Below are 576716 nucleotides of genomic sequence, written 5' to 3'. Positions count from 1 at the left end.
AGGGTGGGGTTGACTGCAATTCAACATTATAGGGATTTATTATGGGACTAAAATGGGCAAGATCTGATGCTAGACATTGAACAGGAATTTCTTTAACCTCTGCTGTGCAGGGAGCCTGCTGTCAGGCTCAGAGAGATGAGCAAAAGGAAGGGCACCACCCTACCACTGCCATTGGCATCATCATCATTATCATCATCACCATTGTCACTGTTATGGGTTCACTTGCATCCTCCCCAAAATGCTGAAGCCCTAGCTTCCACTACTCAGAAATATGACTTTGCCTGAAAATAAGGTCTTTGTAGATGATCAAGATGAGGTCATTAGGGTGGGGCCTAATTCAATGTAATTGGTGTCCTTGGGAAATCTGGACACAAAGGGAGAGAAACACACACTGGGAGAATGCCACGTGAATATGGAAGCATATCCATGTGTCAACGAGCCAAAGAACGCCAAAGATTGCCAGCAAACCACTGGAAGCTAGGAAAGAGACGTGGAACTGATTCTTTCTCCTACTTTCAGAAGGGCCCGACCTTGCCAACACCTTGATCCGAGGCTTCCACGGACTGTGACACAATGAATTTCTGTTGTGTAAGCCACCCTGTTTGTGTTGCTTTGTTATGGCAGCCCCAGGAAATGAACACAATCTCCATCACCAGGAACAGCAGCGGGACCACCACCACTACCCTCATCTTCCTCATCATCCTTGCCGTCATCATCACCATCACAATCTCGTCATCACCGTTATCTAACTAACTTCGATGAAGCTAACCGTGTGCCATCACTGTTCTGAGCACTCTGTTGAGTGCTCATCCAGTCCTCACAGCAACAGTATGAAGTGGGTACTATTACTATCCCCGTTTCCCATGGGATTATGAAAAGGAAGCTCAGAAAGGTTAAATCATCTTCCCAAGGCCACACAGCCAGAAAGTGTCTATGCAGTGGTTTCAACATTGCCCTGGGCCTATTCTTGATCTCTCGTGTCAACTGCCACATTCCTCTCCATCCATAAGCTGGTGCTCATCTCCTCCTGCCAGAAGACTTTAGTTGAGCAAATGCTTCAACATTATTCCCATGCTTCTCAGGTCTTGAAGGACACATATAGGAGCACATGGGCATCATGTACTGGGGGCATGGCATGCATGGAGTCCTGCCCCCCGTCCTGGTCTGCTCTTTGCCCTTAGAGTGCCTATGTCCCCACAGACAAGATTGTTCCAGTACTGAGGCCAGCAGCCAACAGCAGAGGTGTTAATCACCTTTGGATAGAGTATTCAGGTAGATTATGATGGGTTTTTTTATTGCTTCAGTTGATAACCAGGGGTATTAGCCAGGTATATGTAATCATGACTCAGAAGGAAATCAATCTGAGCTGTGTACAGGTATTCTCAATGACTATGAGAAATGGCGCAGGGTGTTTGAACCTCCACGAGCAAAATGAGTGTGTATGATTCTCCACACTTCCCATCGTGCCTAGCACCATTCTTTGCACATAAAAATGATTCCATCGATGTTTTGTTGAATTATTTTGATGCATTTCCACTCCAACCAGAGCCCGTGATCTTCTTTATTTATCAAAGTTACTTGTCCTTCTCCCATCCCTTCCCATCTGTTTCCTAACATTTATTCCTTTTGGAAAGGGTCAGTAATGATCAGTTTCAAAGATTGTAATAGTGTTCTTGGGTTTGCGCCTATACTATACTTTTATAGCCTATTGCCCAAATGTTGTAGAACCTCTACTGTCTGCAGTGCGGAACCTGCAGGTGTTTGCAGAGCTTGTCACTTTTTGCAAAGCCCGCAGCTGTTCACACATCCCATGGATGTTTGCAGAGCCTGTCCCTGGTTGGAGAGCCTCTAGTTTGTAAATGTTACAAATTTTTAAAACATAATTTAAACTTGTAATTGCTTTAAATGCACAGTTGTTTCAAGAACTTGAAGGTGTTTTACAGAGCCTACTGCTGTTCGTAGAGACTGTAGCTCTTTGTGGAGCTCTTCATTATTTGTAGATCTGTAGTTTGAAGAACTTACTGAGGGCGATCAGAATTGGATGCCTGGCTTCTGGCTGAGCTTTCTTCCCTGAGCTAACAATGGACATACCTTGTTAAAGCACAAACTACGTGTCCAGTGTGATGCCAAGAGATTCGAAGGATACAGAGGTTTGGAGAAAGGTCCCTGGCAGAAGAGGTTTTCCATACATTCAGGGAACAATCACAGAGCATACATGGACATAAGAACAATCCACAAAAGGGGCATGGGGTTGGGTAGATGTGAGCTACTCCAGGATCAGCCCAGTTGGTCTCCACATACCCCTGGAACAGCACAGCTACAATTCATGCAGACCCCTCCCATGCCATACTCTAGCCCCATCCCATGCCCACAGCCTTTAAGCCACACCCCACCCTCTGCATCACACCGAATAACACAATTATCTCATCCCTTTTCATTCTCTCATTGAAACTCCTTTCTCTCAGAGTTCTGATCCTAGCTAACCCTCAAGGAGAAATAGGAACAGATTTGCTACGAGTTCTTTAACCCCTGGGATGTGCTACCGTGAAGGGACACTTGCATTTTGAAATAAGAACCATGGAGGCTGCCGTGCCTTCACCCAGTGGTGTGCTCCCTGATGATGAGATGTGGGGCACAGTGGCAGGCAGCAGGCATGAATGGAGTGCACGGCAATCTGGCTGCCCGCGGGGAAGGCTTGCCCTGCAGGCGCGCCCCACTTTTTGGCCACAGCTGTAGTCTGATTGAATCTTTGCTAATCAAATCCTCTTTTCCAAGTGACTCATATGCCCATTTCAAAGCAAGGACGCACCTGGAATGAGAAGTGGTTCCAGTCGAGGCGTGAGCTGAAGGACGTTTCGGTTGGGCGAAGGCAGTGATTTTGATCGAATGGAGTAGGTCTGCCTCTTGACGTGTTTCTGTGTGTTTGTTCTCTTCAATGGCAGCCTGGACTCTGACTCAGTGGGTGTAATTGATAGCTGTCTCAGTTCCAGTGCTCCATTCAGAGGTTCCCCCAGATCTCCCCAGTTTCTGTCTGGTGCCTAGGATCCTTTGCTCCCTTATCTCAGCAAAGCTTCCTCTTCCTCTCCAAGTGCTCTGAAGCAAGCCACGCTGCTAACGTCTTGGGTTTCCAGCCTGGGAACAGGAGTGGGCCACTTGGGAGAAGATCAAATGGCCCACTTCTGCTCCCCTGGCTGTCCTTTTTCCACCTTATTTCCTACTTTGCAACCCATCTAGTTGTCCAGGTAAAATGAATTCTTTCTTTCTGAGTCTCATAACCCTGCCTGCAGAAAGTCCCTTACTCTCCACCTTCTCATCCGTCTCATTCTTAAGAGGCAAGGCAGCAGCCCCTCCCGCAGTCACCACCTTCCATGATGACCTCAAGGATCGGCATCCTGTCTGTCAACAAATACTCACTGAGCACCTATAATGTTCCCATCACGAGGGACAACTGAGAACAAGATAGACCTGGCCATGTTTCAAGGAGCTTGTGGCCAGTAGGGTCCTTCTTTCAGTACTTGTCTGGAAGGAGTGCTTCTCTGCTGTTTGTTTTAACATTTTTAATACAGAAGCAACAGATGTTCATTGAGAAAGAACTAGAAAATGCACTTAAGCATAACCAAGGAAATAAAAACCACTCTTTTCTATTGAGATGGAACTGACATATAACATTGAATAAGTTTAAGGTGTACTACCCATCAACTTGATACATTTATATACTGCAGTAATGTGATTACCACCACAGGGTAGTGAACACATAATTATGGTTTCTTTTTTAAGGTGAGAACATTCAAGAGCAGTCTCTTAGCAGTTTTGTAAAAATCACTCTTAAACCCACCACTCTTTCTGCCTCCTACTACCCACCTCCCCCAATTACAGTTACCCTTCGAGTGTGTTTCTTTCCAGGCCTCTTTCTTCTTCCTATTTGAATGTCTTGTAAACGCCACTGATGTCTCTTTACATTTTGAATGCATTTATTTATTCCGCAAACATTTATTAGGAAGCGCCACGATAGGCCAGGCACTGGGCTAGGTGCTGGGGATACAAAGATGCACAATCCAGTGGGGGGTCGGAGGGAGACAGACATCAAGGAAGGAATCACATAAATCAATATATGATTCTCAGCTGTGGTGCTTCTCATGAAGCAAGAGGGTGCAGGACACATAAGTGCATATGATGGGGCCCCCAAGCTCTCTTGGGGACTTGGGGAGTTCAGGGAAGCCTTCTCCAAGGAAAAGTAGGGCTTGCCAGGACGAAGGGGTAGAGAGGAGTGTTTGGGGAGGTAGAGACTGAATAATTCTGGAAGAGGGTTGACTTATCCATTAGCTGTAGTTGGGAAAGTGTCCCAGGCCCATCAGACTAAAAGGAGCCCATGAAAATATTTTATTTTAAAATCAGAAGAAAAAAACCCAAACTTTTTGGTGGAAGAAAATGTTTTAAATGTGATATTCACGTGTTGGTCTTTATATTAATATATTTGTAAAATATCACTTGTAGAGGAAGGAACCCACACAGGCTAAACCTTCCACAAAAGTCACAATGTGATCCTGGCATGAGGCCCACGTGGGTGGGCTGGGAAGACAGTGGGAGATGTGACCCGAGAGGCAGGTGAAGGCTGGATTTATAGAGGCCATGGTAAGAACGCAGGACTTTATCTCAAGCATCGGGAAAACAGAGAAGTGACAAGATTCTTTCAGCATTTGATTTAATCTCTAAAAAGAAAATGTTTCTTTTTAAACCACATTATCATATTACACCTTGAAAATTACTAACATTGGCACTGGGGGTGCGCCTGGGTGGCTCGCTCAGTTGGTTAAGCATCCAATTCTTGATTTCGGCTCAGATCATGATCTCACAGTTCGTGGGATTGAGGCCAGTGTCAGGCTCTGTGCTGAGAGTGTGGACTCTGCTTGAGAGTCTCTCTTTGCCCCTCCCCCTGATCTCTTGCTGGCTTTCTCTCAAAATAAATATATTTTTTTTAATGCTGACATCTGGGAACAAATAATAGTGATGATTGCACAACATGGTGAATGCATTTAATGCCACTGAATTGTACATTTAAAAATGGTTAAAGCAGTCAGTTTTATGTTATGTATATTTTACTACAATTAAAAACAAAATAGAGGCAGAGGATAGCCAAAGGGGTGGGGAGGATTAACAAATGAACATTGCTATGCCCCTGCAGGTAAAAGCCTGGCTCTGGGGGTTGACAAGGGATGGGGTGCTAAAGGAGTAAAGTTCCCTCAGGCTCAGAGGCCTCTGCCATCAGACCAGTCTGGAATCCTATCCCGGCTTCCCCACACGCCAGATTGGACAAATTACTTCCCTCCTTTGAGCCTCAGTTTCTGTATGAATAAAGTGGGGATAATGACCAGGTTTCCCTTAGAAGGTCATTGTGAGGTAAACGCAGTGATGTGTATCAAGGGCTGAGGGCAATGCCTGGCATGTAAGAAGTACATAGAGAGGGTGACTCATATCATGGTATCCCTTATGACTAGTCTCTTCCTTGCCCTGACAGTGAGGTGGTACAAGGGAAGGAAAGGGGCTAGACCATTCATCCCAATACGTTTATCTGCAGTAAAGGTCCCTGAGCTGGACCCCAGTCAATGGGTTTTCCAGAGCAGGTCGGCTTTGCATCCCTGACACAAGGTTAAGAGGATTTGGTGACTGGTTTGAGGAGGGAGGTGCTTTTGTGACTGGGGGACAGGGATTCCAGTTCCTCATGATAGGCAGCAAATAGTAACTTAGGTATTAGGAGTCCCATCATAAGGTACGGGGAGCCCTCATTAGGTACCTGAAGCCCCAGCCCCTGGTGAGCCATTGCTCAGAAACACACATCCCAGGACTCAAAGGCCAAAGTCCTGTGTGTGCTCAAGTTCTGTTTATTGCCCAGATCATTCTTGATACTGGCTCAGAAGGCAGAAATTCCAGGAATCCCAGTTCCTCCTTCCCCTTGACATCCCCCTCCTCCTCCTCCCCTCCCCACCCCCCTCTCATCCAAGCCTCAGGCCCCACTTCCATTTGGTAGACAAGCAGCCAATTGTCTCTGGGATCTTTACAGCCCTTGGGAGCAGCCACACTGGGGCCAGATGGGGCTGTGGTAGGCATTGAACAGTGGGCCTGAATGAGGCCTTCTGGGGATGCTGAGAGCAGGCAGGGGCTAAAAGAGGCTAGGGGAGGCAGGCTTGGGGAGAGGCTCCTGTGAGAGCTACATGTCCAGGCAATGGGGGATGGGAAGCAGCTTAGCATGGGTACCAAACTCCAGAATGTAGCAGGTCCTACACACAGCTGCAGAAAGTAGGGGAGTTCCAAAAACTGTGACAAGCCCCCTAATCACAAAGCTCCCAACCCCTTAACATCTCCTGAGTCCTCCTTGCCTCTCACTACCACTGTTCTCACCTTCCTTCTGGTCACCATTGTCTCACCACTATACTGTTGTCATCACCAACTTCTAAAGGACATAACTGCCTGGGTGAACTCTTGAAAATGCTACGGGCACTTGCCTGCTCGAAACCCTTGCAGGTCGAATGCTTAAACTTATTTTAGTTCTGTACATTCCTCTGACTGTCCCGTGAAGCCTGTGGACTTCTTCCTAAGGAAAATGTTTTTCTGGTATTTGTTTGTTTGAGAGAGAGAGAGAGAGGAGCAGAGAGAGAGAGAGAGGGAGAGAGAGAATCTTAAGCAGACTCCATGCCCAGTGCGGAGTCCGACGTGGAGCTGGATCCCACGATCCTGGGATCATGACCTAAGCCGAAATCAAGAGTCAGACACTTAACTGACTGAGCCACCCAGGCGCCCCAGTAAAATGTATTTAAATGCATAAAATACAATGTGCTGTATTACAAAGGCAACCAGTTGCATAGAAACACAATTATCAAAATATTCCTTAAAAATAAAAATTGTGTATAGAAACACATGTGCTTTTTCATTAACATGTTGTAAGTGACAGCAATGGGTCTAATAATGACATAATTTTGAAACAATGTTTTAAGATATTTACTGCCATTTCATGGGATTTTGAAAGAGCTGTGATATCTGTTGGTGACAAAGTCTCAGGTGCTGCTCATGCTACTGTGGTTTGCTGCCTGCAGTTGTTATTGAAGGTGATGCTACATTTCAGATAGAGATTAGTGCAAATAAAGATGTGAACTTGATATCCAAGTTCACGGAGGCTCTGAGCTTTATCCACAGACCTCTTGATGACTACAGGTTAGAACCCTTTGTCATTGCGCCCCAAACCCTCCCCCGTGCTCCCAAGCGTACACACACACACACACACACACACACACACTTTGTAGCTCTGGGACTTGGTCGCTGGCTGCCCCTCCCCCCACTGCGCCTCTCTCTGACAGCTGCTCAGCTCACCTCCCTGCTTTCTGCCTTCATGACATTTCATACTGCTCTCCCCACCCAGTCCACCTGATGAACTCTCACCTAGCTTCGAAAATGACTATCAAGATCAGCTTCTCTTTGAAGTCACTCTTGACTCTACCCACATGGAACGGATTCCCACCCCCACTTCTGTAATCCCTGTCTTCCAACCCCAGATAGACTTTTATGGCCCTTTTGTCCCCTGGTCATTCAAAGACCCTTTAGGACAAAGACCCTTTAGGACAAAGACAGGGCCATCCACAGTGCTTCACATGGAGCCCGACACATAGTATTTGCTCAAAAAAACATTGAAGAATGGATGAATAAATAAATTAATTAATTAATGCATGAATATAAGACATTATGAGCGGCCGCCCAAAGGCACTGGCAGAGTCAGTATGGTACTGTCATCTCTACATGCAAAGAACAATTGACACCACTGACAATTTCTTCTTCTTTCCAAAGCCCCTTTCTGTGTTAAGGGTGACCGGCAAAGGGAGCAGGCTGTATGAGACCAGCAGGGACAGGCCACAACGTCCAGAAGAAATACCCCAGGCTACAGAGGACATTGCTCACTGTAGGACAGAGAGACAAGGGGCTATCAGGTGTACCCAGTCACTCCCACAATGAGTTGGGGAGGGCCTAGGCCAACAGGGCGAAGATTCTCAGCACAGAAGGAAAACAAGAGGCTTCAGGAGGAGCCAGAGGAGGCCATGGGATGGGGAGTGGTGACCGCTCGTGCTCATGTCAATGAGGACAGTCACGGACTCCGGACTCAGATCACCCTGAGCAAGGTACCTTGGGCAAGTTACTTAACCTCTCTGAGCCTCATATATAAAACGGGCTCATAAAAAAATGGGGCGCCCGGGTGGCTCACTCAGTTAAGCGTCCAACTCTTGATTTTAGCTCAGGTCATGATCCCAGGGTTGTGGGATCAAGCCCCGCATTGGGCTCTGTGTTGAGTGTGGAGCCTGCTTAAGATTCTCTCTCTCTCCCTCAGCCTCTCTCCCCCCAGTCTACAATTTAAAAAAGGGGGGGGGGCTAATAACCCCCTGTGGTGTTATTGCAACCGTTAAACAAGATAATAATGATAATTAATAATAATATGCTTTATCTATCTGCATTATCTCATTTAGTGTTTAGTAAATGGCACATAGTGAACACATAACACTGCCTTGCTTTTATTGTTCTAGGCAAATTCCTAAAGATAGTCAAATTTGTCCTGGTGCCCTCCCACCCTTTCCATTCACCTTTTTCTTCTTCTATTCTCTTTATCAAGTGCTCTGCTCAATCACCCCAAACCTCCCTGCCCAAGGAGCCTATGCAACCAGCTAGCCAGGAACAACCTTAGTGGGAGGTGAGGATGGGTGTTCCTCTGAAACCATCAGAACTTGTGTACAAATTTTGGTGTGTCTGTGCATGGGTGCATTTTTTTCCAGAAACATTCAAAGATACTCAAAGTCGTGACCAAAGCAACAAAAGGTTAAGACCTAACACCATACCCCTTTCCTGGGTGTTAAAAAGAGGTCTTAGGAAGAAGGCAATGTTTAACACAAAGGAATGACTCTCAAATATGGGATTTCAGGAATCAGTGACAGTTGGAGAGAAAGATCTGGGGGTAAGTCCCATAACTCACGCCCTGCTGTGTTAACTCTAAAAATGACCCTGTCTAAAAAATAACTTTGGGTGACCTCTGAACTGGTCAGATTGGGGACTTCTCTTGTTACTGGGCAGTTTTTCCTGGTAACAGAAGTTTTAGATGCTGTTCCACAGCAGTGAAATTCTAATATTGTCACGCTCCCTTTTTAAGGGAAAGACTTTGAAATGGCAACAGGGCTCTATCTGAAATCTTCAAATACAAAAAAACTCAGAGTCTGTGCATGAGTGCTGTTCTTAACCTACAAGGACACATTTCTCCACAGCTTAACTAGCTCTCAGGATGAAGGACATGTAGCTCTGGTATTAAGAGTAACAAACCCTGCGGGGCGCCTGGGTGGCGCAGTCGGTTAAGCGTCCGACTTCAGCCAGGTCACGATCTCGCGGTCCGTGAGTTCGAGCCCCGCATCAGGCTCTGGGCTGATGGCTCGGAGCCTGGAGCCTGTTTCCGATTCTGTGTCTCCCTCTCTCTCTGCCCCTCCCCCGTTCATGCTCTGTCTCTCTCTGTCCCAAAAATAAATAAAAAACATTAAAAAAAAAAAAAAAAAAAAAAATTTAAAAAAAAAGAGTAACAAACCCTGCTAAAGGTTAATTACTGACTTAATTACTGTCACTTAGCTACATCTCTCTCCTCAATGCCTGGCTAATTGTTGTAACTTCAAACACCTTATCTTGCATTTACAAGTTCAATTTTCACTAATGTGTGTGTGTGTGTGTGTGTGTGTGTGTGTGTGTGTCTACTTTAAACCTTACATATAACATAAACTTTATCATCTTTACCATTTTTAAGTGGATAGCACAGTAGTGTTAATTACATGCACCTTGTTCTACAGAAAATTCTTTAGAAGTTTTTCATCTTATGAAACTGAAACTCTATATCCATTGAGCAGCCCGTTTCCCTCCTCCCCACCCCACCCCCACCTCCACTCCCTGGCAACTACTATTCTATTTTCTAAAAGCTGGCCACTTTAGATGCCTCAAATAAATGGAATCATGCAGTAATTTTCTTCTTTGAGACTGGCTTATATCACTTAGCATTATGTCCTCAAGGTCCATCCATGTTGTAAGCATGTGCAGAATTTCCTTCTTTTTAAAGGCCGAATAATATTCCATTATATGTATATACCATTTTCACTACATTTTTTTCCACTACATCTTTATTGCTCTGTGATTTTATTTTGTTTTTCCTAGTATAAAACATGAAGGCTATCTTATCAGATCCACTGAATTTACTATTCAGAACCTTTCTAACTGAAAAACCAGAGGATTAGTAGACATGAAAATTTAACAGATATTTTCCCCAGATTTCTAAATGACCCATATGAAATAGAGCAAGTTTATAAAGTAATTGACAATCTTCCATAATGCAATTAATTTTATAAGGCATTTAAAACTGTCTATCCTTCAAGCAAATGACAAGAATAAAAATGAAAATAAAACCTTTTAGATTTTTGAAATGAGAGCTGCAAAGCTTTTTCTAAGGAAACAAGGTTTTCAAGTGATTGTAATGTTGAACCACTTTATGTTCTTAATGGCTTTTTATACGTCTCCTTAGATCATACATGAATTTTAGAGGGGGAACTATTCCCCTTGAAATCCCTAAACAGTATAAACAGAAATATTCCTAAACAGAAATAAAACAATAAGTATCTTAGCATTATGAAAGGATTATCAAAGATTCATTCACCAAGAGGATAACCCTTTCACCTAACTGAACCAAGGAAGAACCAAGGGTAAGTGTGGATCCTTTTGTGGCCAGAGCCTGGGAACATGACTTGGGGGAAAACAACTGATCTGCTCTGTCAATTTCTCCTAGGGGGACCCAGGTAAGTCTAGTGATCTGTTTCTATCAAGGTGAAATTAAACTCCATTCTCAAAGCTGATTGCCTTGCAAAAGATGACACTCTGAAATGATTATCAGCCATAAGCTGATAAATGAGACTGGCTAAATAAGCCCACATCACTGTAGCGGGCAAGGGCAGGCCAGTCCAAGATGGGCCACTTTGGCATTAAGATGATTTTGAGTTAAGCAATTAAAACCCAGCAGATTTAGGCAAGGCTCTTTACCTTCTCCCTCAACTGCCTACAAAGAATTTAGATAGAGAATCTGCTCCAGGAAGAGAGCTATCGCCACAGATATCTACATTATAGAATGAACTAGTTATGGTAGAGGAATCTGGCAAGGCTTGTTTGATCAAAGTCCTCTATGTTTCTGAGTGACCTCGCAAACATTTGTTTACCAACCATTTACTCTTTTTCATCTTCCTGTGAATTACGTTCCTTCCCTTTGAAGTCCCAGACCATTACCTCCTTCTCCTTAGTTCATGTACACCTTGTTTCGCCTGTCTTTGGAATTTCCATGTCTGTGTGGATTCCCTGTGCATAGGAAATTCAATTTGGTTTTCTCTTGCTAATCTGTCCCCTGTCGATTTGATTTTCTTAGTCCAGCTAGAAGGACCCAGAAGGGCACAGGAAATTCTTGCATCCCAACATCAGCTGTATAAGAAGATACACTCCCCGCACCCCCACCTTCCACCTACTTTTATTTTTCCATCCTTGAGGCACAAGTAGTCTAGACATTCATTGGTTCCAGCACAGTTTATATTTCCAAAATCCCCCACTGGCTTCTGTGCAGAGAATAGGCCTAGCTCCTGATCTCTATCAGATATTCTTGACCCAAATGTGTGGATGGGGTCCAGGAAGGTCGAAGAGGTAAGGGAGAAGAGGGGAAGCACATTCACTCTGGAAGGGACCAGAGGAAGGGGAGAGAGGCATGAGAATGGAGAGCTGGGTCAAGAGGTTTGAGAAAATACAGGAAGTTAAGGAATGGGGTCACAGAAGGAGAGATGAGGAGAAAGTGAACACCACATTGAGGGCAAGAAAGAAAGGAGTTGGGAAATGGAGAAATAGGCAAAGTGGAAAGATAGAGAAACTAGAAATTATAAAGCTTTTGAATAAAACCCAATTCACCCCAAAGTATTCTGCAGTGTTTTTGTGAGACAGCGAGACTGCAATAGGAAGAGGCCCTTTATTTTCTTAGGAAAAGAACGCAGACCAGAGGTGGGAGAGGAATGGTGGAGAATTTTCCAAACAGAAAGAGAGCCTGTGGCCTCTCAAACTGCCCCCACCACCGCTGAATGAACTGTTCACACCAAGTCCCTTCCTTTCTCCCTCCAGAGAGACGGGATCTGGGACAGAAGCCTGGACTCTTCATGGGCTAAGGGCTGGAGCGTGAGACTGCAGAGTGTGGTGCAGGGTGGGTAGGAGGCAGGCAGGAATTAAAGAGAAGGGTCTTTCTGGGGCGGAGCAGAAGCCTGGCTGGGGAGTGGGTGGGCTCTAGAGGGGGCCACCTAAAGACCTTGTCGAAAAGGCTTGGCTCCCTAAGTCTTCGGGGAACATGGGGCTTCCTGCTCTGGCCTCCTGGGGACACACACAGGTTGCCATAAAGGAGAGACAGAAACATCCATAAACTTGGATCAATCCTTCAAACCTGTATCCCTAGACCCTCTCCTGCCCAATTTGGAGATACCACACATACCTCCTTGTCCTCTCAGTAAAAACTGCCCTCTTTTTTTTTCTTTAAATATAATTTATTGTCACGTTAGCTAGCATACAGTGTATACAGTATGCTCTTGGCTTCGGGACTAGATTCCCGTGATTCATCACTTACATACCCACCCAGTGCCCATCCTGAGTGCCCTCCTCAATGCCCATCACCCATTTTCCCCACCCCCCCAACCCCTTCCACCCTGTTTGTTCTCTGTATTTGAGTCTCTTATGACTTGCCTCCCTCTTTGTTTATAACTATTTTTTTTTCTTTCCCTTCCCCCATGGTCTTCTGTTAAGTTTCTCAACTTCCACGTATGAGTGAAGTCATATGATATCTGTCTTTCTCTAAGTGACGTATTTCACTTAGCATAATACCCTCCAGTTCCATCCACGTTGTTACAAATGGCCAAATGACAAGATTTCATTCCTTTTCATTGCTGAGTGGTATTCCATTGTAGATATAAACCACATCTTCTTTATCCATTCATCAGTTGATGGACACTTGGGCTCTGTCCATAATTTGGCTATTGTTGAAAGTGCTGCTGTAAACTTTGGGGTCCATGTACTCCTATGAATCAGTACTCCTGTATCCTTTGGATAAATTCCCAGTAGTGCTATTGCTGGGTCATGGGGTAATTCCTTTTTTAAATTTTTTGAGGAACCTCCACACTGCCCTAACTCGACACCTGACCAAAGCCCCCCACATTCCCCACAGGGGGAAAAAAAAGGCCTGGACCAGGGGCAGTGCTCCAATTTGGCCCACTACTGCACTAGCCCCCTCAGAGGCCCCGAGAGGGTCAGGGCCAGCCCTTAGTACCAAGTGCTGGAGTGTGCCACTCCAGCTTCTGGCTGTTGCTGGTTAGAGATTTTGAACAAACTAACCTAACACAGCTTCCTTTTCCTCCCTGCAAGGTTGGTATAATTACAGGCTGTTCTTGGGATGCATGGGAAGGTTGGAGTATTGCCTCGGTAAATGGTAGCAAGGCGAGTGAGATGTATCCTCAGTGTGTGTGTTTGACACAAATTCATTCACTCCTTCGTTGCACAAATATTTACTGAGTGTCTCCTATGGAACAGTCTGGGATATGTCATTGAACAATCCAGATTCCCCACAGGGCCAGCTGTCATTTTACTGTTCTATAGTGTATTGGTTACATAGTACATTAGAAGGAATTTAGGAAGAAAGTATCTTCCAACAAGGGGATGAGCGCATGTGTGTGGGTGTGGATGAGGGTTGCAGAGTATCTGGCTTCGGAATAAGGAGGGGTTAAGTGTTTCCTGGAGAGTTACAGTGCGTGGGGCTGGGAGGTGTCTCCAACAGCACAGCTCCTTCTAAATGTGGGCGTCTCACCAGGGCAGGTGAGAATGGGTAAAAGGGGAGAGTCTCACCTTTGTGGCTGGATTAGTCCCTGATATCCTGATTCTCTACAGCTTCTCCAGTACCTTTCTAACCTTACACTTACCCTTGGTTTACAGGAGGGGGTGAGTGAAAGAGACTGAGAATCAAGCTTTCTTGGCAGAAACGGCAGTGGACGAAAATTGAGTTACAACGAAAATAGCAATAGTAATAACTTCCTTGACCCCAGTCATTAGGTACACACTCATCTTAGTTAATGCCACGGGCACTAACAACAAACGCGAGCCCCAGAGACCCCAACCTCTCCGGCACCGCGGGGCATGCAGCCTCCCCTGGCGGCAGCCCCCGGCAGCGCACGGAGCACCGAATCCCGTGCGCACCTCGCGGTGACTTCTCCGGCCGGCCAGCCGCGGGGCCTGCGCGGGGCGGGCCTGAGCGGGGGCGGTGCAGACGAGGGGCGGGACCTGCACGGGTACCACCCCCGGGATCAGGCTCGGGAGGGCGCGCGCGCTGGGCGCTGGTTAAAGAGGCGCGTGGAGGCGGGTGCGGCGCACACTGCTGCGGCTCGCGGAGGACGGCCCACGTGTCTCCCAAGACTCTGGCCTTGAGTTCCCCGGCTCCCTTTACCCCAGCGAGCCAGGGCGCCCCCTTGCCCCGCTTTGGTGTCCACCCACCAGCCTCCCCCCCGCCCCCCCGCGCGGGAGCAAGTCCTCGTACAGTTCCCCGCGCTTGGTGGGCCAACTTGGCGGAGCAACTTTGTCCGGGGAGCGGCGCCGGGGGCGGGAGGGGGGGGGAACAGGGCACTGCGCATGCGGAGCTCCAAATTCAAACAGCTGTTTCCAGAGGCTATAGGGCGCGTGGACCCGGAGCCGCAGGGGCTAGGGGAGCCTTTCTCCAGGAGGCGGCCGCTTGGGAGCCATGGTGGACCGGGGCCCACTGCTCACCTCGGCCATCATCTTCTACCTGGCCATCGGGGCGGCGATCTTCGAGGTGCTCGAGGAGCCACACTGGAAAGAGGCCAAGAAAAACTACTATACACAGAAACTGCATCTGCTCAAGGAGTTCCCGTGCCTGGGCCAGGAGGGCCTGGATAAGATCCTGCAGGTGAGCCGCCGTCTGTGCCCCTACAGACACTGGAAGCCGGCCGGAGCTTTAGGAGTGCCGAAGGGAAACCCTTCACAGCTTTGGATAACCCTCAGTCCCTGCGGGCAGCCCTGGGGGTGGCAGGAAAGGCTGTCTCACATGGGTCTGGCTGCTGAGGTCTGTCGTTCACCCGTAGACACGGGAGTCACCCACGCGCGGAGACTCTTTGGGAACCCCGTTTGTCCAGAGAGACGTTGGGGTTGACCTCTGGGTGAACCGGCCCCGCGATGGCTCCCTGTGAGTGTGCGAGTACCTCCCTCGTTGGAGGGGGCTGTAGGACGGATAAAGGCGGTTATCTGCACTTTGAGAAGCTCCCGCTCCCGGAGTTCGGGAGTGGAGCCGGGTGACACCCCTTCGCATCTCCACCTCCCAGCTCCGGGCCAGTGCCGCGCCCGCCCTGTGTTTCTTCGGCAACGTGAGCCGGCAGTAGTGGCGGGAGGGTCCCACAGCCCCAAGCTATGCAAAGGCTCCTCCGCACCCGGACCCGCACCCGCAGGGATCGGGAAGTGGGTAGGGGGCTCCGTACCGCCCGAGCGCCCCCCCCCCCCCCCGGGATGGGGGGCTGATGGCCGCAGTGCCTGGGACGCACTCAAGCTTCCGGCAGGGCTTATCTCATGGAGACACCTCCCCTCCTCCCCCAGGGCTTGGAGTTAAAGTTGGTGAAAGTAGCAGGTTGAACAAAAGAACAAAACCCCGGGAATCCTTTTTAGGGGAAAGGAGAGGTTGAGCAGAAGGGGACGCGTGGGGGGTAGTTTCTTCTCCGTGTTGACATTGCGAACCTCTTATCTTCTGGTACTTGGTCTATGGATGGCTTTGACCTCACTAGAATAAACTGGGGCTGACCATGGCGGCTGGGATCTTGGGTCTGTTTGAGGCCCAGGGTCCTCCACGCCAGTTTCTCAGAGGCTCTTAGCCTTAAGCACCCACCCTCCCTGGCCTGCACTAATGGCCTCTCTCCGGTGGAAGGACCAGGACCTGGGTATAAAGAGCTGGTGACAGCTCTAGATTGTGGAGTGGGGTAGGGGTAGATTGTCCAAGGTGTTATTTTTCTCTTGGGGTGGAAGATGCGAGAAAGGAGGTTTGATGAGGAACATTTAATCTACGGCAGCCGCCCAACATTTTATGATTGTCTAGTTGTCTCTCATTTTTCTGGTCTCAGTTTCCCCGTATGTGAAATGAGAATGCACCCGTCTTCATCTGTCTTCCCTGCCCTGGACTGTTGGGAGGTTGAAAGCTGTGGAAAACATGAGCATGTCTTGCTTGTGCTGCCCCCTCATTGTCCTTAAATCGATGGACATTCACACACCCGAGCATATAGGTACCTACCAGCAGCTGGGCAGGTGAAGACTTGTCCTCCCAGGAGCCAGTGAGAGGGGAGGTTTAGGGGTGTTGCATTTTAGCCGGGAGAGCCTCTGGGCCCTTAGCAGTCCCCAGAGTGGGTGACCGTGGGAGGTGAGGTTGATGGGGAGGAGGAATTCAGCCGGTAATTGGGGTGGTTTGGCTGCTAATAGCAGGAACTTCTGTGGATGAGTGTCTGCCCTGTGTGTGTGCGTTGGGGAGGGGTCACTTTATAATTTCCCTTGAGGAAACAATTCCCCGGGAGAGCAGTTGTTGTTTAGTTTGTTCCAGGGCTTTGTTTAGAGGGGGAAGAGGGCAGGCGGGGATGATAAAGAATCAAGCTGCCCTCGAAGTGTTTCCCTCTTCGCCACAGCAGGGGAAGGAAGGAAAGAATTCAAGGCTGAATGTGGGAAAATAAACTTCAAAACCCATGGAGAAGGGAAGAGGGGGGTGGTCAGGGCAAGGCAGCCGGGTGCAGCTGGTGGTGGTAGCTTTGGAAGTTAGCTTTCTTAAGGGGTTCGAGTCAACAAAAAGCCTCTTATTTGGGGGTCCTCTTAAACCCGCTGATGATTGCCCCTCAAAAGCAGGCAGGTAACTTTTAGATGTGGGCATCGGGCCAATCTGATTTGGAGAGGATCATGGACAGCCCTGTTCCCCATCCCTGGCCAAAAAACTCTCCAACCTTCTCCAACTTCCCCTCCCATCATAGGAAAAAACCCAAGAAGTGAACACTGACCAGCGGAAGCATTCTGCTAGCATCACTTTTTAGTCTGCAGAAATCTGCCTGGCTCTGCTTTCTGTTATGTGACTTGAGGCATTACCTTCAGCCCCAGGAAATTGGTTTAAGGAAAAAAGAAGATTCCGTTGTGGAAAACTCAAACTTCTTTCCCATCTGGCCTGGGGCATTTCCACCTGAGGTTCTGTGTTTTGTCAGGTTCTGAGTCACCTTTGTAATCCTAGAGAAGTCCCAAGCTAGAAATTCCTGGGGTAGGGGCGGGCTCTTGGGAGGGGTTGTTAGAAGTGGGGGGTGCAGACTGAGTAGGGTTTTTTTTTTTTTTTACACTGGAAACTGCATGTGCTTTCAAATGTGTGCAAAGGGAGTTAACACAACACACTGCTCACTTTTCATTAGGTCTTATAGGCACCCCGCCCCAACCGAGTTGTCTGGTTCTTCCTGCCCGACTTTCAAATGCTTACCCTCCCTGCTTCTACCGCAGCAGCCTCAGACCCTGTGGTTGTCCTCCTTCCTGCCTTCAGAACCACCTTGAACCCTTGCCTCCCCAGCCTCTTCCCTGAATTGCATGCAGAGGTTTCCACCAGGGCAGTTAGCATGGATTTGAGCACCCTGTGTGTTGGGCACTGGGAGTGGTATGTGCATTTTATAAAAGAGAGTGGGCACAGGCCTGTTTTGACATCTGCATTGGCCATTTTACCCATCAAGCCATTTGACTTTGCCTCTTTCCTCAGTGCAAAGTGAGGGTCCAGTGAGGATCAGGGCAAGTAGAAGCGTTATGCAAGATGCCTACCGATGTCACTGAAAGCGAGCATGTCTCCCCCTGTCTGTTTGTGTTTATTGAGCACACGTTGACCTAGTGCTTTACCTGCGTTAGTTCAGGTACTTTTTACAGCAACCTTATGAATTCAGATAAGTAAACTGAAGCTCAGGGAAGTTGAAGTGGCCTTGGTGACACAGCAGGAGGGCATAGCCTGGGGTGGGAACCTGGCTCGCCTACTCCTTGTACACCTTTGCCCTGCTTCTTAGGCCTGTGAAGCTGTTGAATGGGTAGTCTGTAAGTGAGCTTAGTGGGGTGGTTCAGCTGGACTTCGGTCAGCTGGGAAATTTTATTTTCTATTTCCCCTAGAACAGGCGTTGGCATGCTGGCCTCCTGTGTTGGGCCTGGCCAAGCCAGCACCTCCTCTGTTACTGCGGTAAGCATCGGTCCACCCCTCCCTTGGCAGCACAAAAGAGCAAAGGGTTGGGATGCAGTGAAGGGGGGCAGTCTCAACCTTCACCTCCAGTATGCAATGATCATAAACAGGAAGGATTTGAGAACTCCCTGTGCACCAGAGCTTTGAATAAGCACGTTCTATACATTCTTACTTTAATTTAATCTTGGTGACCACCCCCTTTTATAGATGAGGACAATGATATAACTTGCCCAGGATTATATAGTATAGAATCAGGTTTCACACTGAAGCGGGTTGATCCCAGAGTACATGAGAACATTCATCAACGAACATTTATTAAGTGTCCACTATGTGCCAGGCACTAGGCGAGGATCTGGGAGTGCAAAGATGGATTAAGACACCACGAGGCTCAGACTGGCTGCTGGGGAGAAGGATGAATAAACCCACTATGATGTGATGGTTCCTGAGGGCCTCCAGAACCAGCCTGAGGGGTCAGGGAGGACTCTCAGGAGGTGATGACTTTAAGTGGGGTCTTGGATGTAGGAGGGTTTAAGAGGGAGAAGGAGGGAGAGAGTGAGGTGTTCCTGCTGTGGCTCTTGAGATTCCCATGTCTCCCAGGGGTGTGGTAGGGGTCGCCTCATGCCCTGCCTTCCACTGGAGCACCCCATCCCTAACTGGTTTTTCCTAGACTGCTCACATAGCTGACCAATCCCCAGAAGCCTCTTGGATCCTACTGGCCTCCTTGCCAGCTCCAAACTGCATTATCCTATTTGGAGGTTTTCCGTGGGTGCCAGACCCCGCTCCTTTTATTTTCTGGACCCTTCCTATTCTCTACATGTTCCAGTCTACAGTAGTCAAGCTGATTCCAGTTTTGAGGTTCTGACGTCGTGTTTCTAACACCAATCCTCCTCCTAAAATTTGAAAATATAACCATGGGTTATGTGCAAAAGTTACATCTGACCAAATGATGTAATGATCTGACCAATTGATGCCCTTAGAATGGGCACATTCATTGAATTTTTTTGAGAATTGAGGGTTAACATGAAAACCTCTTTTGTTTCAAGCCTCGTTGGAAATTGTAAAGCACACTGGTCCACTTAACCGCCTTTGTAAGTAAAGGGAACACAATAGATCTTTTGATTATCCAAGATCACGGAGGCCTCCACGTCATTAGTTCAAACTTGGATCCTCACTGTCTAGAACTGCAGAAGTGGAAAGTAGGGAAGTTGGGGTTTTGAGAGGAAATGGAAGAAAGAGGTCCCCTCCTAATGACCTGTTTGTTTATGTTCCGATCAAAGTTGAGGGCAGCCAAGATAATAATAATTCTTAAATTGGTAAATATGCCTCAGTTAACTGCTCTAGTTAGAGTTTAACAGTTAAAGTGGATTTTTATTGAATCGTTTTGAGAGTTTTACTAGAGCCCTTAGGATGATTGCAGATGGCATGGTATTAGAGAATTATTGAGGGTGGGAATTAGCAAGTGTTGAAAGGTTCTAGTGGGGTGGGGGGAGCCCTATAGGAGGGGGTGCAAGGGAGGTGATGACTGTTGCTTCTAAGTGTTTTCCTGGGGCTTTGCCCTATTTATAGTCTTACATTTAAAAGAAACAGTCCTCTGGTTTTGGGCGCTGTGCTTGGCCGGCTCTGACCTCAGGCCAAGGGCTTTCATCTTGAAGTTGGCTGTTTGCTGTCAGATTGCGCTCAGCTTCTGAACTCTCTGTGGGGTGGGGGGCAGGGAAGTATAAGGCTTTGGGGAGCAGAGGAGCCATGGTCCTGACATAGTACCCCCAAGATAGTCTTTATACATGGGGCACCTGGGTGGCTCAGTCGGTTAAGTGTCCGACTTCAGCTGGGGTCATGATCTCACGGTCTGTGAGTTCGAGCCCCGCGTCGGGCTCTGTGCTGTCAGTTCAGAAGCCTGGAGCTTGCTTCCGATTCTGTGTCTCCCTCTCTCTCACTGCCCCTCCCCCACTCATGCTCTGTCTCTATCAAAAAATGAATAAATATTAAAAAAAAAGAAAGATAGTCTTTGTACAAATTGGGGTGCAAGAACTACTAGGCCAGAACTGGGTGATTCAGAGAGGCCACGTGTGCTGGGTACTATAAGAAAGCATGTGAAATAGGCTTGCCTCCTTCCCGGTTCCCTCTGGGGGAATGCAGAGGGTCACGGCGAGTCTCCTTGGAGATTTCACTGACAGTTGCCAGGGACTCTTAGAATAGGGCAGACGAGGCCTGACCTGGCCATCCTCCCCAAGGATGGGTTTGACATGGATAGAGGACATGCTTTCCTCCAAGTGCCACTCGCCCCACCATCTAACTGCAGGCTCCTTGCTGTTGTTGAAAGAGTCACCATGCAAGCAGTATGTCTGATGGTTATGGGCTGGCCTCTGAAGGCATGCCACAAATATCACCCTCACTGTTTGCATAGACGAGCGCTTGGCACATAGTGCTCATTAAGTGTTAGCTGCCGCTGTCGCTGCTACTGTTCCTAAGACAACCCTGCTATGTGAAGGGACTGCCCCCACACAAGTGTGGTTCACACAGTAGCAGGAAGACCTTCCTGAAGCAGAGGAAAGGTCAACCGACTTTTTTTTAATTGTAGTAAAAAACACATAACAAAGTTTACCATCTTAACCATTTTGAAGAGTCCGTTCATTCTTGTTAAGTATATTCACACTGCTGGGAAACAGCTCTAAAGAACTTTTTCATCTTGCGAAGCAGATTCTGTCGCCCTTAAACAACTCCCTTTTCCCCTCTCCCCCTGGTTCCTGGTAACGAGTAATCTACATTCTGTTCCTGTGAATGTGACTACTTTAAATGCCTTCCAAGTGGAATCATTTGTCTTTTTGAGTAAAATGGTGCCACCACTATGGAAAACAGTGTAGAGGCTCCTTAGGAAATTAAAAATGGAAATGTATGATCGAGCAATCCCTCTTCTGGGTATATATCAACCACATTTTTAAAGAGCTAGACAAAGAAGGGGGGATGGTGGGTCCTTCTTGCCCACAGCCCTCAGGGAGGAGTAAAAGTGCGTGATGGTTCTGGGCTGCAGCCATAGGGCCGAGAGGTAAGAGTCAGATGACAAAGCCCTCTGGGTTTAGCCAAGGAATTTGAACTGACCAAATTTTTGCAATTTTTAAGTCGGGGAGTGAACAGCATTTCAGAAAGTTCCCTCTTCCTTCACAGGCGTGGCAACTTAAAAGAAGTAGAATCTTCAGCTCTAAATTAACAGCATTTCTGTGGGCTGATCCCTTCACCCCATGGGTGTTCTGATAAGGATGCTTCCTCCCTTGAACTTTCTGATGTGATGGAGTGTGGGTTTTTCCACCAAAGCCCACAGAGCCCACTCCCCCCGCCCCCACATCCACCCCAACGCACACACAACACAGCCCATCCACCCTCCCTCACACCCCAGCTTTCAGTTAGGGCACCTTTTCCTCTTACCATGAACCCCTTGGGAGGTTCAAGTGTGGGTTCCTGTCCCAGCCAAAGCCCCCCCCCAATTTGATGACCTTCCAGATAATACCTTAGTTGCCCCTTTATGTAAAAAAGTTGGGGGGGGGGGCAGTGGGATATTCCAGCTCGGTACAGCTGCCTGGGCCCTCTGGGCTTTTGGTGAGGAGTTAATCTGATCCCTGAATTTCAGAGATCTGGACAAAGGAAGGGTGGGCTCATGGAGGGGCCTCCCTCCTGGCCAGCATTTTTGTGTGTACTGAAGCCTCAGAAACCATACTGGGCCGTAGACCTTGGGGGCTCAGCCTCGCTGGGCAGAGAAACAAGGCCACAGTGGCGAAACTGAGGGGAAATGCGGTCCTGGTGCTGAGTGATGGGTTGCAGATGGTAGAGGTTGGAGAGATGGGACAAGAGTCACCGGGCCTCAGGATTCAGTTCCTGTTTGCTGAGGCCTGTGGAACCCCTTGGCCTGCAGGGGATCTGGCTCTGAATAAAACATAGCCCCTGCCCTCAGGGAGCCCCCAGTCTAGAGAAAGAAAGGTAAGGAGCTCTCACCTCGCTGACATTGGTAAGGGCACCTGGGGGTTCTAAGTGTGAACCAGTGAGAGATTAATTTCTACTCTTGAATTTAAAGAAGCAGGTATTTGAGGCAGGCTGGAAGGATGAGTGGTATCGGTAGCACTCTGCTGAATTCCTACTGGGTGCTGGGCATTGGGCTCCTACTTTAACTGTCTCATTAAACCAGTCCAGTGGATTCAGTATTACTGCTATGCCCATTAGCCAGGCACATGGAGGCCAAGGGATTTGCTCAGGTCTACATGGCTACCTGGAGGCTCAGACTCATCCCCACCTTGCTGACTTCAGAGCCAGGAATGGAGAAGGATCCAGGAGGTTCCCTTATCAGCACTCCCTTCTAGTAGAAGCACCAGAATGGACCACAGAGTTTCAATACCATGCCCAAGGTTGTCCTAGTGGAGTTGTCCAGCATTCTCCATTTCTTTCAACTTCACCCACAGCCCTCTCCTCCAAAGAGTTCATGGTCCACACCTGAAAGTATGGAAGGTTGATACCCTCTTCCCTTCCCAAGCAGGGGCCCTGCTCCTTGCTCTGGGGAAAGGTGGCAAGGCTTTCTCTGCTCAGTCCTGGCTCATCCCAGGCTTTGGTCAAACCTTTTCCATTCTGGAGGATTCCAGGGGCAGATGGCCTCATGGGTGTCTTCCCTGGGTGGTGGTCACTCGGGACCTGGGATCAGAGTTGTTTCCTCGTTGGGGGCAGACTCCACCCACTTGCCCTCTCACAGTGCCCTTGGCAGACAGGTCCCTGTGATTGGCTTTGAAATGTGCATTCTGTTTTTCCTCCCCTCCATCTAAATATTTGGGTTTCCTGCTGAAATATTTAATCAGGATTGCGTACTGTGGCTGTTGTCACCTCCCATGGCCCAGTGTAATCTGGCTGCAGCTGCTTAGCTGGGTCCCTCCTAGGAGGGGGAGACTTGCTCCCCAACCCCAGGAGAAAAGCCCTGCAGTGTGCTTGATGGCCCAGCCAGCACACGGTTGAGCCCCTCCCTTTGTGTGGACCTGTGCTTGGGGCTGGGGCTGACGGACTCAGATCTGAGCCACTGTGTAGGAAATAGAGGATTCGAACCTGGGTTCCAATTCTCCCTATGGTACTGGTGTGTGCTGTGCGACCCTGGCTGGATTTCACTTCTCTTGGACTCTACTTCCTTCAAGTAAATTCATCCATTCACTCAGGAAGGCTTGAAGTGCCAGTTAAATTAGGCCCAGGTAGGCAGTAGGAGCCCTACGTGGGCAGGGACATGTGTCCCCACCCTTGGCCCTAATCCACAGACCTGTGCAATAAGCATGTGGGGGTATAGCCAGCCACTGATGTGCCCACAGTGTCTGCTGGGCCCCCAGTGCCCAGTGCTGTGCCCAGCTCTGAGGGGGGATGTGGAGATGCATGTGGACCTTTAGTACTATGGCCAGTCTGGAGGACCTAGGCCTCCTCAAGATGAAAGCACTTTTCCTTTTTTTTTTTTTTTTTTTTTTACTGTTTATTTATTTTTGAGAGGGAGGGAGAGAGAGACAGAGTGCCAGTGGGGGAGGGGCAGAGAGAGAGGGAGATACAGAATCTGAAGCAGGCTCCAGGCTCTGAGCTGTCAGCACAGAACCCAACGCAGGGCTCAAACCCATGAACTGTGAGATCATGACCTGAACTGAAGTTGGACACTTAACCAACTGAGCCACCCAGGTGCCCCAGAAGGCACTTTTCTAGGTGAACTGAGCCAGGCCCAGACTCTGGCCCCTGGTCTCATAGTCTCCACACCGTGAAGAGGAGGAAGGGAGAGTGCCATTATCAAAATGTGCTCCCACTTTCCCCTTCAAGCCTCATGAGGTGGGGCCATGTTGTCTAGTGGTTAAGGACAGGCTTTCAAGTCACAGTGGCCTTTGCAAGCTGAGTGGCCCTGAGCACATGACTCGCGTCTGAAAGGGACAGTGATGTTACCCATCTCGGTGGGACGAAGATAACAGGAGAACATGGAGAAAACGTATGTGATGTTCACTCCCTGTAGCTGCCAGCTCCAAGTTCACCTTTAAATTCAGTTTATTGCCATCTCTTCTCCGGGGGACTTGACGGAATAAACTGCTCTCCCTCTCTGGGTCATTTTCTCCAGGAACCCCTTCTCAGCTTCCCTGCCCCCATCCCTTTTTTATAAACTTTTCCTGAACTCCTCTCTCCTGGGATTAGCAAAACCAATCAGTGTGAGCATTTAACAGGTCTCTTTCCCCCACCCCCTGGCCCAGCTAGATGCTAGATGGGGAGCCGTGGATTCTGCCTTCAAGGAACTTGAGACAGCAAATATCCAGTCCTTCATTCAGCAGATATTTACTAAGCACATACTGTGTGCCCAAACCTGTTTGAGACCTGCTGCAAAGGGAAGCAGCCCCGTCCGTCCCTGCCTTTTGGGGAATGTCTTCAGACCATGTACTACGGAAACCAGGAAGGCAGGTGGACCCGCCGGGGGGAGGGAAACAACACTCCCTGCCCCTTCCTTGTGGAAACCGTTTGATCTTCAGAGCGAGCAGGAGGAAGGCCTGGCTGTTTGCAGGGGAGAAGGGCATGCCTTGAGCAGGTAACTCCGGCCTGACTGGCGCCTGCATTAGGCTTTTGCTACCCCGTGGCCCACCCTGCAGGGTACCCCCTCCACAGCTGGCCAAGGATGTTGGCCCCAGGGGATGGAGCAGGAGTGTTGGGTTGTGTCGCCTGCAGTACCTGGGTGACCCCTGAGAAACCTTCAGATACGCAGGCTTTGCACCCTGCCCAGATTCTCACCCTTGGCCTTACCATGGGTCTCTGCAGACCCATTCCTCCAGGGTGCCTCCCTGTGACCTCTCCGGGCCTGACTGAGGTGTGGCATTTCCATCCCATCTGCTAGATAGGAAAACCGAGGCCTGGTGAGGAGCTGGGGACAGACTGTCTGTAGAACTAAGCTCAGGTTAAACTAGCTCAGCTTGCCCAGGTCGAGAGCCTTTTTCCACTGAGCCATTTGTCACCCTGCCTCTAATCCTCTTTTAAATGGCCTTTAAGTCAGAACCTTGACCGTGTTTTGGGGTACAGAGGACTTAATGTTACTTAAGCTAAATTGGCCTGCCTTGATTTCCTAACCTGCCCAGCACACCCCTTTCTGTGATCTTGAGGGCCAACTTCCCCACCCACGAGTGAGTTTTTCTGGAACAAGAGGCAAAAGTTGAGATTGTGGTAACTGTAGGCTCAGAAAGAAGCAGAAATGATCTCATGCTTCCCCAGGGAGCTTCCCCATCACAGGACTCTGCACCCCAAGTGTTTGCACCCAAGGAACTGTCTCGTTGGCTGGTTTCTCCTCACCCCCCACGCCCCCCTCCCCCGGAGGCTGGCAAGAGTGGCTGATGGGGGAGGAGGGTCAGGCTCCGGGCACATCTCCTGGCGGCAAATCATAAATTGTGAGGCTGAAGGGAGCTTAGTGGTTACCTAACTGGCCTCCCTGTACAGCCCCAGAGCCAAGGCCCAGACCTTCGGAGGTTATGTAACTTTCCCAAGGTTACTGCGCAGGGAAGTACAATAAAGGAGTAATTAGAGCTAAGTGGGGCAATTAGGGAAGGCTTCTTGGAAGCCGCGGCCCCAAGACATAGGTTGAAAGGTGACTGCCACACCTCCTGAGAGCTCTTCTGCCACTCTTAAAGCCATCAGGGGTCCTCAGAGACTCAGATCATGACCACACCCCTCCCCAAACTCAGAAAACCCTCAGTGGCTTCTCCCTCAGACTAAGCCAACATTCTTGCGGTGTGATTTGGACTCTGCTACCCACGTGGTCTCCCCTCTTTCTGGACCGCAACCCTTGATTGCATTCGGCCTTGATATAGGTGGGAGGCTGTCTCCTGAGGGTGGAGAGGTGGTCTAAAATGCTGTACGCTCATAGCAGGTTTTCAGTTTTTATGGAGACCTGGAGGTCTGTGTCCACCAGTAACGTGAGCTGCTGTGGGGAGGGGTGGCAGAGGGGCGGAACCACAGTGCTACAGTAGTAACGGTAGCTGGCACTTGGTGGGGGAAAAGGTGCCATGGGCCAGGCGAGGGCCACTGTCACATTGCACCGACTGCCCAGCAGTGGTAAGATAGCTGCTGTGGGGAACTTCATTTGCAGATAATGCATCTGAAGCAGAGAGATTAAATAACATAACCAAGGTCATACAGCTAGTTAGTGGCCTGAACCCAGGCCTTCAGAGTCCAGAGCCAGGGCTCTGCAGAGTGGCCTCTCATGGTGTCCTAAATTAGCACCAGTCCTACTGATCTTTCTAGGCTACCAGCCACTCCTTGGGGCTGGATTTTCTGTTCGGGGCCCATTGGTTCCTAGCACCCCAAAAGCTCCCCATGCATGCTTGCTTGGCCTTTGCTGAACGCTGTGTTCTGTAGCCTTCAGGGTTCTGACACCACCGTTTCCTGACCACATTGACCACATATAGGTTTATTTGCCACTGGCAGCATGAAAACATTTAAAGCAGGAAAGCTTGGATTATGTAAGTGGGTGCCACAGTTCAGAGTCGGGTCTGTCAACTCCTTTCCTGCCTTCAGCCCCTTTTCTCCATCATCCTTACAGACCCAACAGGCCCCTACCCTTCATGACAGAATTTGTGGGTCAGGGGACCCAGAGACCGAGGCTTTGAGAAAAAAAATCAAGGAGCCGACGGGGGAGGTGTAGCTGTGAGCTGTCAGATTTCCACCTGAGTCCCCATATTACTGCCACCTCCTCAGCAGCTAAACCTGTACTTGTGACGTGTGCCCCCATTTGGCTTCCCCAGGGGAAGGCCCCCAGCAGGACTCTGGGCTACACCTTGGTAGGGAATAGCTTTAGTCTTGCCATCTTCCTGCAGTGGAAATACCACCCCGATGCTGCTCACATGGCTGAGGATAGAGGTCGGTGACTGCAGCATGCTGAGGACCCCAGGACGGGCCCCTTGTGTCTAAGTGCAAGTTTCTTGACGCTCCCACGTCCCAGGTGCAGGGTGGCACCTGTTCACAGACCCTCTGGAGGAGAAAGAACAGCAGCCCCGTACCTTCCCCATTTCTGCTGTTCAAATAAAACTCTGGCCTCCTGGGTTGTGGAATGCATCCTGACAGTGTTAGCTTTGGAAGCACGCCCTTCCCTTGTCAGCATCCCGGCCCCCCAGAGCAGTGCCTCTCACTGAGGGTAAGTGAGTGCTGAGTGGGCTAAGTGGAGCAAGCTGATGCAGTAGTGTCTTGTCAGCACCCCCTGGGGAGCAGGAAAAGGGAGGGTGTCCTGATTATCAGCTTTTCAACACCCCGTCTCTCCCATCCCCCAGACTCTAGCCGCAGCCCGGAGATCTACTTATGAGTGGCCCAGGGAGTGGGGGCCTAGGGCTTACTCAGCTGACTTGCTGTGTGACTGGGCCAGGTGGCTGCCCCCTTCGGAACCAAGGACTTGCTCCCTAAGGCCAATTAGACACTTGGCTGAGCACCTGCCGTATGCCCAGTACATATGCTGGTTTAAGGACTGTGGAGATTCTGGGAAGAATTAGACGTTAGCTCTGCTTTTGAGGTTGGCGTGGGGCTATGCAATGTGTATGGAGAATTACTGAGTAGGGAGCTGGCATGTTGTGGGAGCCTCGGGTGCGCCAGGGGAGAAAAGTTGCGTTGGGCCAGGGGTGTCAGGGAAGGCTCCCCTGAGCCTGGGGTCACCTTCCTTTGAGCCTCCTCCTTCTCTGGGCACGTCTTCCCCACCCTGGGGGTCTGCACTGCCCCCCCTCCTCCGTGAGGCCCTCAACCTGTGCCCCAGTGGATCACAAGTCTAGCACTAAGGAGTAATTATTAATGAATACCCCGAACCACGAGCTGTATTTCTCTTTCCTTCAGCCTCTCTTCCACCAGTCCTCAAATTTCAGAGGCAGGACCCTCACAGCCCTCCTTTGCCTTTTAGGTGGAAAACTAATCTGGAAAACTGTCCCTAGCCCTCCCAATGGAGGTCTTGGCCAGCCAGACTCTACGTCTACCTAGCAAGTTCTCCGGGACTGCGCCACCTCTCTGAACCTCACCTGCACACCGCCCTCTTGGGACAGGTCTATAAGTTGCCTGGCAAAGTGTCAACACCTCCCTGGGTTAGGTGTGCCCTGGGTCTAGACCCAGGGCAGGCGCCACGGTGCTGGGGCAGGGCAACTTTGGAGACATGGGGGGCACTTCTGGGTCCTGCTCCAGAAGTTTCCCATCTGCATCAAGCCTGCTGAGGACTCAGGTTCACTGATCTCAGTTTTTGGCACAACCTCTCTTTTTGGAACGTTCCAGGGCTGAGAGCTGCATGTGGTCAAACCCCCTGGCTCTTCTGCCTGCTCTGTGTTGGGGTCACTGTGTACAGGCCTTAAAACCTCCCCTTCCTGAAGCTGTCTTGTGTCTGTGGACACACTCCTCCGCCCCTCTCCCCCACTGCTCTGCACACACAGGTTAGTCCTTCCTTCTTGACTGTCTGGGGCTGTGTGGCCAGTGGATGGGAAACCCTCACACAGACTACCACAGGGACACCTGATGCTTCAGCTACCCAGGCCCTGGGGGTGGGGGTGGTTTCTTGGGGGTGGTGCTTCGGTTGGTGTTTCTCAAAGTGGGACTGAGCTAGAAGCCAGGCTTCAAGTTAAACGAAAACAAGACTGGGGGTGAGGGCAGCTGGGACTCTGAAGTTAGTGTGGGGGTTCTGTTAGCGTTGAGTCATAGAAATTTGATGTAAAAACAGAAGGCGTGAGTACTGAGTTGGAGGCAGGATTATTGATGGCTCTTTCTTTCTCTGCCTCCCCAGTTTTCTGAAATGCTGTTGCAAAGCCTTTAAAACAGAGAAATTTAATTTTCTTAAAGGGTAAGATATATGCTTATGTCATCAGCCACTTCTGTGCTAGCTGTTTTCATTTTTAATGTTTGAGGTGCACAAAGCAAAAACACGGTTTTAACAGAACGTACTCTAAAACCTGGTGTCAGTTCTGTGATTGCTAAACAGTGTGTTGCCATTGTTTTTCAATGTAGCTGCCAAAGTTGTGACTTCCTGGGCAGCCATGCTGTTGAACACTTGGAGGCGTAGGGGCTCAATGTCTGGGTAAACCAGGGGGGGCCTTTGGTCTGCAGACCAAGGTGTTTGAGACTAGACACACAAGTTGGCGGTCACCAAGGAGAGGGTGCGGTTCCCTGAGAGGTCCCTGGCAGAGCCAGGGAGCCCCAGCGGCCGTACCCAGTGCTGCGCCCAGTGTCCCCTACAAGGGACGGTGTCTTCCAGCGGCCCACGGATAAGTGTTATGTTGCATCCAGCTCTGCCAAGTCTCACAGGGGCACAGGGAGACCGCCTTGCCTTTTGGATGAACACAGAGCACAAGCGAGATTTGGGTCAGCCCGGGACCATGCATGTAACTCAGAGTCAGGAGCGTGCTGCGGTTTACCTCTGGAGGCTTGGGTGAACGTGAGGGACCAGGGGAAGGCGGACTCTGCCTGGGAGAGAGAGTCTGGGTGGGATGTGTTGTGTTTCACTCTGCATCCGTTCGGTAATCACCACCCACCTGTTGCCAATTAATTTTATTTTAACGTGATAATGACTAAATATCGTGGCTGTTTAATTTTAAATTAAAATTTAGTTCCTCAGTCACACATTTCAAAGGCTTGGTAGCCACATGGGACTGCTCAGATATAGAACATTCCATCAGCACAGAGAGTTCTCTTGGACAGCACTGGAGTGTTGATAGGAATCTGTTGAGGTTTCTAATGGCCCACTGGCTTCTCGCGGTGTCTAGTCAAATTCCATTCCTGCTGTGGGGTGGGAGAGGGGAGAGCTGGCCCAGCCTGGCAAGCTTGGAGATGGGACGGTGGTGTGCCAGGAACCTGTAGGGGGTGGCCTCCCCACCCCCGCCCCCGACCGGAAACTTGCAAGCCCTTCTGAGGTGAGCACACCCACCCTCACACCCCAGAAAGCGCGAGATTGCAGAGGGCTGTGGACCACCTTGCCCGCTCAGCCACATCAGACTCAGATGAGTGTGTATTTGATGGGAGGGTCATTCCTGGTGTCACCATCAGTCCACCTTGGCTCCATTGGAGGTGGGCCCAGGCTGAGGTAGACAGTGAGTCATCTTCCATGGACCTCCAGTTGTTGTCCAGGGTGTCATTTCCTTCTGATTGCCTGCTCCGCCCTGTTCCTCAGCCCAGTCTGCAGTGAAGGGCAGCTCTTCCCCGGCCCTGGGGAGGAAAGCCTGCATTTAAGGTCCAGGCTCGCTGGCTGGGTGGATCTGCGGCCACCCGGGGAAACCTTCTTCTCCTTGGGATGAGAACATGAACATCTCTTCCACCCCAAATCTGGAAAGAATAGAAGAAGGGGTGGCCGACGGAACCTGCAGGGCGAGTTTTCCAGGTTCCTTCTGGGGTACATGATATGGGTCCTGGGCCAGGAAAGGTGGAGGACCCAAGGGTGGGGCTGGGGAGGAGGGCCCGGCGCTTTTCAGAGCTTGCGGAAGCATCTGACCGGGAGATGGCTCTGCTCTAGTCGTTTGTGTCTTGTGAGCCTCCGTTTCCCCATCTGGGTTTGGGCTTCTTGTCCTGCTTTGTGGCCAGTTGCTGGGACTTTGACAGAGGCATAGCTCAAGCCCTGGGGCTTGTCCTGACCTCGACGTTTATCCCGCTGCTTTGTTGTGGTGTCTTCCACCGTCCTGTAACTTCCTGTGTGCCTGCCCGTATCTGGACAGAACTGCGAGTCCTTCTAGGCAGAGCCTGTCTTGCACTTCCCTTGTTTGGCTCACAGCATCAGAGCATATGGCCAGTGCTCAGTAAATACTTAATCAGTAGATCCAGCTTTGAGCTGCACAGTGCAAGGGAAGGTCGTCCAGAACTCTGGTCCCTTCTTTCTTTGGGTTAAATTAGGTTGGATGCGTTCTGTACAGGGCTTGGGGCTGATGCCTGGCCAGATATGGCATTTGTAACAGGCAGGCACAGCTGCACTCTTGCCCCACCGAAGAGGGGAATACCCCAGGGCCCCAAGGTGGGAGTAAGGGTGAAGGGAACCCTCTTCCCATCTTGCCATCTGGTTTCACCACTCTTCCTGGGAGGTGGCAGGCTGTGTCCTGGAAGCCCACTGATGGGTCACTTGTTTGGCCCTCAGGACAGACAGCCACTTTCAGCAGGCTGGAAGGGTAAATGGACCTCCCAGGACAAGCCTGAGAAGTGGCCGTCCCAGCTGCCATGTAGTGTTCTCGTGGGAAACTGAGTTCCGCAGGGGGACAGGATGCGGCCACGTGAGGAGCGGATTTCGCTCTCCTGCATGACCCCTGGGTGACTTGGAAATCTCGTGCCATGCACCTTCCTGTCCTTGAGCCTTCCCTGGCCACACACAATGCACCAGGAGGCTGAAAGAAAGCCTATCCCAACAGCACGAGGCGTTTAGAAACCACAAGTTTTAAGTCAGGGGCATCTCTGGCTTTGCCTGTGCCCCTGCTTCATGTCCTTCACGTTCACATCCATCGAGCCTTTGGATCCATAGCCCTGAGAGTTGGGGGTGTGGGGGGAGGGGGAGGCAGTGTTCTTCCCGTTTTACAAGTGAAGAAATGGAGGTCATGACTTCTGGGGCTGGAGAATAGCTGACCCTGTGCGGGCCCGTGCACTGACAGTTCCTGCTCTCTGCTAAGAAGATTGAAAGCCGCCAGCCCTTGGGTGGGAGTTAGGGGGTTAAGCAGACTTGAAAAATGCTGTTGCTTAAAATCCCAGCCCTCGTAAAGAAGAGAGAGAGAGAGAGAGTGAGTGAGCCATGGTCCTGATACTTTCTGCTTCGTGGGTTTTGCAACGGGGCTGTCTTACAGACATGACTCTCCTCCTGTGCCATCCAGAGAGTTTCCATTTCCTGTCACCAGGCCTGTCCCTGGTCCCGGGCCCCAGGTCTGGGGATGGGAGGTTTTTCTAACTCCCACACCACCCCTCACCTCAGCCCAGCCTCTCTGTGCTAGGAGGACCTGGCTGTACTTTTCCATACCTTCAGCACAAAATGCCTCAGTGTTTCTTCACCCTGGTCACGTCCACGCCCCAGTTGGCTGGGGATGGGAGGTGGGCCAGGGACCATCCCCGCGTGATGGAAAAGGCTGAGGTGGCTGTGCCTGTTCTGCCCTTCTCCTGTCATGACCTACCTGGGTAAGGGTGGTATTAGCAGCCCGTGACCAGGGGGGCCCTGGTTACATATATCTGGCTCCCATTTCCTTTCCCAAACTGGGGAAGCCTGTTTGTGTCTTTTTTCTGTGATCTCCAAATGGGGCCTTGGGGGCCAGCGCCCCTGGTGGAATGACCAGTGAAATCTGTGGCAGTCTGGGGAGTGGGGGATCTGTCCTTCAGGATGGGACTCCCTTTGAATCCGGCCCAGGGATTTTCACGACTGTCGGGCATTGTGGTCTTGACCCTTGTCTCTGATCGTGACTCAGCCTTCTGGTGGGATTTGATCTGGGCTTTGGGGGCCCATAAGGCAGAAGCACCCCCCCCCCAGCCCCCTGCTGGGCAAAGAGTACCATCCATCCCAAAATGCCTGTGCTACTTTGCCGGTAGTTTCTTGTACAATTTATTCCAGGGAGGATGGAAGCCAGCTGTTGTCCGTCTCCAGCTGGAGACTGAACCAAAGGAAATGGGCTTGGAGTGCAGCCGGAGGGATTTAGGCTAGAGTCAGACAATAAGGAAGGATTTTATGACAGGTGGTTGGCCTGCAGGAGAATCCTGCAGGGGGCTTTGTGGAGAGGTATGGGGTGGGATCATGCTTGGACACAGCGGGGCCAGGATTGGGTGCAGGGTGGGGGGTTGCAATAAACAGGTGGGAGGGTTACTCCACAGGAGTGGAGAAACTCAGCTGTCTACCCCTCATGCAGAATTAATACCACTCCCTACGACCCCTGTGGGCTTCTTTTTTTTGTTGGTTTTTTTTGTTTGTTTGTTTTTAAATTAGTGAAGGGATTTACAGTTTAACCATCTAGTCATCTTAAACAAATTGCAGTAAATGGCTAAGCTTAATAATTCCTTATCATCAGAACCCCAGCCTTCAAGGATGGGTAGTTACTTATTACCCAGAGCCACCAGCCGGGGGTGAAGCGAGAGGGAAAGGAGGAAGGAGCAGGTGGAGGGGCCGCTCTCGAGGCCCCTAGGTGGGGGAGAGTTTGCCTATGGTCTGGGGTGCTCTGCAAGACAAGAGGTGAGCGATGTCAGCCACAGCCCTCCTCTCAAGGGGTATGGGTGTAACCAGAAGGCATGACCGAGGCAGGGATCAGGGACAGGTTTTATGGAGGCAGGAGTGTGGGGGTGTCGGCAGAGGGGAACCATGTCCTCAGGATCCCAGCAAGGGAGCCCAGGGCTGTCCAGAGGAACACGACCAGCAGCCTCCAGGGTTTAAGAGAGCTTCTTGGAACAGAGTGTCCTTCCAACTGCTGGGGGAGCAGGAAAGCAAGGACATGCATGGGAAGACCTGGGGCTCTCAACCCTGACGAGCCTCCTGGGCTCCCCCCCTTCCCCACCCACGTGCCTCCTTCCTCTGAAATCCTGATGGTTCCAAAGTCTGCAGGGAAGCTGACTCATCGGGGCTAGGACCTCTGGGGGCTTTGGCCTTGCAAACAGGTGGGGTGGGGTGGGGCGGGGTGAGGCAGGGGAGAGGCACTGGGGCAGAGAAACAACAGAGCCATCAATGCGGGCTGCCCTCACCTACCAGGACTGCCCACCTTACCCAGCGGAGCCAGAACCCACATCAACTGCACTGGCACCCAACTTTGTGTACTGGAAGGTGTGATTAGGAAAGGCATCTGTCTTGGAGACTCAGTTATTCATTAATACTGAGTATTTACTGGTGCCAGTTTCCGTTCTAGGAATAAGGGATGAGTGAAGTCTGCCTTCTATCTTGGGGGAGATAAACAGGCTGTGGCCATAAGTAGTGTCCCCAGCCCTGGTGTTCCAGGCGGTGGTAGCCGGAAAGGAGGGCACTGCTGTTGGCAGCCAGCCCAGCTCTCCCGTTGCAGCTCTGGAGGCCCCGTCCAGCAGGCATCTCACCCCCCCCCCCCTCCGCTCCCCCCATCACCCTTGTGTTTCCCATGTTCACTTTTCTACCCAGTATCTGTTTCGGGGGCACACCATGTATGCCCAACACCGAGCCGTGCATTGTTTCATGTAAGGTGCACCCCAACCCGATGCAGTCTTGGTACCGCCGCTTGCCAGGTGCGGAAAGTGAAGCTCGGAGAGGGGAGAGGACTTGTCCCCGGTGACCTGCTGGTGAGTGGTGGACACCCAGGCACGTCTGTTTCAGAGCCCAGGCCTTTCCTGCTCATCCCCAGGCTGCTTGTGGAGGGTCCAAACATGACGTTTGTGATTTTGAAGTGGCTTGGCCATCCCGGTTTGTGTTCTGCAGGCCAGCGTGCAGACCTGAGCTCTGGAGGACCGGAAGCAAGGTGGTGGGAGTGGGGCAGCCGGGCTGATGGTGAATTAGGTCAGGTCGTCAGCCCTGGATGGGGAGATAGCAGGTCAGCGGTCCCTGTGGCCTCCTTTGTGGCTGCTCGAGGGCTGTTTTTAGAAACCTTGCGTGGAGGGTGACTTCCGAGTTTGCACCTTCCACCCCACTGCAAGGTCCGGGTGGATCTAAGAAGCATTCCGGGAGTTGGAGATGGGGAGTGTAAGCGTAGGCTCATCCCCTAAATAATATCAAAACTAGATCTGCACAACGCTTTCATAGCTCTGTGTCATCTGTTACCTTTGCCTACCTGTCTGCTGTCCCCTTCCCTGCTCCGCTGTGGTTGGCATTTGTCAACCCAGTCCCGGGATGGGCGATGGATGGTCTGGTTGTTTGGCGGAAAGGAGCCTCAACGGAGAGTCAGGGGCTTCTGGTCGGTTCTGCTCTGTGCTTTGCAATCAGCTTGCTGTGTGACTTCGACCACGTCACTAGCTCCCTCTGATTGATTTTCTCACCTACAAAATGGGAATAGGAATATCCATTTTGCCTCCCTTCCCTCCAGGGTCTTGGCCTTGAATGAGATTAGGGCCACAGGAGTTCTAGGTGTGAGAGGTGCCTGACGATCGTGGGTTCGAGTGAGAAGGAGGGGAGTGCCAGCTCCATGCTCTTCCTGGGCCTTGTTGTTAGAGCTGCTGGCTGGGGCCCAGAGAGGTTTTCTGGCTTGTATGGAAAGGACGAGCCAGAAGCTGAACCCTGTGTGGGGCACTTTCACTCCCAAGTGTCCCCATCCCAGAACAGGGGACTGTTCTGCCCACCTGGCATGCTTGAGGGGTCCTGGCCAAACAATTTTCTCTACATCTGGGAAGGCAGAGAGATGTCTGACACTCCCAGAATTTGGATTCTGGGGGCAGGGAAGAGGCCAAGTCATGAACCCAGGCCCCAGGCCCCAGCATCCCAGATCAGGAATTGATGGTAGCAGCACAGGACATGACATGGCCAGGCCATGTCACCCCGGGCAGGGCAGTGGGTGTGAATTGTTGGGCAGAGAAGCTGAGGTGGATAAAGGATATCCCTCTTGTCATTTAGGTGTCCCTGGACATCCCACCTGCCCTGGGTCCTTAAGAAGATGAAGCAGGAGGTGGATTTGGGGAACATGGCTCCAGAGGATCACCTTGTGTGTGTGTTCGGGTGGGAGGAAGTGCTCTCAGGCAGCAGTGCCGGGAGACCCCGAGCTGGGCTGGCGAGGTCCCCTATGTCTGCACACACCGGGATTTCCAGTCCAGTGCATCTGCTGAGCCTTCCAGGTGCCTGAGAACACTTGCTGACGCCCCATCCTGAGCCCAGACCCCAGCAGCCCTCACTGTTTGCTTTAGCCAAGCCTGCAGCCTTCCCAGGTCAGCCAGTCCCTGCAAAGCTCTGCCCTGGGCTCAGCTCTCACGGGAGGGGGCCCCCAGCTGCTGGGGGGTTACCAGAACAATGGGGGCAGGGTCACCTGCCTTGTTTTTATTGTCCCTCCCGAGTACAAACAGGGCTCCCGGGCCTGAGAAAATCGGAAACCCAGAGATTTCTGTTGAAAACGTACTCCCCTCTGGCATGGGCTTGCCCCTTGGAGCGTGAGATCCAGTGGTGCTTCTGAGCTCCGCAGAGGCTGCTGAGAGATGGCCTGGGAGGGTGCAGGAGGGGAAGCCCAAAGGTGGGCTGGAGGACAGCCATGCTTCCACGGCCTGCTGCACTGGCTCAAGGGGCGGGGCTGGCCTCGGGAGGGAGGACAGTTTAGGTCTGGGGCAGTGGCTTTGAAATTGGCCGCTTATAATAGTAGAGTCACCCGGGGCAGATTTAATCATCTTAGTTTCGTGCCCCAGACCATTGCTGGCCGACTCCCCGAAGGCAGGACCCCGGCAGGAGTACTTTCCCAATCCCTCCCCTGGGACCATCTCTACGCACAGTCCCGGTTAAGCAGTAGTATGGTTACCCCTGAAGTGTGCCTTGAGGACATGGTGGTGTACCACTTCCCACTTTGCCTAGTGAGGTTGTGCGGGTTTCTGTAGGTGTGACCAACACTGCAGGGGACTGTGCTGTGTTCTGTACACAGCCCCGCCCGAGACACCTGGGCTGAGGGAGGGCAGCCCAGACCAGCACCGGCACATTACTTTAAGGACCAAAGAGAAGTAGACGCAGTGAGGTGCCTTCTCCGTCCTGCAGTCCTGCATCCTCCAGGGGACACGAGGAAGAGGAAGCGTGATCGAGGAGCAGGGCTCACTCCTGACGTGGGTGACCTGACTTGCTGGGGGCTCAGGAGGAGCTGGAGCTGGTGGCCAATGAACTGAGTCTCGAGAATGAAAATGTGTCTTCTCAAATGTGCTGTGGATTGGGGATTTGGGAAGTGCTGAACTGGGCCCAGAAGTCATGATTCTGGGCAGAGGAAATTATGCATTGTACAGGCAGGGGGACCCCGGGAGTCCTAGACCAACCTCTTCATTTTACAGAGAAGGAAGTGGACAGAGGTCCAGGGTTCCAGGAGGATCTCAGCAAGTGGCTGGCAGAGTAGAGCTGGACCTGGGTCCTCAGCCCTATTGCCTAGCTTACCAACCTAGCATTCCAGCCACATGTCCAACAATTCATCTTTCCTTCTTTCCTCTAAAAACATAATAAATACTCCATGGGTGGGCACTGGCACAAATCTGAAAGTTACAGATAAGCAAAAAAGAAGTTAACAAAGTCCATACCGCAATAGCTGAGGTCTGGTCTCAACTGAGATGCGGTGTGGCCCTGCCCCCTTGGGTCCCTGCACCTGCCACAGACACCTGCTTCTTCCCCGGGAGCGATAGGGCCTGCAGCTGGCACAGGTATCAGGGTGGCACCGCCTGGCCCTCGCCAGTACCCCGTTCATAAGGTGCGCCTGCCTTCCCAGCCACACCCTGGTCACCTGGGCTGAGGGGAGAGGCCAGTGAGAATGCCCAGGGGCAGGGAGGTGGAGGCTTGGAGCCTGGCGTCCACGCCCATCACCCCACACTAGGCAGTGAGTGTCTGCACGTCAGAATCCCCCTTGGGGTTTGTTCACTACCCAGATCAACTACACAGAACACTTGCGGGGGGGCCCAGGCACTGTAGTTGTTTAACGTCCCCTCCCCCCACCCCCCCACCCCCCCGCCCTGCCCCGGGAAGGGGTTGTGTTGGGCAGCCTGGACTGAGAGCCACTGCCTCAATGACTGTGTGGTATCTAAGGCCCCTGAGCCTCAGTTTCCTCATCTAAAAACAAGCCCAGCACCCTCTCCGCCATCCCCAGTTAGGGAAAGCTTGAGAAGTCAAGTCAGTCTGAGTGGTGCAGAGGGACAGAGCATGGAGATAATCGAGGGCTTAACTTTAGTCTTCCACTCTCTAATTGGTTTTAGGAATAAGATAGTTAACAGATGCTCACCTTCCAGCCGAGGCACTTTACTCTGCCAGTAGTCCCAGAAAGGACTGTCTGATGGAGGACTGGCCCGCAGCTGGACAGACTAGCTGTTCCCCACTAGCCCCCTACATCCCCACTCTCAAACTGCTCTAGGAAGTCCTCACACAGGCTCTGGGCTCCCCCTCCCCTCCTCCCTTTATCTGTTCATTAGTTCAGGTGTTAAAGGATTTGATAAACATTGTTGTAAACAAGTCCATACTGCAAATACTTGCTTGGAAAGTGCCTGAGATAGGTTTACTAATCTCCACTTGATGTCAGTCCTGTTCACAACACTCCCCCTGGGCCTCCACCCCTCCCCCCCCCCCCCGGCCCCCTGTTCAGAGGGGTTCTTTGTTAGACTAGATGGACATATGGACAGACAGGGACACGCGGGGAGAGTCCAGCAGGGGCTGGGTGGTAGGTGGGTGCTGTGAGTCTGGGGGCAGCTGGGTGGGGAGCTGGGGCCAGGGTTCAGACAGGCTACCTAGGCCCCAGCCTCAGCCCCTCCTGGCGGGCACAGTGGGGGTCGCAGTGTGTGGCATGTTTCTCACCCCCGACTCACACCTTCCCACAGTCTGCCTGCCTTGCTTGGCTGCTTAGGAAACTGGCCAGGATGACTGGGAGCCTCTGGGTGGCAGAGATCAGGAGAGATGAGCTTTCTGAGGGATGGAACAGGGCATCTTGTGCGAGCCTCTGTTTCCCCTGCCAGGGAGAGCTTTAACACACACCCGCGTTCCCCAGGTTCTTTGACTCCAGCTGATTCCGTCCCCCTTGTGAGTTGTTTTGGTCCCCCTTGGTGTTGGAGAAGTCCCCCTGTGCCCTGAGGAAGCCAACTGACTGCTCAGACTGACAAAGGAAGCTTTCACTGTTAGAATAGGAAGAGGTGGGAAAAGGCTGCAGGTGTGAGGGAGCTTGGGGTCAGTGTCGCCTGTTCTCACCCAGGCCTGTCCTCCAGGTGTAGGGAAGTTAACCCCTTGCCCTTTGATTTAACCTTGGGGACGAGGAGTCTTTCCCCCTGGGTCTCAGATCCTCTTAGGGTTTGGTTTCCTGACGGACCCATATGACAAGTCACAGTGCAGATTGCAGGTGCGTTTATTCAGTGCTTACGATGACGTCCTGCACGCAAAAAGCGTATGTTCAGGAGACGGGTTATTCTTAGCACATGGAGAAACTGAGGCTGATAGGCTAAGTTATTTACCAAGAGACTTGATGTCAGCCATTGGGAGCCCTCTGCCTCCCGACATGAAGGCTGAGCCACAGAGAGCCTGCTAGTTAAGTGTTTCTACCAGGGTTCACTTCTATCTTCCCTCTCCTCTCTCTGCTCACCTGCTGCCCCCAGGACAGTTTCCAAAGGGGACTCCCTCCCCTTCCTGCAGAAAGGACAGTCCTTCAGTCTCCCCAGGGACTCTCCCACCTCTGCCATCCTGGCCTTGGCCAAGGGGGCTTTCATCTGTCTCCCGCACCTCACCCCTTCCCCAGCCCTCTGCCCCCTCTCAGAGTCTAGCAATCACTCCCCTTCACCCCACCCTCAGTGCCAGCTGGAGGCTGGTGGTTTCAGTGGTGTCTGCAGCCAGCCCTTGGCCCTGCCAGCCCCCACTCTTGCTGGGGTCTGACTCTGCTTCCCTCTCTCTTGCTGGGTTCAGGCCTCCACCTTGTTGCTGCTGAATTTAGTTGAAACCCAGCTGCAGAGCAATACTGGGAAGGTGTTGAAGGCAGACCCCTGGGGGATGAGTCAGTCCAGGCCAGAGAATATACACTCACTGAAGATCATTTACTCACCCATGTAACCAGCACCTTCGACGTGCCAGGCAGTGTCCTAGGTTCTGGGAATACAGCAGTAGAAAAGAAAACAAAAGTCCTGTCCTCATGGAGCTTATGTTCTAGGGGAGTCTGCATTCCTGCAGATTTCTCTCGAATTTGCTTGGGAAGCTGTGTTTCAGAGACCTGGTTCCAGTCCTTGTAGCTAAGAAGCCCACCCTGAATCCCCTGCTCCCCTCTCCACATCTGTAAGTAGCATGGGGTGGGGGCGTTAAGAGCCAGACCGCCTGAGTTCACTCCTCAGCTCCACCACAGACTAGCTGTGTGACCTTGGGCCACTTACTTAATTAGCCTCATTGTCCTCATCTGTAATTGGGGGCAACAGCACCTGCGCTTTAGGCTTGTAAAGATTCAGGGAGCTGAGTGATTTAAAGGGCTTGGTTGGTGTCAGTCATATAACCACTCAAAATCCACTGCTATCCAGATATCAACTGTTCTAATCTGTTAAATAAGGATTAACAAACCGTGCCCCCCTCACAAGGGGGCTGGGAGGGCCAAGCGGATGATAAAAGTCCTTTCTACCCTGTGCTGAGCACCATGCCTGTGTGGCCGGCAGCTTTATTTCACCTTCCAGGCCAGAGGCCCCCAGCGCCTGAAATGGAACCGCAGCCAGGGTCTGGTAAAGGACTCTCGGCCTGCGGGCCTCCAGCGGTGTGTGGGTCCAGTGGAGGCTGGCCTCAGCGGGGAGCCTTAAGGCTGCGTCCTGCATAGTGGGAAAGAGCTCTGTGATCCACCCCTGAGTCTGCCTGGGAGCTGGAGGCCAGGTGGGGAGTAGCTCCGTGAGCGGCAGATAGCTGCCATCCCCACCCCACCGCAGGAGGGTGCGCGAGGGGCAAGCCGCCTAGCTCTCAGCCCCACCTGCCTGTGTGTGAAGGTGGGTATTGTGTCCCAAGCCCTGGAACTGGCCCGCTCAGCAGGATGAATCTCTCCAGGAAGGGGAGGCCTGGCAGCTGCCTCTGCCTGGGAAACCCCAGGTCCCGGGGGATGAGGAGCTGTACGGGAACCGTATTTCTCGGACAGTGAGAGCTCAGGAGGGTGGGGTCAGGGCAGCTGGTTGCCTGAAGCCAAGGCAAGGGCATGTGGCCTCCCTGGAGGCTGGGTTAGAATGCTGAGCTCGGGTCAGAGTGGATGGACTGGTTTTAGGGCACTGTTTTTTCAGCTGGTGCGAAGGGGTGGAAGTATGCACTGGCCTCCTTCCTGTGGCCTCTGTGGGAAGGGGGGCAGGATAACCACGTCTAGCCAGGGCTCTCCTGGCTTCGTGCTTTTAGCATTCTGACCTTAGGCTACTTAGTTAACCTCTCCAAGCCTTACACTTTCATTTGCAAAATGGAAAAAATTATGTATCTTCCCAGCAGGATTCTGTCCTCATTAAGTAAGCTAAAAGCAGTAAAGTGTTAGCACAATACTCAGTGCATCAGTGCATAGTAAGCCCTCAGTAAATCACAGCTGCTTTGTTAGAGGGGAGACCCAGAAGGGAGCTCGATCCCTTCCCCAAACAAGAGCTAGGCCCGGGCTGTGTGCAGTATCCCTTCTCCCATCACTCTCCAGGGTCATGTGGAAAATGAAAATATTGTCTTGTGTGAATTAGGGAGCCAAGTTAAAGAATCCTGTGAGTGAACAGGGGCCACCTCCTCCTGCTAGAGCTGTTTGCCTAACCCTGGGGACAGTACGCCACGTCCATCGTGGTGTCAGCCTGGCTCCCCCGTGCCACTCTCCCTAACCCAGGGATGGCCTGGATCTTGGGTCAGGCCCTTTGTTCTGGGAGACTGCCCCCTGCGTTCGGTACGACCCTGAACATCACCATGGAGTCGCCCCTGCCAGAGCCACAGCTGTACATGGTGGGAACAGGAAGCAGGCCCCCAAGTCCACATCTGGACTTTTGCCCTTCCCCCAAGCCTCACTTCCCCCACCTGTCGAGGGACACCTGGCAGGGTCACAGGAACAACCAGTTAGGTAATATGTGTATATACACCCCAGCAAGGGGTGTTTGCCACTCAGCAGCACTAATAGCCTTCTTCCCACTCCAGCATTGTGATGGAGCCAAGCTGATTCTCAGGCCAGCTGCTTGGTGGCCATAGGCAGAGAGGAGGCAACAGCAAGGAGTGCTAGGGGTGCCTAGGGGCCGGTAGAGCAGAGAAGAGGGGAGGGGGAGTCCCACTGACTTGTAACCAGAACCTAGCCCAGCCACGCGTAACCTCTCTCAGCCTGTTTCGTGACCTCACCAGTGGGCAGAACTGCCACCATTGGATTGCTGTAAGGGCTAGTGGTGCTTCTAGCCCTGGGGACATTGGGAGCCTCAGAATGCCCCCTTCGCTGCCCCTCTCTGGGTGACCATGGAGAGATAACGGAGGTCTTGGGGAAAGTGCTTGGGGCTGTGGCTCCCTGATAACCCAGGGCTGGAGGCCGAGGCTGCAAGGCTGTGCCCCAAAGGGCATAGGATTGGCAGAGAGAAAGCAGGAAACCCAGTTTTTCTGCTGCAGAGCTCCCAACCATAATGCCCTCTTTGGTTACCCTGTTTGACACTTTTTTTTTTTTTAATTTTTTTTTTTTTTGAGAGAGAGAGAGAGAGAGAGAGGGAGAGAGCATGAGTAAAGGAGAGGGGCAGAGAGAGAGAAAGAGAATCTCAAGCAGGCTCTACAAAGCATGGAACCCAATGTGTGGGGCTCCATCCCATGACCCTAGATGACCTGAGCCGAAACTAAGAGTTGGATGCTCAACCGACTGAGCCACTCAGACACCCCTGTTTTGCCACTCTTATGTTTGGTGTCTCCTTAGTACTTACTAATGATTCCCAAATCACAGATTGCCTTCGGAAAGCCAGTGTTCCTCAGCGGAAGCAGTGTTGGCATTGTGGGTTGGGCTGTCTTGTGAGTCGCTGGACATCTAGCCCCATCCCCCACTAGAATAGATGGGGGGGCCAACAGGGACTCTGTCTTCTCAATGTGCTGTCCATGGTGCCTGGAACAGTGGCTGGCAAGATAACACTCCCCACTTAGGCAGCATTTCCAGACACTTCCAGAAGGTGCTCCCGCCCAGTTGGGAACCCTTGTTTCCAGTCACACCGTCAGCATCCCTGATGTGCTGTGGTCACCCTTGCTGTCAACACTTTCTATTATCAGAAGTGGATTACTGCCAAGAGCAGTCCATTCTGAGGTAGCTCACTATCCAAAAAAGCCACTCTCCTCTTCCTTGGGTAATAGATCATGTGAGGTCAGGCACCCACAGTGGAACAGAGTTCCCCATGTGTGACCCAGCCCTCGACAGATAAGATGTTGACACTGTCTGAGATTGTGTTGACTTTTCTTTCAGCAGCCACCCTCATGTTTGTTAGTTTGTGGTCAGCTGAAACCCAAGGACTTCTCATTTCATACCTATACTGGCCTTTTCTAACCCAAAGTGTATGACATGAAAAACGTAAAAGATGGTCATATCTTGTTAGTTTGGGCCCATTTTTCCAGTCCAGATGATTTTTGAGTTCCAGACTGCCATTGCAGTGTGTTAATAACTATCTTCCCACCCTGGCCTTGTCCGCAGTTTTGCATCCTTTGCAGAGGAGACTGGGCAGCCATCTATGTATGTCTTTTCTGTGTTGTTGATTAAAATATCGAAGAGGCCAGGCCTTTGGCATGATCATGGAGACCTCAGGCCAGGTCGATAAAGATCAAGACCTCTTGGCTGTCTATCTGCCTTTAAAGGGATCCAAATTAATCCCAGCTCTGCCCTACATTTCTCTGTCTTGTCCACATGAATATCTTTAAGCTCATCTGTTCGGCTGCCTTGTTGAAATCTAGATTTACTGCATTCCACCCAACTTCAAGGGTTTGCAACCCCTTTGGAGCAGGAGATGCACTTAGCTGAGCGTGACTCATTCTTGATGAACCTGCGCTAGCTTCTGGTACCCACCGGTTCCTCTTCTGATCGTGCCAAACTTGCTGCTGTCCCCTTTTAGACATCTGTAAGAGTTCTGGTTTGAGTGTCTAGAACCCACCCCTTTTGTTTGTGCGAGAATAGGGACAGCTTCCGTGTTCCCGAGACTCCACGGGGATGAGCAGAGATGGCGCCCTGATGGCATCGCTCCCTGCCAGTGGTGCAATTCCTACTTAAGCGTTCTTTTCATCTGTCAGGCTGAGCTCCCCAGCAATTACGCTTTGCCCTTTCCGCTCTACAACAAAGGCTGGGGCCAAAGGGAGCCGCCATCTGTTTGACATTAAGACACGGGACCCTGCTACATTCTCCTGCTTCGGACGTAGGTTTAATTTCTGAGAAAACCGTTTGGATGGACCTGTTGGCCCCTTAGGATCTGAATGTGCTCGTACTCTCACGTGGAGGGGGCCCTGCTGGCTAGACAGCCAGCTCTCTGAGCGAAGGGTTGCAGGCAGCCTGCGGCCTTTCTGCTTTGCCACTGCACGGCCTGCAGAGAGATGCTCTGGAAGCGCCGTGAGGAGGCAGGGCAGCGAGTGGTGTGGTTTGATGGCCTGTCAGACGGGCATGTCATCATGGAAAATTCTTCATGGGATCTGCAGATCCGTTTACATGGGCCTGCTGCTGCTCCCAACTGCTCATTCCTTCTCAACAGCCCCAGCCCCTCCCTTGTTTCCCACCGGACTTCAGTCACACTGTGGTGGGTTACAACTCTGGGCTTTCCATCTGCCTCGCTCTTCTTCTGCCTCCCCTCGGTCCCAGGCTTGAGGTTTATAGGGAATTTGGCTGAGTTCCCGGTCTCTGGATTGGGTGGCCCACCTGGGGCCCTCTTTGGGGGCAGAACTGGAATCTCCCAGGTTTAAATGCTGGGCCCTTCTGTGAGCCTCCTTTTGTGGTCCACACCCTGTCATCTGCAAGTTGGGGTGAATGGTGGCAGGACTGAAGGAAGGGCTAGAGGCAGTCCGTGGTCGGCCAGAACAGGTTTGGCAGCTATTAGTGTTCCTGGAATAGATAAGACTTCTTCTGGGGCCACCAGTGGACTTCCCCAGGTGGCCTCTCACCTGCTGCCCACAGTTGCTGGGAGCCCTGTGGGGACTGGTAGCAGGATTTTGAGTCGCCTTGAAATGTGCACACCACCTTTGATGATCTGTCCTGGACCAGACCTTGAAATTGCTTGGCCCAGGGCAGAGAGAGGGAGCCAGAGAAGGGAAGGAATGGGGAGTCTGTAGGGGAAGAGGGTAGAGTCCCAAGCATGGGGAAAAGGAAGCTAGCTGATTCGTACACCCTGAGACAACAGATCCAAGAGAGCCCTGAGCTGAGGTGAAGGGTATATGGGGGTCCTTCCCAGGTCTATCCTGTAGTAGAACGCTTCTCTGTGGAGGGCTGGGTAGGGTGTAGGCATCCTCCTGTGTGTCCGAATCACATGTGCCTTCTTCGAGGCAGAATAGCCTAGCACAGTAGCTCTTCTAAGTGTGGACTCTGGACCACTACCACCAGCATCACCTGGAAACTCATTTGAAATGCAGATTCTCAGACCCCCTTCCCAGACCCACTGAATCAAACTCTGGAGGTGGGGCCCAGCAGTCTGTATTTGACAAGCTCTCCGGGTGATGCTGGTGCACACTAGTAAGGTTGAGAAGCACTGGCTCAGTGAGAGAATGGACTTTAGAGACAGACTGCTTGACCAGCTGTGTGACCATGGGCACATCACTTAACCTCTCTGATCCTCTGTAAGATATTTCATCACCTAATAAATTGGAGACAGTAACTGCCCCCTTATTATTGTGATGATTACGAATGCTTACAGAGTTATGTACAGTGCTTTCACTTAGAAAGCATTAAGAGTCAGTCTGTGTCTCTCTTTTTAGGTAGTATCTGATGCTGCAGGACAGGGCGTGGCCATTACAGGGAATCAGACCTTCAACAACTGGAATTGGCCCAATGCAATGATTTTTGCAGCTACAGTCATCACTACCATTGGTAAGTCTTCTGGGACCTTCAGGATAGCCACTGCCATGCCCTAGCTCCACGGAACCTTGTAAAAATCCAGCTCTGGTCCCATGGCATTGTTGCATTGTGCTCTTTTAACACTTTTCCTAGGGATTTAGTCAGTCGTTGGTGATGGGCCACGCTTGGGAGATTGTTTTCCAGGAGTCCTCACCTGGGCTCTTGGAGCAGAAACGACACAGCCCAATAGCCAGGGCCATGCAGGAGGTTGAACAGGTTGCTCACTGCACAAACCCAGCCCATGCTTGCCTGCCAGGCTGGGTATTCTGATATTCTGTGGCTTCATAACCAACTACCCCAGAGGTTAGTTGCTTAAAACACAACTTATTATTCGCTTTTTCCATTCTGTGCGTTGCCTGGGTTCAGCTGGTTGGTTCTTGCTTGAGGTAGGTAATGGCGGAGGCAGTCTTTGTGAGACTGGAGTCAGCCAAAAGCACTACTGGCTAGATATCCAGGACGGCTTCGTCCACTGCACATTTGATAGTTGACACTGGCTGCTGGCTGAGAGCACGGCTGGGGGTGAAAATGTACTGGCTTGGGCAGCTCAGAGTATGGCAGCTGGGTTCCAAGAAGGAGAATCCCCAAAGTGAGCATTGTAGGACATCACGGGGAGAAGTAAGAGGGCTTCTTAGACCTAGCCCACCGGGCATCACCTGCGCTGCATTCTCCGGTCAAGCCAGACACTGATGTCCAGATTCCAAGGGAGGGGATTAGATGCCAGCCTGCCGTGAGCAGCGGCACAGGCTTGCACAGGAAAGGGAGGGATTAAGAATGGCCATCTTTATAGACCGTCTACCACGGTGCCCCCGGGGTGTCTCCCCAGAGAAGGCTGTTTGTAATTTGCACAGTGGTGCCATATGGACTAGTGGAAGGTTTACTAATGGTGAAAGCTTTGTCCACCAGGGAGCTCCCAATCTGATGGAGGAGACATAGCCCATGCTATCACACTTGCTCTGTAAATGGTCATGACTGTAGTGTGATCAAGTGAAGTTTCATTTCTTAAGTCCTGATGTTAGATCAATATCAAGTGATCTTAGGGAATGTGGGTGTGTGGATGTGGGTATGGGTACGTGATAGAGGCAGGGGCCAACGCTGGATCTGGGTCTGTCACCCCTGCTGTGGCTCTCTGTGCCTCACTCTCCTCTCCTTCCTCAGGCTATGGCAATGTGGCCCCCAAGACCCCTGCTGGGCGCCTCTTCTGTGTCTTCTATGGTCTCTTCGGGGTGCCGCTCTGCCTGACGTGGATCAGCGCCCTGGGCAAGTTCTTCGGGGGACGTGCCAAGAGGCTGGGCCAGTTCCTCACCAGGAGAGGCGTGAGCCTGGTATGTCTCTAAACCCTAGGTGCCGGGCAGCACTGGGGGGACCCTGACAGGGGACGGACAGGAGGATGGGGAAGACCAAGAATGAGCAGAGGTGCCAGGGCAGATGGCAAGAGGGCAGTCCCAGGGCCCCCTGTCCTGTGAGTGAGGCCGGGAGCGATGCTGCTTGCCCTCCCCTGGGTGGTGAGCCTGCTCCGTGGCCTCCTGGGTGCCCCTGCTGGGCTTCGCCATCTCCGCCATGGTCTGACTTGGTCTCCCCACCACCCCGTCAGCGGAAGGCGCAGATCACTTGCACAGCCATCTTCATTGTATGGGGCGTCCTGGTCCACCTGGTGATCCCGCCCTTCGTGTTCATGGTGACTGAGGAGTGGGACTACATCGAGGGCCTCTACTATTCCTTCATCACCATCTCCACCATCGGCTTTGGTGACTTCGTGGCCGGTGAGTCCTGCCCTTTTCCCCTTGCGTCTGCCTCCTTGCCTTCTCTTTCTCTGCTTCTCCTCCACCTGCAATTCAGCTGATCTTTACTGGGGCCCCAGTAGGTGTTCAGTGTCCTGGGCAGCCCCCCACCCCCCAGAAAGGGGTCCTTATCCCTCCCTGCCTGATGCAAGAGGAGTAAATGCAGAAGCCTCTTCTGTTTCCCTGTCTTTCTTGGGTCCTGGCTTTTGCTGCTTCCTCTCCCTCTGTTCTCCCCTGTTTCCTAAGCCTAGGTTCACTAGGGGCTCCGGGTAGGGCCTGGCCCCTGCGGGGTTTGTGCCTGTGACCAGAAAGCCCTAAAGCCAAGCCAGGAACCCCCTTCCTGTTACAGAGCTGCCGGCTTCCATCTGTCAGAGGAGCGGAGGGTGCTGTTCTAGAGGCTTGGCTCACAGGCCCGAAACTTTGCTCTTGCCACAGGCAGTTTAAAGACAAGAGAGGCCTTCTCCTAAGCTGCCCCACCCCCTGGGGCCGGGACGTTCCCCTCCCACTCCTCCCCTACTTAATCCAGCAGGTGATAAAATTCTTTGGCTCCAACCTCTCACGGACTTGTGCTTGTGGCCTGCACAGCATCTTGGCCCTTCACCTTCTTGTCCCTGTTTGGCTGTATTGACCCAGCGTTTCTTCCCTTGATGCCTGCTGCCCTGCCCAGCTGACCCCAACCTTGCTCCAGGGGCCTCTGGTCTCCCCCCGCCCCCTTCCTAGGGGGCAGGAGCAGGTCACTTACCCTTCTGCTTCATTGTAAAGGGAGACTCAGAATGCTAGGGCGGGGGCGGGGCAGGGGTGGGTGGCTGAGTGGTGGGAGGAACAGGAAAGATGCCTGAACACTCTACTGACCTCAGCAGATCAGGGCCTGCTGTCTTGGTAGATAAATTTAGATGGAGGCACAGTCCTGTCATTGTCTAAGGGACCCTGGACAGGCAAGAGAAGCCTTTGTCCTTGGAAAGTAGGGTGTATTTAGTCATCCTTTCTCAGCTCCAGCATGATTCCAAACCTCTGCCTCAGTTTCCTTATCTGTAAAATGGATTTAAAAAAATAGCACCTACCTGATAGGGTGGTAGAAAATCATATGTGTGCGGAGGCTAGGACCCAGCAATGTTAGCATGTCCCTGGTTGTCATCTTGTGACCAAGAGCCCTGAGCAAGGTTGATAGCATCCCTCAAAAACACCTCTTATCTGCCAGGCAGACACAGCACCTGTCTTCAGGGACCTGATTTGATGAGGGTAGTATAGGCCTTGCCCTGCAGGAGCCCCACTCTGGAGGAAGCCCCCTTCCCCTAGTCCCTTTTCCAAGTTGCTCCCAATTGGGGGGGGGGGGGGGGGAGTGGCAAGATACCTAATAATACAGATCAATATGCCTAGAAGCGAAAGTTGAAAATCTCAGATAATCCTGGAGTGTAGGAACTCAATCAGAGCTGTGTAGGATGACCCAGGAGGACTGCCTGGAGCAGGTGTCAAGAGCCTGGCTTCTGAGGAGGAGGATGTGGAGTAGGCAGAGCCCTCCAGACCATGGGAAGAGTCAGTCTGAAGAGGGCAGAAACAGGAAGTCAGGGGGCAGCCAGACCCCCCTGAAGGAGAATCAAGGCTGTCCAGAATAGTTCCCGCTGAGGCCAGTGCATATGGACTTCTTGGCCCGACCCCCAGCCCCATGCATATTAAGCCAGTGGGTCCATCCCCAGCAGTGGAGATGCCAGCTACTGTCTCAGGTAATTTCCATCCTGGTTTTAACTGAAGCAGAACATACACACCCCCAGAAGTGTGCAGAACCACTAGATGTGGTACAACGAATCATCAAACGGCAAACCTTCACGAACTCTCTCCTGATCTGTATGTTGGCTGTGTTAATAGCCTCCCCAATACCTTGGCCTTTGAACCTACCTTGCCCTAGGGAACCACTCTCCCGACTTTCGACAGTTGAATTGAGGCTCAGGCAGATTAGGGACTAAGATGGGGACATGAGTGACTGAACCATCAGGACGACAGGACAGTCTAGTTTCTAGTCCTTCCTCTCACTGTGCCTCCCATTCTGTGTTCTGACACTGTGCCTGCTCTCAGAGAACACGGCTTTGGCCTTAACGTGTCTCCAGGTCCCTGCCGACGCTCTTCTGACCTGGGTTTCCTGTCCTGTCCGCAGGTGTGAACCCCAGCGCCAACTACCATGCCCTGTACCGCTACTTTGTGGAGCTCTGGATCTACCTGGGGCTGGCCTGGCTGTCCCTCTTTGTCAACTGGAAGGTGAGCATGTTTGTGGAGGTCCATAAGGCCATCAAGAAACGGCGGCGGCGGAGGAAGGAGTCGTTTGAGAGCTCTCCACACTCCAAAAAGGCCCTACAGATAGCTGGGAGCACGGCGTCCAAAGACATCAATATCTTCAGTTTTCTGTCCAAAAAGGAGGAGACCTACAATGACCTCATCAAGCAGATCGGGAAGAAGGGAATGAAGACGAACGGGACTGGGGAGAGGGTCCCAGCAGTGGGGCTGGGGCCTCAGGGGGGTGGGCTGCCAGCCCTCCCCACCTCCCTGGCCCCCCTGGTGGTTTACTCCAAGAACCGGGTGCCCAGCTTAGAAGAGGTGTCTCAGACGCTAAGGAACAAAGGCCATGTGTCACGGCCCCTCAGCGAGGAGGTTGGGGCAGGGCCCCCCAAGGATGGCTCCCTGACCCCTGAAGTGTTCATTAACCAGTTGGATCGAATCAGCGAGGAGGGGGAGCCATGGGATGCCCAGGACTACCACCCACTCATCTTCCAGAATGTCAACATCACCTTTACAAATGAGGAAGCCGGCCTCTCAGATGAAGAGACGTCCAAGTCCTCGATAGAGGACAACCTGGCAGGGGAGGAGAGGCCCCAGGAGGGGGCCGAGGCCGAAGTGCCCCTGAACCTGGGCGAGTTCCCCTCGTCTGATGAGTCCACCTTCACCAGCACCGAGTCTGAACTCTCCGTGCCTTACGAACAGCTTGTGAACGAGTATAATAAGTCAGACTGCCCCAGAGGCACGTGAGGCAGGGCCGGCTCCCCACCCCACCTTCGATGGCTTCCGTTTCCCTCATCCTAGGGCGTCCTACTCTGGCCCCTGGTTGGGGGCAGCCCTGGAACTGGGAGTGGGGGGCCAGGGGCCTTCCTCACCTTCCATCCCCTGCAGCTAGATGCTATTGGCAAACATAGCATGTGCCCAGGACAGGGCCTCTGTTCTCCGGTTGAATGGGCACCCTGGCAGTGGGAGGCATCTGTCCTGAGCATGGCTGGTAGTTTTGATGGTTCAGTGACCTGTGTGGGCTGGCAGGTGACCCTCAAGGAGGCCTGCACCTGCATGGGTCTTCGTGCATCATTCGGTTGAAAATGTCACACGGTTCTCTTAGGCCAGGGGCCTCGGCTGTTTGAGTTCACCAGCGTTAATGAGCTCCTGTGAGCCCAGCACTGAGTCAGGTATTTCAGAAAGAGGCAGGGGAGGGCATTGTGAGACCCGGGTCCTGCCTTTGAAGGAGGGACGGCTGTGGTGTTGGGGGTGCTGAGCATTTCAGCTCTTCAGCAGTAGCGGGGCCCTGTGTGGGGCACATGTGTGACCATCCCCCAGGCCCTTCTCGTCTGTCTGTCAGGCCTCTACTGCAATCTCAGTAGGGAAGAGGCACCCAAGGGAAGGGAGAGAGGAGATACTGGGCAGGTGCTGAAACACTCCTCTGAAATAAGGGCCTGGGAGCAAGCTCTGAGTGTGGCCCAGGGTCTTGTCACTGTGCTCGGACCAAGCCCCACCCCCCCCAACCCAGAGCCCAGTTCCCTGATGCAGACAACTTTTGGCCAAGCAGTGACAGACGTCGCCTTTCTCTCTCCCCAGGAACGTTGGGGGAAGAGGGTGGCAGTAGCCAGGGAGCTGCAGGAGTAAGCTCACCTCTGGCCCCAGCCTCCCCGTCTGGCTGGTTCCTCATCCCCTGTGCCCAGAACAAGGACCTCATGGCTCCCTGGCCCTCCTGGCCCCGTGGTGGGGGGGGGAGCGGGGGCGGGGGGGGGGGGAGGTAAGTTGCTCTTGGCTTACAAGCGGGAATGGCCAAATATGTGAATCGGCTCCTTCCTACAGCCACGGTTTACCATTTGTGTCTGCGTGTGTGTGAGTGTGTTTAAGAAAGAAAGGACTGGGGACAGGGGGAGCAAAAGATAATGTGAAACTGTGCACAGACCCTCTCTGATGAGGGGCCAGCAAAGTTCTCTGTGATGCACACCTGAGGGCCGGCCCTCTCTGCCCTGCGCATTCTGTTATTTTTAAATAAACTGCTGTTTTTATATACCTGGCACCTGTTGGCTTCAGAGCCAGAGGGGAGAGGAGGTGAATGAGCAGGGTCCCAATGACTGGGATGTTACATGTTCACCCTTCTACCCCCAACTCAGCTGGGCCTTTCTTGGTGGCCTCAGCCAAGGTCATGCTGTCAAGAGTCCCCACGTGGAGAGGGCGCCAAGGCACCCATAAGCGCGTGAGCAGCACATTTGGGGGAGAGGCATCTGTCACAGGCGCCTGAGGCCGGCCAGGAGGTGAGTGATCACCCTCGGCCCAAACACTCTCCCAGCCCCCCGCCCAGTATTGTGGGGCTGGACCCCACCCCCCAACATGTGAAGATGGTGATGGGCCTGCGTGTCCACACCCGCATTCATCCCGTGACCCAGGGCTATGCTGGCTGGGTGAGAAGGAGTGGCCTTCGGTGTTTCTGTGAATGTGTTAATGAGTTCATCTTCGTTTCCTTGCACCACCTTGCCGGGGTGTCCCTGGCTGTCCTGGAATCACACTGTGTGTACATACTGGCAATGATGTCAAATGTAATTTATTTTAACCTTTTTACAATAAAGCCTGAGATGGACGGGCCAGTCTGGTGTGTGCTATGTCAGGGGTGGGGTGGGAGCGGGTGCTGGGCAGGGGCAAGGTGTGGGGGCAGTCTGGGAGGATTGGGGGCTCGGTGAACTGAGGACAGTGGGAGGGTCTCGTTGACTACTGGGGGGAGTGCTCTGGAAGGGAGAGGAAAAGGAAAGAGGTGAGGGGGGGTGGAGGGGCAGCTTACTTAAGATGGGGTAGTCAGGGCAGGCTTGTAGGAGGAGGTGACAGTTAACAGGTCTGAATGAGGATTGGGGAGGAGCCTTGCAGAAAGTGTCCTAGAACCAGGAAGGAGTCAGGAGCCAGGGGAGAGAGGTGGGGGGATCTTGGCAAACTGTCAGCAGTCTGCCAGGCACTGTTCTGGTGCTTTATACCCCTCTGTGAATGAGCTCCTTTGATGGTGCAGCAGCCCTGTGCGGTAGGTGTACATGCTGTTTTACCGGCGAGGAAACAGGTACAGAGAGGTGACTCGGGCAAGATCTCAATGGATGGTGAGCCTGGATTCAAACCCATGCAGCCGCGCTCCTGGGTCTGTTCCCCAGCCACTGCGATGGGAGGAGGAAGCAAGCCTGTGCTTTTGTGGCGACTGACGTCCCTGAAAGGGCTCCTGTCTCAGGAAGGTGGGACCAGCCTGGAGTTCGAGGGGTGGGCACCGGGGGCTGGAAAGAACGTGGAGGAAGGACTGACCAGGCTCAGCTGGGCATGTCTGAACCCATTTAACGAAAGGATCTGTCAGGCTTCTATGGTTCTGGGGCCCCCTAAAGCAGCACCACACAGGACATTAGTTAAACGTTTGCGTCTGTTGGGAAACATGTAAAGTTCTGTGGTTTCAGGGTGAGCCACATTTTTCACGAAGGCATGGATGTGTTCACAGAGGGTCATAGGTGTTTACAATACCACCGGTTCTAGAACTACTTGATAGCATCCCTACCTCTGCCAAAACATCTCTCCACCCCTCTCCCTCTCCTTGCCTGCACCGCCCCAACCCCCACACACAGGTCCAAGATTCTCTGGCTTTGCTTAACACCGTTCAGCTTCAAGGTAACAATTCCATCACGCTAAGTGCTACCTTTATATCCCTCGGAGCATCCCCGTGGCACAGGTTATTTGACCCCACTTGCAGCTAAGCAGATGAAGGCTCAGAGTCTGACTTTACCCGGCACAGCTTCGCACAAACAGAAGCACAAATGGAAGCCTGGGGTGGAGGTGTGGCCTTGGGCCACTGTGGCTAAGATTAGTCAGGAGCTTTCTGAGCAAAAGGTCTAGAAACAGAAAGGTGGCAACAGCTGGAGCAGAGGGTGGGGCCTGGGAGGCCCCAAGTTGCTGAGGGATCAAGAGCAGAGGCAGGGTGCCACGTGGGGAGTAGGAGTGTGGTGAGGTTTCCTGTCACCCTGTCATTGTGAGCTGCCTGGGATGGTCGGGAGAAGGCCCTGACAGGGAAATCCCTTGTTGACACCAGATTCAGAACCTGGGTCAGTGAGACGCTGATAAAGAGGCCAGTACGTTCATGGGGTACACTGCTCAACCCTGGAGGTCCATGGGGTTCTGAGGCAGACCCTCCCACTCAGTGGACCCACTCCCAGCAGCTCCAACCCCTGGCCCTCTCCTGCTCCCTCCCAGAAGCCCTCCTGCCCTAGTAGTGAACTGGCACTGTGCTCTCCACCTTCATTGCCTGGACTCACATTCATCTGAATGTTTATTGAGCACCTACTGTGTGCCAGACACTTAGAAAACTACAGTGTATAAAATGGACACGCTCCCCCGCCCCGCCCTTGCATTCATGGAGCTTATAGACTCATTCCCTTTGTTCTAATTTCTGGCTATTTTTCACGGCCTGTGCTTGGTACTGACGTCCGTATCCCTCAAGGTTCTTTTCATCTTGCCTCTAATACAGACCCTCTTCCACCCGGCTGGCACTGCCACCAGCAGGGAGAACCCTGAAGTCAAATCTGACCCCCTTTCTGTCCTGTCTGAAACTTCTCTGGGCTCTCACTCCTCTTTCGTGCTCCTCTCTCTCCAGCCTCCTCCTCCTCCACCCACCCCCATAGAACAGTTTCTCAAATGAGCCAGACGCCCCCCCCACCCCCGTCTCTGTCCACACTGTTTCGGGGATATGCCCTTCCTCTCTCCCGACTGAGTCCTAAGGTCTGGATTAAAGGGGGACATCAGTTTCTCGGGGAAGAGTTCCGCAGTTACTTGCCCCCCTTCTTGGTTCTGGCTCAGATGTTTTTCCTCTGTGCCCAGAGCACCTCTCTCGACAAGCCCACTCTCAGGGCCTGTCTCCTAGTCTCCCGCACCCGGCCCCTGACGGGGAGCCCAGAGAGAGCCAGGAGTGGCTTGTACACCTTTGGATCCTTACCGCAGGACCCGGCACAAAGAAGGGCTCAGTTTTTCTGGCATTTACTGCAAGGAGGGGTGAATGAACCAGGGTGCTGAACCCTCCCAGTGGTAATTCAGTTCCTCCTCCTGGGGTAGAAGCCAAATCAGGAGGCAGGTCTTTTCCCACAAGGGCGAGTCTCGGCTTGTCAGTGGATGATCTTGAGGGACCTTGTCCCAGGCTGCGGTGGCCCGGTGAGTCACTCAACTGTGCCAGGTCACCTCAGTCTGGCACGCAGGATGTGGACACAACACCCCTTACTTGTCTATACCCCCCTTTTGCATTTCCCCACACCTGTCTGCCCTCATGCCTCGTCATCCCCACGGCGGCCCCAGCCACCACTCATTGATGACCCGGGGGACTGGGCCTTCGCCCCAGCAGCCCCCAAGTCCCTGTGCTTCCCAGGGGAATGCCTCTGCTCACAGTGACCCCTCACCTCGGTTGCCAGCTGCCTAGTTTACAAAGCCCTTTCACATGGGTTCCTGTGGGATTGTGCAACAGCCCAGGTGCGATATTTTACAGCCCAATTTAAGGGGCTTTTTTCAAGTGAGGAAACGGAGAATCTTGGTTTGGTTTCCCAGAGGCCTCAGAGCAGAACCGGGAGATGGTTGGAGGAAGCAGCAGAAAGGGAGGGGAGATGAAGATGGGGAAAGAGCAAAAGGCAATAAAGAGGGCATTGTTGAGTGGTTCAGCTAGTTCTACTGTGGGAGATTGGGGTTCAAACCTGCTGGGATCTCCTGAAAAACCTGTCCAATACACCTCAGAACTGTCCCTCTGAAGGGGGGACATGTATCCACCCATGTATCCACCCATTCCCACCCCCTTTGCTTGAGGCTGACCCCAGGGGCATTAACCCCCACCTTCCTCCCACACAGGCTGGCTGTGGCAGACTGCACTGTCCAAAGATCGCCGGGACAGTGTCTCCCATCCCACATACCGGTTGGCAAAGGGACCTGGCCACTCCCCCAGCAAGAGGTGGAGTCTATTCCCTTTGCACGTGGTTGGGACGATTTTGATCAATGGAACACTGAGGAAACGACCTTCTGTGCTTTCTGAACCTACCTGTTAAGAGGCCCGGCAGCTTCCACTTTGTGCTCTTGGAGAAGCCAGCCGAAATGTTAGAAATCTAACTACCTGGAGACCCGGTGCTGTGAAGAACCAAACTAGCCATGTGGAGAAGCCACGGGGACAGAGAATCTGCCCAGCTGAGGGGCCATCTTGGACACTCCAGCCCCTGCTGGGGCCACGTGGAACAGAGCCCAGCCATCCCCCCCACACTGCATAATCACAAGCAAATAAATGATTGGTGGTGTTTTAAGCCTCTAAGTGTTAGGGTGGTTTGTCACACAGCAGTAGATAACGGGGACACAGGGTGGGCTTGCCCTGAGCTATGCTTCTGCCAGGCTTTAGAGAAAGCTCTGAGGTGGAAAAGCAGAGGAGCAGCAAGGCATGCTGAGGAAACACTTGGGCCTTGTGCATGGGGCTGTGCACTACGGCTGCGCCGACACCCGAGGTGGGCAGAGGTGTTGGGAAGTGGGGTACAGACAATCTGCTACCATGAATCTAAAACTCTTTGAGGAAGTAGCACAGCTAAGACCAAACGCCCTCAGGTTTTGTAATTCCTAACCTAAGATCAAAGTTTTTTACTTTCAGGATATCAAAGCACCTTCTATTTTGGGGTCTCTAGCTATGTTCGGATCCTCTCTGCTATGTTTAAACAGTACCGGGACACCTGGGGTCTGCTACCATCTAGCAGTGTGACCTAAATAGTCACACCTGCCATTTTTGGGATCCTCACCACATACGGGCACTGACCAGGACACTTTATGCCCATGTTCTCATTTAATCCCCGCAACATTATTTGCATTTGGAAGCTGAGGCTCAGAGCAGTTATGTAACTTCCCCAAAGTCACACAGCTAGACGCACAGCCTAAGTCCTAACCTGAAGACCCCCCAGCCTGAGCTACTAACTACCACACCAGTCTGCTCTCCTGCAAAACTCACCAGGCAATTCCTGAGCTCCGCCTTGGGAGATTCTGAATCAGAAGGTCAGGGGTAAAACCTTGGAAATACCCAGGTTCTGGAAACACCTGGCTGGAGACCTCAGAGGTCAGGTCCCTCTGCATTTCTGGCATCCCCTGCCAATGAATCCCTGCCTGTGTTTTCACTCTGCATTGAAATCTGTGTTTACCTCCAGTTATGGAAAACTTCCTCCTCATTCTTTGATTCCTTCACCTGCAGTCCCGGCCAGCTGAGCAGCTCTGTCTGGGGTGTTGACATCACAGTCCATTCAATTCAAATGACCTGTATTTGTGGCATCTCTCTTAGGTTACCTAGAACACCTGATGTTGGTTGAGGGCAGGAGGAAGCAAAATGAGGAACAGATAATTGCCTACCAGGCAGTCAGCAACCCCCCTCCACCCCATCTCTTTACTCAAATTCCCACCCTCAATTGTTCACTCCAGAGGAAAGTTCTGACCCAGTGTCCTGGAGCCTGTTCATACTGGCTCATGAGACCCAATGGTTATAGTTTCAGAAATTTTGCAAGCTGATTGCATTAAAAAATTAAAAATTAAATTATATAAATATGCAAATTATATTAAGAACAAACACAATGCTCAAAACTCATCCTTTCCTAATTCCATGCCACTGCTATTCATGCTTTGGAGGAAATTTGCATATTTGTAGGTATGTAGTGGGACTATTATATAATGGTATTGCTACTGTGTTTCTCTCCTCAACTTCATGTTTTGTGACATCGTGTTGGTAGCTTAAAATCAGCCATAATGGGGGCGCCTGGGTGGCTCAGTCGGTGAAGCGTCCAACTTCAGCTCAAGTCATGATTTTGCAGCTCATGAGTTCAAGCCCCACATGGGGCTCTGTGCTGACAGCTCAGAGCCTGGAGCCTGTTTCAAATTCTGTGTCTCCTCTCTCTGCTCCTCCCCCACTCATACTGTCTCTCTCTCTCTCTCTCTCTCTCAAAATAAATAAACATTGAAAAAATGTATTTTTTTTTAAATCAGCCATAATGGTTAAGCGTCCGACTTCGGCTCAGGTCAAGATCTTGCATTTTGTGAGTTCGAGCCCCACATAGGGCTCTGCATTAACAGCTCGGAGCCTAGAGCCTACCTCAGTTCTGTGTCTCCCTCTCTCTGTGCCTCCTCTGCTTGTGCTCTCTCTTTCTCTCAAAAATAAATAAACATTAAGATTTTTTTCTTTTAAATCAGCCATCATGGGAGTATCTACACCATGGAAATGGGCGGACACTACAAATTAGGGCTCTCCCCTCCTCAGAGAGCCAGATATTCAACATTTACCAGCACACTGTTGCACTGACCTCCTTCTGGACTGGCTGTGTGGACTGGGTGGGGTGGGGGGCAGTGAAGTTTGCCTATCCTGGAAAGGAGCAGGCACGTCTGGGTTTCAGGGAGAGCATAGCTCATGAAGAGTCACTTTATCCCCCCTGACCCCTCAGACCATTGCTTACTAGCTGTGAACCATGTGACCCACATTGGTAAAGCTGATTGGACTAGGAGAGGAAACCTGAACCAAGATGGACCAATGAGATGAGCTCGCTCGGCATGTGAAATTAGGGTGTTGAGAGACTGAGCCAGTGAACCATGAGGAGCAGAGCAATGAGGTCATGGAGGCTCGGGAGTGGTGGCAGACATTTGGGGTTATGTGGGAGCCAGAGGACAGAGGTGTGCAGAGAGAAGCAGGAAGAGAGAGAAGACACATAGTAAGAGAGGCAGAGACAAGGGACCTGGACAGGCCTTGAGAGCTGTATCCTTATGTGGAATCTCACCTTTTATAAGAAATGGGCCTTGATCCATATAATGGGCCTTGAGTATCCCATACGAAAGCCAATAAGCACGAAAGACCCTTATGTGCCCCTCACTTTGTCCCCAAGCCCCCACATTGTCCCGCTAAGACACTGAGCTCCCTGTCATTCAGAGTGCTCAGGGAAAGGCTTGGTGTCTACTTCTTATAGATGTTGGCAGGTTGACCTCATAGGTCCTGCTCAAACACATGATTCTGAATTTCCACAATGGGAAGGCATAGGGGTATTTTAAGATTGTTTTTTCTCCTTCTTGGCGCCCAGTGCCCCATGCCTAACACCTGGTCCCTGGCAAGGAAGCCTGTACCCCTGGGGATGGGGGTGGGGCACACAGTGAACAAAGAGCACAAGAAAGTCTCTTCTGTCCCTGCCCCCCACACACATCAGCACACACATCTCCATGGTGGGAGAATGGCGGGGGGGTGGAAACAATGGGAACCTATGAGTCATGGGGGTAGGCAGGATAATGTTTCTCCAAAAAAGCTCCTCTAGCCATGTCCGGAGTTGCTGACGTAGGCAGCTGCCAGGCAGTGGCACCTGGAATGACCCTCAGTTCTGGGCATTCACGTGCCCTGCCCTGGATGACCTGGGTTTTCTTTTTATCTTTTAATTCAGTTTTTATTTTTAGCAAAGTGATATATATATATAAATACTTTCAAAAAGTCAAATAATACTACTCAAACGGTAACGGAAAACAGCAATTGCCTGCCTCACCCTTCCCCAGCCCCAGCCCCCAGAGGCAGCCTCTTTTAGACTTCTCAACTATTTCTTATTTTTCTTCCACTTCTTTAAATAACATCTAGATATTTTGGCACCCCATTATTATTTTTTGTTAACCTACTTTAACAATGATTATCTCTCTACTGGAAAAGATGAGGATTAGCTCCATTTTACCTCCCAACATGCATACTTCTTCCTCATCCCTCTACCATAGTTAGATTTCAATTTATGGTTGGATACCAATTCTGTGTTCATGTTATTATGACTGTGTAAATACTACCTAATGTACTTGGGTACCCTTTCTTTCCTGCATTCATTCTGTTTTCCATGGGTTTTGTTTGTTTGCTTAATTTTGCATGTTCCTGTCACTAGTTAATTTCCAAACTCCCTGCTACAATTGTAAAACTCCTCTTGGGATCATAGATCAGTCCCATTTGTTTATTTCTTGGTGAATTTCTTTCAGCACCAAACATCTTTCTGCCCCTGGGTGCTCTCCAGGCCTGCTACAGAGCTAGCTTCCCCAAGGGTCTCTTCACCCCTCACTGGGGATTCCCCTTGCGTCCTTCCTGCATTGGAGCCCCCTTTGTTTTTCTAGATCCGATGCCTTCTGTCTTTCTTTGTTTACTTCCTCGTTTGATGGAGCACTTCCGTCAGTGGGTTTCTGAGAAATGGTACAAGGGAGGTAAAATGTTTGAGATCTTGCCTGTCTAAAAATATCTTTATCCAACCTTCAGCTTGACTGATAGCTTGGCTGGGTATCTAACCCTAGGTTGGAAATGGCTTCCTTCAGAATTGTGAGAGGGTTTTTTTCCCCCTTTGTTTTCTAGCTTCCTGTGTGGTTGTAGTGATGTTCAGTGAAATCCTAATTCCTGGGCGTTTGTGTGAGAGCTGTTTTATTGTTTCTGTTTTTTCACCTTGGAAAATTTTCATAATCTCTTTATCTACCAGTGCACTGGTTTGTATATTCTTTAGTTCACTGTGTCAGGCCCTCAGGCTTCCATTCAATCTAGAAGCTCACACCATTTGGCTCCTTTCTGTGCTTAGTATGTTCTACATTTTTAAGTTAGAACTCTTGGGTTGGTTCTCTGATTTTCTAACCTATACTTTTTGTCTTCTTGTCCAACTTTCAAGAGGATTTTCCAAACTTTATCTTCAATACTCTTATTGATTAAAAAGAAACTCTTCTACTTTATTTTTATTGTTTATCTTTTTCTTTCTAACCTTCTATTCAGACAAATGCAGGGGTGCCTGGGTGGCTCATTTGGTTAAGCGTCTGACTTCAGCTCAGGTCATGATCTCGAGGTCCGTGAGTTCAAGCCCCATGTCGGGCTCTGTACTGACAGCTCAGAGCCTGGAGCCTGCTTCAGATTCTGTGTTTCCCTCTCTCTCTGCCCTCTCCCACTCACACTCTGTCTCTTTCTCCAAATAAACATTAAAAAATATTTTTAATAAAAAAAAAAAGACAATTGCAAATATGCAGAAAAGTTGAAAAAAATAATATAGTTAACATTCTTTTCCTGACATTTAGGTCAGGGCTGTTTTAATAGACATGGGATGTGAGCCACATATGTAATTTTAAACTTTCTAGTAGCCACATTAAAAAGGTAAAAAGAAACAGGTAAAATTAACTTTAATATTTTATTTATTTCAAAATATACTTTAATAAATAATTATTTATTATTTATTAAAATAATTGTTGGACTGCCTGGGTGGTTCAGTTAGTTAAGTGTCCGACTTTTGATTTCAGCTCAGGTCCCACATCAGGCTCCAGATCTCAGGGTCCCACATCAGGCTCCATGCTTTCTTCCTTTCTCTCCCTTTCTCTATGCCCCTCCTCTGCTCTCTCTTTCACTAAAAAAAATTATTATTATTATTATTATTATTAAGATATTTTACATTCCTTTTCTTTGTACTAAGTCTTTGAAATCCAGTGTACTTTATAATCACAGAGTATCTCAATTCAGATGATGTCAAGCACTTAGTAGCCATATATGGCTAGTAGTTACTATATTAGACAGCACAGGACTAGACTGAACATTGTTCTTACATAGCTATCTATGAATTACCTATTTTGGTAGAGCCATTTGAAAGAAATTTGCAGTCCATGTAACACTCACTTTTAAACACTTTAGCCTCCCTATCCTAAAATTAAAAGCATTCTGCTACACAATCACACCCCTGTTTTCAGACCTAAGAAAATTAACAACCATTCCATAATATCTTTAATATCCTGTCCATATCCAAGTTTTCCCCCATCATGTTCACAGTTTCTTTCATAGCTAGTCTATTTGAACGGAGATCCTATCTAGTTTTATTTGGCTGTTGAGTCTCCTTAGTCTTTTTAAAATCTATGATTTCTCTTTTTGTTTCTTCTACAACAGACATTTGAAGAGCCTAGGCAAGTCTTACAGAATGTTCTACATTCTGGATTTGTCTGTTTCCTCACGACATCATTTAACTCTTCCCTCTACCCTCTATATTTACCGGAGACTAGAAGTAAGGTCATGGTGAGATTCAGGTTAAATATTTTTAGCAAGGATGCACATAGATTGCTGTCATATTTTTAATTTTCAAGAGGTATTTTTTATTCTGTGAATGTTACTTTTTTATAGTGTCCTATTCTTGTTTCAAAGGTAACAGCATTTTTCTTATCACAAAGACTATTATCTCAAAGAGACAAAAAAGGATTCTGATTTTTGCATCCTCTCTGAGCTATGTTTTTTTATTTGCTTCTTTTGGTTTCCTTTTTCATGGTGATGCCTCTCGTCCATTACACAGTGACCCCCCGTTGTCTATCCATATTTAAGGCTGAATCTCTGATTGTATGAGCAGGGCTTGTGCCCAGGGGACCTGGTGGCAAGCTGACCTTTTCACTGAGAACTACCCCCTTAAATGTCAGTATCTGCAGGGTTTTTCTCTCAGGCCAATGTTCCTAAAGAGAATCCCCAGAATGTGCCAGGATCGACACACGTGTTTCCAATGTTCTGATGCTGAGTGGGGAAGGGCATCTGGGAACTTACTGCTCCCTCCACATTCAGGACTGCACTTAATTCCCTGCCTCAGCTGTGTAAACTTCCCCAATGGCAAGCAAGCCCATTTTCCGCTAAGGTGGGGAAGGCTATGCAAGAAGTGGGAGGGGACCTGGTGCTATCACTGCTCCTTCACCCCTTTCCCACCAGTCCTCTTCAGCCCCACCTGCACCCCCTTTCAGAGGGATCTCGTGTGGCCAGGTGCTGAACTGTTCAAGGCACTGGAGGCTCAAAGCAGCTTCTTGTCGCCTTCCTGCCCATCCTTCTGTCCCACACCCCAGGCAGTGAGGGTGCAGCTTCTGCTGGGCTAAGTAACTGTCCATCCCTTTTCAGCTTCCAGCATTTTGCTGCCTCCTAACCAGCTCCAGTCTTCTCGTCCTTGTGGGCGATGCTTTATCGTGATCGTCTTAGTGGGGCTCTAGGAGAGAGCAGACATAAAAAGCAGGCGACCTCCATGCTTTCTCTCCAGCAATGGCCCATTCTCTGGAGGCGAAGCTGAGGCTTAGAGAAACTTTGAGGCAATCCTACATCCGAATTCCAACCCCACTAAGAAAGCAGCATGTCCAGAGACCCAAGAGAAGCTTGACCCCTAAAATCTCTGCTCTGCGGCCTGGCTACTGGGGAGTAGGGTGCCAGGGCCTCGATCTTGACCTTGACACTAGAGTGCTGAGATGGCCCCTGTGCCCCAAAGCCAGCTCCTGCATGGCCCCATTATGTCCCCAGACTCAGGAACAATCCTTGGGGCCTGCTTGCCCTCCCTGCCTTCTAGGGCCTGGCCCTCTACACCCACTTCTCTCTTTGCTCCTCTTATTTCTTTTCTCTCTCTTTTTTAAAGTTTATTTATGTATTTTGAGGGAGAGAGAGTGGGGGACAGAGAATCCCAAGCACGCTCCTGCACTGTAAGCACAGAGCCCAATGTTGGGCTCTAACTCACAAACCGTGAGACCATGACCTGAGCCGAAACCATGACTCAGACACTTAATCAACTGAGGCACCCAGGCACCCCTCTTTTCTTTTTTTAATTTTTAATTTTTTTTAATTTAAAAAAAATATTTTTTTAATGTTTATATTTATTTTTGAGACAGTGAAAGACAGAGCATGAGCAGGGGAGGGGCAGAGAGAGAGGGAGACACAGAATCTGAAGCAGGCTCCAGGCTCTGAGCTGTCAGCACAGAGCCTGACACGGGGCTGGAACTTGTCAACCGCGAGATCATGACCTGAACCGAAGTCTGACACTCAAGAAACTGAGCCACCTAGGCGCCTCTCTTTTCTTTATCTCATTTTCTCACTCTTAGTATTTCTTCTTCCTTCTTTTTTCTCTCTCCACCTATTTCTCTCTTTTCCTCCCCCACCTCCATTCTTCTCTCCTCTCTTTTTCTCCACCCATCCTTGATGTTTCCCTTCAGTAAATCAGGACTTTTAAATCTACACCAGTGGCTCTCAGCCAGGGTTGATTTCCCCTGTTCCCCCAGGAAACATTTGGCCCCTGGGGAGGGGGTTGACCCTACTGATACCTAGTGGGAAGAGACCGGGGATGTTGCTAAACATCACTGGATGCACAGGGCAGCCCCCACGACAAAGAACTATCCAGCCCCAAATAGTACCGAGGTTGAGAAACCCTGATCTCCTATAACCCCTCCTTCATACACACTCCCTAGCTCCTCTCCGAGAAAACAAGAGTGGAGAGCAGAGGCCCAGAAAGGGAGCCATTGCCAGCGGCACCCAGCTGTGATGAGTAGCCCAGACAGTGGGTGGGACGCAGCCCCAGGAATCGCTGGTGTTGGCTTTGGCCTTGTCAGGGTCAGACAATCTGGTGGGAAAGTGCTCCTTAGCCACTCCAGCTGCTGCTGCCAGCTGTTTGCCTGGCTTTTAGGACCACCCCTGGTCCTGGCTCAGAAGCAGGTAATGAAAACACAGCCAGCCCACTCCCCACCCCAGACTGGTCTCTCCCACCACTCTGAGGACGGAAGCCTCTGACGAGTGTAAGCAGTGGAAGCCTACCTCTTCCTGAGCCTGTCTGGCCAGCCTACCAGAAAACCCCCTAAGACCCGGGTGTGGCGTAATGAAGGGCCAGGCAAGAGCTGGGGCAACCTTCCATGACTAACTGTATACTACCGATGCCTCCACAGGCTGCGTCAACTTACTGACGTTGGTAGGAATGGGGGCAGGTTGTGGGGCAGGACAGAGCCCAGCCCTGGTGAGCTCAGTAACGGGGGTCAGGGCAGCTCAAAGCCAAGAAGCGAATCTTAGAGACACTTGGTTGGGTGTCCTGACTCCAACAGTACCTTCAGACTCTGTGTCGCCTTCTGTGCCCCGCCCCCAACTTTCCATTCTCCCATTTTCGCACTGGAATAGAATTTCCAACTGGACACACGCTGGCCCCAGCTGCAGACTCCATTTCCCAGACTCTCTTGCTGCCAGGTGTGGCCACAAAACCTAAGTTCTGGCCAATGAGATATGAGCAGAAGGGCTGGGTGCAACATCTAGATGGCGGCTCTAAAAGGAAGGAGGGTCCAGATGTGACGGCAGGAGCCGCAGCCTCCATTTGGGATCCTTTGAGGCTATATGTTGAAGATGGCAGGGCAAAAAGGCTGAAGCCACCTGCCTGCCCCTCACCATTGATGGAGCTGCCCTACCAGCTCTGCACCATCTACTTAGATTTTTACCTGAGAGACAAAGGAAACTTTCTTGTTTAAGTCAGTCTATTTTAGGGTCTCTTTTTCAGTAGCAACCTAAATGTGTCCTAATTCCTAATTCCTCGCTGGAGTCTCACACGAGCTACTCCCAGCCTGGGCAAAGCAGGTGTCACTTCCCGCAGTGCACCCGCAATACTTTTCAGATGAGAAACTCCTGACCCATGGTCACAGTTACAGTTAATTTATGATGGAGCTGAGGCTTGAAGACAGGTTCAAAGCATTGGAATGAAGCCCAAAGTTCTTCCCATTTCTGGCATTCTAGGATTCTCTGAAACTTATGAATCGACAGGTGTGGCAGGTACCAGGGAGCTCTGACTTCCTGGAGACTTTCACATGCAGTGTCATTTGATACAGTGGTCTTGCCCACTCTCTGCCCTCCAGCCACACTGATCTGTACTGTCTACTCAGACTTTTACCTGAGGGAGAAAGGAAACTGTTTCTGGTTTACGTCAGTCTATTTTGGAGGCTGGTCTCTTTCTAATATCAGCTTAAATGTGTCCCAACTACCACCAGCCATGTTCTGTCTTACCTCAGGGCCTTTGCTTGTGCTGCTCCCTCTGCCTGGAATATGCTTCTCTCCCCTTTTCACCAAAGTAACTTCTTCAAATGCAGCCCAAGTGACACTTCAGGAAATATCTGTCCCACTAGGCTGGAAACTCCAAGAGAGCAGGGACCAGGTCTGTTTTCTGCTTATTATTATATCTCCCACGCATAGTATGGTGCTACACAAACACTCGTGAGGTGAGCGAATGAATCCATCTGGGAAGCCAGATACGTAGGCATGGCCTGGGGGCTGGGAAACGGCTGGGCCGACTTCACAAGGTGACTTCCAGACTCCAGTGAAGTCTACTGAGATGGTGTTGTCATCCAAGCCTTGCTCACAGGGAAGCTGTCATCCAAGGCCCAGGAAGCTCCTAGAGAAGTCCCTCCAGAAGCTGAATATGTGCATAGATAACCAGGCTCTGATTCAGTGCACCCGGGTTTGACCCGAGACTCTGCATTTCTGAGAGGCTCCCACGTCATGGTGCTGTCCATGGATTACCCTTTGAGTGGCAAGGCCCGAGAGGCCTCAGATTCCCTCTAGGGGTCCATCTGCCCATCTGTCCACTGTCCTGCTCTGTCTCTGCATGGGGCTGCAGAGTCTGGATCCTTAGTCCAGGGAGGCAGGTCCTTTGTCCTCTCAGCCTCCCAGGACAGCATTCAAGATCAAAGCCCAGTCTGTTTACCTCAGAGGTGCCACACCGCAGACCGGGCGACCGCGGCCAGCATGCCCTGTCCCTGCCGCCAGCTACTACCTCCTTCCCTCTCCAGGCCCATTCTTCTCCATTTTGACACTGGCAGCCACTGCAACACCCTGAGACCAGAGCCGCCCCTTTTTTTTTTTTTTTTTTTTTTAAATTTTTTTTTTCAACGTTTTTTATTTATTTTTGGGACAGAGAGAGACAGAGCATGAACGGGGGAGGGGCAGAGAGAGAGGGAGACACAGAATCGGAAACAGGCTCCAGGCTCCGAGCCATCAGCCCAGAGCCTGACGCGGGGCTCGAACTCACGGACGGCGAGATCGTGACCTGGCTGAAGTCGGACGCTTAACCGACTGCGCCACCCAGGCGCCCCCAGAGCCGCCCCTTTAAAACACAAAGGCTGTGTCTATGTTTGTGTCTGTGTGTATATGCACATGTGTGTTTAGGAAGGTTATATCAGAAAAGTGCATTGCCTGGTCCGCAGGTGTCCCCTGGCTGTATGGTGTGTGTGTGTGTGTGTGTGTGTGTGTGTTCCTGTCCTGTCTACCCATGGATCCTTTGGTGTGACTGGCCGGGCCTCTGACCCTAGGGCAGTGGTTTGAGTGTGTGTGGCACAGGGAGGGGAAGGCAGGAAGGAAGGGCTGAGGCCCCAGCGGCTCCATCCCTGGACCTCCCCTTTCACCTTCACCGAATAAACATCTTATTTGTTCACCAGACAGCAGCCCTAAGGCTTATACCCTACCTCTTGCCCCCCAGGGCTCGGGACTGGCTAGAACTGCACAGGAAGTCCACTGGTTGGACCATAATCCAGTGTGGGAGATGCCAGGGCGGGGAGGCGCCATGCCAGGCCTGTCGATAGGACCAGGCAGCGCCGAGGCCAGATGTACCTGCATCACACCGTGGCTCAGAATACAGCCTTCTCACCTCGCCACTCTCACCTCCCTGGCGCCACCCAAGAGCACAATGGGGCCACTCATCTGTGACATCTGTTTGCCCAGGAGGAGTTCCCCGAGGCAGCCAGGAAGGCTCTGGGACGCCCTGTAAAATGGATTGCAAGCTCCCATCTTCTTTTCCAGGGTCTGCTATTGACCAGGTGGAGGGCAGGGGACCCAGCAGCCTCGCAATCCAAATCCCCCCTGCAGAGGTGTCTGGTGAAGGCAAAGGCAGCTTTGAAAGAGAGTGAGCTCCCTGTCATTGGAGATGTGACCTCCTGGGAGATGGGCAGTCTTCCCAGTTCGGGCCCTGCAGTTAGAGATGTCGATTCTTCATTTTTCGTCCTCCAGCCTGATCGAACTGCAAGGAAGACAACTGGTCCTGAGTGCACAGAGTCCTAGGAAGGCTGACTCCACCGATTCTCTGCATCCCCAGATCACTCTGACTTCCTTTCCCCCATCTCTCATTCGGACAGTGTTACTTCTGGGGCACAGACTCTGTGTTCTATGTTTATAAATGAATTGCAGTGGTCCTTTTCTCAGAAAGTGACTAAGGTCATGCAAGTGACAGAAAGGTGTTTTCTTTAAAAAAAATTTTTTTTTAAACATTTATTTATTTTTGAGAGACAGAAAGAGACAGAGCATGAGCAGGGGAAGGGGAAAGAGAGAGAGGGAGATACAGAATCCAAAGCAGGCTCCAAGCTCTGAGCTGTCAGCACAGAGCCCCACGCGGGGCTCAAACCCACGAACTGTGAGATCATGACCTGAATTGAAGTCAGACGCTTACTTTACTGAACCACCCAGGTGCCCCAAGAAAGGTGTTTTCTAAACATTATTGGAACTGAACCCCATATAGGGTCCCTTCCTTCCCACCTCTTGGCCCTTCCCAGCATAGAGCCCCAAATGAGGGCAATGGAACACATCCCTGGAAGATGTCAAGGCCTGCTCTCTCTTCTGTGGGCTCTGGAAGTCAAGACAGGTGTGTGTGATGAAAAGATGCTCAACATGACTCATCATTAGGGAAATACAAATCAAAACCACAATGAGGTACCACCTCACACCTATCAGAATGACTAAAATCAACAGCACAAGAAACAACAGATGTTGGCGAGGATGCACAGAAAGGGGAACCCTCTTGCACTGCTGGTGGGAATGCAAACTGGTGCAGCCACTCTGGAGAACAGTATGGAGGTTCCCCAAAAGGTTAAAAATAGAACCACCCTACGACCCAGCAATTGCACTAATAGGTATTTATCCAAAGGATACAAAAAATGATGCTTCGAAGGGGAATATGCACCCCCAATGTTTATAGCAGCACTATCAACAGTAGCCAAAGTTGCCCAAATGTCCATTGACTGATGAATGGATAACGTGTGGTATGTACATGCAATGAAATATCACTAAGCAATCAAAAAGAATGAAATCTTGCCATTTGCAACAACATGGATAGAACTAGACTGTATTATGCTAAGCAAAATAAGTCAATCAGAGAAAGTTAAATACCATATGATTTCACTCATACGTGGAATTTAAGAAACAAAACAGATGAACATAAGGGAAGGGAAGGAAAAATAAAATAAGATAAAAACAGAAAGGGAGGCAAACCACAAGCAACTCTTAAATATAGAGAACAAACTGAGGGTTGCTGGAGGGGAGGAGGGTGCGGGATGGGCTAAATGGATGATGGGCATTAAGGAGACCAGTTGTCAGGAGGAGCACTGGGTGATGCATTGTAAGTGATGAATCACTGAGTTCTACTCCTGAAACCAAGACTACACGGTATGTTAACTAACTTACAGACAGGTATGTGTGTGCGTGTGTATAGCGGGGATTCCACTTTCTTGGCCTGGCCTCATGGGGAGCTTGGACCGCTAGTGGTCAGCTCCACCTCTCCCATCCCAACCTGCCCCTGTGATGTCTTCAGTCACTGCACATGCTCCCTGCCCTTCTAGGTTCTGCTTCATTAGCAGCCAGACCGTGTAACAGGCCAGATGGAGGAAACATGTCCAAGACGGTGAGGCTCACACCCCATTCCAGTGACCACAGAGGACACCTCTACTGGAGACAGAAGTCATGCTCAGAGCCTCAGGGGCATTCAAAGCCCCTGAGTTCAGGTGACCTCTGGAGCCTCACCCCTAGCAGCCCGACCTCAAGACTTTCCCTAACTTACCACTGAACCTGGGTCTCCTTAGTTCTTGGAGTCGGGGCTGTGTTTTGGCATCTACTGAGATTTGGTCTTGAGTGTTTTTAAGACTTCTTATGAATGTCTGCATGTGGGTGTGTACACGTGTGGGTTTCTGCATGTGCACACACATGGCGAAGGGAAAGATGCAGAGAGACAGAAATAGAAGCAAGACAATGGCAGGGAGACAGAGGATATCCTATCAGAGACCTTTCGAGATCAGAAAGTGCTTCTCTCCCCTCAGACTGTCTCTTCCCTCATCAGGATGTGTCTCCCCACTTCGGATAGAAGCCATGTCTCCTCTCAGATTGGAACTTCTGAGGACAGGACCATGTCTCCTCCTTAGACAGGGGCTCTTAAGACAGGGCTGTGTCTTCCCTCAGACCATTGCTCCCTGCTCCCTGCAGCAGGGCTATGTCTCCCTCTCAGACTAGGACTCCCTGAGAGCAGGACTGTGTCTCCCCTCAGAATGGGGGTTCCTGGGGTAGGACTGCTTCTTTCCCTTCAGACAAGGTCTCCCTGAGAAGCTGATCTACCTGGGAATGAAGAACCACAAGTACTCTGTGTGCGTAGCATGAGTTGTGTGACTGGTATACTTATGTCTTCAGAAGTTTCTGTAGAAACACTCAGGAAAGGTACTCTGTTTCTACACTCGTGTTTAGGGAGGTCAGCCTGGATTCCTCATCACCGAGATAACTTGGATGAACTTTAAGACCTGGAACATCCCCACAGGGCTGCCTGACCCCTGCCCAGGGAGTCCTGCCCCTCCCTCCTATTCCTTCTCTTTTCCCCTCTCCATGCTGTGGAGCATGGAGGCTTGAGTCTGAGATCTGTGGGCATGGCAGTCCCTGACACAGCGGTCCTTCTCAGGGAGTGCCAGTAAACTCAACTCATGGATGCCAGTGATGGGCCTCGGGCAGCCTGCTCTGGACTCAGCTCAGCAGGGCCTCTGGCTTCCTGCCTTCCGCCTGGCCACCCGCATGAATGGCCCTTCCAGTGTTCATCCTTTGGCCCTGCGTGGATCCAGAAGGGCAGGCCTCTTTTTGTCTGCCATGATGCCTCTTTGGAGGAGGAAAAAGATGGATCCAGGGACTAGGAAAGGTATGGAAGAGATGGATGAGGGGTACTAGGAAAACAGGACAAATCATGAGGGTGGCATACATGTGCAGCAACTACAAAATTGGTTAAGGTAGGGGTGAGCTTTTTTTTTTTTAAGTTTACTTATTTTGAGAGAGAGAGAGAGAACAAGTTGGAGAGGGACAGAGAGAGAGAGAATCCCAAGCAAGCTCCTCACTGCCGGCACAGTGCCCAGGGTGGGGCTCAAACTCATGAACTGTGAGATCATGACTTGAGCTGAAATCAAGAATCAGAGGCTCAACTGACTGAGCCACCCAGGCACCCCTATGGGTGAGCTTTTAATCCTCTATCCTGACATCTGTTTTTTTACGCCCAGCACAGGGCTTGAACTCACAACCCTGAGATCAAGACCTGAGCTGAAATCAAGAGTCGAACACTTAACCGACTGAGCCACCAAGGCACCCCGTCTTGCCGTTTTTGCTTGGTCACAGAACAAACAGAACACCCACTAGAATGTAAGCTTCTTGAAGGCTGGGATCTTTGTTTTCTTCACTGTTGTTTTGTTCACTATGCTTGGTACATAGTAGGTGCTCAATTAATATTTGTCCAGCGAGTGACAGATTCTTAACTAGTATGGTTTCATGGACCTCTAGACCGTTCTATCATGTTCCTGACAGTTACAGGGGTTTCCTCTGCTCTACCCTTAGCCCACTCATACACCCCATACGCCCTTCTCCGGGAGCTGCTTGGGGTGGGCCTGGTGGCCAGGAGACCTGGGGTTCAGGGTTGACTCTGCTCTTCTTGAGGTGTGTGTTTCAGCAAGTCTCTCTGTCCTTGGGTCTCAGTGTTTCCAACAAAAGGAGGATGGATTAGCTGAGAGATTTGCAAAGGCTTCTTCTCTGCCCCATCAATCATGCAGCCCTTTCTTCAAAAGAAATCCTAAGAAAATGTCCAAAATACAAAATAGCAAATACTAGAAGGTCCCAAAAGGGAGTGGCTAGACTCTAGTTCACTCCCTCCCACTCTCCCTTCCCCTCAGATTCCCTGGAGCAGCTCTAGGGATCCAATAAGACCTGTTGAGCCCAGTGTGAGAATCCCTGGAGGGACTGCTCTCTCAGAATTGTAACATCCTGAGGAAGGGGAGAGAAGCGGGGACCACACAGGGATGGAGCCGACCCTCTCTGCCCACAGCGCCCCGGGAGCGAGGAGGTAGCTGATGTGGACTTCATCCTAACGGAGTCCCCGTGGAGGCCCGGGGGGAGGGGCTCCAAACATTCTGAGTTGGGGCTTAAAGTGTGTGTTTGTGGTGGGAGATGGGGTACTCCTCCGGCACCAAAGCCAGCCGCAGCTCAGGAAACTCTGGAAAGATCACTCCAGTCCAAGTTATGTAACCTGAAAGCCGATGAGTCTCTCTGCGGAGGAGGGGGGTCTGGGAAGGGTCCCGGCAGCGGGAGCTCTGAACATCCGGGGAAGCAGAGCCCCTCCCCACTCCTGCAGACCTCAGGCTCCCACCAGCCGGCGTTCATCACGTGGGCGCTACTGCCCCCTTGTGGTCACTCTGACCACAATGCCAAGGCTTCTGTCCCTCTGGGATGCTCCAAGTGCCTGGGGAGGAAGACCTCCCAAGAGCCAGACTTTCTGGCTGGGGTCAGGACTGGGAAACTCAGGTGACTCTGCCTCTGGCTTCCCTTTCTCTCTCTTAGGCCAAGACTCCCAGGACAGCAACCACCAGAAACTGAAGCCATGTGGTGTGGTGGACCCAGCTCTGGGCTGAAGTCTGGACACCAGGGGCTTAAACGCTGCTGCCTTCAACATGCTGTGTGTCCTGGATAAGTCTGATAACCACTCTGAGCCTCCACATCCTTATTATAAAATGGAACTAACCATTTCCGCCCTGCCGGCCTCACCACCTGTGGTGGGGGCTTGTGAAACGCCCTTTGCATAAAGAAAGCCCAGGGTCCCAAACAAGAGTCACTGTCAAGAGGGGAGCAGGAAGGAGAAGCCTGGAGAAGGCAGTGCCAGGGAATTTGCAGGAGACTATGTAAAACATCAAGCAGGAAGGAGGAACTCTGGGCAACCGCAGAGTCAGGCCCCAGGATTCCTCGCCCCTTGCCTTGAAAAAACTCTGCTCTCTCCAGAACTTCTTACCCCCCTGCATTTCCCCACCAGGAGCTGCGGCCTGTCCCTCCAGGCCTCCCCTGTTGAGCCTCACGCTGACCCCATGGCAGGACACCGTAATGGGACATCAGAGCCCTCACGTTTGCTGCACACTTGACGCCCAGGGACCATTGCCTTTATTCTCCCCAGCCCTGAAGAGCACAGAGCAGGGGCCGCCCTTCCTCCAGTTTCCAGCAACAGGCTCCTCATTTCCATCCAAGATCTCACCTTTAACACATGGATTTCTAGCAAGTCTCTTTCACCGCAATCTAGGCTTTTCTATCAGCCACCTTCAAACTCCTCCAGCCTCCATCTGTTACCCAGTCACAAAGCCACTTGCACATTTTTAGGTATTTCTTACAGCAGCCCCTCAGACTCCCCCGGGAGCTAGGAGAGAGGCGTGGATAGATGGGTTCTGCCTCTCTGCCCTCAGAAGGAAACAACCCCACCAACCCCTTATCTCGAACTTCTGGCCTCCAGAACTGAGACAATATGCGTCCTTGTTTTCAGCCAGCTGCTTGGTGGTCACCGTGTTCTGGAAGCCCTTGCAAACTAACACACACCACCTCGTCCTCCTTCAGCTACTTGCTCTGCTCCTGTACCCCCCGACAGCCCCTCTTCTTCGGTCCCTCCAGCCGGCCGCATTTTCCTAAATGAGATTCTCAGTGCCCTTGTGGTTCCACATGTTGGGTCCTCATCACTCTGGCGACAACAATCGTTAATAGCTCACATTTCCAGCCCTGATCATGTGCCGGGCTTGGGGTCCGATGCTTTCACTTGCTTGCTCTCATTGAGTCCTCACATGACGGAAGTGCCCACGTTATCCCAGTTTCCCAGACGAAAGTGAGGTTCAGAGAGGCTAAGTAACTTGCCAGAGTCACACAGCTGGAATACACCCGCAGGTTCCTGTTGGTTGAAAGTCTGCTCCTAACTGCCTGTGCCCTCCAACCTCCCACACCGCCCTCTCTCAGAGTCACCATTTCTCCCACCGGCTGCACGTTTCTGCCTAGACAGCCTGAAGTCTCCTCAAGTTCAGAGTGTCTGCAACAAGCTTGATGGTGTCACTCCCTTCATCCCCCTAACCCCCTCCACCCCTCACACACAGCAGCTTCCCCTGCCACTTCCTGTAATGGCCTCACGGTCACCTGGGCTGGACACCTGGCTTCCCTTCAGCTGTGCTCCCTTCAGAGTTTGGAAGAGACTGGGACCCACTTCTCCTATTTGAGATCACGGGTTTTTTTTTTAATTAAAAAATGTTTATCAATCAATTTTTAAAAATTTAAATACAGTAGTATTCACTGTTTTTGGTGTGCAGTTTTCTGAATTTTAACACATGCCTAAATTACTGGTTTTTTATTGAGGTATAATCGACACACAACATTATATGTGTTTCAGGTGTACAATATAGTGATTCAGTATTTGATATATTGCAAAAGGATCACCACCACATAGTCACAAAATTTTTTCTTGGGATGAGAACTTTTAAGATCTACTCTCTTAGTAACTTACAAATAGGCAATACAATATAATTAGCTATAGTCACCATGCTGTCTATTACATCCCCAGGGCTTATTTTATGACTGGAAGTTTGTGCCATTTGAGCCGCTTTTATTCATTTTGCCCACCCCCACCCCTACCTCTGGCAACCATCGATTTGTTCTCTGTACCTATGAGCCCCCCCCTTTTAAGTTTGTTTCCTTGTTTGTTTTAGATCCCACACATAAGTAAGATGACACATTATTTTTCTTCTATATCTAACTTATCTCACTCGGCATAATGCCCTCAAAGTCCATTCATGTTGTCACAAATGGCAAGACTTCTTTCTTTTTTATGGCTGAATAATATGCCATTTATATATACATTCAATTATATATATCATATATATATTCCATATATATATTCCATTGATTTTATCCATTCATCCACTGATGGACAATTAGATTGTTCCCATATCTTGGGTTTTTAAATAATGCTGCAATGAACATGGGGGTGCACATATCTTTTCAAATTAGTGTTTTCACTTCCTTCAGAAAATACCCAGAAATAGAATGGCTGGATCATATGGTAGTTCTATTTTTAATTTTTGAAGAACACCCATACTGTTTTGCATAGTGACTGCACCAATGTACATTCCCACCAACAAAGGTTCCCTTTTCTCCGCATCTTTGCCAACTCCTGTTATTTCTTGTCTTTTTGATCATAACTTTCTAACAGGTGAGGTGATATCTCACTGTGGTTTTAATTTGCATTTCCCTGATTAGTGATGCTGAGCACTTTCACATGTACCTGTTGGCCATCTGTCCATGTCTTTTTTAGAATAATGTTTATTCAGATACTCTGCTCATATTTTAATCAGATTGTTTGTTTTTATGTTACTGACTTGTATGAGTTCATTGTATATTTTAATACTAAGTCCTTATCAGAGATAAGATTTGCAAATATCTTCTCCCATTCAGTGGGTTGCCTTTTCATTTTGTTGAAGGTTTCCTTTGCTGTGCAGAAGCATTTTAGTTTGATGTAGTCCCTTTTGTTTATTTTTGCTTTTGTTTCCTTTGTTTTTTATGTCAACTCCAAAAAATTGTCACTGGATGTCAAGGAGTTCACTGCCTATGTTTTCTTCTAGGAGTTTTATGGTTTCAGATCAAGTTTCTAATCCATTTCGAGTTAATTTTTGTACATGGTATAAGGTCCAGTTTCAGTCCTTTGCATGTAGCTGTCCAGTTTTCCCAGCACCATTTATTAAAGATATTGTCCTTTCCCCATTGTATACTCATGGCTCCTTTGTTGTAAATTAATTGACCATTTATGTTTGAGTTTATTTATGGGCCCTCTATTCTTTTCCATCAATCTGTGGGTCTGTTTTTATGCCAATACTAGTGTGATTACTATAGCTTTTTAATATAGTTGGAAATCAGGGTGTGTGATGCCTCCAGCTTTGTTCTTTCTTAAGATTGCTTTGGGTATTTTTGTGTGTGGTTTCGTGCAAATTTTAGGACTGCTTGTTCTATTTCTGTGAAAAAATGCCACTGCAATTTTGATAGAGATTGCATGATAGCTGTAGATTGCAGGGGGTAGTATGAACACTTTAACAATATTAATTTTTCCAATCAATGAACGTGGAATATCTTTCCCTTTATTTGTGTCTTCTTTAATTTATTTCATTAATGTCTTAGAATTTTCAGTGCACAGGCCTTTCGCCATCTCGGTTCAATTTCTTTCTAGGTATTTTATTCTTTCTGATGCAACTGTCAATGGGATTGTTTCTTAATTTCTCTTTCTGATAGTTCATCATTAATGTATATAAGTGATTTTTGTATATTGATTTTGTATTCTTTAACTTTACTGAATTCACTTATTCTAACAGTCTCTTGGTGGAGTTTTCTATACATAATATGTCTTTGGCAAAACAACAGTTTTACCTCTTCCCGACTGATTTGAATGCCTTTTATTTCTTTTTCTTGCCTAATTGCTGTGGCTAGGACTTTCAAAATTATGTTGTTTTCTTTCTGGTCTTAGAGGAAATGTTTTCATACTGTCAAGTATGTTATTTGTGAGCTTGTCATAGATGGACTTTATTATGTTGAGGCACATTCCCTCTATACCCACTTCGTTGGGAGTTTTTATCATAGATGCTGAATTGCATCAAATGCCTTTTCTGCATTTATTGAGATGATCATATTAATGTCTACATTCTTTTTTTTAAGTTTATTTATTTATTTTGAGAGAGACAGAGACAGCTTGAGTGGGGAAAGGACAGAGAGAGAGGGTGAGAGAGAGACAGAATCCCAAGCAGGCTCTGCACCTACCTGTGCAGAACACAATGAGGGGCTTGAACTCATGAAACCATGAGATCATGACCTGAGCCAAAACCAAGAGTCGGACCCTTAACCAACCGAGCCACCCAGGTGCCCCAGTGTCCACATTCTTGTAACCACCACCACATATACAAAACAATTTCAACATAAGGAATGTTAATCTCTGAAAACCATTGATCTGTTTTCTGTCCTGTATTAGTTTCTCATGGCAGCTATGACAAGTTCCCATAAACTTGGTGCCTTAGAATAATGGAGATTTATTCTCTCACAGTTCTGGAGGCCAGAAGTCCAAAATAAGTATCACTGGATTCAAATCAAGGTGTAGGCAGAGCTCCAGTCCTTCTGGAGACTCCAGGAGAGAATCTGCTCTTTGCACCTTCAAACTTCTGCTGGCTGACAGCATTCTTTGGGTGTGGCCACATTAACCCAACCTTCAAGGCCAGCATCCTCAAAATTCCCTCTCTGTTCCACCTTCATATGACCTTTTCCTGTGAGAAAACTCTTTCTGCATCCCTCTTGTAAGGACACTTATGAGTGCATTTGGAGCCCACTTGGATAATTCAGGGTTATCACCCCATCTCGAGAATCTTAAATAAATCACACCTGCAAAACACTTTTTTTTTTTTTTGCTAGATGAATTAATATCTGAAGGTCCCAAGAAATAAGTTGTGGATACTTTTTTTTGGTGTGGGGGTGGGGGGATAGCTTAGTCTACCACGGGTCCCTATCACCTTTTTGGAAAGTCATATAAATGAAATCATGTAATATTTGAGACTCGTTTCTAAAACTGATCACAATGTATTTGAGACCTGTCTAATTTGTTGCATTCATCAATTGTTTATTCTTTCTTGTTGATGAGTAGTATTTCTTGGCATGGATGTATCACAAGTTATTTATCCGTTCACTAGTTGAAGAATATTTGTATTATTTTCGATTTGGGTAATTATGAATTTGTGCTGCTATAAACATTCATGCACAGGCTTTATATGAATATAAGTTTTCATTTCTCTAGGGTAAATACCAGGAGTAGAATAAGTAGGTTGTGTGGTAAGTGTATGTATAACTGTGAGACACCGACAAACCATTTTCCAGAGTCACTGTACCACTTGGCATTCCCACTACAATGCAGAAGACTTCCAGTTGCCCCATATCCTTGCCAGCACTTGGTATTCTCAGTATTTTTAAAAATGTAGCCATTTTAATAGTTATAAAATGACATTTCATTGTGGTTTTAATTTTGTGTTTCTTTTTAAAAATTTTTTTAAAGGTTTATTTATTTTTGAGAGAGAGAGAAAGATGGAGTTCAAGTGGAGAAGCCACAGAGAGAGAAGGAGACACAGAATCTGAAACAGCCTCCAGGCTCTGAGCTGTCAGCACAGAGCCCGACGCGGGGTTCAAACTCACTGACCACAAGACCATGACCTGAGCCAAAGTCAGACGCTTAACTGACTGAGCCACCCAGGTGCCCCCATTTTTGGGTTTCTTTAATGACAGAGAATGTTGAACATCTTTTCATGCGTGTGTTTGCTATCTCTATATCTTCCTTTGGTAAAGTGTCTGCTCAAATTTTTTGTCTTTTTTTAAAAAATTAGGTTGTTTTCTTGTTGTTAAGTGTTGAGTGTTCTTTATATATTATAGATATATTTGTCAGATATATGATTGGCAAATATTTCTCCTATCCTACGACTTGAATTTACATTCTCTTTTCTGTGTCCTTAGCAGAGCAAAAGTTCTAAAGTTTAACAAAGTTAAATTTATTTTCTTTTTCTTTTATGAATCATCATTTTGGCGTCATATCTAAGAACTCTTTGCCAAACTCAAGGTCACAAAGATTTTATAATGTTTTCTTATAAGAATTGTATTGCCTTACATTTTATATTTGGATCCATGGTTCACGTAGGTCAATTTTTTGCAGCTGGTGTGAAGTGGGTTGAGGTTGAGGTTTAATATATGGAGATCCAGTTGTCCCAGGACCAACTGTTGAAAACACGCACTGAATTGCCTAAGCACCTTTATCAAAACTCAGTTGATCATATTTGTGTGAGTCTGTTCCTGGGCTCTATTTTTCTCCACTGAACTGTATGCCTGTTCTTTCCCTAATACCACATTGTCCTGATTACTGTAGTGTATAGTATGTTTTAAGATCAGGTAGTGCAAATACTTCAATTTTGATTTCCTATTTCAAAATTATTTTGACTATTCAAGTTTCTTTACCTTTCCATATAATTTTTGGGTTCAGCCTGTCTTAAATCTGCAAATAATCTTGTTTGTGTGCGTCTTTGTAATTGTATATTCAAATCCATTTGGTGATAACACCGAGAGTTTATATTTGATTCTCTTTTGAATAATCGTGGCCTCAAATCTAGCACATCATTCCCCTTTAGGTGCCAGGTCACTCTTTTTGGCCATCCCACATGCAGTCACCAGGTTCCATTAATTCCTTCTTCCATTAACTGTCTCACTTCAGTGCACCCTTCCCTGTCACCATCAAGGGTGTCTCAGAGGCGGGCTCAGTCCCTTAAGATCTCACCCCTGAATGTGTGTAGTGGATTCCCACCGGTCCTTTCTTAGCCCATACTGCTCTTCCTGCATCTGGCTGAAATCCTCCTCACTTGTAACTCTTCACCGGCTCCCCTGTGCCTACTGCACTAAGCCTAGATTCCTTAGGTTAACATTCAAGGTCTGCTCCTTGCCCACCCCCGTCTTCTGTCTTCCTCCATGCATGTGACACCTTCTCCCTGGTCACATTTGGAGGCATCACCTTCTCCTGTGAGGACCTTGACATTTCCTACCCTGGTGTCTTTGCTCTTGCCATTTCTTCTGCCCAGTATACCCCCTTCCCTACAACTCCTGTCTTATTGTTTATACCCTGCTGACTGAGATATTCAACCAATGTTACTTGTTGGGCATTTTACTAAATATGCCCTGGCAGATGGAAACACATCCCTGTCCTGCAGGACGTGACTGGCACACACGTAGCTGAAAGTCTAGGTAATTTATGCTAAATTCCAGATCACAAGAACTTGGGAATTCAGACAAAACAAATACTTTGAACAATAATCAAAGAAAGTTTCCTTCAAGGCCTAATGCAAACTCAACTTCCTTATAGAAGCCCACCTACGTACCAACAGCCTAAAGAATGGTTGTGTGTGTGTGTGTGTGTGTGTGTGTGTACATGTGTATGTGTTAGAAGTGTGGGCCAGGGGCATTTAAGAACAATGCCTCTAGTTTATGAAGAGAGCTTAGTGAGCTCTTTGGTGACTAGTAATACTTCTTCATCTGTATAATAGTTAGCTAGTTTAATAAATAATTCTTGTTGCATTATTCAGAGAAAAGAGGCTACATCATCTCAGAGTTAAGGAAATTCACAGGGGAGAAAATACCAGGTATAGCTCACACAGATTTTGTGAAATTAAAGGGCAAGGTATGTATGTACTATTTGACTCTGAAAGGGAAAATGGTTGAAAGAATTTCAGGAATGAAAATCTAGCCCCATGATGCCTAACTATTGCTGCAGGAAATAAAAAGAATGGATTGTAAAGATACCAATGTATTTTCTTTATCTTTGTACCCCTGATACCTAAACCAGCTGTAGGTTGTTGGTAGGCAAGTATTTGGCTCTCTGTATTTGTCCTTCAGTTACTGAACAAGTTGAACGAAAAAACACTGATTTGATTTTGGGACCCAGATATATGCACAGGCAGGCTTACTTGGAAGAAAAGCCATATGGCTGCAGCACCGCCACCTTGTGGCAGCATTGGTAAATTGTAGGCTAAACTTCCAAGAAGATACACCTTTTTGAATGGTTAGTGCTCCTTAGTAAAGACTGTGCTAGCACATCCCTGCCAATGTCTCCCTTTTTCCCCAAGGTCTCAGCTAGCAGTGTCCTCATTAATGCTTCTAAGGTAGGTGATTTCCAAGTTGCTCCCTCATAATGCAATCAAGGCCTTCAAACACTCTTTAAAATGCAAAAAGGACAGCATTAGGTGTTATCATTTAAGTTTCTAGGGTCCAAATGACTTCCATTCCAGGCTCTAAAGCAGGTGTGTTTTTTTATTTAAAAAAAATTTGTTACTTGAAAGAGAGGGGGGGGATGGGGAGAGGGGCAGAGGAGACACAGAGAATCTTAAGCAGACTCCACACTCAGTGCAGAGCCCGATGTAGGGCTCCATCTCACGACCCTGGGATCATGACCTGAGCTGTATTTAGGAGTCAGATGCTCACCGACTGAGCCATCCAGGCACCCCTAAAACAAGTGTTTTAAACTTGGGATCCAAGGATGGACTTCTGTATGAATCCTCTGAAACTATCAAAGCGTGTGAGCATATGCATATGTGCATCTTTTCTGAGGTGGCGGTCCCTATCCTTTGACCAGATTTTCAAAAAGCATCCGTGACTCTGAAAAGTTATAAAATCCCTGCTCTGGGGTGACACAGGTCACACTGACTCTTAAAAGGAAGACAGGGACTTTTGTTTAAATAAATGAGAGAAACAGAAGACATTACTGAACTTCTGAACATAATGAAAGATTTGATCTCTCCTCCTCTTTTTCCTCTCTGCTCTTGACTTGCCCTCTTCCCAGACCCCATCCCTCCCCCCACCCTCATGTCCCCTATTTCCCACCCCCCCACCATGGGGAGTAAGGAGGAAAATCAAATTTCACTTGCAGTTGAATGACCATCTGTCCTTCCAAAAGTTTATGAAGGAAAGGAAGAATTTTATAGCCTCCTGGGGAGATAGATTAATCCAAATTAGCTTGAGGCAAAGGAATCAGGCTATTCAAGATAATACCATTTTAAAAAACAGCCCTCTTATTTGTCTCCAGATCAGGTGCCTGGGCCCTGCATAGGAAGTTGATAAATGACTTAGTTATGTTTTCTGTTTGGGGCAAGGGCCTGCTTTTATCTCTGTGATTGCTTCTTTATTTGGTAACTCACAAACTTATCCGTTTTCCCTAATATAATTGCCTGGCCCTTCTCCACAGCTTAAAGTAATGTCAGCAGGGCTATCTTTCCATTTTCCTCTGGAGTTTAATATTGTTTAAGCAAACGAATTGGACTCTATTTCACTTTGCTTATTTTCCTGTACCAGACCCAGTGATCGGTTATTTGGATTTTGCTTATTTTGTTCCTTCACCAAATTTCACTTGTGAAGTTCCCAAGTATATTGGTATTGCCCCTTCCCCCGCTCCCTTATTTCCTTCTGTAAACATTTCTCTTCCTCCCCTACTGGGATAGGCACAGGTCTAGATGAGGCAGAATTTATGGGGGTAAATAAGGCTCAGGACCTGTCTTCAGGGATAAACTTTGCATTTCCGTAGCCAGAGCTATGGAAATCATGAAGATGGTTCACTGGACAAGGGTGCCCTGCCCAAGAGCCAGCAGGAGCTGAAAATCCAGCTGCCTCTCTGCTTGTCAAGCCATGCACCCTGGAGCAGAGCTGTGTCACCGGGAAGAAGGGATCCCTTTTCTTACTTGCAAAAAGGCATCCTGTGGGCTAGAAGTAGTCCTTCCTCTAATAGATAGTTGTTTTTTACTAGAATGAAGGCACGTTAACATAGGGACATCCAGTCAGAAGTCTTGAAACCCAGAACCTTCTCCTCTCTGAGCCTCAGTTTCTTCATCTGTATAATGAGGGTGTTGGATTCAAAGATCTGTGGGGAGATCTTCACTTCCGACTCAATACTTGTCATATTTAACTGAAGTGATTCCATTCACCCATCTATTCATTCCATCCCTTTCAAGAATATGGGCATCCAGGGGGAGGAATGGGGTTAGGCCATTGTAGGAAAGAGATGAGACCTGATGAGCCCTTTTCAAGTAAAGTGTATTCTCAGGATCTCTGAGGACACATTTCTGCCTTTGACAAAGATCCTTTCCCTCCCATCTGAGAGTCAAGGTATTTACATGTCCCACTCCAGAGAGCAGCCATCATGTCATTATAGATGCAATCAATACCATCAGTGCCCGCAGCCAGCCATGCAGAGCAGAGAGGCTGGAGCATGCGTGGGCTGAGCCACCCTCTACCTTGACATAAAATATTATCATGGCTGTAAAGACTAATGAACTTCTCCCTCCCAGCCCCTGATCCCATGAGGGGTGGTGGGTGTTTTTACAATCAAAGCACCAACAGCCCAAATGAGAGGCAACAAACAATTATAAATACTGGATTAAATTGACCTTGGGTGTCTGGGGAGGGCATAGAGCCATAAGCAAGCATTAAAGCATGGAGGGTGTAGGTGGCAGGCTGATGTAGGAAGTGAGAGATGGCTCTGCCGTGGCAGTCATTCTTCCGGAAGCCCCATCCTGGGCACTAGAGCAGGCAGGCCAGGAGTTTTCTATTCTGTCGGGACCGTTTGCTTTCATCTGCCTGATTTACTTTTTCTTTTAAATATTTATTTTACTTTTGAGAAGGCATGCGAGCAGGGGAGGGGCAGAGAGAGGGGGGGATAGAGGATGCAAAGCAGTCTCCATGCTGACAGCAGGGGCTTGATGCAGGGCTTCAACTCACAAACTGAGATCATGACCTGAGCCCAAGCCCTCAGTTGGATGCTTAAGTGACTGAGCCATCCAGGGACCCTGATTTATTTTCTCTTTTATTTTTTTTAATGTTTATTTATTTTTGAGAGAGAGAGAGCCACAGTGCAAGTCGGGGAGGGGCAGAGAGAGAGAGGGGGACACAGAATCTGAAGCAGGCTCCAGGCTCCAAGCTGTTAGCACAGAGCCTGATGCGAGGCTTGAACTCACGAACGGTGAGATCGTGACCTGAGCTGAAGTCAGATGCTTAATTGACTGAGCCACCCAGGTGCCCCTTTTTCTCTTTTAAACCCAGCCCTCTGCCAAAGAGGATTTGCAATGGCTACCAATAAAGACACCTAAAAGTGAATTTAAAATGGGCCGGGAAACTTCAAAGCCTCACTGTAGGGAATCATTCATTCATTCATTCATGGATCTACCTGCTGAAATAGCAATTCACTATGTCACACCAGCCTTGTGCTGGGTACACAGCTTGATTCACGTGTTCCTTGTCATTTAGGAATTTATATGATTGAGGCTTGCATTGTCTACTAGGAAACTGGGGGTGGGGGGCACTAGGCACCCTGGTATAGAGACGCAGGGTGGGCTAAAAGAGAACAACCTGGCTTTTAGTCCCTACCTCACTGCTTCAGACGTAGGTGACCTCAGGGCCTTAATTTCCTCAAATGTAAAATGGGTGGTGGGACCAGGTCAGTGGGCATTTGATTCTCTAGGGAACTTGTTAAAGCTGAAGATTCCTGAGATTCCCAGAGATTCTGCTTTCAAATGTCTGCAAAGGAGGCTGAAGTCTCTAATAGTCCCCTGACCCCCACCCCTGGAGGGATTCTGATGTTGGGGTCTCTGGATATACTTTGAAAAACTCTGGGCCAAATACTCTAAATAAAGGATATTTGCTGAAAAAAGAAAGTCAATAGTTCACTGGTAGGCAGAGGTGATCAAATGGGAAAATGAAGGAGCCAAGAGGGCTCAGAGAAGGGTGATTTCAATGTGTGGGGTAGACCGGGATCTGAGGGCCCCTTAGAGGAGCTGACAAACTGCCCCTTATAAGATGTGTGAGGCTTGGCTGTGGCCTTTCTTCACCTTCTACGGTTAGGATGGGGCCAGTTTGTTGGAATTTGGAAAAGAAAAAGTACTTAAATACATTACATTTTCATAACATTTAAAAACATTTATCAGGGCACCTGGGTGGCTCAATTGGTTAAGTGTCTAACTTCGACTCAGGTCATGATCTCATAGTTTGTGAGTTCGAGCCCCACGTCGGGCTCTGTGCTGACAGCGTGGAGCCTGGAGCCTGCTTCAGATTCTATGTGTGTGTGTGTGTGTCTCTGCCCCTCCCCTGCTCATGCTCTGTCTCTCTTAAAAATAAATAAACATTAAAAATATAAAATAAAAAAATGAAATAAAAACATTTATCAAGTACCCAAACTTTAGGAACTAAGACTAAAACAGATAGGTAGCAGGATAATGCTTAAGAGGTGATCTTTATTTGAATAAGTACAATTTTTTTTCCCAACTACAAAACTCAGGGATGACTTTCTTGGCCAGGCTAAGGCACAAAGGAAAGGAACTTTTAAAATGGAAAACACAAGTCCAGTACTCAAAGCAAATGCATATTTCATTCTGAAATATGAAATGTTCCAAAAATTCCTTTCACTGGCTCAGGCTGAAAGGCCAAGAGAAGCCTCTGGATTTTCCTGTGTGTGACACTGAAGGCAAGTGTGTGCATGGGGCAGTGCATATGCTAAAATGTGGAGGCCACCCTTGGATGGCAGTGAGGGTGGGAGTGGTTAAATGGGAACCAGAAGGAAGGTATAATTTTACACTGAGAAACTAAGGACCTAGAAGGTGGGTATCTGTGAAGTACTTGAAGGACCTTTATTCCTGGTGACAGTCCAGGAACTTGGTCTCCTGGTCTGGAAGGGCTCTGACAAGGAAAATGGGTGGAGGCCCCTAAGGTAAGTTGGCCACAGGTTAGGAGGTGGTCCGATCACCCAGGGTGGTGGCATCCTCTTACTGGCAAGATCATGCTAGTACTCCTAGGACAGCATCAAATATGTCATCCATCACGGTTAAGGAGAGAGGCTGCTAGAGCTGGGTAGAGGCTGGTTGACAGCCACACGTTCCCTTCTAGATCCAGATCTTAAAGATCTTCCCCCAGGAAGCATATCATGGTTTGGGGGGTAAGAGTCAGGGCTGTCTCTGTGGGCATGCAGCTTAGACAGGCCCCATGTTTGGTTCAACGTTCCGCTGTTGCCATTTTGAAATTCCTAATAATTTTCTCTTTGAACTTGTCTTTTAGCTTCATGAGCACAGAATTCCGGGGGACCCACAATGTGTGGGAGTTGAGTGAGGCAAGGCAGAAAGCAAGGACAAGTTAAGCAGCGATTTAGGACTAAGCAGAGCTGCTGACAGCCTGGAGAGTCCACACTTTCCATTAGAACCAGAACCTGCTTTGAACACAGAAAGAAGGCCGTGATGTTCTAAGAAACATGAATGACTAAGGAAGTCTGTCGTATCTGCATTCGCCAATCACTTGATGCCCAAAATGGTAGCACAGAAGGTGAAGGCAAAGACATGGTGAAAACAGCTCCCTTTCCTTCAGTCCTTCCTCCTTGGTCAGCCGAAGGTAGCGGGTAGGTAGAACGCACATGAATCAAGAAGTGAAGTTTAAAAGTTTAGTTTTGTGCAGTGTTTCCACTATTCTGGTAAGAACTAAACACATACACATGTATAAGCTACAAAATGAGAACTGTATAATTCTGGTGACTCTGCATATGACATAAAGTCTCTTTTATCTACTCGGGTTCGGCTCAGGTCAAGATCTTGTGGTTCATGAGATCAAGCACTGCACTGGGCTCTGCACTGTCAGTGCAGAGCCTGCTTGGGATTCTCCCTCTCTCCTCTCTCTCTGTTGCTCACCCACTTGTGCTCAAAATAAATAAACTTTAAAAATTAAATGCCAGAGGACAATATAAAGATGAATGGTAAAATTCATGCTTAATGAAAAAAGTCTAAAGTTTCGTTACTTACATTGATGTTAAATAACAAGTGAAAAACACCATGCCACGTCAAGAGACCCCAGGAAAAAAGAAAGAGCATGTGTTTTAGTACCTTTAATGGTATTTTCCCATTGGCAAATGCTTTTTGATCAAGGGACCTGAAATTTCATTTTGCATGAAGCCAGCCAATTATGTAGTTGGCCCTGGGTAGAGGACAGCTCCAGTTCTGGAAGAAGCTGAGAGGATCTCTCTGTAGTAGGATTTGATGATCACGTCTTCCTGGAGTTACAGCCCCAAGTGTTTGAGGCCCTGGTGCCTCGGTTTTACTTGTATTCATTTCTGTCCCCAGCTGGCAGCCTGCCTTTCCCTCCAGCAAGAGCTCTTTCTGCAGCACCTGCTGTCACTGACTTTCTGATCCCAAAGAGCAATTTAGGCTTTATTGCAATAAAGCCTCATCCCCTCCTCCCCCCCCCCCCTTTCTCCTAATTCATCCTCCTGCTCCTAAGTTCTCTGCTTATAAGCTTTTACTTCCTCTGCAGCAAAGAGCACCTGCTCTCCACCTTCCCACCCATGCTCCCGCAGAGTCAATGCCTCTCCACCTGCCAGGTCATTAAGAACTTGGGCTTTGGCTGCGAGGCTGTGCATTTATTTTCCAGGAGAGCTTTGACGGAATGCTGTGCCCTAGAGTCAGGGTCCAATTTCTCTGTGCCTCTCTGACATCTCGTCACTCAGTTTAGACTGGAAATGGACTCACCTTTTTCAACCATTCTTCATTTTGTCTCAGAGGGAGACCTGTCTACCGCCTGTCTCCTTGGACCATGTATCTTCTCACCCAGGTCACTGGGTGTTTCAGCATCCCAGTGCAATTATTCAGAATGGGAGTTTCATGCTCTTGGTGCAATAGAGCTTCTTGTAGGACTTTCTGAGATTTCTGATAATATTTGATTCATTTACTGAGCTCAGTATTTCATTCATTCTAATCTTCTCCAGAATAGTTCCACGCCAACCTCAAGCCTGAGATTTTCTTTTCTGGAACTGAATAGCACACAGACATCATCTTCAGTTTACTTAGCTTATCTTTATTACAGATTCTTTGGCTCTCTGGAAGTTTTTATAAAATCGCTTGTAAAATTGTGTGACCTTTCCACAGAGTGCCAGCTTTCCAGTGAATTCTTCATATTCTGCTCTTCCTCAGTTCTCCAAGCAGCCAGCACATTTCCTGTGCATCTGAATAATTTCTTCAAGTCATCTGATTATATCTTTGAGCCCAGATACTTCCTTAGGGAGATGTTTTTTTTAGGTCTTGATTTTCCTAAAAGATAATCTTTGCTGTTTTGATATTCTGTTTTAAATTTTTTTAAGTTTTATTTATTTATTCTGAGAGAGAGCGAGACAGAGTGAGCAGGAAATGGAGCAGAAAGAGAGGGAAAGAGAATTCCAAGCAGGGTCTGCACTGACATGGAGCTTGGACCCACGAACCCTGAGACCATGAGCTGAGCCACAACCAAGAGTTGGACATTCAACCAACTGAGCCACCCAAGAGCCCCTGATATTCTGTTTTTAACTGGAAACTTTTTACTTTGGAAATTTCATACCTACAGAAAGGTCAAGAGATTAGTATGATGAACATCCCATATACTCCTCAATTGTGAACAAGATTCACTAATTGTTAACATTTTGTCATATTTTCTTTTTATGTATGATGTATACGTTTTTTTTGCTGAATAATCTGGAAGCAAATCATAATATGACTCCCCATCTCTAAATATTTCACCATAAATCTCCTATAAATAAGAACATTTTCCTACTATAATGCCATATTCACATCTCAGAAAATTAACAGTAATTCCAGAATCTAAAATATGACCTATAAGAAAATTTCCTTATTTGTACCAAAAATGAATGGGACAACTTTTCAACCACTTTTTAAAATTTTGCCAAGATAATTAATTTTTTTTTATTTGAGAGAGAGCTCATGAGCAGGGGAGAGAGAGAATCCCAAGCAGGCTCCACACTCTGTACAGAACCCAATGCAGTGCTCAATCCCATGACCCTGGGATCATAACATGAGCCAAAATCAAGAGTCGGACACTCAGCCAACTGAGTGCCCCAGGTTCCCCAGCCAAGATAATTTTAAACTACTATGCAACCTGTTATTTGATCACTTGATACCTTTTACTCTTTATAGAAAGGAGTGTTTCCCCCCAAAAGAAGTGGGCAAACACCACTCTCAAGGAGCAGTAAAAGTCCCATGTTCCAAAGGCATGTGATAAAAATCCAGCCTGGTGTCAACTCCTCAGGCAGAGTGGCCCGTAGTATCATGGCATATCAACTTAGGAACTCATCATTTCCACTGCCTGCATTTATTCTTGGCCATATTCTGAGGCACTGATGCTTCCAAGTTCACATACAATTAAGTTCCCAGACTCTGCTAACATATTTAAATCTTTTTCAGTCATTTCCATTCTAACAATGGACTTCTCTCTCCCAGGCAATGCTTGCTGTCTTGTTATAATTCCTTGTTATCTTCCATTCTGAGTGTTATTTGGGTTAAAGTTGGTCCTCCAGTAATTTCTTCAGGAAGAGTTCGTAAGAACAATCTTTCCTAAATTCTTGCATGTTCACAAAATGCTTATTACTATCTTTTAAATAAAAATTTATATGATTTTAAAGGGAATTTTAAAGTAAACATTTTAGGTTGCACTTTCTTTCCTTGAATGATTGTTAGGATTTGTTCTACTGACTTCTCATGATATGCGTTGACTTAGAGACACCTGAAGTCAGCAAGTCACTAATGTTGTTTTTTTATCTGACTGCCCCAAAGGGTCTTTATCTCTGAAGTTTAGTAATTTCACTAGAATAGATCGTGATAATAAGAATCCTTGTTATTTATTTTTTTTCTGGAACCAGCTATCCCTTTTAATAGCTAAATTCAAGTCTTCCTTGGTTTCTGGGGAATTTTGATTAATTGTATGTATCTTTAAATATTTGTTCTAGTCCTGATTTCTGGGGTTTTTTTTCCCCTCCAGAGCTGCCATTTATTTATATATTTTTTAGTATATTGTATTTACTTGGCTTTTCTTGTCCTTTCCTTCATTTTGGGGGTTGTATTTTTCTTCTGGGGTAATTATACACAAGAAGCGACACAAGTTTAAGTGTACGATTTGATACATTTTAACATCTGTATATACCTGAGAAACCACTGCCACAAAGAGTGAACATATTTATCACCCCTTGAATTTCCCAGTACCTTTTATAATCCCTCCTCGTGTCCTTTCCCACCCTTTCCCCATTCGTGTGCACCAATGGTCTGCTTTCTGTCACTTTAGGTTACTTTTGTTTTCTAAAATTTTATATAAATGGTATCATACAGTATATATTCTTTTTTGGTCTGGATTCCTAGTATAATTATTGAGATTCATCCATGTTGTTAGATATATCAGTAGAAGTGGGGAGGGCAGACATCCTTGCCTGGTCTTTTTTTTTTTTTTTTTTTTTGAGAGGGAGAACAGGGGAAGGGCAGAGGGAGAGAGAAAGACAGAATGTGTGAGTGAACAGAGGAGGGGCAGAGGGAGAGAGAGACAGAGACAGAAAGAAAGAGAGAGAGAGACAATCCTGCAGCTTCCATGGCCAGCATGGAGCCAGGCATGGGACTCAATCCCATAACCCTGGGATCATGACCTGAGCCGAAATCAAGAGTCGGATGCTCAACTACAGAGCCACCCAGGCACCCTTTTCCTTGCCTGATCTTAAGTGAGAATTTTTTCTCTAATTCTTAGATGGTTCATTCTCTATCCTCCCTAACCTCCTCTCTTGGCCTCCTCAGGTGGTTTCCTCACGTTGCATGCCCTTATCAGAATTCAGCTGAAGACTCAGGAGGGCTTTTAGTACATTTCTGGAGTGTGTGCCTGCTCTCTCTCTCTCTCTCTCTCTCTCTGAAGCTCCCTTCTGTCTCATGTTCTTCTCTGAAAACTAGTTGCCTTAGCATCTTGAGCCTTCCAGCTTCTACCAAACTGATTAGGTTTTTCCTCTCTGTGCCATGACCTAAAAAACTCTCAGTGGTAACCTGCGGCAGACTTGTAGGGCTCACCTCATGTATTCCCCATCACTCGGAAATCAATGAATACCACCAAATTATATCCAGTATTTTGTACATCTTCACTGCAGATATTTTGTTTGCTTTTTCGGTTTTTTCTTTCTCTTCAGGCAGAGAGTAATTCTAGCCCTTGTTATCCCATCTTGTTCCGAAGCAGAAGCCACTGTCGCACAGACCTTTGATGGCTAAACTGAGTGAGGAGCGTTTCTTCTCCATCTGGTACTTGCAGGAGTTCATCCAGGAAGTTAGGTTCCAAATCAGCAGGAATTCTCCTTATAATCTGGGGATGGAAGTTTGGTCTTTCCTTCACTTCAGACAGTAGGTACAGACAGCCAGTGGGCTGATACTAAAGAAAACCTCTTCTCTCCCCTACTGTAACACTGAGAGTTTCTTCTCCTTCCTTCCTCAGGACCAAGCTAGATGCAAGCAAGCACTGATTCCTGGTATAAGCACCCACCTCTCACTCTTCTAAGCAAAGGATTGAGGTTCTATCACTTCAGGTGTGCCCCTCACCTCACATGAGTGTACTATGCAAACCTTGGACGTCTGCAGCCTCTGCATTTTCTCCTGTTCCCTCCCTTGCTCCTGATCTACATCTTTGGACACTCATTCAACCTATTAGAGTTTGACTTTCTTATAGTTTTAACAAAGATAGAGTTTGAATTTCCATTTCTTGTTCTCTTTGTTCCTTTTAGATGATTTCTAGGAGAACAGAGACACATCTACTTGAGGCTCTCATCTTCCAAATGGAAGTCAGGGGCCACTTAGTTATGGCTGTTTTGCATCTTCACTAAGCCTGACACAATCTCTGATCCCTAACAGGTAGTTAATAATGTTTGAAGAATGACTAGAAGAACAATACAGCAATCCCCCCTTAACCTGGGTCTGCACAGACAGGCCATGGCTTCCTCTCCATTTGAGGTATCCCAGAATGCATGGACATCTTTCTGCCATGGAGTCTGCAGCCCCCCAAGTGTTGACAGGGCTGATGAGAGTCTAAGAACATGAGACTGTCTGAGTCTGTCTATCAAGAGCATGGGCTTTGGAGTTGAACTGAGTCTGAAACTCAACAATAACATTTACTGCTTGTTGGACAATTATACTCAATAGGGTTCTCCAGAGAAATAGAACCAATTGGATGGATGTGGTTAGTTAGATAAAGATTTGGATACTATTTATTTATCTATTTAACTGTATCATTTTTCTGCCTACCTACCTACTTACCTACCTACCTATCTATCTGGGGAGAGATCTTAAGGAATGGACTCATGTGACTGGAGAGGCTGGCAAGTCCAAAATCTTCAGGGAGGTTCAACAGGCTAGATATTTTGTCAGGAGTTGATGTATATTGAGGTCTTAAGTCTAAAGGGAGTCTGGAGGCAGAATTCCTTCTTCCTACTCTTAGGCCTTCAGCCATCTGGATGAGACCCAACCACATTAAGGAGAGTAATCAACTTTATTCAAAGTGTCTTGATATAAATGTTAGTCACATCTCAACAATACCTCCACAGCAACATTGACTGGTGTCTGACCACAAACTGGCCACCATAGCCTAGCCAAGTAGATACATAAAATTAACCATCACAGACTGAGTAATTCATTTGATCTCTCTGATCCTCAGCTTTCTCATCTGTAAAAAGAGGCTATTACATATTCCTCAGAGGACTGTTGTGAAAAATCAAATTGGATATATATGTAAACCACCTAACATAGCATCTGGCAAATCACAGGCACTTGCTAGATGAAAGCTACTGTTGTTTCGTCTAGAAGATGTCCCTGATATGGTCTCCTGGAATCCAGTCCACTCTCTCCCATGACCCCCACCCCCAACCTTCTGTCTGTATTACAAGGGCTGGGAGTTCCAACATCTACTTGGCCAGACTCCCTTGCAGCTAGAGATTTTAGGCTGAGATAAACTTAGGCAAAATTTGGAAAAAGGAAGTAAGCAAGATTGGACAGATGTGGTTACAGCTGCCAGAGGCCAAGTCCAAGTTCCTGGTCACCAGGTTCATGGGTTCACATCAAAGTGACTGCACAGCAGAAGCAGCAATTTCCTGACCTCTGGCTGCAGCTGTGGAGGTATGACCTTGAACCATTAGTCTTCGAGTGGTTCCTGACTTCTATTCCTCCTGGAGGTACCTAATTGCTCATATTAAGTCTAATTGCTTTGGGCTTGAGAAACCAAGAGTGGTTTCTGTTTCCCACACTAAATCCTGATGGTTAACTTAAGACTTCCCTGAAGGTCACTTCATTATGCTTTCCTGTCTATATCTGGAAGGCTTTGTAGGCTGGCACTTTCCCCACCAGGTCCAGGAAGGCTCCCTGGTCCTCCTCAACAGGCCATGTGAAAGAGAGACAAGGCCTAGTGATTAGAGCTTTCATAATGATACAAACGGAGAACATCAGCACCAACCAGCCCGCACAGGGCATTTTACTACCTGCACTGGAGCTCTGGCTTTGCATTTGGATCTCAGTGTAGAACAGACACTTCTGCTAACTGGAATCTTCCATCAGCATGATGCTCTGCCTCTGGATGTTGCTCAGAGCAGAGCTTGGGCATCTGTCTTTCAGCAACCAGACTTTATTGCATTGTAATATTTATAGCTATAAACACTTGCGCACACTTAAAGGAATATCTTCTTAAAACAACAACAACAAAAACGAAATCACATTTCCCAGGTGAGGACACACACTGCAAACTCTTCATCATAGGTGAAGACATTCATAAAAAGTGGCCTTGCCTCCTCCCTGGCCCCACTCCCACTGCAGCCCAGGAGGGTGCTATGAAAGGTTGATGTTTTTAAAAAAATTTTTTAACGTTTATTCATTTTTGAGAGATAGAGACAGAGTGCAAGTAGGGGAGGGGCAGAGAGAGGGAGACACAGAATCCGAAGCGGGGTCCAGGTTCTGAGCTGTCAGCACGAGGCCCGATGCAGGGCTCTAACACACGAACTGTGAGATCATGACCTGAGCCGAAGTCAGACGCTTAACCGACTGAGCCACCCAGGTGCCCCGAAAGAGTGATTTATAAAACATGGCTGGTGAGAATCTTAGACACATGGGTGGGCTGGGAGTGCTGACTTAATGAGCCCAAAGTTGAGGGTTAAGAAAACAGGGAGAGACAGGGAGGTAGGAACATGCAGACAGACTGGTTATGACTGCTGAGGGCAGGAATGGCTTTGGAAGGAAGGACTTCTTTAAGATTTTTTAGTAATAGCTTTTATCTTTATCAAGTGCCTACTGCCTATATTTCACATATGATATTATTTTATCTGTACAACAATCCTATGAGATAGGATTATTAGCCCCGTTTTACTTATGAGAAAACTGAGGTTTAGAAAGATAGGAACCTTCCTTCAGGACACTAGTGGAGTCAATTCTAGAGAGTCTGTGCCCAGAGCCAGGTTTGTAAACACTGTGCTACATTGCTGACTCTGAGAACGATCAGAGGTATTATACCAAAGAAGGGAATCAAAGCCAGTTTGGAAACAGGTTTCCAAAATTCTGGGTTAACAGAAGCAAAACAGGTTGAATGTTTTGTCTGTTTTTGCTGCAGGACTTCTCAGAGCCTTCAATGTGCTGTTGTGACTGATGGGAGGGAGAGCCATTGAAAGACGAGGAGGAAGAAAGAAAAGTCTTTTTTTCACAAGTGTTGAACAGCAGTTACCTAAGAAAGTATTCTGCATCCAACCTCAGACAAAATACCATGCATCTAAAACATAGACAAATTTGTGTATCCGGCAGTAGATAGCTTTTTAGTGTAAGTGAGAATAAACACATACATACAGTGAATAGACTACACACACCGGGAAGAGAAAACTCGGCTAAAGTGGTCATCATTAAGTGAGTTACACCAATGTGCCCGTTATTTGTATATATTTTTCTTTTCTTTTCTTTTCTTACAATGGAAACATCTGCTGTTTCTACACTGCGGCCAACAGAGCTGACTACATAATTTGTGGGGCCCCTGCAAAATGAAAGTGCAGGGCTCCTTGTTCAAAAGGCAGGAGAAAATGTTGTTAATGTTGTTAGGTGTACAAAAAAATAAATTTTTCCTTTCTTCTACAATCCCTCAGCCAGTCATAGTGGGTTTTTTTGTTGGTTTTTGTTTTTGTTTTTTTTCTTGCTATGTAAGGTCCTTCCAAGTAAAGAAAAATTAAGGTTTTAAATTATTAGCGTGAATTTTACTTCTTTATACTGCGCAATGCCAGTTTAAGAATCTTTTTTAATGTTTATTTATTTTGAGAGAGAGAGATCGTGTGAGAGACAGCATGAGTGGGGGAGGGGCAGAGAGAGAGGGAGACACAGAAGTTGAAGCAGGCTCCAGGCTCTGAGCTGCCAGCACACAACCCGATGCGGGGTTCAAACCCACAAACCATGAGATCCTGACCTGAGCCAAAGTCAGATGCTTAACTGACTGGGCTACCCAGGCGCTCTTGTGCAATGCCACTTTTAAATGCAGACTATTAGACCAGGAGCAGAGCCCTCCTGAGCACAGGACTCCGTGTGGCTGCCATGACTTTATGCATTTCAGACAGTAATATCAGGCTTCTGACATTTACAGTGTTTCTCCTGTGGGAAGTTATGGACGTTTTTGACTCACAGGGTCCACCTTTGGAAGACTATAATGATAGCTTCATTAGAGAGAGAGAGAGGAGTCAGCAAGAAAAATGTTTCCCTTGCATTTCTTGAAGCTGTAAATGTCACTGCTCATTGTAAGGAAATGTTTCCAGGGCCAGCGCTGATAAACCAATCAGGCGACTTCAGGTGAAGACATTCATAAACATGTTTGAAACTTGCCTGGCAGCTTTTAGGCCAGAGGCTGAGGAAATGACTTCCTTGGGAGAGAAGGAGAGAACAAAGACACCACTCTTCCAGCTAGGAAAGGCTGGGGAACTGGACCTCACTGGGGAGAGCACTTTTCTTTCTAGAGGCTGCAGTGGACAGAGTTAAGACTGCTGGCTGCCTTTTCTCTCCATCTTTCCCTGTCACATGGAGTCTGGTGTAATATGCCTTACATAGAACGAATGTTCTGCCCACTGGTGCCTCTTCTTTGCTCATTCATAAAACTAGCATTTACAATCCTCATGAGAACTTTATGAGGCTTGTGCTATCTGCCCCCCTTTTCCTGGTAAGTGAACTGAAACTTCAAAAGATGATGTGATTGACAGAAGTCACCCAGCCAGAGTGGACTGCCCTGAGCCTAGAGGCCAGGTCTGGCTGGCTCCAAAGTGTACCCTTGCCTTCAAGGTCTCCCTGCCTCTGGGTATCATCCTGAGCCCTGAAGCCAGGTACTGAATCAGCATCACAGTGCTGGCTGCAGGTCTATCTGCTGGTCTCACAGGGGTCGAGGATTTTATTAAATACCAAATGTATACGCACATGCGCGTGCACACACACACACACACACACACACACACGTAATGTATACTCTAAAAGAGAAATTTTCAAAATCTGAGCACATTCTGTTGACTGGCCTTCATGATACCAAATCTCTACCCCTGAAAGTATATTTGATTTTTGGAAATGGAAGAAAATAATTTGGAGTCTATGATACTGTGATTTATAATGAGAAATATATATTTGGTCTTCATCCCCAGTCCCTGACACAGGCTCCTAAAGCCCTTATAAATTCTTTAAAATTTTTTTTTAAATTTATTCATTTTTGAAAGACAGAGAGAGACAGAGCGCAAACGGGGGAGGACCAGAGAGAGAGGGAGACACAGAATCCGAAGCAGGCTCCAAGCTCTGAGCTGTCAGCACAGAGCCCAACGCGGGGCTCGAACTCATGGACCATGAGATCATGACCTGAGCTGAAGGCGGATGCTTAACCGACTGAGCCACCCAGACACCCCTAGCCCTTATAAATTCTTAACTAATCTGAACACTAGAAGCATCTTTTGTTCTAATGAGGTGGCCTTGGGCAGGGTCCTCGATGGCTCCTGGATGGGGACTGGTCACCAGAAAGACCAAGCCATGATTAGAAGCTTGGAATTTTCAGCAGCCTTCCCCACTTCTCTAGAGAGGGGAAGGGGTTGGAAATGGAGTTAATAATTAATCCTTCTTGGGGCGCCTGGGTGGCTCAGTTGGTCGAGTGTCCAACTTTAGCTCAGATCATGATTGTGCAGTCTGTGAGAGCCCCGCGTCAGGCTCTGTGCTGACAGCTCAGAGCCTGGAGCCTGCTTCGGATTCTGTGTCTCCCTCTCTCTCTGCCCCTCCCCTGCTCATACTCTGTCTCTCTCTCTCTCTCAAAAATAAACATTAAAGATTTTTTAAATAAAAAAAATTTAATCATGCTTATGTGAGGAAACCTTCATAAAATCCCAATAGTACACAGCTCAGAGAGCTTCCATTAGGTTAAAGCATCCATGTATCGGGAGAGTAACACACCCCAACTCCACAGAGACAGAAACTCCTGTGGTTGGGACCCTCTCAGACCTCACCTCATGTATCTCTTCATCTGTCTGGTCATCTGTATCCTGTATCATCCTTTAAGAAACTGGTACATTTAAGTTAAGTGTTTCCCTGAGTTCTGTGAATTGTTCTACCCAATTAATTGAACACAAGGAGGGAGATCATGGGAATGCCTGATTTATAGTCAGGTCAGACAGAAGCTGGGGGTAACCTGGGACCTACTAGTTGTGATTGGCATCTGAGGCAGAGGACCGCCTCGTGGGACTGAGCCCTTGACCTGTGGGATCTGTCGTTGTCTCTGGGATAGTCAGGGATCTGACTCTCCTGGGAGATAGTATCAGAATTGCGTTTCATTGTAGGACCCCCAGTCACAGAGAATTGCCAGCTGGGTGTCCCAGAGAAACTTCCTTACATTTGGTGATCAGATGTGTCAGAAGTGTTTTGTGGGAAAGTAAAGGGAAAGACTTAGGTTCTGCCTCTACAGAGCCTGATAATTCAGTGGATTAAGTGAGCTGTGAATTTATTTAGTGGGCAGAGTGGTAAAGGGAGGGAATGGCAGAATGAAGGTGTGTATGGATGGATGTGTCCATGGGTTTTACTGCCTGCCCTGAGCCACACACCCTGGCTGGTGCTGCTGTGTTCATCCTCCACTCGTCTATGGCCACACTACAATGTGGGTATTATTATCCCCATCTTCCAGGTCAAGGTCAAAAGAGGTAAAATTACAATTTTCCACCAGTTAGTAGCAAAATTGGGAGTGGAATCCAATTTGCTTTAAGGGAATGAGAACCTTTTTTTTTTCTTTTGTCAAAAAACAAAAGATATAAAAAGAAAAAAGAAACTCATGGCTATAAAGCAAAGAGACGATTTTCTCATTTGGCTCCAACAACTGGCTCTGCAGATAATTTTAAACCAATGAATTTGAAAATGTTTGGGGAAATGGAAGCATTATTTTAATGGGAGTAAAGCTCCCAAGGAGACCAGCATGATGGGAACGAACACTTCACGTAGCTGCTTCCGCTTTATTTTTGTTTCAAGTCAGAGAATTTCCTAGCCACATCTTGGATATCGCTCTTTAGAACCCCAGATCTTGACACTAGAACAAACCTCGGAGACCTTGTTCAGCACCCTCATTCCAGGGAGGCAAAAGTCAGCACCCGAGACGGGGGGGAGGGGGGGAGACTTGCTCAAGATCACACAATGAATTTGTGCCAGAACCCTGACTAAAGAAACCCCAGGTGCTTCAGGCGCCTGGGTGGCTCGGTTGGTTGAGCTTGACTTCAGCTTAGGTCATGACCTCACAGTTGGAGAACTGGAGCCCCATGTCAGGTGGGCCCTGTGCTGACAGCTCGGAGCCTGGAGCTCAGGTCATGATCTCCCGTTCTGTGAGTTTGACCCCTCAAAGAGGCCTGGGGCCTCCTTCGGATTCTGTGTCTCCCTCTCTCTCTGCCCCTCCCCCACTCGCACTCTCTCAAAAATAAATAAACATTAAAAAAATAATAAAAATAAAAATAAATAAATAAACCCCAGGTGCTTGGCAATGCAGCAGCACACAGCTTCCTCTCCACTTCTCGGTTCCTCACTCATACACCTTTCTAACCAGACCTTTCTATGTGTCAGACACTTAAAGTGCATTCCCTTATTAAGTCTTCAAGGAGACCTTATGAGTGAGAAGTATCATTCCCATTTCAGGGGTAATAAAACCAAGGCCCAGAGAAATTAAATAATAGGGCCAAGTTACAGAGCTAGGAAATCGAGGCCCTAGGACTTGAACCCAGGTCTGCCCACCTCCAGGTCCCATGTATTTAACACCCAGCACTGCCTCCTTTTGTCCAAGCTCCTTCTCCTCCTTCCTCTTGTGTCCCAAGGGGCCGAGGATAAGGCCCTGAAACCCACACTCCCTCCAGCCAGTCACTTCCCTTCTTTCCGCGTTTAGCAACACAAACAGCCTGTCCAGCCTGTCCTCCTCGCACGTTTGTTTTGTGTTTGTTTTGTCAGAGGCCTGTCTTATTCCCTGGGAACCCAGAGAAACAATGAGCTGTTACCCAAGCCCTCCGGGGCTCCGCCCCCATCCTGGACTGCTTCCTCAACTTCCCCTGCTCACGCTCATCCCCAGCAGAGACTGCACTGCAGCCCCTCCAGCTAGTCTACAAAGTGCGTCAATCACTTGTTTACTTGCTTTTCCTGCCCGGCTTTGGGGGTTCCGCTGGCTATTTCTTCTCTCTGGAAGTTCTCCTGAGGTGAGCTTTGATCTTCACAGAGGAAGAGGCAACGGGAAGATGATGAGAGATGCTAGGAGTCCATCAGCATCTGACTCATTCTGTGGGGGGAAGAAAGCCCTCTCTTAAAGCAAGCAAGTATGCTTATGAGAACTGCATCCTGGCCAGTGTCTGGATGGGGGTCTCCCTTTTTTCTGGGATGGAGTTGGAAAAGGAATAAAAATTCCACAAGGCAGAAGCCAATTCTCCAAAGCCATTCTACACTTAGCTTGCAGTAATACTCATTGAATAATAAACCAACATACAACCTTTTCACAAAAAGCCACGGCAGCAGACCGCCCCCCCCCCACGCCCCGCATTGGAGAGAGATGTTTTTAGACGTATATCTAAAAGGTTGGTTGTAAAAAAAACAAAAAACAACCAAAAACAAAACAAAAACGTGCTGCCTTCGGGTCCTCAAAAATCCATATTAACGTGAAAATGTACCACTGGGTAAGGACAAGTAAATATTGAAATAAAATGTTAGGGTCCCAACAAGAAATGGAAGAGACACTCAAAATGGTTCGGCTGAAGAAAACTGCATATGGAACAATTCATAGAGGTGTGTGTGGAATTAAGAAAACACTAAGGGGTGGTGAGGTAGGGAGGGAGAGGGGGAGAAATATCCTTGACCTCTGTCTCTCTTTCCTGCCTTCTATTCTCCTAACAGTGCTTCCCATTGACAGAATCCAGCTAAAAGCCAAAGAATAGAGGCGCCTGGGTGATGTAGTCTGTAGAAATCAGCCTCTGGGGCACAGAGCAAGGTGGACAGGGCAGAGAATGCATCAGGAAAGGCAAACGGAGAATACACAGCCTCCTACATCATACCTTCTCACTAATAGCTTAGGGGGTGGCTCTGGGTTGCTTTTCTATGCAGAGCGGTCTTTCATGGAATCCAGGTTAATAGAACAGGATTCCAAGTGCTGTGAAAACAATTTATTAAAGTGGTCTGAGAAACCTGTGTTGCGCTGCTGGTTGAGTATTTTGCTATTCCTGTTACCTCTTGATTAGGGCTCTGAGAGAGGGAGAACCTTATGTTCTTTTTCATAGTTCCCTCTGTTTGAGACCCAGAGAGTACATATGAACATATATGATTTCATGGCTTCACAGGGTGGCTTAGCTTGGTATATAAATTTTTATTGTAAAGTGTACAATATGTATGGAAGAGTATTTTAGATACACGTAGAGTTGAAAATATATTACATTTAACACCTCTGTACTTACAACAGAAATTAATAGAACATTGATCAGTGCCTCAGAAGTCTGCCAAATATCCCTTTCTAAATAAAACCTCCAACCTCTTCCCCAGAGGTAACCATTATCTTGACTTTTGTGCTAATCATACTCTTGGTTTTCCTTATAGGTTTACCACCTAGGTATATTTTTCTAAACAAGTATTGCGTAGAAGCATAAATCTAGCTGTGAATGAAAGAGCGATGTTGGAAGGCAGCCAGGAGAAGATAAACTAAACAGTCCTTGGTCAGTCTGGTTTCAGTTCCCTCAAGTATCTACTTACAACAGCCTCTTCTGGGGAAGTAGGTGGGCAAGGTAAATGAGTGGGTCTTGGGAAAGCAGAGTTGGACATCTGGTAAGGCTGTGGTGGGGGCCAGGCACTGGGTATCCAAAAGAAATATGATCCAGAGGTGGACTGCTCTGGATTTTCTGCTTTACCACAGCCTACTTTCAGCTTCTGAAGTAGATCAAAGGAGAGGGCACTTCTGTGGGGTGAAAAGAGCATCCTCAGCTGATCTAGAAAATAGGCCATAGTAGGAAAAGCAGCATCCTCCACATCAGAAATGATTAAGGCAAATCACAACATACTATCTGCTCAGCAAGAATCACCTGGTAATTCTAACGCTCAGGTAAAAAAAAAAAAAAAAAAAAAAAAAGATTAACAGCAGTGGGGGTCTTGGTGATGACAGCTTTAAACACATCTCTTTTGAGGCACTCTGCTATCACTTGGTCTGGTTGTCCTCCAAGCCTGGTTCACAGTTGTCAATCTGAGACCACCATTTACCATCCTGTTGGGTATTTCTTTCATCCCTTCCAGTGCTGGAGCACACGATTCCTATATTCAATGTATTTCTCTTTCTTGATGTACTATTTTTTTGTGGAGTATATACTCTAGTAATTCCCTGAGGAACGGTACATGGGGAGAGAAATCTGTTGAGACTGTACAGGTCTAGAAATGTTTTTATTCTATAGTACTTCGTTTATAGTTGGGCTGGGTATAGAATTCCAGACAGAGGTTAATTTTTCCATCAGTACTTTGAATTTCTCTATTGTCTTCTTGTTTCGAGTGTTGCTGTTGTGAAATCTAAAGTCATTCTGATTCTAGATCTTTGAGACTATCTATAGTTTATTTAAAATATTTTATATTTATATAAATATATTTCATATTAATATTTATATATTTAAATATTATATAAATTTACTTAAAATATATCCATATTTATTTTAAAATAAAAATTTTAAATATACTTAATATTTGTTTCATATTTATATTTATATATTTAAATTTTATATATAAATATGTATATTATATAAAACATTTACATGTTTAAATATTTATATATAAATATTACATAAAATTATTTAAAATATATTTTTATATTATATATGTTTACATTATATGTAATATATATTATTATTATATGTATTATATTATATATATAATATAGCTCACTGCTGTTGGCTTGTAGAATTTTTTCTTTGTCCCAGTGATCTGAAATTTCACAATGATGTATGTGTCTTGTGAGTTTCTTTCTTTCATTCATTAGGCTGGGTATTTGGTGGGCCCTTTCAATCCATGCCAGGAAATTTCTTGCATCCATTTGTAAGAATTTTCTACTCTTTCCCATTTTCTCTATTGTTTCTCTTTAGAAATGTCATTATTCTAATGTTGGACATTTATGATGGTCCTCTTTTGTTTTTTAATGTTTTCTCCTGTTTTTCTTCTATGTATATTTGCTCTTTTAGTTGGAAGGTGAGAGTGAGATGAAATTTCCTCAATATTATCTTTCTACCCAGTTGTTCATTTCTGCTATCAAGTTTCTCATTTTCAAGAGCTTTTTAATGTTCCTTGAATGTTCTTTAAAAAAAAAAAAAAAATATATATATATATATATATATATATATATATATATATATTCCTGTTCTTGTCTCATGGAAGTTCTTTTATTTCTCATAATATACATTTGGGAACTTTTCTTCCCTGCATAGTTTTTATTTCGTCCAAATTGCTTCTTCCCTCTGTTTTTGATCTCCCATAACACAGAATTTCCTTAGATGTAAACTTGGCTGTATGATCACAACAATGAATGGGAAAGTAAAAAACTAATTAGAAGTTCTGAGCAGGAAGTGGGGCCTGAAAACTCTGAGATTTAAAGTAGGGTGACCCAGCTTAGCTATTGGTTGGGAGAACACCAAATATAAGCATTTACTTTTCAGATGGTCAGATTACCCAGGGAATGATCTTCCAGTATCCTGTCATGAGGGTCAGGGGCTAGATGCTAATGTACTGGGAGCCAGATGTGGAAATAACATAAACATATTAAGAGTTAGTTCCATGGCAGAGCTCTGTTTCTAATGAAGTCCTCACGAATGGGAAGTGGGGAGGGCACTAACTGTCCATGCATGCAAAACCTGTTGCCACCCTTGTTTTACACCAGGCTTGCCCTTGCTGTAGTAGAAAACTGAGCATCCAAGTGATAGGGTAGGAAATAAACATTTGCTGAGTGTTTGTTTCTTTTCTTTAAGCAACACAGTAGTAGATACATGTGCTTGTGCTTATTTAATATCCTCAAGAAGACTGCATTGTAGGCATAGGGGAATTATTGACAGTTTGTCCTTTTTTTTTTTTTCTGTTTTGTAGTTCAGTAAACAATGGCTAGTGAAGATTAAATTAACTGACCCAAGACAGCTATTAAGTGACAAGAGTTAGGATTTACATTTCAGTCCTTTGATTCCAAAGCTCTTTATTTTTATTTTAAATTATATTTTTCTGAGTAAAGAAATACATGATCCTATAGACATCTTAGAAAACACAAAATTCTAAATAATTTTTTAAAACATATAAGGCCACCACTGTGTAACATTCTTTCACAGGGACACACCCTAATTTATAATAAAACAATTTAGCATTTATTTGACTTTCCCCTAATCTGAATCATTTAGGTTGGTAAACCTATGCTCTTTCCACTACATAGCTTCAGCCAAGGGAGTAGGCATGGGCAGGAGTCAGGTACAGGAAACAGCAAGGTTCTAGGCAGATCCCTAGGTACAGAGTTGCTGATTAAAGGCAATTTATATGGATATGGTCAGTACCTTGGAGAGCTCCACACAGTCACATTCTATTGGGGATTCAACAGAACAATGGCTGGAGTTCTCTAGGGTTCTGAACTACTTCTCCAGAATGGAATTAAAACAAACAAAAACAAAAACAAAAACAAAAACAAGACAAAAAACATCGTACACACATAGCTGGGATTGGGGGTCTTTTTGTCCCTGAGGCATTCAACCTCACCACTCTTCAGTTCAAACAGCTTTGTGGGAGTAGGTCATTTTTCTCACCACTAGCCTTTTAAAAATGCTGTCCCATTAGCTGAGAATGCCTAGCTAATTTCTATTCATCCTTTCATGAAAAAGCTTTCTGAGCTTTTTGTCTTCTCCCTCAAAAAGTTTTCTCACTTCCTTCCTCCACATCTCTCCTAATTATTATATATGCCCCACTAGATTATAATTATCTGTCCTCATAGCTAGACTTTGAGTTCCTTGAGGGCAGGGACTGAGAATTGGTTATCTTTGGCCAGTACCAATAAATAATATTTAATATTTAATAAATGATGCATTTTTGGTAGGCAACAGGGAGGTTTTGAAGGTGGTTCTCAACCAGGGGCAATTCTGCCCTGCAAAGGACATTTAGCAATATCTGGAAACAGTTTTTGTTGTTGCGTCTCAGTGGAGTGGGTGTTACTCAGTGGGATAGGTAGAAACCATGGATACTTCTCAACATCCTACTATGCACAGGACAGCTCCTATAACAAATAATTATCTGCCCCCACACGTTATTCATGCAGAGGTTGGGAAACCCTGTTGTAGAATAATGAAATGGATTTAATCAAATTTAGTCTTCAGAGAGCAGTGAATTCAACTGGCTCATTTTACAGAAGAGAGAACTGAGCTGGTTGGTTGTAGGGTCAGGACAAGAACTGGAACCATGGCACTCTTTCCACACAGTTGCACTGGCTAACGTCTTTTTAGCCATCTAGTACTTTAAGTGGTTTAGGAACAGAATAGTTTTTTTTTTTTTTTTAATGCACATTGTCCTGGGTTTATCAAGCAGGTTTGAGGGACAAGGATGAGACTCTTTAGGCTGGAGAAAAAAATTTGGAGCCACATAACAGGCACAGCCAGCCTCATTCCCTTCCCCTGACCCCGAACCCACATTGGCCTCTCTTTTCTGGAAAGATATGCCATAAATCTAGGACTGAGTGAGAAGAAAGAGTTCTCTCAATGGCTCATTTCTGAACAATTCAGTCTGCTCCGGGAAATGGGAGATTAGCTTGTGGAAGAGTGAATTATTTTAAGCCACTCTGCATTAGAATCAATTAAAGCTCTAGAGGGCTCAGCCTGCCACAGGAGAATTCACACTAATTGCCACAGACCAAGGGGATCGGCATAATTTTCCTCCTATCAACAAATAATAGCATTTGTGGAGATGAACTCAATCTCCATGGGAAGCTTTGAACCAAATGTGATGGTTATCTCCCTCTTCAAGTGCCTCAGATTTAGAAGGCTTCTGATCCCAAAGAGTGCCCCATACATACTTCTCATGAGCCAAACCTGCCATTTTCCCAGCAGTAATCATAGGCTTGGGTCTCTCCCATTCAGCTTTGTTGGCTTAAAAAAGCCAAATGATTCAGGCACAATACACAGTGAATCAGCAAAGGAAGGAAATGTGGAAAAAAGAATGTGTGTGGCATCTTGAATAAAAGTGCCTTCCAATAAATTTGGTGAATTGTCTTCAAGGGAATCAGTTGAATGTGTTAATCACTTATTGTATATCATAACTGTCTGGCGCATATGTGATTAGCTGGAAATTATATTTGTGGGTCTACTGAGGCTCTGAAATGAAGCACAGAGAAAGCTAGTTTCTGCAGAAGGAGCTCAACTTTCTTTGCTAAAGTTTGCCTTGGAGCATAAAAAGCTTTTCCTGTATTGGCTGTTACTGGCATAAGAACATGAGGGGCTAAGGCAGGTGGGGTGGGGATAGAACAGGATAATAAGCATCAGGTCCCAACAAGGAAATTCTATCTCACCACCTTTGTTCCTTGTCCTCTTCTCTAACCGCCCCCCCCCAACACGCACACATACACACACCTGGGAGAAGTAGTTTACTAACTCAGAATTTGGACTGAAATATCTGAGTTTGAATCCCAGTTCTGCTTCTTTTCTGAGTCTGATTCTTCATGCATAAATTTGGACAAATAATCTTAATATCCCCAGCTTGTCAGAGTAGTTCACATGAGATGATATATACAAAGCACAGGGCTCATGAAGGCACTAAATAAATGTTCTATTATCACCATCAAATTCAGTCTCAGCCTGGGTAATTTTCTAAAGACAGAAAGCTTGATCCATGGCACTAGTGAGATGAGAATCATAGATATGGATGGTCAAATCTAAGAAAAAAATCTCTATCAGGAGTCCACTTTAAGTTTTGAGGTCTAATGATTTTCCAAAGCCCCTTACAAGATGTAAAACAGTTGGGTTGGAAGTTAACCAAACATATAAGTTTCTAGAGAATGGATCTGTCATTGAGCAGGCTTGGAGGCCTAAAACTTTTGGGACATTGCAACAACCTGGGGCTTAGAGTTCAAAGAGAACGTCAAACAAGAATCAACTTGTCAAAGGTCCAAAGAGAGAAAAATGTTTTCTCCATGAAAGAAAATGGAGCTCAACCGGTGAATCTGCAGTTAAATACAGGGTGGTTATAGGTCTTCTAAGTGCAAGGGTACCCACATCCAACTCTTCATCAGAATCACTGAAAGAATTTTATAAAAATGTATAGATTCCTGAGTCCCACCCTAGAGATTCAAGGGCCATTGAAGGGCTTAGGATCCTGTTTCTTTTTTTATTGAAGTGCCTCTTATTAAAGTTTCTTTTTTTAATTAATTTGGATGATGAGTCACATTTGGAAATAGTTCAGAAGGTAGATGGATCAGGCCCATTGGCTCCTGTTTAGAAGTCATTCACTGAGTATTAGCTTCTCCACTCCATTTCCCTTTGTAAAGACTTGACCCATGTCTCTCCAAAATAATGTAAGAAAGATTTAGGGGAGGCACTTGGAGCTGATTCTCACTTCAGAGGCAGTGATTTTGGAGTGTGTGCTTGAGGAATGGCACTATCCAACAATAAAGGTCACTGTCGTCATCAGATGTGTGTTTGACATTCAAGTCCTGCACAATGAGCCCCAACCTTCATGATCTCATCTCCTTCTACCCTCCACTGGCACTCAAAGTGTCTCCCAATATACCTTGAAATTTTCTAACATTTTTTCACATCTTCCTCCCCAATCTGCAATGAGCTCAGCTTCACTAATCGAAGTAATATGACCTAGTGGTTAAGAAGTTGGCTTTGAAATTAAGGCAACCCACAGAATTCTGGTTTGGTTGTGAGCCACTTGCACTATACTGGCCAATACACTAGGAATGGCAGAAGATCAAAGTAGAGGAGGCCTGGGTCACTGCCCAATGGTACTCTCAAGTGATGCCTAGAAGGAAACACAAACTTCTATCTGGTTCAAGCTACTATTATTTTTGGTCTTTACTCAATAATCTTAAACTATAACCTACTAGAAACCAACCGCTGTAATCCAGGTCATAAAGGCTACTCATAAAGAGGATACAGTTGGTGCTAGAAGAATATCTGGGGAACAAGATATTCTGGGGAATATCTAGGACAATTTCTAGAGAAGGAGATATTTAAGTATGTAAGACGAGTATCACTTAATAGCTGAGGAGGGAGGAAAGTGTGTCCCAGATAAAAAGAAAAAGTGTGGACAAACGTATAGAGCCAGGAAACAACATAGCACGTTTGAGAAATTATAAACTGGCATAAAGAGTAGGGTTTTAAGGGGCAGCAGGGAGTAATGAGGCTTGAGCTTGGGAGTGGGTTTTGTGGGGGGGGGGGTAGAAAAAAAGAGGGTGTGGTGTTGTGATAAAAACTCCAATCAGAGAATCCCTCACTGTGCAATCTCTCCATGTCTTGAGCAGCTCCTGGTAAGGAAGGAGACTGAAAGCCAATGATAAGTGCCACATGGTTTCCCCTATTATTATATGGTTTCCCCTATTATTAACTTCCTAATGGAAATCCCAGATTCATAAAGGGGCTCATTCCAGTATCCTGGCCAGCCAGATTTTTTGTGAGGTGGACAGGAATGCCCAATGGCTCCTATAAATAGACTGTGGGAGGCTGGCTGATTGACAGGCCTATCAATACCACCTCAAACCAACCTCAAAGTGAGGTCACTTGAGTACTTTTAACCCAAGCCTATTAAGGTAATGGAAGAGGTTTATTTTAGTTCAAACAAGCTCTGGAGGATGATAGGAGTCAGGGAAGAAGACAGAAACAGAAGCGATATGTCAGTTTTTTGACATGGAAACAATCTGAATTCAACCATCTCAGATGAATAGTATCTTCCTTGGTCTAAAAACCTACCAACATACCAATTCTCCACATGCATTCCATTATGTCTGGCTTAGGAAGATGTTCTTTTCTTCCCTCTGTTTCTTCCCAGGCCTTTGGTTACCCATTGGGTATGGACATGCTGGTTTCCTACTCTCTTAGCTGTCTATGTTGACTAAGCATCTACAATGATTCAGGTACTTCCAGGCACCCTCTATCAGCTCAGCTCATCCTGATACCCTCCTGTGAGGTATCATCCCTCCATTTATAGATAAAGAAACAGAGGGACAATTTGCCTTGCTTAAGGCAAAATAAAAGTTAGAAGCTAGGGTTTTTTTTATTTGTTTGACTTTTACCACTCAATGGATTATCATAGTGATTACTCAGGGAACCACTACTTGTCAAGAGAGAATTCTGTCAACATCCCGGCCCCCTTAAATCACTACCCCCTCCCTCCCCACCTCTCTGAGGCTTCTTCTGGTTCCAAACTTCTGCTCTCCCCACTATTCCATGTCACCTTTTGAGCCTTTCTCTTTATAGTAAAGGAAATGGGGCAGTAGAGGATAAGGACTTTCCTTGGATTGTACAGATAATGTCAGAGCTGGGACTTGAACCCATGTGTTCGAAGTCCTCTGTACTTTAGTTGATTTCCTCCTGTCAGCTTACCTAAGTTCTCTCTGTCTGTCAAGGCCAGTCAAATGCCATGCTCCTCCATGGAGCCTTTTAGACCACCCTGGCCTCACAGATCTTCTCCTCTGCCTGATAAGTTCCTGCCTGTCTGTTCCATGGGCAGAACACTTAGCAGATGGTGCTGGGCATTATTTAGCATTTCATGTTCTCGTTTCATCTTCTCAGCATGTCTGTAAGGTTTCTGAAGGCCAGGGATCAAAATGTATACCTGTTTGTATTCATAGAACCTTGAAAGTGGTTTGCACAGAGGAGAAGGCAGAATAAGTGGATTCCTGGGCTCTGGAGTCAGACCCAGGCTCGAATCCTGGCCCTGCTCGTTGCTTGCTGTATGACATCAAATCACTTCATCTCTGTCCAGGTGCACTCCTGAAGAGTTGTTGAGAAAAATTAAAAAGCATAATGATTTTCAGGGTATAGCAGAGTACCTGGCACACAGAAATCACTCCACAAAGATCAACTATTATTGGAGCGCAACAAGTATTCGTTGTTGATAGTGAATTACTCAACTGGTCCTCAAGGTTAAAAAAAAGTGTGATTGTTTGTTTGTTTCAGGAAGAATTTAGATAGAAAATCTCCTTTCTGTAGGATACGAGTCTAGAAAAGTAACACACAAGTTGGAAGGAGGCCGGATGTTGGGTAAGAATTGCCTCACTTCACCTCCATCATGTCCACCTTACTACAGGAGCAATAATGGCTCCCCAGGGTGCAGAACATGGAAATGACTAAGAGCTGAGCAGGCGACAACCAGGCAGAGTCAGGCGCCCTGGCAGTGTTCCTGCTGCTAAGTCACGCAGAAGGGGCCAGCTTTCCCTCCAAGCCTTAGCAGCAGCTAATGCTATTAGGATGAAAGATGGGTCCATTTGGACCCCTAACCCCCATGTTCAGGCAAGACTCTGGAAGGTCAATGGCTAGAGAGAAATGCAGGAGCAGCTATTCTTGTCAAGAATTAGGGGGCGCCTGGGTGGCACAGTCGGTTAAGCGTCCGACTTCAGCCAGGTCACGATCTCGCGGTCCGTGAGTTCGAGCCCCGCGTCAGGCTCTGGGCTGATGGCTCGGAGCCTGGAGCCTGTTTCCGATTCTGTGTCTCCCTCTCTCTCTGCCCCTCCCCCGTTCATGCTCTGTCTCTCTCTGTCCCAAAAATAAATAAAAAACATTGAAAAAAAATTAAAAAAAAAAAAAAAAGAATTAGGATATACACCATTCTGGGCACTTGTGCATATATTTTAGCAAAACAGCCCACTTCTTCAAAGGACTTTTTTTTTTTTTTTTTTTAAGAGGGAGAGAGGGAGAGAGGGAGAGGGGTAGAGGGAGAGAAAGAATCCCAAGCAGGCTCCATGCTCAGTGCAGAGCCTGATGCAGGGCTCGTTCCCATGACCCTGGGATCATGACCTGAGCTGAAACCAAGAGTCAGACACTCAGCCAACTGAGTCACCCAGGCACCCCTCAAAGGACTTAAAAGGGCAAAAGCTTGCCTTCCTCCCAAGTTTATTCCCATATATAACTAGGGAGGAACAAGCTTACCTGAAACACAACACCTATGGCATTTTGTGCATCCTCAACTTGCAAAATGTTCTTCTCCAAATACTGAGAGATCATTTTAAGAAGAGTTTGGGGATGGGATTTACATATAGATTATCTTTGCTATAATTCTGTGAGCTTTGTCTGATCATCTGTCCTACAAACCCCGGAGGCATTTCTCTGAGCATCAGAGCTAAGCACAAAAGGACTCAAAATAGAATAATGCAGGGCAAGTCAGGTGGGCAGGGAAACTGTCAAAACCTGAGATTTGGGAGCTAAAGGGATTTAAAGACGGGCTGAAGGAGGTAATGAGGAAGCTTCAGATAATGGGATTGGGCAGAACTGACTGGGAAAAACTGCAGAGAATGCTGGGCTCTTTAGGAACACAGGATCCCTATAAATTGGGTAGGGGACAAAAAAGGCAAAGCTCAAACCAGCAGTAGCTGTCAAGCAAAAGCAGTTGTGACCACTAAGCCAAGAAGAAGTGGAGGGGGGGGGCGGGTCAAGGGGGTCATGCGGCAACATTTTCCAATGCAAATGCAAAAGGTAGTTCTATAAAGAAAGAAACTATCGCCAGAAATATGTATTGTCTACAGCAATGCCCAGGGATTATACCTCATCAGCTTGCCTTTGCTGACCTCAGTTTCCCCATATTTAAGTCTAAGGAAGTCATACTTTTCCCCAGCCTGAGTTAGTGACCCTCCTCTGCTCTCCCAGACCTTCATGTATAGTTGTCTTTTAATGAGTCTGCCTCCTCAACTAGACCTTAAACTCCTAAAGGCTGGGACTGTATTTTATACCTCTCTGCATCCTCAAAGCCTGGCACAGGGCCTGGCCTATAACAAGTTTTTAGTCAACACTTGCTGACTAATTGGTCTCTAAAGTCCTTGGAGGATTGAATCATAGAATGACTGGATCCTGCTCTCCACGGGGCTCAACATAACACGTAAGCCAACCCATCTTCCCAGAAGCTGGCCCAGGCTGCTTTAGTTGAAGCACTGTGGCCTTCTCTTCCTCTTTTTTAACTTCTTTATTCCCATCTCCAAATATTCTCCTTGGACTGTGCTAGTCAAAATCCCTGTTTTGCTTGCTTTAAACTTCAAGACAGGGGTCTAGTAAATGTGAACTACCAACTAGCCTTCTGGTTTACTGCCCTTTCTGCCTTGCTTAGGTCTTGCAGTGTGTTCTTGCCTTAGATTCTCTTGGAAGAAGATCTTAAGATAATGATTTGAATGGAAGAAGTTTACTGAGGAAGTGAGTCCCGAGAGCACTGACTGGACAGCAGGAAAGTGAGACAGGAAAGGGAAGAAAAGTGATATAGGATGCTTTAATGAGCAGGTACTGCTGTGGGCAACTGAGGCTCCTTTCTTCTGAAGATCCCTGGGAGACTCTGTGGAAGGTACCTCAGAGTCATAACCCATGAGGAGTGAGGGGGGAGAAAAAAAGGAGTGAGGGAGCTGGGGTATTTATCTACCAACTCCCACCCCCAGTTGGTTGAAGGCTCTTTGAGGGGTGGTGGGAATACCCTCCAACTGCTGCCAGTGTGCCTCATGCACTAGTTGAACACATTCATGCAGCCAGAGAAAGCCCGCAGGTACTTATAGAAATAAGCCATCAGCAGGTGCAGCCATAGTGAGTTCTGCCCCAGTGGTACCAACACCTTATATGACATATTCTTAGCCTGATGCCCCAAAGTATTCCATTTAGGCTAACCAAATCTCTCCAGTTCAGAAAGCCCCTCTACAACATTCCTGAGAGATAGTGGTCACCTTCTGACTGAATACTGCTAGTACTGGGGAGAGCTCACTACTCTGAGGACGCCATGCTGTCACTGGAAATAAGTCAGTTGCTGAAAAATCCTTTAATTTTTTAAAGCTTCCATATATATTACCTTGTAATTTCTTTTCTTTTTTTTTCTTTTATTTGGGAAAGAGAGAGAGCACACGAGCAGGGAAGAGAGAGAGAGAGAGACAGAATTTTAGGCAGGCTCCCTGCTCAGTGTGGAGTCCAACGTGGGGCTTGATCTCATGACCCTGGGATCATGACCTAAGCTGAAACTAAGAGAGGCTCAACTGACTGGGCCACCCAGGTGCACCATATATTACCTTGTAATTTCTGACCGTTGGCCTCAATTCTGCCTTTTGGAGCCCCATAGAATGATTCCCCTCCCCCCCCCCCATATCTCTTTTAATAGTTTCTAAAAATAACTGGTATATTTTCACTATGACTCCTCTTCTCTGGCCCAAATCACCCACTGTCCTTACCACTCTTACTACAATATGGTCTCTAAACTAGTCATTCTCAACCTGGGGCAAATTTGACTCCCAGGGTACACGTGACACTGTCTGGAGACATTTTTGGCTGTTAAAACTAGTAGGGAGCATTACTGGCAGCAATGGGCTGTGGCCTAGGATGTTGGTAAGAGTGCTACAAGGCACAGGACAGCCCCCACAACAAAGAATTATCTGGCCCAAAGGTCTAAAGAACCAAGGCTGAGAAACCTGCTCTAGAAAGATCATTATCCAGGTCACTCTGCTCTGCATATGCTATGGCTTGTCATATAAAGCATAGTGCTAAGAACCCAACATGCAGTACCTACAGGGATAGGACCTGAAAGAGCATAGAACATGGGGGGGATCCTTTCTCACTATGACAACAGGATCGACTGTAGCAGCTGAAGCACCCACAACACACGCCCCCCTCCCCTCCAGTCTGTGGTCAGGGAAAAGCTATGAATCCTATTGAAACAAACTGGTCTCAAGCAGATGACTAAGAAACAAAAACAAAGACATAAAAACACAAATGCAAATCTAGAAGGAGGTGGAGTTCCCTCCAAGCATCTCCACAATATTTTCAACATGAAAAATTGGATCAAATTTATTTCAGTTTTCCCTACAGACATAATTATAGATCTTCTCTACTAAATTTTTGTCACCTGAATTTATGATAAAATGCCTTTTAAAATTTTCATCCAGGCCACTCCCAAAAACATCAGACAGGACAGACTAATGTCAATCCATTTCTTAATACTTTTTTGGTAAGGCTGTGTTGACTAGTCCATTTAACTGTAGCTTACGTTTATTTACTTGATTAAGGAAACACCAGTTTTCTGGTGTTTCTTTTACTACAAAGTCCTACCAAACCTTCAAGAAATAGGTTAATTCCTATTTTATTCAAACTGTTCTAGAAAATGGGAGTGGGGGAGAAGATGGAGCCACCCTTCAGCTTATTTTATAAAGCTAGTATAATCCTAAAACCAAAACCTTTCAAATATAGTACATGAAAAGAAAACTACAGAAAATAATCTCATTAATGAACACGGATGCAAAAGTCCTTTAAAAATTACTAAACTGAATCTAGCTTTGAATTTTGTATTTTATAAAGTGACTGAGTTTGAATGTAGGATGTTTTAACAGAAAATCTATTAATGTAACTCACTACGTTAGTAGATTGAAGAGGTGGGAAGGAGTCAGGAATGGACCACAAGCACACAGAGAAATGTTCTTATTCTTGAGTAGCTTTTTCTGTGTAATAAAACCCACAAAATTTCTGTGACATAAAATAAGCATTTATTTTTTTATACCTCTTGGGGTAAGCTAGGGTCAGCTATTTGAGGTTGGGCTCAGCTGGGCACCTCAGCTTTAAACTGCAGGTCTGTATGTCAGCTGGGTGACTATATATCCACCTGACTCTCATTATTCTTAGACCAGCTGGCTAGCCGTTACAAGTTCAACTCATGGCAGTACAGAGTATTAAGAGGGTGCATTCAATAAGACAAAGATGCTTCAAGCCTCTGCTTGCATAATGTTGCCATTATTCTATTGGCCAAAGCAACCTGTGTGGCTGAGTTCAAAGTCAAGGAATGGGAAAGTATACTCTGCCTTTTATGGCACAGATGCAAAAAATGAAGTATTGAGGCCAAATACTTAATATATCACAGGGCATGTGAATATTTTATTCCTTTTAATGTACAAATATGATATATATGTATAAATATACCAATTGGCCCCAGGTGTGTGTGTGTGTATGTGTGTATACACATACATATACACTAAATTCATTATGTACAAACTATTTTATAATAAAAATTAAATTCACACATTAAGCACACTTTGGGACCTTTCTTATTGACTTCCTTTATAATCTTATCCAAAAAGAAAATATAAGTTTTTAATGCAGCAGGAATTGTTCTTCATCTCTTTCACCATAACTTTTCATTCTTTCGACCTTTTCCAGAAAAGGATTTAAAGAGGTTTACAAAGTTCTGAGACAAAATCAACATATAATAAATCAGAAGACAAGGCAAAGGGAAAATCAGGTTACCAAAGCAAGATGGGCCTGAAATGGCATTAGTACTTGGCTGGATAGTCTCCATTTGCTCCTTCTGATCCTTTTTCCCTCCTTCCCTACCTGGTCTGTCCTCCTTGAAGGGCTCCCCTTTCTTGGGCTTTTCCTATAGTACAGGTCTCAAGGGGTCTGATGACCACTGTGTCCTCTTGTTGCTTGAAGCCCAGAGGCTGGTAACACTTCCTGTGAACCATCCCCGACTGGCTCCCTTAATCATGTCACACCTTTGTAATAACTCCTTCATGAAACTCTCCCTACTTAATCTGTTTGGAAGTGTTATTTTTCCTGCCAGGGACCCTGATTACAAGAGCCCACAAATTACATGCCTTAAGTGTAAATACCCACTAGAAGTAGACCATAAATATAGCTCTAAGGTCTCAGAGTGATTATCAAGTGGGAAACACAATCAATAAAAGAACCTCCAGTCTCTCGAGAGAAGCAGACCTACTCCAGACACCAAGATGGGCAAGAAATTTTCTCTGTGGTTTCTCTATCAAAGGTCATTGCGTTATAATGACCCCATTCTTTTCTGTCTTACAAACCATCTCTATTCAGGGCTCAGTCCTCCAATATCTTTCCTCCTTATCCACATTCACCTTCTATTTGATCTCTTCTAGTTTTATGGCTTTAAATATCATACATGTGGATGATTCCCAGTATGTTTCTCCAGTCCTGACTTTTTCCTGAACTCATTTTCACCATCCAATTGCCTACATTGGATATCCAACAAGCATCTCAAACAAGCATCTTGGCACGCCAAAAACAAAGCTCTCCATGTTCATCCCATACTCCTCCCTTCCTAGTCTTCCCTCATTTCAGTAGAGGGTCCCAGCACCATTCCCTTGGTTGCTCAGGGTATGTGGTCAGGAGGGAGAGAGAATGGCAGAAATCGATCATGCTTGATTCCTTTTTTGCACATTCCACATCCAATCAATCCACACATTACGTGGCTCAGCTCTTCAAAATATATTCAGAATCTGACCACCCCCATTACCACTACTGTAGCCCAAACAGCCAGTCTCTCTTGTCCTACTGTGCTCCTAACTGGTTTTCCTTCTTCTACCCTTGCACTCTTCCAGGACCCCATCTGAAGCAGCCTGTGTACTCCTTTAAAAATGTCATGTCATGTCGTCTCCTATTCAAAATCTTCCAGTCACTACCATCACACTCAGAATGCAATACAAAGTATTCACGTTGGCCTATAGGGCCTCACATCTGGATATCTGTGAGTATTTATTTTCTACTATTTTCTTCCCTCTGCACTGGTTACACTGGCCTCCCTGATGTTCTATAAGCAAGTCAAGCGTACACTTAGGGTCTCAGAACCTTCGCACTTGCTGTTTCCTATCACTGAAACATTCTTTTCCAGATACCTGCATGCCTCACTCATTTCACTTAGGTCTCTGTGGGAATGGCAATTCCTCAGAGAAGTCTTCCCTGGTCATCAGCTGTAAATAGTCCCACCATCTCTATTCCTTACTTTATTTTTCTTCATAGCACTAGTCAGTATCTGACATTACATTAAATATAAATATGTAGTTACGCATTTGTCTGTTTAGAATGTAAGTAAGTGCTAATAAAACGGATGTATTTCATTCATCCCAGCATCTCTAGTGCCAGACACAACACCTGACATACAGCACGGTCTTGACAAATATTTGTTAAATCAATGAGACTCCATTCTACTTCATCTAGTTTCTTGACTCAAAAACTCAGCAAGATCTAAGAAATACTTGAGTCTCAATTATGTGAGTGGCACTTCGCTAGATGCTTAGAGCTTTAAAAATCTAACAGACACCTGAGTCTTTTGGGTGAATAGTGATTGGGAGAGGGGATAAGGGGCTCCTCAGTGTACTAGAAACGTTCTTTTTCTAGATAGTACAATACTTACAGAGGTGTATTCATAATTACAAACCTACTGAGCCCCACACTTAAGATTTGTGTATTTTAAGTTGCACACTGATAAAAGTGTTTTTTTCTTAAGTCTCTGACCTATCTAGACACATCGAGAGGTAGTTTGCATTGTGGTAAAAGCAGTGACAATGATCTGTATGGCCTGCCTGTCTGCTATGCGAGAGGTGAGTCACCTCCAAGTGCTAAGATCGGCGTATCAAAAGGAAAAGGGGAGACTATACTGTGTTCCTTTTGGCACCAGAACTCCCAGATATGATGGGCCTTCTCTAATGCCCTGGGACCACCTTTTGAAACTGGCCTGCAATACTAGCGCCTAACTGCTAAAGGGATGTTCCCTTTAGATCCCAGAAGTGAGATGGAGCACTTGGAGAACTTTCCTCGGAAGAGCCCGCGGAAGAGAGGGGGCCAATGGAACAGTCTTTATGCTTTAAAAAAAATTTTTTTAAAGTTTTTATTTAAGTAATCTCTAACTCAAGGTGGGTCTTGAACTCTAACCCTGAGATCAAGAGTCGCATGCTCTTTTGACTAGGCCAGCTAGGCGCCCCTATGCTTTGGATGCTTAGCCATTTGCCCTCAGAGGTTGACACTCCGTCCACTAGCGTTTAGAGGGCATTTTTAGCTGTACATTCAGCCCAACGAACGTCACAAACACTGGTACTCGCGGAGTCCCTGGCCCCCAGCACGCACGCGCGGCACAGAGCCGCCGCTACGCAGGCGCACTGCGGCCAGGCGCCGGGCAAAGCGGAGGGCAGGAGCCCGGCCGGCGGGTGCGCGCTCCAGGGCGCGCGGGGAGCGAGGCGCGCGCCATGGAACAGCGGTTAGCCGAGTTCCGAGAGGCCAGGAAACGGGCCGGGCTGGCGGCCGAACCCAACACTTCGAGCCGGAGTGCACAAACCTCAGGGAAGAAGGCGGAAGCAGCTGCGACTCCAAAGGCAGCTCCAGGCTGGCTAAAACGGTTCCTGGTGTGGAAACCGAGGCCCGCGAATATCCGGGCGCAGCCCAGCCTCGCTCAGGTGAGAGGAAGGCCTCGCCCCCCGGGACCTAGCTTCAGGGACGCTGTCGTGTCCACCCAGTAAAATCCGGCTGAGGCCACACCCACTGCCCGCCCACCGCGTGGCGGCCTTCAGGCCACGCCCCCACCGAGGAGCCGTCCCCGCCCACCACGCGAAGGAGCGGGAGTCCAGTCCCCTCCTCTGGTTCCCACCTTCGCTGGCGGGGCGGGGCTGCCGGCGCCTCCCGACTGTTGAGGGCCGGAGCCTGGCATCTCGGGCCACACGTGTCTGCACTGATCCTTCGCTTTGACATTTTCTTTCCAGCCCGCGACCCACGCAGATCCTGATTCCGGTCGGGAAGCGATGGTCTAGGGTCCTGGAAGAAAACACCTCTGCCCTTGAGTTACTCACAGCGAGTTGAGTTATTGTGATGCCCTGTAGCCTCCGGGAACTTCACCACCGCTTTCATTTGCAGCCCTCCGCTAATGGAGGGTAAAGGTCTAATTGGATACTGCTAAAAAGTGGCAGTAATGAAGGCTTCCTTTCATTTCGCACCTGGGACACATGCAGCCAGTAGCCCAGAAAGCCTGTGCTGTAGAAATAACATTTGAATACAAACGTGCAAAAGTGTGGTTTGTGTAACTGCCAGAGGCCGCAGATGCTTGTGCACCTCTATTAACTAGGGAAACTTACTCAAGTTCTCTGGTGAATTTTCAGGTGAAAGCATTATTTAGATTAGTATGATAGCCTTTCCACCCTTTGATTCTTTAGTATTCTCTTAATGTTCAGATGAGCTTGGTATTTTCATTTCACATCTTGTATTTTCATTTCGTTTCCACTCAGGAGTAGAGTGGCAAGGTGCCCTGTGTGTGAGATTAGATTATCTATGTTGGAATACAGGACACAACATGGAGGGAAAATAGGTGCCTTGAGACAGTCTGTGACAAAGCCTTCCTATCTCAAAAGTGTAATAGGAGCCAAAAAATTCCTTTTGAAAATGAAAATGTATTGGAGCAGAAATGTATCTTACTCCTCTTAAAATTATTTCTCTTAGTTCGTTTATTATTGCACAACATCTGGTTTTAGGCAATTTTTTTAAACCAAGGAGAACTTATGGTTACTCAGTTTTGATTAGATACTATTCTCCATAACACGCAGGGTTCCGTCAGACTTGCAGAAAGAGAGTGCAGCAGGGTTCAGACAATCTATTTCCTTGCATGCGGTTTATCTCAGGATAACTTCATTGTTGATTAGAACTCACTGAGCACAATTGGTTAAGATTTTAGAATCTACTTCCCTTACCCTTTTTCCTCTCCACAGTTAAAAAACAATGTCTAGCCCACACAATGAGTTTTTGCCTGTGTGTCTCATTTCCAAAGGAGTATGAGATCATTGAATTGGACCCAGAGAAGCTGAACTTGGAGAAAGTTTACATTATTAAAAACCTAAAAGCTGGGGCGCCTGGGTGGCGCAGTCGGCTAAGCGTCCGACTTCAGCCAGGTCACGATCTCGCGGTCCGTGAGTTCAAGCCCCGCGTCAGGCTCTGGGCTGATGGCTCGGAGCCTGGAGCCTGTTTCCGATTCTGTGTCTCCCTCTCTCTCTGCCCCTCCCCCGTTCACGCTCTGTCTCTCTCTGTCCCAAAAATAAATAAAAAATGTTGAAAAAAAAAAAATTAAAAAAAAAAAAAAAAAAAAAAAAAACCTAAAAGCTGATGTCCTGACAAAAGGATGACAGGAAATGCTGGATCTCCAGTTGTTCTTATTAATTACTCTGTTTTTCATAAGGGACTCTGTCTTAAGCTTATTTTCATTGGCTCAGTTATCATTCTTGGGTTTGCTCTGGTGTGAAAATTCTCATTAAATTGTTTTTTTCTTTCTCCCAATTTACAATCCATCTCTCTTAATCATTTTGGAGACACACAGTGGCTGTCAGAAATTTCTCTAGCCTTCTATTTGTAATTGCTTCTTGGTTGTCATTGATAAGGAAGCATCCATATCCTCCTTCCTCCACTCGAATTCAGCTTGAAGAAAGCAGTCCCCAAGATCAAACATTTCTTTCTGTGACAAGCTTGTTCCACATTGGGACCAAAATGCTTGTGACTTTTTTCAACCCCACAGAAGCCCCCTGTCTCCCTGCCCAGGCATACCCTGCAGCAGTCCCCAGCACCTTCTAGCCCCAAGGTATCTTCTCTCATCCGGTGACTCTGCCCCTCCAGCCTTGGCTTGGACTGACCCACTGCTCAAATGCTCTCCTTTGGAGTCACCTGGCTAAACACAGCCTTTGCATCACTCCCTCAAACCCAGGAATCACCTTCTAATTTCTTCCCTTTCCTTGCCATCATTCATTCATTTATTCAGCAAAATTATATCCTGTGCCCAGTCTGTTCCAGCTACTGTCCCGAATCTGGGAAACAGTGGGATAAAGGCAGATGAAGCCCTGTTCTCACAGAACTTGCATTTGGGGCAGCAGATGATAAACAAAGCTGAATGATGAATGCTATGAAAGGGGGGAAGAACAGGATGCTATGATAGTGAACTGGGGGTGAGAGGTGCAGAGTGCTACTTTAAATTGGGTGGGCAGGGAGGACCTCCCTGAGGAAATGGCGTTTCATAAGAAGAAGCCACTCTTCGAGAAACCCAGGACAAGGACAAGGGCACATGTGGTCACATTTTTGCTGAGATTTGTAGGAGAGGAGGGAACCATCCAGGTCATGTGAGGGGAAGGGGGCATTCCTCTCAAAAGGAACCATAGGTGCAAAGGCCCTGAGGTGGTAAGCAGCTTGGTATTTGAGAAATGGAAGTATTTGCCCTAAACTATGCCTCTATGTGCGGTGACGACCACAAACACTTCCATACACAGCTCTTATAGCAGAAGCCACGCTGGTCCTAAAGCAAATGCCAAAGGAGGTAGAGGAATTTCTATATCTCTCCTCTTGTTTGTTCCCTTTGCCAGTTGGTTTGACCCATTCCCCCATCTCCTAGCTCTCTAACCCTTCCCTTTACCATTCCTCATAAAGGCCCCTAATTAAGTACAAAGAGCTTTGGAGGGAGGCTGTGCTGGGATCCTACACCAGTCTCCTCTCTATCACTAGCTGTGTGACTCTAGGGGAGTTACTTAACATCTCAGTGTTTCCCTATCAGTAAATTGGGATTAACAGTGCTTATCTCCTGATTATGGGAGATGGGGTGTCTCAAAGGTGTGCCAGAAATCATGGCCATAAGCATTATTCTTTTTATACTCCTTCAATGATAAATTCAGTTTACAGTAAATTTCAAGTTGTACAAATTCAAAATGTATTCTGCATTCTTCAGTCATTTCTCTCTGACTTCTGTGTCACCACCCTAGTTATGCCTGGCCCTTCTCTCTCACTGAGCCTCCTGCGTGAGCTACTCACAATTTCCCTGCTTCTAGCCTTGTAGCCCATTCTCTGTCAGCCAGAGTAGTCTTAAATATAAATCAGATTATATTAGTTCCCTGCTGAGACTTTCAGTGATTTCTCTATTGTGCACACTGGTCAAATCTGAAAGGGACATTTATTTACTTAACAAACGTGTGTGTGTCAGGAGAGGGTGTGTTGCTGATGGCATGTTAAGGACTTTTCCAGTCTAACAGAAAAGGTAATAATTACAACCTTAACACTAGAAAAGAAGGTTGCAACAAAACAGAATTTAATGTAAAGCAGATGACCTATATTTTTTTATCAAGACCAGATAATATTTGTGGTCCCATTTTAAGTTATCATGGGAGGAATGGGGATATAATTGAAAACATGAACTAAAAGTTATGCTTTGTATTGAGAACCTACGTATGGGGTGCTCTCTTTGGCTCTGGAGACACTGAAAGATAAATGGTAGTCCATTGGCCTCCTGGTAGCAATCTAAGGACACATGTGAACTGTATTAAAAGAAAAACACTTGGGGTGGCTAGGTGGCTCAGTCGGTTAAGTGTCTGACTTCGGCTTAGGTCACAAGCTCACAGTTCATGAATTCGAGCCCTGCATTGGGCTCTGCTGGCAGTGTGGGGCCTGCTTGGGATTCATTCTCTCTCTCTCTCTCTCTCTGCCACTCCCCCACTTGCACTCTCTCAAAATAAATACATAAGCTTAAAAACACAACACTTAATGAGCATATAGTTTGGTGCTCAATGAGACAAAGAGGCAGTAAGTGCTCTGGGAGGCAGAGGGGGAATCCCTCCTTGATAGCTGCAGAGGTCAAGCATACACAGTTCACCAGTCATGCTGGCCTGGAAGGAAGGCACAGAGCTGAGAATGGAGAGGAAGCAGAGCAGGATACAAGGGGGGGCAGTGTCTTTGGGTAGTAAGCCCTGTTGAACTGGAGTAGAACAGTGGATTGTGGATTGTATCGTACAGTTAGTTTTTTAGATCATTGTTTTACAGACTGTACGTTGTGACCCGTTAGTGGGTGGTGAAATCAGTTTAGAGGATCTAGTCCTCTGTTAAAAACAAATTTTAAAAAAGTGGAATGGAAGATGAGAATTTCATGTGTGGTGAAGATATTTGTTGATTTGTGAAACTTTTTCATATATACATACATACATACATACATACATATATACATATATATACATACACACACACACATATATATGTGGGGTCACAGTACAAAATGTATTTCTTATTATGGATCATACCCAAAAAATTTTGGAAAATAGTGGACTAGAGATCAAGCCTCCCTAAAGCTATCTGAATATCTGTATCTCCCATTCGCACCCAACCCAGGGGCCTGTGTACTGGCATTTCTATCTGTTGAATAAATGGAAGGCCTTGCATGGATTCCAGCCCAAGAAGTTTACATTTTAACCTGTAGGCAGTAAAATTTGTTGAAGGTTTGTGAACAGAAGGTGGGGGGGGGGGGGTTTAGGAAGTTCATTTAGCAGCTATACATAGGATGTTTTGGAGAGTCCAGGCGGGGAGGAGGTAAGGAGTCCAGTTAGGAGACACTGCCTGGGCTTGGTGGTGTGTAAGACAGTCCTGGGATGGAAAGGTTGTGGCTATAATGGTGATTTGTTTTTAAGAAGTGAAAGGGATTTTTGTTTCTGGTTTCATGTAGTCCTCATTTTAGACTCATGCCACTCACAAAACTGTAGCTCATCTAATCCAGTCAATAAGCATTGACTCTGTGTGTGAAGCCCTAGGTGTGGCTGCTGCATTATCACTTACTGGGGAGTTTCTCTATGGGGCACAAATTAGCTCTTGTTAGCAGCAGACTGATCTGAGGAAATGACTCCCATGAATGGGAATCCACCTGAATGCTGTAAGGATTTTATCAGGTCACAGCTCACTAAGTGCAGATCAGTTTTGATTCAGTTGGAACAGGGCACGTGAGCTCTTTGGAGATGATTGTTTTAGGGAGCAGAGCAAGAAAATAGAAATCAATGAGCCGGAGGCCTTCCCAGAGCAATGAGAGCTGTCTTTCCAGATTGGTTTTTATCCTTTGAGCCCCATTACCCTTTATTCTTACTTCTGTTTGTTTGTGTGACCTAGGAAGTGGCTCAGCCGGGGAGCAGCACGTCACAGCCACCACGGAACGAAGCCATTCCTCTGCCTTCACCACAGGACCAGTCTTTCCTGATCAACATCACTTTCTTGAAGGTTCTTCTCTGGTTGGTCTTGCTGGGATTGTTTGTGGAACTGGAATTTGGCCTGGCCTATTTTGTCCTCTCCTTGTTCTACTGGATGTATGTCGGGACACGAGGCCCCGAAGAGAGGAAAGAGGGAGAGAAGAGCGCCTACTCGGTATTCAACCCAGGCTGCGAAGCCATCCAGGGCACCCTGACAGCAGAGCAGTTGGAACGCGAGTTACAGTTTAGACCCCTCGAGGGGAGATAGGCCCTGCTCTCTTGCAGCTAGCCTCCCACATGGCTCCCTCATAGCCTCTGGACATGGGCTCGTGGGTTTGATTTCAAGTGCCCAAGACCTTATAAGAACAGCTTGCAGGTTAGTTCTGTGGCTGTGAACTTCTGCATTCTTTCCCCAATCTTCTGCTGCGGTTTTATCATTGAACTTCTCTTTGGTTTTGGTGAAACCCCTTGAATGACACTCAGTGTGGATATGATGCCCTTTATAAAAAGTACATACTCAAAAAAGAGAGCTGTTTGTCTCATTATTTGAGAGAGGCACTTGTAAAGCAGTAGAAAGGGATCGGGGAGATAACTTTAAAACACCCAGCTGTTTGAAGGAATGGTGTGTTAAAATAAGTGTTCTCTTTAAGTCTTTTCATATATGCTATAAAGCATTTTTCCCCCCTGAAAAATTTAAGTTGCAAGTTTTTGTTTTTTGGGTTTTTATGTTGCTGTTGATGATGTTTGTTTTTTCATTGTTTTTTTGTTTTTGTTTTGTGTTTTCTGCTTTAAATTAATGGTAATGAAAAATAAAATAGCTTTAAAATACCTGCTTTTCAGAAACAGATCCCCATTGCCCATCACCATCTTCCATTCTCCTCAGTTATTCTGCTCCCACTTAATGAAGGAAGATTAAGAGAAGACAGAGTCCTAAGTGACAGGCGAGGGGAGGTAGATTGGTAGATTTGGTAAGTGGGTTATTTATGATGAATTCAGCAAGAAAAAAATTCCTGAGTGTGTTCAGATGAGAGCTATGGAAGTGGAACTCTAGACTTATTGGCTGCGTGGGTTGTTTCTTATATTCTGAGGGCTCTGGAGTAAGCAGTCCCTTTCTTTGCCTGTGGGCCTCTGGTGAGAAATTATGTAAATAGGGGTAACCAGACATGATTTCAGTCGTTCTTCCTCTTCCAGTACAAAGTTAGTGTTTGGCTTCACTAAAATTGGACCAAAGCAAACCATTAAATACTTTTTTTTTTTTTTTTATGGATCATACTGATGAGTAAGAGGAGTCTAGTTTTAAGCCAATACTTTTTTTCTGAAACTTTTAAAATTTTAAGAAATTAGTGATTCCTCAGTAGGATTTCAACTTCAGAATTCAGTTATTCACTCATTCTGACAGTAACTTTAATATTTATGAGATATTCTTAAATAATGGATGCTTATTGCTGAAATTTTTTTTTCTTTCTTGCCTGATTTGCTTACTATAGCCAAACCTTAGCTCCATTTAAATTTAACTTTTACTCATTGAATGCCAGCTCCCTGGTAGGCACTTGAGGGAAAAAGCAGACATATTCCCATTGCGCTGAGCATACAGTCTAGCTGGGAGGGGGATTGGTGGACAAAATAAAACAAGCAATAGCAATAATAGAATGAGATGTGGTGCCTAGCTGGCTCAGTTGGAAGAACATGCAACTCTTGACCTCAGGGTTATGAGTTCAAGCCCCACGTTGGGTATAGAGATTACTTTAAATAAATAATTTTAAAAAATAATAGAATGAGGTAAGTTTCAGTTTTAGGAGCGTACAGAGGGGATGTTCTCATGAAACACACTTTGTAGCCAACCACGTGTGTTCCGGCCCTTGCTGAAAATTCTTCTGATCTGAGGAGCAGCTTTGTCTAGCCCTTTGCTGACTGGCACTTTGGCTGTCCCTCAGAAGCCTCACTTGACCAGAAGTTCTCTATAGTTCACGAAGAAGTACTTTCTTTCTTTCTTTTTTTTTTATTTAAAAAAATTTTATTTTTATTTTTTTTTGAGAGAGAGATAGAGCATGAATGGGGGAGGGGCAGATAGGGAGACACAGAATCCAAAGCAGGTTCCAGGCTCTGAGCTGTCAGCACAGAGCCCAACACAGGGCTCGAACTCACAAACCGAACCATAAGGTCATGACCTGAGCGGAAGTCAGACACACTGACTGAGCCACCCAGGTGCCCCACAAAGAAGTATTTTCTTCTGTGACTTCTGTCTCAGCTGGGCCTCTGGAAAGTATGGGAAACAGGTGAACCCCTATTAAACAGGCAAGGTTTGATCATGTTTCAGATACATGATTTTGTTTCCAGATTTATTTTCTTCAGGCTTTCTTCATTTCCCTGGATATTTTACTTGGGCTTTGACATTTCATAAAAGCCAAATACAAGGAATATCCTTATTCAGAGACTCACTACAATGCCCCGCTGAATAAGCATTGTTCTAGGAAAGAATTCTCATTTTTAAAATGTGTAATTCAGGGGCTCCTGGGTGGCTCAGTAGGCTGAGTGTCCAACTTCGGCTCAGGTCATCAACTCGAGGATTGTGAGTTCGAACCCTGCGTTGGACTCTGTGCTAAAAGCTCAGAGCCTGGAGCCAGCCTGCTTTGGATTCTCTCTCTCTCTCTCCCCCTCTCTCTCCCTCTCTCTCTCTCTCTGTTGCTCCCCCACTTGCTCTCTCTCTCTCAAAAATAAAGATTAAAAAATTTGTTTTAAAAATGTGTAATTCAAACTTTTACTTAAAACAAAGCACCTGTAACTCCAAATTGGGAACATGACCCAATTAGCAATCTCAGCAAAGTGGAGACTCTGCTTGGCATAGAAGAGACTCAGCTTAGGAGTGGATCCCACTAGCATTCTTTAAAAATGTAGCTGTTTATAATGAGGTGGAGCTTGATTGCCTTAAGCCCATCTTTCATGGGATTTTCTATGCACAATCTGTCACCTCTCCTTGCTCACCTCTCGCCAAAGGTTGCATGTAATGACAGCATTAACTTCTAGGAAAAGTGGGGTGTGAACCAATTAAATGCGTGGCAGGGGAGAGAGGAAAGGACAGTATGTATTTGCTGTTCTTATCAGACCATTAAGCTTTAGGTGCAGTCTTGATTTCCTGAATTTAGAAAGGCCTATTGATCTCAGAATTTCCACTCAGGGCCCGACCATTAGCTCAGCAAGCAGCTTCCATTAAAGGCTGCTTCTGTCACCAGGGAACTTGAAATCCCAGAGATGCATTCAGTCCCTATGATTGCTGTGTGCACTGTGCATAGGTGAGGTCATTTCTCTCCAAATCTTACAAGTAAATTGGCTTTTGCTTCTATTCACATTGTCCCATCTTGTCTACTCACAGAGACTGTTAAATGAACCTCTACTTACAGGGCTGGAATGGACCCCAAAATGCTATCAAATGCATCCCCCTTGCCTTGGGCAAGGACCGCATTTATTCCTGACCAAATATTTTTTTTCCTGGTGACCCCTAAAGAAGAAGAATCCGGGTACAAGATTTAGGCACTTCTTAGGAAATTCTTAACCAAAAGACTTGACCCCCAATACCACCGCAGGTTATTTCTTATCTAATCTCAGGGGACATGGAACATCCTCCAAACTGGTGAACTGTTACTCTGTTCTCGCTCAGTTTTCTCTGTTCTTCAGACTAAATCATCCGCATTGTACCTCTGGGACAATCACTTTCAAACTAACCCTGACACATTCTGAGGGTTCCAGTTCAGGGCAGAGGTGAATGTCACAGTTGGTGGGTACAATGACTTTTCTCAAAAACTCTAGAGTTGTAACAGTGATGATCTGGGCATATGTATTTTGTGCTGTTAGGATTGTACTTTGAGTCTAGGAGGTCTTTGACATTTGCCTTTTGACCGATCTCTGCTCATAAGCTCTGTGCTAAAATCAAAAGAATAAAAAATAAAGGAAGTTACACAATTGACAAAACCAATGATCGTCATCTGGGCAGAAGAAAGTGAAGTTTTGTGTTTTGTTTCCTGCCACTCACACTGTTAACCAATATTTCTATTTAGGCTTGGCGCTGCTGGGGAACCCATAAGTGAGCTTGGGCAGACAGTGCATCCACGGTAAGAGCCAGGATACCTGGTGGAGCTGGGATGCCAGTGAGCATCTTGCCACCAGGGGGTAGCATAGAGCTGCTGCTATACATCCTGGTCCCTTCTCCCCACACTTGGTAACTTACGTAATGTGGAAAACCCACTGGGATGTTTATCTGAACCATTTGTGCTGCTTTTTCGGATGTTCTTTTCACTTCAAGATTCACAAAGGAAAGGGCTCATCAAAGGTCCTGGAAAAGGCACGGAAAGCTACCAGAAGTGATTTATACCGATATTTTAAAATAAAACAACAACCCCCCCTCTAGACTTAGCAGGCAGTATTGCCCATCTGCCCATCTTTATCCATTTATCCATCAGTCTGTCTTCAGGTTTGGGTCATTTCTTATGAAGAGAATCAAAAGCCTAACATAGTATCAACTGTGGATGTTGGTGGAGCAACTGATCTTTTCTAGGCCAGGTGCCCGGCTCTGATGATCAGTTATCACATTGATAATGAAGGCAAGGTCCCTTTTTTCAAGGAGCTCACAATCAAATGGAAGGGGCAGCCAATAATCAGACAGTTACCACAGGATAGTGTGGTAAGTGCTATGAGAGTGTGCAGTCTAAATGAGGGCCAGAGCAGAGAAAAAGAGGTTTCAGAACCCTAGGGTCAAGAAGGGCCTCCTGAAGGTGATATTGTATTGAGTTTGAAAGAGCATCCGGTACTCCCCAAAAAAACAGGGGCAAAAGGGCTTTTTAGTCACAGGAAACCACCTGGCAAAAAGGTGATAATCTGGAGGGAGAATTGCTTGCTTGGGAAAAAGTGATGCATTCTGAGAACATATATTATTTTTTCCAACTGGTTGTTAATATATATATAAGCTATTGATTTTGGTGTATTAATTTTGTTATAGCTCTTGTCCTTGATTGAGTTTTCTTACTAATTATAATGGTGTTTTACTCGTTTTCCTGGATTTTCCATGTAGATAATTATTTTCTTTTCCAGTAATATAAAATTTAACTCCTCTTTTTCCAGTTTTTTTGCCTTTTGTTTTTTCCTCTTTGTCTAATAACATTGGCTAGAACATCCAGAAAAATGTTAAATCAGAATGTTAGTCAGTGATGTCTTTGTCTTGTTCTTGACCTTAATGAGCATGCTTTAGTATTTTCCCATTAAGCATGATGCTGTCTCTGGGATAAATGGAGAGATAATTATTCATCTGTATTTATGTTATTAAAAGTTTTTTTTTTCCTTCTTAAATTAAGAATGGATTTCACATTTCACAAAATCTCTTTCAGTGTAGTGGAGATTATATGACTTTTCTCTTTGACCAATTAATGTAATCAGTTATATATTTACACGTATTAAACCATCCTTTTATTCCTGGAATGAGTGACCCTTGATTTTAATGTACTGTTCTTTTATTTTTTTTTAATTTTTTAAGTGTTTATTTATTTTTGAGAGAGAGAGCCAAGCAGGGGAGGGGCAGAGGGAGGGGGAGAGAGAGAGAATCCCAAATAGGTTCCTCACTGTCAGGGCAGAGCCAGACACAGGCCTGGAATCCACAAACCACAAGATCATGACCTGAACCAAAATCAAGAGTCAGATGCTTAACCGACCAAGCCGCCCAGGTGCCCCTGAACTGTTCTTTTGATACTTAGTTAAAATATTAATAGTTAAAATTAACTTTTTTAAATATCTCTGTTAATATTTTTAATCCATAATTTTCATGAGATTATAGTATTTTTTAAGTATTTTCAGGTATTGGAATATATAAAAGCATAATTTTTAGTCTTCGTTAAAAATTATTCCCTTTTATCATTATAAAAAACCATCTCTGCTTTCTTTATTACTTTTGCCCTGAATTCATCCTTATCTGATAGTAAGATTGGGACCCCTGCTTGCTTTTTTTTTTCCCCCATGGTAGTCTTTTATTTGTTTATTTTTAAAATAAAATTTATCGTCAAATTGGCTATCATACAGTGTGTACGGTGTGCTCTTAATTTGGGGCTAGATTCCCATGGTTCATCGCTTCCATGCAACAGCCAGTGCTCATCCTAAATGCCCTGCTTTCTTTTTGTTTGAATTTACCAAGTCTGCCTCTGTCCATACTGTGGTTTTCAGCCTGAGTCATTTTTTTTTTTTTAACGTTTATTTATTTTTGAGACAGAGAGAGACAGAGCATGAACGGGGGAGGGGCAGAAAGAGAGGGAGACACAGAATCGGAAGCAGGCTCCAGGCTCTGAGCCATCAGCCCAGAGCCTGACGCGGGGCTTGAACTCACGGACCGCGAGATCGTGACCTGAGCCGAAGTCGGACGCTTAACCGACTGAGCCACCCAGGTGCCCCCTGAGTCATTTTTATCAGGTGTGTTGCTCGTATATAGACAGTAGTTGGACTTTACTCTATAATACATTGTGAGAATATTTCTTTTATTAGGTGAGTTTCACCCACTTATATTTATTGAAACCTTATCTATCTCATCACATTTTATGTTATGCTTTGTGTTTATATTGGTAATTTTACCACATGGTCTCTGGTTTTGTTTTAATTTTTTTCCCTTTGTGTGTGTGTGTTTCTTTCGATAATTTGGAAAACTTATATTTCTGTTCCAAAGTTGTTGGGTTTTTTTTTTTTTACTTTAATGGCTTAATCCTTTCGCATTTTAGGCAGTATTTATTAATATCATATGAAAAATAAATATAAGAAGTTAGTATTTCCCCCTTTTCCCTACTTCTCTCTGCTCATCAGTTGTCAATTCTACTGACTGGTTAATTGACTTTACATTTCTAAATATAATTGTAAACTGTTACTTGATTTTTTAGCCTTAAATTACAGTCACCTTGACTATGAAGGATGAGGAACTCAACACACCTATGCTGCTTTACACCTCCTATCCATTTTCCTTTCCTCATTTTATTAATTATACCATTACTATATTTAAATTAACAAGAGCTACATTACGTTCTCTAATCATAATTTATACATTTGTTTTTGTCTTAGTCCTACCTATAATTGATTTTTTTCACTTAATGATAAGCTATGAATAAATTCTCATGTCTGTCTTCTACAATATTGATTTTGACAGCTGCTAATATCACTGCATAGATAAATGTATCCTTTATTTAGCCAATCCCCTATTATTAAACATTAAGTTGTAGCCAGTGTTCACTAGTATGAATAGTATAAATAGGCTAACCTCTTTGAAATTGAAAACTTCAATTCAGAGTTTGAATTGAAATTTCTACTGTTAGAAAAGAGTAATTAGAGGCCAGTCAAGATAGTGGTCTCAAACTACAGTGACCGTTCACATCTCCTGGGGATCTTTTTAAAATGAGGATTCTGGTTCTGTAGGTCTGGTCCAGGGCCTAAGATTCTGCATTTCAAGTAAGCTCCAAGGTGGTTCTGATGCTACAGGTGTTCAGACCATACTTTGTGTAACAAGATCTTTGAATACATTTTATGTCTGGAATTTTGCTTGAATGAAAAAAAAATGCTAGAAAACATAGTCTGTAGCATTGCTTCTTGGGTCTTATGACACATTTAAAATATTAGGTTTGTCTCAATTTATAGCATATTATTATTTGTGAATGTTCATTTTGCAGTTTTTTTAATGCACCTGCAAGGTTACCTTAGGTTATACATCTGCTCACTTGCCTGGGCCTATCAGGGCCGTGTTCATGGCAGCCTATCAGATGTGCACATCGCTGTCATGTGGGAAAAAAGGCTGAGAACCTGAGGACCAGCAACAAAGCAGAGTTCAGGCAGGCACACTGGAGTGAACTGGTGAGAAAGAAGTCTTATAAATGATGTCTGCACTCCTAACCCTTCGGCACGTGTCTTTCATTTGGTGATTGGTTGGCTATTTATTGGTTTTATCCTAAAAGGCCCTAAGTGATCTGGCTCCTTCTTGCCTTTCCCAGTTATATTCACTTCCTTCATGTTCATCACACACAAGGGTTTAGCAAAAATGGTTTGGCCTTTCTCTGTACGGGGCCAGACAGAAAAACTTTTGTTGATCATACTGTCTCTGCCACAACGACTCAGCTTGGCTATTATAGAGCCAAAGCAGCCATACGTGACAATATGTGAACAGATGAGAATGCCAATAAAACTTTGTTTATAAAACCAGGCAGTGAGCCGTAGTTTGCTGACCCCTCCTCGAACACACACAATAAGCTTCTGCTTCAGGGTTTTTCCACTAGCTGTTCCTTTGCTTAGAACTCACTTCCCCTAGATGATCCTGGGACTTTTTTCCCTTGCTCCAGTCATATCTTTCTGCTGTCACATCATCCGAAAGACCTTCCCTGTCCCTCTCCCGCCCCCTCCCCGACCCCCAAGTACAAGATAGCACCACTTCTCCATAGCTCCATGTCCTTTTTTTTTTTTTTTTTTTTACCTCTCTCCTATGGGAAATACTATATTTCGTTGCTTTACTAATAATATCGATCATATTTGGATAATTTCTAGAGAAAAGCATATGCATTTATAGGCAGAGTATTTTTATACATTTAGCAGTTCCTTTGCAGTGAACCAAAATAGATTTGTTATGCAGAGTTTGTTTTAATCATATTCCTTCTAATGATTTGCCCCCTGAGACTTAGACTGACTTCAGCAGTGCTAAACATACCATATGGCGAAATGGCACAGGATGATATGAAAACATTGCTTTGTTCTAAAGTCTCATCAGTGAAAAAATGTCTTTGGCTATTCTGGCTCTTCTAATGGGTTATACTAGGTTCTGCACCTATATGTGATTTTCAAACTATTTATGGAAAGAGGAGAATTTCCTACACATTCATACGTTTCCCAGAAGCAGAGGAAGCCTCATGCCTGATGAAAGGCTGGTAAATGCAGGGTGAGTAAGGGAATCGGGAGGACATTTACTAAGGAGAGATGATCAAATGGGAAATTCACATTAGGACTTGATAGCTTTGGAGGATCCAGCCCCAGAGAGGAGAGAGGGGTTGGATTCCAAAAAGTCTACACAGGGTGTCCATGATCTTGCTGCAGTCTTTGGAAATCTATATCAGTGCACCATTTTGAGTACAGCTGAAGAAAGTCTCTTCATGTGGGCTGCTGTGCACATTTGGGGGCATTGCTGGGTTTCAAGTGACGCCATACCCTCAGGGGATGTGCACCACAGATGCAGAATGTCTCAAGAGCGGTTGGCATTTCTTATGTGAGGAGTGACACCAAGACTTAACCCAGTGAGGGAAACAAGAAGCAAAGGTCGCCTCCTGCTAGAAGAAGGGCTGTATCTGAGAAGCAGGCAGAGGTCGGGGACAGGAGAACATGAGAAAACGTGGTTGCAGGTGACGCCAAGACTGCATGAAGGTGGCATCTTTTCTGGACTTGTGGCCTCATCATGCTTTGGTTGGCAGGCTTCATGAACTTTACCACTTCCTGAAAGAAGGTGCTTTTGTAAATACCTTATGTAAAGTATGGTGTTATGGATGTTTTTCCTGATAGCTAAGAATAGTCCAACACAGTATAATTTGTAATGTAACCTGATTCTTTTATATGAGATGTCTTTTCATCTGATTTTTTTTACTGTACCTTTCTAAAGGATGCTGTTGGAAGGACATTGGCTTAATCAGAGTGAGATGTCTTTACTTTTGTGTGTATCTCCCACATTTTGGTTCTCCTGATCTCCATTTCCCACACCAGAACTTGAAAGATGAAAGAGCTTGAGGGCGGTTTCATTGTATAGTGACATCTAATCGGTAGATATCAGTGGGGTTCAGTAAAACCATAAATTTAATTTCCTAAGCATTTTTTTAAATGTTTATGTATCTATTTATGAGAGAGAGACAGAGACAGAGTGCAATCAGGGGAGGGGCAGAGAGAGAGGGAGACGCAGAATCTGAAGCAGGCTCCAGGCTCTGAGCTGTCAGCACAGAGCCCGATGCCGGGCTCAAACTCACAAACTGTGAGATCGTGACCTGAGCTTAAGTTGGACGCCTAACCAACTGAGCCGCCCAGGAGCCCTGATTTCCTAAGTATTTTTAAAGTTATGAAGCTTTCAAGAGTTATGAAGCTTTCGACAATATTTGGTCGTAAAATACCTGTCTCTATAAGCCAGAAATGTACGTAAATGGTTCTAGATTGTTGAAGATAGGACCTAAAAGGTAAAGTAACTGTGATCTTTTTGTTGTGGTTGTTAAATGTGTGTAGTTAAGGTGCCCAAGTCCTGAGCTGTGTTTCTAATTCCTTAGAAGTAGAATTAGAGGGGCGCCTGGGTGGCTCAGTCAGTTAAGCGTCCGACTTCAGCTCAGGTCACGATCTCGCGGTCCGTGAGTTCGAGCCCCGCGTCAGGCTCTGGGCTGATGGCTCAGAGCCTGGAGCCTGCTTCCGATTCTGTGTCTCCCTCTCTTTCTGCCCCTCCCCCGTTCATGCTCTGTCTCTCTCTGTCTCAAAAATAAATAAAACGTTTAAAAAAATTCTTTTTAAAAAAGAAGTAGAATTAGAATAATTCCTTAGGTCATATGGAACTGAAAAGTCTTATATAAACTGTATTTATTATTTCAAGTCCTTGCTCTTTCACTGTAGAGATATGGAAAGTTAAAAAAAAAAAAAAAAAGAAAGTTGCTTGCAAATCTCCTCTTGGTGTTACCTGCCTGCTTCCACCCCAGAGCAGTCCATCTCCTGGCACGGGACTGCTCAGGGTTTGTAATTCTCAGCTATTGATTTTATTCTTGGAGGTTGCAACACAGATCAACCCTGAGGTCCGTTGGTCCTACATGAGAAGGAGCCACAGTAATTCATTCTACCACTGGTGCCTGTATCAGTGGGAGAAATAATAAAAAATCTGTTGGACTTACTCTAGGCTGTGATCTTTTTCTCTTTCTAAAATGATTATGTTAGTTAAAATGAGCCTTTGGACAAAAGAAAAGAATCTACCAAGGTTTAAGATCAGAAAACTCTTCAGGGAAAGAGCTCAGATTTATGGAAGAAGGAGTTAAAAATACTGGCTGGAGATGGGGCTCCTAACTTGGCTCCCTATAGCTTCCCACTGGTAATTCCCATTATTTTTTTTATTGTTTACTTATTTATTTTGAGAGAGAGGGAGAGAGCACAAGCAGGAGAGGGGCAGAGATGGAGAGAGAGAATTCCAAGCAGGCTCCACACGGTCAGCACAGAGTCTAAGATGGAGCTTGACCTCATGAACCATGAGATCATGACCTGAGCCAAAATCAAGAGTCAGATGCTTAACCGACTGAGCCACCCAGGCACCCCTAGTAATTCCCATTCTTTTGTCCACCTCCACAATTTCCTTGTGTCTTTTACTACAGCTCTTTCCCACATTTAAAGGTCTGTTGTTTTTTTTTTTTCTTTATTTACTTTTTTATGTTAGGGCCTCATCATCTTTCCCACCTACTCTTCCCACCTTTGGGGACACTCAATTTCTACTTCTTCCTTGTCCCAGTATTGGTTCTGTTTTTCCATGCTCTTCAATATTTTGCCTACATTGTTTTCTATTCCAGGTTGCACTGCTGGGGTTTTCTCCCCACTAGTTCCAGTAAGGGAGACCCCACTGTTTTCAGTATTGTCTTTATTGTGTGTGTACATGCATGTGTGTGAGAAAGAGGGTGGTGGAGGGAAAGAAGGGAGGGAGGGATTGAAAGACACTGCATTGCACATGCCTAAGGCATATGTTTTTGAGGGGGTAGTGAGAGGAGATTTGGCGGTGGGAGCCAAACACTTGGGAATGCTTCTATACAAGGCATATGAGTGACATTCTTCACAAATGCTATTTGGAACTCAGTTATCCCCATCTGTGGGGCATCAGTCCCTGGAATGTGGCTCTATATTGCATGTGACCACAAGTGAGTCTGAAGGCCAAAAATTCTCATTTATTTCCTCCAGGAGAGCAGGGAAACTGCCCTTATCCCTTGTTCAGGCTGAGGTTAAGACCTGTTAGGCCCAAGTGCACCCTCTTTTCCTGAGGTTGTATCTGTCTGGCTTCCCTACAGATGTGGTGGTCATTACTGGTTTGGGCAGGTGTCTTCGTTGGGATGGGGAAGGGAGAGAAAGCTCTGAGATCCATCTTTCTTGTGCTGCTGAGTGGTGGAGTAAAGACATAGAACGCTGAGAACATCACAGGAGAGTGAATGAAGTCAAAAGCAAGACTGATGCAGACAAGCCAAAATGCAGATATTCTGTCTTCAGATACCAGGAGAAACGACATCTCATTTGCTCTCAGAGTAAGAATTATTATTAGGTTTGAAAGAGACAATCCCCAAAGCGTGTCTAAAAAACAGGTGTGTTTTAGGAAACCTTCAGATGAGCACATTGATCTTCAAATGGGTAGCTGAAATGGTGGCGGAACTGGGGAGAATCTGCAATTCCTCTGCTCTTCTAAAAAGAGTCGGCTGCAAGCTCGGAGAGCGAGCGATTACTTAAACTGGAGAGAAGTTCATTTTTCTGAAGATGAATCTCTAAACAGCAGCTCCATTCAAATTCTGTGGCTACTTTGCAAACAAGGCTTGTGCTTTTATGACATTAAAAAAAAATGGACTTAATGGACTGAGTTCATTTAGACAGGGGAGATCAAATGAATGAGCGGAATTAGAATATGCGTCCATTTGGCCATCAGTCATTGTTTAAGCCACTCGACCACCCAACTTCTCTAATTAAATGGCAGCACAGTCCCTGTATAAGGGCTGCGATGGGTAAATTAGTACTTGGTAAGTGCTTTGAAGATGAAAATCACGACATGAGTAATGAGCAAGGTTTTTTTTTCTTGGGCTGGAAACGGCATCTTTTGTGTTTTCCCACTGCGCCATGAGTCACCTGGGCTGGACGCTGCAGAAAACCTCCTCTCCCGAAGGAAGAGCAAGAGAGACACAGTAATGACAGGCCTTTATTTGACGTTTACAAGGCAAATTAGGGAAGAGCCTGAATCCGTTTCACATCTGTGCAAGGAATTATAACAGCATACACGTTTGCTACCTATATATGCAGGGTGTATTTTATATGAATTTATACATTAGGAAGTTGCATGAAAATTATCTTGTTTAAACATTCATGAGGAGCAAACATCCCCCAAGAGCACTGAAGACAGAAACCCAGCTTTGTCCCTCCCGAGAGCCTGGCTCCCCTCTCTCTTCTCGCATTTAAAGCTCTGCATCGAATCCCCTCCAAAACCAAGGGGATGTGGAAGTTTATCTGCTTTGAGGATGTGATCACTTTTACTGGGAGGAGCTTTAAATTGCAGATTTGGATGTGAAGTGTGGACCATTTGGCAAGGTCCAGCCCTATGGGTCTGGGGCAGATCTTGCTCCCTTGCAAGGAAGCCAAGACCCTAACTTGTTATGTGTTCCAAACTTTGCTGGGAGTTTTCACCACATTCAAACATTCTCATTTATATGTTTTCCTTCTCCCGGATTGCTTTGACACAGTGGCAATTAGTCATGCTCGATTGTCTGGGTTGACTAATTACTGATAGTTTTGACAGGCCTCATCAAAAAGGTTGCAGAGCCCCAGTGTAAGTTAGGATCCAAGCCCCTGGCTGCAATGCTCCTCGCTGTGCCAGAGTATGGAATGCGGTGCATCATTTCAGCCCTGGCAGTGCCTCACTCTCAGCTGCACCCCCAAATTGGTCACAGCTGAGAGAACAGCATTCCTAGCATAGCTAGTTGGGGGAGGAGTGTGGGGAAGTTCATTATAGGGCTGGCAGGGGTGGGGGAGGAGGTAGTGTGGGGTGGCAGGGGTGGGGGAAGTAGTGTGGAGATGGGGAGGAGCTTGGGTGCATCAGAGAAAAAAATGCACCACTGGATAAGGTCCTGAGAAACTGGCTTAAAATGGCCAAAGGGGAGAAGAGAAAACTCTCCCCTCTGATAGATTCAGATGTAGGTGAAGTCCAAGAGATTTGGGTCATTAATGGGAAGACAGTTATGCTTATCTGCTTCCTGCCAATCTGTATCCATTGACAGAGCAAAAGTAATTATAGATACTGTAGACACACTGTGGCATTGTTTGAATTACACTGCTTCACAACACTTCCTGATATGGCCCTCCAGGCGCGGCCAGAGAACTGGTTTGAGCCAGCAGCTAACACTGTAGGGGCATGACAATGTTGTCTGGGGAAGTTTCCCACATTTTCTTTCCCCCCCAAAACTCCAGCAACAAAAAGGAAAAAAGCCTGAGTTGATACTCATTTGGTTTCTGTTGAGTAGTATGTCATTCACATAGCTGTCTTAGCAGAGGAAGCAGGCATATTTCATTTGAGGGCTTTCATAGTTTGGCTCCTCATAGGACCCAAAAGCAGGGTTGGCACTCTAGAATCAATTCAGTGGAGGGAAAATAAACCTTTGGAATATATTTTACCTTCCCTGAGCACGTCGCAGGCATTAGCAATAAGGGAACCCTGTCTGCGCATGGAGAGGAAGCATCTACAGCTCAGGCCCCCCGCCTATCTTCGCCCTGGGCTGTGCGGTCCCATGACCTTCACAGTGGGTGGGATGATTCTGGATTCATCATCTCCTAACTTTATGCTGCTATGCACAGGATACACACACACGCACGCACACACACACACACACACACACTGTTCTTTCCTTATGGATGGAGACAGAAGCTGCTGAAACATGGCCCACACTGATGAGACTGAGCCTTTCGGGGGTAAATGTGAACTGACTCTCTTTGCCCTTGGTGGTGGCTGTGCCATCTTTGCTAGGCTAAAGCTGCCCAGTTTGCTAGTCTTCTCCAACTTCAGGGAGATGAGAGAGCCAAAGGGGGAGGCTTAGGACCTTTTTCCACTTCTTTTAGTTCACTCTGTGTGGCCAACAGAACAACTTGTCAAGCACAGATGCATCAGGAAACCATTAAGCCAACCCATTAAAAGGGCACTGGATTCCCTATTCAAAGTGGCTCGCTTGCTGTTTCTATGTATATGTGTGCTCTGATGCATTTCAATTTCTTAATTTTAAGACAAGGATGAGTGAGGTACTACAGTAGAGATAGTAAAGCACAGCCTTCCGCTCCTCTCAGGCTAAGTCACTGAGGAGACGGCATCTTCACTGGCTGATTTGTCTACCTTCGCTGTTGTATTTCTTTTTTAACAGAAACTCCAGATAAATATTGCCAGCTTTTACTAAGAGTATCTTGAATGGCTCTTTTGTATTTCTTACCTATCCCTCCCAGAGGTCTCATTACACTCGGAGACCCAGCCCAGGACCGCCTAGCAAGTCATGTTTGCAAACCTTCCTCCTCTAGGTCAGGATAGGGGAGATGCCCAGGGTCTTTCCCTGCTCTGAGACTTCAAGAGCTCCACTGATGTGGGCTTCAGCGGGAATTGTATTGAGGCAATTGAAAATCACACGGGCCATCTGGAAAGTCATCTTGAAGGCAACTTTGCGATGTCAGCAGTTTGTTTCAGTTCTGGATTTAGCTGTTCTAAAGGTTGACGTCAAGAGGAGTTGTCATGATGTCAGCCACTAAGAAGTGGAGCTGACCAGAGTGCTGAACCCAGTCTCTATTTACCAAAGTCCCCAGACCTTGCTGGCTGCACAGCTGATACACACATCACCCCCACCCCCCCCAACCCCCGCCAGTCAGCTATAGTACCCCCAGGACAGAGGCAGATAAGAGTGTGCAGAGCAAAAGCTCCACACTTATGGCAACATGCATGTAAACAGCTGGTGGAATTTGGGAGTACATTGCATGTGATAGTTCCCAGCTCTATTAGAGATATATTTGGCTTAGGAGAGCTCAAAAATTCTTTAGAGGGAGTTCACTGCCAATCAAATAAATACTAATAGTGTGGGTCTTGGAGCAAAGAAGATAGTTCTTCAGTATCTAATATGTATCTACAAAGGAAACAGTTCCTCCGTGTTACAAGGCTTGGAGCATGGGGTTTGAGGAGCCTTTTGAAATCAGGAAACACCAGTACCAGTTGGGAAAATAACTCTATTTACAGTTTAAACCAAACTATCTGAGCTTCCCTGGTGCCTAACTAAACACCTTCTCCCTCCAATTTCTCCCCTTAACAATTTGTTTCTCTCAGGTTTTATCAATCTGGCTCTTTTTTTGTTGTTGTGCAGTGTATTAATGATTCTCAAAATCTTCCAGTTTACCCAGAACTGAAACACTTGTGCCAGAGCCATACCCCACATCAATTCACCAGTGCTCATCTCCCCTCTACCCACTCCAAAAACAAAGCCAAGGAGTGGTGCCTGTTGGAAAATCTTCCCTTATTCTGGGGAAGCAGGGGTGCTCCCGTCCCTCACTTCTCTACATTTTCTCCAGGAGCCAGTCTGCACAATTCATCTTTAGCCTGAGGTTCAACTTCCCCATTAACATAGACACAACACTTCACTGAAGCTGAAGTATAAAAAATTTTCTGCTTGATGTGTTTTATGTCCCATTATTATTTTTCCCGTACATCACATGGCTCTCTGAGAGGCACGGGAAAATATGTCTGGTGCAAGGCTTTGGGGAGGGTCCCCCACCACTTAAAAAGGGGAAGGAGGGAGAAATGGACTCATAAAGGAATTCATCCGAAGCTTCTCTCTCTGCCTTCCCAGGAGGTTGGGACTCCTAAGAGTTTTCTCCTGCTCTGGAAACTTCCTTTGCATCCACAAACTCCCTTGGATGGCTGTTTCCCTTTTGTCTGGGTCTCCGTGGTGCTGCTACAGGTCTGCCCTCTCACCATGGCTGGGGCAGGACTGATAGGTTTCTCCTCTCTAGCCTGTCTGCTGGTCATTATTTATGGGATCAAACTAGAGGCAGGGAAAACATTGATTAGCTCAAAATGTGGGTGAGTCAAATCAACTACCCCACTCCCCCCAAAAATATCACAATCACAATGATTTAGTTCTTTTTTCCATCAGGTGGGAGGAGTCAGAATTGCACACTTGCACATGCAGACTATTCACAGCAATAAAGAAAAATGCATTAAGTATATATACAGGCTTCCAAGCGGGAGAATTTCAAGGGGGAAGAAACCAAGGATAGGGGAAGACTGCCTCCATGGTAACAGTGGTGACAGGTAGTTTCCCCAGAAGTCTCTTTTTGGTCACATCTCTTAGAGTTAGAGGGCACCCCCAAACTCCCATAATCTGGTCACAAATAAAAAGCATTTCCATGGAGAGGTGGAAGTAAAGCTCTTGGCCTTCTGGGTTCCCGACAGTTGCAGGTACACTGTAGCCCCCAGTGCAAATATTCCTAAAGTTCCCTAGTTGAACCCTAGAGGATTCTGGAGCAACTCTAGAATAGAATTCAGAGTTCATGCCAAGAGCTGGGCTCCTCAGCAGTGGACTTTCCCTGGTTCCCTCGACATAGTGGGAGCAGCCACCAAAGCAGGTCAAACACCCACGGGAGAAGTGGGCACCAGCGAAGGAAACCATCAGGCACCTTCTCAGTGTTCATTGTCAACACTTCTAGAAACAGCTGCCGGTGGCCCAACCAAAGGCCCCCAAAGACGAGGTGGCGAGATGAGGGAGCGAGATGAACAAGCAATGTGAACAGTGCCCCTTAATGAGGAGGCAGTGGGGGGGTGGCACTGGTGACCTAACTGGAGGCCAGCAGACTTGGCTCACGTTCCCTAAGCTCTGTTTGGCTGAGGTTATGTGAGCCTCTTTCAGAACCACCTCCTTTTGCAAGCCCAATCCCACTAATAAGCCACTGACCTTGAGTGCAAGTCTGGGGCTGATATGCTGCTCTGTCTTGGGGAACCCCAGGGACCTAGTGGCTTAACGGGAAGAAATCCTCCTCATTTTAGCAACATTTTTTCTCTCCTGCCATAGTGATCAAATTAGTAGGCTGTTTCTCCACAGAGGAAATGTAGCCACGGGTCCCAGGAGGCACTGCCCATTGCCTGCCTGATGGGTTTGGGAAGGGAAAGCAGGAATGGGTGTGTGCGTGCATCCCTCCCTTCCCCAGCCCCGGCAGGGTCTCTCCCACCCGGGGTGGCCACCCAGCCAGCAGCGAGACCACAGGAAGGGTAGGGGCTGGGGGGCTTAGCTGCAGGAGGCCTGGCAGGTGGCTGCATACACACTGCTGCCCACCGTGCCCCCGCTGGTCAGGCTACTGGTGGGACACTTGAGGGGCTTCATGCTGCTGTCCCTCTGGATGTGCAAGTGCTTGAGCCGCCAGCGCTCCCAGCTCCTCCGAAACTCCATCTGGACCTTCCGTGGGAAAAGGAGGGAAACAAAAGCCATCATGCAAACCAACTGCCCACAAAATGGCCCCATTATTACATTAGCAGGGAAGGGAAAAAAATCCACTGCATTATATTAAGAGACACAAGTCAAGGCCTTCAGGCACCTAAATTAATATCCCAATAAAATTGTTTATTGTTGTCTCCTATTTTCCGCCTTTCCTCAGGAGAGAGATGAGCTTGATGATCTAATTGGTCTCCTCCATCTCTAAACTCTGTGACTCAGCTCAGTACCTTTCACAATCCATCACAGTCTTATTCAGCGGAAGATAACAAGAGCGAGAGAAATGTGGGAGACGGGAAGGAGAAGACGAGGAGGGGGAGAATCGGACTTCAGCGCACAGCAGAGCCGAGACGGCCCAAGCCAGCCTGCCAGGATGTGCCTGGTCTCCTGGGCAGTGTCACGGGGCCCAGGCTTGGGTGCAGGAGGGGGCAGAGCAGACACGACCTGTGACCACCCTGCGGTGTGCCAGCTCGCTGCCTGGCTGAGCAGTTATGGCGAGTGTGCTGACAGGTGGGATGGGGACACCCCAGGCTGATGCGGCCTCTGCTTGTGAAGCAATCTTGTCTCACAGTCCTTCACTGGGGAGGGAGGGGGAAGGATGGTGAACCGAGGCACATGTGTGGGAAGCCACCTCAGGGAACGAAGCAGTTTCGTGGACACCAGCAGGGAATGGGACGGGACTGGGGCTTCTAAAAGTGTTGACACATGGTGCCCTTTCTGCCTCCATCAGCACTTTTCCTGGGCCTCTGTTATGCCCCCATAATGACAACTGTCATTAAAAGCCGCCATTTAGGGGTGCCTGGGTGGCTCAATCAGTTAAGCATCCGACTCTTGGTTTCAGCTCAGGTCACGATCTCATAGTTTGGTTGGTGAATAAGAGCCCCAGTGGGGCTCCACATGGAGCCTGCTTGGGATTCTCTCTCTCTCTCTCTCTCTCTCTCTCTCTCTCTCTCTCTCTCTGCCCCTTCCCTGCTTGCACTCCCTCTCTCTCTCAAAATAAGCTTAAAAAAAAAAAAAAGCGCCACTTACTACATGCCCAACACTTTCCACTGATTATTTTCGTTAACTTTCTCAGCCACCCTGTGAAGTAGCTTCCATTATTATTGCCTGCTTCAAGGTGAAGAAACTGAGGTGCAGAGCATTTAAGTGTTTCCCTCGGTCTCAGCCAGGTCCACACCTAGGTCTGGGCTGACCTCCAGGTTGGTCTCCTAAGCACTGGCCCCCTGGCTTCCACGACTCTTTAGGTCGTGCTGGTCCCTGGCGTGTCTCCTCCCCCAACTCAGCTGGGAGCACCGTGAGGGCCAGGGCCACCCCTTCCTCACCTGGGTTCTCTGGACCCTAGTACAGTGCCCAGCATACAGCAGGTCCTCCGTGCGTGCTTTGTAAATGCGCTGAAGGAAAGAGCGAGTGAGTAACTGAGCATCTGACATGCAGCTCCTTTGGCTACCGAGGTATTACAGTGAAACACTAGGGGTGAGGACATGAATCCCAGACACCCCTCCCAGTGCTGAGTGCGGTGCACTTCCTCACACATGAAGTTTACCCTCACCCCTGCCTCTGAGGTCCTCTCTGGCCAGGCTCCAGGTTCTGGAATCTGGGATGAATGGGTTCAGCTCATTCACTTCTGTTTACACTGGTGGGGAGAGGTAAAGTGACTGCCCCGTGTCACACAACTGGGTAGTGGCAGATCTGGGGCCAATATTCTGGCTCCTGAGTCAGAACCATGGCGAGAGGACACAAACCATGGCAAAACCACTCCTCGGCCTCCCCTCCCCTATGCCTACTCTCCTGGAAGCTGACGGAGGACTGATGTCCAGGCCATCTTTTCTCTTTGGGTCACAAGTACCTGGCATTGCCATGGCAACCCGGGGTCTGGAGAACAGCTTTTGTGGACAGAGGTCTCAGCCCAGGAGCCAGGGGGTGTTTTTATGGCCCAGTGATGGTGATGTGTCTGTTTTTGTGCCTGGAGGAACCAGGGCATGAGGTGTCTCTGAGGAACTGTGCAGTGCCCTTAAACAAGGCAAGTGTCCGAGCAGGTGTCCCGGATCCCACAGCATAAGCCCGGGAGAGCCCGAGGGGACAGGCCAGCTGGGGATCTGGTGATTCAGGGGTTGTTGGTTGCCAAGGGGCTGAGTGGGATGTGTGCACTCCCCCTGGGCCAACCTGGGGGCAGACAAAGTGGGGAGGTGACGGGTGACAGGCTTTGAGGAATGGAGTCAGGGGGAGACTCGGCTAGGGTCTGGGAGACTCTCCATAGAAGTGGTGGGGAAGCCTCGCAGGTGCATGTGTTGGGGGCAAGCATGTGCTGCCAGCATGGCTTTGGGGAAGAGGAGGGAGAAGTGGGAAATGGGAACCTCGGGGGACCGAGAAGATGAGAAGGGGCAGAGAAGAGCCTCACTCTCTCCAGTGTGCATAGGGACACCTGTCACCCTGTCCCTGTCCTTGGGACATAAGGCAGCAGAACATAGGCCCAGGGAGCGCATCACCCCCCTGGCTGAGAACCATTCCTGAAGGGAATGCCACCTGTGTTCCTCATATCTCAACATTTTCTTCAGTTTTTTAGGAAGCTCTTTGTAAGGGCTCAGATGCGGGGGAGAACCAGGGCTAGAACATCCTACTGTCCCCCACCCTCTCCCCCACCATGGATCAAGGGCCTGTAGGACAAAGGCCCCCATGAGTGTCCTCTACAACAGCCTCCTCTCCTTCCATGGCCCACCCACCCCACAGGGAGCCTAGCCAGCCCTCTGAGACTGGCCCAGAGGAACAGCCAGAAGGCATTAATGGGCCATGCTGAGCCTGGCTCTACCTCCCCTTCCCAGTCCCTGCGTTAGTGGAGACCTCTCCCAGCCCCCAGCTCTCCCATCTTCTAGCTGTGGAACTGGGCTATTCGTTTCATTTTGCCAAGTCTTACTTTTCTCATCTGTAAAATGAGGATAACACTTGCTACACAGGACTGGCTTTAATAAAACATGCGGGCACCTTACACAAAGTAAACATTCAGGAAGTGTTTCCCTCCCTTTTGGAGCACCACATGCTCTAAGCATCATGACCGCCATTTTGCAGAAGAGGAAACAGGTTTCAAAACTTGCCCAAAGTCACACAGCTCACTAAGCAATGGGGCCTGGATGGGAGCAGAGACCTGACTCCAAAGCCCATGTCCCGCATCTTTCCTGCTCTTTGAGTCATCTCACAGCATCCTGAAATACCAAGGTCCCCTCCACAGCCACCCTGTGCCCTCCACACTCACAGTACAAGTAAATTAATGCATTAATGCAGACTCTTAAGCCCTCTGAACTCTGGGACACCAGACTCTGTGACAGAAGCCACACAAGGAGAGCCAGGGTCTTTGAGGAGCAGGGTTCATGGGTCATCTGAGCCCAAGGCTCACTGATAGAAACCCTCACCTGGGCCTGAATGGAGTCAACAGAGCCCTCAGTTTGTCCCCCAGACTCTGAGGTGGGGGGTTTCCTACCCCCTCTTCCCTGCTGGGGTTAATCTTCTTGTGAATACTTCCCCTATGGTGCCACGTCCAGTACTATAATTTGTTCCCCCTCTGGAAGGAATGGGGTGCAGTGCTGTGGCATTTGTGATACCCAGTGATGATGGGGATCGCTCCTACTCTGTTCCAGCACAAAGCTGGGTGCCTGAGCAGAAGGGGCCTTCCCCAGCACCACAGGCACAGACATCCCACCTAGGAGCTGACTATCTTGGACAGGGGAGGGCTATGGTCCAGCAGGGTCTGCAGGAGAGGACGTGGGACTCAGCAACAGCCCGTTTCTTCTACCCCTACAGCCTGAAAGCCACAGGAAGAACACACCCCTTGGCCATTGGCGGGCTGGGGCTCTCACCTGCACACACAGGGTGGGTGCTTTCCTCTTTCTATTAGTATGCATTTGAATCCCATCTCTGCCACCACTTCTAGACCAAACCTGGGGCATGTTTCCTACTCTCTCTGATCTTCAATGATATCATTGTGAAAAATGGGAATATTAAAACCATAGGGATTAGCAGAGATTTTTTTCTTGGGGGTGGGGTGGGGAGGGAGGAAGCAGTGACGATTAAATAAGATAATGAGTATTAAAGCCCCAAAGATGTGACTTGGGCATGTCTGCTGTTGAATCAACTTGTAACAATCACCATTGCCTGTTCATTCAGGACCCCCTTAACACAAGGCTGGGTCTTCCCCAAGTTCACATCCATTAGGGTATGCCTGCCCACGTGTGTGTGTGTGTGTGTGTGTGTGTGTGTGTGTGTGTGTGAGAGAGAGAGAGAGAGAGAGAGAGAGAGACAGAGAGAGAGACAGAGAGAGAGAGAGAGAGAGACAGAGAGACAGAGAGAGAGAGACAGAGAGAGAGAGGAGATATCCATGCATAGAAAACAATACACGGACAAGATGCCTTCTCAGTTCTAGCACCCAGTGGGATGGATAGGGGGTTTCCGCTGGAAAGATTGATGGGAGCCACCACTGACAACTCTAGAACAGCCAACGGTAGCAGCCCACAAGGGTCCCCACATCCCTTCTCAGGCCTTACCTCATTGTTGACAAAGCAGTACAAGATGGCCACCATCAGCCCCTGGAAACAAGAGTCATATCAGCGGAGAGGAAGCAGGAGGGAGGCACCCTGTAGGTAGACCCTAAAGCTCCTTGGGGCCCCAGCCTCAATATCCACCTCCTCAGACTGGGCATAGCCAAAGCTGGAGTGGTGGGTTCCTTCTCCTTTCCTTGCTGGAGGAACAAGAAGCCTCCTTGCTCAGATACTGAGAGGCTCTTCAACTACCCTCTCCTTGAGGAAGTCTGACCCGAGAAAGTACACCACCTCTGATCGTGGGCCATTTTCCCCTGCCATGGCTCCATCTGTTCATTCAGCAGACCCAGCATTCCCAAACTGTGATCTACATGCGTGTGCACATATGTGTAAGGGCACATGCATGGGCTTACATGCTTGTGGCCCTCCCACAAGCCTCCTGAGGGGCTGAGGCCAGGTTCTCATATATCTATGCCCCCCAGTGACACTCATACACCCTCAGCATCATCTGATACTAGTGGGGAGGTTGAGTTCCTGACTTTGGAAACTACATAACCTGGAAAATCTTATTTCGGCATCTCTGAGTATCAGTTTCCTCCTTGGTAAAATCGGATGATCCTGCCCACCTCCTGGGATGCTATGAGGATTAAATGCACGATGTGTGCAAAGCCCCTGGTGCCCAGTAACAAACAGCCTGGTAGATGGCAGTTGTGATGCCAGGATGGATGCCCACAGTTACATCTGGGAAGGCTTATTGTCCCATGTGCTTATAGAGAAGACTGGCCTGGGTGCTGGACACTGATTTAGTCCTGGCTCTACTCCACCCATAGCCCTCTGGGCATGGCCCACTTTCCCCCTAGGCCGCAGGGTGCCCATCTGCATGGTGCAGGCTGGTCTCTGCCCCACTCCCACTCTGACACTTGGCAAGTGAGGACCCCCAGCCGTGAGGTCACCTGGAAGGAGGTGAAGGAGAGCTCTGTGAACAGCTTGATGAAGCGCAGTGTCCCCCGTGCATGTTCATCCATCACAAAGGCAAAGACGACCTCGTGGGTTCCCAGCAGGGGGATGAGCGTCAGTGTGGACTTGGCAAGTCTGGGGGTGGGGTGAAGACATCATTCTGGAACTCTCCCATGTATGTGTATCCCCTTTCTGTGCCCCAAACCCACACCTGAGTGACAGACATTCTCCCACCCCAAATAGGCTGGGATGGGCTGCCTGGTGGGAAGTACACCCAGGTCAAGACACCCAGAAGCCCAGGAGATGCCCAGGTCCAGGGCTAAGGGCAAGGCTTGGGGTCCTGGGCTGGGCCAGGTGGGAGAAGAAGGTCACACAATGTTCCAAGCTCCGAGCCCCAGGATCTCTATTCTGGAAGCAAGGGTGAAGGGCGCCCATGAAAGCCAGCTCAGGTATATCACCTGCACTTGATGTCCGTCTTGCACATGAGATTGGCTTTCAGTTTGGACACCACAATGCAGATGACCCGGACAAAGATGAGGAAGTTCACCTGCAGGGCAGATGGGAGGGAGTGGCTGGAGGCCCCTTCAAAACACCGCCCTGTTTCCAGGCCTTCCCCCAGCAACACCTGTCCAGCCAGAACTGCCACTCCCATCCCCACACCATCACTCACCCCAATGGCAAAGAGAATGGGCAGCCGGATAATGAGCCAGTAATTCATGTTTGAGTTTCTGGTCCAGCAGCTGGAGAGGAAGAGAAATACACAAGTACCCAGTTGGACACACAGAGCCCCCAGCTCACAGTGCAGGTACAGGGGCACACAAGCACATGTAGCCATGCAAAGTGACCCTCACAGAGCCACATAAATGCTGCCACAAGGAGCTACCCAGTCCCATAGACTCATGCAGAGTCCTTCAAGCCACACACACACACACACACACATACACACACTCCTAAATACATGGTCACACAGAGAGATACACACAGCCCTTTGTGAACCAACAGTCATGATGCCTAGCATCATACACAAAATAGCAGGAACATTTCACAGTTATTATAGAAAAGTCATTGCATACCCCATGGACCCAGCACCATTTGTTATCACCCAGTCCCGGGAAGGGATAAGGAAGGGGTACTAAGGAACTAAATTCATAAATTAAGCTCCTGATCCCTCGGTTTATCCTCCCAACAGGTGGTAGCCACATACCCCAGGGGCCAGGGAATCCCAGGGGGTTTGAGGATGGGGACCTCAGCACACCCAATGCCCAGGAGCAGGACACTCACCCTTCATCCTCATAGAGGTACTTGACAATGCCCCAAGGGATAACAAACAGCAGGGGGACACCTAGAAGAGAGAGGGGAAGAGAGAGGGGAGAGGGCTGGCAGGCCTGACCCACCACCATGCACACCCAGAGGCCTCTATTTACCCAGGCCTCTCCCGCCTCCAGCCCTTTCCCTCACCTGACTCCAAAACCACTTTCTAGCAGGTTTGGAACTTGGATGGTCTGGGAGCCTGGGGGAGTGGAGGCGGCAGGAACACCTCCGTGCCCCCACCCCCCATCCCTGCCCAACTCCCTGGAGTCTTCCTCAGAGAGAGGATCGCACCACACTGTGGCTATATCTGAGATAAGATGAGATCGGGCGCGTTCAGGGTGGTATGTCCGTAGACACTGTGGCTGTATCTGTCCTAACCAGTCCCCCCCATCCCAGGCACACTGTGAGAGCTTGCCCCCGAGTCCAGGCTGAGACATGAGGATGCAGACACCAGAGTAACAGAGGACAAGGCCATGGAGTGGGAAGAACATTCTAGATGAGGTGGAGCAGGCCAACCCACTGATGCCCTTCTCCTCCTGCTGCTGCCCACGTGCCCATCTCAGTCAACTCCTTCAGGCTCCAGAAGCCCCTCCAGCTACCTGTTCTCTACCCGCATGCACTACAAGTGGCTGGGCAGAAGCCTGGAGTAGAGACAGGGGCCCCGTCCTTGATGCCAACAGCCCAACTAATGGCACAGTGGCCCACGGTAACAACAGCTCCAATGTAACACTTTCCACTTGGCTGAGACTCAAGTGGTATGGCAGACAGCCTCTAGGAAGGTCCCCAGCGACCCTCACCTCCTGGTATCTACACCACCATACAGGCTGTGCTGTATCGGGATTGGTCTGTGTGACCAAGAATGTACTCAGAAGCGATGGCAGGTCACTTCTGAGATCAGGTTATAAAAGACTGTTAAAAGGTTAAAAAAGGCTTGTCTTGGGCTCTCTCTCAGTCTGATCACTTGCTCTGGGGGACACCGGTGGCCATGTCATGAGGGCACTCAGCCAGCCAGTGGAGGCCCCTGTGGCAAGGAATGGAGGCCCCCAGCCCACAGGTAGCAAGGACCTACACTTCTTGCCAACAACCTTGTGAGTTTGCAAGGGATTCTCCGACTCCACTGAAGACTTGCTGTGACAGCAGCCCCAGCCAACAGCGTGTCTGCATCTCTGTTAGAGACCTTGAGCCAGAGGCATGCAGCTAAGTTAAACCAGATTCCTGCCCGTAGAAACTGCAATAGGAAATTGCTGCTTTAAGCGGTGAAGTTGTGGGGTCATCTGCTCTGCACCCGGAGCTAACGCATCCAGCTGGTTCCCAGTTCCTTGAGGGTACAGCGTCACTCATTCTCAGAGCCTCAAGGCTCGGCTCAGCCTGAGGGCTCAATATGTTTGCTGAATTCAAATGGACTGTCCGTCCTCACGACAGATGGAGATGAATGAGGAGCTCTGGAGGGTTCAGGTGGGACTAGAGAGCAAGGCTGCCAACCCACACCCATGCCAACCACCTTCGGTGGCTTTCTGCACCAGCTCTCCATGCCTGTCTCTGTGGGTGCCCCTCCCGGGGTTGGAGATGTGGGCGTCAGGTATAGGTGAGAGTGTGTGTGTTAAGGTGTGGACACAGATGTGAGTGTGTGGTGGGCAGGGCCATGCACAGGCATGTGTAGCTTTAGGGGGTCTCTCCCCAGAACACCTTGCCAGGGCAGAGCCCTATTGACAGTCCTTCCTGTCATCATGATCCATGTCCTCAATAGCCATTCCCAAGCAGTTCATCTGCCAGGAGCTACTGTGCATGACAGTGAAGACAGGGAGGAAGCCGAGAAACTCACAGCTGGTCAGCATTCTTCATCAGGTACCTTCCTCCTTGGCAATTTGTTTTTACACAAACCAGACCTCTGAGCATCCACGATGCTTTAGTAACAGGCCTTCATGAGACTGGACAAGGGATGGGTGGCTTCCAAAGGCCTCAGAATATAGCACGGAGCCTGCCACAATGAAGATGCTCAGACAGCATGGAAGGAAGGAATGATGGGTGGATCCACTAGGAAGGGAAACTCTCCTGGCAAGAACATGCCAATTCCCTGAGCCACACACACATGCGGAAACCTCCTTCCTGGGCATTTCCAGCCACCTTTTGTCCTTTTTCTCTGAGATCCCACTCAGAATTGGGGAGCTCACTCATGGCATCAGCAAGACCTGGTGAACTTCACTCATTTACCAGCCTCTCCTTAACAAGGCCTTTTCTGCCACATGCAACCATTACACACCCCCTCATTCCCTGCTGGCTGCATCTTTCTCCCATTTAGAAAATCAACAAGACAGGCTGGAGGAAAATCTCACATTAAGAAACACAGAACTGGCCCCGAGAAGCAATGACTCCCTCGTCCATCACTTGCCTCCCTCCCTTGCAGCTTCCCTGTGGTGGGTAATGGGGCACCAGCTGCCCATGGATGGCAGCAGGAGCTGACGTCTTTTGGGACTCTCCAGCTGTGTCAGAGTTATAATTTTAATCCTTCTGCTTGCATGTGAAGCTAAAAGTTGTTTCCAAGCATCCCAAAGTGGGCTAGGTCTCCTGGCCCCACAGAAGAGCTCTTTGGAAAGCTTTCTCTCTGTCCTCTGTCTTTGTCCCTCTCTCTCTGCACCTCCCCATCCCAATTCCTCAAGATAAGGGTGTTCTCATTGGTAAGGACGGTCCCCCAGGTCCTACCCTGGTGCCCCTCAGACTCTGAGCCCTGAGCTGCAGCATGAGGTGGTGGGAAAGGATGAGCTCCCCTTCCCCCTCCTCCATTTCCCACTCAGAAACCTCCAGGATGCCATGTGTCCCCACCGACCCTCTAGCAACCACCCCCGCTCCTCTGCACACAGCACAAGGTCCCCTCTGATTGTTCCTGCCCTCAGGTCACCATGGAGACAGGCACTAACAGTGTTGACGCTATTTCCCAGAATGGACAGACATAGTCCCCCACCTTAAGGACAGCCTTCCCAGAGCCCCCTCAATGACCTAACACCGCCCCACCCTCCATTAGCTGCAGGGCTCTCCAGCTGCCCACTGCCTGGGTGACTGCCCTACCCTCGGAGGGGCGGAAGAGCAGGGAAGGATGGGCCCGTGGGGAGGTGGGGGAAGGGTGGGAGCAGGGAGTTGTACACAGAGGAGAGACCCACCTGGCCAGAGGCCTGAGCTCGCTCACCTTGGCTATTAAGGGACCAAAGAGGCAATGCAAGACAGAGAACTTTCCATGACAGGCAGCAGCCCAGGGCCTGGGAGTCAGGAGGCCTGGTTCCAGTGCTTGCTCTGCCTGCAAAGCCCTGCCCTCTCTGGGCCTTGGGTGCCTTCCAGACACTGATCGCCCTCTTTAGAGGTACTCTTCTACAACAGGGCCACAAAGAGCCAGGTGGCGGAGGGACACCGGTAAAAGGGAATTCAGGGTGAGGACAGGGGCAGGGAGGCTGAGAGGGCCAGAGAAAGCGCACAGCCAGGGGGCCAGACAACCTGTGGAGGCTTCCTGAGGAGGCGGGCTGGACCGAGGACAGCCTTGCAAAGGCTCAGAGGCAGGAGCCAGTATGGGAGGGGGACATCACACGTGGCTGTGACTGAGGCGGGAGGTCCCCAGTGGTCAAAGTAACCTGAGGCAGGCGAAGGAAGGAATGACAGTGGTGAATGAATGAACGGCAAGCTTGAGGTGGAAGGCAGGCTCCTGTGGCGTGGGCAGGGACACTGGCAGATTAGGAAGGGCCAGAGGGCAAGGCCCATTCTCTGGCTCCATCCAGGAGGGGGCTCCTGCGGGCCTCTCCAGAGTAAGCGCTGCTGCCTGTGTTTTCCCTGTAGTGGGGTGGGGGTTGGGGAGCTGCTGGTGGGCTTCTCAGCCCCTGTTCTCATCAGAATCGCACGCGGCGAGAGGCAGAAGCACAACCAGAAATGTTCCAGCAAAAAAAAAGACACGATAGTTCTCGGCAAACTTTTTTGGCTAGAACATTTCCAGCTGGGCTCCAGGCACATCCGCGGTCCACCCTTTCCTCAGCTGGCTTCTGGCTGCCAGCCCTGCCCTGCCCGGCTCTCCTCTAAGCCCTCCTATTCATCATCAGCTGACAGAGCCACAGCCCCTCAGCCCTCACCTCCTGACCCCTTACCCTGAAGCCCAGGACTCTCCCCTTCCCTCAGGGCCTGGGTACCAAGGACTGGGTATGGGGCTCCATCTCCAGGGGTCTTAGCAGTAGAGGTGTTTGAGGACAGTGCATGGCTGCCCATGGTGTGTGTGTGGTGTATCTGGCCAGAAAGGGGGGAGGCCTCTGTTTCCATTAGGTGGGGCAGGTGATGCAGAGATGGGAGGGTAACCATAGCCCTCTGCAGTGAGTCCTGTGCCCAGGACAGAGTTATCCAGTGGGCCCTGCCCTTGGCCCAGCAGTGTGTTCTGAGCACCAAGAGGGCTTCCTGGGGGCAGCCTGAGGGCAGTAGTCCCAAGAGAGGTCAGGGTCCCCCGCCTCCCATGCCATGGATTGGGGTGGAAGAACACGTAAGATGAATGATATTCGACCTTACCCCAGCCTATGCTCAGATAGAGCCTGAAGATGCGCTGCTCGGAGAAGACTGAGAAGGCCAGCAGCGTGTACAGGTACACGCCCTCCACCAGGAGCCAGTAGTAATTGGCCGCCACGCAGTACTGCATGAGCAGGAACACCAGGCGGCAGCCCAGAGAATCCTGGGGGCAGAGGAAGAGTCCCCAGGGGACATAGCTCTGCCTCCTGCCTCTCTTGATCCCCCTCCCCATCCTGCCCCAGATGCAAATGCCGGATGAGAAGCCCTAACACCGTTTTGCCAGGGCCAGGGCCAAGAAGTTGACCTGCTTTAGCTCACTGAATCACTACCCTGAGTAGAAGAAGCTAATATTATCCCCATAGAGGTGAGGAAACGGAGGCTCAGAGAAGTTAAAAGACTTGTCCCAAAACTATACAGCTAGTAAGTAGCAGAGCTGGGATTCAAGCCTGGGTCTGTTTCCAAAGACCATTTCCTGTGTCAGACAGAACTTCTTAAGCGCAGAGAGGGTGTCTACATCCTTAGACTGGGGGCTCCCCAGGGTGGACTGCCTCTCCCATCCGACTGGGGACTCCCTAAGGACCAGGTGTGGCAGTTCTTGCCTTTCTTTGTGCCCGGCCTGGGTGGGGTTGGGAAGGCTTGCCTTCACTGACTGTCCATCCCTCCCCAGGCCCTTCCTGAACACATCACACACCTGGTAGGAGAGGAGCCCATCCCATTGGTGCTGCTGGGGGGCTGTGCTGTACATCCACTTGAGGACCGCGTCCCTGATGAAGACGGACAGCGCTCGGAGGATGAAGGACGCAAACAGGTTCAGGTGGATGTAATTCCGGGTGCAGTGCAGGTGTCTGTGGGAGAAAACAGGGCTCTTTCCTAGCAAGGTGGCTAGCAGTTCTGCTCCACAACCCTCCAGTTCATGCTAACATGCACCACAGGCATGTTTCTGCATCTGGGACTGAGCCTCTGTCTTTTCTTCCTCTGAAAATGCTCCTCTGCCTCGTATCCTTGAAAGTTCTTGGGTCCAATATGAGTCCTGCCTCTCCATGGAGCCTTCAGGTGTGTGGTCACTGCCACCACCCACCCTCACCCACACTATCTTCCTCTCTACAGCATCTTCTTCTCTACAAAGTCATGTATAATCCAAGTGATTTATGTGTGAAGACCACCTTCCCCAATGGAGACTTTGCTTTGCTTCTTGAGGACAGGACCCACATCTCACACGCTTCAGGGGCAGACTAGGGCTAACCACGTAGTAGGAATTCAAACACTATTAGACACAATTTCAATATCCTTTCATGTAAAAACACAGAGCAAACTACAAATACAAGGGCGTTTTTTAACCTGATAAGGGCTATCTACCCAAACCCGGAACAAACATCATTCTTAACTGAGAAATTTTATAAGCATTTCCTTCAAAATCAGGAAAATGAGGATTATCTAGCCTTACAAAGCTATCATCACATCTATTCACCATTGCAATATAGATCCTGGCCACTGTAAGAAGGCAAGGGGGAATAATCCATACGAATTGGAGATAAAGGAACGAAATTTTCATTATTTATAGATAGTAGAGTATCTTCATAGAGAATCTGAGATAACCTACACACAAATTATTAGAACTGATAAATTTCATTCAACATGGCTGCTGATGTGTGTTTATATATATCAGCAATAAACAAATAAAAAGTAAATTTTAAAGATTCATATGTAATTTTTTAATTGGCTACATAGAAATAAGTCTAACAGAAGATGGGCAAGATCTCTACGGAGGATACAATAACATTTGCTTAAAATAGTTAGACAAGACTTAAAATTACACATTCATGGATAGACTCACTATTTTGAAGGTGTCAATTCTCTCCACATTAACTGATAAATTAATAAAAAATAGCTATAATAAAAATTTCAACAGTGTTGATTTTTTGTTTTCCTGGAACTCTCAAAACGTATAAAGAACCAAGGGTCAGGCATAGTCTGGACCCTCCTAAAGACCCACAAAGTAGACAGGGCGCCTGGTGGCTCAGTCAGTTAATTATCCGACTTTGGCTCAGGTCATGATCTCACAGTTTGTGGGTTCAAGCCCCACATCAGGTTCTGTGCTGAGAGCTCAGAGCTGACAACCCAGGCAAAGATAACTCTTGCTGCATGGAAGAGTAAGCCCTACAAACCGAAGGGGGAAAGGATGAGCTGTTACTAAATGGTACTGGACCAATTATATATATATATATATATATATATATATATATATATACACACACACACACACACACATACACACACACACACATACGTATGAAAAATAAAATTAAATCTCTTATTTTCACCATAGACAAAAATTAATTACAGGTGGATTAAAGAACCATAAGAGAGAGAGAGAATCATAAATAGAGCTTGACATGGGGCTTGATCCCATGACTCTGGAATCATGATCTAAGCCCAAATCAAGAGTCAAACCAATTGAGCCACCCAGGCACCAAGGAAAGATTCCTTAAAGAAGATCATAAAGGAATTTGGTCTTTGGAAAAAAATTGATAGTTTTTTTATCAACTGGCAAAATTAATCTTTATCAATTGATAACATTTAGTAATAAACTTTATTAATAAAAATGGATACACTGATATATTTCATTTCATTAAAATTAAGGACTTCCATGCATAAAAGGCACTATAACATGAGTGAAAAAATCAACCACAGGCTAAAAGAGGATACATCCTAAATTAGGATCCAGGATATATAATGAATGGCCAAAGAAAAAAGAAAAAGCCAAATAAGCCAATAAAAAAGTAAGCAAAGGATAGGAATAAGCAATTCATAAAATGAAACACAAAAATGCTCGATCTCTCTAGGAATTAGGGATATGCAAATTAAAATCATGAGATATCTCATACCCTTCAGATTAGTAACAGGTGAAAATACTAAATATTGGTGAGGATGTTAAGTAAAGGGAACTCCCATTTATTACTGGTAAGAAGGCAAACTGGTATGACCACTTTGGAGAGTAACTTCATCTAATAAGTTTCCTTTTTTTTTTTTTTTTGTAACATTTTTAAAAAACGTTTATTTATTTTTGAAAGAAAGAGAGAGAGAGACAGAGCATGAGCAGGAGAAGGGCAGAGAGAGAAGGAGACACAGAATCCAAAGCAGGCTCCAGGCTCTGAGCTGTCAGCACAGGGCCCAATGCGGGGCTTGAACCCACTAACCACGAGATCATGACCTGAGCCGAAGTCAGACACTTAACCGACTGAGCCACCCAGACACCCCTAATAAATTTTCAAAAGCACATGGCATTCAGACCAGGCAATTCTACTCAGAGGTACATGCCCCTGGAGAAATGCACAAGGGGTCATAAGTAAGAATTTGCCTTGTAGCAAGGTTTGTAATTCAGAGAAGAAAAAAAAAGGAAACACCTCAAATATCCATTAAAGTGACCAAAATAAATTGTAATGTATTATACAATAGAGTCTGGAGTGACGGTTAATATAAAACAGAACTACCTGCGTTAACATAAATGAATCTCACAAAAACATTGCAGGCCAAAAATAACATTGCAAAAGAGTATATACAACATACCATTAAAATACGCAAAGTCCACAGCTATCTATTTGTACAGATACTATAAACGTGGAAAAAGTATAGAGATGCCTGGGGATTATAAGTAGCCCCTTCAGGGCTTTCCTCTGGTTGTGGGGGTGGAGAGCAGTGGCAGGGTGGCTACCCAGGGCAGCATGCCCGTGTTGACTCTGTGGTAGGTGTTAGCTCTCGGGCTCGGCATTGGGTGTGCCAGTGATCAGTATCAGCCACTGTATTTTAATATCTCTGAAATACTTCATAATAAAAGGGGAGAATATTCACCGAGTGCATGCATCTATCAAACACTGACTGTGCCCAGCACTGACTGTGCCAGGTGCCATGGGGGCGACAGGAGGAATGAGGCTTGTCCTGTTTCTGTGGGGCTGGTATCCTGAGGTCCCTGCACTCAGAATTGCTCCTGACCTTGAACCCAGCCCCCCTGGCTTACCCTCCACCAAGTGCAGAGGGAGTGGGAAGAACATGGTCCTCTGGAAGGAATGGCTCATGGACGTTAGACTTAAGGAAGACCTTTTCCAGGGGGCTGATAAGCTCCAAAGAGGGCAGAATCTCTAAACCCTTGAGCTCTTACCTAAAATCAAACTGAATTCCTGATGATTTAAGCTTCACATGCTCAGCTGAAGGGGATGTCCCCTAATCCCACCACCCACTATGAAGGTCTGGGGATATGTGCTTTGTGTGTTTGTGTGGTGTTTGTTTTTTTCTCTTTTGCAGTATTCTATGTAGGCTCTTACAGAGTAGAGATATGGCAAACGGGGCCATATCCCGTGTTTTCAGCCTCGTATTCAGTGGACAGGCTCTCCGGAGATCTCCTAAGAGAAGCACCTGCAGCACTGTCACTTTAGTTTGGTGCTCCCTCATCCACTGGGGACAGCGTGGGGAGCTGGAATGAAACAGCCCCTCCGGGCCCCCAGGCCCCTTACCTGAAGCTCAGGAGGATGGCCGAGGCGATGACCAGAGCGGAGAAGGAGAGTGTGTAGCCCACCGTGTAGATGATGGAAAAGGACAGGAGCTGCTCCTCTGGGGAGCTCTGTGTGCACACGAGGGATACAGTGCACGTGAGGCAGCCCACGCCCTCCTCTCCCACATCTGTCTTTCCCATGGGACAGGGAGAGGCGGGGCCCCAGGTCAGGCTGCACCAGGGACTTCAGAACTAAGAAAGAAAATAACCTATGGCAATGGTCCTTGGATTTCCAGGGCCTCGTCCCAAGGCCAGTGGGGTGAACACACATGGCCTCTGCCCAGCAAGCATGGTGTGCAAAGCCCCCAGAAGCAGGGGGATAGACAAGATGGCCACAGGCCAGCCCACCAGATGCCCAGGGGCCCTGCCCCAGTGCAGCTGGGACCCCATTACCCCTCACTGACTCGGAGCCCCCATCTGCAACTCACTCTCTCCCCTCGCTTGGACTCCTCGCACTCAGACAGGTTCCTCCAGGGCAGGCTGGAGTTGTCCTGGCGCAGCCACAGGCCCTCGGCTGTGCAGAACCGGTACACGTGGCCCTGCAGCACTGGGGCAGAGAGATGTGGGAGCTGAGCCCAACACCACAGAGCCCTCATTCCTCCCTGCCCTGGGGCCCCCCCTGCTCCCCCAGGACTGACCTCTTGGAGTTGGCAACACCTCTGAGACACACACACACACAGACACACACACACACACACACACACACACACACACACACACATCCAGGCCTTCCTCTCTTGCCATGTGCCCATTTGGCCTAGGGACAGGAAAGGCAGTCGCTAAGGGCCACCCAGCACCACCTTCAACCTTTCCTCCTGGCCACCCTGGGATAGAGTTTGATGAAGCCATGTTTTTGAGATAACTCTAGCCCATTCCCATGTCCTGCCTCCAGCCTCAAATCACACTGCTGACAAGGTCTGGTGCTGAACACCAGTGGCCTTCAACAGCTCCATAGCCACCCACTGTGACTTCGAATTTTCAGGACTAGCCCCTGCCTCCCTCCAACACTTCATAGACAGGGTAGATCCTGGGAACAGATGGGCTCAGAGCTCCTGAGAGGAAGAAAGAGGCACAGCACTGCCTCCGGGAGCCTATCTGAGGGGGAGACACAGTCCTGCCCTAGGGAGCTCCAGTCTGAGTGGGGGAGACACAGCCCTGCCCTCAGGGAGCCCCAGTCTGAGTGAGGGAGACATAGCCCTGCCTCACGGAGCCCAAATCTGAGGGGAGACACAGCTCTGCTCTCAGGAAGCCCCAATCTGAGGGGAAGACACAGTCGTGCCTTTAGGAAGTCCTAATCTGATGGAAATGACAGAGTCTTATGCTCAAAGACAGCCTGATCTAAAAGGAATCCACTGTCAATGGTAGAGGCACAGCCCTTGGAGACTCTCCATTCAAAGAGGGAAAACCCAGCTCCTCCCTTCAAGTAGCCCCTAGTGAGATGCTGGGGACAGAGACTGCCCTTGGAGACCTCCCAGTCTGAGAGGAGGGAGAGATCCAGCCCCTGTCCTCAGAGAGCTTTCATTCTGAAGGAGGAAGCACAGTTCCTGGCTCCAGGGAATCAAGATTCTCACAGGAAAAAAACAGTCCTCAGAAAGTAATAACATAAATGCAAACCGAGAGAGATCAAACACAGGCCCAACAGAGCTGGGGTGGGACGCTGTCAGTGCTCATTCACACACATCAAGTCTGACCTGCCCTGCTGGCCCCCTACCCAGGGAGGTGGGTGGCTTGTGGTCCCTGGTTCCCTGTGAGGTCATGAAAGGGAATAAGGGGTTTACTTGTGCCTGGGAGGAAATGCCTCATTGCCTTCCTGGAGGAGAATGTAAGTCTGACCCCAGAGCCAGGAACCCGGGGACAAAAACGAGGTTGGGGTTAGCACAGGAAGATTAAGGAGGGAAACTGGAGCCAGGACAAAATGTAAAAGATTTAAAAATTCTAAAGGACTAAAAGATTTTAAAGACCAGTCATGGGATGAACGTGCAGTGGGAGGGAGGGAGGAAGGATGGGAAGCATTGGAGGCCCTGGTCACAAGTTTCCAGGTGGAGGAGTAGCAGTAAGAACTGTGTGTGGGAAGAGGCTCATTAACATGTGTACATGAGGGTAAAAGCAGAGGGAGGCAAACCTTAAGAGACTCTTAAACAAAGAGAACAAACTGAGGGTTGCTGGAGGGGAGGTGGGGGGGGGGGGTTGGGCTAAATGGGCGACGGGCATTAAGGAGGGTACTTGTTGGGAGGAGCACTGGGTGATGTATGTAAGTGATGGATCACTGGGTTCTACTCCTGAAACCAAGACTATACTGCATGTTAACTAACTCAAATTTAAATAAACAAATTAATTAAAACAAAAACAAAAAAAATGTGTGCATGATGGGAGTGAGGCAAACCCCAGGACCTGCCCTGAAAGGGCCCAGCAGGGACGCAGCCATCTAGGCCAGGGATCTGTTTTACCTTTCACAAACTGTCAGTCTACCCACTGTTGTTATGTATCAGGTACCTGCAGGGCCTATCGCTCAGACCCTTTTCCTTCCAGACCCCCAACCCCCAGTCACCCAGTGCAGCGTCCCTGTTCACTCCTCTCCTTTCTCCCCCTCTTTCATAAAACCTGAACCAAGGCCTTCTTCAGGAGACTGAAACATCTTGTGATACAGTACAGTAAATCACCTCGCAGTATCAATGCTTCTAGAAGAACATTTTAAGAGACTTTACCTGGAAGAGAAACAAAAACCTAAAAATCTAGTGACAGGACTTCCGGCAGCGAAAAGAGCCTGAGTCCCAATACCCCTCAAATGCATTTATGAACAAAATCAGGCAAAGGCAAAGGCAGAGGAGGGGAGGCATGTGGTCTGATTTTAGCAGATTTTAGCTCTTCTCGAGCCCTGAGTGCCCCTCTTATCTGTCGCACGGATGCCTGGAATTCTTCACCAGGGGTCGAGTCTTCTGATAGAAGGCCAAACCAGTCTTCAGAGCACTGATGGGGATCTGGGCTGACCCCAGAGGGAGTGAGACTGATGTCAGGGCCTTTACTGGCAGCCCATTTTGATGACAGCAAGGAAGGAGGAAGAGAAGGCAGAGGGACCAAGGGAAGGGAGAGGACATGGTAATGGAGCACAAACCACCGAACCGCCCATTTACCCAGGACTTAGCCCACAGCAGTGCGACCCCGATAATACCCCAATAATACCACAGCTAGATGCACCCACAATTGCTGGTTCCCTCCCTACATGCACCTTATACAACCTCTCTACAAGCTACACACAGTATTGGTTTTCAAACACCTGCTGTACGCTTGACAACTTTGAACATCACGACCAAGTTACAAGGTAGGCATGTTAATCCCATTTTATGGATGAAGAAGCTGAGCCTCTTAGTGTCCAAGTGACTTGCCTAAGCTCACCCAGCCAGGAAGTAGCAGAGGCAGGATTCAAACACCTAGCTCTTTGCCTTCAGAGGTCAAAAGTTAGCAGCCAAATTCACTGCTAACAGTCAACAATGGCCATGTGCCATTTCTCTTCTGCCCTTCAGGGCTTGGGTTTGCTAACATTCAGCATCTTCCCAGTAGATCCTCTTACCAGTGTGGATCCCCAGAAGCCTGCACCATTCCTGGGCCTTCTGCTGAGGGCCAACAGGGAAGATGGGGAGATGGTAAATGCACAGATGTGTCACTGGCACAGTATCAAGAGATCACTGCGTCCCCGAGAAGCTCGGGGAACCTATGAGAGTGTGTCTGTCAATTATCCCTCATTAGCAGCCAGTATTAAAAGCCAGGCTGATTCTTGGCCAGGCCTATGGTCCCCAGATGCCCATCTTGGCTGGAGGTAGGGAGGGTCCAGGCACAGCCCTGCTTATCAGCCCAGCTTTATCTGGCCCAGGAACTGCTGGTAAATCACAGCCAGGGGATTGGCTCTGGTCTTGTCAACACCAGGAGGCAGCCGGCCACATGCCAGGAGGCCCAAGGATATTTCATTAAGTCAGACCCTGGTGCTGGAAATAAAACCCCCAATTAAACACTTCCCCTCCCGGAAACTGCAGCGGCGTCTGTAATCAAGCTAACAGCCGCCCTTCCACGTGGATGCAGGCTCTCAGGGCTGTGGAGAGCTGCTCATGAATCCATTAGTTCTTGCACCCTTAGCAACAACAGCGGCCAGCAAGGACTACTGGGCCCCATCTGACAGACGGGGAAGCTACGATTCAGAGACGGTAGTCACAGCCCCATCCCATCGTGGTGGAGTGAGGGTCAAAGGCAGGGCTAGAACTGAAGGCATCAGCTTGGGGTGGGAGACAGCAGGGGTAGTGCATCCATCATGACCCAGGAGAACTACACAGACCCAAGATCAAATCCTGGTTCTGCCCTCAACCAGCTATGCAGCCTGGGGCAGACCTCCCCAGGTCTCAGTTTTCTCATCTGTGAAATGGGAACCATAATGGCTTCTCAGGTCTGTGGTGTGAGGATTAGGAGATAAAGCACGAGAAGTGCCTGGTGCATAGTAGGCCTTCATGACATGGTCACATTGAAAGCCCTGCTGATGCCTTCACCCTAATTTCACAAAAAAGGCACTCCCCCACTGAGGATGGGGCTGGAACTCAGGACACCACCTCGGCCACAACTCCAGGGCCAAGCTCTGGCCTCGGTCTCTCTGTGGCAACGCTGGCCTGCCATGAAAGCTCCTGGGCTCCACATTACTCAAGGGAGGCACCTGTCAGAGTTTCCGAGAATTGTGAGTTATAGGCCATTTTAAAAGCATTTTATGACTCTCATGTAATGAGAACTAAACTAACAAACAGGTACAGATCAGGAGGGGGTGCAGCTAATGAGACCAGAATGATTTGTAACAAGCAGATCAGCTGTTTGTGGGTAAATGAGGCTGTTGGATGACCCTCAGGCGGCAACAGGCTCTCAGAAGCCACTCAAGCCTTCTGGTTTACAAAGTCTTACTGACACCAGGCATCTCGTTCGAACATGTTCCTTCCTTGACTCATCTGCTTCTGCCCTCTAGAGTCCCAAATTCTGAATTAGAGGGCTCAGAATTCGAGGATGTCTGAGGGCATCCTGTCCCTAGGACATCGTGTGGTTCTGAGGCCTGAGGCCTGGCCCCATCTACAAGGTGATGCCTGGATATCCTCCCTTCCTGGAGGGTCCTCCTCTCCCCTTCTCCCCCCTTCTCCAACTCCCTTTTGTTTCAGGCCTGGCTCTGATGTCACCTCTCTCTGGAAGCCTTCCTGATGCCACACCCCAGGCAAAAGAGGTGGCTCTGACCTCCCTCAGCACCACTTCCTGAGCCGATGAGCTGACCTCTTCAGCCCTGTGGTGAGAAGTCAGCCCTCCTCCCCAGAGCTGACCTCTTCAGCCCCATGGAGAGGGGTCACCTGTTCACCGCAGCACACCCACACACACTCCTGAGGTCTCATTAGTACCCCTATCTCCTGACATAGGCCTGACCCGAGTGTCTGGTAATTGTTTTAATCCTTTCTCTAGTCGCACATTCCTCTGACCTGCTCTGCACCCCCTGGGGACAGCATCACTTGGGCTCCCTGCCCTCTATGAGTTTGGCCAATGGGAGGCACAAGTAAAAGGTAGGAGGGCCCCCTGTGTGGCCACAGCCCTGCTGGGTGGCCTCCCCATTCCCACTCCACTCAGATCTAGGAATGCTAAAGCTTCCGCCTCTTAAAAGTCCTTGGTGCTTTATACACCTTACTGGCCCCTTAACCCTGCCCCGCCCCCTGTAAGTGACCCCTCCATTAAATTCTTCTCAAATTCCCAGCTGAGTGTGTTTTCCTCCAGGACCCTGCCTGCGACACCCCTGTCCTTCTTGCTGCCCACCGCCCCACTAACTCATACTGTGAAGTTTCTCCACAGGCTGTTCCCCTTGATCAGCCCAAGAATGCTCCAGTACTGCCCCCTTCTGCTTTCACAATCCCTGGGTGGGTGTTAGGGAAGTCCCTGGTGCCAGCCTCTGCCAAGGGGACCACCAGGACAAGCCAGAGACCGCAATTATGCTGTGGGAGCCCATGGTGGGTCTCCCTACAGGTCCCTAACTCAGGGAGGGGAGAATCAGATCCTGAGTGTCAGAAAAGGGAGTGAATTAGCCTGGTGAGTCAGGGAGGGGGTGGAGACTGGCAGGGGGCCTATGCAGTGGCCAATATCTTCGTGGAGAAAGCAATAAAACTGTGTTCGCTCATAAACGGGCACCACCAGGACCTATTTCCTGCTCAAATAAAATTAAAGGTGATGGATGGAGCTGCAAGTGGCAGGCAGAGCTGGGGGCAGCTTAGTGTTGAGTGATGGACCCTGTCCTGGGCCCGGCTCCCTGGGGTCTAGAGGCCCAGCCCAGGCTGGCCAAGCAGCTAGTCCCAAACCTCTCAGAGGCAGGGAAAGTCTGTGTATTGGGGGAGGTGGGGGAGGTAAGTAGGGTGGGTGGAGAAAATTAACAGCAACCATTCTTCAAGAACCTGCAATCCTCCCAGCGACCCTTATCACCGGATTTATCCCATCTCCCAGATGGGCGAGTGAGCTGGGGCACAAAGCGGTCTGGGAATCCGCTGAAGCTCACACAGCCACTCACAACATCGGCAAACAGAACCATTAGATTGTAGGACTCGACTTTCTCATTTGTAGGGAGAGGCCAGGCCGCTCACCACCCTCTCTTGGATGGAGTGTGCCCAGACAGCAGAGGCCCAAGGCCACCCACCTGTCGTCATGCCCAGAGCCACAGTGACACGCACACATGCGCACACACGTACATGTAGGCTCACTCAGCCTGGTGCAGCAGTGAAACACACTCTCAGCCAGACTCCAGACCTGATTCCTGGGTCTGCTACCCACTAGCTTGTGGGCTTGGAAAAGGCACGTAGCATCTCTGGGCCTCAGGTTCCTCCTCTATAAAATGAGAGCATAATCAGAGTACTTGCTCATGGGGTAACGCTGTGAGGATGAAATGAGTGTAGGTATGTAAAGTGCTTACAACAGGCCACAGAAGTGCTGCGGGGGCGGGGGGGGGGGGGGTGGGCACAGATCCACCCTGCATCCTACCAGGTGCACGTTCTCCCTGCACACCTCAGGGTGAGGTGGGGGTCCTGAGAGAGCAGAGAAGGAAACAGCCTCCTAGCACTCCTGCTTGGGCTTCATCTGACCTCAGTCCTTTGTTCTGAGGTGATATCCATGCCAGGCCTTCCCAGGTGCTCTAATGTTCCAGTAAGGGGCTGCCTCCTCCAGGAAGACTGCTGGCTTCCCATAATATGAGGACATTTGCTTTTGGGTTGGTTTCTGCTTGAAGGCCTCTTCGAGGCACAGTGGTTAAGAGCACAAGGCTGGCTTCAAATCCTGGCTCTACCATTTACCACATCATCTGGAGCAAGTGGCTGAAACTTTTTGGGGCCTCAGTTTCCTCAGCTGTACAACAAGCATAACCACAGGGTAATTGTAAAGAGTAAATGAATACTCTGCTTTTAAGGCAAGACTTGGCATGTAGGTCATCAGTACATATTACCTATCATTATTATGAGAGTCTTTTCTCCCCTTACTGAGACTATGAGCTCCTTGAGGCCAGGGTGCTAGTCTCCTGTTAGCCTCCCTGGTGCTTGGGATAGACAGGTAGTGATGGGGGCGCATTAGGTAGCCCTCCGAGCAGAGTGCCCCCCGCAGGCTCTGGAGGTCCCTGCACTCCAATGACTCTCACACCCACCCAGACACACCTTTCCTGGTGCAGGGTCCGCTGCAGGCAGGAGTGATCTAGGGAGGGAAGCCCACTGGGGAGGGACAACCCCAGCAGCACCCTGATGACTAATCCCATCTGCGTTCATCTGACCAGTGAGCCTCTGAAGAGTCAGGAGGTAGCCAGGTACCACTACCAGGCATGGGGCACCTACAAACACACATCATACGTACATACATACACACATACACATACCCAGAGTAGTGATGCCTCTGGGTAACCCCCAACCCTAAGTCTGTTCCTAGCCAGCTCCTTTCCTGACTACTGGATGGAGGGGGCTTACATTTCTCTCTTAAGTCAGGGGCTGAAACCCCACACTCTACCCTCCCCCTGTCACATGCCAGCATAGGCCCTAGCCTAGGTTACACCTGACACCCCCTACTGTACCCCCCCCAGAGGAAAGACAGGGAGCCCACCCATTAGGAGGCCTAAAGATCTTCTGGGGTGGGGACGGCTGTGCCTCGGCAGAAAGGCAGCAGTGTGCACCCTGCTCCAACTCCACCCCCCTACCCCCCAGCCTCCTGGACACAGGGAAAAGGAGAGAGGACTTACCACTGCTGGCCCAGGGCAGGTACCAGGGGCAGCTGACATTCACGAAGGAGCCCGGCAGCCCGTCTGGCCAGCAGGCATACTCATCGAAGGTCCGATTGCAAAACAGGCCTGGGTGCAGGAGGAATAGTCTCTGAGTCCCCACCCGGCCTGCCAGTGGCACATCCCCTCCACTGCCACCATGGAGGCTGGCAGGGCAGAATCCCTGCACTCGGCTAGCCTCTGCTGAGCACTCGCTGTATGCCAAGCACTGTCCCCACCCAGCAGGTACCAGGCCAGGGGACTCAGCCACTTATCAGCAGTGGAACTTCGAGCAAGTTACTTAATGTCTATTTTCTCACCTGTAAAATGGGACTAATCCTGTGCCCACAGGGCCTTTTGGAGACAAATACTGTGTTATATAGATACTTGAGCATGGTAATTAAGTGTTCAATAAATCCCCATGGGCCATTCCTTTTTTTTTTTTCTTTTTCTTTTTTGGAACTTTCAGTGGACCCATGATTTATTCAGACTCCCTAAGAAGGCAGTATTCAAACAAGGGAAAGACTGATTATACAATTGCTGAGATCAAAATGGAAGACTGACTCAGTGTGAAAATAAATTGCAATGCAAACATCTAAGAAGAGTGCCTATAGGCCTATTCTTAAAGTATACATCATAGATGAGGGGGGAACGGTAGCCCATGAGGCTCGAATAACCCTCTACGGCCGCTGTGCTGTGATTGCAGGGTCCAGCCAGCTCCAAACTTCTGCTCTTTAGACCACCCCATAAACTCCTCTGAAACATTTATTCCTATAAATATGTTGGTTGGGCCTCCAGCCCCAGCACAGGCCAGAAGTGCTAAGGAGGACACAGAATGGAAAGGCCAGGTCCCTGCTTCCAAGAGGCTCGAGCTGGAGAAAAGGGGAATAAGATGGCACCCCCAGATATCAGGCAGGTGTGGCATCCTAGAGAGGCAGATGATGCCCAACCATAGCTTGGGGGTGGGGAGCGCCTTCAAAGTCTCCAGGGGATCGGTTGGGTGAGGGTCCCACCTGGACTCACCTGTGGCTGGGGGTGGAGCCTCAGTCAGGAAGCGTTGGCACTGGTGTCGGTATTCTCGCCATTTCTGCACTGTCTCTGAGAGGGACACAGTGGCACCCTGTGGGGGGGAGGGGAGAAATGGAGGCCCCTTGGGTCCAGCCAACCTCTCTTTTCCCCCCGGCCCCCACACCCCCTTTTTTTTTTTCATCTCCAGAGAACGGTAGAGCCCGAAACTCCACCAGGCATTGGCTATCTCTGAAAGGGGGAGAGTCACTACCACAGAGGCACTCTGGTGGATCTTTTCACATTTTTATCCCCAAGTAGACAGATGCGTAGCTTGATGTGTATTAAGTGACCAGCACATGTCTACTGAAATGATGACTTGGGGGGCTGAGTGGGGGAAGGGGGAGTGTGCCGCATTCTGACCTCACCTAAGAGGCAGAGTTCCTGAGGGACCACGGCTTTGTGACTGCCATGGATTCCTTTCCCAGTGCCCGGTCAGCCTGCCTGCAAGGTTCTTGCACTTTCAACCATTCTAGAAGGGCACATGCCGGCCCAGAGTGGGAGAGAGACTCAGTCGAAGTCACACAGCACCCCAAGGAGCAGAGCTAAGGCTAGGACTCTGGCTCCCCCAGATCAGTGACTGTGATGGTGTATTGGGAGGCATGTGGTGTAGTGGGATTCAATGCTACAGAGCATTGAAATAGGCCATCATGTCATCCGGGGGGGCCAACACACCACCCATTGTCCCTTTTTCTAGCATAACGTTAGAGATCAAATATTCAGCCCAGCTTCTATCACCTGAAGTAGTCCTGAGGACATGATATCAGAAAAGTTCCAGAACAGGGAGATTTGGCTTACAATGGGAGGGGTCCCCCTATCTGTGAGTAAGGGGATATGAACCTCCATTTTTAGATAAGGTAACCAAACAGATTTTTTAGCACAGAGACCCAAACGACCCACCCGTGTGAGAAATGTCCCTTCTGAACATTTTCGTGCACTTCCTGTAGATATATCTTGGGATTGTGATTCTTTTTTATTTGTATTTTTTCCTCAACAGCCTCCAAATGACAAATACTCCTCATTTAGAGTCTGCAGAGGCCAAGATGACCAGGGAGCCCCTTGCATAAAATGTAGAGCTTATACTTGATTTAAAACAAAAGTTCACTTTTTTGAAATCACAAAAATACACTCGGGTGCCAAAATTAAAATAGCTTCTTTTGGGCAGCTTGCACCCTGGACTTGGTGCTGCCCTAAGCACATGTTGGATGTGGTTTTGGGTAATCCTGCCCTGGTTTAAGCTGAGTCCTGGTTTATAGGACACCTCCCACAAAGACACAGGTTGTCCTGTGCTCATCCCTGCCCACAAGGGAAGCGCCAGGAAGGGGCCCAAGCTTGCTTGAGCCCCAGCACATTCTCCAAGTAAGTGTGCCCAGGCCACAGGTGGCACCACCTGAAGGAGTTCTTCTGAGGGCAAAGGTCAAGTGTATTTGTTTGAAAAACAAATAAAAGAACAAGGAATAAAACACAACAGCAGTTAAGGCAGTGTCTTGATTTTGGCTACAAAAGACAGGTCAGCAGAATTGTTCACTAGAGCCAGTCCTGGTGGATCAACCCCAATCCCCAGCCCACCCCTTTTCCTTCTACCCCCCACCCCCCACCCCCTAATGCAGCAGCTGGTGGTAAAAGGGCAGAGAGGCTGGGGAGAAATCCTCCTTGATCACTCTTTCTAGAAGGAAAGCAGGCAGAAAGCAAGGTCACAGCTGGGAACTAGGGCAGAAGGTGTGTCTGGGGCAGGGAGGGAGAACAGGGAAGCCCATGGAAACTAAAAGTCTTGGAGTGGGGATTGGAGTGGGGTTAAAGGCTAAGGACAGCACCATGAAGGCCAGCTTGGCCACCAACACTCCAGGGAGGTTCAAAACAGAAGCAGCCCTGTCACCTGCTCTGAGGAGAGTTTCAGATATAAAACTATCTTAGACAAGGACTCCCTGAGGCAGGATAGTCTGCCCCCTCAGACTGGGGCTCCCTGAGGCAAGGTTGTGTCTCCTCCCTTAGACTGGGGCTCCCTGAGGGCAGGGCTATGTCTCCCCTCAGACTATTGCTCCCTGAGGCAGGGCTGTCTGCCCCCTCAGACTTGGGATCCCTGAGGACAGGGCTGCATCTCCCCTCACACTGGGGCTCCCTGAGGACAGTGCTGTGTCTCCCCTAAGATAGAGAGCTTCCTGACCTCTTCCTGAACGAGCTCAGGGTCTCCAACATACTGCTTACTGTACAGCCCTGCCCTCCAACCCCCTACATAAACAGCATGAATTACTGGGACCTCTGGTCTCTCCCCAACCAAGTGTTTATGGAAGCCATATTGTGCCAGACTCTGGGAGGTGGTGGGGATGAGAAACGTGGGAAACACAAAGAGGAAAGACAGGGCCTTGACCTGAGAGAGTTCCCATGCTATTTGGGGGGTGGTGTCAAGGGCTGGGCAGCACAGAACAGAGAAGGCAGGGGTGAGAATGTTCAGAGGGTGGTTTGGCCCAGGCTCAGTGTAGACTCAGCTTTGGGGGACAGGCTTGGCTAGCAAGGGTGGAGGGTGGGCGTTTCAGCAGGAGGGCCCAGCAGGTACAAAGATGCAGAGGTGGGGATGTTGATGCTCCTGCCAGCAGAGAAAGGAATTTCTGGGCGAGGGAGAGAGCAGTGGCCAGGACTCGGACAGACATGAGGCTCTGGTCTGGGACAAGGCTGATGATGTCCAGTAAGCAGGGCCCAGGTGCTCCGGTGAACACAGTAACACAGTGGAGGGTGAATAACCCTGGCTTTGGGCTTAGATCCAGGCCTGACCCTGGCTCCCCCATAAATTAAGTTTGTTACCTTGCCCAAGAATCTTAACTTCTAGCCTCAGCCCATACATGTGCAAAATGGGAATAATAATAGTCCCTACTTACCACCTGCCCAGGATTGTTGTGGGGATTAAGTGAGTTTATGCTTAGAATGGCCCCTGGCACATGGAAAATGGGCAGCCCATGCAGTCCTTCTCACGATTTCTGCTGTTTACAGGAGAAGGGGGAGGGCAGAGTGGATGGGGCAGCCTGGCTTCCTGGGGAGTCTGGGCGCTACCTCTCCCTCACTTCCAGGATCAACAAAGTCCCAGGAGGAAACGGACATATTTTCATGCCAAGGCCCCATCATTCTGCATCGTCCAGTGGCAAACCCAAGTGGGGATGCTCGGGATTCCATGCCCCTAGGCAGGGAACTGTGAGGAGGGGCAGGCCCTGTCCACCAGCCTCTAGCCCCGGTTCATCCTCCCCTGGCATGAGTCCCTGCTCCAAGCCTGATGAGGTGGGGCTGTGGGTGCTGGGTACTGGGAAGGACCCAGTTGTAGATGCTCCTGCCTCACAGGGCAGCAGACCAGGCCCACAAGAGGGCAGCAGTGGCAGGCTAAGGTGCCAGAGTGAGGGCAGGATGGAAGTTTGAGAATCAGGACTTGCCAGGTTTTATGAGATCTCTCTGAAGGGGATGGAGAGATAAAACAGAAACAATGCGCAGGTGGGAGTTATAATAAGGAGGGGCATCTCTCAGATGCAGGAGTTTGGGGAGGAAGCAGGAGGTGAGAAAGAGGACGCCAAGAGGGAGTGGTGTGCAGGAAAGTGCAAGTCCTGGGTTCAAATCCCAGTTCAATCTGTTAATGTGGGATTGATAAGATGCACTTTAATCCTTTGGGGCCTCAGTTTCCTCATCTGTACAACAGGCATATTATTCTTCTCAAAAAGTTACTGTACTGGGGCGCCTGAGTGGCTCAGTCGGTTAAGCATCCGACTCTTGATTTCAGCCCAGGTCCTGATCTCATGGTTCCTGAGATCAAGCCCCATGTTGGGCTCTGCGCTGAGCATGGAGCCTGCTTGGGATTCTCTCTCTCCCCATCTGCCCCTCTCTCCCACTCACTCTCTCTCTCTCTCTCTCAAAATAAATAAATAAACTTAGAAAAAAAGAGTTACTGTACAGATCCAGCAACATAAAGTAGATGAACACCTTTATGAATCATCAAGCCCTGTACAAATGGGCAGTCTTAGAAGGAAGAGCAGACAGGAAAGGACAAAGCTGGCATGGATGCTCCCAAGGTGACAGGCTTTCCAACGCCCTGGGAAGGTACTCCCTCTCCAAAGACTAGCTCCTAACTGAAAAATTCCTCCTACAGTTTTCTTAGTGTGACTACATCTCTTCCTTTTCTGGAAGCCTTTTTGATTGAAGGAAGGGGGAAAGAGACCTTGGCCTCCCTGGGCCACCGAGGTGGGAAAAATGGGAGAGGATTCCAAAGGAGAAAGAGAACTCCAAAGACGAACTCTGGGGCCTCCTAGCTGATGCAGCCCTTATCTTCCCCAGCAGCTCCTCCCCAGACCCCCCAGACCCCTCCCTCTCTGCCCTCCTCCCAGAGCCCACAACATCACCCTGGCCCCAGTGCCCTGGAAGGGTGGGGCTGCCAGACCCCTGGCTCTTTGAGCCCCCGTTAGTTTTTTCTTAAGGGCTCCAGACATGTGAGCAGAAGGGCAAGGCAAAGAAAACTGACACACGTTGTCATATGCACAGTAACCTTCACATGGGTGTCCTGTCATCCATATTATCAAACTCACCATCGAGCACATGCTTACATACCAAGACATGACAGTCTCACTCTCTCTCTCTCACACACACACACACAGAGTCAGGTACACACTCACATGCTGAGACATCACCCCCACCACCGTGCACGTGCACACGCACACACACACACACACACATATACACACACACACACATACACAGACTCCTCGACTGACATATGCTCAATTCACACTGTCACATACATGCATACAGGGAAACAGCCACACATTCTGTCACAAGCATGCTATCTCTCACCCACACGCTGGCACAGACTGGCAGAACCCATTCACACACAAAAATGTCTCTCTCACACACACACAAACCTCCCCATAGACACAGTATCATACATGGGGTTGCAAACACATATACGCTGCCAGACACACAATTACATGCTGAGACGTTTCACACACCAGTGGCTCCCACACCAGCAGACTGCCACACGCAGGATCACGCACAAATACACAGAGAAACAGGGTCTCATACAACCCACACCCTTCTCCTGCTGGACTCTCTCTCTCTCTGTGTTCCTCTACCTATCTCTACGTCTGTATCTCTGTGTCTCTCTATCACACACACACACACACACACACACACACACACACACGCAGAGGAATCTGCCTAGTGCCAGGCTGCAGCTAAGGAAGGGCCTGTTTTTGCTCAAAGAAAGGGACTGGAGGGCAGGATGTGGTTTCTTGGTTGCTCCTGTCCCGGGGCCCTCACCCGGGATCCGGGTCTGGGAGGGAGCCCAGCTCAGAACAAAGTCCACGCTGACCGCTGTGCACCCTGGACTCCCTCCGCCCTTCACTAGAGTACAGAGGCGCAGGCCTCCAACAGCCCCTCTCCAAGCCCTGTTCTGCCCTGAAGAAGGCTTCCAGATTCTGGAGGACAAAGGGGTCAGTTCCCCCATGTACCTCAAATTGCCATTTCAGGGTTCCAGGGTCTCAATCCTCTCCATGACTTTATGTGGTAGAGCTTGTGATCCCCGTTTACAGGTGAAGAAACTGAGGTTTGGGATGGTGAAGGGTGCTACCCAAGATCACCAGCTAATAGCAGACCTGATATTTGAACCTAGTTTTCTCTGGTTCTAATTTTGGGTGTCCAAGTCTTGCCTGTCTCCTCATAGACCAGGTTCCTCACAGGGATGGTGGGGAGGTAAGGAATAGGGGAAAGGGGCCTGGTCCTTTCCAGGAACAATGAAGCAGTGGCCTGGGTCCCTTTCTTTAGAGGTCGATTTGGCCACTACCACCTGCCCCCCCTCCCGACCCCGGCTGCTTTCAGCCTGGCCAGACCAGAGAGTGGACAGCTCACTCTGTATTCTTCCTTCAGCCCCACCTGGGAAGGCAGGTATTAGGTACCAGCCCAGCCCCACACCCCTTTCTCCTCTCTGAATGACCCCTTCCTGAATGACTGGGTCATCTTACACAGGAACTCCCCTTTTCTGAGCTTTTTCCCCCATCAGTGACATAGAGGGAGTAACTCTAGCATTGCTGACCTCATGAACAGAAAGAATGCAAAATTCACCCATTTTTAGAGTCATCTACATGGGCATGGGGTTGTACCACAATGACTGCAGTCTAACGTCAAAGCCCTTTTGCTCAACTCTCTGTGGTGGCCAGAGATGCTCAGTGCCCCCCAATAACAGAATCCCCAGAAAGCGCCACCCTCTCTGCTCAGAGCCTGGCTCATCCCGCCTGTCTCTGCCCTTCCAAGCCCAGGGCTGAGGAGTCAGGGGATCAGAAGTAAGAGCAGGTCCAAGGAGCCCAATTCTTATGGGAAAAAGAACTTTGGGGAAAAGCCAGGCAGCCTCCAGAACCTCTCCATCTCCCTGAATCCAAACCAGGTCGGCAAACTCGGCCTGGAACAGGACAGGGGCAGACAGCAGGGCCTTCCACCTCCACCCAGCGCAGCCCCAAGGCGGTAAAGGTGAGAGCCAGGCAGTAATGCTAATGCGTCTGCAGTCTTGGCTCCTGAAAGATCCCAAGTACACCAGAGAAGTCAAGGCCTGGCTGAGGGACTTTGGGGAAGGTTCCGGGGCAGTAGGGGTGTCTCCTGTGGCTAGGGTCAGTAGCTGGGCTGGAGGACAGGGAGAGGAAGGGAATGAGTCCAGAAAGGAATTGGAAACGGGGGGTGCTGAAAAATGGGCTGGCACTTAGCTAGGGGGCAATCTGTCCATATCTGGATTCTCAGCCAGGGTGGAGTCAGCCTTCACCAAGGCCATGCCCCCTCATCCTGCCCCTTCCTGTGCTGGGACAAATTCCAAGGCCTGTACAGGTCCACTCCCCAAAGCTCTCAGTTCTTTAGGTCTGGGGTGGGGGTAGGAACAAGAGATGGCTCCCTTGACACCAGTCAGGCCACCCAAGCCTGCACCTCCTCTCTGCTCTAGCAACCTCACAGCATCTTTGGACATCTCCCCACTCCACAAACAGGCCGACTACACCCCCCCAGCCCAGGAGCCCGGAGGCAGGAAAGGCAAGGACAGTGAGGGCTGCAGAGAAGGACTGTGGAGGTCCATCTGTGGTCCGCTCGCCAGTAGCATCCAGGGGGCCAAGGTGTCTCTGTGTGTCCCAGTGTGCATCCCGGTATATGTTGTCACCCAGAGAAGTCAGAATGGGGGGTCAGACAAGTGTGTGAGGGGGACACGGCCGCGTCCACAGGAGCAGGGAGCTTCCTATGTGTTTGCCGCAGGGGCTGGGGTGGGAGGAGGGCACTCAAGTTCCATCTGGGAGGTCAGGAAGAAGGACAACTAGCTGCCTCCGCAGGGCCCCTGGGGCTATGAGTCAAAAGCTGTGCCGGGGGTGCTGCTGAGGGGGTGATGGAACCGGGTGTCCACACCCTGACCCTCTCCGTCTTCCCCGAGCCTTCTCACAGGGTCTTTGAGGAGCGAGCAGGGTGGGCTGGGGGCAGGCACCGCGGAGAGGGGTCAGAGGCGTGGTGGGAGAGGTGAGGTCAGGGGAGGGGACGAGTCGGGGCGTACCCCGGAGGCGGGCAAGGGTCTCCGAGGAGAAGGAGTTGAGAAAGTGGTCTGGGGAGATGCGGCGCAGAAGTCAGCGCAGGGCGGCCGCGGGGCAGCTGGGGGCCTGGTGGAGGGCGGGGGCGGCGAGGAAGCGAGATCCGCGGGGTTGGTACCGTCAGCCGCCGTCCAAGCCCCCACCTCGGGCCGCCGTCCGAGCCCCCCTCCAGCCCCCGGGGCGCCCAACTCTCCAGTCCCTGCTCCACCCCCGGGGCTTCGGTTCCCACCGCCTGCGGTCGCGGAGTTTCGCTCAAGTCCCGGCCGCCCCTGCCGGGACCGGCTCCCGCAGCGCGCAGGGCCCCCTGCCTCCCCGCCTTCCCCCGGGGAACGCGGGTCTCACCTGGGGGCGGGGGCCGGCCCTGCCCACCGCCCCGAGCAGCAGCAGGGCCAGGCAGAGCGGGCTGGGGGCGCCGGCCATGGCGGGGGGCGCTCAGGACCGGGCCATCGCTGCCACCTGCGGAACCGCGCGCGGCGACTGATCCCGGGCGGCCCGCGGCGCCGGGGGAGGAGCCGGCGCGGGGCCGCCCCGCCCGCGGGAGGGGCCGACGGGGTCCCGCGTCTTCCGCCCCGGCCGCCCCGGCCCCCTCCCCGGCCGGGCCCCGCCGCGTGCGCCAGTCCGTCCGGGGCCGGGGGCACCGGACGCTGCGCTCCTGGCGAGCGCCGCTCGGGCGGAGGTTAGCGCGGGAGCCGGCCACCAGCCCGCCCCCCACCCCCGCGCCCCGGATTCCCCGGGCTGTGGAAAGCCAGGCCACCCCCCACCTATTCAGGATACCCCAGAGGAAACTGAGGCCGGAGGGGCACGTAGGACTTGTCCAAGGTCACCCGACCCGTCGGACCCCTCCCGTAAAGTGTAACCCCAAGAGCTGTGAGTGACTAGTATAAGATACAGCCACCCGGCGGGGTTACCCCCTCCCCAGATCCTCTCCTCATTTCCAAGTTCAGTCCGGAAGATCGCCCCGGGAGAACTAAGGTTGAGTGAGGAGCGGGGAGGCGAAGACAAATAGATCAGTGGAGCCCCGAGGCAGAGGGTCTAGAGATTTTCCCCACTCCTGCAGCCTCCACAGTCCTTGCTCTGAGTCACTAGGCCCTTAGAACCGTGTGTCCGTATGCCAACGTGGGCCCGTCGCTATTTCCTGTGTCTCCTGGATCTTTGTCTTCGGCTTTGTAGGGACTCTGTATTTTACCTGCCTTCGTGTCCACCGCTCCCCGCCTCGACCCCCCAGAGTGCGGGCAGGGGGTGGGGGCGGTGGTGCACAGGCCTCCCTCAGATTCCCTTCTAACGGCCAGGCTGTGGGAGGGGGTGCTAAAATGCACTGACTTTACTTCCCTAATAAACAGTGGGAGTGGGAAGAAGGGATTACTCCAGCTCTAAAACAACTTTGACGTCACTGTTGGGAAGGGGGGGCGGGTGGCTGCAGCACGCAGTCCTGGAGCCGCCATAGGGCATGTCTGGATCACTCCAAAGGGAAAGAGAGTCTGTGAGAGTAACTGCTCCTCAAGCGGGGAACAAAACTTCTCCAAGCCCTGAGGGGAACTGGAAGGGGTGGAGAGGAGTGGGGAGGTGGGAGGAGACAGCCAGTAGGAGGAGTCAGGGGCTCCCTTTCGGGAAGACGGACCCTCCTCTCCAGCCAGCCTCACCTCCTCTACCTGGGAGTCTTGTATTTCCTTCCCCGCCCAGAAGTCAGTCTACAGTCACCTTCCTCGCGCCACTTAAGACTATTAGCATGTTCAGGGGCCCCTGGGTGGCTCAGTCTGTTAACGGTCTGTCTTGGTTTCGGCTCAGGTCACGATCTCCTGGTTTGTGAGTTCAAGCCCCCAGCCAGGCTCCTTGATGACAGCGCAGAGCCTGCTTGGGATTCTCTTCCTCACCCCCCACCTGTCAAAAATAAATAAATAAACAACAACAACAAAAGGTTATTAGCCAGTTCAGTTGCACCTGACAGGAAACCTCAAACAACAATGGTGTAACCAAGGGCTCTCGTATAAAATGAGGCCAGTGGTTCAGCCTTGGACTGGAGCAGTCGCTCCCTGATCATTAGGGCTTCCCCTGTTCTACTAGCTTCTACCATTCGCATGGCCCAAGCCTTCCACCAAAGGATCCAAGGAGGCTGCCCCAGCTGGCGTCATGACATCCAAATTCCAGCCAGCAGGAAGGGGGAAAGGGAAGAGGAGGGGTGCGCCTCTAAGGGTAAGGACAGGTCCTGAAAGTGGCAGTTGTCGGTTCTGCACCCATTGGTCAGAACTTAGGCGCGTAGGCACTCCTAACTGTAAAGGAGGCTGGGAAAAGTTCTCTTTATTCCAGCCAGCCGCTGGCAAGGTTAAATATTGGGGGTTTTATTACCCTTCTAGAAGGCAAAATTAGATATAGATTTGTAGATGATATGGACATCAATATAGATATAGGGAACAATTTGCAAGCTTGGGGGTTGGGGAAAAGAGGAGGGAGGAGGAGAAGAGGCTAGAGGAAGTATTCAGACAGAACTGGGCCTTGGCCATGAATTTATCCACCTCCAAATTACATTTATTCAATAAATATCTATTGAACACCTTGCTATGTGCCAGACCCTGAACGAGGTCCTGTGGAGAATGTGGCAATGTTGCCCCTACCCTCAGGAAGATTATATTCCCTGCAGGTGAGAGACATTAAACAAATAATTATCGGAGCCATTTCTATTACAATCACAATCATGATCCATACCGCTGTGAAACGCAGATGTGGTGGGAAGTCCCGTGGTCAGTACTGAAAAGACCACTTTCTGCCAGCGGGCTTTCCCTGACCGGGAGGAGATTTTTGTGTTCAGCCAGTGCAGGCTGGGCACCCCTAGGAGCTGCTCTCAGGCATGGACGGACAGAGGTGGTTGGATAACCACCCCAGCTCCTACCCCAGCTCTGAGAATGGGTGCCAGTCTCTCCGAGATCCCAGGGCAACGTGGCCCCAGCCTCCCACCACTTCCTTCCCTGGCCTGGCCTGCTTTCCAGCAGTAGGGGACTAGTGCTTCCTAAAAATAAACTCCTTGTCCTCAAATCTTCACCCCTAGGTCTGCTTCTGGTAGAGCCCAACTGAAGTCACTGGACATATGAGAGCATCGAGGGACGGAGGTGGCCCCCTGAGCCCAGAGGCATTTGGGTGGCAGATTCCTCAACCTCTCCTGGAGGTCCAAAACCCCTGAGTTTTTTCCGACGCTACCTCTCCTCTCAGCACATCCCCGCCCCCCCCCCCCCCCCCGGGTTGTGATGGCCTCCTTCTCACTAGGTGGGGCTCCCAGAGGGTGAACATTCTGTAGTGCAGCACCGGCTGGCCTAGTGAATGCTCAGTGTTCACAGACCCTTCCTGGTTCTGTCTCTGGGTATGATGGACGATACTGGGCACCATGCCCTAGGTCTTCTGTGGAAGTACCTGCAGCGGCTGGAAGGTTGTATATCAGATGTTTGGGAGGATTTGTTTTCCCAACTTGTAAGTGAGTAAGGGTCAGAGTAGGTCCAAGGTCTGATTGCCTTGCTTTGCTCTTTTCTTTTCCTTTCCTTTCTCTTCTCTTCTCTTCTCTTCTCTTCTCTTCTCTTCTCTTCTCTTCTCTTCTCTTTTCTTTTTTTTAAACAAGTTAACACCTTTCCCTCCTCCTTATCCTGACTCCAGAGGGTTCCCTTTCTCAAACCCTTATCTAACCTCATCCCTGAGCCCATCCGTTGGTTACCTATCATCTAGGACCAGGTCCTCCAAACTCATAGCATCTAAGAAGCCTACTTGGGACTGCCCCCAGTTTGTGTCCTGACTGGACCTCTTGCTTGTGCTTCCTCCCACCTCTCTGCCTTTACACTCAGTCCCCTCTGTCTGAAGTGTCCTCACTTACCTCGCCTGCCTGAACTCCTACTCATGCTTCAGGACCCCGCTCAGGCAGCCCCCTCTCTATGCAATGTCTCCTCAGCTCTGCCCCTCAATGCTACTTCAAGACAGCATAGGCACTCTTGTCAGCAGCAGGAGCCCTGGAAGTTTCCCCTAAGCTTAGTTCTCCTTCAGAGTTCTCCAACTTCTGCCCACCCTCAGAGCCTCAGTGAAGAAGTCGCCCCCACCTGGAAGCTTTCCTTAACCCCCTGCCCCCAGTTCCTCGGGACCCCAGTCCCTTGTGTTCATGGCCATCTGGGTACTCTGGAACCCCCTTGAATGTTTGCTCGTTAATTTCTCAGTTTCCTCATGGACCCTGAGTCCCTGAAGGGCAGGGACCTTGTTTTACTCCTCTCTAAGCCCTCAGCACCCAGCACGGTGCTTGGCACATACTAGGTACTTAGTGATTCTTGTTTAAAATAAGAAACGGAATGAACTAAATCACTTAAACCACGTTCTGTCACTGTCCTTGCGACTTTCCCTTGTTAGACTGTGGGCTTCTTGAGGGAAGGGATGTCTCCTTGTTCATCTCTGGATATCTAGCATTAGCACAGGCCCTGGGCACATATTAGGTGCTCAATAATGTTTGTTGCATGAAAAGGGTCAATCCCAGTGTCCAGTGAAGTGCCTGGCACAGAGTAGGTGCTCAAAAACTTATCAGAAGAAAGATGGGCTGGCAGAGAAGACAGATTATGTCCTGGGGAGTACAGTTTTCTCCTCTGGCCACACTGTTATCAGGGCCCCTCCCCCAGGCCCTGCTATGGTCTGAATGTTTGTATCCTCCCCGCAAATTCCTATGTTGAAATCCTAATCCCCAAGGTGGTGATTTTGGAGGTGGGGCCTTTGGGAAGTGATTGGGTCATGAGGGTGGCACCCTCATGAATGGCATTGGTGCCCTTATGAAAGAGACCCCTGAGAAGTCCCTCCCCCACCACCATGTGAGGTTGCAGAGAGAAAACAGCCATCAATGAACCAGGAAGCGAGCTCTCACCACACACAAAATCCACCAGTGCCGTGATCTTGGACTTCCAGCCTTCTGAACTGTGATAAGTAAATGTTTGTCATTTATAAGCCATCAGGTCTATGATATTTTGTTACAGCAGCCCAAATGGACTAAGGCTTCCTAGAACAAAGGGCAGGATAAGCTAACTTAGAACAGAGATTTGATCAGATGGAGAACTATTTCCCGAACTAACAATAACCATGAACGAGAACAACAGCCACAATTTATTGAGTCACCACTCTGAGCCAGATGCTGCTGGATGCTTCGTGTGCCCTGATCTCCTCAAGTATTATGAGCACGTACAGGTATACCCATTGTATGGGCAAGTAGACTGAGGCTCGGGGATAAACAGCGAGTTGCTCACAGAGCAGCACTGACATTCATCGCCAGGGCCACCTGCCCCCAAAGCAAGCTCCTGATGAGCAGCCTGGATCTGCAGAAACACAGAGGGTTCAGGCTCCAGCTCTACCAGCCTGTCTCGGAGGCACCTCCCCTGTGGCTCCTTCCTCTGTAGCCCCCAGCTCTGGGTCCCACTCCTTACCCCCATGCCCAAAGCTTCTCTTGTGGCCCTAAAGCAGGGCACCTTCAGCTTTCACTAAGAAAACTTGGTTTTCAGACCACTTTCACAATGAAAATGGGACTCAACTGACACATGCACCTGAGGAAAAGAAAGACGTTGCAAAGCCCTTCCTTATGGAAACAGACCTGAGCGCCGGACACTCCACCCTTTGTCCTTGGCTGAGGAAGAGCCTCTCCTTAGTTGGAAGGCCTGGCCAGAGGGCAGGGCAGAATCCTGCAGCTGCGGGAAGGTGGAGGGCAAGGGAGTGGAGTAGTGGAGAGTAAAGGGGAGAGGATGGGAGGGCTGAAAACCTGCTAAAAAGACAGGCGTCTCCTGCCCATATAGTTGAGCTCCTTTCTGAGCTCCAAGTCCCTAAGAGATGTGCTTATTTTCCAAATCTGAAGACTACCCCCTCTTCCGGGGGTCCAGAGGAGGAAAGAGCCAATGTCTTTTAGCCTAATATAAACACACGTGCACGCACACACCTCCACACAGATCTTACAGCCTGTCAGTCTTGGGTTCAAATCCAGCTCAACCGCTCACTGAACATCTCTGAGCCTTGGTCTCACAATCTGTAAGAGGGGCATAATAATAAAAGCCCCCATTTACTGAGCACTTGCCTTGCTCCAGGCATTGATCCAGGAGCCCTGTGTTACTCCATTTAATGCTCACCACTGCCCTCAGCCTCGTCATTGCATCATTGCCCTCATTGCATCATTGCTGGTGAAGTCTGAAGATCCACCGGCCACAGGGAGAAAGCAGAGACTGAAGGAGAGGGCCCAGGAATCCAGGAGCACCTGGCTGTCACCAGCAAGGAGGCGACAGTGCTGAAGGAGTCTGTCACCAGAGGAGGGCCCTGCGGACAAGGGCTCCATGCCTCTGCCTCTGGCTTCTCTTCTGCCTCCTGTCCCAGTGCTTCTGGAAGGAGCCCTGGTTGTGACCTGGGATCATTTTTATCCCCATTGTCCCAGTGAGGACCTTGAAGCACAAAGCGGTGGAGGAACTAGCCCAAGATGGCTCAAGATAGCCAAGATGGCCTGGATGTGACCGGCTGGCCCCTGCACACTGACTGCACAGCCCGCAGTCACCGCCTTACAGAACTGTTGGACGACCAGAACCAGCACTTACCCAGCACCTGGCGTAAATAAGTCCTCAGGAAACACAACTGTTGTCCCCCGCAGCCCTCCATCTTCCCACTGTCATACCAGATGTGCTAGGTCTCAGCAAGATAGCAGGTGCAGCTGCCAACGCCCAGGGTCTCCAGCTTAGCACATCCCTTCCTGGTCCAGATGGCTACCACCCAGTCCCCCAGGTCTGGGGGCAGAGAGGAGGCCGGCTGAAGCAAAGAGGCCCTCCCCACCCCAACCCATACAGTGCCACTCTCGCTGCCCCCCCACTCAGCAGTCCCACCGGGTTTCCCAGGTGCTGGGTTCTGTCCAGCTCTGGGCAGTCAGCTGGGGAAGATTTACAGCCTCTTGAGCTACAGCGATTACTGCTCTCTTGGGTAGAGGCAGCGCACTGTATTTTCAAAGGGGGCAGATCACTGTTTTCATAACTGACTCCTCTGTTGAAAGAGAAGTCAGTGGGATTGCTCCTACTTTGCGCAGAAGGAAACTGAGCCCCACAGGAGTGGGAGTCAGGGGATTTGCTTAAGGTCATTTAGCAAGGTGTTGGCAGGGTTTGTGCACCTCTGGATGAAGGAGTAGGAAAAAATGAGGCAGAACAGCAAAGGTCCTCTGCCTTCTCCAAATGGGAACTCTGGCCAGAAATGACGGGGCTCCCTCTGGGCGGAATCTGTGTCGGCAGTGGGGAGAAGGTGAGAAAAAACCCAGGGGAGGGAGGGAGTCATGGGGAGAGGGGCTGGGTAAGAGCTGGAGAACCAGTGAGAGTGAGAAGGAGAAAGAACCTTCTATTCTCTTCCTTTTGACAAGACCATTGTATCGCAGAGCTGGCTGAATGCTCGCCAAATCCAGGCACGTAGCATGTGTTAGTTCCCTGGGGCAGCTGTATAATAAAGTGCCCACAAACTAGGGGGCATGCATGATAGAAATTTATCATCTCACACAGTTCTGGAGGCTTGAAGTCCGAAATCAAGGTGTTGGCTGAGGGCTGACAGAGAGAATCTGTTCCAGACCTCTCTCCTAGCTTCTGGTAGCCTCAGGCAGTCCTTGACTCATAGATGGCATTATTCCCTGTGTCTTCACATTGTCCTCCCTCTGTGCAGGTCTGTCCCCAGATTTCCCTTCTGTGTACAATGCCAGTCATACTGGATTAGGGCCCACCCTAATGGCCTCATTTTAACTTGATTTCCTCTGTAAAGACCTATTTCCAAACAAGGTCACCATTCTAAGGTACTGAGAGTCAGGCCTTCAAGGTCTCTTTCTGCAGGGTAGGGGGGATGTGATTCAACCCATAACCCATTAAGACCGCATTTCCCAATGTTCCTTGATTGGTTTCCATTAGTGCAGCAGGTAGAATGTGGAAGAAAGTGGTATAGGCCACCTCTGGCTTGGTCCATGCAACTTCCCACACAATCCTTCAAACCCTCTCCTCCTTCACCTTCCACCTGGTGCAGGTGATCTGGTGGAGAGCTCTAAGACCCCCAGGGGACTGCAGAACCAGAAACCAGCAGTTTTCTGCTGACCTGCATTGCACTGTGTCTTGTTAAGCCACTGAGATCCGGGAGCTGTTTGTCTCTGCAGTTAGCCTACCCTGACACCTGTGGGGGGCACGTACTCCTGAGTCTGTGAGGACCAGAGCTAGTTAGACCAAGCACAGGGCTTGTGAAGGTCCCCTCTGTAGTTGCAGTTAGGCGAATGGGACGCCTCACTCTGGGCCCATCTCCTGCTCCTCTGTTCCCCTCACCATTGTCAGCCGGTGGCAGCACCAGAAAGCGGACTCTGGGTCTGTGTGGCTGCGGCTCCTGGGCCCAGAGAGCAGGCGCGGCCCGTTTGTTCTTATCCATCTGGCTCCTCTCTACCCCTCATCCCTCAGGTTACCACCTATCTGCCTTTTTCTCTGGAAAGAAGGTCGGGGGCCGAGGAGAGGGTAGTTGTGACGGAGCCCACACTGTCCATTCACAGAATATTAAAGCTCTGTAGGAAAAGAGGAAATGTGCCAACTTGTACACGTTTGGAAATCAAGTGAAAAAGAAGCATCACACCTTCTCACTGTGGTCTTTCAGCACCTCTGTCATGGCCAAGAAACCCACTGTGACCAAGATGAAGAATGAAACCAGCATCAGCCTGAGTCTAAAATAAGAGGTGTCCTCAGCCTAACATGCTTACCAGCCCACCAGCAAACAGCCTCCTTCTTAGAAACTCTTGCCGGCTGTTCCGCTTATGGAATCCTTCAGACCAACCCATCACAGACCCCACAGGCCCCACAGGCCTGAGGAGGAAACTCTCTGCACAGAGGCCTGTGCGGGCCCAGAAGTTCTCTCTGGAGCTGGGGTGAGGAAGCTGTAACTGGTCATCAGGAGCCAGGATCACCTCCGGTGCTGAGTCAAAGTCACTGGAAAACCTCGTCAGAGTCTCCCAAGCACACAGGGCAGGTGGGACCCCTGGCAACACCCTGACTTTCATCCTGGAGCCTTCTAGATCTCATTCTCACAGACACATTCAGGCTGAACAAAACCATCTCCCTTGGTTATCCATAAAAGGAATGTGATAACCCACTCACTCCTTTCTCCTAAACCAAAGAAAACAAACACAGAACAAAGTCTGACCCCTCCCAGCAACCTGCACCTGTGTGCCTTGACTCTCTGAGGTCACATCTGGGAACCAGCTTGAGGCATCAGCAGACATCTAGGACTGGCCCTGCAGATGTCTCCTAGACGTCCACAGGAGCACAGCCCAGAAGTTTCCACTCCCATCTCTGGTCAAGTCCTGGTTGACTTGTGGCATGGTAATGCTTCAGAATTCCAGACTGGCATATGGTTAGGGGAAGCTTGGAGTCTCCTTCTGTTGTCAACTTCTGACCCTGAACCTAGCCTCTAGTGGACCTGCGGCTTTGGCCAGAAGTTCACATTTTCCAAGGACCCAATCTTTCGCCTCTCAAGGCCAGCCCAAGAGTCACTTCCTTCCCTGTTCTGAAAGCCCTTATCCCTAGTGCAGTCAGTGATCCTCTGGTTTCTGGCTCATTTGTCAAACGGGATGGCAAACAAAGCTGATGGAAATACTCAGCACCTAATAGCTCAGATGTCCAATCCCCCACCATCCAGGTGCTCTCAGGGGGAGCTGTTTGGGGGGAGAGGGCCCCCAGAATTAAGTCTAAGCATGGCAGTTTGGATAACACACAAATACTTCCCTGAGATGAAAGTTAATGGTGCCAGCACTGTGCTTGGGGGTGTGTAGCCAGGGGCCCCAGAAGTCCTGGAATGGGAAGCCATGGAGGCCTTGGCAACAGTGGGCAGTGCTGGGGTCTCAGCTGGGGTCTCCAAGGCTGAGGCTCTGGAACTGATGGAGGCAAACGGAGGATAAGGAGTGAGTCCCCAACATCAAGCCAGGTCACTGGATCTGAGATATGAAGATCAAGTCCCCACAGATCTATCCCTTCTCTCTGCCCATCAAAGAGTTTGAGATCACTGACTTTTTTTTCCTGAGGATTTCTGTCAAGGGTGAGGTAATAAAGATCATGTGCAAAGCAGAGCAGGACCAGGCTGACCAGCAGACAGGTACAAGTTGATTGTAGTCATTAAGGATTATAGTAGTCATGTCAGTCTGGGTGGCAAGTACCCCAAGGAGGTACCCACTACCATCATCAGGGCCTTCATCCTGGCCATGCTCTTCATCATCCTGGTGCAGTAGGACTACTGGGGCCACAAGACCCATATGGGTTTATTAGGTGCTGAGGCTCTGTGCCAATCAATGGTCCTCATCCCTGTCCCCCTGGCATTTTCTCAGCCCCTGTGCCAAGGGGCCAAAGACGAGCAAGTCTTTGCCTGCTCTGCCAGGTTTGCCAAGGCCACTCCAATGTCCTGTCCAAGACCCACAGCTCTGACCTCTGGGAAGAGATCGTCCCGAAGTCTCTTTGTCAGGAATCCACTGACCCACACCACAGTATCTGGCGGTGGTCACTATGTGGTGCTTTCATCCAGGAAAAATCAGTGAGCTAAACCTGAAAGCAAGCTAACACACAGAAGTTCCCCAAACATGGAGAAGGGGCAGGTTCTGAGGAGCAAGTTCTCCCGCAGGCTCCCTAGTACCACCTGGTTTAGGGGAGAGACTCTGGTCAGAGCGTGGGACTCTGTTTTCCTTTGTCCCCTAAAGCAGACCACCTCAATTTTCCAAGTTTCCTCGTCTGTATAATACCCCCTGCCTGCCTACTTACACGACTATTGTGTAACTCATATGAGACAAGGGCACCTGGGTGGCTCGGTTGGTTAGGTATCTGACTTTGGCTCAGGCCATGATCTCATGGTTTATGAGTTCAAGCCCTGCATCGGGCTCTCTGCTGTTAGTGCAGAGTCTGCTTTGGATTCTCTGTCCCTGCCCGCCTCGTGCTGTCTCTTTCTCTCTCTCTCTCAAAATAATAAACATTTTTTTAAAAATCAAAGGAGAATAATGCATGAGAAAGAGCTTTTGCAACCTGCAGAACACCACCTAGGAATGAGGCGCCCTCACGGTCATACCCACAATGTTCTCCATCCTCCACGGTCACATGCCCACAGACTTTCCTCTCAGCCCTCCTCGTCATGTGTCCCGTGCTGCAGCCAACCCAAATTCATCATCGTGGTTCAAACCGCTAGCCTGCCTTTGCCACGCTGGGCCTTTGCTACTGCTGTGCTTCGTCCTGGAATGCTCTTCTCCCCTATGTTGAGGGGTCAAATCCTATCCATCCTTCACGGCTTGGCCTAACGTCTTCTTCCTCCAAGGACCTTGCTTTCCCCTCCCAAAGCGGAGTCAAATGTGTCTGGTGCACTGCTCTGCCATTTCATTTTCAGCATTGGACCACTCTCTGAGTTACATTGTGTCTGCTCACAGGGGGTTTGCTTACATTGTGTTCTCTGCTCTACCCCCTGCCTGACCTCAGAGTCATTCTTGCATCAACCCTGAGGGTCAGCATGGGGCCTGGGCACGGAATGCGCACAGCATCATCAAACTGAGTTGGAATAAATCGGAAAGGACCTCAAGAGGTAATCAATGTCTTTGGGGCCCGGAGGCAGATGAGTGGCCAGGCTCCAGGGATCAGGTCTATAAACATCTTCTGCCAGAAAAGCCCAACTTCAAAGCCTAGCAATTTTAGATTATATTTGCATTGGAGGCTTTTAAAGTAGCAAAACTTTAGATTTATGTCTTCACGAACAGATGTGGAAGGGAAAATCAATTCCTCATAGGATTGGCTTGTTTGTTTTTTATCGCAGTACTAAATATTACGCATCAAGTGATAAATTAATACATAAGTTGACCTAGAAACATAAACACAGGCTCCCCTCAGCGAGGATGGAGGGAAGAGGTGTCTGAGCTTCTCATGGCCGGACGTGGCAGGTGTTTGCACATCACGTGTCAGTCAAATCGGAGTTTCCCACAAAGATGCTGGATTGGGCAACTCTCTAATCGAGACAACTCTGAAAGAGCCCAGATTTTCCCCCAGAAGAGGGGAAAAGTGGACATACTTCATTTAGGGGGGGAGGACATGTGGTACGGAAGGCTGAGGCCATCTTGCCACTGGCTCTGGAGACTTTCCAGGGCTGCGAAAAGGATGTCAGGAGAGAAGCTTGGCAGCCCCCGGGCCCCTTCCCACCCATTACCTCCTCCAAGATGAGAGGAAGAGAGTGGAGAAATACCACAGACTGGCCCTGAGAGTGCTGACGCCCAGGGCGATCGCCCCAGGCGATTGCCTGCTCTCTTCCTGATGTGGCTCCTGGAGTGAGGAATGTTAGCAAATGAAGTGTGAGCATGACCTTCCTCCAGTGGGCATCAGCCCCTTGCCCTCTGAGGAGCCTGGCAGAAGGGGCAGGTCAGCATGACAGGGCAAAAGCAGGACCAGACAAAGAAATTCACCTGCTCATCCCCTGGGCCAGCTGTCCCAAAGACTAGGGTTCTGTGGGCAGGGGAGAGACCTGAGCAGAATGTGGGGTCTGAGATGCCCCAGGGAACCCCACAACTGAGTGCTGGCAGCCAAGGACTGGCTTGGGTTTCTGGAGAAAGCTGACCAGGAAGAAAGATCAAATCTATTCTTGAAAAAAAAATTCCATAAACATGGAAAAAAACTAAAAGTGACTGCTTTCCCCAGGAGAGGAGATGACACATAATAGACAAAGCTTCTGACGTGATCTAGCTGAACGCCAAACAGTTGGTTCTTAGCTCAAGAGGGAGGGATGGGGAGAGAGAGAGAGAGAGAGAGAGAGAGAGAGAGAGGAGAGAGAGAGAGAGAGAGAAACTAAAGAGTATTTTCTATTTGTCTGGCGACGTTTCATACAGGTTTTTTTTTTCAATATATGAAGTTTATTGTCAAATTGGTTTCCATACAACACCCAGTGCTCATCCCAAAAGGTGCCCTCCTCAATACCCATCACCTGTGATAGACACTGGAGGTCCTTTAAGAGGACACTAGAAGAGCAATAGAAAGGGGGAAGGATTTGCATAATCAGGAAGGAATACATGGAATCTGCAAACGATAGATGGGCGTCCTTATCCCCTCAAACACAGGTCGAAGTCCCCGGTCACATGTCTGGGCTGGGGTTCCAGTGACAGAAACACCCATGGGTTTGTCAGTCAGGAGACTGGAAAAGAGCCCCCACATTCGTAAACACCATCTTGAGGCCGCTGGGTGAAGGTGCTGGGAAATTCGAGGCTCAGGCGTCGAATATCTGCACGGGTCAAAAGAGGGTTTGCCTGGAAATGGAGAGGAGGTGCCTTAATTAATCAGCCGCAGCCTGAGTAGGGATGAGCAGAGAGGCAGCCCCTGTCAGGAAAGGCGGGGAGCTGCCAAGCGCAACACGCGTGCGAAGCTAAGAGGAATTCCCCTGCTCCCCGAGGACACCTGTTCAATTAAAACTGCTTATAAAGAAACAACTGTAGCGCTGTCACCCTGTCACCTCCCACATTCCCGAGGAGGGTGATTTTGCAAAGTCCCCAAGGACCTGAGCCACTGGGAGCCCCTCCCCCCAGACTCCTTCTTGGGAGACAGAGCAGTTAAGGTAAATCTACTATAAACCAACAGCTTCCCAGGAACTGGTACCAATTCAGGGTAGACAAAGAACGTTTTCATTTCTTGGGCAACACTCCGAAGTATTTATATTCATCTCAGAAGATTGTATGTAAATCAAGACTGGTTCCTTTTTGAAGGAAACACCAGATGCAGCAAGAGAAAAGCAATGGCGTTGACTAATTTCTTCCCCCCCCCCCCCACGTGCTCAAGTTACAAAACTCATTTTTTTCTAAGGCGAAATACAGCTCGATCCTTCAAAAATTCTTAGGGAGTTTACAGCTCTGAGAAAAATAGCAGGCAAGAACGGATGCTTTCAGATTTCAGTTATCTTTGTGTTTGGGGGTCTTTTCAAAATCTGTTCCGTCATCCCACTCAACCCCAGGGGCTCCCTCAGGCAGGGACCCCCCTCTTTCTCGGCCTCTTGGAAGGGACAAGAGTTGCATCACCTCCCTCAAGTTCTTTCCCCCCACTTCAGCTGGTCTGGAAAGCTCTCTGCACTTCAGGGGTGTGGCTTCTGTGTGAAGAAATATGCTCTCTGAAGTTGTCGGGATCCTCTGAGGAGACCATAAGAAGGAAGCAAGAGAAAACGTGTTCAAGATTTTTTTAATGTTTATGTATTTTGAGGTGGGGTGGGGGAGTGGCAAAGAGAGAGAGAGAGAGAGAAAGAGAGAGAATCCCAAGCAGGCTCTGCACTGTCAGGCTTGATCCCATGAACCATGAGATCATGACCTGAGCATAAATCAAGAGTCAGATGCTTGACCAGCTGAGCCATCCAAGCGCCCCCATGATTTGTTTTTAAATCAAAGGAGGCTGAGAAAGAGGACACGAAGAGAAAAGGAAAAGAGCATGGAAGAAGAAAGGCAGTGCCCAGTGCTCTCCTCTGGTCCCCGGCTTCCCAGCTGCCAGGAGTGTTCTGGCAATTGGCTTACAACTGCTCCCCCACTCGGCCCCTTCGCCCCTCCTGGGGCTGCCTGCAGGGCCGTGCTATGACCACATCCAAGCCCAGCTTCTCCCTCTGCTCAGTGCTGCCCCCTTCACTGCCCCACAGATGCTATCCCCGGGACACCTGTGCACAAATCTGGAGCCCAGAGTCTGTTTCCAGAAAACCTGATGTAATACCAGGAGAGGGGTAAAATTTTTAGTGTTTTTAAAGAATGGATATATATATATAATATATATATTATATATATATAATATATAGTATATATATAGTGTGTATATATATATATATTATATATAGTATATATAGTGTGTATAGTATATATATAGTGTGTATATATATATATATATATATATATATATATTAACCAATATGGAATAGGCTCACAAGCTAATGTCTATCCAACTCTGGATAATGTTTATGCTGTAGGTCCTCACTATTCCTGGAGTGTTGTTATGTGACATATTTTTATATCTTTTGAAGCAGGATCACTTTTAAAAACCTTAACAAAAAACACTGGAGATTCTATTAGACGCCTAGAACTAAGTCACTGGGTAACTTTAACTGCGAGTAGCTTTTTTGGCTTTTTATTTTTTTTTTTTATTTTTTTTTTTTTATTTTTTTTTTTTTTTGCTTTTTTGGCTTTTTAAATGGAAGGAATCTCCATAGTTCCCTGATTTTTTTTTTTCTTTAATTTAGGACAGTGAATCACTTTTGACACTTTTGCTTTCTTTTACCATTGGCTGAATTGTATTCTTGAGAATAACATCTTACTTGTTCTTCTTTTGTGTGTGGGCAAGGAAGCTGCCTGGCACGGGGCCCGTGTCAAGCCTAGACCTTGTGTCTTCTCACCTGGAATCCAGAGCAAATTTCTCCAGCTCCTTCCAGTTAACAATGCACCTGCTGGTCTAGAATGTTCAAGAAAACCCAGAAAGAGCATGTTAAGTGAACCTACTGATGCCCTTTGAAATTCCTGAATTTTAAATGTACATTTGTTTTCCAGCCATGTAAATGCTGGTATTTGCCTGATAGCCTGTCTTTTATGCACATTATCCTTTCCATCCAGATAATGAGAGCTGCTGAAATTAACAAGTCACAGAAACATAGATGTACTATTTTCTGTGCATAATTATGAATTTTAGAGGTTTATGCCATTAGCCTCTGGCTTTTTAAAAAAATCCAATACTGTCTTGCAAAGTTCATCAGAGCATGGGCTGGACCCATTCAACCTGGGTTCAAACCCCAGCTTTGTCACTTACTAGCTTGTGAGAACAGCAGCAGGGTTTTTAGCTTCTCTGTGCCTTGATACCCTCATCTGTGGAATGGAGACGACAATGTCAGTACTGACCTCATAAGGCTAGTTTGAGGACTAGTTAAGTGTAATGCAGGCCAAGTGTTTAGACCACTGCCTGGCCCATGGTAACACTATGTTTTGAAGTCACAGACTTCACCATGAGTGGTGAGTACTCACCATGAGTGGTGAGTACACAGATCTCAAGTCTTTCTTCAGAGAATTTGGCAGTTTTTTATAAGCATGTGGCTAAGGAAACAGCTCTTTTCCCCAAATTCCAGTGACAGAAGAAACATCCCACTAGACTCTCCAGGCTATAAGCTGCTTTACCTCTTAATCCTTCCTGCTTATTATTCATCTCATCAACTTGGTTCCTGAATCCCCAAATTTTACCTCCATACCATCTTTCAAACGACTTGCTTTACTTCCATTCGAATTATCTTCTTTCTGGTTCCCTCATTTCACATCATTTGGTCTGGAGCAATAGCCTCTTTGCCGACCTTCTTCCATTCCTGCCATTCCTTCAGGAGTCCGGAACCATCAGTGGTCCCCACTGTCCTTCCGTGGCATTCCCAACATGGCCCCCGCCTGACATCTCCTCCATCATTTGTCTACATTTACTAAATTGGGTTACTTACTGTCCACTCATTCTTTCACTCAGTCAACACTTAATGGGGTGCCAAATAGCCAGACTCTGCTTTCTGGAAGCTTCTGAAGAGTGGGGAGACAGGCATATGTTATTAATTCCTGAGACTAAAATTGCCAAATTCATTTGCAACCAAAATGCTGCAGAAGAAGCAATAAATCCCACTTGGTGGAGGGACAGGGGTCATGGAAGTTGTCACAGAAAGGATAACACTGTGACAAGGGGTGCCTGGGTGGCTCAGTTAGTTAAGCGTCCAACTTCGGCTGGGGTCATGACCTCACAGTTTGTGAGTTCAAGCCCCACATTGGGTTCACTGCTGTCCCCTCAGAGCCTGCTTCAGATCCTCTGTCTCTCCTGCCTCCCTGCTCTCCCCCACTCACACGTGTGCTCACTCTCTCTCTCAAACATAAATAAACACTAAAAAAAAAAAAATGGATCAAGTAGTGTAGGGAGAACTTTTCATCACAGGGTTTTGTTTTGTTCATTGGTTTTTATTGTTTATTTATTTTTCAGAGAGACAGAGAGAGAGCAGGGGAGGCCCAGAGAGAGAGGGACACAGAATCCAAAGCAGGCTCCAGGCTCCGAGCTGTCAGCACAGAGCCCAGCACAGGGCTCGAACTCACGAGCCATGAGATCATGACCTGAGCTGAAGTCGGATGCTTAACGGACTGGGCCACCCAGGCGCCCCTCGTCACAGTGTTATTGAGGTATAGCTGAAGTACAAAAACCATACATGTTTAAAGTGTACAATTTGATACATTTTGGCACATGTGAAATCATCACTACAACCAAGGGAATGGACACATCTATCACTCCCCAGAATTTCTTCTTGCTCTTTTGTAATCCCTTTCCTCTGCCCCCTTCTTCTCACCCTGCCAGGCAACCACTGATCTGCTCTCTGTCACTAAAGACTGGTTTGCATGTTCTGAAATTTTACATATATCATGGAACCATACATCATGCACTCTTTTTTTCACCTGGATCATTTAACGTAGCAAAGTTATTTCGAGATTTATCCATGTTGTAGTCGTATCGATAGTTTGTTTCTTTTTGTTGCAGAGTCATATTCTATAGAATGAGTGTGCCATAGTTTGTTTATCCACTCAGGCATGGATGGACATTTGAGTTGTTTCCAGTTGCTGGTACTACAAACAAAGCTCCTAGGAACATTCATGTGTAAGTCTTTGTATGCACAATGCTTTTATTTCCTTGGGTAAATATCCAAGAGTGAAGTTTCTAGGTCATATGGTAGCTGGTTCAGTCAACAGTGTAAGAAATCTAATTTTTTAACAGTGTAAGAAATTTAACAGTGTAAGAAATTACACAGAGGTGTAAGAAATTTAACTTTTAAGAAACTGTCCAGCTGTTTTCCAAAATGGTGGTCCCATTTTACATTGCCTCCAGCAGTGTAGGAAGGTTCCAGTTGTTCTACATGGGAGAGGTTTCCTTGATAAGGAAACAATATGAGGATGAAAGTATGTGTGATGCTCAGGGAACATCAAATAGTCATAACTGAGCCAACTGCGTGGTAGTGGACTACAAGGAAGAAATATTATTTTAGGCCAGCTCATGGAGGGCTTTGGTATTTGGAATGATGGAAACTCACTGAAAGCTCTTGAGGAGGGCACTACCTGGCCCGGCCTCTGGCTCTAAATGTAGCTTCCCATCTGCATACCATTCCCCCCCTCATGCTTTTCCCTTCCTTGGAATACATTCATCTACTATCTTGGTACCATTTTGGGACCATCAATGGAAAGACCAAGACCCAACTGAAATATTAATTTGTCTTCAAGTGCATCCCTTACCCCTGGACTTCTTTAACCATTCTTTCATACATCACGCCCCAAGTCATACTCACATTGCAGGTGAATCCCCTATTCATCTGAGGTCTCTGACAGCAAAGAGTGGGGCTCATTCATGCAACATCACTCACAAGACCAATCCCTTTTAGAAGACATGTCTTTAGACACTTCTCCTTTGGTCTTATTTTTATTCAGAGTCCAAACTAAAATAACATTTTAAATCAACAAAGGTACAAATCTCGTTGCTCATTTTGCCAAGACCAAAATGAGAATCTGTGGGCTGATTCCGAGGAGGCAAAAGAATTACTCTGCCTCCCTCCCAGCTTCAGTTAGCTTGACCATCCTGTCCTCATGCTTTGCTCTTTATGCTCACCAGGTCTCCTTCACTCAAGTGTGGCAAATTACATAATTAGTGAAAGAGCAACAATTTTGCTGAGAAAATGGTTATGTGTTTATGGAAGTTCAATGGCTCAAAATGTCTAGTGAAACCATTTAATGAGCCCAAAGAAAGCAGAACTGGGCCCCAGCCAGCTCTGCAAAACTGGGGATAACTGAGAGCACCTCCGATAGAGAAGAGCATTTTGAGGCATGGCTTGGGTAGCAGGCACTCATTCCTAGGGTGGCCTCAGCCTCCCTCTCTCTCTCTCCTCCGTGCTGACACAGAACAAAACAATCAGTGAAAAGTTCCCAGGAGATGGTCTGTGGCTGTAAACAGTCTCATCTATACCCTCTCTAGATTCACATCTTTCCATCTCTTTCCCAATTTTCCATAAGATGTTAAAGTCATTAGGGAACACGGAACCTCATTGTTATTCTCTGAAAGCCTACCGTGATCCAGGGGTTTAGATTATGCAGTTTGCCTTCAATCGTTTTAGCAACTGGACAGGAATATGAATAAAGTGTGTGTGTGTGTGTGTGTGTGTGTGTGTGTGTGTGTGTTATCTTGGGACCTGCAGGTTGGTGTGCTATAATGCACTTTATTTCCTCTGTGCTCCCCCAGAGCATCAGGAACTTCCAAATTCTAGCCTGCGTTCAGGAGAACATTCTTTCCAGAGAATTCCATCCTTTTCTTTAGTGTGTCTATTGGACAAGGGAAATACCAAAAAACACTTGGGCTGGGGGCTTGGTTACTTTAGTTTTCAAACTGCCCTGGAAAGCTCTATGGCTTTGACATTGAATCAGTATCAGAGCGTAGCAGAGGCCACTACTCTAACGTGCATTCCATAATATATTTTCTTCTGTTGGAAAGTATCCTAGACTATGGGGGGATTTTTTCTGGGGTCTTCCCTGATGCCTCAACCCAGGCTGCTGCTTGGCCATCTTGTTCTGTCTCTCATTGGCATCTCTGATCAGAGTGACAGAGGATGATAGGAGATCAAGGCAACATGAAATGCTCCCTTCCTTCCGAATAGACAGGGGGAATGAAATTGGTGAATTTAGCTGAGGGTGAGCAAGAGAATTCTAGACGAGAAGGCCAGTGGAGACACTTCACTATCCTGAAGCTGCGTGAGCATTCAATATAGGACCTCATCTGTTTTGTTAAATTGACAATTTCCTTTAGCAGGAAATAAAGGTTAATGCTGAGTTTCAGACCAGCTACAGAGTAAGAAATAGCTTCACTTTTTAAAGACTTGGCTTTTTAAGGCATTCTGCATGTAACCCAATTTCGTTTGATGGAGTTTGTTTTTCCTTCTCCATTTGCTGCCTAGAAATGTGTGCTTCATTATCTCCTGCAGAGTTGGGGTTGGTGGGGGGCGGGGGGAGAGAGCTGGAGACTCAGAGTTCTCCGGGCCTCAAAAGCTCTCAAAAATAAAATAAAATATATTAAATAAAAGTAAAATAAATGACAAGAGTAACCATCCCAGTGGATTTGCTGTCTCAAACATGTCACACCACACAGCTGTAACTCCTAAGGGGTACTGACTGGACCCCTTCAGTTTCCATTTCACAAGCACGGAGTCAAGGCCAAACCCAAACAGGCAGTGGATAGCACATTAGCACAGACATACACAGGGGTAGATTTTATTCCAGGGCAATGCGGTTTTTATTTGAGAGAAAACTTTGCATCTGTCATGCCCCTTTCAGGATACAACAAATTAATACTTTGTTTTGGATTTTTAGAAAAATTTAAACCTTCCAATGCTCTAACACGAAGGAAGGGCTTTATCTACATAAAATGATTATAATGGAATATGATTGCCTGGGATAAAATGCATTATGTTAGAATTGTCTTTTCGAATATTGATATAAGGAAACACACATACACACACACACACACACACGTGATTGTAGAGTATCAACTTTTTAATTTAAAAAGAGTAATCAAACAATTACCAGGGAGAAAAGACACAAAGCGCCAGGCCTCTCAATAGCACTGTCTGGGTACATGGCTCAGGTGCCCTCAATAAGTGGAAGTGAATTTACTTGATGTCACACAAAAGAGCCACTCCTCTCAGGATCCAGTGATCTGGGGACAAAACTGTTCGCAGGTACACCACGGTGATGAAGGTCAAGTCAGTACGCCTCGGTTTCTTGTAAATAGGACACACATACAGCTTGGGGTCCTTGGGTGCGATGGAATTAATGGCAAAGATATGCAGCACAGGCAGCTGTGTGAAGAGCACCTTAGGAGTGGATTCTGTAAGCTTCCCATTCCGTCTGTCCCAGGCTGCTCCATCCATGTAGAGCCCATAAATATACACACCTTCCTGGAAGAGTCAAGCACGAGGTAATAGGATTTTTTTAAAACTTAGGCGCTGTGAGATGGACATTCATTACTGTAATAAAGGTCATCAGTTTAGAAAGAAGACATACACCAGTCTTAAAATGCCACCAGAAGAACAAATACCACTGGGTGCATTGCGTGAGTAAAATACTGAGCCCCATTTTCTCCTGCGGCCTATCTTGAGGCCATAAGGGCTGTGGAAACATGCCGTTATTGCTTATTTGAGCAGAGGGCTAGCCCGCTGGGGATGACAGACTTAGCCAGCAGCACCAAATCACCTGTGCGCAGAGATAAAAGTCTCAGAGAGGCCCGGTCTGTCATGTAGGGTCAGAACAAGGAACAGGATTTGGAGCCGGGCGCCATGCGGGATCTCAGCCTGTGCCAGCCTAGCCAACATGCCGCTCTAACCATCTCAGTCATTCAGTGAGAGTTGTGCAGCCAGGCCCAGAGAGCAGGAGAGTCAGAGCGCCCCCAGAGGCCAGTTGTGGTAGAAGGCGAGCAGGCCTGATAGTCAGGGAGGAGGTGTGTTAGTTCAACAGTGGCTGCTTGTCATCCTGTGTCTCTCTTTCACACAAAGGGGCCCTGCCCTTGAGGTCTTCACCATTAAATCGGGGAGAGAGACATGAACTGAATACAAGCACACACTTTTTAGAGAGGCTGCCTGGTGACCAACACTGAGACTAAGTGCAGTGACTTGAGGTGAAAGGCCACCTTGGGCTGGAGTGCTTGAGGGTCTTTGTGGAAGAGACAGCTTTGAAGGGTGGGCTGCTTTTGGAAAGAAAGAGGAGAGAGGGCAGGCATCCAGGCAGGAGCAATATAGTACAAAGATAGGTAGGATGGGTAGGAAAGCCCAGGCATTTTATTTAGCAGAGAGTTTAATGGTCATAAAATAAGTTAGGGCTTGACCGTGGAAGACTACAGATGTCAAACTGAAGAGTTTGAACTTTACGTTATAGGCCATGGGGAGCCATAGAACACATATTCAGTAAGAAAAGAAAGGCTAAAGGGAATCACGGGAAACTCTGATAATCATGTAAGCCCATAAGATATATCTAGGTAGAAGATGGTAACCATTTTTCCTTTCCAATGAGGAGTAGCTAAGGGAAAGCAAATGTAGACTTATTATAGAGAGAGTGAAATTAATTGCCAAGTGTTTCCTGGAATCCCCCTCATGTGACCCAAGCGTATGAGGACCATATTTTGGGGACCAAAACCTAAAGTACATGGTCTGACAGTAAAATGGGCAATCCCAGAAAATCAGGACATATGTATGATTACCATCATTGGTAGTGACAATTACTACATGAACGATATAAAATGTAGATACCATCCGACGGTAAACTGTATCCCTTCTAGGTTCCTTTTAATCTCAGAACTTTGCAATAGTGTCACCCAAAAATTCACGTCCACTTAGGATCTCAGAATGTGACCATTTGGAAGTAGGGGCTTTTCAGATCTAATTAGTTCAGGTCATACTGAATTAAGGTGGGCTCTAAACCCAATATGACTGGTGTTCTTGTAAGAAGAGGAGGGGATACCCAGAGGTACACATAGGGAAGAAGGCCATGTGATAATGGAGGCAGAGACTGAAGTGTTACCACTATCAGCCAAGGGATACCAAGGACTGCCTGCAACCATCAGAAGCTGAGAGAGAGACATGGGACAGATTCCCTCTCCCCCCCCCCCCCCCCAGAGCCTTTGGAAGAAACCAACTCTGCCAACACCTGGATTTCAGACCTCTGGCCACCCAAACTCTGAGGAAATAAACTGCTGTTGTTTTAAGCCACTCAATTTGTGGTACTTTGTTGCAATAGCCTTAGGAAACACATACATATCTCAGTACTGCTCTAACAAATACCTACAAATGTGGACATGACTTTGGAATTGCATGATGAGAAAACGCCGGAAGAATCTGGAAAGGCATGATTGAAATAGCTTAGGTCTACTTGAATGGAGAGATCTCTGGTGGAAATATACTGGTGTGCTTCTCGTGAGATGGCAGACAGAGTGAGGACAAGCATTGGACGCTGGAAGGAGGCAACCCTTGCTGTAAAGTGGCAGAAAGGGCCAGAATTTGGAATTCATCTGGTCCAGGCTTCTTCTTTGGCAATTGAGGGAGTGAAAGTCACAGAGGAAGGGAAAACGGGGCTAAGATTTATTGAGTACCTATGTGGGGTCCTAAATGATTCCATTGAATTGGCACAACCATCTTTCATGAGGTTGAATTACTGGCCTTATGTCACAGAGGAAGAAGTTGAGGTCAAAAAATTAAAGAACTTGCCCAAGTTCACAGAGCAGGTAAGTGCCAAGCAGTGGCTCTCAATGGAGTCTGCTTACCTCGGGCCCCTGCTCTTCTCCCCTCCAGGGGTCCCTCCACCAAGGGGTCCCACAGCTAGTGGGGGCACTGCTGGAACTGGCCCAGAGCTCAGGACTGCGAATACTATTGGTCTCTACTGCCCTCCACACTCGTCCAGTCTGTGAGCAGCCCACAGCTGCAGCAGGAGACGTGTGGAAAACCCTTTTTTAGCAGGCACAAGTGTAACTTGTTGTTGTAAAGAAAGGCTGTCTGGGGAGTTCCAGTGCTTGGCATTAATTCCTGCCCCAGCAAATGGAGGAGGTTTCAGCGTCAAAGTCTCCTGGTTACGACCGAGGAAACCCCACCTACAAAGCTGAGGTTCAATCTCAACTCCTCTTGGGTGGACATGCATTTGGAAGTTGATACGCAGCTACCACTTGGAGCTCGCTGAATGAATTTACTAAGGGCTTCTGTATGCACTATTACATCCTCCAGGCCAATGGAGGGACAGAGACTGTGGCCGAATGAATGTACCCGTGGAAAAAAACACACCCACCTTTCTGAGGAGAGGGAAGTTGGCAGTTTTAGGAACGTGGCCCTTGACCTGGTTGTGCATAGCATATGTGTTGGCTGGGGGGAGGCAGCCTGTCAGGCATGAGGAGATGGACTGGGGGGGTGCGATATGCCAGACCGGGACCCCCACCTTCTCCCCTCTTTGAGTGGTGAATGTTCTGTTTCAGGCACACTGCATCTCAACAGGTCTTAACCGAGGCACTCATCAGTCAGTTTTAAGCAGAATGTGAACTTGCAACACTGGTTCCAGAACTGCCCCTGCTATTTGCCCAGTGGTGCCTACCACGGGGGGTGATGTGATCTCCTCCTTGGTCTGCCGCAGAACTTCATTGTGGATGGTCACAGAGTCCAGGGCCCAGCCTTTGTGGGCGCGGGTCACTTCCTGCCTCATTGCTGTGAGGAAGCCTTAAAGAAAAGAAAAAAGATAATGCCGATGCCTTAGATCAGTCCACTGGAGAAACAAGACAGGAAGAAGCTCCAAGTGTTAGCTGCTTATCAACCTCCAAATGCGTGCCCACCCAAGAGGAGCTGAGATTGAACCTGAGGGGCACATTTCTTTCTGTGTTTTGTTTCTATGGGGACCTGCAATGAGCTAAGTATTCCTTGCTGGCTGACAGCAGGAAAGCAGCACCCTTTCTGCCTCGGAGAGAGCTTTGGTTTGAAACTCTCATGGGGTTTCAACCACTCAAGTGTCTAAAGATTGTAATCCAGGCCTAGCTCCTCGTCTCTATTTGAAATCACACTGCTTAGGAACAAGACTGGAATGGCAAATATTCTGCGATCAGCATTCCAACTAAAACTAGAATCAAACCATTATCAAGCTTCTATTTGCTATAATGGAACAATTTCATTTTGTCTAAGGAAACAAGGCATAATGCCAAAATAGAAAACCCAACTTTCAATTTGATCAAACAAAGCAATCACACCGGAAAGGAAATCCATGTGTTTTAATGTGCATAATACGGTTATTTTTAAGGTAATACAAGGTTACACATATTGTGGCCTTTCTTTAAACTTAATACAATATTTGCAAACCATGCCATTCAATTCAACAGGAGAAGCCTTTCTTGGAGAGCAGCAATTAATGTTAGAAACTACACCCTAAACTTCAAATGGACTTCAAAACCTTAAGAAGATTTTATCTGTGACCTCTATATTACGTTTGGCTCCCATGTTAATAGTGAAAATCATGAATAAATTTTGGAATATGTTATGTCCCCTACCCCTACTCCCAGTCAGATCTGAGGATTATTATGCACCAGCATGTGAGAATATTGTATCAAGTTTGGGAACAGAGGGAAGGGAAGAAGTTGCAAGACATAACAGGCACTGAGTTACCACCCCTTGAAGCTGGAAAGAAAAACTAGGCCCTAGCTTGGCTTAATGAGGGAGTCCAGTTCTTCCAGTTTCCAAGTCCCTTCCTGGTAACTGAATTAGACACTTGGGGAGGCCCACATTCATTCATTCATTCATTCATTCGTTCGTTAAGTCTCTCAGGAGTAGCTCTCGCATGCCAGGCACAGCTCTTGGTGGGATGACCACAAAGATGAATAGGCCATCCATGGACCCTGCATTAAAGGAGCTCAGTCTAGAAGAAATGTGGAGGAAGGCAAGGCATATAACACAGTGTTGTTATGAGCAGAGGTGTAAACAAAATAAACCACTCGGGAAGACAGCTCAAGGCAGGCTGAATCAAGAGGATGAAGTTGAAGGTGACTCTTATAAGGTATGTAGGAGTTTACCAGATGGGACAATTCCAGTTAGAGGAATAGCATGTGCAAAAGCATGGGGGTCTAGGCTAAAGGTGAGGTCTTTGTTTGTGCAGATACCACATCTGGCCTAACCCAAGCTGTCCCGTCACCACACAAAGCAGGCTACCACCGTCAAGGGATTAAAGAAGCTAAGTACACATAAGGAAGCCCTCAGTGATCTGGAGTCACATTCCAAAGGTCATGATGTGTGAGACTAGGCAAAATTACGTGGCATTGAATGGCAGTTCCATCTCCCATATAACCTCAAACAGCAGGGAATGTTGGTAGAAAGGAAAACTGGAATATTAAAGCAGCAGATTAAAGGTAAAACCACCCTGGCCCAGTGGGCTAAAGCACTGTCCCAGGCTTTAATGAATTTGAATGATCAACCAGTAGGGCCTGCTGCCCCATATGCCAGACTGGGGATACTTGCCAAGGTACCCAATACCATAAAGGTAGGGAAGTTGCAGGAAACAGCCATTGTCTCCACTCTCGTTGTGAGTCAACATGCTATGCTGCTGAGAACACCAAGCCCCACCACACCTGGGAAAGGAGTTATCTACTGGAAACTGCAATGGGATGTCCTTCTGGGATGGCTGAGTTACTTCACACCCCTGGGTGAGGGGGAACTACTCAATCTTCACTGGGATCCCACTGTCCTGCTGCAGGCCAGACTGTTGAGATGCAGTATGCCTGAAACAGAACATTCGCCACTCAAAGAGGGGAGAAGGTGGGGGTCCCGGTCTGGCATATCGCACCCCCCCAGTCCATCTCCTCATGCCTGACAGGCTGCCTCCCCCCAGCCAACACATATGCTATGCACAACCAGGTCAAGGGCCACGTTCCTAAAACTGCCAACTTCCCTCTCCTCAGAAAGGTGGGTGTGTTTTTTTCCACAGGTACAATCATTTGGCCACAGTCTCTGTCCCTCCATTGGCCTGGAGGATGTTATCGGACACACAGAAGCTCTTAGTAAATTCATCCAGCAAGCTTTGAATGATAGCCAACAGAGCCTGTCCTTACCAAACACTGAGATGTCTCTAATGAGAAAAACTGTCTTCCAAAATAGGATGGCCTTGGACATTATTACTGCCTCACAGGGAGGTATCTCTGCCATTATCCAAATAGAATGTTGCTCATTCCTGATGAGTCTGCTAACGTATCATCTTTATTAAATCACATGAAGACACCAGTGAATGCCCTGAGTGATCCAGCTCCCAACCTAAGGAACTTAATAAATCAGTGGTTAGAATCATGGAGCTGTGAGTGGAAAAAGCTGTGACTAACTTTGGGGATCATTGTCTTAATATGTGTTTTCTCTTGCATGTGTGTCCATTCTGTTGGCGTGGTATCTCCCTCCTATGCAGCCAGATGGCTACTGAAAGAGCCAGCTTCATGCTAGTGAAACCCCTTGCTGACTGCTCAGGTCCCATTGCAGAAGAGGAGGCCCCATGAGATTGTAAGAGCTGGTCACAGAGTGTTGCAGAAGGTCATCAAGAGGACACAGCCACCAGCTGATCTGTGAGCTGCACTTGGGCAATTGGAGCCTCCTCATTCCCTCCCCTGTCCTTGAAATGTGTGTTCCACTTGCCCTTCCTGCTTCCAGAAGCTGCCCTAAGGACATAGCCTTGAGATAGTGATGTATTGTTGAGGCCATCTGGATGGTATACATGACTGAACTCAGTTAAGTCCTCTATATAAACTTTTAACATTTGGCTGGTGGGTAGAGATCTATTTGGCTTCTGGCCACCCAAGATAAACCTTTCATGTAAGTGTCCTTACTTATAAAACCTTCAACCTACCAATCTGAATGGCCTGCGTCTTTCTTCCATCTTTCCCTGCTCTCTGTATTTGGGGCTGGTTTCAGAGTACACCTTCAAAGCTCCCCAGGAAGGTGCAAACCAACAGTGACCACAATAATAAAATCCAATTCTTTCTTGTAAATCCCTCCATGAATGTCATTTTCATCATTCAACACTAAGCGTGCATCCATGTGGCGTATTAGACACTGTGTATCCAAGTAGAGTAGTTGGATTTCAATTGACCCTATTATGCAATATTTTAAAATTCATCCCTGATCTATGAACCTACCGGGTCACAATGCACAATCCATGAATCTTGGTCTCAACCGTTCATCGGCACAAATTGAATAATTGAAATTTTCTATAACATTTTAAATTCCAACTAAATTGCAAATTTAACCTCTCTTCATACGGCACTCCAGACAATGACACAGGTGCCAGATGATGAATGACTGGGGTTCTCTCTTATGTAACACACCTGCTTTGAAGATTTCAGCCATTATTGAAGAGCTCTGAAAACCTCCAGTGCAATTAGGGAGAGACCATCTCCTATCTCCTGCCTACTAGGGGATATGCATGATGTTGTCTAGTTTACTTCAATAGTATGCCTCCTAATGCTTGGGTAGCACTTTTAGTATGCCAGTAGGTAGAATCTAGAACACAGATTACCTTGAACTGTTAAGAAAGGAAAATGTTAAAGAAATATATCTGAGGCCTGAGAGTGGAGGGCAGGGAACTGTTCTATGGGTAATTCCCACCCAGAGAACATGGAGAAGATAACATAGTTTTTCAAGTCTTGATAGTTTTGTTTTGGCTTCCTAAAAAGAAAAACATGATCTTGTGGAATTCCAATTGCAATAAATCCACTGAAATGTTCACTATTGAATTTAAAACAATGAATGGCCACCTTTCTTGTAGACTAATATCAAGGCTAGTGGAATCAAAATCTTTGTTTTCTGAAGCCTGTATAATTTTATTTATTTTTCTTTTTAAAACATTTTTATGTTTGTTTATTTATTTTGAGAGAGATAGCATGAGTGGAGTAGGGGCAAAGAGAGAGGGAGAGAGAATTCCAAGCAGGCTCTGCGCTGACACAGTGCAGAGTCGGATACGGGGCTCAAACTCACAAACTGTGAGAGCATGACCTGAGCTGAAATCAAGAGTTGGTCACTTAACTGACTGAGCCACTCAGGTGCCCCTGAAGCCTGTATAATTTTAAAGGACTATTGACATATTTTTCTTTATAAAAACTTGAAAAGCTTTTGTCTTGGCACCAATTTAGTTTTAATAATTCTTAAACCAAATTTCAATCATCAGTGGTAGAAAAGTGATTCATACTTTCATATGTTTGAATTGAGAAACAAAAAGTTGGGGGAAGTCTTCACCAATAATAACCTTTTGTTCTTCATGATATTTAACCACCCACATGGAAATGGGTGATTTGACTATTCAAACATCTGAGTTGCATGTGTTCTAAATGAGGTGTTTAAAAAAATTTTTTTTTCACCTTCACACTCATACAGCACAATGAAATCTTAAAAGACTTGTCAAGTTTTTCTTTAAAATTTTCACTTTCAAGCTAGTGTTGTACTTTGGAAACTCAGGTCTAAAGTAACATGTGTTGTGTCGTAATTCCTGTAATAGTAGTAACCCAACATTTCAGCAAACTAATTACTGTTGTTCGACTTGTGCAATCAGTCAGCCTAAAGAAAGCTGTAGAGTTCTTTAAGTATCATTTCAAACATGGCCTGAGAAGAGACTAAAGAAATAACTAATCAGGAAGGTTGCTTGTCTCAATTTGATAAGGAGGAGGTTAGTATTCTGTAATGATGCTCCTATCGGCCATTTTTTTTTTCTTTAATAAATGAACCGGTCTTTATGTAACGGGCCTTAGGTTGGGCAGTATTTCCTGTCTTATTAGTTACCAAGCCTCCCAGTAGCATCTTCAAAGATGAGGAGAAATGATGTTCCTGCTGCAAGCATATGGCAGGCAGTTTTTCCCCCAAATGAGAAGCAAACAGAGTTCATTAGTAAGTTAAATAAAGGTCAGAAATCGTTAAACAAAGATGAGGCTGATCCACCCGGTTGAATAAAAATGCACCAGGCACCTCTCCTGATGCTTTGCTAGATGCTGTAAGGTGGGGGATCTTAAACTTGGCTGCAAGTTAGAAATATCTGGGAAGTCTTATAACTCCTGATTCCCATGTCACAACCCAGATCAGTAAAATCAGAATCTAGAGGTGGGACGCTGGCATTGGCATTGTTTCAAGGCAGGGCTTCTCAAACTTTAATGTTCTTAGGTATCAGCTGGGGAAGAAGCTTTTATTAACATGCAGGTTATGATTCAGTAGGTAGGTCAAGGGTAGGGGCCTGAGATTCTCCATTTCTATCAAGCTCCCAAGCAGTACTGATGTTGTTGGCTGGTGGACCACATACTGGGTAGTCTAAGGCCTAGTTTACACATTAGAATGACCAAGGGAGCTTTTAGGAAAACTAACTGTCCAGACTAGAGGCCTCATCACCAGAGGTTCTGATATAATTGGTCTGGAGCCCCAGGCATTACTATGTATTAAAAGTTTTGCAGGAGATTCTATTGTACAGGTAGGGCTGAGAAATACTGCTATGTAAAAAGATCCACACAGCAGGCCACTGAGAGGTCACTGACCCAGATTTGTTTTAAGAACAAATTTGACAAGTAGTAACAGAAATGCCCCATGTACAAGCAAAATATTAGGAAGGCTGTCAGTTGTATGAGTGGACTCCTTCCACAGTCCCTTGAGACATACATGCTGTCTGTGATGTTGTTAATCCAGGACAGGGTTGGCTTCAACAGAACCTGAGTATAAGTGGGAAAGCTGGGGCTACTTCTGCGGTCCCCTAAACCCACCATGTTTTATGTGCCAAAATGTAATTCCTTGAGCTGCTCTACCTTCTCTGAGTGCTACTTTATGCTTCCTTTCCCTTGCCCCAATCAAACCTTTCCATTTTTTCCCCTAGAGTGGTTCTATGGTCAACCAACTCTTCACAGAACATTCTCTCCATCTTCTTCCCCTTACTGGAGCCCTACTCAACCCTAAAGACACAGTCCTTCCCAATTGTTCCTCCATCCTTTATGAGAATCTCTGCTGCTTTGACAAACACACCCTCAGGCCACATGCTCCTCCCATCTCCAAATACTATCTGCCTCCATTCACTGGGCATCCTCGATCATCTGGGCCTCTTCAGCATCCATTTAGCATCTTGACCTCTCCATTCCCTGACCTTATCATTTCTGAAGACCTCCTGAACTCCACCTTTTCTTCCCTTCTTTCCCAGGTAGTCTAGGTTCATTCTTGTCATCACTTGCCCAGCCAAAACTCCAATCCTACATGAATCCAAATGTTCCCCTTCCTATACCTATTCCAGGCTGCCAAATAATACTCAGACCACCACATCATTGCCACTGTCCTTGACAGGATTCTCAAAGCCACCCACGAATCTTTCCCTGTCTCCCTCAGTAGCCCAATTTCTCAAACTTCTGCCCCCTCCTTAAGTCTCTCCTCCAACACCTTCCTGCTCCTGAGATCACTTCATGTCCTTCTTCAAGGAGAAAATAGAAAGCATCAGATAAGAACTCCCTTATCTCTTTGCCATCAAACTGACAAACTCACTTGCATCTACACTCATTCCTCCCTACAATGTGTGTGGTGTCCTTCCACCCTCTCAGAGTGCATCTCTCCTCTTGGAAACCATCCCCTCTTTGCTTCTTTTATCTCTGTCTGTTATCTTTGTGTGCACTCTCTCTCTGTCTCTCACTCTCCTTCTATCTCTCTCTACTGGCTTCTTCCCAACCGTATTTGAATAGACTCAAGCCTCTCCTATCATTGTAAGAAGGAAAAAGGAAATCTTTTCTTCTTACAACCACTCCTCCAACTTGCTTTTCCTCTTCAAAGCCAACTTGCTTGAGACAATTATCCTTCTTGTTCATATTCTCTGTCTCGCCATTTCCTGTGGTCCTACTCACTCACCTTGAAGTCTGACTCCTCCACCTCCCCATCCACCTCACTGACACTTCTTTTGCCAACAATCTCCTTGTTGATAAAGCCATCTGACCACGTTTGGTCCTATCTTACTTGATTTCTGGCAGCTTCTATCACTACTTCCTACTTTCCCCTCTTGTCTTCTACCACACTATGGTTTCTTGGCTTCCCTCTTCAAAGCTGTTTGGATATGAAAGGACCATTCATAAGGATTGGGTGATCTGGAGGATGGTGATACATAAGCAAATGTACAGAATCTTGATGAGGATGGTTTAGGAGGAAGATGACCAGATGGCAGTACTGGTGAGGTTCACAGGAGTATGGAATACTCTACATTCACAGTTGGAAGTGAAGAATCAGAATCTCAAACAAGGACTTTGGATGAGTCAGTCGTATGTGCAGATAAACAGTTGCATCTGTGAGAATGGTTGACATCATCCATGTAGGTACCAGGGCCAAGGGCAGAACTTGCTTGAGAAGAGCCTACAAAAGTGGACTAAGAAGCAGTCCTAGAAGAGACAGGAGGAGAACCAAGGAAGATGATGGACGAAAGCCAAGGTGTTGAAGAGTTTCCAGAATTGGCATCCTAGTATAGTTAAGGGGAATGAAGTTGGCAATAAGGTCACTAGGTTTGGTAGCCTTGGAGAGAGCAGTGATGAGGCTGGCCAGATTACAAGGGATTGGACACTTGGTAAGGAAGATAACGATGTGCAGAAACTAGAATTATAAGAGATGTGTATAAGGATTATGACTGAAGCCAGGTACATCTAAGCCCCTGTGACATGAAGGCAAGGAAGATGGGTTGTTACTCATTTTGGAGGCATTTTAAGGTGTCCACAGTCATCCTATCATTCTGTGGTTTGAGGATAGAGCAGGTGAGTACTATCACTCAGAGGTTTAGAACCCTGAGGTCCATTCACCTGGCTTCCCTCAGACATTAGGGGAAGCTCTGGTTCAGCACACAGTAGCTTTAGGGAATGATTATGATTGTTGTGGGATTAGAAGAAATCTCCCAGTCCCTTCTAATCCTAAAATTCTATTAAACCTTGGTGCACTTTTCCACCCAACAAACGTCAGGCTTTTTATAAGACAAACATTCAGAAAGTGCTGCTAGTTGATGATGTTGCCCTGAAAACAAATACATCAGCAAGAGGTTATAGATAATTTTTACTATAAAAAAAGATAACAGGACAAAAAATACCTATCCCCTTGCTTTAGCAAAATCCTCTAACAGAAAATCTTGATTTGTACTATGTATAACTTGTCACTGATATCTCCTTTGTCAGACTGACACGGATTGTTGAGACACTGAGAAAAAAAAGCAGAAAACCTAACAGAAGTTGGCATCCAAATGGCATCAGGCTCCAGGTGGAGTTAAACATTTGTAAAATAACCATACTACATGATTCAATCTAAGATAGAGGTGTGAGGTCTGAAGAGCATGTTCAGCCTCTGCATCAGCAGTACCTGTGAATCATACCTAACAACAAATGACAAAGCATGGCTATCAATTAAGAGGTTTTGAAAGGCAGTCAATCCCTACTTGAAGCCAGGCTCATTACAACTCATTTTCTACACCTACGACACAGGCACACACACACACACACACACACACACACACACACACAAATTAGAATCTAAATCATATGTACATGATACTCTGAAAATGTACACCTGTGGGAACAAGAGACAGAAGAATTCCTTCAAGAACCCTGAGAAGGACAATCTTTTTTTTTTTAATGTTTTTATTTATTTTTGAGACAGAGAGAGATACAGTGTGAGCAGGGGAGCAGCAGAGAGAGAGGGAGATACAGAATCCGAAGTAGGCTCCAGGCTCTGAGCTGTCAGCACAGAGCCTGACGCGGGGCTCGAACTCACGGAGTGTGAGATCATGACCTGAGCCGAAGTCGGACGCCCAACCGACTGAGCCACCCAGGTGCCCCCTGAGAAGGACAATCTTAAACAATATGTGAACATGTGTATCAACAATTGCTGGAGTATTAAGGTCCTCTTGGACCTGAGTAATCACTGGGGTGCAAATCCCTGCACTACCAAAAGTTGAGCCATTGAACAAATATTATAGGGTCATGGGTACAGAGAGCTTGACCATTTTTTAAAAATATTTATTTATTTTTGAGAGAGAGAGAAAGAGAGTGGGGGGGAGGAAGATAGTGAGAGAGAGAGAGAGAGAGAAAGGGAGAGAAGATCATGTGTGAGTGAGGGAGGGGCAGAGAGAGGGAGACAGAAGATCCAAAGCAGGCTCCATGCTGTGAGCATAGAGCCTGATGCAGGGATCGAACTCACTATGAGATCATGCCCTGAGCTGAAATCAAGAGTCAGCTGCTTAACCAAATGATCCACCCAGGCACTCCCACCTGACCATTTTAATAATCAAGCCTAACTGCCATATAGGTGAGCTCATCAACTACTACAAGAAATTATTGTGAAGGGGACTGAAAATACCATTCCATGGCGGCTGACTCAGCCTCTTCGAGTATGACTGACAAAATATCAGACCACCATAAGGCAATGGAGCAGTGCTACAAACAGCATTCAGCTCAGACACAGACTGGGGGGCACACAAGGCTATCACCTGTCCTTGTGGCAGCATGGGCCTTGAAGGCACTTAGGCCTGAGGAGCAATCTTTAGAGACGCCACGGGAAACACACATCTGACAGTACTGGATGCCATATTACATTATAAGAACACAAAACTAAATGGTTATATGTGAAATTTTATTTTCAAATATTTCATAGCCTAAGTGATTTTGACTCTACGTATTTGTAATAAAACTATGGTCTTGTTGCAAACTGAATTACGTTTTACTTCAACGTGTTTTTTTTTTTAATTAAAAAAAACCCCATTTATTTAAATATCTTGAGCCAAAGAAAGAAATTTCATTGAAGGGGACTGGGCTAGAAGATATAAAACCCAGGAGATATAGTCATGCTAAGAATCAATTATTGTCAAATAGTGATCAGAGAAGCTTCCAATTGGAAGGCGCTTTATCTGCTTGCACACTGCCTATGAACATGTATGAAATTGCTGTAAATCTTTGTGATGTCCAGATTTGGTCAGGTGATATGGAACAGAAGGTAATTTTTCTCTCATGTCAAGAAAAGGAAAAGGAAGCAGAAAAGTGATTAGTGTGCAGGGAAAGCTGACCTCTACTATGCTACACCACAAATAAAAAGCAATCATAGACAAGACAAGGGTATATGTCTATGTACATGTGCATAAAGGTAGCATGCTTGAATCCAGGCCTTTCCAAGACATGAGAGCCATGAGAGAAAGAATCAGAGTTTAACCTGAAAACAGGAATTAAGGAAAGAGAAAGGATTGGTATTACTAACAAATAATGGCAAGAAAACTGAAATGTACATCTGCATTTGAATTTTTTAAAATGATCTGGCTTGTGACATTTCTTAACAAACAGTAACAATTACAGATTAGTTCACATTAATACTTTGCCATTTTAAGTCATATTTCTAATGAAAAAAAAAAAACCAGTCATGGAAAGAGACTGTGTGTTGTGATATACAACTTAATTTGTCTGTGTCTATGGAAGGCCAGGGATGAACCAACCCCATTACCTTGGTTCTTGAATATCAAAAATGCACTTAATGACCTCACATCCTTTTAAAAATCACTGATCTTTACCCCTCTCCCAAATTCCAAGTCTGCCAACACACCTCTCCACCTGGATGTCCCACCGGCACTAGCTGACAAATCCAGTGCTCCTTGCTTTCCTCTCAGCCAGTCCCTCTTCCAATGCTCCCTGCCTTATACCAGGCCTTTAGCCTCAGCCATTTTCTTTCTCTATTCTCTCAAAGATCCCCCATTCAGGGTGCATGGGTGGCTCAGTCAGTTGAGCTTCTGACCCTTGACTTTGGCTCAGGTCATGATCCCAGGGTCGTGGGATTGAGCCCCACACTGGGCTCTGTGCTGAGCATGGAGCCTGCTTAGGATCCTCTCTCTCTCTCTCTCTCTCTCTCTCTCTCTCTCTCTCTCCCTCCCCCTTTGTCCCTTTTTCCTGCTATCTCTCTCTAAAATAAATAAATAAATAATGAAAAAAGTCCCCCATTTAGTCACCCCATCAGATCTGTCCCTTCCTCTTCACCTAGTTAAGGTCCCAGGCTCTCTCCCTTGGACTCGGTAAGAGTCTTATTGCTCAGAAGCTTCATACTCCAGTCTACTCTCTACCTTCTCCTGGGATTATCTTTTGATCTTTGATCTTTGATCAAATTGGATCAAAGACCCAATTTGATCCCGAATTGGGACTTCCAACTGCCTTTATGATGTGGCCTAAACTCCCCCAGGAGACTCCACACGCCAGCCTCACTGCCCCCCACCTCTGCTCCCTGCTCTGAACTCAGGCCATGCTGCTGTCCTTCTTTCCCTGGAGATGCCTTGTCTTTGCTCAGGTCTCTGACTGGAATGCCCCTTTCTCAAGTCCCTGCAAATTCTACCCCATTCTTCCTGTATAAAGCTCTTCTGGAGCCTTGCCTTGGGAGAATTCATCTTCCTGTCCTCTGTACTACTATGGCACTAAGCTCTCACTCGGGTGAAGCACTTATCACATTATGTTAAAGTTGCTGATGGGTCTGTCTTACCAATCAGATTATGAAGCTCCTTTAGGGCATGAATTGGGTCTCAAATCTCTCTCTATTGAAAGCACCTAGCAGAGGGGCTAGCAAATGGAAGGTGGTTAGACAATCCTAATTAAGTTAAGTGCTATTTCTTCAGGCCCTCAAGCCAGGAATTACCTGGTGACAACTCACTCAAATTGAGGGCTGGTAAGGAGGAAAGAGACACTCATAAGTAGACACATGAAATCCGAGAACCATAATAAAAATGTTTCCTCCCCAAATTCAATGGAAAATCTGGGAGAAAAATAAGTGAAATCTGGGAGCTGTCCTTTACAAATATAAAGCCTATTGACACAGTAATATACTATGTATAGTTTTGTAAGCTCATAAAAACAGCCATGGTTAGTGTTTTAAATTTAGAAAATGTTAAGATACTTAAAAATGCATGAAGTGAATTAATGTATGTACACAGGGGACAATTAAAGGTATACTATTTGTTGAAGTATTATTTATACAAAGAAAACTGCGTAAGTGTACAGCATGACGAATTTTCACCAAGAGAATACAGCCATGTAACCAACATCCAGAGCAAGAAATGGAACATTCCTAGGCCCCCAGAAGCCCCCTTGCGCCCTTTTGCAATCACTGCCCTCTCCCTCAAGGGCAACCACTAGCCTGACTTTTAATACCATGGATCTGTTTTGCCTGTTTTGATTCTTTGTGTAAATGGAATTATACAGTATACATACATCACAATGTACACAGTATAACAAATTGCAATGTGTTCTGTCTGACTTCCTTCACTTGAGATTATTTTATGAGATTCAACCATATTGTGAGTAGCAATAATACCTCTTAAATTTGTATGTGTAAATTAAATTGTATTTCAAGTGGACCTATAAGATGCTGAACTGTAAGGAATCCAACATTACTTTATTTTGGCCAAGAATTACTTGAAGTGGCTATGAAACTAGAAGTCAACCTCAAGAAAAAAAATCTGCAAACACCACAAATACATGAAAGTTAAATAACATGCAACTAAATAATGAATCGGGGGGAGGGTCTCTCCACCAAGAAGACCTAACAATTGTAAATATTTATGCCCCCAAATTGTAAACACCCAAATATATATGTCATTTAAAAACAAATATAAAGAAACTCATTGATAATAGTACAATAATAGTAAGGGACTTTAGCACCCCCACTTAACAACAATGGACAGATCATCTAAGCAAAAAATCAACAAGGAAACAATGGCTTTGAATGACCCACTGGATCAGATGGACTTAATAGATATATTCAGGGCATTTCATCCTAATACAGCCGAATACACATTCTTTTTGAGTTAACATGAAACATTCTCTAAAACAGATCACATACTGGGTCACAAATCAGCTCTCAACAAGTACAAAAAGATTGAGATCACACCATGTGTATTTTCAGAACAACAATGCTATGAAACTTGAAGTTAATCATAAGAAAAAAATGAGGAAAGACCACAAATACATAGATATTAAAGAACATCCTACTAAATAATGGATGAGTTAACCAGGAAATTAAAGAAGAAATTTAAAAGTATATGGAAACAAATGAAAATGGAAACATGACAGTCCCAAACCTTGAGATGCAGCAAAGACAGTCATAAGAGGGAAGTATATAGCCATCAGGCCTACCTGATGCAAGAAAAGTCTCAAATACACAACCTAAACTTACACCCAAATGAGCTAGAAAAGAAATAGCAAATAAAGCCTAAAGCCAGAAGGGAAATAATAAATATTAGAACAGAAATGAATGACATAGAAACAAGCAACAACAACAACAACAACAACAACAACAACAAAAACACAGCAGAACAGATCAACAAAACTAAGAGCTGATTCTTTGAAAGAAAGTAAAATTGATAACCCTGTAACCAGACTTATTAAAAAAAAAAAGACCAAAATAAATAAAATCATGGATGAAAGTGGACAGATCACAACCAACACCACAGAAATACAATCATAAGAGAATATTATCAAAAATTGTACGTCAACAAACTGGGCAATCTGGAAGAAATGGGAAAATTCCTGGAAACATACAAACTACCAAAAGTAAAACAGAAGAAATAGAACATTTGAACAGACCCATAACTAGCAAAGAAATTGAATCAGTAATCAAAAATCTCCCAACAAACAAAAGTCCAGGGCCAGATGGCTTCCCAGGGGAATTATATCAGACCTTTAAAGAAGAGTTATACATATTCTTCTCAAACTGATCCAAAAAATAGAAATGGGAGGAAAACTTCCAAACTCATTTTATGAAGCCAGATTACCTTGATTCCAAAAACAGACAAAGACCCCACTAAAAAGGAGAATTACAAGCCAATATCCCTGATTAACACGAATGCAAAAATTCTCAACAAGATACTAGCAAATCAAATTCCACAGTACATTAAAAGAATTATTCACCACAATCAAGTGGGATTTATTCCTGGGCTGCAGGAGTGGTTCAATATTCACAAATCAATCAGTGTGATACACCACATAATAAAAGAAAGGATAAGAACCATATTATCACTTCAATAGATACAGAAAAGGCATTTGACAAAGTACAACATCCATTCATTTTAAAAACCCTCCACAAAGTAGGTTTAGAGGGAACATACCTCAACATAATAAAGGCCATATATAAAAAAAAAAAAACCATAGCTAATATCATCTTTAATGGAGAAAAACTGAAAGCTTTTCCTCTATAGTCAGGAACAAGACAGGGATGTCCACCCTCACCACATTTATTCAACATAGTACTAGAAGTCCTAGCCACAGCAATCAGACAACAAAAAGAAACAAAAGGCATCCAAATCAGCAAGGAAGAAGTCAAACTTTCACTATATGCAGATGACATGATACTCTACATAGAAAACCCTAAAGACCACCAAAAAAACCTGCTAGAACGTATACATGAATTCAGTAAAGTTGCAGGATGCAAAACCAACATACAGAAATGTGTTGCATTTCTATACACCAATAACGAAGCAGTAGAAAGATAAGGAATCAATCCCATTTATAATTACACCAAAAACCATAAGATACGTAGGAATAAGCCTAACCAAACAAGAAAAAGACCTGTACTCTGAATACTATAAAACATTGATGAATGAAATTTAAGATGACAGAAAAAAAAAATGGAAAGACATTCCATGATCATGATCATGGATTGGAAGAACAAATATTGTTAAAATGTCTATACTATCGAAAGCAATCTACATATTTAATTCAATCCCTTTCAAAGTACCAACAGAATTTTTCACAGAGCTAGAACAAGCAGTCCTAAAATTTGTATGGAACCACAAGACCCCAAATAGCCAAAGCCAATTTTGAAAAAGAAAAGCAAAGCTTGAAGCATCATAATTCCAGACTTTAAGTTATATTACAAACCTGTAGTGATCAACACAGTATGGTACTGGACCAAGAATAGATACCTATATCAACAGAACAGAATAGAAAACCTAGAAATGAACCCATAATTACATGGCCAATTAATCTTCGACAAAGCAGTAAAGAATATTCAGTGGGAAAAAGACAGTCTTTTTGACAAATGGTGTTGGGAAAACTGGACAGCAACATGCAAAAGAATGAAACTGGGCCACTTTCTTACACCATACACAAAAATAAATTAAAAATGGATTAAAGACCTAAATGTAAGACCTGAAACCATAAAAATCCTAGAAGAGAACACAGGTAGTAACCTCTTTGACATCAACCATAGCAACTTCCTTCTAGATAGGACTCCTGAGGTAAGGGGAACAAAAGCAAAAATAAACTATTGGGACTGCAAAAAAAAAAAAAAAAAAAAAAAAAAAAAAGCTTCTGCAAACTATCAGGAAACCTAAAGAATGGGAGAAGATATTTGCAAATGACATATCTGATAAAGGATTAGTATCCAAAATCTATAGAGAACTTCAACTCAACACCCCTAAAATGAATAATCCAATTAAAAATTGGGCAGAGGGCCTGAATAGACATTTTTCCAAAGAAGAAATATAGGTGGCCAACAGACACCTGAAAAGATGCTCAACATTACTCACTGTCAGAGAAAAGCAAATCAAGACTACAATGAGATATCACCTCACACCTGTCAGAAAGGCTAAACTCAACAGCACAAGAAATAACAGGTGTTGGTGAGGGTGTGGAGAAAGGGAAACCGTCTTGCACTGTTGGGAATGCAAACTTGTACCACCATTGTGGAAAACAGTGTGGAGGTTCATCAAAAAGTTAAAAATAGAACTACCCTATGATCCAGCAATGGCACTACTAGATATTTACCCAAAGGATACAAAAATGCTGATTAAAAGGGACACACTTGCACCCCAATGTTTATAGCAACATTATCTACAATAGCCAAATTATGGAAGCAGCCCACGTGCCCATCAACTGATGAATGGATAGAGAAGTTATGGTATATGTATACACAATGTAATATTACTCAGCCATCAAAAGGAATGAAATATTGCCATTTGCAGCAACATGGATAAGGCCAGAGAGTATCCTGTTAAGCGAAATAAGTCAGTCAAAGAAAGACCAATACTATATGCTCTCACTCATATGTGGATTTTAATAAACAAAACAAATGAGCAAAGGAAAAAGGGAGAGGCAAATCAAAAAACAAACTCTTAACTATAGAGAATAAACTGATGGTTATTAGAGGGGAGGTTGGTGGGGGGGATGGATGAAATAGGTGATGGGGATTAAGAAGGGCACTTGTGATGAGCAGCAGGTGATATATGGAAGTGTGGAATCACTATACTGTACACCTGAAACTCATATTACACTATATGTTAACTAACTGGAATTTAAATAAAACTTTAAAAAATAAGAATTACTTGAAGTAAAATTATCCGTATTGTAGTAAGGCAAAAAGTTGTTGTGTCTCTGAACTTTATGAATTCAATGAACTCCACAAATTTCTAAATCCAAAACACTAACTTTAACCATAGTGGGTTTTATGAGCTTACCAAATTATACACAATTTATTATGTCAATAGACATCTGGTTAGTAACTTAGTAAAAAATACTTAGTAAGAATTTCTAGAGTGAAGGAAGAAATGCAGCAGAATCACAAAGCACTTTTTCAGGGGATAAAAAACCGAGAGGGGGCCGAGTCTAGAAGTTCACTAAATGCCACATGATCAGTTTTGAAATCAGTCTAATTTCCTGCAACCTAGAAAAATTTTTGCATGTTTTGGTGCTTCATGTTTGACATTTTCGTAAAACATTTAAAACTAAGATCTGAATAAAACTTTATTATTTCACATGTCCTGACCACAGGCTTGCTGAAGTAGGTGAGAAGAAAAATGGAAGGTTTGCCTCCATATTGTGGAAGCAATGGTAGAATGAATTTCAGATTGAATTTGCAAAACAATTACAGAAGGATCATCTGTGTTTCCCAGCCTTTGAAAGCCTATGCCCAGAACTTAGCAAGCTGTACCTCTGTATTATTATATATCATATATATTCATCCCACAGTGCAACTACCCTCACCTTCCAACTTTACCCACTCTCCTATGAGCACATACCTTGTGGATTAAAGAAACCAGTCATCCAAAATACATTGGGCCTCCCCTCAAATATCCAAGTCGAAAACTGAGCGTTTCTTTCCAGAAGTTCAGTGAACCAGAAGCCCAGTGTGGATGAATCCCAGGACACTCTTTTCCAGATCTGAGGTATGCGAGCATCATACATGTTGTCCAGGGCGTCTCTCAAATTCTGAAAAAGGTAAAGTTAAAATATAAGAACAAGAGAAATCAGCAGAAGAGGGAAATGACAATTGAGATAATAGCTCACCTCACTCATAATGATTGTTCCCTCAATGGCCAATTTTAGATCACTCAAGCTACTGCGAAGTATTGAGATGACTTTTTGCATTCTGTCAATTTCTTGTCTCAGAAATATGTTCATTGAATTAAGATGTCCCATCTTGATCAAATGAGCCTTCACCTTAAAAAAAAAAAAAAGCATACAAGAAATGAATTTCTAAATTTCTTTTATCATCTGTTATTTCTCTTCCAATGATCTCTCCTGTCTCTGTTCTTTTTCTTCCTCTGGATATATCTCTACCAAATGGATTCTAAAATATCTTTTGCAGAACCAAACTTGCCATTAAATTCCCCATTTTCTGGGCCTCAAAAACTACTGTTCAACTAAAATGATTTTTATTTCCTATTGATTGTACTTAGTTGATAATTGGAAATGTACTTTAAAAAGCTGAAATAGAATTGTACCTTTTTTCCCTTTTAAATGATTAAGTACTAAGTGTCAGTTAAATATTCCTTTGCAATCTAACCTTTATAAGAGTACAGTTTGGAATATTTTTTTTCATAATGCTTACAGAGTTGTTATTAGAAATGTCACAGAAAGTTAATACAGACAAAATCTTTACAGAGCAGTTACCAATGAACGATTGGCTGCAGTGTCCTAAGATCACTGTTGCCTTGGCCAGGGCAACTAAAGAGAGCCTTTCCTAATCTAATCAATGAAAATATTTGACTTCGTGGGAGAGCCATTAAGCACCTGTCTTTTGTTATTTTTGGGGTATATCATTTATTGACCATTTTGAAGAGATCAATATAAAAGCATCTGGTTGTGGGAATAATAAAATATAACAATTATTGGAAAATAAGCCAATATATATACACATTTCAATCTAGTGTCCTATGCCCAAGAAAAGATTGACTGTGAGTCCTGGCAAGAGCTCATACAGAGATCTGAACCTTCTGCTGGCCACTATCAAAGAGATGCCAGTACATGAGGGGTAAGGATAGGCACATGGAGTGGGAGAGAATTTAGACTGATGTACCAGTCTGCAGAATCACCAGAAAGCCATTCAACTGTAGGTTCTCTGCTGGAGATGCCCACTGCCCCATCCTGAGTCATGGAATGTTAGAGACGATGGCCTTCAAGTTCATCTGTTCCATCCTTCTCATTTTACATGCTAGGTTTGCTAGCATGGTGCTAAAGTGTCCCACTGAGCAATGGACACCTCTGTTTTCCTGCAGTTGGGCCACTTCTAGTGGGTGAAGGATGAAAAGGGGAAGCACAAACTCAGGGAAGCAGTGGTATAAAAAGGAACAGCCTGGATGGGAATATCTGGGCAGGCAGAGCGAATGATATAAATCCCAGTCAAACATGCCAGTGGAGGTCCCTAACCCACTCACCATACCAACCTTCAGGTATTCTCTCAAATTCCTGGTTCTAGAACTTACATTTTTGCAGGCTCCACTGCCTCATTCTCAGCTCAGGCCCTTCAGCCTCCAGTGGCTGAAGAGCATATATATCACCCCCTTTAAATCACGACTACTGTGTAGAAATTCACACTGAAGGAGAAAGGAAATTATGGAAATACTTTTGCAACCCCCATATGTGGGAAATTAAGCCCAGGTATTGGCTACAACGTCAAATCAACAGGCCAGGTAGGTATTTTTTAGTATGCTAACAGCCTCAAACAAATTGCTTTACACTACTTACCGTTTTAAAGGAGAAACTTCTTTTGCAATAGAGTCAAGCTTAGGAAAAACTTAACTCTTGAAAATATAATTTTAGTACTGATTTTATTTTGAGTATGGTTATTGTTCCAGCTCCAAATTATCTTTTTATTAATAAGATGGAAGATTTGCTGCAGTCTTACATAGGATTTTCATTATATTTCTGGGACCAAGTAGTCTTTTCTTCAGTAATGTGGCTCCATTTTTACTATGAAAGTCAATAGTATAATTATAATTTATAAAATTCACTTCACAGCCACATTTTCAAGAACAAATCTCTTTCTTCAGTAAAATAAAGGACACTAAAAGGTAAGTGATCTTGAAAGAGGAAGCAGTTTTAGATGCCTCAGTACAAACTCCTTCCCATTTAGCAACCCACCTAATGACATCCCTCACACTCAGTTCCTGCTAGGATGTTGCCAGCACAGAGAACTCAGAGGAATGGCCCCAACCAACCCTGGACACCTCAAATTATCCCAAGATCTTAGAAGCCTCCTCTGGTATACCAGCCTGTGGTCTAGGCATCTAGAGTGAGTTTTATTTCACTTCCACATGCCAATTTTTAAAATCTCTGAAGGTAGGTTTTATGCCCCATCTGCCTTCTGAAGATCACTTACAATGGACCGTTGAAAGTATATTGTATCCATTAAAAAAATATTTCCTTCCCTTACTATATCTATCTCTATGTGAAGCAACTGATTTCAGTATCTTGGCCAAATGTCTTGGTACTTATCTACATAATGGAAACAAAAACTGTTTTAAGAGTGAAGAAAATGTTTTGTTTTGTTTTGTTTTGTTTTGTTTTGTTTTGTTTTAGTTTTGGGGGTACTCACTGCAGTGGGAAGCCTGTAGATCAAGGATCCTAAGGGCTCCCAGCTGACAAGTTCATTTTTCCCAGACTTGAGGAAGCAGGACAGAGTAGACACAAGACCACAGTTACACTAGCACTAGGGCATTAGCCTCTCACTTCTTGGTTGAAGAGCTAAACTTGACTCAGCCCCATCTGGGGCTCAGGTGAGGCTCTGCCCACCAGCAGTGAGGAGAGGACACTGAGAACAGCAGAGAGGAGGCCCTGGATGGCCAGAGGACACAACCCTGTCTTCTTGCAGGAAGAAGACCAAGTTGGAGGACTTTTCACAGAACTTTCAACCACCCAGAAATCTCACTATAGTTAGAGAGACTTTTTTTTTTTTTTAGATCAGCAATTCTCAAAGTGTGGCCTGGGACCCCTGAAGGCCCTGAGATCCTTTTGGGGGTCCACAAAGTTAAAACTATTTTCATAGTAATACTAGGATATCACTTGACTTTTTGACTCTTCTTCTCTCAGGAGTATACAGTGAAGGTTTCCAGGGCTACAGGACATGTAGTATCACAACCATGTGGATATGAAAATCCACCTGCCTTCTATTAAATGAGACATTAGAGAGATTTGCAAAAATGTAAAACAATACCATTATTCTCAATGAATATTTTTATCTTGGAAAACATAATTATTTTTGTTCATGTTTATTTATTTTGAGAGAGAGAGAGAGAGAGAGAGAGAGAGCGAGCGAGAGAGAAAGCATGAGCATGGGAAGGGCAGACAGAGAGGGAGAGAGAGAATCCCAAGCAGGCACCACACTATCAGCACAGAGCCCTATGTGGGGCTTGAACCCACGAACCAGGAGATCATGACCTCAGCGGAAATCAAGAGTCAGATGCTTAACTGACTGAACCACCCAGGCTCCCCCATACTTACTTTTTAATAAAAATGTTATTTATGTTAACATGTAATGGGGTTTATTACTCTTATTTAACAATAAACTAATACATATTTTTGAAATGTCTCCATTTAAATTCCTAATATATTAAATATCAGTAGTTATAACTCACATTAACAAAAGCTGTTTGGGTCCTCATTTTGTAAAGCGGTCTTGAGATTTTAAAAAAAAATTGAGAAAAACTTATCTAGATTAATAAGCAAACAACTGTGAGGTTCAAGAAGTAGAAAATTATTGCCATTCACACCGGGAGTGAATTCGTTTAAATGGTCTGCTTTCCTATTACCTGACTGGGAGGATTGTGAGACTACAAGGGACAAAAACAAGGGGTAAGTTCAAAGAATGGACAAAGCCTAGATGGGTAAGATATCTTGGTATCAAAAGACACAGGGATGGAGAAGGGTAGAGAAAAGGTGATTGAAAGAGAAAGTGGAGTAGAGGGTAATAAAGAAAAGTGCAGATCACAATTTGCAGGATGCCTGAGAAGGGGCAAGGAAGGGAAGGTCACAAGGGTAAAAGAAGGAGTTGCAAAGGAAGTGGAAATGAGCAGAGAGGGAGGTCCCAGGATCTCCCTCAACTTTGTGGAACCCGAAGATAGCCCTGTACACACCAGGGCATGGCTTACCTCATGAGGAATGTAGTCAGGAGGCAGTTTGCTCAGCATATCTTCAGATAATCTATAAACAATGGCTTCCCGGGTCTCTCCGACTCCCCCTCCACTCTCTTTGGGTTGAATGTTGGTAATTGTTTCAAGAACAGCAGAAGCAGTGTTACTCTGATACCTGATAAAAGAGTGAACTGTTCAGAATGTAGCAGGGAAATGTACCTTCAGAGATAATTATTAAAGCTAAAATGAACTGATACGATCACTTCAAGCCACACGGAGAAAAAGGAGGGGGGTGGAGGGAAGGAAACTTTATAATCAACCCACAGGAATGAAAAAAAATAGAGATTCATTCTGCCTGCTAACTATTGCCTCCTAACAAGACATGGTGAACATTACAGAAATGAAAGGGTCTCCATCTTCAGAGAAAGAGATTCCACAAATGTTCTTGGCAACCCAAAGCAGTACTATCCAATTTTGCTTGTCACTAACCTGCAAACCTCATGCTGGACAACCAACACACCTCCTTTTATTTTCTCCCACTTAAAGACTGGTCATAAGAATCTATAATTATATGGTAATTTGTTAGGTCAAAGAGAATCACTCATAATTCCTCTGTGAATTACAAATTATTAACATTTCATTGTGTTTTTTTTTCTGTTTTGTTTTCTCACTTTACCACTGGTTTTATGATTTCCAAAGTAATCTATTGGCATCCATCTGCTCCACCAGTCTAAAAATCCCACTCATCTTTAAAATCCATGTGTCCAGGGGCACCTGGGTGGTTCAGTCGGTTAAGCATCTGACTCTTGGTTTAGGTTCAGGTCATGACCTCATGGTTTGTGAGTTCGAACCCCACATCAGGCTCCATGCTGACAGTGTGGAGCCTGCTTGGGATTCTATCTCTCTCTCTCTCTCTCTCTGCCTCTCTGTCTCTCACAAGTAAATAAATAAACTTTAAAAAAGTAAATTAAATTAAATTAAAATCCATGTACCCAAATAAAGATTTACTATATACCAGGCACTGAGCTAGGTGCTAGAATATGGTGGTGAACAGGTTCCCCCCGCCCCACCTTGGTGCCTTTCTCTGTCTAGTGGAAGAGGGGTGTATTTGTCAATACCACTTTAATACCTGATGTGGAGGAACAGAATAGAATGCTTTAAAAGAGAATAGTCTGTGTCTCTCCCTTGTTTTTGTTCTCTCTATATCTCTTCTAGGTCAACCAGATGCTCTGAAGGCTACAAACCTAGTTTTTGTCTTGAAATGGCTGGGCCTAGGGGTGCCTGAGTGACTACGTCAGTTAGGCGTCTGACTTCAGCTCAGGTCATGATCTCACGATTCATGAGTTCAAGCCCCACATCGCGCTTTGTGCTGACAGCTCAGAGAGCCTGGAGCCTGCTTCCGATTCTGTGTCTCCTCTCTCTCTGCCCCTCCTCCCACTCATGCTCTGTCTCTGTCTCTCTCTCAAAAATAAATAAATATTTTAAAAATTAAAAAAAAAAAAAAGAAATGGGTGGGTCTGGACACACAGATGGTGTGTGTGCATCAGTGTGATATTAAAGTCAGTAGGATATTAAAGTCGCCTACTATTACTGTATTGCATTGTACTATTGTACTATTGCTGTATTGCTGTCAATATCTCCCTTTTGGTCTGTTAGTATTTGCTTAGGTGCTTATAAGTTGGGTGCACAAATATTTACCAATGTTATATCTTCTTGTTGAATTGACCCCTTTATCATTATGTAATGACCATCTTTGTCTTTTATTACAGTCTTTGTTTAAAAGTCTATTTTGTCTGATGTAACTACCCAAGTTTTCTTTCAGTTTCCACTTGCATAAACCATCACTTTCTGTTCCTTCACTTGCAGTCTGTGTGTGCTCTTACATTTGAAGGCAGCATAGATGTGTCTTTTTTTAATCCATTCAGCTACTCTATGTCTTTTTTTTATAATATGAAATTTACTGTCAGATTGGTTTCCATACAACACCCAGTGCTCATCCCAACAGGTGCCCTCCTCAATACCCATCACCCATCCTCCCCTCCCTCCCACCCCCCATCAACCCTCAGTTTATTCTCAGTTTTTAAGAGTCTCTTATGGTTTGCCTCCCTCCCTCTCTAACTTTCTATGTCTTTTGATTGGAGAATTTAGCCCATTTACATTTGAAGTAATTATTGATAGGTATGTGCTTATTGCTATTTTGTTAATTGTTTTCTGATTGTTTTGTAGTTCTTCCCTGTCCTTTTCCTCTTCTGCTCTCTTCTCTTGTGGTTTGATGACTTGCTGCAGTGTTATGTTTAGATTCTTTTCCCATTATCTTTTGTGTATCTACTACAGACTTTTGTTTTGTTACCATGAGTCTCACATATAACAGCCTATAAATATCGCAGTCTGTTTTATGTTGACAGCCAATAAGTAAATAAGGCCTTTTTCACAGGAAGACTGAGGTTGTGTTTTGGTCTGCTGCGTGTGCCATGCCTTGTGGGAGGAAGCCTATTAAGAACTGTCCTTCTAATTGTTTCAGTCCTGTGGGGCCCAGAAATGCAAGCGATCCTGGCCACTGGAGCTAGGCATGCAGGAATATCCTCTGTGTGGGATGTCTGCTGGCTTTAGCAGGGCCACAGAAAAGCGCTGGGGTTCGAATATCCCTAATAGCACTAGTAAGGCCAACCAGTGTCACCGTCCTTAGTGATAGTCCCAACAGGTCCCTGCCTCTCTAGCAGATGCCTTAAGATTAGCAGGTGAATCTCCTTCACATATGATCTAAGTGCTTTTCAAACTGCTGTTTTTTGCTCTGAATCAAGGGGTGAGTGAGTCTGCATAAGAGCCCTGTTCTTGAATCCCTACAGCCCTTTGGGTCTTTCAGACATAAGCCCCATTGGTTTTAAAAGCCAGGAAGTTTGGGGTCTGTCTCTCTGGTACAGGTCCCAACAGCTGGAGTACCTGAGGTGGGGCACAAACTCCTTGCTTCCCAAGGAGAAGCTCTGTATTTATGAGATCCCTCTCAATGATGTGTCACTGTGCCAGGGGCAGGGTTTTGGGTGAGACAAGATCTGTGCCTCTCTTATTCATCTCAATGTAGCTCTTTCATGCTTCATTGTGGAGCAGCTACTCAGTTTTCAGGTCTTTTTAAGAAGGAATTGCTTCATATGTAGCTGTAGATTTGGTGTCTCTGTGGGGGTAAGTTAGTTCAGGATATTCCCATGCTGCTATCTTGAACTGCCTCTTCCTGTGAATTCTATCTATCATCTATCATCTATCTATCTATCTATCTATCTATCTATCTATCTATCTATCGAAAGAGAGAAAGAGTAAGGCAGGGGCAGAGGGAGAGGGAGAGAGAATCCCAAGCAGGCTCCATGCAGACCCAACATGGGGCTCAATCCTACGACCCTGGGATCATGACCTGAGCCAAAATCAAGAGTTGGACACTCAACTGACTGGACCACCCCAGGTGCCCCAGCCTGTTACTTATTAAGTCACTAGGTTTGTTGCATTAATCAACATTCATTCATATCATCTATGTGATTTTAAAAACCTCAAACCAAAAATTTATTTTAAGGTATTTTTAGGAAGTTCTATGTGGCAGCTGGTAAAACCAAACACACACCTGTCCTGGAATAATGTGCCCACAACAAGGTCTCAAAGAATCCAACAGTTAATTTCCAACAGATTTGAGTTCACAATCAAAACTACTTACAGAAACCATGAAGAAACTAAACAAGAATTTTTATTCTGAGCAAGAGCCAGTAGAAACAACAGAAAGCAGAAACAAACCTACAAAGATCACAGATAATACATTTTCAGATGTATGTTACAAAGATGTTTTTATTATATCAGGGGGGGAAAAAAGGATGATTGATACTGCATGTATGTTAGCTAACTTGAATTTTAATAAAAATTTAAGAGGAAAAAAAGGATGATTTAAAATGTAAGTATGAAACAGGAAACTCTAAACATGAATAGCATAGAACCTCTGGAAATTTTTTAAAATATTAAAATTGAAAACCTGTATTAGTTTTTTATTGCTGCTAGAACAGATTACCACAAAATAAGAAGCTTAAAACAACATAAATTTATTATCTTACGGTTCTTTAGTTAATAAACCTGACATAGTACTCATTGGGCTAAAATCAAATTGTCAGCATGGCTGAGTTCCTTTCTGTAGGCTGCTGGGGAAGATCCATTTCCTTGTTCATTTGAGTTGCTACAAGAATTCACTTTCTTACTGAGGTCCCCAGTTCTTTGCTAGCTGTCAGGTGAGGGCCCTTCCTAGCTTCTCGAGGCCATCTGCATCCTTTGGTTCCTGGCCCCCTTCCTATATCTTCAAAGATCACAAAGGCAGGTCAAGTTCCTTTCTTGCTTTGTATCTTTCCCCCTGCTTCTATTTCATCTCTCTGACCCACTCTTCCTCCTCCATCTCCCACTTCTAAGGTTCATTTGATTAAATTGGACCTTTGATATTCTACAATAACATCCCCATCTCAAGGTCCTTACCCTTAAGAAAACCTGTAAAATCCTTTGTGCCACATAAGGTAACATATATACAGGTTCTGGGGATTGGGATGTGGATATCTTTGGGGGTCATTATTCTGCCCACCATAACAGTTAACAATGAGTCAAATAGCAGATTAGATTCAGCCAAATAAATAATTAGGAAACCAGAAAATAGATCTGCAGACATTATCCAGAATGCCACAGAGGGGAAAACAAACAGGAAATGTGAAAGAGAAGTTAAGAGACATATAGGATAGAGTGATACGTTCCAACATACATCTCAGGCAAGCTTCAGAAAGATAGAAGAGAGAGAATAAAAAAGATAATAAGGGGTAGAATAATGACTGGGAATTGATGAAAGACTTGAATCAATCCTCAAGTTCAGGAAATTCAATGCCTCCTAAGTAGGATAAACAAATAAATAAATAGAAATCATATGTAGACATATCACAGTGAAATTGTAAAACACTCAAAACAAAGTGAGTATCTTAAAACCAACGAGAGAGAAAAAAGATTATCTAGAAAGAAATGACAATTAGACTGATGGCCAATCCTCAACAACAGCAATGGAAGCCAGAAGAAAATGGCAGAGTGTGCTACATATGTTAGGATAAAATAACTATTAAACAAGAATTGTATACCAAGCAAAATTATCTTTCAAGAATAGGGGCGCCTGGGTGGCTTAGTCAGTGAAGCGTCCGACTTCAGCTCAGGTCATGATCTTGCAGTTTGTGAATTCAAACCCTGTGTCAGGCTCTGTGCTGACAGCTCAGAGCCTGGAGTCTGCTTCAGATTCTTTTCCCTCTCTCTCTGTCCCTCCCCTGCTCATGCTCTGTCTCTCTTTCAACAATAAATAAACACTAAAAAAAAAAAAATGAATGAACACAACACAAAAAATTTAAACAGACATTTCACAAAAAAAATCTATATTAAGGCCAATAAACACATGAAAAGATGCTCATTATTTACATAAAAAATGCAAATTAAAACCACAATGAGATAGGACTTCAGACTTACAAGAATGATTATAATAAAAAAGAGACAATAACAAGTGTTGGCAAGAATCAGAGAAACTTGAACCCTCATACATTGTTGGAGGGTATTGTAAAATGGTGCAGCCAAGTTGGAAAACAATTTAGTAGTTTCTAAAGATGTTAAGAATAGGTTAAACATATTATCCAATAATTATATTTCCAATTATCTATTCAAGAGAAATGAAAAGACATATCTACACAAAGACTTGTACGGGAATGTTCATGGCAGCAAAAAGTGGAAATTACCCAAATGTTCATCAGCTTTTAAATAGATAAACAAAATGTGGTATGTTCATATATTGGAATACTGTTTGACAATAAAAGCAATGAAGTACTGATCCATGCTACAACACGGGTGAGCTTCAGAAACATTATACTAAGTGAAAGAATGCATCCACCAAAGACCACATAGTATATGATTCCAGTTACAGGAAATGTCCAGAAAGGCAAATCTATAGAGACACAAAGTAAATAAGTGGTTGCCTAAGGCTGAGTGGGGGTGGTAGTGAGAACTGATTACAAATGGACATTTGTGATAACATGGATGGACCTACAGGGTATTACGGTAAGTGAAAGAAATCAGATGGAGAAAGACAAATACCATATTTCACTTACATGTGGAATCTGTACTTACATGAGGAATCCACTTACATGAGGATTCTTTTCAGGGGTGATGGTAATATTCTAAAATTAGGTGGTGGGTGATAGTCACAGAAGTTTGTAAACTTAATAAAAATAATTGAATTGACCACTGAAAATGAATCAATTTATGATAGGCAAATTGTAAGTCAATAAGGTGCTCTTTTGTTTGTTTGTTTTTACAAAGGAGGGCAAAATAAGACACTGAAGGAAACTCTAAAGGATACACTTCAGAAAAGATAATTATTCTGGTGGAAGGTTTGTGGTAGCAAAGATTGGGTGAATGCATGGGCAAATGTAAACATGATTATGGCATAAAACAATAATTATATTTTTAATTGTGGGTTTATAAAACAAAAGATAAAATTAAAATACTGGGGTGCCAGGGGGTGAGTAACTATAGTTAAAATTACCTAAGAGATTTTTATTGAGAGGAGGGTAAAGATACTAATTAAAAAATTTTTTGATGTTTATTTATTTTTGAGAGAGAGAGAGAGAGAGAGAGGGAGAGAGAGAAACACAGTACAAGCAGGGGAGGGGTAGAGAGAAGGGGAGACACAGAATCTGACCAAAGCAGGTTCCGGGCTCTGAGCTGTCAGCACAGAGCCTGACACGAGGCTTGAATCCATAAACGTTGAGATCATGACCTGAACCGAAGTCGGATGCTTAACTGATTAAACCACCCAGGTGCCCCAAGATACTAATTTTACATTTAATTAATATTGGATGTTAAAATTTCTAGGGTAACCAGTAAAAAAATAGAAATAGTACATAAATTCCAAACTAGCACAGGGATAAAAGTAGAATGAAAAAAATTCATATTCAGCAAGAAGTCAAAGACAAGGAAGATGGAGCAAAATATAGAAATGGTGGTGCAAAATAAGCAACATTTTATATTTTATACACATGTTATAAATACTCATGTATTTAACAATCAGTTTTTTTTTAAATAACAAGTGTACAAAGATGTATGTACAAGGCTGTTTGTAATGGTATCTGTAATAATAAATCCTGGTAAAGCCCTATAAAAATCTATACAGTCAGTAAAAATGTGATGTAGCTCTCTATTAATTGGTAAGTTGAGGTTATTGAATTGAGATTACGGAATGAAATAGCATGGTACATTCTGTTTTATGAAACATTCTGTTTTATACTCCACTGTATACATATGCCTCATCAATCAATAGTCACTTAGGTTGGTTCTATATCTTGGCTATTGTAAATAATGCTGCAATTAAAATTATTACTCAGCCATAAAAAAGAATGAGATCTTGCCATTTGTGATAACGTGGATGGACCTACAGGGTATTATGATAAGTGAAAGAAATCAGATGGAGAAAGACAAATACCATATTTCACTTACATGTGGAATCTAAAAACACAAAACAAAACAAAACAGCAGAAACTGACGCATGAAAAAAGACAACAGACTGGTGGTTGCCAGAGCAGAGGGGGTTGGGAGGATGGGCAAATTGGGTAAAGGGGAGTGGAAGGTACAGGTTTCCAGTTATGGAATGAATAAGTCGCGAGGATGAAAGGTATAGCATGTGAATATAGTCGATAGGATTGTAACAGCGTTGTATGGTGACAAATTGTAGCTACACTTGTGGTGAGCAAGGCATAATGCATAGAGTTGTCAGATCACTATGTTATTGTAAACCTGAAACTAATATAACATTGTGTGTCAACTATACTTCGATTAAAAAAAAAATAGCGTGTTACAAAAACCTAATATTCTGTTAACATTGTGCATGTAAGCATGGAAAAGATCTGGAAGGGTATTTTTATAGTGGGATTTTTGTATGAGCTTGTGCTGTGATTATTACTTTCTGCTTTCTACAATGTTTGTTTTTCTCAGTAAGAAAGTATGATTTTTTATAATAAAGAGTATTAAGACCATTTTCATTTTGAAAATGAGAAAAAATAAGCCCCCAGATGCAAAGCCCACCATGGACTCAACAGAGATGAATCAGTGACAAATGTCTGAGGTTCATTGAAACGCATCTTACAAATCCCTAGTAATCTTTGTGCCCCACCAGAAAGGCCCCCTTCTACCTTTCCTCACAGCATTTGGAAAGAAAGAATTACACCTTTCTCTTTTTCATCTCTAGCATGAATTGTGCAAATTTACTCACTAAGGAGCTACTGCTAAAATTACCCAGGCTTCTTTGCTTATGAAAAAGCCACATCTTGTGTCAACAGAGGAAATTCTATTCAGCTAGCCTTTAATTCAATTAGGAAATCAGCTGAAGAGTGAAAGAGAGGCTGTGTCTTTAGAATTTTCTTTTTTTAAGGTTTTTAAAAATATTTATTTATTTTTGAGAGAGAGAGAGAGAGAGAGACAGAGTGAGAGTGGGGGGAGGGGCAGAGAGAGAGGGAGACACAATCTGAAGCAGGATCCAGGCTCTGAACTGTCAGCACAGAGCCCAATGAGAGGCTCGATCTCATGGACCAGGAAATCATGACCTGAGCCAAAGTTGGATGCTCAACTGACTGAGCCACCCAGACTCTGCAAGAATTTTCATTTGATTAGCAGGTAGAATAATGCATCTGGCCCCAAATGTACATATCCAAACAACTGCATCCTTTCCAAAAGTTGTGGCTAAGGTAAATACATCTGCCACTATGCTCTATGAGCTGGACTTACAGTCAGCTACAGTGATTATGAGGGTTCTTTGTCAAACCCAGTGAATGTTTGTAACCCAACCAGAGTTGGTGTATTAACTCCATATTACCTTTAAACATATGAGTTTCACAATAAGGGCCAATAAGGTAAAAGCTGATGTTGAATAAAATTAAATGAAAATTGATTTTGTATAATTTTACACAGAATTTAAAATTCATTTTTGATTATTTTTTGATGAGCAACCTCTACTCAGCTGTTGGGAGTTTTAGAATATCCTCCCAAAGACATTCATTTAAAAAGTTGAAAGATGACCAAATCAGGCACACACAAAATTGAACATGTATATTGGTAATTAAAAATTCTAGTAAGATGGGACAAAAAGCACTTGCAACTCATTCCTGAATTTTGAAGTATGGTGCTATCCCAGTTTTTAAAAGTCATATAAAGTATAAGATACAAGTAACTCCTAAGGGGAAAACCTATGAAAATAGCTAATGTGACAACAAAATGGAGTCATCAAAAGTCAAGGATCCACATATTATTATACACAGTTCTCAGAAATGTAAACTTCTATGTGATTTATATTCTAGCATTAGATCTTATTCTAGCATTAGATACAGTAAAGACAGACAATGTTGGCAGACTGCTGTGTTAAAGAAGATGTAGGTATCACTGTCACTGTCTCACTGAGGGCTGTGAAACTCCAAGCAAGTCTGGATAACATGAAACCTCTGGCTTTATCATAATCTCCACATATCCATATTTCTGCTGACTCCCAGGACTCCCTGTTAGTTAAATCAAACAGTTCCAAAACCCACCTCATTGTTCCCATTCTCCCTTCGCCCCAGTCTGTCCCATCTCCTTTTAACAATATCAATGTCTTCACCCAGCTGCTGATCTACAGACTTCAGAGATAGTCTCCACCTGATGCCACTCTCCAGCTCTTCTTGGTTTCCAAGGCCTATTTCCACATCACTTCTAGCATCCATCTAGAAATTTCCAGCATCTTCATGGTGCCCCACATCTTGGAAAAACAGTCTCTGCATGTGCATCAGCCTCACGGTTAGGCTGCTCCTTTCTTGAATCCCCTCTCCACCACGCTCCAGACTCGGGTGGACTTGGTCCCGCACACATAGCACACGCACACACTTTACACCGTCATGCCCCTCCTTGGACTGCTCCTCCATGTATGTGCCCTAAGCTATGCATTTTATTTTCACTATGCTCAATCATTTTATTTTTTTAATTTTTTAAAAATTATATATATTTAAGGTGTACAATTTTGATGACTCGATATCTGTATACGCCCTTTACTGCTCATTATCTTCCTCTTTCCTTGCGCTGTCTTTCTTGTCCCCAGGGCTACAGTCCTTTCCTCCCTAATCCTACCCTCCCCTGAGAACTCCTGCACATTCATTGAGTCACAGCTCAGAGGAGGCCTCTCTCGATAGCTTAACTTTAATACCTAAGCTGCAATTTACTGCTCCTTCGCCTTTGTTCTCATAGCATTGTGTGTGTGTGTGTGTGTGTGTGTGTGTGTGTGTGTGCTATATAATCCTGATTTTAGAGTCTGTCATGTTGTATTACATAACCATTTGCCACTCATTTATTTTCCCTAATACATGATGACCTCCAAGGGCAAGGACTGCATTTTACTAATCTCTGTATCCTGAGTTGGCTACCAAGTAAGTTCTCAATAAATATTTGTTTGTTGAATTCAGGCCAATTGGCTTGACTTTTATTAAACCTCAAATGTAAAGGAGAGCAATTCTCCAATATTTAAAGGGCATGAAAATTTAATTATTTGTTTCTTCTTATGGTAAAAGCATAGTAAATTATCATTATCACTTCCTGGCACGTTACCTACTATCATTACCTACTTCCTGGCACGTTTCCACATACAAAGGGAAACGTATATAAGTCATACGCTCTCAAAACACAGGAGAATCAGAAAGACATCATTTGAGGGTAAAGGACAACTGTTTTCAGTATGATATTTAAGCACAGATCTTTAAAGGTTGAGGAGAATAAAACCACAGTAAATTTCCATTCACACAACAAAAATCAGAGTTCATTCTTTGTGCCTGTTCTAACTCCAAACAAAACAAGGGAAAGACCTCCTATCTGTGATTCTCAGGAGCTCTTGGCTCACCTCCAGTCTGTTGCCTCTTTGGAAATACACTCTGCACCAGAGGCTGAGTGCCAACAGTGGACACCACTGCAGACATGACCATCATGCTCTTGGCCGGCACTGGCCATGTTCACCAGTGCTCCAGGGAGGGGCCAATGGATATGTTACTGCGGCTAGATCTCGCCTAAGAAGTCATTTTCTCGGTGGGTGATTTCATTTTTTTTTTTTATGAGGTGATATGAAAATAGTCCTCAGGACATGGATGTGGGTATGAAGTCCTGAAAAGCTGACCCATTTTGCAGAAGAGCTAGACAAGATCTCCAGATCACCTCCCCACCACATATTTTATGAGGCACAGGATGCCAGGGCTGTACAACTCACATTTCTTTATCCACAATGTGATTTTATGCTTGCTGAGTGAGGAAAGGCAGAAGCTTAGTTAGCTAGCTATTATGGAGAACTGTGAATATCTCTATATGCCTCAAAAGCCTTTCAGGCTTTCAGGAAAACAGTCCCTATAAATGTTCTGAGAAGAACGAGAACTATAATACTCCAAGAGCTTTGGTTCCAAGTTACTTCTAGAAGAAAATTTCTCTTTGGAGCTAAGTATGGGAAGAAGCTCATATTGGTCTTGTAGCTTGGTGGTTTGGGGCAATTGTCTAGGTCACCCCTGTTGGGTGGCAGTCGGGGTCTTGGCTAATAAAAATGCAAAACAAATGCAAAACAGAACTGTCTATAAATAAGCAATTAACCATCTAATGAGATATTAGTGCACTATCACATCCAAATCAGCCTACGTTCATATACATCTTTGCATATGAGATAACAATAAACATACATTTTTAATAAAAATCTGAAACTCGAATTTCAGCTAATGCCAAAAGGAATACAATTAAATTCATCCTGCATACAAATGAATATAAAAGTTGTAATAAGACATCTGATAAATTTCAGAAGGTAGAAAAATATGCATAATCGTTAATGAGAAAAAGAGCGAAAATAAATAACAGTTTCTGACATTGAGATAGTTGAATTTGCAGAGTCCTTGGTAGCTTATAAATCTAGATAATAAAATGTGAATAAACTATGCATTTTTATGGTTTCTGTCGCCAAGGTATCTAAGCTCTTGGGAAAGATTTTACTTATTTTAAAGCATTTATTCAGCTGTATTTCCCACCCACCCTCCTCAGGGATCCTGCATTCTTAAGGAAGAGAAAGAATCATTATCTCTTTTTGCAAATTTCTCTCTTCTCTCAAATTTGTGGATGCTAACTTCAGAGTGCAGATTCTATAAGCAGGGACATAGAGTTCCCCACCATGGCCCAATGACAGCCCATGAGCTCATCTGAAAGAGTACTGTTGAACAGGGTGCACAACCAGATAAACTGATCAGGATTCTTCTAGCTGGGGACATTCACACAGATTGCTCACTGTATCTTAGAGAGTCCACCCCCCTCTTGTACCTTCGAGTATTATTTCTGTACAAATACCTTGAAACTTCTCACCTGGGCTCCAATCCACGTTTCTTCCCCACTCTGACATCCCTTGGTCTTTCCTAATTCAACACACCCAAACAGGACTCTGCAATGTCCCCTCGAATGCACTCCTGTTTCAAACTCCACCACCATCCCAGCCACCAGACCAGAAATGTCAGGGGAGGCTTCAATTCCTTCTTTCATTTCACGCAGAACTTGGGAGAGTCACTTCTTGCTGGAATGGGAAGGGTGGCCTTAGGAGACCAGGGGTAGGTTTTAGCTGAGAAGCTTCATTTGCTATTGCTTACTGCCTCCTGGTGGCTGGTGAGGGAACAGCGAGGGGTTGGAGTGCAGCTCTCCAGGAAGGTCCGCTCAAATGTCTACAACCCCAGACACCACATATTTCAGAGCCCAGAGGAAAGAAGAATCAAACCTAGGGCAAAGCTCATCCAGAGACTAAGAAAATGACCAAGCGCAGAGCTACTATCTGAGCAGGAACCAAAAATGGACCACAGTCCCTGGGAGGAGGAGTAGAGGTGTGAGTGGGGAAGACCCTAGGGCGGACCAGGTGGGAAGTTAAGAATGAAGAGGGATCAGGGGAGGAGGGCCACAGGTCTTACAGGCCAACTAGTTGTCTAGGAGATTTAAGGCAGAGGCCCAGCAGTTTCTACTTGACCTCACTCAGTGAGGTGTGATGAGAGACTGCAAGATCCTGACACTCGATTTTGGGAAAAGATAGCTGAGGCATCTATAGCATGCCTGCCAGTGATGGCATATAGGCCTTTGGACAGAGTGGTAAAGAGAGCTGCCAAAAGACACAGAAGGCTCGCTGTGCTCTCTACCCCTCAGATAGCAACGAATGGATGAAAACGACACACGATTCTCTCTACTCACTAAATCGTACCAGTCTCCATCGGGACGTGTCCTGCAGCTTTGCTCTACCCTCTCCATCCTCTCATCATCCCTCATCTCAGCCTGCGTCAATCCACATCCAGATTTATCCACAGGGTCTCCAAGACAGTCTCAGTCTAAGTAGCCTCCAAATATAGGGAAACGTATTCCATTTCACTCAAAATAAGAGAATACAAATTAAAACTATGCCGAGATACCATTTCTCACTTGTCATATTGGTGAAAATTCAGAAGCTTCGCCCACACTCTGTTGATGAGGCTGTGAAGAAAGGGCCTCGTCATGTTGTTGGTGAGAGTGAATAGCCCTATGGGAGGGGGGTTGGCAATATTTACTAAGCCCTGATACAGCAACTCTACCTGTACCAAATTACCCTAAAAATACATCTCCAACCACACGAGAAACCAGAACCATGAGATCATTAATTGAGGAATTATTTGGGGTAGCAAAATATTGGAAGCAACCTAAATGCACACCCATAGGAGAATGGATGAATAAACTATTATACATGTTAACAATGGAGGAGCATGCAGGTGTAAAAAAAAAAAATAGTGAGGAAGACATGGGAACATAGAATGGAGTGATTACAAGATACATTTTTAATTGGAGAAGACAAGACACAAAATTATATATATATATATATATATATATATATATATATATATAGTATGACAACTTCATTTAAGAAAAAAGGTAATAAGAACATATGTGTATCTATGTATGAGAAAAAAGAAACAGGGACGATAACCCAGAAACGAATGCATTTGCTTGCCCATAGAGGAAAGGGGAAATGGGTTGGAAAGGTGTGAGAATACCTTATTATGTAGTTGTGACTTTCAAGCCATGCCTGTGTCTCACATATTTAAAATAACCAACAAGGAGGGACAAAAACTCAGTGTAATATGAACAGAAACAAATGAATGTACCTATCTACCTAACTGATAGCGTAACCACACAGAAAAAAACAATCTGAGTGAGTTTTGAATATAGTACTCTGACAACCTCAGCTGGATGTATTCTAGGGACAAAAAGAACTGCAAAGAAATCTTGACCTCCACTTAATACATTTGTTGTTGGTAGTGGTATTGGTGGAGTGATTCGGAGCAAATGAGTAAATATATTGAACTTCCTGGGAACCAGAGTTCTTCCCATGGGAGAAAGGAGATAACAATACCGAAATGAGGGAAGACAAGGAAGAGACATGAGGTGAACATTTGGAATTGGAGTTATTAGTATTAGCTCACGATGTTTTTAAAAGTGCTTATTTCTTAGCTCTGTCCATTGAGAGGGGTTACAAGTGCGCGCACGCACACACACACACACACACACACGCACAGAAATAGATGTGGTCACATACAGATGTAACTGTAGATATATAAATATACAAAAATATACATACAGAAAGAGAAAATGCAAATGGTACAAAATGTTAACGATTGGTGACTCTGGGTGAAGGGTCTGTAGTGTTGACTGTACTTGCAACTTTTCTGCGGGTTTGTAATAGTTCAAAATAAAAAGTCAAGGGAAAAAAATCTCTACCATCGTCTCCCATCTGGATTACATTTTAGTTGCACTTCTCTGGACCTTTTCTTCTTCTTCTTCTTCTTCTTCTTCTTCTTCTTCTTCTTCTTCTTCTTCTTCTTCTTCTTCTTCTTCTTCTAACATTTATTTATTTTTGAGAGACAGAGAAAGAGCATAAGCAGGGGAGGAGCAGGGAGAGAGGAAGACACAAAATTTGAAGCAGGCTCCAGGCTCCGCGCTGTCAGCACAGAGCCCAATGCGGGGCTCGAACCCACAAACTGTGAAAGCATGACCTGTGCCAAAGTCGGATGCTTAACCGACTGAGCCACCCAGGTGCTCCTGGACCTTCTCTAGTTCTCGTTTATCTTTCTTGAGAGCTGACGGCCCAAACTGCCACAGTCATATGGGTAAGTCAGGATGAGATGATTTCAACCCTGCTTTAATATATATTCCTTGGCAGAATCCTACACAGCGCCCAACAGGATCCGATTCTCTAGGTACCAGCTTTAAATGACTCCTTGGACTCTTGCCAAGGATGAAATCAAAGTTCAGAGTCCTCATACGTGAGCCGCTTCAATTACTAATTGACAAGTGCCATTTTTCTGCCCATTCACATGAACTCATGAGCTATTTCTAAAGACCATTCCCGTTCATTAGATTCTTCACAACCCAGAGAAATTTAGTATTGCCGGCACATTGAACAAATATTTCCTGAGCATCAGGCACTGTTTAGCACTAGAGATATGCAGTAAAAATAGACAAAAGTTTCAGACATGATGGTGCTTATGTTTAATGATGGCAGGTAGATGATAGCAAGTATAAATAAGTAAATACGGAGTATGTCCGTTGGTGATACAATCTAAAGAAAAAAGTAGCAAGGAGGATAGAGTCTGGGGTGAGGGCTGGGGAGTGACCTGCAAATTTTAAATAGGGCAGCCAGGGAAGACATCATTGGAAAGGTGACATTTAAGAAAAGGTCAGAAGAGGTGAAAAGGTGAGCCATGATATCCAGGGGGAAGGACGTTTCAGGAAGTACAAGTATCCCGTGGTGGTGGGACGGGGGAAGGCATCTGGCCTGAGTACCAGGAAGCTAGCAGGAGCTAAAGCTGAGCAGTGAGTGAGGGAAAGGGCAGAGGAGGCCAACCTCCTGAGGGCAGGTGGTCTTACTGGGGCTTTCAGGTCACCTGTAGGTCACTGTCTGCCTTTGACCTTGACATGGAGTGAGACAGGAGCTTTAGGAGGGTTCTGAACAGAGGAGTGACGTAGTCTGCCTCAGATTTTTAAAGTTTCAGCCAAAGTAAAACTATTTCTCCGCGTTCCTTCTTTCAGATCATGTTTCAGTTGATTCCAAATGGATCCCCAAGGAATCCTTTTTACTTCTTCACCTCTTTTCTGTCTCCGGCTAACTTATGACAGCCTCTTCAAATAACAGCTAGAGCCATCACCAAAGAGGCATCATGGTTCCATCACAGGGTCTGAAGAGTGTTAGCCATTCACGGCTCTTCTGGCTCATGCCCACATCTTTGAAGGTGAAAAATAGCATGGGAGAGATGGGAGGATCTGGAGAGGTTAGAATTTGTATGGGTGACAAAAGCCAGGAAGCCAAGCCTCATGCAAGGGACAAAGTGTATATTCAGGGGCAGAGAGACAACGCAGCAGAGGGAGGTTGGGACTCCAGGGATGCTGGGCAAGGGCAGGGAACCGGAAGGTGGGAAATGCCTGTGCCCCTTTGCAGAGTTGTTACAGCTGCAGCGGCAGGTGAGTGATTAGGAGAGAGGCACACCCCACTCCTTCTCGATCGGTCATCCCAGCTTAAAATCTGCCAGAGGAGTCTCGCTTTCTCCCATTCCTTGAAACCACTCTCCTAGACACAAACTTTATGGTTCTTCATCGATGGGCCGGAGGCAATGACCATCTGGAGGAGAATCCCAGCTGGGGCTTCTTGGTGCCCTCTCTGTGGAACTGGATAGCCTTGTTTTCAGGCTCCTTCAGCCAAAAGATGGGTCCGAGAAGGGGCTTGGGATTTGGGTGAATTTCTTGTGTCTTCACTCATCATCTCTTACCTCAGCGACCAGAGCAGGGACCTCATGTTGAGCTGAGACCCATAGCCTCTCCTCCCAGCTCTGTATCCATGCTCTGTGCTCTATGCCCATCGTGGGCATTAGTGACAGAAGGAGGCAGGTGAGGAAATAAGGAGACAGGGGCCACAAAAGAGAGGATCAAGCAGAAACACAATTCCTCCTCCTCCTCTCTCTATCCCCCTGGTCTTTTTAGACTCTGTTTATGATCATTATTTATTTTATTTTATTTTTTATTTTTTTAAACTTACATTCAAATTAGTTAGCATACAGTGCAACACTGATTTTAGGAGTAGATTCCTTAGTGCCCCTTACCCATTTAGCCCATTCCCCCTCCCACAGCCCCTCCAGGAACCCTCAGTTTGTTCTCCATATTTATGAGTATGACCATTATTTTTAATGGATTTTTTTTGGGGGGGGGTGGTTAGAGGCAAGGAGCTGGGAGACCATTGTCCTATCAGTGGAAGGCATCGATGCCAATAACACCAACTGGTTTTATGACATGGCAGAGGAGAAATAATCAATGCATAAATTAGAGCTTTAGCATTGTCATAAACTCCGGAGCATCAGGATTTACTGAGGGAAAAGGAGGCCAAGATATGACAAAGGTGTAATTGGAGGACAGGAAGTGACAATATTTTTCACAGCAAAATAAAAAGAAGTGAAAGGAGAGGAATTAAGAGAGAAAATGAAATGCACAGTCTCTGCCAGGCTGAGTTACAAATGATTCCTTAAAATATAAAAAATGCCAGGAACTTACGTGATGTCGGCATTAGGGTGCAGCCCAAAGACTTCGGGGTTATCTAGGGATGGCAATGACTGGATGTACTCAAAATACTGATCCAGGGTTTTGCACAAGGGGATTTTATACCCGGTATAAAACTGGAACGATGGTTCAAACATCTTCTCACTGAACCAGACCTATATGGGGGAGAAAATGGAAGAAATAAAAGTGATGAACATCTCAGTGAGAACTGCCACTATAAGGAAGGAAGGGTCACCTTATTTCCATTTTAGTATATTTTTATATTGGGTTTGAAAATACCTTAAGAAAACCACTGACAGAAATAATTAGCACAAGTATGAAGAATAGAGAGAGGCCACACGGCACAAAAACAGTGAAGTCCTAGCCTCTCTTGGACACCAAAGAAGGTACTTGCTAACAGTGAAAAGGAGAGAGCCGGGCTTGCAAGTCTGCTCTCTGCTCCAGTAAACTCACGACCCTCAATCCCACTTTTGAAGACTAATGGGAACACACTGCAGAGGAGATAAAGCAATAACCACAAACACCAGAGAGTATCTGGGCATTTCCACCGCCTCCCTTTGCCCCCAAACAGGGCTCGCGCCAGGGCTGGGGTGGGCGGGGGGAGGCTGTGCTGTGCTCAGGGTGGTTCACAGCAGCCCTGCGCACCACACAAGGCCAGGAAATTTTCTTAACAATTGTCTCCCCTCCTGCCCTGAGCTGGAGAGCTCCCTCTGTTAATTAAGTTATGTCCCTGGCCACAAGAAGCAAATGTATCCAACCGTCTTATTGTTCGCCTTAAGACATCCTTTTCTCATTCCATATGAATTGATTATCTGTAATGTAAAAGCAAGAGAACAAATATATACTTGGTGTGAATAGGCTTATTCTGAAGAGGGGAAAAAAATAATGTTGAATGCCTAGGAGCCAGATTTGAGGCAATGACTTCAGTGTCTAACAGAGCAATTTTCTCAGCAGGAAGGGAAATAATGGGAAGGCAGGAGGAACAGAAGTGCAGGCAGGATGCCTGAATCACTGGGAGGATTCAATGCAAAAAAGAGATGGGGACTGTGCTTTACTTCAGTCAGTTATACTTTCTCTAGTCCCTTCCTTCCATATCCTTTTTCCAGCTCTTTTTAGGTCCAGTGATTACTCTGAAATGACCTATGAACTGATTCACTCTTCTGTCTCCTCCCCTCCCCACCCCACCCCACTCTCCATTTCCATCCTAGTCAACTCCTGCACACAGGCACAGAGCTTAGGACTGGAACAGAATGAGAAGGTGAGTGACACATGGTTCTTTCCTTCCAGGAGCTTGTGACCCAATGAAGGAATAGGTCAATTACATAATAAACCACAATGCAAAGTGCAATAAGAGGAGAGCCAAAGGAAACAAAAATAAGCAAAGCACTAAGGAAGCTTAAAGCAGGAAGAAAGAATAGACAGCTGGATGTCAGGTAAGGCTTTATCTTGGAGGTGATTTTGGAGAGAAACCTTAAAGGACAGGATTTGATAGGGGATCTAGTGACTGGGGAGATGACACCAGCAAAGGCAAAGAATAATTGATACAAAAGTGTGAGGTGGGGGGCGCCTGGGTGGCGCAGTCGGTTAAGCGTCCGACTTCAGCCAGGTCACGATCTCGCGGTCCGCGAGTTCGAGCCCCGCGTCAGGCTCTGGGCTGATGGCTCGGAGCCTGGAGCCTGTTTCCGATTCTGTGTCTGCCTCTCTCTCTGCCCCTCCCCCGTTCATGCTCTGTCTCTCTCTGTCCCAAAAATAAATAAAAAACGTTGAAAAAAAAATTAAAAAAAAAAAAAAAGTGTGAGGTGGGTTGAGGGATGAAATCTAGGGTAAATATGTCCAGGTGATGTCTGGGTGATGATTGGTGTTAATTTAAGAAATGAGGAGCAGTTGAAAGCTATTAAAGACAACAGTGCTATGATCATGGTCATTAATTAGAAAGATTATGTTCGGGGGCGCCTGGGTGGCTCAGTCGGTTAAGCATCTGGCTTCAGCTCAGGTCATGATCTCACAGTTCGTGAGTTTGAGCCCCGCGTCGGGCTCTGTGCTGACAGCCTGGAGCCTGGTTCGGATTCTGTGTCTCCTTCTCTCACTGCACCACTGCTCACACTCTGTGTGTGTCTCTCTCTCCCTTTCAAAACTAAATATTAAAACATTTTTAAAAATGAAAGATTATGTTTTTAGTGATGTGGATGGTTAGGGAGGATGATGGCCACAGGGTCATCAGCACACAGACAACAGTGACCACACTGAGTTCTCTAGTACCAGCTGACATATATCTATAAAAGCAAAACAGAGTTTCTTCCTGTTTTTCTATCACTTTATTAGTAAACAAACACACAAACATCTGAGTTTCACCAAATTTGGAGGATATTTGGGGGGACAGTCAAAGTAAGGAATAAGAAGTCAACATGGAATTACTCTGGGAGACTCTAGAAGGTACCTCGCAAAGAAAAGCACTCGTCTTCTAAGGACAATAAATAAAGTTCTACAATTGTTGGTTTTAGGGGAGACACACTGTAAGGTGTTGAGAACAGAGAAAACAAACAAGGGTTCAAAGATAAGCCCCAAATTGTAAGTCATAGGGTCAGAGGATCCAATTTGAAGGCACTGATACACAATTAAACTGAGTCTCACTGTGGATAGCATGGTCAGGGCAAAGGTTAGGCCAGCAGGTTAGAAGGTACGACTGAAGCCGCGACTAGGATAAGGGAAGGCAGCATGTGGACTCCATGGTGCTTTCTGTAGCCTTCTCCAATAGAGTTTCATGGTAACCTCGTGTCCTTATAGCCAGAGACCCAAACTCTCCTCTCTGGTTACAGAGGAGCCATCTGGAACAGGTCAGAGCTAGGCACAGGAATAAGTGAGGGAAGGAATGGATGACACAGGAAGCTGAAAGGGGTGCAGGACCAAGTACAGATTCAGAGGCAGTAAGGGTCAGGGCATCTCAATGGTCAGAGACTTGGAGCCACTGAAGGTGGAGCAACTCTAAGGAAAGTTAGGAAAGAGACTGAGAGAAAGAAATGGGGGCTGGAGGGTGAGGGAAGGTGGGGAAGCTGCCCGGGGGCAAAAGAATGGAAAAATGGAAGGATGAACTTTTCATTTAGGGCAGTTGTTAATCCCCAGATGGGGCCCAGGCCCAAAGGTTGGAGACTTGTAGGCTTCTGAGAGGCGGTTGGAGTCTGCTACTCTTCTGTTGTCCTGAGTGTGGGGGTTCAGAGAAGAAGTAGAAGAGGTGGAAGACAGGTTTGGGTCAGAGAGCAGAACTGCCCACCTTGAGGTCTGGAAGGTGTAGCAGTTTGAGCCACAGGTGCTCTTCCTCTCCCTCCCTTTGCTCCCAAGCAGGTTTCAGCTGCTTCAGAGAACTCCCTCTGGTTCTGATGTGGAGGGCAAAGAGGTCTCTGAGAAATCCCTTTCACTTTGCCAGCAAACTGGCGTTCCTCCCACCTTTAAGTAAGGTAGTTTCAATAAAACAAAGACAAACCAACTAAGAGAGTTGGTTAATCAGGACTTTCCTTGAACTCTACCTTTTAGAAAATGCCTAAGCAATTTTTTAAGCTGATACAAAGTGTTGTATAAAAAACCTTTTTTTCCTAATTTTCAGGTTGTGCTCTGGGGTCAGTAAAAATTCAATCCAGTCTACGCTGTCTTAGATGATTCTGACCTCCGGGCACATAAAACTTTCAATCTACTGAGATTAAATTATATTTAGCATCATCAACAAACAGGCATTGAGTGTACCCTAGGTGCTAGAGAGAAAGGACACAGAGACTTAGATGATTTGTTCCTTATTTCAATGGACTTACAACCTAGTGGGGTAGGCCGAATACATGTCTTAGGATCACATATTTGCTTTCCCCACTCTCCACGGCAACTACCTCACACCTCTTCCTCTTTCTTCAAATGTCCCAAACTTGCTGTCCCCTCCCCTCAGCTGATGATCTGCATCCCCTTAGCCAATGATGCTTATTTCACTCCGAACATGGACACGGTCAGAAGAAAACAACTCCATTTTCCCCCATCAAACCTTCTGGTCCCTGCACCTGTCCCCCTCTGCTCCCCCTACCAGAAGGAATGGGCTGTACATACTGTGTACTGGTACACATACTGTTAAATCTAAATTAGCACTGGTTGTAGAATTATTATAATGAATAACAGGGGTGGGAATAAAAATGAGGAGGAACCAAAATGCTCCACAGCAGTAACAGGGAAGATAGAAGGGCTCAGAGGTAAAGCCTATAAGGTAGGGTTAGGTTTTTAACTTAAGTAACCATGTTTGAAAATGTAAAGACTAAAAATGGAATAATTTTAAAACCAGTACAGAAATATAAAAACACACTTTTTGAAGCAGGAAAGGAGAAAATAAATCCAAAAAAAAAAAAAAAGCACGGTTAATGAAAACCACAAAATAAGATGATAGAATAAGTCAAAACATAGCGGCAATCACAACAACAATAAAGTGATAAATTTGCCTGTTAAAGGACAAATACCTTCAGACTGGATGTCAAAAATTCCGCCTATTTTTTGTTTATGAGATAAATCTGAAACATAATGCACAGAAATGTTGAAATGAAAAGAATAGAAAAATATATATATATATATACCAGGTATAATATTAAAAGACTGATAAGGGAGTGAAGGGGCAAGGATCAGAGTAGGAAATATATTTGCAGTCACGTAATCAACAAAGAACTTACATCCAGAATATGCAAAAAGCTCCTATAAATAAATATTTTAAAAAGACAGACAACCCAAGAGAAATAGAGGAAGAACGTACAAGCAAGTCACAAAGGAGAAAACCAAAATAGTGAATCAACATGTCATGTGAGGGGCTCAAGCCCACTAGCATTCAAAGATATAAAAATTAAAACCAAAGTGAGGGGCGCCGGGGGTGGCTCAGTCGGTTAAGCGTCTGACTGGCTCAGGTCATGATCTCACGGCTCATGGGTTCGAGCTCCGCATCGGGCTCTGTGCTGACAGCTCAGAGCATGGAGCCTGCTTTGGATTCTGGGTCTCCCTCTCTTTCTGCCCCTCCCCCACTCGCACTCTATCTCTCTCTGTCTCTCAAAAGTAAACAAACATTAAAAAATTTTTAAAAATTAAAACCAAAGTGAGATATCAGTATACACCCAACAGAATGGCTAACATTTAAGCTATTTAGCCAGAATGGCTAATGATGCCCAGTGTTGGTGAGGATGTGGTGAAATGGGGTATCTCATTCTTCTGTGGGATGTATTTTTGGAAAACACTCTGGAAACCAGATTGATGTGACCGACTAAGATGGAAAGTACATAAACTCTATAACCTAGCAATTCCGCTCCTAATACAAAGGCATAATCGTGTGCTCCAAGAACCTTGTGTGAGAATGTCCCCAGAAGCATTATTTGTAATAGCTACAAATGGAAATGATCCTCATTTCCACCAATATAATACAATGCAATCCCAACACAGTAAAGGAAACAAGTAAACTACTGCTACACACAACATGGATGGATCTCAAAATACCATGTTGAGAACAGGAAGCCAGAACACCAAAATGACAACACACTGCATGGTTCCATTTATATGAAGTTCAAAAACAGGCAAAATTGAGCTACATTAATAAGCAGTACTTACTCAGATGGTGAAAGTTTAGTGAGGATGAAATTGTTGTGGGTATCTTGAGTTGTGCGGAAGAAGGGGGCATATGTGAGTCCTTGGGGGAACTGGAAATGTTCTATGTCTATTTAGAGTTATTAAGCTGTATGTTTATATTTTATACATTTTTCTGTACATTGCATATTTTTTAAGTAGTTGCATTTTCAAAGGTTTATCAAGCAAATACTAAGTACAGGTAAAATCTCTTTCCTTATCTTCCTTGAGACTTCTCAGTTGACCGTTTCTTCTTTCCTGACACTTTAAAGTACTCAGGACCCTGTCCTTAGCTTGTTTTCTGTTGTTTTCTTTCTCTACACTTTCTTCTTAGATGATGCTCTCATCTATTATCTGGACCTCAAAGGCTGTTTTATATGCTGACAAATTTCAACTCTTTTTCTCCAGCCCTGACCTCTCTCTTGAGCTCCAGACCTGTAAATCCAACTGCCATGTTTACCCTTCTTCATTCTCTTAATCAACAAATATTTACTGTGGCCCCTAATATGTTCTAGGTTCTGCACTAGGTGCTGGGAATCTGACAGTGGTGTAATGAGGCAAAGCCTTTGGGGAACTTACAGTCTTGGACAACTCCAATTGGGTGTCTTGTGGACCTCTCAAAAGTTACATGATCATAGCAGAACTCCTAATTTCCAGCCCCAGCCAATAAAGCTCATTCCATCTGCAGCCCTTCTCCTCTGTAAATGGTCTTATTCTCTAATCAGTAATTTAGGTCAAAACAAGAGTGGCCCTTGACCCCTCTTCCCTTACCATCAGCATTCTGCTGGTACTATCTGTACAATGCAATGCAATGTATATGCAAAATCTAACCACTTCTCAGAGTCTCCAGTGCTAAACCTCCAATTTTAGGTACTTTTACAATATTCTAACACAAAGTATACTTTCAAAGACATCTTTTTTCTTCCTTTAAACCTCAGATATAGAGGTGAGTTACTATATTCCTTTATTCTTCTTATGAGTCTCGGCCCCCTTTATGTTAGTGTTTCCCCATTCATCCCTGATCTCCACTCCCAGTCTCCTTCCCTCTGAGGGCATCTATTTAAATGTGCTTGATCTATGTCCTTGTGAAATATACATGTATTGCTTTCTAGATCTCATTTTATTTTTTTTAAGCTGTGCACTCAGCACTAAGTTTTTAAGATCTATGCATGATACTATATGGATCATTTCTTCCAAGTGCTGCATTGTGTTCCATGATAGGTGTCTACAATATTTAGCTCATCTATTCCCCCAGGACAGACTCCCAGGTTGCTTTCAACCTCCTACTACTGCCAACAATACTATGAGCAATATCTTTGTACATGTCCATGGACCTGTTTGCAAATTTCTCTGGGATATATACTGAGGAGTGGGCTTATGGTTCAGAAGGTATCACACACTTGACATGACCAAGTGTCACCAGATTGCACCCTAGAAGGGTGAGCAGTAGTATTCCACTGTGCTCATCCACTACTTCTTAGGATTCTTAGGCGTCTGTAGTGGATGTTGTGATGTACCACCAGTTTCTTCTCTAAGGCCCAGGCACTCAATCCCATGTCCCTCCCCAGAAATTGTCCTGGCAGAAGGCAGCTGCCTCAACCAAGGTCATGCCCTCAGGGAGGGGGGCGCACAAGCAGATCTCCATCTCAGTCTGTTTCCAGAGAAACCAACCTATGATGGTCACCTTCAACTCCACACACAATATTGCCGTAAACATTATTATACATGTCCACTTGTGGACTTTTTCTAGAAATGTCCTGTGATGTGTCTATCTAGGATACTTCATTTCAGTAAGTTTTGCCCAACTGCTTTCCAGGAGGTCTGTACTGATTTTAATCTCCAGCAGCCAGGCTCCTGCCTCCACACATCCTTGCCGACATTTATCATCATCCATCTTTCTCCACATACAGCTTCAAGGAAAACTTGCAGAAATAAATAAGGGTTGAAAGAAAAATCAGATTCCTGGCCAACCTCCAGCTTACCAAAATACTCTCAAAGTTTATGCTTTGTTGTTTTTGTTAAGGGGGGAAAGATCATTGAAACAGAGAATTACCAATATAGATCCTAATACAAAGAATTCAAATAACCATAAAATACTCATATATCTGATTTTTCCCACTTATGTAATATATATTGCTTCTTTAGCATGTAAAAGTTTTAAGAAGAGTTTGAGCCTGATGTGTGTGTGTGTATATATACATATACACTATTTATCACTGGTGTGAAAGCTGTAATTGCTAAGGAATAATTTTCTCTAGAAAATGTTTACCAATGTGATGTATGTGGATTTTACCGGGAACAGAGGAAAAAATGAGCACTCTATCACTTTTCAGTTGTCTGTCCTAATGAAAAAGATGACAACACCCAAATTATAGTTAATTCTCCAGTCACTTATTTTGGGGCTTGAAATCTTCATGAGACTCATAGCCAGAGGAAGCAGTCAATCACCTGTCATGTGAAGGAGGGGAGAGACCCTGAAAATGTGCAACTCAGGAGAATAGTCACAGACTATTGACAGCTGATCCTTATTCTACTTTGGACCACAAGGACCACAAGTAGATTGCTGGTTGGTTTGGCTGTGCCTTTGGCTTTGGCTTTGGCTTTGATTTTGGTTTTGGTTTTGGCTTTGTTAGGTGATTCTTTTCAGCGGCTCTGCTCTATATTTTTTTTTCCCCTTAAGTTTGGCTCAGTGATTATGAACAAACAAACATTCCTGTTTAAAAGGAAAATGCAATGAAATGTGTCTCCATGCTTTTTCTGTAAACTGACTTACTCTAGCAAAGCAATTAAGTAGACGTTTATCAAAGTCATCTGTCACTCTGCCTCCATATTGTACTTCTCCAATCATGTACCGAACCGTACTCCATGAAACACCCTTTATTAAAAATAAAAAGATTGTTAATTGTCAATCCAAACAGATAATTCTAAATATTTCAGGTCTTCCCTGGAGGAAAGGTCTCAAAAAGAAAGCACTAACTAGATTGCATTTAAAATTACTCTATTAGTAACTCTTTTGCTATCACATGACTGAAACTGCCAGGGTTCAGTCACTGAAGAAAAATCTATAATGCTAAATATCAGTGAATTTATTACTCATTGATTATTTAAAATTGGGGTGGGGGAAGACTACTTTTCATTCTGTGGATGTAATCGTCTATAACACTCATTATAGTAATGCCAAGCTGTTAAAAAAAAGTCATGTTTAGTGAAGAAAGGGAAAAAAAAACAAGTAATCAACTGTTTAATACACTTTCTTAGTAATATATTTTCTGAATCAGTATGAGAACAACTAAAAGATTATTCACTCACAGCATTTTTCTACAACGCAATTCTTTGCTGTCTCATTCTGTGAGCTATAACTAAATCAAAGTATTTACTAATTGCCATAGAATCTTTTCCTAGCAATATATTGCAGATATTAATAGTTTTTTTTTAATTTTCTTTTATTTTTTACTTAATACATTTGGGGTAAGAAAAGTAAGGATGCTTTATTTTTTAATTGACTTTCTTTTGGTTAAACTTTGATTTATCAGCTCCACTGCCTTTCAAAGCAACTATTTCAAGGTTAACTATTATTTGTATATATCAAATGATAAATAATAACAGAATATGAACCCATATGATGTAATTTTTCATCAAGTTGTCATACTCGATTTAATATGCCTTTGTAATTTCAAGGAAAAATGATGGTTTGATTCTAGATCCTCCAGCGGCCCAGGTAAAAATTCATCATGGCTTACCGTCACCATACTGACACTACAGTATCTATAATTAGCTTCAAGATCCACTATGAGAAAGAAGAGAGAGGGAGACAGCAGAACACTGGTGTTTATTGAGTACTTACTGTGTCCCAATATACTGTGCTTTCACAAATGCTAACTCATTTATTCCTCACAGAGACCATGACCATTCTGTAGATGAGGAAACAGGCTCTGGGAGGCTCATAAACTTGCTCAAGATCAAGGAAAAAACGGATGTGGAAGCACATGTGAAAGGACAACTGGGTTTGTGTTCTTAACCTCTGTGACCTTTTGGAAGTCCCTCCTTCTCTCCTATTACCTCATCAGGAAAACGAGGATAATAGTAATGCCTTCTGTACCTCCCTCACAGAGTTGTGAAGACACAAATGAGATCCTCAATGCACGAGCACTGAGAGCTGTCAAGTGCTGTACAATGATCAGTGACCGTTACTAAAAATTATTGCTATGTATCTCCATAAGTTTAAGCATGTGTTAAGATGTGACTAAAGGTGAGAAAGCACTTTCACGTGGGCTGAGAGATAACATTTTCTTTCACCTCTGAGGAGGCATCTGTGAAATGCTGGAAGAAAAGTCTGACTTAAGATGGACATTGTCTTGGAGTGCACTGTGGCACTTGGGTGCGACATGAGGAAGGTTGTGAAGTTTCTTCATTCGTGGTCTGTCTCTGCCGTGTATGTGCGCCGGAGAGAGAGGAGGGGGGCAGGGACATAAGCATGAGATGGGGATCCAAATGCACCCCTATGGGCAGTAGGGGTGTGAGTGGAAATGGCTGGACCAATAAATGGCTGATTCGGGGAGGCGGGGAAAACCTTGGCAGGTTCCCTTATATTATACACTGAAAATGTCTGTGGAAACTTGGTTTAAGGATGGCAATAAAAATTGGGGGGGGGGGGAAGCAATTTCACTCACCTTTTTAATATCACATTCATCAAGGTGATTCTGAATAAACTGGACACTGGCTGTAAAGTCAGCAGAATTGAATTCATAGGGAATATTCCATCCTAAGGGACCAAATTTGCGTCGCTCCTTAAAAATGCCAAAGAAAATAAGTGAGATTTTAAAATTGAATGTAGCTGATTTCTTAATAAACATAAAGTACAGGAAGATTCAGGCATGATATAGAGATAAGTTGATGTAATAAAAGAACAGTATACAATTTTGGATCTATTAACCATTAGAACTATTATTTCTTAGCTGTATTGCCAGATGGTTTACAAGAAAAAATGTTCAAATATTTGCCAAATTGTAGTTCTTGGGATTTAAAAAAAAAGTCTCAGTTTCCATCACCAGCTCAAAAAATGCAGTAGGTGCTCAATAAATAGCTGAATTTATAAATAAATGAATTTATTTTAAATTACCCTCTTAGAAATTTCAAACGTTAAAAGTAAGGGTTTAAATTTTTGTTTTTCAAGTTGAATAACTGAAACACTCAGGAGCATTAAACCCCCTGCTGGTGTCACTTCGTAATCTTGCAATTTCAGATTTTGAAAACCCCAAATCTCTATTGTAAAACATGACACATCCTTCTTAAAACTTTCACAGTGCCCTATTTGTTCTCTCCTCTGGACCAGTGGCTAATGTTTTCAATTGTCAAACTACCCATAATCAATCCAACTGGTCTCAGATCAAATGATACAAATGCCTCAATATTCTGGAGACCATTTTAAAAGGTATGTAAATGTGAGAACTGGTACTTCCAGGCTCTAATCACATAGCAAACCACATAAATTAACTCAAATATTACTATACCATCAGCTACCTCTGCCTCAGCATATAACCAGTCTCTAAGTGGGGGAAGGGGGTCTAATCATTTATTTGGATTAGCTCCTAGCCCTTTGACCCTAGTGGCTGAGGTGAGAACCTATATGGAGAGTAGAATCCCAATACATCTATGGGACAGTATAATTCTACTTCTTTACCTCTAAGTATATAGTAACTTTCTCTCTTCTGCCTTCCCCCACCCCCCTCCCCACACACACTGTCTTCACAGACCATTCCAATACTTCTTCTTGCAGCTGCTCCATGCTTTAGATCCTAATTAATACCACCACTTTAAAGAATCTAAATGAATTTTAGTTTAGACAAGTTCATGGACAGGTCAGAGAAAAAATTCAGAAAGCACGAAGGTTTAATTACTGATTTTCAGAATATGCTTTTAAAATATTAAGTAAATCATGAAAATTAATTTGGGTCCAGATGTTCTGACCCTGGGAGATCAGACTGTTAAATGACAGAAATTCAGCAGAGTAAATTTTAAAGATCTAAATGGCTTTATTGAATGATTGATGAATCAGGCAGCATCCTATTTAGCAAATGGAAAGGAGCCCCGAAGAGCTACAGAAAAGGAAAGGTTTTTATTTACTATTTTTTTTTATTTTTATTTTTTAAGTTTACTGATTTTGAGAGTTGGGGGGGAGAGGCAGAGAGAGAAGGAGAATCCCAAGCAGACTCTGTGCCATCAGTGCAGAGCCTGGTGTGGGGCTCTACCTCACGAACTGGGAGATCATGGCCTGAGTTGCAATGGATCCCACGAAGAGTCGGACACTTAACCGACTGAGCCATCCAGGTGCCCCAAAAAAGGAAAGGTTTTTAAAGGCAGAGGGGGATGGCACAAGAAAATCATAAGTGGGAAAAAAAAGGATTATTTTGGGGGACAAAAAAGGATCTCCTTTGGGGGACAAAGGGGGTTTATTAGGGGATTGATTACCTCACTGGTGCTGACCAGGAAATTCCAGACTGATCGGTTAAAATTACATTCCTGGTGGGGCGCCTGGGTGGCTCAGTCGGTTGAGCATCCGACTTCAGCTCAGGTCACGATCTCACGGCCCATGAGTTCGAGCCCCGCGTCGGGCTCTGGGCTGATGGCTCAGAGCCTGGAGCCTGCTTCTGATTCTGTGTCTCCCTCTCTCTCTGTCCCTCCCCCATTCATGCTCTGTCTCTCTCTGTCCCAAAAATAAATAAACGTTAAAAAAAAAAATTAAAAAAAAAATTACATTCCTGGAGAAGGTTGAAACTGCAGTTAGGTTAGGTATTAGTTTCAGTTTGGTGATGTGGGCTTAGCACAAGTAACTCCATTCTGGGTCTGCTGTCTCCTTTTTAACAAGACCAAGGGCAAACAAACCACTCTTAAAAACGTAAACTACTAACATTGCTTCCAGACCTGTACTTCTTTAGGTTAAGTTGTCAGGTATTACACATTTGTATGCTGTAACTCCCACCCTCATCCCTTAGCTCATTAGATCTAATTAGATCTAATTAGATTGAAGTGGACAGCCAGCCCAAGAAAGGCCAACCAGATTTCTCCTCCCAGGAGTTTGGACTTAGGGTTCAGAACTTTGATCTAGAGTTAGAGCTTTAACCAGGGAGACTTAGAAACTTGAGAGCTGTGAAGCACCATCGTCTACCTTGAGCACAGAGAGGCGAGAAGGAGCAGAGGTGCCTTAATAGATGGGAGAGACTTGTGGTATCATCCCAGCAGCAAGGGGAAAAGCCCTGGCTCTTAAAGGTGTCAGCTTCTCTTGATGGCTTTCTGCTTCCTGGTCTCAGCATTCATGTTGCCGTGATGTGTTTTTCTACTTGTTTCGTGTTGAAATACTTGGTCCTGTAACCAGATTTTGATCCTTGACAGTGAGAAACGTGTCTCCCATTTTTGTCTCCCCTTTTGCACCTTTTCGGGGAAAGGCTTATGATTGTGTAATAAACACTAGAATGATTATTGGTAATTATCAGAATGAAAGGCACTCTCCCTCTCATCCTCTTGGGGGGTAATTTCTGAAGCTGACACAAGGTTTTGAATTTTTTGAGTGGATCCCACAAACACTGAGCTGAGCCTCCTCTAGGTTATTTTGGAACAAGAGTGGGTTTGGGAGGGTCTGTGGGATATTAATATGAAAATGCATTCAGTTAAGCCTTGAGTCTCTGGAATTTCTTCCATCTTGAAGTCTTCAAAGAGAAGAAAGCTAACCATTTATTGGTGAGATGCAAATGTTTTCCCACTTTTTTAAAAAAAAGAATCAACTCTAAAATAGTTTCACCTGTGTTTGACTTAATTTTTAAAATTTACTGTTCAATTAGACAAGAGACTGAATGAAAAATAATTCTTCCTTTCCAATTACTAAAGCTGCTTAAATTGGCTCCATGGAAACATTCCCATTTACATACACTGAGCCATTGCAATTCTGTTGCTCCTTAAAATGTGATCTTTGAAAATTGCCCCAATGCTGAGACGCACTCCACTTTATGCTATTTACTATCAAATTTCATTTAAAGCATTTACTTTTTAGGTTGGTTCACTAAAGTCATAGACTTATTAGCTTATCTTGGAAAAAAAAGAGAAAATCTTGCGGGGGGGGGGGAGTGACTTTTCTTTCACAAAGGAAGTCATTTCATTTTCTCACAATTTTTTTTGGTACTCAGTGATCTAAGTGACAATAAAGAAAGAACCCTGAATTATCACCTTGGAATATTATCAAGCCATTGGGAGAACTTCCATTTGGAAACTCAAAAGCAAGGGGCTTTGCCTGGAATATTGAATCTCTTCAGTCCCATTAGTATTTTTGAAACTATGGGATGAGTCCTATGTGAGACAATGGAAAAATATTAAAATCAATGTATTTTCAAGAAGTTTTAATCTATTTGAGAAAATAAGCCTTAGAGGACAATGTGATAGTGAGTATAATTAACTGTCAGAATTTAACAGATGATAAGAAGAAGAAGACATTCAATCAGAGGCTTCTGGGAAGAATGAAACTGAAGCTGGCCTTTGAAAAGCAGGGAGAAAAGACTGCTGGGTTTTGGCAAAGACCATGAGCAAAGAGAGGAAGCACAAAGCTTGTGATTCATCCAGCAAGAGGCTGCAGGTAAGTTGCTCTACTACAGCAGACAGTGACCTCAGGTAAGTAGCTGGAACTATGTGTTCATACGATGACTCAGGCGTGGAATGTAGACAGATATGAATGTCAGGGCAAAGAGCTAAAACCTGATTCAATAGAGGGAGTTATTATTTATTATTAAGTTGGAAAGTGGTGATTTTAGGAAGACTAGTCTACACTTTACTGAATTTGACCAGTATAGTTCCTTCTTTCTCTTCCAAAGACTCTTCAAAACACAGAACTGCTGGTGAAATGCGGAAAACTTGGACTCCTCCTTTGGACGGTGAAGAAAAGTTGCTCAATGGAGTCATCATCTTAATGATGTCAAAGCCATTTCCAATTTTATGCTAGATTCTACTTCATCCCAATGAGTCCACCTCCCACAGCCCAACACAGAACCACTTCAGTTGCATCTGCAAAACAAGGCTCTCTTTGGAGCACCACATCCTGATTATTTAATAACTGGAGTTAACATAAAATGAAAAATGCAATCCATACTACACAACAGCAGGGAAACTTTAAAAGGTGAAAATAATGAACAGAAATGGCCAGAACCCCTGGGAAAAACCATCAAGCAAAACGTGAGAGATCTTTCTTTAAGCCTGAATCATATTACTGAAATTATTCTGAAGACGTTTAAACTAAGAACTTTGCAATCATGCCTCCCCAAAGCCAGAACTTCGTATGCACCATTAAACTTGAAGGAGATGTTTGTCAAGGCTCAAACCTGAGAAAGAAAACAAGATGTGGGAGAAGAAAACACTTTTCTGAAGGAAGAACTACTGTCAGTGGAACCTGGGCCCTGTTCCATGTGGCCATTTTATTTAATATTTAATTATTTTTAGGATCCTGAAGAAAATATCCAAGTCTGCAACTGCCACCGCAAGCCCCAAGAGCTCCTAACGAATGCCTCCAGCAAAAAAACCTCACAGACTTGTACATAAACCATTAGGAAAATCCCCCCAAATGGGCCACAATGTAGGCAAGCCAAGGGGATGAGGAGAAAAACTCCAAACCATGGAAAGGACATGAAGATGATGAAGGATTCCTGTCTTTTTTTTTTTTTTAACATTTATTTATTTTTGAGAGAGAGAGAGAGTGTGTATGTGCGCAAAGGAGGGGCTGAGAGAGAAGGAGACAGAGAATCAGAAGCAGGCTCCAGGCTTTGAGCTGTCAGCAGAGCCCAACAGGGGGCTCGAACTCACAGACTGCAAGATCATGACCTGAGCCAAAGTTGGACACCTAACCGACTGAGCCACCCAGGCACCCCAAGGATTCCTATCTTAAGGGCAGTGGATGTTTGGCAGTCATTCTCAATTCTCAATTCTTCTTGCATATTAGAATCACTTAAGAAGTGTTTTAAAAGACTGAGCACCTCACCTTGCTGCCTCCTCCCTGGGACTCTATGGCCCAGGCAATGGCTGAGAACCATTGCATTAGACATTCATTGGGTCCAATGCACTGTTCAAACAAAATATGGTACATTGACCATCAACAGGAAAAAACCAGAGGTGCCATTCTGACCTTCCACAGAATACTGCAGAATTTGTGGGAGGACACCATAAATGTAATTATTTAGTTTCAAAAGACCAAGACTCTGGAGGAAGACCTATTTAAAATTAAAATCCTAAAGGGTGAATGTGGCCTTGCTCTGAAACCCAGAATGACGCTGCACTGGAGTATCATAGAGAGAAGATACTAAGGCCAGAGGGAAGCTTCCATTGAGAGTAATCTCCAAGAGGATGTAGAAATGCCCCCAGGGAGTAGTGGCCAAATGTAGCTGAAGCACTGGGGATGCTGGGCTCTCTCTGGGAGGGCAGAAGAGCTGGCTGGCTAGAGCAGAGACATCACCCAACTGTGGTAAGGGTGCCGTTGCTGCAGTAACTTCCTGGCATATGTGTACAGTAAGTTCCTGGAGGAGAGGAGAGGGAAGCCCAGGGGGGTCTGGGGCAAGAAGAGTTTGGCGCAGAATTGGCTTGTGTATCTCTGTAAGTTCCCATGGAAGCACCCATGGCCTCCTCCTACTAGGTAAGCCTACTCCTACCTCAACAACAAAACAAATCACACCCTTCACTATGCCGCCCAAGACAGTTGTCCTTGACCAGCCAAGTCTATTCCCCTTCTATGGGAGAGGAGGGGTGTTCATTTTGTTCTCTGTAACAATGAGCAAGATCCATATAACACATGATGCCCTTGAGCAGGGGTGAGTTGATGACATGATGCCACAGCACAGTTTAGTAAGGGAAACTGCACTGGGGGATACACAGTTCTTGCATTTGACCGCTATTTCACCACCAGGTTCTGCGTTCTGACTCGTGATGGGCTCCAGCACGAACCCCTACGCAACCCTGAAGCTTCAGAGCATGCGACATGAACCAATTCCCTGTTCTTTTTGTCAGTCTCCGCAAGGACAAATGCATATGCATCATGTTTGTATAGAGCAAGGGATAACTAGGTTAACTTGGAGGAATCAATCAGTCAATTAACAAATCAGGTATTGGGCTATTATGTCCAACACTAGAGAAATCTAAGTCACAATCATTCCAACCCAGAACGTCCTTCCTGTAGCAGCTTCACTTCAAACTTTAATGTGCACGTGAATCACTTGGGCATCTTCTTACAATGCAGATTCTGATTCAGCAGGTCTGGGGCCAGCCTGAGATTTTCTCTTACAAGCTCCTGGGCCATGTGGACATTGCTCGCCCCAAACCTGCATTTTCCTATCAGGTAGGTGTCATCCTAACAAGTAAAACAAATTATTTAGGCAATCACAGTAAATATTTCTGCAAATGAGGAAAACAGAACGGAGGAAGCTATGCTTGGATTATTTGTGCTCCCTGTGTAGTCACAGAACTTGATAATGGAATTTTAGAAATGGGAAAAATCTTGAAAGATCACCTTCTTCTGACTCTAAACACACGATGAGGAAACAGAGGTCCTGAAAGGCATATAACTTAACAATCCCCACATAGCTAATTGATTTTACCGCAAGCATAATGTCCCAGCCTCCTGATCCTCAATGAGGTTGCTCTATCTAGCACACTATGACTGTATTTTAAGAGACATTCAACCTTTACTTTCACAGCCCTAGCAATGGAGACTTTTTTCTGTTTTAATCCAAATGTATGTCATGTTAAGAGCAAACACTCCTTGACCCCATGACTGGACCACGGCCCCACTGTTGTTCTTCTATTTAGCACTTGGATAATGGCCACAAAAACACAGGTTGCCCCACTGACCATATGGAAAATACCCCCAATCATCTCCCCATGATAAGCTCAGTGGAAGAGTTGAATCATCACTACTGGGAACAGAATCATAAAATATATTATTTGCGAATTGGGAATCAAATAACAGAGTTAAAGTAATATTTGTATTAGAGTATGATAAGGCCTAGCAAAGCAAACAATTCCCAGATAAGAATGTATGAAATAGGCTTCAGTGACTTGAAAGCTGTAATTTACAATCCAAAGGCCACAGTGGGACTTGGTAAAAATAACCACCCACAAAGTGTTTAACCTGGTTTTAACTCTCTCAGGGGGAGGGGGCCAATTCACAGGAGATACACCAATGTCTCCTCTACACAGCTCTCTCCGCTGGGCAGCAGGGAACCTGGCAGAGTGGCAGGGACAAGGAGCCTGAGGGTAAATATGCCCAGTATTCTCTTGGATGAGAACCAAATTCCCCTCCAGCTTTGGGCAGGAGGGGAGAGAGGAGGTGAAGCTCTGTGTGCCACTATGCACAGCTAAGGCAGGCCTCCTAGTACAAGCCAGTGATTCATTCTGTCCTCACTCCAGCCTCAGGGAAGGAGGAAATGTAGAAGGGGTTAAAGGAGCCTGTTCATCTCTCTCCAAAATCAAGGAGTGACTCAAGCACATTAAAATTATACAGCTTTCAAATATGGGACAAAATATAAAATCAAATGTAGAACAAAGCAATAACAAAATGAAAACACCGTATGGCTGCAAAGTCATAAAATTACTAAATTAATATACAAGTGTATGGTAAAAGCAAATAGTAAACAACCTGAAAATGACAGGTAACCACTGTGACTCTTCTTCTCATTGTCACCATCACCTTCGCTGGCTGGCTCAAAACATACCACCACCCGAGGCAGGCAGCATCAGGCTTGACTCCTAGATCTACCACCTATGAAGTTACCCTAACCTCTCCGGGCCTCAATTTCCTCATTTTTATTTTATTTAATTTTTCCTGGGCGTGGTTAATTTATTGTCACACACTAAAGGGATGGGGGGATGGACCCGGAGTGAGGCTGGGGCTGCGTTGTCCCTGTGTCTAGTTCTCCTGTTATTTAGGACAGTCCAAGGAACAAATTCCTGAGAGTCTGAGGAAAATTACAGGCATTGCAGTCAGACTGGTTAAATAATCTATGAAAAGCATCTAGCAAATAGTAGCTGCTCCTGCTTTAGTGCTACTATCTTCATTCATTTATTTATACATCTGGACATATTATCAATCAATGTCCTCTGGCTTATTTATTTATTTATTTATTTGTTTATTTAAAAGTTTTTTACTTATTTATTTTGAAAGAGAGAGAGAGAGAGAGTGAGCATGAGTGGAGGAGGGGCAGGGAGAAAGAGAGAGAGAATCTCAAGCAGGCTCTCCGCTATCAGCACAGAGCCCAACCCAGGGCTCAATCCCACGGACCATGAGGTCATGACCTGAGCCAAAAATCAAGCGTCGGACGTCCAACCGACTGAGCCACCCAGACACTTCAATTTTCTCTTTTTTAAAATGGTGATACACCATTCTCACCTTGAGAAATGTGACTGTTAGCATTACATGATATAGTACATATAACGCTCCTGGGCAGCATAGGTACTCTGAAAACCAAATTTCTATCTAAATAACCATGTTCATCTCACAAATATTTACTGAGTTCCAGCAATGCCCCAGATGCTCCTATGGCCAGAGAGACTGAGAAGTTACATAAAGACAAAGTCTTTGCCTTCAAGAGTCTTCCGCTCCCATGGCCAGAGTGAGGGGCAGGAGCAGGGAAAACATTTAACTACACAGACAAATAGATACTATGCCAGGTGGGGAAAGGGGCCACGAAGGAGAGAAAAGGCAGGGTGAGGTAAGCAGACAGTGCAGCAGAGAAACAATGTATTAGCATCCCCTAAATGTGCAAACTGCTCTCAGAAGTTACCTGCACAGTGGAGTGTAAAAATGCTACTGTGTAAAGCATCGGCTTCCACATGGGTAAATTACTGATATCCAGAAGGTCTTGATTAATTCCGGCAAATGTTCTTTTCAAACCCGCGCGTACGCCTTGGGGCGGCTCATTAGTGAATTTGAGAGAAGTCTGTCGTAAAAAGCAAACGGTAGTTTTGTTTCTAGAAATTATTGTCAAGGATAAAATAGAAATTACAATCCCTCAGACAACAGTATGCTTACGGTACATGGTATGTTGGCTAGAATTCAGCACTGTGTAAACTAATGACATCAATCACAGCTGAAACCCCATGAATTACTACCGAGTCTTATAACTCTTCTGTGGAAATAGTTCCTATATAATATGGATGGTTTAGTTAGGACTTTGACCATTATTACATAAGATCTTACAGACTCTACTGCACCAAAATCCCTGTTGTGGTTTCATCTTTCAATAACGCCACGATGTCATCTTTATTTAAACAACTCTCAAGGAAAAGACACTTATGTCACGGCAACAAACCTGAAGCAACGTAATTGGGAATCGATCATGGGGCTCAGTAGTTATCCATACTCGGAAAGAGTCATCACTGGCTTCCGTGGTAATTAACGTCTCTAGCAATTCTTCCATGAATTCTAGGCCAAGGTGACAATTTTGCAGTAAAACCCAGCCACCCTGTATTCAAAAATGATTTCATATTAATATCTTGTAATTTTTTGTTACAATTTTATTAAAACAAAATGTACGATTGAAAAAAAAACCCTTTGCTTAGCGCATGTAAACACTGTTTTGAGCACCTATTTTTGGTAAGATGATTTTATGTCAATACAAACATTTTCTTCTGCTACTCGTAAATCTGGTTACTTGGAATCAAGTGGGTTCAAAACAATAGTACTCAGCCACCCCAGGTTCAGAAGGAAACAGAAATGAAAGCTTGAAGCCCTGTGTAAGTACAGTGTGTGCACCATCTAATGGTAGGAACGGGTATTTTGGAATTTGTAACAACGCGTCCTAAGGTGAATCGGAACTGACTCACCTCTGAACCAAATCATCCGTAGTCACAGAGAGAGATGCACATTATCTCATGAAAGATGGAGACAATACATGTGGTGACTTGTGCTACCATAATGTAAAATAAACATTTGTTGTCATCACCGCTCCCATATAGTCCCAAAGCCACAAAATGTACTAAGCACTCACTACCTTAATACTTGCTAAAACTGTCTTTAACAATATAAGTCACATAGCCAATGCTGCTCTATGAGAACACAGGTTGTTTTTTTTTAACCAGACAACATGTTGATACCCTGATGTAAAGATCAGATCAATACAGCTACAAAATAGTGAGCGCAGTAAATATACGGTAATTCTTGTGTGTTATGCCTCCTACCGTGAGAGAAAATACAACTCGAACTGGCTTCAGCAGCAAAGGGGACGTGTTCGTCTAGACAACAGGGGGCTGCAGAGTAAGATGGACTTCGTAGTTAGTTTGTGCCGCAGGGATCCAGTTACTTGCTGGGTATTCCATTTCATTCCACAATGTCAGTTTCACCTCAAAAATCTGGTGGCCCTCAAGGGGCAATGTGGCTGTACCTGTTCATGGGCTGTTGGTTTGTTTGTTGGTTTGTTTGTTTCTCAAAATGTCATTATTATCCATACTTATCCCACCTTGAGAAACAGGACATGGAAGTTATAAAAGCTAATATTCCAAAGAAGGTTAGTGTGAATGTACCGCTGAAATTTAGAAGTTTCTCATTCACGGAAACAAAAGAAATTATTTAAGACCCAGAATTAAACTGTCAAATCACTCCTTGGAGTGAATCACTTGATCTGAGTAAAAATAATTATATGTAACTGCCTTGATATATATAAATTAGATACAATAGATTATTGAATATAATTAAGTGATAAAGAAAAAGGCTTAGGGCACTTGAGAAATAATGACTAACTTGAGAATTCGATGGCCCAAGCAGAGCCTTAGCTCATTAACCCTCTCTTGTCATTAATTCCCAAGAAAAAGCTGTACCAAAGTTGCTACAGACATTTGGAGATCAAAAGCTTAGAAATAAACCGAGATCTTACTTTATTTTTGTAAGTGGTACAATTTCTTATCACAGCTGAAATTGTTATCAACCAAGCATCTCTAGAAAATTAATGTCCTGTGTATTATTAGGTGTGATGGAAAATATTTCTCAAGAGTCCATCCAGCTTGCAATTTTCAATAAAAACCATCATCAATATTTAAACATAACATCCTCAAATATTTCTTATTCATCTGCAACTATCCACTAATGAAAAGAATAAAGTCTGACTTTAACCAAAAATTGAAATGTAACTGTCTCGGTCTGTCACTTCTTAAGCACTATCTATTAATGTTGATTGTCAAATTCCAAGACTTGCTAGAGCTCCATTCCTAGAAACCAGAAAGTGTGTCTGCCAAGTTGTCAAAAAAAAATATTTAGTGAAAATAAGATAGAGCTTACACTATAGAAAATAAAACAAGCTTTTTGTGGGGATGTCAGGAGCAAACCAGCTTGCAGTTTAAAATTCGTTGGTAATCAGGGATGCCTGGGTGGTTCAGCTGGTTAAGTTTCCAACTCTCGATTTTGGCTCAGGTCATGATCCCACACTTTGTGAGACTGAGCTCTGCATTAGGTTCTGCACTGACAGCGTGGAGCCTGCTTGGGATTCTCTCTCTCTCTCTCTCTCTCTGTCCGTCCCTTTCTCTCTCTCTCTCTCTCTCTCTCTCTCTCTCTCTCTCAAAATAAACAAATAATAAAAACATTAAAAACTTTAAAATCCATTGGTAATCACAGATTGACTATACATACATTAAAAAAAAGGGGGGGGCGCCTGGGTGGCTCGGTCGGTTAAGCGTCCAACTTCGGCTCAGGTCATGATCTCACGGTCCGTGGGTTCGAGCCCCGCGTCAGGCTCTGTGCTGACAGCTCAGAGCCTGGAGCCTGCTTCAGATCCTGTGTCTCCCTCTCTCTGTGACCCTCCCCCATTCATGCTCTGTCTCTCTCTGTCTCAAAAATAAATAAACGTTAAAAAAACAAAAAAAAAAATTAAAAAAAAAAACCATCTGGATGTCTTCTTTGGAAAAGTGTCTATTCATGTCTTCAGCCCATTTCTCAACTAGATTATTTGTTTAAAAAAAAAAAAAAAGGAAAATGATGATGGAGCATCACAGGCACAATGCTTAAGCCATCACTGTGGCAGTCCCAGGTAGACCTGATGTCCAGAGGACTAATAGCAAGAATGATGCACTAGGAGTAGTTGTCCTTGTCACCTACCTGCTGCATGGACACCTGAATCAGCTTTCGAGCATGTACCTCTTGTCCTTGCCCCATTGAGATAGTTCTGCATTCTGTAACATAGGAGAAGGACCACTGTGATAAGATGTAAATTTTGTAACAGGATTGGGACAAAAAAAATAATTCCTCAATGGTCATGGCCTCCCTCCCACCATGGCTTCTAACAAGGGCCCTTGTTATTCAAACAGGTGTGGCCTTTGGTTGTGTTGATGACAGAAATGAGTGGCACAGAAACTGGAGGCACTGTCTGGAAAGCTGAGGGCAAAGACATACAAAGGACACGAGGTTGGGTTTTTAGAGAGTTTGGGGATTTTGGAAATGAGGTGATCACAGGTATTTAGAGGGAAAGAGGATTTTTGAGTTTTGCTGTATATTTTGATTAGAATCTTTCTTTGGTGTTTTAACAGATGCTTCAGTGAAAATTTAATTGGGTTTTTATTCTTTTAAGATGTCAGGGTTGCAGTGCTTTCTGTCCATTTTGGGTTTGTTTGCATGATTGTCTATTTTCTGAGATAGAACTCAAGGCAACTCAGCCCCAGGAGGACTGTATTCAGGGGTAACTGCTCCTTAGATTAGATCACCACCTCGGAACTAAGCATGAAGAGAAAGTGGAGGCCACTCCAACATCAGAAGTATGACTACAATTCGGGGGAGAATCCGCTATTTAGACTCTTTAGTGCATTTGAGGTCCCAGGCAGAGAACCCACTTGCACCGTGCCACATGAACTCACTAAATGAAGAAGTCTCTGGATCATGCTTGTGAAACTGGAATTGGAAATTCTCAAGCAAACTTTTGTAGACCCAATTTCCTTGAGTTTTAGGGGCATGATCTCAGGGCCAGAAAAGGATGTCAGACATTGCGAAGCAGGGAATGTTTTTGCCCTTCTATCCCAGATGAGCCTGGATCCTCAGTGAAGTGGGGCACTGTGGTAGCGAAAACAGTGAGGCTAACTTGGGAACCACTAGAGGAGGTTATAAGTGATGGAGAAATTTATGGGGTGGGAGGAAGTATGTCAGGAACCAGAGAAGTTGTCAGGACATACATCATTTGAACAGCACTGCATGGCTAACGGACAGAGATTCTGTGAGGCTCTGTAAATTACAACATTAGAGACTATTCATAAACTCAGGGTCACAGGGAGAAACTTTGCAAGGGTGCCTGACAGAGGATTGTCATAGATATTTTGTAGATATCAGTGCACCGCTTGAAGAATCAGGAATTGCAAGGGGCTGAGGTGGAACCAGGCACTGCTCCCAGAGAAAGCCGAGAAGAATCCACACAACCTACCAAAGGAGAAGAAAAGGGAGGTGGGACTTGAATGGAGGAGACTCTGGATCATTCAAAGAGATGCTGAGCCCTTCATTTGAAGAACACACAAATGTTCAATTGGTCAATGGGGGGAAGGTTTGATAGGGACAAACAGTGATAACACATTGAGTGTGAGCCACAGTCTATCTCCTGTCTCCTTCCAACTCTTCTGAAATACACCTTTGAAAAGGAAGAGCTGCTTTCCATTCAGGTGGCCTGGCTTTCTAATATTGATCCATGAACGGATTAGGAGGAGACTTAGAGGCATCCCTTCAAAACACACCCAGAATCTGCTCACTTCTCCACATCTCCACTTTCATTCCCTGGCCCAAGGTTCCATCATCTTTCGCCTGGATTTTTGCAAAAGCTTAACCAGTGACCTCACTCGCACTCCTGTCCCCTGCTCTTGTTCCCTACTAGCTCTTCTTCCCCCAGCAGACAGAGGGATTAGCCCTAAATCAGATCATGTCCATGCTCTACTCAGAACCATCTGATGGCTTCCCATCTCATTCAGAGCAAAACCCAAAATCCAGTCCAAAGTTCTTAGCTACAGACTCTAAACACACACAATAGCCCCCACTGCAGACACACACACACACACACACACACACACACACACACACACTCTCTCTCTCTCTCTCTCTCTCCCTTTACACACTCCACATACCCCACATACACACTCTACACACTATCTCTTCTCCACACACACACTCTTTACACACTCTACATACACACTACACGTACACACTCTCCACACTCTCCCTCTACACATACTCTACACACACACCTACACACTTTACAAACACACACTACATGTACACACTCTACACACACTCTATCCACACACACACACCTAAACACCCTACACACACACTCTACACACATACTACACGTACACACTCTACACATATACTCTCCACACACACACTTTACACACTCTACACACACTCAGCACACTCTCTCTACACACACACTCTTTACACACTCTACATGAACACACTCTACACACATTCTACATACACACTCACGAACACACACTACACACACTCACAAACTCACACAAACACACTACAAACACACTCTACACACACACTACATGCACACACTCCACACACACACTGCATGAACACAATACACACACACACACACACACACACACACACACACACACACACACCTTACCTCACTACTCTCCCCCCGCTCAGCCATTCACTTCACTCTCCTCCAGCTGCAACGGCCTGCTCCCCAGGCACACTCCAGCTTCACTGCTATTCCCTCTGCCTGAAAGATGTCCCCCTGAGAGTTGCACTGCCTCACTTCCTTCACACTGCAGATCTTCCTCACCCTCTCAGCAAGGCTTCCCTGGCCCATCCCATGTAAAACAGCACACCTCTCCCATCACTCTGTCCCTCACGCTGCTTCTTTCTTAGCTGATTATGTACTTTTCTTGTTAGCATAGTATATACTCACTTGTTTGTCGGTTATTGTCTGTTTTACCCCCACACTAGAATGTGAGCCCCAGGAAAGGGAGGAGCTAGATCCCGGTGGCTAGCCCAGCACCTGAACAGTGGGTGGCACGCAGTAGGTGCTCAATAACTCTTTCCTTAAGCTTTTAAAACTGAAGTATAATTTACTCTTTCAAAGTATATAATTCAATGTTTTTTAGTTTACTCATCACATTGTGGAACTATCACTTCCATCTAATTCCAGAACATTCTCATCACCCCCAAGGGAAATCACACACCCATTCGTGGTCATTCCCCATGACCCCTCCCAACCAGGAACCACTAATCTACTTTCTGTCTCTATTCTAGACATTTAATATAAATGGAATCATACAATATGTGACTTCTGGTTCTGTCCCCTTTTACTAGCATAATGTTGTCAGGGTTCATTCATGTTGTGGCATGGATCACAACTTCATTCCTTTTTATGGCTGAGTAGCAGTCCACTGCATGGATGGACCACATTTTGTTTACCCACTCATCAGCTGATGGATATTTGGGCTGTTTCCACTTTTTGGCTAGTATGAATAATGAACACGAATGCTATGAACATTCGTGTATAAGTCTTTGTGCGGACATATATTCAATTCACTTCATTATATACTTAGAAGTAGAATTACTGGGTCATATTGTAACTTTATGTTTAACTTTTTGAAGAACTGACAGACTGTTTTGCAAAACAGTTGCCCCATTTTACATTCCCATCGGCAATGCATAAAAGTTCTAATTTTTCCACATCCTTACCCACACTTGTTATTGCCCATCTTTTTCTTTCAACCTATCTTATTGGGAGTGAGGTGGTTATCTCATTGTGGTTCTGACTTGCATCTCCCTAATGACTAATGATGTTGACGATATTTTCGTGTGCTTGTTGGTCATTTATATATCTTCTTTGGAGAAATATCTATTCAAATTCTTTGCTCACTTTTAAATTGGGTATTAGACTTTTCATTGTTGAATTGTAAGGGTTCTTTATATGCTCTGTATACCAGACCCTTGTCAGATTTATGATTTATAAATGCTTTCTCTCATTTGTAAGTTGCCTTTTTCACTTTCTTTGATGGCACCCTTTGAAGTACAAAAGTTTCAAATTTTGAGGAAATCCAATTAATTCATTGTCTCTTTTATTGCTTACGTTTTTGACGTCATATCTAGAAAACCACTGCCTAATCCAAGGTCACAAAGATTTACTCCTGTTTTCTTTAAGAGTTTTATAGTTTTAGCCCTTACATTTGTCTCTGGTCAACTTTGAGTTGATTTTTGTATATAGTATGATATAAAGGTCGAACTCCATTCTTTTAAAAGTAGATATCAGTTTTTCCAGCACCATTTGTTGAAAAGACTATCTTTTCCCTCATCCAACAGCTTGGAACCCTTGTTGAAAATCACTTGGGCATATATGTTAGGGGTTATTTATGGGACTGCAATTCAATTCCATGGATATATATGTCTATTGTTACGCCAGCACCATCTTGTTTGAATTACTGTATCTTTATAGCAAGTTTTGAATTCAGGAAGTATGAGACCTACAGCTTTGTTCTTCCTTGTCAAAACTGTTTTGGTCCTTCTGTGTCCTATGTATTTCTCTATGAATTTTAGGATCAGCTTGTCAATTTACACAAAAAAGGCAGCTGGGATTTTGATGGGGGTTGTGTTAAATCTGTAGATCCATTTGGAGACTACTGACATCTTACCAATATTAAGTCTTCTGACCCATGAACATAGGATGTCTTCCCATATATTTAGGTCTTCTTTAATTTTTTTCAATTATGTTTTGCACTTTACAATGTATAAGTCTTGAAATTATTTGTTAAATTTATTCCTAAGTATGTTTTATGATGCCATAAATGGAATTGCACGTATAATCTCATTTTTGGAGGGCTCTGGCTATTGTATAGAAAAATAATAAATTTTTAAAAATTGATCTTATATCCTGCAATCTTGTTGACCTTGTTTATTACCTCTAATAGTTTTTGTTTGTTTGCTTGCTTGTTTTTTTTGTGGACTTCTTAGGACTTTCTATATACAAAATCATGTAATCTGCAAATAGAAATCATTTTACTTCTTCTTCTGGTCTGACTGCCCTGTCTACAACCTCCAATACGGTGCTGAATGGAAGTGGTGAGAGTCTTGCTCCTGATCTTTGGGGGGAAAGCATTCAGCCTTTCACCATTAAATATGATGTTAGCTGTGAGTTTTTGGTAGGTGTTCTTTATTAGTTTGAACAAATTTTTATTCCATTTTATTCTTGTTTGTTTTCATCATGAAAGAGTATTGAATTTTTTTCAATGCCCTTTCTGCACTTATTCAGATAATTATGTGGATTTTGTTCCTTATTCTATTCATATGGCATATTATATTGGTTAATTTTCATATATAATTAACCTTGCACTCTTGGGATAAATCCACCTGGCTATAGTACATAATCCTTTTTTTAGTTTTAATTTTGTTTAAGTTTGTTTATTTATTTATTTATTTATTTTTTCAACGTTTTTTATTTATTTTTGGGACAGAGAGAGACAGAGCATGAACGGGGGAGGGGCAGAGAGAGAGGGAGACACAGAATTGGAAACAGGCTCCAGGCTCCGAGCCATCGGCCCAGAGCCTGACACGGGGCTCGAACTCATGGACCGCGAGATCGTGACCTGGCTGAAGTCGGATGCTTAACCGACTGCGCCACCCAGGCGCCCCTGTTTATTTATTTTTGAGAGAGAGAGAGAGAGAGAGAGAGAGAGAGAGAGCACACCAGGAAAGGACAGAGAGAGAGGGTGAGAGAGAGAATCCCAGCAGACTTCATGCCACCAGTGTGGTGCCCGATGTAGGGCTTGAACTCACAAACCATGAGATCTTGACCTGAGCTGAAGTCAGACGCTTAACCAATGGAGACAGCCAGGCGCCCCATGCATAATCCTTTTTATAGGGTGCTGGATTTTGTTTGAAAGTAGTTTTTTGGGATTTTTGCTTCTATATTCATAAGAGATATTGGTTTTCTTTTCTTGTGGTATCTTTGTTCTGGAATTGGTAATAGTGGTCTCATAAAATGAGTTGGGAAGTGCTCCCTCCTCTTTTATTTTTTGGAAAAGTTTGTGAAGAATTGGTGTTATTTTTTAAATGTTTGGTAGAAATCACCAGTGAAGCCATCTGGCCCCGGTATTTTCTTTGTGGAAGTTTTTGGTTACTAAATCAGTATTTTTACTTCTTATAGTTCTCTTCAGGTTTTCTGTTTCTTCTTGAGTCACTTACAGTAGTTGTCTCTTGCTAATAATTTGCCCACTTCATTTGGGCTATCTAATTTGTTGGCATAATTGTTCATAGTATTCTCTTATGATATTTTTAAATTTTTGTCAGGTCAGTAGTGATGTTTCCCCCTATCATTCCTGATTTAATAAACTTAGCCTTCTCTCCCTTACTCTTGGTCAAACTGAAGATTTATCGATTATTGGTATTTTCCTTTTTCTTCCTTCCTTCCTTCCTTCCTTTCCTTTTTATTTATTTTTTTATCTTTTTACTGTGAGGTAATGGCATATATTATCCATTATGGAGACTTTCCCTTTTCTTATTTAAGCTTCTATTTCTGTATAACCTTTGGGACTTACTTCCATGATTTGTCTACTAAGTCCTGGGAATGAATTTCCCTGTACCACTCTTTATTTCCCTTGCCATCAAATGTTCACTTATCTCTTTATGACTTTGGGCAAGTTAATGATCATCAAATAATATTTTCTGATCTCTATAAAAGGATAATTTCAATTAACCTCTTTGCGTATTTCACAGTCTTGTGGAGGTGGGGTTTATGGAGTGGGGCTCAATATATTACCAACATTCTAATTTGTTTTTTTCACTCGTGGTTGTTAGTAGGTGTTTGTTGGTCTTTTCGAAGAAGATACTGTGTTGATTCTTTGTTGTTTCTGTATGCTGCGTTTCATTTCTTTCCACTGAAACATTTATTGTTTCCTTTTGCTTGCTTTGGGTTTAATTTACTCTTCTTTTCCTGGTATCTTAAGGCAGAAGTTCAAGTTATTGACTTGCAAACTTTCTTCATTTTTAACATAGGTCAATAAATATTTCATAAATTTTCTGAATGGTCTGGAACAACTAGATTGATTGACATTGGAAAAGTGACGAAGCTTTACCCTTAAGAAGAAAAGGTCCCAAAGGGCAGGGACCAGTGAGATAAGATGCAGTACAAGACCAAATTTCTAGAAAGGGTAAAGAAAGATGCCACAACATCATAAGAGGAATTCTCAAAAGAAAGATGGATGCAGAAGGTATTGTAGGAAGTGTTGCTGCAGATAATAAAGTATAATTACACTTTGGTGTTTGGGCTTTTTGTTTGTTTGTATTTGAGAGACTTTAATAAGAATTCAACTGCTTTTCCATTTCTTTCCAAAATTAGGCTTGTGTCTTTTTCCCTTTTTCGCTTTCTTTTTTTAAAACTTCTTCTATCTAGTTAAGTAGTATACGCTCATAGTGAAAGCACTATACAGAAAGGTAGAGAGAAGAAAATGAAAGTCGTGAATATCCCTCCCTAGATTTTCATTCTAAACTTTTTAGTATGCACAATACACAATCGCTTACCCTCATTTTAAAATTCAAAACGTCCTGGGGCGCCTGGGTGGCTCAGTCGGTTGGGTGTCCGACTTCGGCTCAGGTCATGATCTCACACTCCGTGAGTTCGAGCCCCGCGTCAGGCTCTGTGCTGACAACTCAGAGCCTGGAGCCTGTTTCAGATTCTGTGTCTCCCTCTCTCTCTGACCCTCCCCCATTCATGCTCTGTCTCTCTCTGTCTCAAAAATAAATAAATGTAAAAAAAATAAAATAAATAAAATAAATAAAATAAAATTCAAAACGTCCTGAAAACTGAAAATTTTGCAGAAAATCATTTTAGTGGCAAAACTTGACCTGACTGGATATGAGGCTATTTATAGACTTTACTCCTATGTCTATGAATATTAATACTCTTATTTGCAGTATATTATATAATATATGAAATATTATCTTTCTAAAAGGTGGACTATTCTGATTTCTGAAGTATATCTGGCCCCAAGGATTTTGAATAAGGGATTGTAAGCCTAGCTATATTAAAAATTATATATATATATATGTATGTATGTATTATATATATATATATATATATACATACACTCACAGATGTTATTCTAAATCTCTACTTCTTAACAGCATATTGTGAGTATTTTACTGTCATTAAATATTATTGGAAAATTTTTTAATGGTACTATAATATTCCATCATGTTGATGCATTCTTGTTCATTCAACCTCTAGCCTTTTCTATATGTGAGACATTTTCAATTTTTCAATATTATAAATAGCACTAGATTAAACATCTTTGTATATAAATTTTGATATGTATCTCTTGATATGTTCTTGGAAGGAATTCATACATATAGAATCGTCAAGACAAAGCACAAATATTTTAAAGATTTGTGATATATACATTAAAAAGGACTGCCAGTGTCTCCAGCTAAAATGGAAGGCTGTCATTCCCAGCCCACGTGTCCATCCTCATTTGTGCTAATGGTGCTTTGACATACAGAAGTTTCAAAACTTCATCACTCCAAACTATCCGCCTTGGTTTTAGATTCTGATATTATGATTAAGAAAATCTTAGCTACCCCAATAGTACCAATACATTCTTTTTTTTTTCTTCTTCTATAGCTTAATTAACCTAGAATTTACTTTGGAGTTTAAAGTAAGATAAAATTGTTACTTTTTTCTAAAGTTAACCGGCTAGCCCAACAATGTCTATTGACTAATCCATTTTTCCTCCATTGATTTGAAATGTGAATCTTATCATAGACTAAGCTTATTATAGATACTAGAGCCTAATCTGAGGCCTTTCATTTTGCTTTATTGATCTGTTTATCTACTCTGAGCTAGTTCCACACTGATTAAATTATTGCCATTTGATAAAGGTTTCCAAATCTAGTGGTGCTCATTCCCCATTATTCTTTTTCCTTTTCAAAGTTTTCTTGGTTATTCTTGTCCATTTATTGTTCTAGATGATCTAAGATCTTTCTACTATCCAATTAGAACAAGAAATATAGTTGGAATTTCAATTAGACTTTCCTTCAATTTATAGATTAATTTAGCAACTATTGACATCTTTACAATACTGAATCTTTACACTGGGAATGTGGTTTGACTCTCCATTTATTCTATCCTACTGTTATGCCTCTAAGAAAGTTTTATAGTTTTCTTCTAATAGGTATTTTAAAAATTATTCCCGAGTTTTATTTTTATTGCTATAGTGAATGGGATTTTTTACATTTTATTTTACAAGATTGTTCCATTGATTTCTTTAATATATTTATTTTGTGATCAGCCACCTTACCAAACTGTCCCGTTAAATCTAATAGTTCTTCAGTTGATTCATTTGTGTTTCTAGTTAGACAATTACACTGCCTGAGAGTAATGATGATTTTTGTCCCTCCTTTCCAATAGTTATATCTTTTATTTATGATTCTTACAGTACATTAGCTATATCTTCCACAATAGTGCTCAATAATAGTGGTGATAGCAGACATCTTTATCTTATTCTTGACTTCAATGTGTCTAGTTGTTTCCCGGTAAGTAAAATGTTGATGTCTGAAGTTCATATTCATTATCATATTAATAAAATGTTATATGTATCAACTTCTTAAAAGTCGAATACAAATGTTTAATTTTTAGAAAAAGGCTTTTCAGCACCTATCAAGGTAATAATATGATAGCCTAAGGAAGAGTCTTTTACTTATTGTTCTGATGAGATTTCTTAATACTATATCTTTCTTATACCCACCCATGCATTCCTTCTTGGTCAAAGAAAATTACCATTGTTTTGTAAGTTATTTTTTTTAATGACACAATGATTTTTTTTGTTTGCATTTCAGTTAAGATCTTTACATTTACATTGACAGGCAGCGTCAATCTGTAGTTTTATTTCTTTTATGAAGTTATTACTATCTTGTCTGTTTCTATCAAGATAATGCTATTCCCTCAAAATAAAGAGGAAAATGTATCATCTTTTCCTATGTTCTGAAATGGAATAAAGTATGTGAAAGTTTTAGAAGATTTACTAAAAAAAAACCAAGCCCAGAGCCTCTGCTCAGGTCATAACGTAAAAACTTCTAATTTTTCTCATCTTGATTATTGGTGTATTCAGGTTTTTCGCCCTTTCTGAGAAAATTTTATAAATTTGTATTTTTCTACAAACTTGTCCATTTTAATGATATTTTTAAGTTTATTACCATAACTATGCAATGTTCTCCTGTTATTTAAATTTTTTCATCTGTATGTGTTTTTATGCCCATTTCCCCATTCCTACTTCAGTATATTTGTGGGTTTGTATTTTACTTGTTCTCTTTCACTTGTGTTTGGATTCTATCTTCAAACCCATCCATCCTCTTTCTCCGTTATCCAGGCTCTGGTAGGGTTCTCATGCTAAAGACACCTGTCTTCTCTCTTGCCCAGGCACACAGTGTTTCTGGGCAGAATTTGTCTGCTCCAAATCTCTCACTGCAGAGTCTGACAGGCACCTGACAATATCCATAGTAAGAAGCTTTTCTTTTCTTACAAAAATGTATTTGATTTGGTCCCATTCCTCAAGTTGCTGTCTGGTAACTGGTTAATTCATCCAATGAAGGCAGTGAAAGGGAATGAAAGAACAGACCACTGCAGTGGGATTTGGAAGCCCTGAGATAAGGCCTGAATTGGGTCTGTCCCCAGCCAGCTGTATGGCCCAATCTCTAGACTTTACTTTCCCCAGCTGTAAAATAAGGTAGTTGGATTTCAAGATTTCCAGCCTATTCACCTTGAGTATCCTATGATTGTCTAGTATCCAGTTATCCAAATAAAATCTTTCTAGTTGAGACTAGATTACTATGTTATTCTGTACATATTATAGTTTCATTTTCACAGATATTTGGGGGATAGTAAATAGCATGAGACTTTCTAGCATTCTGAAAACTTATTCATCAAAGAGTTCTGTATAAAATTCATTGGGTCCTGGAAGACTGGCAAGTTGCCATAAATACCAGAGCAACACAGCCTACCTTTAAGGTGGTTAGTAATACTTAACCATGAATAGTTGCCATTACAACTGGAAGCTCTTTACATGGAGTTTCAGGATCAAAATCAAATGTACTCTGTTTTAGTATCCTAACAAAGCAACCAACAGAAGCTTAAACAATTGTTGGAAAAACTTAAGTCACGGCAAGAAATGGAAATCACCAAATTGCCAAGCAAAGTAGTATGATAACATGTAATAACAGTAAAGGTGATAGCACAGTTCCAGCTAAATTTATTTAATGTCATGGTTATAATTTCTCCCAAAAGAAACCCTGAATTTCTTAATTCTGTTTTAAACTCTGGTCCTAGACAATAGCATTATTTTGAGGTCATTTGAAATGGTAATTCTAGTTGGAAACATGCCCATCTTCTAGGAACAATATCCCCTTCTAAGAAATGCCCCCATTCTAGCCCCACACATGTGCTTCCTGCTATGAATCCATCACCACAGCAATATTCGTTGATTGGCCCAGAAAGGAACATGTGACCAAAGCAAAACCAATGAATTTCTTCCCTTGCTATTTGGACCTGGGGCCAAGAGAGTAAGGGGAATTTCCCTGGGAATGGTGAACTTACTAAACATATAAGCAGTGAAGCTCACAAGCCACCAGAGACCAAGAGTTCTGCCACATAGAGATTGGTGCATAGTAAGACAGGAAAAAGGAACCCATAAGCAGAGAGAAGTGGGGCATCTGGACAAAGCAACTGGACAAATATCCATAAAGGAATACACCTGAGGAAGATTTGGAAGCTACAAGGCTGCAAGAGAGGCATCACTCTTAGACCAATGAAGATGACTGGCATGTTGCCATAAATACCAGAGCAACACAGTCTACCTTTAAGGTGGTTAGTAAAACTTAACCATGAATAGTTGCCATTACAACTGGAAGCTCTTTACATTGAGTATCAGTGTTCAGACTGAAGAAAGTGACGATTAAAACATGGATCAATATAGAGTATAGAAGGGTATGGTGACAGTGAACAGAGAAAAGTCAAGATGAGAAAACAGAGAGTGACCATAGACCATGATACCCTAAGCTGATGGTTTGCAGTAATTTTTTAGTGCAGGACACATAGCATGGTGAATACTTGGAGAAGACTAAATTGATTTTATATCACATTATGTTAACTTACTAATAAACTCAATGTAAGTTTTGTTTCACAGGGTAGGTTTGGTTATGCATAATCAATCACCTTTATAATCTTTATAAAGACATAAATGAATTAACCCAGTAAGGGATAGTTCCAGAGATCTGAACCTGAAAGATACCAAATGGCAATGCCAACAATATTCAGATTTCCAGACCATGAGGAGCAGATGAACAGCCCTCCTACAAACAGCTATTCTATAAAAAGATGGCTCCATCTTCCCATACAGGTCCCTGTCCTTTGGTTGTGCTGACTCAGTCACTGCTCTCACCACTTTTGTGTTTCTAATTCCTTGCCCTGCCTCCTCCCCCTGGAGCAACTTACCTTGTATCTCCCACCGTCCCACCTACTAAAATCTCAACTCCTTTTTAGATCCTACTCAAAATACCATCACTGTGATGCCTTCCCTTTACCCCTTGCAGCCCGAGTAGTTCTGGATCTTGTAATCAGGTGTGTCTATGCCTCAGTTCCAGCAGTTGCCACAATTACGTGTTTATGTATCTGTCTTTCCCAGCTATTTTGTGTTCGTCTCCGCGCTTCTTGAATCTAGCTTGCTGCCCGTTCTAAAGAGTTATTGAATAAATCCCAAATTACTGTGTGTTATAATAATGGTTATAGTTTTTCAATTTCTGACAAAATAGAGTTTTTTGTAATTTTATACAGACAGGGCAATGGTTCTGTATGTTCATTCTTCCTAGTCTGCTATCCATGTAGTATGGACATCTGCTTACTACTTAAAAAAAATATATATACATATATATATATATTTATATCATTATTATACTATATTATAATAATTATATAATTATAATATATATAATATTATATATAATTAGATATAATTAGATATATACAATATATATAATAAGAATCAGTTATGAAATTATAAGAGGCAATGTTTGAGGCAAAAATACAGAGGTTTTACTAAACTGAATAAATGTCTGATCATACCCAGCTTCAGTTTCTTGGCCAATGCATCAATTTGAATTGTGGGATCAGATCCCATGGACAGGAAACATATCAAAGGTGTCCTGGTATCACTTTCTTCCCAAGTTTTCTCCAGGTTTAGGATAACTGGTTCTGTGTACTTGTCCTCCAAAGAATCTGCAATGTACTTTCTTGCTTGAAAAACAGTACGGTCTGGGCACCAAGACCTAGAAATGAATACAAGTTATAGGAAAAAATTCAGTGTGTTCATTTTTCATTCTATTTAATTCTAAGCATCTAAAAAACGTAATTAACTGGAAAAGGACAAAAAGCTAATTCCCAGATCTGCAGATCTGTGTAAGAAGGATGGGAAGGTTTCCCATCCCTGAATGAATACAAATTTAATCATGTGGTTTTGGTGCGAGGCACTGGGAAAAAATAGGCCAGAGCGGGTAAAAACATGGTCTGTTGTTAACCCAGAAGAACCCTTAGAAGCCAGTTGATCCAAATGTCTCATTTTCAGAAGACACACCAACTACACTGAAGCTTTAATTAGTTTTTTTAAAGCTTATTTTTAATGTTTATTTTTGCAAGAGAGAGCACGTGCATGAGCAGAGGTGGGGCAGAGAGAGAGGACAGGGGATCCGAAGCAGGCTCTGCACTGACAGCAGGAAGCCCAACACAGCTCGAACTCATGAACGATGAGATCATAACCCAGGCAGAAGTCTGATGCTCAACTGACTGAGCCACCCGGGTGCCCCTAATTAGTTATGTTTTTTTTAATCACATCAATGATTACCCCTGGTCACTGAGGCTATCTGCTTCAGGTGAGCAATTCCTTATTCAAACTAATAGGCAGGACCACATCTATTCTTTGATAAATATTTATCTTGTGCCCACCGCATCAGGCCCCACTTTAGGTGCTGGGGCTCAGCAGGGACACAAGGGGAGGTGTCCTCCACCAGCTCCCGAAGACAACAGGGGCCAACCCGCTGCACACTGTGAAGCTCTGCAGTGTTCAAGGGGAGAATTAAAGTGTCAAAGTTGCCAAAAGTAGGTTGATCAGCAAGGACTTATTTAATACCATCTGTGTAGCCTGCACTGTAGTAGGTTCTATACACAGCAACACATCAAAGAAATATCATTTACTATTTGATATTTTGGATCACAGACAAGCTCTACAGATTCTTATTTACTAGTAGACTACACTACTCGTTTGGCACAGATTCACTCTTTAAAGGATGGACAAAAGATAGACACATCTATTCCTATAAAAACAAGTAGCCCTGGGGTGCCTGGGTGGCCCAGTCAGTTAAGCATCTGCCTCTTGACTTCGGCTCAGGTCATGATCTCATGGTTTGTGTGTTCAAGCCCCACATTGGGCTCCACGCTGACAGCATGGAGCCTGCTTGGGATTTTCTCTCTCCCTCTCTCTCTCTGCCCCTCCCCTGCTTGTGCTCTCTCTCTCTCTCTCAAAATAAATAAACTTTAAAAAAAAGTAATCCTTTCATACTCCATACATCACGAGGTCACCACTGCTGACCATTCTGATTACTCTCAAAGAGTGGACAATATCCCCGAAACAAGTTTTTCTAAGAAATTCAAGCTCAGGTGTATATTATTAGGGAAAACAAAAACCACTCCAAAATAATCCTACATCTTTTTGTTGCTCTTTTGGTGGCCCCATCTCCCCACCTCCACCCTCCTGCCTTGCTCACAAATCACACACACACATACACCTTCCCATAGCTTCCTCCAGTAGCCTTCTTTGAGCTACTAGATATTTAGAAAACATGAAAAGTGAGAAGGAAAAGAAAGGAGAAAAGAAAAGAAAAGGAAAGAAAAGAAAAGAAAAGAAAAGAAAAGAAAAGAAAAGAAAAGAATTTTCTCCCTTCACATCATATTTTAATAGCCAAAACAACATTTATACATTTCAATAGGCAATTCCTATTTTTTTCCTCAAATAAAATTTAATTTCAGCTTGTAGACTAATTGCCTTGTAACTTTGTGAGGATTATTTTTTTTATCAAGTAAATTCAACAATAAGTGATTCACTCAGTGGCAAATGATGAACAGAGGGAATAATAAAGGCATATTTTTCATGTGTCTTCTGCTAAAAACACTATCACTAATACATTCCCTGCCACCACCACCATTTTATTTGCTTGTCAAGGAACTAAGGAATTGCCATCCCAAACCACAATATGGAAGCACACGTTTCTTAGAATACCCACTGGGACATAGTGAAGTAAACTCACTGAGGTAACATCTGTAATTTGACAATCTGATGAGTGATCCTTCTAAGTCTGATAATACATATGCTCACCTGATAAGTAAAAGTTTGCGGCAGGTATCCAGTGAATCGTTATATCCATCAGGGATAATTTCCTCCTCTGGAGCATCTTTATCAAACCAGCTTTTCCATCCCTTCTCATTACGAGATATCTAAAATAAATAAGCCAATTAGCAAGCCATAGAAATATATACAATTGGAACATGTTGGAGAGAATACTGAGTAACTTTAGAGGGTCATTCTTCACAGGCAGATAATTTTTCAAGCATAACTACACAGTTTGCTTTTTTTTTTCAGAATCAGTGACTCAAATAATGTGTGACTCAAATTACTATTCCCTTCAGTTTTTCCATTGCTTTTCTACATTTTTCACGGAAATTAAGACAGTGTATCAATTACACTAAATGATCAGGGAGGAAAAAAACATAGACGGGGGTTTACAAACAACCTGCCAATATTAATGACATTTGGGGCCAGATTATTTTGGGGGAGTAGTCCTGCACACTGTCAGAATGTTAGCAGCATCTCTGGCCTCTACTCAGCCTCATCCCCAACTCATGACAATGAAAAATGTCTCCAGACATTGTCGAATGCTCTCGGGGCGGTGGCGGGGCTGGGGGGTGGCACAAAGCTGCCCTTGGTTGAGGACCACTGATATAGACCATTCTGATAACCAAACCTCTAAATGTTGACCTCTACTTAAAATAGTGGTAGATGACAGACTCTAAACTTTTATTTTCTTAGTGATTCCCTGCCTTGAGACCCCAAGCCTAAGAACAGAGGTCTCTCCAAGAGCTGGTCTGAAATACGTGTTCTTTCAGAGGCATGGCAAGAAACGCCAATTTTCAGAGGCATTAAAAGGCACTCCTTGAAGCCCATGTACTGACAAAATTAATTACAAAAACTATAGATTGATGAGCCCGATGCTGCAACAAGCAGCCGGGATTATTTTGACCATGTTTGTAAGCATGTTTTAAAAGCCATGGTAAGAGCTACAAGCAAACGGCAAAAGCCAACAGAGCAGATACTGTGTGCCAGATCCAAGGATTGGACTGTTACCTGTATTACCCTCATTTCTCACTGAGGCACAGAGGGGTTAAATAACCGCCCAAAGTCCACGTCCCGCAAATAATCCATCATATAGGATATAGGCAGCATGCAAATGAACAGCAGAACAATTGCTCTGTAATGCAGTCGTTCCAACTTTGTCCCTGGGGCACTAAAAGGAGGAGGAAGATTTCTGAACTGTTTCACAACTGCCACCTTTCTCCTGAAGATTGTTGCAGTGGCTCCTTGGAGTTGACTGCTCTCAAAGAATCTGCCCTGCACACTTGGCGCCCCACCCTACTGCACGGGTACCTGGGTGCTGCCCGCATCGCCCCCTGCAGCCCTCCTCCACACCTGCGGCTAGAGAGGAGGTGCGAGAAGAGAGAGGGTGTCCGTTCCCAGCTTACTGACCTGGCGGGCATCTGCTAATTTTGAACTCTACCCGATGGAGCTTCCAAGCAAGCCCCGTCTGTGATGGGCAATGGGATATCTTCCAGCCCCTGGTTGCTCACCTCCACTTCCCATCCCTTTTCCTGGCTCTGTCAACAAAACCACTTCCAGGTGCTAAACAGTTCAGCCTGAGATGCCAAAGCAGGGCAGATGCTGTTTGAGATACTTCTATTTCTCTTCCTGACATCCATTCAGCTGGGAGACTGACCCCTTCTCCTTCTGCCCTTTCTTGCCACAGAGACCCCAAATCGATGGCCACCTGATGTCAGCTCCCGTGAACTTCTGCAACTTTCCTTAGGATGACCGCTCCCTCATTTCTGGCCCGTCCAATGGTGACTGGGAGAGAAATAACTCATGATGTCAGGGAAAGAGCATGAGGTCAGAGGACAGCTTTGCCATCAGTGGCTATGAGGCCTTGGGCAAGTACTTAACCCCTTTGAATCTGTTTTCTCATCTATAAAGCGGGGCCAATAATACTTCCCTTGCATGGTTATAGCTGTTGCAAAGTACTTATTCTATAGTTAAGCAGTAGTAGCTGCCAGATTCCTCACCACAGGTAATTAAATTCTAATCAACAGAGGAAACGATAATGCCTATCCCAGTGTCAATCTAACCCGCCAGCAGAGGGTGCAATTGGTGAATGATTGATTGATTGATTGATTGATTGATTTTTTACTCCAGTGGTGCTCTGAGGTCTCCCTTACCAGTCCCGGCCAGGCTCAGACCACCTTATTTTCTCCCAGAGTTACTTGTTTGGGCTTGAGGGACTCATGTGTGGCTGTACTACAAAACAAAACTTACTGTCCATCACAGGTGGACCCAGCCATGGCTGAATAGGTAAAGAGTCTCCGTAATGTGTCAGAAATGCCACTAAACAGACACACCTAGTGTATGCTGGGCAGGGTGTGTGTGTGTGTGTGTGTGTGTGTGTGTGTGTGCGTGTGTGTGTGTGTGTGTAGAGGGGAGGAAATCAGTGATGACAGCATGAGGTCTCTACCAACTTGCATTGCACCCATCACCCCAGTTGTCTATCACCAGCACCCCCCAAAAAGATGATTTTCAGCATCTGCCATTGGGAAACCACAGGCCTTGCATCAGTGACAGGTGGTTATGACCAGCAGACCCCAGAAATAAACACTGATCTTTATGCTGAGTTGCACTGTTATTCTCCAGTGAGAACTGAATTCGACAACTAATCCACAGTAACAAATTTACATTTTCAAATAAGAAAAGCAACAGGTGAGGGGCGCCTGGGTGGCTCAGTCGATTAAGCATCCAAATTCGGCTCAGGTCATGATCTCACAGTTCATGGGTTTGAGCCCCACATCGGGCTTTGTGCTGACAGCTCGGAGCCTGGAGCCTGCTTTGGATGCTGTGTCTCCCTCTCTCTCTGCCCCTTCCCATTTGTACTCGGTCTCTGTCTCTCAAAAATGAATAATGTTAAAAAATTTTTTTAAAGAAATGAAAAGAAAAGAAAAGCAACAGGTGAATCAGGACATGTTCAGCATATTCACCATTTCCTTCACCATTTTATATTTTCACCGTGAAAATGATGATTTTTTTAAAAAGATCCCATACCTCTTAATGCGCCTCAAATTCAAATGTGTACAATTTATTTAATTAGAAGCAGCAGTAAAAATGTAAAAACATCAACAGTCTACAGTAAAGGGACCACCCCCCTGTTCGGATTGTAACAACTTGAGTTAGGCAGGCTTATGAATGACCCATGCCTATCACACAGGAAGAAAAGGCAGTCACCTTCCCCTGTGACAAGGCTCCCTCTGATATTCCCCCTCCAAAATCTGCCCCAGAGAGCTTGGTGCTTTAATGCTACACTACTGCAGATAGCCCCTTGGGTGAAGGAATTGTCGCCAGGAGGCCCCAATCAAAATGGCCCCGGGTACGTTTGGGTTTACAGATGTGCACTTTCATCCAGCCTTCTGTTACCTGGTTCATAATCTCTGCAAACTGTGGAAGTTTGCTCAGCTCCACAAGATTCAGCCAGGTCATATCAAGGATCCAGCGGAACGGCTTGGGAGGGCAGGCTTTCAGATCCAGAGCTGCTCCCCCTGGGGAAGGGCATCCGTAGAAATCAGGTCAGCCTGTGCTTCATTTTTAGACACTTATATTCCAAATAACAGACATGAGACAACCATATTACAGAGAAAATGGGAAAATAATCAAGACAGAAAATGTGGCTATCTTTTTGGAGTACACTTCCTCCATGTCTTAGTGTTTTCTTTTCTGATTTAAACCATCTTACAAAACACAGATGGCAACTTCTTGTCATTTCTCCCTGCACAGAATTTTTCTCAGGTGGTTGCAGTTGTTGGGGGTTTTATCGTGGTTTTTTTTTTTTAACAATCAATTTAAGGACATTTACAATTTTGATATCAGTGACTAGCTTGGTCTTTTTTAAAATTTTTTTAAATGTTTATTTCTTTTTGACAGAGAGAGAGACAGAGCATGAGTGGGGGAGGGGCAGAGAGAGAGGGAGGCACAGAATCCAAAGCAGGCTCCAGGCTCTGAGCTGTCAGCACAGAGCCTGACACGGGGCTCGAACTCACAGACCGCGAGATCATGACCTGAGCCGAAGTCAGACACTCAAACCGACTGAGCCACCCAGGCGCCCCTAGCTTGATCTTTTCATGTGTGGTTTCAAAAGTCACTTCTTAGTCCTCACTCCTCCAGAAGTTTGATACTCAGTATTATTTTTTTACCAGGTCAAAAAGATGGATAGATGGAGGGCAGGAGGGATGTAAGACTTCTGTGGGTTTTTAAAGGAGTAACTCATGTTCAGATCATTTATTCATTCATTTATGCAACAAATATTTACTGAACATCCTTTATGTATCAGCATATGCCAGGCGCTGGGGATAAAGCAGAGAAAACCACACAAGACCCCTGCTTTTTAGCAGTCTGGTGGAGAGAATGAATTACACCATCGGATCCTGTTTTGAAGCCAATCACAAATCAAAAGAGCATCCTCAATGTGACAATCTTCCACCAAGACACATAATTATATTTACAATTTCAAAAAAAGTCCTCAATTGCATGTCTCTAGTAACATTTTATCATAATAACGCCAGCTATGCTGTTTAATTTGGATGTATGCAAAACAGTGATTCTGAACTTTTAAATCCTATTATCCTTCAGAAGAACTCATCAAATGCCTTCCACTTCCCCTATGACCTCTGGGCAAAAGAGGGGGTAGAGGGGACAGTGGTGGTGGGGGGGCATCTGCTCTCCCACTAGCACCTTCCTGAGAAGATGAATGAGCTGAAGTGTTCTGCTCCTATAGATCCCTTTGCCCCCCTCTGGGTCAGCAGCTCTGAGCTCCAAAACGCTGTTAGAATGAGTAAACCTTCCTCTGCCACCTGGGGTAAGAGAAAGCCGTCCTCTAGCACCATTTCTGCTAGTACTGAGTTTACTGCAGGAGAAGCAACTGTTAGAGAGCATCACCTGCAGACTCAAGGGACTCTGCTTCTCTATCTTAGAGACCAACACATTTTCTTCTTGGTTCTTTCCAAAAAAAAAAAAAAAAGTTTTCAAAGACATCAGGAGAAGACATTTAGGCCACAACGAGTCTTTTCAAACATCTTGGCGTACCTCCCCTAACCCACAACAATCACAGCCCATCCTGCTCCCCAAGATATCCTGGCTCTCTGTGCCACTTGCTAGCTGCATAAACACAGAGACAAAGAACTCAATTTCTCTCCGATCCCCTCTTCTGTCAAACGGGTGTAATGATATAGAATCCACCAGATTGGTCGCTGTGAAGATTAAGTAAATTAGTGTATGTAGAAAGCTTAGAAGAGTCTTGGCCCATAGTAAGAGCAACATTAGTTGTTAACATAGTAAACATTAATTCTCTGTTTTGGAAGGCTTGGAAGGCTCGGGTCCAATCCAACCTGGAAGGCAAGAGCAGAGACTCCCTAAGGTGTCTTTGTGTCCATGGTTTATGACAAAAGAAAGAAGGGATCTTTCTAAAATAACCAGGCGGGGAAAATAGTTATATCAATTACTCTGTAACAAAGGATTGTCCCTGGTATCTATTTCATTTTTCAAAGTACTCTGACATTCTCAGTTGAAGAAGAAAGTCAAAGGCACCTCTCAAATACTGCAGAAAACAAGTAGGAATTGACACAAAGGGACAGTCATTCCTGGGGAATCAAATATTTCTGCTACAATAAATAAGTCTTCTTTCCCTCTTAAGTATGGAGTTAAAAATTATATATATATATATATATATATATATATATATATATATATATATATATATAAGATCTAAGGGCTCTATTTGTTAACTCTGTAAAGAATATTGAAAACAAAATCATATATCATTTTTATGAAAATAATTTGGTTAAAATGTAAGACAGCTCAAAAATGATACAAACTTTATAATAAACCAATTTTGTCTTTAAAAAAAAAAAACTCTTTTACTGCTGAGCTGATTGTACTTCTGTCAACCAAACTGTCATACAATCCAAATTAATCTTTTTAAAGCACTGCTCTGCTCATGCTACTTTCCTGCTCGTAAAACATTCGAAGGCTCCCTATTGCCAACTAAATTAAATCCGAACTCTTCTCACTGGCTCTCCTGGCCCTGTGCAATCAGGCTCTCCCTGATTCTCCAGTTTTATGAAATGGGGTCGTAGATGTGCTCTCACCACAGCCCAGATGTGCAGCCTTTTTAAATTTTTCAGTCACCACTCTAACCCTCCTCACAAATCCCCTCCTCACTGTGTCTTTCAGTCTCCTCTGATTTACACCTTTTCTGTGAAAGATCCAGTCTCCTTCATAGCTCTGGTTTGGCTGGGTGGGTGAGGGGAGAGACTGGTGGGTTGGGATTGTATCTTGATGGGGAGGGTGCCTCAGATCCGCATGCTGCCCTCCATCTCTGTCACAGGCTGAGGTCCCTGCAGTGCATCCTCTGAGCTATGACAAATCCTGCCTGACCTATGGGGACATTGGGCTGCTATCCACAGAGACTGGTCCTTTGTGTCCAGTTACAAAGCTCAGCTACCCTGCAGCTTCTTGGCCTGAACCCCAGGCCTTTGCTGCACACCAGCCCTCTCAAGAGTCCATGCCCATCCGTGCCCACGCTCCTGCTTGCCAAACATCAGGCGCATCCATCTAGCCACTCCCCTCCACCAAAGCTGCCATGCACCTGCGAAGTGGGATGTGGCTCTGGGCAGAATGCAGGGGCGTCTCCTGTATGGATGTTTCTTGAGCACCCTTCTGTACCCACCCAAGGTTCTGCCTCAGGAGCCTGGGAAGAGGTAAGGATCTTGGCACCTGACTTCCTTCTACCTCTGATTCCTTCATCCTTCCCACAACCCATTATGGCCCAACATGCCAGGTTTCCTTCTTCTGTCTAAATCCTATCTGTCTCCTTCTCAGGGGCCATGTTGACAGATGGGATTGGGGAAGGAAAGCCAGCTCACCAACAAGGGAAGATCCAAAGTACACCTCCCTTCTCATTTGTATTCCACAGTTAGAAGGCTTTCCTACATTTGGGGCCCATTTTGCTCCTGCTGCTGCCTGGATTCCTACATGCTTCAATGTCCCTCCTCCCCATGGCCCAGTGTCCCAGACACTGAGGATGTGGCCCCAAGTCCAAGTGAGAGAGCTTCAAGGTGACTGAAATGAGGCAGAAGAAGCTTCTAGGTTTGGTGAATTTAGGTTCACTTTATTTAAACGTCCCAGAGACCTCAAACCTGTATGCCTGGACCCTCTGTACCGCCTGCCCCACCTCTCCTGGGTGGTACTTATCACTTCCCCTTGGGGCCCCTCAGCCTCTTGCACATGGAGGTAGTGGGTGATGGTCTTTGAGCTCACATAGCTGGTCAGTGGCAAAGCCCGGCTCATTTCTCTGCTTCTTGGTCCAGCCCCCACCTTACTGTACCACGCTGCCTTATACCTACACTTTAAGACATCAGCTTCTCCAGGTGCATTAGACCTGAGAAAAATACGAACCCAGTGACATAGTTCAGCTTCCTTTGAACTACAGGAAATAAAAATTCAAGGAAGAAATTTCAGAGAGTATGCAAAATTGTTCGCAAGGTTTCTACAACCATCATCTACCCTGACTCTGAGGAAGAAATTAACTAAAGTAGGGAAAGAACATGATGGAGTAATAAGAAGTAATCACTTACTGCCTGTTTGTTACAAATAGGATGTTGAGGATAGAAGCGTGTCGCATCCTACCACCTCGTAGTATGAATTTAGAAATAGTCGACGTTTTTCGTTTTGTTTTGTTTTTCCTACATGATCACTTTCGTTCTCATGGCTTTGGCTGTTATTTCTATGCCTATCTTAACAGCTGTCTGACTTCTTCTAAACTGTCCGGCCTATCCTTTCTAACTGTCTGCTGGATATTGCAAATTCAACACGTGTGTGTAGTCACCAGAGCTGTGCACAAACACTCAGCTTCCCCTTCCTCCACGCACACAGGGGAAGGGCACGTCCCTGCTCTCTTTGAAGTTAGTTGCGGCTGTGTGTCTTGCTTTGGCTAATGAAAGATGAGCCTTTAAGTGACATGTGTCGCTTGTGGAGTAACTTTTAAAAGCCAGCACACAATTTGTCTTATCCCGCTCCTCTGCCATAGTAATTATAGAAGCAATTCCTGGGTGACCATGACAGGCATGTTGGAAAGAAAACAAATGAGAATATATCTTTGTTGTGTCAAGCCACGGAAAGTTTGGGTTTGGGATTGTTTTTATGTCCACAAAACCTGGCCTATTCTGAAAGAAACTAGGTCCCCAAATCACATTCATTACTCTTCCACTCTGACACCTCTCAAACTAACCCCTCTTTCCATCAACCAGACCAAATCTTTACATAGACCAGAAATCTTAGACTCATTTCTGACCCCTCTCTTGGCTCTTACATCTGGCCCACTGCCATTTTACTTCCACGATCTCTCATGTGTGCTTCTGCCTTTATATTCCCATTGTCTTGGGGCGCCTGGGTGGCTCAGCCGGTTAAGCATCCTACTTCCGCTCAGGTCATGATCTCGCAGTTCGTGAGTTCTAGCCCCGCGTCGGGCTCTGTGCTGACAGCTCAGAACCTGGAGCCTGCTTCAGATTCTGTGTCTTTCTCTCTCTCTACCCCTCCCCCACTCACACTCTGTCTCTAAACAAACAAACAAACATTATATTCCCATTGTCTTTACCCTGGGCTGACCATGTAGTACCTGTGGCTGGGAAGAGTATAATAAACTCCCTTGAACCTCTTTTCTCTAACCCCATACATGTCTACTGGAGTCATCTTCTTAAAAGATGATAAGAGGTTCCTGAGGGACCACGTCACCACCTTACACAACTCCTTGTTTCTCACCAGATCAAGAAAATCCTTCCTCTAGCAATCGAGGCTCACCATTTACACGCCCCACTCATTCATTCCTTTTCTTGTGCTGTTCTGTTTCAGCGTGGAATGGATCTTTCACTTCTACCTATCCTTCAGAGCCCTTTTTAAATGCCACTTTCTTCTTTTTGTGGGGAGAAGGGCAGACAGAAAATGATTTATTAAACTTTATACAAAGAGAAAAAAAACATAAGAAATCGAATGGTACATTTTTTCCCATGTATCAACTAATCTGAAAAATTCATGGCTTAACCTGCAACAGTATATTTTCCAAAGAGTTCTTACTGACCTCACCAACCATATGTCTCTCCTTTCTTTTAGACCTAACACTTTGTTTTTAGCTCTCTCTTTTTTTCAGAGTTTATTTTTATTTATTTTGAGAGAGAGAGAGAGAGAGCAAGCAGTGGAGGAGCAGAGAGAGAGGGAGACAGAATCCCAAGTAGGCTCCGCTCTATCAGCACACAGCCTGATGTGGGGCCCAAACTCACGAACCATGAGATCATGACCCGAGCCGAAGTCAAGAGTCAGATGCTTAACCGAGTGAGCCACTCAGGTGTGCCTTAGCTTTCTGCTAACATTTAGGTTATTCTGCCTTGTTTGGCAAAAAAAAAAAAAAAAAAAAATTAATTATCTATATTCCCCTTATGAGACTGTTATTTCTTTTGAAGCAACGTCCGATTTATCCTTCTATCCCAACACTAGCATGGTGGATTTGCATAGGATATGCTCAATAAACACTTGTTTAACTGAATTGAATGAAAATAGCCTTCTTTTATCTTCTTAATGATACTTTTAACATGGAGATAGGTGACGAATAGGATTAACTTCCAAAATGAAGTGCAAGTGTGCCTTTTTCACAATCTTAGAAATCACTATATCCCTTGCTCAAGTAATTGGTCTCTTGCAATCGAAAGTTCAACACCTGCCTTACTTTTTCTTCCCTTTGGCATTCGGGTTTCCTAATCACGAGCAGCAAGGATCAAACTTAAGGTAATTATATAACAAGCAACAACAACAACAACAACAACAAAAATCACAGAGTTCACACACACCTGAAATAAATCATCTTGAGTAACCAGAGCAAAATGAATGGAAATCAGAAAAGACAAAAGAGGTGTCAATAAAGAACTTCGCTTTCACGGGAACGTAATATCCCCACTTTGCTGTAAAAATGGGTCTACAGCACATCAAAGAGCGTAGCAGAAGCAGTCTCCTCTACATACCGCATCCATATTCCAAGCCCTTCACCTTTAATGAGAGCCTGAAACTCTCTGTGCTTCACCGTTCCTCTCTGAAGATCGATCTTCAAGGTCATCAGGAGTACAAAGAGGAATTTGTGGTTTTCGTACAGGCCTCTGACAGAGTATGTAAAAACCTCGTATGTCAGATACTCAATGATATTCGTAATCCTCTTTTGAGGTAGTGGAGACTTCTCAGATCTGCAATGCATTTGAAAAGTCAAAGAAGTAAAAAGCCACTTCTAAGACAGTAGGAACACAAACAGAAATTTTAAGTGACCCTGCGTGGGGGAAGGGAGGTAATTTTAAGTTACTCCCCACCTGGCCATGGACTGGTCAAATAACTTCAAGAACTGGGCCAGCGAGGTCTGGTACATGATGTTGACCATGCTCATCTCTGTGATGAGAAAGTAGAGGATGCTCCCACGGGTGGCTGCAGGCCGGAACTCCTCCTGAGCCGTGTTAATTTTGATCTCCGTTTCTGCGGCCACGTGTAGCTTTTCACTTACTTCAGATGCTGTCTGCTTGGTGGTTCGGAGGACACCGATGAGAGATTCGTCGTCTACCAAGGAACCTAAAAGCCAAACAGGGAAGGTAGAAGGCAAGATGGGGGAAGCCACAAAGGAGATGCGTCACTTCCGAAATCGCCCTGTCCATTTCCAAGTCTCCGTCTTCAAAGCCCGCAAGGGAGAAGGGCAGATGTTAACATACCAAAAGGCTTCCAGCCCAACTGTCCTCTGATGCCTAAATCCGTCTAAACATTCCTGGGGACGGGTTGTCCCCCGTGCTGCCTGAACACCTGCAAAAGGGGATTCACAAGGCAGCCCCCATGACTGGCCCGCGAGTGTCTGAATTCCAAAATCAGGCTCCATGTACCCCCAGCGGTTTCAGCCGTGCCTTATGCGACACAGCTTTCCCCTCCATTATCACCTCCATGGTCCCCCTCAAAGTGTCATGAGCTCGTCCACCCAGTTTGAGTTATGGTGGGAGCCCATCCCATGTTCCACGCCAGCTTGCAGTGGAATGGTACCCTCTTTAGTCCAGCTTTAGTAGATCAGTCCTTGCCGCTGAGAACTCTGGTCCCTCCATGTCTCCAACAAGAGGAAACTGGGGGATAGTGGAAGTGTCCCGCCAGGAACAAAAATCCTCATTTTATTTTTAGTTTCACCTTTCATGATCATTTTTAATAGAAACACCCATGTCTCTGTGACAATAAATCCAACTTTAAGATACGGAAAGATACTTGGGACGTGCTGAGCTAAAAGGTCACGATATCTGCAAACAGCGTGCTCTGGCCTGACCCTAGACCTCTGGATGGCAGGAGAATGCTTCAGGAAGGTGTGAGTTACTCCGATGGGCATTCTGGGTCTACCACGAAAGTCCAAATTGCAATCAACCTCGCAGGGATGACACCTTGATCCAGCACATCCTTGGCTGGAGCCGGGCAAGAGCCCTCTGCTCTCCCTGCTGATATTAGAACACCCAGGGGTAGCCACATGGCTGGGAGAAGTCACTGGACCAGAGGACAGATAAGTTCACGAACACAAGCAGTGCAATCAAGGCAGATAGAAGGTCTTTTCCATGAGGTCCCTGTAAAGGTAGTGCTGGAGATCGCTGCAGGAATGATACATCACATACTTCTGGAGGTTAAGATTTTTGTTTATCTCCAAGGATTAAAGTGCTACTGGGAAGCACTCATTATGAGGCTGTAATCAATAGCAGGATTTAGGCTACTGTAACTTACCTACTGCAGAACAATATGGTGTTTGCTGACTTTATTATCTTGGGATAGGATATTTTTATTTATTGAGAGAGACTACATCCCCAAATCAGACTGCCCCAGGGAGAACCCATCCCTGACTTCTAAGTAGATGGTCAAGGCAACTTGAGAGTGAGCTTGGGCCTTGGGTGCCCAAGTGCCTCTGACACAGATTACACACCTCATAACCCGCTGTGGTAGCTGCATTTCAATGCCAAATGAAAGAGTCGATCTTAAAAAAAAAAAAAAAATCAGATTGAGCACATTAGTTTCCTTTGGGCAAGCAAATTAGCCTATTATGAGTTACCTAGCTCTATTGGGAGCCCTTATGTTTCTCAGGAGAGAGCAATTATATCAAGAAAACTGTGTTATTCTCAAATGCTCAGACTCTGTTTGCTAATTCAAAAATCAGATTCTCTGAGGTCCTTCTTCAAATGTCTAGATGGAAATTGCCTCACTTGTGTTTGCCTTGGTAACTCAACTGTTTCCTAACATCTACAATCACGAGGGTCCTGAAAAGAGGGCACTAGAAATCCTTGTTCAGAACCCACTGTTTGGTGACTTGTTAATAAATCAGTACCTTTTGTGGCGCTTAATTTGTAGAGAAGGTTGTCTTCCAGTTCCTTCATCTTCCGCTTGTTGAAAGTCACATCCTCCAAAAGTTTAACCCTCTCAGACTCTAATTCCTGTTATCAAGAGACACGAAACAATAGCAGAACTGTGATTACCAGCCATGGTGGCCGATCCCATTTACTAGTGCTTCTGGTCAATTTTTAACAGTTTAAACCAAAGTGCCTCTGGAATGACAGAAGAAATTACCATCACTAGTCAAATCTATCTATCTGTACTTTTGTATCTCTGGACACTTAAAAACATTATGCCCACTAGGGGCGCCTGGGCGGCTCAGTCAATTAAGCGTGCGAGTTCAGCTCAGGTCATGATCTCAGGGTTTGTGGGTTCAAGCCCTGCATCGGGCTCTGTGCTCACAGCTCAGAGCCTGGAGCCTGCTTCAGATTCTGTCTCCTTCTCTCTCTGGCCCTGTCCCATTCACACTCTGTCTCTATCTCTCAAATATAAATAAAATTTTTTTAATTAAAAAAAAATGATGACCACTAGCATTAAGTTTCCATAGCATGCATGAGATGCCCCTGCTAAAATAATTTTGTCTGATTATCCCCTCTTCCTGGATCTAAGTTTATTTAAATTAGAGTGTCCCATTTTCTTGGCCCTGTTCCCACACAGTCTCTGTGTGAAATGCTAACTTTATTGGCAAGCAGAAGTGGTAGAAGCAGAGACATAATATTAAGAAACCAAGAGGCCACCCAAGCTGAATGTGAGCTCTTGGTTTGGGATCTGCCTATGGGAACACCAGGCAGTTTGTTTGGTTTGACACAGCCAGTTGCCAACACAAATCCATTTTCCATTGTTTGACATCTCTTTCTACCAGACGGGCCAAACTGGGTGTTTGGAAGGCATATTTTTTTTCTACAAAATAATGTATTTTTCATTATTTTCCATTATTTTCATTTGGAAAAAAATTCAAATTTTCAGAAAAGTTACAACACTGATATAATAAACTCTCACATAGGCTTTGCCTAGATTCACCAGATAACATTTTGCTTCATCATACTCTCCCATTCTCTCTCTCTCTCTCTCTCTCTCTCTCTCTCTATATATATATATATATATATAATATATATAACATACATATATTATATATGTATAATATACATATATATAATACTTACCATCATTATTATTATTGGTGAAACATTTGCTGATGTCATGATCCTTTACCCCTAAGAAAACTTTAGCAAACATCCTAAGAACCAGGATATCCTCTTGCACAAGCATAGTGCAATTTTCAAACTCAGGAAATTTAACATGGATTTAATACTCTTGCTCAACGTAAAGTGAATTGAAATTGCCTCCATAGCATCTTTATAGCACTTTTCTTTCCTGACCTTAAATAGAATCATGCACTGTACTTAGAATTATGTTAAAAGAAAGTGCTTTTAAGGTACAAATTTGAGAAAATTTCTTGAAAAACCACTTCAGAAATTCTACCACTTTCAGAAAGTCTTCTTAAACCAATTTGTCCATCAGAAGCCACCGCACCAGTTTTGTCTTTACACGGGCCATGGCTTGCATCACAATCTGTGTGTAGATTAGGTCCCTCTAATGAGATCCTGTGCGTCTAGAGGGCAGGAGCTGATGTGCTTCACCTTTGTATTCCTTAGAGCCCTTGCCCTGAGGTTTTGCAGAGAAAGGACCTGGCATGATAAATATGTGTGAAATTGAAGTGTGCTAAATTTCGTTCAACAACTTTGTTTTATATCTGGGGAAACTGAGGACTCAGAAATATTAACTCCAAATAACATCCCATTATCATTCTCACGGTTAGTTACTGGCAAAGACAGGTCTGATACCCTTGTCCTCCAACTCCAACAGAGGTTGTATTATTGTCATTTTACTATTGATGGGGTGGCAATGAAGGTCATGGCTGCATTTGCATGGGGATGCCTAATGCATTGTTTCCATTAAAATGGTCACCTCTGGGTGGCAGTATAGGAGTCTGTGGACAAAATGAAATCACGTTGGAAAAGCAAGCATCACGGGATAGTAGACACTTGTGGGTTTTACAGCATGACCTGTAAAGCTTATCTAGGAGGCCTGGCAGGGTGGAAAGTCCATGTGCTTTTATGGGTTAAGACCCTATTCTCTGTGGTCTCTGTCCCTCCATAAAATGAGGGTGTAAGAGCAATATAGCTAAGACATCACGGTCAGGATGTCTTCCTGCAGAGTAAGTGTGTGTGTGTGTGTGTGTGTGTGTGTGTGTGTGTGTGTGTTTCCAACAAGATTGAAGTAAGCACCTTAATGTATCCCTTGAAGGGGAAGCTGAAGCCTAGAAGATCAGGTGTGGGGCCCTCTGGGGACAGAGTGTAGCCTACTTTAAACAGGGAGTGGCCTGCCTTACAGAAATTTGTGCAGCCTGCATGGGACACTGAACCAGTGAGGAATCATCTCAGAACAGATAAACAGCACCAGTTAAACCATGAAGGAAGGCACCATGTGGCCCTAAGAGGTGAGGAGGCAATGAGGCCCATGCTCTCTCTGCCTGGCTGTGGAAGTGCCATGACTCCCTTTCTGGACTGCAGAAACCCCAGGCTCTTTGTTGCAAGACCCAACAGCTACCGAGAATGGAAGGTGGGACTGTGCCCCCTTCCCTCCACCAGACTGGGAGGCCTTTAAGGGCCGGCCCCAAGTTAACCATCTCTGTTAATCAGGTAGGGTTTCACTTCTCCTTTTACTGAGTCTCTCTATTTCTTTTTTTTTTTTTTAATTTTTTAATGTTTATTTATTTTTGAACATGCGGGCACATGCGCTCATGAGAGACAGAGAGAGAGAGACAGACAGACAGACAGACAGACAGACAGACAGACAGAGTATGAGCAGGGAGGAGCAGAGAGAGAGGGAGACACAGAATCCAAAGCAGGCTCCAGGCTCTGAGCTGTTAGCACAGAGCCCGACGCGGGGCTCGAACTCACGGACCGTGAGATCATGACCTGAGCCGAAGTCGGACACCACCCAGGCGCCCCTGAGTCTCTATTTCTCTGGTGTGAGTATCATTTCTCTTTCCCTCTTCCAATGTCTTTCCTGTGTCCGTGGCACCTGTTCCTATTTCTTGTCTTTCCCTTTTCCTTGCCAAGTCTGCTGCTGCCAATCTTTTTCTCACCCTCCCATTTTAAGCCTCTCCGGTCTTATTATTGCTAAACTTGCCCTTTCCTTGAACCCTCAATACTCAAGTTAATTCTATGTAAGCAAATATAATCTTTCTCAGATTTTATGCAAATATATTTTCTATATGCAAATACGTATAATTAAATTTTATGCAAGCATATTTTATGCATAACATTAAATGTTTCCTGAGATTTATCTTAAAAATTAGTTTAATCTTGTATCAGTCTCTTAAAGTCTTCAAGTTTTAAGTTGTTCTTTGTTTTATTGGAACCCTCAATCACACTTAATTTCCCTGCTTTCATGCAAATTTTATTGAATTAAAATGAAAGTTAGGTTCTCTGTATCATTAGAGTACCAGACTGTAGTAGTTGAAACTTCTACAGTGGCAATATACTCATGCAGAGCAATTTCTTTTTCTCCAGGATCACTATTTTATTGAATTTTTCCGGTACACCAAAGATCACCCATCCAGGGGACTATAGACATGAAGCCAACATACCCCAAGGTTGAAAGACAGAAACAGAAAGAGCAGTGTGAGGGTGTTTGTGTGTGTGTGTGTGTGTGTGTGTGTGTGCGTGCATGCACACGCATGTGTGGGGTTGGAAGACAGGTGAATTCGGTACATGATTTCTTGGAAAGACTTGAGACAGCTAAACAAATATTTATGTTAACGAAGGTAAATACAGTTTGCTTAATTTTTTCTTTCTCATATACTTAACAATTTCAGAATACATTTTAAGCTTTTATTATAATTTATGAGAAGTAGTCCTCTACCTTGAGAAATTATTACCTGTTTCTCAGTTAAAATCACTCTCCTTAGTAACTGATTTTCAAGGCCTTTCATGGTGACAGTAAAATCAATGACTGATGTTTTAGCATTGATCTCAGGGGTGAAGGCAGGGTTTGGTAACTTTGTAGTAATATAAAGTTTAAATGTATCCATGATATCGCATTCCTTATCACCGACTTTCACCTACATCAATTCAAATACACAATCAAAAAACAGCTTAAAGGACAGGGAAAGGAATTTGGGTTTAAATTAGGAAAGAATTTATCAGAGGTCAGCGCTGGGAAATTTGGATGAATTGCAAAGGAAAAAGTTGTAAAACTTTAATTGCTGATCTTAAATAATTAAATAATGTAGATTTGTGGTCCTGCCGGAAGATGTTGTTAGCCATGACACCAAGCAAAGTAAATGAAACATTTATCCCAAACAAATGTTGCATAAGGGAAAACTCAGACACATCCCAGATTTGCCCGTTTTCTCCCACTTGAGGAAATTGTTTCCTACTGAGGAAATCTGTGGTGTTTAGAGGAAGTGTTATCCCTCTTTGCATTTCACAGTCCTCAAAGAAGCATACTTGACAACTGAAAAGATTAAAGAAATTTTCAAAGGAAAAAAATGCCAACATTTTATCCAGAGAGATAACATTTATCTTAGACACTACAATTTGCAAGTATATTTAAAAACACCTGGTTTCGCTATCTAAAAGTGAGGTGGGAATGATACCATTTGTAAAGGACTTAAATTTTTAATTAATCTTGATTCTACCTGTGGTTGGAAATCACATCAATAAGGCACTCCCACAGTTTCAAGCCCCACGCCTTCACACCACAGATAAGGATCTGTTCTTTTGAAAGACCTTCAGGAAGACCTTCAGGAATAAAAATCCTACACCCTCCTTTGGCATGTTAAATAAGGCATATAAAAGAAATCACATTATGAAAAATATTTTCCTAAATAAAATTTTGTTTAATGAGAAAATCTGCATTCTTTACTTATTCACTGATATTCATGAAATTAAGTTGTCCAAAGTGAAAAATCTCAATCAGAAATGCTGTCATTCATCAAGAAATAAAACCAAACAGAGGCGCCTGGGTGGCTCAGTCGGTTAAGCGGCCGACTTCAGCTCAGGTCATGATCTCTCGGTCCCTGAGTTCAAGCCCCACGTCGGGCTCTGTACTGACAGCTCAGAGCCTGGAGCCTATTTCATATCCTGTGTGTCTCTCTCTCTGACCGCTCCCCACCCCCCCCACCCCCGTTCATGCTCTGTCTCTCCCTGTCTCAAAAATAAATAAAACGTTAAAAAAATTAAATGTTTAAAAAAAAAAAGAAATAAAACCAAAGAAGTCTAAAGGTAGAGAATGCCACAATTAAAAAAGAAACACTTCTGAAAATGATTCATGTCACCAACGATGGGAAACAGCAATCCATAGCTTCTAGCAAAGTCTGTAAGTTTAAATTGAAAGTTAATAAAGAGAGAAATGAACAAAGAAATGTTCATAGACTGTATTAAAATGCCATTTTCTCCAGTGAGAACACGGAGGTTTTATTGTATAGATGAGAATATGGCTTATAAATCCAATTTTCTCAGAGCTGCTAACATACAAACATATATATATATGTATATATATATATATACACACACACACATATAGATACACACATATACATACACATATATACACACACATATATATGCACTATATATATATATATAGTGTGTGTGTGTAACACTAATATATTATTATAACCAGAAAATGTCTGTCCTTAATATGTTATTTAGTGTCAGCTAAATGGCTTCTCTAACCAAGATATTGCCCTTCCCTGTGTTTTTTCTTTTTCTTTTTTTTTTTTTTTAACGTTTATTTATTTTTGAGACAGAGAGAGACAGAGCATGAATGGGGGAGGGGCAGAGAGAGAGGGAGACACAGAATCGGAAGCAGGCTCCAGGCTCTGAGCCATCAGCCCAGAGCCCGACGCAGGGCTCGAACTCACGGACTCACAGACCGTGAGATTGTGACCTGGGCTGAAGTCGGACGCTTAACTGACTGAGCCACCCAGGCGCCCCTTCCCTGTGTTTTTTCATATATTGTTAAAAAATAAGGGAAACACTAAATATGATTTTGGAAATAATTTTTTCCAGTGTATTCAATACTACCACCTCAAGGAAAGTGCCTTCGCTGCTATACTCAAAAAGATAAGTAGATGTCACCATTGTTCTTTTCTTCTTCTTCTTTTTTTTTTTTTCTTTCCCTGAAGCTCACCTTGAATGTGGTGCCTGATTTAATGAAATTCTTTTCTAATACATTATCCAAGGCTGGATCCAGCTCCTCACGAATATCCTCAATGAGAAGGGGTCGGCCCAAGGAAAGGCTGTCTTCCAAGTGTGTGCGGAAATATTTATGGTTCAGAGATGTTACCTAGAAATAGAGTTCATTACTACATAAATGCTACAAAGAATGTGCTTATTCCTAATGGAAACAAAGAGATTTGCTGGACAAGTGACTAAGAATTTTAAGGGCTATATAGGAAGCCTTACTTAGGAAAAATAAAAGTAAGAACATTTAATTTTCAAAACTTGGTAGGCCATGACTTTCTGGAAGCCCTGGATGTGCAACTGAATCTCTCTGATCAAACAGGAGTCAGGTGGCATTCCTTAAAGGGAATGTCACAGCTCTGCTCCTACAGATGGAAGAGAAGTAATCAAGGATTAAACCTGTCATGCTTACATAGTTAGTTACAATGTAACTAAGAGAAAGCAAAGTAACTTGCACATTTGTGCTATTCATTTATCTCCTCAGGACCACTCACAAGATGATCAAGTAACTAAAAAAATAAGCATAAGAGCGTCAGAAATTATATACTGAGTCAAACCAAGGGTCCATCCATATATTCTGTCTCTGACAGTGGCTCAATGGAAGAATAAGATAGATATTTTCCATAAGATCAACTTAAAAGACTGTGTGTTCACTTTTTACATTACATTTGTAAAAAATTAGAATTCTGGATGCCTGGTGGGGCCCCATTTCTAATTCAGTGTTTGTTGATTAGTTAAAATAGACACACTGGGCTGGTTGATCTTCGCAATAGCTAAACGGCTTTGAACTCTTAACTTCTTTGATCCCTCCTCCTGCCTAAAAGTGAGGATTCCACAAGGTTCAGTCCTTAAATCTCCATCTCCTTATTCTCTACCCACTGGATTCAGCTATTGCCTCTACGCCACTGTGAGTGCTGATCCTAAGAAACAAGGAAGATCCGCTGGGACAGCAGGTCATGAAGAGAGTGGAATTAAAAAATATTATCTCTCGGGGTGCCTGGGTGGCTCAGTCGGTTAAGTGTCCAACTTTGGCTCAGGTCATGATCTCACAGTTCATGAGTTTGAGCCCCGTACTGGGCTCTGTGCTGACAGCTCAGAGCCTGGAGCCTGCTTCAGATTCTGTGTCTCCCTCTCTCTCTGCCCCTCCCCTGCTCATGCTCTCTCTCTCTCTCTCTCTCTCAAAAATCAATAAACATTAAAAAAATTGTTTTAAATATTATCTCTCACTAGCTATGAAAAAGAGATGTGGAATTGAAAAATTAAATAAGCCTACCTTTGTCCTGTTTTGGAAAGGAAATGACTAAAAGAAAAAAAATCCTGCACATGAAGGAATTTGTTTCCCTGGATGGATAGCTTTATTTACACAAATGATGAGCTGTGAAAGACCTCATTATGAGTTGACAAGGTAAATGAATCTAAACAAAGAGCTTTAACCAGCTTTTTAAACAAGATGAAACAAGGTCCCAATGAGACGAAATATAATTGTCCTGCTCTATTTCCTAAGGAGTAAACTCTGTTTTTGTGATTTCCTTCCTAAGTGTGATGGTTCATATCATGTGTCAATCTGAATGAGGTAGGGGCTGTCCAGGTACCTGACAAACATTATTTCAGGCTGTGTCTGTGAGAGTGTTTCCAGAAGAGATTGGTCTTGGAATAGGCAGACCGAGTAAAGAAAATCATCTTCACCTACTTGGGTGGGCATCATCCACTCCATTGAGGGCCTGAATAGAGCCCAAAGGTGGAGGAAGAGCAAATTTGCTCTCTGCTTGAGCTAAGACATTCATCTTCTCCTGCCTTTGGACATCAGCGACCAGCTCTTGGGCCTTCAGACTTGGATTGGGACTCCTATTACTTACTCCCCTGGATCCCAAACCTTCAGAGTTTGGACTAGAACTACATGACCAGCTTTCTTGGACCTCTAGGTTGTAGACAACAGACTGTGGAACGTCTCGGCCTCCCTAATCCCATGAGCCAATATCTCATAATAAATCTTTTTCTATATATCTGCATTTACATATAGATATCCTATGTATTCGGTTTCTCTGGAGAACCCTAATACACCAAGAAATTGGGGCACACGGGTGGCTCAGTCAGTTAAGCGTCCAACTTTGGCTCAGGTCATGATCTCGCATTTTGTGAGTTTAAGCCCCACATCGGGCTCTGTGCTGACAGTTGGAGCCTGGACCCTTCTTCAGATTCTATATCTCCCTCTCTCTCTGCCCCTCCCCTGCTCGCACTCTGTCTCTCTCTCCGTCAAAATAAATAAACATTACATTTTTTTTAAAAAAAAGAAATAATAATTTTAAAATTATCAATTTATTTAAGATAACTTTTAGCCAACTTCAATGCCTTTTATAAATTTGAAATAATGGCTTGGAGTCATAATTTCTTATTTAATTAACTTTATTTTCTTGTGCAGTGACCCTAAGTGGTAGCTACCAACAGAGCCGGGATCACCTGCAAAGATACTCTGGTATTGGGTCTTTACAAGGTGGTCAGTGAATTCTTTATAGGGAAACTTGATGAATACCTTCTCTTTCTGGAAGTCAGAGCTGAAGGTTCTGGGGATGGTGTTGAAGGTGATCTTGACAAAGCTGCCAAGGTAGAATGTAGTCCTAGGCATACAATACATGTTTTGTTTTTCATTTATAAAGTGTTTCATTTTTCATTCTGTTTTCCTTCCCAAATAAAAGAAATACTATTTTTGTTTTATTCTGTCTTCATTTATGTGTGTTCGCGCATGTGTTTATCCACATATTTTAAAAATAATGTCTCCTGGGGTGCCTGGGTGGCTCAGTCGGTTAAGCGTCTGACTTCGGCTCAGGTCATGATCTCACGGTTCGTGGGTTCGAGCCCCGCGTCGGGCTCTGTGCTGACAGCTCAGAGCCTGGAGCCTGTTTCAGATTCTGTGTCTCCTTCTCTCTGTGACCCTCCCCCGTTCATGCTCTGTCTCTCTCTGTCTCAAAAATAAATAAATGTTAAAAAAAAATAATTAAAAAATAAATAAATAAATAAATAAATAAATAAATAAAAATAAAAATAATGTCTCCTGAGTAAGGAGAATATAGTTCAATCTTACATCCCAGCAGTCAATGTCTTTAAAAATACATTAAGTATCTGTGGCATATTTCTATTACTTCCTCGAGAAGATTCCTGGGACTGGGTAACAGCAGAAAGGACATTATCGAAGGCTATCAAGGAGCTTAATGCCAAAATGGACAGACAAAGCTATGATCAGGAACATTAAGAACAGGATGAGTAGGGAGATGGACAGTCAGAAGAGGCAAGAGGAATGGAACAGGGGACACGTTCTAGCTGCATGGATCCAGGAAATAAAGTTCAGGGGTAGGAATGCTCCTGTTTACTCCACCCATGCGTTCCTTCTGTGAAGACAGCTCCTCTGAAGCTACATTCCCACTGGCTTCATTTCCCTTAACACTCCTCTTCCGTTTATACTCTCTGACCCTGTCTGGGATTTCTCTGGGGTTTGTAAGTAAACAGACTGATGCATTGTGTTCTGAAGTATCTGTAAGATGGGAGTATCTTAGAGGTGTTCCTGAGCACCAGGCAGCATCCAGGTGTCAATGAAGCCCTCATCTCAGAAGGAAATCTTTCAATAGTTTACCATTAAATGATGTTTGTTGTAGGCTTTTGGTAGATGCTCTTTATGTGATTAAGGGAAGATTCCTCTTATTCTTAGTTTCTTGGAAGTTTTATCACAAATGGGTGTTGAATTTTACCATGTGCTTTTTCTGCATTTATCAAGATGATCACATGATTTTTCTGTGTTTTTTTCCTTGTAATGACGTTATACTTTGATTAATCCACTTAAGTTCAATAAATATCAGAATCCCCACCCTATTGAAAGAGCAGTACAGAAAATATAAAGATGGCATAAAACCATAAACCTTGCCGGCAAGAAGTTTAGGATACAGTAAAGATAAAAAACAAATGGGCAACGAACAGGAATTGAAGACAGACTCTCAGTTCATGTCGGAAATCCAAACAAGACATTGTGAGCATTTAGGACAGGCTATATTAAACTGGGGACACAGGGAAGTCTTGATGAAGGCCGTGTTGGAGGTGTGGGCTTTGAAGAACATTCAAGATATTTATCTGGGATATAAGTGAAGTGGGAAACACTTCACTTATATCCCAGATATAAGTGGGTGAAGAAAGGGTGAAGAAAGACACCCTGGTTAGTAGAATAGTTTAAGCAAAAATATGGAGCCAGGAGACTCAGAACCCTGGGAACACTGTCTGGGAAACAGTGAATAGTCTATATTGGTAGTTAAATCAAAATATTGACAGTAAATCTGAGATGCTGGAATCCTGCCCTTGTTTACCTCTACCTTATAATTAACACCTTACTAGACCCCAAGTCCAAAACTGGACTCTAGGATGGTGTGGAGAACCAAGTGCCTGAGCTAGGTTGGTGCAAATAGCCTTACACTGAGGAGCCAGGAGTTCTATTTTTACTGCTTTCCTGTAAGCCCAAGCCCAAAGCCCCGAATAAAAGCTATATCCAACACAGACGAAGGCAATAGAACCAGGAAAGGGACAGAGAGAGAGAACATCATGAGAGAAACCAAAAGGAAAAATAATCTAAGCTCTTGCTCTAAACCACTGTTATAAAACCCAAGGGTGTAAATTAACAAGCAATTGTCACAGACATGACAACTTTATGACTGGCAGATTCAGCTGAAATTTGGGGGAAATTTCATGCTTTTAAGATTGTTTTCCCATATACCAAGAAGCACATACCTGCAAGTCATTTTCTCTTTCCTTTGATTTAATCCAAGTTTTGCCTTGAGTTTGTGGGTCAATGAGGAGTGGGTATCTGGTGGCCTTTGTCACAATGATGCCATTCTGAATGGAGAGGTCATCTCCTGGTAATCCCTGCAGCCCCCACTCCCCAATCTAAATAACAAGAAATGGATATGGCCAGTCAGAGGAGAACAAGAATGCTTTCATTATTAATTAAGAGTGCCACAATATTAAAATAATTTAATATTAGAATATATTTTTTTCCATTGAGACTATGCAATGGGTACCTAGAAAAAAACTCAAACTTGTAAATATGAACCAAATAACATTCACCTAAAAAAATAAATTTATAACCTAACAAATCCTTCTCTAATAACCCAAGACCAGGGTTTAGTCCTTTATGTTATGTATCTTCAAACTTATGAGGAAATATTACAAAATCTATGAATTTTTGAAGCATTGTTGTTCAACATGCAGAGAACATAGGGGCTCAAAATACAGTAAGACTAGGTGGATGGTGGAGTTGGTGGAGATGATGAAATATTGACATGTCAGGAAAGATAAGCACCAGGGGTTAAACCTCAGAAAACTCCCCTTCCTGCCCTTTGGCTCTGTTTACATGGGGGGCAGGATTTGTATAGCTGGAGGCAGAGAATTTATGACAGATAAGGTATTATATTCGCAGGTGCTCATCAATGATTTAAATATATATATTTCCGGGGCACTTGGGTGGCTCATTTGATTAAGCATGGGACTCTTGATTTCAGCTCAGGTCATGATCTCGCCATTCATGAGATTGAGCCCTGTGTCAGGCTCTGAGCTGACAGTGCGGAGCCTGCTTGGGATTCTCTCTCCTTCTCTGCCCTTCCCCACTTGCTCTCTCTCAAATAAACAAATGCATAAACATTTAAAAAATATATATACATGTGTATATATATACTTCCTGGGGTGCTTGGCTGGCTCAGTCAGAAGAGTGTGTGACTCTTGATCTTGGGGTCATGCGTTTGAGCCCCACGTTGGGGGCAGAGATTACTTTTAAATTAATTAATTAATTAATTAATTAATTAACAAACAAACTTAAAAAAAATATATTTCCTTTCCGAATTACAAGGGAATTGCCAGCCTGCCTCCATGCCGTCAGTATGATCACCTGGGATCCAAAGAAGCAACCAGCTTCCACCTTCATTAAATTATCCTAACAGCCCCCAAAGGTCATAATTACTATCCTGGCCTGCTTTGCCTCATCAGTGTCCGTTGCATCTTTAGTACATTATCTAGTCCCTGTAACAACCAGTTGAACATTGTTTGAATTGGAAAAGATTAATTTTTTTAACTTTTAAATGCAGATAACATGAAACTAATAGCATGACTTCCCTCAGGAAACAGCCACTGGGGAACATATTTACAGATCAGAAAGCAGCTCATGAATACAAATTGGCTGGAAAGCATTTAATGCCATAGGAGCTCTGCAAGATATACTTAAAATTGACAGTGGCATCAAATTCCCAGCAAGGAAGGCTAGCGCAGCGGGACGTGCCATCACTCAGTGATACCACAAAGGGCTGTTGTGCTATGCTGTTGGACACTACGAAAAGATGGTTAATCATCGAAAGAAGGTTAATACCAGTACTTACGGCCTAGCTAATGCCTATAATCACCTAAAATGTTTGAAAGAGAGTGTGACTTAAGAGGAGTGGTGTAAATAATGGAAAGTTATAAGAAGAACTCAAGGGGCGCCTGGGTGGCTCAGTCGGTTAAGCGGCTGACTTTGGCTCAGGTCACGATCTCGCGGTCCGTGAGTTCGAGCCCCGCATCGGGCTCTGGGCTGATGGCTCAGAGCCTGGAGCCTGCTTCCGATTCTGTGTCTCCCTCTCTCTCTGCCCCTCCCCCGTTCATGCTCTGTCTCTCTCTGTCTCAAAAATAAATAAAACGTTAAAAAAAAAAAAAAAGAAGAACTCAATATTACCAAGCCTATAATTCATGAAGGATCTTTTTTTTTTTGGAAGATTTTATTTTTTTATGCAATCTACCTCCAATGTGGGGTTCGAACTCAAGACCCTGAGCTCAAGAGGTGCACGTTCCACTGACTGAGACAGCCAGGCGCCCCCACGAATGATCTTTTAGTTCACAGGAGTGCAATTGAAAATATTTTAAAAGCAAGATTTCTTAAACAGAAAGGAACTTTTATACCAAAAAAAAGGTGGTTGTTTTTTTCAGTAATTCTTAAGCATTTTCAAAACAATCTTTTCAATTAAATTTAAAAAAAAAAGGGAAAAACTTAGGTGTACCTTGATTTCTTACTAAATAAGACTGAAAATCAAATAGTATTCTAAGGAAAGTGACACTTACGGTTGGCGGATCCACCAACATTGAAATAAGATTCAGGTTTTCGGTGAAAGGAATCTTCCGAGCTCTCAGCTCTATCTCCCACTGATCTTTAAGCAAATAGTTCCTAAATATCTGATTGAAAGGACCAAGGTAGGAAAGGAATCCAGTGCACAGAAGAATGTCACCTACAAGTCTGTTAGGAAACGAGACAAAGTGAGTGCCTGACACATGAGAGCTCTCCCATTAAGGAGTATGAAAGGTCACGTACCAGTCCATGTTACTAGGCAAAATCCTTCTCTGCTTCCTGCTTAACACTTCGAAACCAGACATGGAGAGACCATGCAAGAGAGAGCCCCCAAACCCAAATGCGGGTAGGAGGGGCCACATTTGGTGTAGACCAAGGAACAAGAAACTGCTTCCTTGAAGCCTGCAGGTCCAGAGCCCTGATGCCGAGGAAAAAAAAGCATCCTTTTCCCATGCCTTGGTCCTCTTCAGATTCAGTCTTAATAAAATTATTTTCTTCTCCCTGTCTTGTTCCCCCTCTGTTCCTCCCACTTCTTGCCATTCTCTACTCCTCTCTCATTCCCCTCTCTTCCACTTTTCTGAGGACACCAGCAGACACGAGCACAAGTCTGCCTTGTATTTAGAGCAAACCACCGATCCACACGTTCAAAATCACTGAGATTAAGAGTATAGAACTGGACAACATATGTAGATGGTTCTGGAACAGCCAAACAGTATCAGAAGAACTCTTGTACTAAAACCCCGCACTGCTGAACCAAAATTGAGATTAAACGTGTTTCACAAACGTTTCATCCCTCTTTGTTTTACTGAGAGTGCGTGACTTAAGCTGTGAGATTCAGAAGTGGTTGGTAGGGAGATGAGGGAGTGAAGCATTTCACTGGGAGATATATTTTATTTTCTCTAATGTCACAAAGAGGTGGTGTTTGGAATGATGATTAAGAAGGAAAGCAATTATAGCAAAGGCCAAAGTTTATACCTGTTAATCTGGGCTTTGAACTCTTTGCTTTGCTGGGTCCATCGGACCTTTTCTCCACTCAGCCCATCGATGAGAGTGGAAGCTGCCTGCATCTTTTTCCGGCACATATCTGCATCATTTAGCAAATCCTGGATTCATAAAGGGAGAGTGTCTCAAAGAACTTCCTTAAGTGCTTAATCAAACATTCACTGTATTCACACATAAACACATATGAGGGAATTTCCTAATTTGCAAAATAAATATAATCTGAAAAAGCAATGTGAGTGAAGCTTTACATGTTAAATTCTGGTAATTACTTCATCATATAGTTATTTTATCTTGCGAAATTTCAAGGAAAGCGATTTTGTAAGAGAGACTCCGAATCACATAAATTAATACAGTATTTCTATTCAGTGATTTCAAAACACAATCAGACCAATACAATACACCATTTTAAGTCTTGGATTTGATAATTCTGAGTTCTTGGAAGTTTACAAAGTGTTTTTACTTTTCCTCAGAAAAACTCTACACAACAGTGATGTGCTGCAGCCAGCTTTTATCAACTCAGAAAAGCCAATTATGACATTTCCAGAAAACTTGGATGGTGTTGAACACATCGTATGATTTCATTTATATGTGGCATTTGAGAAACAGATGAACATAGGGGAAGGGAAGGAAAAAATAAGATAAAAACAGAGAGAGAGAGAAACCGAAAAAGACTCTTAAATACAGAGAACAAAACTGAGGGTTGCTGGAGGGGAGGTGGCGGGGGGGGGGGGGGAATGGGTTAAATGGATGATGCACATTAAGGAAGGCACTTGTTGGGATGAGCACTGGGTGTCATATGTAACAGATGAATCAGTGGGTTCTACTGAAACCAAAACCACACTGTATGTTAACTAACTTGAAATTAAATTTTAAAAAAGAAAAAAATATATATAAGCTTACAATTAAGCTATATTAAAAGCAAAGGTAACAAGTAATAAAAACCCATCACCTCCTTATTATTTGCTACATCTTTGCCTTATCTATGTGCTTCAGGTCAAGTCAGCACTGCACCTGCATGGTGGTATATCGTAGGGCTCAGTATGTAACAGTGCTAAACATGTAACAGTACAGTATATGAGAGTGCACTGCTGTGCACCTGTTTCCAAACATGTGTTCACTGTCAGCACATCAGTAGGTTAAAACTGGCAGCGGTGGGAGTATCTATGCCACAGAAATCAGCAAACAGTGCAGATCAGGGCTTTCTTTTTCTTGGGGCCCCTGTCCCATGAGGTCATGTTAGGGTCCCCATCTGACAGATAAAGCTCCATCAGTTGCCTCCAGCTGCCTAGTGAATAAGTTTCTGCACCGAATCTCAAACCCAATTTTCTAACCTCCAAATCAGTCCCCTTAGGGTATGACATCGCAGCTTACTCTTACCGAAAATGATGATTAAAAACACACAAAAAACTTTAAAGTGTCAAAAATCGAAAACAGGTAGCCATAGCCAGTGAAGGGCAGTCAGGTAAATACTTTTTTTTTGGTCATAAACGTGTGCCTCATTTCCAAATACAACACATACTTGTGTAAAATTTTGATACTTTGTTGCCATAATTTTGTATACTTAATCTCACCATTTTCTCATTCATCGCTGCATCAAATTTTGCTTGTACTTTATCCAGCTCGGCTTGTTTCTCATCCAGCAGTTCCTGTGCCTTCCCCAGCTCAGCATTGGCAACTGCTAGGCGGCCCTCCTGCTTGGCCAGGTTAGCCTTACAAGGAAGAAGAGGTAATTGTATGGACTTGTATTAGGTCTGCCCAATATTTGTGTTTTTGTTTTGTTTCTTTATGATTTTTTTAATTTAATTTATTTTTGAGAGAGAAAGAAAGTACACATGAGCGGGGGAGGGACAGAGACAGAGAGGAACACAGGAACTGAAAGCGGGCTCTGTGCTGACAGCAGAGAGCCTGATGCGGGGCTCGAACTCATGGTCCGAGATCATGACCTGAGCCAAAGTCGACGCCTAACCAACTGAGACACCCAGGCGCCTCTGTTTATGGTTTTAATTGGTAAATAATAACATGAATTACACAATTTTTGCCCAAGATGGTATGTTGAGGTCATCTGTTTCTGTGTGTTCAGCTGGAGTGTTAGAGATATTTCACTAAAGTTCTATTTTTTCTTTTAATTATTCATGTTTGATACAGAAAACATGAAAAATGCATCAATGTACAGAAAGGAGAATAGAAATTACCCATGATTTTACCCAGAGATAGTCTGTGAGTATTGTGTTAAAAAGGTGATAACTGGCATTTTCTAGTTTTTTTCTTTGTCACCTAATATGGTGTAATCATTTCTCCTTAAACATGTCCTTAAACACTTTTTCATAGACATTAGCAATATGGCTGCATAATATCACACTATTTTGATGTATCATAATTTATTTAACCTTTGCCCTATTTTTGACATCCCTCCCACCATTTAAAATTATTATAAATAATGCTATTGGGCATGTGAGCATTTTGGGTTGGTCCTTTCGTAAAGACATTTTGAAATGAAATTACTGTAATGGTAGAGTTTCATCTTTTTCTACATCCTACAGCACTGAGTGAGAATTATATGTTTCTTAGAACTTTAAAAGAATCAATAAAATAATATAGCCCTAAAGCCTTCTGATGTAGAAGCTTTTTGATAACATTCTCATTTTCTTTCCCAATGTTTAATTTATCTAAATTTAGCCCTTTTTCACAGGAAATATTAATTTAATTACTATTAATATTATTAAATTGAAATTTTCTCATGTATTTACATATAACTGTTTAAAATTATTTAAATCTATGCATCTGTGAGTATATGTATTTTCTTCTGGATTATATTTTCCAACATGTATCTTATATTTTGTTTCTGCAAAGCACCAATTATTTAATTCTGCTACTGTTCTCTATTTTTTAATGTTTATTTATTTTTGAAGGAGAGAGAGAGACAGAGTGTGAGCTGGGGAGGGGCAAAGAGAGAGGGAGACACAGAGTCCAAAGCAGGCTCCAGGCTCTGAGCTGTCAGCACAGATCCCAACACGGGGCTCAAACTCATGAGCCATGAGATCATGACCTGAGCTGAAGTCGGACGCTTAACCAACTGAGCCACCCAGGCACCCCTACTTTTCTCTAACTTTTAATGGTTTTTGTTTTTTTTTTTTTTGGTTCTATTCCACTTTCCTTAAGTTTTGTGTGTATGTATATTTATAAGCAAGTATGTTCTGGAGTGTTTAGTTTCTTTAATTAATTTAAGAGCTAAGAAAGTACCATTGGGCCACATAACAAAAGCTTTGGTAACTAGTTTTTTGTCATCATTTTCTAAAAAGAAGTGGCTGGATTTTTTTTTTTTTAATGAAAACTGTGTAATCTTATTGTTTATAATCAGAGAATGAGGCCTTGACAAGTTCTGCTTTTGGGAACTGAATCAAAGTCTTCTTTTAGCATTGAGTATGATCAATTTTTGTAAATGTTTCTTGGTCACTAGAAATAATTTCATATTCTTTGTTCATATTCAAGAAAGTTCAATGTAGCTATTCAACCTTAAAAATGATAAAGTGTAAAATCTCTATATAATTACTAGTTTATGGCTGCAAAAGACTGGCTACGTAATTTGCAGGGCCCAGTACAAAATTAAAATGTGGGGCCTCTTGTTAAATAATTATTAAGAACTTCAAGAGGGTGACAGTGACTATTAAGCCAAGCACGGACCCTTCTAAACACAGAGTCCTGTGTGCACTCATAAAACCAGCCTTCTGCATAATCTCAAATTGCAATACTACCTGTGTTAATATCCACTTAAAATATGAATGCATTTTGCTTTTTGTAATTTGATAACATTTTATTTATTACAAAAAGCATAATTATAATTAAGTCTCACTATAGATCATAATTTTTAGTAAAAATTAACTTTGTTCTTATAAGTGCATTTTTTCTTAAATTCTACATCCCTTGGTATCTTTTTGTTGGAGTAGATTGTTACATTTTCTCATCATTTCCCTTTATTAAAACTTTATTTAAAAAAAATGTTTATTTTTGAGGAAGAGAAAGTGCAAGCAGGGGAGGAGCAGAGAGAGAAGGGGATAGAGGATCCAAAGTAGGCTCCGAGCTGACATCAGTGAGCCCGATGCAGGGATTGAAACTCACAAACCATGAGATCATGACCTGAGCCACCTCGTTATTTTCAACTTCTTTTCTATTTTTCTCAAAGTTACCTATGCACACAGTTTTAAAAGACAGCCATCTTCAGGGCCACCTGGGTGGCTCAGTCAGTTAAGCATCCAACTCTTGATTTCAGCTCAGGTCATGATCTCACAGTTTCATGAGTTTGAGCCCTGCATGTGGCTCTGAGCTGGCAGTGCGGAGCCTGCTTGGGATTCTCTCTCTCTCTCTCTCTCTCTCTCTCCTTCTCTATCTGCCCCTCCCCTCATCTCACTGTCTCCATCTCTCTCCAAATAAATAAATAAACTAAAAAAAAAAAAGGCAGCCATTTTTATAAGGCTTACTATGAAAACCCACAACACCCTGCCCACCTGCTCATCATTTTCCATTCCACAGAGCAACCACTTTCACCTCTTTTAGCTCTGTGGTGGGGGTGGGGCGGGAGGTTAATATGTATCTGGGTGGTGTATTTTATGAATCCTTCGCACTCTTGAGAATGTCATTCTGTTCCCTCTGACCTGAAGAACAGGCTGCCCTTGTATACATGGAGTGCGTGCGTGTGTGTGTGTGTGTGTGTGTGTGTGTATTTACCACTCAGTACTTAAACTGCATCCTTAAGAATGTCTTTTTGTTTCCTTATACATGAAGGGCAGCTTGACCAGTTATTGAATTCTTGGACCACAGCAATTTCCTCAATACTCTGCATATATCTCCCCATTACATTCTAATATTTAGGGTTGTGGCAAGTCTGCAACATCCTGATTTCTCTTCTTTTGTGAGCGATCTTTCAAAATTTTGTTTGTTCATTTGTTTCTTAGAAACAAGGGTTTCCCCCCACCCTCCCCCTCTTTTTAAATTTCAAGTATTTTTGGGTGTTGACCTTAATTTCTATAAACTTTGTTTGGAAACTAGTAATCACATTCTATCTCCAAACGTAATCTCTTTAAACTTTAAAGAAATGGCAAGTTTTCTTTTATGACAGCTTAATTATTACTTGCACTGAATTCATTTCCTGCTTTAAGTTAACAAGCTGGCTTTGATTTCTTGTCTGTGATGCCCAGAAACACATAACAGATGTAAAGAAAGTGAGAAACCACAAGAAGACATGAAGAAAAGAGGAAACATTTAGCAAAATGGCTTCATAGATCTTTATTAGTCAAAATGCTGCTTTGCTTTGTCTTCTCATAGCAGTAATACTGATGACTGATTTTTACTGAACACTGATTTTCTAGGAGGCGGAGGGAAACTCTTACCTTCAGAGGCAACACCTCTCTGTTGACACCATAAAATGTGGCCATAGCAAGAGTCCAGGACAGCAGGCCAGCCACATTCCCACAGACTTTTTTGGCATTTTCCAAAGAATAATCATCCATGTTAAAATACGGCTGCAGCAACTCAACAGTCTCTTCATTTATAGTATCCTTGGGAAACTGCTGAAGGCTCCACAGGAACCCTGTTGCACTCATTAACTGAAAAATAGTAGCGCAACCTGTACGTTCTGGGAGAAAATCAATGCTTTCTTCCTGAGTTAGTATATATTCCGAAATTGAAGTTTCTTCCAAAGAAGTAACAACCGACACCCTCTTAAACATACAAATCAAGATTGACAGCAGTCAACCTAAATCTGTAAACTGCAAATTGTCTTCCCATTACCACGGTAAAAGAGTAAGGAAGAAAAGATATGTGAGCTTCCCGTCCAGTGGGTGCATCTGAATGTCACCAACCACAGAAGCTCCCTTTCAGAGACTCAGTTGGGTTGACATCAAGACCGTGCCAGTGCTAGCCTCAGGTTCTGGACACTTTTTACGAAAAGAAGGCATTTGGCTTTAAAATCTTTCCCCACTTATACTTTAGGGGGTGCAGTTTAAGATAAACTCTTCATTACACAATTATCAATTAAAGCCTGCCAGCTTGTCTGGTCTATATTGAATGTCCTGGACTGGGGACACCTGATGAATCTCATTGGTCTTGCAAAGATTTTTACTTACTTTTAATGACTCTCCCCAGGATGGTTTGCAGCAAGGTTTTTCTGGATCCATAGTGACAGGGTCAATTTTCTTTTGAAATAGTAGCAGAACACAGTCCATGATTCTCATAATAAGATGCGGGGGCTTTGCAAGTTTCCTGACTGTGGCAATATCATTTGGTTTGATAGTCTGTATTTGGGATTAGGAAATCAACGTATTTTTTGTTGAACAGTATTAATAATCACACAGGAATCTAATGCTTTTAAATAACAAAAGTAGAAAACTTTAAAATGTATGTTCTCCCCATCTCCTGACCTTATCCCTTTAAGGGTTTATATCCCAAAATTTTTGCATAATGGCTCTTTCATTGTTATCTTGGGATTTCCATTTGTTTTTATTCTTTTTTCTCTTGTTGCCCTCAAATAATTGCTGTAGAATATCTCTACCATTCATTACCCACCACCCCAGACCTGTGAGCAACACGCCTCATTGATGGGTAACATTTAGATAACTTGCATCTTCAAAGCACATACTCTATGTGTGGATATTAAAAAAGAGAAGGAAGGCTCTGAATATCAGAAACCTAACCTTCAGTCTTTGTCTTAAGGGCTGCCCTATCTATCCAAGGGGAAGAAATTCAAAGGAGAAAAGAGAAGTTATTATAACATATGGCTTATAAAAATACTTTTCAAAGTTTCTATCTGTGAGCTGGATTTAAAATATTACCTGATATTCAAGGCAAGAAGGATTGGAACATAACATGACCAATAAAATCGCCTAAGAATCATTTGTTCAGTGATTTCTCTGTCTTGCAGGTTACTGTAGGATTCTTAAAGGGAGTGGGGGGTCGAGAATGTGTCCTGATCTTTGCCACAATTTTATTAAATGATTATCATAAATCTATTCATTCAACAAATACAGGCATTCTCCCATTTAAAAAGAAAGAAAGAAAGAAAAATAACCTTGTCCTCATAATCTTTGGAGGAAAAGAAAGAAAGTATAATCACCCTAAACTAGGATTATCATCGTGATAGAAGCAGAGAGGTGACAGGAAAAACAAAGGAGAGCCAGAAGAGTCGAACACTTTCTAGAAGGGATGAGCCTCGTCCTGCAGAATGACTCTTATTAGGCAATGTAAGTTAGGAAAAGCATTTCTGGCAGAGAGAGAGACATTTAAACAGACCATGATTCTTCCAGAAGCCTACGGATGTTTCTGCATGGCTGGACCATACCGTGTATAGAGAAAGAATGACAGAAGAGTTCAAGGGATAGACAGGAGCCAGATTATCAGAACTAACAGCAGCACTGATATTTACTCAGTACTTTCTATGTGCCCAGCAAACTGTATTCATTACCTTTAATGTTTAAATTTATCCTTCAAGGATCACTGAGGAATTATAATCGCCATGGAGACACAAAAAAGTAAAATAAATTTACGCCAGATCATGTATTTAAGAAGTGGTGGTCGCAAAAGGCAACTGCATGTTGCCTCACAGATATGGATGGCTAGCTGGGAACCTTATCCCAACAGCCACTGGAACCCACAAGAAGATTTTTTTAATGTTTATTTATTTTTGAGAAAGAGAGAGAGCACGAGCGGAGGGGGGCAGGTTCGGGGGTCAGAGAGGGAGACACAGAATCCAAAGCAGGCTCCAGACTCTGAGCTGTCAGCACAGAGCCTGACATGGGGCTTGAACTCATGAACTGCGAGATCATGACCTAGCTGAAGTCAGATGCTTAACCGACTGAGCCACCCAGGTGCTCCCACAAGAAGATTTTTAAAGGGCAAGTAATATAATCTGGAGGGGATGCTTTGGAGGAACTGAGAAGGCTCTCTATATAATCTGAATCCCTTATGCTATTGCTTAGGCCACTAATCACCATTATTTCTCAGATCTCATGGAAGGCTGATTTATGGAACGAAAATAGTAAGTTATAGGGGCTGAAGACTTAAAAAAATTAGAACTTAGAAAATTGAACCAGCAGAAACATTTGTCTTCAGACTCAGAGATTATAAAGCACATTAGAATTCAATTCAGTTTTCAGATTCTAGAAGTCCTGCAGTGAATTTCACAGAATTAAACCTGGTTCTGGCTGGGACTTGTGCTGAGAGCAGGTCACAGCACACACTCACGTTTAAGGCCGCCTCTGCTTCTTCCAGGGCCGGTCTAGCTGCCTCCAGCTTGGTCTCAGCTTTTACTTTTTCACTATCAATTTCATCCACAATTTTTTGGGCTTTGTCTTTCACCTCCTGCACTTCATTTTTGACTTTGGCTGAAGCCTGAGCACTTACTGTGACTTCTGCTAACACCTGTTAAATCGAGGGAACACATGAGGGCAAATAGGTATCTCCTGAGCAAAATTTACAGATTCGAGTAGTGGAAGAACATTTATTTGATACAATATACAACACAAATAAAAGCAAATTGATTCCCTACGTATATTTTATATATATTCTTTAATTTATGCTTTAAAGTGTATTACAGTAACTCCTTTAAATGGTTCCTTGCAGTCTTCTCCTAAGGCTTACAAATATATAAATAAGGGGCGCTGGGGTGGCTCAGTTGGTTGAGCGCGTGACTCTTGATTTTGGCTTAGGTCATGATCTCAGGGTCGTGGGACACACAGTTACTTTATGGACACAGGTCCATACCCTGTGTCAGCTCTGCACTGGGTATGGAGTCTGCTTAAGATTCTCTTTCTCCCTCTGCCCCTCTCCCCTGCTCGCTCTCTCTCTCTCCCTCTCTCTCTCAATGTATATTTTTATATATGTATATTTTTATATCTATAGACTATATACATAAACATTTTAAGCTTTCGGGAAAATGGTATTTCCGCTGTATGTAATTTCTAGAAAATTAACACAATTCAAATATAGATAATGGAATAAGGTCAGAAACCATATTAATGCCCACGAAAAAAACATAAAATAGCTCAGGTTTGTTGAGCACCTACAATATGACAGGACTATGCTAAAACCCTGTCCTATGTTATCTCTCTTACTTCAGTAACTGGCTAAGGGTTAAGATTTAAGTATCCACTCTTAACCAACTCAGTGAGTGGAAGCTGAAAGCAGTCACAGGCTGGTAGGGTCACAGATGAAGGAGCAGCAACCATCAACTTGAGAGGAGTATCTTTTTTTTTTTTTTTAACTCCACCAACATTTCCTATTAGTTTTTCCCTCCTTGACACAAACTTTAGATGAGACCTGGGTCATCCTAGAAACTTAGAGCATGAGAGGACCTTAAAGAGAAGACTTAACTTAAATATAAGTTATAGTCAAGCAAAAATTTTATATAAAAATTATATAAACAAATTTCTATGCATTTATAAAAAATTTATAAAATTTTTTATAAAAATTATATAAAGAGAGACAGAGCCAGAGAAGAAAGAATAATCAGGTGGAGGATATAATAATTTAGGTGTGCCTTGGTGGAAGTTAAACAAAAATATGTAATGGTCTTTGTGAACATTATATCACGAGAAATAGCCTACAGGTTGGGGCACCTGGGTGGCTCAGTTGGTTAAGCATCCAACTTCGGCTCAGGCCTTGATCTTACGGTTCATGGGTTCAAGCCCCAGCATCAGGCTCTGGGCTGACAGCTCGGAGCCTGGAGCCTGCTTCGGATTCTGTGTCTCCGTCTCTCTCTGCCCCTCCCCTACTTGTGGGCTGTCTCTCAAAAATACATAAACATTCAAAAAAAATTTTTTTAAAGAAAAGAAACAGTCTATGGGTTTATATATTAACCATTTTTAATAACATTTTTAAATGATGCTTTTTAAAATATGGAATAATATTCTTCATCACTAGTTATAAAGTAAATGCCACTCACTTCATCTGCTTTTACGGAAGCCACTGCCAGCTCCTTCTCCTTTACCGCAAGATCCTGAGAGAGCTTAGCAACAGATTCACTTGCCTCCATAAGCTTATCAAGACCTTTGCAAATACACACACATACACTTTTCCTTAGAATATGGACATCCCAAATATTTGTTCAATATTTACTATTTACAAGGCACTGTACCAGGATTATAACACAAGATAATTATTTATGGACAAATGCTTTAAAAAATACTCATATAGGGGTGCCTGGTGGCTCAGTTGGTTAAGCATCTGACTTCAGCTCAGGTCATGATCTCACGGTTCGTGAGTTCAAGCCCCACGTCGGGCTCTGTGCTGACAGCTCAGAGCCTGGAACCTACTTCGGATTCTGTGTCTTCCTCTCTCTCCGTCCCACCCCTGCTTCTGCTCTGTCTCTGTCTTTCAAAAATGAATAAACATTAAAAAATTTTTTTTTAATATTCATATATTAGGAGCAACAATACTGACCAAATCTCTGACAGTTTCAGCAGGGGGTGAAGAACACCACCCAGCTAAACTGAAGGGAAAGTCACAATGCCATACTAAGATTACTTTAGTCAGGTAACTAACTTATTTGACAATTTAGTGCTGTCCTTGGCTTTGCAAACATCATTTTTAATGATGTAAATATCATTTTTTTTTTGCCTTTGAAGCACATTGCAGCTGGAATGGCAAATGAGACAGCTAATATAGTCATCATTTTGTGGTTTTCTTTGCTATGAAAATGAAACAAGCGGCTAAACCTTGTGCAGCTGGCTCCAAGGCTCTCAGTACCACAGAGCAAAAGAGCTGGTTAAGTGGATTTCTCACATTGCAACTGAGTTCTAGACGGTGGTGTGTTGGTAAGTGTTTAGTATCTGGGTCTCTTGGGGAGAGGGGGGAACACTCATTTGCATGTTTTCCAATTCCCATGGTGTAAATATTCCCACCATGGCTGATTTTAAGCCACCAAGAGACTGTTAGTAGCACTCCATTTTATGTCAACCATACTGATAGAATAAAAATAATTAACCTCAAGAACATGAATAGCAGTAAAACAGAGTGAAAATAATTAAGATGTGATAAATTTTGAGCACACTTGCCTTCTTAAACTATAACTTATTTAATTGTGAGTTTACATGTTTTGAATAAAGGCTGTGTTTAATGACTAGATCATAAAGTTCCTAAGAATTTAACTATCTCTCCAGAGCCAGTCCAGGTAGCTCCAGCTGACCGCTGATTGTAGAGCATCCTATGGAGAGCCACAAGAAGATGAACCATGAGAAAAACAGAGGATAGTTTCTTGCACAGTGTTTCTTTCCATCACTATAACTGCATAGACCTTGGAGTTTAGTTATGCTAGGGCACCACATTTTTTGCAGGAGAAGCGGGGGGAAAAAAACCACTTCTTTTTGGCCTGTTTGGACCAAATGTTTTCTGGACATATAACTTGCTCCAATTTATAATTTTCCCGCTTATATTACATGTCCTGGACACAGACATCCATTGCTCAGGGAAACTCTTTTTGTTTTGATTTGTTTTTCCTTTTCCTTTGTTAGAAATCTGAGAAGCATTGACATGGCAAAGTTTAGGCAAGTCAAGGCAAAGTGTAACGAAACCAAAAACTGAAGTTGTGGTCAGTTTCCAAGAACTGGCTTTCCAAGAACTGGTAGTTTCTCTACCTGCAGGTAGGGGCTCAGTGACTATGAGGACGCCCAGCCCGACAGTGTGGATCCAGTTGAAAGGGCCAGGAGAAAATGGTTTGAGAGAAAAAATTGGCCCCATCTGTTTGGATTTTCTTCTGCCTGGAGCTTCTTAACGGTAAATGACCCTAACAGGCATCTATATATATAGATTCCTATGAAAAAATCCTTAAAAGATTCCATTATGCTTACCAATATTCATACGTTCAGCTTGTTCATTGATAAATTTCACCTTTTCAGCATAAATGTTTTTATAACCATTTATAAAGGAGAGATAAGACTTGGGAGTCACGTGAGCTCTTCGGCGGTATCTGAAAGTAGAACATGACGATGATCTTCATCTCTGTCATTCTGATGTATTCCTATAAAGCATCCTACAGATGCACTTCCCACTGTGGAATCAGTGTAATTCTGAAGGGCGATTCACTAGTAGGAGGGGAGGAATTGTGAATGGCTTCCCTAGAGGTGAGGTGGAAAGGACACTAAATATCTGATGTTTTGACACTTTAGGGGGTCTTTGACTTGACCCTTTCCCCACTCTGGGCTTCTGTTTCTTCATCTGGAAAACTGAGAAAAGAATCACTGCCCCACACCTACCAGCATTTTGTGAATTTTATATATATTATATGTATATAATATATATATATATGAAAGGAATTTGTGCTATGATCTGTTTTCATTCAACTGATATTTGCTAAACACTTCTTCACTGTTAAAAACTAGCTGGGTGGGCCTACAAATGTGAAAACCTGTGTCTCCCCAGATTGACCAGATCATCCTTGAAATCAAGGCAGCCACACTTGACCCAAATATTCAACTCACTATGGCTTTACTAAAGTAATTCTATTTAACTCAAATATTCAACTCACTATGGCTTTACTATAGTAATTCTATTTAACAGTAGACATAAATAAAAGGAATAATTTTATAGAGGAGAAGCTTGAGTCAAAGAAGAGCTCCTCACATACTATAAAATCATTTTACCTTTTATATTAATTTTTTCATTTTTGGAGTTCCAAAGATTTTTAACACTAAAAAATATTTTAAGGACTGGACATATGACTAGCATTTAAGCATTTTATAAATATCACATTCAGAAAAAACTTCTACAGTCAGCAAGGATATGAAAATTTTGGACAATACACCAAATTTTGCAAAAATAAAGACACAGTCTTTTTTTTTGGAGCTGTACAAAGGTAAACTTTCTCTCCACAGATGACAGTAACCGGCAGCGTTCAAGTTAAATGGAAGGAAAATCTTCCTAACCGTATGAATTAATACCCATGGATTCACCAAGAGGATCTGGGAGATTATATAGAACTTGTTAAGGGGGTGGGGATCCTGGGTCTAGTTTTAAGTAAAGAAAAGGGTCCAAGATAAACATACTTTTGTGAGATAGGGACCCTCTGGAAAATCCATGAAACTGTTAGCTAGACTCTCTATGTAGGAAAATTCTTCTGGCAGGTTTAGCACCCCCAGAAGCCTGAAGATCACGTTGGCCCACCTTTACTCACATCTGTCAAATGTACACAGTGACTATCATGCTTTGGGAGGGCGAAAAAGTTGTATTTTTGAACTGTTGATGACAGCTTTCACATGTGAACACCATTGCTATTGTTAGCAAACAGTCAATTAAAATTATTTGGTGTGAACACATTGATAAGATTAAGAGATGCAAGGGTGCCTGGGTGGCTCAGATGGTTGACCCTCTGACTCTTGATTTTGGCTCAGGTCATGATCTCATGGTTTGTGGGACCGAGCCCTGTGTTGGGTTCTGCAGCCTATGGAGCCTGCTCGGCTCCATAGGGATTCTCTCTCTCCCTTTCTCTCTGCCCCCACCCCCCAGCTCTCACTCTTGCTCTCTCGCTCTCAAAATAAATAAATAAATAAACTTAAGAAAAAAGGCTAAGAGATGCAAACACAAAACCTAAATATCCCCTAACATAAGGCAATAGTGAAACTTTAAAACAGTGTACTTCTTTAATCAGAATAAATAATGTATGTAAATAATAAACTAATTTTAAATAGTTTATAATGAATCGGTTAAGTCATTTTCAAAAAAAAATTAAGCAAATGAAATAGAGTGATTCATTAAGCATCTGTTACTTTAAGGCCTGGAGAGAAAGTGATACTTAAGTACGGACACTAGTTAATTTTTAAGTCTCATTTATTTATCATTATTTCAATGCATAATCACTAGAAAATCAAAGCAAGAACAAAATCTAACTGCATCTGGGACTCTGCACTCAATCAATATAAAGAGCCTTTTAGTGGCTGCTGCACTGAATTTCTCTTTGGAGTGAACTCTGGTTTTGCAGCTAACACACTCAGGAAAAGTCATTCACCTTTGGAAATAACTTTCACAGCTCTCTGAAACCATGTCATGGAAGAGGCCCATTGTTTCTACAACTTGTCTTTTAGTGTCACTGGAGCAGACAATACCGTAGCCTGAAAGGAAATAGGAGGCCACAGCAATCAAAGCCTCCTTTGGCCAGCGACTAAACCAGTCCATGGTGCAACCTGATATCAAGCCAGGAAATTTCAAAGAACGGGCACGGAACTTCTCACCAACCTATTGGCAGCAAAGACGGAAAGCATTAGACACACAAAGGGATTATAATAAATTGTCTAGAGAGAGGCTTAGGCATTCTGGGTCAACAGTGTGATATTTTAAAAAAATCCTGGGGGCAGGGTGCCTTGGTGGCTCAGTCGGTTAAGCGTCCGACTTCAGCTCAGGACATGATCTCACAGTTTGTGGGTTCGAGCCCCATATCAGGCTCTGTGCTGACAGCTCCGAGACTGGAACCTGCTTGGATTCTGCTTGGATCCCCCCACTTACACTCTCTTTCTCTCTCTCTCAAAAATAAACATTTTTTTAAAACTCTTGGGCTGCATTAATAAATTAAGTGTCCAGATGAAGGGAGGTAATATTTCTACACTCTTCCCTGTCCTAAGACTACATCTGCATTATTGGTTTTGATCCTAAGAGCTACCTTTAAGAGGAAAGTGACAAATTGGAACTCTTGCAGAGAGAGATGACCAGGACAGTGAAAGTCCTGGACACTAGGACAAGTGAGAATAGTGGAAGGGGTGGGAGGTGTTTGGTCTACAAAAGAAACAACTTAGCGAGTCTGCAAAGACTTTCTCTAAATATCCGAGGAGCTGAAGCGGGGGATGAGGTTCATTTTACAGGCCAGAAACAGAATCACAGGGGAAAAAAACAGAAAGACAAAATCCAGTTCATTCTAAAGAAGACCTCTCTGGCAATTAGACTATCTAAAATTAAGTAGGTTGGCTTGTCAGTTAGTGAGACCCATAGAGCAGAGCTGCCCAACAGGACTTCCTGTGACTCTGGAGATGTTCTACCTATGCGCTTTCCAGTATGGTGGCCACATGCCACATGTAGCTACTGAGCATTTGAAATGGAGCTAGTGGGACTGAGGAACTGAATTTTTATTTTACTTCATTTTAACTAATCAAAATGTAAATGGCCATACATGTCTAATGGCTACTATACTGGACAGTACAGAGAGCTAGAGACAGTCAAACCTACATCAGGGACATTCTAGATGGTATGTCTGTATTGGAGGAAGAACTGGACAAGATTACATCACCAAATCCCTTAACAATTTGAATAATCTATATCTCTAGGCAATTAATGAAAGCTGTAGGCTATGAAATAATTTCTTATAAAAATGAATTATTTTAAATTATTACACTTTGGTAGGAGATTGCCTCTGGTGGAGATTGGTGGTAATGAAGTGTTAATTTCAATTCAATGTAACAAATGTTAGTTTCCGGGCGAATCATTTCATCACCGAAGGTGAATATTAAGTACATTTCAGTAAGTAACTCCTCCCACATAAATACAAATTAAGTAACAACTCACTGGAGAAAAGCAAAGAACAACATGCAAGTTCTTCCTTGATCTTGAAATGAAGTATTCATACAGATTATCAAAGGTAGGAGGGTGGCGAGGCAGCTCCTTTTTCATTACTGATATCAGACCTTGGGTGATTTCATCCATCTCGTCTCGCGCAAACAGATTGGAGATCTTTGAGAAACAGACAAGAAAGTGTTCTGTTTTTTACAGGTTCCCCACACCAATTCACTGCCAGAATCTGGTCCTTTTTCCCCCCAACGTGTCACCTTTTTTCATATTTTCTTTCTGCATCTCCACAGTCAAAATCCTCCATTTGCCAGAGATGACCAAGAATACTACTTTTTATTGAGCAGTTTAATCAGGAGAAAATGTTGTTTCCCTTGGCTCAAATAGCTTCCACCAAAAATGTATCTACCATTCCAATCGTCTCTTTAAAATGTCCAGTGACACTCTGTACTCTCCGATTCTCTGACACAATTCTGGGTCTGAAGTAATTATTTTTTATTTTACTGTTTGTGTATTTTTTTATCAAGGTATAATTGATACACAATATTATATTAGTTTCAGGTTATTCAACATTTATATACTTTGGGTAATAATCACTACAATAAGTCTGGTTACCATCTGTCACCATACAAAGGTACACAATGTTATTGACTATATTCCCAACACTGTATATTACATCCCCATGACTTCTTTATTTTATAACTGGAAGTTTGTACTTCTTGATCCCCTTTACCTGTCTTCCCCACCCCCACCCCAGCAAGTCCCCCTCCCTCTGTCAACCACCAATCTGTTCTCTGTTATCTATGAGTCTGGGTTTTGTTTTGTTTTTTATATATCACATATAAGTAAAATCATGCAGCATTTTCTTTCTCTGTCTGACTTATTTCACCTAGCATACTACTCTCAAGATCCACCCATGTGTTCACAAATGGCAAGATTGCATTTTTTGTTGTGTCTGAGTAGTATCCCTTTGTGTGTGTCTGTGTGTGTGTGCGTGCACGTGTGTGTATACATACATACCACATCTTCTTTATGCATTCATCCATTAATGGATACTTGGGTTGTTTCCATATTTTGGCTATTGTAAATAATGTTGCAATGAGCATAAGGGTGCATATATCTATTTGAATTAGTGTTTTCATTTTCTTCAGATAGATAGTGGAATTGCTGGGTCACAAAGTAGTTCTATTTTTAATTTTTTGGGATCCTCCCTACTGTTTTCCAAGTGGCTGCACCAGTTTACATTCCCACCAACAGTGTATGAGGGTTCCCTTTTCTTCACATCCTTACCCAAACTTGTTATTTCTCATCTTTTGGATAATAGCCATTCTGACAGGTATGAGGTGCTATCTTGCAGTGGTTTTTATTTGCATTTCTCCAACAATGATGTTGGGCATTTTTTTCATGTGCTTATTAGCCATCTGTACATCCTCTTTGGAAAAATCTATATTCAGATCCTCTGGCTGGAGGATTGTTTGGGTGTTGTTGTTGTTGTTGTTGTTGTTGTTGTTGTTGAGTTGTATGGGTTCTTTATGTATTTTGAATATTAACCCATTATCAGTTATACAACTTGCAAATATTTTCTCTCAGTCAGTAAGTTGCCTTTTAATTGTGTTGATTGTTTTATTCACTGTGCAGAGCATTTTGGTTTGAAGAAGTCCTGCTTGTTTATTTTTCCATTAGTTTCCCTTGCTTTTGGAGTCAAATCCATAAAATCATTGCTAAGACCAACTTCAGGGAGCTTACCACCTATATTTTCTTTTAGGAGTTTTATGGTTTTAGGTCTTAACAATTCAAGTCTTTAATCCATTTTGAGTTAAACTTTTGTACATGATGTAAAGTAGTGCTACAGTTTCCTTCAGCCAGTTTTCCCAACACCATTGATTAAAGAGACTGTCCTTTCTGCATCGTATATTCATGGCTCCTTTGTCATAAATTGACCATACATGCATGGCTTTATTTCTGAGGCTCTCTATTCTTTTTTTTTTTTTTTTAATTTTTTTTTCAACGTTTTTTATTTATTTTTTGGGACAGAGAGAGACAGAGCATGAACGGGGGAGGGGCAGAGTGAGAGGGAGACACAGAATCGGAAACAGGCTCCAGGCTCCGAGCCATCAGCCCAGAGCCTGACGCGGGGCTTGAACTCACGGACCGCGAGATCGTGACCTGGCTGAAGTCGGACGCTTAACCGACTGCGCCACCCAGGCGCCCCACTGAGGCTCTCTATTCTGTTCTGCTGATCTATTTTTATGCTAATACTACACTGTTTTGATTACTATGGCTTTGTAGTATAGTTTAAAATCAGAGATCATGATTTATTCACCTTTGTTCTTTTTTTTTTCAAGATTGTTTGGCTATTCAGGATCTTTTGTGGTTCCATATAAATTTTAGAATTCTTTGTTCTAGATCTGTGAAAAATTACATTGGAGTTTTGATAGCTATTATACTGAATTTGTAGATGGCTTTGGATAGTATGGACATTTTAACAATATTAATTCTTCCATTCCATGAGAAGAAAATGTCTTTCTATATATTTGTATCTTCTTCATTTCTTTTATCAATGTCTTACAGTTTTCAGTGTATAGGTCTTTCACCTCTTTGATCAAATTTACTCCTAGGTATTTTATTCTTTTTGATGTAGTTGTAAATGGCATGTTTTCTTAATTTTTCTTTCTGCTAGCTCTTTATTAGTATGTAGAAATGCAACCAATGTTTGTATATTATTCTTGTATCCTGAAACTTTACTGAATCTGTGTATTAGTTCTACAGTTTTTTGGTGGAGTCTTTAGGATTTTCTATATATGATATAATATCATGTGCAAATACTGACAGTTTTACTTCTTCCTTTCCAATTTGGATGACTTTTATTTCTTTTTCTTGCCTGACAAAAAACTTCCTGTTAAGTATGATATTAGCTATGGATATGTAACCTGAGCCGAAGTTGGACACTTAACCGACTGAGCCACCCAGGCACCCCTGGTCTTTATTATTTTGAGGTACATTCTCGCTGTAGCCACCTTCTTGAGGTTTTAATCATAAATGGATGTTGAATTTTGTCAAATGCTTTTTTAAGCATCTATTGTGATGATCATACAATTTTTGTGTTTCATTTTGTCAATGTGATGTATTAGGTTGATTGATGTGGATTTTGAACCATTCTTGCATCTCTTGAGTAAATCCCACTTTATTATGGTATATGATCACTTTACCATATTGTTGAATTCAGTCTGCAAACATTTTACTGAGGATTTTTGCATGCATGCTCATCATGGATATTGGTCTGTAATTTTCTTTTCTTGTGGTGTCTTTGGCTATGGTATCAGGGTAAGTCTGTCCTTCTCAGATGAGTTTGGAAGTGTTCCCGCCTCTTCAATTTTTTAGAAGGGTTGGAGAATAGCTATTAAATGTTCTTTCAATGTTTGGTAGAATTCACCAATGAAGCCTCTGGTCCTAGACTTTTGTTAGGAGGTTTTTGATTACTGATTTAACATCCTTACTAGTAATCAGCCTATTTGGATTTCCTATTTCTTCATGATTTTGTCTTGTAAGTTTCTAGAAATGTACCTATTTCTTCTAAGGTTGTCCAATTTGTTTGGTATCAATTGTAACTACCTCTTTTATTCCTGATTTTATTTATTAGAGTTCTCTCTCTCTTTTTTTTCCTTGTTTAGTCTAGCGAAGGGCTTGTCCATTTTGCTTATCTTTTCGAAGAACCAGCTCTTAGCTTCATTGATCTTTTCTATTTTCTTTTTAGTTTCTATTTATTTCCACTCCGACTTTATTATCTCCTTACTTCTACTAACTTTGAGCTCCCCTCCACCATTTCTAGTTCCTTTAGGTGTAAAGTTAAATTGTCTATTTAAGATTTCTCTTATTTCTTGAGGTAGGTTTGTATTATTATGAACTTCCCTTTAAAAAACATTTTTACTGCAGTGCATAAATTTTGGTGTGTCGTATATCTGTTTTCCTTTGTCTCTAGTCTTTTTTTTAATTTCTCCTTTGATTTCTTCTATGATCCAGTAATTATTCAGTAACACGTTGTTTAATCTCTATTTACTGTCTTTCCAGTTTTCTTCTTCTAACTGATTTCTACTATCATACAATTATGGTCTGAAAACATACTTCATATGATTTCAGTCTTCTAGAATTTATTAAGACTTGTTTTGTGACCTAACCTATTATCTATCCTGGAGAATGTTCCATGTGCACTTAAGAGTGTTTTCTGCTGTTTTGGGATGGAATGTTCTATATCTATTAAATCCACATGGTCTAGTGTATTGTTTAGGCTGATGTTTCCTTACTGATGTTCAATCTGAATGATCTATCCATTGATGTTAAGTGGGGTGTTAAAGTCCCCTATTTTTATTGTATTGCTGTCAATTTCTCCTTTTAGGCATGTTAATATTTGTTTAATATATTTTGGTGCTCCTATGTTGTTCACATACATATGACACATACATAGATGTCATATCCTCTTACTGGGTTGACTCTTATCATTATGTAGTGCCTTCTTTGTCTTTTGTTACGATCTGTTTTATTTATTTTTATTTATTTTTAACGTTTATTTATTTTTGAGACAGAGTGAGACAGAGCATGAATGGGGGAGGGGCAGAGAGAGAGGGAGACACAGAATCAGAAGCAGGCTCCAGGCTCTGAGCCATCAGCCCAGAGCCCGACGCGGGGCTCGAACTCACGGACCGTGAGATCGTGACCTGGGCCGAAGTCGGACGTCTAACCGACTGAGCCACCCAGGTGCCCCTGTTACGATCTGTTTTAAAGTCTATTCTGTCCTGGGGCGCCTGGGTGGCTCAGTCGGTTAAGCATTTGACTTCAGCTCAGGTCATGATCTCACAGTTCATGAGTTCAAGCCCCACATCGGGCTCTGTGATGACCACTCAGAGTGAGCCAGCTTCGGATTCTGTGTCTCCCTCTCCCTCTGCCCCTCCCCCACTCACATTCTCCCTCTCTCTCTCTCAAAAATAAACATTAAAAAAAATTTTTTTTAGGGGCGCCTGGGTGGCTCAGTCGGTTGGGCATCCGACTTCAGCTCAGGTCACGATCTCGCAGTCCGTGAGTTCTAGCCCCGCGTCGAGCTCTGGGCTGATGGCTCAGAGCCTGGAGCCTGCTTCCGATTCTGTGTCTCCCTCTCTCTCTCTGCCCCTCCCCCGTTCATGCTCTGTCTCTCTCTGTCCCCAAAATAAATAAACGTTAAAAAAAAAATTTTTTTTTAAAGAAGGGTTTAAAGTCTATTCTGTCTGACCTGAACTATACCGACTTTCTTTTCACTTCCATTTGAATAGAATATCTTTTTCCATCCCTTCACTGTCAGTCTGTGTCCTTAACTTCTGAATTGGGTTTCTTGTAGGTAGCATATAAATGGGTCTTTAAAAAAAAAAAAAAAAAAAAAAACCCATTCAGCCACTCCATGTCTTTAGTTAGATAATTTAGTCCACTTACATTTAAAGTCGTTTTTGATAGATATGTACTTATTGCCATTGTGTTAATTGTTTTCTGGCTGCTTTTGTGGTTCCCCTCTGTTCCTTTCTTCTTCTCTTTCTCTCATCCCTTGTGGTTTGATTACTTTCTTCAGTGTTAGGTTCAGATTCCTTGCTCAGTTTCTTTTGAATGTTTACTGTAAGTTTTTACTTTGTTGCTACTGTGAGGTTCATTGTATCATTTCATTATATAGTAGTCTATTTTAACTTGATAGAAACTTAAACTTGAACACATTCCAAAATTCTAGTTTTAGTACCTCCCCCCATATTTAATGTTTTTGATGTCACCTTTTGTGTCTTTTTATATCCCTTAACTGATTATAGTTTTAGCTAATTTTATTACCTTTACCTTTACTACCTTCATAGTAGTTTCGTAAGTGACTAACCCAACCCCTCTACTATGTATTTACCTTTTCCAGTAAGATTTTTATTTTTGTATGCTTCCTGGCTATTCATTAGTGCCATTTCTTTTCAGCTTAAAGAAGTCCCTCTCACATTTCTTATGAAGCTTGTTTAGTAGAGATGAGTTTGTTTAGCTTTCACTAACCTGAAAATCTGTTTATCTCTTTTTCAATTCTGAATAGTAACCTTGCTGAATAGAGTATTCGTGGTGGGAAATTTTTTTCTTTCCTTTAAGCACCTTAAATACACTGTGCCACTCACTTCTGGCCTGTAACGTTTCTGCTGGGAACTCAGCTGGTAACTTTATGTATGTATGTATGTAACAATTTGTTTTTTCTCTTGTTACTTTTAAGATTCTCTATATCTTTAACCTTTTATGTTATGTCCTGATGTGAATATCTTTGGGTTCATCTTATTTGGAACTCTTGGCTTCCTGGCCCTGGATGTCTGTTTCCTTCTCCAGGTTAGGGAAGTTTTCAGCCATTATTCCTTCAAATAAATTTTCCCCCCTTTTTCTTTCTCTTCTCCATTGGGCCCCCTATAATTCACATATTATTCCATTTGATGCCCCATATGTCCCTTAAGTTATCTTCATTATTATTTTTTCTTCTTGATACTCTGTCTGGGTGATTTGCATTGCTTTGTCTTCCAGCTCACTGATCTGTTCTTCTGCTTCTTCCAGTTTGCTGCTGAACCCCTTTAGTGTATTTTTTCAGTTCAGTTATTGTTTTGTGCCAGTTTTGCACTTTATACCTACCCTGCTTGCACAGGTGAGCAGGCTTGAACAAGGTACCCTCCTTCCACCTTGCTAAGACAGGTAGGGGTGAGTGAGTGATCACGTACTATCCTGCCACCTTGTTGAAGTTGGAGAGCATGGGTGGTGACTTCTGTTTGGTACTTTCTTATGTTGTCTATATCTTAAAGTTCTCACTGTGTTCATCCATTCTTCTCATGAGGTCAGTGAACATCTTTATGACCATTACTTTGAACACTTTACCAGGTAGGTTACTCATCCTCATATCACTTAAGGTATTTTTCTGAGATACTTTCATTTATAACATACTTCTCTGCTTCTTCATTTTGCTTGGCTCTCTGTGTTTGTTTCTATGAGGCAAAAGAGATATTCCTCCCAGTCTTGAAGCAGTGGTCTTATGTAGGTGTGGACCTTCTCATTCAACCTTGCCCTAGCTCTTGGTTGTCTCACAAAAGTTTCTTATTATCTAAACCACTGATTTATTGTTGATATGTCCTTCTTGAGGGTATACCAAGACCAGCCAGTGTTCCAAGGGGGAGGAATCTCATTTAGCACCTGGTTTCAGGCTGATTAGAAGCTAGGCCCTCAGGCAGCAGCTTTTAAAGGATGCAAATACAGGGGCGCCTGGGTGGCTCAGTCGGTTAAGCGTCCGGCTTCGGCTCAGGTCGTGATCTCGCGGTTTGTGAGTTCGAGCCCCGAGTCGGGCTCTGTGCTGACAGTTCAGAGCCTGGAGCCTGCTTGGGATTCTGTGTCTCCCTCTCTCTCTGCCCCTCCCCCGCTCATGCTCTGTCTCTCTGGCTCTCAAAAATAAATAAACATTAAAAAAAATTTAAAAAAAAATAAAGGATGCAAATACAGGCAGTCCTGTAGGGCCACAATCATAATCCCTGCTGGCCTCCAGACCAGGAGGTCTCTCTAGATTGAAAAAATTGGGGCTCCAGACAAACATATAAGCTCCTTTCTGGGAGGTCTCATCGAGCTCTAGCAAGGCCAAGGGGTTGTGCAAGGATGGTGTCTTTTGCTTATATTCCCTGCCAGTGTCTCCTCAGCCTCTAGCTGTGTGGGAAAGCTAAAGCCTGTCCAGCTGATGGAAGCTCCAGGCTAATAGGCCTTTTTCACAGGAAGACCGGGGTTGTGTTTCAGTCTGCTGTCTGTGCAGTGTCCTGGTTGTGGCGGCCTGCCAGGAACTGTCTTTCCAATGTTACGTTCCCGGAGAGCTCAGAAAAGCCAGTCCCCTTGGCCACGGGCATCAGGAAATCAAGGGGCATCCCCACGTGGATCGCCTGTGCTTGTTGGCTTTAACTAGGCAGCTGGAGAGTGTAGAAGAGGCGCACACTTGCTGGCTTCAGAAAGACAGTAGGAAAATGTTTTGACTGCATGCTCCCATGGGCTTCAGGACTGCAGTTAGTGAGTGCCTTGTCCGAGTGTGTGCACCAGCTTTAGACTGGGTGGGAGAATATTTCAACCATTTGCACTTGCCAGCCCCATCCAGGGAGTGATGGAGTGACCACTACTGCCCATGCTTGTGGACCTTACCTAGGGAACAGGTGAATGCTGCATTCATTGCTCATCTACTCCAGCCAGAGAGCAGAGGAGTGGCACAACCACCCATGCTCTCCAACTTCAAAAAGGCAGCAGGATAGTATCGTGACCACCCACTCACCCCTACGTGTCTTAGCAAGGTGGCAGGAGGGTGCCTTGTCCAAGCCTGCTCACCTGTGCAAGCAGGGTAGGTAGAAAGTGCAAAACTGGCATCTGCCAGCAACTTCATCGCTGGGGAGACTTTTCAACTGTCCCCTGCCTGTCCAGTGGATACTTTAAGGTTAGCAAATGAACCTCCTTCACATATAATCCAGGCATTGTTTAAACTGCTGGTGTTTTTTGTTTGTTTGTTTGTTTGTTTGCTGGGTCTCCAGCAAACAGACTATCTGGGAGCCCCTTAAAAGGAGAACCTCAGTTTCCTATAGCACTTTGAGTCCCTTGGATGTCAGCCCTCTTGGTTTTCTTGCCTCCTCCTCCTCCTCCTCCTCCTCCTTCTTCTTCTTCCTCTTCTTCTTCTTCTAACCCCATTGTTTTTCTAAGCCATAGGTTTTGGGGGCTTGTCTCTCTGGTGTATAGCCCAGGGGTTGGGGTGCCTGATGTGAGGCACCAGCCCTTCACTGGTCCAGAAGAAGCTCCATATTTGTGAGATCCCTCCCTATTGCATGTTGCCACGCTGAGGGTGATATTTTTGGCAAGATTATGTCTCTGCCCCTCCTACCTGTCTTGATGTTGTCTTTTTATCCTTTGTTGTGCTTATCCGGTTTTCAGATCTTTTTCAGAGGGAAATAACCCATATGTAGCTGTAGATTTGGTGCCTCCATGGGAGGAAGTGAACTCAGGATCTTCCTATGCCACCATCTTGCAGAAGTCCTCTCTCCAAGGTACTTAAGTAGCTTATGCAGCAGCAAGCATCGATGGACACCATGGCGCGGGGAAGAGTTGACACCATGGGCCTGATTTTGAGAAGAGTGTGCTTGTAGGGCTAGCACTTGGTCGGCATCTGGGACCTTGGGTTTAGAACGTCTCCTCCATTACTAATTGATACGGTTGTTCTGTGCCTGGACTATTTATACAAACGTTGTGATAGATGGTGAATATGTGCTCTCCTTCTGGGAGTCTGCAATTCTGGCAGTTGTGTCTAGGCAGGGAGTGATGGCCAGACGAGCCCCCAATAAAACTGCTGAACTCTGAATCTCAAACAGGCTTCCCAGAACAGAAACACAGTGCATGTGTTACCCATCTCACTGCTGGAGGTGAAGCACACTCTGTAGGGCTCATTTGGTGAGAAATTAGGAAAGCTGCACATGGATTTCTCCAGACTCCGCATGATGTGTCTTTTTCTTTATTGATCTGGCCACGAATCCTTGCTGTGTTGCTGTAATAAATCTTAGACAAGAGTACAACTATATGCTGAGTCCCATGAGCCCTTCTAAGGAAGCACCAACTATGTGAGTGATCATGGAAGTGCTGATAAAGGTGGTGTCAGAAAAGGGGACACAAACATCTACTGAGAGCTGGCAGAATATTTTCATCTCTTTTATACTCCTGACTATTAGATACTTTCGGTCCTTCTAAAATAAATTAGGGGCGCCTGGGTGGCTCGGTCGGTTAAGCGTCCGTCTTCGGCTCAGGTCATGATCTCGCGGTTCGTGAGTTCGAGCCCCACGTCGGGCTCTGTGCTGACAGCTCAGAGCCTGGAGCCTGCTTCGGATTCTGTGTCTCCCTCTCTCTCTGCTCCTCCCCTGTTCATGCTCTGTCTCTGTCTGTCTCAAAAATAAATAAATGTTAAAAAAATTAAAAAAAAATAAAATAAATTATAGGACCAAACTGAAGACTGATGAAATAGATACACAATCATATTTAAAATGGACCAAAGCACACACACACACACAAAATCTGGACGTGGGCAGCATTAATTCCACAGGAAGTTTTTTAAAAATCTACCAAATCTTGTACGTTAATCATTTCTAAAACGAAAAGTGTATGTTAAATGGCCTCACCTCTGAAGGGTTGTTACTTTTTCTATTCAAATATAATTTACATCTTTTAAACAAGAGCTTTCCTTTCTACTTTTGAGACCTACCTCCCCTGAAGATAGCAGGTTGTTAAGATATTCTAGAAATGCCTCATCTTTTATTTCATTGTCAGTAAAGATGAAGGTGATACCTTTTCCTTCAGCACCAGCAACTTTGTACAGACCTTTTAAGTCCTCTGTCAGATTATTCACATTATAAGACCTAAAAAGGGCGGTAGAATAATTAAAATAAAAAATATCGGTACAGTCATAATTTATTTCAAAACACAGTATAACCCATGGTAATTAGAGCATAATCTGTACCTGTTCCAAGAGATATTAAGTAATAATGTCTGCTAAAAAAAACCCACAGAGATTAGAGTGAAATAGCTATATATTACCATTCAAAACAAATATGTCTTATTTAACTTGAGAAGTGAGAAATGGGAATTCACCAGAAGTGACTCATGAAGAGCAATTGGAAACTCAGAAATGGATTTTTATTCTCTGCAAGGTGACAGTCTTCCACATCAGATTTTGGCCAAGTGAATATACGTATAATATCTGAAACTAAGCTGAAACTTGGATGAGTTGGATTGGGAAGAAAGTCAAGATAAATTATAAATAAAATTAGTGATAAATTATATATAGTGATAATTTGCACATCGCATTAAGAGGCTAGAGGCACAGACAGCCTATAGAAGAAGATGTGTTATGCGATGCAGTATAAATAATAGAAATGGTATAATTATGTAGTTACAGATTATGACAAGGAGAGCCTGGTCTTTGCTTTTCTGTTTACTCTGTTTCCTATGACATGTATATGCTACTGGAGGTGACATGATGTGCAGAAATAAAGCAGACATTTTCTGAAGTGTTGTGTATAAATCCTCATGAGTAAATTGATGACACAGACATTTTCACTCGAAGGAAGTATACAGTGCAAGTAATAGGGAGTTCAAGTAAGCCAGAAAGACCACGGGCAGTGGAATCAGAAGGACCAGGGTTCAAATCCCCATTCTGCATCTTTAGAAATGTTCCTTCACATTTTTCAGCTTCTGTTTCCTCCTCTGCAAAATGAAGATGATACCTGTTTGCAAAGGCTGCTGTGAGCATTAGAGATGATTCAGCTAAGTGCACTTGAGTGAAAAAATAACCAGCAGAACCAGCTACCCCCCATTCTGGGTGGCACTACAGGAAAACGTCTTGTAGACTTTGACAAAAGGAACCCCATCAAAAAGAGAACATACATCCCTTTCAAGATAATTCCCAGGGGGGACATTCATTAAAAGGAGTCATTAGGGCAGAGCAATATTGCTTCCTGGTGTCGCCAGACCGAGGTGGTGGTCCAGAGCACGAGCCCTGGATTGGTTGATTGACCTATGAAAGGCACACATTACTGGGCCAGCCATTTGCTGTCTCTGAGAACCGGCTCACCCTGGGAGGGGCAGTCAGCAAGACTCCAGTGCCAGAACGTCAAGAAGACAGAAAACAGGCAAACTGCAGTTAGCGCTCTGGGGAACTGGGAGGACTGCATGTCCCATGCAGGAAAGCACCTGCTACTCAGACCCAGCCACCCGGGAACATCGGCACAGTGGTGCCAGAGCTTCCAACTGTTTCAACAGTCAGAAATCCATCTTCTGTGTGAAATCTCCCCAATTTCTTGAGGTTGACAAGTGATTTAATACAAGTTAATCTCTAGATATTTGATGTTTTGTTCTTTTAAGTGCTCTTGTAGTTTGTACCTTGTTAAATGTTTTACCTCTTTGGCAGCAGGGAGGTATGCGTGTGTAAACTGTGAACCTAAAATGTATAAGGAAATACAAAAGGCCAAATATTCAAGACAACCTTGAAGAAGAATAGCAGGGTTGTTCAAGATGTATTAAAACTACACTAATTAAAACAGTAAAATTATTTACCCAAGGGATATAGGAGTGCTGATGCGTAGGGGCACTGTACCCCAATGTTTATAGCAGCACTTTCAACAATAGCCAAATTATGGAAAGAGTCTAAATGTACATCAACTGATGAATGGATAAAGAAGATGTGGTTTATACATACAATGGAATACTACTTGGCAATGAGAAAGAATGAAATCTGGCCATTTGTAGCAACGTGGATGGAACTGGAGAGTGTTATGCTAAGTGAAATAAGTCAGGCAGAGAAAGACAGATACCATATGTTTTCACTCATAAGTGGATCTTGAGAAACTTAACAGAAGACCAGCGGGGAGGGGAAGGGGGGAAAAAAAGTTACAGAGAGGGAAGGAGGCAAATCATAAGAGACTCTTAAATACTGAGAACAAACTGAGGGTTGATGGGGGGTGGGAGGGTAGGGAGGGTGGGTGATGGGTATTGAGGAGGGCACCTGTTGGGATGAGCACTGCGTGTTGTATGGAAACCAATTTGACAATAAATTATATTATAAATAAATTAAATAAATAAAAAATAAATAAATATTTGGTAGAATTAAAAAAAAACAGTAATAGTGCAAAAATAGATAAATCAGTGGAATAGACTATAGTCACAGACACAATCAGTTGATTAATGGGAAAGAAATGACACTGTAATGTATTAGGAAAAACATGACCTTTTCAATAATGCAGTTGAAATGATTGGATATCTATATTGAAAAATATAATCTTGGGTGCCTGGGTGACTCAGTCAGTTAAGCGTCCAACTTTGGCTCAGGTCATGATCTCACCATTCGTGGGTTTGAGCCCCGTGTCGGGCTCTGTGCCTGGAACCTGGTTTGGATTCTGTGTCTCCCTCTCTCTGTGTCTCTCCCTCTCTATGTGTCCCTCCCCCACTTGTGCTCTCTCTCTCAAAAATAAATAAACATCAAAAAATTTTTTTGACATAAAAAAATAATCTTAACTCCTACCTCAGACTTTAAAAGAAAATAAACTCTAGGGGCACCTGGATGACTCAGTCGGTTAAGTGTCCTCCTCTTGGTTTTGGCTCAGGTCATGATCTCACATGGGATGGAGCCCTGAATTAGGCTCTGCACTGACAGTGTTGAGCCTGCTTGGGATTCTCTGTCTTCCTCTCTCTCTCTGCCCCCACCTCCCTCTATCTCTCTCCCTCTCTCAAAAAAGAAATAAACAAACATAAAAAAAAAAAAAGAGAGAAGAAATTCTAGATGGGTTATGGTTCTAAATGTTAAAGGAGTGTATTTTATTCATAAATGTGAAGGAAATCACAGAATATCTTCACAGGTAAACCAATACATTTTTAACAGAATACAAAGATCACTAAAATAAAGGGACACAATTGACACCTGAAGTTTCACTAAAATTAAGATCCACTGGGAGTGAAAAGGCAAGCCAAAGACTCAGAGAAGATATTTATAATGTACACTCTGACAATGGAACTGTATCCAAAACCTGTAAAGAACTCCTAAAAAATCAGTAAAAGAAAGAATCACACCCTAATTGGAAAAAAAAAAAAAAGCAAAGGACATACACAGACATTTCACAAAAGAGGCTGTCCAGGCCCAAAGGGGCTGTCTTATGGCCCATAAGAGGTGAAAATGTGCTCAACGGTATTAACCACGGGATCCGCGTGACATACGGTGACACGGTGTCACCACGGTGACATACCACCACACATCCACAGGAATCACTAAAATGAAAAAAGGCTCACAGTCCAAAGGTGGGCCGGGATGCGGAGCAACTGAAACTCTCATGAACCATTGGTAGAAGCGTAAACTGGCAGAACCACTGTGGAAAAACTATTCCTCAGACCTACTACAGCAGAATGTATGCGTACTCCATCCATAATCAGCAATTCTATCTCTGGGGGCATACCCAGACATGTACAAGAATATTCATTACAGCTCCACTTGCCAAAAAATCCCGGGTAAACAAATTGTGGTAGTATGTAAGCAAGTGGGAGATTATACAGCAATAAGAATGAACAAACTATTGGTACATGTAGCATCATGGATGAATCTCACAAACATAATACCAGCAACAAGAAAAGAGTAGATCCCGTAGCATTTGATTGATATAAAGTTCAAGAATAGGTTAAACTAGGGGTGTCTGGGTGGCTCAGTCGGTTAAGCGACCAACTTCAGCTCACGTCATGATGTTACAGTTCGTGGGTTCGAGCCCTGCGTCGGGCTCTGTGCTGACAGCTCAGAGCTTGGAGCCTGCTTCGGATTCTGTGTCTCCCTCTCTCTTTGACCCTCCCCCTCTCACCCTCTGTCTCTCTCTCAAAAATAGATAAACATTAAAAAAAAAGAGGGGAAAAAAAGAATAGGTAAAACTAATCAGTGGGGTTAGAAGTCAGAATATGGTTAACCTTGGGAGGGTAATGACTGGGACAGGATGTGGGGGGTACTTATGGGGTGCTAATGTTTTATTTCTTCATTTCTAGGCTAACGACACAGGTGAATTTACTTTGTGACACCCGTGGTTTGTGTACATCTCCTTAAATACATTGCACTCAAATAAAAAGTTAACTTCAAAAAATGCACCAAATTGTTGTGTCTTAAAAATACATTTTACTTCAGAGAAATTAATGATAGAAAAACATATTGCTGTGTTTTATTTCATCTTACCTGGTTAATGTAATCTGGAATATTTGATATCCAGCGATAAAAGAGGCCAGTCTAGAAAGACTTTGTTTTCCTGAACCGCCAACACCCACCAGCAATGCATTTCCACATGATGTTCGAATTATTCGTGAGATCTGTTTTGAAATAAAATAGTATTTCTTTAAAAATAGAATTTAGCTGTTTACATTTGCTTGCACTCTACAGGAGTCCAAACTTTGGCGATATGCTTGTAGACAACATTAGACTTTTTCCTTTAATGAGATATGTCAGAGTTTTTTAAATTAATGTCTCATATTGATTTATTCAACTCAAATTCTTTCCTTGTACATCATGAAAGAGAGAACAAATTGGCTTTCCTATCTCCTATTTCAAAGCTATTTTCTGTGTGTGTGTAATTTTATTTCTTTCAGACTCAATGCATGATGGAGTTGCTCTTCCCAATCCACAGAAAGAAGTTTAGAATTGTCTGCTTATTATTCAGTCTAACACACTGACCTATATAGACACCTCACTCCACAATGAATATCACCTCTATTGTACCTCTGCCAATGAAAAAAAAATTTAAGTACCAAAATTCTACTTACAAGGGGGAGGGGGGCAGAAAGGCATTTGTAGACAAAGACTGAGAGATGGCCTTTAGTCTTGTGTTGCTTTTCTATGGCTGATTTCCTCAATAAGAATAAGGCTGGAATTGTTCAAATCTTATGTAGGCCAATTGAAGACATTGCTAAAAAGCTGTCTTTTACATTAGTATTACTGATTAAGATGAAAGTCCAGATGGATCACTAAATTCATTATCACCACTAAAGACCTTTTTTTTTTTTTAATGCAAGTTTTACAGATGGCAGACAGTAACAACACTTTGGTATATATTAATTTTATCATTATATTTTTTAACATGTTAATCACGTAGGCGGTTGTGCACCATAATAGGGTCCCAGGTCCCCAAGACCTTGCCAGAGAGTACTCAATAACTACTTGTTGAGTGAATGAATGTGAAACAGCCCTAGGACATCTGGAAATTCACCAACTTTGCAAAAGACAAACATATAATAAATACAGAGTAAGCTGCCTCGTCTTTATCAAAACTCCCTCCTCTGTTCTGACTTCCTGGGGAAACCCCTTTTCAATTTATAAATTATACAAACAAACAGCTCCTTTCTGTAGCCTTTCAGACTTGAATCAAAGCATGTTCCTTTGGGTGTTGCCTCCAATTGGTTTCTGTTTTTACACCACTCCTGTGTACCTGCCTCACCCCTTCCCCATCAGTTTGCCAATAATCTGTAAGCCGATCATAAAACTGATTTTTAAAAGCAGCAACTTTTCCTCCATGGGGAACAGGATTCTCATTATATCAAAATAAAATTTGGGGAAGGACGATTTATTCACAGAGTTCTGCAACTTACTTTCTTTCTAGAAAGAAAACTCAAGGTGTCAAAAGCCCTGAACACAAAACCTGTCAATTTGCCCAACGTTTGCTGCCGTGTAAGTGGACTCAGCTAAGGGGTTTGTGATTAAGCCTTTGTTTTCTGAGACAGTGCTCGGACTCAACCTAACGACGCTCTTCTATATACTACCTGATAGTACACATTTCTTCTCTCAAAACATCTATCGTGAAATTTACTAAGCTTTTACATGATCTATTTATGTCAGCAAATACTCAATAGTTAGAACCTTAATAAGATGAGTCATTGCATCTTTAAAAAACACTAGATCAAGAGATGTTCCTCTAATGATTTCATTGAACTGTCTCTGGTAGAACTGGAGTTTTTCAGACAGGAAGTCAAAGGATGGTACCTGTGGGTAGAGAGAGAGAGAAAAACAATACTTAAGAGCCAAAATCCATGAAAGCAGAACTTGTAAAGGCACTCGAAAGTAATTCTAATTTTTTTTAAAAAATCTAATGGATTTCCAAAAATTTGTCATGGATTCTGTTGACTTTTGGTTAATTCTATTTTCAGAAGCCCAAAACCTCGCTGCATTAACTGGTTTCCAATATGGAATCATTCCTTGACCTTTCCCTTCAAAAACCCCAGCACCAACTCCTATCCCTGGGGATTATGATTGGAATATAACAAATATTTCTCTGTTTATATTTGCTTTTTAATATTGTTTATGGATTTTTAAAAATACACAGAAGTTTTACATTGTTGATGTGGTCAAATGGTTTTGAATATTCATGTACTTGTTTCGTAAATTTTTCTCCCCCATTTAACTCTTTGAATTAACTCTTCAGAATTACTTTGTTTATGACCCCGCTTAAAAAATCTTTTTGGAGTCCCGTTTCAAATTTCATGAAACCTATATATTAATTCAGGGAGAATGATGTTCTAACTTAATCAAGTCAAGTTTGATCATGTTTAGTCCTAGATGTTTTACATATTTGTTGCTGTTGAATGAAGTACTTTGATGTTATGTTTTCTATCTTGTGATTGTTGGCAAGAATTGGCTAACTTTTTCTATAAAGGGCAGAATTAGGCTTTGTGGCCTATATGGTTTGTCACAATGATTTGTCCCCACCCTCGTGGTGTAAAAGTGGTCCTCGGGAATAATAAGTAAGCAAATCGGCATGGCTGTGTTCCAATACAACTTCAGGGATGAACACTGAATTCGAATTCCAAATCATTTTCACGTGTCACACAATATCATTCTTCTTTTGATTCTCTTCCCACCCATTTAAACATGTAAAAACCCTTCTGAGCTCACAAATCTAACAAAAAATAGGCAGTGGACTGAATTTAGCCCATCAACTGTAACTTGGCAGCCTCTGGCATAGAGGATAGTTGTTGAGTTTGATATTTATGTTAGACTTGGTCATCTTACTCAATTGTTAGTGGTTAAAACAGATTTCAAGTTCTTTTACATTATATTAAGAGATAATCCTATCATCTGCAAACAATATTTTTGTTTTTTCCTGATAGGTAATTTGTTTCATTGTCTAGAACTTTCATAATATTAAATAATCGTGATAATAGTAGGCATCCTTGTCTTATACCTGACTTTAATGGATTGCTGCTAAATTTCACTGAAAGAAATATTTTACTTGGTGTATGATGACATGAATCACAACATATAACTAATGAAGAAGTTACAACAACTCCATGGTGGGACTCTGGGGTAGGGAGAAATATCTAGTTGGGTGAGTGGTCAAAAAACTCTTTTAAAAGGCAAAAATAAATACCAATTCATAAACTTTGGGTACTTCAAACACAGTGTCTTCAGGTTCGTCACCAGTTGGTTCAGGCATCTCCCGGAGAAAATCTACAAAGTATGGTTCGGGAAGGATGTAAGATGCCACATCTGGGCTAATATTTTCCTCAATGGCGTGAACAAGATGGATATTAAACCACTGCTCATCTTCAGAAGTTATAAATCTGAAATAAAAATGCAGGAGGAAAAATGCAAAATATAAAGGCATCTTTCCTAATTGAACATGTCCAACTTCCCTCCACCTCCTCTAAGGCCTTATCCTGCACCTCCATCACAGACAGGAAGGACATAACTCCATTCAAGAGAGTTATAACATTGACTATTACTTACAGAAAATACTGGCAAAGAATCTCTCCTTGATCAATCTCAGGCTCCTCTGAACCCTCTTTCCAATTAGAACTTGACTTTTGGGTTTCCATGCCCTTCTCTGCATCACCCAATTTTACCAAGAATGCTGTCAAGTGGCTTTAGTTCCAGAATCCTCCATTCCCCATGCTTTGTAAGACCAGCATTACCATCCATGTTTTATAGAGGAGGAAGCTGAGGTTCAGAACAATGACCCGGCTTATGTCCCAGATTTCACCAAGTAAAACCTACATGGAATTCAAACGTTTTAGAAAATATACACTACTAAAATTTGCCTCTGAATGTTACCAAGTCTCTGATGATGTGGTGATTTGAAAAGATACCCTGTGGAAATAATACTGGAGCAAACTGGCAGAGCATTTTTCAAGGGGACCAGCAGGTGGGAAATGACATCAATGCTTCACAAGCCCCAGAGCAAATGAAGACAATACTCTTAATTATTTGAGTAGGTGATTCAGGAATTAGGCTCACAGTGTCAACTTCTTATATAGTACATTTAAATTCAAGTGCTGTAATATACACCTGTCTGCAATTACTCTGTTGCACTCGTGTTTGAAAAGCGATAGGAGAACAGATATCGAATCGCACTCCTCGGATTTTATGGTTAACATTCCTTGCCAAATTCTGGAAAGATCTCGAAGATTGAAAATGTAGTGAAATTTAGAAGGAGTTGGTAGCATCTTCACCTAGAGGTGGACAAAAACATAATGCTCTCAGTTTTGTTTTCAGATAAAACCAAAAGCAGAACTGCTTTCAGAACTACTTCATTTCACAAATTTTATTTTAAATCAAATAGGCTGAATAAATAAACCAAGAGTAAGTTCATATTTTTGTCACAGCACTGATGAGAAAAACACATCATAAATAAACCTGCATAGGATTTCAAAGACCATAAGTCCTTGAATAGGATCGATGCAAGAATAACACTCTAGATGACAATTCCAATGCCTGTTCTATCACCACGAGGTGGCTTTGAACAAGTCACTTTCCCCTGAATTCTTACCAACTATTTGAGTTGTGGGAATAATCATTACTAATCATTGTTAACCATATTAATGTGTATATGGAAGTATGCCATAAAAAAAAAGAACTGAATGTGAGTTGGTTGCCATTGCAGTTAAGAACAAGGAATGTTCACTTCTAAAGTCAATAAGGACTATTTCCACAGGTTCCATTAAGGTCTTTAGTATATTTGGATTCTCCCAATATATTTGAATATCATAATCTAGATTTCACTGTGGAGATATAAACTCAATCAACATGACTTCAAATATCTATTTTTCTATAATAAGTTGACAGGTAAGTCCGACATGTAGCTATAATGATGAGGTAGCTTTTCTGGGTTGTGTTTGTGTCTTTGTTCGAACGCTAATTCACTTATTATTTCTACCAAGTTCAGAATCCAAACAGGCAAAGCTATAACAGTGATACATTCTTGTACGGAGAGATACCTGTTAAAGGATAAACTTGAGGTGTACTAGGTGTGGGAAGCACTGCTAGCCATGGGTAAAGATTGTAATTGACACCATTAGCATCATTTTTGAATGTGAAAACAATACTGGTGATACGAAGTAAACTCTCTGCAAGATTAGTTCAGGATAGCATATGCTTTCTCTAGGACCTATTCATGATATACGCCTTTTCTACATTGAAAAAGTACCCCAGTGAGCTCATAGCATTATTTTTACAGGCTAATTCACAGTGTATGTTAAGACAGCAGGTAGCCAGGGAAGACAGAATGAAGACAAGTGTTATTTTATCAATTATCCTTCAATTTCCCTCTTTGCTCAGTTCCATTTGCAGCTAAAATGTTCATTCTATTCACCAACATGTAAAATTATATTATAAATATGCAGAAATAAAGGCTGTGTGAACATTGCTTATAAAAGACTGCCACTTTGCTGTAAAAGACTACCACTGTGATGACAGCTATTGGCAACTCAAACAATCATTAAAGAGAATCAAATAAATTCCTTTTTTCCCCTCTCCTTCTCACACATTAACCTTCTTCATTCCTTTCAATTTTTGTCAACTTCTTTCTTTTCTCACCTGGGCTTCTGCTTTAAAGCTGTGTAGAGTAATGTAAAGGTGAAGTGGTATACAACAACTAAAAATGCTTTGTGAAGATGGGAGGTTTGAGGAAAAGATACAAAAAAGGGGGTGCTGCTTCTATGGGAATGGGGAGGGGAGGAAGATTCACTCATTATTCAATGGCTATTTACCTCCGGCTGCCTGTAAGAAGACACCAGAGTGACTTAGAAAATACTATAGTAAGTAGCAGCTCAATCCGCTGCCATCAGGGAGCTTCCATTCTAGTGGGGGGAGGCTAGCAATAAATAAGAAACAAATATATTGGTAAACAAATAAGCTGACAAATAATGACATAAGTCATGGTCAGAAAAAATAAAGTAGGGTCAGGAGACAGATAATGCCTGTGATAGCCCCTCTGAAGGTAAGAATGGTGAGAATGAGTAGTATATGATGGCCCAAAGGACCAAAAAATGTGGGGTGTTCAAGGAACCGTGCAGTGGAGGGCAGTGCAGCTGGAGAGAGAGGCAAGCAGGGGCGGCTCGGTGGAGTTTCACAGGCCAGAGCAAGGCATCGGGTTTCACTGTAAGTGTACCTGGGAGTCTACTGGTGGTTTTAAGAGGGAGTAAGGATCTCTGATTTACTTCTTTGAAAAGCATTTTAGAACTGTGTAAAGAACAGACTCTAGGAAGGCAAGGAGAACGCAAGTCACTGTATGGTCCAGGGGGCAGGTGCTGGAAGCATCTATCAGGGTAGTTGCTTCGAGAGAGAGCTCAGCTTTGGGATATATTTTGAAAGCACAGTTGCTGAGACTTGCTGATGGATTGCAGGTAGGGGGTTGACGGAGACAAATCAAGCACGGCACCAGTGTTTTAACCTGAGGAGCAGGATAATTGGTGTTGCTATTAACTAAGAGGCAAAGGTCTGAGGGAAGGTCATATTGAAGGACACTTGAGGGTTCTGTTTGGACACATTAACTTCAAGATGGTTATTGGTGATCTAAACAGTGATGTCTGCTAAGCAGTTAGAAATAAGCATACAGCCAAGCAGAGAGGCCTGGAATGGAAGCTGATTTTGACATTATCAGCACAGAGATGGTGTTTAAGGCCCTGAAGCAGAGAGACCATCTGGGTAAAGCATGGAGATAGGGAAGAGGTCCTAGCATCGAGATCAGGTGCACTCCAGCATCTAGAGGAAGGGAAGAAGAGGGGGGACTTTTAAAAAGATAGCCTGTCAGACAGGAAGAAAACCAAGAACATGAGGTCTTCAGAAACCAAGTGAAGAAAGTGTCAAGAGGGATAATTTATGTCAAATGCTGCCAAGTAAGAGGAAGAAATCAACCTTTAGATTTGGCAAGATTGAGGTCTTTGGTGACTTTGCAGAAAGCAGTGAACAAAAGCCTGTGCAAAATAGGTTAAGGAGGTAAAGAAAGATGAAGAAATAGAAGCAGTAAACATTTATACAACAAAAAAAGCTTTGATGGAAAGACACCCAGTAGGCCAAAGCTTTTCAGAAAATATATATACATATATAAGCACATGACATTGAACAACAGCCCCACTGGAAAAACAGATGGATCGTACCACAAAAAATTATTTCAGATGCTCAACCCTTGCCATTCATTTTGGAGTTATTTTAAGAGAGACAGAACAGCATGTACAAAGACCGTATGTTGGCAAAGGGCAGCCCCCATGCAAGGAACCGGTCACCATAGGGGGCTGCGTGGATGGAGAATTTCATAAGAAACACCCAATTCCTCTCCTGATAATTCTTTTTTTTTTTTTAATGTTTATTTCTTTTGGAGAGAGAGAGAGGCAGAGAGAGAAGAAAACAGAAGATCCAAAGCAGGCTCCGTGATGACAGCAGCAAGCCCGATGTGGGGCTCAAACTCATAAACTACAAGATCCTGTCCTGAGGATCTCTGACCTGACCTAAGTCAGACGCTCAACCAACTGAGCCACCCAGGCACCCCTGCTAATTTTGTATCTAGAAATTCCCTCATCCACCCAGGAATCTGAGAGGCTGGCACCCTCCAGAAGTCTCCAGGACAGAAGCTTCCTCCCAGATGTGTGTAATTGGCCTAATGAATGTTTTTGGCATATACCTCCACCTTGTTTTTACCTCAGACCTACACTTAATTGTTTTCTCACGAGTCTGCTTTAAGCCATCTTGGTGACAGCTATATGTTTCCTGAGCTTTACTTAGGGCACTGGCCCTGTGTCTGAAAATCTAGTCTATTTTGTTAAGTACACTTCCATCCATTTACTAATTCCCACTCCATCTCAAGACTCACACAAGTTAGATTTTAAGTCTCAGATAGCTAAGAACATCTGGAAATCCATGTATTCAGTCAGTCAGGAAATAGGTGAGTGTCTGAGATAAATATCAGAGTAACAAGCAGAAAAGCAGTGTCCTCGTTTTAGCAAAATTCTACTTTATCTTGGATGTCATGTGTGGTTTATAGTAATGTCTCATACATATGGAAAGCATCATCCAGTCAGAATATTTGCTCCCTGGAAGGAAAAGGTGTCATAAATCTATTTGAGCACCTAATTTGTCTTTTCAAAAAAAAAGAGAGAGAGAGAGAGAGAGAGAGAAAGAAAACCCACTACTCCGTGATGTGATGATAAGTTCATGGGCCACAAGGTGAGAACAGGCCAAATAATAGTAGATTTTTTGTTATTACAGACAATGACCCTTCTGTACCTTAGTCCACTGCCACAGCACTCTGCCTGCTGAAACTAAATTTCCAATCATTTCACATATTTCAGGTTTGAACTTTCTGCAAGGATCAAAGTACCCACAGCCAATAAGTCCTGGAAAATAAAACAAGATTGAAGGTACAAGCTTACTAAAAGATAAAAGGTACATGTTTCCCAGGGAATAAATCGTTACAAGACCAACTAAGCTGGGTGACGTTAAGCATTTCTCTTTCCATGTTTAGTTTTCAGTATTAATCATATCAGAGATATCATTCATCATTAATCAAAACAGTTTAACAAATAAGCAAACACTCACATACGGATGACTATACTGAGAAACACAACCTTGCCGGATGCAGTAGAAGCCTCTGTTTGTCCGTCGCTGTCCACAACCCCTTCCTTCCTCCAGAGGCAGCCACTACTCTGACCTAACGAGATACCGCGATTTGCTTTTCTTTATAGGGTGGCCCACTTATGGGTTTGACCTTTAACATTTTCTCTAACTTCAACTTTTGAAATTTAATTTGATGGAATCGTATCATATATTCCTTGGTGACTTGCTTCTTTTGCTCAACCCATTTCTGGGCTTCGGCCATGTTGAAGCACGTAGCTGTGTTTGTTCATATTCACTGCTGCATAATGGCATTAAGCTGTGTGCCTAGACCACTATGTATGGATCCGCTTTTACTGTCAATAAATATTTGATTGTTTCAAGGTTTCTGCTATCATGAACATTGTTCTATAAACATTCTTGTAGAACATGTGTGTCATTGATTTGTGGCACAAATCAAGTAACAATGGATTAAGGGTTTAAATATGGAAGGCAAAACTGTAATGTTGGGAAGAAAACACAGACAATATCTACATGACTGCTGGATAGGAAAGGACTTCTTAAATGAAACTCAGAAAGTGAAAATCATAAAGGAAACAAATGATAAACTGGCATATGCCTGGAAATGGAACTGCTGTGGGTGTCCACACATTCTGCTTTACCAGTAATGAGGTCCAGTTATTATCCACAGGGCCTGTCACAATTTATACACCCACCAGTAGGGGGTGAGTGTGTCAGTCCTGCACATTCTCCCCAATGCCTGATTTTGTCACAATTTTTCATTTTTGCAAATCAAGTGGGTATAAAATGTTATTTCCTTGATGATCTATCTATCTATCTATCTATCTATCTATCTATCTAGAGCATGCGTGCATGAGCATGGGACAAGCAGAGAGGGAGGGAGGAAGAGAATCCCGAGGAAGCATCACCTTGTCAACATGGAGTGCAATACACTGCTTGGTCCCACAAATCGTGACATCATGACTTGAGCCAAAATCGAGTCTGATGCTTAACCAACTGAGCCACCAAGGCGCCCCTTCTTGGTGTTTTAAATTTGCATCTTTGCATCTTTGCCCACTTTGGGGCTTGTCTTTTCACTCTTCAACATTGCTTTTTAAATGAACAAAAGTTCTTAATTTTAATCTAGTCAAACTTGTCATCTCCTTTTATGGCTTCTGCTTTTTGAGTCTCATTTTATAAGATCTTTCCAGGGGCACCTGGGTGACTCAATGGGTTAAGTGTCTGACTCTTGATTTTAGCTCAGGTCATGAGACCAAGCCCCACTTCAGGCTCTGTGCTGATATCATGGAACCTGCTTGGGATTCTCTCTCTCTTCCACTCTCTCTGACCCTCCCTTGCTTGTGTTTTCTCTCTCTCTCTCCCAAAATAAATAAATAAGCAATCAATAAATAAATATGCAAATAAATAAATGAGTTTCTTTTCCTACTCAGCTGTCATGCAGATATTTTCTTCCAAATATTTTATATCTTTGCTTTCTATATTTAAGTCTTTAATCCACCTGTATTGATTTTATGCTTGGTGTGAGGTAAGGGTTCAATTTCAATTATTTTCACATAACAATTACTAAAAAAAGTCCCAGTACCATTTACTAAAAGTCTTCCCTTTCCCTTCTAATCTACAGCACCTGCAATGCCAATTAATGTCCATATATACATGGGTCCGTTTCTCTTGTATGTCTTCATATATGTAATTTTTAATTAAATAGTTTATATGAGCATAAATTTGTTATCAAAATTCCCATTTCATTAACATATCAAAGTGCTACATTTGACTTGATATATTACATTGTTAACCTATAATACATGTGCTGTCATTCATTAGCCCAAATTTCTCTGATTAATTGTGTCAACAAAACAAAAACACAAATGTTTGCTTACACCAAAGTCAAACTTCAACAAGGCTATTTCTAAATATTCCTGAGTTTTAGAATAGACTATAAACATGAGTCTTCTTAATATTTAGTCCCTCTTCTCTGGTATTTAATTCTCAATTTCAGATTCTTAATCCCTACTTCAGACAGAGCCTTTTTATCTCTTAAATAAGGTTTTGCATGGCTTATGTCCATTATGTAATAGGATAAAAAAATGTAACACCAAGAATAGTCATACCAAAAATTTTGTCTATTGAAGCATTTGAAGGTAATGTGCAATTAAACACAGTAAACTGTCTTTTTAAACGTTGTGGAATATCATTTCGACCACCTCCAGGGTGAATCATTGCTGCTATGAGCTGCACATCAACAATAGTAGTGAAGTCTCCAGGCTTATCTAAGCTATACATTCCTTCCATTTCCATCATTTGTCGCACGATCTCATTAGTTACCTGAAATGTACACAGTGATAACTTTAGTAAGTATATCTATCATATTCCTGCATGGCTCTTACAAAATAGTACACATAAAATAGTCAACTCTTATCAGTGAAATGCTTGTGAATGTTGATAATAACCTGCAAGGCAATTTTATGTAAATGCTACCACTCATGGGGGTGTCTGGGTGGCTCAGTCTGTTAAGTGTCTGACTCTTAGTTTTCGTTCAAGTCATGATCTCACAGCTTCACAGGTTCAAGCCCCACAAAGGGCTCTGTGCTGACAGTGCGGAACCTGCTTGGGATTCTCTCTCTCCTCTTCTCTCTCTGGCCCTCCCCTACTCGTGCTATCTCTGTCTCTCTCAAAATAAATAAATAAACTTTAAAAAATACTTAAATGCTACCACTCATGAATGAAACCATAAGCTAAACGTCTGCAACAAGTTCAGTGTACTCTTCACCACCTTGATAAAATGGATCTCCAAAGAAATTTAAATAGGCAAGTTACAAAATATTTGATACAATTACAACAGTAATCAGAGTTACAAATATCAACATTTAACATTTCAAAATACTTTAAATCAGAATGTGGGATAGTTATTCCTGAGCCTCCAGGAATGTTTGGGGTTTAGATTTTATGTCCTCATCTTCCTTTACTGAAGACTCTAACACTGCTAACACTTCTTCCCTATTGAAAATTTTTCCTCTCTCGGCTTCAGAGGATCAATTATTTCCAGGTTTACCTTGTGACCCTGGATCACTTCCCTAAGTCATTCTTTCTCCACCTATCCCTCTCATGTAAGTGTTCTACAGAGTTCTATCATTCTCACTATTTCAGCCGATGTCATGTCAACCCTATACCCTAAAGAATCTCAACTCTGTAACTAGCTTCAGATTCCCTTCTAATCTCCATGCCTGTATATCCAAATTCCTACTAGGCATCCCTGAGTGGATGACACACAAGCACCTCAAATACGACATTCTTTCATTCAACACATATTAATGACCACTGTGTGTCTGACTGTTGTAGCATAGACAAAAATTCCTGTCTTCATGGAGCATACATTCTGGTGGTAGGAGAAAAAATATATACACATGTATGCTAGTATGTATATATGTATGTAAATAAAATGGTATGAGTTTTGGGAGGAAAATAAAACAGAGAAGGAAATAGACAGTGCTCGAGGGTGCAACTGAATATGGAGAACACGGGAGGATTCACCTCACATGACATGCAACCAAAGAATATATAACCTCATTGCTTGAAGGAGGTGAGAAAGCAAACCATTTAGGCATCTAGAGGAAGAATATTCCAAGAGGAGGAAACAGTAAACATAGAGGCTCTGAGTGAACATTATATCCAGTGTATACAAGGACCAATAAATGTGTTTGGGGCAGAGTCATGGGGAGGTAAGATCAGTCAATGCAGGGTCTTTAGGTCATGGTAAGGATTTTGGCATTTATATTCTACAAGTCTCATGGGAGGATTTTGACCAGAAGACTGTGTCATGATCTGATCCATGTTTTAATTGGGTGCTGATGTGAGCATAGACTGAGAAGGGCAAAGGCAATGGGGAGACAATGAGGAGGCATTTGTAATGATTAAGGAGAGAGAGAGAGAGAGAGAGAGAGAGAGAGAGAGAGAGAGAGAGAGATGGTGGCTTGCACCAGGTGTTGGCAATAGAGGTAATGAGTAGTGGTAAAATCCTGGATACAGTTTGAAGATACAGCCCACATGATTTCCTAACAGATTGAATGTGGAGTTTCCACTTCTTGATATTAAGAGGAGTATTTCAGGAGCAGATCTAGGGAGTAACAGGAATTTGGTTTTGGACATGGTAAGTTTGAGATCCAAGTAGACATCCCTAATTGGTTAAGTGAGTCCGAAATTCAAGAGCTCTTCAGCTTATAGATGATATCTTAATATGCCTCCACTCTCTCACCTTACTGCTGAGAAGTCTCTCTTGGATCCCTACTGAATGGGAGAGGAAAAGGAAAAAAAAAAAGAAAAATAAGAGACTTCCCTAGGAGGCTGTGGCCTCAGGATGACACTTGCACAGATTTGCACCCTGGGTATGCATAGCCTAAGTGGACCAGAAACTTTCCAATCTTAGCCTTGCTTTGAGATAATCCTGAGTGAATAAGCTCTTAAGGATCTGGCAGAAGAAAACTCAAAACCTGTCTTGATGAGAGCATATCCAGCTTAGGCTGTGAAACACAGTCATGATTAATTTTTCAAGGGTAATGATCTAGCAAGCAGTCAAAGATACTTACAGAGAATAAGACTTGTTCCACACACACAGGAACTATTAAAACAACAAAGAGCAGAAATAGGATCACATAGACTTCAGATGCTGAAATTAACAGACACAGACCTTAAAACAACTATGCTCAATATGTTTTAAAATTCATTTGAAAATTTGAAAATATATGCAAGGAATAGGAAACTATAAAAATGATGACATATTTGAAAGAGAAAATAAACAGTAGCTGAAATAAAAACTCAGTGGATGAATTTGACAGGAGATTAGACAAAACAGAGAAGAAAATTAGTGAGGAGGAAGACAAAGAGGAGAAATTATCTAGATCACAAGCATTGGAGAGAGAAAAGGCTGGGATGTAAGAAAAAAAGGAGAAATATACAAGGCATAGAAGAAAGTCTGATATACAATAGGACTCTGAGAAGAAGGGAAATAAGGAGGGGCAGAAATAATATTTGAAGAGATAAGGACTGGGTATTTTCTAGAAGTGATGAAAGACACCAAACCACAGATTCATGAGTTCTAGCAAATTCCAAGCAAATAAGTACAAATAAATCTACACCAAGGAACATCATTTTTAAAAGAAAGAAAATTATAGGAAAGTAAAGCAAAGAGAAAGTCTTAAAAGCAGCAAGTGAAAAAAAAGGCAGATTAAGTTCAGACGTGCCATGATTAAGTGGTAGCTGAATTCTCAACAGCAACAAGGAAAACAGAAAACAGGAATAATATATTCAACATGATGGAAAAAAAAACCCAGAACTGCCAGTTTAGAGTTTCACACCAAGAAACACTGTCTTTCAAATAAAAAAGATGAAATGACATGTGCAGACAAAGAATTAGTCATGAAAAGACCTTCTCTTAAGTAGGTTCTAAAAGCAGAAGGAACATACCACATGCAAGGTCTAAGAAGGAAGAATGAAGAAAGAGCAAAGAAAGTGGCAAACAAGCCAGCAATGCAAATGAAGAGTGAATATATAAAAAAGTAAAAATAATGTCTTGTGGGAGTTAAAAAAAAAAGGGGGGGGCACCTGGGTAGCTCAGTTGGTTAAGTGTCCAACTTCAGCTCAGGTCATGATCTCACGGTTCATGAGTTTGAGCCCCACGTCGGGCTCTGTGCTGGCAGCTCAGAGCCTGGAGCCTGTTTCAGATTCTGTGTCTCCCTCTCTCTCTGCCCCTCCCCTACTCATGCTCTGTCTCTCTCTGTCTCTCTCAAAAATGAATAAACGTAAAATAAATTAGAGAGAGAGAGACTTAAAATACAAATCGACAATAAAATGATAAGTTAGGAGAGAGATAAAGGAAATTAAGGTGTTCAAAGGTCATTGGATATACAAGATAGGAATAAAGGGTTTATCTTTATCTTTCATTACCCGTGTATGCAGGATATACTGTCTAGGTAAGCATTAGAACACAGAAATTGACTGCAGTGTATAGGTAGTAAACAAACAAAAGGAAAAAGTCAATCTTCTCAGGAAATAGGAAGAAAGCTACGACACATGTGTGCTCGGCAAACGGTAAGGAAATGTGAGAGGTCCGAGAAAATGAAGAAAGTATGAAACAGTCATGTCACAGAGAAGGAGCCTGAATGGGAGCTGAGGTCCATGATGATGATTTAAGTTTATTTATCTATTTTTGAGAGACAGAAAGAGAAAGCAGGGGAGGGGCAAGGAGAGAGGAAGAGAGAGAGAGAGAGAGAGAGAATCCCAAGCAGGCTGTACACTGTTAGCACAGAGCCCGACGCCTGGCTCAATCCCACAAACCAGGAGATCATGACCTGAGCTGAAATCAAGAGTTTTAGTCAGTCAGTTTAACTGACTGAGCCACCCGGGCAGCCCCATGGTGATGATTTTAAAATGAAGCCAGAATTGTGTGGTTTTCTCCAGCCAAGCTTAGCTGCATAGGTGCAGGTGGGTGGAGAGCAGGCCGAGTTTCAACAAGGCTTTAATGGGGTTATGGCTTTCACAGGTGAGTAGAGGGTGTATGTGACAGTGATTATAGTGATGGGTCCTGGAATTCCAGCTAGGAAAGGAAGGAAGTGAGGAAATGAGAGGAAATGAGGGATAGTTTAATGATGGCAGGAACTATGGACCGTGGTAGCTCTCTCTCGAATCTGGGAAGTGGAGGGAATAAGCTAGAAAGGGTGGATATGGTAATCAGAGAATAAAATGCTTGAAACTGAGATAACGAAGGGGTCACAGTTCTCGATAATAACAAAGTGTAGGTATGACTGCATGGATGACTAATTCACCCAGGGTGGAAGACACGATCATCACAGGAGGAACTAAGAGGTCAAGATCACGTATGTCAGTATTGGCATCACCAAGAATTACAACAAGCAGGCTGCATAATTTGCAAAGCCCAGGGCAAAATGAAAATGCAAGGCTCCTTGTTCAAAAGTAATTATTAAGAAATTCACACTGGTGGCTACAGAGCATTAAACCAATGCAGATCTGTTTGAAGTATGAGTCACTGTGTCAGCCCAGTTTCCACACACATGATGCTGGCCCCAGCAAGAGGGAGAGTAACAGTGATCCAGGAAGGGAAATCTTCAGGGTATTGTCTGAGGGTCTGAGGTGACAGCAACAAGGGAAGCATGAGGTGGGATTGATCCCTCCACAGGGCAGGGGACAACAAGAGGCAAGGAGGACATCTCCCCCACCTCTAGGCCCAGGGGCTCAACTTGACTGAGGAAAGCAGCCTCCCAGATTTCCATTAGAGCAAGCAGGCAAAAGAAAAATTCAGAGAAGCTCATTTACAAGGAATTCTGTGGATGAACTATGGCTTCCAGGGGCACATAGAAAGGTTTCAGGGGGGCACCTGGGTGGCTCAGTCGGTTAAGCATCTGGCTCCAGCTCAGGTCATGATCTCATGGTTTGTGGGATTGAGCCCCGCATCGGGCTCTCTGCTGTCGGTGGAGAGCCGGCTTTGGATCTTCTGTCCCCCTTTCTCTCTGCCCCTCCCCCACTCACTTGCGCACTCTCTCTCTGTCTCTCTCAAAAATAAACATTTAAAAAAAATTTTTTTAAGTGAAAGGTTTCAGAGTGGGAAAAGTAGGAAGTAAGGTCAGAGAAGTGCTGTGCAAAGCAGTTTGAGGAATAGTCTCAGGTGAGCACAGGACCTGGGAGTCTGGACCTCCTAGAGGTATCTGAGGTGAATCCACATAAAAGGCCAGATGGAATGGGTGCTGGCAGGCTCCAGGTAGGTGTAATTGATGAAGCAGTGGGCAGTGGTGGGAGGGAGGTGTTGGCAATCCCACAAGGAACATGCAGAACCCTGACACCATCAGTGAGGTTCTCTGATGGGGAATGTCTCTGGGGTTGACAGATGATCACAAGGGGGACACACGCATGGCAGAGTTAAAAGGAAAAAAAAAAAGGTATTTTCTACATCAGGTATTCCTTGGAGGGAGTATGTAGAATAAGAGGTAACAGAACAAAACGAAAACCCTGGGGAAAGGAAGAGAGGAGCCAGAAAGGTCACTGAAATCACGAAGCCAGAGAGACAGGTAGGCGTATTGCTGAAAAGCCCACAGGGACCTCAAGAAGGGAGAATGCCAGCTATACCAGAGAAGTCAAACAAAACGGAACTGCTACTAGGGAGGCTTAATAAGATGAAGGCTATTGACATTTTTTATATATAACTAAAAATACTGATTAACTATCATCTATAGGAGATATTTTAGTCATACCTGATCTCCCCATTCATTAATCACCGGCATATTAATATCATCAATAAATACAGTCATTTTTCTGCCTCCTGGTGGCCCGTATGTGCTTCCCATTCGTTTATCCACATAGCTTTCAATGGTTCTCTGGAAAGAGGAAATGGTTTAAGTGTTAGATTTCAACCCAGATTCCTAAAAATGCTGAGCATGTCTCTCAGAGTGAATTGAGTTACTTAATATACATAAATACCATTATTAAAATAGACATTGTAGGGGTGCCTGGATGGCTTAGTTGGTTGAGCATCGTCGGACTGCTGGTTTCGGCTCAGGTCATTATCTCATGGTTTGTGAGATGGAGCCCCGCGTCGAGTTCTACGCTGACAGAGCGGAGCCTGCTTGGGATTCTCTGTCCACCTCTCTCTCCGCCCCTCCCCCACTCACACGCACATGCATTCTCTCTCTCTCTCTCTCAAATAAATAAATGAACTCAAAAATTGTTTTTTTAAATAAACAGTGTAAAATTGCAAAAAATAAGTTATTGGAATGTTAATCATTAATTTTATGCACAAAGTTCAGCTTCAGCCTCAATATTAGGTCAAAATATGCTATTTGGCTTTGGTTTCCATCTTAGCCTAGGGAAAACCAATAGCTGAATGCCAGGTGCAGCCCCATTTCCTACACACACACACACACACACACACACACACACACCAGCTTTTATATGCATACACATTTTACTGTAAACACCACTCAAAACATTTAAGATGTTGATTACCTCAGCAAGTGATGGGTTTTACCTGAAACATGACTGGTTCTGTGGCAGATGAAAAGTTTAGACTTTTGGATAACTGTACTTCAGGATCGTATCTTTTCAAATAGGCTTTAATCATTACAGTTTTCGCAGTCCCCTGCTCTCCGGTGAGCAAAACAGCCTGCAGTAATAGGATAGTCATGGTGAAAGGGGTTGTGTTTGGTTTTAAATGCCTTATGGCTCTAGCAGCCATTTTTCATTCTAAAAATTCATATGACTAATTTTTAATTACTTTTTAGAATTAGACCCACGTCAAAATAAATCCTAGTTCAATTAAAAATTTAAAAGTGACATGTGTACTACAACTGTGCTGGAAGAAAGAATGGGCAAATATTCACGTGACCACGAGAGAATGAGGGACTTTGTGAGCATATGACAGCTTTCCTTAGCAAGCCGGAAGTCAGAAGTTCAGGGAATACTGAATTGGAGTGTATCCTGGGGTTCATTCGCCAAAAGTGTTTCCCTTAAATGGCACCACTTCCGGCCCCTTGTGCTGGAATTTAATTTTTCTATCTGTACCGTGTGAAAAGGGATGTGTTTCATACAGGTTTGTGATCAGCTAAGAAACTATCAAACTTACTTTATATTGTTTTGCAATGGTGTCTATCAAAAAATTTGTTCTAATATTGTCAACATTTGGAACCAAAATTGATGAATATTCTGGAATACTGTCAGTTGGATAATAATATGGCTGTAGTTTCTTATTCCAGTGCTCCCAATCACCTATACAGTAAGTAAAAATTCATCTTAATAAAACTGCACTCTTTGAAAAGTATCTCAAAATATAAAAATGCAAATGCCATAAACACCCAACAGAATCACATGGCCATTTAAACCATTTTCCAAAAATATGTGAACATATCTGCTTATCTAATATATACGGCATTTGATCATTTAAATTCGTTTTGCCCCTTCACAAAGTCAGTTTTTAAATTTCTGAATCATTCATCTAGAGAGATCTGGCCTGAAAGGGAATTAGAACTGGCTACTGGTAAAACCAATGACATGTTTAATATCTAGTAGGGAAGCCCCATCAACTGAAAGGATAGGGAAGACCAAAAAGGGGTTAGTGGACATAGAATGTTTGCCATGAGAAATGGGGAAAACAAATCTAGCCCTGAAACTAGTTAATAAAGTGCTCAGCCTATTGACTTAACAGTAACTACTAATTTATTAACTGATTTTAGATAGCCCATAATTTACTGACGGATATTATTGGTATAAGAATTATTTTTACCACATTTCTTCAATTATAAAAAAAAATTGTATTTACATTTAGCATATGTGGAATGTACCTTACAGTCTACAAAGACTTATAACCATCATTGGCTAGGCAAACTTGGTCAGAGATGTTCACACTGTTGCCATAAATTACTTTTATTGTTGGTATCGTATTGTTCATTTTAACTGGCTTTTCAGGAATATTACACTATGATTCAGGATTGTACCAAAAGAGTTACTGTGTACACAGAATGCATGAAAACAGAGCAGAGGCTCACACATTTGAGAGTAGCAAAGAAAATATTCATCACTGGAGGAATAACCTCAATCTCAAATTTCCTTGCAAAATAACAAGTCATTTGGTAAGTGTAGGTGTTAACTTTTTTTTTTTTTTTTTTTTTAATTTTTTTTTTTCAACGTTTTTTATTTATTTTTGGGACAGAGAGAGACAGAGCATGAACGGGGAGGGGCAAAGAGAGAGGGAGGCACAGAATCGGAAACAGGCTCCAGGCTCCGAGCCATCAGCCCAGAGCCTGACGCGGGGCTCGAACTCACGGACCGCGAGATCGTGACCTGGCTGAAGTCGGATGCTTAACCGACTACGCCACCCAGGCGCCCCTGTAGGTGTTAACTTTTAAGAAACTGATAAACTTTTTCCAAAGTGGCTATCCCACAGAGTAGTATATGAGAGTCCCAGTTATTACGCATTCTTGCTGATATTTGGTATTATCAATCTTTTCATATGGCAATCATTGTAGTGGCTGTGTAATCATACCCCATTCTAGTTTCAGTTTGCATTTCCTCGATAACCAATGATGCTGAATATCTTTTCATGTGTTTTTTCACCATTTTAAAATCTTCTTTGGTCAAGCATCTATTTAATTATAGTGCCCATTTAAAAAATTTTGGCTTGGCTGTCTAACCACTATTATGGAATGGCAAGAGTCCTTTATGTTTTCTGGATTGAATTGTTTTATCAGATATATTTTTTATTTTTTTAATTTTAATTCCAGTATAGTTAACATAGAGTGTTAATGTTTGTTTCCAGTGTACAATATAGTGAATCCACAGTTCCATACATCACCCAGTGCTCATCATGACAAGTGCCCTCCTTAATCCCCATCACCTTTTTCAACCATCCCCCCATCTGTCTCCCCCCGCCCCCATAACCATCAGTTTATTCTCTACAGTTAAGAGTCTGTTTCTTGGTTTGTCTTTCTTTTTCCCCTCTGCTCATTTGTTTTGTTTCTTAAATTCCATGCCTGAGTGAAATCCTATGGTCTTTGTCTTTCTCTAACTTATTTTGCTTAGCATTATACTCTCTATTTCCATCCATGTCATTGCAAATGGCAAAATTTCATTCTTTCTATGGCTGAATAATATTTCATTGTATATCTATATACTATTTCTTCTTTATCTATTCATCTGTCAATGAACACATGGGCTGCTTCCATAATTTGTTATAAATAATGCTGTAATAAACATAGGGATGCATGTATCCCTTTGAATTAGTGTTTTTACATTTTTGGGGTAACTACCCAGTAGTGCAATTGCTGGATCATAGGATAGTTCTATTTAAAAATTTTTGAGGAACCTCCATACTGTTTGTTTTCCACAGTGGCTACACCAGTTTGCATTCCTATCAACAGTGCAAGAGGTTTCCCTTTTTTCCACATCCTCGCCAACACCTGTTGTTTCTTGAGCTGTTGATTTTAGTTGTTCTGACAGGTGTGAGGTGCTATCTAATTGTAGTATTGATTTATATTTCCCTGATAATCAGTGATGTTGAACATTTTTTCATGTATCTGTTAGCAACCTATATGTCTTCTTTGGAGAAATGTCTGTTCATGACTTCTGCCCATTTTTGAATTGGATTATTTGTTTTTGTGTGTGTTAACTTGTATCAGTTCCTTATATATTTTGGGTACCGACCCTTTTTCAGATATGTCATTTGCTACCTTGTTGCTACCTTGTTAATATGTTATTATTCTGGAGAATATTCCATGTGCACTCAAAAAGAATGTGTATTCTGTTGTTTTAGGATGGAATGTTCTGAATATATCTATTAAATCCATCTGGTCTAGTGTGTCATTCAGAGCCACTGTTCTCTTGTTGATTTTCTGTTTGGATGATCTGTCCATCAAAGTTTGTGGGGTATTAAAGTCCCCTACTATTATTGTATTATTATCGATTAGTTCCTTCATGTTTGTTATTAACGGTTTTAAGGATTTGGGTGCTCATATATTGGGTGAATAAATATTTACAATTGTTAGATCTTCTTGATGGATAGACCCCTTCATTATGATATAATGCCCCTCCTTCATCTCTTGTTACAGTCTTTGGTTTAAAATCTAGTTTGTCTGATATGAGTATGGCTATTCTGGCTTTCTTTTGATGTCTATTAACATGATAGATGGTGCTCCATCCCTCACTTTCAATCTGCAGATATCTTTAAGGTCTAAAATGAGTCTCTTATAGGCAGCATATAGATGGGCCTTGGGGTTTTTTTGTTTTTGTTTTTTTTTTTTATCCACTCTGTCTCCCTATGTCTTTTGATTGGAGCATTTAGTCCATTTACATTCAAAGTAATTATTGATATGTATTTATTGCCATTTTGTTACTCGTTTTATGGTTGTTTTTGTAGTTTTCTCTGATTCTTTCTTCTCTTTCATAATTTGTTGGCTTTATTTGGTGATATATTTGGACTCCTTTCTCTTTATTTTTTGCATATCTATCACTGGTTTTTGATTTGTGGTTACCATTAGGCTCGTATATAACATCTTCTCCACATAGCAATCCATATTAACTCGATGGTTGCTTAAGTTTTGGATACTCTTTTAAATATTAAAATTCCAATTTTTTTTAACGTTTATTTATTTTTGAGACAGAGAGAGACAGAGCATGAACAGGGGAGGGGCAGAGAGAGAGGGAGAGACACAGAACCCGAAACAGGCTCCAGGCTCCGAGCTGTCAGCACAGAGCCCGATGCAGGGCTCAAACTCACGGACCGCGAGATCGTGACCTGAGACGAAGTTGGCCGCTTAACCGACTGAGCCACCCAGGTGCCCCAAAAATTCCAATTTTTAATTGTTTGTTGTGAGCATATAGAAATACAACTTATTGTTGTATATTGTCCTTTTATCCTATGACCTTGCTAAACTAATTCACTGGTTTTAAAAACTTTTTTGAGGATTCTATACAAATGGTCATATTGTCTACAAATAGAGGTGTATTTGTTCTTTTCTAATCTGTAGATACTTTATTTGTATGTTTTTGTTTGTTTATTTATTGACTTACTGCACTGATTAGACCTTCTAGTACAATGTTGAATAGCAGTGATGAGAAAGAACATCCATGTCCTATTTCTAATCTTGGGAAGGAAATATTCAATATTTCACCAATAAGTAAGTATAAATGTTATCTTTTCTATAGATGCTCTTTGTCAAAATTATAAAGCTCCTATTCCTAGTTTACTGAGAGTTTCACCATGAAACGGTGTTAAATTTTGTCAAATGCTTTTTCTGCATCTATTTAGAGGACCGATGATGTGTTTGGCTTTTAGTCTGTTAACATGACAAAATAAATTTATTGCTTTTTCAATGTTACTCCAACCTTCAATTCATAGAATAAATGCTCACTTGGACTTTACCTGTTAAAATTTTATTAAGAAATGTGTATCAGGGCACCTGGCTGGCTCAGCTGGTAGGACATACAACTCTTAACCTCAGGGTCATGAGTTCAATCCCCACATTGGGTGTGGAAGCTATTTAAAATTTAAAAAGGGAAAGGAAAGAAATATGGGTCATTGTTCCTAAGACATACTACTCTACAGTCTACTTTTATTATAATGCCTTTCTCTGGTTTTGATATCAAGATAACATCATCTTTATAAAACGGTCTGGGATGTATTTCTTCCTTATGTTTAATGTCTTAGGAGCAGTTTTTGTACAATTGGTATTATTTCTTCCTTAAGTACTTGGTAGAATTCACCAATAAAGCCATCTGGGCCTGGAGTTTTCTTTGTAGAAAGGTTTTCAACTATACATTTTTGGTGAGTCTGGGGATATGTAGGATGTCTATTTCTTCTTGATGAGGTTTAGTAGTTTGTACCTTTCAAGGAATTTGTCTTTTTTATCTAAACATGTGTGTTTCATCATCAAACATACCTTCAAAACATTGTTTCTATTATTCCCTTATTTTTTAATGTCTATACAGCCTGTAGGGATGTTCCCTCTTTGATTCTGAACAGCAGTAATTTATGTCTTCTCTATTTCCTCTGATATCTCTGGTAAGAGATGTATCAATTTTATTGATCTCTTAAAAAAAACATCTTTTGGGACAGCTGGGTGGCTCAGTCGGCTGAACATCCAACTTTGGCTCAGGTCATGATCTCATATTTGTGGGTTCGAGCCCTGCATCGTGCTGTGTGCTGACAGCTCAGAGCCTGGAGCCTGCTTTGGATTCTGTGTCTCCCACTCTCTCTCCCTCTCTCTCTGCCCCTCCCCTGCTGGGACTCGTGTTTCTCTCTGTATCTCAAAATATAAAATAAAACATTAAAAAAAATTTAAAAACCCCCATCTTTTGATTGTTTCTGGATTGTAACAGAATTCATAAGTAGATTTAAGGATGCATTTCATTGTTAGTTTGCATTTGGAGTTAGAGCTCCCTTTTATGAACCCAAATCTTTAATAGCATCTAATCACACATAGAATTAATTTAATCATTCTGATTAAAAATGCCCAGCTAAAAAAAAGTTCACTTCATCTCAGTCTCTTTATAAAGGCCTTTAAAACACCAACTTTAGGGGTGCCTGGGTGGCTCAGTCGGTTAACCGTCCGACTTCGGCTCAGGTCATGATCTCGCGGTCCGTGAGTTCAAACCCCGCGTTAGGCTCTGTGCTGATGGCTCAGAGCCTGGAGCCTGTTTCAGATTCTGTGTCTCCCTCTCTCTCTGACCCTCCTCCGTTCATGCTCTGTCTCTGTCTCAAAAATAAATAAACGTTAAAAAATTAAAAAAATAATAAAATAAACAAAACACCAACTTTCACTTAATCCCTATTTTCAGTATGATTCTTCCACTCTCAAATGTGTCCAGTATCCTCCAACTCTAGGCAATTCTGTGTTTCACACTCTCTAAACACCAATTCTTCCGTGTTTGGCCAGTGTGAGGTGAGTGTGATTATCTACCAGTGTGATTTTGGAAAGAGGACCTGGAGGTTCTGTTTCTTAAACAGACTTACAAGCAGCACTCTGGTTTCTACCTCTGCCCTCACCCCAGTTTCCGTTTCCCGAGCCATGGGAAGGTTCTGCGGCATACATTACATTGCCTCTCAACTCTTCCCCCTGCCAGTTTAGGACTTACCTTACCCCATGTGCCAAATCAAGTGCCACTTACCTTTCTGCTTTCTTGCTTTCAAAATGCTTTTGTTGCCATCCAGGGTCCTGTTCTGAGTTTATGCATCAAAACAAAAACAACAAATGCAGGGCTCCTGGGTGGCTCAGTCAGTTAAGCGTCTGACTTCACCTCAGGTCACCATCTCATGGTCTGTTGGTCTGAGCCCCCTGTCGGGCTCTGTGCTGACAGCTCAGAGTCTGGAGTCTGCTTTGGATCCAGTGTCTCCCTCTGTCTCTGCCCCCCACCCTGCTTGTGCTCTCTCTTTCTCTCTCTCGGAAATAATAAATGTATAAACTTTTAAAAAATGCTTTTGCTGCTTTGGGGTTTTAGGAAGAATCAGAGGTCAATACAGTTTTTAGGAAGCATGTTTTATCTTCTCTGGAGTTTAGAAGAGTTGGGAGCTACGCTCTGGATGAAGGGCGCCAAACTCCAGGGCATTTCTCTTAGAGACAGGGAAGCTGGGCCCTGCCACACACAGGAGGCTGGGGGCTGAGGTGACAGCACTGGACTGTGCGCAGTCTGCTGCATGTAAGAAGGACCCCATATGCTTGGTTCATTCTCTCATTATTCCGACATTTCCAACAGGGAAGTTGTGGGATTGATCTGTTACTTCATCATGCGGGTCATCTATGTTCTCTACACTGCTGCCTTTCTCTTCAAGCACCAGGATGTACATGATGCGAGAGGTATTGCCAACTTATTTATACAAGATTTCACTTAGGCCACTCCAAAAAGAGGAAAAGCCAAGAGTCTCTTACCAGTTTCCAGCATGGTCGATATGCAAAGTTCCACTATTTGCATCTATGCTTTTTAAAAATGGTATTAGCAATCAAGTTATTTATAATCGGCTTAATATTCCCCTATAGAAGAGTTTATGAAAGTTTATATTTTTCTCATTGAAAAAGAGATCATCTCATTTCAAGTGTAAGTCACTGTACTTACCGTAATCAGTAACATAAAACTCATACATGGTCTGATTTGTGCCTTTAGGTATTTCTGGCAAGTCTAACTTGCTTCCATGACTTCGTAAAAAGGCCTCAAGCTTTTCTCTGCTTTCCAATTCCAAAAGGGCTCCTAAACTCCACATTAGGCCAAACACAAATAATTTATGAAGATGTTCGACACATGAAATACCACCTTCTTCTTTGGAGGGAATTAAACCTTCCAGTAGAGTGAGAGACTGAAAATATTTGAAATATAATAAAATAAATTTTGGTGTTCAAATTTTTGAAATAAAAAAAAAATTAACGTTTTGGAGTAACTAAACTTTAGATCTAGAAACTACCTTAGAAAACATCTAGTCTAAAAGGAAAAGAAAGAAGAAGAAGAAGAAGAAGAAGAAGAAGAAGAAGAAGAAGAAGAAGAAGAAGAAAGTAAACATCTATTTTAGGCCCTTTACTTTTCAGATGAGGAAACTGAAGCTCAGTGAGGTTAGTCGCATGAGCTGGGGACAGAAACTACACCCTCTGATTTCCATTGTGGCATCTTTTCTGCTAGTCCACGCAGACTTTTTTTTTTTCTTTTAATTTTTTTTTTTTTATGTTTACTTATTTCTGAGACAGAGAGAGACAGAGCATGAGTGGAGGAGGGGCAGAGAGAGAGTGAGACACAGAATCAGAAGCCAGCTCCAGGCTCTGAGCTGTCAGCACAGAGCCCGATGTGGGGCTCAAACTCACAAACCGTGAGATCATGACCTGAGCCAAAGTCGGTCGTTCAACTGACTGAGACACCCAGGAGCCCCCCACACAGACTTTTTAAACCAGGATGACCTTTCTCTAAATGCTGTCTACTGTTGGACAGTGATCAAGCAATATCTGGAGATAGGGTTTTTTTCTTCCCTTCTTTCCTCCTTCTTTCAAATTTATTATCATTTAAAAATATTTATTTCAGGGGCACCTGGGTGGGTCAGTCGGTTAAGCATCCAACTTCAGCTCAGGTTATGATCTCACGGTTTGTGGGTTTGAGCCCCATGTCGGGCCCTGTGCTGACAGCTCAGAGCCTGGAGCCTGCTTTGGATTCTCTGTCTCTCTCTCTCTCTCTCTCTCTCTCTGCCCCTCCCTCACTCACACTCTCTCTGTCTCTCAAAAATGAATAAACGGTTTTTAGCCATTCATGCAGTCATACTTATACTTTGTTGTTATTGAGAACTGTGACCCCTTCATTATCTCAGTTTCAAGCATTTTATTCTCTGATTACCATATCCACCCTTTCTAGCTTATTCCCTCCACTTCCCAGATTCGAGAGAGAGCTACCACGATCCATAGTTCCTGCCATCATTAAACTATCCCTCATTTCCTCTCATTTCCTCACTTCCTTCCTTTCCTAGCTGGAATTCCAGGACCCATCACTATAATCACTGTCGCATACACCCTCTACTCACCTGTGAAAGCCATAACCCCATTAAAGCCTTGTTGAAACTCGGCCTGCTCTCCACCCACCTGCACCTATGCAGCTAAGCTTGGCTGGAGAAAACCACACAATTCTGGCTTCATTTTAAAATCATCACCATGGGGCTGCCCGGGTGGCTCAGTCAGTTAAACTGACTGACTAAAACTCTTGATTTCAGCTCAGGTCATGATCTCCTGGTTTGTGGGATTGAGCCAGGCGTCAGGCTCTGTGCTAACAGTGCACAGCCTGCTTGGGATTCTCTCTCTCTCTCTTCCTCTCTCCTTGCCCCTCCCCTGCTCTCTCTTTCTGTCTCTCAAAAATAGATAAATAAACTTAAATCATCATCATGGACCTCAGCTCCCATTCAGGCTCCTTCTCTGTGACATGACTGTTTCATACTTTCTTCATTTTCTCGGACCTCTCACACCTCCATTTCCTTACCGTTTGCCGAGCACACATGTGTCGTAGCTTTCTTCCTATTTCCTGAGAAGATTGACTTTTTCCTTTTGTTTGTTTACTACCTATACACTGCAGTCAATTTCTGTGTTCTAATGCTTACCTAGACAGTATATCCTGCATACACGGGTAATGAAAGATAAAGATAAACCCTTTATTCCTATCTTGTATATCCAATGACCTTTGAACACCTTAATTTCCTTTATCTCTCTCCTAACTTATCATTTTATTGTCGATTTGTATTTTAAGTCTCTCTCTCTCTCTCTTTTTAATTTATTTTACGTTTATTCATTTTTGAGAGAGACAGGGAGAGACAGAGCATGAGTAGGGGAGGGGCAGAGAGAGAGGGAGACACAGAATCTGAAGCAGGCTCCAAATTTCCTACATCAGAGTCTGCATTTCTCTTTAACTTTTTGCAGGGCTCAGCAGACTGTGGCCCCAGGGGCCAGCCACCTGCTTGGCAAATAAAGTTTTACTGAAACACAGTCACACTCATTCATGTAGGCATTGTGTCTGGCTGCCTTTGCAATACAACAGCAGGTGTCAGTGTTGAGACAGACAGTTGTGCAAATATTTGCTTAAATATTTGCTACCTGCTCATTTAAAGAAAAGTGCACCACCCCCCCCCCATCCAGCATCAGAAAGAAATGTATCTACAGCAAGACATCCTCAGTCTTTCAAAACAAAATTAATTCAAGATAAGATGTTCACTTCTGTTATGCATTTTAAAGTAATTACTAAATAATTAATTGATTTGGGTCTCATGCATTACTTCTAACCTACCCATCCTCACTGACCGGTATCCATTATTAAACTAAGAGAAAATCAAAGCACCAGAATGGATACTGAAAGGTCACCTATAGCCTAGAAGCAGGAGAGCCCTTCAAAATCTATGATTCGTTCTGTTTTCTCCGAAGACTGTTAAGAAAAGCTGAGGGGGCGGAGGGAGGCGGAAAAGACATACACACAAAGCTAGAGACTACTAGGAAAATTGCTTAAAGGTTTTCCCAGTCTGGTATTCTGTAAATATGCAATGCTGAGATGAGACTGCCATTCGAATCTTCTTGCTTGTTACCAGCTCCCTTTTTGCACTTTTCGGTAGAACAGTCTGCTTTACTTATTTAGTTAGTCTACTGTCATGATTGGATGGACTTTCCGGGAAGGTTACTAAGCTTGATGGTGGGGAAGACAGTTCATTCCTCTTCCCCTGACAACACCCACCCTTGGGAAGAGAAAACAATAAAACCGATGGCAGTAACAACATTAATGAAATCTTTAATAGGAATCCAACTTCTCCAAGCCTTCACAGCCATATCATAAAAATATTTCTATGGACTGCAGGAATTTTCTATTTCAGATGCCTCTAAACTGCAAGTGGGCGGGCGGGGGGGGGGGGGGGGGGAGGGAGGGGGAAACGACTCCAGTCTACATAGAGAATGTCCACAGTCTTACCTGCATGATATAGTTGCACTCCAGGAGCTGCATTTTTGGATTGAGGTTCAGTTTCATGAATGTATATATATCTTCAAATATTTTATCATACAGAGTCTGGAATACAGAAGCTTCCTGCGCAGTGCGCTTCTTCAACCACGCCTGCAGCAAAGAGACAGAACCTCAGTTTCCCAAGGATGTGAACCCCAGGTAGCCGCTGAGCACACACTGGCGTGGGTCTCCTGTCCCCACCTGCAATATCGGCCTCCAGCTGAGTGCAGAGCTGCTGATATAGACCATGCCCATCCTGGAAACTGTGGCAGGGGAAGCATTCTCAATATTGTGGACTTCAAACAAAAGCTTGCAACTCGGAGCCATGGGGATGCGATCTCCATTAGCTAACGTGAGAGTTTTATTGTCATCCAACACAGAATTTAGGTTCTCGATCCAAATGGCATCCACGGGGCCATCTAAAATGAGGAAAATGTTTTCACCTGCAAATAATTAAAAGGGAAAATCACTTTTCACCTGTAAAAAAATTAAACATTGTATTATTAATAAACTGATGGGGGGGGAGGGGGAAGCTTCACAAAGGAGAGTTGAGGTGTACCTTTTTTAGCTTTTAATGTTTTTCTCCACAGAGTAGAAAAAATCCCATCTGTCCAGTCATTAGTAGCGGTGTCCAGTCTGCCAAACATCTGAGGCGCGGTAATCGCTTTGGGATTCATTCGCATCTCTCTGTGAGGTCTTCCGCACTCAGTCAATGCCTTCATCAGGATTGTTATGACAGTCGTCTTCCCAGAACCACTGGGCCCCAGAGTCATCAAACCATGACGGACCAGAGACGTCTCATATAACTGCACAATGAAGCAAGCAATTGAAAAATGGAACTAATGAGTCTCTTGCTGACACTCATAGCAGCGTGCTGAAATTTAAAAAGCTTTCAATAAGCTATTAACAGTAACCTGTTCACTATTTAAAGGATGAGAAAAAAAGTGGTTTGTATTTTTTTTTTACTAGACGTGGCTAGCCAGTTAGCACCACATTATAAAATAACGTTAAGTGAGAAAATTATGACAATGTGGTACTTGCATTACGTTTTGGAAATAATGAACTCAGGATCTAGTTTTTGCTTCTCAAACTACTATTCCTTGTGATTTTGGCTTTCTGATGCAGAAGTTTTTCCACGCACACGCTTTCTCTGTATTCAATGTGATGATGTCGCCCCCTGGTGGTGGAAAGCAGCAACACAAACCATCACAGGGAAGACCAGCTTGAGATGAGTGATTTATTCAAGAAGTACTCCCAGGAGAAACTGATAAGGGAGTGGGAGACGCGAGACAGGAAAGGGAAGTCAGGGAACGTGTTATTGAGGACAAAATCCTGTACAGGGAAGCCTGAACACTGTTCCTAGGGGGTACTCTGGAATGTAAGTTACACCTGCATTTATTCCACCTGGAAGCAGGAGAACTTGAATTTCCTACTCCATCACCCATCAGTCCTTAACTAACTGCTATTTGTGCCTGCTAACAAAGTGGCTCCAATCCTCTGGAAAAGAATAGTGAATATGGGCTATTAGAATAGCCCAGGAAGGGGCACATAGTTACGGTAAAAAAGATTCAAGGAGATGTGCTAAGAACTAGATGGTATCTGTTACAACATCCTCTCTATTGTTTTCTTAATAAAAATAAGAACTTAAAAGCTAGCATCTGGGTGGCTGGGTGGCTCAGTCAGTTGAGCATTAGACACTTGATTTTGGCTCAGGTCATGATCCCAGGGTCATGGGATCAAGTTCCACCCTGCTTAAGAACCTCTCTCTCTCCCCTCTGCCCCTCTTCTCCTCTCTCTCTCTCTCAAAAAAAAAAAAAACAAAAAAAACAAAAAAAAAAACTTACACCTTATAGGAGGCAGAATTTAAATTATTCTAACATTATAGGTAGAAATGTATTACTACAGTAACCCATAGTTTAAAAGCAATAGAGACACTACCCATAACATTATATTCAAGAGTAACACTGTTCACACTGAGTAACAACACAATATTCTAGTCCCCTACCCACTGAAATGACTATGATTTTAGTACTCAGTATACTCAGTATGTATATCATACAGATTTGGGAAAGTTTCCCAGAAATTAAAAGAAGTGTTTAATGGTTTTCAATACATGGATGATGAAAAATACTTAAACTTTCCCTCATATATTTCCCTGTAAACTTTGAATGTGTCTCATATACTTGGACTTCTTATTATCTGGCAAGTTAAAATAAGAATTGTTATTTTCCGCATGCAGTTTTTAACATTTTCCATAATTTCAGCTCCTTCATTTCCAAATGCCCTAGAAAATACCCCTGAAACATCAGGCCCATAGAGATTTCTTCCTGCATCTCTGCCAATCCTTCTTGCCTCTGCTGATTAACTGGTGGGTGGTTGACAAGGATGAAATGTAATGAGCAAAAAGATACCAAGAGACACAGGCAAAGGATTTAGATTTTAGGGTAGGCGTGAACTTGACCACACACAAAACAGAAGCAAAGTAACACTCCCAGATTCCTCGGGTTCCATGCCCATGAAGGTACCCAGCTATGAGTGATATTGCCAGACTGACACAAGAAGCTTGTGAGATCATTCCATCTCCCCGGCTTTTTATATAACCTGTCACCCTCTCCTAACTGTTCTTGAGATTCTAGTTACCACCTGCCCTAATACCAGCTCTAGGTAGCAAATTACAGCTTGTTTCCTGCCAGGCAGGGTAATGCCATACTATCTCTCTGGGGCCAACACATCCTCCTGAGGACTCTTCTTGCAATGATGTGCTTTAATTTAGTTTCAGGGGCGCCCGGGTGGCTCAGTGGTTTAAGCATCCAACTTTGGCTCAGGTCATGATCTCACAGTTTGTGAGTCTGAGCCCTGCGTTAGGCTCTGTGCTGACAGCTCGGAGCCTCGAACCTGCTTCGGGTTCTGTCTCTCTCTCTCTCTCTCTCTCTCTCTCTCTCTCTCTCTCTCTCCCCCTTCCCCCACTCACACTCTGTCTCTCTCTCTCTCAAAAATAACCATTAAAAAATTAATTTAGTTTCAGCATTTACATTAAGACTAATATCCTGAGCTCTTCTCTTCAAATGGCGATCTTTAACAACACACACTTAGCATAAAAGATTAAAATTTCTTTACCTGCACAAGTTTGAGATTCCAGGGCGGGTGGTTAATCAAACCTTCTATCTGAACCTGGTTGGCCACTGCAGCTTGCAGCTCCGCGTACGTACTACTGTCCAGCTGCAGTCCTGGAAACAGGTCATTGATTAAGCTGAGGAACAGGGGTTCGTCTTCATCAACCTAAGATGGCAGAGAATAAATTTACTTCTTCAGTCAATAAATAATTACTGACCAGTTACGAAGCTCATGGCACCTACTATCACTGCATGCCCAGAAAATCATGTATTACTCTCCTAACCAGACTTGGGTCCTGTAGACCCAAGTCCTGAACACCACCACTGAATCTACGTTACCTATAGCATCGTACCCAAAGCTCTTTGGCATTCAGCATCCTCTACAATCTGCGGCTTCAAGGTTTGATCTCACTACGTTATCATGAATGTGCTGCATGTCACAAACAGGTGTATGCATTAACCTTAAAAATATGCAATTAGTAGTCCCAACCCCATGAAAATAGAAATATTAAAATTATATTTAATTATAAAATTAAAATTTCATTTAAACTGCCCGGCTCATCCAACATTGGCTGGAACACTCCATCAGAGTACTGTTCTGCCATCCTTAATAAGCCGTAGGTTTCAGTCAACTGACCCTAATCCTCATTTGCTACGTCTTTAACGTCTCCCTCACCCCATTCCCAGCTGCTGCCCCCTTCTGATTTCTCCTTATCCTCTGGGACTCTGCCGACACCTTCTGGAATTCTCTTGTAGCTGTTTCAAGAATACACTATTACCAAGGGAGGCGCTAAGGTGTACTAGAAGGGACAGAGGATTTGACATCAGAAAGTTTTGTGGATTTTTGTTCCAGCTTCTCAACTGACCATAATTGTGGCTGAGTCCTTCGAACTTGGTTCCCTCATAAGTAAGATGGCAATAAGCACTCGAGCCATTCATATCCCACAGTGTTGCTGTGAGACTCAAACAACACAATACCCCTGAAAAAGCTTTGTAATACTAAAGAACTACACAGATGTTAGTTGTTAGTTTGTATAACTAGAACTGAGCTTCCTAAGAACCACTTCTTCCTCAACATTGTATTCCCAGGGCATTGACACAATATGTAACACATAAAAGCCCTTGAAAAAATCCCACGTACGCCTGTCCGTCAGCTACTTCAAAGAACCTGGCTATAATTGTGACAAGCGTGAAAGCAGCAAGATAATTATTATCATCTTCATGGCAAACTTTCAGTGCACTTTTGGAAAACAGAAATGGTGTTGATGGCGGGGGAGAGACATAGCTGAAGTAAGTTCAGACGTGTTCTGAGAAAGCAAAAGTTCTCATAGTTCTCTGTGAATCCAAGAAACCTGGACTTTCATGTTTAGAATTTGTTACATTCTAAATAATAGTAGAAGACTGGACTAAGGGGCTCCTGGGTGGCTCAGCTGGTTGAGCGTCCAACTTTAGCTCAGGCCATGATCTCACAGTTCGTGAGTTTGAGCCCCGCACCAAGCTCTCTGCTGTCAGCACAGAGCCGGCTTCACATCCTCTATCCCCGCCGCCCCCCACCCCCACCTCTCTCCTCCTCATATTCTCTCTCTCTCTCAAAAATAAATAAAAATATTTTTTTTAAAGACACAATTATAAAAAAAACAAAAAAGAAGTCTGGACTGAAATTTGGGGGCCAGAACCCACCAATGGTTTTATGGTTCACAAGTGGTGAGAGCCCATGTTGGGTATACAAGGTCACAGACTTTTTGTCTTCTGGAAGCACAGGGCTAGCTTCACATACCCACTGTCCCTGTCGTTACTAATGCTCAGCTCCAGCTGAGCCAAACCCCTGCATTTCGGCTAAGTGGGGGAAAGAACAGGTGAGAATCTTGAAGGAGAATCGAGTTCAGGGAAGGGAAGGATACTGAAGGAGAAGTGAGTTCAGGGAAGAGAAGGATACCAGTTTGGAAAGGTTCATATCTCTCAGTCCTCTCATGACAGTGCTTAGTTCACTGTCTTCTGGTCTGGCTCTTTTTTGAGATCCAAGTGTCCTCAAGACAGACAGGATATTTCTCAACCCAAAGTCATAATGAACCTAAGATGGGGGGAGAAAAGATTGTTTAATTGACCAATCCTAAATGCAGACCCACTGTATACACATAGGTGGATATGCTGATCTGTACACACTGCTGTGTGGAGGGGCTAAGCTTCAAAGTTCTATAAGCTCAAGTCTTTCACCTTTCCTTTGACTGCAGATTAGTTTTAAGTTTATGTATTTATTTTTGAGAGACAGAGTGCGTGCGCACAAGTGGGGTAGGAGCAGAGAGAGAGAGAGAGAGAGAGAGAGAGAATCCCAAGCAGGCTCCGCACTGTCAGTGCAGAGACTGACACGGGCTCGAACTCTCAAACCATGAGATCCTGACCTGAGCAGAAGCCAGACACTTAACTGGCTGAGCCACCCAGATGCCTCACAGTAAACAGATTTAAATTTACCCTGTTGGTTACATACTCTGTAATTCCATGTCTATAACATTCTTGGAATAACAAAGTTATAGAGATGGAGGGAAAATAGGGGCTGCGAGTGGTTAGGGATTCAGAAGGGTGGAGGGTGTGGCTATAAGGGGTAGCAGAGACAGAACAGTCCTGTTTGCTGATCAAGGTGGAGGTTACATGAATCTGCACGTGACATAATTGCATAGTACTACACACACACACACTACACTACACTACATATGTGCATACATAACTGGCAAACTCTTAAACTCTGTGGATTGTACCCCCATCTGTTTTCCGGTTTTGTCATTTATAATTGTACTGTTGTTACAAAATGTCAACCATGCGGAAGCAGGGTTCACAAGACCCCCTCTACCTTTCTTTGCAACTTTACTGAGACTCCATAATCATTTCAAACTAAAAAATTTTAAAAACACATACATACATAATTATAAATATGTCTTAGAAAAGAGTTGATATTTTTTTTAACTCACTGATTAACATCTATCAGGGTAAAACTGCCAAGTAAAAAAAATCACGTTCTACAGCTAGGAAAAAGACTGATTTACAAAGTTACCTGTTTGGTAAGTTGCTCTTCGCAGAGTTTGTAAAGAACGTAAAACTTTTGAGCCAAGACGATGTTTTCAAGAAAACCACAGCTTGCAAGTTTAACTCGCATAATGATCTGAAAATTAAGGTCATGAGATTTTTCAACAATTTAGAGAAAAACAAGAACATAAATCATATTATGCTTCCAAATCCCAGTGCCTACCTGTCTATCTGGAACCATCATAGCAACAGTTCTAAACTGAATTTTTAAGTTTTCTGGTAGTTCCTGGCGCCCAGCATACCCAGGGTTCTAAAAGTTAAAATTATTTTAAATTATTGATGTAATGTTCATTTCATGAATACAAACACATTCAAATTCCTAGTTCATATTCTAAGGTGGTATTGAAAAACATTAGATTCATAAAACGTCCCTCCTTTCTCAAAAATATGTATTGGACTATCCATATTTTTTAAGGTCACATTACCCCCTCATGCATAATTTCCATTTCCATTATACTAACAAACTCATACACACACACACACACACACACACACACACACACACACTTCATGTAGCAAAAATTAAGCTTCTGTGTATCTATTGGTTAAGAAAATAGAAAAGAAAGATACATAAATACTAGGATAATTATGGTCTAACATAGGTTATTGAAAAAGGAAAAAAATTCAGGATTTCATATGGATCAGTTTACTTAGGCAATTCTTATTTTATCTTTTCCATTATTCTCCATGGTCAGAATTATAGAGTTCTCTGGCTGATTTAAAAAAAAAAAAACAAAACAAACAAACAAAAAAAAACTCCATTGGAGTGAGGGGAAATAAAGATGGGAATGGTGGGGAAAATGTTGAAAATGACGAACGTAGAAGAGGAAAGGAAGCTAGGGCCTCACGAATAGCAACAGGTTGAGTGTATCAGACCCAACAGTTCCAGGGGAGAGGTTAGGGATTCAAAGACTAGTCAGGCAAAGAGGGGTTAGTTATTCTAGGAAAGTACATTAAGAAGCCTTCAGTCCCTAAGCATTTCATGGGCACTGTCCATTGGCCAGATACCTTCCTCAGTCCTGGGAATACAGAAGTTACTAGCTGCCTCTCAATATTTCTTCTTTTCTCTTTTCTCAGTCACAGAACCTCAGTTGCAAACTGGGTGCATCACCACCCAGATAAAACACTACATTTCCTAGCCTGCCTTGCAGCTGGTGTGATTAAATTTGACACTGGAAGGTGCAAAGGGGCACATAATACGATGCTTGTTTGAAGGGAGTTGATTCAATCAATTGGCTACAGCAAAACAGAGGTGCTTCTGTAGCATCTTGGGTTATAAAGGTGACTTGAAGATAAAAATCATGATGGTGTAGAAACAGAGAAGGATCTTAAGAGAATAAATCTTTATGTGTTAAGCTACTATTTTTCATGTCTCAGTTATTTACAGTCCAATGTAATACCTAATTGATATTTCCAATATTATTCTTTTTTATTTTTTATTTTTTTTTTTAACGTTTATTTTTGAGACAGAGAGAGACAGAGCATGAACGGGGGAGGGTCAGAGAGAGAGGGAGACACAGAATCTGAAACAGGGTCCAGGCTCTGAGCAGTCAGCACAGAGCCCGACGCGGGGCTCAAACTCACATACCACGAGATCGTGACCTGAGCCGAAGTCGGACGCTTAACCGACTGAGCCACCCAGGCGTCCCTCCAATATTATTCTTAATCCAAGGGAAATGTTACTCTTCTTTTAAATTATTCTCCACCACAGTATCACACAATAAAACTTTTCATCCCATTTCCGGAGTTATAATAACTAATCACTTCTGGATTATTATTATTTACCCCCGAGTGTTTTGCTTATGTTTGCTTATAATAAAGCTTATCAGAAAATTTCCTAATTTTACTTTCTATAATCTTTGTCCACTGAGACATTTAAAATTCAGATTACGTTGTGTTATCTTGCAACATAAAGATTTAACTATATAGAAAACATACAAAAACATTAAATAAAACTGGTTCAACATTAACATCACTTTTACAATTCACAGACTTTTCTACTTATTCATGCTTTTGGTTTTCTTTCTTTACTAAATGTATCACAACACATTGCCCTCAATCACATGGTAACTGAATTTGTTACAATTGTTACAGGTTTTTGGTGAATTACTTTGGCTATTTTAAATCACTTCCATCATCCTTTATTATGTGTCAGAGAAAAACCCAAGTGCAAAGGTTAAGTAGTTAGATTTTGACATTAGACAGACAATAACCTCTTTCTCTAACTGGCTACGTGACTTGAACAGGTTTTTAAATCTGAGCCTGAGATAACTCAGTTACAATATCCACCATACAAATGAGGTACAGGACTACATTTGCCTGTTCTTTTGAAGTTAGGTGTGTTCATCAACCTACAATAGACATGCGACATGAGAGAGAAATAAATCTTTGAGGTTTTGAGCCACTGAGATTTGGGGATTGTTACTGCGGCTAGCCTGTCTGATATACTACAGAAAACATTTAGCCCAGCACCTTACACATAATAAGTGCTCACTAAACAGTAGCTAGTATTATCATTAACATTTTGCTATTTCATCTTCTCTCAAGGTTATTTTTACTACTCAAAAAATCATATGACAAGAGGGAATAGCTCATGACCTCTGAATAGTCATTGATTTACTAATTAATATATGCTTTATTTCATTTAAGTCTATAGCAATTAAACCAATAGAATTGCATTTAAAGACCACATTCTTACCATTGTTAGGAAAATTCCAAATTCTGGATTCAAATCAACACAATCACCATCAGAGAAAATGAACTGTTTTTTTCTCTCTTTTCTTGCTGTCAGAACAATATAAATCTGTTGGGCTGCCACTGATAATACAGGCAATTCGATTCTGTTAAATTCATCAAAACAGCCCCAAGAACCCGATTGTGCAAGACCTGGTATGAAAAAGGATTAATTTCAAAAGGTTTCTTTTGTTATACACCTTCTTGGTAGCAATCATTTCTCTAAAGTGCTCTCAAACAATTCTATATAGAAATACAATTTATATAAAGTTTCATGTCTGGCTGTTTATAAAGACATATTTAATTCCAGTGATATAAAGGGGTTTAATTATTTGTACAGCATCATGAAAATAGGGCACTGCCAAAATGAAAGAATAGACACGTCATCACACCCAGGAATGCTGGAAGATGATAAAACCGGATTCAGTGGGGAAGGAGGCTGAAGGAGCCACGTTTGGGGAAACGGACAAAATAAGGCATACCCTGTCTGCATCAGATTATTCTGTTTCTTTCTTGTTGCAATGACAGATACAAGGGGATGCAGGGTGAGATAGAAAACGGTCAAAGGGATTTTTATTTATTCCCTTCAAAACTCAATACAAAGAAACACTTCCATGTTATGAACATTACTCCTATCTAATCTCTTAAGGATGAAAACCTTCATTATCTTCAGCTGCATAAAATGTTCTTCTTTCTCTTATTACTGTCCCCCCGCCCCCCGCCCCAGTTTTTCTTCTCTCTCCTTTGGGCATTTCCATTATACAGATGTTGGAACTTTTATATGTATCCCTATTACCCTTAGGCTTTTCTGTCAAACCTCCCATTTCTTTCTCTTGCACTCAATGTATTTATTCTCTTGGCTAGACAGTTTAACTCAAAAGAGGTTTTTAATTTATTCACGTTTTCAATTTCATGTTATTCCAACTGTTACTTTGTTCATAGCAGCCTGTCTTTCTTCCATCAGTTGTATGTTATAAATTATTGAATCCCTCTGAAGCTAATGATTTTATTTACTCTTTTCTTCTGTTTCCTCTATTAATCACTTTAGCGGTCTCTCGGCTGTTTAGGGCGCCTACCTCATTTCTTCAGATATTTTATGAGACTTTGTTACCTTTGTATTGTTATCTCTGTATCTTTGTATCTCTGTTTCCTTATCTCAGATGCCAATCTCTGTTTGTAGGACCTCTGCCGGTGATTTGGAGGAAGGAACTGGAGAGGCAGGAGAGCTTCCCCTCGGGGTCTGGGGCTCGCAGCCTGTCCTGGGTGGGCAGTTTGCCTCTCTGACACGAGCCCCCATCTGAGGTTTATCTGTGACAGGACTCCCGCTTCAGAGAGCTGTGCAACATCGTTTATGCAAAGGAAACACCGGAGCCAGCCACTTCCTTTTCTTTTTTCTCTGTCATCTCCTATCATTTTGTGGCACTCTAGGATTTACCTTGTGCTCTGTTGGCTGCTCTCAACCATCCCCAACCTTCAAGCTGAGAGTGATCCACAGGAGAACCCTTCTCTTTGATCAGGACATGATTTTCAGGGCTCAAAAATGTTTAACAGGCAACTATAAAGAATAATATAATGTATACCCAAGCACCTACCTATCAAATCTTAACAATTTGCTTCAGATTTCATTCTAAAGAATAAAATATTAGAACCACAGTTCACATCCATGTATGGTTCTTTGGATTCACACTCCCTCCTTCTCCAGAGGGAACCTCTGTCCTGAATTTGATGCCAGTGGTTCCAGGTGTGCTTTAAACTACTGCTCGTGGGCGCCTGGGTGGTTCAATTGGTTAAGCGTCCGACTTAGGCTCAGGTCATGATCTCACGGTTCGTGGGTTCGAGCCCGGCGTCACGCTCTGTGCTGACAGCTCAGAGCCTGAAGCCTGCTTCAGAATCTGTGTCTCCTTCTCTCTCTGCCCCTCCCACACTCACTCTCTCTCTCTCTCTCTCTCTCTCTCAAAAATAAACAAACATTTTAAAAAACCTTTAAAAAATAAACTACTGCTCACTTGCATATATTCATGGACACTATTTTGTGTATTCAAGATTTATGTGTATCTATCTACATGTATAGGTCTATAAAATACTGTATATATCTTCCTGAAACTTGATTTATTTGGTCAGTATTATTTTTCTGAGATTTATCTAAGCAAATACACATAGATCTAATCCACTATTTTTTAATGTTTTATTTATGTTTGTTTATTTCTGGAGGTTCCTCAAAAAATTAAAAATAGAACGACCCTATGACCTAGAAATAGCATGTTTTATTTATTTTTGAGAGAGCATGAGTGTGGGAGAGGAAGACAGAGAGGGGGACAGAGGATCCAAAGCAGGCTCTGCTCTGTCAGCACAGAGCCCAATGTAGGGCTTGAACTCACAAACCTGTGAGATCATGCCCTGAGCCAAAGTCAGATGTTCAATGGACTAAGCCACCCAGGTGTCCCCAGAAGTTTTTAATTTAGAGTAAGCAATGTATCAATCTTTCCTTTATGGCTTGTGATTTTTGTATTAAAAATCCCTTTCTCTGAGAACAAAGATATTTTCATTTATTACCTTCTGAAAACCATATGGTTTTGCTGACCACGTTCAGGTGCTTAATTCCCTGATTTTTATATATGGTGTAGGCATCCAGTTTTTATACATGTAGGGATCCGATTTCCTTTGTTAAATACTAATCATCTCTTGCCCCAGGATGATTCATTGTAAAGTCTATCCCTTCATCACTGATTTACAATCACCTTTGCCATACGTCAAGTGTCCTTGGCCCATTTCTGCATTCTCTATCATATTCCACTGGTCTATTTATCAATCTCGGCTCTGAGTTATGCTCTAAATGAGATCTTTCATTTCAGCAGGATCTAATGCAGGAAGGGGGAACCACATGTGTCATGGGTTTGCTATCTTGATCTTATCCCCTCCACCATTGTTTCAGGCAATAACAAATTGATTTCATTTTCACAGTCTAATACACATTCAACTCATGGACTAGAGTGCCAGCAACAGTATTGAACCGTATGAAACTGATGATATCCAGCCATTCTTGACCCAGAAAAAAGAATGGCAGTATTTTATGCATCAACCTGTACTAATTTCGGTTACATGGGATAATATCACTTCAGGTTTTATCAGAAAATAATGTTAAAGTGCAGTAAAAATACATTCACCAAAAGTAATTTAACTGTGTTTGACACTTACCTTTAAAAATCCTTCCGAGCCCTCTGAAATCCATTTGATCTGAGCAGTTAAACACAACCACATATTTTCCCAAACACCTTCCCATGTCTTTCGTGGTTTCTGTTTTGCCAGTGCCCGCGGGTCCTGCCGGAGCTCCTCCCATGTTCATTCCCAAAGCCTGGGCTAAAGTGATATAGCACCTGCAGACGTGAATCAGATAAAGCACCATGAGTACGCGATAACACATTGTTACAGTAGGCACAAGTCGAAGTCGAATGTGACTGGAATGGGCCTATTTATTTTAGAATTTGAGCCCCCCACTTAAAAGAGTCAACCAAACAAGGCTGGAGTACTTGATATCCATTAAAAGTAGTGCAGTGATTACAAACATTTTTTAGGACAGGGGCGCCTGGGTAGCTCAGTCAGTTAAGCATCTGACTTCAGCTCACGACACGATCTCACGGTTGGTGGGGCTCTGTGCTAACAGTTCAGAGCCTGGAGCCTGCTTGGGATTCTGTGTCTCCTTCTCTCTCTGCCCCTCCCCCACTTGTGCTCTCTGCCTCTCAAAAATAAATAAATGTTAAAAAAAATTTTTTTAAAACATTTCTTGGGACAAATTTTCCTTTTTTATTATTTTATTTTATTTATTTTGAGAGAGACAGAAAGAGTGTGTGTGCATGCATGAGTGGGGGAGGGGCAGAAAGGGAGAAAGGGAGGGAGAGAGAGAATCCCAAGTGGGCTCCATGTTGTCAGTGCAGAGCCCAGCCCAATGTGGGGCTCGTGATCCCATGAACTGTGAGATCATGACCTGAGCCAAAATCAAGAGTCGGCCACTCAACTGACTGAGCTACCCAGGCACCCCTGAGACAAACTTTTTAAACTCCTCAACCCTGACTTAAAATCTTCAGGCCTGGGGTACCTGGATGGCCCAGTTCATTAAGCTTCCAACTTCAGCTCGGGTCATGATCTCACGGGGCCTGAGTTTGAGCCCTGCATCAGGCTCTGTACTGACGATGCAAAGCCTGCTTGGGATTCTCTCTCTCTCTCCCTTTCTCTGCCCCTTCCACACTCGTGTGCTGTCTCTCTCTCTGTCTCTCAAAATAAATAAATAAACTTAAAAAAAAAATAAAACTTTTAGGCCTTCCTTCTACTGTGGTCAGGATAAATCGTGAGGCAGAGGACCGAATAAGCAGTGCTATACTGGCGGATATTGAACAACTCCAGGAAAAAAATAAATCAATCTGATTCTCATGTTTGCTGATTTCTGTGGTACGAATACTTCCACCAGGGCCAATGACAAGCTACCAATGTGGTCCCACAAACTTGGGAAGAGAAGCACACAGTTGACTCTCACAAGCTGGTACAAGCCAACTCCAGCACACTGTGGCAAATAAATCATCTTACTACGAAATGTTTCACTCGTTTAGGTAAGTGTAAAGAATAATATAATGAATCTACTTGTATCTATGATGTAGCTTCAGTTATATTTGTTCCAGATCTAAGTAAAACTGAGTGGAGCTTGGTGGAAGAGGAAGCACATTGACAAGTTTATGCTACAAGGGCACTGGGCATATAGAAGGGGGTTGGATGAATCAAGAGGACAGTAAAGATGTAATCTGTGTCATTATCATGCAGCCCTATTTAAAGTAACCGCAGAATTAACTGTTCTATGACCCAAGTCAATTCTACAAATACTGATTGAGCATCTTCTTTTTTTAAATTTTTTAATGTTTATTTATTCTTGAGAGAGAGAGTGTGTGTGTGTGTGGATCCGCAAGCAGAGGAGGGCCAGAGACAGGGAGACACAGAATCCGAAGCAGGTTCTAGGTTCCTAGCTGTCAGCACAGAGCCTGACGGCAGGCTTGAACTCAGGAGCTGTGAGATCATGACCTGAGCCGAAGTCGGATGCTTAACCAACTGAGCCCCCCAGGCAACCCCTTATTGAGCGTGTTCTATGCACAGCGTATTGAACTGGGTGTTGGAGGATATGCAGAGATGAATAAGGCCCAGTTTTGTTTGGTGTCACACATTGGAAAGAAAGAACTGTGAGGAGATCGGCCATTGGCTGATTATTTGTACCTGGCCAAGGACCTTCACTTTAGGCATCAATCTCCACACGTGGAAAACCAGGAGGCCAAATTACATCATCTCCAAGGTCCCTTCCTTCTTTACAATTCTAATGACTTCTTTTATGGTGCCAGAGAGGTTCTTCCAGCTTGCTGTCATTCATTACTACATTACTCTCTTAGTCAGCATTCTAACTTGCTTTCATTCTTGTATCTTTTTTACTTCAGAAAAACTTAATGCACATGTACGTTTAAGTAACAGCTATGGTTATTTCATTGGTAGACTGACTTTGATGAGCTAGCATGGACCTAACCTGACAGCAATATGCTTTTGTTAATATTTCAAATGCAACGTTTTGTTTTGTTTTGTTTTGTTTTGTTTTGTTTTGTTTTGTTTTAGAGAGAGCACACAAGTCAGAGAGAGGGGAAAAGGAAGAGAGAGAGAGAGAGAGAGAGAGAGAGAGAGAGAGAATCTTAAGCAGGCTCCACACTCAGTGCAGAGTCCAATGTGGGGCTCAATATAAGATCATGAGCTGAGCCCAAAGCAAGAGTCAGATGCTCAACAGATTAAGCCACCCAGGCACCTCTCAGATGCAATTTTAAAACAATTTTAAGTACATCATTTAATTACAAAATGGAATAACAAGGGGCGCCTGGGTGGCTCAGTCAGTTAAGCATCAGACTCTTGGTCGTGATCTCACAGTTCATGAGTTCGAGCCCCACATTGGGCTCTGCACTGACAGCGTGGAGCCTGCTTGGGATTCTGTCTCTCCCTCTCTCTCTCTGCCCCTCCCCTCTTCATGTTATCTCTCTCTCTCTCTCTCTCTCTCTGTCTCTCAAAATAAATAAACATTAAAAAGAATTTTTTTAATGGAATAACAAAAACTCAGTTCCTACCTATCTGTTAATGGAGTGATAACAAGACGATCAGTGCATCCCAGAAATTCATTTTGGTAAATAAAATCCACATCTGTAATAGACACTACAGTTTGATCCAAGTCTTCCTTAAAATAAAATCTACTCTGTTTTAGCCATTCAAAATCAGTAACTGATTTGATATGCATTTTTACCTTAAAAACATGAAATACAAAGAGATTACATACTGAATTGCAATAGCACAAAACACAAGCATATAGGCAGTTTTTATTCACTCATTCATGAACTGGTTCATTTATTTAACATATATCTATAGAGTCCCTCCTTAGGCCCGACACTGTGCTCGGTGAACAAAGACAGACAATGGTTCTTGTCTTCTGAAGCTGATCAAAAAAAGACAAAAGACAAACAGATAAACAGATAAACAAATAATTGGAATAAAATATGAAAAGAAATTCAGGATTCATGGAAATGTGTAGCAAGAGGACCTAACGTAGTCTAGGGGAGGCTGAGAGGGATACTTGGAGAAAGAAATATTCAAACTAAAACCTGGAAAAATAGTAGGAATTACCAAGGGAAATAAAATGAAAGCAAATTTTAAAAAAGAAGGCACAATGTTTTAGGCAAAGACCCAGGAGACCTGGCTGCATGTTCAAGGAACTCAAAGAAGTTCAGCACAGATGAGGCATCCAGGAGTCTTGAGAGAGAGAAAGAGGTGAGGCTTCATGGGACACAGAAACAGGGTTGGGCAGTGTTCTCATGGCAAAGGGAAGCCACTGAGGGGATTAAGCAGGAAGATACACAGTCATATATGCACAAGTGCCTTCCTCCACCAGCACTGTGGCCAAACCAACCAACCTGCCGGATCATCAGTCTACCCCTATGGGCACGAGGTACTGGGCTCCCCACAGCCTTACATGCAAGTGATAGAAACCAGGGAAGCACATTTAGGAATAACATCCTGCCACAACCACGTTCTCAGGTGCTTCATGATTTTCCATGGACAACCTTGGAGAAAACTTGGTCCTGCCCACTCAGGAGAATCAACACGGGAAAGAGGCAAATGATCCCCTTCACTGCTCTTAAACTCGGTCCCTCTTCCAGGTCATTCGTCTTGACCTTTGGCAACCCTGCAATGTACCTGATCTCCAACTAATCAAGTCTCCACCCTATTTAACAGTCTTGCTTTTTGTCATTGTTTCATTGTTTGTGATGACCTTGCTTTCCCCTTGCAGCTAAGAATTCTGGCTTCCAGCAGAAATCACAGTTTGGATTCATCACCTTAAAGTGCAACTGTCAGGTGACATGATCCAGTGCCATCCCTGGGGACTCTGCTCCCCAACACAGGACCTGCAGCCATGGAGAGGCCATCAACTAACTAGCTAGTCTCAGTAATCCATGAAGATGGTGAGGAGGCAACAGAAGATGAAGAAGAAAGAATAGCTACCATTTGTTGAGTTCTTACCATATACCAGGCTGTTCTAAGCATCACACACGGAAAAATAAAATGCAAACACGCTGGCCATGAGATCTCATTTTACTTGGGATGCAGAGGGACCATGAGTTCAACAGTAGTTAAGACAAAAAGAAAACAGTTTCGTGGCTTTAACTGTGTATGGGTTTTTTTCTTTTTAAAACTCCATTCTGCATGTAAAGTAAAACTTTGCTCAGCACTTAAATTTAAAAGAAATTTCTTCCATGGGATTTCAGCTTTAAGAGTCCGCGAGGGATGTACAGACAACACCCTAAATGGCACGCCTTTAGCAGATACAGTAATGGATTCCATAGGAGTTCTTGAGGCGGACTTCAAATAAACAAAGTCAAAGTGTGACAGTAACTGCAATTTGGTGAAAGCAAATCTGTAGAAGGCCAAAGAAATATGGTCTGAGTATGCAGCTCTCATGATTAGCTTGACTGGAAGATCCAGAGACAAACCCTAGAGCAGTGTTTGCTCAACTTTAACATGCATATCAATCACCTGGGAATTTTGAAATGCAGATTATGATTAAGTAGAGGGTGGGGTGGGGGAGGGGCTGGAGATTCTGCTTTTCTAACCAGCTCACAGGAGATGCTAATGCAACCGGTTGGTATGTAATACTTTTGAGAAGCGAGGATCTAGATTCCAGGGGAATAAACGGACTGCATGTCCTTCTCAGCCTTCCATAAATATTACCTATCTGATGAGAACTTTTGACACAAGCTTGAAACAAGTAGTCTATGATCATATTCTGTAAAAAAGAACCCCAAGTTGCATGAATTACACGTCTCTGGTGAAGAAAAGAGATACCTTTAAGATGAATCAAATCAAATCAAATAAAGCAACAGTAGTTAAAGACAAAGATAGTCAAATGGCAGTATATCAAATGGTGGCTTATAGGCCCCTACCCTACAATGATAACCACTGCTTTCGGAGAACTTCGTCTTGCTCAAGGCCGCTGGTTACAGTCCTGTTTCTGAAGGGAATTCAAATACCACCCCACCTACTCTTACCCTACAGAACCTTGTCCACATCAAGCCCATGATGCCCTGTTGGACACTGTTAATCAGACAAATATCCATGAAACTTTTCTGAAGCTTGATTCTCTTTGATCAAGACTTCTTTCTTAATGGAGCAAATGATTCATGACCAATCCTACCTAAATTGTATCATGCCCCTGGTTATTTGGTGTAACAGAACAAGTAGTTAGTTCACCTCACATCAGTTGGTTCCAGACTTTCACAATGCCAAATGTGAGTATACACATAAGGTTGTTTAAACCATAAATACACGTATTTGTAGACATGGTATATAGAAAGACAGTTGTGGAAAAGGACCAAGTAGATGGAAAGTTCACACAAGTTAGGGAATATATATAATACTAATTGTTCATTATTAGGAGCACTGAACTATTAATTAGTACACTGAATCACTTTAAAAAACAAAGATACTTTACCAAATCATCAAAAATATCTCTCTGGTGCACATGGATGGTTATCAGAGTTTCAAACTTCACTCTGTCAAACTTGCTTAGGTCATGTGTTGTCTGACTGATGAGAATATTCAGAATATCCAAAAATTTCTGATTGGTCACCTGCATGATTTTCCTGTCATCTTTTGCATTATGTAAAGCCTCTTCTGAATCATGTGTCCACAACATCTGAATTCCCAGAAGCCCCACCTATGCATCCAGAGGAAAAATAATAAGTAAATTTGCCAAATATTCAAAGCACATCTGCAATAAAATTTGGTGGTCGTCCATAGGAAGGCAAACGAGGTTTTACTCATTTTAAGCTAAAAAGAGACATGCATTTCTCCACTCCCAAAAGGGGAAAAATAAACACTCCAAGTTCCAACTATTGATATTTAATTATTTTAATGCTGAGAGATAAGTAATAATTAAAACAATGGCTACCATATATGAAGCTGTATATGTTTTATGAAGGATGCTTAGCAAATTTTTCTATAGAGGGCCCGAGACCACCCAATAGCTCCTATGATCATTTTTCTTTCTCAAGAAAAGCAAACAGAATTTCTAGACTTGTTGTTGTGTATTTTTCTTTAGCAAGGTTTCCCAAAAGTCTCTTTGCAATTTCTAGAAACGGTATGCTGACTCTCTCCTTTCCTGATCTATCTAATCTATCTAATCTTTCTTTCTTTCTCTTTCTTTCTTTTTCTTCCTCTTTCTTTCTTTCTTTCTTTCTTTCTTTCTTTCTTTCTTTCTTTCTTTCTTTCTTTCTTTCTTTCTTTCTTTCCTTTCTTTCCTGATCTATCATCTATAACTTTACCTAAATTGACTTCTTTCTATATATATTTATCTAAAGGAGAGAGAGAGAGAGAGAGAATGAGAAGGGGGGAAGTTTATTCTTTTTCTCCTGATGAGGGCATAAGAAAATTGTGACTATCACCTTGCCTACAATCTCCACCCCAGGAAAGGTGTAAAATTGTCAAAACAAACATGCCCTCCTTGCTGCAAAAGGTGTCCCTTTAGGAGCTTTTGTTCATCTGCAGAGTCAAGCCACAGATCCGAGATCATTTGGACCAAAGGGAACCCCACATCTGGTGGAGGACTGGGAGCAGAGTGAGCGGCATGTGGACACTGTTGGGCATGGCATTCAGTGTGGGTAAGGCAGGAATAAAACCCTTTCCTTATCCCCGCCTCCTCAAGACTTCAAAATGCTTTCTGCCAAAAGCAGCGGCCAACCCTGTGGTCTGCAGGTAAAGATAAATGAAGGCCCCCCGGGTGAGGTGAGCAACCCGATGTAGAGGAAATACCCCATCTCAGGAAGTTCCCAGCAACAAGACAGTTCTGACTCTGGCAGCAGCAGAAGATGGCATGAGACAAGAAAGGCAAAAAACAAACAAACCAAAAACCCACAGTGTAAGGCTGTGTGATTTAAAGACACAGACCTGCAATCTCTGAGAAATCACTGCTTAGGGGTAGATTGTAAAAACTAATCTTTAAAATGACTATCCTGAGTCACCTAGAAAAGTTTAAATTACGGTTTGTACTCAGTTTAAGAAGGCAGAAGATTTCATGGTGAAAACTGGAGGATGTCTCATTAAAATAAAAACAAAACAAGAATGCTCATTCTCTTCAACGTCACTCGCTGCCTGTCAGAAGCACGTTAAAACTACTAGAAGAATACACTAAAATATGAAGTCATCGTTTGCAGCTGGTAGAAACAAGCAATGTCTATATTGAATAAATATTATGGGTAGAATATACATTGGATGAATATATATCTTCATTACTCTTGGAAGCATTTTTTCCAAATAACTGAAATTTGCCCATTACGTTAAGATTTTAACCTAAAATTCTTTAAAATGTCACCTTTTAGAGCTAGTCAACTTTCCTGCTGTATCCTGTTCAACATCACTCCCACTCTGACCTCGCTTTCAGTTTTCCACATGGTGCTAGCTTCTCTGTCTAATCTAGACTGAGTCTCTCCTTCAGATTATACAAGCTTTTCTGGGAGAGAGAAAGCGTGCCGATTTGGTCTAAGGGGCTATCTTTCTCACTTTACCAAATAAAGTATTTTATAAAGCTTCATCACAAAGCTAATAAAGCTGATAAGAATATAAAATTTGCCAAGGATACTGCACGATACAAAAATATTAAATACAATATCAACATATTCTCTCCAGTAAAGGTTGTTCTATAGCCATACTTGTGTCATTTGAATAAATAATTTCCTATCATTTCAGCCCTCTCCGCTGTGTGTGCATGAAGTCAGGACTTGGAGGTCGGCCGCTAGGAGCGGTTGGAGAAGAAGTATAGTTAGGGTCAAAACTGCGTGTATTTTCCTTGGATATCTCTTGCTTCCTATCCCACACTCTCTCTGACCCAGATCACAAAGCATCACTTTTCGTTTATTTTGGCTGAAATCTGAATGAAACTGTTGGCTCTTCCTTTTCTGTATTCAGTTTTAATAACACGTGGCACAGTAGGGTGCATTCCTAAAAGCCACTGGACATGAGAGCTGTTCAGGAGAACACCTGCTCAAACGCCAGCCTCTTGAAGGTCCGCTCCTGTTAGGAAGCTAGCTGCATGACAAGGCCTCCTTTAACAGATTATGACAATTTGTAATCACTGGAAGGGAGAAAAAAAAAAAAGGCAAGATGGATTTTGTTTCAGGACAAGATATGCTCGTTCTTATCTATATCCATATTTCTATCTATATCTGTATCTATATCTATCCATACATAGCTACATGGAAAATATGCCACCAAATCCATACACAGATGGGTATAGATAGGTGTCTTTTATGTACAGATGTGTGTGTTTTGTATATGAGATGAAATTTTCCATTTGTGAGTTTAGTTTTAGTGTTATCCTTAGTGATCAAAGAACAGTGGCAAATCCTCTTCCAGCGAATGGGATGAGATGGCCTAGAATAATGTAGGTGGACAAGCAGATAGTTGGCAGTGGGGGGTGGGAAGGCCTCCCCAGCTAGTTCAAAGCTACCAACAGCTGCTACACCATCAAGGCCAACTGCTTCCTGTGTATCTTTCCCCCTTATTTCCATTATTTAAACATTATATATTCTCACCTGTGCTGGAAAGTGATTGAGAAAAGGTAAGAGTTGAAATCCTGAATCGCTGATTTGGTAGAATGCAGACCTGATTATATTATGCAGTGACGACATCTGCATTTTTAACAAATCCATAAGCCAAATCTCTACAGGACCTTTGGCCATAACAGGATTATCCAACTAAAAAGACACATTACAGATATATTACAAATTGATAATAATTTCCTATTGTTACCAATGTCACACTTCACTTGATAAATCACAGTACCTCAACACAAAGCAAATAATTTTACACAAAATATTTAAGACATGAGAAAAACCAACTAATACTGTAGGTGGAAGAAAATGGTCTGGTCTAAAGTTTTCATTGTAGGGGTGCCTGGGTGGCTCAGTCAGCTGACCATCAGATTCTTGATTTCGGCTCAGATCATGATCCCAGGGTTGTGGGATCGAGCCCCACATCAGGCTCCGTGCTGAGTGTGGAACCTGCTTAGGATTCTTTCTCTCTCCCTCTGCCCCGCTCCCCCACTCACGTTCTCTCTCTAAAATACAAAATTAGGGGCGCCTGGGTGGCTCAGTCGGTTGAGCATCCGACTTTGGCTCAGGTCATGATCTCACAGCTCGTGAGTCCGAGCCCCGCGTCAGGCTCTGTGCTGACAGCTCGGAGCCCTGGAGCCTGCTTCAGATTCTGTGCCTCCCTCTCTCTGCCCCAACCCACTTGCATTCTGTCTCTATCTCTCTCAAAATAAATAAACATTAAAAAAATTGTTTTTTTAATACAAAATTAATAAGTAATTAATGATAGAACAAGTCCCAGAGAAGTCAGTGACTTACCCAGACTTGTTTGCAACCAAGCCAGGGCGAGAGAACTAGAACCCAGGCCCACCCCTCCCCCACTCTGCTTTTCACAGGAGAATCACAATCTCCTCGACCTACATTTTTAAAGAAATCCTAGTAAGAAAACTTTAACCCAAGTTAAATTACAATAATTTTTTCTCCTTCTCTTGATATGACAGCCAGGATACGATCGTAGTCTTTCGCATGAAACGTCACCTCGTTTATGTTGTCGGATACTGCAGGGAGATGTGGCTGTAAGAAGCACAAGACAGAGCCAGAACAACACAGGTGAGGCTAAACACAAAAGCCACTGAGATGTTTTTAAAACCCTTAATATGTGTTTTCTTTGTAAGAGATTAAGAATTCACTTCATTGTGCCAACAAAGACAGAAACAAACACACACAACACACGGCTTTGGCAGCTGATTGACTTTGAGACCCACTTTTAAAAATCCAGCCCTACAGCATGTTTTCTGCAAATGCCCTTGTTCCACTGGGTTGGTTGGACTAAGACTGTGACCTTCCTCCACATGGAGACTGAACCATGTGGTCCCCGCCTCCTTCCCTCCCACAGACAGCTCTGTCCTGCCTGTCTCTTGGCTCTCCCTCTGCCTTCCACAGCTTTTACTTCCCTCCTTCTCTTCTCATCCCCGCAGCTCCCTAGAAACCACCAAGGAAGTCCCTAGTAGTGGCCTCCCAGATTGCCAAACTCGGCAAGGCTCTGGGATAGGGGTGTTTCAGTGCCTCCCATATCCGGTTTTTCATAGTTTCTCTCTGCCTCCTGGAAGTACTGCCCTTGGAAATGGCTAAAAGCACTTGAGAAGCACTTGGATATGGACAATTCCAAACCACAATCCCTACTTGATCTGAGAATATTTAGACTACAATACAAAAATGAATTACATTTAGTGAGCACATACTGTGTGTCAACTACATTCCAGTGCGTGATCTCATGTAATCCTAATGACAATCCTATGAAGCGGAAACCATTAATATCCCTATTTTACAGATGAGGAAACTGAGGCACAGGAAAATTAAGAAGCTGGCTAAGGTCACTCAGCTGGTGAGTTGCATAATCAGTGACTCTTGCTTCAGGTTGATGAGTTCAGAACACACAGAAACTAGGACATTTTATACTTAACATAATCTTTAATACTCTCCTCCCTGTGCTATTAAATTTCTAACTTCATTTTTATTATTAATTATGTATGCTGTGTAAAAAAGCAATTTAGGTAACAGATATTAAGATTATACCTGTATGGTGTGGGAATCACTGGCTTGTCCCAGAATTTCCAGGAGAACTGGATCGGATACAAAGAAGAATCTTGGAAACAGTAATCTCTTCTTCTCCAAATACCTGTAAATAAAGTCATGTTACCAAATGGCTTTTCCTGAATTAATAATTTTTGGGTTTTTAGCCAAGACACAATCCCTAACATCTTCAGTAAGATAACAGCAAACATCTATAGTCATTTCCCATTTGCCTCTGAAATGTTTGGTTAGAACCAAAGTCCGTGGTCTGTCATGAGTGGCACTTGGAAAAGCAAGACAGGGATTCAGAGCAAGACCTATTGTTTTCTTCCTCAAGAGCCCTCCTGTGACCTTTCTAGGAGTATCGCGAACTTCATGGTTTAAACTCATGATGAACACATGATTATCTCCAAACCTGGGCACTGGAAGAGTTAAAGGGGGACCAACTAACCATGAAGTCAGGACAGGGGCATAAACTTGGAAAAACTAAGATATACTGAGAGGCTAAGAGAAAAATTACCAGGTGTACTCACAACTGCAAAGAAAAGATCTTTCCCCTCCCCCGCCGTTCCCGAAACCAGCCAGGGCGCGCCCGGTCGTAGTCTGACGTAAAGGCGGGAACCAATCAAGTTCTGCTGAGCGTTCAAATTTAAATGTCAACCTATAACAGCTCTGTAACCTCAAAAAAAATCCCTAACTTGTTTGTGCCTGTCTATAAAAGAAGCTGTAAGATCCTTGCTCGGGGCCTCTTAGCGTCACTGGCAACGAGTGCGCGGAGGACCAGGTTCGAACCTGCAATAAACGACCCTTGCCGCTTGGCTTTGACTCTGGACTCTGGTGGTTTGTTTTTAGGGGGTCTCTCGAATCGGGGCATATCAATACTACAACTCTATTTCAAGCAGAAATTGAGAATGAACTGTCCTTTAAGGAAATTATCTGTAAATTTGTCTGGTTCTCTTCGTGCACATCTATATTCCATGACTGTAGTGGGTTGAATGGCAGATCCTCAGAAGACAGGCCCACATCCTATTCCCTGGAACCAGTGGATGTGGCCTCATTTGGAAAAAGGGTCTTTGTAGATGTATTGAAGTTAAGCATTTCAAGAAGAGAAAATCGTGTATTATCCACAGGAGTCCTAAATCCAATTACAAGAGTCCTCATAAGACACACACAGGAAAAAGAGGGGAAGGCTGAGAGGTTTGAGTCATGTGGCCGCAAGCCAAGGAACTCCTAGAGGCACCAGAAGCTCCAAGAGGCAAGGAAACATTCTCCCTCAGCACCTTCAGAAGCTGCTGGCTGACACTGATTTCAGATTTCTTGCCTCCCGAAATGTGAGAAAATAGGTGTGTGATGTTTTAACGCCCAGTTGGTGGGCATTTGTCACAGCAGCCCTATAAAACTAATCCAATGCCTTCACTCATGGACCCCCCAAATTGATGGTGTCTTGTTTTGCAGAAAAATTAAGGCTATGTTAAATTCCTGCAGCCACTTCAGCCATCCCTACCAAGCCAGAAATGCCGTCAGTTTTATTTACTTGTTTGGGATAAAATGCCATCACATATAAAATGATAGGAGACTTAAAACTGTGGTTCTTACCCCGTGAGTGACTTCTGACATACTTCCAACTGTTCGTGCAAATGAGGTAAAAGTTGCCCCATGGTTTCATCTCCAACACAGCAACTGATCACATTGGGGTTCTCATGAGCTCGCTGCATTATCTTTATCCATGACTTGTCAATATTCTGAAAACGCTTGGCTTCCTAAAAACAGTCAGTGAAAATGAGCATTTGAATAAAAGCAAAGTCTTCGCTTTGGAATAGCCTCTAGTTCCTCAGACCCACTTCTATTAGTCCTCAGTCTACATAATTTAAAGGAGCATTTTTTTTCACCTCAATTAATTCTGAAAAACAAAAACCCAGAGTCATAAAACTGCTTATTGAAATACTGCTTTGTCACAATGGGGCTTATCACTTATTTGTTTTCTTACATTTAATACATTTTCAAAATGCCACACGATTAATTTACAGAGCTATCGACTTAAAGCTCAAATCTAGTCTTCCAGCACCCCAGGTGCTTGGTTTGATGAGCAAACTGAAGAAGCATGACAATAACTTGATCTCAAGATCTTTTGAATAATTACAGCTCAAAAGGACCCGGGGGAGGAGGGGGGGGGCAGAAAAAAAGAAAGTAAAAACCCAAAACAAAGCCTCATTTACATTTTTGCTAATGAAATTTTTCTATTTACTATGGATGATATTAAGCTTTGCATTCAATTGCAAAAACGCCTCTAGGAATGGCATAATCTTGCCTGTTTTAAAAACTTTTAAAGGTATCTTTTAAAACACTGCAACTTTCTGGTTAAGAAAGAAAAGAATTATGTTTAAAACAATGTTACAATGAGAAATGAGCTATTTTTGAAACCCTTTTAACCTTGATTTTTAATTTATATAGAGCCTATAGTTATGGAAATTTAAGAAGAGCAGGCTTAATTTTATAAGAGGGATTCTACCTTCATAGAATAAATCTATTAATAAGTTTACTTATTTCAAAGGCCGCAGAGTAAAGCTGTTTTAAATATTTTGTTAAGGGCTCAGAAAGCTAAATTTCCTTGCCCCGTGGTATGTGTCTGATCTACTATTAGTCGACTTAATGATAGTTAATTTTTGTTTATGCAATACAGATTAATTTTAATTCTACTCTCAGACGAATACTATAAAGTCACCTCTTGGAGGAGATGAACTACTATAATCCAACAGTACCATATTTGAGGGGTGCCTGGGTGGCTAAGTCGGTTAAACTCTTGGTTTCAGCTCAGGTGATGATCTCACAGTTTGTGGGTTTGAGCCCTACATCAGGCTCGGTGCTGACAGCATGGAGTCTGCTTGGGATTCTGTCTCCCTCTTTCTCTCTTCCTCTCCTGCTCTCTCTCCCTCTCTCTCTCTTTCTCTCAAAAATAAATAAATAAACATTAAAAAAAAATTAAATGTAGTAGTACCATATTGAAGGTACCTGATATCCTCAGATAACCTGGGGATTTGAAAATATGTGATTTTCTTTTTTTCTTTTAATGTAAATAAAAAATCAGCACATTTTGAAAACTTATTTTGTAAAGGGGCCAGACAGTAAATATTTTACTTTGCAGGCCATATAGTCTCTGTTACAACTACTGAACTCTCCTGTTGCAGTGCTAGAGCAGCCACAGACAGAACATAAATGAATAGATATGGCTGTGTTCCAATGAAACTTATTTCTACAAACAGGTGAGTGGACCACAGATTGCCAACCCCGGTTTAAATAAGGTTTTAATAAGGTGGCACCTAGGTGGATCAATCGGTTAAGTGGCCGACTCCGGCTCAGGTCCTGATCTCACAGTTAATGAGTTTGAGCCCTGTGTCGGGCTCTGGGCTGACAGCTGGGAGCCTGGAGTCTGTTTTCAATTCTGTCTCCCTCTCTCTCTGCCCCTCCCCCACTCCCTTCTTTCTCTCTCTCTCTCAAAACTAAATAAACGTTAAAAAATTGATAAATAAATGAATAAATAAATCAAGACAGGACCATATGGCCTTATAAAGACTTCTCCAGAGACATACACACAACACAAATCATTCTATCAGTAGTTACAAAAACCATATATATATATATATTTTTAATATATGAAATTTATTGTCAAACTGGGTTCCATACAACACCCAGTGCTCATCCCAAAAGGTGCCCTCCTCAATACCCATCACCCACCCTCCCCTCCCTCCCACCCCCCATCAACCCTCAGATGGTTCTCAGTTTTTAAGAGTCTCTTACACTTTGGCTCTCTTCCACTCTAACCTCTTTTTTTTTTTTTTTTTTTTCCCCTTCCCCTCCTCCATGGGTTCCTGTTAAGTTTCTCAGGATCCACATAAGAGTGAACACATATGGTATCTGTCTTTCTCTGTATGGTTATTTCACTTAGCATAACACTCTCCAGTTCCATCCACGTTGCTACAAAGGGCCATATTTCATTCTTTCTCATTGCCACGTAGTACTCCATTGTGTATATAAACCACAATTTCTTTAACCATTCATCAGTTGATGGACATTTAGGCTCTTTCCATAATTTGGCTATTGTTGAGAGTGCTGCTATAAACATTGGGGTACAAGTGCCCCTATGCATCAGTACTCCTGTATCCCTTGGGTAAATTCCTAGCAGTGCTACTGCGGGGTCATAGGGTAGGTCTATTTTTAATTTTTTGAGGAACCTCCACACTGTTTTCCAGAGCGGCTGCACCAATTTGCATTCCCACCATACAAAAACCATATTTACCTGAGGTAGCTGTTTGGCAATATCTCCACCCACAAAGACAGCTTCAAGATAAACCCAAAGGTTCTGGACTACTAGCCACTCTTCAATTATATCTGAGGAAGTGGACAATTTATACACCCAATTCTGGATGGTTTTTTTAAATGGAGCATTATATCTAAAAAGTGAAAATGGAAAAAACACTATATTTTAAGGATATATGATTCAGAAAATAACATGGCCTAACAAAGTTACAGGAGAAACATTCCTTTGGAAATGAACATTTTTTTTCCTTAAAAGGCAGTTCCTAATAATTTTCACACAGCTAATGAGATACTTGCTTTTCTAGGAGTAAAACTCATATAATTATAGTGATTTTACCTGTTTCCACATATTAGTCATAGACTAGGAAAATGGACTGAGTTTTGTGACAGAGGTCCAGCAAAGGAACTGTGCTTGTTGTTTCTGGGAGTAAAGGGAAGGCAAGGAATAAGGTGTTTTTACAAGACTTTGGTGAACCAAATCGAAGTAAGCATGGTCTGCGAGAATAACACTTAGGGCACTGTTACTGGTCCATGAAACTAGTACCACAAGGCCAATGTCAAGATTGAGGGTTGATGTCCATTTACAGGTGCTGCTCTTCTCATCCAAAGACTGCTGGTTTCACCAGGCACTGGGCCTAGATTGTATGGTATTAGAGATCTAGAATAGCTGCCCCCAAATAGCATGCTTCCTGCTTTCTCAACATCAGGGCTAGAAAAGGATTCATGAGAATTCAAGGTGTCCAGAAAGCTGGGCACAACCAAAAAAGACAAGAAACACAATGGATGTCATGCAAGAAGTGATGGGAAGATACTGGGTAAGGACCCAACTGCCTACAGTTGGATTAAGAAGCCAATTTTAGTTTGTGGCAATGACAAGTGGTTTCGATGTGGTATAGTGGCATTTTCTGGTGATTGTCAATACAAGGTTCTTAAAACTTGTCTTGATCCAGGACAGGTTGCTCACATACAGAAGGGGGTTCTTCTGGGTCTGAAGCGGGTCTTCTGGGTCTGAATGGGGTCTGATGGGTGAGTGCAACCCATAACTTCTCTAGAAGTCTATGTTATACATGGAGGTATAAAGTGAGTTGCACAAAAATTGCCCCAAGGAGATAGGTGAGCTATTCAGATAGTAACAGGCATTTTTATCAACACCCATTTACTGTCCGTCTGACCATTGTTCTGGAGCTGAAAGGCAGTCAATATGCTAAAAGCAATCTTCAAAATTAAAACATGCAGACCAAGATGGTATGGATGGGAACCTCAAGGGGTTGAAGCAACTAGATATTTGAGGCCCAAAATAGTCCTGCACAGAGGAAAAAAAAAAGAGTCATATTTGATGGTTATATTTCATGTAACTTCCAACATGAAAATGGGAGACTTGAAATAAAATCTAGCATAACCAGTTTCGGTCCTATGGCCAGGCCCTTGCATTGCACAACTCTGCATGGTGGAACCTGTCAAGACCAATAGGGAATGCCATAGACCAATCAGGAATCCAGTAGGAAAGTGTCACAATCCAGGCAATATCTGGAGTTAAGTCTCACCCATGGAATATACAATTTCTTTCTGAGGTCACTTCCAGGTCACCCTAGAGACCCAGCAGCCACTGCCTCAACATTGTTTTTATTAGTGCTATAAATATTATACTGATCAGGCTAAATGCAAGTTAAGTATGAAATTAAGAAAGGCCTCAAATCCTGAATTCTTTGGCCACAGAACTATTCACATGACTCCACAGCCTTTTTTCAAGAAGTCATCATTTAGTGGGGGCGCCTGGGTGGCTCAGTCAGTTAAGCGTCCAACTTTGGCTCAGGTCATGATCTCACGGTTTGTGAGTTCAAGCCCCACATCAGGCTCTCTGCTGTCACTGCAGAGCCTACTTGGGATCCTCTGTCATCTTCCTCTCTGCCCTCCTCTCTCCTGCCCCCCAAAAATAAATAGCACATTTAAAAAATAACTAAGAAAGAAGTCATTTAGGAAATTAGGATGGTAAAATTAGCAGTGATCCATGTGGACATAGTATCCCATGAGGTCCAGAAACCACTGAATATCCCATGGTCACCTGTGCCAGGATTATTCATATTCCCTGACAGCAGAAGACATAAGTAGGATCTTAACCATAGCAAGTCAACACGAAACTCCTAGAACTAGGAGCTTTGAAATTAAGTACGTTATCCAAATACAAGACAGACTTTGGGGCCAGAAGTCATGCAGGATGTCATTCATTAACCAGTGATCTCAACCTGGACAAGGGGTGTTGGAATTCCCATGTACCCTAGACCCTGACCTCTGCTAATGACAAAGTTGTGGCATATTTCTTAGAAGTATTATGGCGAAGAACAGTTGAGAATTACTGCATAGTCAGCTAGGGGATTAAAGGTTGCTAATGCCCAGATTAAGACCTGACAGTATACTTAGTCTGACTGATTCCCATTTTCTAAAGCTGCACTTAAGGTCATAGTCACCTTCCAGCTGGTACAGTAGTGCAAAGATGGACAGGTTGTTTCATTTAGGGCACAGTAAACCCAGCACATAAAGAGACACTTTTCACGATAAAAGATGCATAAAGTGTTTAAGTAACAAGCCCCTAGTGATAACAGTTCTTTAATGTGTTGCCAGGATACTTCTCCTGGGCCACTGGATGAACACTTGAGCAGGGCTAGCCAAGGAGGCCAAAGATGACAGATTGGAGGAATGAAAGAGAAAGAAAATAAAATAGATCATCATGGTGGGGAGCCAAAATGTTCAGGAGATAAGCTGCCTATTTGGGGGAAAGTAATTATGATGGGGCCCACCAGGAAAATAGGAAGGAGAGATGAGTACTATAAAGAAGAGACAGAGGCCATGATTGTTAGGGAAAATAGGTAGCTTGTGTGAGAACAGACAACAGTGAGCATTTTAGGTCAGAATCTTATATTATGCCACAGCTGTAAAACTGGGCTTTCACCTAGTATTATATAATTCCAAAAACAAAATTAAAACCTTCCCCCACCAAACTATAAAATTACCTGTTGCTTAGTAAGGAACCTAAGACCATTAAACTATCCTCCATCAAGGTGATAATTTCTCCTGATTCAGTTCCTTTGAGAAGGAGCTCTCCCTTTCCCTTAAATGCGGCAAAACTCAGGTTCTGGTTGGTCCAGTTTTCAATCACCTGAGTCAGCTTGGCTTCAATATCCTTTTCCTTAATGGCAGATATGCAAATGTCCTTCAGAGGGAGATCAAAGAATATGTCATGACATTTTCAATTATAAATTAAGTGCCTTGTAAAATAATGAATTTTTGAGTTTGGACCTAGAAGTCATAGTCATTTTGTGGCCAAAAAACCAAGACTCAAGGTGCACCTGGGTGGCTCAGTCAGTTAATTATCTGACTTTTGATTTCGGCTCAGGTCATGATCTCACAGTCATGAGACTGAGCCCCGTGTTGGGCTCCACACTGGACGTGGAGCCTGCTTAAGATTTTCCTTCCCCCTCTCTCTGCCCCTCCCTCATGCTTGCTCTCACTCTCACTCTCTCTGTCAAAAGAAGAGGAAGAGGAAGACAGAGGAGGAGGAGGAGGAGGAAAAGAAGGAGAAGAAGGAGAAGGAGGAGAAGGAGAAGGAGAAGGAGAAGGAGGAGAAGGAGAAGGAGAAGGAGAAGAAGAAGAAGAAGAAGAAGAAGAAGAAGAAGAAAAAGAAAAAGAAAAAGAAAAAGAAAAAGAAAAAGAAAAAGAAAAAGAAAAAGAAAAAGAAAAAGAAAAAGAAAAAGAAAAAGAAGAAAAAGAAAGGGGTGCCTGGGTGGCTCAGTCAGTTTAACATCCAACTTCAGCTCAGGTCACGATCTCACAGTTTGTGAGTTTGAGCCCTGAATCAGGCTCTGTGCTGACAGCTCAAAGCCTGGAGCCTGCTTCAAATTCTGTGTCTCCCTCTCTCTCTGCCCCTCCCCAACTCGCACTCTGTCTCTGTCTCTCAAAAATAAATAACCATTAAAAAAAAATTCTTTTTTAAAAGAAAAAAAGAAACCCAAGGTCTCAAGATCATCGTATTACAAGTTCAAATAATAACTCTCTTGACTGTCTGACCACTAATTATTTTATTGTACCACCTACATGCAATAGCAGAACTTAAATCGTCATGTTCCTTGATTATATTCTTCATTGGAGTTTTCTGGCCAAAACAGAGATAACCCCAGCTGCTCTATCTCAGCAACTTGCCATGAGAAACAATTGAGAATGTATGTGGGAGTCCTTTGACCTCTTTGAAGTAACATATAATCAGTCATTGCCAGATTCCTGCTTCTTCTGGCCCTGATACGAATATTTCATTTGCTTAAAAGTTATTCTATTTTTTTTTCTTACAGGTTTTCCTGTTTTTCTGAGAACGCTCGATATGAAAGTCTCACAGGGAAAGTAAAAGTAAGGTATTTTCCCCACCATGCCTCTATTTATTTTCATACTTAGAATCACAGAATCTCACAGATGGGAAGGAACTGAAAGGTGCAAAGTATTTCCACAAATAATTATAATCCAAATGGGTGTGTAATAAATGTCCTAAGCGTGGTAAGACTTGTTGTGAGTTCTGAAGAGGGAGAAAGGATTTCTGCCTGCAGTCAGGAGGGAAGGCTTCATGGAGGAGGGAGCATCTGAGACCGAGTGAGATTCCAATGGGTGGTGGGAGGAGATGTTCTACAGCAAGGGAAAAGAGTTCCTTTGGAGGCAGTGAGTCCATTGACAGAAGGAATCCAGCTTGGTTAATAGCAGGACATGCAGAGCAGAGCAAACAGGATGTACCAGGGTATACCGCACTAAGAATCCATTTTGGGGTGCAAATAGTAACTGAGGCCTAGAATTCCTTGGAAGTATAAAATGATGTTTTCAAAGCACAGCTTATAAATGGCTATATTCTTAAGTGTAAAAACCTACCTCTAAGAATGAGATGGTCATTTTGTTTCCTTCAGTAGTATTTGAATGACATTGATAAACAGGACATAATGTTTTGAAAACAACTGCTGGTGTACATATGTAGTTAAGGGAAAAAGGAGGGGCAGGAGACTCAAAACCATATATATGAGAGATTTCTGGTTACATGGTACAGTTCCCTGACTCCAAAAATACAGAATAGTGGATAAAATGCAAAAAAGAGAAAGTAAAAACATAGCCAGGCTTAAAAGCCAAACAAACATCTCCATGAACCAGAAGTGAAAAAGATATGCAAACCAGTGGGTGGACATGAAGCCCAGGCCTGAGGGCTGTGGTGAGTTGTGGAGAGGGGCAGGGGAAGCAGTTATAAAGGGTTTGCATAGACATATCTGGCCACACCCCAGGGCCCAGCGCATAGACAACCCACTGAAAACTGCCCAGCCTTTCTGTAAAGAAGGCTTCTTTGCTTATCTTAGAGCTTCTTTCTGAGGGTCAGGCATCTAATGTAACACAGGACTAGGGGTTCTCTCCAAAGACAGAGGCTAGTGGGCACCACCGTTGCACTGTCCTCTGCCTCACCCCAGGTCACTGCTATCTCCTGGAAAGAAGCTTATGCACATGTCTGGTGTCCTGAGTTTTGTTTTGTTTTGTTTTTGTTTTTTTGTTTGTTTTTGCAGCTGCCACCCAGGAGATGTCTCTTGAGCACCTGATTCTGGTGGCAAATGAGGTTTATGTTGGAGGTGCCACAGGACCATAACAAACCAGGAAAACGTTCTTAACCAGCTACCTACCCCCAGTGCAGAGACGGCAGACTGGAATGCTCAGTCGTACTATGGGAGAGGCCTATCAGTGTAACTTCACAGCCGTGGCCTGAGGAGTAGGCTTCTAATTAAACATACATCCGAGGACCGACTCTAATCCTCTCCAGAGACTTTGTAGGGTGGGTGGTCTCTTCATCTTCCTTATGCCATGCTCCCAAATGCTGGCATCTCCAAGAAAGGAACTTGTGTGAACAACTGTTGCTGTCACTCAAAAGGCACATCCCTTGATGGCCTGAGTCTGGTGAGTAGAGGGGCTTGGGTTCATGGGTTCAACAGGATGGCAGCAAACAAAGAAAGTTCTTAACTGGCTATCATCCCAGGGTTCCGTGCACATAGAACAGACAGAAATGTCCATTTCCTAGTGTTCCCCTAAAAGAGGTATATTTGCATACTTTAAAAGTGGCTGCCTGAGAATTTGGCTTCCAATCAGCCTAAATCCACTTTGGAGCCTGACAGGTCTTGTGACACCTCCAGTTACTGGGAGTAACTAAGGATGAAGTAGAGTACTAGAAGAAACACAAAGTTCTGAGAGCCAAGCAAGAGCTAAGGTGGGCTTGAATGATAAGGCTCATTTCCTACATGAGGCTTCTCCTTCCAGACTGAGAGAGGTGGCTGTTTTATATAATGCATAAAAACCAACACAGAGAGGAAAGTAAAGAAACAGAGGAATATGGCCCAAATGAAACAAGATAAAACCTCAGAAAAGACTTCAATGAGACAGATGGGTGATTTACCAAATAGCTCAAAATAATGGTCATAATAATACTTAACAAGTTCAGGAGAAACATGCATGAACAAAGTGAGAATTTCAACAAAGAGAAAGAAAATATTTTAAAAGTACCAAACAGAAGTCATGGAGCTGAAGAATACAATCATAGAACAGAAAAATACAATAAAGGAATTCAATAGCAAACTAGATGAAGCACAAGAAAGGATCATGAACTCAAACACAGGGCAGTAGAACTTACCCAACTAGAGCAAAAAGAACAAAGAATGAAAAATAGTGAAGATAATTTAAGGGACTTAAATTTAAGATAGATCACATGGGCCAACATTCATGTTATACGAGTCCCAGAAGGAAAAGAAGGCAGAAAATTTATTTGAGGAAATAATGGCTGAAAACTCCCCTAAGATGGGGAAGGAAACAGACATCCACATCTAGGAAGTCCAGGGAGTTTCAAAACAGATGAACCAAGAAATCCACACCAAGACACATTAAAACTGAAGTGTCAAAAGTTGAAAACAAAGAGAACATCTTACAAGTAGCAAGAGAAAAACTTGTTACATACAAGGGAACTCTCACAAGACTAATAGCAGATTTTTCAGCAGAAATTGTGCAGACCAGAAGGGAGGAACACAATATATTCAAAGTGCTGAAAGAAAAAAAAAAAAGACAGAAACAAAAAAAAAACCCGCTATCAAGAATACCCTACCTGGCAAATTTGTCCTTCAGAATCAAAGGAAAGATAAAGTTTTCCAGACAGGCCAAAGCTAAAGGAATGCATCACCACTAGACAAATCTTACAAGAAATGTTGACAACAAAGCCAAGGAAACACAGGGAAAAATACATAAATGGGACAACATCAAACTGAAACATTTCTGCATGGCTAAGAAAACCATCAACAAAATGAAAAGGCAAACTACAAATGAAATAAAATATTTGCAAATCATAAACCTGATAAGGAGTTAATATCTAAAATATACAAAGAACTCACACGACTCAATAGGAAAAAACCCCAACCAACCCAATTCATAAATGGGAGAGGATCAGAATAGATATTTTTCCACAGAAGACATGCAAATGGCTAACAGGTACAGGAAAATGTGCTCAACATCACTAATCCTCAGGGATTAGCAAATCGAAACCACAGTGAGATACCACCTCATACCTGTCAGAGTGGCTATCTTGACAAAGACAAGAAATAACAAGTATCAGTGAGTATGAGAAGAAAAGAGAAACCTGCACACTACACTGTTGGTGGGAATGTAAATTGGTTCAGCCGCTATAGAAAACAGTATGGAGGTTCTGGAAAAAAAAAATTAAAAATAGAGCTACATATGATCCAGCAATACCACTTCTGGGTATTTATTCAAAGAAAATGAAAACACTAATTCAAAAAGAAAGAAACCAGAACATAGATACTGAGAACAGACTAGTGTTGCCAGCCGGGTGTGTGTGTTGGGGCAGGGTAGGGGGTTAGGGGGGTGGCGGTGCAAATGAAATGGGTGAGGGTGATTAAAGGTACAAACTTCTAGTTATAACACAAATAAGTCCTGGGGATCTAATGTATAGCATGATGACTATAGTTCACAATATTGTATTGTGTATTTGGGAGTGGTTAAGAGAAAAGTTCTCAACACAAGAAAAAAATCTTAACTATGTGTGGTGATGGATGTTAACTACATATATTGCAGTGATCACGTTGTGATATACACATGTATAGAGTCATTATGTTACAAACATAAACTAATAAGTTTATATCTCAGCAATAAAAATAATATAATTATAGAAATTATATCTCAATAATAAAAAAGAAATACCCTACAAACACTAAGCACACACAAAAGAACCAATTTAAAATCTTGGAAAGGAAAAATAATATGTAGTAGATTAATAAGGAAAAGTATAGAATTAGAAATCTGGAAAATGTTCTAAGGAATTCACCAGGAATGTAATACAGAAATAAACAGACTTTTTGCTTTTAAATGAGAGTGTAGTTAAGGGACAAGGAAGATAGATTTAGGACCTCCCAAATGAACATATTTCAGATAATCATCTTATCTCCTTGAGTTACTGTATTATTTTGCAAAATCAAAGGATGTTCAGGGTGATTCCAAATTTTGAGGGTACATTATATAAGGCAATTAGTACACTCTTACATAAAATGTACAATTTTCAGAAAAGAAAAGGATTTTTAAAAAAATTTTTTCTAATGTTTATTTCTGAGAGAGAGAGAGCACAAGTGGGGTGGGGCAGAGAGAGGGAGACACAGAATCCGAAGCAGCTGTCAGCACAGAGCCCAACACGGGGCTTGAACTCGTGAACTGCAAAATCATGACCTGAGCCAAAGCTGGATGCCCAACCGACTGAGCCACCCAGGTGCCCCAGAAAAGAAAAAGATGTTCTTTAATGAACCAGTGATAAGATATAAGCTTTTGTACCTCAATGTCATCCTTATTTTTAAGTAGTGGTGCTTCCATAATATTTCTAAGACAAAATGAATCAGATTCCACATCAAACGGGGTTCCAGTTAACTCAGAGATTCGATCCCAGTGTCTCTGTTTCATTGCCTTATTGGTCATCATTTCCAGTAGAGGACATGACTCACTGAAATCATCAATTCTTTTTTTCAGATCCAAAAAAGCTTGCCAATCTTTAAGCCCTTTTGGGAGTTTACGACACCTTTCAGGGAAAAAAATTTGTATCACTACAAATTTCTTTGTGTGTACACACACACACACACACACACACATATAACAACTTTGCCATATATATATATATATATATATATATATATATATATATATATATATATACATGGCAATATATCAGAGGATAGATTCATTTGTTAAATACCTACAAGATCCTATGAAGATAGCCACTAGAAAAAGGTAAGTTTAATTCAATTAAAACTTACCTGTTTTGAAATTCCTGCAGTTCTGCATTAATTTTTTCAATGTCTACATCTCCCCAAAGTATTTCGTAATAACTACTAATATTGCTCATTACGGTATCATAGAGTCCATACAGCTTCTGCAGCAAGTTGAGTTCCTTTCTGGGAAACCAAATATTTAAGTCATTGCATAATGTGTATTTTAAAAATAAATGTCATTATTGGATAGACAGAATTCATCCAATCAAATATTTCATACATCACATGTGTACTTTATAGACACCAATATGCAAAAAGCCCTGTTAGTTTCCGAACAAAGATTTTATTAAAGCTCCATCAATCGGGTCAAGTGTACAGCTCTCAAATATTCCAAGTCATACTATGACTTGACACTAACAAATGGCTTGATTATTATTACCATTCCAGTCACTGCAAACAGTGTGACCGGCACTTGGTAAGATCAAAGCTAAGGCTAAGATTTTAATTTTTTTTCTTTCAAATGCAAGTTGTTTTTTTTTATGAGAACATCTATCTTTAGGAAGTGACTTAAACATCACTTTCCTACCAAAAGCTTTCCCTCATGTACCCAAATGGAGCTATATACATAGCAAGAATAATAGGAGGGATTATAGATTCCTAGAAAAAGTCCTTTTATCGTGTAATACACCAAAAATTGAGTTTGTTGATGCTCCCAAGAATTCCTCAACGCTTAGCAGACCATGAGGGTCCCCCCTAGACCCAATTTCAGTTTTTGAGTTTATTTCTTGAGCAGTTCTAACTATTTGTAAGGATTGATGTTCACAACTTTTATTATTTATTATAAATAATGCAAAGGCCAAAGTTAAAATTTGCTTATGTTTTTAATAAAGTAAAACTCATTCTATCTTGCAATTATCAAATGGGCACACTGGGCCCTTTAAAAAACACTGTTTTTCCAATTCTTGCTTCATTTTGCTGATTCTTAGGAATGATCCCATTGTTAATCATGGAGTATTTCCAACTATGCTAAAAATGACTAAAATAATACAAAAAGAACAACAAGATCTCCAATAAAAAAGGGACAACAATTTTTCTTCAGGTTTCTTATTGTGTTGCCCAAAGCATTGCATCATCTTTTAAGAAAGTATCAAGAGGAGGGCACCTGTTGGGATGAGCACTGGGTGTTGTATGGAAACCAATTTGACAATAAATTTCATATTAAAAATAAATAAATAAATAAATAAATAAATAAAAGTAAAATGATCATTGTATTGAAAAAAAAAAGAAAGAAAGTATCAAGAAAGAACTCTGGAGAGACACCATTTTTGTTTTGCTTTTGTTGTTGTTTAGCTCTCACTTAATACAGTTAAGGAATTGGTCATTTTTTATGTAAAACAGCAAAGAGAAGGCAACTGAGAAAAGAGTGTGTTTCCCAAGTATTGAACAGGAAAGAGACACAGGGCAACACACTAGACTCTAACTGTGATAGTCCAAATGGCTATGTAAGTGAGATCTCAGACTGTGGGTCTTTAGATGATAATTACCTGGATGAATTTTACCCAAATCAGTAATTTATGAGTGGACAATATGTTTATGTAGAGGCAAGGGCTTCATCCTGCAAATTTTTACAAGAACCTAAACCATCCCATTTCGTGAAAAGGATAAATGACTGTTCTTCCATTATCTGTGATGTTTGTGTAACTTTTATTTGGGACATCCCCTAAGTAGACAGACGCTGAAGGCAGATTTGTACTCAAAGACAGATGATGCAGAAATGAAAAAGTTCATGGACTTGATCCTTCAAATGTGAAAATAAAGATTTTTTGCATTCATAATGCAAGAAAGATGGTGATCCTCTCTTCAACAAAATTATGGGTGTCTGAGTTTTCAACAGTTCTGGGGGTTTAGCAATGCAAGTCCAAAAAAAGTCAGAAGTAATAGTAAGCTAGAAGCTGTTGGAGATGGATTTGAAATCGGAAATCAGTGCTACAGAATGGGTATGGTCCAGGTTTGTGCATGACAGCTGATGAGAAGTTGGTGGTGTCACCAGCAAGAATCCAAGAACTGACCTTTACTGTCCCACTGCTTGTACTCACTAATCTTTGCCTTAAATTTTTCCTTAAGCTTTTCTTTCTGTCTTACCTCTTAACTTAGGCAAAGGAAACCCAAAACCACTACTCAGGTGGTATCCACTGCCCTCACAAGACCTCCCACTCGCCCAGATCCTTGGAGCTAAACTCATATGGACCCATGGAGTGACCTCTGGAATGACTTACAATCACCTTCACCGCATTATAATACTAAAATCTCCGCTGATGGAGAAGCACATGCTTCATTTACATAACATACAATGTGCGTATTGGCATGTTTCCTTAAGGCACATGCGCAATCTCATGCCTGCCTTTACAAACAATGACAGAGCTTTCCTATTGATATATTCATTCTAACCCTAAATAAAAGGAACCCATTCACCCTCTCTTAGGGAATCATGGCTTTGGAAGCTATTCCCCATGATCTCTTTATTTGCTGCAAATAAAGTTTTCTTTGTGTGACAACTCAAACTTGTGCAGTTTCTGACTCACCAAGGAGCAAACTCACATTGGTTCTGTTACAGTTGGATTCCGAAGTCAGTTTCCACTTTGTGTAAATATCTTCAAACCAGGGTATTATGGAGTAAAATTTGGGTTTTCACTGCTTAAATTCTCACTACATTTTCTAATAAAAGTGCTTTTCACCATTACCTTATTTGTACGTTTGCAAATTACTCATAAATCACTTAAATATAAAAAAATAAATAGTAAATGAGGATGGTTATTTTTCCTGGAATACTGAGGGCTAAAAGAAAACACCGAGTCTCACACTGAGCATGCAAAGAATTAACTAGAGAATTTATGAAAATGCAGGACCCAATCCCTGAGATTCTGATTTAGTAAGTCAGGGCAAAGAACAGACATCTGCAATTCTAACACAACTGGTCATCCAGTTAAACTTGGTGAATGACTGCTTGGAAAAAAAATACAAGCCATCTACCCTAAGGTAGTTGGAAGCATTAATTTATGGTCAGAAAATTTCTTATCTATTTTGCAAAGACATGTTAGAACTTTGATGAAATCAACATAAAGTTCTTTACTGAAACCATGATCCTAATAAGCTAAAGCCACTGTTCTAATTTTGAGTTTGAGGAAAGTTACACAAAATTCCATTAAGATATACTTGCTTAATTCCTAGATCTACTTACTATTTAAAATCAGTTAAGCTCCTTGGCCTTCAATCCTGATGAATTCTATGTTTACTCAAAAGCGAAGAGCACTTAGCATAAATGCAATAAGAAGGGTTGGAAAGCCAAGGATGGCTATTCTTCTAAATTAAAAAAAAAAAAAATCCAAAATTGCAGTGCTTCTATAGGCTAAATATAGACCACAAATACCACAACTTTGGCAACCTATTTTCAACTCCTCAAGGACATTTCTGTTGTATATGGTGACCATGTATCCAGTGGGTCAGGAATAGCCAGGAATAAGGGGGATATTTAGGAGTGTTCTAGGGGAGGCTGTCTGCATGATAAAGGATTTAATGATGCCATGATTCTTCTAATGGACAGAATTTAATTATTTGCATGTAACACTTGTACAGTTTCTAAACCTACCTAGTTTTGTGTAAAACCTCATAATCAGTCACAGGCAATCCAAAAAGTTGTTCACCAGATGAATATGTAACAAACTTCCTCCACAGATCATCAAAATTGGCCTATAAGAAGATTTTTAAGTTGTAGTAAAATATAATTAATTCAGGCCCCATTAAGGTAGAATTTATTATACCTGGAATAAAAGCTACATTGAGGTTTGTTTGGTAATATCTATGAAACAAGGATCTGTGAAGAAATTTATACTTCTGATACCAAGCTATCAGAAGAAAAGTTGACCACTTAATAAAATTAAATTTTAAGCATTTTAAAAGTATCCATTTTACATGAATTTTTTTCTTTAATAAATTAAGTGGTCCCTAGAAGACCTGGTTCTCAAGTTCCCATAAATATGTCTGAAAGTAATAAAACAGTATTTTAAATAACCTATAATTCAGGCTGTTTCACTAATTTAGACTTATCATCCTTCTACATGGTCCAAATGAGTGAGTATAATCCTTTCAACCCTGTTTTCTCTCCAAGCAATAGTGTATAAAATGAAGGATTCCATTTTAATACCATTTGAAAGAATTCCAGCAATCTGAATCAACGAAGTTAACGCACATGCCCTTTGAACCAAAAGTGGAATCTCCTATACTTACAATGCTAAGTATTAATAGTGTTTAAAGCACCAAACCAAATAGAAATAACCCACCTGTGATGAGATATGTGTGTTCCACATAAAGGGTATAACATATCAATAGGGATCCCAAATTTCCAGCCCCGGAGAATGTCTGACATCAGACCTCACAATACCCAGAGAGTGAATCAGATCTGACAGCTATGTTAGCTTCTTTTATTTCTTTTTTTTCCTTCAATTTTTTACTTAAATTCTAGTTAGTTAACATATAGTGTAGTATTGGTTTCAGGAGAATTTAGTGATTCATCACTTACATATAACAGTGCTTATCACAAGTGCCTTCCTTAATACCCATCACCCATTTAGCCCATCCCCCATGCACCTCCTTCCATCAATCCTCAGTTTGTTGTAAAGAATCTCTTATGGCTTGCTTCCCCTTCTCTCTGTCTCTCTGTCTCTCTCTCTTTCCCTTCCCATATGTTCATTTGTTTTGTTTCTTAAATTCCACAACATACTTTAAAGGAGCCAAATCAGGAAGGGGTGAAGACCTTGAAGGAACTCCAGTGAACTCTTAGTTCCTAGAAAGGGCCATATTTTGCATTGTTTACATTTGTTGGTGGTTAGTACAGTGGTTACTCAACAAATTTACTGACTAAAGTGTCCATGGGACAAGGTGAACCCAGAAAAGGAGAAACAAAAACTTTAAAGTTAGCATACTTTAAAATAATGACATTTAAAATCTTGTCTATGAGGTAAAGACTATTGATGGATGCCAGTCACCCACCCCTTTTCCACTCAGCTCCCAAATAATATAAAAAGACCCATAGCACCAGCCAAATGGGGAGCAAAATAATCAGCTTTGTCAGCAGACCAACGGAGTGCCCAGTAACTCCAGAAATCAGAGTAAAATTGCATCAGAGAACACCACTGCACCCTGAGGCCCCACATGAGCCTCCTGCTTCTTTCCACAATCCAGATCTTGGCACCTGCTTCTCTTGGGGGTTGGGGGATGAAAGGGCACCTGCTTTTGAGGAGAGTTGGGTCACATGTTCAGCCAGATGCATGGCGAACAGCCTGCTTACCTCACACCCTCAAACACATGCAGAATAGAAGGAGCAAGATGGCAAGAGATGGGCGCTTCAATGTCTTTTCAATGAAGTGGCCACACCTCTGGTAAAAGGGTGACCCATTAAAGTCCCAGTTGCTAACCAATAAATTGGTAACTCCTGATGGAAAGACAAGGAGGTGGGTCTACCTTCAAAATACACCAAGCCTCCAACTTCTCATCAACTCCAATGCCACCAGGCTGGTCCAAGTTACTGTCATCCTGTCCTGGACTATTTCAATAGCCTCCTAATTACTCTCCCTGCTTCTACCCTTGACTGTCAATAATGTACTCTCAACACTTGTAGCTAGAGCGAGTCACTGAAAATATAAGTAAGTTGATGTCATATTTGCTTATACTCAGGACCTTTGCACCTGCTCATCCTTCTGCCTGGAAAGCTGCTCTTCCAGATACCTGCTGGGTCTGTTCCCTCATTTCTCTAGGTCTCCACTCAAATGTCACCTTTTCAAGGATGGTTTCTCTGGAGACCTTCCACTTTATGCGCACACAGCGCAGCATGTTATTCCCCTTCCCTGCTTTAATTTTTTCCCTTGGCACTTATCACCATCCAACATTACTATCTATTTTCATCCTCCCTCTTGCTTTTATTGCTGAGGGGTTCTGCTTGGCTCAGCTGGCAGCCACCAGGTAAGCAGATCAATCTTGGTCCTGGCTCCTCCAGAGAGGCAGGCCTTTCCCCCAGGGCCCTGGGGACTTCAGGTAGCAAAGGATCAGAGCCTCCTCCAGTGTCCAGCATAAAGTGCTGGCAAGGGTGATAGATAGGGGGATCTGGTTTTAGTCCAAGAGTGACCATTATTGTCCTAAGGACAAAAGAACCCAAACAATATCAAGGGACTATGACTTTTTGTCTGAGGACATCATATTCAATGAAAGGCATTCCATGAAAACCCTGGCCAGCACAGACAGCCTACCTTATAGAAAACCACCAGAGTTACTGGGCTGGACCTACCCCTCTGGAGCCAGGCAGCACACACAGTGGGTTCTGTGACAGCTGATTTCATCTACTTTGCACAAATTTATTCCTCTAGGGTCAGCTGCAATTCCCGGTTGCTTGAAGGATCCTGGAGAAACACTTTTCTTATCTGGGTCTGGATTTTCCATTTAAACCACTCAAATCAAGGGAGATACTTGAAAATTCAATACCACATGAGAAATTCTACTTGGTTCTGATGGAAAAAGCCTGAAGTGCCCCTCTCATGAGAACCTGCAACTGGAGAGATCCCATTCAACTTGACTGAACCTTTTTTACTGCAAGTGCATCTGGTTGGTCTCAATCTTTACTATTTCTTGCTTGTATTACTGAAACTGCCATCGGTCTGACCACCCTCCCTCCAAAACATTCTCCACACTAATGCCAGAGAAGTCTTTTAAACACACAACTGTTCTAAAAATTCAAATCTGAACAGATCATTCCCTGTTTAGAGCCCTCCAGCCCCTAGGATAGGCTACAAGCTCCTTATCATAGCCTCCAAGGCTCTCTAGGGATTTCTGCCCACTGTGCTGCCTATCCCTCATCCCTATGCTCTCTGCCCAATGCACCCCACACTTCACTCTCTCATCTCCCCTAGATCTCCCTGCTTATGTCTTCATTTCTGGGAGGTACAAATTCTGTCTAATTTGTTTTCCCTCCTGTTACCCCTGGCTAATTCTCATTAGTCCTTCAAGATGCAGCTTAGATGGCTCCTCTTCCAGGCTGCCCCATCAGCTCCCATTGGTCTGTTTCCATTAACAATGGTTCTCACACCTAGATCACAATGCTCACCACCACATGGTTTTGCAATTACAATCTATCCAGCTGTCTGTCTCCCTACCAGATTTTAGCAGCTTAGAAGAAAGAACCATTTCTTAATCACCTTTCTATTGACCAAGACACACAGCAGGTATCTGATAAATATTTTTTCATGACTACAAGTGCAGGTGGGATAGGGAACATAAAGAGAACATATAGTACAGCCACTACAGAAAACAGGATAGAGATTAGAAACAAAGAGGAGAATTTCCAGATAATCCTAGGGGCTGGCTTACATAGGAATCCATGAATCCACAAAACATTAACCTAAATGGGTGTGTGGTTTTTCTCTAGATGTGCTCAGCACTCTGGGCATAGAAAAAGAGGGTAAATGGTTGGCCTGACCCAGTAAGCATTGTCCAAGGTAGGGCAAATGAAGTGGGAATTTTAAAGTCATGGATACAGAAGGAAGAAAAATAATGGATACAGAGAGAAGACAAGGAAACTTTTTGTCAATATTTTAAATTTGATATATTTTATTATTTTCATACATTTTATTATTCTATGAATTTTTACCATTAACACACAAACAAGATGTTTGGAATGAGAATGAGGTATAAGCTTAAGTTCAAAATCAAAATCTTATTCTCTAAAAATACAGAGAGAGATTCTGTGGAGAAGAGCATGAAGGGATATAAGAAAAGGAATCAATTACATTATTTAGCAGACTAGAATACAATTAAAATCTGTATGCACTTTAAACATTAACCTTTCCTCTGTAAGACAGAACACATACATTTTTCCCTAAAATTATTTTAAAGACTAACAACACATTTTCTATATGCAGAAAATGAAATTTTACCTGAAATATCTGTAGCCTGTTGCTAGCTTCTTGGGGTGGTATATTTGGAACCATGGGTCCTTCCTGTAATGAATAATATAATCTCCATTTAAATTCTTAATCACATGCATTTATCAATTTATTGAGTTTACCTATTATTTCCTTTTAAATCAATAAACATTATTTTTAATTGAAATGGTCAAATTTTGCCCCATAGATGAAGCTTTCATTTAGTTTTTGTAACAGCCTTACTGAGATATAATTCACATATCATACAATCTCTCACTGAAAACAGACAACTTGATGACTTTTACTATATTCACAAAGTTGTATAACCATGACCATTGTCAATTTTAGAATATTCACATCACTCCAACTGCCATTCATTTCTAAAGGAGCATGACATAGCTAACAAAAAATGTGACAAAATTACACCCTGCATGAAGCTTGTACCACTAGAGCTCTGTCTCATTTCATTTATGATTGTAAACGATGATGCTGTGGTTACTCATTAGAATAACTGATCTAGAGTTCCGACAACAGCCTCCTTTCACCGATGGTTCAGCCCAATATGGAAACAGAGAAGCATGTAAGTGGAACACTTGGAAGAAGCCAAAGGCAGTCTCTGGTGGCCATCATCCAGAAAACAGTTGCAAAAAGGACCCCAGATGATCTATACAATCATGAATACTATGGATATGCTAAATAATAGACTAGATTCCCAGTATAATAGAATACGAGGGCCATAAAATGTTAACAAATCGAACTAAAAGAGGCAAGTTCAGCACATGTAAAAAAAGAAGAAGGCATTTATGATTATTATTAAGGGCTTAAAATTATCTTATGAATCCAGACTCACTGTGACCACTAAAAGAAAGTAGCACATGTTAGGGAATATATCCAACTTTTGAGTTTAACTTCAAAGAGGTGGATCGTTATTGGTCATGATACTAGGCTAAATAGTCTGTGGGACTGAGCAAGTGTGACATTGATTATTTATTTTCAATGACTCTGTTGGTTCTGTAGTAAAAAAAAAAAAAAAAAAAAAGATCAGTTGCATAACGCCCTGGTATTATGGTATTTATAGTCTCTTGCAACCTTCCAACAACAGTATTCCATTTCCAACTATGAGCATTCTGGCCTGAGAAAGGACAAGAACAGACCTTTTGGTTCCTTCTACAATCTCAAAAGCTGTTGCTCCTTTTAACAGTTATATCTTCTTTCTTCCTCTATAAAACAAGCTTAAAGGACTAGCTATCTCCTGTTTTTCAGACAGCTGCAAATATGCAAGTACAGCCTTTTATATACAATGTGCAAATCACAGTGTATTTCTCAAGACTCATCACTGTCATCGCATATAACACTCCACAGAACATTTTAACCCACAGTATGCAAATACTTGGATTACCATCTCATACGCTTCTGTGAAGTTCATTACATCCTCACGAAAAACTTCCACGGCCTCAAGAAGATTACTTTTAAACTTTGGCTGCACTTGAACTAGTTCATCTTGCACAGAAACCTAGAATAAGAAAGAATACTCAACGTGAGATGTATTTAAATGAAAATGTATTTAAATGTATTTAAATGAAAGCCCTAATTCTATTCCAGCAAGTCTGTTATCCTGCAGATGCCCAGGGATGAACAAGGATGTCTCTGCCATGTTGTTTAAAAGACAAAAACAAAAACAAAAGAGAAATAAATAACCCAAATCCACCAACAGGTGACACAAATAATTCTAGTTCATGACCTAAGAGGCAAAGCCAGCTTCTGTAACTGCGGTTAGGAAAAAGTTTTCTGGCTGATCCAGTACAGGCCATCACTGTGGCCAGGGAGACAGCTACTGCTTTAGGCCCAATCTGGGTCACATGCTGGCTCTGGGGCCAGGTGAAGACCTGGGATTAATAACCTCTAGGGGGCGCCTGGGTGGCGCAGTCGGTTAAGCGTCCGACTTTAGCCAGGTCACGATCTCGCGGTCCGTGAGTTCGAGCCCCGTGTCAGGCTCTGGGCTGATGGCTCGGAGCCTGGAGCCTGTTTCCGATTCTGTGTCTCCCTCTCTCTCTGCCCCTCCCCCGTTCATGCTCTGTCTCTCTCTGTCCCAAAAATAAATAAAAAACGTTGAAAAAAAAAATTTAAATAAACTCTAGTAGGTTCCCATGGTTGTAGTGGTTGGAACAGTCACCTAAAAGAAAGTGATATTACTCTGGGTATTTAAAAAAAAGGGGGGGAATGCCCTCTATAATACTCTTCAAAGTTTCTGCTTAAACCTTCAATCATAATAGCTATCACTTAATTCATACTACCTGCCATGCTTTTTACATAAGTTAACCCATTTAACCCTCACAACAACCCTGTGTGGTAAGTGCTGATATTATACTCATTTTACAGGTGAGAAAACTGAGGCACAGAGACACTAAATAACCTCCCAAAGACTCCAGCATCAGTAGAGGCAAGGTCAAGATTCAAAACCTGGCAGTGTGGTTCCAGGGCTCCTGCTCTTAACTGTTCTGGACAACAGCATCTGCCTAGGCTACTTTAAGATTATGCATGATTGTAGTAAAAGGATGGGTCAATAGGCTTAACACTAACAGTTAAAGAGGTAGAACAACCTGAGTGAATCTTTCCCATTGAACAATAACAGAAAGTTGAGCTTCACTAAATCTCAGTGGAGGGTTCTCCCTTTCCTTCCCAAGATGCACTTCTCTGACTAAATCATTAATCATTTTTTAAAAATAAGTGATTAGTCAATACTAAACATGAATTTAGATAAACATGAGTATTGAAAAAGCATTTTATACACATTACATCAAGGGAGCCTCATAACCACACGTAAAAAAATTCCTAATATGTTCCTGAATGATCACATGAAGAAATTGAGAAAGAAGGGTTATTAACTTGCATAAGGTCACCTAATTGGCTGGTGGCAGAGCTGGAATCACGAGTCATGGCCCCAATTTGAGCTCTGTATCCTTGCAACTCTGTCTTGCTTCAATCTCAGGGACAAATCTCTCCATAAATAAGGAATTTTAATCCAATGTTTAATTAACATTCAATAAAAATTTTCACTATAATTAAAGAATTTGGACCCACCCTTCAAGTTCATTTTTAATGTTTAACTGTGTAAATGTTTACCAACTTCAAAAACGCTTAGAGAGAAATATGTAGCTATAAATACCTGCATTAAAAGAAAAAAATCTCAAATCAGTAACCTAACCATCCACCTAACAAACCAGGCAAAGAAGAACAAACTAAATGCAAAACAAGCAGAAGGAAATAATAAAAATTACAGCACAGATAAAGGATACAGAGAATAAGAAAACAATAGAGAAAATCAACAAACCAAAAGTTTCTTCTTTGAAAAGATCAACAGAATTGACAAACCTTTACCTAGACTAACCAAGAATAAAGGAGAAAAATTACTCAAATTAACTAAAATTAAAAACGGAAGAGGGATATCACTACCTACTTTACAGAAATACATGGAATTATAAGAACACAATAAATAGAGTGAATTGGGACCCTATGGGGTAGGAGAAAATATTTGTAAATCATATGGAGTTAATATCCAGAATATATAGAGAATTCCTACAACTCAACAACAACAACAACAACCACAAACAACTCAATTCTAAAATAGGCAAAGGACTTGACTAGACTTTTTCCCAAAGACAATATACAAATGGCCAGCAAGCATATAAAAAGATGATCAATGTTCTGTATCACAAGGGAAGTGCAAATCAAAACCACAATGACATACCACCTCACCCATTAGGATGCCCACTATCAAGGAAACAGAACATAAAAAGTGCTGACAAGGATGTGAAGAAATTGGAACCTTTTTGCACTGTTGGTGGGAATGTAAAACGGTGCAGCTGATACAGAAAGCAGTAGAGTGGATCTCAAAAACTTAAAAATGGAAAGGATATGATACAGCATTTCTATTCCTGGATATCTATACAAAAGAATTAAAAGTGGGGTCTCAAAGAGATATCTGCACTTTCATGTTCATGGCAGCATTATTCACAATGGCCAAAAGATGGAAGCAATCCAAGTGTCCACTGAGAGATGAATGAATAAACAAAATGTGGCATATACACATAATGGAATATTAGTCCGACTTGAAAAGGAAGGAAATCCTGACACATGTTACAACATGGATGAACCTTGAGGACATTATGCTAACTGAAATAAGCCAGTCACAAAAAGATTGCATGATTCTACTTATATGAGGTACCAAAAGTAGTCAAACTTATAGAGGCAGAAAGCAGAATGGTGGTTGCCAGGGACTGGGGAAACAGAGAAATGAATTAGTATGTAATACATATAGAATTTAAGTTTTGTAAGATGAAAAATTTCTGAAGATTGGTTGCACAACAATGTGAATATACTTAACACTACTAACCACACTTAAAAATAGTTAAGATGTGAAACATTATGTGTATTTTACCATTATTTAAAAAGAAAAACCTTGCACATGGCTACAATAATCAAGTCATTAGGTTACAGGCATAAGGGTAGACCTATGAAGCAACAGAACAGAATTGAGAGTCCAGAAATAACTCCTTACTTTTATGGTCAACTGATTTCAACAAGCGTGCCAAGGCAATTCATTGGTGAAAGAACAGTCTTTTCAACAAATGGTGCTGAGACAACTGGATACCCACATGCTTTTGCATGAAGTTGAACCCTTAACTACACCATATATAAGAATTAACTCAATGTATCAGAAACCTAAATGTAAGGGCTAAAATTCTAAAATTCACATAAGAAAACATAGTAGTAAATCTTCATGATCCTGGATTTGGCAAAGGTTTTCTAGACATGATACTAAAACACAAGCAACAACAACAAATAGATAAATTGGACTTTATTAAAAATTAAGTCAAAATTTAAAAAATTTGTGATTCAAATTCAGAGACAGAATGTAGAATGGTGGTTACCAGGGTTTGAGGGGAAGGGAGAATGTAGAGTTACTATTTAATAGGCATAGAGTTTCAGATTTACAACATGAAAGGAATTATAGGGATATAGTGTAATGGCTGCACAACAATGTGAATGTCTTTAATACCACTGAACTGTGCTCTTAAAAATGATTAACATGGTAAATTTCATGTTATGTGTCTTTTAATGTGGAAAAAAAAAACAAAAAAAAAAGAAAAAAAGGACACAGTCAAGATACTGAAAAGATATCTTCTTTATCCATTCATCAGTTGATGGACACTTGGGCTATTTCCATAATTTAGCTATTGTAGATAATGTTGCTATAAATATTGGGGTGCATGTATCCCTTTGAATTAGTCCTTTGGGTAAATATCTAATAGTGCAAATGCTGAATCATAGAGTAGTTCCATTTTTAACTTTTTTGAGGAACCTCCATATGTCTTCCACAGTGGCTACACAAGTTTGCATTGTCAACAACAGTGCAAGAGGGTTCCCCTTTCTCCACATCCTTGCCAACACCTGTTGTTTCTTGTGTTGTTAATTTTAGCCAGTCTGACAGGCGTTAGGTGCTATCTCATTGTAGTTTTGATTTGCATTTCCCTGACAACATGGATGGGGCTGAAATAAGTCAGTCAAAGAAAGACATACACCATATGATTTCACCCATATGTGGAATTTAAGAAACAAAACAAATGAGCAAAGGGGAAGACAGAGATTGAGAGAGACAGAGAGAGTGAGAGACAGACAGAAAGACAGACAGACAGAAGCAAACCAAGAAACAGACTCTTAAAGACAGAAAACAAATTGATGGTTACCAGAGGGGAGGTTGGTGGGGGATGGGTTAAACAGGTGACGGAGATTAAGGAGTGCACTTGTGATGAGCACTGGGTGTTCAATGGGAAGTACTGGCTCACTACATTGTACATCTATATCTAATATTACATTATGCCTTAACTAGCTGGAATTCAAGCAAAAACTTGAAAAATATAAAGAAAAAAAAGAAAATGAAATTGAAAATTCAACCCACAGAATGATAGAAAATATTTGCAAATCCTTTGATATAGGACTTATATCCAAAATATATAAAGAACTCTTACAAATCAAAAATAAAAAGACAACTCATTTTTTTTTAAAAAAGCAAAGTATTGGGGCGCCTGGGTGGCTCAGTCAGTTGAGCGTCTGACTTCGGCTCAGGTCATGATTTCACGGTTCATGAGTTCGAGCCCCGCACCTGGCTCACTGCTGTAAGTGCAGAGCCTGCTTCAGACCCTCTATCCTCCCCTCTCTCTGCCCCTCCCCAGCTCATTCTTGCTCTCTCTTTCTCAAAAATAAACATTAATAAATAAATAAATAAATAAATAAATAAACAAACAAATAAATAAATAAATAGCAAAGTATTTAAGTTCATATTTCTCCAGACAAGATGGATGAATGGCCAATAAGTATATGATGCTCAACATCATTAGACACTAGGGAAATAAAGTCATGGTACATAGGACAACATGGATAAACTTCAAAACATTATGCTAAATGAAAGAAGCCAGTCACAAAAGGCTACATATTGTATGATTCCATCTATATTAATGTCCAGAAAAGACAAATCCATAGAGACAAAAAAGTAAATTCGTGGTTGCTAGTGACTGGAGTAAAAGGAAGAAGAAGTGGTTGCTAGTGAGTATGGGGTTTCTCTTGGGAATATGAAAATGTCCTAAAAGTAGATAATAATGGTGGTTATGTGACTCTATGAATATACTAAAAATCACTTTTCATATACTTTGAAATAGTAAATTTTATGGTATGTAAATTATATCTCAATAAAGCTCTTAAAATATATATATTTAAGCTTTAAAATGTATGAAAAAAACTTTTCTAGAGATAGGGACTTCTAAAAAAAATAAGAATTAAATTTGTACTTACAGCTTTGCTCTGCAATCTGTTGAAAGAGTATCTCAAGGTGTCAACTGCTTCTGATTCTTCTTTGGTTACTTCAACTTCAAATCTGTTTAAAATAGCATAGGCTTCCTGGAGAGTGGGAGTAGAGTTCAGAAACATCACAAGGAAAGCAACTGACAAATGATTTAGATTTCTTCAAAAACACATTCCTATTCTCCCCATTCTTAGAAGAAGACAGTACATTCCAGAAGAGTGGTTCCTAAATTAAACATGTATAAAAATTGCCTCTAGATTCTAACTGATACCAGATATTTACTCTAGATCCTCGGTCCTGAAATCTGCATTTAATAAGCACCTAAGTGATTCTGATAGAGATGTGGGCAGATCCTAGTATTTCTAGGAAATACTATCCTAGAAAATGTCCCTAGAATCATTTTCTGCCTCTCTCTCCTCCTTGATCTTGTGCAACACCATGCAAGATATCTTCTCATTACTCTATTCAAATAAGGGCTGGCTATGTAAAAAATAGAATGAAACAATGATATGGGAGATATTCTGAAGAAAGGAGACTTGAATGACCAGAGGAATGGACTGGCAAATGGATTTACTAAAAGAATTTATGCTGAAGAGTAAAGTTTCTGTAGTCAAGAAAAAATGATATGATAATTTGTTAAATCTTGAGGAATGGATGGTCAGGCATCAAAAATTCCCAAACACTAAGATTTAAAGAGGTATTAAAGATATGAAGTGCATTAGCTACCAGAGAGTATAAACACTAAATGGTTTTTAGAAGGCAATACTCGACTATTAGCACCGGCATACCAAACAGAGGCAGTGAGAATGCCAATGTCGCAGGTATTTGGGGGAATAAGGGAGAATGTTCCTTACAGAATTTGAATTTAAATTTAAATTTAGATTTAATTTAGAGAATTTTTTTTTAAAAGAGTCATAAAATAAACTAAGACTCTGATTTTTATTATCAGTATGAGCCAGGAATTTAAATATGAGTCATAAAATACTTGCAGTACACAAAATAATGGCCTCTCCAGTGTTGTCTGCATCCTAATCTCCACAACCTATGACTATGTTACTTTACACGGCAAAAGGAAATTTGCAGATGTGATTATGTTTAAAAAACTTGAGATGGGCAGATTATGCTGGATAAACTGGGTGGGCCCCATGTAATCACAAAGGTCCATATAAGGGAAAGAGGGAGGCCGGAGAGTAGAATCAGAGATGTGAAGCTGAAGCAGGGGCAGGAGTGACACCACTGCTGGAAGGGGCTGTGAGCCAAGGAATAGAGGTGGCCTCTAGGAGCTAGAAAAGGCAAGGAATGGAATCCCCCCTCCCTAAGAGCCTCCAGAAAGAATACAGCTCTGCTGACATCTTGATTTTAGCCCCATAAAATCCATTTTCAGACTTAGGATCTGTAGAACTATAAAATAATACATTTATGTTGTTTTAAGCCATTAAGTTTATGGTAATTTGTTATAGCTGCAGTAGGAAACTAATACAGTACTCTACCCTAAAAATATTTCTGATCTTAGTTCCAACAGTTTACTATTGAGCCTAAGTGTACTGCTCCCACCATGCTGCCCTGAGTATGCCATTGATCAGGAGTGAGACCTGTAAGTGGTTTCTAAAGAAAGCTAAAGATATTTGGGGAACTTGGCTACCATGTCAGGACTGATATGAAAGCACAAAACCATTCATTTCTGTTACCATAAAAAACTGAACACTGTCTAGACCAATTCAGCATTATTAAATATCAGTATTCCTTTGTATACTGTTCACTGTTGATAATTGTCAAAATCCCTCCAACGACATCAAATCAGAAAGGAGAAAGAGGCAGACTATGCCATAAAATAGATGAAGTATGTTAACAGGATCAATTTTCGTGTGTGTGTGTGTGTATGTGTGTGTGTTTGTGTCTTTTTAAATTTTTTAATAATTTTTTAAATGTTTACTTATTTTTGAGACAGATAGGGAGACAGAGTGCGAGCAGGGGAGGGGCAGAGAGAGGGAGACACAGAATCCAAAGCAGGCTCCATGCTTTGAGCTGTCAGCACAGAGTCTGATACAAGTCTCGAACTCACAAGCCACAAGATCATGACCTGAGCTGAAGTCGGACACTTAACCAACTGAGCCCCTCAGGTACCCCTCTCTCTTTTTTTGAAAAGCATCTCAAGAAAGAAAAAAAATGCAATCATTTCTTACTTCAATTGGTCCCAAAGTCATGTCCATTTGAATTTCATTATCACGGATACATGCTAAGGCTTCCATTGCAAATCTGACATCATCTAAATCACGGATAGGTCTAGATAACTTTTTCAAGTATTCATTGATGAATGCTATCATGTCTGACATTTTCTTTTTGTATTCTTCATTCAAATATCGACAGAGTAACATCTTCCATGCTTTAGCCTCAATTGATAAGGCCAATTTCATTGGCCCTGGAGAAGAGGAAAAAAGATCAGAATACAACTGACATACTGAAACTATTTACTTCATGTCTAATCTGAGCATCCATCACTGTACTGCCCTATTTGATGATCACTAGAGACATGTGGTTACTGAACACTTGAAATGTAGTCTAAATTAAATGTGCTATAAAGTTACTACATTTTGAAGATGCAATTCCTCTCCCTATAGAGTATGTTAAGCTGTACATGAGAAGGACACTAGAGTCTATGGAGAGGAATTTTCAAAATTAGTTCTAGCACTGCCCAAGGTGAACTTTGCTCTGTTTCTGGTCATCCCGTTAGCAGTCCTCATTCAGTCCTCCATATTCTTCTAGGTAACCCCAAAAAGTGGAGTGTAATATATTCTTTTGTCTGCCAAACTTGTCCTCGTTTTCCCGTTATTCCACTCTCTACCTCATCCACATATTAGAGAATGTGTATAACCTGACCTTGTACCTGGGCCTGATTGTCCCAGTCAATCCTGACCTTTTATCTGACATTCAGAATCCTTTTCTTGTTTGGAATGAGACTTGAGGGGGAACCATATGGTCTGGGAAGCAGAAAAAGTCATGCACAGAGGGAAGAAGAAATGAGAGGCAGAGAGAGTGGATTTCCTCAGCTTCCTGTACTGTCCCCGGTTCTGGTTCATACCTAAGGCCCAGTTGCCTCTTGGATTCTGGGATATACAGTTTTCTCATAAAAAAGCTCAGACAGGTTTCTGTTCCTTGAAAACAAAGCAGTTCTAAAGTCAACTCTATTTTAACAATCCTCACACATTCCTCTTTTCCTCTCTTGGTATCTCTCAAACCCCCAGCCCTGCCATGCTTGAAACATGATCGCTTCCCCTGCAATTCCCAACAGACTGAGAGGACTAGGGAGCTGAGGAGACAGCAGCCTGAAAAGAGACGCACAGTCAACCTGTGGGTTGAAGCTGTGAGATCTTATCTCATGAGGTCTGCACCTCATGGACCTCTCTTCTCCTTTTCCTCAGGCCCCAAGCATTCAGCCCTCCTTCCCCTTTCTTCAGAACTGTTGCCACCTATTCCATTTTTCAGTTTCCTTTCTCAAAAATCAAGCCACCAGCCAACTCTCACACTGCGCTAGAGTTGATTTGTGTATCAGGAATCACAGCACTAACCACTATGAGAAAACAAATGGGAAGTTTAAATGATAGTAATAATAATAGGCAAATTAATTTTCCAAAAGTCTACAGTTCTTGGAATGATTGCCCCTGAGGTATAGTTTCTGGTTTCTAACTGAATATCCCCTCCAAGTGCTTGTGATTCTTCCCCAAATTAAATACCTTCTTGATAGATATAATAATAGCATTTAATATTTATTGAACTCAACTACTTGTCAAGTACTATGTCAAGTGTCTCATATAAAGTAGTTCATGAGGCGGGCACTGTCATTATCATCAGCAGAAGAGACGGCAGTCAAAGAGGTCAGGTAACCTTGATAGTCAAATTTGAGAGTCAGTTACACTTACTCCTTAAGGATAGACCTGCAAATCTACTTACAATGGATAGTTGTTGTAAAATAGGTCATTCACATATCTCCTGAGAATAAAATCTTCTCACAAACTTCAAGCAAGATTGATTGTATCTCTGTAACCATGGCAATAAGGAGCCACCACAACCCAGTTTTAAACCCAAATCGCAGACCAACAGACCTCAATTCCCATGCTTTTGCCAACCAGTCAGCACCAGCCCCTCCCTTCTGAATGTCAACCAATCAGAAAGAACATATTCAATAAGCCCACCTCCGAGCACCAACCCATCAACAACAGTCTCACCTGAGTAAGCATCCTTCTACAGGTGATGTTAACCTATCTACACCCATAGTGCTTGAGCTCCATGCCGCCCAGACACCCTATATGAGATGGGGCAGTGTGCTCTGTGGAGAACACTGTGCCTGAGCAGCACAGCTCTCCCTTAGTCTTGTAGTCAGTAAAATTAGCTTGGGTTTTGTATTTCAGATATTGAATGGCTGTCTCATCATCCTGTGATATTCTAATCCCAAATGGATTAGCTTCTCAGGAAACCTCAAACTGTCTGACTCCTTCCTATCTCATGTATACAACTCCCTCCTCATAGTAACCCCAAAAAGTGTTTCACGTGTAGTTTAGTTGTTTGCCAATTGAGGACTTGGGCAGTGTATCGATTGTATTAAGCCACCCTTGTATATTATGTACAAAGAATATATAATAATATATTATATAACATACATATTATATATAACATATATGCATGTATATATGTATACCATATATGTATATGAAAGGTAGCTTAGTAACTGCTTTCTACATAACGTAACATTTCATATGAAAATACAGACACTTTACATCACATTTAAAAAATACCTGTATGCAGTTCAAGTGCTCCTACAACAACAATAGGCTTCAACTCATCAATCTCCTGTTCAAAAGTAGCAAAGTGTAGAATTTCTGATCTGATTTCAGTCAGAGAGGGGTTGTTAGCCAAAAACTCCTGTAGTAAGGAAACAGGAAACAATGTTTTCTTTAACTTTTGGACAGTATAAATTTCACACTGCTTTTTCTTTTCTTTTTCTTTCTTTTTTTTTTCCTTATATATTTTTCCATTTGCATGTCAGGCCAGTAGCTCAGTAAAGAGAGGGATGAACTGGTAGTACCAGAAGATGAGGAGATGAGGCCAAGTGAGGGAATTTCATAGTCTACCATGAATAACTAACTGAGTTATTCATGTGTCCTTAAGTCTCTAACCAAAAATACAGTTGAATCTATGTAAGTGTGACACGCCCTTGAATACCCAGCCTCTGAATGTCTGGAACATAACTGGTACCCAACTGTTTACACAAATTAAACGAAACCTGCCTGAGCCTCATTACCCTCAGTTGCCTCAGAGTGTCACTGTGAGTACGGCACAAAATCCACTATGTTAGATGCTTGGCCTTTTCAGGTTCTTGACCTCTGCTCATGAGTTCCTGTCATCATTCTGATACTTTCCTGCTTCTCTCACACACGTTAGATATAAACAATTCAAACCCAAACCGCATCACAAGTAGCCAAAATACACCTTCACTTTCACGTCTCGGTCCTCTGTCCAGAGCATCTTGTACTTTTGAAAGTCCTGCAAGGCCTCATGAGCCACCTTCCGTAGAGAATTCACAGAGGAAGAAAGGAGGAGGACCAATTTGGAAATATCCTTGTGCTCCGCTACCCCTGGATAAAAATTCTTCAGCTTTCTTGCAGTAATTACTTCTTCCACAGACTCTGAAAACAGATGGTTTTATAGAGAGATAACTTCTATATGCAACTTCAAATATTATCAATTTTAATATTTACAGACTTCTTTCAAGCTGGATTTTCTTTCTTTTTTTATTATTATTTAAATTCAAGTTAGTTGACATACAGTGTAGTCTTGGCTTCAGGAGTAGATTCCCGTGATTCATCACTTGCATATAACACCACCCAGTCCTCATCCCGAACAGTGCCCTCCTTAATGCCCATCACCCACTAAACCCATCCCCCCATCCAACACCCCTCCAGCAGCCCTCAGTTTGTTCTCTGTATTTATGAGTCTCCTATGGCTTGCCTAAACCACTGTGTCAGATTTTGAGGCCTAGATTTCTTTAATGTGGGAAAATTGCTTTCAGAGAACAGAACTTAAAGACACTGATTAAACATCCCCACCCCACCGCTGCATAAGTCCTTCAAGGAAAGAAAGGTCAAAAGAGCTAAAATTGTTGCTCTATAGAACAGTATGGTGGTTAAAAGAGATGCACCATACTTATTACCCATGTAACCTTTGGCCAGTTTTTTTTTTTAATATGAAATTTATTGTCAAATTGGTTTCCATACAACACCCAGTGCTCATCCCAACAGGTGCCCTCCTCAATGCCCATCACCCACTTTCCCCTCCCTCCCACCCCCCATCAACCCTCAGTTTATTCTCAGTTTTTAAGAGTCTCTTATGGTTTGCCTCGTTCCCTCTCTTTTTTTTCTCCTTCCCCTCCCCCATGGTCTTCTGTTAAGTGTCTCAGCATCCACATAAGAGTGAAAACATATGGTACCTGTCTCTGTATGACTTATTTCACTTAGCATAACACTCTCCAGTTCCATCCACGTTGCCACTGAAGGCCTTATTTCATTCTTTCTGATTGCCAAGTAGTATTCCATTGTGTATATAAACCACAACTTCTTTATCCATTCATCAGTTGATGGACATTTAGGCTCTTTCCATAATTTGGCCATTGTTGAAAGTGCTGCTATAAACACTGGGGTACCAGTGTCCCTATGCATCAGCACTCCTGTATCCCTTGGGTAAATTCCTAGCAGTGCTATTGCGGGGTCATAGGGTAGATCTATTTTTAATTTTTTGAGGAACCTCCACACTTTTCCAGAGCAGCTGCAATCTTTTCAGTCTTCATGGAAATACTTGTGAGGATTAAATGAGACAATTTATGTTTGTCCTCAGCTCAGCATCCGGTATATAGAGATCATGCAATCACTATTAGCCACTACCATAAACATTTCTTGCCAAAATCTGATCATGTCACTGCCTTGATCAAAATTGTCAAGTATTCCCCATCAGACAGAGACTATACAAATACTTTTATTTGGTCCAAACAATGCCTTACTTTTTCAAAACAGTTGTGAACAATTAAAGATCATATTTCACGTGCAATTCCAGATTTTCAACTTCTCTTTTAAAAAGGTTTAATCTTCGGGCGCCTGAGTGTCTCAGTCGGTTAAGCGTCCGACTCTGGCTCAGGTCATGATCTCATGGTTCATGGGTTTGAGCCCCGCATCAGGCTCTGTGCTGACAGCTCAGAGCCTGGAGCCTGCTTCTGATTCTGTGTCTCCCTCTCTGCCCGTCCCCTGCTCATGCTGTCTCTGTCTCTCAAAAATAAATATATGCAAAAAAAAATTAAAAAGGCATCTGGGGGGTGCCTGGGGGGCTTGGTCAGTTGAGCATCTGACTTCAGCTCAGGTCATGATCTCACAATTTGTGGGTTCAAGCCCCACATTGGGCTCTATGCTGACATCTCAGAGCCTGAAGCCTGCTGTGGATTCTGTGTGTGCGTGTGTGTGTGTGTGTGTGTGTGTCTGCCCCTACCCCACTCATGCTCCCTACCCCACTCATGCTCAGTCTATCTCTGTCTCTCAAAAATGAATAAACGTTAAAAAAATTTTTTTTAAAGATTTAATCTGGTAGTACAGGGTCCATGTTCCTGCATGGCAATAATTAGCTGAAGCTCAGAAGCGTCTCTAAAAAGGGCATCCCTGGTGAATTTGCCAGTCCCCTCTAAGACCACGTCACTCATTTGTTCTTTTGTTTTAATTTTAATCAAAATTAAAGCAAAAGAAAGTACACAGTATTTGGCTGAATTAACTAAGTAACTAATGTTGCATGTCCTGGTAGTTGTTTCCCTTTTATCGCACAGAAGCATCCCACTGTGTAGATATACCTCATTTTGTTTATCCATTGATCAGTTTTTAGACATCTGGTTTGCTAGCAATTTGAAGCTATTAACAAATAATGCAGCATAAACATTCACATCTTTACACAGACATATGATTTCATTTGTCTTGGATAAATTCCTAGGGGTGGAATTCCTGAGCCAAATGGTAGAGGTATGTTCAACTTTTTAAGGACGTGCCAAACTGGTTCCAAAGTGGCTGTACCTTTATATACATTCCCACCAGCGATGCCTTAAAGTTTCAGGCTCTTTATCAACAATTGGTATTGAAGATTATTAAAAATTTTTATCCATTCTAATAGGTGTGCTGTGGTAGATCATCATAGTTTTAATGTGTATTTCCCTAATACTAACGGAGTTGAGCTTCTTTTCATGTGTTTTTTAGCCATTCATGCATCTTCTTTGTTGAACTAATCTTCTGACCATTTGGGGAGGGAGATAGTCTTATTATTCAGTTTGAGTTTTTTATATATTCTGAATACAAGTACTTTATGCCAGATGTATGCATTGCAAATATTTTCTCCAAATATATGGCTTCCCTTTTTAATGTTTTGAATGGTGCCTTTTGAAGAGCGACCATTTTTACTTTGACTGAAGTCCAGTTTGTCCATTCTCCTTGTCATGATCATGTTTTTGCTGTCATACCTGAGAAATTTTTATATAACCCCAAATCACTAATTTCTTAAAATTTTTAAATTTCTTTCTAAAGAAATTTTTATAGCTTTAGTCCTTGTATAATTGACTTTGAGTTAATTCGTTTGCATGGTTTAAGAGTCCAACTTCATTTTTTTTTGCATATGTATATCTAATTGTTCCAGCACTGTGTGTTGAAGAGACAATCACTTGCCCCATTTTTTTACTTCATATCCTTTCAGAAAGTCAGCTGACTCTAAAGTTTATTTCTGGATTGCCTAGTCTGTCCCACTGATCTACATGCCTATCTTTAGGCCAATACTGCACGGCTTTGATTATTATAACTCTGTAGTATGTTTTGAAATCAAGTATTCCAGCTCTATTATCCTTTTTCAAACTAATTTTGGCTATTATAGTTCCTCGCATTTCCCTATTTCCTATTCAAATTTTAGGATCAACTCAATTTCTGCAAAACAGCTTTCTAAATTTTGATAGAAAGTCCACCAAATCTATAGATCAATTTGGTAGAATGGCTATCTTAGCAGTACTGAGTCTTCCTCCAATCCATGAACATGGTGTTACCTTTCAGCAACGTTTTGTAGCTTCCGATGTACAGGCCCCTACACTTCTTCAGTTAAATTTATTCTCTACGATAGTATTATGAATGAAATTGTCTTCTTAATTTCATTTTCAGATTGTTCATTCCAAGTAGTTAGAAATACAATTGAGCTTTGTATGTTGACCTTATATCCTGCATACTCGCTGAACTCATTAATTCTAACAGTTTTGTATGTGCATGTATTCCTGAGGATGTTTTTACATACAAGATAATGTTATATGTTAAATAAAGTCAGTTTTGCTTCTTCCTTTCTAATCTGTATATCTTTAATTTCTTATTAAATCCACGGGATTGAATCTCCAGTATAATGTTGAATAGATGTAGGGAAAGCCAGCTTTCTTAACTTGCTCCTGATCTTATTAGGGGGAAATAATTTAGTCTTTCACCATTAAGTATGATGTTGGCTCTAAGTTTTTCATAGCTGCCCTTTATCAGGTTGAAGAAGTTCAATTCTATCCCCACACTTTTAAGTTTAACATGAAAGAGGTAGATTTTGACAAATTCTTTCTCTGTGTCTACTGAGGTAATCATGTGATTTTGTCCTTTATTCTATTAACAGGATGTATTTTCTAAAAATCTTGTATTTCTGGGATAAACCTCTTTTGGTTATAATATAGCCTCCTTTTTATGTGTTTCTGAATTCAATTTGCTAACATTTGGGTAAGGGTTCCAGCATTGTCATTAAAAGTAAGGATCCTTTAAAGAATGTTTTTAAATATAAAGAAGTCATGGGGCGCCTGGGTGGCGCAGTCGGTTAAGCGTCCAACTTCAGCCAGGTCACGATCTCGCGGTCCGTGAGTTCGAGCCCCGCGTCGGGCTCTGGGCTGATGGCTCGGAGCCTGGAGCCTGTTTCCGATTCTGTGTCTCCCTCTCTCTCTGCCCCTCCCCCGTTCATGCTCTGTCTCTCTCTGTCCCAAAAATAAATAAAAAATGTTGAAAAAAATAAATAAATAAATAAATAAATATAAAGAAGTCAAATTTAAACATATTTTCTTCTGTAGTTTGAGCTTTGTAGGTCTCGAGAATTTTTCCCTACCCTAATGTCATAAATATATGGTGTTATGTTTGACTCCAACAGTGTAGTAGAATACGTATATTTTTAACAGTGTTATAGAATATAGAATAATGGATATGAATTTAAGATACTTTTATTGTTTATTGTTTGTTTATTTTGAGAGAGAGAGACAGAGCAAGCATGAGTGAGGGAAGGGCAGAGAGAGACACAGAGAGAAAAAGAGAGAATCCCAAGCAGGCTTCCCACTGCCAGCACAGAGCCCAACATGGGCCTCTACCCCATGAACCATGAGATCATGACTTGAGCTGAAATCAAGAATTGGACACTTAACCAACTGAGCTCCCCAGGCACCCCTTGAGATACTTTTGTGATGTAATTTAAGTTTTTCCATATGGATAAAAGTTCCTAGTATCATTTATTAAATAAATAGCACATTCTTTCCCCCCTGATTTGTAAGTCTACCTGTGTTATATATCTAATTTTCATACATATGAGTGTTCCTGCACCCTCTGTCCCATTTCATTAATCTATTATCTATCCTTGGACCATTAAGAAATTATCTTAATTAGTCTGGCTTAATAATACTTCTTTCTATGTGGCAGGACAGGACCCCTACCCTGTTTTTCTTCATAAATATTTTGAGCTATTTTTGGCTTTTGCACTTCCACATAATTTTGCAAAAGTAATTAAAATTAATTTGACAAATTATAGAAAAAGTTCTGTTGTGATTTCATTGGAATTGTACTGAATTTGCAAATTAAAAAATTGAGTTCTTCAGGTTGTAGGTTTATTCCTATCTTCCATTATGCTATTCAATAATAATTATTTTCTCCAAAAATGCTGTGCAAATATTTTTTACATTTATTTATTAAGTACCTTATGGTTTTGTGGCTATTGAAAAACTATTTTTTTCTATTACATTCTGTCCAGCTTTATTGAGATATAATTGGCATATAATGCTATTACATTCTAGTTGAATTATTAGCCATTGTAGAAACACTTTTGTATGTTGGTCTCTTACACAAAAACATTACTGAACCTATTAGTTCTAATAGTCATTTCTAGATTTGTTGGATAATCTTTAGATAAGGACAATCTTAGTGTTCCTTTCCAATTATCTCTTTTTATCATCTGATTGCTCCAATAAAATATTGAATGAAAGTAATGATAGCAGGCTTCCTTGTTTATTCTTCAGTTTAAATGGGAATAAATGCTTCTAAATTTTTCCACAGACATCATTAGCATAAAATCTTTCATATTCCTAGTGTGATAAAAGGATGTGTATGGGTGACTAAAATATATCATATATATAGAAGCATATAAGACAGTAGTTAAAGAAGAACATGACATATATAAAACATGTATTAAATAAGAAGAAAAATTATTTCAATGTTCTCAGCACCTAGGTTAAGGAGAGAATGGTGACAATATATCAGTTGTCCTCTCTAGGTCCTCTAAAATTACATATTCCTTCCTTACTCCCAGAGGTAACCGGGATCCCGAATTTTCTTTGAAGAGAAACCAACATTGTTATCTCTAAACAATATATTGTTGAATTTTTTTTAACGGAGTACTAAACACAAACCTAGTTGTAAAGGCAAGAATGTTAATTGCCCATGTTAAAAAAGGTTCTCAGAAAATAAGAAGCTGGACAGTTTGAATCTAGTCTGGCTTCAGCTTTCCTCCAAATCTACAAAAGCCCTTTGTGGGGAAGCCATGGGGGATGATCACAGGTGAGTCTATTGCTTATGATCTGGAAAATACAGGTCTCATCGTAATCAGGACATCTGGCAGGGCTATGTTTATGAGCCATGTAATGGAATCCAGCAGGGATATGGCCAGGACAGTGGCCTAATCTTTTTCCTTTAGACCACAATTCCTTCCCTCTAGTTCCCAGTAGCAGGTCAAAGCAGAACACTTCCAAAGAACGAAATGAGTCTCCTCAGCTGACCTAGGTTAATGAAAGTAGATTGGCAACTTCATCAGCACATGTGAAAACAAGCAAAATTTAATGTACAGCATGGCATGGTGCCCACAGATAATACTAACGTATACTCAAATTTTGCTAAGAGAGTAAATTTCAAATCTTCTTACCATACACATACACATAAAAAAATGGTAACTGTAGGAGGTGATGGACATATTAATTGTTTTGATTGTGGTAATCATTTCACAATGTATACATATATCAAAAAAATCACACCATATACCCTAAATATATACAATTTTTACTTATCAAAAATAGTTTGGCTTTCTACAGAAGAAAGTGTCCAAAAGTGTCCACGGAACTTTGGGTCAGTGCCATATCACACCCATGATTACTTAAGGGAATAGCTTATAGGTACTTCAGGCACAAGGAACATACGACCCAGAACTTCTAAGCACCATGTTTTGGCAAACTAAATTCATTGGTCCAACTACAATACTGAAAGTAGAATTCGTACTAAGCCTAATTGTAATTTTCCTCTGAATCTAAGATTACGATAGTGGAACAATGATAAAAATCTTTGTTCCCTATGTCCAAACATAGATGGAAATGTCTGTATGTTATGTTTATGATGGAAGATGGAGAACACTCATTTTTTTACTTTTAAAGCAAAATTTACAAATAAACATGATAAAAATGACAGCCACAAACAAGAATGGGATCTTGTCATTTGCAATGACATGGATGGATCTAGAGAGTATAATGCTAAGTGAAACAAGCCATTCAGAAAAAGACAAATAAAATATGATTTCATTCATATGTGGAATTTAGGAAACAAAGCAAACAAACAGAAAAAAAGAGACAAACCAAGGAACAGATTCTTAACTATAAAGAACAAACAGATGGTTACCAGAGAGGAGGTGGCTTAAGGGCTGGGTGAAATAGGTGAAGGAGATTAAGAGCACACTTACCTTGATGAACACTGGGTGATATATGGAATTGTGGAATCACTATACTGTACACCTGAAACTAATGTAATACTGTATGTTAACTGCACTGGAATTATAATTTTTAAAATCTATATGCTGTCATACCCAGGAACAATCATAAAGATGATTTACTAGTTGTTGTAATTCTAAGATTCTATTCATTGGAGATGTGCTTTAATACTCTTACTCTCTTCCTTCTTTGCTGGTTTTGTTGTGTTTAAATGCATCAGGTCAGTAGTACGGCTGGGACTGGTGACGACAGGCTTAACTTGACGGGTCAGCTGTTGCCCCCAGTGAGCCACTCCTCTGCTGACTTCCAGGGTTAGCTGGATCATACGGTTAATGGCTTGTTGAATGTCATCCAAACTAGGAACCATTACCTATGGAGAGAATAAATGAATTCCTGGTACTGGCAGCACATGCCATCCATCCCTCTGTTTCTCACCAGCCCATCCCCCACTGGGTGGGACAGCCTCAGCTGGCCCAGTGGAAGGCTGCTTTGAGGAGAGGGATATTAGAGGAGGGTAGACTGTGGACTTTCTCTATCCTGAAGTTTTCCCATTCTATCATTTCCCACAGGCTAAAAGGTCAGGCATAGTACTTGTCATACTTTCCCCATGAGGGCGGCCGGATGTGGCCAAAAATGGTGGACTGTGTGTTGGATACCAATGAAGCAAAATGATTGAAGAAGCTATACTGCCAACGTTCCGACCTCAGTTCTTTGAAATGTGCCAAACAGGCAAAGAAGCTGTCCTCCAGGAGGCCAAGCTGTGTAGATGTAGACGGCGACAGATGAGTCACAGATCGTTCCTGCCTGGCCTTATCCTATGGCTCATCACAGAATGCACCTCAATCATCCTGTGTGACTCGGAGTTCCAGATGCCAGTTGGCAGCTGAGACATGAGACGGTGGTAAAAATAAGTGTCGGGAGAAGGCACAGGGTCCATGTGCTCAGGGCATAGGCTCTTTCTTTCTATCCTGCCATTTTGGGTTACCTTACAGCTGTGTGTTTGCTGTTGGGATGTGGACTTCTGAGATGGACTATTTAGATAATTTAATGCTTGAAGAAAGAAAAAGCAAGAATGCTTTTCAAGTACTTGCTAACTGATAGCTGAACAGAGATGCTTAACTCATCTCTTACACCATCCTTCAATACACCACGAACTGCGCAGAGTAATTATTTTATAATGCATAAAAATCACATTCTGATTTTTGTTAAATATTCGGGTAAAACCAAAAAATACATAGGGGGTACCTGGGTGGCTCAGTCAGTTAAGCGCCTGACTCTTGATTTCGTCTCAGGTCATCATCTCACAGTCCGTGAGATTGAACCCTGTGTCAGCGCAAAGCCTGCTTAGAATTCTCTCTCTCCCTCTCTCTCTCTGTCCCTCCCTCGCTCGCCCTCTCTCTCTCTCTCAAATATAAATAAATAAACATTTAAAAAATATGTAGAACTGAGAGGTTATTCTAAATGAAAGTTCAGTGGTAGTCCTATATTTCTTTAAAAGTTACCAGAATATCATTATATTAACTTGAATATTAATTATACTTACCACATTCGGAATCGCAAGATGCACTTCAGTTTTTATGAAGGAAATAACATCTTCTGATCGCCTTCGTCCATATTGGCTATAATAAGATACACATTGAACTTATAAAACTTAACCTAAAGTTTCATAAATAGCTTGATTATGCTACCATTTTCAATCCTAAAAATAAAGACCATTTTCAAAATACCAAATTACATGGAGAAAGTTATTTATAATGAAACCATAAATTTCAGAGAACTAAGAAAACACGTTAATGTTATTTGAAGTAAAATATTAGTCTCCTATACATTTTCTAGTATTTTAATGTTGCTCTCTCTCTCATTAATAACCATTTAAATACGTTTACTAAAAGCACTGCCTGTTCCCAGCCTTGTAACAGATGCCAGACAAGATCACCAACAAAAAGCATATACCTTCCTATACTTTCATATATACACTTTTTTGCAAGATTACACAGGAGGTTTCTGGTCAAAGACTTCCAAAAACCGCTTTTGTAAACAACATACTCATGCTCAGGCAGAAGTACAGACATACAGACACACAAGTGCAAGTAATGAAGAACACACATCAGAGCTATAAATTGGTGATCTCCCTCCGCCTTGACCTCTGTCCCCACCCTAGACAAAATTATAATAAATGTCTCATTGCTCTCCACAGCAGGAAATGCTGTCATTACTGAAAAACTACACCTTCCTTTATAAAGATGGGGGGGGGCCACGGGGGGGGGGGGGCGGGGAGGAAATCATAAGTAATACAAAGCTTCCACAGTTCAATGTGAAGACCCAACATTACATATTATTAGAAGGAACTCTTCGAACCAAAGCAAGCAAACAAAGGGAAAAAGACCTCTAATTCATAATCCCGTTCTGAAATCCAAGATGCAAAAATAAAACAAGTCTAAACTGTATTTAAAAGAGCACAATCTGAGAACAAGAAGGAGTTTTATAAAGTATAAACAAACAGCTGAAGTGACAGAGGCAGTGAACAGCACACTAGATCATTCAGTAACTTATTTGACAAACTAGAGATTAAAGAATTCTCCAAAATTTCAGGTGCAAAATACAGAGACAGATATTACTTAAAGAAAAGGCAAGAAAAAATTAGGGAAAAGTAATGTTTATTGAATGCTTAATGTACGCCAGGCACTTTTCCAAGCACTTTCCATGAATCCACACATTTCATGCTCACATTAACTATGTGAGGCAGATCTTGTGATTATTATTTGCATTTTACAGATGAAGAAACCAAGGTAGGGAGAAGCTGAGTAACTTACGGAGGGTCACTCAGCCGAGAGACACTTTACTACCTAGATCCAGCACATGAATCTTACATATGGTTGATTAAAGCACAGCCCTTCTCTCATCTTCAGAAGAGACTTGTTTTATCATATTGAAAAGAGTCCTGTGCGCCTGACAGGATTAATGGGAAAAATTATCTACACAAAAACATACAATTTGTGAATTTCCAGAATAACAGGAGAAATCCCATAAGCTCAAAACAACAGGGTGTTATTTAGAAAATTGGATTAACAGCAGAACCCTCATCTGAAAGTGGGAACAAAAGAAGCCAATAAAACAATATTTACAGAGTGTGAGAGAAAGAGATTGTGATCCAAACTGACCTAACCAGCATTCATGTGTTAGGGTAAGAAAAAGACTTTTTTTTTTTTTTTAAACTTTTATTTATTTTTGAGACAGAGAGAGACAGAGCATGAACGGGGGAGGGGCAGAGAGAGAGGGAGACACAGAATCAGAAGCAGGCTCCAGACTCCGAGCCATCAGCCCAGAGCCCGACGCGGGGCTCGAACTCGCGGGCCGCGAGATGGTGACCCGAGCTGAAGTCGGACGCTCAACCGACTGAGCCACCCAGGCGCCCCAGAAAAAGACATTTTAGACAAAGGAAGAGGTTGCAGTATCATGCTCATGTGTATCTTTTCAAAAATGACTTAATGCTATAGGACTTATACGTCAACGTGGCATAGCAAGTTCAGACTTCAAAACCACTCTTTGTGCCAAATATGTAACAATCATGGATAGAAAATATAGGACATGAAGATACTCAAATGCAAGGTTAGCACGTCCATGAATCAGAAATGGGTCAGAAACACATAAACAGCGTGGCCAGGAGTCTGGTCAGGAATTAGGCAGTGACAGTGGAAGGTTGGCTCCTGTGGACTCTGAGGCACTGAAAGCACTCCACGTGAGATAGGGCCTCAGCCAGGCCTGCTACTCAAAGCCAGAAGCTAAGGTAATCCTCCTCCACTTGTAAAGAGGCAAAGCAAAAACAAAGCATAGTCCATCAACGTACTGTCTGCAGCTATAACATCTCCAGAAGATATGGGCCTGGGGTGATGAAACAAATCCACAGCATCCCCAGGGAGCAGTTAAGTCAGGTCACTTGTGTACTCCCTGGCTGAACCTGCCATATGCCCCGTATCTCTTCAGTGGGCAGATATCATGAACAAATAAGACTCGGGTCTATATCAAGGTTCCCAGGATCATGGGAGACAAAAGTAAAACTCCTATATAGGGAGGCAGGGTGGGAGAGAGAAACATAACACACACACACACACACACACACACACACACACACACACACCTTTCATTCAGTGAAGTTCTATAAACTAAAATCCCAATAGGCATGAATAAGTTTTATAGTAAGAAAGAGAATGAAAGGAATTAATAATTGAAACAAAAACACACTCCAGATAAAATCAATGTATAGAAGTAGAACAAACTCTAAAATAAGTAAATTGATAATATTCAAAGAGATAAATGAAAGTTATTTTCTCCCAACATAATAAGTTACTAAACTAGAAATAAAGAAATAATACAATACCTGGAAAATAAGAAAAAGTATTAGTTGAAATATTTAAGATGAGAGAGATGAGATCTTTAGACTAGAAAGAGACATACTTGCTCATAACGTAGCCCAGAAAGGCAAAAAGACAAAATATATGACAGAGTAGTTAGGAGACGGAGGACAGACTGAAAGCCCTAAGATTTGAGATGACTGCATGTCCATTGTTCCCAGAACAGTTATGGGTTAAATCTGCCCTGACACTTCATCTGGGTAGTGCCCCTACACTTGAAACAGTATCCTGTTTGGAACAATAGATCATGTGGTCAACCTATTCAACATTCAACTACTTAAAGTTCCGTAAGAAGAGAAAGAAAGGAATTTCCCAGAAGGAACAACTGAAAAGGAAATTGCTGAGGATTTTCCAAGATTAAGGAATGCCAGACACCTTGAAATAGAAAGTGCACTCTGAGAACAAAGCAGGATGAAATAAAGACAAATCCACACAAAGAAAGAAAACTGAAGAACATCAAGGATAAAAAACTATCTTTAGTTAGACTTAGTGCAGACTTCTCATCACACACATTATAAGTCAGAAAAAAATGAAATACATTCAAAGTGCTGAGAGACAAACAAAAACTTTTTATCCATCTAAACTGTCATGGAATTGTGAGAGCAAAAAAGGCATTTCTCAGACTTAAAGAATAAGAGCGTTTACCCCTCATATACCCTGACTAAGGAACCAGTGGGATATAAGAAATACACAAGAATCTGGAGGTGTTTTACAATATGCCAGTAAATAAATTATTTTTACGTGTTCAAAAAAAGGCAAAACTAAAACATCAAGCAGCAATAATGAGGTAGATACTGTTCAGTGAGTAAATCATGCCAAGGCCCTTGTAGTGAGAAATAAGACTAGAAAACTGAAAAACCATAGACAGTACTTCTTTTTTTTTTTTTTTTTTTTTTTTTACCTGGAGCAAAATACATGTATTCACAATTTAAGGGTAACTACTTAAATAACTGAAGTATAGTAAAGAAAATAAAAGGAAAATATGATCCGACCCAAAAATAACAGATAATGAAACGAACCAAAGAAAACAGACACTAAAAAGAAGACACAAAAGGAAATGTCATAAGTGTAACTATATCAAAAAATTACAATGAATATAAACAAATTAAAGTCTACTAAAAGGCAGAGATAATCAGATTGAATTTAAAAATCAGGTATAACTTTAGCCTCTACTACAAAGCTGTCATCATCAAGACAGCATGGTATTGGCATAAAAACAGACACATAGACCAATGGAATAGAATAGAAACCCCAGAACTAGACCCACAAACGTATGGCCAACTCATCTTTGACAAAGCAGGAAAAAACATCCAATGGAAAAAAGACAGTCTCTTTAACAAATGGTGCTGGGAGAACTGGACAGCAACATGCAGAAGGTTGAAACTAGACCACTTTATCACACCATTCACAAAAATAAACTCAAAATGGATAAAGGACCTGAATGTGAGACAGGAAACCATCAAAACCTTAGAGGAGAAAGCAGGAAAAGACCTCTCTGACCTCAGCCGTAGCAATCTCTTACTCGGCACATCCCCAAAGGCAAGGGAATTAAAAGCAAAAGTGAATTACTGGGACCTTATGAAGATAAAAAGCTTCTGCACAGCAAAGGAAACAACCAACAAAACTAAAAGGCAACCAACGGAATGGGAAAAGATATTTGCAAATGACACATCGGACAAAGGGCTAGTATCCAAAATCTATAAAGAGCTCATCAAACTCCACACCCGAAAAACAAATAACCCAGTGAAGAAATGGGCAGAAAACATGAATAGACACTTCTCTAAAGAAGACATCCGGATGGCCAACAGGCACATGAAAAGATGTTCAACGTCGCTCCTCATCAGGGAAATACAAATCAAAACCACACTCAGATACCACCTCACGCCAGTCAGAGTGGCCAAAATGAAGAAATCAGGAGACTATAGATGCTGGAGAGGATGTGGAGAGACAGGAACCCTCTTGCACTGTTGGTGGGAATGCAAATTGGTGCAGCCGCTCTGGAAAGCAGTGTGGAGGTCCCTCAGAAAATTAAAAATAGACCTACCCTATGACCCAGCAATAGCACTGCTAGGAATTTATCCAAGGGATACAGGAGTACTGATGCATAGGGGCACTTGTACCCCAATGTTTATAGCAGCACTCTCAACAATAGCCAAATTATGGAAAGAGCCTAAATGTCCATGAACTGATGAATGGATAAAGAAATTGTGGTTTATATACACAATGGAATACTACGTGGCAATGAGAAAAAATGAAATATGGCGTTTTGTAGCAGCGTGGATGGAACTGGAGAGTGTGATGCTAAGTGAAATAAGCCATACAGAGAAAGACAGATACCATATGGTTTCACTCTTATGTGGATCCTGAGAAACGTAACAGAAACCCATGGGGGAGGGGAAGGGGAAAAAAAAAAAAAGAGGTTAGAGTGGGAGAGAGCCAAAGCATAAGAGACTGTTAAAAACTGAGAACAAACTGAGGGTTGATGGGGGGTGGGAGGGAGGGCAGGGTGGGTGATGGGTATTGAGGAGGGCACCTTTTGGGATGAGCACTGGGTGTTGTATGGAAACCAATTTGACAGTAAATTTCATATATTAAAAAAAAAAAGATGTTAAAATTAAAAAAAAAATAAAATAGGTTTTAAATATAAAAAAAATAAAAAAAAAATAAAAATAAAAATAAAAATCAGGTATATGATGCTTTTAAGAAATAAAACAAAAAAATTGCACAGTAAGGTTTGAACAGAGGGCTAAAAGTGATATACCAAAAAAGCTGGTAAGGTAAAATTAATGACAGACTAAAAAGAATTAGAGGAATTAGAATTAATATGCATAAAGAAATAAAATAAAAATAAAAGATAAGGTGCTTTAAGCAAATTTAACTAACATAAATGCACCTAACAGCATAGCCTTAAAACACATAAAACAAGAACTGAACAAAACAGAAGGAAAATTTGTCAAGTTCAGAATCATGTTGGGAGATTGTAACAGTGTGATTAAATTAAAATTCAGCCATGATTAGCCAATGAATAAATCTAACAAAAATGTGCAAGACTTTTACACGGAGAATTATATAATTTCATTAAGAAATAGTAAAGAAGACTTAAATGGAGAGGTAATCATGATTCTGGATGGAAGACTCAATATTATAAGGATGCTAATTCTCTCCAAATTGATCTATAGATGCAATGTAATTTAATCCTCTCAAAGAAAAAAGTTAATTTTTCAACAACTTTTGTTTGGTTAACTTACAATTATGGGAAAAAATACATTGGCCTCCTACCTCACAGAATCACAAAAATCAATATCATGTGGATTAAATCCCTAAACATAGAAGACAAAAGTATAAAATTTTAGAAGACATCATGAGGTAAGGAAAGATTTCTTTTAAAAGACATAAAAATCACAAGGAAAGGATCAATGAATTTTAATGTTTCCAAGAAAATATTGATAAACATGAATACTTTAAACTCAGCAGAAGATACCATAAAGAGAATGAAATGACAGGTACAACTGGGAGAAGATATCTGCTATATTATCATCAACAAAGTAATATATTGAGAACTTCCATAAATAAGTCCAATCCAATAGAAAAAAACTGGCAAAAAATAAAGAAATGAAGGAAGGAAAGAAGCCAAGCCTAGTCAAGACAAGACATGACAAAAGAAAAAAAGGAAACTTCAAGGAAAAGAAGGCACAAATGGCTCACAGCCATGAAAATATGTTCAATCTCATCAGTATCCAAGAAAATGATTATTTAAGTCCTAGTGAGATGAGATTTCACGCCCCATTCTTGGCAAGAATTTTCTAATTGAAAAATACCAACTGTCTGCAAGGATGAGGAGCCATGGGGACTCTCAGGCTGGGCACTGCATGGTTAAATGAGCTATTCACATACCCCATGGCCCAACTATTCCATTCTTAACAAGTGTAGCAAGAGACAGGTATGAAAATGTTTACATTGGCTTTATTCAGAATATTTCAAGCTGGAAACTACCCAAATGACCATCACCAGGAGAATAAACAGATTGTGTATATTCCAAGTATACCTAAGTGAAAATAAATTATATCAACATAGATGAATCACAAAAACATCACACTGACAACAGCATAAATACAGGCAAAATTAAATACTTTGATTAGGGATACAAACTTGGGAAACTATAAGGAAAACCAAGACAATAATAAGTATGAAGTTCAGAATAGTGGTTACTACATTTGGGTGAGCAGAGAAAGGACTGATAAGGGGAATGCTGGTGTTCAATGTTGTCTTGGCCTGGATGTTAGGAACATGACTGTTCATCTGATCACTATTCTTACAGTATTACACATATATTTTAATATAGTCTTTTCATAAATGTTATATTTTTAAATTTAAATTTATCAAAATAAGAGGTAATATTAGCATTATGTTATGATAGCATTACCAGACTTATTTAGCATATTTTCAACTTGCCTTGAAACAAATATTCTTCTTTTCATTGTGTCCAAAGATAACCGTGTAGCTTTTTGAAGACTGTCTAGCAATTGATGAGAGAAAAAAGCATAGACCTCTTTACATTCCTGTAACAAGAAATCATATTAAAAGTTGGGTTCAGGGCACCTGCGTGGTTCAGTTGGTTAAGCATCTGACTCTTGATTTCAGCTCAGGTCAGGATCTCACAGTTTGTGGGATTGAGCCGCACGTCAGGCTCTGTGCTGAGACCACAGAGCTTGGAATTCTCTCTCTCCTTCTCTCTCTGCCCCTCCCCTGCTCACATGCTCTCTCTCTCTCTCTCTCTCTCTCTCAAAATAAATAAATAAACTTAAAAAATAAAGTTGGGGTCAAGATGATGGCATGGCAAGATCAACTTCCCCAACATGGTATCACAGCAGTCATAGCCATGTCCTACAGCCAGACTGAGTGATAAGTCTACCCACCACTGTGCCACAATCACAGCCCTGCCACAACAGAAGGGCACACAGAGCACACATAAGAGACACCCCTTGAGTGTCTGGCTCTGGTGATGGGAGGAGACTGAAATTCTGGGCACAAGTCCACTCCTTTAAGACTGTGAGATGCAGATGAATAATCTGATACATAGAAACAAACACAAGAGAATTAGGCAAAATGAGGAGATAGAGGAATATGTTCCAAACAAAAGAACAAGAAAAAAACTTCAGAAAAAGAACTAAATGAAAGAGAGATAAGCAATCTACTTGATAAAAAGTGCAATAGTCATAAAGTAAACAGTCATAAAGTAACAGTCATAAAGATGAAAGTAACAGTCATAAAGATGCTCACCAACCTTGGGAGAAGAATGGATGAACACAATGAAAACTTCAACAAAAAGAGAAAATAAAAGAAAGTACCAAAGAGAAGTTATAACTGAACTGAAAAATACACTAGAGGGGTTCAACAGCAGACTGGATGAAGTAGAAGAACAGATCAATGAGCTGGAAGAAAAGCAGTGGAACTCACCCAAAGCAGCAAAATGAAAACAGAATTAAGAAAAATCAAACTATCATGAGGGACCTTTGGGACAACATCATGTGGAAAAAGTGTTTATAGGGATCCCACAAGGAGAAGAGAGAGAAAGAGCCAGAAAAAATTATTTAAAGAAATAAAGGCTAAAAACTTCCCTAGTCTGAAGAAGGAATCAGATATCCATGTGCACAAAGCACAGAAGTCCAAATAAGATGAACCCAAAGATATCCACACCAAGACACATTATAATTAAAATGATAAAAAGCCAGGGTACCTGGGTGGCTCAGTCAGTTGAGCATCCAACTCTTGATTTTGGCTCAGGTCATGATCTTGCAGTTGTGGGATTGAGCCCCACGTCAGGGTGCATGCTGAGTGTGGAGCCTGCTTAGGATTCTTTCTCTCTCTCTCTCTCTCTCTCTCTCTCTCTCTCTCTCTCTGTCTCTCTGCCCCTCTCCCCCATTTGCACTCTCTCTCTAAATAAAAAAAAATTTTTTTAATGATAAAAGTTAAGGATAAAGAGGGGTGCCTGAGTGGCTCAACTGGTTAAGCATCGACATTGGCTCAGGTCACGATCTCACAGTTCATAAGTTCAAGCCCTGCATGGGGTTCTGTGCTGACAGCTCAGAGCCTGAAGCCTACTTCAGATTCTGTGTCTCCCTCTCTCTCTGCTCCTCACCCACTCACACTCTGTCTCTCTCTATCTCTCTCAAAAATAAATAAACATTAAAAAAATTTTTTAAATAATCCTTGTTACAAAATAACAACTTGTTACATACACAGGAAACCCCATTAGGCAATCAGATTTTTCAACAGAAACTTTACAGGCCAGAAGGAAATGGCATGAGATACTCAAAGAACTGAAAGGAAAAAAAAAAAAAAAAAAAACACTTCCAAACAAGAATTCTCTAGGTGGCAAGATTATCATTCAGAATTTAAGGGGAGATTAATAGCTTTCCAGTTAAGCAAACACTAAAGTTCATCACCACTACACTGGCCCTAAAGAAACGTAAAAGGGATTTCATTATGCTTAAAAATATTGGCACTAATTAATAATAACAAACCATATGGAAGTAAAAATCTCACTGGAAAAGGTAAATATATAACAAAGGTAGTGAGTCACTGACATATAAAGCAAACATGAAGGTTAAAGGACAAAAGCAGTAACATTAGCTAAACTATAATAATTAAAGGAAGTATAAAACAAAAAGATGTAAAGTGTGTCACCAAAAATATAAATAGCAGGAGTGGGGCAGAAAAAAGTAAAGTTTTGAAATGTGTTTAAATTCAGTTACTGTCAATTTTAAAAAGACTACTATTCAAATGGGATATTTTACGTAAACCTCAGAGCAACCACAAAGCAAAATACAAAGAAAATGAGAAAGGAATGAGAAACTTAGAACACTAAATAAAGTCATCAAACCACAAGAGAAGAGAGAAAGAGAAGAAAGGAACAGAAAGAAATTACAAAAATAGCCGGAAAGCAATTAACAAAATGGCAATAGGTATATTCTAATCAATAATTGCTTTAAATGAGGGGCACTTGGGTGGCTCAGTCAGTTAATTTTTCCACTATGGAAAAATTAAGAATATAGCCACCACATGACCCAGCTCTTTCATTTCTGGGTATTTGTCCCCAAAATATGAAATCACTATTCCAAAAACATATATGCACCCCTATGTTCACTGCAGCATTATTTACAATAGCCAAGATATGGAAACTACCTAAATGTCCATTGATAGATAAATGGATAAAGAAGGTGTGGTATATTTACACAGTAGAATGCTACTCAGCCTTAAAAAAAGAATGAAATCTTTCCATTTGTGACAACATGGATGGACCTTGAGGGGATTATAGTTAGCAAAGTAAGTCAGACTAAGAGAAATACCATACAATTTCACTCACATGTGGAATCTGAAACAAAACAAAACAAATGAACAAACACAATAAAACAAAAACAAATGCATAAATACAAAGAACAGACCAGTGGCTACCAAAGGGGAAGGGAGTTGACAGGTAGGTGAAATGGGTGAAGGGGGTCAACTGTATGGTGATGGATGGTAATGAGACTTGTGGTGGTGATCACTTTGTAGTGTATACAGATGTCAAATTATAAAGCTGTATACCTGGAAATAAAATCATTTAAAAAAGAAATACTATTAAATTCAGTGTCGAAAATAAGAACTTTAACACCCCAAAGCAATAATACAATATTAGAAGTGACATGTGAAGATAAATAATAAACTATACAATTTTAATCATATTGTAGAAATAATTTCAATCCCAAATTACTTGTGTATTTTTTAAACAAAAAACAATATTTGAATAACTGCATTTCATAAACCCCCTAGTAAACTGTAAGACCTTACTCAAAAGCCAAAAGCTCAAAAACACCTTATTCAAAATAATCCTGGTTTGCTCAATCCTCAAAAATTGGCCCACTTATTAAATATGGTACATTTCTTAATGCTCAGGGGTATGGGCATAAGTCTATCTTTCAAAAACTCAGCTTATGGCAAGGATATGGAGAAATGGGAACCCTCTTACACTGTTGGTGGGAATGCAAACTGGTGCAGCTGCTCTGGAAAACCGTGTGGAGGTTCCTCCAAAAATTAAAAATAGATCTGCCCTATGACCCAGCAATAGCACTGCTAGGAATTTACCCAAGGGATACAGGAGTGCTGATTCACAGGGGCACATGTACCCCAATGTTTACAGCAGCACTTTCAACAATAACTAAATTATGGAAAGAGCCCAAATGTCCATCAACTGACAAATGGATAAAGATGTGATTTATATATACAATGGAATACTACTTGGCAATGAGACAGAATGGAAATCCTGACATCTGCAGCCATGTGGATGGAACTGGAAGGTATTATTCTAAGTGAAATAAATCAGTCAAAGAAAGACATATATGTTTTCACTCATATGTGGAACTTGAGAAACCTAACAGAAGACCATGGGGGAAGGGAAGGGGAAAAAAATAGTTACAAAAAGAGAGGGAGGGAGACAAACCATAAGAGACTCTTAAATACAGAGAACAAACTGAGGGTTGATGGGGAGAGGGGAAGGGGAAAATGGGTGATGGGCATTGAGGAGGGCACTTGTTGGGATGGACAACAAATGTTGTATGTAAGCGATGAATCATAGGAATCTACCCCCAAAACCAAGAGAGCACACTGTATACACTGTATGTTAGCCAGCTTGACAATAAATTATATTAAAAAAATAATATAAATAAAAGATTCCACACTAAAATGGAAAAAATAAAATAAACAAAAAGCTCAGCTTAGAGGATAAATGTATTTTAAAATGTACAGTACCAAATGTATATGGGATAAAACTTCCACCATCCTGGGACCATGGTTTGCCCCTCTGTCTAAGCCCTTCTTTCCCTCCAGAAGAGTCACCAAGTTTATTGGTCAGAACACAGAACAAGTATTGAGCCTCGGCAGGGATCTGGATCCCAAGTCTCGCTTGCACGGTGAGTCATGAGTCACACCTCCAGGGCCAGGCTCTGGCCATAGTGTTCCTCTCCATTCTACGCCCTGCTCCTCTGAGACAGGGTGGACCAGCCAGGTTGAGTTGGATCAGAAGACAGGGTTATCAGGCATGAGCAAAGAGAAATATGATCAGGGTTGGTGAATTGCCAGGCTAAAACACAGGCATGACAGAGTCAGTTTTTTATGTTAGATAGACCATTCTGGCAGCACTGTGGAGGATGATGGATGGGAGAGGCAGAGGCTATGTAGGCGGTGACTGCACTAATGCAACTGACTTCAAGTGATCCTCCAACTTTGATGATCCTCCTTTGATGATAATCAGACTTGGTCTAGGGACCCCAGCCAGTGTCAAAGGGAATGCAACTGGAAGAGAAGGACTGGGGCACTTGGGTGGCTCAGTCGGTTAAGCGACCAACTTCAGCTCAGGTCATGATCTCCCGGTTTGGTTGGTGAGTTCCAGCCCCACATCCTGGCTCACCGCTGTGAGCCTGTCAGCGCAGAGCCTACTTCAGATCATCTGTTCCTCTCCCTGCCCCGCTTGCACTCTCCCAAAAATAAATAAATATTTTTTTAAAAAGGAAGAGAAGGATGGCTGGCATGGGCATACACTGCCTCACTCCAGCTGACTCCTACTGCTTGATAATGGCCGCCTGGAGCATGGTACTGAGAAGAAATCAACAGCTAAAATCTAGTCTAGCGGGGAAGTGCTTCTCCATCCATTGATGATACCCTTCTTGCCAAAGAAGGTGAAAGTAGAACAGATGTGTGCTATTCATTTCCAAAACTGTATTACAGTGTGTGTTAGAGGTGTAAAATACAGAAAGAAGGAAAAGAAGGTGAATATGAGGGATTAAAAGAAAACTGACAGGAGGAGGAGAAAGCAGGGATTAGCACACATGTGGGAGCTGCATTTACAACTGAGGCATGACCGCAAGGGTGAGGCTTAGAAAGGAACAAGAAACCCATGAGTCCTTCTCAACCTCCACTCTCAATACATCTCAACACAGTGTTGAAACTCTGCCCACCCAGGGTTTCTCCTGGGGAGGGATCCATAGTCTATCTGTGGTGCTAGTGAAAAACGCAGATCCTTGGGGCTCAAATGAATCAAAATGTGGCCTTGCAATATACCTAACTCTATTCAATACAATAACTAAAAACATCTTGAGTCAAGTGAATTCTCACTACAATCCCAGAAGTATGACATTTACTATATAAGAAAACATGGTCAATCACAATAGAGGGAGATAATTATATATAACTGTACTGACAGAATCACATTAAAAGGTGATAGTGTTGGGGAAAACTAAAAGGATTTGCTGTATCTTGCCAGATCCTACAGTGTAGCATTGAAAATTATATATTCTGGATTTTGTTATAAGTCCAGATTGGTTGTAAGTCCATACAGGTCGGCTGCAGAACTGCCTAGAAGAAGCACCAGTTGGGGGTCATGTATAATCCAAGGAGTAATAATTCTAATACATTGTATGAGGTTATTTTGTAGCAAATACCTTCTTAAATTCATCTTCTTTATCATTAAAATCAGCCTGAGGCAGGATATTAGTCTCATAATCAGGGTTTTCACCCTCTTCTGTTTCACTTCCAAAAGCAACATGCTTCCTCTGTTCTATAGATAAATGATAAAACAAAAATATAACCTTTAGTATTGAGCATTTGATTTATTCCATACGGCCAAACCTTCCTAGGAAACCCCTTCTTTAAAAGTTCTTAATTAAGGGTGCCTGGGTGGCTCTGTCAGTTAAGCATCTGACTTTAGCTCAGGTCATGATTTCGTGGTCTGTGGGTTTGAGCCCCGTGTCGGGCTCTATGCTGACAGCTCGGAGCCTGGAGCCTGCTTTGGTTTCTGTGTCTCTCCTCTGCTCGTGCGCTCTCTCTCTCTCTCTCTCTCTCTCTCTCAAAAATAAATAAACATTAAAAAAAATTAAAAGTTCTTAATTTAAAAATTTAAGACTTGTTTCTGTAGGAATCATCTTTGAATTCAATTTAAATCACTCATCTCAATAGAATCATAATTCTACTAAGAAATACACTCTTATATATGCTGCAGCTTAGTATACAGAATTAAAAATATTTGGGGGCACCTGGGTAGCTCAGTCAGTTAAGTGCCTGACTCTTGATTTCAGTTCAGGTCATGATCTCACAGTCATGAGATGGAGTCCTGCATCAGGCTCTGCTCTGAACATGGAGCCTGCTTAGGATTCTCTCTCTTCCTCGCTCTCTGCCCCTCCCCCCCTCAAAAAAAATTTTAAGAGCATTTTACATATTATCTTTCTAAAATATGTGTTTACCTTTTGAATACTCTAACTTAATAAGCTGATATTTGGGGTTTTCGACACTTCTGAAGAAAGCTAATTAAACTAAGTAGACAAACTAAGTGGAAAAAAGAAAAAGAAAACATGCTGTCAATACTTACTTAAACTCGTAGTTTCTTAGCCTTGGCACTATTTTTTTTAATGTTTATTTATTTTTGAGAGACAGAGACAGAGAGAGACAGAACGTGAGCTGGGGAGAGTCAGAGAGAGAGGGAGACACAGAATCCGAAGCAGGTTCCAAGATCTGAGCTGTTGGCACAGAGTCTGACACAAGGCTCGAACCCACGAACTGTGAGATCATGACCTGAGCTGAAGTCAGATGCTTAACAGAATGAGCCACCCAGGCACCCCAGCACTATTTTTTTTTTTAATTTTATTTAAATCCAAGTTAGTTAACATATAGTGTGATAATGGTTTCAGGAGTAGAAATCAGTGATTCATCACTTACATAGAACACTCAGTGCTCATCCCAACAAGTGCCCTCCTTAATGCTCATCACCCATTTGGCCCATCCCCACCCACTTTCCCTCCAGCAACCCAGTTTGTTCTCTGTATTTAAGAGTCTGTTATGGTTTGCCTTCCTCTCTGTTTTTATCTTATTTTTCCTCCCCTTCCCCTATGTTCATCTGTTGTGTTTCTTAAATTCCACATACGAATATAACCATATGACATTCATCTTTCTCTGACTTATTTCCCTTAGCATAATACACTCTAGTTCCATCCATTCCATCCATATTGTTGCAAATGGCAAGATTTCATTCTTAGCACTATTGATATTCTTTGTTATTGAAGGCTGTCCTGTGCCCTGTAGGGCTGTCACCAGCACCCCTGACCTCTACCCACTAGATGCCAATAATATTCCCCATGATGCACAATGACTAAAAATGTCTCCAGACATTTTAGAATGCTGTACTGGAAAGAAACAAAGAGAGACAGAGAGAGATTAACAATAGCAAGCCTAAGACTGTTTGCAGCATTGGTCCTGATTCCCACTATTCTCTAGTTGATATAAAAAGGGCCTAAGCAGTTTCTGCACAGTTTCACTGTGCCTAAGCAGTTTCTGCAAATAATGTGGTGTATGCTGAACACATGCTTTCCTTCAGGGAGTCTGGAATCTTGGTACCTGCTAAGCAGAAGGCACCCACCTGAAAACATATCTATAACTCTTGCAATTCAAACTTTAGAACTAGCAAAATTACCTGGTAACGGTTTTGCTGTTTTCCCACTGTCCTTAACTTCATAAATAGCTTCAAATATTAATATAAGTTCTTTGACAGCTTCTTCCACATGCTTACTTTTGTGGTTTAGGATATCAGCCCATTCTTTTGTGTATGTCTGTTAAATAAAGCAATGACTATTAATTTACAGATGCTTAAAAATACTGTGAAACTTAATTTATAAAACTATAATTAACAGCACTTGAAAATAACTAGAGATAGTTGCCAATAGCATAATGTTTCAGATCCCATACTCTCAATGGCTAAAGGCATACCTGGGAAGGCCCAAGCAAAGAAAAAGAGGAAAGAAAAATAAAAACTTACCTGATTCAATCACACATAAACATCTACCTTCACATTTATATGGTGAAAAGAAAGAAGGCAGAGGTGCCTGGCTGGCTCTGTCGGTAGAACATACAACTCTTAATCTTGGGGATATGAGTTCAAGCCCTGTGTTAGGGGTAGAGTGTACTTAAAAAAAGAAAGAAAGAAAAACAAAAGAAAGAAAGAAAGAAAGAAAGAAAGAAAGAAAGAAAGAAAGAAAGAAAGAAAGAAAGAAAGAAAGAAAGAAAGCTGAAAGACAGGAGAGATAATGATGTCAAAAGTTGAAAATGAGAAGTTTTTAAAAAGATAATCCAAAGTGTTGCTTTGAGATTCAAACGAGATAAGGCTTTTAAGTGAGCAAGTGAGCACGGTGCTTGCTTATGCCAGGCATCAATTTAAGAGCTTTATGTGTATTAACTCATTTAATTAAATGACAACTGCTTGAGATGGGTAATATTATTGTCCCCATTTCACAAATTAGAAAACTGAGGCTCAGAAAGAATGAGTAACTTGTCCAAAATCACATAGCAGGTGGTAAACATAGGAGTTTACAACCAGCATTGTCCAATTTAAAAGTCTGTGCTCTGCCTTTCTGAACTTTTCGAATAGGCTTTGGGAAGAAGCTGAGAAGTAGTTAAATTCAGAAAAGGAAACTGGTCTATAAAACTGAATAGACTTTTTGACATGTCTACAATGTCCATAACATTTTAGAGAGAGAAAAATAAATGGGAGCATTCCACCCTTCCCAATTTATTCACCACAGTGGTAAACACTGGAATGCCAGTGGTAAGAGCCACTTCAGATAAGCAGGGAAAGCAAACAACTCTAAAGAGGCAGAAAGCAGATTAGTGGTTGCCTAGGGCTGGAGAGGTTGAGATGAAATTGTGTTATAAATGTTCTAAAATTGTGGCGATGGCTGTATAACTCCGTGAATAAACTCAAACCCTTGAATTGTACGCTTTAAATGGGTAAAATTGCATGGTGTGTGAACCACATCTCCATAAAGTTATTACCAATAATAATCCATGCCAGAAATCACCTAAGCTAGGAATTGGAGGAAAGCAAATGGAGATGGGAACTGAAAGATGGGGAAGTGAAGACAGCATGCACGAGAAGCTGGTGAAGTTTGGTTGTGAATGAGAAGTGAAGGGAGGTGTGGGAAGGTTTTTGTTTGTTGGCAAGGAAAAGATAATCCGGCACATTACACTGTGAGGGGGAGGAGTCCGGTGGAGGGGACGAAGTTGAAGATCTAGAAGAGAGGGAAGAAGACTAGGGGAGGAAGGTTGCCAGGAGGGCAAGGAGGTGTGGGATCTAGAGCCCATCTGGAGGACCTAGATTTTGAAAAGAGGTCGAAAACTTTCTCCATGGACCATTCTTAGAACTCAGAGAAGAACAGACTGAAATACTGAGGGGAAGTCCAGGGACAGACTGGAAAGACAGTCAAAATGATTTTCTTTCTTTCTTTTTTTAATTGAGATATAATTCATAATGTAATAGCACAAAAAGTACCCTTGTAGAGTGTACAACTCATTGGTTTTTGGTATATTCACAGAATTGTACAACCATCCCTGCTATCTAATTCCAGGACATTTTCATTTCCCCCCACAAAGAACCCGCATACCCATTAGTAGTCCCTCCTCATCACCCATCTGGCAGCCACTAATCTATTTTCTGTCTCTACGGAGCCAAGGTGATTTTGTTGAAATGACTTTTAACAACCTTTAATGTATTTACCAGTTTTCCTATCATAACTTGAATCAAATTTCCCTGATTTTCTATTCCATTTGTATACCTATCGAGAATCAGATATGTCAGTCAGGGTTCGTCAGGAAAACAGATGCCACACCAGCTATTTTAACCAACAGAATGAGAGGATTTAATATAGACAATTGGTAAAACAACTGTTAAAGGACCAAAAAAGGCAAAAGGGATGCAAAGGTCACACAGAGAGTTACTTCAGGAAGCAGCTCCCATACCTGGGGAGTGGGAGAGCAAAGGCAAGAGGCTGGAGTTTTTAGACCTAGAGCTGGGAAGTGAGGGAACTGCCCAGTTGGTGCTACTGCCTCAGGAGCTCAGAGAGAGACGTCATGGTGTTGGTACATCTGAGAAGCACAAGAAGCTGGTCCTGGAAGGACTGGAAAAAGCTAGAACCTAGGATTAACTGCCACTGCCAGTTAAGAGAGGTCGTCTGACTGTATTGGGAACGGGAAGAAAAACAGGAAAGAGCAAGTCCCTTCTCTCTCCTCCATCCTTCTTCTAGCAGCACTATTGGCAAAACCTAAAAGGGAGCCAGCTGGCCAAAGATAAATGTAGTTTGCAGAGTCCCAGCCTCAGCGTCACAGAGCAAAAGATCCAATTTGAAGCCACTGAATGACTACAAATATCCCTGGTTCCCAAATATGGTCTGAAACCACTGGTTGGCCCAAACTAACCTCCTCCCCCCCCCAACATTAGCACTATGTGTGCATGTTTCCAAAACTTAATTCTGTCCAGAGTATTACTAGACTTTCCCGGTCATTTTAAATCTTACTCTGCCTTCACTATTAATGGCCTACCTGATGCAAAGGCAGCCCACATATCACTAGACCTTAGATATCTCTGACGCAAGTGAGTGGGGCATACTGACTGGCAAAGCACTCTTCAAAATTCCACCTCTCGTATCTCTGCCTGCAGTTTGGAGACTTAACACTTATCTAATAGTAATAACTTCTTCTGTTGTGATGTCAATGCAATCGCCACATTCACACCCACTCACACTTAATCTGTCCCAATTTCCCCGATTTGTGTGATCTGTTTCTCTTTCTATGCATATAAAAATTCTTGGTTCATGTTTTCAAAGTAAATTCGATCTGGTAAGTGTGAGTATTTCCTCACTGAGCAGTTGACTGTGTCACAACAATTATAGGTACATACCAATAGAAGATGATTATCATTATAAGTGGAACAAAAAGAAGGACATCCATATAGGTATTCCCTGCCCCTTTTAATTGTGTTTGTTTATAAGTAGGGCCTGGTATGAAGTACATACATATAGTGAGATTCTAGGATGAGCGAGAAGAAAATGGCAGGCAGGAAATTACCCCTAGCCCCTGCAGCAGGAAACAGGAGACTTCTTTGGAAATTTTCAGTTGCTGAGAAAAGATCATTACGGAATCTGAAGGGCTCTCCCTCATAGAATAATATGGAATCCAGTAAAAAGAGCAGATGGGGGAGAGTCTTGGATTTATAATTTTGCAGCTGACCTGGACAGTAATCAACTCAGGTTGAAACAGGGATTCAGAGGTCTCTGAGAGGAAGTCTCTTGGGAGAAAAATGGGACTCTGAAATAACAGCGTATTTGAAGGAAAATGTGAAAAGAAAGGCAATTAGAACCCCTAGGGAAAACAAAAAGTTGTATAAGAAAAGATGTATTGTATGTTCAGTACTTGATTCTGCATTGGCTGATATTTACACAGGCATAATAAAGTGTTGCTACTTACTATCACTGTTTAACTAAAAATAATTTTATAACTATATTGAGAAGACAAAAGAGGAGTGATAGAGGATAAGGTCAAAAAGCTAAATGCTCACTTATTGAAGCGGGAAGAAAATAATGTGCAAATTTGCTAACTCAAGAAATAGCACCCGAAGTATATTACTTAGAGATGTAGAAATAATACTATAAGGAATGACTAAAAGTTTAAAATGAGTGCCTTTCGTAGGACCCAGATTGTGATCTCCAGGTACCATTTTCCACTGGTAACATGGAAAGGCATGAGGGCTAACTAGAGAAATGGGTGATCCCAGACCTGGGGCAGGAAATGTACAAGATGAGCGTAAGGTACCCTCTAGTTCCAGAAAGCAAGGAAGCTTTCAAAAACTACTGGAGTCATATTAAAAATATAGAAGCCAGCCTGAAGGATTCCACTGAAAAAAGATGGAAAAACTTAACATCAAAAAGACATACAAATGACCAAGAGACACATGAAAAGATGCTCAACATCACTGATCATCAGGGAAGTACAAATCAAAACCACCATGAGATATCACCTCACACCTGTCAGGATGGCTAAAATCAAAAACACAAGAAACAAGGGGCGCCTGGGTGGCGCAGTCGGTTAAGCGTCCGACTTCAGCCAGGTCACGATCTCGCGGTCCGTGAGTTCGAGCCCCGCGTCAGGCTCTGGGCTGACGGCTCGGAGCCTGGAGCCTGTTTCCGATTCTGTGTCTCCCTCTCTCTCTGCCCCTCCCCCGTTCATGCTCTGTCTCTCTCTGTCCCAAAAATAAAAAAAAAACAAACAAAAACAAAAACAACACAAGAAACAAGTGTTGGTGAGAACATGGAGACAAAGGAACCCTCTTGCACCACTGGTGAAAATCCAAACAGTGGTGCAGCCACTGTGGAAAACAATATGGAGGTTCCTCAAAAAGTTAAAAATAGATCCAGTGATCACACTACTGGGTATTTACACAAAAAATACAAGAACAGTAATCTAAAGGGATACATGCATCCTATGCTTATTGCAGCATTATTTATAATAGCCAAATCATGGAAGCAACACAAGTACCCATCAATAGATAAATGGGTAAAGAAGATGTGGTATATATAAACAATGGAATATTACCCTCCATAAAAAAAGAATGAGATCTTGCCATTTACAACAACATGGATGGAAACAAAACAAATGATCAAATGAACAAATAGAACAAAACAGAAACAGACTCATAAATATAGAAACAAACTGGTGCTTTTGTTTTCTGGAGAGATGAGCAAAATAGGTGACAGGAATTATAATCACCAGTTATAAATCAGTCACAGAGATGTAAAGTATAGCATAATAGTCAATGATATTGTAATAATGTATGGTGACAGATGGTGACTGTGCTTATTATGGTGAGCACAGAGTAATGTATAGAATTGTCAAATCACTATGTTGTACACCTGAAACATTAACATAACATTGTATGTCAACTATACTTCAATAATTAAAAAAGAGAGGCACCTAATCATATTTGCTTCCTGAGAAACAGTGTATTGTGCCAGCGCTATTTAAATAATCCATCGTTTTCCCCACTGAACTAAAAATACTATCTTTAACACGTATTAATTTTTATTGTGATTTTTTTTCTCCTACATTCTTTATTTTGTCCCTCTAAATTATGTTTTTTTCTGTTAATGTCATATTAATTTGATTACAATGGGTTTCTGTATTTTCATTTTTTATTACCTATTCCTCATTATTAATTAATTTAAAATAATATAATTTAATACAATTTATGAAAAGAATTGTATGGGAATTCTAACTGGAAGTGTATTAAATTTATATAGTAATTTGTAAAAAAAAAATGATAGATTTTTTTACAGGAGATAAATATTCTTTATAAGAGAAAACCTAAAATAGGAGAACCCAGAAAGGTTGAAAAAAAAACAGAATAGAAAAAGATATATCTGGAAAATAATAACCGAACAAAGCCAGTGTAGCTACATTAATGTCAAATACAATAAACTTCAAGGATAAAAAGCTTAACAATGATGGAACGAATAGCCAGGAAGACACAATCATTTTAAATTTGCATGCTCCAAGAACAGGATGTAAAAATGGATCATTTAGTGTTGTCTCTGTTATAGCCAAGGTCCCAGTGCTGGGAACAAATGATTTTAAGGTCCTACATATTATGAAGAAGTGAATTCTTAAATGGTAGCAGGGGAGGCAACCATTAGCCCTTTGCCCATCTTGAGATTATAGAAAGGAAGCTTGATCATTGGTAGAGATCAGGTAGAAATAAGTGTAGCGTCCTTCAAAAGAACTACTCAGAGAACTTGACCCATGTCCTCTAGAATTTGGGGATGAAGGGGCTGACTCATGTCTAATTAGTCCTGAGGCAAGAGGCCAACTGGCTTATCCAAACCCCTAAAGGCATGAAGAGGTGTCCTGGAAAGAAGAAGCTGAATTTCCATAGCAACAGGGTCAAAGGACCCTGTATCCCATAGGCAGGATTGGAGCCCATGAGACAGAGGCACCCTTGGTTGTCTTGAAAAGGACACTAGCAAGGTGACCCAAACCAGCAGAGTAAGTGTAGCAGAAGCACATGGCAGGCAAGAAATAAGAGTCCAGTTCAAGATGTAAAGTGAGTACTTCTAGGAGAGATTGTGTTATGTGTGTTACGTGTTATGTGCCAGACCGTTAGAGTTCCTATTTTTGTAATTTTGAGCCAATGGAGAATAAATAGATACTCAAATAATTTCAGTATAATGTGATGCTGAGGTTAGGTTTTGTCCTATGGAGACTAGATGCCACTGCTGGTTGAAGGATTTAAGATCACGAGTTTCACAATCAGATTTTGTGGCAATGTGGAGAATGGATATCATGGAGCCAGATATAGAGAAGAGAGACCAGTCAGATCATAACATCAAGCACTAAACTCAAAATGAGCCTTAAGGGCCTGACCTAAGAAAGGGGTAGTAAGTATGGAGAAGAAGAAGCAATTAATTCAAGCAAACTTGGAGTAAAAGGCAAAAACTGGCCTGAAGACAATTGGCCTGAAGCCTGAAGACTGACTGGAGGTAGGAAATGGGAGTGTGAAAAGAACTCCAAAGGACTCCCAGATTTCTGTGAGTGGCTTAAAGGGCAAGGATGTGGTAGTTAAAACCAAGAGGTAGTCGATATTGCCCTGGGAGTAAACACAGAGGAACCCCAGGAAACCCCAGCATGAGGTTGAGGATATTAGTAAGATCCTATCTAGGGTGTGGCCATGGACTTGAGTTGTTGAAGCCTTGTAAGTCTTTGAATCTGAGGATTTCCAAAAAAGCAAGGATGTCTATATACTACTAAGAGATTTCCACATTTAGATTATAAATTCGCATTTTAGGTATATGAGCCAGTATTTCTATGATTAAAATATAACACATAAATGCATACCTCATTGAGTGTCAACATATCTTCTACTTTCGTGGCACCACTTTCAGGCAGGGAAATTAACACAGTTTTGGCTATCTCCTTTAGAACTGTATCAATATGCATTTCACACAAGTCGCTGATCTACCAAGAAGAAAAACATGGAGAGGAAAACTCTTCTTTCATCCAAGATTTACTTGAGTTATAAAATAATTTAGAGGGCTGTATCTTGAAACTTGGGGCCTGAGCCAAGATAATTTGGTGGAAATTGTAGGAGTACATTTACAAAGAAAGCTTGACGTGGAACTAAAGTTTTATAGAGCAGCAACATATGTCATAATCTGATATACGTTATCTCTTTTAATCCTTATTCTGGCCCATGACTCATTACTATCCAAGTTTTACAGCTAAAGAAACAAAGGCTCAGATAAGCAAAGTAACCTGGGAAGGAACGCAAAAGGCAGATCATTGTACCTAGATTTATCTGACTCTCAAGCCTCTGAGTTTTGTCTATTGACCCTGCTGTCATCAGAGAAAAGCACATCTAAGAAGGTATGCATGTTCTATGTAGAAAAGATGGCAGAAATCAATAGACAGTCTCCATTAGGTGAATGCCTCATCTAACTAACATTAGATGTATTAATATTTAAGCACTCCATTTTGCCATTTTCCACAGTCTACAATTATTCCATTTTCTAAACTACACTGTGGAGTTGAACTACCATTTTAACATATTGAAGGCAAGTAATTCAGAGACAAAAACAAGGCAACTCTGCATGAAAAGGCCCCAAAGCAGTTAGAGAAACATAGAGCATTATTTTTTTAACTCAATAGATGTCCCTTTAGTTAAGAGTCACATCCTTTAAATAGCTTTCATAGATAAGCAAACTATTATTTATAGCCTGAGTATTAATGTATGTAGTTTAAAAAAATGTATTTATCATACCTTCTTTAAAAGTTGATTGAACATATCCAAAACCGAGTCAACTTCTTGAAAGAAGCTCTCTAGTGTTAAAGATGACCATGTTAATATTGTGAGCCCTTGTCTCAACACAGATTCCACCTAGAAAAAGAAAAGAAAAAAAACATAGCGGCTTCCATGATTTACAACAACATTTGCATTTACTTAAAAAGGCTTTCTTTTTATTACCTGGAAATATTATAGGTTATATTTCCTTAATTTTATTTCTCTCCATTATACTTGGTAAAGGTGACTTTGTTTTTTAATCACCTTTGGCTGTCCATGAAGAATCATGGATTCTTAGAAAGTGCTCGTTATTTAGATTTAGTTGTTTTTCAAAGGCAACAAAACTTGTTGACAAGAAATCATTCTATAGGAGAAATAGAGCTATAATGTTGAACTAGAAAGATAGCGGATCTAGGCAAGAATAGATAAAATCCATAATCTGTGGAACGGGAATCTAATTTTAAACACCAGGGAAATCAATATAAAACCTTCGGCATTACCAACCTTTTTCATTCTCGGGGTCATCAGATTGACAAACACTGAAGGCACTTCCTGACATAAGTCATCATAATACTGCAGAAGACCCTGTTGAAAGTCAAAATGGTGTGTTTTACTTTAATTTATTTTAAAGCAAGTCATATTTTGATTCACACCAGGAAGGTGTCATTATACCTGTTTCCTCATGGTCCTGCCAAGATTAAGGCCGTTCACCTAAATTTATATTAATTTACCATACTTTTTCTTCACCTATAAATTACCTTAGCATCTCCTTTAAACAGCAAGTCAGGGCGCCTGGGTGGCGCAGTCGGTTAAGCGTCCGACTTCAGCCAGGTCACGATCTCGCGGTCCGCGAGTTCGAGCCCCGCGTCAGGCTCTGGGCTGATGGCTCGGAGCCTGGAGCCTGTTTCCGATTCTGTGTCTCCCTCTCTCTCTGCCCCTCCCCCGTTCATGCTCTGTCTCTCTCTGTCCCAAAAATAAATTAAAAATGTTGAAAAAAAAAATTAAAAAAAAAAAAAAAAAAAAAAAAAAAAACAGCAAGTCAGTGGAGCTTTCTAGAGTTGTATTTTTCATATTTACTAATTACCTTTCTCTATTTATGCTATTTTAAATAGCATGGATAATTATCTTTTCAAGATGTCTCTCATTATAAGTTTTTCCCCGTTCTGGAACACATGAAAGCATACTTATTATTGATGTCACACTTGTTTTCTTGAATCAAAATAAATGTATGCACAATCAGAATTAATAGGCTTATATATTTTCTTTTAGATATTTTTTAGAGATGAACCGTAATCATCAATTTTTGACCACTTCATAATTTATTGCAGGGTGTGATGGGAAATAAGGATTCCAATTAATCCTTCCCCAGATTAATAATATTAAGCTGTTTCAATGTTTACTTAATAGTTTCAAAGTTATCAACTCCTTTCCACCTTTTATATTCCCAGTATTCTGTTTTCACATCAGTATTTTAATACTATCAAGAAGAAACAAGGGAATATAACATGGTATGCTAACTATATTGAAATTTAAAATAAAATAAAATAAAATAAAATAAAATAAAATAAAATAAAGGAAAAGAATAAAGAGCCCAGAAATAAATCCCTGACATATGGCCAATTAATTTACAAAGAAGCAAGAATATACAAAGGAGCCAAAAATATACAATGAGGAAAGGACAGTCTCCTCAATAAATAGTATTGGGAAAACTAGACTGTCACATGCAAAAGAATGAAACTGGACACCTATCTTAAATACATACACACAAATCAACTCACAATGGATTAAAGACTTAAATTTTAGACCTGAAACGGTAAAACTCTAAAAAAGAAAACATGGGGTAAGCTCCTTGACAGCTGTCTTGACAGGCAGTGATTTTTGGATTTAACCAAAAGCATAAGCAACAAAAGCAAAAATAAACATGTGGCACTCCATCAAAGTAAAAAGCTTCTGCACAGCAAAGAAAACCATCAACAAAATGAAAAGGCAGCCTATGGCAACAAAAACAACAACAACAAAAATGCGAAAAACTAACAATCCAGTTAAAACACATGCAAAGGAACTGAATAGACATTTTTCCAAAGAAGAGACACAAAAGGACAATAGGTACATGAAAAGGTAGTCAATTATCACTAACCATCTGGGAAATGCAAATCGAAACCACAGTGAAATGGTACCTCACGCCTATTAGAATGGTTATTCTCAAAACAAACAAACAAACAAACACCCAAGAGATAACAAGTGTTGGCCAGGATATGGAGAAAAGGGAACACTTGTGCACTGTTGGTGTGGATGTAAATTGGTGCAGCCACTATGAAAAACAGTCTAGAGTTTCCTCAAAAAATTTTAAGATAAAAATACCATATGATATAGCAATTCCCACATCAGGGTCTCAAAGAGATATCTGGACTCCCATGTTATTTGCAATAGCCAAGATATGGGAACATCCATCAATAAATGGATGTGTAAAGAAAATATGGTATATATATGCAATGGACTATTACTCAGCCTTGAGAAAGAAAGATATCCTGCCATTTGGAACAACATGGATGGGCCTTGAAGGCATTATGCTAAATGAAATAAGGCAGACAAAGAAAGACAAACACTGTATGATGCCACTTATATGTGGAATCTAAAAAAGCCGAACTTGTAAAAATAACAGAAAAGTGATTGCCAGGGGCTGGGGGTGGTGAGGGAATACGAAGAGTTTGGTAAAAGGCAGCAATCGTTTAGCTAAAGATGAATAAGGACTGAGGATCTGATGATTAACATGGTGGCTATAATTGATAACACTACAGCATATAATCAAATTTTACGAAGAGAGTAGAACTTAAACATTCTCACCAAAAAAAGAAACAAATATACATAATATATATGCGCACGCGTGCATGCACGCACACACACACACACATATATATATGAGGTATGTGTATATATATATATGATGTGTATATATATATATATGAGGTATATATATATATAAGGTATATATATATATATATATATGAGGTATATATATAAGGTAATGAATGTGTTAATTAGATGACAGGAATACTTTCACAATGTATATGTGTATCAAGTCATCATGATGCACACTTTAAATATCTTACAATTTTATTTGTCAGCTGCACCTCAATAAAACTGAAGAAAAATGAACAATCAATGTAATAACAAATTTCCCCTCAATATCACATCAGCACAACTCCAGTGATGTATTTTTCTTTTACCAAAACAAAAAAACTCCCTCAAAAATAATTTAAAAATATAATCTATCTTACCTGCAAATGCAATTTATCTGCTTTCAATTTACTCTCCAGTTTTAGCAATCTCTTTGCCTCTTCTGGTACATCCAGCTTCATTTTTATCATGCACTTAGTTTCCCGAACAACTTCCAAAATTTTGGGATCAAAATTAACCAGCAACTTCCCTGTCTCTGGGTGTCGCACAAAAAGTGTGGCTTGTAAAGCTACAAATAAATGATTATTGGCATTAGTTTTTTTGGATTTATTTCCTGCTTCCAGCCATGTTTACATGCCTGTCTTCTCCACTGGGTACTGACCTCTTAATAGAACAATAGTTTTGGATATCCTAGGTGCTAAGGCATAGCATCTGACATGTGGTCAGTACTCAAAACTCAGATAAATGAATGCAGAGTGTCTGCAAAGCCATACAATCAGATCCAGAGAGATAAAAATGGACGAAGAACATATAGTCTTCGTGCTATGAACTGCAATACTTTTGTGAGTGGATCTAAGAAAGCTATAATGCAATGTAGTTTATTTTAATGGATTGCGATTTAACCCCTGTGAGAGAAATGGAAGGAGTACACGCTACAAAATATGACACACCTCATATGATGAACTCTTTCTCACAACCCCAAACTGCTTCTTTAAAGAGGCTTATCTGAACTAAGCCTCCATCTTGAATTTCTGGTAACTAAGTTCAGTATCAACAATCAATATTTATTAAACACCATGGCATTGTAAACTTCTAGGTTGTAGAGGAAGACTTTTTTAGGCTATGCCAAAACTACCACCTGAATATCATTCATATACATAGGAATTTTCAGGCATGCTTTTTATTATGAATTGAAATAAATAATCCCGGTCAGTGGTGAGTAGCCATAGCTTATTTGTTATCCTAACATGAAATATTTCTAGAGGCATAATAATAACACACTTTTAGACGGGTAGTGCTAGCTTAAATTACACCTTATATTAACAAACACTACTACCATGAGAATTCCCTATGTATCTTCCAAGCCTCACATTGCTTCATAGAATGTGGCTGCATTGAATTTCTAGTAAAATAAAATAGTCTGTATATCCCTTTGAAGTTAGTTGACTTTTATTCATCAATTAGTCTTGAGATGGTTCTTAATGCTGTTGGTTGCATGAGGATTTCAACTAAAAATTTTACTTAATTCGTTTGGAATCTTTTTTAAATTGGGCCAGAAATCATTGATCCTCCCAAGTAAATTCCAAAATAACCTTGGAACGTTCATCTAATGAAATCTATCTTCCTTAAGTCTGTACTGAGCTTTCTTGAAAGGACAAAATGGTCAGCGAGACCGCTAAGAATAATGACAGCCAGGAAGTCAGCTCCAGAACTGAGTGGCATTTCATTAAACTTTATAGAGCAACCATCTAAAAGAGGCCAACACCAGATCCCCAATTATTATTCTGAGTTCCTATATTGTTAAATATAGCCACATCAATACAACAAGAAGCTTTGCAGAACAATTTATTTCCACTTCACAATTTATTTCCATTTCATAGGAAAAGGCAGATTTAAATCCCAGCTTTGCCATTTCCTAGCTGTGTGATAATCTTGTGCAAGGGGCTTAATCTCTCAGTACCTCAGTTTCCTCTTCTATAAAATGAGGATAATTATAGTTCCTCATAGGGTCGCCATGAGGCTTAAAAGGAAGCTGCATATGTAAAGTGCTTTGACAAAGCCTGGCACATGGTAAGAACTATATAAGTGTCAGCTATCACTGTTATTTAAAGGTTACAAGGATGAAACAGACATAGAGAGTATCCTTCGAATGCGTAGGGGAGATAAGACAGATCCATAAAGCAGTAAGTGTCATGAGAAAGAACAGCAGATAAAGCATATAGAGGACTCTGGAGTAGGAAGATGTTATTTTCTGCTGGGGGAACAAGGAGCTTTATGGAACTGGTAAGTGGTGAACTTGTTTTTGAGCATGTGCCAATAAGAGGAAAAACCACCGGGAAAAAGAAAAGTAGAAAAGTGTATGGTATTATACAAGCAAAACAGAACATGCTCCATTCTTCAGTTAACAATTCTCTTCTGCCCTTTTCCAGAATGTGAATTTTAAGTTTCTCTTAAGGCTCCTTTGAGAGTGTTGCTCTTAGCTGCCTCTATGGACCCTGCCTCCATAGGGTCCTACTGTACTCATTACCCAGAAACAGTTGGCCTGATACGAGTGGCTTATTAAAAGCTAAACTGAGGGGCCAGGTGGGGAAGACAGCCTGCAGAGTTGGGGCCCCATCCTCCAGGACACAGGCATGAATGAATCAATAGCTTGTAATGGTGATGTGTCTTCAATAGCTAAAATATATGGGTCAGGAACCAAGAGGCAGGAAAAGAGCAGCCCCTCGTACCATCACTCCCAGGGACCCAACTGCAGGATTTGTGCTTCCTGTGCCTGCAATTCTGTATACCCTGCTGGGGTGGAGATCCTGGTATGGAAGGAGAGACCTTTCTATCAGGGACTACAGTCAGGGTTCCATCAAGGTTATGGATAAAGCTGAAGGCTAAGATGGGACAAAGCAGGAACCTGGACCGCCCGACAATTGAGCCCACACAGTAACAACACCCCAGATCATGCCCGCATGGACGGATGATGGCTTGAAATCAGCCCTCCTCTGCTTCACAGTGAATTCTGCCCAATGCCTTGGCACCTCTCAGAAGTACCTAGACATAGCCCTAATACTGTGAATCTACTGGAGCTCAAAGTGAAGTAAAATTCCATTATAGAAAAAGAAAGGAAAGAAGTGAGGGAGGAAAAAAGGAGGGAGGAAAGGAGAAGGAAGGAGAGGGAAGGAAGGAAGGAAGGAAGGAAGGAAGGAAGGAAGGAAGGAAGAAAGGAAGGGAGGGAAAGAGGGAGGGAGGGGGGAGGGATGGAAGGAAGGAAGGGAGGGAGGGAAAGAGGGAGAGGGGGGGAGGGAAGGAGGGAGGGAAGGAAGGGAAAGAGGGAGGGAGGGGGAGGGAAGGAAGGAATGGAAAGAGGGAAGGAAGGAAGGAAGGAAGGAAGGAAGGAAGGAAGGAAGGAAGGAAGGAAGGAAGGCCAGCAAAGTGCAATTCTTTCTCCCCTGATTGGGACTGAGATTTGAATCTACAACATGATAAAATTGAAGATGAAAACTTCCCTAAATCTATGGAGAACTATCTATGAAGAGTCTCGATATTTACTTTTAAATACTGTTTCTTAGTGGGAAGTCACAATCTAAGTATATCAACTTTAAGGTGAGAGCAACTGTTGCTTGTAAAATCAGAATATTATTTAGTAACTGTAAAGAGACAATTGTATTTTAAAAAGACATAATTGTATCGTTCCCAAAGCTAAATATGACCATCATAATGTAGCATTAAAGGGATGTAAAAATTCTCCAGAACCATGAATTCATTCAAAATCACCTAACACCCCCTCCTTAGTGTCACTGCATAGTCTTATACACACCATACTGTAACTGCGAGATCTCTCTGACCCAGGCTGTGTGATAGACCACCTCGAATTCCACCAGAACATAGGAAATTTTGTTATACTGACGAATGACAGCTTTACCTTCTGCACTTGACAAAATTTCTGAGTTTTTCTGTTTTTTTAAGGGGAAAAAAAGATTTATAATTAAAAGATTGTTGGTTGTTTCTGTATCCAAATCATAAAGCTGTTGGTACTTAAAATGTCATCAAATAATTATGTTAGCAACTTAGATTTTGCTTCAGAGTAAAATAGAGGTGAGGAAAGCCATACAAACCAAAGATGGAAGTAGAGAAACATTACCAGCAGAAAGGGAAAACTAGAAAAGGAAATAAAGGATTTAAGAAGAAAGAGAGGTCTATCTAGCCTTACAGCCAGCCAGGCTGAGAGCATCTGCTTTCAATTCTCTATTCCCTTTCCAATTTTCTGGACAAGATACAATGGACTGATTTTCCTTGAGCTGTGAATATCAGGGAAAATCCCCAAATTCCACACCAAAAAAAAAAGTAACTATATCAAAGAACAAAAACCAAATTTCTTTACATAAAAACTGAAAGCCTTATTTTTTGACTCACAGATGTCAAAAACACAGCAATCTCACTGCAGAGTCAATCAGCAATGGAGTCCCCTTCCTGGCCTCTTCTCTAAGGCCAGCGTTTTAATATTTTTACAAATAGTGAGAACAGTAAAATAAATGATAGCAGTCAAACAGAAACAATAAAAATTTAATACCCAAGAATGCTTAAATACTAAAATTACTGCAAGACTATTTTTGGTAGTTATTTCCTTCTGTATTTAGGCATAAGATGCCACCCGAAGCAAGGCCACTCTGCGTTGTTACTCTGTCTCTTTACAAAAACAAACCAAACCACACAAAAAACAAAGACAAGACAAACTGGCAATTTCAAAATGACAACATGGCCTAAGAGTATCCTGGGATTTTTCAGAAATCTAATAATCTTAAGGACACAGAGAATGCATATACTCCATTATACTTTGCTCCAGATCTCAATTCTTTATTCAGGAATAGTGTCTCTGGGCACCTGGGTGGCTCAGTCGGTTAAGCATCTGACTTCAGCTCAGGTCATGATCTAGAGGTTCGTGGGTTTGAGTCCCACATCAGGCTCTGTACTGACACTTCAGAGCCTGGAGCCTGCTTCGAAATCGTGTGCCTCTCTCTCTCTTTCTCTCTCTCTCTCTCTCTCTCTGCTCCTCCCCCACTCACGCTCTGTGTGTGTGTGTGTGTCTCTCTCTCTCTCTCTCAAAAATAAACATTAAGGGGCGCCTGGGTGGCGCAGTCGGTTAAGCGTCCGACTTCAGCCAGGTCACGATCTCACGGTCCGTGAGTTCGAGCCCCGCGTCAGGCTCTGGGCTGATGGCTCAGAGCCTGGAGCCTGTTTCCGATTCTGTGTCTCCCTCTCTCTCTGCCCCTTCCCCGTTCATGCTCTGTCTCTCTCTGTCCCAAAAATAAATAAAAAACGTTGAAAAAATAAAAATAAAAATAAAAATAAAAAAATAAACATTAAAAAAAATTTTTAAAAAGGAATATACTAAGACTGTCTTCACTTCCACTTATATATGTCAGTGACATATCTGTCCACACAGAGAAGTAAGCTTCAGGATTATGCTTGTACTTTTATTATTTTCAAAACAATGACTCTTTAAAAGCCTTGATAAAGTATCTTTTATTACTAAAAGCCATAAAGTTATAAGATTCTCCCCCTTAGAGATTAACTGCAATTAAGTGAGCTTATCTACTAAACATGAAGGAATTGGCTTGGTCACCCTCAGGCATATTTATAAACTAAATTTTTTTTGCCAGTGAAAGAATTAGTTAGCTCTCACTACTTTATTGGACACAAACGTTATCGGATAAAATATACATCTTCTATTAAAACTACTGTAATCCTCATACTATAAATGGAATTATTGGCTTACGAAGAAATAGTTGATGGGCTCACTTATCCGGCGATAGAGCTGCCTCACCCAAAGTATTTTGCCTGCTATAGGGGGCATGTTGCGAGCAAGAGGCGGGTCATCTTTTTGAGAATGATAAAGCTGGAATTAAGGATACGGTGTTGATGTTTAAAATTCAATACAATGGAAAAGGCAAAAGATATTCAATACATTTGCACTCACATGTTTTATGTATAGGAGCTAGTCAATAAATATGTAAATGCACTTTAGAGATCATCTGTGGCTCAGAAACTACGATGTCTCCAATATATGACATTTAATTCTCTCTAAACCGTTATTTCCCATTACATGTATATTTTTTTCTGTATTTTATCCCAAATTTTAAGGAGATATTCAAATAAGGGAGCAATAAGCTACATTATATCTGTCACAATATTCTCCAGAGCCCATATTTCTCTACACAGAAATATTAACTTAAATGGGCTTTCCAACACACACATAAATGCTGTTACAAAAACAAACAAACAAACAAACAAACCCTGTTCTTAAGAGCATAGGGATGTAAATCTGGCTGCCCAGTGACATACACTGTCAACACCTTCCCACATTTGGAGGGGCACATCAGAGGTACTTAGCAGTGAAAGGGTCATTTTGAAAAGCTTGGCACCAGATAATAAGGGCAATACTTTCAGAATACTTTTTTTTTTGTACTAAAGTACCACTCTGTTTATAAACATGACCCTTGCCTTCTTTGTAGCTTCAAGTTCAGCCACGTAATACTGAAGAATACGCTCGATGGTATGGTTTATTTCTAACTGAAGACAGGGGATGTTCAGCTTCTGGAATCTGAAAGTGAGTGAGGGTGAATAATTAAAAAGTCAATGAGAAACATACTTAAGAATTGCTGCCATCTTAAAAATCCATTCATTCACTCATTTGACAAATACTCATGCCAGACCTCATGCACATGAGGATGCGGTGAGGAACAAGACAGGTGTGGAGCCAGCCCTCTTGGAGCCTCCAGTTATCTTATGGGAAATGTAGACTTAGTCAAGAGCTATGCGTTAAAAAAATCATTTAAATTACAAGGGGACCAGGAATGCATGTATCAAGGGAATAGCGCCAAGTCTGGGGAGGCAAGAAAGACTTCCTTAGAAAAGGACATTTAAACTGAAAATGAAAAGATGGGGGGCAAGGGTTGACTTCGCAAAGATGGAGGGGAACACACGGAGCATCCCTCTGACAACAGTAATGCTCACATAATTCCAAATAGCCATAATCAAAACAATGATCTGTCTGCCAAATATCACTTCCACCTTCAGACTAAGTGATGCACAGGAAATACTAGGATAATAACATCCTGATAAGAAAGTGAATTAACACCAGTGTACTATGGGTAAAAAGAAAGACACACACACAGAAAGAGACAGAGACAGAGAAATCAAAAAGAAAATGGTGCTGCCATCTGTCTGTACAGTATTACCATTTGTCAAATCATTTTCTGTCTGTTTTGACTCTTTCACTGGTCTCATGAGGTAAAGTCTCACTGGTATGATCCAACATTAGAGAGACGTGGGGCTATATAGCAAAGCTGGGCCCAAACCAGATGCACTGGCTCTCATGGGAGCATTCCCGAAGGATCCCTAACATGAGCCATGAGCCCTCCCTGAACTCAAAGGAAATGGCTTCTAGTCCAGGCTGCCCTGCCCTTTAGGAGAGCACCATTGTCAGGAATAGAGGAAAAGGAAGCAGCAGGAGCACTCCGGAGGAAAAATGAGAACTTTGAGGATCTGCTACCCTTTGATAATTTCACTTCTAGAAATCCTTGCAGCATGCAGAATTAAATATTATTTGTTCCCTTTCCAATAACATCTATGAAATCAACTTCAGATATATTACCCAGCTGGAGGAAAAATCATGTGAAATAATTTCATTTCCTTATTGGAAGACTTTCTGCTTCAAAAAATCCAATGAGAAATATCATACTATATTTCAAATTTTTACCAATCTATTTAATGGCAATTTAAAGATTAATGTTTATAAGTCTTAAAGTTTATGGAGGAGAGATTTCCAAAAATATCTTATTTGAAATTGTATTTTCAAATACAAAGTTATCCCACCTAGAAACTATACTGCTTAATGCACTATAAATACCTTTGAAGAAGCTGAAGGGCCTGCTGAGAAGACAAGATTTTTCCAAAAGTACTGTTCATAAATGCCTGTATTTGTATCTAAAAGAAAATATTAATATTCAATTGATTTGGGGCATTAGGGAGAGATTATTTTTGTTTAGCAACAATTAATGATTTTCCTATAGAATCAAAATTGCCTTAAACATACCTACCATCTAAGCATCTAGAATTGCACTGTCCAGTATGGTGGCCACATGTGGCTCCTGAGCACTTGAAATGTGACTACTTGGAAGTGAGATGTGCTCTGAGAGTAAAATACACACTAGATTTTAAAGACTTAACACACCTACACACAAAAAATATATAAAATATCTCAATGGTTTTTATCTTAATTTTTTTTTTATTTTATCATTTTTGAGAGAGAGAACAAAAGCAAGGGAATGGTAGAGAGAGGGGGGGATGGAAGATCCAAAGTGGGCTCTGTGCTGACAGCAGTGAGCCCAATATGGGGCCAGAACTCATGAACCATGAGATCATGTCCTAAGCTGAAGTCAGACACTCAACTGACTGAGTCGCCCAGGTTCCCCTCAAAGATTTTTACCTTGGTGACATGTTAAAATGGTAATATTTTGAATTCTGTTGGGTTGGGAAAAGTGTATTATCAAAATTAATTTCACTTGCTTCTTTGAACTATTATTCATATGGCTGCTAGAAAAATTAAAATTACCTATGAGGTTTGTTTGCATTTTCTGCTCATTATTTATGGGATATGACTGACCTAGAGATGAGTAAAGTTGCAAGATACAAAATCAATGCACAGAAATCTGTTGCATTCCTGTATACCAATAATGAAGCAGCAGACAGTGAAATTAAGAAAACAATCCCATTTATAATTGTACCCAAACCAATAAAATATCTATGAATAAATTTAATCAAAGAAGTGAAAGACTTGTACCCTGAAAATTATAAAACACTGATGAAAGAAATTGAAGACTATGCAAAGAAATGGAAAGACATTCCATGCTCATGAATTAGAAGAAATATTGTTAAAATGTCTATACTACCCAAAGCAATCTCCAAATTTAATTCAATCCCTATCAAAAGACCAAGAGCATTTTTCACAGAGCTAGAACAAACAACCTTTAAGTTTGTATGGAACCACAAACAAAAACAAAAACAAAAACAAAAACCTGAATAGGCAAAGCAATCTTAAAAAAGAAAAAACTGGAGGTATCACAATTCCAGATTTCAAGTTATATTACAAAGAGGGAGTAATGAAAACATATGGTACTGGCATAAAAATAGACACATAGAACAATGGAATAGAACAGAAAACCCAGAAATAAACCCACAACTATAAGGTCAATTAATCTTTGACAAAGGGAGAATGAATATACAATGTGAAAATGACAGTCTCTTCAACAAATGGTGTTGGGAAAACTGGGCAGCAGGATGTACGATGAAACTGGGCCACTTTCTTTCACCATACACAAAAATAAACTCAAAATGGATTAAAGACCTAAATGTGAGACCTGAAACCATAAAAATCCTTGAAGAAAGTACAGGCAATAATCTCTCTGATATTGGCTGTAGTAATATTTTTCTACATATGTCTCTTGAGGCAAGGGAAATAAAAACAAAAGTAAACTATTGGGACTACGTCAAACTAAAAAACTTCTGCCCAGCGAAGGAAACCATCAACAAAACTAAAAGGTAATCCACTGAATAGGAGAAGATACTTGCAAAATGGCATATCCAATAAAAGGTTAGTATCCATAATATATGAAGAACTGATCCAAAAACAAATAATCCAGTTAAAAAATGGGCAGAGGTCATGAACATTTCTCCAAAGAAAACATCTAGATGGCCAACAGATACATGAAAAGATGCTCAACATCACACATCATCAGGAAAATGCAAATCAAAATCACAATGAGCTATCACCCCACACCTGTCAGAATGGCTAAAATCAAAAACACAAGAAATAACAAGTGCTGGCCAGGATGTGGAGAAAGGAGAACTATCTTGCACTGTTGCTGAATGCAAATTGGTATAGCCATTGTAGAAAATTCATGAAGGTTCCTTAAAAAATTAAAAATACTACTACCCTATGATCCAGTAATCACACTACTGGGTATTTACCCCCCAAAATACAAAAGCTCTAATCCAAAAAGATACATTCACCCCTATCTTTATGACAGCATTATTTACAACAGTCAAACTATGAAAGCAGCCCTAGTGTCCATCAATAGATGAATGGATAAAGAAGATGTGGTATATACACAATGAAACATTATTCGGCCATAAAAAAGAGTGAAATCTTGCCATTTGCAACAATATGAATGGAGTTAGAGAGTATGATTCTGAGCAAAATAAGTCAATCAGAGAAAGACAAACACCCATATGATTCCGCTCATATGTGGAATTTAATAAACATAACAAATGAGTAAAGGAAAAAAAAAACAAACAGAGAGACAAACCAAGAAACAGACTCTTCACTATAGCGAACTGATGGTTACCAGAGGGGAGGTGGGTGAGAGGATGGGGGAAATAGATGATGGGGATTAAAGAGTACGCTTATCATTGATGAAAAATAATAATCTCTCTGACATTGGTTGTAGTAATATTTTCCTAGATATGTCTCCTGAGGCAAGGGAAATAAAAACAAAAGTAAACTATTGGGACTACATCAAACTAAAAAGTTTCTGCCCAGTGAAGGAAACAATCAACAAAACTAAAAGGCTAAATAAGGGGCGCCTGGGTGGCTCAGTCGGTTAGGCGGCTGACTTCGGCTCAGGTCATGATCTCACGGTCAGTGAGTTCAAGCCCTGCGTCAGGCTCTGTGCTGACAGCTCAGAGCCTGGAGCCTGCTTCAGATTCTGTGTCTCCCTCTCTCTGACCCTCCCTCATTCATGCTCTGTCTCTCTCTGTCTCAAAAATAAATAAACGTTGAAAAAAAATTAAAAAAAAATAATAAAATAAAAGGCTAAATAAACTAAATAAACTAATAAAACTAAAAATAAATAAATCATAAAAATAAGCAATAATTTTTTTCAAAACCCACAAATTCCCATTGCTATAAAGATGCAACTCCTAAAGCATTTTGGGAGCAAACTCCACCCTGCCCAACTAGACAAACAGTATAAACAATAACTAAAATATATCTTAAATATCAAACAGTCTAACTTTCAAAAACTGAAAGGCAATCTATGCCAAAAAGAAAGGATGTTGTTAGAATTTTAGGGTCATTCTTATTTATATTGCCCAGATTACCTTAATATAGTTTTTAAAGAATCTTTAAAAAATAAATGAGGAAAATATATATAATTTTTTTCACCATGATGGCAAGAATTTCAGGTTCAGAAAGTGGACAGAGTATATTCCTGTCCCTCTCTGTATCTCCAGGACATTCTACAGCAAGAAGAGACCATTCCCTGGGGCTAAGCCTAGGTTTACAGTACTTCATGATAAGAGAGTAACTGAGGTCATGTAAGCCCAAAAGGTGGAAGAGAAATATGTTGTGGTCCCACCGGACATATTTTTTTTAAGTACCCTTCATCCTTCTGCTACCCCATAAGCTATGACAAACAGGATGAGGTCTTTTTTAGAGCTGTGCTCTAAGCTGCAGACAGAATGTGGCCATAAAGTGCAAGGCCACGTCTGGGAGGGCAATCAATCTTCCTAATCTGTCCTCAAATCTTTTCACATTTAAAACAAACAATAAGGATGACACATCTTCTCTTAGACGGGAAAATCGACATGGGCTCCTCGGCATAACAATAATGGTAACAATGGAATACAAATTCTGACGCAAACTAGACATGAACCCCAGCTACAATAGCCTTTTGGGCTTCTGTTATTCGTTGATATCTTTTTACTGAATATGCTCATTTCTCATTTATTTTGAGGAAAATATTTTGTGGACTGGTTTAAAAATTATTCACACTGGCAAATAGTTTTGATCAATTACACAAGAGTAACTTATATAGTAGATATGTAAATTCCAGTACTATTACATTTCAGCTTTACTAAAGTAAAAGTACGTATAATTACTTACCTCTAAACCATTGATTTTTGTCATGAACTCTGAGAAATCTGTATCAAATTCTGTCCTTCTTGGATCCAGAATGTCATACTGTTTTTTCTTAACGCCTTGATATATACTTTTGAATTTTATTGCCATAATATCTATTCCCTCTATGGTGGAATTACTCAAGGCTGAATATGTCTGCACAATCGTTATCATTTCTGTAATCTTAAAAAGAGAAGTGTTATTTTAGAAATGGGGTATTAGCACCCTTCCCTAGAATAAGCTCTTAATAAATCATTGATTTAAGAAACAAACCAAGGGGTGACTGGCCAGCTCAGTTGGGGAGAATGAAACTCTGGATCTCCAGGTTGTGAGTTTGAGCCCCATGTTGGGTGTAGAGATTACTTAAAAATGAAATCTCTTAAAAAATAAATAAAAATTTAAAAATAAAAAAACCCAATAAACAGGCCCTAGAATCATTTACCTAAAACCAGCCAGAGGAGATAAACTAGAAGACAAATCTCTGTCACCAATCATTACTACCCTTAGACTATTTTATCATGTCTAGAGAGAGTTTACTACCTTTCTCAGATTTTGATCACTTTGTCTTTCAAGAGGGGGAAGAAAAGAATTTGAGTAAAAGCTCTTACAGATGTCTGAATAATTTTATCTTTTTGCTCTTGAGAATTTTCTGAAAATCATTTTGCTTGGATCACTAGATTAAAAAGCTTTACCATTCTGGAGTGCTTGGGTGACTTGGTCGGTTGAGCATCTGACTTTGCCTCAGGTCATGATCTCATGGTTCGTGGGTGTGAGCCCCATGTCGGGCTCTGTGCTGACAGCTCGGAGCCTGGAGCCTGCTTCAGATTCTGTGTCTCCCTCTTTCTCTCCGCAACCCCACCCCTCCACCCCCTCCTGCCCCTTCCCCGGGCGCTTGTGCCCTCTCTGTCTCTCTGTCACTCTCTCTCAAAAATAAATAAACATTTTAAAATTTTTAATTAATTAATTAATTAATTAAAATCCTTTACCATTCTTCTTGGCCCTCACCACAATTCTGAAATGTCAGACTAGCAGAAATCCACATCTGTTTTCCCTTTCACCTGCATTCAAGCAACAGAAGTCCCAAGAAGGCTAAAGACAACTGCAGTCAGTTCTGACCCCTGAAGAGCCTTGGGAAACCCTCAAAATGAACTTTACTGCACAAATGGCTGTTTCCATCTCGATGTACCAACACCACCACTTAACCAAAACAAAACAAAACAACAACAACAAAAAACAACAGTGCTTCACATCTACAGGCTACTCAGTTATTTAACCTTCATCAATGATTCCCCACTTTGATTCCTGCTTTGGAGAATAATGCTCAAAGCTCTCCAGGGCAGACCCATCGGTCCAAGGCCAAACAAAATGAACCTGTTTTCAGGGGATTCCTCCAAATACTACACACCATGAAGACAACAGTACTGGTCCTCCTACCCAGCCAGCAGAATTCACATAAATTCCCTCCACCTGGCAACCCAGATGACCATTTTCAGAGCAACTGTACCTCTTACACCACTATTTCTGTGCACTTCCAAACACCACTGTCATCCTAGAAGCCAGCCGAAACCTGGAGGAAATACGAACCCCCTGTAATTTGCAACACACTGTATATGCTCTATGTAAAGGTGAGAAATACCTGGCTCTCCAACACATACAGTCCACTTACCTTAAAAAACAAAACAAACTTTAAAAAACAGACCAAGGAACTCAAACGACCCACTTGCTGTGTTCTTCTAGGCTGCTGAGACTGCCTGCTATCCCTTACTGTGCCAGCTGGTCCCAAGGGCCAGAGACTAGGATGGAATTCTTGTCACTAACACATCCTCCATTTTGTCCATGGGTGGATGAGGGGCCAAAAGCAGAGACAGCAGTCAATCCCATGCTTGGCCTTTCCAACTTAGCCAGTGTGCCTCCTACCCCCAACACCACATAGCAGCAATATGAAAGCCAGTCATGGTGATCAGCCATGACCATACCCCGGCTTGTTTGTCCTCCTCTTGGCTTTTTCACCAACTCACTCTTTATCAGCTTTTGACCCCTCAGTATTGACATCCAACTTGTGATCCCTTCTCTGCTCACCAACCTTGGCATCTTTCCCAGTTCTCAACTTGCTATGACTGCCTCATCTCAATGTCCCCCTACCCTACCTACTAGCTCCAGTTCCTTAAATCTACCCCCAGAACTACCAGCTTCCCATCCCATCTCTTCTTTCCCACAAATGTTCAGGGTGAGAAGCAAACAAAACTAAAGACAGGGCTCTGGGAAACATCAACATTCACCAAAATTTACATGGCAGGAAGAGGAAAAGGAAGCAAAGGATACTGTACTTCCTTAGTTCTGGCTCCTTAGGACAGACTAACACTAATGCCCCATCAACTCTCCATCTACCAAAAGAAGGTGCAACCTAGTGACACACTAGAACTTTCCTCATTTGTTCCTTAAACATTTCTGCCCAAGTCTGAGGTCTCAGTTCTCCAACCCCAACCTCAGTCCTGTCTGTCCTGTGACTTTGGTACTTGTTCATCCTGACATCTGAATCTCAGCTTTCCTTAATAGGCTCTGAGTTAGCTTGCCTTTCTGACTCCCCTCTTCTACTATTTTAGAGTTCAGAGAGGTAGCCCAACAGTGGTTGCTACTGTGCCCCACTCATCAGGGGAAGCCCATCCAGGCAGCTCAGTAACCAATCACCTCTGGAAAAACATGCAAAACCCTGCCACACTTCAGGGTAAGTTTTATAGCCCCAGCTTTGCAAATCTGGATACCAATATCCACCAGTTACACATGGGAGCAATGCCAATCATCTAAGGCATTCTTAGTACAGGGGTATTGGGATAACCTAGCAATCGGGATGCACTTTAGGTGAGGTCTCTGGGCAGGGGGGGTGGAGGGGCGGGTGGCATTAGCTCTGGTGCTGAGCCCTTGTGGCATGAAATTGTGTCCTTAAGATTAGAGGCACAGCATCTCTAGAGGTAGAGTAGGGTAAGGAGCTAGTGCAGCTGGCCATTACCGCCCACTCCCTTCAGCATCAGGAATATTTGGGCTGCTACTTCATGAATGGATGCCCATTAAGCCCAGCATTAGATCTGCCACCAAAGATCTTTACTGCTAATAGGCTAATCATTAAGGTCTAGCCCTGAAACTCTACCAAGTATAGAATTATACCCAAGTTGACAGGGGTCCTAGCTCCTAGAAAAACTAAGGATAAAGAAATCTCTATTGTTCACAAAACATCTTCATATAATAGTTTCCTACCTATGGTTCCAAAATCACAAACAACAACAACAACAAATACATTTCATAAATTTGACTTTATCAAAATGAACAACTATTGTGCTTCAAAGGACACCATCAAGAAAGTGAAACGATAACTCACAAATTGGGAGAAAATATTTGCAAATAATAACTGATAAGGGACCTATACCCAGAATACATAAAGAACTCTTACAACTCAGCAATCAAAATACAAAAAACCAAATTAAAAATGTGCAAAGGATTTGAATATAAATTTCTCCCAAGAAAAATTATAAATAAGCGAATTAAAAGATGTTCTAACATCATTAGTCTTCAGCAAAATGCAAGTGAAAACCACAATGAAACAGATATTACTTCACAGCCCCTAGTTTGTCTAAATTCAAAAAGGTAGACAATAATAATGTTGACAAGGATGTAGAGAAATCAAAACCCTCATACATTGCTGATGAAAATGTGAAGTGATATAGCTGTTTTGAAAAATACCTTGGCAGTTTCTCAAAAAGTTACCGTGTGGCCCAGAAATTCCAATTCTATGTATACACTCAAGAGAAACAACAACATATATCCACACAAAAACATGTACACAAGTGTTCACAGCAGGATTATTTGTAATAGCCAAAAAGTGAAAACAACCCAAATGTCCATCAACTAATGAGTAAATAAAATGTAGCAACCATACAATGCTATATTATTCAGCAATAAAATATAATGCTACAACATGGATGAACCTTGAAAACATTATTGTAAGTGAAAGAAGCCACTCACAAAAGACCACATATTATATGATTTCATTTATATGAAATTTCCAGAATAGGCAAATCTATAGAAACAGAAAGTAGATTAATGGTTGCTTAGGGGTAGGTAGAGAGGAAAATAGGGTGTGTCAGGTAATGGGCAGGGTTTCTTTCAGAGGAAACAAAAATATTTTAAAATTATATTTGGTAATGGTTGCACAACCCTGTGAATATATTAGAAAATACTGACTTGTACACTTTGAATGGGTGAATTCTACTGTATGTGAATTATATCTCAATAAAGCTGCTAAAAAAACCAGCCCCACACAAATATGTATTAAAGACTCTACTCGATAACTTGGTTCTCTACATCATCCATACTTTCTTATCCGGGCTGGATCAGGAGGTTACAAATGAAAACTAGGCATCCAGACATGTCCAGGAGATGCCCTTCAAGCTGTGTAATGCCCTCACTGATTTCCAAAAAATGATGAACAGAATCCTAAGCATTACCAGGACATAGGGAATTGGCAAACTGGTGGGGGAGGGGAAAGGATATCTACATGAGATCTTTATAAACGTTTCAAAAGCTGAGTCTGAGAAGCCTCTGGTATTGGCTTCCCTATACCCCCTGAAAAAATACCACTCCTCCCCAGCTAGTGCTAATACATAAATCAAAGGTGCAGAAGTGTTTGACTCGTGTCTGCCCAGCAAAGGCATCACCCACATAGTGTTTAACTATACCCCATTTTTAACTGGTCTAGAAGGATGTGCCTATACATCCAGATATTATACAACTACTGGGTTCTGCCAGGTATTGCAGGTATTTCACCACACACTTTTCCTCAGCCTAATACAATCATTAGACACAGAGTTTTCTAAGGTCAAGGTCTATAAATAGAGGTAGAATTGAGGTCTTGAGAGAGGTGAAAGTGTGCAATAGCTTTGCCGTCATCAGGAATGAAAAATAAGTTATATCAAAATGTGATCTGTAAGTAATCTGTAAGTAATAGGAGATGATTCATATCAATAGTGAGACAAGAGATCCAGGTCAGTAATTCCCAGTAGTGCTCCATAAAGTATGAAATAACCAGAAAGGGTTGGGGCGGGGGGAGGGGGGGGGGGGCGGGGGGGGGCGCGAAGTGACTGCATAATGGTTACCTTCTCCAGTCTTTTGCAGAAAGCTTCAAATTTTCCAAATATATACATTTCTGAAACCTCAAAAGATTTTTCTCCTGAGGACTCTAAAATCTGTTTCCTTGTCTTATGAAAAGATGTCTGATATTCCTTGAATAGGAAAATGCAATCCTATGAGAAAATTAAAAGAAGGTATGATGAGAGTTTGTTCAGGAGTCAGAAATTCAAGAATCTGTCCTCACATGGTGCTGATGGCATCAGCTCCTCAACAGGAGCTGTTGCTGTTACCATTAAAATTCAAGTTCTCTGGGGCGCCTGGGTGGCGCAGTCGGTTAAGCGTCCGACTTCAGCCAGGTCACGATCTCGCGGTCTGTGAGTTCGAGCCCCGCGTCGGGCTCCGGGCTGATGGCTCGGAGCCTGGAGCCTGTTTCCGATTCTGTGTCTCCCTCTCTCTCTGCCCCTCCCCCGTTCATGCTCTGTCTCTCTCTGTCCCAAAAATAAATAAAAAACATTGAAAAAAAAATTAAAAATAAATAAATAAATAAATAAAATAAAATAAAATAAAATTCAAGTTCTCCGCCTACCTACTGAAAAGCCTGGGATTGTGAAAATAGTTTCTTTTAATTTACAACATACTTTCACTTTCTTCATTCGCACTGTTTCCCTTATTTCCTGTCATCAGAGTGTGCCATACACTGTTTGTACATTCCCATGGCTAGTTAGAACTCCTGGGAGGGCAGAAATTATCTCTCAATTCTATTTATCACTCATCTACCTATCTATCAGTTAGTATCTATTGTTCATCAACATTCTTTACATACAGGTATGTAAAACATTAAAACTCTGCAAAACTAACTTATCATCCAGCCACCATTTCTCTACAAGGAGATCCTAAAAACTTTGATGAGTGCATTGCTGAAATCCTAGTGGTATTTGACCTTAACTACCACACTGGCCAGTTCAACCAGGCTGGTGAACCTTTTTAAATGTAAAAGAGGATGTGGTCCTTAGGGTCCAGTAGGAATTCTTTGTCACATCACACTAACATTCCCAAAAAAAACAAACCAATTAAAAAAATATAATGTTGGGGTGCCTGGGTGGCTCAGTTAAGCGCCCACTCAGCTCAGGTCATGATCTCATGGTCTGTGGGTTTGAGCCCTGTGTCGGGCTCTGTGCTGACAGCTCAGAGCCTGCAGCCTGCTTTGGATTCGGCGTCTCCCTCTCTCTCTGCCCCTCCCCGCTTGTTCTCTCTCTCTCTCTCTCTCTCTCTCAAAAATAAACATTAAAAAATAATAATAATGTCAAACTTTCCCAAAAAACTAAAAATAGAACTACCCTATGACCCAGCAATTGCACTACTAGGCATTTATCCAAGGAATTCAGGTGTGTTGTTTTAAAGGGACACATGCACCCCCATGTTTATAGCAGTACTATCAACAATAGGCCAAGTATGGAAAGAGCCCAAATGTCCATCGATGGATGAATGGATAAAGAAAATGTGGTAAATATATATATATATACAATGGAGTCTTACTCGGCAATCAAAAAGAATGAAATCTTGCCATTTGCAACTATGTGGATGGAACTGGAGAGTATGATGCTAAGTGAAATTAGTCAGAGAAAGACAAAAATCATATGACTTCACTCATATGAAGACTTTAAGAGAAAAACAGATGAACATAAGGGAAGAGAAACAAGAATAATATAAAAACAGGGAGGGGGACAAAACAGAAGAGACTCATAAATATGGAAAACTGAGGGTTGTTGGAGCAGTTGTGGGAGGGGGGATGGGCTAAATGGGTAAGGGGCATTAAGGAATCTACTCCTGAAATCATTGCTTCGCTATATGCTAACTAATTTGGATGTAAATTTTAAAAAATAAAAAATAAAGTTAAATTACAAAAAAAAAAAAAAAAAACTTTTCCAAAGGCACCCACAGCCAGTCCAATTTTTATCACAATGCCATCTCTCTGGTTCTGGCTCTTCCATCTCCCTCCTTGCAAACAAGGCCTCTTGCCATTATATTGGGCCCACTTGGATAATCCAGGATAATCTCCCTGTCCAAAAGTCAGCTGATTAGCAACCCTAATTCCATCTGTAACCTTAGTCCCCCCACACCTTGCCATATAATAGATTCACATGTTCTGGGGATTAGGACATAGACATCTTTGGGGGGCCATTATTCTGTCTACCACAGTCACTAAATCAGAATTTCTGTGAGTGAGACTCAGGAATCTATATTTTTAAAAACTTCCTGGGTGACTGCTATAAACATTCAGATTTATGAGTAAGTGATATTATACTTCTAACTATGACACATCTTGCCTCTTCTATCTCAATCTCCAAAACAACATAACTGCTCCTTTCAAGGTCACTGATTATTTTTCATTCACCCAATAAGTTTATCAGTGCCTACCATGTGTTAGGAACTCCTTGAGATGCTGGGAATACTGATAAGACCTCTAACCCTCATGGAATATACCATCTAACAGCAATTACTTTATATTACTTCCCCTTCACCAATCAGTCTCTTCATGTTGGACAAAGGAGGTAAAAGGATTTAAATAGACACTTCTCCAAAGAAGATATATAAATGGCCAATAAGCACATAAAAAGATGCTCAACTATAACTAGCCATTAAAGAAATGCAAATCAAAACCACAATGAGATACTACTTCATACCCATTAGGATAGCTATTGTCAACAAAATAGACAATAACAAGCATTGGCAAGGATGTGGAGAAAGGGGAACCCTCCCGCATTGCTGAAGGCAATGTCAGATAGTGTAACCACTGTGGAAAACAGCTTGATGGTTCCTCAAAAAGTTAAACATAAAATTACCATATGGCCTAGCAATTCCAGTTCTAAGTATTACCCAAAAGAATTGGAAGCAAAGACTCAAACAGATAATTGCACACCAATGTTTGCAGCAGAATTACTCACAATGGAAAAATGGTTGGTAGCAATACAGATGTCTATCAACACATGAATGGATTTTAAAAAACGGGGTATATCCATACAATGGAACATTAACTTACATTAGCCATAAAAAGGACTGATATTCTGACACACGCCACAAATGACAGAACTTGAAAATGTCACGCTAAATGAAATAAGCCAGGCACAAAAGGACAAATAGTGTATAGTTCCACTTAAATGAGATACCTAGCATAGGCAAATTCATAGAGACAGAAAATAGAATACAGGTTACCAGGGCTTGTGGAGGGGACAGATGGGGGAGTTATTGTTCAGTGGATACAGAGTTTCAGTTTGGGATGATGCAAAAGTTCCGGAAATGGATGGTCCTGATGGATGCACAATATTGGGGATGTACTTAATGCCATTGAACCATATACCTCAAAATGGTTAAAATGGTCAATTTTATGTTCTGTGTATTTTACCACAATTTTAAAACTTGAGTTGTAAAAAAAGAAAATAATTTTTAAATCTTCCCATAAAGAAAATGTCCAGCCCAGGTGACTTATTAGATGAGTTCTATCAGATCTTTTTTTGTACAATATTTTCTGTTTGATTTTCTAAATGCACACACAACAAAGATTATCATCAGGTCATGTCACAGCTGTACTTGTACTCAGTACTTGCCCTTGAGCGTCTTCCTCTGCTTTTACTGTCTCAACAAGTCCCTTATATTATTTCAGGTTGTTTTTCTTCTGTCTTGCGAGGCACTGCTTCTGCTATTTTTTCCCTATTTTTCAGGGCTATTAGATATGTTTTCAAAGCTTGTTGCAAAAGCTTCTGTTCTTCTGTTGTCCAAAAGGTGAAATCTGTGCATGGACTTTCAAATTGTTCCAAAGGTGGTATACTGTCAGCTTGAGGCATGACTCCCTGTGGTGTGCTGTCTTTTTGATGCAGGTCATGATTTTGGAGACTCTTTTTTTTACCAACTCCATAAAAAGAGTGTGTGTTCATTTAATTGGCAACAGCTTCCTATGCTACTGTGATTTATAAGAAATACACAGATTTGGTCATTCAGGTGACCAAAATACATTTCTCATATAAATTTGGTCTTCATCCATGGTTCCTGGCTCACATCTCCCAAAAACCTTGCAATTTCACAAATTACAAGAACAGTGGGAGTATTTTTGTTATAAGATTTGGTCTCTTGTCCTCGGTTCTTGAAATTGCTTTCGAGCCATAAAGGTGAAATGGGTGTTTTGTTATTCATAACAAGCCCCTTTCCACCACAACTGGGTTTACATCATGAAGTGACTTCTGGAAGCACTAAGGGTGGGGGCTGGTTGCCAGGGGAATGAACCAGGAATGTCTTACCCCCAATTCCGGGGAGGGGGGAGGGCTGCAAGTTGAATCAACTACCAATGGCCAAGGAGTGGATCAGTCATGCCTATATAATGCAATGAAACCTCCATAAAAAAACCAAAAGGAGGGGGTTCCAGTTGGTGAACACATGGAGATCTGAGGAGAGTGGCAGACTCCAAGAGGGAATGGAAGCTCTAAGCCCTTTCCCCATACCTTGCCCTGTGTACCTCTTCCATCTGCCTGTTCCTGAGTTATATCCTTCTATAATAAACCAGTAATCTAGCAAGTAAAATGTTTTCTCTGAGTTCTGTGAACCACTCTAGCAAATTACTGAAACTCAAGGTGGGGAGTGTCATTGGAACCTCCAATCTACAGCCAGTTGACAACCTGGACTTGCTACTGGCATCTGAAGCCCCACTCTTGTGGGCTTTAACCTGTGGGATGTGATGCTATGGTCTGGGTAGATACGTCAAAATGGAGTTAAACTGTAGGACACCCAGCTGGTGTCCAAGAATTGCTTGTTGGTTTGGGGAACTCCACCCCCCCCCAACACGCACACACACACAATTTCCCATCTTGAATTTGTTCCAGCAAGGAAGAAGTTCACAGCTTTAATTAGTAATTGCAGGTCACTTCTCTTCTGACCGGTTTTTACTGCCATTTCCACCTTCGACAGTTGATTTGTCTGCATTCCTAGATGCTTGCCGCATACAAGGCCTTAGCTTCCTCCTTCTCTTTTGTAATTTGCTCTTTTGCTTCTACCATCTGTTTTATCAGAGAAGCCATTCCTGTTTCTTTTGTAGATGCTGATGCATTTCATTTAAATACATAAGCTTGGGGGTGCCTGGGTGGCGCAGTCGGTTAAGCGTCTGACTTCAGCCAGGTCACGATCTTGCGGTCTGTGAGTTCGAGCCCCGCGTCGGGCTCTGGGCTGATGGCTCAGAGCCTGGAGCCTGTTTCCGATTCTGTGTCTCCCTCTCTCTCTGCCCCTCCCCCGTTCATGCTCTGTCTCTCTCTGTCCCAAAAATAAAAAAAAATAAAAATAAATAAATAAATAAATAAATACATAAGCTTGCTAGTTGGAACCTATCTCAAAGTTTTTCCACTTCTTCCTTCCCTCTAACCTGCTCCATCTCATTATTAGAAATGTGATTCCAGGTCTTCCATGAATTATGAAGTTTTTGCCTTTCCCTTTTAATGGCTTTTTTTCCCCTGGGTATCCTTCCCTTCTTTGCCAATAACCTCCTCTCCTTTCTCCTGAGCTCTCCAAGCAGCTTCTGCTTCAGCCCATCTTTGTTTTTCCTCAGTTTTGGACTCCTTCTGTTTTCCTTCTGCTTGTGCTTTCTTCTCTGCTCCTTTCTTGGCTTTTTTTCTTTTAAAAAAATTGTTTTACCCTTGCATCACAGCTATATATACATTATCAAGTAATGTTCTCATTCAATTCAGTTCTTTTTTTTTCTTGATGTCCTGTTGCTCTGTCATGCTTCTCAATCCATCTCCTCTCATTGTGACATCCTGCTTCTTTATTTAAATACAAAAATCCTCTCCAGGAGTAAAACTTATACCAGAGGAATAAAATGTCTCTCCATCTTCAAATGGTGAATTCATATCACCAAGTTTATGAGCTTTTTTATTCTTTATCTAGAATTCCTGTCAAGCCTTGGGGAAAACACTCTGAAGAACTTGTCCTTTGCTTCACTTTTATTTATTTTTTTAATATAAGTTGTTTTCAAGTTGGCTAACACACTGTGCATACAGTGTGCTCTTAGTTTTAGGGGTAGATTCCCATGATTCATCACTTACATAAAACACCCAGTGCTCATCCCCACAAGTGCCCTCCTCAATGCACTTTTAGAAGTAACTGAATTATGAAAAGTAAGCTGTGTTAGATTCTCTTATTTTCACTGGATCAGACATTTCATAAGCTTTCATAATGCAAGTAGTTATGAAGTAGCCATGATTTCCTTCTTTTACTGTTTCTTCAGCTGCTTTCAGTGATATTTTAACACCATTTTTTATGAGCAGCTTTGGTCTATCTCTGTGTAACTCTGTCTTACGTGGCCAAATCCAAGAACCACATAATGATCCTGGTTCTTCCCGTGTTTGGGATCAAGTATTTTCAGCGTAAGAAACCACCCTAGGGGCGCCTGGGTGGCTCAGTCGGTTAAGCGTCCGACTTCGGCTCAGGTCACGATCTCGCGGTCCGTGGGTTCGAGCCCCGCGTCGGGCTCTGTGCTGACCGCTCAGAGCCTGGAGCCTGTTTCGGATTCTGTGTCTCCCTCTCTCTCTGACCCTCCCCCATTCATGCTCTGTCTCTCTCTGTCTCAAAAATAAATAAACGTTAAAAATTAAAAAAAAAAAAAAACACCCTAATGAGGCAGGTCAGGTCTAAGGACTCAAAGACAGGGTCCTACAGGACTAGTTAAGAGGGTCCTTGGCTTCATGCAGTATAGAAATCAAACATGAACCAGCAGGAAGTGGGAGAAAAGTTTTTTGAAGACATAGAGAGAGCAGATACGAAGAGCCATCTGGGAGACTTGAAAAGGAAAGGAGCTTGAGTCTCATCTTTGCTTGGGGTCTCAGTTTTTTGCTGGCACTTGTGACCTGGTGCATGTGTTCTCTTAGGCATCCAGGAACTGAGCAGAACAAGGGCAGGATCCAGGTGTCCTTCATATCACTCACTCCCTGAATGAGTCTTGGCATCCAGATGTCTAGTGCCAGTCGTCTAGAATAGGCACATGGTGGCTCTGCCCGGGTCATTCCTTAGATGTCATCTATTGTGCTGGAAGACTCCAAAGATATCATTATCTCTCTGTCCCTCAGGAGGAGGACATATGCTATTTGCATTACAAGGCATGTGAGGAGTGGGGTGCCGGTGCGGGTCCTAGCAAGAAAAGAAGCTGGAAAAGAAGTAAAGGGGGGAAAAAACCAGTTTTTTCTCTCATGGGGTCCCTTGGGTTTCCCTGTCTCAATAAGTGTAGTTCTTCAATTTCTGTTCCCTGTCATCACTGGTTCCAGAGGTCAGAAAATGGTGACGGCAGTGCTTAGGGAAAGCCCTGTGAGTGCAGCGGTTTACTTCCCATTTGGAGAGCACTGAGCATCCTGTAGCCCTGCCTCCCAGGCCCAACCTTGTGCCTTGGTTCCATAAAGTCCACAGAACAGCACATGAAGACAGCCAATAACAACTTCTGGATGAAGCCTTCCTGCTGTGCTCATTTCCTGCACACTTTAAAACACAGATCCTTTTAATTCTTTACAAACTTGTCCAGAGAATAGAAGAGGGAGGCATACTATCTTCCCCTCCTCCATCTCCACTCATTCTGAGACTTTAGTGCCAAAAATACTGACAAGGACAGTATGAGAAAGGAAATTTGCAGGCTGTCTATCTCTCATGAATATAGTTGCAAAAACTGTAGCAAACAAAATTGTAGCAACCCAAATTTGAAAGTTTTTTTTTTTTAATTATACCATGACCAGGAAAGTCTCATTTTAGAAAACCTAAAGATGTCATCCATCACACTAACAGACTGAGGAAAAGAATCTAATAAGCATCACAATAAATATCTGCAGAAATTTCTTTTTTAAAACCCATTCATAACTTTAAAAAATATCTCCTAGTACTAAAACTAGGAACAGAACTTCCTTAATCTAGTCAAAGATGTATCTAAAACCTATGAATGCATCAGGTTTGCAATGCAGAATGCAAAATGGGGAAATGTCTGAAATATCCTCTTCCAGAAGATGATCAAGACCAGAAGCCATCTATCATCTTGATTATTTAAGAATATATGGCAGTCGTCGTCAAAACAAAAAGGCAAGAAAATGAAATTAACAGGAGCTGGAGTGAAAGGCAGGGACCAGAGTATATGATACAGCAAGAAGAGTCTGATGTGGTCAGCCATAGATAAGATGAGGAACAAATTATACCCTAAATGAGCACTAAATATAAAGGAAAGCTGATAATTCTAATGAGGCTCCTTTTATGTTCTCATGCTACTCTGTAAATGTTTTTTCAAAGTTAACATGTTCTGTGAACAAACAAAGTAAACAAAAGTAGGCCAGACAATGAAACCTTTACTTTATGAAAATAAGAGTATTTATACAAACCTGAATTTTCTTTAATACAAGCGGAGTTTCCTGATCCCATACGTGGACAGTTCCTCCATCAGTAATATATGCTTTACATGCTGTCACCATTTGATTTGTTACCTAAAATAAATACAAGTCCAAAATAACTACAGGTAAAGAGAGAAATAAAAGTTAAGATTTTTAAACCATAACCAAAAAAATATGATAAATAGTAAATTTACAAGATGAAACCACAATATAAAAAATAAATACACATTCTAGTGCAAACCAAGAAAATTCAAAATTTTGATGGCATTTAAGTCAATGTCACTGGGGCCATAAATTTCAAAGTCCTCTATATTTTTCTGTTGTTTATCTTTCCTCTAATTAGGATCCAAGTGTGATTCTTCACCATTCTTCAACATGCAAACTAAATTTAAAGTTAACCACATCCCCAAAATAGTGGGAGAAAAAAACCAGTCACTTAAATGGTCAGGAGGTTACACTGAGATGGCAGGTTGACACACAGACATTTTGGAGAATTCCTAAAATATGGAAAGCACATGGGATCAAATTTCCAGAAAGGAGGTGTGGGGGGGAAGACTAGAGGAAACCAGAACCCAGTTCTGGAGAAGGTTACCATGAAGGTGGAACATTTATGGGAAATCTTTGGGTTGGGAGACAATGAGAGGTATCCCTTGTTTATGACGCTGCACATTGAAATTGGAGCAGCTTGTACAGTACGTAACAATGACATATGCTGGCAGGACAAAGCCATGAGTGTGGACTATGCCCCAGGTAGCTTCTGTGCCCCAGGAGGACATGTCAGAGAAAAAGCTCTTGACATTCTGCCTCTGCCCGCACCCCCCCCCACACACACACACAAGAGACAGACTACAAGGAACAGCACAGGAAGGCAAATTAGGAGTTGAAGACAAAAATAGGCAGACAACTAAGAATGACCAAACAATTAAAGAAAATAAACATGGTAACAGAGGCATTAAACTCAACGAAAAGGAAATACAAAAAAAAATATGTAAAATATTTTAAAATATCTTTTATTAACTAAATTAGTTCAGGAGGAAGATATGAGAGTATTTTGCATCACGAAAAGAAAACAACTAGAGAACTTGGAAGTTGAAATTTTTATTATCAAAAAAAAAAAAATGTATTGATGAACTGACTGGCAACTGGGACATAAATGAAGAGCAAATGAGTGAGCTGAAAGGTCAAAGGACAGAAAATGACAAAAAAAAAATTAAGAGAAATGGAAGTTAGATTCAAGGGGAGAGAATAAATTGAACAGGTAGGTAAGGAATAGTCAAAATCAAAACAAGGAAATTTCTCAGGAATGGAGACAAAAGTCTTTGGATTGAAATAATCCAGCAAATACAGAACAAGATAAATGTAAAAAGAAACACATCACTTTGAAATTTTAGAAGTTCAAGGATAGAGAAAAAAATCCTAAAAGCTTCTTGAAAGAATAAGATAGGTTGCCTACAAAGGAAAAATAATCAGATTAGCATCTAATTTCTCATGAACAGTCCTGGATAGGAGACAACAACATCTTCAAGTTTCCAGAAGAAAATTATGTTGAAATTGGAATCCCAGTCAAACTAACATTTGAGTGGCAGGACAAAATGAAGCTATTTTCACACATGCAGGAATTCAGGAGGTTCACCACACACAGACTCTCTCTCTGAAAGAACCATTTGAGAATACTTTTCACCCAAAGAAATAATGAATCCAAGATGGAGGAAGATATGGAAATCACCAAACAGAGGTGATCAAAGAAACTAGCAACGCTTAGATTTCAGTCGGAATACATGTGGATTCAAAATGTTAACAAAATATTAGGCAAAATAGTTTCAAAATATTAACAAAAATAGGGGTGCCTGGGTGGCTCAGTTGCTTAGGCAACCGACTTCAGCTCAGGTCATCATCTCACGGTTCATGGGTTCCAGCCCCGCATCGGGCTCTCTGCTGATAGCTCAGAGCCTGGAGCCTGCTACAGATTCTGTGTCTCCCCTTCTCTCTGCCCCTGACACTCTGCATCTGTCTCTCAATAATAAATAAATGTTAAAAAAATTTTTTTTAAATATTAGCAAAAATACAAAATGAGAAATCTCAGCGTGGGACATACATAACAAGAAAGAGAGAGACAAGGGATGGGGAAAAATCCTAAACTTCTTGCCTTGTTTGGGAAATAGATGATGATTAAATCTATTCATTTGCTTGTTAAAAGAAATGTGACTGTTACTTTATATATTTATGTTCTGCTTGAATCACAAAGAAATTCTATTCATGTGTTTCGTGGATGATTTTTCAAGTTACTTAAGTGATGAACCATATGTCATCAGAGGAAGATTTTACACAAACTACAGGGCCACCGGGAGAGGCTAAAGACACATTGTTAATAGTGGACACAATTCTTAGGTCCTGAGGAAACTATCTGAACAGAATAAATTAGAAAAGCACCAGCTACATTTAAACAAAAAACCTGAGGGCTTACCTCTAACAAAAAGAGGGTACACCTTCAATTCAGTACAACTAACCAGTCAACACCTTTCATTTCTTGTCCACTGGAAGTATTGAAATCCATTACTTGGAGAGGCACCCAAACTTCCCAGTTCCCTTCTCTGGCCCCGAGGGAAAGTATTATTAACTTTTTTACAGGGTGACATGTGTGATTTCTTCCTTGGAAACTTACTTTGATAAACAACGAGGTCATTCTCTCTGAGGTATTATAATACCGTGACACACCGTGAATCATTCTGATGGCATTAATCAAATTTTGTATTCCATGTGCCATGGAAACCTAAAATTGAAATATATTAAGGGAAGTCTGTCATATATTTATATTTTTAATAAACAATATTCTATAAAATTCAAAACTCTAAACATGCATAAAATAAGGCTGAAACTTTGATCTTAAAGTCAACTTTTACTAAATGCAATGTAGTGTCCCAGACTGGATCTTGGAACAGAAAAAGAATATCAGTTTTGACAAATGTACCAAGAAAATGCAAGGTGTTAACGGGAGAAACTTGAAGACGATTCTGTACTGTCATTGTAACTTATCTGTACATCTAACCTTAAACGTTTGTTTAAAAATAAAATTTAAGAGGTGAAAATGATTTTAGGATGAATAGTTCAAGATAATCTATTTAAAGATGAAGAAACTTGATATCTTCAAGGGTAAAGTGACTTGCTTATGGCCAGAAAGCTAGTTTAAAACAGAGATCAGACTAAAACCTATTTCCACTTGTGCAATTCAATTCACCTTTCAGCAAACCTACTAACCCACCAGTTTTGGAGGATATTTGGGAGAAATTCAAATATATAAATTCAAATATAAGGACAGTTCTAGAGGCAGTCACAACAGAGTGGAAGAGATACATGCAAAACAGTGAAACAAGTGGAAAAGCATTCAGCAAAGGGAAACAAGTACAAGAGAGACATAAACCATCACTAATGTATATTGAATGCTTACGATATGCCAGGCACTAGGCAAAGAGCTTCACATATTACCTTAATTTATGCTGACAATGATCATTTAAGGTACATTAGATCATCACATCTGAAACATCACTGATTACAAGATGGCACCAATTCTTTATACATTAGCAAGAAAGGAAAAAAATGCTCAATATGGGAAGTTTTAACTCTCCCGTAAAACTAAGTCACCAACAGGCTAAATGCTCTCTGTAAAGGTAATCATGAAATAAACGAGCCATGGAGAAAATGACAGGAACAAAGATTCCATGTCCAAATCTTGTTCCTTGGGTATGGTGGGAGAATAAACTGTCCTGAAGATTTGTACCACAGGCTGGTTACTTACTCACTGTAGTCTACATTCATACCAATGTTACCAACAAAACAAAACAAAACAAAAAAAAAAAAACAAAAACACTTCAATCGGAAAACTAATAATCTAAGATGGTGTCCAGTCACATCCACAATGATTCCTAAGACTGGACTCTCTTATAAGATGTGCTCTGAGTACAGAGATGTTAAATGTGAGAAAGATAAGTGTCGTAGAACCTAAAAAATAAAGTATTATGATTATTCCCATTGTGCAGATGAGAAAACATAGAAGCAGGGAAGTTAAGTACCTTGTCCCACAGTTGTTACATAACTACAGTTATGTGCCTGAGATTTTGAGACCCTGCTTTTAACTATGACACAAATCAGGATGGAAGAACAGGTCAATGGCTGTTCCATCATCAAGGAGCTTGCCTTTTGTTAGGACAAAACAGAATATATAAAAGATTTCTTTAAATTTTTTTTAACATTTATTTATTTTTGAGACAGAGAGAGACAGAGCATGAACGGGGGAGGGTCAGAGAGAGAGGGAGACACAGAATCTGAAACAGGCTCCAGGCTCTGAGCAGTCAGCACAGAGCCCTAAGCGGGGCTCGAACCCACGGACAGTGAGATCGTGACCTGAGCCGAAGTCGGACGCTTAACCGACTGAGCCACCCAGGCACCCCTAAATGATTTCTTTAATAATGACAAAATAAAACCAGAAATAACTACTGAATAGTGTACTGTATGTCCTAGGCATCAGGTGTTAACTATGGCTTAATTAAATCAATTATTGTATGTGACTTATGTAAATTAACATCATTACTTTGTAGGTAACCTTGTATGTCAGAATTCATATTGTATGTGTTATCTGTATATCAGAAAGAGTCTAATGAAAATAAGCCTTGCAGGAGTCCCTTCCACTCTCAATAAAGCAAGTCTACAAAGTGCCCCTCGCTCCAGTGAAGAAGGCTCAGAGATGGCACCAAATGGGTCCATCAGGAAAATGACCTTCATCTAAATTTAAACATCATTTATTAGAGAAGCTCCTTGAGCACATAGTTCTTACCTATCTGTACACAGCGTTTGACACTTTATATGTAAAATACACGACAGATATGCCAATACCCAGAAAGTGCAATAGCAAGATAATAAAATGAAACATTAAACATAAAATTCATAAAATTTATCAACAAGAAATGGAAGCATGAGTCCTCTGCACTTTTCCTGCTCAAATGTGAGTTACAAGCTAAACTAGTTTGTGAGTTACAAACCAAAGCAATTGCTGTTTGCTATTAATGAGAGTAAAGAAAATGAGGATAAAAAGAATAGTGAATGCATCGAAGACAGTGACTATATGAGGGGGAAGCAATTATATGACAGTATTATTAGTACTTCTTTAATATCAAAGATAATGTTTGAAACATTCCTTCATCAGAGAATATAAAAAGCTCAATAACAACAACAACAACAGCAGCAACAAAATAATAATACTAATGTATATCCATGGCTAGAGCAATCGAATAAAATTTTTTAAATTACTAGGATGAAAAGAACACCAGAACTAAAAGATGTGAAAATTCTATAAATTTAAACAAGTCTTTTGAACCAAGAAGTTGAAATTAGTACACCTAAAAATCTAGAGAGCTTGATAACAATAAAAAGCATTGTACCTTTCTTCCAAGTTTATTTTTTATAATGAAGAGCTTTAAATAATATATAAAAGTACAGAGAATAGTATAATGATCAGTTATATCCATCACTACACTTGACAAAAATTAATGTTTTGTTACATTTGTTTCATCAATATCTACTTGCAGGTAGTCCTCCTAGAATAGACTTTAAATATATGTCTATTTAATATTTGAATCTTCAACTTGTGAATAAGCCCAAATGCATGTGACATGTGATAATTCTGATTTTTCTTAGAAATAGATTTTAAATGCACATGCTATAAAGCTGGGGAATCAAGTCACTGAGCTCCTGAGTGAGCCAAGTAATGGCCATAATTCTCTATTACCAGTTTGGTTTGTTTTACTCATGATCATATGCACACAAACACCTAAAAAGTGATGCAAAATGTTCTAATGTGAAACGGATTTTTAAAAGGTCCCCAGCAGAAGTCCAGTTGCTGGTACTAAAGGTGTAAATAAGCTGTAAATAAAACCCATCATCTCTTTATGGAATCAATTCCAAGACTGCTCCTGGAAGTCTTCCTATTCTCTCTCATGGTGCTTTCTGGTGGAGAATAGATTCCTGCATGGCCGTAAGAACTGTCCTGACCAAGGCTCTCAACTCTACATTTTTCCCTCCTCACCTACATTAAACTCCTTGGTTAACGGAACCATCTTGGAATGGATATGAACCACCCCTATACATATCTATCTTCTCCAAATCCTCTTTCCCTGACTCCAGGATGAAACCAGCATTGACCTTTCCCTAAAAAGTTTGGCCAACCAAACCATATAGCCAATGGCAACATGTATGTGGAGGCTTTGACTATGTCTTCAAAAATTAGAATGGAGAATGCTGAATATGTATATCAGACACTAATATAAATTATTTTGAAAGCATTTTAACTTAGAGAATAACTTGAAGAAGCAGCATGGAGAAGTAGGAACAAAAACAAAGCAAAATGCCAGAGTGCTAGATTCAAATTCAGTCTCATGACTTACAGTTGTAGAAATGCTCAAATTCTATTCTTTGTTTTTAAAATGAGGACTGTTTTGCATACAGAATGAAAATGCATGGAAAGTATATATTACAATGCCCACAGTAAAAGGCCAGGGGTTTTCAAGACTGTGGACACCTTTAAAAACACAATTGCCTGAGGAACTCTCCTGGCTAAACGTGATGCACAAAAGAGGCAACACCCAGCCAAAGTTGGGCAACACTGCCATAAGTTCTCAACAAATATTAGTTTCCTTGACTTCCCCTCTCTACTAAAGAAAGGATAAAATGTACCATGCTCTACATCAGGTTCCCAGAACTTATGGATTTATAACTGGAATTTTATACTCATTGACCAACATCTTTCAATTTCCCCCACTTCCAGCCCTGGCAACTAACGTTCTATGAGTTAGTTACCATGAGTTTGGCTTTTTAAAATTCCACATATAAGTGAGATCACACAGTGTTTGTCTTTCTCTGTTGTACTTACTTCATTTAACATAATGTCCTCAAGGTCCACCCGTGTCACAAATGGCAAGATTTCCATCTTTCATATACATATCCACTTATCCAGTGATAGACACCTAGGTTTTTTCCATATCTTGGTTATTATGAGTAAGTAATACTGTGATGAACATGGGAGTGCAGATATCCTTATTTCATTTACTTTGAAAAGATACTCAGTAGTGGAATTGCTGGATCATATGATAATTCTATTTAATCTTTTGAGGAGTCTCCGTACTGTTTTCCATAGTGACTGCATCAATTTACATTCCCACTAACAGTGGACAAGGGTTCTTTTTTCTCCACATCCTTGTTATCTTGTTTTTTTGATGATAGCCATTCTAATAGCTATGAAGTGATATTACATTGTGGTTTTGATTTGTACTTCCTAATGATTAGTGATGTTGAGCTTCCTTTCACGTTCTCATTGGTTATTGGGATGACTTCTTTGGGAAAATGTCTCTTCAGTTCCTGCCCATTTTTTCCATTATATTGTTTGCTTTTGTTATTGAGTTGTATAAATTCTTACATATTTTGAACATTGATTCCTTATCTGACATATGATTTGCAAATATTCTCTTCCATTCCATAGGTTGCCTTTACATTTTGTTGATACATATATACAAAATATATATATTATATAACATATATTATTATATATATTATATATTATTATATTATATATATTATACATTATATTATATTATACATAATATATATTATAATATTACATATTTGATATAATATCCAAAAAATCATCCCTAAAACCAATGTCAAGAAGTTTTTTCCCCATTCTTTTTTCCAGGAGTTTTATGGTTTCTTGTGTTACAATGAAGTCTTTAACCCATTCCAAGTTAATTTTTGTGAGCAATGTAAGATAGGGGTCTAACTTCATTCTTTTGCATATGATTATTCAGTTTTCCCAATACTATTTATTGAAGAGACTATCCTTTTCTCACTGAGTATTCTTAGCTCCCTTGTCAAAAATTTTTGACCATATATGTGAGGATTTATCTCTCTTGTTTCTGTCTGATTGATGTGTCTATTTTTATGCCAGTACCATAATGCTTTAGTTACTCTAGCTTTGCAGGATAGCTTGAAATCAGGAAGTGCAATGTCTCTAGCTTTATTATTCTTTCTCAGGATTGTTCTGACTAGTGGACATCTTTTGTGGGTACGTACAATATAAATTTCAGGATTTTTTTCCATTATTGCAAAAACTGTCACTGGAAATTTGATAGGGATTGTATGAATATATAGATGGCTTTGGGTAGTGTGGAAATTTTAACAATATTCATTCTTCCAATCCATGAACATGGGATATCTTTCTATTTCTTTTTGTAGTGCTTTGATATCAGGGTAATGCTGGTTGGGCACTCTCTCTTGCTCATTCCTGGATCATTCACCCTAGGGGAAGCAAGTTACCCTATGTAAAAACTCATGTGGTGTGCAACTGGGGCCTGCTAACAACCATATGAGCAAGCTTAGAAGTGGACCCTCCAACTATTAGTCTCCACTTCCAGTGAGACCACATTCCCAGCTAATAGTTTGTCCACAACTTCATGAGACACCCTGAGGCAGAGACACTCAAACTATGCTATGCCTGGATTCTTGATTTATAGGAACTGTGTTTTATGCGAATCAGTTCTGGGGTAATTTGTGATGTGCAATGGATTAATTAGTTTAATTCACAAATGAGATTATACTCATGATAATGTCAAATATTTAAATGTAGTTTGGAATAATAAATAAGTTTATAATTCATGATAGATGTATAACAGGAAAATATATCTTTTATATAATTTTTCTGCAGTATACATTTCCCAATACACATATATTAAGTTATTTTAAAATGAGTTATTTTTAAAAGTACACTTTAAAAAGCATACTTACTAGGTCATAGTTATAGAGAGGTTGACACACTTTTTCTAAAGTGTACAAATATTTGACATTATCTTTTGATTCATTTGCTGTATCTGTTATTCTTGCATCCAAATCACGCCAATTCTAGGGGAAAAAATGTATAAGAATTCCATGAAACATCCAAATATATCACTGTACTTAATTTTAGTCAAGAAATTCAGGGGGCACCTGGGTGGCTCAGTCGGTTAAGCATCTGCCTGCAGCCCAGGTCATGATCTCACAGCTCATGAGTTTGAGCCCCACGTCAGGCTCTGTGCTGACAGCTCAGAGCCTGGAGCTGCTTCAGATTCTGTGTCTCCCTGTCTCTCTCTCTGCCCTTCCCCCGTTTGTGCACTGTCTCTCTCTCTCTCTTTCTCCCTCTCTCTCTCTCTCTCTCAAATATAAACATTAAAAAAATTAAAAAAAAAAAAGAAATTCAGGCTATTTTCCATAATCATACATATACTAAAGTAGCTGATACTGAAATGTGATTGATACATCTGTTTCTTATATTATTTAAGACAAAGTTATCATAAACACCTTAAATGATTTACTAAAACTAAAGACTCATTCTGTTTGTAATTAACATTTTGTCTGTAGGCTTAAGCTGGACTTGCTTCTATCTGGAGTGACTTTTCTAGGTTAGTTATTTATAACATTGCATTATTTTGGGTCTTTGAAAAAAGGATATATATCTAGATAGACAGATACAGATATAGATAAATATAGATAAAATTTTTTAAAGAAAGAATACAGAAAAATAAAAGGACCCAGAAAAAATCAAACCAAACCGTGGACTAGTGGACATGAGCTATCTAACAAGAGCACATTTTTGTTTTTGACTTTCTATGTAGTTCTTTACCTCAATGAGCCTCTATTGATTCACAATTTCAAAAGCAACTTAAAAATAAATAGCAATCATTCCATAGTAGTATTGTCAAAATTGATACACAAAATATTGAGAAATAAGTCTTCATTTCTATACTTCCTTTTCCTCTTTGGGAAATAATTGTGGAATATGAGAGAGCCTCACTCAACGTTTAAAACTCTCAACACATGGTTCCAGTATATGATGTGAAGAAGCAGTTCAAGAAGGGTAATTTTCTAGTTGGTTTTCTGAAGCATATCAAATTTTAAAATAAAAGGCCTTTTACCTTTAACAGTTTGGAGTGTGCAACATTAAGCACATTTATGACAGCCTTACAACTTGGTCCTTTAATCTGTTCAATGATATAATTGAATTTGGCTGATATGTGTTTCCAGTGTTCCAATTCAGTAAGTGGACCTGAGTCATCAGCTTCCTTTCTCATCTGCTCACTCTCAATAAGTACCTGCAATTAAAAAAAAAAAAAAAATTCACGGAATTTAAGAATGCTAGTTTCTTCTTTGGTAAAACCTCATTGTTTGTATCTTTTCAAAGGAAGCTAAAAATTTTTATAAATTTTAATTGAAGAATATTAAAAACTCTCAGCAAACTGGGACGCCTTGGTGGCTTAGTCAGTTAAGCATCTGACTTCTGCTCAGGTCATGATCTCATGGTTTGTGAGTTCGAGCCCTGTGTCAGTCTCTGTGCTGACAGTTCAGAGCCTGAAGCCTGATTCAGATTCTGTCTGCCCCTCCCCCATTTGTGCTCTGTCTCTCTCTGTCTCAAAAATAAACATTAAAAAAAAATTAAAAGAAAAACTCTTAGGAAACTAAGAACAAAAGGGAACTTCTTTAACATGATAAATAGTATCTACCAAAAATCTATAGCAAACCTCATATTTAATGATGAAATTTTAGAAAATATCACTTTAAAACCAAGGACAAGAAAAATTTGCCACTAACACCACCCACTACTATTCGACGTGGTAATAGAGGTCTCCAAACAAGAAAAGCAACCAAAAGGCATAAGAATTGGAAATTAAAAAAAAAAACAAAAACAATAATGGCAGTGTGCCTGGGTGGCTCAGCTGGTTCAGTGTCAGACTTGATTTCGGCTCAGGTTATGATCTCACGGTCATGAGATTGAACCCCACATCCGGCTCAGCACTAGGTGTGGAGCCTGCTTAAGATTCTCTCTCTCTCTCCTTCTGCCCTTCTTGTGTGCTCTCTCTCTCAAAAAAAATTGTCATAATCAAAGATGATATGTTTGGCTACATTTTTAAAATTCAAGAATATCTAAAGACAAACTTCTATAATAAGTAAAAGTGAACAATTCAGTAAGGTTACTGGATGTACACATAAATATTAATAGCATTTCTATACAAGCCATATAGCAATCTGAAAATGTAATTTCTAAAAGAAGATAGTATTTGCTGTAACAAACAACAATGATCAGATATCTAGAGATTAGCAAAAGATGTACAATATCTTTGTGGATAAAATTAGAAAACTTACTTTCAGCATACAAAAGAAGACCTAAATAAATGGAGAGAAATACCATGTTCATGGATGGAAATATTCAACCACATAAAGGTGACAATTTTCTCTAAATTAATGTATACATTTAATGAAAACCAATCAAAATATCAATAGAGTTTTTCAGAATACTTGAAAAGCTAGTCTTAAAATTAATTTGGAAGAATAATTAACCAGAAATAACCAATGCAATTTTGAAGAAAAATACATAAAGGGACTTGTCATGACAAATGTTGACTTAGTAAAAAACTACAGAAATGAAAGCAGTATTACATGAGTGTAAAACCCAAATAAGTAGACCAGTGGGATAGACAAAGGGATTTAGAAACTTTATATATTACAGAGTGATATTAAAAATTTGTCAGGCGGAAACAATGGGCTATTAAATAAACAGCTTATTTTGGGGACAATTGGCTAACTATATGGAAAAAGACAAAATTAGATTCCTACTCCACATACACAATTAATTCCAGATGGATTACAAATCTAAATATTAAAAACAAAATGGCAACACTTTTAAAGAAAACATAGGAGATGAGGGGAAAATGATGAAGTAAAGCATGGAACTAAATATCATAATTGTCAAGAAAATGGTTACCACTGGGGAAAGAAAAGGGAGTTAAAATTGGGAAGAGGGATGCATGGGGACTGTTAGGTGCTGGTAATGCTGCTTCTTAACTTGTGCAAAGGTTACATGAGTGTTCATTTTACAACAATTTGTTTCTTTTATGGTATTTATTTTTGTAGATTTCACTAATATTTAAGGTAAATAAATAACTCAGGAGAATATCTACATAATATTTAAGTAGAAAAGAGTTTCTTAAATAAAATACAAAAAGCACAATGTTCCTACCACTGGAGGTAGCTAAAATGAAGCTGGATTACAATTTGTAACTAATATGTTTACATTAAAATATAAAACTTTCACATGACTAAAGACACCATACCAAATGAACATGTAGGACACAATGGAGACCAACAAAGTTAACATATGGAAAATATTATTTAAACTCCAGCAACTTGGTAAGATATCATCAAGCAATCTGAAATAAAACTAGGTGAAGGATGTGAACAGGCAATTCAACAAAGAGAAAACTTAAATAGCCATTGAACACATTCAACCTCAATAGAAATCAGAGTAATACAAAATAAGGTATCATTCTACACCCAACATACTGACAAAGATTAAAAATCTAATGATCCAAGTGCAACAAAAGATTTGAAGAAATGGGAACTCTCATATGCTTCTATAAAAATGAAGTAAGTTAATATAACCACTCTTTGGAGGGCTATGTAATAGCCAATAAAAAAAGCCATATGCTATTGCTGTCAGCAATTCCACTGAGAAACTCTAGAACCTGTGCAAAGGAGATTTGAACAAAGGTATTAACTGAATTCTAAAAATTAACTGAATTTCTAAAAATAGAAACAACTGTCTTTCTGAGGGAATGGATGAACAAATCTCTCTACCTCCTTAAACAGAGGATACTAGACATGACTTAAATGTATCTTAATGTCTGAAAATGTATATAATAAACTGATAGGAACACCAGACAGTAGTTAAGTGAATAATTTAATTTATTTGTACCAACATAGATGAAAGAGAATGCTAAATGAGAAAAAACATAAACTGTGAAATGATATTATAAATACCAATTGTATAAAGACCTTAATCACAAATATATATTCTGTATTTATATATATACATAGTGTATACACATAATTTTAATATATATAATTTAAAGCTTATAAATATGAAAATGCAATAAAAGTGTAAAACTTTCAGGAGAATGAGAGACAAAAACATCAGGATAGTGGTAATATAGAGGGAAGGAAAGGGATGGGTTGGAGGCTTTCATGAAAATAAAACAAGATCTGAAGTAAATGTGGCAGAAAATAAAACAGATCTGAAGTAAAATGAGAATCTATCTATTTAATCTCAATGGTAGTTTCAGGGGTCTTTGTTATATTGTTTTCCGTACTTTTTATGTTTATAGCTTCACATAACTCAAATTGTGATGGAATTTTTAAGAATACAAAGGAAGTAAAATACATAGTTGATTTTTCAGACCCATGGAGGTTCTTTCTTCACTCCATGAAAGTTACTTGCTTTTAATTTTAACCATTCTGTATAGAACTCTTTCCTAATCCTATCACAAGCTTCCTCATCACCTTAAATAGAGGACACTAGACATAATTTAAATTTCTCTTAACTGGCTGAAGGTCTATCTAGTTCGAATCACAGAATTAAAGAACGAAAATTCTTGAAATTTAATTCCTGTTACAACATGTTTCGCAGATAGATACCAGCCTCAAATTGGGTACTTTCAGGATGCAGTACATTCTGTATTTGTGTGTGTGTGAAGAAGGGATTCTGTGAGAAAATTATCCTGATTTCAAGATTAAAAATCTCTCTCCTTGCAGCCACCACCTCGTCTTCTGCCATTTAGGGCCATACACTGCAAGTTTAATTTCACATGAAATCCCATCAAATATTTGAAGATATCATGACCTCCTAAACCCCCCTCCCACCCACTCCCAGGTCAAATATCTCCATGTACTTTCCTTGAATGACATTGTTCATATCCTTGGCCTATTTTTTTTCAATGTTGCCCATTTCTTAATGATGTAAAGAAGAGCTTTACATATTATGGATACTCTTTGTTACATATGCCGATTATATTTTCTCCAAGAAAGTTGTTTTTTAATTTTGCTCATGGTAATTTTTGACATATGGAAGTTAGTAAATTGTTTTTATGTAGTCAAATATGTCAGTTTTTTCTTTCATGGCTTCTGAGTTTTGTACCTTAAGAAGATATCAATAGAGCCCTATGTTGTGTTCTGATTCATTTATAGGTTTTGTTTTATTTTTCACATTACTTATTTAGGGTTGCTTTTGTTCACTCACAGTGTTTTTGAGATTCATCCAATTTGTCGTGTGTATCTGGTTTTTTTTTTTTCATTTTTAGCTTTCAAATTTATGTTTATAATTTATCTTGACTAATTTTTGTGTATGACAAGGTCAATGTTTATTTTAGATGTCATGGTTCAGATGTTTATTTTAGATTAAAGATCTCTCCCATTTCCTGCATTGATTCTACTTAATTGGAGCCATTTGCTGCAATTGCCCAATGTGATTTTCTTATTTCAACTTGTTAAACCTCCCTAAATCTCAGCTATTTTCTTTTGCTTCTTCATTTTCATGAAAGAAAATCTATATTGATTGATTACAATAATTGGGGGGATCTCCTCAGCCATTGTGTAGGACAGAGCCCGATTTCCACAATGGGTTACAGCTCCCCCTTCCTCCAGCGACATAGTAAGTGGGTACAGAAGTCCTGCGGTGCTCTATTATCCACTTCAATTTCCTAGTGACACCTGGAACAAATTCTGTGACCAGCACTCCAGGCCCTGGTGGAGTTTCCAAAGTCCTCCAATTTTTCCATTCCAACTGCACCTCCTTTCTTCTAACATAGTTCTAAGAGAGGTAAATTGAAAGTGCTTTTTTCTAGCTTTTACTCAAGATTTTTTTTTACCTTAGTCTTCACTTGACTGAACGTTTTCTTCTCTAGCTCCACTGACCTGTGCTCATGAACTAGAGATCCGTGAGTTGGCTCCTAGAGGCCTCTTTCAGTTTAGAGCAATTGCATAGTGCCTGATTTGGGGCAGTATGGGTAATGTAGGTTGGCACCTCTCAGAATGTTAACATATGTCCCGTTCTTATTGCTGCTTTCCCTACTGCCAGAGAGAATTTATTTGGCCAGAGAGTTGTGGTAGTGACATGAATGAGCCTAGTTTGAACATCTTTGTCAACATAGACAATTCCATTGATCAACCAAGAGGTATTTATTTAGTGTCTAGCACTGCGGCTATAGTTGCTTCATTGTATCCTCTTCTTTTCTCTTATGAAGAGTATAAACTATATATAAAGTATTGGAATGAACACTGGCTATTCCTGATTCCTCATTTTTTTCATTCTCAACCCATATGGTTATGGTTCCTCCTTAAGAGTGAGACATATTTAGGGGCACCTGGGTGGCGCAGTCGGTTAAGCGTCCGACTTCAGCCAGGTCACGATCTCGCGGTCCGTGGGTTCGAGCCCCACGTCAGGCTCTGGGCTGATGGCTCGGAGCCTGGAGCCTGCTTCCGATTCTGTGTCTCCCTCTCTCTCTGCCCCTCCCCCGTTCATGCTCTCTCTCTCTCTCTCTGTCCCACAAATAAATAAAAAACGTTGAAAAAAAAAATTAAAAAAAAAAAGAGTGAGACATATTTAAAATATTTAAAATATTTTTAGATATTTAAATATTTTTACAGTATTTAAAATATTTTTTAAAAATATCTAAAAATATTTAAAATGTTTAAAATTAAAATTGATTTTCAGTGGCCCCCAGAAAACAATGATTTTGCACTGAGGTCAAGAATAAGCTGAGTTTCATAACCAAATCTGCAAGATTCCTCTTCCCTTTACTTTCAGGGACACAATGCAATGGCTAGGACACAGCTGAGAGCTACAACTCATATCTGATGTAATACTTGAGTTAGCTCACCTGTTCGATCTGTTTGTACCATGTCATCAGCACATCCTCTAGCTGACGAACCATTTCTGAATTGCTGGCTGCAGCTGTCACTTCTTCAAAAGTATGCAGTTTGGAAAAATCGACATTGTCTACCTTCTTTAACTTAACTGTGCCCTCAATACTTACTCTAGCACCTAAAAAAGAAGAAATAATATTGAGAAGAGGTGTTTAATGTCAACGTGTGGTTCCAGCTATAATTACTCAAATGTTAGAGAAACATAAATACAAACTGATTGTTAGATTGTGACTTGGTTATTTGTTAATAATATGTATTTTAATAATATGAACTAATAAAGTTGTATTTTTTGAAAGAGCTAATAATATAGTAATATTTTTAAATATGGTGGAATTTTTCATTAATAACATAGGAATAGAATCTGCTTGCTACAATGGAAAAATTTTTTAAAATATATCCTACTCCTGCAAAGATCCCCGGAAATGAGAGGTTCTAACGATTTGATTTCTTACTTCTAGGTCTCATAATTATTTTGAGTAATACTTTCTTTTAAGATGGAATGGTTTTCCTCTAAAGCTTATCTTTAATAACAGATCTTACAGTTAATCTGCTCATTTTCAGTAATGTACTAAACGTTAAATTTTGTACTTACCATCTAAAAATGAAAGGTATCTGTTGATGGTTTCGGTGAAAATGTGTTTTTCAGATTCTCCTTGCTTGGACTGGTTTAGAGCACCCCAATTCTTTGTTGCAAGAATAGCTGGCACAAATATACTTGACAGCATATTGCTAATCCCAGGAAGGATTCCTGCTGATGCATCCAGTACAGTAAATAGCACTTCCTGAAAGGGTGGTGTTCAAATGTTATATGCTAATCCCATTAAAGAGCTGAAAATCATAACCTATTTTTCATTACATTAAGTGTAGTCAATACTTTCTATATATTAGGAAAACTTAGGCAGTCATGGAAATTAGAGTTCTAAAATCAACAAATTTATATTCTTCCCCCATTCTAACCATTCCCATGTGTGTTCATCAAGGCGACACTTTCCTCAGTGCTTTACTTTCAACATAGGTAAGGAGAGAACCTGGAGCCTATACAATGTGGAGGAAATGAAGCTGAGCCTTCTGCATAAAGTTCTTAGTGGAAAATTGCCCTGTCCCGGGAAATGAGACTAGAAAAACTCAATCAGAGTAAGGAAAGAGCAATGAAATTAGCCCTCTGCCCAGAATTTTAAGTGGAAAAACTGATCAGTCTCAAGAAATAAAATACACAGAAATCAGAAGTCTAGCATTTATGAGTGTGACATTTCAATTAATACAATTTAAGTGACATGGACATCCCAAGCCAAGAAATTAAGATAAAAAAACTTGCCAAAAGCCACTACATTTCTTTTTAACTGTGAGCGTATGGCAGTGAAGACTACAACAGCTACAAGTACAGTACGGTGCCACAGCCTTGATTCGTGCTAAGGAGTCACCAGTCCTTCCTACTACTGCTTCTGCACCATTAGTCAAATGCCAACACAGTAAAAAGGGCAAATGTCTTAGTATAATGATAAAAATACATTTTGACGTTGCACATTCCATGAAAGGGTTTAGGGAACCATTATGAGGACCACCGATATACCATATGCTCAACTGCGATTGGTTTTACACAGTTATAATGGTGTAAACAAATACTTATCTAAGCGAAATAGAATATAACTATGTTATAGTTATATAAGAACAAAGGGATGGAAAATGGCAGGAGGGGCATAGGATAAAAAAGAGCTAAATCTTCATCTTCCACAGAAAAAAGTCAATAAGTAATGTCTAATCTGGCAAAGGAACAATCAGAGCACACCATTTAGAGATATGGAGGCAAATGAAAGAATCTGTTGAGAGATTAATGGTTGCTCCTGGAGAGTGAGATAGACTTAAGTTTTCATAACAAGACTTACAGAATTTCTTCCTTTTTTAAAACTGCATACCGGGGTGCCTCAGTGGCTCAGTCAGTTAAGCATCAAACTCTTGATTTCAGCTCAGGTCATGATCTCACCACTTGTAAGACTGAGCCCCGCCTCTGGCTCTGCACTGGCTGCACCTTTTCTCTCTCTGTCCCTCCCCCCGCTGGTGTGCTTGCTCGTGCTCTCTCTCTCAAAATAAATAAACATGTTTTTCAAAATTGCATACAACTGTGAAAAACATAAAAACTCACTTATAAAAATGAATGACTTGTTACAAACAAGTTGAAGGGAGAATTACTGAAATGGAAGACACACTGGGGAAACACGTGCACATGGTTGGAGACATCATGGTGAAACTGTTTGAAAGACAAAGAACAAAATCAACTGAAAGAAAAGACAGATCACCTATGAAGCACATTTACAGAAGAGGCTTAATCAGCCACAAGAGATACCAGAAGACAATGCAGTATCTACAAGGAGTCACAGGGAAATGATTCCCAACCTAGACTTGAAAACCAAGCTAAACAACCTCTCTTAAAGCCATTTTTTGTCATAAACAGAAAAGGAGAAAAATTAGGGTGGATTTGTTACTTAGCAAGATAAGAATTTCCTAATATTATAATTTAGTCTCACAACAATCCTGCAAGGTGGGTATTACTGTTTCCAAGTTAATAATGTAAAAACCTAAGTCATAGAAAAGAAAAGCAACCTGTCAAGGAACACTCCACTGGTCAGTGGTGAGGGTAGGTGACAAATTTGGGTCTATCTGAATAAAATTGCTGTTTTTCCCATGTCATCAAGCTGCCTTCCCAGGACTAGATAAGCACTAGATAAGTCTTTCTAAACTATTAAATAGTTAAAATATTAAGTAAAGAGGAAATTAAAATAACTAATACTCAAAATTATGTGAACAACATTAAATTCTTTCCCAGTAAATGGAAGGATGGAAATTATTTGCACACCATCTAGAAGAAATGGAATTTTCATGAATTTTAAAAGCAGTGTCTAAAGGATAAATATCACTTCATTCTACTATAGTAATTTCTCAGTTATCCTGAATACATGAATACATTTTCTTGGAACTCAAATCAGTCCTATATACAGAAAGGAGAGAAAGTAAAGTAAAAGTGTAACTATGGTAATACATTCAATGTTTAACTACAGGCTGGTGATGTCAACACATGGTAGAATAAGATGTCCTTTGTTTCTGTCCCCTAACAAAAAACAATAATTTGGTTTTTATCAATGGACAAAAGTGGCTTTGTGGGAGCTCTGGGATCCAGCACCATGTCAAGGAACTCAGGAAGAGTCTCACCCACCATGCATCAGAGAACAGGCATCCAGACCTCAGTCTAGGTGTGAAACCTGCAGTGGACATGAACCAGCTCTAACCCCTCTCAGACACTGTCCTAGAACCCCATGGAGAGCACTATTAATCACCCATGGACACAAGAGCCTTTGTGGAAGTCCAGATTTCCAGAAGAGAAGTTCCTTCACACAGTTGAAGTAAAAAAATATGAGTTTGAGTGCACTGGATAAGGTAAGAGGAAAGACTTGACTTTATCCACATCACCCCTCCCCCAAGGCTGCACAGCGTATGACCAAGGGAGATCTTCTCAGCCTTTAATTTCTCCTGTAGGGGCAAATGAGAGCATGTAAATGAGCATTCAGCTTCCCCAGCTATGTAGGATGCTGCCAAAGAGGCTCATTTCTCTCCCACCCCATCCAGAGTACTAAATCATGAGCTGCATGGCTAGGGGACGGGGGGGGGGGGGGGGGCATAAACAAGCTGAGAGAGTGGCAGATAAGACTCTAGGAAGGCGCTAAAGGGAAGCAGATACTACTAACTCCACCACAGATTCCATCAAGGAGCCCACCACCGGAAGCCCAGCATGGCCACTGGAAACATCTGGCACATGGATTCCCCAACTGGCCCATGGGCGCCCCCAGCTCTCAGCATGCCTCAGCCACACAATGCCCCCTACCCTGTGGCTGGCTCCCCATGTATGCTCCTGATGGCAGCAGTGAGAGCATACTTTGGCAGATGGCTAGTGACTACATGAAGAAAGCCAGCCCAAATTTGTTGGCTAGGGGGGAGATCACAAACGAGCTTTAGCATCACCTTTGGGAAAACAAAAGGGAGGTTGTCAACTTGGTGCACTGCAGGATTGAGAGAAGGCATACAAGCTTAAGAATTCCTCCACAAAAGGGATAAAGAAGTGTAGAGCAGGTTTATCCACAGAAGATCTCTAAGAGGCGCAGAATCACCAACAGGGCTGAGGGAAAATATTTTTCTCCCAAAGATGGTAAAGACCAGGGGACATGACTACTACATCAAAGGCAAAGACAGCAATACAAAACTTTAAGGAATGTGATACCACCAAAGGATCACAATAATTTTCTAGCAACCAACCCCAAAGACATGGAAATTTGCAATTTACATGATAAAGAATTCAACAAAGCTGTTTTAAGAAAACTCAGTGAACTACAGGAAAACACAGAAAGATAATTCAATGAAATCATGAAAAAAATACATAAACAAAACGAGAGATTTAATAGAGACAGAAATCGTGAAAAAAGAACCAATCGGGGCGCCTGGGTGGCGCAGTTGGTTGAGTGTCCGACTTCGGCCAGGTCACGATCTCGCGGTCCGTGAGTTCGAGCCCCGCATCAGGCTCTGGGCTGATGGCTCGGAGCCTGGAGCCTGTTTCCGATTCTGTGTCTCCCTCTCTCTCTGCCCCTCCCCCGCTCATGCTCTGTCTCTCTCTGTCCCAAAAATAAATAAAAAACGTTGAAAAAAAAATTAAAAAAAAAAAAAAAAAAGAACCAATCAAAAATTTTGGAGCTGAGGAATACAAAGAAATGAAAAGTGCAACAGTGGTCATCAACAATAGAATGGATCAGGCAGAAGAAAGAATCTGTGAGATAAAAGACAGGAACTCTGAATTTATTCAGAGGATAACAAAGAAAAAAGAATGAAAAACATTAAACCTGTGTGATTTATGGAATATCATCAAAAGCACCAATCTGCAAATTATTGAAGTTTTAGGAAAAGAAGAGAGGGAGAAGGGGAAAGAAAGCTTATTTAAAGAAACAGTGATTGAGGGGCGCCTGGGTGGCGCAGTCGGTTAAGCGTCCGACTTCAGCCAGGTCACGATCTCGCGGTCCGTGAGTTCGAGCCCCGCGTCAGGCTCTGGGCTGATGGCTCGGAGCCTGGAGCCTGTTTCCGATTCTGTGTCTCCCTCTCTCTCTGCCCCTGCCCCGTTCATGCTTTGTCTCTCTCTGTCCCAAAAATAAAATAAAAAACGTTGAAAAAAAAAAAATTAAAAAAAAAAAAAAAAAAAAAAAAAAAGAAACAGTGATTGAGAAAAGCCCAGATCTGGGGAGAGATTTGGATATCCAAGTTCATGAAGCTCATGGGTCACCAAACAAAACCAACTTAATGAGATCCTTTTCAAGACACATTATAATAAAACTGCCAAAACTCAAAGACAAAGAGAAAATCTTAAAAGTAGTAAGAGAAAAAAAGCTTGTAACTTAGAAGGGAACGCTCCAAGGTTGCCAAAACAGATTTCTTAGCCAAACCCTGACAAGCCAGGAATGTGTGGAACCATATATTCAAAGTGCTGAAAGAAAAAAAATGCCAACCAAGAATACTCTATCTGGCAAAATTACCCTTCAGCAATGAAGGAGAGAGAAAGATTTTTTTAGACAAACAAAAGCTGAAGTAATTCATCACCATGAGATCCACCTTACAAGAAATGCTGAAAGGAGTTCTTTAAGCTGAAATGAAAGGACACTAATTATTGACATGAACACATATGAAAACATACAATACCCTAAAAAAGGTAAGTATATAGTCAAATTCAGAATACTCTAACACTGTAAATATGAGTGGTGTTGACCATGTAGCTCTAGTATAAAAGTTAAAGAATGAGTGTAATAAAAATAACTATAGCTACAAAGCTTGTTAATGAATATACAGAATAAAAAGAGATACATTGTGACATCAAAACATAAAAGGGAGGAGTAAGAGGATAGAGTTTTTGCATACAATTATTATCAGCATAAAATAAAGTGTTATAGCTATAATGTCTTATGTAAGCCTCATGGTAACAGCAAAGCAAAAATCTAGGGTAGATTCACAAAAGATTAAAAAGGAAGGGAACAGAGCGTACCACATGGAAAAACACCAATTTACAAAGGTAAGTAGAAACAGAGGGAAAAAGAAAAAAAAATGGAAGTATGAAACAACAAAAAGCAATCAATATATAGCATTAGTAACCGTTTACATATCAATAATTATTCTAACTGTAAATGGATTGAATTCACCAATCAAAAAACACAGAGTGGCTGCATGGATACAAAAACAAAACAGCTATATGCCGCCTAAAACAGACTGACTCCAGCTTTAAGGACAAACAGAGGCACAAAGTGAAAAGAGAAAATAAATATGCCATGCAAATGGAAACGAAAAGAAAGCAGAAGTAGCTATACTTATATCAGACAAAATAGATTTTAAGCCAAAACAATAACAGTAGACAAAAAAGGTTATTATACAATGATACACAGGTCACTTTATCAAAAAGATAAAGCAGTCATAAATATATATGCACCCAACAACAGAGCACCTAAATACATTAACCAAATGCTAACAGATCTGAAGGGAGAAACACACAACACAATAACAGTAGAGGACTTTTAATACCCTACTTTCAACAGTGGTTAGTTCATCCAGACAGAAAAGAAACAAGGAAATATTTTACTTGAACTGTAGTTTACACCAAATGGACCTAATAGACATATACAGAATATTCCACCCAATAGCAGAAGAATATATTCTTCTCAAATGCATGTGGAACATTTCCAGGAGAGATCCCATGGTAGGCCACAAAACAGCAAATTTAAGATGACTGAAATCATACCAAGTGTTTCTTTTTCCAGTCACTATTTTATGAAGCTAGAAATCAATAACAAAAGAAAGAAAAACTAGAAATTTCACAAATACGTGAGAATTAACACACTTCACACAATCAGTGGGTTGTGTTTCTTTAGAAGAAATCTAAAGGGAAATTAAAAATTATCTTGAAACAAATGAAAATGGAAACATAACATACCAAAACCTATTGGGTTTGGGATGCAGCAAAAGCAGTTCTAAGAGGGAAGTTTAAGCAATAAATGCCTACATTATAAAAGGAAGATATTAAACAACCTAACCTTACAATCAAGGAACTAGAAAGAGAAGAACAAACTAAGCCCAATGTTGGCAGAAGAAAGGAAATAACAAAGAAAAGAGCAGAAATAAATGAAATAGAGATCAGAAAAACAATAGCAATGATCAACAAAACTAAAAGCTGTTTTGTGAAAAGATAACCAAAACTGTTAGGAAGAGTAAGAAAAAAAAGAGAAGACTCAAATAAATAAAATCAGAAATAATAAAGGAGACATTAGGACCACAGAAACACAAAGGACCATAAGAAACAAATATGGAGATGCCTGGTTAGCTCAGTCTGTAAAGCATGCAACTCTTGACCTCAGGGTCATGAGTTCAAGCTCCACATTGGGCATAGAGATTACTTAATTTAAAAAAGAAAGAAAGAAAACAAAGAAACAACTATAGACAACTATATTCACACTAATTGGACAACCTAGAAGAAATGGATTAACTCTTGGAAACATACCATCAACAAAGACTGAATCATGAAGAAACAGAAAATCTGAACAGACCAATAACAAGCAGAGATTGAACCTGCAATCAAAAACCTCCCAACAAAGAAAAATCCAGTACCAGATGGTTTCACTGGTAAATTCTACCAAACACTTAAAGAAGAATGAATGCCAATCCTCCTAAAATTCTTTCATAAAATTGAAGAGGGAACACTCTAAACTCATTTTACAAGGCAAGAATCATCCTGATACCAAAGCCAGATAAGCACACTAAGAAAATTACCAATATCCCACTTACCAAAAGAACAATATCCCTAAAAAAGAGATGCAAAATTTTCAACAAAATACTAGCAAACCAATTCGACAGCACATTAAAAGCCTCATACATCATGACCAAGTGAGATTTATCCCTGGGATGCAAGGATGGTTCAACATATGCAAATGAATAAATATGATACACCACATTAACAAAGTGAAGGATAAAAAGCATGTAATCATTTCAACAGATGCAGAAAAAGCATTAGACAAAATACAACACTCTTTCATAATAATAAAAAAAAACTCTTAAGAAATTGGGTACAGAAGGAACATACCTCAAAATAATAAAGGCCACATATCACAAACTCACACTTACCAGTGAACCAGCAGTGAAAAGTGGAAAGCTTTTTCTCTAAAAGAGAAAAAATAATGGGAAAAGATAAGGGTGCTCACTCTCACCTCTCCTATTAAATAAACACTGGAGGGGTGCCTGGGTAGCTCAATCACTTAAGCATCCAACTCTTGATTTCAACTCAGGTCTTGATCTCATGGTTCGTGGGACTGAACCCCACATCAGGCTCCAGGCTGACAGTGTGGAACCTGATTGGGATTCTCTCTCTCCCTCTCTTTTTGCCTCTCCCCCACCTCTCAAAATAAATAAATAAAACTTAAAAAAAAGATAAACACAACACTGGAAATCCTAGGCAGAGCAATTAGAAAAGGAAAAAATATATATAAGTCATCCAAATTAAAAAGGAAGGAAAATTACCTCTGTATACAGATGATATAATATTGTAAATAGAAAATCCTAAAACACCACCCAAAAAACTGTTAGAAAAATTGCCAGTAAAGTTGCAGAGTACAAAATAAACAAACAGAAATTAGTTATGTTCTACATATGAAGGACAAATCATCTGAAAATTAAATAAAGAAAACAATCCCATTCACAATAGCATTGAAACCAATAAAATTCTTAGGAATAAAATTAACTAAGGAGGTGAAAGATCTCAAAACTATGACATTAATGAAAGAAATCAATGATGACAAAATGGAAAGATATCCCATGTTCATGGATGGGAAGAATAAATATTGTTAAATGCCCACATTACCCAAAGCCACCTATAGATGCAATGCAATCTCTATCAAAACTTTAATGGTATTTTTCCCTCAGATAGAAAAAGCAATCCTAAAATTTGTATGGAACCACAAAAGACACCCAAGAGCCAAAGTAATCCTAACGGGGAAAAAGAAAACCAAAACTGAAGGCATCACACTTCTTGATTTCAAACTATACTGCAAAGCTATAGCAATCAAAACAATATGATACTTGACATAAAAATTGACACATGGGCCAATGGATTTGAATCAAGAGCCTAGAAATAAATCCACACATGTACACTCAACTAAAATTTAACGAGAGCCAAGAATATTCAATGAGGAGAGGATAGTCTTCTTCAATAAACACTGCTACGAAAACTGGATAATTAGATGCAAAAGAATGAAATTTAACCTCTATCTTACACTATTCACAAAAATTAACTCAAAATTAACTGAAGACTTAACCATAATACCTGAAGCCATAAAACTCCTAGAAATAAACATAGGGGAGTGCCTGGATGGCTCAGTCAGTTAAGTGTCTGACGCTTGATTTCAGCTCAGGTCATGATCTCATGGTTGTGGGATTGAGCCCCATATCAGGCTCCACACTGGACATGATATATGTTCCATCGTGTATATATACTGTACCTTCCTTATCCACTTATCCACAGTTGTACACTTAGGTTGCTTCTATATCTTGGTTATTGTGAATAATGCTGCAATGAACCTGGAGATGAAGATATCTCTTTGAAACCCTTATTTCATTTCCTCTAGATATATATCCAGAAGTGGGATTTCTGGATCATATGGCAGTTCCATTTTTAATTTTTTGAGAAACCTCCATACTTTTTTCCATAGTGGCTGTACCAATTTATATCCCCACCAATAGTGCATGAGGGTTCCCTTTTCTCCACATTCTCACCAACACTTATCTCGTCTTTTTTTTTTTAAGTTTATTTACTTATTTAAGTAATTCCTACACTCAACCTGGGGCTCAAACTCATGACCCTGAGATCAAGAGTCCCATGCTCCCCTGACTGAGCCAGCCAGGTGTCCCTATCTCTTGTCTTTTTGGTGATAACCATTCTAATGGGTATGAGGTGATATCTCATTGTGGTTTTGATTTGAATTTCCCTGATGATTATTGACTTTGAGCATCTTTTCATGTACCTGTTAGTTATTTGGATGACTCTGAAAAAATGTCAATTCAGTTCCTCTGCCCATGTTTTAATTGGATTGTTTGTTTGCTATTGAGTTGCACAAATTCTCTATATATATTTTATATTAACCCCCAATGAAGTAGATGGTTTGCAAATATTTTCTCCCATTCCATAGGTTGCCTTCTCATTTTATTAACTTTTTTTTGCTGTGTTGAAACTGTTTAGTTTGATGTAGTCTGCTTATTAATTTTTGCTCTTGTTGCTTGTGCTTTTGGAGACATAACCAAAAAACCATTGTCAAGACTAATGTCAAGGAACTTTTCCCCTATGTTTTATTTTTTTAATTAAAAAATTTTTTTTCGAGTTTGGGGGATGGGGAGAGGGACAGGGAGAGAGAATTATTTAGCCATGAGAAGAAATGAAATCCTGCCTGAAAGACAACATGGATGGATCTCAGGTCATTATGCTAAGTGAGATAAGCCTGACAGAGAAAGATAAATACTGTACAATCAGACTTATGTGTGGAATCTAAAAAAGTTTACCTTATAGAAACAGAGAGTAGAATATTGATTACCAAGGGCTGTGGGGTAGGGGAAATCAGGAAATGTTTGTCAAAGGATACAAACTTCCAGTTATAAGATGAATAAGTTTGGGGGATCTAATGTACAGCATGGTGATTATAGTTAATACTGTAATATATACTTGAATGTGGCTAAGACAGTTCATCTTAAATGTCATCACCAAAAACAAAAACAAAAAAAGGTAATTATGTGAGATGATGGAGCATTAGCTAATGCTACAGTGGTGATCAGTTCACAAAAGATAAGTGTATTAAATCAACATGTTATACAGCTTAAACTTACACAATATTCCATGTCGGTTACATATCAATTAAGCTGTAAAAAAACATTTAACCATATATTTGGAAAAGATGTAAACATACCTCATGAATATTTTTAACATTTATAGCAATATCATTGTGACAGCGAACAAAAAATATACACAATCCTTTTAGTTTCTCGGGGGCTGCGTTGTCTATATACAATCTCATCATTTTTGCCCCTTTGGTTGCTCCAGCAATAGTTCGACCACATTCTGAAAACAAAAATCAAGAACTTAGTGTATGATCACATAACTGATCAAATGTGATAAATTACCATGGATCATACACTGTGGTTTCTTGCTTTACTTTACCATAAGCAATTTTTGATATGATTGTGGAATAATGGTTTGTCTACAAAAAGATATCAATAATTGAAATTCTTAAAGTGCAGCCTCCTCAGTTTTCTTTCCCTGAGCTCTGCACTTTTCTCCCTTCAAAGTCTTCACACAAACTATTCTATCCCATCTCCAACCCTCTGCATCTCTATTCCTACTCACCTTTCAAATCTCAGCTGAAACACTAGCTCTTGGAAGCCTTCACTGACTCTGCAGAGAAGATTTAGTCCCCTACTAACTACACTCATAGCACCCAAATTATGTTAAATTCTTCCTCAACCTGGTTTGGATGAGAATCATTTAATTTTATTTATTTTATTTTTTTTTTTAACGTTTATTTATTTTTGGGGCAGAGAGAGACAGAGCATGAATGGGGGAGGGGCAGAGAGAGAGGGAGACACAGAATCTGAAGCAGGCTCCAGGCTCTGAGCCGTCAGCCCAGAGCCCGACGCGGGGCTGGAACTCATGGACTGCGAGATCGTGACCTGAGCTGAAGTCGGACGCTTAACCGACTGAGCCACCCAGGCGCCCAAGAATCATTTAATTTTAAAAACTATTAAAAATATAATAATTTTGTTAGATGGTTGGTTGTAATTTTTACTTTACTTATTTTTTATTTAGATTCAAGTTAGTTAACATACAGTATAGTATTGGTTTCAGGAGTAGAATTTAGTGATTCATCACTTACATACAACACCCAATGCTCATCTCTAACATGAGCACCCTTCTCTAGTGCCCATCCCCCCATTTAGCCCATCCCCCCACCTACCTCCCCTCCATCAACACTGTTTGTTTTCTATAGTTTAGAGTTTCTTATAGTTAGCCTCCCTCTCTGTTTTTATCTTACTTTATTTTTCCCTCCATTCCCCTATGTTCATCTGTTTCTTAAATCCTACATATAAGTGAAATTGTATATTTGTCTTTCTCTAATTGACTTATTTCACTTAGCATAATACATTCTAGTTCCATCCACATTGTTACAAATGGCAAGAGTTCATTCTTATTGATTGCCAAGTTATATTCCATTACATATGTATATATATACACACACACACACACACAAACATTTTCTTTATCCATTCATCAATCAATGGACATTTGGGCTCTGTCCATAATATGGCTATTGTTGACAGTGCTTGGTTGTAATATGGAAAAGCAAAATCAACAGTCTTCCTATTTACAACAACAACCAAATTTAGAATGTGATATAAAAGAAATTTTAAATTTTTCTCAAAACCATGAAAATCGTTTTTCTTCCCAGCCTTCCCTCCTTTGGGTGTGGGGGATTCTTTCTGTCCTGTGATTCTGGAAGACACCAGTGTCAGAGCCCTGTGGGGGAAATGCAAACCAGATAAATTAAACTCTCTGCAAGAATATAAATTCTGATTGGAGACACCAAAGGTAAAAGGGGATTTGAGAAACGTCAATACAGTGATGAATCCTAAAGAAATTGCCCTGAAATTTGTGTAAATGCTCTGTTCTTGTCCTTCCCAAGGCCTAGTGGTTCAACTAGTTCTAAATTTTGTGAAAAACCAAACTTTTTTTTTTTTTTTTTTTTTTTTGCTTATATATGCTTGAGTCTATTTCTACGGCCTAAAACCAAAGAACCCTGATACACAGTATGTAGCAATGTAGAGCTCAATTGCTCATTCATGGAGGTTGGTACTCTACCCCTAATAACCTCCCTCCCCTCCTTCCTTGATAAGAAAACCCACTGTCTCCTTTAGCAATGTATACATTCCCAAAGAGACAACTGCTTTCTCAACCTCCCTAATCCTATGGTTGTAGTGTAACACAGTTCTGGCTGATAAGACATAAGATAAATTTAGGCTTTCCTGATAAAGGGGAGCCTGCTTCAGATCTGTGTCTCCCTCTTCCTCTGCCCCTCCCCTGCTCACACTCTGAGGCCAGCAGAGTGAATGCTATCATGGGCTGTAATCATAATTGCAAATTAAAAATTCATTTATACATTTTACAAATTATACATACATATATATTCATATCTATATCTAGATAGATAGATAGATAGATAGATAGATAGATATAATGGAATAAAAGGTTTACTTCTAAAGGAATAAGTAGTGTGAACTTCAGAGAGGGAATCTGGTTTCAGAGATACTGGTTTTCAATCTGGAATACTAGGGCAGGCATGAGGTATGAGCCTCACCTAAAGGCAGCAGAGGAGAAAAGTAAGAAAGAACCAATAGAAGGGACAATCCACAGGATTTCAAAGATAAGTAGTCTAAGACCAAAAGGATGGCCCTAGTTATTAACACAACAGTTTCACATCCTGATGAAGGGTTAATTATTTCAGGAATACTGTGAATAGTAAGGGAAGCCAGATATTGTGACAGCTGCAGCAGACACAAGATGCTGACCCAGGACCACAGGGACAGCTGCTGAGTTCTCATGTGGTTTCACAACTATTACTAGTTATCTGAAAACCTGTGTGCAAAATGGCTCCACCTGTTTGAGGGAGAATGCAATTAAATTCTAGTGAAAATGTGTACCCCAGGAGATACCAGTGATTTCTAGAAGTATATTTTCTCCTTAAATCATCATACTAATGCCTGAAATACATATTTGGACTGAAAATGTATTGTTTTTAAGACACTTTGGGGTGCCTGGGTGGCTCAGTCGGTTAAGCGTCCGACTTCGGCTCAGGTCATGATCTCGCGGTTCATGAGTTCAAGCCCCACGTCGGGCTCTGTGCGGACAGCTCAGAACCTGGAGCCTGTTTCGGATTCTGTGTCTCCCTCTCTCTCTCTCTGACCCTCCCCCGTTCATGCTCTGTCTCTCTCTGTCTCAAAAATAAACGTTAAAAAAAAATTGTTTTTTAAGACACGCTGTTTTCCACACATGAACTTCCGGTAAATTTTCTATATGAATAAAGGATTGTCTATGCATAAGAGAAAAGATATGCTACACTTTAACATTAATTAACACCCAGCACATTGCCCTCGTAAAACATCCTTACCAATACCAGGGACATCTCCTTCTTGGTACAAAAATTTCAATGTCTTACAACCGTCTTTCATAAAAAATTGAGCAAATGCGTCCAGCTGTTAAATAGAAGAGAAAATGATGATCAATACATGACTGGAGAACTACAAAAAAATGAACCAAGCCCGGGGCTAGGCATTTTACATACCTTCATCCTCATCATTTTGCAGACTGAAAAAAACAAAAAGAAGCTCAAAAATTTTACTCAAGATACATAGTGAGTGACAGGTACATCAGAAGCAGGATTAGAATTCAAACTAATTTCACTCCAAAATTACCATGAGATATATGGTAGATTCTATGTCTGAACCCCATTAATGATCTACAAATATAAGTAGGCAACCACTTACCTGACCCTGCCTCACAGAATCTTACAGGAGTAAATGAATGAGCCCAACTTCAGGTAAATATAAAGAACTATGATTAAAACAAACTACTCTTAAAAGCTGACTTGGGAAACAGAAAACTTGCCTTATTAACTAACTTGGTGACCAAAATTGGGTTTTTTGACCAATTATTTGAGTAATTATGTTTTCAGCACTTGTAATTTGACCCATACTGTAGCCAAACTAGTGTAAAAACAAATTATTATAATGAGAGTGTCCCATATTTATGAGCATGAAGCTCGTATTTAATTACTTTTAAGTCAGCGTAACATCTTTGTAAGTGGAAAACTAAATAGGTCACGTAAACAAAAACCCTCACACATCAATTGGGAAATACAAAGTTACTCAACCCACTTCACCCAGTCCATTGATTACATACATAAGTGTCTCTCTTGGGCAGTGGGTTTCTTTTCACTTATTGACCATGTGTGGGAGGTATCCCAGATCTCGCAAAGCCTCTACCCCTAGGACAATGGTTCTCAAACATTAGTGTGCACCAGAGAAGCACCTAGGGAGCTTTTAAAAGACACAGAATGCTGCAGGGCCCCTCGGTGGCTCAGTGGGTTAAGAGTCCAACTTCAGCTCAGGTCATGGTTCGTGAGTTCGGGCCCCATGTTAGTCTCTGTGCTGACAGCTCAGAGCCTGGAGCCTGCTTCAGATTCTGTGTCTACCTCTTTCTCTGCCCCTCCCCTGCTTGCTCTCTGTCTCTCTCCCTAAAAAAAAAAAAAAAAAAAAATACAGACTGCTAACCCTGAGGACTTGCATTTCTAAAAAGGTCCAGGTGATGTTGATGCTGCTGGTTCTGGGACCACATTTGGGAACCACCGCCCTAGGAAATGAAACAGAGCCACAGAGATGTACAAAATTCTAGCCCTTCATTTTCTATTCTTCCATCTCACACATCAGCTTGACTCTTGCATAATTACAATCTGAAAGATACGAAAACTGTCAGCACAGCTATCCTTGCCAAGTTCCATAAATTCTTTCTTGCTCTATCTGATTTTATGACCCATCAGATTTGAAAGCATCCAAATTCTCAAAAGTAGAGCTCATACTTGTGATAAAAAGGCATCAAAATATCAAATGCAACAAATTCTTGGTTTTTAGACATACTGTATTCTGAGACCAGCAGAGTGAATGCTGTCATGGGCTGAAATCACAATTGCAAATTAAAAATTCACTTATACATTTTATAAATATTTCATCTGAGCTTCACCACAGCCTTGCACTCAATAAGGGTGGCATTATTATGCCGCTCTTGCAGAAGACAAAAACCAAAGCTAAAAAGAATTTGAGTGAAAAACCCAAAGACACACAACTGCAAGTTCAGAACCTGGAATTGGGTGCCAGCCTTGGGCAACCAGAGCTGCGCTCCATCCACAGAACCACAATGCTGTTGCCTTGACTCTGTCATGTAAGCCAGCAAAGCAAGATAGTCTGAGCAGTGCTGAATGAAGGGAGCAGCAAGAGCATGAATGCCAATGTGGTAGAAACCTCACTAGTAGAAACCTCATTGATCAGGGTCCTGGTAAGAAAAGAAGTCTCAACAAAGGGGTTTTGAAGAAACTTTATGATAAAGAGGCTACTGCCAGAGGCCAGAGCAGGGTTAAGGGAAGCTGTGGCACGAGCAGCAACAACAGGACTGTCAACAAAGGAAAAAGAAGTACCAAGGCCTGAAAGTGTGATGACTGGGTGAATGGTGTATCTGGATGCAAGTGGACACAGAGCTGTGGGAGAAGATCTGTTTGGGAAGGACTCTAGTAAGAGGATATGACCGTAGCCAGAAAAATAGCCAAACAGGCAGAAATAAGACTTCTCACCCCACCTGCCCTCTAATCTCCTGCTGGTGCTTCCTAGTGACTGAGTCACATGGAAGCCGGAGAGCAAAGGAGCCCAGGTGATGGGTTCTCGAGAGGTCAGCTTTCTGGGCCACAGAGTAGGGTGGTGAAGGGTGGGCAATAGATCTGAAGGCAAACAAAATAACCATCACACTCTCACCGTCACCTTTTGTGGGGACTTTAATGAGCTGCTTTCAGGTTTCACTGTTACACCAGGTTTCACATAAAAGGAAAACCTTTTCATATACCCAGTTTCCTAAACCACTACACCAAACCATTCCACCCTTCGTTCCTGGTTCCATCTTCTTATTCACCTGTCCACCAATCTTGATGCCAATTTACTATAAGTGCTTTCTTGATCCATTCGACCAAATAAGCATTCTTATCTCTCCCAGATTTAGAGATTAGTTTCCCCCCTGGCTGTACTATCTCCACTCCACCGTGGCTTTGCAACTAATAAACAACTCTTACTGAAACACTTTTCCTGGTTTGATTCTTCCCTTAAGATCTAGGTTTCCCTAGATTTCCTAGATGGGCAGCCTAACCAGTGTCTAACCTGGTCCATGGTGGCCTCAAAGGAAGAACCTAACCACACAGACCCAAAATACAAGACACTGTCCAGGAATGACAAATGAAAAGGTTTGCAGGCTTATGATACTCTCACTTCCTGGCCAAGAGGCTACCCAGTGAGAAAGACTTCCTCCATACATAGACTATCAGCCCAGAAAGCCAGCTGGCAAATATTTAAAAGTGAGATGACCAGCTCCACAGGCACCCATCTCGATGTAGTCCTAGCAGCTGTCCTTCTCCGACATTACTAGCCAGCGTCAATGTATATGCCTAAATCTTTAACAGAGCTTCTGGGATTCCAATTGTGGGATTAACCAAATTTATGGCCTAGAAATTTTCAGGTGAAACAAGTTTGATTACCTATCTTGCTGTACAAGTGGTATCATCCACAGCAAGAACAGGCTACAGAATCTGTGGGGCCAGTGCAAAATGAAAACGCAGGAACATTTGTTAAGAAATTAAGGTTTGGTGCACCTGGGTGGCTCAGTCAGTTGAATGTCCAACTCAGGTCATGATTCCAGGTCATGGAATCAAGCCCTGCATCAGGCTCTGTGATGAGCATGGAGCCTGCCTGGGATTCTCTCTTTCTCTCCCTCTGCCCTCCTCCCCCATTCTCTGTCTCTCTCTCTAATAATAAAATGAATATTAAAAAAATTATTAAGAAATATTAAGACTCTTAACTATAGAGAACATTGGATGGTTACCAGAGAGGAGGTAACTGGGGAGATAGGTTAAATAGGTGGTGAGGATTAAGGAATGCATTTATTGTGATGACCATCAGGTACTGTATGGGAGTGTTGAATCACTAAATTCTATACCTGAAACTAATATTACACTGTAAACTAACTAACCAGAATTTAAATAAAAACTTAATTAAAAAAAAGTATTTAGAGCACCAAATTCCTGCTTTATCACAGCTCACTGGATGGTTGCCAAATTTATTCTCAACCCACGAGGAGTCTGAGGTTTCATATTCTAGAGAGGTCTCTGAACAGCAGGATGCCAAGCACAAACCATAACCCTGACCCTAACCTTAACCCTGACCCTAAACCTACCCCTACCCCTACCTCTACTGGTAACCCCTAAACTCTACCTCTAAGCCTACCTCTAACCCTAAACCTAAACTCTAGGGAGGTCTCTTAACTTCAGGATATGAGGCACATACCCTCACCCTCACTCTAACCCTAGCTCTAACCTAATCCTAACCCTAAGCCTAACCCTAACCCCTAACTGTGAACCACTAACCCCTCACCCGAACTATAACCATAACCTTAACCCTAAACTTATCTCTCTAGAGAAGTCTCTGAACAGCAGGATAACAGGCACATACCCTTACACTGGCCCTAGCCATAACCCTAATTCTTATCCTAGCCCCAAACTAACCCTAATTCAACATCTGAGGGTAAAAAAAAAAAAAAAAAAAAGAATTGGCATACATCTATAATGAAATATTACATAGCAATGAAAAAGAATGAAATCTTCCCATTTGCAACAACACAGATGTAGATAGAAAGCATTACTTTAAGTGAAAACCTAATCATAACCCAAACATATACCCTAGCCCCTAACCCCTACCCCTAACCCTAACCCTAAACTTATCCCTCTGGAGAGATCTCTGAACTGCAAGATAATAGGCACGTAAAATCACACTGGCCCTAACCCTTATTCTGGCCCTAAACCAAACCCTAATCCTAGATATGATAACTAATCCTAGGTATATATATATACCTCATCATTTTCCATATATATATGTATATATATATGAAAATTTAAGATACATATATGAAAATTACCCATAAAAAATAAAAAAGAATGAAATCTTGCCATTTGCAATGACATGGATGGAACTAGAGTATTATTGTAAGTGAAATAAGTCAGAGAAAGACAAATATTGTATGATTTCACTCACATGTGAAATTTGAGAAATAAAACAAATGAGCAAATAGAAAAAAAACAAGGCAAACCAAGAAACAGACTTAACTATAGAGAACACACTAATGATTACCAGAGGGGAGATGGTTGGGGGTTATGAGTTAACTAGGTGACAGGGATTAAGGAATGCACTTGCGATGAGCACTGAGTTTTGTATGGAAGTTGAATCGCTATATTATACACCAGAATCTAATAATACGCTATATATTAACTGGGATTAAAATAAAGTAAAAAGAAAAAAGAATTTCAAGGTGGATATGGTCAATTAGTCTTCAACAAAAGAGGCAAGGATATGCAATGGGAAAAAGACAGTCTCTTCAACAAACGGTGCTGGGAAATCTGGACAGAATGAAACTGGACAGAATGAAACTTACAGAATATACAAAAATAAACTCAAAGTGAATTTAAGGCCTAAATGTGAGACCTGAAGCCATAAAAATCCCAGATGAGGGGCGACTGGGTGGCTCAGTCGGTTGAGCATCCAACTTTGGCTCAGTCGTGATCTCATGGTTTGTGAGTTTGAGCCCTGCATCGGGCTCTCTGCTGTCAGCACAGAGCCCACTTCAGAGTCTCTGTCCCCCACTTCCTCTCTGCCCCTCCCCCACTTTCACAAACTCTCACAAAAAAATATTTTTTTTAATATTTTAACAGATATTTGATAATATTTAAATAATTATATTATTATATTAACAATTAAATTATTATTAATATTTTATATTAATATAAATTATATTAATTATAAATATATAATTAATTATAAATTATTAATATTTTATATTAATATAAATTATAATTAATAATTTAATTAATATTAATTAATTTAAATGAATAATAAATTAATTTAAAAATATTTAATATTTTTTAAATATTTTAAATATTTTAACAGAATCATAAATGAGAGCACAGGCAGTAATTTCTCTGACATCAATCATAGCAACATTTTTTTGTAGATATGTCTCCTGAGGCAAGGGAAACAAAAGCAAAAATACACTATTTAGACTACATCAAAACAAAAATCTGCAAAGCAAAGGAAACAATCAACGAAACTAAAAGAGAACCTACTGAATGGGTTAAGATATGTGCAAATGATATATCTGATAAAGGATTAGTATCCAAAACATATAAATAACTTATACAACTAAACATAAAGAAACCAAAATAATCCAATTCAAAATGGACAGAAGACATGAACAGACATTTCCCCAAAGAAGACATACAGATGACCAAGAGACACATGAAAAAATGCTCAATATCATTCATCAACAGGAAAATGAAAATCAAAACTATAATGAGGTATCACCTCACACCTGTCAGAATGGCTAAAATAAAAAACATAAGAAACAAGTGTTGGCATGGGTGTGGAGAGAAAGGAACCCTGGTGAGAATGCGAACTGGTACAGACACTGTGGAAAACAGTATGGAGTTTCCTCAAAAAGTTAAAATAGTCAAAATAGAACTACCCTATGATTCAGTAATCACACTACTGGGTATTTACTGAAGAGACACAAAAACATTAATTCAAAGGAATACATGACCCTCTATGTTTATTGCACCATTATTTGCAATAGCCAAATTATGGAAGCAGCCCAAATGTCCATCAATAGATGAATGGATAAAGAAGATGTGGTATATATACACAATGGAATATTACTCAGCCATAAAAAAGAATGCAATCTCACCATTTGCAACAACATGCATGGAGCTGAAGAGTATAATGCTAGGCAAAATCAGCTAGTCAGAGAAAGATAAATATGTTTTCATTCATATGTGAAAGTTAAGAAACAAAACAAATACACAAAGGACAAAAGAAGACAGAGAGAGACACACAAACCAAGAAACAGACTCATAACTATAGAGAATAAATTGATGGTTACCAGAGGGGAGGTGCATGGGGCAGGGGCAATGGGTGAAATAGGTGATGGGGATTAAAGAGTACACTGATCATGATGAGCAATGGGTGATGTATAGAATCGTAGAATCATGACGTTGTACACCTGAAGGCAACATAACACTATATGTTAACTATACTGGAATTTAAAAACTTAAAAAAAGTTTTTTAAAGAATTTCAAGGTGGTGACAGGAGATCATTAAGCCAAGTATGGGGCCCTTCAGCCCAGGGGCCTGTTTGCACAGTCCACATGCCCATGAAGCCATCCTTGACCACACCTGTACATTCCTGCAGAGAATTTCGGCAACCTGAGAAACTATACTCTATTTCAGTTGCTTTCTGTGGCACCTCTTCTTTTATGTGCACATCCCCATGCATTTTTCTATCTTTAGCCATTAAAATAGCTCAGATTATTGATCTCTGTGCATCAATCACATTCCCAGATCACCATAACACACTAAGGGAGCAGGAAATTGAGCAATCCCACTCATGCTATCAGAGGACTGCTAGTTCTCAACTTTTATAGGGTCCTGAAAGAAGTGAAAGGCAGACAACTTTCCAGAACTTGGCAACACCTTGCATCAAGCAAGGGAGAGACTCCTCTAGGCACCATTCCCCAGAATCTTGGCTCCGAGAGCAAGCTAAAGAGTTTTGCCCAAGTTCACTGGTCCCTATAAAAGCAGGGGGGTAGGGACCCCAACGATGACAACCTCACCACAACACTGCCCCCCTACCCTACTCTCTCATCAGTGCATTCAGTGGGACAACCAGCTCACCACCAGTATGTACCTGCTCTCTGGTCTTGCTGGGGCTCCAGGCCAGTCCACTCCAAGAGGTGGTAAAGAGCTCAGGCAACTTGTAGTAATTTTTTTTGAAAATTAATATAGAGCCACAGCTATCTGAAAGGAAGCAGTGATACTGCTTCCGATAGCTTCTATGAAAGTCACAGCTTATCATATATTACTCTAATTAGGGTGACCACAGAAATTCATCAGCCAAAACTGGGACTTTTTAGGAGTGAAAGGAGGGACTGTTAATAATTTTGCCAGGAAAGTAGGCATAATCTAGGGCTGTCCCTGACATGGTAATCACCTCTTTGTTTTCTACAAAGCTCATGCAAAAGTCACTGTTCCCTAGTTCATATGTGCCCAGTTTGTTTTTCTATCCAAATTATTTGCATATGTAGTTTACACAACCTGTGCTTTCATTAGAGAGAGAGAGAGAGAGAGAGGGAGAGAGAATCCCAAGCAGGCTCCACACACTGTGAGTGCAGAGCATTATGCAGGGCTTGAACTCACAAACTGTGAGATCATGACCTGAGCTGAAATCAAGAGTTGGATGCCTAACCTACTGAGGCACCCAGGGGCCCCTGACCTGTGCCTTTAAACTAGTTAACTCTATCTGTGCTTGACTATCCCTCTAACTTTTAAGGGCATTTTGAGTTCAAATTTTAGCCAAATTCGAATTGCTAACTCTTCTCTTCGTTTCCTACTCAATAGTAGACCTAACTAAAAATATGATTCAACTGGCTTTAAGTCATATAAAACTCCCCTAATTGGTAAAATTTCAACCTTCCCTTTCTAAATGTTCTGTTGTTCATGACAATGACCCCAGCCTCTTAAAACAATCAGTTGTCAAAGAGCAATTAAAAACTAGTAAGATTTGGGGCGCCTGGGTGGCGCAGTCGGTTAAGCGTCCGACTTCAGCCAGGTCACGATCTCGCGGTCCGTGAGTTCGAGCCCCGCGTCAGGCTCTGGGCTGATGGCTCAGAGCCTGGAGCCTGTTTCCGATTCTGTGTCTCCCTCTCTCTCTGACCCTCCCCCGTTCATGCTCTGTCTCTCTCTGTCCCAAAAATAAATAAAAAAACTTGAAGAAAAAACAAAACAAACAAAAAAAAAACTAGTAAGATTTAAACTCACAGATGGACAGTCCAAAATTAATTCTTCAATGGTTACCAAGTCCAGGCCAAGCTTCTCCGCTAGAATTTCAAATATATATTTGTATGAAGGGTCAATTTTCGTTTTCCGATTTTCCCTTGCTTCTCTAAATCTTGCCTAAAGAATGAAAACCACAGGGAAAAATTGTTAATTATGGGAAAAGACCACCAAAAAAATTACTGTGACATAAAAGTGACACTTGAAAAATCTTATTATAAGCAAAACCTGTCTCTCTTTTAATGTTTCCTGGAGATTTGGAATGCCGCTCATGCTTCGATGATATCGGGATGATTTTCGGGAAGACTGGGAAAGCACTTCAGAAAGCAGGGATTGGCCCAGTCGTACTGCAGACTTAGGTCGAACTCTATATCCACCTTGCTCATCATGCTCAGAAGCAGGGACATTAAGAAAATCACTTCCAGAAAGAGCAGGATCTCTTTCAGAAAGAGAGCCAGTTTCTACCGTGGAGGCTGCCCCTGTCACAGAGAGCGGAGCCTCTTCGTCCAAAGGAGGAGGGGCCTCTTCTCCTGGAGGGGGCGGAGCCTCATCTCCCGGAGGGGCGGTACCTTCTGAACCAGGGGGTGCTGCTTCTCCAGAAGAGGGAGGAGCTTCTTGCCAAGAGGGTGGACCACCTTCTTCAGAGCTCATGTTGGCCGTGTTTTCCTCCCACCGGGCACCTGAATCTTCAAAACCTAGAATTATACAATGTTTTCTTGTAAAACTGTACAATAAATGGAATGTTCTGTGTTAATTTATTCCTCCCCTTGAGCCTGGACAGGTAGCAAAATCATCTATTTCTCCCTTCCTACATTAACTGAAGAAGCTAAGCTCACAGGACTAGAGAATGATTTTTTAACGAGGGACAGCACACATATACCTAGGGCCCTTTTGAAACTATAAGAGCTCCTCCTGACTATGATATGCCTCTAGGGGACTGCCACTCCACACACATCCCATCCCTGTCATAGTAATTACTGCACCTGATGGGAAGGTACCTGTCCTCAGGTATGTAAGGGCTGAAAAACGATTGAAAACGACAGCATTAGAGCTGAGATACTGACTTGTCCGAGAGACAAGGCAAAGAACCACACGGACGGAAATATTCCTTGCATGGAGGAACTCCGTGATACAATTCACTAATCACTCAACCGTCCAGCCATCTCATCTACATACGCATATCCAAGAACCCCCAGAAAGCATAAAACCTCCTCTTAGCAGTGTGAAAATTAATAAAGGGAAACCTCATTTAGTATGTTTTCGGAAGGCCAGCAGGGGGAAGCTCTCACATCCTACCAGCCCTACCACTGGTTGTGAATTGCAGACCAAATAGCAAGAGCCTGACCTTGTACATGGATACTACTTTCCTATCCCGCAGGATTTATGAAAGACTTTCCCTTCCCCCAGCAATAGCCCAGGCAATGACAGGCTGTCACAACTCAGCCAATGAAAAGCCACTATACTTCCAGCTCCCAGCTTACTCCAATGGACTTTTTGTTTATAACAGCATCCCCCTAAAATGTGACTGTGACTATTTATTAAAGCAATGGTATCATATAAAGTATAAATCTGACCTACTCAATCAGAAAAGCTCTATATACAGGAATACAGAAGTTATCATGAGCACATTAAGCAGGAAAATTAAGAGACACCAGTGGAACAGGAGAAAATGTCACTTATAGAGAAAGAAACCACATTATAGGACAATAATCAAACTTCCATCGAAATAAACAAGTTTTCAGGATATGGCTAAGATCCAGAAGCCAGGATAATAGTAAACACTTGAAGAACACAACAACATAAAATTCCAAAGCAGAGACTTCAAAAGAAGACAGAGAAAGAGGCTTTTTAATGAGAAATTCTGAGGACACTGGTGCACACCTGGCCTAAGTAAGACGGTCCTTCTTGTGGAGGGACATGAGCAGCCCTCCATAAGACAGAGACAGCCTGTAACCTGCACCCCACAGCTGCCCCCTCCAGCTTTTCCAAAGATCCTATAAACAGCTGAAATGGTTTTCTTTGATATCCTAAATTGGCCTACTCAAGAACAGAAATACCCCAACTGACCTACCTTTTTGCTGCCAGCTAAGCACTCGTGGCCAAGACATGCAAAAAAGAACAACTGTTCCCAAACCAACTGCAGACTTTTTTTTTCTCATCCCCCTTTCCTCTCTCTTTTATAAACCTCTCTCCTCTCTCCTTTATAAATTCCAGGTTTTGTCTTTGTTCCTTGACCACAATCTAATGTATACTTTCTTCACATGTGAGTACATTTGCTTGGAAAGTAACTAAGTAAACATCTCTGAGTTATTTTTGGACATAATGATCTGCAATACCCAGGAGTTGTGGGGCACCTGGGTGGCTTGGTCAGTTAAGTGTCCATTCCACTCTCGATTTTGGTTCAGGTCACGATCTCACGGTTCATAGGATCAAGTCCCATGTCAGGCTCCATGCCGACAGCACAGAGCCTGCTTGGGATTCTCTCTCCAACTCTATCTGCCCCTCCCTCGCTCTCTCAATCTCTCTCAAAATAAATAAATGAACTTAAAAAAAAATACCCAGGAGTTGTGTTTGCATTATCTTGGCCTAGAGGAGTTAATTGTACTATCTATAGTAGCTCAAGAACAAGTATAATGATACATACTAGGGAAGTCATATCAACTGCCTGTCACTCTGTTCTAATTTATGCTTTTGAATTCTGCAAAACAATTCACTCTACTCAGTAGGAGAATCATGCCCATTCTCAAAGGATATTGTCAGGCATGGTTGTCTAGTTTCTGAAACCAAAGCAAAATTTACTTAAATTTCAATATAATGGTAAAACACATACACTGACTAAGCTCACTAGCACTAGAGAGATTCTCTGTAGGCAACCAGTGCTCTTTCCACCATTATTTATACCACTATAGAGTCACTATTATTTAAGCCATCAAGGAAAGGTGAAAATTAAATCATGAGAGTATGTTTAAGAAGTCAGGGAAGTATTCAATTAATCTTACTGATTTTTTTCATCTAAAAATGGCCACTATTTTTTTTAAGGGTTGGCACAGATTAAATTTTCAGAAAACGTTATTATCCAACACAGTTCATTCCCTGAGGAGTCCAGATTTCTGAGATTCATGGCACATAATTTCAGAACTAGAAAAAAAACCTTAGAAAGTATCTAGTTCAGCTCTCCCTTTTTACTGCTAATGAAACTAAGATCCACAGAAGTCATAGGTCTTACCCAATCACACAGACAAAAATGATCTTTCTAAATATCAGATCATATCATATCACTGCCCTACTTCTGGGTGCCAAATACAAACTCTTGTGTCCTCCAGGGCTTTCCTGACTCGGTTCCAATCTCTCCAGTTTTCTTCCATTGCCTTTGCCCTGGGCGTTGCCTGAGGTCACAGCAGCTCTGGCAGTTTCTGAAAAAAAGCACTGTTCTCTCACCTGTAGTGATTGGCTGAGAGCTCACAGCCTAACGAAGGAGGCAAACATACCAACCCTTAAAGTTTCATTACAGTCAGCCAAGGTGTGCACGAGAATCTGTAGCATCAGAGGAGAAAACTCAAGAAGGAAATCTCTAAGGAGGAGCTGTCATTTAAGGTAAGTCTTGGTAGGGTACATATGAGTTCCATGGAGAAGACTGGGGAAGTCATATTAATTGTCAACAATTAAATGCCAAATTCTGGGGTGCCTGGGTGGCTTGGTCGGTTAAGCATCCGACTTCGGCTCAGGTCATGATCTCGCAGTCCGTGAGTTCAAGCCCCGCATCGGGCTCTGTGCTGACAGTTCAGAGCCTGGAGCCTGTTTCAGATTCTGTGTCTCCCTCTCTCTGTGACCCTCCCCCATTCATGCTCTGTCTCTCTCTGTCTCAAAAATAAATAAACGTTTAAAAAAAAATTTTTTTTTAAATAAATAAATAAATGCCAAGTTCTATGCTTGGGGAGATGTATAACAATGCTTGATAAATACATATATTTATATATATATAACACATGACCAACAAGCACATGGAAAAACACTCAATGCTCAACGAAGACAATGCAGATCAAAACCACCAGGAGATGGCACTTTATACCCACTAGGATGGCTATAATTTTTTTAAAAATTTTTGTATTGTCTATTTATTTTTGAGACAGAGCAAGCATGTGTGTGTGCACACAAAGGCTGGGGAGGGGCAGAGAGACGGGGGGGGGGCGGACAGAGGATATGAAGCAGGCTCCGTGCTGACAGCAGAGAGCTTGATGCAGGCCTTGATTGAACTCATGAACCATGAGACCATGACCTGAGCCAAAATCAAGAATGACTGAGCCAGCCAGGTACCCCTAAATTTTTTTTTTAAGACAATAAAAAGTGTAGAGAAGGCTGTAGAGAACTGTAAATCTTCATCCATTGCTGGTGGGAATGTAAAATAGTACAGTCTCTGAGGAAAACAGGTTGGCAGTTAGTTTCTCAAAAACCTAATCACAGAATGACCACATGAGCCAGTAATTCCAGTCCAGGATAGAATTTTACCAATTCCATGCAAGAGAATTGATAACATCTGTTCACACAAAAATCTGTAGGTAAATGTTCATGGCATACCTTGAAATGTGGCATACCTTATAATGGAATATTATTCTGTCATAAGAAGGCATGAAGGACTGTTACATGCTAGAGCAGGGATGAACCTTGAAAACACCACACTAAGTGAAAGAAGCCAAACACAAAAGGCCACATATTGTATGAATCTTTTTATATGAAATATCCAGAAAAGGCAAATCCATAGAGACAGAAAGTATATCAGAGGTTGCCAAGGGATAGGGAAGGAAGAACTGGGCCTAATGGCTAATAGGCCTGAGTGTCTTTTTTGGATAATAGAAATGCTCTGGGATTAGATAGCGATTATTTATGGTTGCACAACACAGTGAATATAATAAAAACCATTGAAGGCTATGCCTTAACATGGTGAACTTTATGTTATGTGAAATAAGCTTATAACTCAATTTTAAAATGCTATTTTTAGGGGAGCCTCAGTGGCTCAATCCATTAAGCTACCAGCTCCTGATTTCAGCTGTGATCATGTTCTCACAGTTAGCAAGTTTGAGCCCTGCATAGGGGCTCTACACTGTTGGAGCCTGCTTGAGATTCTCTCTCTCTCCCACTCTGTCTGCCCCTCCCCTGCTCTCGTTCTCTCACTTAAAATAAATAAATAAACTTAAAAAAATTGTTAACAGGGTGCCCGGGTGGCTCAGTCGGTTAAGAGGCTTACTTCAGCCTCTCAGGTCATGATCTCAGGCATGGTCTGTGAGCTCAAGCCCCGCATTGGGCTCTGTGCTGACAGCTCAGAGCCTGGAACCTGCTTCTGATTCTGTATGTGTCTCTCTCTCCACCCCTCCCTTGCTTGCTGTCTCTCTTTCTCTCTCTCAAAACTAATAAACATTAAAAAAATAATAATAATAAAGTAAAAAATTGTTAAAAAAAACAAATAAAATGCTATTTAAAAAAAACGATAAACACTGCAGTAAGGAAATGACCAATTTATTGACCATCTGTCAGGAAGCTTTAGTTTGGAAAATTTCCCCTCAAACCCACCAGGGGAAAAAAGAAGGCATTTTAATACTAAATAAGAAAGGTAAAAAAGAGATACAATTAGTTTAGGCACAGATGACTGTTAACCCTCTGTAGGCACCAGTTTCCCCCACCCCTTACTCAAATAGCTATTTGTGATCTTGCAAAGAAAGAATATTAAAGCTAAAAATGCTTCATTTAGTCCTGAATATCACCAGTTGGGTTAAAGAGTACCTATGGTTACTAAGGTCAGGCTGAATCCCTAGCCTTAGAGAAGGAAATTTCATTGAAAACAAGTATGAAAGGGAAGAAAAAAATGAAAGCTTCTCCCCTGTTCCTGTGCCACAGCCCCAGCCGCCATGCAAAATGGTGTAACTACTATGTGCCCAGGGCCACGATACTCACTCTGGGAGGCAGAAAACAAGGAGACTTTTGTCCTCAAGGATTCACAATGCTATTGGAGAGAGAATCTTCGCAAATCAGTCAAGAGTGTGAAACTGCAGAGTTCTACTGGAAAATAATTCAGAGAAGGGAAGAATTAGTGTCAAAAAAATAGGCAAAGAGGATTTCATGGAGGATTTGAGCATAAGTTGCATTTGAAGACTAAGTTGGATTCAATAAGAAGAGAGGGAAGAAACCTAGAAAGAAAAGTAAAGAGGTAAAGACAGGAAAGGCTATGAAGAGGTCAAAAAAGGGAGAAGTTAGTAGGGGAAAAAAGCTTAGAATGATGTCATATTTATTCTTCCAAATGACTACAAACAGCAAGGATTCAGAATCAATTAAAATAAGTAAATAACGAATGATAAACATTTTTTTTAAGCACAGATCTTAATGCTAATATGTTAGAAAACTGTCTCAGTTCTTTTTTTTTTCAACTTTTTTAATGTTTATTTTATTTTTGAGAGACAGAATGTGAGTGTGGGAGGGAGCAGAGAGAAATGGAGACGCAGAATCCGAAGCAGGCTCCAGGTTCTGAGCTGTCAGCACAGAGCCCAACGTGGGGCTTGAATCCATGAACCATGAGAACATGACCTGAGCTGAAGTTGGACACCCAATTGACTGAGCCACCCAGGTGCCCCCAAATTGGCTTAGTTTTGCCAGTGATTTTTTTCTAGCACTCCTAAGTAGTTCTGAAAATCTCATCAAAAATTCATCGAGTTTATCATAAGATACACAGAAAAAATCCATGTTGACTGACTCTGCTCATATGCTAATCTAATAAATGCAATCTATAGCTTCAATTTAGGTAAACATTTCACTATAACATATATACACTTTCCACCTCTATGTGTGTAGTCTTACCTCAGTTTCCTTGGAACTTAGGTGAAGCTGTTTAAGGAGAAATAAAAAGCATTTAATTTCTGAAACATTAGAATACTTACATGTTTCATGAAAGAGTTTAACTTGTGCTCTACTAAGTGCTGATATCTATGTACCTGCATATATTTTTTAAGATTTTATTTTTTATTTTTTTTAATATTTATTTATTTTGAGAGAAAGAGAGATAGAGTGTGAGCAGGGGAGGGGCAGCGAGAGGGAGACATAGAATCCAAAGCAGGCTTCAGGCCTCTAAGCCGTCAGCACAGAGCCTGATGCGGGGCTCCAACTCACAAACCGTGAGATCATGACCTGAGCCAAAGTTGGACACTTAACCAACTGAGCCACACAGGAGCCCCTTTTAAGATTTTATTTTTAAGCAATCTCTATACTCAGTGTGGAGCTTGAACCCACAACCCCAAGATCAAGAGTCAAATGCTCCACTGACTGAGCCAGCCAAGTGCCTCAATATTTCAAGCTAAGGGCAGGATAAGCTCTTATTCTGTGAACATTAAAGAGTGTTTATGGTTAATAGTCTATGAACAAACACTGAATATAAAGAAACTGATAACCAGGTATTAATCACTATTGTGAGTGAGAAATAAATAAATTCTAAATAATTTGTTATGCTTTAATATTTTTAAAATAAATCACATATCTAACCATGGGGCTTGGGGTGATATTGGGGTTTAGAGTCAGTGGCCAAGAAAGAATTCTTGAAAATGTCTTTGGTGCAAAAAAGATGATTTTATTAAAGCACGGGGACAGGACCCATGGGCAGAAAGAGTTGCACTGGGGTTGTGAAGAGTGACTGATTATAAACCTTCAGGTTGGGAGGGGGTCAGGGACAGCTTAAGTTTCTAAGGAATTTTGGAAGCAAAGTTTCCAGGACCTTGAAGGGCTAGCTGTTGTTAGGAAAATGTCATTTATTATATTCCTTAGTAAAACCTCAGTCATGAGACTATTCAGATGGCTATCAGGGGCCATATGCTTGCAGTATAATTGCCAACATATACTTGGGGGTTAAAGTAAAGAAGGCTTGCAAAGGAATTTTTATGTGTTTTAGTAGACTCACAGGATCTTGGGAGTGGGAGGAAGGATCAGGATAATAATAAGCCAAGATTCCATTTTGCAAAGTGTCATCATCGAGGCAACTGGGCTCCTAGAGGAAGGTCACTTGGCCTGTTTCAAGGACTTGTAAATGGGCTATAGGCAGTAAGGGAATTTCATTTCTCATTTGCCTTTGTTTCCCACATCACCATGGCAAGCACTTAAACCCCGTTACATCTTGATGAGGGTGATATTAGGGCTCCGGGAAATGGAGTCTATAGGTTTCTGGAGATTACGGTATGGATAAGATTGCCTTTTTCTTGCAGTTCACTAAGTATCTGTAAACTGAAGGAGACTCCTGTCCTGCATGCCTGTGATTTCTCAGTCACCCATTTGCTTTCTTTCCTTTCCCCTGTTCTTGAGCAGCCAGGAGTGTCCGAGGAATATCTCACATATCCCACCTGGGGGCAGGGAGGAGGTGCTTTTAGCCTGTACTTTGCCCTCAGCTCCCCCCACGCTCCCTCATCATCTAAGACACTCAAAATAAATAAATAAATTGCCCAATAAATAAATAAACCACGGCCCACGTGGGGAGATCTTGCCTAGGGGAAGTGTAGAATTCTTCCTCTTAACAAAATAATTTAAGATGCATTTTCTACATGGCTTTCAAATGCCAAATCGTACTGGGCATATAATAAACTCTGAAAATAAAATACCAGCTTACCACTTCCAAAGACTGATGCAACCATTTAATTTTAGGTTAGGAAATGTATACAACTACTTTATTTAGAATTCCTAAAAACTGTACCAAAAGTTTGAATAGAGTACATAGTTGAAATGGGAAAATCTTGGTAAACATGAATTAGCTTACTATATTATTCACATTATATCCAATTTGTACGTATGTATGTACATATGTGTGTATGTATGTATGTATATATACAGAGAAGGTTGATTGTTCACTGCAACATGTTTGTAACAGCTAAAACAAGTGCAAAAACAAACATACTTCCTGGAAACATCCAAAAAATGTCCCTTCTAAAGGACCCATTGTATACCTAAAAGGAATATAACACTCTGTGTTAATTATACTTCAATGTTTAAAAAGATGTTAAATATAGTAGGTGCTCAATAAGTGGTAACCAATTACAAAAAAAAAGAGAGAAAGAGGAAGGGAGGGAGGAAGGGAGGAAGGGAGGAAGGGAGGAAGGGAGGAAGGAAGGAAGGGAGGAAGGAAGGAAAGAAGAGGTAGGAGGAGAACCCATTTAATTGAACTGCAGTACTAAGGCCAAATGCTTGGTTCCTGGACTTGTTTTGAAAGCATAAACAGAACTATAGATGTATTAACTGCATTAACTTAGCTCCACGTACTGATTGGTTCTCTAATTATGTTTTATGTACCTCTTAACCTCAGGCACGATCAATCATTAATTGCTTCTTTACCCCCTACTCCCCGGTTACCCACTGATTGTAGAAACCTAATGGGAAACCAGACAGTAACATTTGTCTTGACATATCTGATTCTACTAGGTGCCAAATAGCTCCTCATTGTGGGAAGAATGCTTACCTCCAGATTGTTTCAAGGCCCCCTCCCTTAAGGTTTCAAGAAACCCCTTAGCCTCCTCTCATGTACAGAAGCTGTCCCAACGCTTAGCAGGGGGAAGCAGCTTTGGGAATGACCCTTGCCTTCTCCTTGGTTCTGTCCTTCTGATCATAAAGCTTTCTTTGCTTCAGAACTCGTGCCTCAGGCATTGGCTTACTGCTCATTGGGTGGGTGCACAGACAAGTTTGAGCTTGATAATAGTATCCTGTTCAATAAAATTTTAATACAGACACTAGAAATAAAAAGAATGAAGTAGAACTACATCTACAGATGTAGAAAGATCTCCAACATGGATTATTTATATGAAAGAAAAAAAGCAAAGCAAAGTACACTACATAACAGTACCAACTGTATACATTTTTATAAGTGTATATATAAATGCGTATATATGGTATTTCATCTTTTCTAAGATGCACATTTTTTAAAAGGTTTAATTGGCAACATTTTTTCTTTCATCACATGTTTTCCTTCATGCAGTTACATAACTATGTAATTTTCATTTGTGTAACTGCATAAAATTATGATCGGTAATAGTTTAGATTTGATAAAACATGTTAAAAGCTTTCCAGGAAAGATACACAAGTTATCACCAGCGATCCCCTTGAGAGAGAAAGATGGAGGGGGAAGTAGAGGAAGAGTTGTACTTTCCAATTTTATAACTTTCTGTATGATTTTTTAAAAAATAGAATCATGTGCCTATTTTACTCATATGTGTATGTATCATATACAACAACACATGACACGTGTTTATATTGTCCCCTGCACCATTAACATTTGGAACCTAAAATTCCCTATGGATTTTAGGATTTGGCAAGATTACTTATGCAATAAAGACGCAAGTATTCATACTTGGCTAGCCATTGAGCAGAGTGAATTCAGGATAAACACCTATTCATCTCTTTCCCCTCCACAGACAACTTGATGCCACTTGCAATCATTCTCAATTTCCACCAGTCCTTCTCCTTAAGTTCAATTTGAAGGTTCACTGCACCTGCACAAAGTCATCCCTGCTCATTTTCAGGAGCAGTTAGGACAGTGGACTTCTCCACGCATAGGAAGATTGAAGTGAGCAAATGACACACCAGGGAGCGAAGCCGACAGCCACTTCAACCACATTCCTTCTTCTTGCACCCATTTCTATAACCCTATCCCTTCTTGCATTAGTTGATTCCTGATGGTGGAAGGTCTTCTGCGTGCTTGGCGGCTGTAGCTACATATAAAATTAAGAGACCCCGGGGCATCTGGGTGGCTCTGACTTCAGCTGAGGTTATGATCTCACAGTTTGTGGGTTTGAGCCCCACATCAGGCTCTGTGCTGACAGCTCAGAGCCTGGAGCCTGCTTCAGATTCTGTGTCTCCCTCTCTCTCTGCCCCTCCCCTGCTTGTGCTCTGTGTGTCTCTCTCTCTCTTAAAAATAAATAAAAACATTTAAAAAAGAAAACAAAACTAAGAGGCCTCTTCTGGAGCAAAACAAACAAGTTGGGGGGACAGACCGTTAAACATACACTGGATGGTCAGTGTCAAGAAAAGGTGAATTAGCAAAGGGCTGAGAGAGACTGACATAACAGAGAAACTTCTGGAAGACAACCTGACAGACAAGACATTTGAGTTGGGTCTGAAGAAGAGCTGTCATGAGAACATGGACTAGGGGAGTATTTATTCCAGGCTGCAGGCGGGGGGATAACAGAGTGCAAATGCACCAAAGCAGGAAAAGGGAGAGCTTGCTTGGGAAAAGTGGGACGCTCAGTGATGAGACTTTCGGGGTGCAGGGGAGAGAGGAAAAGGGAGGTAGAGAAAATAAACTGGAGGGATAGGTATTTAGTCTGCCTTAGTTTTGAACTCTTAGCAGGGAGAGTGAAGAGACTGGGATTTACAAAAGGCGATGACTGAGCTGGGGTTGTGCCGTAGGGTGTTAGCTGGGCTGGTCGAGAGGACTAGCTGGGAGGTGAGAAAGTGAATTCCAGCACCGACTGTGATCCCCACCTAGGGAGGAAAGCGGGCCTTCGCATCCCGAGAAGGGAGGGCTAGGGACAGGAGCTCGTCGCGTCCCCGTCGAGCCCCCGCCGCGCACTCACCTGCCGCCGCCCGCAGCTCGCCCAGGTCGGCGAGGAGGCCGGGGTGCGCCGGGGGAGCTGCTCCCGGCTCCGCGGCCACCGAGGTGCGGCCGTTGGGAGTCCGGCACCGGTTCGCTCTGGGGCGCCCCGCGTGGGCTGTGCTGGGCGCTGCTCCCCGGGCGGTGCCAGGTGCGGGAGCACAGGCTGCGGAGGGAGGCCCGCCCCCGCGCGCGTGCTGTTCTGCACGGGACACGCACCCCACCCCCACCCCGCCCCGCCTTCGGAGCTGGAGAAGTGAAACATCGTGGAGCGGCCAGGGTTATTGGGTCACTGAAGGGCAGCCGCCTAGAGAGGGAAATTGAGCGGGGTGCGGGCTTGGGAGGATTCCAAGGTATGCTTTGAGAGGACTGCCATGAAAATGCTTAAATGTATAAAATAAAGTTTCTATGGCCTTTTCTTTCCTTCTTTCCTTTTTTCTTTCTTCCTTTCTGAGATTTCTTTCTTTTAAGTAATAATCTCTGCGCCAAATGTGTGATTGGAAGTCACCACTCTGGGATCAGGAGTCGCAGGCTCCACCCACTGAGCCATCCAGGTGCCCCCATGACCTTTACACTTTTCTGAAGCTACTTAGCGTTTCACTTGAGAATGTTAATTGTTTTCTGTTGAATTTGTTTGCTCAGAAACCTATGACTGGTAATACAGAGAACAGAAAGACTCTGAAGAAAATGGACTTCTTTTCAAAGTCTACCCCCCTGCCCTTTCCAGTACGTTTCTGTTTTCCTTATAACTCCCTGACGTGGTGTGGCTGGTGTCGGTTTTAATTAGGTATTAGAGTCAGTCTTTGACTGTAGAGCAGATCAGTCCAAAATGAGAACTGGAAGATCTGACAACTGATTAAAACAAAAACAAAACATCCCAAAGCCAGCAATGACTATAAAAATCACAAGTAAAGTTCAATAAAACATGGTCCATCCATGTTAAGAAGTACCATGCGGTGATTATGCAGTATGAAGTTATGGGGTCCACAGGGAACTATGCCAAACTGCAAGACCTAACTGTCCTCTGACTCTGAGCTGTATCTTTAGCTAGTGTTTAGGCAATTAAGTAGATGACAGCAATCACATTAGGACCTAGAACCAACTGCTCACTTCCCGTGGGAGGGGCACTGGCTGGTTTACTGCTTGCTACAAAAGATGATGAGCCCTTAGCCCTGGATTCCTTAGCTGCCCCCCCAATCCACCAGCTGCATGTGAGCCACAGTGTTGCCCAGTGGTACTTGGGCTCAGAACTGGTTTCCCTTGTGATGATATTCCTGCTGTTTGTTGGGCTGTGAGTAATAAAGGGTTTCTCTCTGGCCCATTTTTTTTTTTTTTTTTTTTTGTCTCATCATTTAGTTTTGGCACTTATGGTTTAGTCCTTGCCATCTTCCCAGAGTATGTCTATAGATTCTATGTAGTAACAAACAAATTACAGAATGTTATATATTTTAAAGAACCTTAAATATATCCATGTGCCTTAACCTACAAATTCTTCTTTTGAAAATATATTCTAAACAAATAATACTGTGCCAAATAGGGACACAGGTTTTGTTCTAAAGATGTGCATTGCAGGGGCGCCTGGGTGGCGCAGTCCGTTAAGCGTCCGACTTCAGCCAGGTCACGATCTCGCGGTCCGTGAGTTCGAGCCCCGCGTCAGGCTCTGGGCCGATGGCTCGGAGCCTGGAGCCTGTTTCCGATTCTGTGTCTCCCTCTCTCTCTGCTGCTCCCCCGTTCATGCTCTGTCTCTCTCTGTCCCAAAAAAAAAAAAAAAAAAAAAAAAAAGATGTGCATTGCAGTGTTAGGTTTGTAGCACCGTGATCCATGTAATAGTTTAATGACCTCTGACAGAAAATAGGCTCATGGAATACTGCCAAATGATAACACTCCTGACGATGCCTGAGATATGGGAAAAGTACATCTTCTAGAGAGTTCTCTTAAGGCTTCATGGAAAGAAAAAAACATGCAGCATATATAAAACAGTAAATGGTTGGGTTGCCCAAGACCTTGAAAATACAATGAGGGACCTGGTTCTTTGTCTGGTAATAGATCCACTGTAGATTCAGGATGATCTCACCTTGAGATCATTAACTACATCTGCAAGACACTATTTCTAGATAAGGTCACATTCACAGGTACCAGGAATTAAGACTTGGACATATTTTAGGGGGACACAATTCAATTCACTACAAAGAGCCTATACATATTTTTTGTATGTGTCAGTTAAGATTAGATTAGAAAATCTATTGAGAGTATGTTTAAAACACTTTTATGGTTAAGTTAATTTTCCTCAATGGACATCATTTTATTAGTTGCTTAGGTACCTATTGCCAGGTATTTTAGATTTCTGCATTGGCAGTCTTTTTTTTTCTTTCTTTTTCTTTTTTGGCCAAATAGAATGGACAACTAAACAAGGTAAAAAATGTGCTATTTCAGCCATAAACCAATAATCCTGGAAGAGTAAACTCAAGACATTAAACTGTAGATAGTCACTCAATATTTACATGTGTTTTATTTGAATGTCTGGCTACTTAAATTGTGGCTATATTAGGACAATTATAACATAACACATATTGATAATCTTTGTACTCTAATTGCATATTCCCTACGAAATCTAGACATCTTCAGTTGATTGTTTTGACATTTTTATTTCTGTCAATAGTGTGATCTTTCTGTCAGTGGCTGAGGCTTGAAAAACAGACTCATCATGGAGTTATAGATTTTTGGAACAGGAAGGGAACTTGGATATCATCTTATTTCCTGCACTTTGTTTTACAAATGAGGACATCCAGGACTAGAGAGCAGCTTCACCATTTGAGTTTCAGAACTAATTCATTGAGCTACTGGGCAGCAAGTCCCATGACTAAAATTCAGGACCCCTGTTACCAGTTCAGTATTTTTTGTCCCTTACTATGTACACTAATAATAATAGTTACAGGGCTGAGAATCCGTTCCTGACTCAGATTTGCTTACTTAATGCTTGAAAATCAATACTGTAGAGACAAGTGATGGCAGGCAAAGAAAGGTTGCTTTATTTAGGAAGCTGGTAACCTGGGAAGAGGGCAGACTAATGTCTCAAAGACCATCTTCCCCATTCAGGGGAAGCTGGAGGGTTTTAAAAGGGGAGGCACAGGTGGGCCACCTGGGTGGCCCAGTCGGTTATGCATCCAACTCTTGATTTTGGCTCAGGTCGTGATCTCACGTTTTGTGTGGGTTCCAGCGCCTGGTCTGGCTCTGTGCTGACATGCAGAGGCTGCTTGGGATTCTCTCTCTCTCCCTCTCTTTCTCTGCCCCTTCTCTGCTTGCGCTCTCTCTCTTTCAAAATAAAAACATTAAAAAAATATATTTTTAAAACAGGGGAGGCATGAGAAAAGGGAGGGGGCTATGTGCAGAAGAATCAGGTGCCCAGGAGATTTGTCCTATGTTGACATGACCTTGAATGGACCTGCTGGCATCAGTGGCAACTGTTTTCCAATGTAGTCAGGCCTTATCTTCTAGGAAAGTTGGGTCGAGGAAAGTTGGGTCCTTTGCTTCTCAAGGCCAGTCGTCTGTTAGTTCTGCTATAGATCAAGGGACTTAGTTCAGCAAGCAAGGAGTGCATAAGCTTGAAGCAAGTTAACCCTTAAGACAGGTTGGAGTACTGTGACAGACCCTTAATCCTGTGACTGGTGTCCTTAGAAGAGAAAGGGGTGAGAGATTTTAGACATAGGGAAAAGGCCATGTGAAGACAGAGGCAGTGATTTATGCTGCTGTAAACCAAGGAAAAGCAAGAGCCACCAAAAGCTGGAAGAGGAGAAGGAGGATTCTCTCCCAGAACCTTTGTAGTGGGGGATAACCCTGCTGACACCTTCATTTCACACTTTCAGCCTCTAATATTGTGAGAGAATGAGTTTCTGTTATTTTGAGCCACCACGGGTTTGACGGTTTGTTACAACTGTAGGAAACTAATAATCCTTCTACCAAAAAAAAGAAACACTTATGCTCTATTTGGAATTTGTGTCTTCTCAAATAGTGACCATTTTACACTATTCCTTCCCCATTACTGCTGCCTTTCCTTTTATTTCTATATGTGGCACTTATTACTTTTAAGCTTTTGAAAGTATATTATTTAATATTTAAGATATACAGGGAAGCATAAAGAATGAAACAATTATCCATTTATCCACCATCACCTTTAGTTATGAAACAACGTCAAAATATTTAAATCCCCAGTATATCCCTCCCCTCTTCTCCTCTACCATCCCTTAGGGGAAATCATGTTCCTGTATTTGGAGTTGTGTATTCCTAGGCATTTCCTGACCCCATCACTCTAAGTATATTTAGCCCCAAGCAATACATTCTATCGTTGCACAATTTAAAACTTTGCAAAAATGGTGTTCTGCCATATGGATTCTTCTGCAACTTTTAATTATTTCATTTCTATTTGTGAGATTTATCCATGTTGGACTATGTTCCTCTGATTCATTCATTTTCACTTACGTATAGTATTCTGCTGCATGAAATAACACTGTTTTCTTGCTTTTGGACACTTAGGCTTTATCAATTTTTTTCTATTCAAACCATGTTAAACCAGTATAGTCACAATAATCCTCTAGGACATATGCTTATTCATGGATCCTAGGATGTACTCTCTGTAACTTTACTAGATACTGTCATTATTTTAAAGTGTTTATAATAATTTGGGTTTATATCAGCAAATGTATATGAATGAATTTCAGTTCTACATTCACATCAACACAGACTTTTGATTTTTAAATTTTTGTCAGTTTTAAAGGCAAAAAAGGAACCTCATTTTTATATTAAATGGCATTTTTCTGTTTACCAGGGAGTCGGAGCATTTTTTTAATATGCTTATTAGGTATTTGTGTTTCCTCTTTCGTAAACTGCCTGTTTTTCCTTTTTGTCATGTTTTCTATTCAGTTACTTATATTGTTTTCATTGATTTGTAAGAGTTTTTACTTATTATTGATACTGATCCTTTGATGGCTATGTGTGTTGCCCCTACCTTCTCCCACTCCGTGGTTGGTTTCTTTTTTTATTTTTTTATGGTGTGTTTTAGTTAAGATCCTTTTTTCTTTTATATTTTGTACTTTTACATTAAGAAATTCCTACCATGAATTCATAAAGATATTCTCTGATATTTTGCTCTTTATGTTTTAAGTTTTTGCTTTTTTATGTATATAGTGTTTATTTATTTTTGAGAGGGAGAGAGAGACAGAGTGGGAGCAGGGAAGGGGTAGAGAGAGAGAGGGAGACGCAGAATCCAAAGCAGGCTCCAGGCTCTCAGCTGTCAGCACAGAGACTGACGTGGGGTTGGAACCCAGGAACCATGAGATCATGACCTGAGCTGAAGTCGGATGCCCAAATGACTGAGCCACCCAGGTGCCCCTCACATTTATATTTTTAATACACTTGGACTTTTGTTTTTCTTTATGGTATGAAATAGAGAAATCTTTTCTTTTCTCATATAGATAAACTATGCTGTCCTAAACCATCCATTGAAAAATGTATCTTTTCCCTACTGATCAGCAGTACTAACTCTAATCTATATCAAGTTTTTATATGTGTATGTATATATTAGTTGTGTATTGCTGCACAACAAATTATCCCAAAACTTTGCAGCTAAAAACAACAAAATTTTGTTATCTGATAGTTTCTGTGGGTTAGGAATCTGGGAATGGTCTAGACGGATACTTCTGGCTCCAGGTTTCTTATAGAGTAAAAATTATGGGGTCAACCAGGGCAGCAGTTATTTCAAAGCCATATTGGGAGAGGACTCACGTCCGAGCTTACACATGTGGCTGTTGGCCGGCCTCAGGTCTTGACTGGCTATTGATAAGAGACATCAAACAGTTCCTTGCCACATGAGCCTATCCATAGTGTTGCTCACAATGTGGCAGCTTGCTTACCCTCAGTGAGAGATTGGAGAAAAAGAAAGTGAGAAAGATCTCCCAAGACAAGAATCACTGCATAATTTAATATCAGAAGTGACAAGCCATCACTTCAGCCATAGTCTATGCTTTGGAAGTAAGTCACTAAATCCATACTCAGGGGGAGGGGATAACACAAAAGTGCGAATACCTGGAGGTAGGGATTATTGGCGACATCTTAGAGCTGCATATCACAATTTCCATTTATTGATTTCTGCCTACCAGTGCCATTGCCACATTGTATAACTGCAGCTTTATAGTAAATCCTATTATCTAGAAGTTTAGGTCCCCCTACTTGTTTATTTTTCAAATATGTCTTGCCTATTTGGAGATCTAAAAATAGAATCTGGATCCAGCTTATTCAGTTCAATAAAGAATCCATCAACATTTTTATTAAAATTGCATTACAGAGGTGCCTGGGTGGCTCAGTCAAACTCTTGGTTTTGGTTTAGGTCATGATCTCACAGTCCGTGGGTTTGAGCCCCACATCAGGCTCTGCGCTGGCAGTGTAGAGCCTGCTTGGGATTCTCTCTCTCTCCCTCTCTCTCTGCCCCTCCTCTGCTTGTGCTCTCTCTCTCTCTCTCAAAATAAATAAACCTAAAAAAATTACATTAATAGGTTAATTTCATTAAAATGAATCAATATTTTATGATATTGAGGCTTCCTATCCATTTATATGGTTTATTTCTCTTATATCCTGAAAGTTCACCAGAGGGTTAGAGGAAAAGAACAGTTTGGAATGTCTTTTCAATAAAACATCTCAGACAAATTTCTTTTGTCTGGGCTTCTATACTGAATAGTTCAGTGATGCACAGTGTATGGAGGGTTGATGTTGCCTCAGTTCCTGGATTAGCAGCTTTAAGGTCTATTTCCATGCTGAAGTTCTGTGGTTCCAGTATACCGAGTCCTCTTATTTTATAAGAACAGCCTCCCTCTTCTTTGGGGGAGCTGCTGCTTCTCCCACTTCAAACATGTGGTTCTAATCCTGGTTGCCAATCACAGTGCCCTGACCACAAGAGTTAGCATAGGTCCTAGTCTAGGCTAGTCATAGCTCCTCCTATTTTATCAAGTTGGAATTTAGGGAAGTGGTTGCTCCCTCTCAGGTAAGCGGCTGAGAGGCTGAGAGCTCTAAGCTGCTGGACTGGAAAAGTAAGTATGTCTGACAAAATGAAGTGGAGATGAGGAAAGAAACTGAGATGAGAGATGGAGACACCTTGGTGGTGGCCAGGTGCCTGGTGCTATATGTTTGGTGCCAGATGCATCCCTGCCCTGCTTCAGTCTGATTAGGTGAGCCAATAAACTCCCATTTTCCCCAACCTCTTGCCACCAAAATCCCTAACATGTATCTATCTTCTTGCTAATTTACAATAGACCCTCCTATTCATTTAAAAACCCTTTGTCAAATCTCATTCCTCATTAATTTACTAACATAAGGCCCTTTTCTTTTTATTTTATTTTTTTATTTTTATGTTTATTTATTTTTGAGAGACAGGCAGAGTGTGAGTGAGGGAGGAGCAGAGAGAGAGGGAGACACAGAACCAAAGCAGGGTCCAGTCTCTGAGGTGTCAGTACAGAGACAGACCCAGGTCTTGAACTCATGGACTGTGAGAGCATTACCTGAGCTGAAGTTGGACGCTTAACCTACTGAGCCATCCAGGCTCCCTGCACCAGGCCCTTTTCTAAATTATGTTTACACCAATTATGATCACTTAGTCTTTTAACCACAGGAAATATGTACTAAGCATATACTATGTGCCAGTTATCAAAGAACAGTGATAACTAAGTCTTCCAGTGAACACAATTAAAATATGTGCCTTAGCAAAATTAATGTAAACACACACCGCAAGTTGTGGACATTTAAATCGTAAGTAGTGAAACTGTGACTTAAACCTCATTTGAACCTCACCAAAATCCTGCAAGGAAGCTCAGAGGGGGGCCAGTAATTATTCAAGCTTCTATAGCGAATAAATAGTGGAACCAAAACTTGAGTCTAGATTTTTTTTTTTTACTAAGTCAGGGTTGTTTCAATTATTCTGTACTGCTTAAACTGAGAAAATACTTTTGGATCCTTATAATTTAAAAAGGATAGCTCCCAATTCTCTTTTCATCAGGTTTCAATTTTCTACCAAGTTGCATCCCTGAGGTCTGGGTGCTTCCTGAACTTTAACAATTAAGCAGGGAAAAAAAAAAAAAAAAAAAAAATCAGGTCAGGAAGCAATACCCAGAAAACCACTCTTCCCGGCCCGCAGGGATTTTGTGTTTCCTCAGCCAGCCACCCTCTTCAAGTGCAAGGCACCTTGGGAGTTGTAGTCTTGAGGCACAGAGTCGTGTGGCTGGAGGCGCTGACTTACTGGGACCCAATCTGCAGAGAGTCAACTTGCTGTACGCGCAGCGATTGGCTGGAAGTCAGCGGCCGCCCTCCCCGCGGCGCCGTCCCTAGGAGAGGCCGGGAGGATTGTGGCTGGTTGCTGCATTCTCAGACGGTCGTCAGTAATACGGCAGTGCGGCCATGGCAGAACCGCAGCCCGTGTCCAGCGGCCTTACCGACGAGGCTGCCCTCGGTTGCTGCTCCGACCCGGACCCCAGCACCAAGGTGGGCGCAGAACCTACTTCTCCCAAGTCGCGGCCCCGCAGGCCGTAGCTCGGGCCCCGGGAGGGCGCACGTCCCCGGCACAGCCAGGCCGGGCTCCGGCTGGATTCGAACCCCATCCGACCGTCGCCACCGCAGCTCTGGCTGCCTAGGGGGGACCAGAATGGGCTGGGTAAATGGTTAGTGGTGTCCAATAGGGGATGCGTGAGAGGATCCATTTCCTCAGAGACTGCGACCCTTCTTGTATTAACTTGTTTATTTGGGGACGGTAACTGGAAGCCACGGCCAAGCCAGGGTCAGATCCCTTATCCGTGCGTGTGCGTGTTCCCCGGGCCAGTAGCTATGGCGGATAAGAGGAGCTTCAGAACTCCCAGTCCAGGTTCGAAGGTCCTTATCCACGCTGGCCCCTCCCAGCCTGCTCTGGCTGCTGGCTTAACTCCTCCAAACTAATCTGATCTCCGAGTTTAACCGCGCCCAGAATTTCGCTTTTGCTTGGTTTTTATGGTTGCTCACAGTCACACTTCTGCCCTCCCTGTGCATGGTGGCCCCCAAGAAAGGTGACAGAATCGTGGAGCTTAGATCCAAAGGGAATCTTAGAAATTCTTTCACCGATCCTTTCATTGCAGCCGAGACCCAGTAAGAGGAATGACTTGTTGCCTCCCTCCAGCTTGCTTAACATGTCTCTACCCAGTCAGTGTAACTCACTCAGGTGTGGTGCCTCCATGCTGCCAGGATTTGACACAACTGCCGCTTGCGGCGGGGAGTGGGGGTTATTCTGGTGTACTTGTCGGTGTCAGTAAACGACTTTGTATTTTTTTAAATTAGATGGGGGAATTTCTAAATTCCTTGAAGATTGAACACGTGCTTTATGCAGACCTCAAAGAGGAACTGAGTTTGCTCCCTGCTTGCTCTTTACCTTCAGGGTGAAGAGTCAGACACCTCTCTCATTGCTAAAGCCTTTGGCACCTGGTCCTTAGCTTAGGCAAAATGGTAGTCACTGAGAAATATTGGGACAGAAGAGAGAGGGAGGGAGGAAAAGAAAGAAATTTCCTTTCACACTCATTTCACTTGTATATCCTCTAATAGTAATACCTAGTTATTTCACAAAATATAAACTGAGTCATTCAGTATAAATTAATTTCCTAGATAACTGGAGATTTTATGTGCTGGGCTATTTAAAAAAATATTTCAGAGACTTTTATAAAATGTATTAAATACATTTTCTTGCGTTTTTATTTACAGTTTATTTTTGAGAGAGAGACAGGGAGAGAGAGAGAGAGAGAGAGAGAGAATTCCAAGAGGGAAGAGAGAGCCCGAAGTGGGGCCAAACTCACGAACTGTGAGATCATGACCTGAACCAAAATCAAGAGTCCAATGCCTAACCGACTGAGCCACCCAGGTGCCCATTGCATTCTTAATTTACACTACATATAATTGAAAATTCTCTTGGTTGTTTGGAGTAATTACTTCTTGAAATCAGTAATTTTTGGCCCTTGAGGTACCATGTAGGGGACATAAAATGGATAGGTAATAACAGCTTGAGTGTGCCAGGCCCTGGGTTGTTGTTTGAAGTACATTACTTAATTTAATCCTCATAACAACTCTACGAAGAAGGCATAATTATTATCTCCATTTTATAAATGAGAAGACTCCAGGATAGAGGTATTGAGTAACTTCAGTAACTTGCCCAGAGAGGAGCTCATGCTCCCAACCAACACCCTGTTCTGCTTCTGGAGTACTGACTTCAGCAGTAATTTTGGAAGTTGACATGAAGGAAAGTAAAAGACCTAAATTAGATTCAGTCTGATTGCTGATTTTATTTATATATATAAACACACACACACACACACACACACACACACACACACACACATTGCTATATATAAAAACATAGTATGTATGGGGGATACTGGGCTGAACCAGATGAGGTCTCAATCAAACAGACACCAACTCCAATATAAGATGGAGCTGAGATAAATGTGCTATTGGAATTATAAACCACCTTTGGAGCACAGAGGTAGAAATTTTTGAAGGTAGCATCTGTAGTATGGTATATATATGGGGTATTTGAAGTCCAAAGACCTACATCTGAACCCCCAGTTCTGTCATTGGCTGCAGTGATCTTAGCAGGGCACTTGAGCTGAGTTTGTAAAAACAACATAAAGAGAGCTGCTAGGAAGATAAAATGTATTAATGTTCTCTATGAAAAGTGATATAATTCAAGTTGTGTTTCAACTGTGGGGATCAGGGAGTGCATCAAGTGGAAGGTGGGGTGAGTCTATGTCTTGAAAGGTGGATGGGGGTCCAGAATCACCTGGGAGACAGAGTTATATGGGAGGAGGCATTCTAGGTGAAGGAAATATATGAGCAAAAATGTGGTGAGATGGCAAAATGATGCAGTGAAGTCATGTTCTGGAGAGGTGAGTTACATGTTTTTGGTTGAAGTTCAGGTTATCTAAGCAGTGGAGCAGTGGTGGAGAAGGCTAGAATGGTAGGTTGGAGCCAGATCATGGAGAGAGCTTTTGAATGTCACATCTAAGGAAGTTGGATTTTATATAGGTAGTAGGGAACCATTCAGGGTTTCACAGCATTTTTGTAGAATTGATTGGAGGGATCCAGGCCTGAAGGGGACGAGGACACCTAAAAGGTTCTTCCAGAAGGTGAAATAAATGATGAGGGCCTGGTTTGGAAAGTATAGGGTAGCGGTGGTAGAAAGTCAACTTCCCTGTTGATCATTTGCACCTTTGTCATAAAGGCAGGTCAAGGAATGTATAGCTGTCCCACATCCTGGGTAGTCTTATTGGCCAACTGTCTTCATAAGGCCAAATACTTTTTTTTTCCCCTAAGTGATAATCTCCTGAAATTAATTCTTTTTACTCTCTCAGTGTCCTTTAATATAATAATTTGGAGTCCTGTCCCATCTGAGTGGGGGGTGATCGGGTCAGGGAAAACTCTGAGTCTTGGCGACACTTAAGCTGATAGAATTGGTGCAGGGGTAGGTGGAAGAGAGAATGGAGAGGAGGAAGGAAGGACAGTGGCCAGATGGATGAAAGACTGTTCTAGGCAGAGAGAATCATACATTGTAGGCAGAGAGAATCTAGGCAGAGAGAATCATACAAATATAAAAAGCACAATAACTTCTGAGAACTGATGCAGGAATCTACAGGTAATATGAGACTAAGTTATAGGCAATGGGAGTTGAGGGGAAGGTACACAGGACAATCATCAGGATGTCCAAAGAAAATATGAGCACTCACTGCCCCTATAAAGATTTCTCACCATGTAAGGATTTCTATTTGGTAAATATATTTTATAATATATATGTGTGTGTGTGTGTGTGTGTGTGTGTGTGTGTATTTTTTTTAACATCTGTTCATTTTTGGGAGACAGACAGAGACAGAGCATGAGCTGGGGAGGGGCAGAGAGAGAGGGAGACACAGAATTTGAAACAGACTCCAGGCACAGAGCGCTATGCGGGGCTCAAACCCATGAACTGCAAGATCATGACCTGAGCCAAAGTCGGATGCCTAGCATACTGAGCCATCCAGGCGCCCCTATAATATATATGTTTTATTAGTATATTTGTAAATGTATATAATTAAAATAAATACATATTTATTGGGGCTGATGCTCTCTTTTTTAACTGATAAGGGTTTACCAGAAATGTTTGAAATGACCAGTTTAGGGGAATGCTGACAAATGATGAAGTTAGAGAAGTATGCAATAACCAATATGTGCTTGTTTTGGGGACTTTCTCCTAAAAGCTGTGAAGCACCACTGAAGGAATTATTTTAAACCCAGAAGTGACACAATTGGGTTTTCACTATAGAAAGATCACTCTGGTGCTTTATGGGAAAGTCAGTGGATTGCATCTGGGGAAAACTGCAAGGAGCAGAGACCAGGGAGGCTATGACAGACATTCAGGGAGGAAGTAGTGAGGACATGAGGAAGGTGGTGCTCATTTATAAAGACAAGGAGAGGGGCACCTGGGTGGCTCAGTCGGTTGAGTGTCCGACTTCGGCCCAGGTCATGATCTCACGGTCCGTGAGTTCAAGCCCCGTGTCGGGCTCTGTGCTGACAGCTCGGAGCCTGGAACCTGTTTCAGATTCTGTGTCTCCCTCTCTCTCTGACCCTCTCCTGTTCAGGCTCTGTCTCTCTCTGTCTCAAAAGATGAATAAACATTAAAAAAAAAAAATAAAGACAAGGAGAAAGATTTCAGAGGCGTTTAATCAGTCAGGTTGATAGGACACTTGGAATGGATTACAGAGAAGTGGAGAGGGAGAAATCTAGGAAGACTTCAGGTCTCTGGCTTGGGCTGACAAGGGATTCTAGAGGCCCTATGCTAAACACTAACGTGCACTATCCCATATACTTTCCAACTCAGCCCTACAAGCAGAGAACTATAATTATCCCCATTCTAAAGATGTGAAAACTGAGGTTCAAGAAAAGTAACGATTTACTCAAAGTAATGGGGGTGGAGCCAGCATTTGAGCCATATTGCTTGTGAAGAATTATTTCTCTGACACTTGTGTGTTTTTTCTGTCCCTTGCATGAGACTTTAAAGTCCTGGTGGTCCTGAGGGCTTCTGGGATTTTCCTGTTTCTTTTATTTGTTGTAAGAGTAGTCTGGCAGGGGTATTTACAAATTTCACAGGTAAATTTTAAATTAAAAAAAAAAATTCCTTTGTGTCTCCTATCTATTTCTGTCTCTCTTATCTGTAGGGTGAGTACACTTGAAGTATGTCTTTGGCTGTTGACTTATAGAGTGGGAAGGAAAGAACCACATGAAACCAATTTAGATAAGACAGAATAAATGTAAAGGGAGTTGCTGAATTATTTTCAGGAACAATTTATCACATTCTGACATAGGTTGAGTCAGGCAAATAACTCTAGAAGGAGGAAGATAGTGAAGAAAAAAACCATATCAAACCATCCTGTGCATCAACCATGTTCTCCAGCTGTTAATAGAAGACAATTTTGTTCCCCTCAGATATGCTTGTATTTCCAAAAGGGTCTTTCACTCAAGGCAACTGTAGTTTTAAGAAGTCAGGAAAGACCAAAACTTGATCCGTTTTTGTTTTATAGGAGACATGATACCTAGAAGCATATCAGCCCTTAACCCTTTGATGAGAATGTGAATTTGGTTAACTCTAGCTGTCTCCCAAGAAACCATTAAAAATATGTTTGTTACTTAGCGATATTGCTTATGATAAAAGATAAGCTGATTGGTAAATTGCATTTGGAGAGGGAGAATTATCAATATCTAATAAGAAGTCATGGCTTTGGTCTCTTGTAACTGTCCCTTGGGGAAATTCTGGAAGCTGTGCCCATGGGATTTTTACTGGAGACACTGGTGCTTGTGGTACACATAGGGCTTCTACACCAGGGTGATTCTGGCTCCTACCAGTGCAGATCTTCTCCCTGTGCCTGAGCTGCTGGACATCTTGAGGTACTCCTGCTGAAAAGGAACACCTAACACTGCTCTGTTGTCAAGCTGTGTTTTTCTGACAAACCCTTTCAGCCTGTGGTTGTCCTGAGGGCTGTGGAGTCTGTCCAAGCCCTGTGGAGTCTGTCTATTTGAGCCTTAAGAAGACTCCTTGCTGGGAGTGATGCAGCACTTTGTTTGTTTGTTTTTTAGGACATCACTGGATAGATTTATTATTTTTTTTAATATGAAATTTATTGTCAAATTGGTTTCCATACAACACCCCATGCTCATCCCAACAGATGCCCTCCTCAATGCCCATCGCCCACTTTCCCCTCCCTCCCACCCCCCATCAACCCTCAGTTTATTCTCAGTTTTTAAGGGTCTCTTATGGTTTGCCTCCTTCCCTCTCTAACTTTTTTTTTTCCCCTTCCCCTCCCCCATGGTCTTCTGTTAAGTTTCTCAGGATCCATATAAGAATGAAAACATATGGTATCTTTCTCTGTATGACTTATTTCACTTATCATAACACTCTCCAGTTCCATCCACGTTGCTACAAAAGGCCATATTGCATTCTTTCTCATTGCCAAGTAGTATTCCATTGTGTATATAAACCATAATTTCTTTATCCATTCATCAGTTGATGGACATTTAGGCTCTTTCCATAATTTGGCTATTGTTGAAAGTGCCGCTATAAACATTGGGGTTCAAGTGCCCCTATGCATCAGCACTCCTGTATCCTTTGGGTAAATTCCTAGCAGTGCTCTTGCTGGGTCATAGGGTAGTTCTATTTTTCATTTTTTGAGGAACCTCCACACTGTTTTCCAGAGTGGCTGCACCAGTTTGCATTCCCACCATCAGTGCAAGAGGGTTCCCGTTTCTCCACATCCTCTCCAGCATCTATAGTCTCCTGATTTGTTCATGATATCTCAGTGTGGTTTTGATTTGTATTTCCTTGATGAGGAGTGATGTTGAGCATCTTTTCATGTGCCTGTTGGCCATCTGGATGTCTTCTTTAGAGAAGTGTCTATTCATGTTTTCTGCCCATTTCTTCACTGGATTATTTGTTTTTCGGGTGTGGAGATGGGTGAGTTCTTTATAGATTTTGGTTACTAGCCCTTTGTCCGATATGTCATTTGCAAAAATCTTTTCCCATTCCGTTGGTTGCCTTTTAGTTTTGTTGATTGTTTGCTTTGCAGTGCAGAAGCTTTTTATCTTGATGAGGTCCCAATAGTTCATTTTTGCTTTTAATTCCCTTGCTTTTGGAGATGTGTCAAGTAAGAAATTGCTGCGGCTGAGGTCAGAGAGGTTTTTTCCTGCTTTCTTCTCTAGGGTTTTGATGGTTTCCTGTCTCACATGCAGGTCCTTTATCCATATTGAGTTTATTTTTGTAAATGGTGTATGAAAGTGGTCTAGTTTCATTCTTCTGCATGTTGCTGTCCAGTTCTCCCAGCAACATTTGTTAAAAGAGACTTTTTTCCATTGGATATTCTTTCCTGCTTTGTCAAAGATTAGTTGGCCATACTTTTGTGGGTCCAATTCTGGGGTTTCTATTCTATCCCATTGGTCTGTGTGTCTCTTTTTGTGCCAATACCATGCTATCTTGATGATCACAGCTTTGTAGTAGAGGCTAAAGTCTGGGATTGTGATACCTCCCGCTTTGGTCTTCTTCTTCAATATTACTTTGGCTATTTGGGGTCTTTTGTGGCTCCATACAAATTTTAGGATTGCTTGTTCTAGCTTCGAGAAGAATACTGGTACAGTTTTTATTGGGATTGCATTGAATGTATAGATAGCTTTGGTAGTAATGACATTTTAACAATATTTATTCTTCCAATCCATGAGCATGGAATGTTTTTCTATTTCTTTATATCTTCTTCAATTTCCTTCATAAGCTTTCTATAGTTTTCAGCATATAGATCTTTTACATCTTTGGTTAGGTTTATTCCTAGGTATTTTATGATTCTTGGTGCAATTGTGAATGGGATCAGTTTCTTTATTTGTCTTTCTGTTGCTTCATTATTAGTGTATATGAATGCAACTGATTTCTGTACATTAATTTTGTATCCTGTGACTTCATGTATCAGTTTTAGCAGAGAGTTTATCGGGTTTTCCATGTATAATACCATGTCATCTGCAAAAAGTGAAAGCTTGACTTCATCTTTGCCATTTTGATGCCTTTGATTTCCTTTTGTTGTCTGATTGATGATGCTAGAACGTCCAACACTATGTTAAACAACAGCAGTGAGAGTGGACATCCCTGTCGTGTTCCTGATCTCAGGGGGAAAGTTCTCAGTTTTTCCCCATTGAGGATGATATTAGCTGTGGGCTTTTCACATATGGCTTTTATGATGTTTAAGTATGTTCCTTCTATCTCGACTTTCTCAAGGGCTTGTATTAAGAAAGAATGCTGGGGCGCCTGGGTGGCGCAGTCGGTTAAGCGTCCGACTTCAGCCAGGTCACGATCTCGCGGTCCGTGAGTTCGAGCCCCGCGTCAGGCTCTGGGCTGATGGCTCAGAGCCTGGAGCCTGTTTCCGATTCTGTGTCTCCCTCTCTCTCTGCCCCTTCCCCGTTCATGCTCTGTCTCTCTCTGTCCCAAAAAAAAAAAAAAAAAAAAAAAAAAAAAGTTGAAAAAAAAAAAAAAAAGAAAGAATGCTGAATTTTGTCAAACACTTTTTCTGCATCGATTGACAGGATCATATGGTTCTTTTCTTTTCTTTTATTAATATGATGTATCACATTGTTTGATTTGCGAATTCTGGCCTTCTAGCCCAGAAATGAATTCCACTTGATCATGGTGAATAATTCTTTTTATACGCTGTTGAATTCGATTTGCTAGTATCTTATTGAGAATTTTTGCATCCATATTCATTAGGGATATTGGCCTGTAGTTCTCTTTTTTTGCTGGTTCTCTGTCTGGTTTAGGAATCAAAGTAATGCTGGCTTCATAGAATGAGTCTGGAAGTTTTCCTTCCCTTTCTATTTTTTGGAACAGCTTGAGAAGGATAGGTATTATCTCTGCTTTAAATGTCTGGTAGAATTCCCCAGGGAAGCCATCTGGTCCTGGACTCTTATTTGTTGGGAGATTTTTGATAACTGATTCAATTTCTTCGCTGGTTATGGGTCTGTTCAAGTTTTCTATTTCTTCCTGTTTGAGTTTTGGAAGTGTGTAGGTGCTTAGGAATTTGTCCATTTCTTCCAGGTTGTCCAGTCTGTTGGCACATAATTTTTCATTAGTATTCCCTGATAATTGCTTGTATTTCTGACGGATTGGTTGTAATAATTCCATTTTCATTCATGATTTTATCTATTTGGGTCATCTCCCTTTTATTTTTGAGAAGCCTGGCTAGAGGTTTATCAATTTTATTTTTTCAAAAAACCAACTCTTGGTTTCATTGATCCGCACTAACTTTTTTTTAGATTCTATATTGTTTATTTCTGCTCTGATCTTTATTATTTCTCTTCTTCTGCTGGGTTTGGGGTGCTTTTGCTGTTCTGCTTCTATTTCCTTTAGGTGTGCTGTTAGATTTTGTATTTGGGATTTTTCTTGCTTCTTGAAATAGGCCTGGATTGCAGTGTATTTTCCTTTCAGGACTGCTTTCACTGCATCCCAAAGCATTTGGATTGTTGTATTTTCACTTTCATTTGTTTCCATATATTTTTTAATTTCTTCGCTAATTGCCTGGTTGACATACTCATTTTTTAGTAGGGTGTTCTTTAATCTCCATGTTTTTGGAGATTTTCCAGACTTTTTCCTGTGGTTGATTTCAAGTTTCATAGCATTGTGGTCTGAAAGTGTGCATGGTATGATCTCAATTCTTTTATAGTTATTAAGGGCTGTTTTGTGACACAGTATGTGATCTGTCTTGGAGAATGTTCCATGTGCAATCAAGAAGACAGTATATTCTGTTGCTTTGGGATGCAGAGTTCTAAAAATATCTGTCAAGTCCATCTGATCTAATGTATCATTCACGGCCCTTGTTTCTTTATTGATCCTGTGTCTAGATGATCTATCCATTGTTGTAAGTGGCCTATTAAAGTCCCCTGCAATTACCACATTCTTATCAATAAGATTGCTTATGTTTGTGATTAATTGTTTTATATATTTGGGGGCTCCCGCATTCAGCGCATAGACATTTTTAATTGTTAGCTCTTCCTGATGGAAGAGCTTCCTGATGGACCCTATAGTTATTATATAATGCCCTTCTTCATCTCTTATTGCAGCCTTTAATTTAAAGTCTAGTTTGTCTGATATAAGTATGGCTACTCAAGCTTTCTTTGGACTTCCAGTAGCATGATAGTTCTCCATCCCCTCACTTTCAACTGAAGGTGTCCTCATGTCTAAAATGAGTCTCTTGTAGACAGCAAATAGATGGGTCTTGTTTTTTTATCCATTCTGATACCCTTTGTCTTTTGGTTGGAGCATTTAGTCCATTTACATTCAGTGTTATTGAAAGATATGAGTTTAGAGTTATTGTGATGTCTGTGGGTTTCATGCTTGTAGTGATGTCTCTGGTACTTTGTGGTCCTTGCAACATTTCACTCACAGAATCCCCCTTAGGATCTCTTGCAGGGCTGGTTTAGTAGTGATGAATTCCTTCAGTTTTTGTTTGTTTGGGAAGACCTTTATCTCCTTCTATTCTGAGTGACAGACTTGCTGGATAAAGGATTCTCAGCTGCATATTTTTTTCTGTTCATCACATTGAAGGTTTCCTGCCATTCCTTTCTGGCCTGCCAAGTTTCAGTAGATAGGTCTGCCACTACTCTTATGGGTCTACCTTTGTAAGTTAGAGCCTGTTTATCCCTAGCTGCTTTCAGAATTTTCTCTTTATCCTTGTATTTTGCCAGTTTTACTATGATATGTCGTGCAGAAGATTGATTCAAGTTACGTCTGAAGGGAATTCTGTGTGCCTCTTGGATTTCCATGCCTTTTTCCTTCCCCAGATCAGGGACGTTCTCAGCTATGATTTGTTCAAGTACACCTTGAGTCCCTTTCTCTCTCTTTGTCTTCTGGAATTCCTATGATATGGATATTGTTCCGTTTGATTGCATCACTTTGTTCTCTAATTCTCCCCTCATACTCCTGGATTTTTTTTATCTTTTTCTCAGCTTCCTCTTTTTCCATAATTTTATCTTCTAATTCACCTATTCTCTCCTCTGCCTCTTCAATCCGTGTTATGGCCGCCTCCATTTTATTTTGCACCTCATTTATAGCATTTTTTAGCTCCTCATGACTATTTTGTAGTCCCTTGATCTCTGTAGCAATAGATTCTCTGCTGTTCTGTATGCCTTTTTCAAGCCCAGTGATTAATTTTATGACTATTATTCTAAATTCTTGTTCTGTTATATTGCTTAAGTCGGTTTTGATCAATTCATTAGCTGTCGCTACTTCCTGGAGTTTCTTTTGAGGAGAATTCTTCTGTTTTGTCATTTTGGGTAGTCCCTGCAGTAGCTCCAACCTGCAGGGTACTTCCTCTGTGCTGTCCGGAGAAACTTGTGTTAGTGGGTGGGGCTGCAGTCAGACCCGATGTCTGCCCCCAGCCCACCACTGGGGCCACAGTCAGACTGGTGTGTACCTTATCTTCCCCTCTCCCAGGGGCAGGACTCACTGTGGAGTGATGTGGCCCCTGTCTGGGCTACTTGCACACTGCCAGGCTTGTGGTGCTGCTTCGATGGGATCTGGCGTATTAGCCGGGGTGGATCTGTAAGGTGCACAGAGGTGGGAGGGGCAGGCTTAGCTCGCTTTGCCTTCTTGGTCCCCTGTGGGAGGGGCTCTGCAGCACTGGGAGGGAGGCAGACCCATCGGAGGGATGGATCCACAGAAGCACAGTGTTGGGTATTTGCATGGGGCAAGCAAGTTTGGTGATGGGAACTGGTTCCCTTTGGAATTTTGGCTGGGGGGTGGGAGAGGGAGATGGTGCTGGCCAGCGCCTTTGTTCTCCCCCTCAGCCCCCAGCTGAGCTCTGTCTTCTGGGGCTCAACAACTCTCCCTCCCGCTGCCCTCTCACCCTCCCTGCTCTCTGAGAGCAGAACTGTTGATTTATAACATTCCAGATGTTAAGTCCCGCTGGCTGTCAGAACACACTCCATCCGGCCCCTCTGCTTTTGCAAGCCAGACTCAGGGGCTGTGCCTTGCCGGGCGGGCTGTCCCTCCACCGCCCCGCTCCCTCCTGCCAGTCCATGTAGCATGCACCACCTCTCTGCCCTTCCTACCCTCTTCCGTGGGCCTATCGTCTATGTTTGGTTCCAGAGAGTCCGTTCTGCTAGTCTTCTGGTGGTTTTCTGGGTTATTTAGGTAGAGGTGAGCCCAGCGTCCTCCTATGCTGACATCTTCTCTGCTCCCTCACTGGATAGATTTAAGCAGAATTCTAGGAAAGAGTTTGCACTGGATCAGCAGCTTATCCTGAAAGTATACAGCTCAGGAACGGCCAGATGGAAGAGATGCATAGGGTGAGGTATGGAGAGAGCACATGGAACTCACATCCTCTTCAGGGGACCTGTCTCCCCCAATCTCCATGTGTTCACCAACCCGGAAGCTCAACACTTTTGAAAACTCATTGGGAAAGAGAGTTGATGGGCACCCAAGGGAGTTGGTCTCAACTGTTATTAAAGCCAAAACACACACTTTAGGCCAAAAGAATCTTAAAATTTCTGAAAATTTAGCTAATGTAAGTTTGAAACTCCTCCTTACTGAAAACTGAAGGTGATAGAGGCAATGGAGATCTTGATTTTGATAATATATCATACAAAGCTCTTTAGCAACATTTCTAGGGAAATGTGTCTTCATCATTAGAAAGAGACATTTGGTAACCAGACATACCTACTTGTTGAGGGGCACTTGTATAAAATCAGTTTGGAGACTTTTTCTGGGAACATGGAGTGCATATACTTTTCCCTATTCCTCCTGCTATGTTCGCCTAAGGCCTCTGACATTTTATATGAAATAAACATAGGAAGACACTGAAAGGTGGAGAGAAGACAGACTAGCTAGGGACCTTGAGACCCTAGGAGCAACATGGTGGTGAGATTCCTGAGTTTTCTTTTTGCCTTATTTAGCCCAAACTTGGAGCTACAGAAGTGTCAATGGGTACAGACAAAAACAAAACAAAACAAAACAAAAACCCCTGCTCTCTATTCACAGGACCAGGATATAGGCAGTATTTCCTGATAAGGCAGAAAACTTTTAGACAATACCAGCTTTGCTACAACTAGACCACAGAAAAATCAGTGGCCGCATCCTTATCTATGCCCGCAAAGGCTGGGTAGGAAGTCTGTTCTTCCACTGAACAGGTTGCAATGTCCACCCTCCCCCTGCCAGGCTGGTATCCGAGAAGGCTGAGTTGGATGCCAGGACTTTCATCTCACCAGACAATAACAAGCTTTCCCCACTTGCTGTATTAATGCAGAAACATGGGGAACCTGAAATTCTTCCCCACGCCAGCAGTGGAAATATTTTAAGCCCTTTACAAATGGGAGAGAGTAAAGGGATGTAGAGAGGGATGAGGTTTCTGCCTTCACCCAAACTGATAAAATGATGACACCAAGTGACTGTGATAACATATATAATTGAAAACCTAGAGCAACCACTAAAAAAGCTATACAAAGAGTACATGAAAAAATGCTATAGATAAATGAAAATGGAGTTATAAAAAGATGTTCCAGTAACCCACAGGAAGGCAAGGAAAAAATTAACGGAAAACAAACCAAAAATAAATAAAATAGCTAACTTAAGCCCTAGTATTTCAATAATTACATTAGGTATAAATACACCAATTAGAGATTAGCACAGTGGATTTAAAAACATGCCCCAATTTATCTATCTATGAGGTGGTGGATATTAATTAAACTTATTGTGGTAATCATTTCACAACATACATGAGTCAGGGTGTATGCCTTAAGCTTATACAGTGCTGTATAAAGGCAGAAACATGTTATGTTAATTATATCTCAGTATAACTGAAATAAAAGAAAATGAAAACATGCCCCAAATATATGCTGTCTGCGTGAAACTCACTTCAAATATAGTAATAGAGGCAAGTTAAAAGTAAAAGCATAGTATAAGATTATTATGGAACCATTAATCAAAAGAAAGCAGGAATGGCTATATTCATACCAAATAAAGTAAACTCCAGAGCAAAGAAAATTACCATAGGTCGAGAAGTACATTTATATAATGAAAATGGGTCAATTGACCAAGAAGATCTAGCAGTCCTAAATGTGTGTGTGCACTAAAGAACAACTGCAAAAATATCTGAAACAAAAACTTTGATGGAAGAGAGAAATTGAAAAATCCACATTTATAGTTGGAGACTTCAATTCTCCTCTCAACAGTTGATAGAACTAGACAGAAAATTAACAAGGATATAGACAAACTCTGTAACACCATCAGCAAAGAAGATCTGATCAACATTTAAAGAACACTCCACCCAATTACAGCAGAATACACTTTTATTTTCAGATGCCCACAGAACATATGCCAAGACAGACCATGTTATGGGCTCCAAATCCAACTTTAACAAATTTACTATTGAAACAACACAGTGCATTTTTCAACCACAATTGAATCAAACTAGAAATCAGTAGCAGATACACAACAGGAAATCTCCAAACACTTGGAAACTAAACACATTTCTATAATTCATGCATCAAGAGGAGATCTCAAGGGAAAAAATTTTTTTAAAATAGATTGAAATTAAGAAAGGAATCTCAGGTAAAACAGTCCTACGAGGGAAATTTATATTATTAAATGAATACATTAGAAAAGAAGAAAAGTCTCAAATCAATAACTTAAGTTACTTCCTAAAGAACCTAGAAAAAGAGCAGAATAACCCAAAGGAAGCAGAAGGAGGGAAATAATAAAAAGCAGAAATCATTGAAATTAGAAATAGACTAGAGAGAAACAATTAAAACTAATTCTTTGAAAAAAAGAAACACAATAGAATTGGTAAACTTGTAGCAAGACTGACAAAATAGAAGACACAAATTACCAATATAAGAAATTAAATAGGAAATACCACTACAGACTGCAGACATCAGAAAGATAATAAGGGAATATTAAAAACAACTCTGTATATGTAAATTTGGGAATTTACATGAAGTGGACCAGTTCCTAGAAAATATAAACTATCATAACTTGCTCAATATGAAATAATTTGAATAGCTCTATAACACAAGGAAATTGAATTCATAATCAATAACTTTTTAAAACAGATATTTCAAGGCCCAGATGATTTCACTGGAGAATTCTTCCAAATATTAAAGAAAAATTAACATCAATTCTACATTATCCCTTTATTTTTTTATTTTATTTTTTTTTTTAATTTTTTTTCAACGTTTTTTATTTATTTTTGGGACAGAGAGAGACAGAGCATGAACGGGGAGGGGCAGAGAGAGGGAGACACAGAATCGGAAACAGGCTCCAGGCTCCGAGCCATCAGCCCAGAGCCTGACGCGGGGCTCGAACTCACACACCGCGAGATCGTGACCTGGCTGAAGTCGGACGCTTAACCGACTGCGCCACCCAGGCGCCCCCATTATCCCTTTAAAAAAATTGAAGAGGAGGGAGTACTTCCTGATTCATTTTATTTTTATTTATTTATTTATTTTTTATATGTGGAATTTTTTTTTTTAATTTTTTTTTCAACGTTTTTTATTTATTTTTGGGACAGAGAGAGACAGAGCATGAACGGGGGAGGGGCAGAGAGAGAGGGAGACACAGAATCGGAAACAGGCTCCAGGCTCCGAGCCATCAGCCCAGAGCCTGACGCGGGGCTCGAACTCACACACCGCGAGATCGTGACCTGGCTGAAGTCGGACGCTTAACCTACTGCGCCACCCAGGAGCCCCCTGATTCATTTTATAAAGCTAGTATTACTCTGGGCAGCTGGCCAACTCAGTAGAGCATGTGAGTCTTGATCTCAAGGTTGTGAGTTCAAGTCCCACGTTAGGCAAGGAGCCAACTTAAAAAAATAAAAAAAAATAAACATTTAAAGCTAGTATAACTCTGATAGCAAAATCAGATGAAGGCAGTACAAAAAATGAAATTTACAGACTAATATCCCTCATGAATATAGATGTAAAAGTCCTTGACAAAATATTAGCAAATATAATCTAGCAATAAAAAAAAAAACCCATGACCAAGTGGGGTTTATTCCAGGTATGCAAGCCTGGTTTAGTATTCAAAAATCAATCAAAGTAATCCACTATCTTAGGAGGCTAAAGAAAAATCACATGATCATGTTAAATGATGCAGAAAAAGCTTTTGACAAAAATTCAACACCATTTATGTTTAATTTTTTTTCTAGAAAAAAATAGGAATGAAGTGGAAGTTTTCAACTTGATAAAGACCATATATAAAAACCTTACATTATACTTAATGGTGATGCTTTTTCCCTAATTTGGAGGAACAAGACAAGGATGTCTGTTCTCACCACTCTTATTCAACATAGTGCTACAAGTTCTGGCTAGTGCAGTAAGGGAGGAAAAGGAAGTAACAGTCATATAGATTGGAATGAAGAAATAAAACTGTCCCTATTTGCAGATGACATGATTGTGCATAGGAAATCCTAAGGAATCTACAAAAAACTCTTCTAGGACTAATAAATGAGTTTATTGAGGTTGCAGGATAAAAGATAAACATACAAAAATCAATTCTGTTTCTGTATACTAAGCAGAGAATACATGAACACCAAGATTAAAAATATAATTGCTCAATAAAATTTCTTAGGTATAAATCAAACATATACAGGCCTTATATGTTGAAAATTAAACAGTACTGATAAAGATTTAAATAAATGGAGAGAAACATACTGTGTTCATCATTGGAAGACTCAGCATTGTAAAGATGTCACTTCTCCACAAATTGATATACATGTTTAACACAAACCTTTTTTTTTAGATACAGGTAAGATTATTCTAAAATTTATATGGAAGGCACATAAACTAGAATAACCAAATTTTAAAAAGGATGAAGTGGAAGTCTGATTTTAGGATTTATTCTATAGCTACAGTACTCACTACTCTGTAGTGTTAGCAGAGAAGATACAGAATAGTGGAACAGAATAGAGAACACAGAAGTAGACCCACACTAACATACTCTATAGATGTTTGGCAAAGATGAGAATGCAGTCCAATGGAGAAAGGATAGGCTTTCAACAAATTGTGCTGGAGCAGCTAAACACCCTTAAGTTAAAAAATGAAGATTTACCTAAGTCTCACATCTTAACACCAAAAATCCATTTAGAGATGCTCTAAGGGACCTTGACCCTTTGGTTCACATCCATGTCTCACCTTTATAATTTTGTCAGGATTGTGCACTAGAAACATCCTTGACTGCACCATTAAAGTTTTTTCAAAGTAGTTTTGAGCTAATGAAATTTGGACAATGTGCCCCCCCATCCAAAGCCTGATGATTATTTATATTCTTATTTTTTAATTTTTATTTTAGAGAGAGTGAGCACAAGCAGATGGGGTGGGGGTGGAGGGGTTGGATCTTAACCAGGCTCCATGCTCAACACAGAACCTGACACAGGGCTTGATCCCACTACCCTGGAATCATGACCTGAGCTGAAATGAAGAGTTGGACGCTCAACTGACTGAGCCACTCAGGTGCTCCTATATCCTTTTTCTTTTTATAAGGCAAGAAGCAAACCTTTGTCACCTAGTAGCCATCCCAGAAAACCCAAAGATAGTTTAGGCATAAGAGACATCTTTCATTGTTCAAAATTTAGAACATGATAAAGGAAAGACAAAAAATTGTCTGATGAGACAAGACATGAATGTAAGAACTACCTTTTAAAACACAAGGGGCGCCTGGGTGGCGCAGTCGGTTAAGCGTCCGACTTCAGCCAGGTCACGATCTCGCGGTCCGTGAGTTCGAGCCCCGCGTCGGGCTCTGGGCCGATGGCTCGGAGCCTGGAGCCTGTTTCTGATTCTGTGTCTCCCTCTCTCTCTGCCCCTCCCCCGTTCATGCTCTGTCTCTCTCTGTCCCAAAAATAAATAAAAAACGTTGAAAAAAAAAAAAAAAAAAAAAAAAAAAAAAAAAAATAAAACACAAGATATATTTATTTTAAACAATATTTTAGAACCATAGCAATAAATAGTCATTTTTAGGATCTTTTTGGGAAAGGAACTTTTTCTCAAGATCATTTAAGGGTTTACCAGTAGTACAGAGAGTTGACAGAATATGTTGGTGATAAATAGAAAACTGTTAGCATAGAATAACTTTCTCATTTTATAAAAAGCAATCCCTGCTTGTTTTTTATATCATCCAAATAACATTTTTATAGCAAAGGATTTATAAGCCTCTTTTTTTTATGAATAAATCCACTGATATTGAATATACCTTTAATTTTTCAGCCATGTATGTATAGGCTTATTTTAATGTTAAAAATGGCATTAGAGTTTACATTTCATCTTTGAAAATAATCTGTTTATCATATTGAGTCTTCTCAGAAAAATGCTATATCTTTCCATTTTCCTCTTTTTTAAACTATTTTTTCCAGCTTTATTGAAATAATCAGGGGCGCCTGGGTGGCGCAGTCGGTTAAGCGTCCGACTTCAGCCAGGTCACGATCTCGTGGTCCGTGAGTTCGAGCCCCGCGTCGGGCTCTGGGCTGATGGCTCAGAGCCTGGAGCCTGTTTCCGATTCTGTGTCTCCCTCTCTCTCTGCCCCTCCCCCGTTCATGCTCTGCCTCTCTCTGTCCCAAAAATAAATAAAAAAAAAAATTAAAAAAAAAAAAAGAAATAATCCACATATAGCAATGTGTAAGTTTTGGGTGTACATTGTAGTGATTTGATATACATATATATTGCCAAATGACTACCACAATAAGGTTAGTTAATGTGCTGATCACTTCAGATAGTTACCTTCTTCATATGTATGTGCGGACAGCTTTTAAGACGTTCTCTAAGAAGAAAAAAAAAGATCTTTCTTACAACTCTCAAATAAACATACAATACAGTATTGTTATCTATGTATAGACTTGTAAAAGTTCATTTTAATATTCTTTTATGTGTACGTATTTAGATAGTTTTAGTACATAACCATGTTAATAATAAAACTAAAGGTTTCTAACATTACTTTTAAGATGTAATTAATCTTGGGACACCTGGGTGGCTCAGCCAGTTAAGCATCTGACTTCCACTCAGGTCATGATGTCACATTCTGGGGTTTGAGCCCCACCTCAAGCTCTCTGCTATGAGCATGGAGCCCGCTTCAGATCCTCTGTACCCCTCTCTCTCTGTCCCTTCCCTACTTGCACATGTTCTCTCTCTCTCAAAAATAAATACACGTTAAGAAAAAAATATGTAATTAATCTTAATAGCATATTAAATAAATTATACATATATGTATTCTTTTAAACTTATTATGTCATGTGCATGTCCCCATGCCATTTAATATACTTCTAAAGCAGCATTTTAAATGTATTCATAATATTCAATTATACTTTTATCGTAATTTATTGGTTTCTTTGTTGTTAGAGACAGTTTAGCCAAGGTGGTTGAAAGCAAGTACTTTGGAACAAAACTGCTTGGGATGGAATTTTTTCTGTGACACTCTCTCAGCAGCAAAATGGGGATGGTAATAATACATATTTCATAGGGTTGTTGGGAAGATTATATAAGTTTTGTGAATCTCTTAGAACAGTGTCCGGCATGTAGTTGTTATGTAAGTGTTATGATGAATGTCCTTGTACATAAATCTTTGCCAGAATTTGTAATGTTTTCCTTAGATTTTTAAAAAGGAAACATCTTGGTCAAAGAGCATGAACTCTCTCAGAGTTTATGGACGCAACGGAAGTAATAATAAAGTCATCATAGTCTAACGATACCAATGTTGGTAGAAAGAGTTTGAAAAGATGAAATATGAATATAACCAATGTCATTGGTGCAATGGTAAACTGGGCCATTACAGAACAGATTTTAAAAGGATTTTAGATTTCAATTTTTTTTTTCATTGAAGAAAAGGCTAGTAATGTTGGATGCAGCTTGATTGGAAAGAAACATCATCTACTGAAAGTTCATTTACTCGTTCTCACCAAATATTTATTGGGTACCTACTCTCCCAGATTCTGCCCCGAGGTTGCATCAAGCAAACAAAACAAGCATCCCTACCCTTATGGGGTTTATATTTTATGGGGGAAAGAAGAACAAAAGATAAATATAAAATACTGTAGGGGCGCCTGGGTGGCGCAGTCGGTTAAGCGTCCGACTTCAGCCAGGTCACGATCTCGCGGTCCGTGAGTTCGAGCCCCGCGTCAGGCTCTGGGCTGATGGCTCGGAGCCTGGAGCCTGTTTCCGATTCTGTGTCTCCCTCTCTCTCTGCCCCTCCCCCGTTCATGCTCTGTCTCTCTCTGTCCCAAAAATAAATAAAAAACGTTGAAAAAAAAAAATTTAAAATACTGTAAATAGCACATTGAAAGGCAACGAGTGCTATGGAAAAAGAAAATGAAAAAATGGGCTAAGTGGAGAGTTATAGTAGTCAGCTGAGGCCTCATTTGGAAGATGACATTTGAGCAGAGTTAAGAAGGTTAGAAGTGGCTCTGGAGAAAGCCTTCCAGCAGAGGCCCTGAGTGAGCTGCCGAAGACAGCAGGCTGAGTGAGTGGCCAGGAGCAGAGGTGAGAGAGCCTGCCAGAGCCAGAGAGGGCCACTGGAGGGGCTTTGGCTTTCATGAAATGGGGGAGACTTCCCACGGTTTTTGAGTAGAAGAGTGATCTGAATGAACTATTTCACGGATCTCTCCCCAAGAATAGACCATAGAGGATGTGGTAAGAGAGAAAAGTAACAACCAGTGTGTATGGCAGGAGGGGTAGGTGGTCAAAGGCTAGGCTGGTGAGAAGTTCAGGGAAATTAGCTCTCTTGTATCCAAGAAAGGAGAGTTTTGCTGATAGAATTGACAGCTCATAGCTTAATGGTGAGTGAGGGGACTGAAAGCTCATTAAAAGAGTAAAGGGCGCCTGGGTGGCTCAGTCGGTTAAGCGTCAGACTTCGGCTCAAGTCATGATCTCATGGTCCGTGAGTTCGAGTCCTGCATCCAGCTCTACTGACAGCTCAGAGCCTGGAGCCTGCTTGGGATTCTGCATCTCCCTTGTTGTCTGCCCCTCCCCCGCTCATGCTTTGTCTCTCTTTTTCAAAAATATAAATAAACATTAAAAAAAAAAAAAAGTAAAGTAAAAACAGGAATTCCAGGGACCATCTCAATACTGGGACAAGTAGTAGTAAATGTACCAGGAGCTGCTCTATTATATTGTAAGACAGTAATTGCTGTTCACAGAAATGTTTTTGAATCATTAAAATTAAGTAAATTCTGCACATTTTTAAAGCAGGTAACTAGATAGCTAAGTAGTAGTAGAATACAGTAGTAATTAATATTTTTTCAGATAGTTTTGATCATTTGAAAACCTGTGTATAGATCCTACCTACCTCACCAAAGTTGAAACAGTGCCTTCTTTCAATCTGTGCTGAATAAGAGTATGAAGTGGAATTGGTTTTGCTGCATTTGTTTTGATCTCACTTCATTGCAGTCACAGAGTGACTTTGTAAGAGTTTCTGAGATTCTGTTCACCAGGGGAAACCCAATGCCTGGTTGTGAGTGCCAGGCCAGCACCTAGAAGTCAGGGGCAGCTTTGCTCTTTTCCAGCTGCTTGCTGAAACCAAGACCTTTAGGAGTGCAGCACCTGCCTAGAAAAACAATCCAAATATTCTAGAAGCATGTAATTTGAGAGCCAGCTGCCTTATATGTGATTATAAGGTGTGAATGAAGAATTTAATTACATTCATTAAGATCTACTTATTAAGATAAAGTAGTTTTTAGACTGGTTTATTTTTTCATGTTTATTTATTTTGAAAGAATAAATGAGCATGTGCAAAGGGTAGAAGGGCAGAGAGAGAGGGAGACAGAGAATCCCAAGCAGGATCCATGCTGTCAGTGCAGAGCCAGATGCAGGGCTTGAACTCGTGAACTGTGAAATCATGACCTGAACTGAAGTCAAGAATCAGACACTTGGATGTTTAACTGACTGAGCCACCCAGATGCCCCCAGAATGCTTTCTTCTTAAACATTACATTGCAAAGGTGGACTGTATCTTGCTACAGAAAGCACAATTAATGTTGGTAACCAGTGTCAGAAGTCAAATGTGTTTAATATACACTGTTTCTCCTTAGGATTTTCTGTTTCAGCAGACCATGCTACGAGTTAAAGATCCTAAAAAGTCACTGGATTTTTATACTAGAATTCTTGGAATGACGTAAGTAAACTATTTGTGCTCATAATTTGTTTAATAATTTAATTAATTTTTAAAATTTATATCCAAATTAGTTAGCATATAGTGCAATAATGATTTCAAGAGTAGATTCCAGTGATTCATCCTCTATGTATAACACCCAGTGCTCATCCCAACAAGTGTCCTCCTTAATGCCCCTTACCCATTTAGCCCCTCCCCTTACCCCTGACCCATCTAGCATCCCTCAGTTTGTTCTCTGTATTAAAGAGTCCCTTGTGGGGGCGCCTGGGTGGCTCAGTCGGTTAAGCATCCGACTTCGGCTCAGGTCATGATCTCGCGGTTCGTGAGTTCAAGCCCCGCGTCGGGCTCTGTGCTGACAGCTCGGAGCCTGGAGCCTGCTTCAGATTCTGTGTCTCCCCCTCTCTCTGACCCTCCCCCATTCATGCTCTGTCTCTCTCTGTCTCAAAAATAAATAAACGTTAAAAAAGAAAAAGAGTCCCTTGTGTTTTGTTCCCCTCCTTGTGTTTATATTATTTTGCTTCCCTTCCTTTATGTTCATCTGTTTTATATCTTAAATTCCTCATATGAGTGAAGTTGTAATGATATTTGTCTTTCTCTAATTTCGCTTAGCATAATACCCTCTAGTTCCATCCACATAGTTGCAAATGGCAAGATTTCATTCTTTTTGGTTGCCAAGTAATACTCCATTGTGTGTGTGTGTGTGTGTGTGTGTGTGTGTGTGTGTGTGTGTGTATGTGTGTGTATACACGCCACATCTTCTTTATCCATTCATCCGTCAATGGACATTTGGGCCCTTTCCATATTTTGGGTATTGTTGATAGTACTGCTGCTATAAACATTGGGGTGCATGTATCCCTTTGAAACAGCACACCTGTATCCCTTGCATAAATACTTAGTAGTGCAATTGCTGGGTCATAGGGTAGTTCTACTTTTAGTTTTTTGACGAAGCTCCGCACTGTTTTCCTGAGTGGCTGCACCAGTTTGCATTCCCACCAACAATGCAAAAGAGATCCTCTTTTTCTGCATCTTCACCAACATCTGTTGTTGCCCGAGTTATTAATTTTAGCCATTCTGATTGGTCTGAGGTGGTATCTTATTGTGGTTTTAATTTCTATTTCCTTGATGATGAGTGATGTTGAGCATTTTTTTCATGGTCTGTTCGCCATCTGGATGTCTTTTTTAGAAAAATATCTATTCATGTCTTTTGCCCATTTCAAAGGATTATTTTTTTGGGTGTTGAGTTTGATAAGTTCTTTATACATTTTGGATACTAGCCCTTTGTCTGATACGTTACTTGCCTATATCTTCTCCCATTCTGTCAGTTGTCTTTTAGTTTTGCTGATTGTTTCCTTTGCCATGCAGAAGCTTTTTGTCTTGATGAGGTCCCAATAGTTCATTTTTGCTTTTGTTTCCCTTGCCTCTGGAGATGTGTTGAGTAAGAAGTTGCTGTGGCCAACGTCAAAGAGGTTTTTGCCTGCTTTCTCCTCAAGGATTTTGATGGCTTCCTGTCTTACATTTAGGTCTTTCATCCATTTTGAGTTTACTTTTGTGTATGGTGTAAGAAAGTGGTCCAGGTTCATTTTTCTGCATGTTGCTGTACAGTTTTCCCAGCACCATTTGCTGAAGAGACTTTCTTTTTTCTATTGGATGCTTTGTCAAAGATTAGTTAGCCATACGTTTGCGGGTCCATTTCTGGGTTCTCTATTCTGTTCCATTGATCTGAGTGTCTGTTTTTGTGCCAGTACCATACTGTCTTGATGATTACAGCTTTGTAATACATCTTGAAGCCTTCAGCTTTGGTTTTCTTTTTCAGGATTGCTTTGGCTATTTGGGGTCTTTTTCTGGTGCCATACAAATTTTAGGATGGTTTGTTCTAGTTCTGAGAAGAATGCCAGTGCAATTTTGATTAGGACTGCATTGAATATGTAGATTGCTTTCGGTAGTTCTGACATTTTAACAATATTTGTTCTTCCAATCCATGAGCATGGAATATTTTTCCATTTTTTTGTGTCTTCAATTTCTTTCATAAGCTTTCTATAGTTTTCAGTATATAGATTTTTCACCTCTTTGGTTAGGTTTATTTGTAGATATTTTATGGTTTTTGGTGCAAATTGTAAATGGGGTCGATTCCTTGATTTCTCTTTCTGTTGCTTCATTGTTGGTGTATAAGAATGCAACCAATTTCTGTGCGTTGATTTTATATCATGCCACTTTGCTGAATTCATGGATCAGTTCTAGCAGTTTTTTGTGGAATCGTTTGGATTTTCCATATAGAGAGTATCATGTCTGTGAAGAGTGAAAGTTTGACTTCCTCCTTGCCAATTTGGATGCCTTTTATTTCTTTGTGTTGTCTGATTGCTGAGGCTAGGACTTCCAATACTATGTTGAATAACAGTCGTGAGAGTGGACGTCCCTGTCGTGTTCCTGACCTTAGGGGGAAAGTGCTCAGTTTTTCCCCATTGAAGATGATATTAGCGGCGGGTCTTTCATATTTGGTTTTATGATCTTGAGGTATGATCCTTCTATCCTTACATTCTTGAGGGGTTTTGTCAAGAAAGCATGCTGTATTTTGTCAAATGTTTTCTCTGCATCTATTGAGAGGATCATGTGGTTCTTGTCCTTTCTTTTATTGATGTGGTGAATCACATTGATTGTTTTGTGGATATTGAACCAGCCCTGCATCCCAGAGTATAAATCCCACTTGGTCGTGGTGAATAATTCTTTTAATGTATTGTTGGATCCGGTTGCTAATATCTTGTTGAAGATTTTTCCATCCAGGTTCATCAGGGAAATTGGTCTGTAGTTCTCCTTTTTAGTGGGGTATTTGGTTTTAGAATCAAGGTAATGCTGCCTTCACAGAATGAGTCTGGAAGTTTTCCTTCCACTTCTATTTTTTGGAACAGCTTCAAAAGAATAGGTGTTAATTCTTTAAATGTTTGGTAGAATTCCCCTGGAAAGCCTTTTGGCCCTGGAATCTTGTTTTTTGAGAGACTTTTGATTATTCGATTTCTCTACTGGTTATGGGTCTGTTCAAATTTTCTATTTCTTCTTGTTTCAATTTTGGTAGTTTTATTATGTTTGTAGGAATTTGTCCATTTCTTCCAGATTGCTCAATTTATTGGCATATAATTGCTCATAATATTCTCTTATTATTGTTTGTATTTCTGCTGTGTTGGTTGTGATCTCTCCTCTTTCATTCTTGATTTTATTTATTTGGGTCCTTTCCTTTTTCTTTTTGATCAGACTGGCTAGGGTTTTATCAATTTTTAAAATTATTTCAAAGAACCAGCTCCCGGTTTCATTGATCTGTTGTTCTAAAATATATATACATATATATACATATATGTATATATATTTTGGTTTCAATAGCACTGATTTCTGCTCTAATCTTTATTATTCCCTGTCTTTTGGTGGTTTGGGGTTTTATTTGCTGTTCTTTTTCCAGCTCTTTAAGGTGTAAGGTTAGGTCGCATATCTGAAACCTTTCAACCTTCTTTAGGAAGGCCTGGATTGCTATATACTTCCCTCTTATGACCGCCTTTGCTGCGTCCCAGAGGTTTGGGCTGTGGTGTTATCATTTTCATTGGCTTCCATGTACTTTTAAATTTTCTCTTTCACGTATTGGTTAGCCCATTCATTCTTTAGTAGGATGTTCTTTAATCTCCAAGTATTTGTTGTCTTTCCAAATTTTTTCTTGTGGTTGATTTCGAGTTTCATAGTGTTGTGGTCTGAAAATATGCATGGTATGATCTTGATCTTTTTGTAGTTGTTAAGGGCTGATTTGTGTCCCAGTATGTGATCTATTCTGGGGAATGTTCCATGTGCACTTGAGAAGAATGTGTATTCTGCTGCTTTGGGATGAAATGTTCTGAATATATGTTAAGTCCGTGCAGTCCAGTGTGTCATTCAACAATATCGTTTCCTTGTTGATTTTCTGTTTAGATGATCTGTCCATTGTTGTAAGTGGGGTGTTGAAGTCCCCTATTATTATCAATGAGTTTCTGTATGTTTGTGATTAATTGATTTATATATTTGGGTCCTCTCAAGTTTGGAGCATAAATGTTACAATTGTTGGATCTTCTTGGTGGATAGACCCCTTAATTATGATATAATGCCCTTCTTCATCTCTTGTTACATTCTTTATTTTAAAATCTAGATTCTCTGATATAAGTGTGGCTACTCTGGCTTTCTTTTGTTGACCATTAGCATGATAGATGGTTCTCCATCCCTTAATTTCAAACTGAAGGTGTCTTCAGGTCATTAAAATGGGTCTCTCGTAAACAGCATATAGATGGATTTTTGTTTACTCATCCATTCTGTTACCCTGTGTCTTTTGATTGGAGTGTTTAGTCCATTGACATGTAAAGTGAGTACTGAAAGGTATGAATTTATTGCCATTATGTTGCCTGTAAAGTTGGAATTTCTGGTGGTGTTCTCTGGTCCTTTCTAGTCTTTGTTGTTTTTGGTCTTTTTTTTTTCCATCTTTTCTCCCCCTCAGAGAGTCCGCTTAAAATTTCTTGCAGGGCTGGTTTAATGGTCACAAACTCCTTTAGTTTTTGTTTGGGAATCTTTTTATATCTCCTTCTATTTTGAATGACAACCTTGCTGGATAAAGAATTTTTGGTTGCATATTTTTCCAATTCAGCACATTGAATATATCCTGCCACTCCTTTCTGGCCTGACAAGTTTCTGTGAATGGGTCTGCTGTGAACCTGATCTCTCTTCCCTTGTAGTTTAAGGACTTGTTTTCCTTTGCTGCTTTCATGATTCTTTCCTTGCCTGAGTATTTTGTGAATTTGACTATGATATGCCTTGTTGATGGTCGGTTTTTGTTGAATCTAATGGGAGTTCTCTGTGCTTCCTGGATTTTGATGTTTGTGTCTTTCCCCAGGTTAGGAAAGTTTTCTGCTATGATTTGCTTACATAAGCCTTCTACCCCTTTTTCTCTCTCTTCATCTACTGAGACCTGTATGATTCAGATGTTATTCCTTTCTAATGAGTCACTGAGTTCTCTAATTCTTATATCGTGCTCTTTTGCCTTAGTTTCCCTCTTTTTTTCTGCTTCATTATTCTCTATAAGTTTGTCCTTTATATTGCTGATTCGCCCTTCTGCTTCATCCATCCTTGTCACCATGGCAGCCATTTGAGATTGCATCTCAGAGCATTTTTAACTTTGTTCTGACTAGGTTTTACTTCTTTTATCTCCGAAGAAAGGGATTCTATGCTTTTTTCAACCCCAGCTAGTATTGTTATTATTGTGATTCTAAATTCTGGTTCAGATATCTTGCTTGTGTCTGTATTAAGCCCCTGGCTGTCATTTCCTCCTGTTCTTTCTTTTGGGGTGAATTCCTTCATTTCATCATTTTGAAGGAAGTAAAAGAATTAATAAAATAAATAAATAAAAATGAAAAAATTAAAAACAACACAAAGAAATCAAATAAAGAATGCTAGATTCTAGGTGTGGTTTGGTCTGGTTGTTGAAAGAAGCTTGATACAATAGAGAAAAAAAATGATAAGAAAGATAAAAAAGAAAAAAAGGAAAATGTTTGAAAATGAAAAAAATGAATACAGTAAAATAGAATAAAATGAAGTGATGAAAGTAAAATAGAATTTTAAAAATTTACAAAAAAGTAAAAACTATTGTAGAAAAAATTAAAATCTTTTTCATAAAAAAGGAAATAAAAATAAATTTTTTCCTCTTTCTGTATTCAAGAATAAGAAAAGAAAAAGAAAAAACATTGAATAGATGGACCAGTGAACAGAAAGAAATGTTATTGAAATTACATCCAGTTTCCCCTAGAAGTCAAACTATGAAGCACTTTATAGTCTGTAAACTAAGCAGGCAGAGACACTTGTGGTGTTCTTCTGGAGCACCATTGACCCATTTGGCTGGGGCTTGGTGTAACAGCTTTGTTCTCCACTCGATGTGCTGCTTAGTTTACTGGGGTGGATCATTGTGGTGTGTGTAGGCGTGTATGCGCATGTGTTGGAGGTGTGAAAATGGTGTCACCCAGCTACCCAGTCTCTAGTATCAGAACTCTGTGCTCTCACCCACTGGCAATCAAGCACCCCTCCTTTGTCTCTGGCTTCTGTCTACTTCCCTCTTCTATACTGTCAGTGATCAAGCCATCAGCTTGGCAGGCGGCACCTCCCTCCTGAGTTTTAGCTCAACTGGGGTTGTGTTTCCAAACCCCTCACTTCTGAGGGCCCTACGGCTTTGACCACCTCAGATGCTGAGCAATGGCCAGGTGCTGGTCCACCCCCAGGAAAGTTTGTGAGACTGCACTGCTGCAGATGCCTAGAGACTGCAGCCAGGTGCCAGCCCACCCCAGAAAAAGTTTGTGTGATTGTGTAGCTGCAGCTTTTCAGGGATAATGGTAAGTCACAACACACATCTGATGCCAGGCTTCAGTGAATCCTTAATGTCCTTGTTCTACCACTAGCGAATATGACTGTTTTCCCAGGTCCACTAGGACTTTTGCCTGTGGGGAGGCTGCACAGCCTCTCCCATATGTCCTCCCAGCAGGGGAATTGCCTCTCCCTGTGTGGCATGAGGACCCCTCAGACCTCACCGTCCGCTCCTGGGGATTCACCCTTCTCATCAAAGCTCTGCCAGGTATTAAGCTGCGGAGTTTCAGACTCTACTCCCCTGTAGATAGAGTCATTAATGGTATTTAAACCCTTTCCTTTCTCCTTTCTCCCTTTCTCATTCAGTCCCTTGCAGGTGTTTCCACTCTTTCTCTTCAGCTGCTTTCAGGGGGCAGGGTGCTTTTCCTGTACTCTCCCCGTTGTCTCTATCCTCTCCACGAGCAAAACCAGCTCCCTGCCCTACATGGTTTCTCTCTTCCCCAGTTCACTCTCCGCACCATATACCTGCTGAGTTCTCTGGTTCAAGCTGTGCAGATTGTTGTGTTAATCCTCATATCAGGTTTCAAGATGTGCAAGATGGTTTGGTGTTGATCTAGCTGCATTTCAAGGGCGAGAGAGGCAAAAAAAACTTCCATGCTGCTCTGCCATCTTGGCCCCCCCTGTGCCCATAGTTTTGTAAATATAGGGAATGTTTTCATTAAAAATAAAAAAAAACAGATTAAACTTTTCTTCAAAAGTCACAGAAGTCCTGGGGCGCCTGAGTGGCTCAGTTGGTTAAGCGTCTGACTTCAGCTCAGGTCATGATCTCACAGTTCATGAGTTCAAGCCCTGCACATCTCAGAGCCTGGAGCCTGCTTTGGATTCTGGTTTCCCTCTATCTCTGCCCCTCCCCAACTTGTGTGAGTCCACTTGCTCTCTCTCTCTCTCTCTCTCTCTCAAAACTAAAGTAAAAAAAAAAAAAAAAATCACAGAAGTCCTTTTGGTCAGGAGTCTGGGACCAGGTTTGACCTGTCAGGGTTTCTGTCAAGTTCTTCTCTGTGCCAACCAGGCTCTCTGGACAGCAAGGGATGAGTACTTGTGTGTTCTCTACCTCTGTTCTCTCTGGGAGCTGCAAGTTTAACCCTTAATGTGTTCAAATCCTTTCAATGTTATGGCCTCTTGTTTACTTCAGAAAAGATGTAGTTATAAACATGCATTATTTAGCAAATAAATGAGTTTACTGAAAACTGGCCATCCGTCCCATTTTTACAGCATGTGTTCTCTTTTGCTGAATAGGTAGTGTCTACTGATCTTGTAATCCTTAAAGCTTTTTATTTTTCTTGATTTGTTTCCCTAGATAACATGAGTTTGTTTGTTTCTGACAATATAGATACATAAAGAATAAAAGTAAATGATTTTTATTTTACTGCCTAATTTCCATTGAGAGAAAAATTCAAGTAATACAGCATATGTTTGTTTAGAAAATCTGACCAGTTCAGAAAAATACAAAATGAAAAATGGTCACCTCCCTTTCTCAGTCCTTCTCCCCAAAGATTATTGCTCTTAGCAGTTTCTTGTTATTCTTTCCAGAGAAAGTAGTTTTGTATGTTTACAGTACATTTAAAAGAGTGAAAACAAATACATTGAAGACTTGGTATTTGCTAGGCACTGTATATGTTTCTTCATACAGTTTCCGTAGTAGCTTATGAAATAGTTTATATCCCATTTTACAAATGAAGGAAGAAACCAGAGTTTAAAGACATTAAGTTACTGGCCCCAGATGCCACAATGGGTACATGGCAGAGCAGGAATTTGAATCCAGGTCTGATCGACTCCAGTGTTGACCTTGTTTTTCAAGAGCCTCCAAACAGGGTGCAACTTGACATTATACTGAAAGATATACTCAGCTGAGAAAAGCAGGTTATACAACAGGTTTATTTGCTCTAGTTCCCACGTGATTGGTCTGTAAGGCTTGTGCAATCTGTTTTAGTAAGTGCAGAGATTGTTTTTCATGACGGTATTTGAGGTGTTTGATGCCTTATTATAAACATGTTAGAGTAAATCTTATTTGTGATAAGTCAATGTCAGGGTCTCAGTGGACCAAGGCATATTACATAGCAGTGATAATTGAAAGACTTGAAATAGAACTTAGAAATTTCCATTTGCTAGATAGGCTTCAACCATTCCCTCTTATTGATTACAAATAGGGCCATCTTTGAGCACTTAATCCTCAATAATCTAAATAAAATTGCATACATCCTCATTCTACCCTACTCCTTGCAAAGTAATCTTATACTCTTTAAACTCACTTTATAGGCCATGACTTCAATTACGTTTTTTAAAACTTTAGGATTAGTAATTCATTCACTCTTTGTCTCACATCAGTTATTCCCTTTCTGCTGGCTTGTGGTGTCTAAATGGGATGTCTCTCCATTAGAAGCTGTGCCCCAAATGTGGGGCAACAATCAGTTGGGAGGAAGCTGTGGCACGGGAGGTGGGAGAATTCACTTGAGGCAGAACAAAGGGTATAGAAGTTTATTGAATATACTGCAGGGGAGTGGGGGGCAAGACAGCAAAGGAGAGGTGTCTGCAAGGAAGCAGTGGGTGGGGGCTGTTTTTAAAGGGAAAGATGAGGACGTATGGCAATGTATGGAATTCTTCCTTTTTTGGTAGCTCTTCCTGGTTGTAAGTAGCCTATTGGTTAATTAGGGCCTGTGAGGTGGGGCGCCTGATGGGCCTGTCTGTGTTCAGCCAGGTGGTCCCTATAGGCCCTTTCTACATTCCATGGCTCAAGCCTGTTTGCATAAAAGTGGCCTTTACATGGCTCTTTTCCCTCAACCTACAATCTTAAGTCTCCTCCATTCTAGCATGATTCTTGCCTTCTGCTCCCTTGCCCTCTTTCCCATTATCACCGATCACCTATATAGGTCAACCATGCTTGCTGTTTTACCTGGGTACCTTCCCTTCTCTCCTGCCCCATGCTGCTGAGAGTGGCCTCGCAGGACCTTTCCATATCCAGTGACCCATTCTCAGTCTTAATGCTGTTTGACCTTTCTGCAGGATCTCATATGGTTAACCACTTTCTCATTGACATTCCCATTTTCTGTGATACTCATCTGTCCTTCCTTCTCTTTTAACCATTTATCCTTAGTTTCTTTTCCTAATTTTGGCATAGTAAGAACTCAGTAAATGTATTTTATTTAACTGAATGCCATATATCTGAAAGAACAATAAGGTAATACATTGTATTTTTCACCAAAATTAGACAAAATTTTCTTTTGAAGATATTTTGCCATTTATAAGCAAGTACCATAATCCCAAATAAGTTTTATTATATTTGAAAAATTGAATTATGAAAGTTTGCTTTTTAAAATTTTTTAATTTCACTGATATTTACAGATAAATAGGTTTTTTTTTAGTGAGATATTTTCATTGATTTTCCTGTTTTTCCTATTAAATAGCCTCACTACATAGGGCTTTTATTCTTAGTAGAACTTGAATATTGTCATACTGATTTTAATATGAGTCAAATTTTCCTATTGTTAATTGATTAACTTGTTATTTAATTGTAGGCTACTCCAAAAATCAGATTTTCCCACTATGAAATTTTCAATCTATTTCTTGGCTTATGAGGAAAAAAATGACATCCCAAAAGATAAAAATGAAAAAGTAGCATGGGTGTTCTCCAGGAAAGCTACACTTGAACTGACACAGTGAGTATGAGTTTTTATCTTTTTATATATATTCTACATTTTCTTAAACCTTTTTTTCCTTACAACAGTTTGAGTCTTTTATCATGGATCTTTGGTCTTTGTATTGTTTTGGTGGGTAGGGCAAGGGGGTAGGGCTAGTTTGTCTTTTAGATAGAGAATGTAGGACTGAATTGGCAAGATACTTGCCAAACTACAGCTAATGAATGTTGAAGCACTGTAACTAACGTCTTCATAACTTCAGGATTTTAGAAATGTTTTTTTTTTTTTTAATTTTTTACGTTGTTTCTGTGTCCTCTTGAACAACTAACAAAAGAGCATTTATTTCAGAGTGTGTGATTTAGTGTGTCCCTGATTCAAAACAGCTCTGGAATCAGACAGACTAGACATGAGTCTGGCTCTGCCACCCTGAACAAGTTCTGTCACCTCCCTCCATGGCAGTCTCATTTATGAAATGGGGACTCAAATCTAGCCCACAGAGCTGTTGTTAAAGATTTAATGAAGTCCTCAAAGAAAGTATCCTCAATAAAGTACAATAAATGACAGTTGCTGTTGGTATCATTATTGGTCTTATCCAGATGCCTGGTTTTATTGTCTCCCTAGCCTAATTAAAATCATATTTTGCCCATTTGCCTTTTCTGTGGTTGAAAACTTAATATTTACAGTAGTAAGGAATAAACCAAGTATATTTAAATGGTATGATTTCAAAGAGATTGTTGCAATTTTCTTTTCAGAATATCTGTTCTACCAGTCACTTGTAATTATGTTTTCCCTCCTTTTGTAGCAACTGGGGCACCGAAGATGATGAGACCCAGAGTTACCACAGTGGCAACTCAGACCCTCGAGGATTTGGTACGTTTGCCTATGCGTATGTAACATACATGGATTTGTGTGATTTGTGCATTGTGTACATATTAAGAATAATCAACTTCTTAGGAGTATGGTTATTTTCATTTTCCAGGAAAAATTTGATTTAGGAATTGTTTAATTTTGTAGTCTCTACCTAAACTCTACATTTACTCTCTCACAATGATTTTACTTTTCAGTCTCAGTATTATACTTCCAGTGGACTTTTTAATTTAAAAAACAAAACCTGTGGTTGATAAGAATCCCCATTTCTGCTAGCATACACTTCTGCCCCCGTCCATAATCTCTCAGTCAGGATGACAGGATTGTAGGTTTATATTGGCTGCTATGTATGCAGTGTCCACAACAAACCTATTCAGTATGAATAAAGGATTACTCTTTCATGATATAGTAATTCTTAACAGATTGAACTATGCATGAGCCCCACTATCAGGCCTCTTTTACATAATTTATTATTCAGAGCTACTGATTAGTTTATTATACCCAACCAAGACTTAGATTCTTGTTCTTTACTATATGTTTTGAACTTATTTGACTCAGTCTGTTTTCAGGTGTCTTATATTTTGAAATAAACTACTTTTGGAAGCTACTTGTGATACTTGGATACCCTGAAGTAATTATTTCTTCCTTCTGCCTGCCTTGTTTTGGGGATGACCACCTCAGGTCACATTGGAATTGCTGTTCCTGATGTACATGGTGCTTGTAAAAGATTTGAAGAACTGGGAGTTAAATTTGTGAAGAAACCTGATGATGGTGAGTCTGCTACTGGTTTTCCACAGGCCTCTCCTTTGAGTTACGTAACATTTACTAAGCACCCACAGAGGGTACTGATATAGTCAGTCCCTCTGGGTGCAAGGAACTTTGAAGAAGTCTGTTTCAACCAGTGTAAGGAAAACAGAGGAATTATTGGAAAAATACCTGGGTATCTTAGGGAACTAAGACAGCAACTAGGGTGGCTTCACAAGGGACTAGACTCAGAGTCTGGAAGAGCCATCAAAAACCTATGTTCTCAGGCACCTGGGTGGCTCAGTTGGTTAAGCATTTGACTCTTGGTCTCACCTCAGGTCTTAATCTCAGGGTTGTGAGTTCAGGCCCCGTGTTGGGCTCTGCGCTGGGCATGGAGACTACTTAAAAAACAAAAAAATCCTAGGCTCTCTACCCCACTTTTGACTTTACCACATTCTGTCACTGGCCACCAGTTTTTACTATTTCAGCATGTATCTAGCCATCCAAAAACAAGTTCCATAAGGCCTATTTTATCTGATTTTCATGTAACTACACCACATCTTCTTGGTTAATAATGGCTGGTATTTCATTTTCATTCTTCTGCAACCCTTGCATGTCCTTAGGTTTTAAGTCCGTCTCTAGAAATAGTGTATATATCTACATTTTGTTGGATTTACACATATTATGATTATTTTACTTAGATCTGTTTCTGCCATCATAATTTATTATTTCAATTTTTGTTTGAAAGAGTTCACATTTCATTTTAATCCTTTTGTTTTCCATGAAAAGATTTGATATCCAGATATCCTCCCAGAGTGGGATATTACTGATATATTTTTCCTTTCTTTGGCCTTGTGTTTTTTTTGTTTTTTGTTTTTATTTTTCAGTGGCCTCTGTACCCAATGTGGGGTTAAGACTTATAACCCTGAGATCAAGAGTCACGTGCTCTACCAACTGACCTAGCCAGGTGCCACTTGGCCTTGGCTTTTTGAAAATAATACATATATCAAAGTATTTGACCACCTTTTCTCTGTGTATCTCTTACAGCATCTTGTGGGTTTTTCTGTCCCTTTACTAAGAATCTCAACCAAAATAGTTTTTAAAGGGTTTGTGAGGCAAAAGTTTTAACTTTGTATACCTCAGACCCATACCTTTCTCTATGAATGGCAGTTTTGTTGAATGTAAAACCTTAAGTTTCCTTTCCTTTGAACTCAGGACCGTGACATCATGAGTCATATGCTCTTCTGACTGAGCCAGCCAGGCACCCCCCACTTTTATATATTTTAATAGCTCTTGGCCCATTGGTTTGATATTTGTTCTGTTCGAATCTATAATCCACTGTTTTATGGTTATGTTCCTCAAATTCTTGTTACTTTGGTCTCCGAGGAGTCTTTTCATTGCAACTGTTACTGTTGCAGTGCATCAGAGAATGTGAACTGGGGGAGGCTAGACCCCACTCTTTAACAGCTCACACAATCTCAGGAAGATGGGCCAGGCAGAGATTCCTAGCCACCTGAAAACGAGAGTTAAACACCTCATGTTTTGCAGAGCAGCTCTTCAGGTCACATCTTCCCCCTTGTCCCTCAGAGAAAAGGAGTATTAGTAGGAGGCACTTCCTTCCGAGATGGTTATTCCCTAACCTTGTGTGGAAAGTGAAGGCTGGGGAGATCAGTTGTTTCTCACCTGTTTTTGTCTGTTCCTCACAGGCATAAGACTTGGTACTGCCCTTAATTACTCCTGAGGACATCTGAACCAGTAGTTTGAACCTCCCCCAGCGTGGGGGTAGGAGCTGATGCTCAAGGCACAGGGAGGAGCAAGAGCCAAATTAACAAAACCCCTTCTGTTTATTCTCCCACAGCTGTGATGGACTGCCTTCTGGTCCAGGCCCAAACTATCCATTCCCACATGGACCAGGTTAAAACAGTCACCCCACCCCCACTTTTTCCAGTCCTCAGTCATCACCCCAAGGGTGTCTCACTTTTTTTTTTTCTTTCATTTTCCATATATGTTCCTCTGGGGCTGATCTTGGGGAAAAGAGCCAGAGAGAGATAGGAGTCCAACTAATTTAGCATCTTGGTCCCAAAATAGATTGCTGAGGTCACATTTCTGCACTTAAGCAAACAACTCTACTACTAGACCTTCTAGCTTCTCAATCCCAGTTATGAATTCCTGGGAGAAAGACTGACTGGCAGAGCTCGAGTGACTTAGAATAGTGTTTAAAGAGTTTGTTATGCCCCAAGCCAATGACTCTTTTGGCTGTGTGGGTATGCCATGCTGCCTGCTCCAACACCTCCTTAGTCTATTTTCCTCTTTAAAATGAGACAGTCTTGGGGCACCTGCGTGGCTCAGTGGGTTATGTGTCGGCTCTTGGTTTCAGCTCAGGTCATGATCTCACAGTTCATGGGTTCGAGCCCCACATCGGTCTCTGTGCTGGCCATGTGGAGCCTGCTTGGGATTCTCTCCCTGCTCCTCTCTCTGCCCCTCCCCTGCTCGTGCTTTTTCCATCTCTCAAAATAAATACAAAACAAGTTTTTTTTTTTTTTAATTTTTTTTTTTTTTTTTAATTTTTTTTATTTTTGGGACAGAGAGAGACAGAGCATGAACGGGGGAGGGGCAGAGAGAGAGGGAGACACAGAATCGGAAACAGGCTCCAGGCTCCGAGCCATCAGCCCAGAGCCTGACGCGGGGCTCGAACTCACGGACCGCGAGATCGTGACCTGGCTGAAGTCGGACGCTTAACCGACTGCGCCACCCAGGCGCCCCAAAACAAGTTTTTTTTTTAAATAAGACAGTCTCTTTGACTACTCAACGGGTAGCATGAAATATATCATGAAGATGAAGTAAAAATCTGATGCCTAAAATTGCAGCTGGTCCCACAGTTTATTTCAGGAGAGTTGGCTTCCAGCTATGTGTAGAAGATACTATGTGAGTTATTCTCAGAAACATGTATTTGGGCAACACTGACAGAATTTTTTAAGGTTAAAACTATAAACAAAACAACGTATTTTGTTAAAATGCAGATTAAAAATTGAATAAATGGGAATGCAAGCTGGTGCAGCCACTCTGGAAAACAGTATGGAGGTTCCTCAAAAAACTAAAAATAGAACTACCCTTGGGGCGCCTGGGTGGCGCAGTCGGTTAAGCGTCCGGCTTCAGCCAGGTCACGATCTCGCGGTCCGTGAGTTCGAGCCCCGCGTCAGGCTCTGGGCCGATGGCTCGGAGCCTGGAGCCTGTTTCTGATTCTGTGTCTCCCTCTCTCTCTGCCCCTCCCCCGTTCATGCTCTGTCTCTCTCTGTCCCAAAAATAAATAAAAAAAATGTTGAAAAAAAAAAAAATTTTAAAAATAGAACTACCCTACGACCCAGCCAGCAATTGCATTACTAGGCATTTATCCAAGGGATACAGGTGTGCTGTTTCGAAGGGACACATGCACCCCAATGTTTATAGCAGCACTATCAATAATAGCCAAAGTATGGAAAGAGCCCAAATGTCCATCAGTGGACGAATGGATAAAGAAGATGTGGTATATATATACAATGGAGTATTACTCGGCAATGAAGAATGAAATCTTGCCATTTGCAACTATGTGGATGGAACTGGAGGGTATTATGCTAAGTGAAATTAGTCAGAGAAAGACAAACATATGAGGACTTTAAGAGACAAAACAGATGAACACAAGGGAAGGGAAAGAAAAATAGTATAAAAACAGGGAGGGGGACAAAGCATAAGAGACTCATAAATACGGAGAACAAACAGAGGGTTACTGGAGGGGTTGTGGGAGGGGGGATGGGCTAAATGGGTAAGGGGCACTAAGGAATCTACTCCTGAAATCATTGTTGCACTATATGCTAATTTGGATGTAAATTTAAGAAAATAAAAATAAAATAAAATAAAATTTGAATAAAAAATATTCTAAATGAACAATAAAATAAAAAATATTAAAAAAAATTTTAAAGTCTCTCTATAATGAAAATCATTTTATCTTACAGGTAAAATGAAAGGCCTGGCATTTATTCAAGATCCTGATGGCTACTGGATTGAAATTTTGAATCCTAACAAAATGACAACCATTATTTAGTTCTGTGAGAATACTGCTTTGCGATTTCAGTGAAGACCTTGTGGGAGGTAAAAAGGAAATAGTGTTAATCAAGATATTCAGATAATAGAAACATCTAGGACTGAAGGATCGTTGTCCCAATTCAAATTGTTCTGAAGTCCATTCCCCTTTTCTATTTCAGCTATGTGTTTCACCTAACTGTTCATTCTGGTTTTAAAGTAGTGCTTTGTCTTGTGTCCTTGAATGTAGTTATATAACTTTACTTTTTTAGATAATAATTAGAACAGTTCCCTTCAGAGGCTGCATTTGGCTTCTGTTACCTAAATATGAATATGACTTCTCTACAAGTCTGCCTTTGAATCCTCATTCTCAAGGGAAAAAAAAAAAAAAAAATTGACAAGTTTTTGTTGTGGTTACCTTCTGGGGTTTCAGTTCCTCAGAAATAACTTCACAATGGAAAGTAAAGAACAGTGAACAAAAATGAAACTTCATGTATATTTCAAACAGTATTAGGTGTTTATTTTACAAAAGAGAAGGTAGTCTTGGGAGCAATTCAGAATCAGACTGACAAGGATGTTGATAGGAAAACTAATTTCTCCTTATTCACGAAGTACTTTCAAAGTTCAAGGACTAACCTCTTTATTTGGGGATGGGGAGGTAGATGGGAGTAATATTTACTGGGTATGCAGACACTGGGCTAGACTGTCGCATATTGTATCTGGTTTAAACCTCCCAGCTATCCTTCATCCTGAGAGAAAGCAAGCAGGCTAGACACGTAAATAACTTTAATGGAATTGAAGGCAATATAAATAGGCTCCAGTGCTTGAGCTCTGATGATCATTTTTAGCGTTTAGATTTTACCTCAAAAATTAGTGCCTCACAATACCTTCTCCACTCATCTCTGCTGTGCAAACCTCCAGTGAGCTTGAACACAACTGTCCTCTCAGCTCTGGGCCCTGAGAACCACGGAGAGGGAAGAAAGGGTGGAGGAAGTCTGTAGCACACAACTGCTCTGGGGACACCTGCTTATTCCTGGGCAAGCAGCGCTTGTATTACTCGTGAAAAGCCCCTACCCCAAGGTCTTCCTGATGCCAAGTAATCATTTAGGGTAAATTATGTTCAGTGACAACATTACTTAGTTATCAGAGAGCAGCTCTATGGTCTTCCTTGCCATTGATATTTGGTGGATTTTAAGAAACCAAACTGATTTTGACAATCTCGTGGCCCAGAGAATAAGAACGTCCAGTTTGTGGTTTACCTGACATTTTAGATTTTCCATAGGCTCCAGTGGAAGACCTTTGGGTAGGCTGTGCCAACTGTGCTAACATGGCTACAAGCACCTGACATTTCTTTTTTGGATGGAATGGATTATGTGA

The 576716-nt window shown here is 42.4% G+C and overlaps 5 protein-coding genes and 1 long non-coding RNA gene across 8 annotated transcripts; 4 read left to right on the top strand and 2 right to left on the bottom strand.

The window, feature by feature from the left end:
• Positions 1 to 14451: 14451 nt before the first annotated feature.
• KCNK5 (potassium two pore domain channel subfamily K member 5) lies at positions 14452 to 52545 on the top strand. Its single transcript, XM_058733808.1, has 5 exons — positions 14452 to 15034; positions 45771 to 45882; positions 47065 to 47231; positions 47501 to 47669; positions 49837 to 52545. The coding sequence occupies exons 1-5, from the start codon at positions 14849 to 14851 to the stop codon at positions 50700 to 50702; spliced, it is 1500 nt and encodes a 499-aa protein (XP_058589791.1). The 5' UTR covers positions 14452 to 14848; the 3' UTR covers positions 50703 to 52545.
• A 64220-nt stretch (positions 52546 to 116765) lies between these two features.
• Positions 116766 to 123179, top strand: SAYSD1 (SAYSVFN motif domain containing 1). The gene is made up of 2 exons (XM_058733807.1): positions 116766 to 117093; positions 122576 to 123179. The coding sequence occupies exons 1-2, from the start codon at positions 116887 to 116889 to the stop codon at positions 122918 to 122920; spliced, it is 552 nt and encodes a 183-aa protein (XP_058589790.1). The 5' UTR covers positions 116766 to 116886; the 3' UTR covers positions 122921 to 123179.
• Positions 123180 to 139057: 15878 nt separating this feature from the next.
• GLP1R (glucagon like peptide 1 receptor) lies at positions 139058 to 174146 on the bottom strand. Its single transcript, XM_058733805.1, has 13 exons — positions 174024 to 174146; positions 166066 to 166162; positions 165025 to 165132; positions 157193 to 157311; positions 156727 to 156833; positions 152910 to 153063; positions 152222 to 152381; positions 147662 to 147722; positions 147051 to 147120; positions 146839 to 146927; positions 146377 to 146515; positions 145430 to 145471; positions 139058 to 140861 (listed from the first exon to the last, which is right to left on the bottom strand). Exons 1-13 carry the CDS (start codon positions 174099 to 174101, stop codon positions 140694 to 140696), a joined length of 1392 nt encoding a protein of 463 aa, XP_058589788.1. The 5' UTR covers positions 174102 to 174146; the 3' UTR covers positions 139058 to 140693.
• A 19828-nt stretch (positions 174147 to 193974) lies between these two features.
• On the bottom strand, positions 193975 to 529675 carry DNAH8 (dynein axonemal heavy chain 8). Of its 3 annotated transcripts, none has more exons than XM_058733802.1 (94): positions 529430 to 529674; positions 523791 to 523895; positions 518073 to 518539; positions 517830 to 517964; positions 509270 to 509354; positions 506018 to 506169; positions 495595 to 495784; positions 494957 to 495120; positions 489164 to 489340; positions 488001 to 488114; positions 481837 to 481944; positions 479166 to 479267; positions 470805 to 470951; positions 465643 to 465840; positions 461608 to 461684; positions 460200 to 460299; positions 459475 to 459594; positions 457516 to 457651; positions 454088 to 454275; positions 451314 to 451394; positions 450789 to 450905; positions 449867 to 449986; positions 442626 to 442761; positions 440605 to 440720; positions 434582 to 434688; positions 427261 to 427336; positions 425895 to 426087; positions 418118 to 418314; positions 417424 to 417550; positions 414817 to 415052; positions 412624 to 412728; positions 407174 to 407287; positions 405787 to 405849; positions 401454 to 401554; positions 397853 to 397990; positions 397377 to 397617; positions 391502 to 391701; positions 388474 to 388627; positions 385776 to 385939; positions 384183 to 384285; positions 383076 to 383180; positions 382110 to 382271; positions 379013 to 379237; positions 376101 to 376273; positions 373159 to 373337; positions 369929 to 370116; positions 367394 to 367480; positions 367199 to 367306; positions 366089 to 366223; positions 364157 to 364318; positions 361599 to 361845; positions 361241 to 361482; positions 361010 to 361150; positions 357656 to 357893; positions 350679 to 350821; positions 350085 to 350219; positions 349312 to 349434; positions 343165 to 343378; positions 340709 to 340818; positions 336497 to 336660; positions 335580 to 335772; positions 334073 to 334195; positions 332402 to 332532; positions 327908 to 328061; positions 317632 to 317796; positions 316088 to 316314; positions 313935 to 314053; positions 312032 to 312135; positions 310333 to 310509; positions 308220 to 308387; positions 307485 to 307700; positions 303672 to 303809; positions 302074 to 302201; positions 301095 to 301266; positions 298743 to 298898; positions 293926 to 294081; positions 291668 to 291850; positions 287717 to 287822; positions 285699 to 285951; positions 285388 to 285578; positions 278719 to 278840; positions 275308 to 275426; positions 273006 to 273208; positions 260003 to 260076; positions 257229 to 257381; positions 256701 to 256856; positions 247569 to 247685; positions 245672 to 245773; positions 237268 to 237428; positions 219619 to 219775; positions 215537 to 215689; positions 215269 to 215458; positions 197836 to 197957; positions 193975 to 194666 (listed from the first exon to the last, which is right to left on the bottom strand). In XM_058733802.1, the coding sequence occupies exons 3-94, from the start codon at positions 518493 to 518495 to the stop codon at positions 194379 to 194381; spliced, it is 14163 nt and encodes a 4720-aa protein (XP_058589785.1). In that variant the 5' UTR covers positions 518496 to 518539; positions 523791 to 523895; positions 529430 to 529674; the 3' UTR covers positions 193975 to 194378. The 3 variants fall into 3 exon arrangements, with proteins under 3 accessions (XP_058589785.1, XP_058589786.1, XP_058589787.1); XM_058733803.1 differs by having other exon boundaries at positions 523791 to 523892; XM_058733804.1 differs by lacking the exon at positions 291668 to 291850 and having other exon boundaries at positions 529430 to 529675.
• On the top strand, positions 370031 to 377595 carry LOC131514154 (uncharacterized). The gene is made up of 3 exons (XR_009262956.1): positions 370031 to 370119; positions 374426 to 374564; positions 377315 to 377595. It is a non-coding gene; the product is annotated as an uncharacterized LOC131514154 (long non-coding RNA).
• An 8120-nt stretch (positions 529676 to 537795) lies between the features above and the next one.
• GLO1 (glyoxalase I) lies at positions 537796 to 575713 on the top strand. Its single transcript, XM_058733801.1, has 6 exons — positions 537796 to 537966; positions 559553 to 559635; positions 569553 to 569693; positions 570475 to 570542; positions 571221 to 571310; positions 575273 to 575713. Exons 1-6 carry the CDS (start codon positions 537883 to 537885, stop codon positions 575359 to 575361), a joined length of 555 nt encoding a protein of 184 aa, XP_058589784.1. The 5' UTR covers positions 537796 to 537882; the 3' UTR covers positions 575362 to 575713.
• The last annotated feature ends 1003 nt before the right edge of the window (positions 575714 to 576716 follow it).

Source organism: Neofelis nebulosa, chromosome 6 (assembly GCF_028018385.1).
Source record: "Neofelis nebulosa isolate mNeoNeb1 chromosome 6, mNeoNeb1.pri, whole genome shotgun sequence".
Taxonomy (NCBI): Eukaryota; Metazoa; Chordata; class Mammalia; order Carnivora; family Felidae; genus Neofelis; species Neofelis nebulosa.
This window is presented reverse-complemented; position numbering and strand designations above follow the sequence as displayed.

Excerpts from the sequence above, each read along its gene's own strand:
- GLO1 (XM_058733801.1), top strand. The coding sequence starts at position 537,883 with ATGGCAGAACCGCAGCCCGTGTCCAGCGGCCTTACCGACGAGGCTGCC. Across the intron at positions 537,967-559,552 it reads ACCCGGACCCCAGCACCAAG|GATTTTCTGTTTCAGCAGAC; the intron begins GTGGGCGCAGAA and ends GTTTCTCCTTAG. Across the intron at positions 559,636-569,552 it reads ACTAGAATTCTTGGAATGAC|GCTACTCCAAAAATCAGATT; the intron begins GTAAGTAAACTA and ends ATTTAATTGTAG.
- SAYSD1 (XM_058733807.1), top strand. The coding sequence starts at position 116,887 with ATGGAACAGCGGTTAGCCGAGTTCCGAGAGGCCAGGAAACGGGCCGGG. Across the intron at positions 117,094-122,575 it reads CGCAGCCCAGCCTCGCTCAG|GAAGTGGCTCAGCCGGGGAG; the intron begins GTGAGAGGAAGG and ends TGTGTGACCTAG.
- GLP1R (XM_058733805.1), bottom strand. The coding sequence starts at position 174,101 with ATGGCCGGCGCCCCCAGCCCGCTCTGCCTGGCCCTGCTGCTGCTCGGG. Across the intron at positions 165,133-166,065 it reads GGCTCCACCCCCAGCCACAG|GCCTGTTTTGCAATCGGACC; the intron begins GTGAGTCCAGGT and ends TCCTGCACCCAG. Across the intron at positions 156,834-157,192 it reads AGTCCAAGCGAGGGGAGAGA|AGCTCCCCAGAGGAGCAGCT; the intron begins GTGAGTTGCAGA and ends GTGTGCACACAG.
- DNAH8 (XM_058733802.1), bottom strand. The coding sequence starts at position 518,495 with ATGAGCTCTGAAGAAGGTGGTCCACCCTCTTGGCAAGAAGCTCCTCCC. Across the intron at positions 388,628-391,501 it reads GGTTCCTTACTAAGCAACAG|ATATAATGCTCCATTTAAAA; the intron begins GTAATTTTATAG and ends TTCACTTTTTAG. Across the intron at positions 379,238-382,109 it reads TCAATCACTTTCCAGCACAG|GTGGGGCTTCTGGGAATTCA; the intron begins GTGAGAATATAT and ends CTGGATGCATAG.
- KCNK5 (XM_058733808.1), top strand. The coding sequence starts at position 14,849 with ATGGTGGACCGGGGCCCACTGCTCACCTCGGCCATCATCTTCTACCTG. Across the intron at positions 15,035-45,770 it reads GCCTGGATAAGATCCTGCAG|GTAGTATCTGATGCTGCAGG; the intron begins GTGAGCCGCCGT and ends CTCTCTTTTTAG. Across the intron at positions 45,883-47,064 it reads TACAGTCATCACTACCATTG|GCTATGGCAATGTGGCCCCC; the intron begins GTAAGTCTTCTG and ends CTCCTTCCTCAG.